Source organism: Engystomops pustulosus, chromosome 2 (assembly GCF_040894005.1).
Source record: "Engystomops pustulosus chromosome 2, aEngPut4.maternal, whole genome shotgun sequence".
NCBI lineage: Eukaryota > Metazoa > Chordata > Amphibia > Anura > Leptodactylidae > Engystomops > Engystomops pustulosus.
The window spans coordinates 193,034,281-193,597,374 of record NC_092412.1 but is presented as its reverse complement, the minus strand read 5'-3'; the positions used below and the strand labels follow the sequence as shown (position 1 = coordinate 193,597,374).

At 41.4% G+C, this 563,094-nt stretch overlaps 8 protein-coding genes and 2 long non-coding RNA genes across 16 annotated transcripts; 5 read left to right on the top strand and 5 right to left on the bottom strand.

The window, feature by feature from the left end:
* The first annotated feature begins 122,773 nt into the window (after positions 1-122,773).
* On the top strand, positions 122,774-128,223 carry LOC140119064 (uncharacterized). Its single transcript, XM_072137692.1, has 5 exons — positions 122,774-122,915; positions 124,926-125,049; positions 126,682-126,730; positions 127,410-127,499; positions 128,118-128,223. Exons 2-5 carry the CDS (start codon positions 124,927-124,929, stop codon positions 128,186-128,188), a joined length of 333 nt encoding a protein of 110 aa, XP_071993793.1. The 5' UTR covers positions 122,774-122,915; position 124,926; the 3' UTR covers positions 128,189-128,223.
* A 9,583-nt stretch (positions 128,224-137,806) lies between these two features.
* On the top strand, positions 137,807-151,900 carry LOC140119063 (omega-hydroxyceramide transacylase-like). Its single transcript, XM_072137690.1, has 5 exons — positions 137,807-138,202; positions 141,364-141,596; positions 142,717-142,782; positions 145,625-145,834; positions 148,664-151,900. The coding sequence occupies exons 1-5, from the start codon at positions 138,004-138,006 to the stop codon at positions 148,844-148,846; spliced, it is 891 nt and encodes a 296-aa protein (XP_071993791.1). The 5' UTR covers positions 137,807-138,003; the 3' UTR covers positions 148,847-151,900.
* A 10,133-nt stretch (positions 151,901-162,033) lies between these two features.
* On the bottom strand, positions 162,034-193,659 carry LOC140119060 (uncharacterized). 5 transcript variants are annotated; one of them, XM_072137687.1, is made up of 8 exons: positions 188,468-193,654; positions 169,646-169,704; positions 169,443-169,553; positions 167,800-168,398; positions 166,568-166,705; positions 166,198-166,259; positions 165,657-165,920; positions 162,034-162,203 (listed from the first exon to the last, which is right to left on the bottom strand). In XM_072137687.1, the coding sequence occupies exons 3-8, from the start codon at positions 169,454-169,456 to the stop codon at positions 162,165-162,167; spliced, it is 1,116 nt and encodes a 371-aa protein (XP_071993788.1). In that variant the 5' UTR covers positions 169,457-169,553; positions 169,646-169,704; positions 188,468-193,654; the 3' UTR covers positions 162,034-162,164. The 5 variants fall into 5 exon arrangements, with proteins under 5 accessions (XP_071993788.1, XP_071993786.1, XP_071993787.1 ...); XM_072137685.1 differs by having other exon boundaries at positions 169,443-169,704; XM_072137686.1 differs by lacking the exon at positions 188,468-193,654 and having other exon boundaries at positions 169,646-170,279.
* A 1,377-nt stretch (positions 193,660-195,036) lies between these two features.
* On the bottom strand, positions 195,037-221,240 carry LOC140119062 (transcription factor ETV7-like). Its single transcript, XM_072137689.1, has 7 exons — positions 220,648-221,240; positions 219,624-219,898; positions 206,735-206,876; positions 201,025-201,189; positions 198,938-199,063; positions 197,392-197,459; positions 195,037-195,175 (listed from the first exon to the last, which is right to left on the bottom strand). Exons 2-6 carry the CDS (start codon positions 219,663-219,665, stop codon positions 197,395-197,397), a joined length of 540 nt encoding a protein of 179 aa, XP_071993790.1. The 5' UTR covers positions 219,666-219,898; positions 220,648-221,240; the 3' UTR covers positions 195,037-195,175; positions 197,392-197,394.
* LOC140116683 (uncharacterized) lies at positions 211,658-212,159 on the top strand. The gene is made up of 2 exons (XR_011852904.1): positions 211,658-211,740; positions 211,838-212,159. It is a non-coding gene; the product is annotated as an uncharacterized lncRNA (long non-coding RNA).
* Positions 221,241-225,119: 3,879 nt separating the features above from the next.
* LOC140119059 (serine/threonine-protein kinase 38) lies at positions 225,120-262,817 on the bottom strand. Its single transcript, XM_072137683.1, has 14 exons — positions 262,677-262,817; positions 254,701-254,833; positions 252,441-252,492; positions 247,850-247,972; positions 247,632-247,715; positions 242,473-242,596; positions 241,576-241,730; positions 238,022-238,124; positions 234,508-234,569; positions 232,665-232,782; positions 231,690-231,813; positions 231,476-231,571; positions 229,219-229,313; positions 225,120-228,542 (listed from the first exon to the last, which is right to left on the bottom strand). The coding sequence occupies exons 2-14, from the start codon at positions 254,829-254,831 to the stop codon at positions 228,412-228,414; spliced, it is 1,398 nt and encodes a 465-aa protein (XP_071993784.1). The 5' UTR covers positions 254,832-254,833; positions 262,677-262,817; the 3' UTR covers positions 225,120-228,411.
* Positions 262,818-295,678: 32,861 nt separating this feature from the next.
* Positions 295,679-310,652, top strand: LOC140119058 (uncharacterized). Of its 2 annotated transcripts, none has more exons than XM_072137681.1 (5): positions 295,679-295,786; positions 295,981-296,037; positions 306,514-307,016; positions 307,905-308,072; positions 309,072-310,652. In XM_072137681.1, exons 3-5 carry the CDS (start codon positions 306,545-306,547, stop codon positions 309,287-309,289), a joined length of 858 nt encoding a protein of 285 aa, XP_071993782.1. In that variant the 5' UTR covers positions 295,679-295,786; positions 295,981-296,037; positions 306,514-306,544; the 3' UTR covers positions 309,290-310,652. The 2 variants fall into 2 exon arrangements, with proteins under 2 accessions (XP_071993782.1, XP_071993783.1); XM_072137682.1 differs by lacking the exon at positions 295,679-295,786 and adding an exon at positions 295,787-295,891.
* A 1,815-nt stretch (positions 310,653-312,467) lies between these two features.
* On the bottom strand, positions 312,468-465,212 carry SYCP1 (synaptonemal complex protein 1). Its single transcript, XM_072137680.1, has 33 exons — positions 465,108-465,212; positions 458,227-458,275; positions 457,227-457,351; positions 443,071-443,125; positions 441,464-441,510; positions 441,172-441,336; positions 436,993-437,060; positions 426,138-426,211; positions 418,779-418,837; positions 414,149-414,218; positions 412,747-412,820; positions 412,460-412,568; positions 411,924-412,018; positions 393,646-393,830; positions 386,126-386,193; positions 378,153-378,214; positions 372,983-373,099; positions 367,737-367,840; positions 365,354-365,462; positions 363,239-363,309; positions 359,665-359,737; positions 359,472-359,534; positions 358,208-358,270; positions 356,543-356,605; positions 353,228-353,344; positions 348,673-348,783; positions 345,143-345,226; positions 344,089-344,163; positions 340,824-340,859; positions 340,566-340,739; positions 320,810-320,941; positions 317,175-317,261; positions 312,468-314,536 (listed from the first exon to the last, which is right to left on the bottom strand). The coding sequence occupies exons 2-33, from the start codon at positions 458,252-458,254 to the stop codon at positions 314,393-314,395; spliced, it is 2,907 nt and encodes a 968-aa protein (XP_071993781.1). The 5' UTR covers positions 458,255-458,275; positions 465,108-465,212; the 3' UTR covers positions 312,468-314,392.
* Positions 465,213-477,710: 12,498 nt separating this feature from the next.
* LOC140119056 (uncharacterized) lies at positions 477,711-488,390 on the top strand. The gene is made up of 3 exons (XR_011853311.1): positions 477,711-477,868; positions 481,529-481,641; positions 487,769-488,390. It is a non-coding gene; the product is annotated as an uncharacterized lncRNA (long non-coding RNA).
* On the bottom strand, positions 479,691-545,358 carry LOC140119055 (bile acid receptor-like). 2 transcript variants are annotated; one of them, XM_072137677.1, is made up of 11 exons: positions 545,085-545,358; positions 501,440-501,569; positions 493,964-494,326; positions 491,849-491,989; positions 489,763-489,902; positions 487,382-487,483; positions 485,318-485,417; positions 484,857-484,982; positions 481,778-481,894; positions 480,219-480,332; positions 479,691-480,132 (listed from the first exon to the last, which is right to left on the bottom strand). In XM_072137677.1, exons 2-11 carry the CDS (start codon positions 501,531-501,533, stop codon positions 479,894-479,896), a joined length of 1,536 nt encoding a protein of 511 aa, XP_071993778.1. In that variant the 5' UTR covers positions 501,534-501,569; positions 545,085-545,358; the 3' UTR covers positions 479,691-479,893. The 2 variants fall into 2 exon arrangements, with proteins under 2 accessions (XP_071993778.1, XP_071993779.1); XM_072137678.1 differs by having other exon boundaries at positions 479,692-480,132; positions 487,382-487,486; positions 545,085-545,090.
* Between the last annotated feature and the right edge of the window lie 17,736 nt (positions 545,359-563,094).

Here is a 563,094-nt window from a genome sequence, read left to right as displayed (position 1 = left end):
CCCTATCTACATTATCTGTACGATGTAGACATCATAGCTGATCGGTCTATATACAGAATATCCATTTATCTTGTCATATATGTTATTTATCTATAAAGAGTCTATTATCTATCTATCTATGAATCCATCCATTATCTATCTATTATCCTTTTATATGCAATACTATCTCTGTCTTTCTGTTTATGCAAAACAGCAGCAGCTCTCCCAGATTAGGTGAAAAATAAGTGGATTTTATTCCACACGACGTTTAGGCTGGAAACCTTTGACAAGTTATATTTTCTATCCTCTATCTATCTATCTATCTATCTATCTTTCTGTATCTTATATCTCATCTCATCTAATGTTATGTTCACACCTCCTGGAAACAATAGATCCCTGTAGACTCTATTAACTATAATGATGTTATTATAATTGATGATTTCTAGATGCAAATGTCCGTCCAGTGACTCTACCTTATATCTATATAACTTTGTATCGTTTTCAGTCTTGATAATGCACAACTATGTTATGACAGACATATGGTAAATGGTGTAAATGGTGTATATTTTTTCTCCTGGCTCCACGACTGAACATACAGATCTGACTCATTTCTAGAGCTGTTGGGATTGTCTGCTTGCTGCATACTTTCCTTTGTTCTGTCTATTTATCTATCTGCTAGTCTGCTATCTATAGCATTTATGGCAGTTATCATGAATCATTCCCAATTCCCCAGTCATAATCATCCCAATTCTATGTATTTATTTATCCATGTATCTGATATATTATCTACATAGGTATTTACTCACCAGTCCTGATAAGGTTCCCTCCCTAAATATAAACCTCCACATCTTCTCCTGTGTAACAATGGTGGGGCAGTGCTGTATACAGAACTACACTCATCATCTCGCTCTGCAGCTGACACATACGGATCTGGCTCAGGATATTCGTCTGTGATTTAGATTGTTGCACATTTATATTGTTCCATAATCTCAAAATCCACAATTACTGAGCTTAGCATTATGTGTATTCTCAGTATAGCTGTGCTACATGCAGTGGATACTATGGATGGTAGTAAAGTGTGACATAGCAGACTGCAGCTTGTGGTTATGTGTGCACAAGCCCCGGGTCAGCACCATGGACAGCACCCAGCAGGGTCTTTAGGCTCCAGTGACTATAGATGCTGCTCAGGACTGGATAGTAAACAATTACAGCTAGAAATAGTTTTCAGCTGCAAGCACTGGCTGCTTCATAGCCTAGAATCACTGTAGACTTATGTGTCACTGCACATCTGCTCCGTATTGTGCTGGTGTCACAATTCACCCTTATGAGTCAGTAAGAACAGCCAGATACAGTATATAAAAGGAACCAAGAGAAGTGTTCAAAATTGTACTTTGCCAAAACCTACTAAAAAATATGAAGTATCCAAATCTTAGCAGGTTGGGGTCGGGATTATGGGATTGGGGATTGTACATAGAGAGAGTATAAAGAGAGAAGTGGATTATAAGTGGAGAATATTCAGGGACCATATGGGAGAGTTGTATAACTTGAATAATTGGACTACAATTCCCAGCATGTTCAGACTACTGTTGTTAGATATTAATCGATCATATTGGGGGGGGGGGATTTTACATTGAATCTACACAATCAGAGAACTGCAGGTCTTTTAATGTGCTGGATGATATAATTGGTTATTGAAGGAATAAAATATAGAAGATGCATAACAAGGAGGGGTGTAAGAGTAGAAAACTACAACTCATTGCAGGTGTGAGTTGAAGAGACTTAGCAGAAGTCATCATCTCTGAGCTTTTTTGTGAGGACAGGGTCAGCGCCAGTAGTGGGCACACCTGGGCAAGTGCCGAGGCCCAGAGCTGTTGGGGGGCCCACATAAGGCTGTACATAAGGAATCCATGATAGCCTTGCAAACTGCCATTATTTTTCCCTTTACAATGCCTGGTGGGGCATGAAGGGGAGCGTTGGGTCGGTGTGGGACATTCTTATGTCCTGCCCTGTGCCTTCGCATTCGTTACAGCCAGTGACTGTTTAAGCCTGAACAGTTGTTGGTAATACCACAATTGTACACCAGGCTGGGCCTGCCATAGAATTATACGCCAGTGCATTTGCCCCACTGAATATATCAGGAGGCCACAGTGCATTGGCGTTACTAAAGGGGTAGTAGCCATAGCAGCTAATATGTGGCCCACACTGTCCGGGGGCCCCTGCATCTTGTGTACTGGGTGTCTATATGCTGTATGTCTGTATACGGTATTGTATGCATGTGTAACAGCTGCATGGGTGGACTGTACTGTATGTACTGTATGTATGTGTGTGCATATATATGGTGTGTATATATTGTATATCAGTGATGGCGAACCTTTTAGAGACTGAGTGCCCAAACTACAACCAAAACCGACTTATTTATTGCAAAGTGCCAACACAGAAATTTAATTCGTGATTTATACTCTCTGCTCTGTCACAGCTTTCATTCATATCAGCACCCTGAGGACACCAATAAAGCAGAAAATAGAAGAAATTTGGATGATCATTGTAGCTTCCCTGTGGGGTCCCATAAACAGGAAGAATTTTCAGGGCTGGAGCAGGAGCTACAATGATCATCCAGATCTGTCCACACCGTCCCACTCCTCCAGGAGTCCCAGGTAGAGCTATCACTTAAAAATATCTCTGTGAACAGCAAGTTCTGGGCTGTCTGGAACTGCAGGAGGTTACCTGGAGTCATCTCTGGTGATGGCTTGGGTGCCCACTGAAAGGGCTCTGAGTGCCACCTCTGGCACCCGTACCATAGGTTCGCCACCACTGCTGTATATGGTATATATTCTGTACATGTATGTGTACATAAGTATGTAAATGTTTGTATATATGAGTGTTTAAATGTGTATGATGGTAACTGTACAAATATCTATATTTTCTAAGGGGGAAAGTGAGCCTAATTCAGAAGTTTACAATGGGGCACTGCCTCTTCTAGATACGTCCCTGCTAGGGGGGCAGTGTTTCATCATATGTTTTGTCTGATAAATGTATTTTTATATCCATATCTAACTATGATTCTTAGATGGGCTATAGAAAATTGATAAAATATCTATAGAATAGGTCCTCAGTATCTGTACCTCCACTGAACAGATGTTCTCAGCAACTGATACACAGAAAACCTCTATTCTCACTATAGTAAACAGGTTATTGCAGATTATCTCTTATTAATTTTAATGATGGTCTGCAGTGACTCGGTTTATCCACTACAGAGAATGGAGCTGTCCATTTTCTATTTAATTTTCTGTGTATTACCAACCAGTAATAGCTGATCAGAGTGGGGCTGCTGTGTGTTGGACCCTCATCAAATTGATATTGATGACCTATTCCTAGGCTATTCTGGAAAACCACTTTAAACAGAGACTTTTGGTAATATTCCTTAATAACCAATTGAGCAATTCCACATGTTTTCCAGTTTATTCTAAAAGCAGAACTGTCATAAAGCTCAGATCTATTTATAGAGCTAAGTGACACTTGTGTGCACATTCACACCAAGCAAAGAATATCTTCTTCACCTCCATTTTTAGCATGATGTTGGTGTCTACTCTTACATTTATTAACCAAAAGTCAGTTCATTTTGCATTAAATTAAATTAGAATAAAACAAATATTTATGCATTCCACAGCTTATTTTTTACATTTTCACCACGCCTCTTTAACTTTTCATCCCACTAGGTTATAGAGAATGCATTGACAATAGAAGCTGTAGAATAAACTACTGCAACCAGAGATACAGCCATTCAGGGTTGGCACAATGTCTGCCAGTACCTTATGAACTAAAACCAATGTTATTTGTCTTTTTATGAATTTACTAATGTAAATTACACTGATAAAAACTGGTATATAGTATTCCTGTATATAGTCTTCCCCTTTATCTTAGGATAGATTTATGAGACATGTTTACAACTACGGTTCTGTGGAAGTTTATTCCAAACATCCAAAACTCAGTGAAATAAGATTTTCACATAGCTTTCTGGCTTATAAGTTTTCTGCCTTGTCCACAGCACTGTTTTGAAAAGTAGGCATGGAGAGGAGGGAGGGAATTTAGTGTAGTCTGCGCTATGGTCCCTCCACTTTTTTTTGAGGAAAAGTGCATCTACATCTCCATAATTTACTCCATTCTGATACAGGTTGAAAATGGAATGGTTTTAGAGGGCCAGACATATTTACTTAACTTAGTTCTACCCAATACCTTATGCCCCCATTCATAATGCCCGGTCTCATTATGCCCCCATACATAATACTCCCTCTTATTATGCTCCCATTTATAATGCCCTCTTTTATAATGGTCCCTCCATAATGCCCCCTCTCCTTATACCCTCTCTTTTTGTCCCATAATCCAACACCCCTTTTTATGGCAGTGCAGGTTTTAATAAAAATATAAAAAACAGTACCCACCTTTCCTCTGATCTCTCCAGTGGTGTCTTCTGTTCTGGTCCTACAGTAAGGTGTTAAGCGCCAATGATGCGGTGACGTCCTTGCGCTGCAGAACAAGGATTGTATTACTCCCTTGTCTGCTCTGGAGACAGCCACAGGTCTGCTTTCCCTCCATGACTTGTCACAGTCCCGTACTCGCAATGCCTCGGGTGCAAGGGCTGGTAGTCAAGCAGGGGAGCTCAGAGATAGTCAAAGACTATCTAAAGAGAGCCGGATGTAGCCTGTGGGCTGCACAAAGTCTTTCTTTGTATGAGACATTTTTAACCCTTTCATACTCCTTATACAATTTGCTACCTGTAAGGAATCACCAACCTCTCTCTCCAACTACGATGGGGCTTATTGTGGAAAACATAAAGTCAGGAAGGGCATTCTGGATAGGTAGAGGAGGCTGCAGTGAAATTGGTGGAAATATACAAGTTCCTTGGATGTATATGCATATGAAAGTCCAGGGAAAAATCCTTTAAAGAACATCTACCATCATGATAAAATACTGTATGCAAATGAACCTGAAGGGCTCCAGGCAGGACCGGCACCAGCACTGGGCATACCCGGGCAAGTGACGGGGCCCAGAGCTGCAGGGGGTGCCCACATAGGGCTATACTTAAGGAATCCATTGGTTGATGGGGGCTGTATGTAATGAATTCTTAGTGGGTGAGGGGGCTGATTGGTAGAATATTTTAGGGAACAGGAGACTATTTTAGTTTCAGAATTTTTAATTCTGCCATGAGAGTTCACTGCAAAGGGGCCCACTGAGGCTCTGTCCCCAGGGGCCTATTGAAACTTATAGCCGACTCTGCCTCCAGGCTACATTAACACCTATGGAGCCTAGAGCCCCTCAGGCTCATTTGCATACTGTCCTTCTTTCTGGTGGTAGATGCCCTTTAAGGTAAGGTTCCTAATAAGTAGTTACCTAGAAAATCTCTGTCTTCAATATTATAGTGGTCCAGCAGAACAGAACTGTATCTTCTCACATTCACGCGTACTGTGATATAAACACATTTATTTGCTTTGACGCCATCACAAGTGAATTGAGATGCACAGACGAAATGTAATAATTTACATATGTAAATGCAGGAAGCTACTTGGCATTAGCAATCGTGCGAAAAAAATTCTATAAAAAGTAATGGCTGGCAAACACTGAATAAAATTACAGGAGGAGCAGGTGTGAGGAACAGAAGGCAGATTCCCTTCAAAATTGTTTAGTCATATGATGATCATCAACATAATAATGTAAAAATAAACAAAAAAAATGGAAGGCTCCTGTTATACGGTTCACAGATTTTTCATTATACAAGGCCACATTGGCAACATTCCTATTGAAGCTATCAGACAGCAGCACAAACAAATTCAAAGTAATGTAGAGGTTGGAAATACAGCCCTATTTGGAAAAAGTAGAGGCTTGATCTTGGAAGACATGTGAGAAGCAACATGTTTCAGGTAACCATGATGTTGACATGTTGTATAAGGTCTGAAGCCCTGTATGGCCCATTTTTTTACTATACTGTTTGTACATTATTTAAAAAAAAAAAAAATGTGGATTAAGAATATTTTATATGGATTTAATTGTGACCCAAAAAGTGCATCTGTACAGTTCCTGTAGTGTGTTTAACCCAGAGTTGACCTTTCGTTTCTTTATTGGGGTATCGATTGTCACGGGTGCCCCTGTGACCCATATCCCCGGTTGCAGGCGCACCCGTGTACCTCTGTGTGCCCTAATGAGAAACTCACTTTTACCAGCTCGAGTGATGTCTCCGTTATGCCTACTCTCCAGCACCCGTGTCCCCGGCTCCTAGGGCGTGCACCGGTTCTGTAAAATTTAAAGGGGCAACGCACCGATAATTGGCGTTGGCCCGGCTGCCAATTCTGTTACGTGGTCGGCCTCTTCCTGTGTTCCCTGAAAGATATTCTTGCCTTGTGCCCTAGAGAAGGCTTGTTCTCGTTGTGACCCTGGTTCCGTCCTGACTACGCTCCTCGCTGCATGCCTTGACGTATTGCTATGTCTACTTCTCAGGATTTTGTACTACGCCCCCGGATTTTGTACTACACCTTGACCAACACTGCGGACAAATTTGCGGCTGTGGAACGACCTGGTGGTAACACGCCGCAACAAGTCCAACCTGCTTTGCGACGGGCTCTGGTGAAAACCAGGTACCACTTAGATACAGGTCTCAGGTGTCGGCTTACATCATTGTTCGCAGTGGTCCAGAGAATCCACCACCACTGATGCTGACATCTATGGTAACCCACTCAACCCATATTTCTCTCATCTCAAAGATGACAGCAAAAACGGTAACATGACCACATTGTGTGAATGCAAAGAACGAACTGCAATTGGACTGAGGTTATACTGTATCTAGACCATTCTGAAATTGGGATAGTATATAAAGGTTAAAGCTGTCTAGATGTGGCCTAATTCTTCAAAATATTTTTTTTTTCCTGAAGAAACCATAAATTAGTATCTGCCTGCTAGTGATGAAATTGATTTCTGCATGTACTCATGTTTTCAAATAATTGAACACAAATTTATTCTTACATACTTATGTACCTCATCCTGCAGAAATACAACAGTGTTCCGTAGAAAATTGACCTCATTAAAGCGCTGGTAATGTTCTGAAAGCAGGAGCTGGTCAATCTCCAAATTTAGTTTTAAAGAAGAATTACTCTAAAATCAAGTTATCTCTTATCTGCTTGATACCGTAGGTGACTCAGCATAGATTTGACTAGCGGGACCCCACTTATGAAAACAAGAAGATTCTTTCACGTTTTGGATGCACTCCTGGTTGTTGCTCAAAAATACCTGCAAAATACTGACCAAAATACTGCCATGGATACAATAAACTTGTTCCATGCTGGTGTGAAGGGGGCAAGGCCTATAAATAAAAGACCCTTTAAATTTGGTAATACTGTATGGGTATTGACCCAGACAAAATTTTCTTTATGTTATTTAGGTCCGATGATAAAGGCAGCAGTTCGTTATTAGAACAAAACTAAGTCAGATTTACGTTCTTTTTTTAAATATGCTGCACAGGAAGAGTTAATAAAGTTTCATCAACAGCATATATGAAACCCAAAATTGTGCTATTTAAAACTACATTTTGCCCTTAAAAAAACAAGACCCCCATACAACTATACTGACAGAAAAATAAACCGTTATAGCTTCCTGAAGGGGGCAGCAGAGCAGATGTGGGTGATTCGGCAGCTGCTGGGAAGTCTGTATTGTCTGACTACTATCACTTGCCTCTGTGTCTGTAAGACAATGAGGAAAGTGGTAGAGTAGTGCAGACCAATTTGGCTGAGCTTCTCTGTTCCTATAGAGCAGTGGTGGCGAACCTATGGCACGGGTGCCAGAGGTGGCACTCAGAGCCCTGTTTGTGGGCACCTTAGTCATCAACACAGCACAGAGTTTACCAGACAGGACTCGAAGAATCCTCCTGCAGTCGCAGGCAAATCAAGAAATACTGCTGTCAGAGCTATTTTAAAGCAACACAATCTTGGTTGCTTGGGACTGCAGGAAAAGGTAGAACATGTGGAAATGGGCTGATTATCGTTAGAGCTCCTGCTGGCCCCAAGTTTTTTCCTATACAGGGGGACCCTCATGAGAAACTACAATGACAGTCCAAATTTACCCTCAATTTTTCAAATGTATTGCTGTCTGATGATATGATTTAAAGTTGTGGTAGGACAGGTAGCAATAAATTACTTCTTTAATTTCTGTGCTGGCACTTTGCAATAAATAAGTGGGTTTTGGTTGTAGTTTGGGCACTTGGCCTCTAAAAGGTTCTCCATCACTGCTATAGAGGATACTGTCGGCTTATGATGACATCACGCCACCTGCGTCCATGGGGCATCCTCTATTATTAAACCTGGGGGGGGTACTGAATATGGTGCTCAGATTTAAAATGGGGTTGGTGGGCTCTATATAAGTACTATATATAACCAAACTGGGGATGGATGGGGCTGTTTGTGGAGGATGGATAGTAAAGTGCAGTGGTGGCGAACCTATGGTACGGGTGCCACTCAGAGCCCTTTCTGTGGGCACCCGGGCCATTGCCCCAGCACACCAGACAGGACTCAAAGAATCTTCCTGCAGTTCCAAGGAACTTAAAAGATGCTGCTTTCAGACATATTTGATACTTACTTTGCTACTTGGGACTGCAGAAAGAGGGAGAATGTATAGACAGGGCCGAATTATCTTTGGAAGACCTCCTGCTGGATTATCTGTAAACAGAGGGACACTGGAAAGAAGCTAAAATGATGCAAATTTTCCATCTTTCTACTGTGTTGCTGTTCTTAGGAGGCCAATATGATTGTTGAAGAACAGGGAGCAATAAGTTACTGCTTTGATTTAATTTGCTTTTTGGGCACTTGGCCGCTAAAAGGTTCGCTATAATCAAAGATTGTAAACCAAGTACACTGACTAGATTATAGTGTTTGCATCGCCATCCCACTGCATTGGTCTAGACGATGCGTCCCCAGTAGTGACAACCCATCCCCTAATTAAATTATGTACAGTGTCTTTCAAATTACAATAAAATAGTAATAGTACAGCACATGAATGCATCACTAGAACCACTGTACTACAATAAAGAAATAAAGCACCACAACAGAGCTCAATACATAAATACAGCATCAAACAATGTACAGAAACAAAGCACCAGGACTAGGACCCCTGCACACATACACTCATCGGCCACTTTATTAGGTACACCTGTCCAACTGCTCGTTAAGACTTAATTTCTAATCAGCCAATCACATGGCGGCAACTCAGTGCATTTAGGCATGTAGACATGGTCAAGACAATCTCCTGCCGTTCAAACCGAGCATCAGTATGGGGAAGAAAGGTGATTTGAGTGCCTTTGAACGTGGCAGGTTGTTGGTGCCAGAAGGGCTGGTCTGAGTATTTCAGAAACTGCTGATCTACTGGGATTTTCACGCACAACCATCTCTAGGGTTTACAGAGAATGGTCCGAAAAAGAAAAAACATCCAGTGAGCGGCAGTTCTGTGGGCGGAAATGCCTTGTTGATGCCAGAGGTCAGAGGAGAATGGGCAGACTGGTTCGAGCTGATTGAAAGGCAACAGTGACTCAAATCGCCACCCGTTACAACCAAGGTAGGCAGAAGAGCATCTCTGAACGCACAGTACGTCGAACTTTGAGGCAGATGGGCTACAGCAGCAGAAGACCACACCGGGTGCCACTCCTTTCAGCTAAGAACAGGAAACTGAGGCTACAATTTGCACAAGCTCATTGAAATTGAACAGTAGAAGATTGGAAAAACGTTGCCTGGTCTGATGAGTCTCGATTTCTGCTGCGACATTCGGATGGTAGGGTCAGAATTTGGCGTAAACAACATGAAAGCATGGATCCATCCTGCCTTGTATCAACGGTTCAGGCTGGTGGTGGTGGTGTCATGGTGTGTGGAATATTTTCTTGGCACTCTTTGGGCCTCTGGTACCAATTGAGCATTGTTGCAACGCCACAGCCTACCTGAGTATTGTTGCTGACCATGTCCATTCCTTTATGACTACAATGTACCCAACATCTGATGGCTACTTTCAGCAGGATAATGCACCATGTCATAAAGCTGGAATCATCTCAGACTGGTTTCTTGAACATGACAATGAGTTCACTGTACTCAAATGGCCTCCACAGTCACCAGATCTCAATCCAATAGAGCATCTTTGGGATGTGGTGGAACGGGAGATTCGCATCATGGATGTGCAGCCGACAAATCTGCGGCAACTGTGTGATGCCATCATGTCAATATGGACCAAAATCTCTGACGAATGCTTCCAGCACCTTGTTGAATCTATGCCACGAAGAATTGAGGCAGTTCTGAAGGCAAAAGGGGGTCCAACCCGTTACTAGCATGGTGTACCTAATAAAGTGGCCGGTGAGTGTATATAGCGTATCCCAAATGACTACATATTTACAGAGCCCTCTAATTTCCATCTATACAGTATCCTCTGTAATGAATACAGACATATAGGGGCACATTTACTTACATTCCCTAGGGAGATCACTAATTCACTAAGATTGTGCCCGATATCTGCATCTTGCTTCCCTGCTCAGGTCCGCCGGAGTGCGTGGTGCATGTAAGTGCATTGTCTTGCAACACAATTTGAAAGTTAAATCCCGCGCTCAGTCCATATCAGTGGGATTGTCCGAGGGCACGCGTGCAAATTTGTGTCTCATGGAAGCCAGCGCAGCTGCACTAAAAAATGATTGTGTGCGACACAACCCCAGCGCAGACACCTGTTAAATACCTGGCAAAGCCATGCAATCCCTGAAAACTGTGCACAGTCCGACAAAAGTGCAATCTGTGACCCATAGTAAATGAGCCCCAAAACGTGACCTCGGTGATGAATATTGATCTATATAGTGTGGCCCTTTGCAAAGAGATCAGGGCCGGCATTATGGGCAGGGGTTGCTAAAGAGAATCTAGAATTGTGTTTCTAGGTGCCATGGATCCAGAGATATTAAGGTTTAAAGTGAGAATTTCAGGTACGATTTTTATATATAAAAATCACTCCCGACGGCAATTTAACAGTTAATATTTCAATTTTCCTGAAACTTAGAAACACAAATTTAGATTCATGTAAAAGAGGAGACTCTCCTCTTTCATAGGAAAAAAGAAGTGAGATATGTAGCCTGTAGTGTACCCCCCACCCTCCAGATTCTTAGCTGGCAGCTACAGGGAGAATCTGCTGGACACAGGAAATGCTGCTCCTCACAGGTAATGGAAATATTCACTTTATATGTTACTACATTCTGATAAGAAATAATATCAACTAATGTTCATGTTTTTAACCCTCTCCTATCCCGAACACATGTGCTTTCTTATTGCCTTTTATTTCGTGGTTGTTCTTTTTTTCGAAAATTGAGTGATTCGATGTGGCTACAAATTAACACCACAACCCAGAACATGTCCATCAAGTTATATGTAACATCAAAAACACACATATGTTTCAGAATAAAGTTTTTATTTCACGCTCCATTGTTTACACCCATGTTATGACTTTCTCACTCTCATTCTTATGAACCACGGAGGGTTCTGTTATTGTGCGGCTAATACATTGGCGCACATCTAAAAGTGACTTTTATTATTTCATTATAAGGGGGTATGGATATATAGTTATTTATTTGGGTTACCATTGTGTAAGGGAGCATAAAATGATAGATCTGTGTGAAGCTCAGTGCGTTCCCTTTGCTGCATATTTTGGTGAATATACACATGTGGGGTCTGTATGATCTCCTCACATCTTTGTTTTAGGAAAGTATATTTTCTTTATATAAGTATTCTGGATTTGTACATATTTTAGAGGAAATTTAAACTTTTCATGCAATTTTTGCATTTTTATGCTGTTTGCTGCAAAGTTTAATTAATTGAATTAAAAAGTTTACATTAAAGTGTTTACATGGGGATTTCTGTAAAAAAAAGTGATTTTGACAGAATAGGAGCTTTTTATTTTGTGCCTTATATATTTTTAAACACATTTGTGGATAGCAACCAAATATGTCATGGTTTTTGTTTTAGCATTTTTGGGAGTGTAAATTTACCGTATTTTTCGCCTTATAAGGCGCACCGGACTATAAGGCGCATTAGTCCGATGCGCCTTATATATGTAATAATTCCATATATAAGGCGCATCGGACTATAAGGCGCGGGGTCTGGGGGCGTGGCGGAGGTCCGGGGGCGTGGCGGAGACCTGATGGGACGCGACGGGACGCGACGCCGAGACGCGACGGGGAACGCGGGGAAGGTGAGCTGGGAAGGTGAGGGGGAGGTGGAGGAGGGCAGCGGACCATACTTACATAGGTCCCCGCTACCGGAGACAGCAGATCTCCAGCGGGAACTGCAGACCACGCGGCAGAAGTTGTTCATGCCGCGTGGTCTGCAGTTCCCGCTGGAGATCTGCTCTCTCCGGTCTCCGGTAGCGGGGACCTATGTAAGTATGGTCCGCTGCCCTGTGCCCTGTGCCACACATAGGGCGCACCGGACTATAAGGCGCACTTTGGATTTCCACGGAAATCCAAGGCTTTTAAGTGCGCCTTATAGTCCGGAAAATACGGTATGTTTCATATTGTGGTATACATAAATCTGGTCACTTTGTCTTATTATTTTTTAATCCATATTTGTGTCTAAACCTCCACTTTGATGTGAGTTTTATGTAAAAATGTACATTATCAAGGCATTTTCAATGCACTTTTTGTTTAATAATTTATGTTTGTCACAAAGTTAGATGATGGTGGTCAGGACTGTCAACTGTTAATGAAGGCAAATGCATTGCCTGGTTATTTGCTTTCAAAAATATATAGGTTTTACCGGTGCCTTTACTTTTTAATCTGTTATCTGTTAATCTGTTGCTATATTTTGCAGGTTTTTCGGTTTGGAGCACATGTTTTGGCATCAAGGTAAAATTTTCAGTATTTTTTATAAAATCAAAATTGCATGAAAGTGCCTATGTCTATACACTCTTTAATGCAATTCTGAAAATGGGGCAAGTGTCTGCTTTAATTCTTTTTGCTGTAATTTTGGTTTTATTTGAGAACATCAAAATTGTAAAAATTGTTCTGGACAATAACGCGTCAAAATATCCAGAAATGCCTGGCAGTGAAAGGGTTAATACCACTTGGTTGAATTTTCGGGTGAAGATGCTAATCATATATCTCCCGACTATTATATCTATATCTATCATCTATTTTTCTAGTTATCCAATTAGTGTGCACAGGTGGTAATTCTACAATTTTGTATAGATTGACCTATACAGTGTGTATAATGCCATGACTCTTAAATGATTATTATTTTTACTGGGTCTGGCAGAAAGAGGTATTGGTCCAAAAGCCTTTTTAAGGATACATTTTCATATCTGGACATACATTTTCATACACTTGCCAAGTCTCCTGTGTTTGGTTGTTTAGCTATGTATTAATGTATTATTCAAAATTGAATTAGTATTTCAATCACTATGGTATGTGCATAAAATTTGGGGCAAACTTTGGCGCAAAATAAGCTAACCAGTAGGTGGTTCTCTAGTAACCAACATAACAGCTCTGGTGGATCTGATGTGAAGCCGCCTATAGCAGGTTACAATGGGACCAAACAACGCTCACAATGTCACTGGCTACTTACAGCAGAGATGTGCAATAGATGTGGAGGTCACCAATAACAGCTTGTGCATGGTTTCTGTTAATATGTTTAGCAATTTTCCTGATGAAACTGCAAATAGATAAACAATTATAGACTCAACTAATTTTTATTCTCCCTAGCCACACCTCTAAATTAGACAAACTATAAAACGGTCCAGAAAAGTGTTATTTAATATGGAAAAGATCTGTGGAAAAATGAGAAAAATTTATGGAAGTAAATGTAACAGACAAAAAGCTAAATATCTTGGAAACTAGACTAGATTCAAGATATAGGGCCACACAACAATACACACCATAAAAGAACTGTAGACCAAGCATTTATGATGAAAATATCATTATTCCATATTTCATTGTACAACAAAATCCATCAAAATCTTCAACACAAAACCTATTCTCCCTTCAGATGTAATAGACATCAGTAACCAAATACACAGGAAGTCACAGAATACAAAGACAGCAAAACACCTGTCGGGGTCAATGTCCCCCTTCGGTTTGTATGTTTTTCTTTTATGGCTTGTCTTTTGATCTGCATCTTTACAATGTCAATTTATACTGCATTGTTTGTTTTGAGCCATATATCTAGATATCCGACATTTAGTCTATGTATTGTTTGTATTTCTACATATTTAGGATGCAGGGAAACCATTTGTCTACAAGAATTGTGTGTACTAGTTTAATGGATTTTATTATATTATATAAATATGCTTGTAAGACATGAATTAAATTAATCCAACAGTAAGAACATAAACGGTTTAGTTTCTAAGGATTAAACAACTTTCTTCTCGCCTACTCTTTCCATTACTCATTTTTTTGAAGTCTAGCAAAAGTACAGTTGAATAGTAATGATCTCAATGTATGAGGCAATGCTCTTTAAAGACTGCTTTATGGCTAAACATAACCTGTAATTTTACAAGCGTTCCTGTGGTTAATTGTCATGAAAACGAGGAAACCATCCAAAACTTTTATTTATATCAACACACCAACCAGTCAGTACAAAAATAGACACTGCTGAAAACTTTACAAATTGAAATGTTAACCTATAGTGTAAATGTCAGATAGCTAATTATATTTAATATATAAAAATTGTGAATCCTGGTTTCAGCGTCAGAATTCATCAATATATCAATGCATCATGTAGGTAATATGTTTAGAGGAACGCAAACATGATACCTCAAATTGATTTGAATAAAATAATAGTGGTTTTATGGCAAAGGAAGTTGTACCATTAAAAAAACAGAAACGTAGTAATAACTCTTGACTGTTAGTATGGAGACTGCAGATAGAATGAGATATCTCTCATCCTCAATGACACAAAAGTTTTTAAATGTGTCTACATTTAAACTACAAGTTATAGGAGCAATATTAAAGGAAATCTACCCCCAGGATCAGGGAATGTAAACCAAGCACACTAACATGCAGGTGTTTTTTCCCCTCTGACAGGATAAGCTCTTTTTTCAGATTCATATGCCCTGGTTTAAAAAAAAAAAAAAACCTTAAAAATCATGTAAATGTCCCTGCAGGACTTTGAGCTCCATAGCTGTTAATTGAACCTGGTGCTCCTCAGGCATTTGCATAATTTTTAAAGACTATTTTTCATAAAAAATGACATAAGACTCTAAAATAAAAACAGATCCTGCCAGAGGGGACTCACCCAGCCCCCCTCCGTACTTCCTTACCTCTCCACGCTCATGCTTCGGATCCAGACGGCTGGTGCGCGTGTCACCACCTCCTTGGTGCTGGCCATTTCCAGGAATTCTATAAAAGCTGGCCACTTCCTCCATTCCCCACCGGATCTTTATGCTACATGCCTCAGAGAAAGCTTGTTTTGTTGCCTTGTGCCTGTCTGCTGATTTCCCGTTATGACCCTGGTTCCGTTCCCGACTTTGACTCCGTGCTGCCTGCCCTGATCTCCTGCTTTGTTCCTAACATTGATTCCGTGCTGACTGTCTACACCTCTTGCCTGTCCCCGACCTCACTTCTGACTTTGTACCACGCCTTGGCCACCACCGTGGGCAAAGTCGCGCCTGTGCAGCGACCTGGTGGTACCCTGCTGCAGCAGGTCCATCTCGCTTTGCGGTGGGCCCTGGTGAAAGACTCTGCTCCCAGGTGTTGGCTAACACCATCGCTCGTGGTGGTACAGAGGATCCACTACCTCAGATCCTGACAGTTAGTTTACACTCCTTGAGGCTGGTGGTAGATTTCCTTTAAATGATTGATCACTATGGGACTCCCTGCTAAACTTCCCAGGAGTCCTGTGCAATAGAAGATTATTATATGTCCTTTTGAGCAGTTTCCCATGGCTCAAGACGATTGAATAGTCATAATCAACCTGGTTGCAAAGCATACAACTAGAGATGAGCGAACATACTCGTCCGAGCTTGATGCTCGTTCGAGCATTAGCGTACTCGAAACTGCTCGTTGCTCGGACGAATACTTCGCCCGCTCGAGAAAGTGGCATCTCCCGCCGTTGTGATTTTTGGCGACCAGAAACAGAGCCAATCACAAGCCAGGAGACTCTGCACTCCACCCAGCATGACGTGGTACCCTTACACGTCGATAGCAGTGGTTGGCTGGCCAGATCAGGTGACCCTGGAATAGACTAGCCCCTGCCCGCGCTGCTCGGATCATTCTCTGTCTGGAAGCCGCTAGTGAGAGAGCTGCTGCTGGTCAGGGAAAGCGTTAGGGTGTTCTATTAGAATAGTGTTAGGCAGGAGTGATTCTACAAGAACCCAACAGTCCTTCTTAGGGCTACAATAACGTTTTATTTTACTTTTTTTTGGCTTGCCTGTGGCTGGGCTTGCTGCCATTAGTAGTGCAGCTAGTACCATATTGTGAGTAATTTGCAGGGAGACTTGCTACCGTTGTGTTTAGCTCTTAGTGACACTCATATCCACCTTAAACACCGAAGTGGGACAATTTATTAGGGGTTTGATTAGAATTAGGCAGAGTCTGCTGATTTTTTTTTTTTTACCTTTATTTCTTTTTATAGCTCAAATTCATCTTGCAAAGCAGTGTGCTTTCAGTGTAGGCTAGAAAATAGCCATAGGAGAACCCCAACGGCTTACTTAGGCCTACAATAGCGTCATATTTTCCTTTTTTTTGTTTGCTTGTGGCTGGGCTTGCTGGCATTAGTAGTGCAGCTAGTACCATATTGTGAGTAATTTGCAGGGAGACTTGCTACCGCTGTGTTTAGCTCTTAGTGACACGCATATCCACCTTAAACACCGAAGTGGGACAATTTATTAGGGGTTTGATTAAAATTAGGCAGAGTCTGCTGATTTTTTTTTTTTTTACCTTTATTTCTTTTTATAGCTCAAATTCATCTTGCAAAGCAGTGTGCTTCCAGTGTAGGCTAGAAAATAGCCATAGGAGAACCGCAACAGCTTACTTAGGCCTACAATAGCGTTATATTTTCCTTTTTTTTGTTTGCTTGTGGCTTCGCTTGCTGGCATTAGTAGTGCAGCTAGTACCATATTGTGAGTAATTTGCAGGGAGACTTGCTACCGTTGTGTTTAGCTCTTAGTGACACGCATATCCACCTTAAACACCGAAGTGGAACAATTTATTAGGGGTTTGATTAGAATTAGGCAGCGTCTGCTGATTTATTTTTTTTTACCTTTATTTCTTTTTATAACTCAAAGTCATCAGGCACAGCACAAAATCCAGTTGTGTGCTGTTAGTGTAGGTTAGAAAATAGCCAGAGCAATAGGATAGCATCGTTTTGTTTTAAAAAAATAAATAAATAAAAATAAATAAACACAAAAAAAAAAATTTAAAGTTTACACTTTAATTTGGAAAATGTTTAACCCGAGAGCTAGGGGTAGAGGACGAGGTTGTGGATGTGGGCGTCCAACTACTGCAGGGGTCAGAGGCCGTAGTCCTGGGCGGGGTGAGACACCACCTGCTGATGAGGGAGCAGGGGGAACGCCGCAGAGCTACACTCCCTAGGTTCATCATGTCTCAAGTTACTGGGACTCGTGGTAGAGCACTGTTGAGGCCAGAACAGTGCGAAGAGGTGATGTCGTGGATTGCGGACAATGCTTCTAGCCATTTGTCTGCCAGTCAGTCTTCCACGCAGTTCACCCATGTCACCGAAATCAGCACTCCTCCAGCTCCTCCACCTCAGCCTCCTTCCCTTCAGTCTGCCACCTCCCAGCAAAATTTGGCATTTGAACCGGCATACTCTGAGGAACTGTTTTCTGGACCCTTCCCACAGTCACAAACCACTTGTCCGGCTGCTGCTGAGCTATTTTCCGATGCCCAGGTTTTCCACCGGTCGCAGTCTGTGGGTGATGATGACATTATTGACGTAGTGGAAGAAGTGTGAAAAGAGGTGTCGGACGATGAGGAGACATGGTTGTCAGACAGTGGTGAAGTTGTTGTCAGGGCAGGAAGTCCGAGGGGGGAGCAGACTGAGGGATCGGAGGATGATGAGGTGACAGACCCAAGCTGGGTTGATAGACCGGGTGAACACAGTGCTTCTGAGACGGAGGCGAGTCCTATAGCAGAACAGGTTGGAAGAAGCAGTGGTGGGGCCAGACGGAGAGGCAGGGCCAGAGCTGGTGCATCAGCGCCAAATGTTTTACGTAGTCAAGCTCCAGTGGCGAGGGCTAGATTTTCAGAAGTCTGGAGGTTCTTTAAAGAAACACCGGATGACCGACGGACTGTGGTGTGCAACCTGTGCCAAACCAGGATCAGCAAGGGTTCCACAACTACTAGCTTAACTACCACCAGTATGCGCAGGCATATGAATGCTAAACACCCCACTCAATGGCACCAAGCCCGTTCACCTCCGGCCGGGCACACCACTGCTCCTTCCCCTGTGTCATCTGCTAGTCAGCCCTCTGCCCAGGACCCCGGCCCAAACACCTCCCGTGCGAAAACCCCATCTTCGCCTCCACGATCCTCCACAGCATCCACCAGCGTTCAGCTCTCCATACCCCAGACACTGGAGCGCAAAAGGAAGTATAGCGCAACCCACCCACACGCCCAAGCCCTCAACGTCCACATCTCCAAGTTGCTTAGCCTGGAGATGCTGCTCTATAGGCTGGTAGACACCGAGGCCTTCCGAAACCTCATGGCGGCTGCCGCCCCTTGGTATTCGGTCCCCAGCCGCCGCTACTTTTCCCGATGTGCCGTCCCAGCCCAAGCACGTGTCAGAGAACATCATCCGTGCCCTGACCAACGCCGTTTCTGACAAGGTCCACCTGACCACGGACACGTGTACGAGTGCTGCCGGGCAGGGCCACTATATATCGCTGACGGCACATTGGGTTACCTTGGTGGAGGCTGGGACCGAGTCTGACCCTGGGGCTGGTCATATACTGCCAACGCCAAGGATTGCGGGGCCTACCTCGGTCCAGGTCTCAAAGGCCTACTATGCCTCCAAATCCTTCCACCCCTCCTCCACCTCCTCCTCCTCCGAATTACCATCCGTGGGCATGGCGCCATCAGTCGGTAGCTCTAGGCACAGCAGCAGTGCCATCGCTAAGCGACATAGAGCTATTACAGGGCATCACAGCGCAGACCGATCTGTGGCTGGCACCGCTGAACCTAAAGCCAGGCATGGTTGTGTGTGACAACGGCCGTAACCTGGTGGCGGCTCTGCAACTCGGCAGACTGACACATGGCCATGCCTGGCCCATGTGTTAAATCTCATAGTTCAGCGTTTCCTCAAGACATACCCCAATCTGTCTGATTTGCTCACGAAGGTGCGCCCCATCTGTGCGCATTTCAGGAAGTCCAGCACAGATGCTGCCACTCTCAGGGCAGCGCAGCGCCGCCTCCAACTGCCCGCTCACCGACTGTTGTGCGACGTGCCCACGAGGTGGAATTCAACATTAACCATGTTATCCAGAGCAGCGCAGAGCGATTGTAGACTGCCAGATTGTAGACTGTCAACTTCCACCAGAACTGGTAGTCAGGTCAGTCAGCTTCCTCAAGTCTACAATGAGGAGTGGACGTGGATGTCTGATATCTGTCAGGTGCTGAGTAACTTTGAGGAGTCAACACAGATGGTCAGTGGTGATGCCGCCATCATCAGCCTCACCATCCCGCTGCTTGGCCTGTTGAAAAACTCTCTGGTCAGCATGAAGTCGGGAGCTTTGCGCTCGTCACAAGAGACGGGGGAAGAAGATTTCGTTGTTGATAGCCAAAGCACCCTTAGGTCTGTTTCTCAGCGCATATCGGAGGAGGTGGAGGAGGATGAGGAGGAAGAGGAGGAGAATGTTGGCGAGACAGAAGAGGGGACCATTGTTCAGTCCTTCACTGTTCAGCGTGTATGGGCAGAAGAAGAGGAGTTGGAGGAGGAGGAAATGGGCAGTCAGGCCAGTCAGGGGAGTGAATTCTTGCGCATTGGGACTCTAGCGCATATGGCAGATTTCATGCTAGGCTGCCTATCCCGTGACCCTCGCGTTCAAAGAATTTATTCCAGCACCGATTACTGGGTATTCACTCTCCTGGACCCACGGTACAAGCAAAATCTTTCCACTCTCATCCCTGGAGAGGAAAGGAGTGTGAGAATGCATGAATACCAGCAGGCCCTGGTGCACAAGCTGAAACAGTATTTCCCTTCTGACAGCGCTAGCGGCAGAGGGCGTACTTCTGCGGGACAAGTAGCGAGGGAGTGTAGGCGAGCAGGCAGCTTTTCCAGCACTGGCAGGGATACGCTTCACAAGGCCTTTGCCAGTTTTATGTCACCCCAGCAAGACACTGTCACCTGTCCCCAGTCTCGGCAGAGTAGGGCTGATCTTTACAGAAAGATGGTGAGGGAGTACGTAGCTGACCATACCATCGTCCTAAATGATCACACAGCTCCCTACAACTACTGGGTTTCAAAGCTGGACATGTGGCATGAACTGGCGCTGTACGCCTTGGAGGTACTTGCCTGCCCTGCCGCTAGCGTGTTGTCTGAGCGGGTTTTCAGTGCAGCTGGTGGCATCATCACCGATAAGCGTACACGCCTGTCGACTGACAGCGCTGACAGGCTGACGCTTATCAAGATGAATAAAGCCTGAATAAAGCTCAACCTGAATAATGTATGCACTCCTCCTCCTCATTGTCCTCCTTCTCCTCCTCTTTGTACACTAAAGTAGAGGAAACTGGCTATTTTTTGCCATGGCCAACTGGCTCTAGCTATAGTACTCTATGTATTTAATTTTTCTGGAGGGCCACCTACCCGGTCCTCTGTTTTAAGCAATTTTTGGGAGTGCCACATACAGGCACTCAATCTATTTAATTTTTCTGGAGGACCACCTACCTGCTCCTCTGGTTTGAAAACTTTTTTGGACTGCCACATACAGGCACTCAATTTATTTAATTTTTCTGGAGGACCACCTACCTGCTCCTCTGGTTTGAAAACTTTTTTGGACTGCCACATACAGGCACTATCCAAATTAAATTGTCTCCATAGCAGCCTCCACATGTCGTCCTTTTAGCTGGCTCCACACGTCGTCTCCATTGCTACCTCCACACGTCATCGCCATAGCTGCCTCCAAAAGTCGTCCATATAGCTGCCTCCATACATGGTCTCCTTATCAAACGAACTGTGTCAGGCAGAATTTTGGGTTGTTTTCATGGCTTCCACATCAAACTTGTTAACTTTGTCGCCACCCTGCTGTGTAATCCACAAAATATACTGGCAAACTTTTATCATTTACCGATATTATTTCAGCGCTTCTTGCGCATCTGTTTACATTCCCCTCACCCGCCATATCCCAAACTTATAAGAACGCCACTACACTTGATCTTATACAAAAGGTTCTTAGAAGTGCTGTTTGGGGAGTAGCCTAGAGACAGGGGCTTGGATTGGCGAAAGCTCGCCTGGCAGCGGAGCGCCAGCTCCATCTCAAGATCCAACTAACATAGTTTTAACTGCAGCACCTTTAATCTACTACTAGTTCACTGCCTCCATACATGGTCCCCTTAACAAACGAGCAGTGTCAGGTAGAATTTTGGGTTGTTTTCATGGCTTCCACATCAAACTTGTTAACTTTGTCGCCACCCTGCTGTGTAATCCACAAAATATACTGGCAAACTTTTATCATTTACCGATATTATTTCAGCGCTTCTTGCGCATCTGTTTACATTCCCCTCACCCGCCATATCCCAAACTTATAAGAACGCTACTACACTTGATCTTATACAAAAGGTTCTTAGAAGTGCTGTTTGGGGAGTAGCCGAGAGACAGTGGCTTGGATAGGCGAAAGCTCGCCTGGCAGCAGAGCGCCAGCTCCATCCCAAGATCCAACTAACATAGTTTTAACTGCAGCACCTTTAATCTACTACTAGTTCACTTCCTCCATACATCGTCCCCTTATCAAACGAGCTGTGTCAGGCAGAATTTTCAGGTGTTTCACCAGATACATAGTGGAACTCGGCCCATCTGGCGCCGCCATGCTGGAGACCTGAAGTTGCAATCATAGCAGCGCAATATGGATGCCCCATACTGTCTCTCTTAATCATGGAACCATTTCCGTAAAAACAATTCAAAATAGAACCACTATGCTATTCCATTATTCCTAGGTGAAATATTCAAACGACCCGGCCTGCTCTGAAAATTATAATTTTTTCAAAGTAAACACTTCTAGCCCCCAGGCCCATTTTGGGTGGGGAGGAGCCGAGAGACAGGGGCTTGGACAGGCGAAATCTTGCCTGGCAGTGGACCGCCAGCTCCATCCCAAGATTAGGCAGCCTCAGAGGCATCCATGCATGCTGCCCCTGCTGTTTCCTGTCCATTTTGCCTCCACGATCCTCCACAGCGTCCACCAATGTCTCATTTCAACTCTCTATACCCCAGACGCTGGAGCACGAGAGGATATGCAGCACATAATCCCCTTATCAAACGAGCTGTGTCAGGCAGAATTTTCAGGTGTCTCACCAGATACATAGTGGAACTCGGCCCATCTGTCGCCGCCATGCTGGAGACCTGAAGTTGCAATGATAGCAGCGCAATATGAATGCCCCATACTGTCGCTCTTAATCATGGAAGTCGTCTCCATGGCTGCCTCCACAAGTCGTCCCCTTATCAAAAGAGCTGTGTCAGGCTCATTTTTCGGGTGTTTCACCAGATACGTTATGGAACTTGGTCACTATGTCGCCACCATGCTGTGTTATCGACTAAATATACCGTCAACCTTTTGTTCACATAGGAAATCATTTCAGCGCTTCTTGCTCACCTCCTTTGGTGAAGCCTGAGTCCATTTAGGGTATGTCGCCATGACACTCTCTAACCTGCCGCTGCTGCCGCTGCCTCTGCATGCCGTCCCCTATAGTGTCAGGGTCAATTATTGCATGTTTTAGATGCTATCTAGCCTCATTCGGTCACTCTGTCATGGCCATGCTGTTGCCCATAATTTTGGCATAATGGTATGATTAAGCAGCCTCAGAGGCATCCATGCATGCTGCCCCTGCTGTTTCCTGTCCATTTCCGTGGTGTTTCCATCCTTTTCTGAGGTTCCCAGGTGTTTGGCCAAGCTTCCCTGTGCAGAGCCTTGGTCGCCTTGAAAAATGCTCGAGTCTCCCATTGACTTCAATGGGGCTCGTTATTCGAGACGAGCACTCGAGCATCGGGAAAAGTTCGTCTCGAATAACGAGAACCCGAGCATTTTAGTGCTCGCTCATCTCTACATACAACCTTTCAATTTCAACATCCAATTGCCACAGAGGTCAGAAATCTTATATATTTGGATCAGTGATTGCACTTGAACATGTGTAAAGTAAAACTCTTGATTGTGACTGGCTCCGTGTCCCTTATTTTAATGACATGGTGGTCACACATATTAAATGCCTTTATAGCTAATATTTATGGGACTTGTGGAGATAGATTGCAGAGTACTGCTCTTGACTATTTCTTTCATCCCAGTAGGCATGAATAGAGCAGTAATGACACATTTGAAATCAACATAATTTTACTGGCCCACAAAATAAAAATGGCAAACGGTCCGGTGTTTACATTGCACTCCGCCGCAGTGTTAGATAGCGTTACCGGAGGTTTCTGATAACGCTTTCATTCTAACACTGCGGCATTTATTTAAGCACTAGGAGCTGCTTACTTGAGTAAGCAGTTCCTAGTGCCCAATTTATGGGTGACAGGTCCTCTTTAAAAAGCAAAAGAACCAGATCTTTGCATCATGTGAGAAGAGTCCTAAAAGGTGCTATAAGTTCAGCGGTATTCCCAACTGTAAACGAGGTGTGTAGGTTCATTATACATCTCTAGCATGTTTAGAGTTGAGAATTCCATCCTTAGACAATAAATACAAACAAACAAACCAGAATTAATATGTAGTTCTCATAACAGGAACGCAAATTATTCAGTCAGTCATCATTATGTGGCCAGATACCTATTGATATTAGGGTGGAAATCCCATAGAGCTTCATCGATAAATGAATGGGTAATTCAACTGGAAAAATTAAAAAAAATTTAAAAAATTAAATTGTGTGAGAGGAGGAAAGGGGATTTATGGCGTAAGAAATGGTTGGTAGACAAGTGAAAGGGGGAAAAGGGTACCGTATATACTCGAGTATAAGCCGACCCGAGTATAAGCTGAGACCCCTAATTTTACCACCAAAAACTGGGAAAAACTACCGACTCGAGTATAAGCCGAGGGTGGGAAATGCATTGGTCAAACCCCCCCCCCAGTAGTATGCAGCCTGCCAGCCCCCAGTAGTATACAGCCTGCCAGCCCCCAGTAGTATACAGCCTTCCAGCCCCCAGTAGTATACAGCCTGCCAGCCCCCATGTAGTATACAGCAGCCCCTAGTAGTATACAGCCTGGCAGCCCCTAGTAGTATACAGCAAGCCCGTAGTGGTATACAGCAAGCCCCTAGTGGTATACAGCAAGCCCCTAGTAGTATACAGCAAGCCCCTAGTAGTATACAGCCTGCCAGCCCCAATTTAGTATACAGCAGCCACTAGTAGTATACAGCAAGACCCTAGTAGTATACAGCAAGCCTCTAGTAGTATACAGCAGCCCCTAGTCGTATACAGCAAGCCCCTAGTAGTATACAGCAAGCCCCTAGTAGTATACAGCAAGCCCCTAGTGGTATACATCAAGCCCTAGTGGTATACAGCAAGCCCCTAGTGGTAAACAGCAGCCCCTAGTAGTATACAGCAAGCCCCTAGTAGTATGCAGCAGCCCCTAGTAGTATACAGCCAGCCCCTAGTAGTATACAGCCAGCCTGCCCCCACAGCCCTTAAAAAAATAAACTTATATACTCACCCTCCGATGTCAGCGCGGCTCCCCGATGTCAGCGCGGCTTACCGATGTCCCCGATGCTAGCGTGTTCCGTCTTCTTTCTTCTCCGCAGCTCCTCTTCTTTCTTCTTGCTTCTGTCATGGACGCGGTCATAGTATGCGCCTGCTAGAAGAAAACATAGCCGCGTCCAAGAAAGAAGCAAGAAGAAAGAAGAGGAGCCACGGAGAAGAAAGAAGATGGAACACGCTGACATCGGGTACATCGGTAAGCCGCGCTGACATCAGGGAGCAGCGCTGACATCGGAGGGTGAGTATATAATTTTTTTTTTTTTTAAAGTGGGTAATTTTTTTTTTTAAATAGACTCGTGTATAAGCCGAGGGGACGTTTTTCAGCACATTGTGCTGAAAAACTCGGCTTATACACGAGTATATACAGTAAGATGCTAATTTTTTATTATTTTTTTCTCTCTCTCTAACCGGGGAGGGGCGGGATGGTAGTAGGAGGGAGGGTGGTCTAAGGATATTTATTGGTTGATGTGCAATGTCATCCTATTTAATATTTACAATGTGTAATGTATAAAAATTTATTTAAAAACATGAAATTTAAAAAAAAAAAAACGTTGGTCATCAAGTGCAGGGTCTATTTCCAAAATTATTTGTGAATCGTTCTTGGAAACAATATTAGAAGTACAAATGTAAACTAATTTTGTAATCACTTGATTTGGCACATATTACAAAGTCATTCTACTTGGGTAAGAAAATATCAATATATTTGCAACATTACTTCTGTTCTAAATGATTTGTGGTCGGTAGTTTAAAGCTGAATGAATGATACTACGTTCTGTAAATATTTCATCAATTGTTCCATTTGCAGTCACATAGCAGTATACTAAAGAACTGTGCAATGGTTTGTATTCACCTAGGAGTGTTCGACACCTAATGATTAATTCAACGTTTTCCTTATCCAGGATTCCCTAAATGTTCCAATGCATATTTTAGATTTAATTCCTCTGCACCAGAGATTTGTTTAATTGCTTTACATGGTTGCTACAGGATTGTACAGTTCCATTTTCTGACCATGTCTTGGGTATAGATACAGTTTGGCTCTTATCTAGTTTTCTCATAAGAAACAGACATGTTGTTAATATAGTGAAAGGCAGGTCTGTCTATTCCTGTAATTTAGAATTAGCAGAGATGAGAAAATCAATTTGCTTGCTCTGTGAACTAAGATGATTTTCTGATTAATTTTCTGATTCAATAGTATGGAAAATCTACCTATAAATCATGCTTGCTATTTATTCTACAGAGGCTTCATTTTTATCTGTCCCCATTGTTCCACTCTCGTTTCTTTTTAATGTAAACTCTAAAGGAAAAATAAAATTTTACTTAAATAAAACCAAAGGGGTAGATCTACCATTAGATAGAATCTTACACAATTTTTTAGAGTACTTTAGGAGCTTTTTAGATGTCATTTACACATCAGATTTATTATAGATGCTTAGACATCTTGATGTGACACATGAGGTGTTAATGTTTGGATTGGACAGCAACTTTCGAGGTAAAACATTTGGTGCACTTCATAAGTCTGTCTAACACATATGGATCCGCTAGATAAATCTGGAGTATGTTTTTGGAAATGAAAAAGCAGAATAGGTAGGTACAAAGTTGCATACAAGTCACAAATTTTGAGCAAATCAGGAGATGTGATATTTGAAGACAGAAAACTGATGTGATTCTAAACATGCATCCCATTTTATGTATTTAATAAAGGGAGACAATCAACTTCCAATTTTACTCACAATTAAAAAGACAGGTGGAATGAGGCTCACAATCTGTATGGGAGGGTAAATGAAGATGGAGCATTTCAGTCAAATTATTGTGTAGACTAGGTGGTTTTTCCAGTTAGGTTTGGGGAATGATGGGATTTGGCATGTTTTGTTAAATACTCCAAGAGCATGGAGGATGCTCAGGACAAATCTTGGCTGGGAGAAAAGCGAATAATAGGAGAGTGAAAACATTGAAATCACAAAAAGGACTAAAAATTAAACATAAATTAAAATATTGGTCAAGATTTGAGACCAAACACAAACATAAAAATAAATTGTCAATGCAACATTAGGTCTACCACTTGAAACTCCGGCACATGAGAGAGGTGAATAGAGAAGAAGGTAGGCACCCCTGTCTGCAGAAAGGGTAAAAGATTAGAAAAAGGAGCAGGAATGAGGAGGAATAGACAAAGCAACAAAAACAAATAAACATGAAGGGTGCCCCCCACAGGCAGCTACCTAATAAGACCTCTCCAAAATATAACAACTCCAAGGAACCAGAGAATCATGAAATGACCTTGACATCTGCCATGTGGGCCACTTTAAAAACTTTCTAGACACATTTCTGTTTCTACCAATCTGAAAGATATATTCTTGGTGTACCAGAGTGGGAATTGCTCAACCTATCTTTCTTTTGGTAGAAAACGGGTGTAGCAGAAAGTATAGCCACTTTTTTGGTGCAGAATTAAGGTCATGTTCATGAAGATAAAAACTGAATTCCCATATGGTTGGAAAAAGGGCAGACTTTGGAAAATTTATAAAATGCCACATGCTGTTTTACTCTACTTTAAAGGGAACCTGGCATCAGCAGTTGATCTAATAAACCACTACTTGTACATTGTTAGACAGCCCAACACCTTCTAGTTTTTGTTTCTTGCATGCTCCAGTATGGTGGCCTCATCTGGAAAAATCAACTTTGATGTGAGATGTAAATAGGTTGTCAAGGAGTCAAGGAGGCGGAGAGTTTAATACTGAAATCAAGGTGGGAACTCTGAATGCCTCCTTCTCTGTGATTGACATTGTCCATTGGACTTTAGAAGATCTGGTCAGTGATGTCTATTGATGTAGAACATCAAATCAAATCAATTACAGTAAAGGGGCTTTCTGTGGAAGAGAGAACTTGACTTTAGTGTTAAAAATCTGCCTCCTTGACTTTACAACCAATTTACATCTCACATCAAAATTGATTTTTTTTGGATGATGCCACCACACTAGGTCATGAAAGAAACATGATCTGGAATGAGTTCAGCTGCTTGGCAACATACTGGTAGTAGTTTATTAGGTTAATTTATGATAACAAGTTCCCTTTAAAGTGAATATACAGTTATGGATTCAAATTTATATTTGATTATGTTAGTTATGTGTAAGATCATTGGGTAATACTTGCCTGCTATCCATATTCTTGGGTATTAAAGAGGACTTTCTAGCATCCTTGAAAGATTTTTTTAAAATATATTAAAAATATAAAATGATATTCTCAGAGAACATCTTACCTTGGGGGAACACCTTAACTTTATGTGCTGATTTGTTAATAAGAGATCTTAGGCACAGCTCTTTATTTTCCCCCCATCAACCATGCAGGAGGAATAACATTTATTTGATAACATTTTTGCAGAATTTGGAGAAAGATGTTCCAGAAACACTTATTACATCATGATTTTTAGATTTTTTATTTTTTTTGTCCCTCTCTGGCTTGCTTATAATCCTACAATGCCACAGTGTTGCTTTAAATGACCAAAAGAATACAGGCCACCTTTGCTACCAGGATTTCTTTATCCTTCCTATATATATTCTACTATATAAGCTGAGATAGCATAAATTATACTCCAAGGAGCAGAAGTATATTGAAAAAAACGTCACTAACCGATATCCTGTTGTTAACCAATTCTTCTTTATTGTGGAACAACAATACTCACACAAATAGGACAAGCAAGGGAGGGAGTGGGGTACGATGCTCACAGAGTACAGTTACAACATGGAGGCTGGAGGAAGTGCGATCAGCCTTAAAACACAAAGGCCTTAAAAAAACAAAAAGACATGAATCTGGGAGAAAAATTTATACAATTGCTCATACAAATATGCAGGAGGGGATAAAATAGTAAGCTGAAAGGGATTAAGTTGGCAAGTAGGGCGGGGTAGATGTATCCCCCAGCGCAACACTATGCAGAGTGGGGCATTGTCAGAAACTGAGTGGAAGAGGGGGAGGCATCTCCAACCAGGGGAAGGACTTGATAGTAAGCTAGACATATATCAATACAGGACATAGAATTATATGAGGAGAAAAAACATGAATAGGACACATCATCCAACGCCAGACTACCAGCAAAGGTATGGAGGAGGAGTGGGATCCCGGCCCGCAGTTGATCTCCATTCCAGAATCCTGTTCCTTTAAAGTCTCCTAACCACAGAACAGGAACCCGGTGTGGGTTCAGCATAAAATCAAGAATAGGAGGAGCACCACAGTAGAGCACATTCGAAATTCAAGGACAGTTTTAATAATGAAAAAGAGACTCCTATGGATAAATATGGACACCCCAATGTCATTAGAAAGAGAAAACATTATGGTAGGCCCATCCTATCAATGTTTATTTAAGGCAATCCAGATGGATCTTCTGTAGACACATGACCTAAAACAGTGTTTCCTAAGGAAGCAAGATACCAGGGAGCAATTCACTTTGTCATTATGTTCATCTCTTATGTTTCAAGAGAAAACTTTAAATAATCTGTTGCCAATAAATCACATGGTAAAGAGTATTAAATGACAGTGGGTCCACGGTATGGGGCACATCAGCTTCAAGAGGTGCATAAAATCAAGGCAAAGTTGTAAAAAACATCAGAAGCAATATTGGTTCAAATGTGAATATACTCTATCTTCTCTCGACCAAATGTCCATAAAAGACTCTGGTATTTACCCAAACCAGCAAGAAAGAACAAACCGGACAGTGATCAGCATGGACAAAGCCTGGCCAGTTCAATATCTGTATGCAACAGATACAGTGTCAGAAAAGAAAAATGAACAGCTCCAAAGGGGCAGGGGAGTCACCTCCCCAATAATGACGTTAATAGCAGAAAAAGGATACACAAAATGAGGTAACCAGGACGATGAAGTTATCTAGCAGCTTAGGCGCCGGGAGATGAATTAGTTCCTTGGAGAAGGGCAATGAGGAGAGCGACTCCGGACTTGCACCCACATTGAGAGCTTGGTAGGTGTATCAAATAAATGGGTAAGTTCCGATCAATAATAATGCGCATCCAGGAGAGGTAGAACATGGCATATTTCAGGTTAGCTTCCCGTAGACACTTAACATGAAGATATTGGGCACTCAATTGGTAAATCTGGAAATATCATAATCTTGGCATTCGCCATTTCAAGAGGACCCTTATCACTTGAACACCCTAAGAATGGTGTCACAGTCCTGGAAGTTTAGAAATTTAACAACAGAGATGAGTAGAGGAGCTCCCGGTGGAGATGGGGGATTAAGGATGCAGTGACCCCGTTCCACAGCGAGAGAGGAGGAGAAGCTTTCACGCTCATAGGTGAAAAGGAGTAGGTCTTCTAGGAAGACAGCATGGTCATGTCCCTCAAGGCACTAAGGCAGGCAAACAAACAGAGGCAATTCTCCTGCTCCTCAATTCGAGGTGTGCCATCACTTCCTGCAGGGAACTGAAATGTTTGATGATCTACTAGATCGCTCACACAGTGTTCCACATCAGTAACATGTTCTCTGGTGCACTGAAAATCTTGTCTTATAAGAGCAATATCTAGAGAGAACTGTTTGGCACTGCTCTATCGCCAGCAGAAACTTCTGTGTATCCTGCAAGGGAGCGAGGATGGCAATCCCCCTGCAGGGTCAAGATAGGGTGGGGCAGTTAACTCCTAATTCTTGTTTGCAGCTTCAGTGGCTTTGTGGCACCATGGATAGCAAATATAAAGCAATAAACTGGAACAGGCAAAGTCCATAATAGATAATGAGGTCCAGGGAACCATTCAGAGCAATTCATATAAATCAGTGAAGTAAGCCCCTGGTAGGAAGAAAAATGCAGGTTAGCGTAGGGGTGGATGGAGTGGTAGACCCAGGTGACCTGGGAATCCCCAGAACCTGGCAATCCAGAAGCAGTTCAAACATGCGCAAGCGGAAGGGTGGTCCAGCAGGTAATATACATACTAAAGGAGGCTAAATGTAGATCAAAACTGGCACCATAGCAGAAGTTGCAGTAGGCCACTAGGTGATCAGGTGAACAGGTGCACAGTGCAGTTGGCAATAATATGTCCAGCAGGGAATAATGCAATCAGCAAATGAGGAGGGGGCAATAAATAAGAGATTGGCCCTCAGATAGCAGGAGGTATGCAGTTCCTATGAGGCCCAGGCAGAGTTCCAGGCAGCAAGAGAGGCCATTGTTTGAGTGCAGGCAACTGCAGGCAGGTGAGAGGAAATACAAAAACATGTGGCTGTAGAATGAAAATAGGTCTTAGGCTATAAAGATGGTTCGGGGTGCTAGGGGGTGTCTCACTGGGCCCCACTCAGCACCAGAGTGGATCCCAGATAGAAAAGGAGATGCGGGAGGTCTGGATGGTCTCTGGGCTGTGGATCCAGAGGGCAAATCCAGGCCACAACGTGTTAGAGCACTGTCCATATTTAATTATGTGCAGGTCTGGCATTGTTGTGGACTGGTAGGCCTCTCCTACACACTGAGGTAAGTAGCAAAGGTGTTCAGAGATCATAGAGCTGTAGATGGGCATTGATGGAGGTGGTGGGGCTGGAGCTATTGCCCTAGGCGCTAGGGCACCCCCCCACAATAGTCCTTCTTTAAATATATTATTTACTTAATTATTATTTATCCCTTGTCTGTATTTACATTTGTGTATTTACACATGAATTGACAAATACAGTTCCTTTGTTTAAAAACTGTTGAAAAGAGATTAAACATAAAAAATTTTAGAGGATTTATTTCAATTAAAAAATGGATGCAAAAAAACACTGATAGAACAGCTTTTTACGTCATAATTTTAATTGAATAGAATTTATTGGACAGTGGAAAGCAGATATATCCTCATAATTACTGCAGTAAATGGACCATGTCACAGTGTAAAATGTAAACATTCTGGAAAAGAATGCTTTGTCATTATGCGCTTTACCATCTAAAAAGAAAAAGAATAATCCAAAGAACGTGGTCAATAACAGTTAATGACCCATGATCACTTATATTCTTAAGGCAGAAAAATACATACAAAGAAGTGATCTTTTTAAAACTTAACTTTTCCTGAGAAGTCTCATAAAATATACAAACATTAAGTGGTACAAATTAGCTGCTGCTATGTAGAATCCTTAGTGCATGAACCCCATCTAGAAAAGAATAGACAAATGCAAGACGTGAGCTGGGTGGCCTAAATGGATAAGGTTTCACATGAAAAAATATATTAGACACCAGGTTCACCTTGAATGCTCAGCAGCATAAGTCATCAATGTACACTATCCAACTTCCTTGAGCGTGTCAATTTGTTCATTGGTTTTGTCTCAAGATAGAAGCGTCGGAGTGCTCGTCCGAAAAGTAGACACAACGTGTCTTAAAAGGTGTGAAGAGGATAGGTGAGTATAAACAGGGTAACATGGGACTTACGGATGTCAAGAATGGGGTCAAGATGACAATGTCACTCTCCCTGGTACACCCTGAGTCCAGCTTCTCTGATACCCTGAGAACCTAACCTCGGAGTCGTGGTCCTATTTGGCCACAACCCCGACAGGAACCTGTCCCTGGCTGGATGGCCCTATTAAACAAGCCTATACCACTGGAGTGGTTCCCGTAAAAAGATTGAAAAGAGTCTGGTATACAGTTACGGACAGTATATAGTCCTATGGAAATTCAATACACAACGTAGGGATCAGGCGACCAAATCCCGACAGGACCTGTTTCACCCTTCCAGGGCTCATCAGTCTAAATTGTTGGTACGGACTGGTGGTCAGGTGGGGGCTGTGGGGTCCCAGTTACAGCGTCCCCGTGCACAGCCTTGCAGGACCAGTGGGACAGACCCACTGGTCCTGCAAGGCTGTGCACGGGGACGCTGTAACTGGGCCCCCACAGCCCCCACCTGACCACCAGTCCGTACCAACAATTTAGACTAAGGGACGGATTACCCCTGTGTTTCCCTTACCCACAGTAAAGGGACACCTTTTGGCGCACCGCAATTTTCCCCTGATGAGCCCTGGAAGGGTGAAACAGGTCCTGTCGGGATTCGGTCGCTCTGATCCCTACGTTGTGTATTGAATTTCCATAGGACTATATACTGTCCATAACTGTATACCAGACTCTTTTCAATCTTTTTACGGGAACCACTCCGGTGGTATAGGCTTGTTTAATAGGGCCATCCAGCCAGGGACAGGTTCCTGTCGGGGTTGTGGCCAAATAGGACCACGACTCCGAGGTTAGGCTCTCAGGGTATCAGAGAAGCTGGACTCAGGGTGTACCAGGGAGAGTGACATTGTCATCTTGACCCCATTCTTGACATCCGTAAGTCCCATCTTACCCTGTTTATACTCACCTATCCTCTTCACACCTTTTAAGACACGTTGTGTCTACTTTTCGGACGAGCACTCCGACGCTTCTATCTTGAGACAAAACCAATGAACAAATTGACACGCTCAAGGAAGTTGGATAGTGTACATTGATGACTTATGCTGCTGAGCATTCAAGGTGAGCCTGGTGTCTAATATATTTTTTCATGTGAAACCTTATCCATTCAAGCTCACGTCTTGCATTTGTCTATTCTTTTCTAGATGGGGTTCATGCACTAAGGATTCTACATAGCAGCAGCTAATTTGTACCACTTAATGTTTGTATATTTTATGAGACTTCTCAGGAAAAGTTAAGTTTTAAAAAGATCACTTCTTTGTATGTATTTTTCTGCCATCTAAAAAGAAATACTAAAAAGCACATTGTTTCCAGCATTCACAATTATACTGCTTAGTGTCTGGTCCTAGGTTCTGTTACACTTTGTTTCCAGCGGTTCTTGATGCGATAGTTTCTATTGCTGTTACTGCTGTCAGAAACACAAAGAAACCCATCTGTAACTTTACAGCCCCTACTATACTTAACCCCTTCCCGAGCCCTCTCCATATCCAGTAAGTCTTTGCTGCATATTGCAGCAAAGGCTTACCGGTAACACCCGTGGTCGGTGCTAGCACCGATCGCGGGTGCTTTCACCGCGATCGCCTCCGGCAATGCTGCCGGAGGCTTCAAAAAGATCTCCGATGACGTCACGGGGAGCGGTGATCCGTTGCCATGACAGCATCGGGCCTCACGAAGGCCCAAAGCTGTCTCGTTTTAACCTATTCATTACAATGTGCTATCAGCACATTGTAATGAATGAGGAGTAAAATCCCCATATACTGCCATATTGCAGCATGGCAGTATATGGTAGGATCGATCAGACAACCTAGGGTTAAAGTACCCTAGGGAGTCTGAAAAATAGTTAAAGTAAAAGTAAAAAAAAGTTTAAAAAAAAAAAATTATATTAAAAAAACCTAAAAATTCAAATCACCCCCCTTTCCCTAGAACTGATATTAATATTAATAAACAGTAAAAATCATAAACACATTAGGTATCACCGCGTCCGAAAATGTCCGATCTATCAAAATATAATAACGGTTTTTCACTGCGTTTAACCCCGTAACGGAAAATAGCGTCCAAAGTCAAAAATGAAATTTTTTTGCCATTTTGGAAAATATAAAAAAATTAATAAAAAGTGATCAAAAGGTAGCACAGTCCTAACAATGATAGCAATGAAAACGCCATCAAAAGTCGCAAAAAATGACACCACCCACAGCTTTGTACACCAAAGTATGAAAAAGTTATTAGCGCCGAAGATGGCAAAATCAAAAAAAAAATTTTTGTACAGGAGGTTTTAATTTTTTTAAATGTATGAAAACATTATAAAACCTGTACAAATGTGGTATCCCTGTGATCGTAGCAACCCAAAGAATAAAGTAGACATGTCATTTGGGACGCAGAGTGAAAGCTGTGAAATCCAAGCCCACAAGAAAACGTCGCAAATGTGTTTTTTCACCATTTTCACTGCATTTGGAATTTTTTTCCCGCTTCCCAGTACGCGCCATGGAATATTAAATACCGTCACTACGAAGTGCAATTTGTTACGCAGAAAATAAGCCATAACAGAGCTCTTTATGTGGAAAAATAAAAAAGTTATAGATTTTTGAAGGTGGGGTGTGAAAAATGGAAGTGAAAAAACTAAAAAAGGCCAAGTCGTTAAGGGGTTAAATAGGATCTGTTGGGATCCATCTCAAAAGAGATCCATCATAACACTTATGGATCTGTTAAATAAATGAATAATAGACACAATAATTTAAAAGGACACATGTATTTACAAAGATATATACAACTTGGAGACAGAACATAATAATGGTCCTGTGTAGAAAGAGCCAACTCCTGGTTTGTATTGTCGCCATTTTAATGACTGTGGAACATAGAACATAGAAATCAGACGGCCCCTTAGCAAAAATTTTTTAGTGTCCTCCATAATAAATTAAATACAGTGTCCCCCTTAATGAATGTATATACAGGGCCCCTCTTAACTAATATACATTAGTATATAAGTATCCATAAATCCATTAGATACAGTGACCCCCATTGAAGAATTTAGATACAGTACTCCTTTAATGAAATTTGATACAGTGCGTAACCCCCCATGAATTTAAATATAGTTTCCCTTATACTTTTACATACATCTCACCACACATTTAGATACAGTGCCACCTTAATGAATTTAGACACAGTGCCCTTTAAATAAATTTAGATACAGCACCACCCTAAATAAATTAAGATACAGTAACCACAGATGAATTGAGATACAGCAAACCTCATTAATTTAGATACAGTGCCCCCTTAATGAAATCTGAATACAGAGTCATTTCATTCATTTATATACACTGCTCCCCCTGTTAAAGTTATACATTCCCTCCTTTATTACTATATACAGCATTCTTTTTTATTAATTTAAAATACTGTGCCCCTGTTATAGAGTTCTCTTTATTAGTTATATATACAGTGCTTTCCTTGTTATATAGTGCCCCCCTTATTAATTATCTATACAGTACCCCCTTCAATAAAGTGTCCCTCTTTAATAACTATGTATACAGGATAAACACATTTATATCTAAGACAAGAATATCCAATATATCATTAGAATTTTATTTGTTTTCATATAAGGATTTCAGTGTTTTCAGTTTTATATGAAAATTTCATGACATTGAAGATGTAAATTATGTTTTATTACTTACTGTACAACAAGTTTGCCAGATTGACCAACCTTCAATGAGGTTGTAGACGTTTACACTTTAAGGCAGTAATGTCCATGCTGTGAAGAAAAAGTGTCACTAAATGACTCTCATGTCCAAAAGCAACAATAAGCAATGCTACTTTTACATTTACCAAGTATGACAGGGACACCTTGACCATTGGTTACATAAAATGTGCATTGTTTATCAGGATATTGTATTGTGTATGAAGATAATAGCATAGTAATTGACTATACATTAAAATGAATGGTAGCTCACCAATGCTCAAGCCCCCCCCCCAAAAAAAAATAGAAGATTATAAAGCTATATTAATTCAAACCATCTCTATTTCTCGAGAGTACTTACAACATTGATAGACATAAATTAATATAAACCTATTATTCCATTCAAAAATCCAATAAATACTAAAATATAAAAATATTGGTAGAAAAAAAAACATTAAAAAAAAAAACTGAAAAAAATGTATTTAAATAAAAATTTCATCTAACCCTTGACAAAAGCCTCCCTGGATATGAGTAAACTCTGTTCACTATGCAATTGACTATTAAAGAGAAAATGCATCTTTGCCCGAAAAAAAATAGTGTACACACTGAAATGGAGAGGAGGCTAATGTTTAACTCCATATGGAACATTTCACTTGATAGAAATGATGCTTTATGGGCAGTACAGCTATCTTTATAATTATCTAAATAGATAATATTTATCTAAATAGATAGCTGTACTGCCCATGAAGCATAATTTCTATCAAGTGAAATGTTCCATATGGAGTTAAACATTAGGCTCCTCTCCATTTCAGTCAGTGGTCAGTGGATAAGTTAAAAGGATATCCCCCTATGCCTAGAGGAGAGGCGATTCTACCATCGCCATAGACAGGGATTCCTTACTGTAAGAGCAGTGAGACTATGGAACTCCCTGCCACAGGATGTTGTAATGGTGAATACTTTGCACACGTTCAAGAGAGACCTGGATGCTTTCTGGAGAGCAAAAATATCACGTTATGGGGAAAACATTTTGTTAATCTGATCATGACTCATGAAGTTATTCTAACTTGATGGAACACTGTCATTTTCCAGCCTTATCTTCAATTAGACTATAAAGTAAAGAGACTACAAGTAAAGAGAGTGTGAGCTCAGCAGTAAATATAACACATCAAGCTAGATACAGATATGTAAACAGTTAATGCATGCTATACAATGATGCAGTATGAGCCAAAATAATAAACTCAAAGTAACCAAGACAAAGTGTTGCCCAAATAGATACCAGCATCTCGGTCTGAAGCAGTCATGGCTACTAGGAAAGGAGTTGACACCAAAGCAATCAGGGCAAAGGCGCTACCACCCTTGGTATCTTCTTGGTGTCTGCTCCTTTCCTAGTAGCCATGACTGCTTCAGACCGAGATGCTGGTATCTATTTGGGGAACACTTTGTCTTGGTTACTTTGAGTTTATTATTTTGGCTCATACTGCATCATTGTATAGCATGCATTAACTGTTTACATATCTGTATCTAGCTTGATGTGTTATATTTACTGCTGAGCTCACACTCTCTTTACTTGTGCAATCAGGTGTTTAGTGCAGGTGAATTTATTTCATTCACCGCACAGAGTTTCTAGTGTCATTGGTACACTTTTTAATTGACTTTATATTGTTTGTCTGGTCTTTTGTAAGTAACTAATAAAGCATGTATTTTTTCAATCTATATCTGCTTGGGTTATTATGGCACATCTTTCTTGGGAACTATTTATGAGTTGTATAGTGTCCATATACCCACCATTGATGTTCGGCTGTGCAGGATCACCGTTTGTCTGTATTTAACTGTCCAGACAGGACTAATCAACCTGAGCTGGATGACCCAAACACAGCAGCTGGGGGATGGAGCAGCAAGTGATTACTTCTGCCTGTCAGGGACAACACAGTGATGAGGATAAGGAGAGTGCTGGGGCAGCCAAAGGAACAACAGTGCCTCTTTATCATAATTTTATAATTTTTTTCTGCAAAACCACTCAGTTCAGGAATTAAACAAGATATGTTTCTGCATCAGTGTAGCTTTCAGCCTTTCCCTATTATCTTCATGCTGCGCTTTGCATCTCCACACATCTTCCTGTTTCTTACTCCTTTAGTCTGTCTGTAATGGCAGCCTCCAGTGTGTTTTTTTTTTCTCTCAGTCTGTCTCACTGACGTAGGCAGGCAGAGAGGAGGGGGTAACAGGGAGTCATGACCTCCTGCTGCATGTCCCTCCTATTTACCAGTGGAGAGACATGTACACAAACATCCTGAGAGAGTTTGCAGACAGCACTAAAGGAAGCATCAGGTATGATTAATCAATTGTTGAACATTCAGGGATTATTATTATTAAGGCAGTAAAGGCACATGGGTAATTAATGTAAAAGAGTGGCTAACCCATGTAAGCACATACATATCATAGGATATCCTGTGGTGCTGTGATACAGTGCAATCAGGGGCGCACCTGCCATGAGGCTAGTTGAGATTCTCGCCTCAGGCGGCGCGCCTCCTGCTAGACGAGGAGGCGGCGTCGGGCTCCCGCCTGCCAGCATGTGCTCCAGCCGCCACGTCCCCCGCCCCTCCCCCGTCAGCCGGCACATGGCCCGGCCCTTCACATCAACCCGCCCGCTGGCCGGCAGACTCGCCCATAACCCGCCAATCACATCCACCAGCCTGCTGGCACTTCCCTACGCGACCCGCCCATCACATGAACACGCCCGCTGGCCGGCACACTCCCCCGCGCACCGCCCATCACAGCCACCCGGCGGCACATTTCGCCCCACATCCCGCCCATCACATCCACCCGCTCACCGGCATTTCCCCTCGCAGCCCGCCCATCACATCAACATGCCCGCTGGCCGGCACACTCCCCAGCGGACCGCCCATCACATCCACCCGGCGGCACTTCCCCTCGCGGCCCGCCCTTCACATCCACCATCCCGCCAGCCGGCACTTTCCCACGCGGTCCGCTCATCACATCCACCGGCCGCCCGGCACTTCCCCTCGCGGCCCGCCGGCCGGCACGTCCACCCGCCCGGCAAAGGTACCTGCCCCGGTCCAAAGTCCACACCGGTTCCCCACCACCCGCTCGGATACCCTCCCCCGGCTCGGATCCCTCCCCCTCGGCTCAGATCCTTTTCCCCACCGGCTCCGTTTCCCCCCTTTCCCCCTGGACTGATTCCCACCTCCCTGGCAAAGCCTACCCCCCACTGGAGGACAAGGCCGACGATGGAAGAAGAAAAAAGGTAAGGTAACTTCTTTGTATGTATATGTAAGTATGTATATATATATATATATATATATATATATATATATATATATATATATATGTATATTCTATATGTGGTATATCTATGTGTGTGTGTATATTTGGTGTATATACTGTTTATAAATGTATTTGCTGTATGTATAGTCAGTATGCATGTGTGTACATTCAGCATGCCGCCATGTAAAATATAACATATGGCGGCACGCTGTATGTATTTTATGGTATATGGCGGCACGCTGTATGTATTATATGGTATATGGTGGCACACTGTGTGTATTATATGGTATATGGGGGCACACTGTATGTATTATATGGTATATGGTGGCACACTGTGTGTATTATATGGTATATGGTGGCACGCTGTATGTATTATATGGTATATGGCGGCAAGCTGTGTGTATCATATGGTATATGGTGGCACGCTGTGTGTATTATATGGTATATGGCGGCACACTGTATGTATTATATGGTATATGGTGGCACGCTGTATGTATTATATGGTATATGGGGGCACGCTGTGTGTATTATATGGTATATGGGGGCACGCTGTGTGTATCATATGGTATATGGCGGCACGCTGTATGTATTATATGGTATATGGCGGCACGCTGTGTGTATTATATGGTATATGGCGGCACGCTGTGTGTATTATATGGTATATGGCGGCACGCTGTATGTATTATATGGTATATGGGGGCATGCTGTGTGTATTATATGGTATATGGGGGCACGCTGTGTGTATTATATGGTATATGGGGGCACGCTGTATGTATTATATGGTATATGGGGGCATGCTGTGTGTATTATATGGTATATGGGGGCACGCTGTGTGTATTATATGGTATATGGCGGCACGCTGTGTGTATTATATGGTATATGGTGGCACGCTGTGTGTATTATATGGTATATGGCGGCACGCTGTATGTATTATATGGTATATGGGGGCACGCTGTGTGTATTGTATGGTATATGGCGGCACGCTGTATGTATTATATGGTATATGGGGGCACGCTGTGTGTATTATATGGTATATGGTGGCACGCTGTGTGTATTATATGGTATATGGCGGCACGCTGTATGTATTATATGGTATATGGGGGCACGCTGTGTGTATTGTATGGTATATGGCGGCACGCTGTATTGATTTTATATTATATGGCGATTGTTGTATGTATTTTGTTCTTTATGGTAGCTCACTCTGTTTATAATATAGTACAATGGGAAGCGCTATGTATTTTGCATTGCTTTATTTTCACATTAAACCAATATGATTGGGTCTGGTCCTGACACTACTTTATATATTACATATATGGAGTGGGGGGGGGGGCGTCTTTTTATAGCTCGCCTCAGGCAGCAGTAAGGCTAGGTGCACCCCTGAGTGCAATCGTATATTGATAGGGCAAAATTAATAAACTCATTCTCTGCACAGATCTATAAAGAAATTAACAACAGGGGATGTGGGTAATAAAATTGCACTTTATGTGGCTAAATGCAATACCTACTAAGAATTCATTCATCAGGTAGAGGACAAGAAGTATTGAGGAATCATCATGCTTAATGAATAACCTGAAGGAACACAAAATGTATTTTAATTAAGAAGACTCAGAGAACTGTGAAACACGGCCGCAGCTCTTCACAGCACTTCTTTTATTCCACTCATTTACCATAGCCACACTCTGTAATAAAGTAATAAAGTACACTGCCATTAATATAGTCTCATACAATCATCTAAGGCAGCCTTAGTCTCAAAAGCCAATTAGCAGATTTTTCTATGGGTCCACCATCATATTGCTGGCTACATCTTCATAATCAACCCTGGATAGAAATCCCATGGAACCTTGTCGTTGTACAGGTTTTCTTCAAAGTAACATCTTTACATAACAATAATTTTCTATGTCTCAGTGCAGTGAATTCCGCTATCTTTTGCACCCACATATATAGTGAATGTAGGGTAGTCACAATGATCAGTTTGCTAGTCCATTTAGACAGTGGAACAGAAACATCGCTCTTGAGATCAGTGAGGGGTCCCGTCTGTCAGACCCCAACAATTAGTATTCTAATAGACCAGGTGTTTACTGCATATTGCATCAAACACTAAGCGTTAGCACCACCGTGATTGTCACACCCTGTGATGTCATCCGGGTTCGACGATCCATCACCATGACAGTCTGGAGTCTATACAAAAGTCCAGGCATTGTCATTTCTGAAAATCGTCAGAAAATCCACCATATACTTCTATACTGTAGTATAGCAGTATATGGTAGGATTAAACAAACCCCCTTAGGGTTAAAATACCCTAAGGGCTTTAAAAAATATTTAAAAATCTAAAAAATAAAAAACTTAAAAGTTAAAATTACCTCCCTTTCCCTAGAATGACACTTTTTTTTGTCAAAAAAGGATCAAAAGGTTGTACAGTCCCACAAATGGCATCAATGTAAAAGTCATCAAGTCCTACAAAAAAATTACACCTTACACAAACCAAAGAATGAAAAAGTTATTAGTGGCACAATTTGGCAATATTTAGAATTTTTTTTCGTACAAAAAGTTTACATTTTTTTAAACCTATAGAAATTTGGTATCCCCGCAATTGCAGCAACCCAAAGAATAAATGGGAGATGTCATTTGGAGTGCATAGTGAAAGCTGTAAAAATAGAAACTGGTGCAAAAGTGTTTCTTCATCAAGTTCATTGCATTTGGGAGTTTTCCCACTTCCAAGTACATGGTATTAAAATATAAATAACACCAAAAGGAAGTTCATTTTGTTACACAGAAAAACAAGCCATTACAAAGTTCGGTACATGAAAAAAATTAACAGTTATAGATTATTAAAGAAGGAGAGCAAAAAAAAAAAACACAAAACAAAAAAGTTAAATCAACAGGAAAATTTTAAAAGAATTGTAAATTTGTCATGGTGAGGCTATAAAAACAATCAACTACTTAAACTTACCTCCTCTGGTGCTCCCAATCACCCGTGAGGGCACCCGACACTGCCGGTCTCTCTTTGTTTACAGAGGCTAGCATAGCTGTTCCTGCCTTCTATGGCCTGAAACCCATTGACCGGATGACACCTGTAGCCTCTTTAAAGAAATGGCAGTGACAGACGGCACCACGTGAGCACCAGATATAAATGGTTTATTGTTTTTAAACAAATCCATTCAACAGTCCACAGAGGGATTTTCCCAGTAGGTTTGGGTTTAACACTTTGATATTCAGTTGTAGTTTCCTTTGTTATGTTGTTGTAGTTTAAAAAAAATCAAAAATAACCACATCATTTAATTATACTCTTGGTAGATGCAATGTCATTTTGAAGAATCAGTCAATGAATTAACATAATTCCAAATGGATTGTCTTGAATCTTTTACAAGCGACCTGTCAGAGACTGCAGGTAGAGCCCTGTTTCCTCAGAAGATGAATTTTCTAATAAGAGCATATGTTATAAATGTTGTAACATTAATTGTGCTGAGAATGCACGTTCAGCGACAAGGCACTTTAATAAAAACTTCAAAAACTGCTGAACTGGAATAAGAGTGTATTTTGTGTGTTAATGGACAGTTTCTTTAGAAACTTACCATATATACTTGAGTATAAGCCTAGTTTTTCAGCAAAAAAAAAATGTGCTGAAAACCCAAACACGGCTTATACTCGAGTAAAAAAAATCAAAACTCACCTTTGTGGCTTCCCCCAATGCTGGCTATATACTGGGGCAGGGGCTGGATATATACTTGGGGATATAGGCTGGCAGGCTATATACTGGGGGGCAGGGTTCGGCAGGCTATATATTGAGAGGCTGTGACCAATGCATTTCCCACACTCGGCTTATACTCGAGTCAATATGTTTTCCTAGGTTTTTGTGGTAAAATTAGGGGCCTCAGCTTATACTCGGGTCGGCTTATACTCGAGTATATACAGGGTACTCTTTTGCATATATCATATTTCCCAACATTTAAAAAAACAAATCTCAGCCTTGCTCCCATTTATCCTCAGTAATCTTTATGTTTTTTAATTTGTAGACAACTTATGTATTTTACCTTGAGATAGGCTTTCATACACCTGGTTTAGGTGGCTGACCGAGTCTTGTATTTAAAAAACATGACCAAGGTAAAGTGGCTTCTTGGCACTATCTATGTCCCTGCCCTAACAGTACTGTACAAGAGTGTTAAAGGGGTTTTCCCACAAAGGCCCACGGGATAGGGCCTAACTTGCTGATTAGTGGGGGTTTCATTACTGAGACCCCAGCAGATCGCGAAAATGAGGGGACCCTCGTCGTTCCTCAGACTAATGGTGCAGATGGCCATGCATGACCGTTCAGCTGCATTAATCTCTATGGAGCTGAAGGAGATTAGTGAGTGTGGCACTCACCCGTAATCATATACAGACTTTATTATACTCCCCCTGCCCTGGCTGATACATCAGGAGGCTTAGGCCCTGCTTGGCACTGATCTGCACAAAACCTGTGGGCTTTACTGGCTATAGCAAGTTTGCAAGTGCAGAGCCAGAATGCCTTGTGCTGGCCCACTCCCACTTTCCCATTGTAACATTTCAATGTGCCCTTCAAAATGCCCTTTTTCTGTGTTCAGGGTGATGTGCAATGTTGGATTGATTTCCTGCACATATAGGGTCCCATTTAACATAGGAAAATAAGTGTACCAGCGTATGATGTTGCTCCCATGCCCCAGCAATTGCCGGATCTATCAGAAAGCTCCGACCTCTGCGCTGATCTAGTGTAGAATTGCACCATAGCCTACACCTGAACACGCACTGGCTATAGGCAGTGCACAGGCGTGGGACAGAAACGCCTCACCTGGCACCGTCCCCTCCCGCCCAACCAGCGTAGGAAGCAGAGTAGTCTCAATTCCCGGCTCTGCGCTGGGAAATGTAACTAAATCACGGCTTGTACGCCTGTTTTCAGGTGTATAGGCCTTGATATATCCCACCAATAGTGTTTGGCATTTAGGAAAAAAAGTTACATTTTGTTCTTCTCTACCCAGAGTACCTTATTCCATCTATCCAAAAGAAAAATGTTCCAGCTCCAACAATAATTCATCACAACATCTTTAAAAATCGTCATAATCCAAGTCACAGCATTGTGGTTACATGTGGTCAATGTGTTTCACCTTCCTCCATATGCCTGCAAAAGGTGCCAACATAGATCACAGGTGTTAACATGGATAAAACACCAGACACCTGCCCTCTATAGAGAGTGTTCAGCTCATGTGGTGTGTACATGTAATTTTCAAAAATTTAGAAAGGCGAGTATTATTTTATTTTATACTAGATACCGTGTCTTTATCACTTAATCAATAAATCCCATTTACGTAATGACATCATAACAGTTGGATGTTCTAGTTACTGGGTAAAATATATTTAGCATGCTTTGGCATTAAGCCCTGAAATGCACTTTTAGTCAATAACATGTCTATAAATAGCACAGCATCATGTTAATTACAGGATGACTTGTGGTCAGTAGGTGGCTTAATCTTTCTCACCAGAGAAGGAAAACATACAGGAGCATCTTGCAATTTTTTAATGTCGGAAATAACATTTATTTCTAGAATTACTCTTCTGCATATTTCACTCCAGGGTAGTTTATTTTACGTCACATATTTCCTGTGATCTAAATACATATACTCTTGTTATATCTTGTTGATTTAAACTATTTTCCTTTTAGTAGTTGTAGCTTCTTAAAGTAGTATTCTGGGATCATGAGGTAGGTGATCAATATCAGGTCTGTGGGAATACAAAGAAGGAGTAGGCGGGACACCCAGCACCATTATAAGCTGAAGAAACAATAGAATTCTTCACTTTTTACTCTTCATTCCTTAACACCATATGCCCACTGTGTGCCAAGAGAATCCCATTGTAATATTACTATGCCCCATAATCACATCACAATGTGCCTAATTGTGATATAAAATTTCAATTGTGATATCACAATGCACCACTTTGAACTTATAATGCTTGATACATCAATATGCCCCATTGTGACTTCACAATGTCCAAAAATAAGATCACAATTCACTTTTATAATAAATTAATGTGCCAATTGGTGGCATAAAAATCCCCATTATATCACAATGGCAATTGTGACATCACATTGTCACTTTATATATATATATAATATATATATCACCATTCACCATTACATTGCCCAATTTTCACATCGGAACACTTTTTACATTACAAAGCCCCTTAACTGCAGAACATTGGTTGTTTATAACTTTAGAATTCACCAATATGACATCAAAATGTCAATCTAAGATATCACAGTGCTTATTATATCATAAGAATGCATAATCGCAATGCCCTTAATGATATCACAATAACCGATAATAATGTCACAATGCTCCTTTATCACATCTCAAAAACCACTGCAACATTACAATATTACTCCATGATATCACATTGCCAAACTTTGACATCCACGCCATTATGTCATCATAATGCCCATTGTGAAATCACCGTGCCCCTTTATTACATCACCATGCCCCATTGCTAAATCTTGATGCTCCTTTCTAACCACACAATGGTTTATTTTGAATGCCCTTCTGTAAAACCACAATGCTCCTTTTTAATATTTACAATGTATGATTGTGATATCACAATGCTACACTGTCTTATGTTGCACAAGTGGGGACTTACAGTCATGGCCAAAAGTTTTGAGAATGACACAAATATTATATTTTCACATGAATTGTTGCCCTCTGGTTTTTATGTGTGTTTGTCAGATGTTTTTATCACATACAGAAATACAAGTTCATATTATGAGTAACAAAAGCTTTTATTGACAGTTAGAATGAGTTAATGCAGCAATGTTGACCCTTCTTCTTCAGGACATCTGCAATTCTCCCTGGCAGCTCTCAATCAACTTCTGGACCAAATCTTAACTGATAGCAGTCCATTCTTGCACAATCAATGCTTGCATTTTGTCACAATTTGTTGGTTTTTGTTTGTCCACCAGTCTCTTCCCTGTTAGGCCAGTTTTGTGAAGTGCAATGATGACTGAACGTGCTAGAGATAACCATGGTTAACAGAAGAGAAACAATGATGCCAAGCACCAGCCTCCTTTTAAAGTGTCCAGTGGTGTAATTCTTACTTAATCATGACAGACTGATCCCCAGCCCTGTCCTCATCAGCACCCCCACCTATGTTACTGGAGCAATCACTGAAACGATGTTACCTTCTCCTTTTAAGGCGGGCCTGCAATGAAGTTGAAATGTGTTTTGGGGGAAAAGGTTCATTTTCTAGGCAAATATTGACTTTGCTATCAGTTGCTGCTAAGCTGATCACTCTTTATAACATTCTGGAGTATATGCAAATTGCCATTATAAAACCGGATGCAGCAGACTTTGTATAAATTAACATTTGTATCATTGTCAAAACTTTTGGCCATGACTGTACTTGGCATTAGTAAATGTGAAGTTATAATAGTGCATTGTAATGTGATAATATCGGGCATTGTTATGTCAAGTGTGGGGGCATTGGGATGTTTCAATCAGGCATTATGAATATATAAAAGGTCCATGTGATGTTGTAAAGAGACATTGTGATCTCATTGTGGGGATTCTGATGTCATAATGGATCGAAAAACATACTTGGCAATCGTATATGGGAATAAAGCAAATTCTTTTATTTTTGGCGAAATTGCTTCATTAAGTTGCAATCCAATACAGTATTCATGTGACATTTCGGTCCCTGCAGTCCTTCACAAAAATAAAAATATTCAATATATTCTCAAATTGCTTGATGGTGAAATGTAAATGGTCATTATGACATCAAATTGCCCAATGTGACATAGCAATGCCCCTTTATGATAAATGTATTTTGGATCTTTAGGACCCAACACCATTTGACACAATTTACTTTAACTTGTAATACATCTATCGTATACCTTGTGCCTAAAAGGAATATCCGGATCACAGATTTCATTTCAGATATAAATTATGTCTCAAATAAAAGTTAGCAGAATGCTTTGGAGCTACAATGAGCATCTTAATGTAACTTTAAAGTTTCTTTATTAGCTTTAATTACCAAACAAATGGAGGAGGTGACAGCAGCAATAATGAAACCAATATAATTATGCCAACAGTTTAATATCCACACACAAATAACTACTCTACTAAAAAGGAAAGTAGTCAATTAAGTGAGGGCTCCTGTGCCTCATTAAAGAGTAAATTATATTCCTCTTCTGTTGTCTCTGATATTAACTTAAAGCGCAATTCCACACATAAATGAATACAAATATATATTGTAACTTCATTACTATGGTTTATTGGTTGAGTGATAGATTTGTGTAATAAGTCTGGTCCCTCCTAGTCATACTGGTTAACCGAGCAATGAACAATACAGATTCTAATTTCAGAAGTTGTTCTTTAAAATAAAGACAGCAGCTAAAATATTGATGCCTGTAATTAACCCATAAGTACCTAAATGTCTTAGGAGGAACTAGAATCATTCAGGATGAAGTAGCAGCAATAGCGTTCTAGAGTTCTTTTCAAGCTTTCTTTGAAGTATATCATAAGCATTCTCTCCCCAACACAAAGGGGGAAACTTAAAGGGGTTTGTCCATAAAAGAAAATTTTCAAATTTCAATCCCCTAGTGATATTTATACAACAAAAATCATTTTTGACCCCTTACTTTACAATTTTATGCAGCTTTATTGCTGCTTTAGCTCAGTGATGGTCAGTGTAAAATTCCAGAGTGTGGGTGGGGACTCTCTAAGCAGCCACATTATGATTCCTGTAGCACTGCGAGATGCTGTGTGCTGACAATGTGGGTAGATTATCACAGTCCAGGTTTATATACACTTTCATTTAGCTTCTGAACATTCACTAGTAACTGACACATAGAAAGAGAGATGAAACAGATCAGAGAGGATGAGATGCATATTACACATGACATTCTCTGCTATAACAGCTATAACATACACATAGCTCTGATATATGCCTCCCTCCCCCTACCCTGGATAAAGACCTTATATGACTGTAGCTTGTAGATTTACTCTCCTCACAAAGTGTTGCTTGCCCGCACAAAGATTCTGTTTGAGCTTGTCCTGGAATTCAAGGGTGGTGACTGGAGGCAGAGACCAGCTCAGTGCATCAGACAAGAGAACTATATGTTTCCACAACCCTTGAGTCAGAAGATTCGGGGTCGGTTCCAAGGGGAAATTAAATTGTGTAAAGCATGACTGATAGAGACAGATTGGAATTATATATGTGAAATGCTGCATTTTTGTTAAAGGAAACCTACCACTTGTAGTGGCAGGTTTCCGATGGCAATACCGAGCACCAGCTCAGGGTGAGCTGGTGCCGGAGCTTATTTTAGTTAGTGTTTTAAACCGCGGTATCGCGGTTTAAAACACTTTTTAAACTTTATAGCCGGCGCAGGCAGGTACGCGCTCGGCGCTTACCATGCGCGCGGCTACATAGGAAGTGAATGAGAGCCGCGCGCATGGTAAGCGCCGAGCGCGTACCTCCATGCGCCGGCTATACAGTTTAAAAAGTGTTTTAAACCGCGATACCGCGGTTTAAAACACTAACTAAAATAAGCTCCGGCACCAGCTCACCCTGAGCTGGTGCTCGGTATTGCCATCGGAAACCTGCCACTACAAGTGGTAGGTTTCCTTTAATAACAGTGAATTAGAGAATGTGTTACTTTGTTATCCTTAGTATATTTAAGAATTTTCTCTTCATGGGAATACCCCTTTAACGTCCCTTGTCCACCTTGTTTCTAGTGGACAAGGCACATAAAATGGCACATTACTAACATTTTTGTAAGTTTTCTGCCCCACACACCACTTTGCCTTATTTACTATAGTCTCTGTCAGAAAAAACTGCAGTGACTAAATCTGAAATCTCTGAAAAATATTCAATTGATACCAAATTCCTAAAACATGGTTAAAATAAAAACTTGACTCAATATGCATAATTTCCCTTTAACCTTTTACATTTTTAGCACATTTTTGTACATGGCAGTTTAAGGGCCATAAGTGACGAAGGCAATGTTTTTCGTAGTGTACAGGGGGATTTTTTTTTTATTATATTGGGAAATGTAAAAGGTATTTTTATTAATATTTTTTCTTTGTGTGTGTTTTTACTTTGTATGTCACCTAGGAGGCCATAAAAGACTCTTGGAGGAGAGTTTTTTTTTATTTTACTTTTTTTTTCTTTAAAAAGTTTTCCCCTGTAACTGGGGCATCTATAAGAGCCTCAGTTACAGGGGGAACAACAACCTGTGAGGGCTGATGTTGATCATACTTGGTATGATAGAACCCAGCAGCACTGATTAACCCCTTTAGACCCGGCAGTCACTTGACCGTCGAGCTTATGAAGAGTGATGCAGTGAGTAGTGGAGAAGGGAGAAGCGGTAATATACTGCATCTCCCTTTTAGCTAAAGCCTTGGGTGTCAGAGACTAGCACAGGAGCAGAAAAGAACGGCAGCGACATCTAAAAACGTTGCTGTAGACCTGCAGACCTGCGCCTGCTGACGTCTAAGGTCAGTTGCCATTTCTTTTTCTGTACAATGTAAAATTATACCTCTTTTTTCACTGTGTCTGCCATACAAGTTACAATCCTGTACTACCTCTGTATATTATTTCCCCTGTTACCTCTCTAAACCAAGATTTTGGCAGAGCATACTAGCTGTTTGACCACTTTGCACCCTTAGTGGATTGGCACATTTATTTTTAATATGTGTGGATTTGTCCTCCTTGCTGTAAGCTTTAGTAGTATAGGTGTTATGCTTAAATTTTTGGAATGTTTTCACTTTTTGCAGTTTTTTTTCTCTGCCAAGTAATGAAAATCCAAATTACAAAACTAAATTGTTACACCTACAATTTCCACATTCTTACTCAAAATTGTGTCAAAGTCACAGAATGACCTTTTCTGCTAAAGTGGATGAAAGAGGTTTAATCAGTCTGAAGTTTTCATCTTTTTATTATTGATTTCACTTTGCCTGAAGCTATGTGAATTTCCAGGACATAAGCTTATTTATTAGACTCAATCTTCTTCTATTACACTGTAAGCTTCCCTTAAACACTAAAGGATTTAACGTGAAAAATTAATTCCCAGTTCATATTTACTTTGTTCCACCATAAAATCCCAATGTAGTACTGGAGTATTCAACCTAAAAGATAGAAAGATAGATGCAGTAATCAAAATCTAGAATACTTCAATCAAAGCTCAAACCAAACAAAGCAAACAAGTGTTAAAAGAAAATGGTAAAAATGAAATATCCAAAATTGTTAATATGAGATTTATGTACTGAATATAGTGCTCTCTAAGGTACCAATATGCTATGTGTAAAATACATCCTTACTATGTGTTTATTTGCATTACCGTCACGTCTCATGCAGACAGTATGTAGACAGGGGTTAAAACCCTGCGATCTATCCTTCACTGGTCTCCAACTGATTACTGACCAGATAAACTCCTTCCCAGATATTCAGACTTTGGACTTCTGATTTGGACTTTGACATATTCTTCTTGTGACTTTTAGTGTACTTTATTTAGTTACTGTGCTATTTAGATGTTTTAAAAAAATCCTTTTCTTAGAACTGATATAAAAATAAACAGTAAAAATAAATATGTTAGGTATAACATCTAATGATTTTAAGGTACAGCTATGGGTCTAAAAAGTCTCCAGAGTTGTTCCAGGTTAAATCTTTCAGAGGTATACTGTACCAGAAATATACAGTATATAACATGTATAAAAAGACAAAACATATATAAAGAGGGAAATATAGCCACATATATATCAGAACCAACAGGACAATAGTTCAAAATCACTCAGGAACACAGGCAAAGGGTCAAAGATATCTAGAGTACAGATGGGAGAATAATACACCTCACCAAGTACCCTGCTTAGAATACTAATCCAATCAATTTACAACACAAGAAAGGATGGTAATGGGAGAGCAGAGAGATTTTGTCAATCACAGCAGGTTAAATATAAGTGAACCAGAGTAGAATCTGCAGGAGTCCGGGTTGCCAGGAGAATGAAAACACCAGTGTTCAGACTAGAAAGAGGCAGAATGAAACACACTGATACTATGGGGTATATTTATCAGGGCTTCTAGGCCAGAAAACTAGTGTAGAAGCCCTGAAATAATCACAAATGGCCCTATACGCTAGCTCCCTGCCAAGGGGGTGTGGAGGAGACCTAAAGGGGGTGAGGCTGTTCTGGCCACATGCCTACACACAAACTGCAGCTTTTAAACTGTCAATAGTCAAAGTTTGCGTACTGCAGAATATTTCGAGCCCAAGCCTCTTGATGTATTGGACTGCGCAGTAGGGGCTGCAGCATTATTATATGGAAGCGCACAAGCACTAACGTATGATAAATAACCCCCTAGAAGTGCATCCTTAGCGATACTCTATGGAGAGAGGATGGCACAGACACAGATGTAACAAATAATGTTATTTCAACATTTTTTTTTATTCTAAATCGATTAGCAAAACATTCTGACACTCTGTTTAACGTTATCATTGTGAGGTATGGAGAATGACGTCAGAACAATACATTTTTTGATTTAAATAAAGATGCAACAAAAAAAAAATGTGAATAAAAGTGAGTTTCTAAAGATTTACTGAAAGCATATTTAATCATTACAGTATATACAATAATTGTACGATTTAAGAATTGCAAAATGACAACAATTACAAAATTACATTAAGATATTTAAGTGAAATTCAGGTTTTTATGTATCGATACAATTGGAACCCATCATACACAGCAACAAGAGATAAAAAATATGTTGTGAGTTTTGGAATATGGGGAGACAGGAAGTGAAAAATATTCTGCATTCTATGTTATTGAGAGGTTAAACTTTGACAAGCCAATTTTCTATGAAAAGTAATTTTATTCAGTCTTTGTTGAGACTTTCCCGACTTAAAATATTGAGTGAACAAATTTATTTTACTGTAAATGCATTTTGCTTTGTGGAAACATTAAAAGAAAGATTTTCTGAGAATGGATTCAATATTTACAGCATGAGCCTGTGGAAATTATGTATATTTATTCTTTATTTACTGTAGGATTTTGTGCTTCCTTTCCAACAATAAATTTTAATTCCAGGCCCTTCCAAACCAGCATATCATATGCTAAAATGAAGTCTTGAAAAACTGCCTAGATTCTGGCTTATGGTTTTTTTGGATGAATGTTTGTTTTGTAAATCCTGAGACAATAAATAGTTTTTCCACATTAAAACAGGCCTATTAGTCCCAGACTTTGACACCAATGGATCAGAACATTGTCACATTTGCATACTAATAGCACCAGATAACTCTTTTGTGTCATATTGATCAGCTAAGCTAACCATCTTTCGTTGTAAATATATGAGGTGCCAGAAGTGTAATGCCCATACAACAGGAACAGACGGGGGATAAATGTTTGATTTATTAACAGCTACTATTGGTTAATGCAGCTATCTTTCCTCTAATGTACATGAACACCTTAAAGGGGTTGTCCACTTTCAGCAAATAATTGATATTGTTTGTGTAATGAAAAGTTATACAATTTTCCAATATACTTTCTGTATCAATTCCTCACTGGTTTCTAGATCTCTGCTTGCTGTCCTGCTATAAAAAGCTTCTATGTTTATTTCCAGTAATCTTCCAGAACAGGAATCTGATCATGGTCACACAGGTGTACAACTCCTTAGTAGCACAGAGGGAAATGAGCTCTGTGTGATAAAGTAAGCTACTCACCTGTGTGACCATGGTCAGAATTTCTATAGAATGACAGCAAGCAGAGATCTAGAAAACTGTGAGGAATTAATACAGAAAGTATATTGAAAATTGTATATGCAGTGTATATGCATTAGGTATCTCAGTGACCGGACTCACCAAAAGAACAAAAGGGATAGTTTTATGCCATTTGAAACATACACTGAAATCCATTTAAAGGAAATCTACCATTTGATTTCATTCAATTTCAACCAAACATACCTTGAGAATTCTGTAGCTACACTCATGCAGAAATATATGTTGGTTGAGTGGGTTTGCTTAACAAACAATTATAAAACTATTATAAAATTCAGGAGCTTGGGAAAGCTGGGTTGCATGCTGCTTGCCATTCAACACATTACAAGGAGCTATCCAGAGAGGACTAATCAACCTGAGCAGGATGAATTACACACAGCAGCTGGGGGATGATTACTTCTGCCAGGCACAACACAGTGATTACATAATTTTCTGAAGCAGTGCAAGAGGAGAAGTGCCAGGCCAGGCAAAGGAGCGACAGAACCTCATTATCCTGAATTTCATAATTGTATTTTCAGCAAAACCACTCAGCTCAGGAATTAAACAGGATATGTTTCTGCATCAGTGTAGCTACAGCATTCTCAAGGTATGTTTTCTTCATAAAGCATCAAATCAAATGGTAGATTTGAAAATGGTGAAACAATTTTTCCTTGTACATTTTACATTTGAATTTTTTTCAGCTACCAGTAGAGGCAGTCCCCGAGTGACGTACATGATAGGTTCTATAGGTTTGTTCTTAAGTTGAATTTGTACATAAGTATATTTCATAACTGTAATCGCAGCCAAAGGTTTTTTTTGGTCTTTGTGATTTTAAAAATGATGGGTTGTCAAAAGAACCAGAATTAACAGTAAAGCTTATTTGCAGATACGTTTTAGAACTCCTACTGCTGACTATTGTAGCTTTGGGTTAAAGTACAGTAAATTACCAACATCCAGAGATCTGTTTGTAACTAGAGGTCAACTGTAAGTCGTGTGTTCTTAAGTAGAGGACCACCTGTACATTGCATGAAATATTAAATGGTGCCAATAGGAAGCACAATTGTTACTGTATAAAACAAGTGCTCATACAAAAAAATTAAAATAAAGTTATGGCCACAGGAAGTAAAAAAATGCAAAAACAAAAAAAAATCCACCAAGAGAAAGTAATCAAACAGCAAACATATAATATCTGGAGAAAAATAATAAATTTATACCACATTCTTTCCAATATTCAATGTAGCTTGGGGAAGAAAGGCAGAAAGTAAGAACTGTAATATCAACTGAAAAGCAAACAAATCACGCTGCCCAGTTTATCTATATTCAGGGACAAGCCAATTGAAAAGAGACTGCCAGTGGAAATTATTGACATCTAGCAATACATGACTGTAACCGAACAATACTTAAAAATAACACTCAGGCAATATTGATTTTGTATCCATCATAACATTTACATGACAATGGATTTCTTCCGCGCTTCTGGAATGCTTATTGAAATCTGCAAGAGTTATCGTCCTGAATTTATCTAGCCACATTAAAATGGAAAGAATACAAGAGTCTGCTGAATCCTATTTGTATTCAGAAGTGATATGCATAATAAGTGGAGATAAAGAACACTTGCTCTGGGGCTGTGACACTGAAGACAAATTGCTGAAGAAAAATCCATTAGCACCTCTGGTGTAAGGAGACACCTCAGTGTGTTCTAGTTTTATAAGTAAAGAGACAGATTTCATTTTAAAGTTTGTATCTAGGCTATATAACAAAAGTAATAGTTGAGACTTGAGATTAAATTATCATCTTTATTTTAAATCTTATTGCTAAATCAAGTATTTCCCTCCAATGTGCCAAATATGTCATCGTCAAAACAACTAATATTGTCAAGAGCAGTTATGTATGTTTTATGGTATGTTCAGATCTCATCTCTGCCTTACCTTGTAAGGATACAACAGCCGCAGTCCTAATGTATCCTTACAATGGAGGGCAGTAGTTTATCCCAATGAATGGTTATACAGGAGGATACATCCTTGACCATCCCCCCTCCAAAAGTGGGAGGAGTAAACATCGGTAGCCGGCAGTGATTTGGACAGTTACATCACTAAGGAATATATACAGTGTACATTCAAAGGAGACATTCGTCCCCCAAATAATCTAACGGCCTACACTGTACGTATACGTTTTTCCAGCAGGAAAAAGGAAAAAAAAAAACATTGCAGTCTACTGCTTGAAGTAATGTGATTAGATGTAAGAGTAAGTCATTCATAGATCAAATTGATGAAATGTCTGTTTCAATTTGATTGAACCTGTCAGCAGAAATAGACCTAATAAACCATTACCTGTTGTCAAGTGTCTTAACACCTTATAGTTCATGTTTCTTTCTTGGCCCAGCGTTGTGACATCATCCAGAAAATTGGTTGAAGTCAAGGAGGACAAGTGTTAGGCAAGGAGAGCTTGACTTCAGTGGTTAAGAATGCCCCCATCAGAAGATCCTGTGTCCAAGGACAACAGTAACCGACTCTGCAGAAGTCTGGTGCAAGATGTCAATTACAGTGAAGGGGAAATTCTGAGGCAGGAAAAGCTTGATTTCAGCAATTCACATCTCATTTCAAAGTTGGTTTTCCAGATTATGCCATCACGCTGAGCCATGAAAGAAACATGATCTGGATGGTGCTAAGCTGCTTCAACTCATACTGGTAGTGGTTTAAAGGGTCAATTTGACAGGTTCCCTTTAAGGGCTAGGATCTGCATTTTGCAGCAATGTACAGTAAAGAAACACACATACAATCTTCCGATGCTTTAAAATAGCACTTTTAATACGCAAATCATGACAAATAAATTCCGATCAAATCTAATTTTTTTAAAACAAGTTGCCAAATTGGTGGAATCAAAAATTCACTCATCTCTAATAGTAATAGATCAGTGAAAATTGGACTGCGCTCAGATTGTTACCATTATTATTAGGTAATCACAGTGCCTTACCATTGAGATTCCTCCATTCATAAAATTTTCTTGCCAAAGTATCACCAGAAACAAACCTCTAAAAAATGGGGGGAAAAAAATACTTTTTCTGTAAAGACATCATGCTGAGACAATGCTGTTCCTGTAATTTTTTTTTAGTTTTGGACAGCTGGTGTTAAGTCTAATTTTAAGCACACAACATCTGTGGAGCATATGCACAAAAAGTTGCATTGCAACCCTCTAAGGCCTCATTATCCATTTAACAAATCATACAACAAAAGTGCAACAATATTTTAATTCTATATTTTCCAATTAACATATGGTGCTATTAAAGCAGTTTAATATTAGCAAGAGGTCACATTTCTTCTATTTAACTTTAAGAGAGGTCTAATAAAACAAATTTAGAGCAGTTCCGCATTATCTGCTGTTGCCATGGAAATATAACAGTGGGTACAGATTGTTCTTTACAACAAGCTATAGAATAGTGTGTGAATTTGACATAGATTACAAAATGGTCTAAAACAGAATGTAGTCTGCATAGAGGCTGACAAGGAAGCAGCAGAGAATTTAGTCTCCAAGCTTTCCATCTGCACCGTCAGAAGGTTCCAGATACTACAGCGAGCCTTTCACACTAATCAAATATGCAGAATTTTTTGCTGAAATGTGTTCTTCTTTCTTTCTAGCATATATTCCTACTTGGATAAAACAATGAGTTCCATGAAACTCCGGAATAAAAAGCACTTTATTTCCAGAAATATCAACAAATTTTTACTCCATGGTGCAAAGCAAAAGTTATGGAAGATGGAAGCTAAAAATATTATTTAGTCACTGAATATACAAGGAAAAATATAATAAGTTCTCTAAAAAGAACAGATGGTTCCCTCAATCATCATTAAAGCAGGTGAAGTGATTTGTAAAGTGCTACGGAATTTGATGGCGCTATATAAATAAAGATTAATTAATTATTATTAAGTAGAGATTAAACAAGTCACCATTTTCTAGGTAAATATATTTCTAAAGGTGCAAGTGACATGAAATTCTCATCAGATTTTGGTAAGACCCGATCTAATCCACAATGGCACAGATATCATATCATAGATGACCATACATTAAGATATGTGTAATAACAAGTATTGCAGCAGGGGAAAAGTATTGAACACAATTACTGATTTACTTTATTTTCTTTCTCTGAAGCCAATTGAGCCTTATCTTTCCTGTGAATTTGGGGTCATGGACTTGCTGAAATGTCCCCCCTCATTTCATCTACATTATCCTGAAAAAGCTGGTCGAGTTTTATCAGGAATATCTTTGTACATTTCAATCACCGTTGCATCAATTAAAGGGGTCTTCTCATTTCAGCAAATTAATGTTATTGTTTGTATTATAAAAAATGTTAAGATCCATATACTTTCTGTATCAATTCCTTGTGGTTTTCTAGATCTCTACTTGCTGTAATTCTAGAGAAAGCTTCTATGTTTACCTCCAGTGGACAGAAATTTGACCATGGTCACACAGGTGCTCGGCTCGTTAGTATCATAGAGAATAATCAGAGCCATGTGTGATATCACGAGCCATCAGTATTAAAGATACTAAAAACTCAGATGTATTTTGAGGAGCGTTTTTTTTCTGATTTGTTGGCAACGTATTTTAAAACGCAATATCAAACACCTAGGGGGTCATTTACTAATGGCCCGAATCACGTTTTACCGTCGGGGTTACCCGAATCCTTCCGGTTTTCGACGATTTACCCTGAATTGCTCCGGGTTTTTGGCGCACGCAATTGGATTGTGGTGCATCGGCGCCGGTGTGCACGTGGCGGAAATCTGGGACATGGCCGAACGAAAAACCCGTTGGATTCGGAGAAACCGCCGCATTTAAAAAAAAAGTGTCGCTGGACACGCGCTTACCTGCACTCGGCCCGGCTTCGTGAAGTTCAGTGAACTCCGATGAACTTCAGCACAGCAGCGACACCTGGTGGACGTCGGAGGAAGTGCCTTAGTGAATCGCCGGAAGACCCGAATCCTCCACACAGATCGCGCTGCTGGATCGCAACAGGACCAGGTAAGTAAACCTGCACCATAATGTGAACACAGCCTAAGACCCTTTGCACAAGATGCGACTAAATTGTGTTTGAAAATATATTTTAGGTGCATCTAAGGCCCCTTCCACACTTGCGTTGCAGATCACGTCAGAGTTTGATCAGGGTGCGATCAGGGTTTGGTCAGTGAAAAACTGACATTTTTCATCAGAGTTCAATCAGTTTTCGGTCAGAGTTTGTTCAGTGTCTCAGTTTTTCACGCACATTTTCAATGCAATTTCAATTTCAATGCATTATCTGCGCGTGAAAGGACTCAGGGCTGAGGTCTATCTTTTCTATGGCAATTGATGAATGAAAAACGCATTGCACTTGCATGTGTCTCAGAGTGTAATGCGTTTTTGATGTATCTCCATAGACTTGTATGGTGCGTTTTTCAAGTCTGAAAAGACCCATTGAATACAATGGGTCAGAGTGCAATGCAAGCTCTGCGCGTCAAAAGCACACGCAGAAAACGCGCATGAAAAACGTTAGTGTGAAAGGGACCTTAGCCTATACACGTCTGTGTTTTCTTTTTTTGGGGTGTACTATACAGTGCAGTGAAACTGGAATGGGAATGGGACCTGTCAGCATGTAACATGCAAACCAAGCTAACCAACACTGTCTGGCACCACTTTATTCTGACCGTAGGAGGCACATGGTAGTAGAAGCGCTGATGTCATCTCACCAAGCTGTGACCTCTGAGAAGTAGCAGGAGGTGGAACTATACAGGTGCACAAAGGTGGGGGCCAAGCTCTGAGGTATGACAGGGACAAGGCACCTGTTTTTCTTTTGAAATGCATCCAAAACAAAGTCCAGCCCCTATGACTACCCCAGGATTTTTTCAGGGTGCAAGAGTAAATTAAAATACACAATTATATTGTAATGCAAATACTTAGAAAAGGCAGAAAGGCATGTTTGCACTGCAGGTGTAATGAGCTTCTCTAACCTGTCTTTAGTGAAAATGAGGTCCCTGGTGACAGGTTCCCTTTAAGGTATCTAGAAGCAGCTGATAACAGTGTATAAGAAAGAGCTGCAGGAGTACAGCCATAAAAGCCACCTCCGCAGTATATTTGTATATGATAATAACTCACCCTGTTGGTTTCCATTTAAGAATTAATTAGATTATTGTGAACTGATTATATAGAAAATAAAATCATTCAACCATATGTAAGAGAAAAAGCTGCAGTTATGTCCCAATGTTGTTTATTACAGCAAAAAGTTATAAATGATACATAGTAGTCAACTCAATGATATGCATGTAGTTGACTCACAGAAAACATAGGTCTTAAAAATGAATTTGGAAATCTGCATGGCAACGTAGAAAATGAAACCTAGAAAGCCAATGTGCAGTTTGCCTGTGTATAGTGCAGAGTGAGTCGGACTTTGCATGTTAAATGTGTCACATGGTCTAAATGAGCACGGAACACCTCCTCCAGTGCAGAAATTTGTGTTGCATAAACACTAGTGCGGCCGTGACACAAAAGGTGGTGCAGATACTTCTTAGATACATGTCCAGTTTGCACTTAAAAGAATGTGCAAAGTCCAACAGAAAACTTGTGCACAGCCCTTAGTAAATCAAATATATATTGGTCGTAACCAAGAATATAGTGGTGTTTTGGAGTGAGGGTCGTTATATCTGTACCACTTGTACCCCTATAGGAATAGGGGTACAAGTGAATACAATATGAAAGGGCTAGCACAACCAAAGGGTATATAAATGAGCTGGTGTACAAAATAATCAACTGAACAACAAAGAAAGAAAAAATTATGCACCATAGAAGGCTCTATCAATACAGTATACGAAAAATCATATTAATTTTATTCAATGCAAAACGGGATACATATATGACACACATCTAAAAAATGTAATATACATATATATCAACTGGCGACCAGTTGAGGAAGTCGTCTAGGACAACGATACGCGTGGGGAGCCCGTTACCCCTGTTTTCCTCCCGCCTGTTTGCCAGCTTATTAGGAGTACTCTAGATGCCGGTACTTAGGCAACACCTAAATATCCTATGCACTTGCACTTTCAGGCTTATCATATATTTTTGTTATTACTGATATGGTGTCTGGCAGCTGTCAAGACTAACAAGTTTTTAGGGATGTACCTTTAGAACCAATTTGTGATCTGACCTTTTGACATTTGGTCATCCCCTATATCCCTTCTTGGGAGGATTTGTGTTCACCACAGGGTGAACTAGCAGGGGTCTTTACTGTGTAGACCTGGACTCTGGTCGCCAGTTGATACACTCACCGGCCACTTTATTAGGTACACCTGTCCATCTACTCGTTAACACTTAATTTCTAATCAGCCAATCACATAGCGGCAACTCAGTGCATTTAGGCATGTAGACATGGTCAAGACAATCTCCTGCAGTTCAAACCGAGCATCAGTATGGGGAAGAAAGGTGATTTGAGTGCCTTTCAACGTAGCATGGTTGTTGGTGCCAGAAGGGCTGGTCTGAGTATTTCAGAAACTGCTGATCTACTGGGATTTTCACGCACAACCATCTCTAGGGTTTACAGAGAATGGTCCGAAAAAGAAAAAACATCGAGTGAGCGGCAGTTCTGTGGGCGGAAATGCCTTGTTGATGCCAGAGGTCAGAGGAGAAAGGGCAGACTGGTTCGAGCTGATAGAAAGGCAACAGTGACTAAAATCGCCACCCATTACAACCAAGGTAGGCAGAAGAGCATCTCTGAACGCACCGTACGTCGAACTTTGAGGCAGATGGGCTACAGCAGCAGAAGACCACACCGGGTGCCACTCCTTTCAGCTAAGAACAGGAAACTGAGGCTACAATTTGCACAAGCTCATCGAAATTGGACAGTAGAAGATGGGAAAAAGGTTGCCTGGTCTGATGAGTCTCGATTTCTGCTGCGACATTCGGATGGTAGGGTCAACAACATGAAAGCATGGATCCATCCTGCCTTGTATCAACGGTTCAGGCTGGTGGTGGTGGTGTCATGGTGTGGGGAATATTTTCTTGGCACTCTTTGGGCCCCTTGGTACCAATTGAGCATCGTTGCAATGCCACAGCCTACCTGAGTATTGTTGCTGACCACGTCCATCCCTTTATGACCACAATGTACCCAACATCTGATGGCTACTTTCAGCAGGATAATGCGCCATGTCATAAAGCTGGAATCATCTCAGACTGGTTTCTTGAACATGACAATGAGTTCACTGTACTCAAATGGCCTCCACAGTCACCAGATCTCAATCCAATAGAGCATCTTTGGGATGTGGTGGAACGGGAGATTCGCATCATGGATGTGCAGCCGACAAATCTGCGGCAACTGTGTGATGCCATCATGTCAATATGGACCAAAATCTCTGACGAATGCTTCCAGCACCTTGTTGAATCTATGCCACGAAGAATTGAGGCAGTTCTGAAGGCAAAAGGGGGTCCAACCCGTTACTAGCATGGTGTACCTAATAAAGTGGCCGGTGAGTGTATATGTATATTACATTTTTTAGATTTTTTAGATGTGTGTCATATATGTATCCCGTTTTGCATTGAATAAAGTTTATATGATTTTTCGTATACTGTATTGATAGAGCCTTCTTTGGTGCATACTTTTCTCTTTCTTCAATAGGGGTACAAGTGGTAAAATTCTGGAGCAATTGGATGACATATATGGAATCACATTTGATGAATAGCACTGGAGATACTTGTCACATATAAATGGTAGATACGCGACCCTGATAGACACAAAATGGCACACTGAACTTTAACATTAAGAACAGAAAGAGATGAAAACAAATAACGCAAAGGTAATAATTAGAGATGAGCGAACATACTCGTCCGAGCTTGATGCTCGTTCGAGCATTAGCATACTCGAAACTGCTCGTTGCTCGGACGAGTATTTCGCCAGCTCGAGAAAATGGCATCTCCCGCCGTTGTGATTTTTGGCGGCCAGAAACAGAGCCAATCACAAGCCAGGAGACTCTGCACTCCACCCAGCATGACGTGGTACCCTTACACGTCGATAGCAGTGGTTGGCTGGCCTGATCAGGTGACCCTGGAATAGACTAGCCCCTGCCCGCGCTGCTCGGATCATTCTCTGTCTGGATGCCGCTAGAGAGATGCTGCTGGTCAGGGAAAGCGTTAGGGTGTTCTCTTAGAATAGTGTTAGGCAGGAGTGATTCTACAAGAACCCAACAGCCCTTCTTAGGGCTACAATAACGTTTTATTTAACTTTTTTTTGGTTTGCTTGTGGCTGGGCTCGCTGTCATTAGTAGTGCAGCTAGTACCATATTGTGATGAATTTGCAGGGAGACTTGCGACCGTTGTGTTTAGCTCTTAGTGACACACATATCCACCTCAAACACCGAAGTGGGACAATTTATTAGGGGTTTGATTTGAATTAGGCACAGTCTGCTGATTTATTTTTTTTTTACGTTTATTTCTTTTTATTACTCAAAGTCATCTGGCAAAGCAGTGTGCTTTCAGGGTAGGCCAGAAAATAGCTATAGGAGAACCCCAATGGCTTATTTAGGCCTACAATAGCGTTATATTTTACTTTTTTTTGGTTTGCTTGTGGCTGGGCTTGCTGCCATTAGTAGTGCAGCTAGTACCATATTGTGAGTAATTTGCAGGGAGACTTGCGAACGTTGTGTTTAGCTCTTAGTGACACACATATCTACCTCAAACACCGAAGTGGGACAATTTATTAGGGGTTTGATTTGAATTAGCCACAGTCTGCTGATTTATTTTTTTTTATGTTTATTTCTTTTTATTACTCAAAGTCATCTGGCAAAGCAGTGTGCTTTCAGGGTAGGCTAGAAAATAGCCATAGGAGAACCCCAACTGCTTATTTAGGCCTACAATAGCGTTATATTTTACTTTTTTTGGGTTTGCTTGTGGCTGGGCTTGCTGCCATTAGTAGTGCAGCTAGTACCATATTGTGAGTAATTTGCAGGGAGACTTGCGACCGTTGTGTTTAGCTCTTAGTGACACACATATCCACCTCAAACACCGAAGTGGGACAATTTATTAGGGGTTTGATTTGAATTAGGCACAGTCTGCTGATTTATTTTTTTTACGTTTATTTCTTTTTATAACTCAAAGTCATCAGGCACAGCACAAAATCCAGTTGTGTGCTGTCAGTGTAGGTTAGAAACTAGCCATAGCAATAGGATAGCATCGCTTTGTTTAAAAAAAATAAATAAATAAATAAAGTTTACACTTTAATTTGGAAAATGTTTAACCCGAGGGCTAGGGGTAGAGGACGAGGGCGTGGACGTGGGCGTCCAAATACTGCAGGGGTCAGAGGCCATGGTCCTGGGCGGGGTGAGACACCACCTGTTGATGAGGGAGCAGGGGAACGCCGCAGAGCTACACTCCCTAGGTTCATCATGTCTCAAGTTACTGGGACTCGTGGTAGAGCACTGTTGAGGCCAGAACAGTACGAAGAGGTAATGTCATGGATTGCGGACAATGCTTCTAGCCATTTGTCCACCAGTCAGTCTTCCACGCAGTCCACCAATGTCACCGAAATCAGCACTCCTCCAGCTCCTCCACCTCAGCCTCCTTCCCCCCAGTCTGCCCCCTCCCAGCAAAATTTGGCATTTGAACCGGCATACTCTGCGGAACTGTTTTCTGGACCCTTCCCACAGTCACAAACCACTTGTCCGGTTGCTGCTGAGCTATTTTCCGATGCCCAGGTTTTCCACCGGTCGCAGTCTGTGGGTGATGATGACATTATTGACGTAGTGGAAGAAGTGTGTAAAGAGGTGTCGGACGATGAGGAGACACGGTTGTCAGACAGTGGTGAAGTTGTTGTTAGGGCAGGAAGTCCGAGAGGGGAGCAGACTGAGGGATCGGAGGATGATGAGGTGACAGACCCAAGCTGGGTTGATAGGCCGGGTGAACACAGTGCTTCTGAGACGGAGGCGAGTCCTATAGCAGAACAGGTTGGAAGAGGCAGTGGTGGGGCCAGACGGAGAGGCAGGGCCAGAGCTGGTGCATCAGCGCCAAATGTTTCCCTTAGTCAAGCTCCAATGGCGAGGGCTAGATTTTCAGAAGTCTGGAGGTTCTTTAAAGAAACACTGGATGACCGACGGACTGTGGTGTGCAACCTGTGCCAAACCAGGATCAGCAGGTGTTCCACCACTACTAGCTTAACTACCACCAGTATGCGCAGGCATATGGATGCTAAACACCTCACTCAATGGCACCAAACCCGTTCACCTCCGGCCGGGCACACCACTGCTCCTTCCCCTGTGTCATCTGCTAGTCAGCCCCCTGCCCACGACCCCGGCCCAAACACCTCCCGTGCGGAAACCCCATCTTCGCCTCCACGATCCTCCACAGCATCCACCAGCGTTCAGCTCTCCATACCCCAGACGCTGGAGCGCAAAAGAAAGTATAGTGCAACCCACCCACACACCCAAGCCCTCAACGTCCACATCTCCAAGTTGCTTAGCCTGGAGATGCTGCCCTATAGGCTGGTAGAGACCGAGGCCTTTCGAAACCTCATGGCGGCGGCTGCCCCTCGGTATTCGGTCCCCAGCCGCCACTACTTTTCCCGAAGTGCCGTCCCAGCCCTGCACAAGCACGTGTCAGACAACATCATCCGTGCCCTGACCAACGCCGTTTCTGACAAGGTCCACCTGACCACGGACACGTGGACGAGTGTTGCCGGGAAGGGCCCTGGGACCGAGTCTGACCCTGGGGCTGGTCATATACTGCCGACGTCGAGGATTGCGGGGCCTACCTCGGTCCAGGTCTCAAAGGCCTACTATGATTCCTCCTCCTCCCACCCCTCTTCCACCTCCTCCTCCGAATTACCATCCGTGGGCATGGCGCCATCAGTCGGTAGCTCTAAGCACAGCAGCAGTGCCATCGCTAAGCGACAGCAGGCGGTGCTCAAACTGCTGAGCCTAGGTGATAAAAGGCACACCGCCCAAGAGCTATAACAGGGCATCACGGCACAGACTGATCTGTGGCTGGCACCGCTGAACCTGAAGCCAGGCATGGTTGTGTGTGACAACGGCCGTAACCTGGTGGCGGCTCTGCAACTCGGCAGACTGACACATGTGCCATGCCTGGCCCATGTGTTAAATCTCATAGTTCAGCGTTTCCTCAAGACATACCCCAATCTGTCTGATTTGCTCACGAAGGTGCGCCGCATCTGTGCGCATTTCAGGAAGTCCAGCACAGATGCTGCCGCTCACCGACTGTTGTGCGACGTGCCCACGAGGTGGAATTCAACATTAACCATGTTATCCAGAGTTTACCAGCAGCGCAGAGCGATTGTAGACTGCCAGATGTCAACTTCCACCAGAACTGGTAGTCAGGTCAGTCAGCTTCCTCAAGTCTACAATGAGGAGTGGACGTGGATGTCTGATATCTGTCAGGTGCTGAGTAACTTTGAGGAGTCAACACAGATGGTCAGTGGCGATGCCGCCATCATCAGCCTCACCATCCCGCTGCTTGGCCTGTTGAAAAACTCTCTGGTCAGCATGCAGTGGGAAGCTTTGCGCTCGTCACAAGAGACGGGGGAAGAAGATTCCCTTGTTGATAGCCAAAGCACCCTTAGGTCTGTTTCTCAGCGCATATCGGAGGAGGTGGAGGAGGATGAGGAGGAAGAGGAGGAGAATGTTGGCGAGACACAAGAGGGGACCATTGTTCAGTCCTTCACTGTTCAGCGTGTATGGGCAGAAGAAGAGGATTTGGAGGAGTTGGAGGAGGAGGAAATGGACAGTCAGGCCAGTGAGGGGAGTGAATTCTTGTGCGTTGGGACTCTGGCACATATGGCAGATTTCATGCTAGGCTGCCTATCCCGTGACCCTCGCGTTCAAAGAATTTATTCCAGCACCGATTACTGGGTATTCACTCTCCTGGACCCACGGTACAAGCAAAATCTTTCCACTCTCATCCCTGGAGAGGAAAGGAGTGTGAGAATGCATGAATACCAGCAGGCCCTGGTGCACAAGCTGAAACAGTATTTCCCTTCTGACAGCGCTAGCGGCAGAGGGCGTACTTCTGCAGGACAAGTAGCGAGGGAGAGTAGGCGAGCAGGCAGCTTGTCCAGCACTTGCAGGGGTACGCTTTACAAGGCCTTTGCCAGTTTTATGTCACCCCAGCAAGACACTGTCACCTGTCCCCAGTCTCGGCAGAGTAGGGCTGATCTTTACAGAAAGATGGTGAGGGAGTACGTAGCTGACCATACCATCGTCCTAAATGATCACACAGCTCCCTACAACTACTGGGTTTCAAAGCTGGACATGTGGCACGAACTGGCGCTGTACGCCTGGGAGGTTCTTGCCTGCCCTGCCGCTAGCGTGTTGTCCAAGCGGGTTTTCAGTGCAGCTGGTGGCATCATCACCGATAAGCGTACACGCCTGTCGACTGACAGCGCTGACAGGCTGACGCTTATCAAGATGAATAAAGCCTGGATTTCTCAAGATTTCCATTCTCCGTCAGGTGAAAGAAGCTCAACCTGAATAATGTATGCACTCCTCCTCCTCATTGTCCTCCTTCTCCTCCTCTTTGTACACTAAAGCAGAGGAAACTGGCTATTTTTTGCCAGGGCCAACTGGCTCTAGCTATAGTACTCTATGTATTTAATTTTTCTAGAGGACCACCTAACTGCTCCTCTGGTTTAAAAACTTTTTTGGACTGCCACATACAGGCACTATCCAAATTAAATTGTCTCCATAGCAGCCTCCACACGTCGTCTTTTTAGCTGCCTCCACACGTTGTCTCCATTGCTACCTCCATACGTCATCGCCATAGCTGCCTCCAAAAGTCGTCCATATAGCTGCCTCCATACATGGTCCCCTTATCAAACGAGCTGTGTCAGGCAGAATTTTGGGTTGTTTTCATGGCTTCCATATCAAACTTGTTAACTTTGTCGTCACTCTGCTGTGTAATCCACAAAATATACTGGCAAACTTTTATCATTTACCAATATTATTTCAGCGCTTCTTGCGCATCTGTTTACATTCCCCTCACCCGCCATAACCTAAACTTATAAGAACACTACTACACTTGATCTTATACAAAAGGTTCTTAGAAGTGCTGTTTGGGGAGTAGCCGAGAGACAGGGGCTTGGTTTGGCGAAAGCTCGCCTGGCAGCGGAGCGCCAGCTCCATCCCAAGATCCAACTAACATAGTTTTAACTACAGCACCTTTAATCTACTACTACTTCGCTGCCTCCATACATGGTCCCCTTATCAAACGTGCTGTGACAGGCAGAATTTTCAGGTGTTTCACCAGATACATAGTGGAACTCGGCCCATCTGTCGCCGCCATGCTGGAGACCTGAAGTTGTAATCATAGCAGCGCAATATGGATGCCCCATACTCGCTCTTAATCATGGAACCATTTCCAAAAAAACAATTAAAAATAGAACCACTATGCTATTCCATTATTCCTAGGTGAAATATTCAAACGACCCGGCCTGCTTTGAAAATTATAATTTTTTCAAAGTAAATGCTTCTGGCCCCCAGGCCCATTTTGGGTGGGGAGGACCCGAGAGACAGGGGCTTGGACAGGCGAAAGCTCGCCTGGCAGCGGACCGCCAGCTCCATCCCAAGATTAGGCAGCCTCAGAGGCATCCATGCATGCTGCCCCTGCTGTTTCCTGTCCATTTTGCCTCCACGATCCTCCACAGCGTCCACCAATGTCTCCATGCGCAACTTTCAACTCTCTATACCCCAGATGCTGGAGCACGAGAGGATATGCAGCACATCATCCCCTTATCAAACGAGCTGTGTCAGGCAGAATATTCAGGTGTTTCACCAGATACATAGTGGAACTCGGCCCATCTGTCACCATGCTGGAGACCTGAAGTTTCAATCATAGAAGCAATATGGATGCCCCAGTAGTCACTCTTAATCATGGAAGTCGTCTCCATGGCTGCCTCCACATGTCGTCCCTTTATCAAATGAGCTGTGTCAGGCTCATTTTTCGGGTGTTTCACCAGATACGTTATGGAACTTGGTCACTATGTCGCCACCATGCTGTGTTATCGACTAAATATACCGTCAACCTTTTGTTCACATAGGAAATCATTTCAGCGCTTCTTGCTCACCTCCTTTGGTGAAACCTGAGTCCATTTAGGGTATGTTGCCATGACACTCTATAGCCTGCCACTGCTGCCGCTGCCTCTGCATGCTGTCCCCTATAGTGTCAGGGTCAATTATTGTATGGTTTAGATGCTATCTAGCCTCATTCGGTCACTCTGTCATGGCCATGCTGTTGCCCATAATTTTGGCATAATGGTGCGATTAAGCAGCCTCAGAGGCATCCATGCATGCTGCCCCTGCTGTTTCCTGTCCATTTCCGTGGTGTTTCCATCCTTTTCTGAGGTTCCCAGGTGTTTGGCCAAGCTTCCCTGTGCAGAGACTTGGTCCCCTTGAAAAATGCTCGAGTCTCCCATTGACTTCAATGTGGCTCGTTATTCAAGACGAGCATCGGGAAAAGTTTGTCTCGAATAACGAGTACCCGAGCATTTTAGTGCTCGCTCATCTCTAGTAATAATGTATTATTTTCCTATAAATCTATGAAGTATATCAATCTTCCCAGCTCCTCCTGTTCTATAGGAGGTTGGACTGTGCCTTCTTGCTAACAGGTTTAGGTATATTTTTAATTTATGTTGGTACATATCCTTTTTGATCACTGGTTAAGCAGATGCTGTTTCTTTTTTCTACATAATAAATATGTTCCTGGGAACAGAAGATAGTAAAACATCCGATGCAGTGGATTGATAACAAACCTGTTGCCTGGAAGATCTTATACCCAATGGAATATCTTTGCCTCTGAATTTCTTAATTAAGCTTCCTCAATAAGCCGACAAAAAATAACAATTTAATTCCTCTGAGAAACAAGGCCAATGCAATCAAATTCTTCATGCAGATAGTTGTATTATTTATTTATCAGGTAAGAAAACGATGAAATATACATTTAGAAATGTCATGCAGAGACTGATTGCGAGGTTGATTAAGAAATGATGCGCCCCATTGTGACAATGTTAGTGAAGGTCTTCACTAGAACAGAAGAGCGTGACAGCTTGTGAACTTGCAGTCTGCATACAAAGGTCAGGGTACTGCAGAACAAACCTCTAAGGCACAAACACTGAACTGTGTGTTTTTCTGCAGTTTAACTTTACCCTTTACTGCATCATTGTTCCCTCTAAACTGGTGATCTGGAAATGACATTGTTAAATATTAAAGTGCATGTGGTTTGGCTTTCTGTGCACTCATGCCGTAAGACAGTGGGAGCAAACAGCTGGGAACATAACAATAGGAATTAAAACAAACGAAGATGAGCAGCAGTTCAGCTTGGGCTTAGGTTATATTTAAAAACTGAATATTATCCATTTCTGAATATTTTAGCATTAGGATTCTTATCCAAAGGCCACTCCCTGCATCAGAAACACCCTTTAAGATTGCTAGTTGTTCTCAGAACCTTAAAAGAAATCTACCATCTGGAATTTTATTATTTAAAGGGGTTTTCCCACAAAGACAAAAATAATACAGCATTTCACAGATATAAGTCCAACCTGTCTCTATCAGTCCTGGTGTACACAATTTCAGTTGCCCCTATACCCAACCCTAGAGCTCCTCTCTGCTCTAGCCCCACCCTTGCATGCAAGGAGGAGCTCACACAGACACACAATGACTTCCTTCCGGCAAACAACACATCACATCATGAGGAGAGTAAAGCTACAAGCCACAGACAGATATGATCTTTATCCAGTCGAAGGGAGGTATATAGCAGAACTGTATGTGTAATAGGTGAGTTATCGGAGCTGAAAGTGTCATTGTGTGTGATATGCATCTCATGGATCTCATCATCTCTCACCTCTGATCTGTCTCATCTATCATCTATGTGTCAGATACTAGTACAATGTTCAGAAGCTAAATGAAAGTGTATATAAACCTGACCATAACCACATTGTAACCACACAGCACTAGAGCAATCATGAAGTGTCTGTTAGAGACTAAAAGACTGAGTAAAATTGTAAAGTAAGAGGTAAAAATGAGCTCTATTGTGTGAACATCACTAGGGGATTGAATTGAGAATTTTAAAGTAGATCCAGTGGCATGCCTGCTAAGTATTTCTTTAATTTGTTTAGGGCTTTCTTTTTTCATAAAATATCATTTTTGTAATATGCTATTTTAAAGCAGGGAGATGGGGGTGTCACCATAGCCTCTGAAAGCTATTACACTCCCCCAGTAGCCCTGCAGAGACGACTGCATTTCCACAATTATAGTGAAGCCTGCATCACCATTATTGCTAACATGTAAGGGGGAATCTGCCACTAAAGTATGTTTGCATATTTAAAAAGTTACAATTTATGGCAAAGGAGAGCCTAAACTAAAGAAAAACAGTGCCCACATCACCATTCCCTGATAAACCTGCCCCTGGATCTACTTTAGAAAGTAGATTCCCAGATGTCAGATTTCCTTTAATACTAAAGACTGAAGTCACTTCTTAATTCTGTATTCCTCAAGAGAAATACTTTATATTCTAACTAAAGGTTGTCTTCGGTGGGATAAGGAAAACTTTGCCTCCAAGCTACCTTGTGAAGCAGCCCCCTTCAAGACCCAGAAAATATATTTTAAATCCTTTCCAGAGTCCCAAGCAGAGGATGCCTTGCCTTTAAGCCCCCGATACTGATAAAGTGACCTTTAATTGCAAATTTGCTTTAAAAGACATCTTCCACCAAGACAAAGGACTGTAAACCAAGCACTGATACGCAAGTCTGTGCTCTCTCTGGAAGGATTTGCTCTTCTTTAAGCTTCCTATGCCCTTGTTTTTAAGAAAAAAGGGCTTTAAAATTATACACCTTTGGAGCCTGGAGCCCCTCAGGCTCATTTGCATAATACACAAAACCTATTTCGAAAAATGAACTGAGGAATTTGTAAGGGCAAGTAGTGCTCAAATAAAGCAGGGCACAAAAAGTATAAGGCTCAAATATGGTAAATTGGAGCTTATTTAGTAGAGTTGTAATCAAATGCTCTAAATTATAACATATCTATTAGGAATCCAATGCTTACTCACGGTTTTAGGCATAAAAAAACAATGGAGTCCACTCAAAGCACATGTAACTCCTGCGTCCCGGAGTACTAATGAAAAAGCTGGCTGATCGCTTAGTTGTGCGCATGCGTAGTTTGATTCACAGGCGAACCTCAAGTGAAATCTAGACAAGATTTTATATGTCATTCCATGGCATTCAGGGTGGCTGCATTATAGACTTATCTACCATATACAGAGATAAGCCAATGAAGGAATTCATTAAGACTGGTGTTTTGAACATTAGTCTTACAGTTCCCCCTGCTGGCTCTCCGAACCCCATATTTACTAAGAGGCTCCAGCGTTTCACATTGACGGGTGGATGATAAATCTTGCATAAATACATTTTTTGGTGCACCAACTTTTTGACACACGGTCATAGCCTTTTTAGTCAATTCTTAAAATTGCATAAACATAAAGTCATAAATAAATGTGGTACATTTAGGAATTTTTATTTGATCCAGAATTCTGGCGCAGAAATCTTAACACATCTTCCCCAATGATTTAAAGATATGTTGTCTTCAATCTGTAAATATTCTTGGGAGAAAAGAAGTAAATCTTTTATCTTGGGAGTTGTGCACCTTTATGACCTTAATGTGGCTGCTATTCTGCATGGATGGATCACATGTTAATGCAGAAACCAATGGACAGGTCACAGTCGGCAGGTGTCCCTAGACGGACTTTGCTTTGCCCGGACACTAATGTTTTGTACTATGCTCTGACAGGACTTGCTGAGAATCTCTAACATGCCTACATTACAAACTGTAGATTGACAATATGGGCCATGTTGTCTTATAACTTGCTTTTTCCATCATTTTATTTTTGTTAAGTGTAATTTCATGTTTTCATGACAAACATATGAATAGCTTTATTTTGCTGATAAATTGTATACAGTGCATCGCTGTGTGTCTCTGTTGAATATATATGTGTGTGTGTGTGTTCGTTTTAATCCATCACTGATGCATCAAAGTGACTTGAAGAAAATGAGATTGACCTTGTGGTAAGGACATGGAGAAGCAGCTTCATTTAGACCTCCCACTGCTGTCAGATGCGCTTTAATGATGGTGTGTACAGGGCTGTCATTTGTGTGTCCTTTTGGTGCTCTAAGTGGAAGCATAGGTACAGTAGTAAATGAGAGATGTCTTCTGTACACGTCTGTAACAGCTGCCTCCATTGCTGGTCCATCTGACACTTCTCCCAAGCTAATTTTGTGCCAGGCTCCACCCACTCATATACACACCATAATAAAAGACGCTTTCAAGAACAGAATCCTAGGAGGAACCTGCTTTTCACAGAGAATAATGTTAAAACAAAAACTAGCGTGCAAGGCTTGTAAACTCTTGGCTCCAGCAAATCCCCTTAGTGTCGGGAGCAGCTGATTCATACAGATATATGGGAATATAATTACGTCTTGGCCCGAGCTCTCAAGCAGTGCAAAGCTTTCATTTCCTCAGGCTCACCTCTCTACATATGGCAGGTAAATCACAGCTTTTAACTCACTGAAGCTTTGGAGATAGCAAGAAGTCGCCGACTGAGAGTCACTTCAAACACAGACTGTTTTTATCTCTGAAGCAAAATAAGGTCTGCAAATGTATTTAACCCTGTATTGTTAAGACAAGTGTGAGGTCCCCGTTTTGTTTTCTTTTCTATGGTTCATCAGTTATGGATCTGCCACAGTGACTATTAGAGATAAAATGAAATTTTTCTACAAAAAAAAGAAACTAAAGAAGCTGCCCTAAATGTTTTAACTCAGGACATATTCACAGGACTGTATGTATATGTATATGTAACTGTGTGCCCTGATTGCTTTATGAGAAGTTTTGGTAGTGTTAAAATCATGCAGTGTTTAGGCCAAAGCATAGCTGTCAATAAAATCTGTTATTTTATTATGGACTGCCACTCAGCTATATTTTCGTCCAGTTTTCTAGCGGAGACTATAATAGATATGGTGGGTCGGGAATTGGGCCCTGTTACAGCTGGAAAGGCTGCTTAGCCAGGTTGGTACGGCACTGTAAAACTCATAAGAACATCTTTAACACAGGGTTTTTTCGCTCATTTCTCGCTCTCCACGTGACGTGCGGGGGAGCGACGATCGGAGGTAACATGGTGGAGCCCATGCGCCGCCACGTTTTAAGTGCCGTCGGCGACTTTGCTGGGGGCAAAGAAGAGGTTAGCACCCGCAATTGGTGCAAGCACCGACAGCGGGTGTTAGCGATGGGTCTCCGCTGCAATATGCAGCAAAGCCCATCTCTGTATGAAGAGGGCTCAGCCCGTCAGCACGTGAGCCCTCTTCATACACCCTTCATAGCTCTGCTATAACCGTTGCAGAGTGTGAAGGGGTTGATGAATAAATTGTGATAAAATAATGTATCATTTCTTAATTGAGAAGAGGAAATTGAGGTACATAGACTGCTGTATGCTCACTGCGACATGAAAACAATTGCTGCCCCAGTTGAGTCTCTCTATCAGGGATGGAGACCTGTGAGCAATATTCATCACATTTACAAACAACAATCTATTATGACTTAGTAGTAGCTGGCAGATGCACGTCCACGTGATCTTTTGGCCGGCGCATACTATGCAGCGGCCGTATCACCGCTGATGAAGTCATAGTAGTGTGCGCCTTTGCTCTCCTTGCTGTAGTAGCCGTCAGAGATGGTTTCATGTGATCTGCCGGCCCACAGATTACATGGACGTGCATCTGCCGGCTACTACAGCAAGGAGAAGATAGAAGAGGAGCCTTGCCGGGAGCCGCGACAAGGTTCGGGAACCCCGTGGAGCATCGAGGCGCCAGAAGGTGAGTATGTAAGTTTATTTCTTTTTGACTCGTGTATAAGGCGAGGTAAGGTTTTTCAGCACATTTTTGTGCTGAAAAGCTCAGTTTATACACTAGTACATACGGTACCTGTCAAAGCTGTGCAAATCCCGAAAACGGCGAATAGTCCGATGAAAGTGATTAGCAAGACCCTTAGTAATGTCTCCCACAGCCCCTCAGTAATGTCTCCCACACAGCCATCCAATAATGGGCCCACACAGCCCCCCAGTAATGTCCCCCACGCAGCCCCCCAGTAATGTCCCTACACATTTATATAAGTCATAATAGATTGTTGTTTGTAAATGTGATGAATATTTTTCATTATATTAATGCACTTTCATATTTGTTTGTTATACATCGGTGTACAGCATGTTTCATATGAAATTCTGTTAAATCAGGAAATGTTCTTAAAGCGATTTAAATAACCCATTTTCAGTAAATATACCTATTTTATTTTATATGGAGACAAAACCTAATGAGTCAGGCTGTGTGATCACAAAAATAATCTCCCAGACCTTAACTCCTCATAGATTGGAGACACAACATGATGCTTAGTGCTCAGGTAAAACTACTTTTCAGCCCTAGAACTCTGGCTTAGTGGTGCAGATGCTCACACGCGGCAGATCACATGAAACCATCTCTGACGGCTACTACAGCAAGGAGAAAATAGAGGAGGAGCCGTCTGTCACTGCAACGAGGATAGGGAGACGCGTGGAGCATCAGAACGCCAGCTTGTATACTACTGGGGGCTGGCAGACTGTATGCTACATGGGGCTGGCTGGTTGAATACTACTGGGGGCTGGAAGACTGTATGCTACATGGGGCTGGCAGGCTGTATACTATAGGGGCTGGCAGGCTGTATACTAGTGGGGGCTAGCAGGCTGTATACTACATGGGGCTGGCAGGCTGTATACTACATGGGACTGGTAGGCTGTATACTACATGGGGCTGTCTTTATACTACGGGGGCTGGCAGGCTGTATACTACAAGGGGCTTGCAGGCTGTATACTACTGGGGGCTTGCAGGCTGTATACTACTGAGGGCAGTCTGGCTGTATACTACATGAGGCTGGCTGTATACAACATGAGGCTGGCTGTATACTACATGGGGCTGGCTGGATGTGTACTACATGGGACTGGATGGCTGTATACTACATGGGGCTGGAAGACTGTATACTACCGGGGGCTGGCAGGCTGTATACTACTGGGGGCTTGTAGGCTGTATGCTACATGGGGCTGGCTAGTTGCATACTACTGGGGGCTGGCAGGCTGTATACTACTGGGGGCTTGCTGGCTGTATATTACATGGGGCTGGCTGGCTGGCTGTATACTACATGGGGCTGACTGGCTGTATACTACATGGGGCTGGCTGGCTGTATACTGCACGGGGCTGGCTAGTTGTATACTACTGGGGGCTGGCAGGCTGTATACTACTGGGGGCTGGCTGGCTGTATACTACATGAGGCTGGCTGTCTGTATACTACACGGGGCTGGCTGTGTACTACATGGGGCTGGCTGGCTGTATACCACTAGGGGCTGGCCCTATATTACATGGAGGCTGGCTGTATACTACATGGGGCAGGCAGCGGTATACTACTGGAGGCTGGCTGTATACTATTGGGGGCTGGCTATATATTACTGGGGGATGGCTGGCTATATACTACTGGAGGATGGCTGACTATATACTATTGGGGGCTGGCTAGCTATATACTACTGGGGGCTGGCTAGCTATATACTACTGCAGGATGGCTGGCTTTATACTGGAGGCTGTGACCAATGCATTTCCCACCCTCGGCTTATACTCAAGTCAATAGGTTTTCCCAGTTTTTGTTTGTAAAATTAGGGGTCTCAGCATATATTCCGGTCGCTTATACTTGAGTATATACGGGTATTTAAAAAGGTTTGCACTTGGATTGTGTTGCATGCGATCGGACTGTGCTGCTTTCATGCGACAGGGTCGTGCCGTCAGACAATCCGAATGATTCAGACTGAGCGCAGGATTTAAGTTTCAAATTGTGTTCCAATACAATGCACTTACATGCAGATCTGAGCAGGGAAGTGATACATGCAGGATATCGGGCGCACAATCTTAGTGAATCGCGGCACAGTGCATTATCGTCAGACAATGCACTTTCTGTAAACTCCAAGGAATGGCTAAGTAAATGTGCCCCATTATATATTAAACGACCAAAAAAAAAAAAAAATAAAAAAAAAAAAAAAAAAAAAAAAAAAAAAAATATATATATATATATATATATATATATATATATATATATATATATATATATATATATATTTATATATATATATATATATATATATATATATATATATATATATACACACACACACACACTGCATGTATGAAGCAAGTTTAGGAGAAATGCAGTATCTTTCTCCAGATCAGAAAAATAGGGCAGTGCTTGTTTACCTTAAAATGAAGATTAGAGATGTGGCAGCTGAGATTAACCAGACTCAAGCTGCGGCAGAAAGTCTCTGTTGTATGATGCATCCAGGAACAAACAAAGCAACAGAGAAACAAAGATTAGTGTCTTATAAAGTAGCAATTATGATGACAAAGGAGGAGAAATCACATAAAGGGAATTTCACACAGAAGCAACGCTGAAAACTAAGCAATATTTTTTACTGCAGTAGCTTCAAAGGCAACCTCAATTTCGATCCTAATAAAAATTCTTACTATTGTTATATTATTTCCCTTTTGAAAATTAAAAAAATATATCAACCTTTGAATGTCAGTCTACAGTTTACATATAAAAATAATCTACAGAACCTGTTTTAGTTTCAGAAAAGAGATGTATTCACATTATGTTGCCATAAACACACACCTTTAAAGAGAACCTGCCACCAGATTTTACAACATTAACTACTAGTCCCCTCAGGTACAGCATACGATGCGCATACAACGCATGCCTTTTTTTTACAGACTGCCAAAAACTGACCAAAACACAGGTTCAAAATGGCATTTGTGGCAACACTGCAGCACAGCTCATGGGACAGATTGAAGACTAGTATAGACAGAGCGGGGCAGATTTACTGAGGGTCGGAACGCCGCACTTTCATTGGCTTTCCCGAATATTTCCGTTTTGCGCTGAATTGCCCCAGGATTTTGGTGCACGCGATCGGATTGTGGTGCATCGGCTCCGGCTTTCATGCAACAGAAATGGGGGGCGTGGCCGCTGGACAACCCGATGGATTCGGAAAATACGCAGAATTTAAAAAAATGATTTGTGTCGCAAGATCAGGCACTTACATGCACCAGGAAGAAGAAGGTGAACTCCGGCGGACCTGCTGGATATCGGGCGCACGACCTTAGTGAATCCCGGCAGAATCCTCGTCGGACAACGCACTGCGGGATCGCGACTGGACCGAGTAAGTAAATGTGCCACAGTGTATCACTGCTCTCTCTCTCTCCTGTCTGCCATTTACTGCTCGCGTGAGGTGAAAGGAGGTGGGGAGACTGTGTATTTGTATATATAAAAGTGTAGAGAAAGCTGAGCATGAGCTAAAAATGAAGGTGTGTTAATATTAAATTTGTCCCTGGCAGCACATGAGGAAATCAGCTGAGTACGTGGAGAGAGGGTTGTGTGTCTCACATGTAAATTCTCTCTCTGTATTTAGCATAGTGTGGACCGGAAGTGCCTAGCAACGGCCATCTGAGGAGTCTCTGATAACAGGGGGAAGGCTGCTGAATCGTAGTGAAAGGAACAAGATTCAGGTAACTAATCCAATTGCAGTAGAGCAACTGTAGGCAGCGCTGGGGAAATGTTTTTGCATCTCTTCAGTATAGTAAGTACAGTATGCTGGTTTGGCTTTTACTGAAAGTCATGCTTGATATTAAGTGAGCTGCCTTACAGCTGCCTGGAAAATATATTTAACCCCTTAACGCTCTGCGCCGTAGCTCTGCGGCGCAGAGGTAAAGGGAATGTATGAAGAGGGCTCACGGGCTGAGTCCTCTTCATACAAGGGTGGGGGTGTTGCATATTGCAGCAAACCCCACCACTAATAACCGCAGTCGGTGCTTGCACCGATCGTGGCTATTAACCCTTTCATTGCCGCCGGCAAAGTCGCCGGCGGCACTTAAAAGACGCGGAGCGGGCGCCGCCATCTCTATTACGATCGCCGCGCCCCCGAACGTCATCGGGGGGCGGTGATCGGTTGCCATGTTAGCCTATCTGGCATCTGCAGATTCGTTACAATGAGCCAGTGGGTCATTGTAATGAATGAGCTGCAAAAATGCCATATATTGCAATACAGAAGTATTGCAGTATATGGTAGGAGTGATCTGACCATCTAGGGTTAATGTACCCTAGATGGTCTAAGAAATAGTGAAAAAAAAAAGAAAAAATAGTTTAGAAAATAAAAAAAATAATAAAATATAAAAAATTCAAATCACCCCCCTTTCGCTAGAACTGATATAAAACATAATAAACAGTAAAAATCACAGACACATTAGATATCGCCGCGTCCCAAAATGCCTGATCTATCAAAATATAAAACCGGTTACGGCCGGCGGTGACCTCCGAGACGGGAAATGGCGCCCAAATGTCAGAAATGCGACTTTTACACATTTTTACATTACATAAAAAATGGAATAAAAATTGATCAAAATGTCGCACAGACCTCAAAATCATAGCAATGCAAATGTTGGCACATTTTGCAAAAAATTACACCTCACACAGCTCTGTGTGCCAAAGTATGAAAAAGTTATTAGCTTCAGAAGATGGCAAAAAAATTTTTTTCATTTTTGTACACATTCGTTTAATTTTTGAAAATGAATTAAAACACAATAAAACCTGTATAAATTTGGTATCACCGCGATCGCACCGAACCAAAGAATAAAGCTGAGGTGTTATTTTGAGTGCACAGTCAAAGTCATAAAAACTGAGCCCACAAGAATGTGACGTTTTTGACGTGCGTTTTTTTTTTAATTTTTCCACATTTGGAATTTTTTTTCAGCTTCGCAGTACATGGCATGTTAAAATAAATAACATTACGGGAAAGTAAAATTTGTTACGCACAAAATAAGCCCTCACACAGGTCTGTACACGTAAAAATTAAAAAGTTATGGATTTTTGAAGGTGGAGAGCGAGAAATGAGCAAAAAAAACCCTGCGTCCTTAAGGGGTTACAGAATTCCCCAGTGGAGCATCAAATTGGCCAAGTCTCTGTAAGGAGAGTTCTTACTTCCCTATACAAAAAACAGTAATTTCCGATACATTTGTCGTGAGTTACATACTTCCCATGCCCACATCTATATTTGTTCTTTACTACAGTTTCTTCCTCTACATGGGCACCATGTCAGTAATTTTTTTAGCTACAATTCATCTCTGTATTAAGAAGGTGCTAAAATATTTGTGGAGCTAAATCTGCCACCTTAATACTGTTCTGCTGCTCCTGTAGAGATCACTCTCATTCTACCATAGTACCCAATATTGTGATTAAGATAATTTTAAGGTTGGCATTAACCTTGGATCTCGCAGGATAAGTGTCTCGGATCGGATCTACTTCCATTATGGGCTGTTAGAACAGGTGCCCAACTCTCTCAAGACATCTGTGCAACTGCTGTTCCCGACAAGAGACATGTTTTACATTTTGGTTAGGCCACCATAAAATACATGGAAGTCAATCCTAAGGCCCCAAAGCAACCAGACAAAAAACATTTATTGGTGGTCACTAAGTGGTTAAATGTTTCTCCTCAAACATTATCTATGGACAATGAGTATAACTATTAATTTCATTGGTGGCAGTGGTCTGATCCTGCCTCCTGTGCCAAAGAGCTACCTTCTCAAATGACTACAGGACCCAGACGGTAGCCTACACTTATTGGGTCATATAGCCGACAAGAAACCAGTGGGTTCTTTACACCATTCCCATGTTGGCAGCTAATCTTTAACCCTTTACAGTTAAAATAGGAGAGCTGAAAAAAAAAATCAGTATAAAAATTAATTCTAGAATACCAGTGTTTTACCAGGCAGTGGATCAGAATCTTATAGAACTGCCCGGATAATACTATTTTTTTCCTATTGCAGTATTCTGCCAAAATAAGGGTGTACAAGACCATCAATTGTTAATTTTAAAGGTCATTGGAATCCCATAGATAATTCTGAAAAACAACAAGGCCAGGGGTTAATCTCATTAAACTCAGAAACAAGTGAAATATTACTGACACAATAGCAAGTAATTAAATTATTGTATAATATAGTATATAAGTATATATGTGTCCCTTCACATTGCCACAGCCTGTAGAAAGGTGGATTGGAACTCATAAAGAGGCATAGGTGACTAGCTAAAAAATTGGATACTCAATTCATGTTCTATAGCCATACAAGTATTTCTATCCTATTATTATCACCGACAAGCATAGGAGCTCATTGTAAGTTAATTGGGTTTATTCCTGTAAAACATCTGGTCATAAGCCACTTCTCCACTGCATGGTACGGTTTTACTCTTTACATACTAATCAAGCAAATGCTTGCTTCCAGAATTCCTAGCTCCCTCCGGTTACACAAGGTAATGAGGATTGTCTTCGACCCACCACTTCTCTGCAGGGTCTGGACATTTGACCTTTGAAAATTACATTGACACAATTACTAGCTAATGTAGTCATAAGTACAGTGGCGGAACTTGAAGCTGAGGTGCTGAGGTGCAAAGTCTATTCCAGGACCCTGACTATAATGTCATATTCTCATATGGGAAAGTGACATCTTTTGGGCCCCCTAAGCCTCTTGCGTATGCTTGCAACTGCACCCTGTGCACCACCTTGGGTTCCACCCCTGTGTCAAGTTTTGTCCTTGTTCACACAACTTCAGGTTCTCTAATAACTGATAAAAGTCACAGTTGAGTTGAGCTCAGAAGAAATTAGACCAAGACAACGTATGGTATAATATCTAAATCTCTGCTGACTGCTAGGAAGATGTGTATGTGTCTTTATTCACATCACAAAGGATTTTACAGAAACCTTCAGTGGGCTGGACCTGGGCTTGACTAGCTAAATATAAGAAGTAATGTCTGTAGTTCATTGGTTAGTAAATTATAATATGATAATCGCAGAAACTAAGGCTGTTGTGTGTTGTTGTAGTGCGCAGTATCGTTATTCAGCCAAGGCCACATTCTTTCACTGCACAGGGCTCTGTTATCAATCTTCATCCATAGTCTGGCCTCATCTTAGTTTTCAGAATTTAGCAAGTATATGAAAAATAAAAACATTTTCATTAAACATATAACAATACTTCACACCTGCATAAGTAGTAAGGATCCGATTTTTGCTGTGAAATATAAAAAAAACATGGCCAAATGTGAATAGAGCTGGTAGCATACAGGGGAAAGCATAATAGCATAATAGAGTTGGTCGCATACAGATAAGTCAAGTCTGTCAGCAACCACAAATGATAGCACCTTGGAGTTTGTAAATAGTGTCTTAGTATTTTTAGATGATTATAATAATAGCAGCAACCAAACTGGTCTTTCCAGCTTGGTACTTGATGATGCACCAGAAGGAGATAGTTCCTCACCACAGGACTTTATTAAAGGAGCCGACTGGCCAGAGATTAGTCATTTGCTGTGTGCCAAGGAGAACCAGAAAGTAGAGACCAGAGGAGGACCTTGAAGGATCAAAACAGAAGTGGTTTATTAATACCATTCGTAGCTTTATCTAAAATAATTTTTAGTCACCCAGACAACCCCTTCAAGTGATCTACAGAGAATATTTTTCACAGAGGTATTTCACAGAAGTAGGATTAAAGCAAAAAAAAAAGATCAATGCCATGTTACAGCGCCAAGCCGGTACCTTTATCAGAAGTGGTGGTGTCCTATCATAATGTACAATATGAATACTTCCTCTAGCAGCATCTGAAATATCTGCCATTTTATTATGCTCTGTGCATCCGCTGGTTTGAGACATGTTTTTCACAACTCTGGTCAAAAGGCAAAGCAGAGTGCAATGTCTTCCATTAAAAAGCTTTCACTGCTTCTATGCTCGTACTGCACAATTCAATCAGGTGAGGGTTCATTGCTCCTATTTCCAACTGGGTCCTCAGAAAACCATTCACTGTACACAGCATGTACAGCTTAGAAAATTATTCTAAAATGTACACCAGTCCGAGAAGGACTTCAGGAACATATGGCTTTTGGGGATTTCTGGTTTTAGAGGGGTTTGTAAGTTCTGTAAGGCAATGAAGGCATTGTAAGTTCCCCAGGTGCCTTTATTGTCTTGTAGATAATCCCTGAATGGGATAATTCAGCAGTCTTGTGTACAGACTCCCTGTAATTCTTTCTTTGAATAGGAGGAGCTGTAGCCGGAGCCTCAGTATAGTGCTGTAATGCACATTGACACACACAGCATAGTGCTTTAATCAACTTTACTTCAAAATGTAGCAAATCCATACATATAAATAGCATTAAAATAATTGAATACATCAACAGTTTGTTGGTTCCACACTGATTTACAGCTTCTAGCTACATTGTATTGCACGTGTTAGTGGCTCACTAAGACCGCAAACACAGACATGCATTATACTACTATACTGATTACTCAAGAGTAAAGCGAACTCTGTTTATTGCACACAGGCTATAACCCACATGCAGAAGCTAGTACAATACGAATATCATCCTGCTCCCTCCCCTTCCTGCAGATGGTGAGAACAGGCAAAGACACAGATGCATATACTTACAGCTACATGTCTAACGAGAGATGAATTAAAAAGTGACCATCCCTTTAAGCAGTGACATGCATTCAACCAGTTTTGCACATCAGCTATGTGCTACATGACTGTCCTTACCATCACCTTGCCAGACATTTTACTCTTCCTATCTCATCCCAATTACCACCCATGTATAATTAAGATAGAACTGCAAATGAGCACAGCACCTGTAGATGTCAGCAGTTATTCTTGATAAATCCCCCCCCCCTCTCTATGCTGCCGTTTGGGACAAACATCAACTATGAAGAAAGCAATCAGGGAAAATACCGGTATAGTGCTCCTCCATATTAGAAGCAGGTTAATATAACCAGCTATTTGGTATCATGTATGTGCACCTGAAAGCAAAATATAGGTGGCCCCTAAATGCCATTTCACAATCAATCCCACAACATCCACTAAACATTTAGTTTAAAAACCATGAAGGATAACATATTATAAATGATTTGTTGAAGCCACAATACTTTCAGCTGCATATTTTTTCTATTTTCTATTGTTTATCTCATCAAAGGTTGAGACTTGTTTCTCTCTAACATTCAGAAATGAAAGCTTTAATCTTCTTTTTCAGTTTATCCCACATTTATGTTTTTTGCTGCAGGTCTTGTATGTTTATTTTAATCTGGCTCTGGATGTGACAGCGCCCAAAGGTAACTGCAAATGTTTTACATGGCCTCTGCTCAAGTGTACACAAGGAGTAAATCTGACAGCACTAAAACGATAAAACAGCCAATGTAGCCAATGTTTTAGAAGTGTGCTGGTGCTAGAAATAGTGTATACATCTTAAGAAAGCTATTTTAATTTAGTTTACAGAATAAAATTACTGTATGTACTGCAGGGGCATTGCTTGGGTCATAAAAGTCAAAAATGCATATATATGGAAATCTTTGTAGCACCCACTTCTGTACATTAACACCCCCTCCTCCCCCTTGAGTATATACCAATCAAAAGCAGCTACAGAAAACACATGAGAGGTCATATTACATCTAATGACATTGGGGAGAGTGTGGCCCTCACACTTAAAGGGGTATTCTAAGGATATGTCATTAATACATCATATGTCAATTATTGTCAATAATATCATCTCAATAGAGGATAATAGGGCTGCTGACCTGGGGGGGGGGGTTCTGTGTGAGGAGGGGACCAGAAAGGAGGGGTTCTGTGTGAGGTGGGGGACTAAAAAGGAGGGGTTCTGTGTGAGGTGGAGGCACAAGACCTGGGGGAGGGCGTTCTGTGTGAGGAGTGGGCACCAGATCTGGTGGGGAGGGGTTTTGTGTGAGGAGCATACATACATAGGAGCAGTATTATAGTAGTTATCAGGGGTGGACTGGGAATTTAAAGTGGCCCTGGAAAAAAACTGTAAAAGTGGCCCCATTCTATGGCGGGGTCAAAACAAGTAGGCGTGGTCTTGTGATGTGGGTGGAGTTACTAATATCCAAACAAACTGTTAATAGATGGTCTAAATCAACATGTACACCGCAGAGAAAGAGACTCATACTGCCTCCTTGTAAAGGAATAACACTTTTATTTTAAAAGCACACAACTTAATACTGCCACATATGTATACTAAAAACATACTACAATAACTTCTCCAATAAACAAGAATGTAACTACTATAATACTACTGCCCCTAAGTAAAATATATTGTAATACTGTCCCCCTATGTACAAGAATATAACTCCTATAATACTGCCCCCTATGTACAAGAATATAACTCCTATAATACTGCCCCTATGTACAAGAATATAACTACTATAATACTGCCCCCTATGTACAAGAATATAACTACTATAATACTTCCCCTATGTACAAGAACATAACTCCTATAATACTTCCCCTATGTACAGGAATATAACTACTATAATACTCCCCCTATGTACAAGAATATAACTACAGGCGGTCCCCTACTTAAGAACACTCGACTTACATACGACCCCTAGTTACAAACGGACCTCTGGATATTGATAATTTATTGTACTTTAGTCCCATCCTACAATGATCAGCTGTAACAGTTATCAAATGTGTCTGTAATGAAGCTTTAGTGTTAATATTGATTCTTATGACAACCCAACATTTTTAAAATCCAATTGTCACACAGACCAAAAAAGTTCTGGCTGGGATTACAATGATAAAATATACAGTTTCGACTTACATACAAATTCAACTTAAGAACAAACCTACAGTCCCTATCTTGTATGTAACCCGGGGACTGCCTGTACTATAATACTGCTCCCTATGTACAAGAATATAACTACTATAATACTGCCCCCTCTGTACAAGAATAAACCTACTATAATACTGCCCCCTATGTACAGGAATATAACTACTATAATACTGCCCCCTCTGTACGAGAATATAACTACTATAATCCTGCCCCCTATGCACAAGAATATAAAAATATAACTCCTATAATACTGCCCCCTATGTACAAGAATATAACCACTATAATACTGCCCCCTATGTACAAGAATATAACTACTATAATACTGCCCCCTATGCACAAGAATATAACTCCTATAATCCTGCCCCCTATGCACAAAAATATAACTCCTATAATACTGCCCCCTATGTACAAGAATATAACTACTACAACACTGCCCCCTATGTACAAGAATATAACTTCTATAATACTGCCCCTATGTACATGAATATAACTACTATAATACTGCCCCTATGTACAGGAATATAATACTATAATACTGCCCTCTATGTACAAGAATATAACTACTATAATACTGCCCCCTATGTACATGAATATAACTACTATAATACTGCCCTCTATGTACAAGAATATAACTACTAGAATACTGCCCCTACGTACAAGAATATAACTACTATAATACTGCCCCCTATGCACAAGAATATAACTCCTATAATCCTGCCCCCTATGCACAAAAATATAACTACTATAATACTGCCCCCTATGTACAAGAATATAACTACTACAACACTGCCCCCTATGTACAGGAATATGACTACTATAATACTGCCCCCTATGTACAAAAATATAACTACTATAATACTGCCCCCTATGTACAAGAATATAACTACTACAACACTGCCCCCTATGTACAGGAATATGACTACTATAATACTGCCCCCTATGTACAAAAATATAACTACTATAATACTGCCCCCTATGTACAAGACTATAACTACTATAATACTGCCCCTATGTACAGGAATATAACTACTATAATACTGCCCTCTATGTACAAGAATATAACTACTATAATACTGCCCCTATGTACAGGAATATAACTACTATAATACTGCCCTCTATGTACAAGAATATAACTACTATAATATTGCCCCCTATGTACAAGAATATAACTACTACAATACTGCCCTCTATGTACAAGAATATAACTACTATAATACTGCCCCTATGTACAAGAATATAACTACCATAATACTTCCCCTATGTACAAGAATATAACTACTACAACACTGCCCCCTATGTACATGCATATAGCTACTATTACTAGTAGCCAACACCCCCCCCCCCCCAGTACAATACAACCTGCCAGCCCACAGCCCCAGTATACAGCCAGCCAGCCCATAGCCCCAGTATACAGCCCCTGCCCCAGTATACAGCCTGCCAGCCCATAGCCCCAGTATACAGCCTGCCAGCCCATAGCCCCAGTATACAGCCCCTGCCTCAGTATACAGCCTGCCAGCCCATAGCCCCAGTATACAGCCTGCCAGCCCATAGCCCCAGTATACAGCCCCTGCCCCAGTATACAGCCTGCTAGCCCATAGCCCCAGTATACAGCCTGCCAGCCCATAGCCCCAGTAGACAACCCCTGCCCCAGTATACAGCCTGCCAGCCCATAGCCCCAGTATACAGCCTGCCAGCCCATAGCCCCAGTATACCGCCCCTGCCCCCGGTATACAGCGCCAGCACAGTACATAAAAATAAAAACACATTAACTCACCTCTCTGATGCTGCTCCCCTGCTTGATCCCAGTCCGGTCGTGGTGACAGCTCCGTACGGGCCGGCGTAGCACAGACCATGACGTCAGCCGCTTGCCGTCGTCATGGTCTGTGCGACGCCGGCGCGTACGTTGTTGTCACCACGGCCGGACTGGGATCAAGAAGGGGAGCAGCGTCAGAGCGTCGGAGAGGTGAGTTCATGTGTTTTATTTTTCCACCGGCCCCACCAGTCCCAGACCGCCCCGGACCGGCCACAAACTAACCGGCCCACCGGGATTTCTCCCGGTGGGTCTTATGGCCAGTCCACCCCTGGTAGTTATATTCCTGTACATAGGGGGCAGTATTATAGTAGTTATATTCTTGTACATAAGAGCAGTATTATAGTAATTATATTATTGTATACAGTATTATAATATATTATTGTACATACAGGGCAGTAATATAGTAGTTATATTATTGTTTTTCATTGGAGGTATTGTAGTAGGGTAGTATTGTAGTATTCTATTGTAGTAATACATAATGGAAAAAGAGAAAGCCTTGGGTGATGGCAATGGAGCCTCTATCTCCGATATAGATACACGAATTACATGAATATACATACACCAATTAACTGCACACTGCTTTATTTAGCAAGAACTCAATACTTAATATTTTAATATGATCTCTAGAAATGTACTGGTAGAAAGTTCAGGTAAATGTTAATGTTGTCTATAGAATAAAAAAGCTTGTCCCACAACATTTCATCAAGAATGTTTGAGAAAGCGGCAAAAGTGAATGCATTTTCATTCAAAACAGTATACAATGGGGCACATTTACTAAAACAGTGCAACTATGTGCAGTTTGCCTGTGTAGTGTGAAGAGGGCGTCAGATTCAGGATTTCTGATTTCTGCATGAATCTGGCGCCCCTGCGCTGCTCCGACAAAGTGCAACACTTTGTTTTAGTGCACCTTTGACATGGGGCGTGCGCCACACTTCTGTCGGACTTTGCATGATAAATGTGGCGCACATTCCGCCTGAGCACAGGAAGACCTATTTCAGTGCAGTATAATGCAGCTGCAACACTTCTTAAACAACGTGCAAGCACTTTGCACTGAAATGAATGTTCAAAGTCCACCAGAAAACTGGCACAGGGGCTTTACTAAATCGGGGCCAATAAGTCTTTTTTACACACATATATTTCCTATTAGTTACACAAAGAGGGCCGATTCTAGCATATTTGCTGCCTGAGGCAAATATTAAAATGCTGCCCCTCCCCCACTCCTGACCGCTCCCTGTTAAGTAAATCCTGAAACTTTACTAACAATTAACATCCCTACAGACAGCGCAATGTCACTGTGTGACTGACTAAGGGTTCTGAGGGTCATTAGTGGCATGTGGTACCTAATAGATGACAATCTCTTCCATCAGGAGGACTTTATTCCAGGTTCTTCAATCCATGACGTATCACTGCTGAGTTCACGGCCAGATGTCTTCAGCTCTGTGCAGCATCTCCATCCAGCGTCCCTAAAAATTACAATTTCATTTACAGAATGAAGTCTCCTGGATAACAACACTGCGCTCCTAAATGATATATACCCGTCACAACACATCATATATACCCCTCACAACACAACTGACCACATGATCCACACATTTAAAACACCCCTTCATTATACATATTCTACTGTAATTATAGCATGCACAGCACCAATCAATATACAACACCTCTAATTCATTAATACAGACACCCCCCCCTATTGGTTTACATGATGCAAAGTAATCTATTGTGTCCTATAACTAATATATCATAATACCGTTATTATGTTACATGAATTTACATACAGTGCTACCCTAACCAAATATATAGCACCCCCTAATGAATATATACTGTGTATATATATATATATATATTCACCACCCCCAATTTAAATATACAGCTCCCATATACAGATCCCCTATGGCTTAAATAAAATCTTGCTCCACATATACAGCCACCCCAGCTTAGTTATATACTGTATCCCATATACATTCCCCCAGCTTAGTGATATACTGTATCCCATATACAGCCCCCCAGCTTAGTGATATACTGTATCCCATATACATCCCCCTAGCTTAGTTATATACTGTATCCCATATACATTCCCCCAGCTTAGTGATATACTGTATCCCATATACTGCCCCCCAGCTTAGTGATATACTGTATCCCATATACAGGGCCAGCGCTATGGGTAGGCAAAGGTGGCAATTGCCCAGGGCCCCCTGAAAGGGGAGAATCTCTTCTTTCAAATGAATCTTGAATTTTGTTTCTAGGTGCCCTGGATCCAGAGATATTCAGGTTTAAATTGAGAATATCAGGTGCCATTTTATATATAAAAATCACTCCCAACGGCAGTTTAACAGTTAATATCTCCGTTTTCCTAAAACTTAGAAACACATATTTAGATTCATATAAAAGAGGAGACTCTCTTCTTTCATATGAAAAAAGAAGTGAGGTTCTAGGTGTCACAGAGCCAGAGATACAGCCCCCTGAAGTGTCTCCCCCCTCCAGATTCTTAGCCATCAGGCTGCGGGAGCATTTGCTGCACACAGGAGCTGCTGCACCTCACAGATAATGGAAATATTCACTCTATATGTTACTACATTCTGAGAAGGGATAATATCAACTAATATTCATGTTATTAACCCTTCCCTGTGCAGAACTATCTAAGAACACACTTTCTCTCTTATTCCCTTTTATTTTGTGATAGTTTTTTTTTTGTTGGGAAAATTGACTGATACGATGAACATTCAATCCTCTTCACCTAATGTGACTACATGGAATAAAGTTTTTATTTCCCATCATCCTCCATTATTTACACCTATGTTATGACATTCTCACTTTCATTCTTATGAAGCGCGGAGGGTTCTGTTATTGTGCGGCTAATACAATGGCGCACATCTAAATGTGACTTATTATCTCAGAGGGGTTTATGGATATATAGTTATGTATTTGGGTGACCATTGTCTAAGGAACATACAATGATAGATCTGTGTGAATTTTCTGCAGTTCCCTTTGCTGGATATTTTGGTGAATATATTGGTGTGGGGTCTGTATGATCTCCTCACATCTTATTGCTTTAGGAAAGTAGATTTTCTTTATATAAGTATTCTGGATTTGTACATATTTTAGAGGAAATTTTTAATGTTAATTGCCAAATGCATCGCCTGGTTGTCTGCTTTCAAAATTTGATAGGTTTTATGGCACCTTTACTTTTTATTCTGTTTTATTGATATATTTTGCAGGTTGTGATTGTCTGACAGTTTATAGCTGAAAAGCAGATATCTAGTAATTACAGTGTTAGTGATATTATGTGGATTTATTTATGTGAACATATCAATAGGGCACATTTGTGAACTCTACACATGCCCATCTATTACATTTAGGAGATGTGAAGGTAAATATTTTATGTTTGGATCACATTTTTTGCCATCAGTCAAATTTTAAGTATTTTTTTATCAAATGTTTCAGTTTGAATCAAAATTGCACCTATGTCTATAAACTCTTTGATGCAATTTTGAAAATGGGGCAAGTGTCTGCTTTCAGGAAATATCGGTCCCTCTCCCCAATGGGCCTCACAGTTTAATCAACCTACCAGTAATTTTTTGGAGTGTGGGAGGAAACTGGAGGGCCCGGCGTAAACCCACGCAGACACAGAGAGAACATACAAAATCTTTGCAGATGCTGACCAGCGCTGCAAGGCTGTAGTGCTAACCACTGAGCCACCATGCTGCCCATCAATCTTCCTATGATCTATCTCCTGTAAAATTCTCCAAAATTACAATATGTTTTATCATACTAAAGGGAGCCTCTTGCTGATTGTGACTGGTCATAAAATAGTTTTATTTTGGGGCCCCACTTTTAGTTTTGCCCAGGGCCCCACTTTGTCTAGAACCGGCCCTGCCCATATACAGCCCCCCAGCTTAGTAATATACTGTATTCCATATACAGCCCCCCCCAGCTTAGTAATATACTGTATCCCATACACAGCGCCAGAGCATAGTAATATACTGTATACCCCCCAGCTGAAATCAGGCCCCATATAAATATATAAAGCTCCCCCCCCGGAAAAAAGAATCTGGCTTCATATAATATATACAGCACTCAAGTCCCCTCCACCCAATACAAAACGATTCTGGCCCCAAATAATATATATATCATCCCCCCCCCCAGTATAAAATAATTATGGCCCCATATAATATATTCAGCATCCCCCCCAGTATAAAATATTTATGCCCCCATATAATATATATGCAGTACCCCCCCATTATAAAATAATTATGACCCCATATAATGTATACAGTATCCCTCCCAGTATATAATAATTATAGCCCCAAATAATATATATAGCATTCCCCCCCAGTACAAAATAATTATAGCCCCAAATAATATATATAGCATCCCCCCCAGTATGAAATAATTATGGCCCCATATGATATATACAGCATCCCCCTCCAAGCATTAAACATGCGGCTCCGGTCTTCACACGGCTCTTCTGTGAGCCGCGGCTCCACACAGGGACACAGGCAGCGTGATGTCATGACGCCTGTGCTTAGAACGGAGTGACGTCAGCAGCCGGAAAGGCGCTGCGTTGCTCCGCATAATAATCGCGCCTGTTTCTTAAAGAGACAGGCGTGATTTATTTAGCTGGTGGGTGATTCGGGCGTTAATGTAAATCGCCCACTTTAAACTTTGCCACTCTTTAAAGGGATCCGCATTCATGGGACCCCATCAGATCCCTAATTTTTGTGATCTTTGGGGGGGTCTCATCACTGAGGGCCTAACTTGTGTTCTTGGGATTTACCAATGATGGAAGCGCTATTGTTCTGTAGTCATTTAAGGGAACCTGTCACTTGGAATGTCATTTTTAGCTGGCGACAGGTTACAATAACCTATACACAGGCACACATGGGCTGCAGCTGACTGCCCTGCCTCCTCCCCCAGGACTTACCACATGCTACTGGCTGGGAGCCAGGTAATGTAAAATAAACCATTATAAACTACTGAAAAGATTCAGAATGCTGACAAATGCATTTATTAAATCAGCATAAAATAGGCAATTGTAACCTGCCACCAGCTAAAAAATACATTCCTGGTAACAGGTTTTTGTCCTTATTTTACATAAAGAAAATATAGTTGACATTTTCCATTACCTGAGAATTCTCTGTTTCTACACTTGTACAAAACATTTCTGTAAAAACTGGGCTCAGCTCCCCCTATCTGGATTTTTTTTTTAATTTGCCTCTCACAGTTAAAGTCTACCTACAAAAAATTACAGACCTCTCCGTTCTTTGTAGGTGGTAAAACATGTAAAATCAGGCTGGGATCAAATACTTATTATCCCCACTGTAGTTTTACTGGCTGCTTGATAAATATGCAACACAGCATTATGGTTCTATTTGCCGCAATATTTATAGGATAAGAGAAATGTTTCATCAGAGAGTCCTTATAACTGTTTGGGTTGCATAGCTTATCAGAATTCTGTGCTTTTTTTGATGTGATTTTCATCACTGCAGAGCACTGTAGACTTGACAGGAGCTCTTTTTGATGTCCGCACTGAAGAAAAACGTGCCTTCATCCTCTAAAGAGCTAACTCATTACCATTCTGTAGAGGAGTTTGTCAATCAAGTCATTGATGCATTTGTTACCTAGCAACCGCAATAGGTTCCCTGGCTATCTGTTGGCAAATGATAAAGGTATGCAGGATGGAAAACAAATGCTTTTTTAGAAAAAATATTGTTTAACAAACCATTTTCTCCAAATATTATTTTTAACTGTCTGGTCTTTAGTAATTTTTTAAAGTGTAAAAAAGTAAAACTTCGCCAGGCAATTACAGGCCTGTAAGCTTAACTTCCATTGTTGGGAAAATATTGGAAGGGTTAGTAAAAGACTACTTACAGGAGTATGTGACATCACATGGTATAATAAGTGACAGCCAGCATGGGTTTACTAACGATAGAAGTTGTCAGACTAACCTGATCTGCTTCTATGAAGAGGTGAGCAGATCCCTGAACAGAGTAGCTGCTGTGTATATATCGTGTTTTTGGAATTTAAAAAGGAATTTGACACTGTCCCTCATTGAGGCCTGATGGGTAAAATAAGGTCTAGTGGTTTGGCAGGAATCATTTGTAATTGGATTGAAAATGGGCTTTCGGAGACCAGTTATGAGTGGTGTACCCCAGGATTCTGTGCTTGGCCCACTACTATTTAATATATTTATTAATGATATAGAGGTAGGAATTAATAGCACTGCATCTATTTTTTTGCAAATGACACCAAACTGTGTAGTGTAATACAGTCTATGGAGGATGTTCATAGGCTGCAGGGTGACTTGGCAAATGAGGTTCAATGTGGATAAATGTAAGGTTATGCACCAGGGGGCTAATAATCCAAAGGCAAAAGATGTCCTGGGCAGAGTAAATCTGGAGAGTCCCTTGTTGAGAAGGACCTGGGGGTACTAGTAAATCATAAATAAATTAATTTAAATAATTAAACTTAATAAATTGAAAAACAGCATGCAATGTCAATAAGCTGCCTCTAAGGTCATCAAGATCTTGACATATATATAAAGTGGTATGGACTCTTGAGTTAGGGATGTAATTTTACCACTGTACAAAGCATTGGTTCAGCCTCACCTGGAATATGCCCTCCAGCTCTGGGCACTAATCCACCAGAGCCACAAAAAGATAAGGGCTATGGAGGGTCTCAGTTATGAGGAAATATTAAAACAACTAGATTTATTTAGTATGAAAAAGAGACGACTACGAGGGGACATGATAATTTACATAAATATATGAATGGTCCATACAAAAAATATGGTGGAAGTTGTTCCAGATTAAATCAAATCAAAAGACGAGGGGGACACTGTCTCCGTCTGGAGAAATCAAAGTTTAATCACCAGAGGCGACAGGGCTTTTTTACTATGAGAACTGTAAATCTGTGGAATAGCCTGCCTCAGGCGCTGGTCACAGTAGGGACAGCAGAGAGCTTCAAGAAGGGTCTAGATTACTTTTTACAACTGTATAACATTGCTGGTTATGTTATACAAAATTGTTTCCCCTAAATCCACCGAAAATAAATACTTAAAGGGGTATTCCAGGAATCAGCATAATTCATATACAAGTTGGCACTCAAAATATAAGCTACTGTGTAATTAGTTGTTATTTAAAATTTTGCTCCCCTTAGCAGAAAATGCTGGTGACATAGACTGTAATAAAGAATTAAAATGCTACTGGCCCTTTAATCAGTCCGTTAATTTCCTCCGCGCGGTCCGTTGCAGGACAGAAGATGGCTGCTGGTCACATGTCCACATCACATGTCCTGTACCTGCCTGGGCAGGTCATGTGATCACCACTACGTTTGGCTGTAGTCGGTTGGTTGCAGTGCATCCAGTATGGTCAGTGTTGTGGTGATGGCAGTTACACATCATTACTATGGTAACAGAGCAAGAAAACCTGTTAGATCATCACCGGGAGCAGAGCATAAGAGAGAGGAGGAGTTACTGAGAACTAAAGGATCATGGAACTTGTAGTTTCCAGTGGCGGCCATCTTAGTGATAACTCCACCTACTTTAGAGAGGCCATAAATTTTGTAAATCATAAAATCAAATGATTTAAGCTCCGTTTTGTTACTAATGACATTGAGTATTGTTGTATTTATTTATTTATATCATCATGGGTTTTTGTGTCAGACGTTCATATTCCCGGAATACCCCTTTAATAAAAGACAATGACTAAATAAATTCCCCTTATCCATAAATGGTTCCTCTCCATGGCCGCAATGTTGAAAAATTTGTGGTAAACTTACATTCAATTCACCTGAGGTGAGACCAATGATATTAACTCCTTAAGGACGCAGCCATTTTGTAGCTTAAGACTCAGCCACATTTTTTTGTACTTGCGTCGCTTTATATGGTTATAACTTATGAACACTGTTACTTATCAAATGATTCTGAGATTGTTTTTTCCTCACATGTTGTACTTTTAGTGGTAAATTTAGCTAATAAATTTTTACGTTTTTTAAAAAAAAATAAAAAATAATGAATTTTTGAAAAATTTGCCATTTTTGAAATTCTAAGGGCTCATTCACACTGCCGTCTGCGGGGCCGTCTGCGTCCCCATAGACGGCAATAGCGGCACGGCGGGGATCCGGGCCGCACACCGCAAAAAGATAGAGCAAGCTCTATCTTTCGGCGGATGTGCGGCCGTGTGCCGCTATTTCCTATGGAGGGAGGAGGGGTCACCCCCTCCTCACCTCCAGCACACGGCGGTATGCCCGCACGGCGGGCATACCGCGTGTGAATGTACCCTAAATCATGTTTTCAGGCAGATAGATTTACCACCTAAATAAGTTGCTGCATAACATTTCCCATTTGTCTACTTTACATTTGCATAATTTTTGAGATGTCTGGTTAATTTATTTTAATGTCACGCGGCTTACAAAATCGAATATCGATTTTCTGTATTTTAAGAATTAACTATTTTGGGGATAAATACTATTTTGAATGAAATTTTACATATTTAACATCAAAACCCCCCTATATAACCAACCCATTTTCAAATCTGTACCCCTCAAACTATCAGAAAAAGGGTTTTGGAAGTTTGTTAAGGCTTGAGATCTTCATAGTAATTACATCAAAATGGAGGTGAAATTTAGAATGGTCAAATTTTGTCGTTTATACGTTCATTTTGCCCAAAAATTTACACATTTCCAAAAGATAGAAAAAGAAAACTCATCTTACAATTTGCTGTGCAATTTCTTCCGAGTACAGAGACCCCCCACATGTGGCCATTACTTGTTTTATGGGCACACTATGAGACGCAGGAGGGAAGGAGGGACCTGCAGCTCCCACGATTTTAGTTTCCTCCACCACCCAAAGACGGCGTGCGAGGGCCGGGGATCGTTGGGGAAAGGCCCCCCAAAGGCAGGTTAAATGCAGCGGTCACGCTGACCGTGGCATTTAACGGATTATACACCCACGAAAAGAGCCCACTCCTACGGCTCAGATCTTGAGCTGAACCGGAATCAGCTCTGCGTCCGATAGATCGGACGCTAAGCGTTAAGTCACTGTACTCAGCGTCCAATATATATCGGACGCAGAGCTCTAAGATGTTAATGGAGTCCTGCATATTAAATTGTACATATATTGCACTGCCTCCTTGTTCCTGATTAACAGGTCTCACTGCTAGGACATGCTGCTGTATGGAACTAGTTGGAACAACAGGAGCTGTTGGACTGGGACAAGGAGGCTGCCCCCTACATGCCTTGCAGCTGTGTGCCAGGAAAAAGAAAAGAAAGCTGATTTTGTGGAGATGCGGGGGAAACAATTTTTAGCGAAGAGTGTCATTTAGTTAATAGGACTCTATGGGAACCTTTCATTAGCTGTATATGTGAAAAATGTGGTGAAATGTTTCCTTTAAATGCACTTATCAGCATTGTAGCTTCTATTTAAAATAAAAAAATCCTACATGAAACACTTTTTTTGTCTACCAAAATTAGAAACCATAAAAAAACCCAGACAGACACTAATATGGTTGAAGAGGCCACTGTTGCACCTGTAAAATGATAATAATGTAACAGAAAGGTCATAATCTAAAGATTCAAACACAACTTTAAAATAAATGTGAATGGGTCTGTTTCCAAGAATAATAAAAAAAAAAAATTCCTATGGAGGTGAATGTGTAATGTTTAAATTTGGGAATTACAGAAAGAGTGCTGCACATTGTGCTAAACTGTTTCCATAACTTCTCTTCCCCTATTGGAAACATCCAAACAGCTGGGAATAACCCTTAGTAAAACCTATATTTCATATGGGTACATCTACAATGATCCATTGTTTAAAATTAATCTATTATTTATCCTATTTGGTAAATACTTATTTAAAAAAATGTAATAAATCTGAGTGGATCTCCATAACGCGGTGAGAAGGCAGTCTGTATTTTTCCTCGTTTGCCACAGCAGTACCACGCTGGTTAAAGGTCATGACTGCCATCTATTTTTATACTATATCAGCAGGACGGTTCATCCTTCATGCATTTTGTACAAAGATTCCCTGTAGAAAGCATCCACAACATAACATTTCTTAGAAAATTGATTTTTTAAAGAAAAAGGCCGAAGGTCATTGGCAAAAGTTAAAAAAGGAAAAGTGGTTTCAAGATCCTGGTATGTTGTCTTAGGCAGTAGAAAATATACATCATTATAAAACATTGCTCATCCAAATGCTATCCGTAATCTATCGCAAAAAGAAGAATCTTAATGGCAATAGGCAAATGTATGCAACTGTAAAAAGCTTCTTGTGAAATTGGCCTTGTTAATGTTAGTTTTGTTTTGTGATCCAGGGATGAAATTTGCATTCTTTTCCCCTTCGTCTTAAGAGAAATCATTCTTGCAGTATAGAATCATTGTTGTCCTCATACTTATCCTTGACATGTCTAATTCAGTAAAGGCTATTGCAGCCCTTTTAGTTTTCATTTTTCACTCCCCACCTTCAAACAACTTTTTTTTCCATGTACAGAGCTGTGTTATGGCTTATTTTCTGCGTAAAAAATTACAAAAAATGGTGGTATTTAATATTCCATGCCGTGTACTGGGAAGCGGGAAAAAAAATTCTAAATGCAGTGAAGCTGGTGAAAAAACGTATTTGCACCGTATTCTTGTGAGATCAGATTTTACGGATTTCACTGTAAACCCCAAATGACATGTCTACTTTATTCTTTGGGTCGGTACGATTACGAGGATACCAAATTTGTATAGGTTTTATCAAGTATTCATACATTTACAAAAAATTAAAACCTCCTGTACAAAAAACATCTTCTGGCGCTAATAACTTTTTCATACTTTGTTGTACGACGCTGTGGGTGATGTAGTTTTTTGCGACTTTTGATGAAGTTTTCAATGTTATCATTTTTAGGACTCTACGCACTTTTGATCACTTTTTATAGAATTTTGAATATTTTTTAAAATGGCAAAAAAGTGGCATTTTCGACTTTGGGCGCTATTTTCCGTTACGGGGTTAAACGCAATGAAAAAACTTTATTATATTTTGATAGATAAGGAATTTTCGGACGCGTCGATACCTAATGTGTTTATGATTTTTACTGCTTATTTCTATTTATATCAGTTCTGGGGAAAGGGGGGTGATTAGAATGGCAGTCATGCTAAACTTAGTGGGTTGCACCTGCAGCTGGTATTTGTTCCTTCATAAAGAATTGAAGGGAAAAAAAGAAGAATGATTTCTTATTAGAAAGTTGGTAAACCGTGTTGGTAAGTAGTAGTGACTACACTGGAAGAAAATCCTTCCTTCCTCAACAAAGTGCTTACTATCTTGTCTGAGGGATTATCTGTTTTTTTTTTAATCCTGGAAGTCCTTTATTAAGTAAAAAACAACTTTATAAAATATGTAAATAAGCGAGAGGCGCTCTGGTGATGTCACCTTAGCGTCTCTTGGCTCCACCGCTTTTTAATATATGCACTACCCCAGGTCCACTTCTCTCTGCACTAGATCTCTGTTCGAACGGGAACACTCATTCTGTGTGTGTCCTTATTGGCTGAGCAGTTTGTGCACGTTCATGTGAATGTCCTGAGTGCTATTGACAATACTGGCCTTAGCTGATGTCACAACCAGGAAGTCCCGCCCACTTCAGGAGAAGGTTTTACAGATAGCCTTATATATCTATCAGCCCTATTTCAGGATAGGAAGAAGCCAGAAGCATGATACAGGTATCATTGGAACTGTTGTCAAGCTGTTATGCTTTAAAAAAAAGAGTGAATCCTGCCATAGGAAGCACACACCAGAAAGTAAGTATGCTTGGTTTACAATCATTGATCCTGGTGGTATAAATATAACATATCAGGCTAGAACTATGATCAGATTACAGAATGTTAGCTGTCAGTCCCCTGGGCACTCTCACCGAAGACAAAGACATAAAATATACACTCACCGGCCACTTTATTAGGTACACCTGTCCAACTGCTCGTTAACACTTAATTTCTAATCAGCCAATCACATAGCGGCAACTCAGTGCATTTAGGCATGTAGACATGGTCAAGACAATCTCCTGCAGTTCAAACCGAGCATCAGTATGGGGAAGAAAGGTGATTTGAGTGACTTTGAACGTGGCATGGCTGTTGGTGCCAGAAGGGCTGGTCTGAGTATTTCAGAAACTGCTGATCTACTGGGATTTTCACGCACAACCATCTCTAGGGTTTACAGAGAATGGTCCGAAAAAGAAAAAACATCGAGTGAGCGGCAGTTCTGTGGGCGGAAATGCCTTGTTGATGCCAGAGGTCAGAGGAGAATGGGCAGACTGGTTCGAGCTGATAGAAAGGCAAGAGTGACTCAAATCGCCACCCGTTACAACCAAGGTAGGCCGAAGAGCATCTCTGAACGCACAGTACGTAGAACTTTGAGGCAGATGGGCTACAGCAGCAGAAGACCACACCGGGTGACACTCCTTTCAGCTAAGAACAGGAAACTGAGGCTAAAATTTGCACAAGCTCATCGAAATTGGACAGTAGAAGATTGGAAAAACGTTGCCTGGTCTGATGAGTCTCGATTTCTGCTGCGACATTCGGATGGTAGGGTCAGAATTTGGCGTCAACAACATGAAAGCATGGATCCATCCTGCCTTGTATCAACGGTTCAGGCTGGTGGTGGTGGTGTCATGGTGTGGGGAATATTTTCTTGGCACTTTTTGGGCTCCTTGGTACCAATTGAGCATCGTTGCAACGCCACAGCCTACCCGAGTATTGTTGCTGACCATGTCCATCCCTTTATGACCACAATGTACCCAACATCTGATGGCTACTTTCAGCAGGATAATGCGCCATGTCATAAAGCTGGAATCATCTCAGACTGGTTTCTTGAACATGACAATGAGTTCACTGTACTCAAATGGCCTCCACAGTCACCAGATCTCAATCCAATAGAGCATCTTTGGGATGTAGTGGAACGGGAGATTCGCATCATGGATGTGCAGCCGACAAATCTGCGGCAACTGTGTGATGCCATCATGTCAATATGGACCAAAATCTCTGAGGAATGCTTCCAGCACCTTGTTGAATCTATGCCACGAAGAATTGAGGCAGTTCTGAAGGCAAAAGGGGGTCCAACCCGTTACTAGCATGGTGTACCTAATAAAGTGGCCGGTGAGTGTATGTGGACTATCAATACTCTTATTTTACCGAGGTCGTGAGTAAATGGAGACCTTACCTCAAGAAATACCCTATGCTAGCTATATACTTGCTTCTGTGCACTAGCTAACCAGAAAAGAGGGTTTCTATACATTGTCAGTGCAATGGAAAAAACTAATGCCTGTCAATAACCAAGAAAACCTTAAGAGGCTTCATGCCATACATAAGAGCTGGTCTATAAAGAGGACCTGTCATCAGGGCCGATTCTAGCATATTTGCTGCCTGAGGCAAATATTAAAATGCTGCCGCAACGACCGCCCCCCCCCCCTCCCCGCCCCCGCTCCCTGTTCAGTAAATTCTGAAAACTTTACTAACAAGTAACATGCCCACAGACAGCTCCCTGACACTGTGTGACTGACTACAGGTTCTGGGAGTCATTAGTGGCATCTATTACCTTATAGATGACAATCTCTTCCATCAGGAGGACTTTATTCCGGGTTCTCCAATCAATGACGTATCAAAGGTGAATTCACGGCCAGATATCTTTAGCTCCGTGTAGTATCTCCACCCGACGTCCCTAAAAATACCACAGTCACTTACGGTATGAAGGCCCCATATCATATGAACAGCCCCCCCCCCAGATAAAAAGATTATGGCCCCATATCAAACGAACAGCCCCACCCCAGATAAAAAGATTATGGACACATATAAATATATAGAGAAACCTCCCCACCCCTACACAGTTATATTAACTATATAATCCTATATTACCCCCTTATTGGCCACATTTAATTAGTAAGGGGACATCAAAAATAATAAAACTTATACTTACCTCCGGGCAGGGTGCTCCCACGGCGTGCGGCTCCCATCTTCTCGTGGCTCTCCTGTCAGCCGCGGCTCTGATCAGAGACACAGGCGGCGTGACGTCATCATCCGCAGCCTGTGTCTCTGCTTAGAACGGAGCGACTCCAGCAGCAAGATAGGCGCTGCGTCACTCCGCTAATAAATCTTATAGAGACAGGCGCGATTTATTTAGCTGGTGGGCAATTCGGGCGGCAACGGGCGCCCGAATCACCCACATTAGAGCGGCGATTATCGACGCCCTTTACAGGGAACTGCATTCTGCCGCCTAAAGCGAGATTTTCATCTCGCCTCATGGCAGATGCGACCCTGCCTGTCACCCATAAAAAAAGCACTAGGAGCTGTTTACTAAAGTAAGCAGCTGCTAGTGCTACAACAGATGTAGCAGTGGTACAGTGGAAACCTCAAAAAATTTAGCAGGCACTGCAGTACTGTACAATTGGATCGGTGGACCAAGCTCACAGCGGTCAGCGTATTCATGAGGGGGTGGTCCGAGGTGAAAGTAGAAAAACTAAAGAAAAACAATTAAAAACCATTAAAAAGTCCTTGAACGGACATATACAGTAAATCAATCAGACATGGTAAAGGGTTTGTATGTAAGGATGTAAACATATACATGTGCACACAGTATCATACCTAGCTATATATGCAAGAAGGCCTAGGGAAATATATGTGATAAAGTCCTAATAGAGATAGTAAATAGCCAATATATCTATAGGTCTAATACATAGGTCTCCAAGAAGAATACAAGGCAAAGAGTAATGATACTATCCAGTAAGCATATCAAGCAAAGTTAGTGCACATAGTAAATATATAAAAAATAATTTAACAAACCAAACCTGCGTCTGAGGAGGAGGACCCGGCGCATGTCGCCTATCAAGTAGGCTTCATCAGGCGGTCCGAGGTGCTGTTTCTTCCCCGGACAACCCCTCCCACTCTATACTGACAGTCACCGCCTCCTAGTCCCACGCCCTTATGAATACGCCAGACCGCTGTGAGTCCAGCATTCCTATTGTACAGCGTTATCAGAGGGTTTTGATAAAGCCAGCAGTGTAACACTGCTACATCTGTTGTAGCACTAGGAGCTGCTTTCTTTAGTAAGCAACTGATAGTGCCTTTTTTATGGGGGCGACAGGTCCTCTTTAACAGGAGCCAGTTTCTTCGAAATACTGTAAGACCACCTACAAAATTAAGTACAAAATCAACAGACGCTAGTTGCTTTGGCACCCTCACTCAAGATTAGAGGAAGACTCAGCAATCAGGCACCACTGGAATATATTCTGTGGCTAGGGGATATTTCTGATTAATTGGAAAAAACGTTTGCCAGAGACACTCAGCAATCCAATTTTTTTGTTATTATTTTGAGGGGTTCCCGACAAAGGAAGCTCTGGTCCACTCGCTTGGGCTGAGGAACCTGACGGAGTTGGAGCTTCCAACCGAGCTCCTCCGATCACTTGAACCATTAAACTAGTAAACTACACCCTAGACTGATAGAAGATTTATTGTACCTTGAACCATCGCTGAAGGAGAAAGTAAGGCACTGGTTGTTCTATAAGTTGGCTTGTTGGGTTTCCTACAGCTGTATTGCCCTTTGTTTGGTAACATCTACGTGTCTCACTCCGATCAGCATTACTACTAGGTGGATTAGTGCTTGTAATCATTAGGGGACCTATAGAAGTGTTTTCTATTGTGCTGATAGAGGTTTTTAGGTTCTCTTCCATCACAATCCAGTGTGTGCTAGCGCAGGTGATTTTCCTAGTTAAGTGTTTTGCATTTTGAATAGTGATTGCCCACTACCTTAAGACGGTACTGCTGATTTAGTCTCCACCAGCAGCTGGTCTCTTTATTATAGAACCTATATCAGTACATTTAGTTTAGCGAAGCGCAGATATATCATATATAATATTTTAGAAACATTTAGCATGGAGTGTTGGCAGCCCTTTTAAATGTAGCCTTTGATTAGACCACTAGTTTCTCCTGCATACATCTGGCCAGCTGTACTAAAATAGTCATATTAGACATTTGTAAGAAGCCACTGTTCTCTTCTTTTTATATTTAGCAGTGTCCCACTTTCTTCCATAGTTTTGCTTTTGCATTATCATGTTCAGCATATTTTCAAATAGTATTTAGGTCAGCGTGTAATAAAGATGCCTTCATTCTCTATTCCCTTTTGCAAGTATGTTAGAATTAGAGACAAGTTAAGGAAATTCTTGCTTGAAATATTGCCATACAAGTGACCTTCACATAACAGGCATGACAGATGGGTCTCCTGCATCTCAATTTGTGGGTGACACTAAGTACTATTTATAAACAGGAAATGTCACAGGACTGACCTTGACAAAGAGAAAAGCAGAACAAATTACTCCCTAATGCCTACTTTTCCATAATTGTGTCTCCAAATATTTACTAGCTTTTAAACCTTTATTTTCTCAAATACTATTTCATCATTAATATAAAATTCTACATGCATCATTTAATAAGAAATCGGCTAACTAGTTTCTTTTTACAAAGAAATCTATTCCCAGCAGGATTTCATACAAAACCACTGTTTTCTGTTTCATTTCTTTGCCACTAAAAATGATGCTTAATAAATGATAAAATATTACTAATGTTCATCCAACAGAACGTATGGATATATTCTAAATCATTTTGCAAAAAATTCATCATCCAAATCAAATCACTTATGGGGAAAATCTCGAAGCCTAGTTAAATAAGCCTAGTCTTGCAGACCATAATGATGCCATTCAGAGTTCAATTTCAAAAGGTATGTTGACATTTGGCTGCTCTTGTTAGAGCCCATGAATGTATTGTGACCCTATTCTTCTTCTCCTTTGCTAGTCCATAAAATAGTTGTCACACAGCAAAAACTACAGCTAGGTTTACACATCACCTTTTGTATATGCTAACAGAGATTTCCACATGTATACACCAAGTGTACATATTGACATATATACTAGCAGATGGAGGTATAGTAAAACTACATCTTACCATCCTGCGGTCTCTGGCTTGGCAATAAATATTGCTCAGCGGAGGCCATTGAGTTCTACAGGGGGCGGATTCAGCAGTACTACATCTTACCCTGGGTTAAGCTGAGCGTAAAAGTCGCCCAGCAGGAGGAAGTCACTGTCACTGTCCATATTATAACAGTGAAATCACTGGGAAAACTCCCTGATCATCAGAAGCAGATCACTGGCAGCTGCTATTGCTCCCTCTTCCTACTCCCACATTCGGGGGGGGGGGGGGGAGGCAAGAGGCAACATATCCCACTGTATGTGCATACTATGGGATAAGTCTGTGCCCTTTGTCGTAAGGGTACATCAGGAATCCTCCTGACGTATCCTTAGGACTGAGCGACACAACAAGGTATAAATCCAGACTTACAGGGACCGAAAAGTATCATCTCACTTCCTTTACTTGTTGTAATTCAGGTCAAACCTACAGTTGGATTAAAGGGGGTAAATCAGCAACTTTGATCATTTTAGGTAGCAGCACTGGAAAGCTGCTTAATCATACCGTGATATTCCTGGATTATAGCCGATTCAGAAAAATGTGTGAATCAATGCTTTTTGACAGTTTATTACACATGAAAATTTTACTACAAAGCAATAAAAAAAGTTGTACAGTTCCCCAACTGGTTTAATTGTTGAGGTCTGGTGGCACAATACCCTCTTGGATAATCAGAGTTTTATCCGATGAGCCAGGCGGACATAAGAAAAAAAAGACAAGAGGCGCTAACCTCGTGAAATATGTAAATCTGGCATGGAGAAATTAAAAAGCGTGGCAATATAGCCGCTCAGCTTATCCAAGGAGCATAAAGGGTATATAGCAGCCGGTGGTTTCCTGATGTCAGCTGTTCCCGATCCAGAAGGCGGGGTAGCAGAAGAGCAATGCAGATACCCAATGTATGGCAGGAGGGAAACCGGCGCTCCAAACAATAACCTCTGTTTACCACTCTTGGTGGCAGTACAGTTGCACACACTGATATTTTCCATTACATTTGGAAAATATCAGTGTGTGCATCTGTGCTGCCACCAAGAGTGGTAAACAGAGGTTATTGTTTGGAGCGCCGTTTTCCCTCCTGTCATTCATTGGGTATCTGCACAACTGGTTTAATTGAAATCGGCAGCTGATCCTGAAAGAAACAAGAACACAGTTCCGTACACTAAAATGTAAAGGGAAATAGAGAAAAAAATGTTGACTATTTTAATGAGATATGGTAGTGTTTGGTAGTGTTTATTAGGGTATAACAAAGCTGTAGAAATCTGTTAATTCCATAATCATACTGAACCAACGTAAAAATGGGATGCATCATTTGGCCCACCAAGTGAAAGCCATACAATCTAAAACTGTAAATAGTGTAAGTGATATTTTTCTGAAAATTCATCACTTTTTTTGGCCAATTTGTTGCCACTGGGAAGTAGCATTTCTATAGCAGATAAACTCTCATACAATTCTGTAAACGGAATCAAAAAGTTTGGACTATTGAAAGATGGGGAGTAAAAAAAGAAAATGGTTACACAATGGGGAGGGGTTTGAGCTGATTACAAGTTTCCACTAAAATGCATGTGACTGGTAATGAGCACCACGTGTTTTGCATTGATTCAGGGGCTTCAGTGGAAACGCAAATGCAAATAGCCCCGTTATGTATGAATTTAGTTTAATTACGCAATTCAAATGCCATGTGTGAACATGGTCTCAAAGGCAAAGCTCGAATTGGCAATACTGCTGTGAATATCTCAGCAGTGGAAAATGAGATTTTCATGTCTGACTATTTTCTTGCAAATATCTTAGAAGTGGAAGGTGCAGGAGGTGCCTCAGACTACATTATACTGTAGATGTCAAATATTGTTGCGGTTTCCTTTAAAGGGGTATAAGAAAATTCTCAAATTTCAAACCCTGGTAACGTTTGCACACAACATTTTTAACCCCTTGCTTTACAATTTTACTCTGTTTTATTGCCGTTTTAGCTAGTATAACTCAGTGATGGTCAGCACAAAATCCCAGAGTGTGGGTGGGACTCTCTAAGCAGACATTTTGTGCTACCTGTAGTGCTGTGACATACAGTGAGCCACATTGACAATCTGATTAGATTATCAAGGTACAAGGTAAATTTATCTTCTGAACATTGTACTTGTATCTGACATATAGAAAGAGAGATGAGACAGAGGTCAGAGGAGAGATGATGAGAACCATAAGATGCATATTACACACAAATACACTCTGCTTGATCTCTGCTCTGGCACAACACACTATCAGTTCTGCTGTGCCTCCCTCCCCCTCTCTGGGTAAGGAACTTATTTGCCTGTAGCTTGTAGCTCTTCTCATGCTGTGATGTGTTGTTTGTCGGCAGGTATGTGTGTGCAAGATCGTCCTGGAATGCAAAGGTGGGGGCTGCTGCAGGGAGCAGAGGGAGAGAGAAGCTCAGCTCCACAGCACCGGACAAGATGTCTGCCGACCATAAAGTCAGCAGATCCAGGGTCGAAAACCAGGGGCAACTGAAATAATGTACACCAAGACTAATAGAGACAGGTTGGAATTATATATGTGAAATGCTGTATTTTGTTAATAAGTCAATTAGAGAATGTGTTATTTTGTTATCCTGAGTATATTTAAGAAACTTGTCTTCGTGGGAATACCCATTTAAGTGATATGCCCACCTGCCAAACCCTGCTATCCCCGAACCACACACAAATGCATATGCATGGATTGTGTTTCAGGCAGTCACGTCCCATGGAATACAGAGGCTATACCGTCAAATATCACTACTACTCCCTGACCACTAATTGGCAGAAGAATAGTGATTTGTGATATTTCTATGATTTATGATCCTCGCTCTTCCCTTATGATTTTTTTTTCTGTTATCACATGATGGATGCCCTGTTCTCCCAAACAATATAATACTCTATTTAGTTGTGTAACATTTTTTTCTCAATGCTACTCTGTGTCTTGTTGAAATAACTTCCAAAGCTTATAGTGCTGGAAATGATAGCGGGCAGTAAGGTCAGGTAAGTGACGGAGAAGAGACTACTGGATCACCGAGTCAGATAATTACATGGTATGGGAGGATTTCTCAACAAATTGCTTATCTATCTATCCACCCATACATAAATCTGTAGATATAAACCTTATCAGCAAATAGACATAAATACACATTTTATATGTACGTATAAATACAGCAACAGAAAAAAAATGGTTTATTCCAATACATTAAAATAAAACACAGTTTTCATTTTATGCCTATACCAATAACAGAACATAATAAGCTTATGGATAACAAAATGAGAAAATTGTAGAAGCATGTCTAAGAACGATGTATAAGGAATACCCATTGGCCTTTTTGTAGCAGTTATTTTTGGCATACATTTGTTACATAAGATGCTTCTGAGATGTCATTTATTCCAAAACTTGTAGTTTTTGATGTATAGTCGTGGCCATAAGTTTTAAAGAATGATACAAATGTTAATTTTTACAAAGTCTACTGCATCAGGTTTTATAATGGCAATTTGCACATACTCCAGAATGTTACAAAGAGTGATCAGCTTAACAGCATCTAATTGCAAAGTCAATATTTGCCTAGAAAATGAACTTTTTCCCCCAAAACACATTTCAACTTCATTGCAGGCCTGCCTTAAAAGGAGCAGCTAACATTGTTTCAGTGATTGCTCCAGTAACACAGGTGTGGGTGTTGATGAGGACAGGGCTGGAGATCAGTCTGTCATGATTAACCCCTTACCGACATTTGACGTAATAGTACTGCATTGCGGGAGGTGCGTTCCCGCAATTTGCAGTACTATTACGTCAAACTTCTGGCGCCGCCTCCGTCCAGAAGCTGCGGGCCATAAGCCGACACCCGCCTCTAACACCCGCAATCGGAGATTTCTCTGACCGCGGGAGCTACCCCCTAACAAGGGGCATTCCACCCATGCCCCCCCCCCCCCGGGGCGCTTACCGGGGGAGGAGGGGTGCGCTGCTCTGGGACTTCCACCTCTTCCGGGTGCCGGGTCCCTGCCTTCATGCGCAGCATGCTCAGTGTGTTACATTACACAGTGTAATACATCTGTATTACACTGTGTCAGGTGAAGAAGAGCTTGAACAAGCGATCAGTGGATCGCTTGTTCAAGCTAACCTGTAAAAGTAAATAAAAACACTTAAAAACATTGAATAAAAACATTTTTAATAAAAAGAATTAATTAAATAAAGTTAAAGTCCCCTAAACACAAACATTCCCTATACACATGTAATAAAGTAAAAAAAATAACTCAGAAACATTATTGGGCCCACTCGATAAACGCCGTAAGAACAAAACACAAAAAAAATCGCCATCATTTTTCATAAAATCTCTTCACAAAAATGTTCTAAAAAGTGATCAAAAAAAGTTATGTGCGCCAAAATGGTACTCATGAAAGGACAACTCAACACGTAAAAAATAAGCCCTAAACTAGCTCTGTCAACCACAAAATATTAAAGTTACGTCTTCAAAATGATGGCGATGCAAAAACAAATGAGATTTCCTCTATATTAGTTTTTTCCCAGTAAAATTGTAAAAATAAATGAAAAACTATATAAATGAGGTATCACCGTAATCGTAGTGATCTGTAGAATAAAGATAATATAGTATTTGTAGTGTATGGTGTACAAACCTCAAAAAATACAAAAAGAAAGGAAACCAAAATTGACAATTTTCTTTTCACCCATACATTCAAGAGTTAATAAAATCTCATCAATAAGCTAATGACCCACTAAAATGAAATATTTGTAAAGAACACCTCATGTCGCAAAAAAGAAGCCCTTACATGTCCAAATTGCCAAAAAAATAAAGATTGTATAGCCAATAAAAAGTGACATAAGTGCATAATCTGCTCTGAATGGGGCAGCTTCCCTTCGATGCCCTGGCGTGTGCCATAGAGCAGGTTACCACCACATATGGGGTATTGTTATATGCGGGAGGGATTGGGTATCAAATTTTGTGGAGCGTTTTGGTATTTTATCCACTGAGAATTTGTACATTTTTTTAAAAACACATCAATTTAGCCAAAAAAATTTTACTTTCAAAATTGTATCAATTTAGTTTTAACCCCTGCAAAACAGAGGGTTAACAAACTTCATAAAAGTTGTTTTATGTACGTTGAGGGGTATAGTTTCTATAATGGGGTAATTTATGGGGTTTTATTTAGGCCTCTCAAAGTGATTTGAAACCTGAGCAGGTCCCTCAATAGCAGGATTTAGCGTTTTTTATGATATGATAATGTGAAAAATCGCACATAACGTTCAAAGGCCAAAAATAAGAATATGCATAAAAAGCCATGTCCACATAAAGTAGACATTCGGTGAATGTTAGTTATTAAGTTTTTTATGATTATGTATGGAAAAAGTAGAACATTTTGAAGTTCGAAAATCGAGAATTTTTCCAAATTTTCACCAAATATCTGATTTTCTTATAAATAAATGCAAAACATACCACCAAAATTTTTTAACTAACATGAAGTACAAAGGGTCACAAGAAAACAATTTTAAAATAACTTGGGTATATTAAAGTGTTTCAAAGTTATAACCATTTATAGTGACACAGGGCAGATTTGAAAAGTGAAGGTGAAAAGTGGCTTTGGCGTTAAGGGGTTAAGTAAGAATCACGCCACTGGACACTTCAAAAGGAGGCTAGTGCTTGGCATCATTGTTTCTCCACTGTTAACCATGATTATCTCTAAAGATTATCACGTGCAGTCATCATTGCACTGCATAAAACTGGCCTAACGGGGAAGAGTATTGCAGCTAGAAAGATTGCACCTCAGTCAACAATCTATCACATCATTCAAGGAATTCAAGGAGAGAAGTTCCATTGTTGCCAATAAAGTTCCAGGGCACCCAAGAAGGACCAGCAAGCGCCAGAACCGCCTCTTAAAAGTGTTTCAGCTTCGGGATCGGTCTACAAGCAGTGCAGAGCTTGCTCAGGAATGGCAGCAGACCGGTGTGAGAGCATCTGCACGCACTGTGAGGCAGAGACTCTTGGATCAAGACCTGGTGTCAAGGAGGGCAGCAAAGAAGCTGCCAGCAAAGGGACTGACTGATATATCCTGCAAAAGGTACAGGGAGTGGACTGCTGAGGACTGGGGTAAAGCCATTTTTTCTGATGAATCCCCTTTCCAATTGTTTGGAACATCTGGAAAACAGCTTGTTCGGAGAAGACAAGGTGAGCGATACCACCAGTCTTGTCTCATGCCAACTGCAACCATTCATGTGTGGGGTTGCTTCTCAGCCAAGGGAATCAGCCCTCTCACAGTCTTGCCTAAAAACACATCCATGAATAAAGAATGGTACCAGAATGTCCTCCAAGAGCAACTTGTCCCAACCGTCCAAGAGCAATTTGGTGATAAACAATGCCTTTTCCAGCATGATGGAGCACCTTGCCATAAGGCAAAGGTGATAACTAGAGATGAGCGAGCACTAAAATGCTCGGGTGCTCGTTATTCGAGACGAACTTTTCCCGATGCTCGAGTGCTCGTCTCGAATAACGAACCCCATGGAAGTCAATGGGAGATTCGAGCATTTTTCAAGGGGACCAAGGGTCTGCACAGGGAAGCTTGGCCAAACACCTGGAAACCTCAGAAAATGATGGAAACACCACGGAAATGGACAGGAAACAGCAGGGGCAGCATGCATGGATGTCTCTGAGGCTGCTTAATCGCACCATTATGCCAAAATTATGGGCAACAGCATGGCGATGACAGAGTGACCGAATGCTAGATAACATCTAAAACATCCAATAATTGACTCTGACACTATAGAAGACGGCATGCAGAGGCAGCGGCAGCAGCGGCAGGCTAGAGAGTGGCATGGCGACATACCCCAAATGGACTGAGGCTTCAAACCAATGGGTGGCAGAGAGGAACCAAAGGAGGTGAGCAAGATTTCCTATGTGAACAAAAGGTTGACGGTATATTTAGTCAATAACACAGCATGGTGGTGACATAGTGACCAAGTTCCATAACGTATCTGGTGAAACACCCGAAAAATGAGCCTGACACAGCTTGTTTGATAAGGGGACGACATGTGGAGGCAGCCATGGAGACGACTTCCATGATTAAGAGTGACAGTATGGGGCATCCATATTGCGCTGATATGATTGAAACTTCAGGTCTCCAACATGGCGGCGACAGATGCGCCGAGTTCCATTATGTATCTGGTGAAACACCTGAAAATTCTGCCTGACACAGCTCGTTTGATAAGGGGATGATGTGCTGTATATCCTCTCGCGATCCAGCGTCTGGGGTATAGAGAGTTGAAAGTTGCGCATGAGACATTGGTGGACGCTGTGGAGGATCGTGGAGGCGAAATGGACATGTAACAGCAGGGGCAGTATGCATGGATGCCTCTGAGGCTGCCTAATCTTGGGATGGAGCTGGCGGTCCGCTGCCAGGCGAGCTTTCGCCTGTCCAAGCCCCTGTCTCTCGGCTCCTCCCCACCCAAAATGGGCCTGGGGGCCAGAAGCGTTTACTTTGAAAAAATTATAATTTTCAAAGCAGGCGGGGGCTACAAACAGCACTTCTAAGAACCTTTTGTATTATATCAAGTGTAGTACTGTTCTTATAATTAATTGGCTTGGTTATGGCGGTTGAGGGGAATGTACACAGATGCGTAAGAAGCGCTGAAATAATATCGGTAAGTGATAAAAGTTTGCTAGTATATTTTGTGGATAACAGAGCAGGGTGGCGACAAAGTTAACAAGTTTGATGTGGAAGCCATGAAAACAACCCAAAATTCTGCCTGACACAGCTCGTTTGCTAAGGGGACGATCTATGGAGGCAGCTAAATGGACGACTTTGGGAGGCAGTTATGGAGATGATGTGTGGAGGTAGCAATGGAGACAACGTGTGGAGGCTGCTATGGAGACAATTAAATTTGGATAGTGCCTGTATGTGGCAGTCCAAAAAAGTTTTCAAACCAGAGGAGCAGGAAGGTGGTCCTCCAGAAAAATTAAATAGATTGAGTGCCTGTATGTAGCACTCCCAAAAATTGTTTAAAACAGAGGACCGGGTAGGTGGCCCTCCAGAAAAATTAAATACATAGGGGCAGATTTACTTACCCGGTCCGTTCGCGATCCAGCGGCGCATTCTCTGCGCTGGATTCGGGTCCGGCCGGGATTCATCAAGGTAGTTCCTCCGCCGTCCACCAGGTGGCGCTGCTACGCTGAAAAGCATCTGAACGCGCTGGAGTTCACCGGGACGGACCAAGTGAAGGTGAGCGCGTCCCAAGCGACACATTCCTTTTTTCAAATGCGGCGTTTTTTCCGAATCCGTCAGGTTTTCGCTCGGCCACGCCCCCCGATTTCCGTTGCGTGCATGCCGGCGCCAATGCGCCACAATCCGATCGCGTGTGCCAAAATCTCGGGGCAATACAGGGGAAATCGGCGCAAATCGGAAATATCCGGGTAACACGTCGGGAAAACGCGAATCGGCCCCTTAGTAAATGACCCCCATAGAGTACTATAGCTAGAGCCAGTTGGCCCTGGCAAAAAATAGCCAGTTTCCTCTGCTTTAGTGTACAAAGAGGAGGAGAAGGAGGACAATGAGGAGGAGGAGTGCATACATTATTCAGTTTGAGCTTCTTTCACCTGGTGGAGAATGGAAATCCTGAGAAATCCAGGCTTTATTCATCTTGATAAGCGTCAGCCTGTCGACAGGCGTGTACACTTATCGGTGATGATGCCACCAGCTGCACTGAAAACCCGCTCAGACAACACGCTTGCAGCAGGGCAGGCAAGAACCTCCAAGGCGTACAGCGCCAGATTGTGCCACATGTCCAGCTTTGAAACCCAGTAGTTGTAGGGAGCTGTGTGATCATTTAGGACGATGGTATGGTCAGCTACCTACTCCCTCACCATCTTTCTGTAGAGATCAGCCCTACTCTGCCGAGACTGGGGACAGGTGACAGTGTCTTGCTAGGGTGACATAAAACTGGCAAAGGCCTTGTAAAGCGTACCCCTGCCAGTGCTGAACAAGCTGCCTGCTCGCCTACTCTCCCTGCTATAGGGCAGCATATCCAGGCTTAGTAGTTTGGAGATGTGGACGTTGAGGGCTTGGGCATGTGGGTGGGTTGCACTGTACTTCCTCTTGCACTCTTGTCTGGAGTATGGAGAGCTGAACTCTGCGCATGGAGACATTGGTGGATGCTGTGGAGGATCGTGGAGGCGAAGGTGTGGTTTTCGCACGGGAGGTGTTTGGGCCGGGGGCTGACTAGCAGAGGCAGCAGATGACACAGGGGAAGGAGCAGTGGTGTGCCCGGCCGGAGGTGAGCGGCCTTAATTCCATTGAGTGGGGTGTTTAGCATTCATATGCCTGCGCATACTGTTGGTGGTTAAGCTGGTAGTGGTGGAACCCCTGCTGATCCTGGTGTGGCACAGGTTGCACACCACAGTCCGTCGGTCATCCGGTGTTTCTTTAAAGAACCTCCAGACTACCGAAAAACTAGCCCTCGCCACGGGAGCTTCACTACGTGAAACATTTGGCGCTGACGCACCAGCTCTGACCCTGCCTCTCCGTCTGGCCCCACCACTGCCTTTTCCAACCTGTTCTCGTAATATAACGCTATTCTAGCCCTAACAAGGGCTGTTGGGTTCTTGTAGACTCACTCCTGCCTAACAGTAAGCTAATATAACACACTAAAGCTATCCCTGCAGCAGCAGCAGCTCTCTCCCTAACGGCATCCAGACAGAGAATGATGCGAGCAGCGCGGGCAGGGACTAGTCTATTCCAGGGTCACCTGATCAGGCCAGCCAACCACTGCTATCGACGTGTAAGGGTACCACGTCATGCTGGGTGGAGTGCAGAGTCTCCTGGCTTGTGATTGGCTCTGTTTCTGGCCGCCAAAAATCAAAACGGCGGGAGATGCCATTTTCTCGAGCTGGCAAAGTATTCGTCCGAGCAACGAGCAGTTACGAGTACGCTAATGCTCGAACATCACGGACTAGTGTGTTCGCTCATCTCTAGTGATAACTAAATGGCTCAGGGAACAAAACATAGATTTTGGGTCCATGGCCTGGAAACTCCCCAGATCTTAATCCCATTGAGAACTTGTGATCAATCATCAAGAGACGGGTGGACAAACAAAAACCAACAAATTGTGACAAAATGCAAGCATCGATTGTGCAGGAATGGATCAGTCAGGATTTGGTCCAGAAGTTGATTGAGAGCTGCCAGGGAGAGTTGCAGAGATCCTGAAGAAGAAGGGCCAACACTGCAAATATTGACTTGCTGCACTAACTCGTTCTAACTGTCAATAAAAGCTTTTGTTACTCATAATATGATTGCACTTGTATTTCTGTATGTGATAAAAACGTCTGACAAACCAGAGGGCAACAGATGATGTGAAAATATAATATTTGTGTCATTCTCAAAACTTATGGCCATGACTGTAATCTTATAAGCATGTTCACTAGAGTCACTGGTAGCTAATAGTTATGTTAAACAGCACCCCAAAGTTGTTTACCAAATCTCACCCACATTTTGCCACTTAAAGGGATAGCATAAAAAAAGCGGGTATAAATATATCAAACCTATACTCACCCTTATCTGGTCCAGCAATGCCCTGCCCATCACCCCGCTGCCTTTGTTTGTATGCACAGGCTCAGTGGTGACGTCACACTGACAGTGCAAGGGAGCAGTTGCATATTGTCGATGCCACATTATCGCTCAGCCTCTGTATACAGTACAAAAATAGGACGCATGGAACATCATAGAAGGGCTAGTATAGAATGGTTATTTTTACATCCCCTGAGTTACATAATAGTAATACCCTTTTACATAATGTTTCCATTGCTTTCTTTCTATTGTAGCAGGTCCATTGTGCTATGACTTTCCAATTCTCCAGGCTCTCAGGGAAGTGAACCGGTAGCTAGTTTCTTTAAGAATTCTTAAAGGGAACCTGTCACCAGTGACCTAATTTTTTACTAAAGACAGGTTGCAGAAGTCTACTACAGCTACATTGCAATTATGCCTTTCTGCTTACTCAAATCATTTGCATTACAATCTGCAGCACAGACAAGTCATATATTGTTTTTTAAAATGCATCCAAACCAAAGCCCAATCCCTGGGACTACAGAGATGATTCTGTCAGGGTTCAAAGGTAAGTTATAACACACAATTATATTGTAATGCAAATGCTTAGAAAAACATATTTGCACTGCAGAAAGACATATTTGCACTGCAGCTGTAATAGACTCCTGCAACCTGTCTTTAGTGAAAATGAGGTCCCTGGTAACATCCTTCCTTACTTTCTTGGACCTCCCGTGTAGCCTGCCAAGCCTTCCTTGCTTGCTTGGACCTCCAGTGTAGCCTGCCAAGCCTTCCTTGCTTGCTTGCTTGGACCTCCCGTGTAGCCTGCCAAGCCTTCCTTGCTTGCTTGCTTGGACCTCCCGTGTAGCCTGCCAAGCCTTCCTTGCTTGCTAGGACCTCCCATGTAGCTTGCCAAGCCTACCTCGCTTGCTTGGACCTCAAGTGTAGCCTGCCAAGCCTTCCTTGCTTGGACCTTCCGTGTAGCCTGCCAAGCCTGCCTTGCTTGCTTGGACCTCCCGTGTAGCCTGCCAAGCCTTCCTTGCTTGCTAGGACCTCCCATGTAGCTTGCCAAGCCTTCCTTGCTTGCTAGGACCTCCCATGTAGCTTGCCAAGCCTACCTCGCTTGCTTGGACCTCAAGTGTAGCCTGCCAAGCCTTCCTTGCTTGGACCACCCGTGTAGCCTGCCAAGCCTGCTTTCCTTCCTTGGACCTCCCGTGTAGCCTGCCAGTTTTTTCTTGCTTGCTTGGACCTCCCGTGTAGCCTGCCAAGCCTTCCTTGCTTGGACCTCCCGTGTAGCCTGCCAAGCCTTCCTTGCTTGCCTGCTTGCTTAGACCTCCCATGTAGCCTGCCAAGCCTTCCTTCCTTGCTTGCTTGCTTGGACCTCCTGTGTAGCCTGCCAAGCCTGCATTGAACTTCTGTTTTTTTGCCATGCCTGCCTTGGAACCCTGTATCTTACCATATTTGCCAGTATTCGACTCTGCACCCTGCCAGTCTGTTTCATAATGTACTTTTTGTTTCTAGTTCCTTGTTTTTAAGCTTGTTTTGTTTTTGCATGTTATCACAGTTTACTGTAAAGTTGCATGAAAGTGGTTGTGTGTATTAAAAATGTACTTGTATAAATGATGGGCCATAATTTCTCAAATAAATTATTATGACGGGATAGGAGCTTTTTACTTTGTAAAGTATATATTTTAAACACATTTGTGGATTGCTACCAAATATTGCATGGTTTTTGTTTTAACATTTTTGGGAGAATAAATTCTTGATGATGTTGAATGTTGTGTTATATATAAATCTGCTCACTTTGACTTATTATTTTTACATTCATATTTGTTCATTATCCTCAGTTTTGATGTTTCAATGTATTTTTTTTTTTTTTTAATAATTTGTGTTTATCGCAAAGTTGCATGATGGCAATACACGTTGAACAAGGCAATTGTAATTGCCAGGTTGTCTTCATTCAAAAACTACCATATATACTCAAGTAAAAGCTGAGTTTTTCAGAACAACAAATTGAACTCGGCTTATACATGAGTCTACGGGGAAAAAAACACTCCGTCTGCACTGACCGCGCATATATCTGTGTGTGCCAGGAGCAAGTGGCTGATGCCATAGTGTGTGCGCCGCAAGCACGCAAGTACCTGACGCCGGCAGCAATGAATAGAAGGGCCTGCGGGGGACTTTGGCAAGGCGAGTGCAGAGGGGTTTTTTTGTACGCTGGGTATACTGAGGCAGGGGCTGTCTATATACTGTGGGGCATAGGCAGGCCGGCCATATACTGAGGGGTATGTACTGGCTATATACTGCGGGACATGCAGCTGGCTAGCTGTATACTTGGGAACATGAGACTGGCTATAAAAGGGGTAATTGCTAAATGGCTGGCTATATAGTGGGGGGCATGGTCTGGCTGGCTAAATATAATGGGGAACAGGGGGCGGGCTGGCTGGCTATATACAGTGGTGGCCAAAAGTATTGGCACCCCTGCAATTCTGTCAGCTAATACGCGTCTTCTTCCAGAAAATGATCGCAATCACAAAATCTTTGGTATCAATATCTTCATTTATTTTGCTGGCAATGAAAAAACACAAAAGAGAATGAAAAAAAATGTCAAATCATTGATCATTTTACACAAAACACGAAAATGGTCCTGACAAAAGTATTGGCACTTTAGACAAAATAACCACTGCTTCCGGTAACCATCAATGAGTTTCTTACAATGTGCTGCTGGAATTTTAGACCTTCTTTGGTCACTGCTCCAGGTCCCTGAGATGTGAAGGCGTCTTCTCCAAACTGACATTGTGAGATCTCTCCACAGGTGTTCTATGGGATTCAGGTCTGGACTCATTGCTGGCCACTTTAGAAGTCTCCAGTTTTTTCCCTCAAACCATTTTCTAGTGCTTTTTGAAGTGTGTTTTGGGTCATTGTCCTGCTGGAAGACCCATGATCTCTGAGGGAGACCCAGCTTTCTCACACTGGACCCTACATTATGCTGCAAAATTTGTTGGTAGTCTTCAGACTTCATAATGCCATGCACACGGTCAAGCAGTCCAGTGACAGTGGCAGCAAAGCAACCCCAAAACACCAGGGAACTTCCGCCATGTTTGACTGCAGGGGCCGTGTTCTTTTCTTTGGAGCCCTCTTTTTTTTCCTGTAAACTCTATGTTGATTCCTTTTCCCAAAAAGCTCAACTTTTGTCTCATCTGACCAGAGAACATTGTCCCAAAACGTTTTAGGCTTTCTCAGGTAAGTTTAGGCATACTCCAGCCTGGCTTTTTTATATTTCTGTGTAAGAAGTGGGGGCTTTAAACTTCTTGATGACACTGTGCACAGTAGACACAGGAACATTCAGGTCTTTGGGGATGGACTTGTAGCCTTGAGATTTCTCATGCTTCCTCACAATTTTGATTCTCAAGTCCTCAGACAGTTCTTTGGTCTTCTTTCTTTTCTCCATGCTCAATGTGGTACACAAGGACACAGGACAGATGTTGAGTCAACTTTTATCCATTTCAACTCGATGCAAGTGTGATTTAGTTATTGCCACCACTTGTTAGGTGCCACAGGTAAGTTACAGGTGCTGTTAATTACACATATTAGAGAAGCATCACAGGATTTTTCAAACATGGCCAATACTTTTGTCCACCCCCTTTTTTATGTTTGGTGTGGAATTATATCCAATTTGGCTTTTTGACAATTCTTTTTGTGGTTTTTCATTGAAGACAAATTAAATGAAGATAATAATACCCAAAATTTTACAATAATTTTTTTGGAAAAAACTGAGCATTATCTGACAGAATTGCAGGGGTACCAATAATTTTGGCCAACACTGTATATACTGGGTGGACGTTGTGACCAATCCATTTCCCACCCTAGGCTTATACTCAAGTCAATAGCTTTTCCCAGTTTTTTGTGTTAAAATTAGGTACCTCTGCTTATATTTGGGTCGGTTTATACGGTATACAAGCGGTCCCCTGCTTAAGGACACTCGACTTACAGACGATCCCTAGTTAAAGACGGACCTCTCTGCCCACTGTGACCTTTGGTTAAGCTCTCTGAAAGCTTTACTTTAGTCCCAGATTGCAATGATCATCTGTAAGGTGTCTGTAATGAAGCTTTATTGATAATCCTTGGTCCCATTACAGCAAAAAATTTTGAAACTCCAGTTGTCACTGGGGCCTACAATTATACACTATACAATTTCGACTTAAATACAAATTCAACTTAAGAACAAGCCTATGGGACCTATTTTGTATGTAACTGTATAGGTTTTAGGGCGCCCCTTAATCGCTATGTTTTGTAGATTGTGACGGTCTTAAAATTTGTAGCTGAAAAGCAGATTTTTGGATAATCAATTTAAGCAATTTTGTGATGATTTATTAATGTGAACATATGACTATAAGATATCAATGAACTCTGAACATGTTCAACTATTACATTTAGGAGCCATTTCTGTTTGGGCGCATTTTAGCCATCAAGGGCAATTTTTATAATATTTGGGGCATCACATTTGGGGTGGAAGACCAGGCACAGGGAGCAAGACTCATTTGCCAGACCACCACTGTGTTCTAGTTTTGTAGCCTAACATCCCAGAAGATATGGATTCATACATACATATATTAAACATATATGCTGACCCTTCAGTAAAACACTTTCCTTCATATTTTTATTTTCCTTCCTAGAATCCCTCCGTTTACTGCCCTTCTTATGGTAGAAGTTATTCTTTTGGGACAGTAAGGCATAGATTATGGCCCACTCACTCTTTCTTGTAATTACAGTACTGTGTAATTCCATTGGCCAGAGCAATTTGTAAAAATTGCTCTGGCCAATAGAACAAAATTTCCAAAGCGCCTGGCAGAGAAAGGATTAAAGGGCATCTACTAACAGAATGAAGGAATGTTTGCAAATGAGCCTGAGGGGCTCCAGTCTCTATATGTGTAAATGGAGCCTGTCAGGCACATTTGCATACAGTATTTCATCCAGGTGGTAGATGGGCTCTGGAAGGAATACTGTGGGAGATAAACTAAAACTGTTTAAAGGAGTAATAGTACAAAGTCTGAGTAGACATTAAGTCAGCAGCTTTGGACCCACTGGGGGAAAGTTATGAAAGTGTCAGTGAATTGATCAGCACAGAGTTAGACTACACAGTCTTTTACATCAGATAAATCATGCTGGATGCTCTGGAGTAATTTAGGGCTTTCGAGTCTACTTGAGACCAGCTATAAGTTGATCTAGTTCCGGACTGAATTTTCACACCCCTTTTCCAGACACCACACCCTTTTTGTGGCCTGAAAATGGCCTAAAACCTTTAATAAATGTGGTACAAACTATTTGACATGCCACTTTTCACTTTTGAAAAGTGTCAAGAGAGGCCAAGAACCTCCATCTGTGAAAATGGTGGAAAAATAAGAAGCAAACCAAAAGTTTTGCTATTTTTTGCATGCCAAGAGGCAAGATTGAAAGCAAATCCAATTGTGTGGAGGACACCACAAAGTCCAGTGATATGCTGCAGCAGTAAAACCTCTAATAGCATATCACAAGACAATAGCAAAAGGAAGCTGCACAGCCATAAGGGTGCAACCCAGACCTAGAACTGAGGGGTCATTAAAGCAGTTCATTTTAGTTTAAATGGAACATTACAGACAGGTGGTTTAGTGTCCCAAATCGCCATTTGGTATATTTAAGCAATAGTATTAAAAATAATAAAACCTTTATACTCACCTCATCCCTCGCTCCCTTCGGTAGCTGCACGATGCAGCTAGTGAAGCCAGAGTAGTACGCCCAATCTTTACTGTGCAAATACCGTAAATAAAACGCATGTGCTGTTAACGCCGGCATTTTCCCGGCTTCACTCTCCGTATCTTGACAAGAGGAATCAGCGTGGGATCTTCTGATGCAAGTCCCATGTGTCTTTTTGGACTTGCATTAAGGGGAGTATAAAAGTTTTTTCTCTTTATTACGGCACATAAAGGACTCTATAAGGACCTATAGTTGGTTTAGGGTCCCAAATTGACATGACATGTCTACTTTAAGGTTTGTCCCTAGAGCTATCTATGATTTTCTCTAAGGCTTCATTGTCTACTGTGTATTTTTTGCTGGTTTTATTTTCCCCATGATAGTTTCTTTTGCCATAGTATTTTGGCTGTTTTTTCTCATATATCTTTATTTTAGAACCTAATGTTTAAAGGATTACTATAATGCTAAGTCTTCAGTTCCTAATAGATGGCAAAAGTTTGTTTAATCTAGGCTGTCTCTTACAACTTAACATTTCTGCTGCCCTCTACTGGAAATGTAAGGTGAGGCTGCAATGTTATTAACCATTTTCAGGACACATTAAACTATAGAAAAGGCTTTTGTGACCTCAAAAAGAGACATCATCAGACGATTATAACAAATTCAATAGTCTAAATGAATATATTTGGGTAGCACATGCAGTCCCTGGGTTACATACAGGATAGGTTTTTAAGTTGTTGTTAAGTTGAATTGGTATGCAAATTGGAACACGTATATTTTATAATTGTAGCTCTAAACTAAATTTTTTTTTGTTAATGTACGCCAAAATTCTGCAGCATGAAAAAAGTGCACCAAAAAAAAAAAAAAATGGCGAGAACTTCTAGAGCAGACCAAATGCCAGTTTTTATTAATCTAGTGCACTCTGCACACTCCACAGGCAAACTGAACATATTACAGAACGCAATAGTTTTGATAAATGTGGGCCATTATATAAAAAGGCATATATGCTGACAGGAAGTCAGAATAAACCAATGCCAGAATAATAGGAGTTAGATCTAGAGTTTATATATAGAGTAAGATTACTATGCCTTTAAACTATTAACGGAGAATTGGTGGCAGCTCCTTGCATTGATAAGATTCTGTTTCACCAAGGCTAGTGAGAGGGATCTTATAGCCATTCAGAGTTGTGATTGTTGTGCCGTATCCGGAAGTTGTGTGGGCAACTTTAAATCACTTCCTGCGCCTCTCAGAACCTGTGCGTTCTAGGAGTGTCTATAAAAAGGATAACTAAGTGACCTTGTGTACCCTTCAGGGGTCCATAACGTCACTGTTTCCTTCACAGTACCAAAAAAGAATGATTCCTTTTACCATATCCTGACTCCAATAACTTTTTTTTATACAGGATAGTACAGAGTTGGCTAAGGTGTCATTGTTTTTACGGGACAAGCTGTCTTTTTCATTGCTACCATTTTTGGGACTGTGCGATATTTAGATCAGTTTTTATTACATTTTTTATATGTTGCAAAAGGGCAAAAAAGTGTTGATTCAGACACTTGAGCGCATTTTTCCGTTAAGGGTTTACCGACGTTAATATCCGTTTTTTATATTTTTATAGACTTGGAACTTTGGGAATTTTATATGTGGTTTTTGGGACATTCTATTGAATTTTATTTTTTGTGTCTTTTACAATACTATCATGTGATCACTAGTTCATACTAATGCACTGCAATAACCATGCATTGCAGTGCATTAGAAGTGTCATCCTATGCAAAGGCTGACAGGCATCTGCTCGGTCCAGCCGGAGCAGGTGTGCGCCCATGGCAGATCCTTAGGTGTGCGCCCATGGCAGATCCTTAGGTGTGCGCCCATGGCAGATCCTTAGGTGTGCGGCTGAGAAGTAGGCGATTGCATCACCGGGTACCAGGAGGAGAGGGAGGGAGGGAGCCTCCCTCTACAGGTATGTAGATCCCGCGGTCACTACATCGACCGCGATATCTAACGTGCTAACAGCCGGATCGGAACCTATTTCGGTCCAATCTGTGTCTCATCAGCATGATGCAGGGAGGGGAGTCTTTGCATCAAAGATAAATATGATGCAAGGAGTTCCTGTCTGCTGTGCTGAGACAACCGTTAATTTGCCAGTGCTGCTTGTTTAGTCAGTAGAGGCATCATATTTCTCTGCTGCGTGCAGCTATCCTCTTAGTGATAAATCAACAAATTTATCGTCCAGTAAGCCACAATCTTTTTAACATGACAGCAATGAATGTGTGTGAATAGAAGACACCAGTACAAAGATATAGCTGTGTATCAAACCTGTGGAACATGTAATATGGTCCTGAAAATGGCGTATTCCATTGTTGTGCAGACTCTGCACCTCAAAATTTCACATCCAGAGAATGGGTTCACTTCTACTATAATTCACATGAAATTACCCAAGTGGCTTTGTCAAACGCTTGCCCAACTTCATCAGCGCACCCACCAGCCAAATCTGTCCTGTATGAGCATAACCATCTGGTAGCATGTACAAAAATATATCCAAAAACCTATGCAAGACAAACAAAAATTATTTTAGCAAACCTGACTTTCGTAAAATATTTGCAAAGTGTATCTCTCACAATACCTTCAGCCTTGCAATCACAGGCTGCTAACGTCCTACATACATTTATAATAACCTCATACAAGTGTTACACTCAGTTTGTAGAAACGAGTCACTAGGACAAATTTCTTCTTACTGTCACCTACCACGCATGCTCCGTAACCTACACCCCCTCACACTCTAAACTGAGCATACGAAATAAAACCTTCCGGGTTGACTAAGACCGCGATACTGTTATACGCATGCGTAAAAGACATGCTGGGCTCCGGGCGTGTGAAAATGACAGACTTTTAGTACTGCGCATGCCCACTATCAGTAACTTTCTTAGTCCTCTACATTAAATATAGTTATTATTTAAGCTAAAACTTCACATCCGTTCACAAAGTGAAATTAACATAAATGTAATACAGTTTGATTAAAATATTAAGTAGCTTTCGCATTTGACCTTTGAACTCGACGACTCCTGATTCTTTGCTGAGGAAACCCCGTAGCTCTCTCTCTTTCCCTCTCGGAGTAGAAGAACAGGAGCGTGCACATCGTTTCGTGTCTATTACAGACTTAAAGTGAGTGGTTTATGGGGCTCGTGGTTTGCCCCATAGAGGGGCATCACGTCTGAGAAGGAGAGAGAAGCTGTGGGCTTTGTCCGGGGATGGAAGGGGAACTTTAATTTACAATAGTAAAACTAGTGTGAGCAGCTGCATGGTGTGCAGTGTGCCGGTGCCCGGCCTCCATTTCCCACCTGAGGGTCAGGACATATGTCTTGTGTATTCTCCTATGTACTAACCATATCTAATGGTGATGAAAATATAATCCAATTATGATATTTAAAATATCATGTCTTATCTAGTTTAAACAAAAAATGACAAATTTAGGTGATCTGAGGATATCTCAGAATTTTAATAAGAGTCAAAATCTCAAATGTTTCTTGGATTCTTTCTAAACTCACAGAAAAAATAAATGGCTACCTGATTAGAGTCCAGCGCATCCCAACATCTGGTGCCTCTATTATATTTTATGTTTCTATTAGGGCGCGTTCACAAGTTGCGTTTTGACCTGCGTTTTCATTGCGTTTGAAACGCATATACAACAGCTGAGGGGTGATTTGCCTAATTACATCACTGTTAACATTTCCGTTTATAAAATGCATCGTAAACGCGATGTTAACTCGTGCGTTTTGTTAACATTGCGTTCACAAACTTAAACGGTAATAAGGGAAATCACCACTCATCAGCTGTTGTATATGCGTTTCAAACGCGCCCAAAACGCAACGTGTAAACGCGCCCTCACACAATCTGGAGCACAGAAGTGAAATTAATTGTATTCCCAAAAGATTGTGGAGAAAACCATACACTGTTTACAATCAGCAAATTTCTTATGTGAAAGAGATCTGTGCTGATCAGATGAGAACCTATGCAGGTGATATGCTGTATAGCCGCTGCTCACTAGGGGGTCTCCTCATATGGATAGCTTTCTAGTCAATGGGTGTATTTTCTAAGGTTTTGTTCAGAAAGTTTATTTAAAAACAAAAAATTTTCTGCTACAAAAAATGCACTTGCATCCATGGCAAGAAGCTGTGACTGATCCTCAGGCTATGTTCACACACAGCACTTGCTTACTACTTAAATGTAACTAGTGTGTGCTTGTTACCAATAACGTGTTTCTATGAAATCGCATTTGCAATCGGATTAGGCACCTCCAACGGGGTTTGCCTTGTCATTCTAAATGCAAAGCAAATGCCATGTGTGAACGCAGCCTCGGGCATCTACATTGTAAATGCATAAGGCAAACATGAGTGTTTTAACAATAGCAACGTATGTTTTGTAATGTGTGTATTAAGAGGCAATACACAAGTTGCTCCTTTTTCATATGTGAATGCTGTCTTCAGCTGCATCCACACAATGAAATGCATTTCTCATAGATCAGGTATTAATCCTCACCGAATGCATATGTGTGGTAAGTAGTGTTTTTTCAGCTGCTTACTGAATGCAAACTTTTAGGTCCCTGTGTTTGGGCCTGTAATGTGTTTCAAAATGCAGTTCAAGAGCAACATGTGAACTCAGCCTAATGTTTTTGCTGTGGCTCTACTCCAGCAGGCCACATCCATCCCGCCAAGTCTTGTGAGCTCATTAAAACACATATGCTCCCCTTCATTAAACAATGCAATTTGGTCCTCCACACTTTCATTGATTCATTGTCATGTTTTATCTACTGCATGTTTTTAAATCTAGGAATAGATTATGTACTGAATAAAGTATATAAGTATTGGGGTAGAACTGAGTTAAGTATTAGTCTGGCCCTCTAAAACGATTATGATTTCGCATGTGGCCCCATGGGAAAATTAATTGACCGCACAGCTGTTTTATCATTGCCTCTGTAATGGTCACCAACAATATTTGCTACGCTGCCCCTCAGCTTGTTCCCTCAGTGGTATCGTGCCATGGTCTGTATTGTATGTATTTTCTGTTGGAAAGGAAGGTTGAACTTTTCCTAATTGTGGGTCGTGTATTAAAATATGTCTGCTTTGTGTATTTTTTCCTAAGTCATAGTCACTATGGTTTCTATTGGTATTCCAGAATGCGTTACGTGGCCGCTTTCCTGCTTGCCACCCTCGGTGGTAACAGCAGTCCATCAGCAAAAGACATTAAGAAAATCTTGTCCAGTGTTGGAATTGAAGCTGATGATGAACGCCTCAACAAGGTGAGTCAAAAAACAAAGGATAAAAAGGAAGAGTCCACCGTTCTTCTACACAGTAGTGAAAATCCTCAGCATAAAATGTCACACTGATCTAGTAGTCAGTTTGTGCAAAATGTGTGCAGGTGAGATTCGCTTTCATCCCATAAGCAGAATGTTGTTGGAAGCAGAATTATCACACTGGAAATATGGTGATCATGGATATTTGCGGTTTTGTTAGCCCTTGTGTACATGAACATTGTTTCAATAGCGGTGTCACCTGTATGTTGTGCTTTTTTGTGGATCAGATGCTAGGTAACACAATCACCTGACCACATAAATGGACACAAGATCCATGGTTTGCAGACAGAGGGTTCATATGCTTGTAGCCTTAAAGAGGACCTGTCACCCTTGGGGCGCTGTCCCACGTTGCGTTTGCAGACGCAGACAAAACCGCGCCCACCGGGGCGGTCCCATCGCATCGGCGTTTCTATGGAAACACCTGCGATTGGGTACGAGCCGCCGGTGTTTTGCGTTAAATTAATGCAAAACACCGGTGGCTCGTTCCCGATCGCAGGCGTTTCCATAGAAACGCCGATGCGATCGGACCGCCCCGGTGGGCGCGGTTTTGTCTGCGTCTGCAAACGCAACGTGGGACAGCGCCCTTAAAGTCTCTAGGAGCTCCTTACTAAAGAAACTCTAAGCCCTGCCCCCGATGTAGCAGTGTAACTGCTAGCTACCCTCCGATAAAGCTAGCAAACACTGCTCCGGCGTAATCATGAGTGGGCGGGACTAGGAGGCTTCATGTAGCAGTCACCGTCGGCCTATGGCGTGGGAGAGGCGGACCAGGGTAGAAGCAGCACCTCGGGCCGCCCCCTCATGAATACAACGTTCTGAGGCTGCGCTCACACATTGCGCTTTGGTTGCGTTTTAAAACGAATTACAACAGCTGAGATGAGGTGATTTGTCTAATTACATTACTGTTAACATCTGCATTTACAAAATACGGTGTTAACGCATGTTTTAACAATGTGTTAAAGCATTTGTTTTGTAAATGCATGCGTCAACACAGTGTTAACAAATGTAAATAGTAATGTAATTAGGCAAATCACCTCTCCTCAGCTGTTGTAATGCGTTTTTAAAACGCAACCAAAGCGCAACGTGTGAACGCGCCCTCAGGGTATGGCACTGCAGTGTTCTCTTGCTTTATTGGAAGGTTCCGATAAAGCTAGCAGCTTAACACTGCTGCCTCTGGGGTAGTGCTAGAGCATTTAAAATCAACTGGCTACAAGTTTGCCTTAAAAATACATCTTGTAAAAATGCATAGATTATATTTGATGGCCCTGGTTGGTGGCATTATCCAGAAAATCCAGCTTGAAGTGAGATGTTAATTGATTGTATAAAGTCAGGGAAGCGGAGTGTTTAACACAAGTCAGATTCCCTCATAGCTTCATGTGGAAAGTTGTTTAAGCCCCACACAGGTTGTAACTATTCAGAGGAAATAATGGCATGACAAAGCTGTCAGTCTTCTTCTCTTGTCAGTAGTGGTGGCTCCAGGATTACAAATACAGTTGTGTGAATTATTTCAGTATGTCACAGGATCTTCCCTGTGTTTCATCTGATGGGGATATTTAATGTAGAAGTTTCTTTCTTTTTCAGTTGGTGGCTGAACTTGGTGGGAAAGACCTTGATGCGCTGATTAATTCAGGTATTCAGAAATTATTGGTTTTGTTGCTTATGTTAACATACACTGGGTTTCTGGGGGCAGAACTTAATACAGACCTGGTGGGATCAGTTGATCACAGCAGCTGGGAGGTGATATCTTGTATTCCTACCATGTGTAATGCATTATCCTACATTTTGCAAAATCTGTTTTTGGTTGAGAAAGGGTTTCATAAGCTGACCCCAAATGGTTTATGTGAAGCGGCATAAATGGTTAAGTGCATAAATGAACAAATCTGTATGTTACGACGACTTTTGGAGAGGTTTGTTTCATGGGCAGAGCCCTCTCCATACGGAGCAGGTATCTGACTGGTGTGGGGGTTATAAACAATGGCAGCATGTACTAGAAGATTGCCACATAAAGAGCATTATTGCTGCAGCACTCGCACCAGCTTGGCAGCCTCCTCACTGTCCGGCCCGCACAGTATGTCTTATTACATGGTGCTACAGATCAATCTCATTCCCGTTAATGGGATGAGCTGCTGAAGGACCATGTGTCTACTGGATAATCTTTAGGTTTATAGCTCTTAGCTGGAAGATGCAGTCTCTTCAATCATGCAGTAGTTTTTAATAAGTGATCAGCTATAGAACTGTCGACTGTCATAATTCTGTCCGGGTAGTGTCAGAAATTATATTTTAATTTGATATTATTATTTATTAAACAGGCCTTTCCAAGCTTTGCTCAGTACCATCCGGTGGCGCTGTGGCTGCTGCTCCTGCATCTGCTCCAGCTGCTGGTAGTGCTGCCGCACCAGGTAATAACTTACGTTTTTTGGGGGTTTTTTTTGTTTGTTTGTTTTGGTCTTTGATGCCCTTTTAGTAAAGTCTTTGACTGTATTTGTTTCCTCAGACTTTTACAGGGAGATTTATCATACACTGGGACTCAATGCCTCAGTGTGTAATAAAGATCTGCAACCACGCCGGATACATCATGGGGCTTAGACCTCATGATGCTTGTGTTGGCAGATAAAACTAAGACAGGTCAAACCTGGCATAGTTTTGGCTAAAAACTAGCGAGCACTCAGCGGGCAATGTTTGCAGGTTTTTCAAAAGTGTGTAGACCCTGTTCCAGCCCACTTCACACCCACATGGCGTAGAGGAGGTGTAGTCACATAATTAGACGCAATGTCTTTCAGTGTGCAAGAATTTGCTATTATTTCAGTGCTTCTCCCCTCTCTTCAGTGACAAAACTCCCCTATGGTATTTAGTGCAGCCTCCCAATAAAATATAGTGTAGTTTTAACTACTTGTTTACAACAATGTACAACATTGTTCTTTTTTGTTTACAATGACCCCCTAAAATTTCATGTCCTCAGTGTTGAACATAACTTTTTTTGTTCCCCCTCTAACCTTTGATATATTTGATCCCAACAGAAAAGAAAGAGGAAGTAAAGGAAGAATCTGAAGAGTCTGATGAAGACATGGGATTTGGACTCTTTGATTAAGTTCCCGTTAACAACAATAAAGCAACTTTCCATCAGCGTTAGAGTTGTCCATTACTAATGCAATTAAAGGAAACCTGCCATTGGGAATCTACCTCTTAAGGTAGATGTGATGGTAGGTTCCTAGTAACATTCTAAGCCCTAAACCAGTTGTGGCGAACCTATGGCACGGGTGCCAGAGGTGGCACTCAGAGCCCTTTCTGTGGGCACTCAGGCCATCGCCCCAGGACAGAGTTCACCAAACATCACCAAATCCATCAAATCTTCCTGCAGTCCCAGGCAACTTAGATGCTGCTCTCAGCGCTATTTTACTGCGAAACTTCATCGACTGACTGTTTTGAACTGCTTGAAAAGTGAGTTGTTGAAAGAAGTGCATTCTCTTTGGAGGTCCTCATACTGGACCCACCGTTCTTTCTGTCCAAAGAGACCCTGGAGAGAAGCTGCAATGATAATCTGAATTTGCCCTCCTTCTTTCCACTGTATTGGTTGCCTCAGGCGGCCGATACAATTGAAAGATGTCGAAGAACAGGTAGCAATAAGTCACTGCCACGTTGGCACTTCACAGTAAACAAGTGGATTTTGGTTGCAGTTTGGACACTCAGTCTCTAAAAGGTTCGCCATCACTGCCCTAAACTATCTATTCCTAATCCTTATAATACTTTCTAACCTGATCTTTAACTAATATGCTATTTTTTAACAGAGGCTACTTGGTTGTGGAAGCAAATGCTGCTCCACCTCCAGGTATCCTCTGGCTACAGTCTTAGAAAGAGCGATGATGTGCAAGGTGCCTGACTAGGGCTTGGAATGTTATTAAGAACCTACCATCAGATCTACCTTAAAAGAAAGATTTCCGAAGGCAGGGTTTTCTTTAAAGGACCATTTCTGGATAACTTAATACATTCATCCACAGAGAATGACAAAATTGCTTGTAATCTACAGCTGCAAATGGGTAATGGGAGTGAATGGTTTAATAAGATCACTGATAAGGGATTGAGAACATTTCTGCTGGAATCTCTGCAGCATCCCATTCAGCTATTAACCCGTTTTTTTGTCTTGGCCCACCAGAGTCTGTGTGTGAGCTAAATCAGAATACTTGCCTGGAAGCTTGTGGCCACCGTGGGCTCACTGCCACAGCTTTACTCCTATGCAGCAGTTGTCAATAAGGGCAATACTATCTTCCAGTCAACGGTTTTAAGTGTGATCTTAAAAGCTTGGAACCAAACAAGAGACTCCCCGAAGCCTATATCCAAATTCCAGATAATAGACAAGTAATGCATTAAAGAGATACTTTTGCGACGTCACAAAACTCGCTAAACTGAATGAACCAAATAATAGCTGGTGCACTCAGGTTAAGTGAGAGTGGCGCGTGCAGGATGTGCCAGGTTATTGAATTGTGTCTGACTTAAATCAATAATCTGGCACAAAGTGCAGTTTGACTCACTTGTGAGCCAATGATTCTGAAAAGCTATGGTTTATTTTCTGGTTACAGAAAACGGCTTTCAGCAATTCAGCGCTTCAAGTAGTTGTACACTGTTATCTTGGGACTAGAGTGGTCCTGCAAATAGCAATCTACCTCCCCCAAATTTAAAGGCCACCTATCAGCAAATTAAACTGAACGAGCTGCACATACTAATAAAAACAGATCCCACTAACTGGTTTCTGAACCAGCGTTGCCCCCTCTAAGGTCCTGGAACCTGATCTGAATATAGTTAATCCGGTAGCTGAGGACATGAGGGGGAGAGTCGTCATCACATTGGAGACCTAGGAAAGATACTATACTGTCTGACTTCATGACGAATACCCAACTTTTGGATATTTGGTGCCTGCGCAACTCGGAGAGGAAGGAATTCACTCATTTTTGCCGATACCCATTCCTCTTGGTCCAGGATAGTCTATCTGCTCCTTTCTTTAGACTTATTAGGTAGTTACTGGCAGTTGGACTGGGATACTGGGAAAATAGTTATTAGAGAGCGTATTACCGGCTATGCAAGAAGCAGCTAGGCAAGTCGAGGAGTGTAGTGAGAAACTTTCTTCAGTCTACCAGTCCTCTCCTACCCTGCATACTTGGCAGCAGGCCAAAACTGATTATGATAGAGCAGAGAATCCTTTTATTGTACCCAAATGGAGGCCAAGCTGTTGAGATATGGAGACAGAGCTTGGAGACTTCTGGCCTGCTTCACAAAGAGGTCTCAATCGTCTTGCGCACTTCTAGCCTTCAGGGGGTATGGCCAGACATCTTTGCAAATACTACTATGACCTTTACTCGGCCACTCCTGATCAGCTGGATGACCCTCCTCCAGAGTGGCGAAATGCACTGGACAGCCCACCCTGACTGATGATGAAAGACAGCCCTCTTCCAATTATAGGACTGGGAAAAGGCTATCCCTAAAGCTCTGCCACTATTTGGCACGTAGTGGTCTGAACGACGGACCTATCGTCCAACGTGATCATGAGGAGGTGACTACATCATCGAACCAGGCAGTAGCCTCCGGCATCTGGTGTGGAGTGGTCGTCCGAGGGAGATGCAGAAGAGAGAGGACTGCCTGAACTGCCCCCCTCATGAATACGCCGTTGATCAGACTAAGTGTATGTGTTTAACCCTAATGGTCTGAAAAATAGTAAAAAAAAAAATTAAGTTAAAAAAGAAATATAGAAGAATATAAAATTTCAAATCACCTCCCTTGAACTGATTATATAAACAGTACAAATCAAACATAAAGCTGCAGGCAGTGATGTACAGGATAACGCCCGAGATCAGTGCTACCGGTAAGGGTTTGCTGCAATATGCACCAAAGACTTACTGGCTAAGGAGAGGGCTCAGCCCGTGAGCCCTCCATGCACCCACAGCCGACCTGTGGCATGCTATTACGTCACGGTTCATTAAATGAAACCTACCAGTAGCTGTAAGGCAAATTACACTGAAAATTCTCATCTAGTCTCTTCCGCTTGATACCAGCGGTGGTAATTCCTAATCTAGACACACACCAGCATCACCTTTATCGCAGTGCAGTAACGCGATGTCCAACACTCGACATCTCCCTCACCAATGCTGGTAGGGGAAGGCACGACTTCACGCCTCCTGTGTGCTAGATACCTCCCTCTCCTATGTTGCAGAGGAAGGTGAAGTCACCTAGGAGGCATGAATAATTGGCAGCCTGGAGTACCGGACGTCGAGTCCCCTACTCCGGGCTGCTGTTTAGAAGTTTCTTTTAAAGTGATCCTGCCATGTCAAGATTTAAGAAGAAAACCGCCGGAATCAAGATAAAGAGGAGAATAGGTGAGTATTTTCAGTGAAATTTACTACAGCTACTGGTAGATTTCCTTTAATGGTTAATAAAACTAGATGGTGGATTTTTCTTTTATACCTTTTGCTCTTATCTCAGACTTGAATCTGTTCTACTTGACTTTTGACTTTGGCTCAAAAAAAAGAAAAAAAAATTATTTTCAAGGATTTCTATTTGGCCACATTCATGAAAAAAAAACACAGACAAGGAGGGGATGGTAGTTTGTATGTATGAAAATGGACTGTATATCCTTTGTATCCAGTCCATGCAGGACAGAAAAATGACAGGTTAGAGTTTGTACATTTTGGAGAAGAGTCCAATATTTTACAGCATCGGGACACTTTGTGGATTGCAACAAAATAGGGTACCAATCTAAGATAACACATTGGTGCTATTTTGGGATACGTCCAACTTTTTTATTTTTTTTTTTCTCTTTTTTTTTTTTTTTTTTTTTTAAACGACAAGGAAAAGAGGACACGTGTTTACCGTATTTTCTACAGCAAGCCCACATCCTTATTTTCTTCTATAGGCTCATGCATATAGCTGTGAATTTCACTGCCCCATGCATAAACTGACTGTTCAAGCCGCAAAAGACAGAGCAGGCCCTATTCCTGTCATTTTCATATAGCTGGCAGTCATTTTCAATGATAATTGGCTCATTTACATGTTAAGGACATCACCAGGTTGAAGGATTGTAAACCAAGCACACTGTGACATACTGGTGTGTGTGCTCCCTCTGGCAGGATCCACTCTTCTTTTAGCTTCTTATACCATGTTTTTTTTTCTCAAAAAAGGCTTCTAAAATTATGCAAATTAGCTTTTTTTTTTTTTTTTTTTTTTTTTTTTTTTTAAACATGAGCTTAAGAAGAGCAGATCCTGCAAGAGGGGGCACATGACAGTACATCAGTGTACTTGGTTTTCAATCCTTCATTCTGGTGATAAATGTCGTTTAATACTCTTTAAAGGAAACCTAGCATCAGAAATCTACCTATTATGGTAGATCTGATGGTAGGTTCCTATTAAGCTACTAAACCCTAATCTATCTTTAGTTATCCAGAGAGGCTGCTGAGTTGTGGAGTAGTCTCTCCAGGCCGTGGGAGCAATAGCTACTCCCAGCCTCAGTAGCCTCTGCGATCCCTCCCTACCTGCACGTCCTTGGCTCACTTCTGCCCACTGTCCCATCGGAGCTCTGTGCATGTGCCGTAGCTTCAACATCAGTGCCAACACGTACACATATAGCAGCACTCCTGACAGCACTGATTTCAGAGATGATGGGAGTAGTGTGAAGAAGGGGCCATGAATACACTGGTAGGGAAGGATCACAGAGGCTACTTGGGTGTGGAGTAGCCTTTGGTCCTACTTCCCGAAGAGACTACTTCATTAACATATTAGTTAGATAAATTTTCTAAAGCATTAAAAGGTTAAACCGATTCCGACTTCCCACTGACTTTAGACGTCAGCAGACGAGGGTCTCGAAACTGTCGCAATGTGTTTAGCTGTCGCTGCAGTTTTCTTCTGCTCCTGTGGTAATTGCGTGAGCAGGTAGTTTGTATGTAAGTTCAGCAATAATTATTTTAGGAAATAGATATGTGGTTAGTACTGTACTCCTTTCGCTGTCCAATAGTACATATTAGGAGAAAACGACTGCCCACCATAAGTAGGTATCACAAAAAATTAATCTTTTATCTTGTTAAAAAATTTGTTATAATGAAACGATGCACAGTGGAGGAGAGCCTGCAATACAGACCCAACAGTCACATGAATGTTGGCTCTGTAGGGGTTAATCCGAGCTGCTGGGTCCAGCTCTGATCCAATATCTGCCCTCTCAGAGAAAATAGAAATAAAAAAAATGAAAAAGAAAAAATTTGGAAATGTCCCCCAGGGGTCTTTTATGGGGGATAAATAAAGTTAAAATACACACACAAATTACATATTAATAAATATTAAAAAATACACACTAATATTCCCCAATAAAATGAAAAATATCGCCATTGTCACCCCGTTTGCCCCAGACTATATATATACTCAAATGACCGTCACACACACCAGGGAATTCATTTATAATGGTCATTTTCAGTTATTTTGAAAACTGAAAAAAATATATACTAAAAATTAGATAGAAAAAAATTTTTCTCCAGCTTTGTAACTTTTACCCCTTAAAAAAATGGAAAAAAGGACCCTTAACTTGTTTTTATTTTTAACTACCTCTATGTGTCACAAAAAAAATGCAGCACAAATTATTTACAGTATTGTACAAAAGAGAAAGTTATGTCCCTTTAACCAGTAAGTACAACATTCGGAGAAAATGGCCCGGTCATTAACCCCTTAACGACTTGGCCATTTTGCACCTTCCTGACACTGCCTTTTTTCTGACCAGTCACTATAAGTGGTCATCACTTTGGAACACTTTAACATATTCAGGTGATTTTGAGTTTGTTTTTCCGTGACACATTCTACTTCATGTTAGTTTATAAATTTAGGCAATATGTTTAGTATTTAATTATGAAAAAAAACTAAAAATTTAATTTGGTGAACATTTTTTCTTAAATTATGTTTTCCATATTCAAAATTTTCTACTTTTTAAAAACTATGAAAATTGGAATCTTAATGTAATTTAACAATATATTCATTGACCACTAAAATTTGCACCTTTAACAAAGAGTTCAAAGGAAAATACATGTCACAATGTTTGGAGCAATTCCTCCTGAGTATGCCAATACCCATTTTGTCATTGTACACTGCTGTAGGGGCAAATGGTGGCACTTGGAAGGGAAAGAGCGCCGTTTATTTTTTTGAGGACAAATATGTATAAAAAAAGTTTTCAAGTGTCAGGATACATATTGAGAGCCCTAGTGGTACCAAAACAGAGGAGAACCCCAACAAGTGACACCATTTAGCAGAATTTAGCAAGGTGTTATATGTGTATTTGCCCCTACAGTGGGGCACCAATTAGGTCCCAAAGAAGAAAAAGGTGAACATTTTCCAAAAAAGTCACCTTTACCCCTACTTTTTGTAAGCCACAAGGGAAACAACCTTGTATTTGATCTGACATTGATTTACTTCTGGAATGACGCACTTCTGGTTTGTATTCTGGAACGTGCGCTCCACACTTCCTCCACGCTTTCCATTGGTGCAGACATAGATCTTTTAGGTAAGAGCCTTTAGTGTGAATTTACCCCTGAGGATGCCAGTTTGACAGTTGATACTTGATGGAGCTCTTGCCCCCCCCCCACCTAGTAGTCTGTGGCCGATTACATGTGGTAATGTATTCCACCTATATTTGCCGATTCTCTAACATCTTTAACCCCTTTAAGACGCAACCTATTTTTCCCTCCCCACTTTCAAAAATGTATAGCGTTTTCATTCTATCATGTACAGAGCTGTGTGAGTGCTTATTTTCTGCGATAAATTTTTACTTCTCAGTGATGTTATTTAGGTGTCATTTAAGGCAAATGAGCTGATGTTTTCATTACTTTCATTTTGAGGACTGTGAAACCTTGTGATCACTTTTTATTACACTTTTTATGTTATGTAAAATGGTGTAAAAGTCGCCTTTCTGGCAATCGGGCAATATTTTCCACTATGTGGTTTACCACCGGCAATAACTGGTATATTTTGATAGAGCGGGCATTTTGGGACTCGACAATACCTAACATTTTTGTGATTTTTACTATTTATTTACACTCACCGGCCACTTTATTAGGTACACCATGCTAGTAACGGGTTGGACCCCCTTTTGCCTTCAGAACTGCCTCAATTCTTTGTGGCATAGATTCAACAAGGTGCTGGAAGCATTCCTCAGAGATTTTGGTCCATATTGACATGATGGCATCACACAGTTGCCGCAGATTTGTCGGCTGCACATCCATGATGCGAATCTCCCGTTCCACCACATCCCAAAGATGCTCTATTGGATTGAGATCTGGTGACTGTGGAGGCCATTTGAGTACAGTGAACTCATTGTCATGTTCAAGAAACCAATCTGAGATAATTCCAGCTTTATGACATGGCGCATTATCCTGCTGAAAGTAGCCATCAGATGTTGGGTACATTGTGGTCATAAAAGGATGGACATGGTCAGCAACGATACTCAGGCAGGCTGTGGCGTTGCAACGATGCTCAATTGGTACCAAGGGGCCCAAAGAGTGCCAAGAAAATATTCCCCACACCATGACACCACCACCACCAGCCTGAACCGTTGATACAAGGCAGGATGGATCCATGCTTTCATTTTGTTGACGCCAAATTCTGACCCTACCATCCGAATGTCGCAGCAGAAATCGAGACTCATCAGACCAGGCAACCTTTTTCCAATCTTCTACTGTCCAATTTTGATGGGCTTGTGCAAATTGTAGCCTCAGTTTCCTGTTCTTAGCTGAAAGGAGTGGCACCCGGTGTGGTCTTCTGCTGCTGTAGCCCATCTGCCTCAAAGTTGGACATACTGTGCATTCAGAGATGCTCTTCTGCCTACCTTGGTTGTAACGGGTGGCGATTTGAGTCACTGTTGCCTTTCTATCAGCTCGAACCAGTCTGCCCATTCTCCTCTGACCTCTGGCATCAACAAGGCATTTCCGCCCACAGAACTGCCGCTCACTGGATGTTTTTTCTTTTTCGGACCATTCTCTGTAAACCCTAGAGATGGTTGTGCGTGAAAATCCCAGCAGATCAGCAGTTTCTGAAATACTCAGACCAGCCCTTTTGGCACCAACAACCATGCCACGTTCAAAGGCACTCAAATCACCTTTCTTCCCCATACTGATGCTCGGTTTGAACTGCAGGAGATTGTCTTGACCATGTCTACATGCCTAAATGCACCATGCCGCCATGTGATTGGCTGATTAGAAATTAAGTGTTAACGAGCAGTTGGACAGGTGTACCTATTAAAGTGGCCAGTGAGTGTAATTTTAGATCAGTTCTAGGGAAAGGCAGGTGATTTAATCATTTATCATTATTTTAATTTTTTTTTTATTATATTTTTTTTGCTATTTCTTAGACCCTGTAGGGTATTTTAACCCTTGATAGTCTGATCATTCCTACAATATACTGCAATACTACTGTATTGCAGAATATGGTGTTTATACATAGGATTCATTACAATAAGCCACTGGCTCATTGTAACGAATCTTCAGAAACTATGCAGGCTATGGTCTGCCGCGCCACGATAACATCAGGTGGAGTGATGATCTCAACAAAGAACGCCGACAGCAGTCAAGGGGTTAACATCCGCGATCAGTGATAGCACTGACAGCTGGTCAGTGTTAGCGATGGGTGTTTGCTGTAATATGCGGTAAACCCCATGTCTGTATAAAGAGGGCACAGTCCATTAAAGTAGCAGTTTCTTGTGACATTTACTTGTTTTTATTTTTTCCTATTGAAGCTTTATTGTACTGCTACTTTTTTCATGATATATTGAGTGTAGTACATTGATATTTGATCCCAGGCCATTTGGTTGAGGTTTATAGGGATTTTCTCCTTACCCTCCCTCCCCCATCCTTGCAGTAATATAAAATATTTATATTGTATATCAAAATTCAATATCCATGAACCAGCAGCTCTTTGTGATATTCATATGTGCATGTATGCATTTTTTTATCATCATCATACATATTTATTTTGGTGATATACTTTGTGTAATATGTTTGTACCTGGACCTAGACCATTTGAGCGAGGTTTGTAAATTGCCCTTTGGTCTTTTTACCTCATTATTTGAATAGAGTATATTTTCCAAGTGCACGTCTCTTTTCTTAGAAAATTGTCAGTTTACACTCGTGGTCATGGGATCTTGAGATCCTGTGACCATTGTGGCCAATCAATTTCTTCAATGGTAACGGGAGCAAGAAAAATTCCATTTAGCCATGGTGTAACCGTTCTGTCTCCTGTGATGCTGAAGCGGTCATACAATGCCAAGCACATTCATCTGATTTGGAGGGTAATTATATTTCCTCCTACTCCAGTCTATTAGGGGCTTTTGGTGAAATCTTAGACCAGAAAAGCTTGAGCCCCTCCTTTGCTTCTCTAGCATATGCTGTACAAAGAGTTGCAGCTTTCAGCATCTTACATTTGTACAATGTTTCCGTGTTATAAACAGAAACTAACATCTGGTCCCTAGAGTTTTGGACCAAATATAAAAACCTTAAACACTAGCAAAGTCACCTAGTGTGAACCTGGTCATAGAAAAATCTCCATACATTCTAAAGTTCACCTGAAACATCTGACAAGTATTGCCTTGGAGTTATTGGTGTCCTGAGAATGCAGCTGCTGGGGGACGCTGCGACTGTCCCGTAACCAGAAATTCTGGCTGTCAACCAACTTATGTAAGGAACAGACCAAACAGGGCATTTACATAGTAGGCAACTACAAAGAGACTCATTGTTGACTGCAGACTTGTATCCTAATCCTTCAGAGGGTCCGTGAAGGGAATACTGCCTTTTTTTCATTATATAAATACTCTAAAGAATGATTCTGTGAAGAAACAGCAAGGATTTTATTTCCTGTAAAAACAGAAGACAAGGAAACCTCAGCTCTTCTAATGACATGGAACATGAGACGCTCTCTGGAAGGAGCCCCATGTCTCTCTCATTCTCTGGAAGTGGTTTTCTGTGTTTGTACCAGATTGGAGCAGTGAAAGCCCTGCTCGACATGGCACCAGATATATTAATATCAGCTCCTAAGGTTTATGGAGCTTCGGCTGGGTCTCTGGTAGCAGCTGCTGTAGTCTTCAAAGTCAACTTGGGTAAGTAATGCAAACATTCTATTACTTTGGGAGATGTTGCATGATACAATCCTTAGTGTGAGTTTATTACCCGTAGATTTCATTTATACCTTTTTGGGAATACCTTTTTATCACTTTTAAAATTTGTATGTAATCAGATATCTTGATATTTCTTTTCCGTTCTGTGCGTGACAATTATTTTAATAGACCTTGCATTTTCGTCACTGAGTTCTATGGCACTTCTAGGATTGCTTACTGAACAAGCCAACACTGGAAGTCCTGTGTAGTATGAGCACATTAGAGGGACTTCCAAGCAACAATCACCTTCTGCTGACAGATTCTCATTATTGTAAATGTGAGAAGTGTATATATATATATATATATATATGTATATAAGTGGAGACAGAGAGCCATGTAGTATAGTATCCTCTGGGAGTTAGTTTAATTAGAGAATGAGAGATTTTATTCTCACCTTCAGAAACTGTGATAGTATACAATAATAAATTCATCTTGATACTTGAATATTGGTCGGCCACTGCCTCTTGAAGTGTTCAGTTTCTGAATGTTTAGATTAGATAGGTACCGCATAGGTTCACAATATGTAAATACACTGACCTATTGTGAGTGAATAAATAAGCAACTTTCAGAACCAGATCAGTTAAAACGAAACATAGAATTTTTTTTTTATATAACATATTAATGAATCCTTTATTGTGTGACAATGCAATCTATTTTTATCTGTATTTTATGCTACATAAATAATGCATTAATCGTATTACATAATTACTACATAACATATTCTTTTCAGAATTTTTCAGAAATTTGAATGATTTTTTAAAGTATCAAATCATGTTACTTGCAATAGTATGTAACACCTCTAAAGAAAACATCATTTCTGCCAGTACTAATAATAGAGGATGTCACAACCTACACCACCACTCTGCTAAATGTTCCCTAGATGGATTATACAGCTGACCCATCATTGCATCTACTACAGACAATAGATAATGTAACAGGTTTATTAAAATGTATATGTATTAAAGTGATATAAATATAGCTGAAGTATAGAGGTGAGCAGACAAGAAGTTTCCATTGGGGGTCAGATGTGTTCCGTGTGACCTGGGCACATTGCCAGGCACCCCTGGCCAATCACAGCCATGGCTAGTTGCTAGGAGCGTCCATTTCCTAGATTCACTGTTTGCCCGCTGAACCGGAAACTTCAGGTCCACTCATCTCTACTCAAATATATTTGATTATATGGCATGTAGATAGGATTTGTTAGGGTGCATTCACACGCGGTATGTCCGCCATGTGCAGGAGTGGAGGAGGAGGTGACCCCTCCTCCCTCCATAGAAAACAGCGGCGCACGGCCGCACACTTGCCGTGCTGCTATTGCCGTCTATGGGGACGTACATGCGGCATGTATAGCCCCGCAGACGGCAGTGTGAATGAGCCCTTAAATGGACAGTTCTACCAAGGAGCTTTAAAAAGAATTATTAGAAAAGGAATAAATTACAACATTACAATATTAATTAACAGTTTATTGCATTACATAATTAACTAAAAATCCTGAAAATTTTGTAAAGCAGAAACACTTTTGTGTCAGTGAAAAGAGAATACAATAATAAAATATTATTTAAATACATGCGTTTCTACTAGAGTTAACGAAAACTATGTGCTTCCTGTTATGTTTACCCTTCCAATTATCATTCATTGTATGTGCCATTGACCTTTGTATGTAAACTATGTATGAACTGAATGTTGGGAAGTTAACATTTTCACAATGTACAATATTTGAATTAAATCAGTAAAGCTAAACTATACAATTTAGGGACAAGACTCCATACAAATGTGTAAAGCTCTTCAGAATATGATGGCGCTATATAAATAAGGATTATTATTACTATTCTACAAATCATAAAACTTTTTTAAAATGTAGTGCAAAACATGTTAAACGCCGTTTCTTGTGTACAGGGCATCCATGGTTTCATTGCTATAACGATAAGTCAATGTTAGTAAGTCTTAGGGGCAGAACAACAAAAATCAAAGCAGTGAGAAATAATGAACACTACACTTTGTGCTGTGCAACTTTTTAGTCCCAAATTATAGCTCCCAAAAGTAACTCTGGATCTAGCATGCTCTGTTTTGGGACTTAGGTGCAAGAATGGGACATTTTCAGAGCCCAAAAGTCTCACAAGTTGAACAAACGTCTGGGCTACAAAGATAAATACGGCAACTACATTACATCCTTGAGGCAGCTAACTTTGTTACGCTGCTGGATTCTGCAACTAAAAAGCCTCAAACTGTGAAGTCTCACAAAAGGTTGCAAAGAAAAAGAAAGCAATAGGTGTGATACATGTCCCCCTGGGTCTAGCATGGTCTACTTTGGGCCTTATTAGGTGCAAAAATGGTACGCTGCTAGATTCTGCACCTAAAAAGCCTCAAACTGCGAAGTCTCACACAAAGTTCCACAAAAAAAATAAAAAGAATGCAATAGGAGTGATACATGTCCTCCAATGAAACACTCCGCTCTGCTGCCTCACCTAATGAATAAATCGGACTCGGCAGTGCTTCCCTCCCTTGTTTATAGAGAAGCTGCATCTGTGTCCTCTCCATGCTGCTAGAAGCACGGCTGAACCGAGAGGTGCCTCTGTCTGTAGTGTGCTGTCTGCCTCTTACCCCTTCCCCTTTTCCTGCAATGCAAGATAAACTAGAGGAAATTGTCCGACCATAGCTGGAAGATTTGTGGTAGGATCCAGGGACAGACAAAATTGTAAACAACGGTGTCACAGAAAGTGTCACCATATCTGTGAAATGTTGTATTTGTATTGAATTAGAGAATGCGTTATTTTGTTATGCTGAGTATATTTGAGAATCTTGTCATTGTGGGAATATCCCTAATTGTCCCTATATGCCTACTTGGACTGAATGGACAAAGGGGGTGGAATAAATCTACCGTATTTTTCGGACTATAAGGCGCACTAAAAATCCTTTGATTTTCTCAGAAATCAAAGGTGCGCCTTATAGTCCGGTGCGCCTTATATATGAACCTAGACGTTTTAGCAGGCATTTATGGATGGTGCGCCTTATACTCCAGTGCGCCTTATAGTCCGAAAAAATACTGTAATCTAAAATGAGTTTTAGATTATAATTCTACAATAATACAGTGTTCTTTCTTACAGACGAGCTACAGAAAATTATCTTAGATGCAGCTATTGAAGCCAGGAAAACCATATTTGGCCCCCTTTTCCCAACCTTTAATTTACTAACAATTTTACAAAAAGCTCTCCTCAACTTTTTGCCTGACAATGCACATCAAATTGCAACAGGAAAACTCAATGTTGCTCTTACACGTCTATCAGATGGGAAAACTATACTGGTTTCTGATTTCAAGTCAAAAGAAGAAGTCATGCAGGTAGTATATGGTCTTGTAGCATTTATGTAAGCTGGAGCAGATTAACCTTTTAAGAACACAACTTTTTTTTCTGTTAGAAGCCTTACGTTTTTTGTACATTTCTGTTTACATGAATCAACTGCAGCATTTAAAAGATTACAGGGGTTGCCCAAGTTTCCTTATTCTCTTACCAGTTGCATGGGGGGGCTGTAAAAACAGGAAAATAACCTGTACTTACCTCCTTCCAGCTCTCCTGTTACTGCCAGTCTCTGTATGCATACAGAAGCCCAGCAATGACCGGTACATGCCGCAGTCTCTGCTGCAGCCTGTGTAATTCTTACTGGACCTGAAGCTGTTATGACATCACCACTCCACCTCTGTATACATAGACTGTGTGAGAATTGTGGAACCAACAACAGTCAAAGACATTTTGAAAAGAAATGATGATAACTACATTTAAGACCAGAACCAAAATTACTGCCAATATACAGATAGGGAACTCATGATGCTCCATTTTAATGAACATTGTCAGTTTGGGGGCCTAGGGCCCACCACTTCTGGGGGCCCACTTACTGGAACATGGCAATTTTACATGAAACACATTTCAAACGTTTATGCAGTAGCTCCTTTCTCTTCCTGGGAAATGGGCCCTCTCTTATTGTGGCTCCTCTCCTCCTCACCCCTTCATATAGCAACCTCTATCATCTCCCCATTATATTATGGCCCATCTCCTCTTCCCCTCATCTCCCATTAATATTGTGTCCCCATCTCGACATCATCTTACCTGCTTACCCAATTCCCCTTTCATCTTGTGGGCTCCCTCTCCTCCTCCCCCATGTTATAGGTCCCCTTCATATTGTGACCACTCTATTCTGCAGCTCATATTGTGTGGCCACTTTAGTTCTTACCCTCATATTGTGGACCCATTTCTAATCTAATTTGCATAATAATTTGGAACGTGGTGTAGACCAAATTGGTGGGCTTCTAAACTATCACCTGTACAGGGTACCCTGCCTTAGTTCTCAGGTCACTTACAGGTTTATAGTTTCCTTCCATAACATGTTAAAGTACCAAACTAACAATCTTGCATATAAATGATGGAGGAAAGGAGATGAATCTGATGTAAGTATTTTATTCACAGGCTCTTACCTGCAGTTGTTTTGTTCCTTTTTACTGTGGCTTTGTGCCACCTACATTCCAAGGAGTGGTAAGTAAAACTGATTCTTCTAATGTGCAATATACAGTAAGTATCCAACTATATACCTCTATGTGTCGTTGCATTTAATACAATAAATGTTATTTTGTGTTAGCGGCTTTGTAAATATAGTGGATGGTTATGTTGTATTATACTACATTTCCTTGAGTAATGATGTATATTGTATAGTGAGACTGTTGGAGCACAACATGATGTGACTTTAGACAATGTAAGGGTTTCCATATGAGGAGATATAAGGGGAGCTGGGAGGGGGCAAGGTATGAGGGCTGCTGCTGGTGGGACAAGATACAAGGGGAGCCGCTTCTGCTGGGGGTAAGGTATGAGGGAAACTGCTCTTACTTGTGGGGCAAGGTATGAGGTCTGCTGCTAGTGGGAAACTGCTGCAGGGGGGTAACGTATGAGGGGATTTCTGTTACTGGGGGGGGGGGCAAGGTATGAGGTGAACTGCAGTTTCTGGGGAGCAAGGTATGAGGTCTCCTGCTGGGGGACAAGGTATGTGGGAAACTGCTGCTTAGGGGGCAAGATATAAGGGGAACTGCTGCTAGGAGGCAAAGTATGTGGAGAGGTATGAGAAGAGCTGCTGCTTGGTGGCACAGTATGATGGAAGCTGCTGCTGGGGAGCCCAGTATAAGGGAAGCTGCCGGGGGAAGCACAGTATGAGGGGAGCTGCTGCTGGGGGGAAGCACAGTATGAAAGGAGCTGCTCAGGGGAGCTACTGAGGGGAAGCACAGTATGAGGGGAGCTGCTGAGGGGAAGCACAGTATGAGGGGAGCTACTGAGGAGAAGCACAGTATGAGGGGAGCTACTGAGGGGAAGCACAGTATGAGGGGAGCTACTGAGGGGAAGCACAGTATGATGGGAGCTACTGAGGGGAAGCACAGTATGAGGGGAGCTACTGAGGGGAAACACAGTATGAGGGGAGCTACTGAGGGGAAGCACAGTATGAGGGGAGCTACTGGGGGGAAGCACAGTATGAGGGGAGCTACTGAGGGGAAGCACAGTATGAGGGGAGCTACTGAGGGGAAGCAGAGTATGAGGGGAGCTACTGAGGGGAAGCAGAGTATGAGGGGAGCTACTGAGGGGAAGCACAGTATGAAGGGAGCTACTAGGGGAAGCAGAGTATGAGGGGAGCTACTGAGGGAAAGCACAGTATGAGGGGAGCTACTGAGGGGAAGCACAGTATGAGGGGAGCTACTGAGGGGAAGCACAGTATGAGGGGAGCTACTGAGGGGAAGCACAGTATGAGGGGAGCTACTGAGGGGAAGCACAGTATGAGGTTAGCTGCTAGGGGGAAGCACAGTATGGAGGGCGCTGCTGCTGGGGATAGCACAATATGAGTGGAGCTGCTAAGGAGAAGCACAGTATGAGGGGAGCTGCTGAGTGGAAGCACAGTATGAGGGGAGCTACTGAGGGGAAGCACAGTATGAGGGCCCCTCATACTGTGCTTCCCCTCAGTAGCTCCCCTCATACTGTGCTTCCCCTCAGTAGCTCCCCTCATACTGTGCTTCCCCTCAGTAGCTCCCCTCATACTGTGCTTCCCCTCAGTAGCTCCCCTCATACTGTGCTTCCCCTCAGTAGCTCCCCTCATACTGTGCTTCCCCTCAGTAGCTCCCCTCATACTCTGCTTCCCCTCAGTAGCTCCCCTCATACTGTGCTTCCCCTCAGTAGCTCCCCTCATACTGTGCTTCCCCTCAGTAGCTCCCCTCATACTGTGCTTCTCCTCAGTAGCTCCCCTCATTGAGTAACTTCTACTGTCATCAGAGTATGACACCATGGCTCCATTGTTTCCATGTTTCCTTGCAGTTGGCTGGAGACATACACAGCCAAATCACTGTGGCAATTTTTATGCTGAAGATTTGGCTTGCGATTTATCTTTAAGGAAATATACCATCAAAATCAAGCATGATGAACCTGGCACTGTGACTGTAGTAATCTTCTTAGATTTGTTATCCATGACCTCATTCTAAAAATCAACTTAATGACCCTGTATTCTAATGACCCTGAAGGGCTCCTGGTATCAGAGCCCCTCTCCCCAGTGCTCTTCTGGCTCATTTGCATAATGTTAAAAATAGAATTTTGAAGAAAGGTGTCCATGAATAACAAACATAAGAAGATCACCACAGTCATGGTGCCTGGATCTATGAGTAAGTGTCACTGGTTTATCAAGCTTGATATTGATGTTAGATTTCCTTAAAGGACATCTAATACCAGATCAAGGATTGTAAACCTAGCACACTGACATACTGGTGTGTGTCCCCTCTGGCAGGATCTGCTCTTCTTTTAGCTTCTTATGCCCTGATTTTTACAAAAACAGGCTTTTAAAATTATGCACATGAGCCTGAGGGGCTCCAGCCTCTATACGAGTTAACGGAGCCTGGAGCCCCTCAGGCTCATTTGCATAATTTTAAAAAACAAGGGCATTAGAAGCTAAAAGGACAGCAGTATGTCTCTATGCTTGGTTTACAATCCTTGATATGGTGATAGATTTCCTTTAAAGCAAAGATTTCATTTTAGTAATGGTAGGGATAGTTACAGTGATACCAATTCTTTTTCTTCATGAAGTAGTTTTGTTTATTCTTTGCATAAAAAATGTAACCTTTTATTTAATGTGTTTATCATATTTTTATTAGTCCTGCTGTTTAGTGAAATTTGAAGTTCTAGTATCTGATAGGGTAGAAGAAGCAGTGACATCCATGAGATTGCAAGGGAAAAAGGGGAGAAGCAGCTACAAATGTTGTGATCGGGCCAAGGAGCTCCAAGTCATGCTCTGACAATAATATTTCACTTGCTTTGGTATCATTTGTATTTATCCCTTGTTTCCTCTTTCCTATAGAGATACATTGATGGTGGATTTACAAACTTCCAACCATTGTTTGACTTAAGGTCTATGATAACTATATCCCCATTCACAGGGGAGATTGACATTTGTCCTAGAGATTGCGCTGTCAGCCATCTGTGTCTTCAGATTTTTAATACTAGCTTCCAGCTTTCAGTCCGGAATCTATGTAGAGTGGGCTATGCTCTATTCCCACCACCTGCGGATGTAAGTATTTCCCTTTGATTACTAAACCAGTACTTGTTGTTTTCCATTGTTAAATTGGGGTGAGCCCCATTGTAAACGCAATGCAAGCATCACATGTGGCCACATCCTTAGGGTATCTGCACACGTTGCAGAATTGCGGTGGCATTTGCCCAAGTGGAAATTGTGCAGCCATTCAACCACAATCAGAATGATGCAGATCCTGCAGTGATTCTGCTGCTGCTGGTGCGCCACACTCAACCTTTTCATTTCAATGGTTGATTTCCGCACAATGATCTGCAGCAATAAAGAACTGGTCACTTATTTGCTGCAGATGAAAATCTGTTGTGGAAAGATGTTTACACTGTATTGTGTGGATTGTTTGCCACCAATCCCATGTACTACAATGCTATTGTATTATGCTGCGGATTTGGCAAACAAAAATTCTGTGAGACCATACACAGGTGCAGTGGGCCCTGGATTCCTTCTGACCATGACCATGCTAGGCCTCATTAGATATGGTAGGTATATACATGTCACTCCTTCATTTCAATGATATTTGATGGTATTTGAATCTAAACTCACTGCTGCCTGAGGCGAGATATAGAACAGCACCCCCTTGGCCCAATCCAGAATTAATACTGTATATATTCGACTATAAGTTGATCCGACTATAAGCCGAGGCCCCGAATTTTACCACAAATAACCTGGAATACTTATTGACTCCAGTATAAGCCATGGGTGGGAAATGCATTGGTCACAACCTCCCCAAGTTATGTAATGCCCAGCAGTCTTCCGTCACTATTGCAAATGCCCAGCAGCCTCCTCCAGTAATGTAATGTCCAGAAGCCTCCCCAAGTAATGAAATGGCCAGCAGCATCACCCCATGAAATGCCCCATGTAGCTCTCCTCCAGTAAAGAAATGTCCCATGTAGCCCTCCTCCAGTAAAGAAATGTCCCATGTAGCCCTCCTCCAGTAAAGAAATGCCCCATGCAGCCCCACATAAAGAAATGCCCTCTAGCAGCCTTAATAATGTAATGCCCTGCAGCCCCCCAATTAATGAAATTCCTTCAGCCCCCCAAATAATGAAACTCCTGCCCCCCCCCCCCAATAATGAAATCCCTGCAGGTTTCCAAATAACGAAATGCCCTGCAGTTCCCTAAATAATGAAATGCCTGAAGCCCCCCCCCCCATAATGGAATGCCCGGCAGCCCCCTAATAATATAATGCCCTGCAGCTCCCCAAACAGTTAAATGTACACCTTAGTTTCAACCTCAGTGTCTCTTTTTCTGCAAATATTTCCAGTACCTGAAGAAGGTAAATAAGAATGTAATAAGACCGAAATGTTATATGTTGGATTGTATTTTACGTTTCCATGTTAAAGCCACAAGTGAACAAATAAAAGAAAGATTTGCATAAGTAGGACTGGCAAGCTTTTTTTTTTAATGCAAGGCTTCATGTGGCTGTAGTGTATCAGCAGTTCCTGCATGATATAGGCATAAATGCTATGGACTAGACTGCCAGTTCCCCAGATCTGAATCCAGTCAAGCACATCTGGGACATCATGTCTCGTTCCATCCACCAATGCCACGCTGCACCACGGACTGTCCTTTATGCTTTAACCCCTTACCGACGTGTGATGTATTAGTACGTCCCACATTGTTGTGGGTATATGGAGAAGGCTCATAGGCTAATGGGTGTTAACCATTTGACCTCGGTAAATAGCCCATGCTGCCATCTTGGCTTAGATCATCGCTCCCCGTGTCATCATTGGGGAGCGACAGTCTGCCAGACTGAGGCTGTATGTTTTCTGCTAATTAGCAGAATCCCCAAATACTGCCATACTTTATTTGGTAGGATCAACCTGGGGTCTGAAAAATAGTAAAAAAAATAGAAATAGAAAATAGAAAAATAAAACTTCAAATCACCCTCCTTTCCCTAGAACTGATAAAAAAAAGAAATAAACAGTAAAAATCATAAACATGTTAGGTATATAATAACAGTTATTTCCTGCATGTAACCTCAAATCTCATGTAGTCCTCAAAATGGTAGCAATGAAAATTTCATCTCATCTTGCAAAAAATAACATGTCAGACCGATTCATGCACCGATGTATGAAAAAGATATTAGCACCAGAAGATGGCAAAATGAATTTTTATTTTTTTATTGAAGGGTTTAATTTTTTGAAATGTATTAAAACACATTAAAACTTATATACGAGAATTTTTAGTATTGCTGTGATCGTACTGATCGTACCGAGCAGATATGTCATTTGGGGCACATAGTGAAATTTGTATGAACCAAGCTTAAAAGAGAATGGTGCAAATGCATTTGGAATTTTTTCCCTCTTCTCAGTACACGGTATGGAATATTAAATACCATCACTATGTGCAATTTGTTAAGCAGAAAACGAGCCCTCACACAGATCTTTACATGGAAAAATTAAAAAGTTATTGATTTTTAAATGTGAGGAGTGAAAGATGAAAATGCAAAATCGAAAAAGGGCTTTGTCGGGAAGTGGTTAATCCAGGTCAGAGAGGAGATCCCTTAGTAGAACATCCGCCAACTCATCTATGTCTGCTGTTGTGGGGAGGTAATACAGGAACGTGGAGGCCACACACAATACTGAGCCTCATTTCCTTGACTTGAGGCCTTTCCACTGAACTTGGATCAGCCTAAAATTTGATATTATTTGTTTTATTGTTCTCATTCTACTATGTAATGAATAAAGATTTGCAACTGGAATATTTAATTCATTGATTATATATATATATATATATATATATATATATATATATATATATATAATGCTACTTTTGCTAATGTTTTATATTTTTATTTTACATCCGCAGGTCCTCAGTAACTTTTACTTCCAAGGTTATAAAGATGCAATTTTTTATCTTATTTCAAATAACAAGATCCGTCTGCAAATTACATATCCACCCTTTGATAAATACTTCACAAAACCAAAGCGTTCTAAAAGAAGACAACAAGAGATGGTTAAAGGAATAGAGCCAATAGAACTGTGTATTTAACCTTGAGTATGTACTGAAGAAGGAATACAAGAATTTTGGATAAAACAGGATGCAATAAATATAATTATATACTGTATACTCAGTAACATTTATCCTCCATGTAAACACATATATGTATATAGGCACTCCGTCATACCATTGCATATGCCTAATGCATACATTAGGTGGCACTCTTGAACCATGCACCGTGAGATAAATGGTGTCTCTTTTCTTAAGTGAGTATCAGATATCGGATTCCTACCAAAAATTAAGCAGAGCATGAAGAAGGATCAAGGATTATAAAAAGTTAGCTTTTTACACTATGACCGGAGCTCCAAGTATTTTTCTTCTACCTCGTTATTCCATCTTTATCCACCAATGAACAGCACCAATCCTCAATTTCTCCTGCTGAAAGTATGTCACCATTCAGACTAGCACCATCGCACTTTCCTTATCCTCCTTTAATTATATTGTAAAGCACTGTAGCTGGAAGTAAAATGTTGGCAGATAGTGTGGTATGTTCCAACAAAGTTAAAATTTATTAAATCAAATAGTGGGACGTTAGCTTTCATGTCCACTCGACCCAGGGTTTCGCCAGCGAGGCTTCTTCCAGGGCGTTGCTCCGGGGGTTGTATTAAGATATGTATTATTAATGATTACTGTTTGCAATCCTCGAAAAAGAACTTTCATTGAATGCATTAAAATAGCAATGACCAACCAGTTGTGCCATCCAGTCCTATAAAATCAAAACCGAAATGAAGTCAGAGTAACAAGTTATTTGGCATCAGGACTGCGACACCATCGTATCCTGCCAAAAAGGTGTTAAAGGGGTTATGCCAATGTTGTGTGTGAATTCAACTCACCTTGACTACTGAGTCAGGGTCATTGTAATATTCCAAAATTAAGCAGTTCTGTCCAGCAACCAGCTTTATTGGAAAACTTTAAAACATTAAATAATAATTCTTTATTTATATATCGCCTACAGATTACACAGTGCTGTAAGAAAATTGCCAAATTGGTCCCTGTCTCCATGGGGCTCACAATATAATCAACATTAAAAACTACTTTAAAAAAAAAGGCACCATTACTCCATCTAATGTCTTTTAAGTCTTGTTCCTGGTTTCTGGGCACAACTGCTCGGTTAAAGGGGTTGTCCAGTTACCATAAATAAATATTTTTGTTTCTTTAATGCATATATACATTTTTCCAACATACTTTTTGTATCAATTGCTCATGGCTTACCAGATCTCTGCTTGCTGTCATGCTATAAAATTTTATTCCCAGTGTACAGAACTCTTTCCCTGGTCACACAGGTGCATGGCTCGTTAGTATCACAGAGAGCTTTCTATAGAATAACAGCAAGCAGAGATCTATAATAATACTAATAATCTTTATATAGTGCCATCAAATTCCGTAGCGCTTTATATAAAACCATGAAGAATTAATTCACAAAGGAGGAAGGGATGTACTGGCATACAAGCCTTTATAAATTGCAATTCTTGCCTTACAGCCAAGAATCGCAACTGTTTTCCTACCTCCATGCTAAGGGGGTATGGAGTGGTCCATACCGGGCTGCGGAGTCGTGCACCAGCTAGTTCCTGATCAGGCACCGAATATACTTGGCATATTCGGCCCACCTACAGGGAAGGGTTGCCATCATTAAACCATTATACATTAAATGATATAATTGATATCATAATATAATGATATCATTACACTAATAACATTTATTTGCAATTGGAAGTATTGCAATTCTTTTAACCCTTTAAGGACCTCACCCTTTTTTGTTTTTTCATTTTCATTTTTCACTCCCCACAATCAAAAATCTAAAACTTTTTTTTTCATGTAAAACAAGCTCTGTGAGGGCTTGTTTTCTGCGTAACAAATTGCACTTCATAGTGATGGTATTGAATATTCCATGCCGTGTACTGGGAATGCAGTGAAATAGGTGATAAAACGCATTTACAACGTTTTCTTGTGAGCTTGGATTTTACGGCTTTCACTGTGCGCCCCAAATAACATGTCTACTTTATTCTTTGGGTCGGTGCGAACCCGGGGATACCAAATTTGTATACGTTTTATAAGGTTTTCAAAACATGTGTAGAAATAGTTTTTTTTAATTTTATCTTCTGCCACTTATAACTTTTTTATACTTTGGTGTACGGTGCTGTGGGTGGTATCTTTTTGTTTGCGAATTTTGATGAAGTTTTCATCTTTTTATTGATTTTTTTATATTTTTCAAAATGGCAAATACGTGGCATTTTTTACTTTGGGCGCTGTTTTCCGTTACGCGGTTAAACACAGTGAAAAAACGTTATTATATTTTGATATATTAGGCATTTTTGGATGCAGAAATAGCTAATGTGTTTGTGATTTTCACTCTTTATTTTTATTTATATCAGTTCTAGGGAAAGGGGGGTGATTTGAATTTTTAGGTTTTTTTATTATAATTTTTTTTTACTTTCTTTATCTTTACTTTTACTATTTTTCAGACTCCCTAGGGTACTTTAACCTTAGGTTGTCTGATTGATCCTATCATATACTGCCATACTACAGTATGGTAGTATATAGGGATTTTCATCCTCATACATTACAATGGGCTATTAGCACATAGTAATGAATGGGTTAAATCCAGACAGCCTCAGGTCTTCGGAAGACCCAAGGCTGTCATGGAAACCGATCGCCGATCCCCGATGAAGTCACGGGAAGCGGAGATCTCCAACAAGATGGCCCACACGCCGCCATGTTTTTGAAGCCGCTGGCAGCTTTGCTGTTGGCGCTGTGCGGGCTAACCCCCGTGATCAGTGCTAGCACCGATCGCGGGTGTTACCACTAAGTCTTTTTTGCGATATGCAGCAAAGACCTACCTCCCATGGAGAGGGCGTACCCGCAGCCGACCCGTGATGTGCTATTACGTCACAGGTGATGAAAGGGTTAAATTGGGGCTCAGTTGTTTCTAGATGTATGATTCAGCAGAGAAAGATGTAGAGAAACATGGTATGGACTTGTTAGGACAAGATACAGCAAACGACGTTCTGCACAGATCAAAAGCAAAACTATTCTATACACATTGCTTGAGAATGGCTACATGGAGTTAGCTGAAATGTTGCATTATTCCTGCATGTGAATAAACATTTGAACGCCACGGAGTGCTGCTTTCTGTTTTGGATTTTTTAGCTATATATACCTATATTGTATTAGCTACAGCGAAGTTTATGAAGAATCAATGGGTCCAGTAGTTCAGATATCTTTTTGTATGCCACAAGCAGGAGCACATCATTCATGTCCTCTATTGTTGGAGTGGATAAGAGGCATGAACTCAACTCATCACAAATGGAACTAGTGCGCCATACATCTGGCCCCATAACTTGCCTTCTTGATTTTGATTCTCAATGGTAAAACAGAAAAGTTAAAATAATAAATAAATATTATGTTTTCCCAATACCCTGAATATCATCCTACAGTTAACCTGCTATAGGGTACAGTGTTCACATACTTTAACAATGTCGAAATAAGAAAGAAAGAATGCTGTTTTTTATGTCCAAACCAGGAGTGGAGTAAAAATAAGAGGAGGAGCAGCCACTCCATTATGCTCTTATGCATTAGGATCCGCAATCTGCTGCAAAACTGCATCAGAAAACCTCAGTGTGGGAACATAGCCTAACAGAGATGGTTATGTGTTTGGTGTAAGTTTCTCTTATCAGAGCTGAATCTCATATTAAATGTATAAAAATTAAGTAATGATGCGTTCCCACGTTCAGTTTTTCAGATTATGTTTTTGAAGCCAAAAGCAGTTGGGATCATAATAGGTGAGAACATATAATGGAAAGTTGATCCTCTTTTTCACTCCACTCCTGGTTTGGACATTGAAAACTGCATCTGAAAAACTAAAAATGTGAATACATTCTCATTCTTGTGTATGTGACACTGTTACTAATGGGGGTATAAAATAATAATAATTCCTTTATTTATATATCACACACAGATTACGCAGAATTACACAGAGCTTGCCAAATCGGTCCCTGTCCTAAATGGGGCTCACAATCTTATCAACCTCTCAGTATGTTTTGAAATGTGGGAGGAAACCGGAGGACCCGGGGGAAACTCACACAAACACAGAGAGAACCTCTGTCCTGTTGCACCAACATCCATTTTCAAACCCGTAGAACACAGCTGACACCACCTTCTATCAGTAGTTGCTTTCTCTCTGACCCTTGCCTTTGACTGTTTGAGTCCTTTTAGGCATCTCCGTACCCTGGCTTATCTTAACCTCAGAAATATATGCACCCACAGCAGCAGGCCTCAAGCAGTAATAGGAAGAGCATGGGGATACCACAGGGTGATTTGGAAGGTGGAGTCTACAATGACTCTGTTACACCTTCAGTTTTATTACGGACACATAGACAAAACAGATTCATCACAGAAACAAAACAAAAGAAAAAAGAGACACAACCGAGACAAAACACAACGAATACGCAACTGCAGCTGAACATCAAAGCCAATGTGACAGAGCCCTAAGGTTTCCTGCTTACAAATTGTTTGATTGTCCAGTTGAGTCCAGACAGACATGAGGACTGATGATGACAATCTGTGTCCTGACCTTTGGGATGAGGACACCATAGCTAATCTTCTCTGTCTGTATGCACTGGATCTATAGGAGATACAATTTAGGGAGCTACCCAAATAGCCTAGATCAGTGATGGCGAACCTTTTAGCAGCCGAGTGCCCAAACTGAACCCAAAACCCCCCTTATTTATCGAGAGGTGCCAACCAAAAATTAAAGAAGTAACTTATTACTCCCTGCTCAACAACTTCATATTTGCCTCCTGAAGACATCAACATAGTAGAAAGATGGAAATTTTTTATACTTTTAGTTTCTTTCCAGTGTCCCTCCTTACACAGAGAATCGTGGGGCCAGCAGTAGGTCCTCCAAAAATAATTTGGCCTCTACTCATTCTCCCTCTTCCTACAGTCCCATGTAGCAAAGTAAGTATCAAAATATGACTGAAAGCAGCATAATTTAAGTTGCTTGGAACTGCAGGACAAACTTTGAGTCCTGTCTGGTGTTTTGGGGCGATTGCCAGGGTGCCCACAGAAAAGGCCTCTGGCACCCGTGCCATAGGTTCGCCACCACTGGCCTAGATAGTCTAATGCTTTGAGAATTCTGACCCTAGGTGCTATTCTTACCATAGCCTTTAGATGGCAACACATGAACATAAAATCATCACCGCAAGCTTTATTGACACAATGGGGCACATTTACTTACCTGCTCCAGCGAGTTCCCTGAAAGTGCATTGTCCGACGAAAATGCACTCTGCCATAATTCACTCGATTGTGCGCCCAATATCCTGCATGTGTTGCTTCCCCTCTCAGGTCCACTGGAGTTCACCTTCTTCTTCCTGGTGCATGTAAGTGCTTGGTCTTGCAACACAATTTGAAAGTTAAATCCCGCGCTCAGTCAGAATCAGTCGAATCGTCCTGCGGTCCATCCCCCGATTTCTGTCCCATGGAAGTCAGCGCAGCTGCGACAGAAAACGATCGTAAACAACACAATCCCAGCGCAGTCACATGTTAAATACCTGTCAAAGCTGCGCATATCCTGAAAACCAGAAAGTCCAACGAAAGTGCGGCGCGCGACCCTTAGTTAATAAGCCCCAATGGAGTAGATTTATTAGAATGTAGTAAAGTCTGTCTAATGCTGCACCAGATTCATCACAGTGTTTGATGCCAGATGTTAAATGTGGTGCAGTTTAAGACTTTCTAGTCGTACTCTACACTTTCTGTTGGTGTTGTTTTAAGCCAGAAAATTGTGCCAAAAGGTTTAAGTATTTGCAGAATTTTTTGCACGTGTTTTTTTTCATGCTAAACCACCCCCTTTTTTTTCCATCCCACTCTTCTTTTCACATTCTAGTTGAAAAAGTCTTAAACTTTTGAAAAATATAGCACAAGACATTTAACACTGAATTCTATTGTAAAAAGTTTACCTCAAAGTGACTCAAATTTTTCTGATAATTGAACAGCCCTGGATATAATATTACATTTACAAAGTGATAGGGCCTTGATATGAGGTTATTTAGCACAGTATCCCCACTATTACTAATTAATATTAATTAATTAATTAACTGGCTGATGTATTTATTTCTATCAATTTAGTGTAATATATATATATATATATATATATATATATATATATATATATATATATATATATTGTTTCAAGGGTATTACTGCAGGGTTTCATTATATCTGCTGCAACACTACCCAGTGGCGTAACTCGGAGAGACAGGGCCCCCTAGCAGGCTACTGCATGGGGCCCCCCTTCCCACTTAAAAAATATACATATTAGTATACAGTGCCATATGCAACATACTCACATACAGTGTAAACAGACACCATATACACATCATAGATACTGCATATATACATCACAGTATACGTATACATATTGGGGCACATTTACTAAGGGTTCGAATCGCACATTTTCGCCGGGTTTCCTAAATTTTTCCAATTTGGGGCCAATTGCCCTGGGATATTGGCGCACGCGACAGAAATCGGGGGGCGCAGCCATCGGAAAACCCGACAGATTCGGAAAAAACGTGGAATTTAAAAAAGAATTTGTGTCGCAAGAATAGCACTCACATACACCGAGACGGAGGAGGTGAACTCCAGCGGACTTCAGTGCAGCACCGACACCTAGTGGACATCGGGCGCACGACCTTAGTGAATCCTGGCAGAACCCGAATCAGCGTCGGAGAACACGCCGCTGGATCACGAATGGACCGGGTAAGTAAATCTGCCCCATTATGCTCGACAATGTGCAGTACAATATAGATATAATGATGCAAATCCTCCATTCTTTATTGTGTCAAGACGGGTGATGGGGCCTCCTGACACTGCCTGGCCCCATAGTGGCTGCTATGGCTGCTACCGCTGTAGTTACCCCCGTGACACTACCACTGTTATGCATTCTAAAACCTACAACTGTAATAAATCCCATATACTGCTACTCTAATATTTCTACTATACTGTAATACATTACAGTACAATGCAGTACTCCATGCACAGTACCCCATGCACAGCGAACACTAAACCTTCCACTCCAGGGTCTGGTCATTCATGCAGTGATGAGATAGTGATGGCTTCCTACCTCCTTGTGACTCTAACCCCTTTGCTGCTGTAGTTTCTGGAGGAGGTGGAGGTGGGGTTGCTGATTCCTTGTACAGGTGGAGGAGGTAGACACACACAAATGGTATTCAAAGTTGGTGGTCTAGAATAGTCACGTTGTAAGTGTTACACATTACAATATCTCTTAGGCTATTAGATTGGGAAGTTCTTAAATTATATAATGTGGGCGTGTTTATACATTATGTGTATATATTGTAGAAATCCAGTGTATACATTCACTTATTAATTTGTTTATGAGTCCTGGTAGAGGGCACCAGAAGAGACCATGGACACAGAATTCTTTTGGGTACTAATTACTAAATAAGACCTGTGTATCTGTCCATAGGAAGCTAATATCTGGAGCATGCTTTGTCTGGCATTTCTGTGTTACCAGTGGCAGTGCAGTTGTAGAGTTGTGTGTAGGGTTTATATTTCCTCCATGTCTACTGCAGTGTTCATTAGCTTATTTCAGTTATCCAAAACCAGGCCATAATCCAAAGCTCAGAAGATACTTTATAATAGATTTCTTGTATTTACTGTATTTTATCACTCATGGTTTTGGCTTACAAATACTAATAGAAAAAACTCCTGCATGACAGTGGCTGGGGCCAAACATTTGTAAAAACAGCTGATATATAGCAAGATATATAAGAAATAATGTATAAAAAGGTAAAGCACCATTCATTGCAGAGTTATCAAAGCCATCACTTGTTCTGTAATGGAAGCTAAACATCTAAGAATGTGATAAACAACATTTATCGGAGCATTTCCTTGTATGGGCCAGATCTTGTAGTGTGTAATTGGATGTTTACTACATGCAGGTTCATTGAGTCATTACAGGTATCTGGAGAAGGAGTAGTTACACCTACCATGACTTCACAAATACTGCAGATTCCACAGGGAGATTACACACAGTACTCTAAAGAGATGTGAAGTCATACCTACGCACTAGAGATTTACATTTGGAAATCTCCAAATTTCCCAAGTGGCCAGAGATAATAAATGAAAAGGAGACAAGCATTCATTAGTCTAACAATTCTTCAGAGAGGAAACTTCACTAACGTTATTAAAAGACAGAAATGACAATATCAGTTTTTATGTTAGATATTGAATAAACAGTCACTTAAAAAAATCATTTTTTATGTGTTATTTCTGCATCTTTATCACTAATGAAATGCATAAACTATTGATTTTTAAGGTAAAACAGAGCATAGCAGAACAGAAAAAAAAAACATTTTTAGAGCTTACAAAAGTATATATAATTTTTATCATACCAGATAAAGGCATTGAGATTGATGACAGCAAGGAGCCGTTCATACATGGTTTTCTTGTAGCAGATACTCCCAGTAGTGGATTACTAGGCTAGGCTCAAGCCATCTAGGAGGCCCAAGGCCATGCAAACCACCTTCTAAATTTTATACTAAGAAGGACCTTCACCAATGAAATCCTTGTAAACCTGTTCCTGCTCTCAATACACATGTACACAAGACCTTTGAAGGTCCTACAAAAGTCCTGTAACAGATTCATAGCAGACAGAAGGGATGCATCCTCCATTCCACAAGAAGCTTGATTTATAAACCATATGTAGGAAGTGAATTCCAGACTTGTAGGGGCGATAATATTCATACAGCCCAGGGGTGGCTCAAGCCTGCCCTGGGCTGTATGAATATTATCGCCCCTACAAGTCTGGAATTCACTTCCTACATATGGTTTATAAATCAAGCTTCTTGTGGAATGGAGGATGCATCCCTTCTGTCTGCTATGAATCTGTTACAGGACTTATTCATTTCATGCCCCCCTTATTCATTTCAATAGGAGGTAGTGTCTCCATGAGACTCCAGTCTAGTAAGTGGATCTGCAGAACCACAGATGAAACTAACTCAGGGTCAGCATTGGCTTTCAGCCATGGAGAGAAAAACAAAAGAAAAACTGTCTAAAAGAAGAATTTCCCATAAAATTTTTTATTCTGCTATTGAAATATGAAAGCTGTGATATGATATAGCTATGGACAACAAAGCAGTAATTTTTTAGATAACTTTTCAAAATCTTCTGCATTATCTCTGTAAGATTTAAACTTTATTCCTTTTCTTTATTTCTTTTGTAGCAAGATTTTGTATATGCAGATGACTGGCACTAAGTATCCTAGGGCAGTGATGGCGAACCTTTTAGATACAGAGTGCCCAAACTGCAACCAAAACCCACTGTTATGTTGCAAAGTGCCAACATGACAATTTGAGCAGTGACCTATTGATCTCTGCTGTACCATAAGTTTCAATCTTATTGGCGTCCTGAGGACACCAATACAATAGAATGCTGGAGACATTTGGATTGTAGTTTACCTCCAGGGTCCCCTGAAGAGGAAGAATCAGGGGACCCAAAGCAAGTGCTCCAATGATTATCCATCTCTGTCCATACCTTCTCCCTCCTCCTGTAGTCCTGGCAGCCAAGTAATAAAGCACTGAGCATGGCGCGTCCCGGGCTGTCTTGGACTGCAGGAGGAAGCCTTGAGTCCTATCTGGTAAATCTGTGCTGGGTGCCCACAAAAAGGACTCCGAGTGCCACCTCTGGCACCCGTGCCATAGGTTCGCCACCACTGTCCTAGGGGGACTGAAGTTTAGTCCTGCTAGGATCATAGCGTAATCTATTATGAATTTATGTCATAGAAATGACTCATCTCATATGTATAAAGCTCAAAGTGGGAAAATGCCCAAAAATCTTCTATGGGATAACTCTAAACATGAAAAATTACAAACTGTTAACACCTTCACGTTACAGCGTTTTTTCGTTCATTCTTTGCTCCCCCCTTCAAAAATCTATACCTTACATTTTCCTGTATACAGGGCTGTATGAGGGCTTATTTTCTGCTTAACAAATTTTACTTCTCAGTGACATTATTTATTATTCCATGCCGTGTACTAGGAAGCTGGAAAATAATTGCAAATGTGGTAAAATCGGCGAAAAAACATAATTTTTTATGGCTTTCACTGTGCGCTCCAAATTATACATCTACTTTATTCTTTGGTTCAGTACAATTGAGATGATATCACATTCATATAGGTTTTATTGTGTTTTAATACATTTTCAAAAATTAAAACAATGTGTCCGGAAAAAAAAGTCTTCTGACCCTTATAACTTTTTCATACTTCATTGTATGGAGCTGTGTGAGGTGTCATTTTTTGCAAGATGAGCTGACATTTTCATTGCTACAATTTTGACTGTGCAACCTTTTGACCACTTTTTATTACATTTTTCATGTAAAATGGTGTAAAAATCGCATTTCAGACATTTGGGTGCTATTCTCCAATATGGGGTTCACCGTCGGCAATAACCATTTTTATATTTGGATAGAATGGGCATTTGGGGACGCAGCGATAGCTAACATGTTTGTGAATTTTACTGTTTGAGGGGTGATTTTATTTTTTACTATTTTTTAGACCCTCTAGGATACTTTAACCCTAGATAGTCTGATCATTCCTACCATGTATTGCAATACTACTGTATTGCAGTATATGGTGTTTTTACATTGTCACATTGTAATGAATCCTGTGGCACATTATAACGAATCTGCAGAAACCATACAGCCTTGGGTCTTACAAAGACCCAAGGCTGTCATGGCAACCGATCACTGTCCTTTCAGCCCCTGCACCATGCAAAATTCAATGAATAAGGTTTGACTGGAGTGTTCCTTTAAGAAGTTATATTTTACAGTCTTACAACTAACCCTCTTGGCAGTAAAATTCTCTTCTGAACCACCTGACCCTCCATCCAGGAACACATATAATAAGGTAGAAGGCCAGATTCGGTCTGCGCGTTTTGTATTTGACATGTGTCGTCTAAAGCAAAAACACCATCATATAATCTTGCTTTTATAACAATAAAATTTACCATTTCACATCTAACCCAGATTAGTGGCCAGAATATCTCTTGAGCTAAGGTTGTCAATCATATTAGTATAAGAGACCAAGTTTAAGGAGTTAGGTAGTCAATAATAAGTGTTTTGCTCTCAACATATCAGCTGTTCCCTCCTCTGTGTATGTTAAAAGCTTCTAATTGGACATTTAGATTACATGTACAGTGAAGAAGGACCTGTAAAGTACTCTGATGACCTGTATTCTTGGACTTTACATTTTCTTTTCACAATCATTGCTATGCATATCAGATAGTTTTACATGGCTCCTATCATTGTCTTCAGTTTTGCATATTCAAAGGCAACAAACGTATGAAAACAAAGAAAAGGGAAGTCTTAGTTCCACATTAGGTAATAAATGCCATTGAGATATGAAAAACATATGTTATTGTAAACTTTTCAATTTTCCACATTCAAGGTAGGAATAATAATTACATTGGTTGTAAAGCAGCAAAATTTAAAGGGATATCATCAAAAAGCCCCTTGGTACTTGTTGTCAGTAACTGCATGAATATGGAAAACTTTTTATCCGGGGCTGCAAATCCTGCTCTCTAGCATAAAGTGCTTTTTGGTCTCAACTATACTAATCTACTCCATGACCCCTTTCAGTTGCTCTGAATAACTCGGAATCTGGTTAAATAATATAGCTATCACTCATAGCAGAGCAGATGGATTGTGAAGCATAGTACCAACAACATACCCCTAAGCAATGTTTATACTTCTCTCCAGGGATCCTATGTCAATCTATAAGAAAGATTGCAGGGCCAAATCTTCTGAAAATGACACTAAAACAGTTATAAAAGGCCTCCCTTTACTAATAAAAAAAACCCCTAGTGGCCTCCCTTTACTAATAAAAACCTCTAGCGGCCTCCCTTTACGAATTAAGAGCCCCTAGGAGCCTCCCTTTACTAATAAAAACCTCTAGCGGCCTCCCTTTACTAATAAAAACCTCTAGCGGCCTCCTTTTACTAATAAAAAACCCCTAGCGGCCTCCCTTTACTAATTAAGAGACCCTAGCGGCCTTCCTTTACTAATTAAGAGCCCCTAGCAGCCACCCTTTACTAATTAAGAGCCCCTAGCGGCCTCCCTTTACTAATTAAGAGCACCTAGCGGCCTCCCTTTACTAATTAAAAGGCCCTAGAGGCCCCCCTTTACTAATTAAAAGGCCCTAGAGGCCCCCTCTTTACCAATTAAAAGGCCCTAGAGGCCTCCCTTTACTAATTAAAAGGCCCTAGAGGCATCCCTTTACTAATTAAAAGGCCCTAGAGGCCTCCCTTTACTAATTAAAAGGCCCTAGAGGCCTCCCTTAACTAATAAAAAGCCCCAGCCTCCCTTTACTAATAAAAAAAAGACCCTAGCTGCCTTCCCTATACAAATAATAACCTTATATACTTACCCTTGATGTCTTCTTCCGCGTAACTTCTCTCCTAATGGAGATCCGCCCATCTTCTGTAGCTCCTGCACCGCGCGCCTCTGGTCACGTGACTTATGCTACCTGATGTCACATCAGTCACGTGACATGGGCCGCGCGGTGCAGGAGCTACAGAAGATGGGCGGATCGCCGACGCAGGGCTTGTAGGTAAGATTGGGGGCCAAAACACGGGGGCACGGTGGCAGCGCTACACAGGGGGCACCATAGTTCGGGGAACTTTCCCCGTGGCACACTCAACCATGTGTCCCGCGGCACACAGGTTGAAAATCACTGCTTTCGAGGACATCTTCCACCAGGATCAAAATTGTTAACCAAGCACACTTACATGCTCGTGTGTGCCCCTTCTTGCAGGATCTGCTCTTCTTTTAGCTGCTTATGGCGTGGTTTTTACAAAAAAAGCTTTGCTATTTATACAAATTAGCCTGAGGGGCTCGAGGCTCAATAAGTGTTCATGTAGTCTGGAGCACCTCAGGCTAATTTGCATAACGTTTAAGACACAGATCAAATTGCTTTGCTTCTGACAATACAGACCTTTCAATAGCATTTGGCAGGTCCATACTTCTGGTGGGCGATTCCAACAGTCATCATCCCCGTGGATAATTGGGTCCCAGGCAACCAACTGAATTGCCCAATGACTCGAGTCAACATTTAAAATGGCCAATAAAGCCCTTATGATTCCAAAATGTTAAATGAATCAATATTAGTTTATATTTTATTATTTACACTCCAAAATGCATACACTGGTCCAGCAGTAATATTACATAGAACAAAATAAATATTGTTGAAATGAAGTCTCCAGGTGCCCGCATGCCGGCCGCTGGCAATGAGTACTGTTCTCAGTCTGGGCTGATACATTCTGGATCATTATTTGCAGTCTGGAAAAAAAGTGAAATGGTAAGTAAATATATAACAATTAATAAACTAAGCTTTTTATAATGTAAATAAATGTATCTTATAAACAATAATTGAAGGTAGCATCTATTATAATGCAGTCTGACCTGCCGGCAGCATGTAAAAAAAGAAGCAGGAACTGAGCAGTTTATACATTTTGTCATGCAGCAGCATGTTACAGAACAGGAGGCGCTAAGTAAACTGTACATTGGGGGGTATTCATTATTGACTTTTCAACAGTTTTTTTGGCAGTTTTTTCCCTTGCTGTGCCTTATGCCCCATATTTATGAAGTTTTTGTGCTACAATATTGGTCTTTTTCCGACACTAACACCTTTTTGGTCACTAAAGTTGGGCGCAACTTGGTAATCCAGACACTTTTTTTCAGTTTCTATGCTCCTGACACTTTTTTGGCACACAAATCGATAAGCAATATGTTGGTTTACCAAGTTCTATTTCACCTTCATGAATGTGGAGACAATTCTAAAGCTTTTTGGTCGCTAACCAATTCATTAACCCTTTGCGTCGCAATCTAACATCCCAGTGTAAATTACTGCGCAATTTGTGAATGGAGCTGTATGCTACAGAGCAGGAGGAGCACAGTTCACATTATCCACAGTTAGCATTATCCACAGTTAGCATTATCCACAGTTAGCATTATCCACAGTTAGCATTATCCACAGTTAGCATTTTGTAAAGCAAAAACAGCAAAGCAGTTTGTATATTTTGCCCTCTCCATAGGCAGCATGTTATAGAGATGGAACAGCTGAGCAGATTGTTAATAGTGTCCTATCGGCAGGCAGCATGTAATAGAGCAGGAGCAGCTGAGCAGATTGTATATTGTGTTCAATCTGTAGGCAGTACGTTATAGACCAGGTACGTTATATAGCAAGTGACCTATTTGCAGTTACCATGTTATAGAGCAGGAGGAGCCAGGCAGATTGCACACCTTGATCTATCTCCAGGCATCATGTTATAGAAAAGGAGGAGCTCAGCAGATTGTATATCCTGTTCTATCTGTGGGCAGTATGTTATAGAGCAGGAGCACAGCAGGTTGTAGGACAGGAGAGCTAAAAATATTGATGTATAGTTTTGTAGGAAAAGTATTTGTATTCATATCTTACTATTTAGTGTTGGGAAGTCTAGAGGGCTATCAGTGATTGACAACCTCTTCTATATGTACATACAGAAAAAGCTGCCAGTCACTGATACAATTGCCTTCTTATCTTCTCAACACATACACATCCGAGATGTAAATGAATACATCACATCAAAGGGGCCCTATTCACTTTAAGCACATCTGCTAATGCATGCACAGTAGTAGTTATTATTTGTAGAGTATATGATAAAATCTATGAGGTACTAATATGTTCTTCCATAAAACTGCTGTACACCCTGTTTCCTCATTCATAGGCATAGTTAAGTTTTTAGTTTAAGCTCATGTTCTCCAAACACTCATTAAAGATGAGTAAGACAGATCTATTAGTACAGCGGAGACTGACACAGACACTCAGCTGACAAGATGTAGCATGATTCTTTGACACAATTATGTTTGTTACAATAATAACCTTGCCCTATTTCCTTCTCCTGTTTCCTTAATATTACCTGTTTAATTAACAGCGGTGACCTTAACTTACTTTGAGAGTAATGTTACGCATGTGATATCTTACATTACCACATATAGGAGTCAGCAGAGTAATTGCGTGCTATATTCGGCACAGATGACTTAGCTACTCTACATGACATGATCATTCCTTTCAATGCTTTTTTATATAAAGTATCAATAAAAGCGAGTTCTTACAACATCAGGTGTTACCTGTGACTTCAATTGATCTGGATTGAAATATTATAGAGGAGTATACACCTGCTTATGGGAGGTCTATGATTCTGGACTGAACCCTTGATGTTCATGGTTATAGGATGTGATTTTTAATGACCGGATACAGAGTGTGTTTGATTCTTTCCATGCATGCATTCGCTCATATTTAATTTAGAGCAGAATGATCCATACATTTTGAGTGGCACTCAGGATTTGGTGCCTAATGTAAACCAGTTCCACTTGGTTTTGTCATACAAATACTGAAGCAAAAACTGTACAGCTATGCTAAACACTAAGACCCAATGGGGGACTTTATTTTTTGGGGGGCTAGGTGTTCTTTTTTGGTGCCCGTTTTTAGTGGTGATTCGCACTGTGATGTTATTTTGTGGCATATAGCCTTAATTTATTTGGAGCACAATAAGAAGAACAAATGAGCATTATAAGTGTTAAACCACATTTAAGAAGTGGTTTCAAAATAGTGTCGTGATTTAAGAGCAATGATAAAAAAAGAGTGTTGGAAAAGATGCTACATTATGGCATCAATATATAATATGGGGAACATGGCGAGGCAACAAGAACAAAAACAACCGCCAAAAATCTGCCACAAAGCTGATAACAAATGCACCCTAATAGTTTTAAAGGAACTCCTCCATCAAAATCAAGCATGATAAATCAGAGACACCTACTCATAGATCCAGGCAAAGTGACTGTGGTAATCTTCTTATATTTTTTGTCTATGACCTCCATCCTTCTAAAATCGACTTTGGGGGTGTTACCAGAGCCCTTCTGTGCTGCACTTCCCCCTCTCCCTGTGTGCTGAAACTTCCTCTGCTGTTGTGAGAATTAAGTAGGCAGAGGGAGGGGGAACTGCTGAGAGAGCAGAGAGGAGGGTGAGACAGTGTAACAGCCTGTGAAACCAGAGCACATAGGGCTCTATCTCCACAACACATCTGACTTGTTAGCATAATTTTAAAAGTAGATTTTAGAAGGAAGGAGGTAATGGATAACAAATATAAGAAGCCACAGTGCCTGGATCTATGAGTAAGCGTCCCCGGTTTACCATGCTTGATTTGATGTTTGATTTCCTGATGGCCTCATCCAACACACAGTGACACTTCAGTCACTGAGGACATTTCACCTGAATTAACTGTCCCAAAAAAATTTAATTTGGATTCCCTGAGGCGAATTCAGGATAATAACTAGTGAATTACACTTAAAATACTGTGGTTATTTTTCTTCAACTTCACATTAAAGGACATCTATCACCCGATCAAGGATCGAAACCAAGCACACGGACATACTGGTACGTGCCCCTTCTGGCAGGATCTGATCTTCTTCATAGATAATACATACATAACCAACATGGCAACAGGTTAATTTCAATGTTGGGAGGTAAATAGAAACTTTAGACAGCAACCTGAATCCAACAGGCCTTATAAGGATGCATTTAGAAATTACATTTGCAGTCAAAGCCACCAATCCCTGAATGTTTTGAAGGCTTTTATCTTTTATGGCCAGGCTTTGAAAGATTCTGAAGAGTCAACCAGCACATATAAATGAAGATTGTGACAAACATATCAAATCTAAGATGGATGAACACTTTTCAAAGTTCTGTCTTACCAGATTTTCCATACTGTATGAAAGCCATGTGAAAGAATCTTGCAGATATTTTGTGCCAAAGCCCATGATCCGGTTTGCAGGGTGAGTAGAGAGCCCTACAACCTGCTTCGTGAAGTGAATGGAGAAAGCGAATTTCATATCCTCAGGAGTTACATCTGAGTCCCTTTTTTTGATGCCTTGGTCAACATAGACATCAGCAAGTTGCTTGAATGAACTGTATGAGATGTCTCTGAAAAAGCTACTGAGGGCAGGATCTTCTTTAATCTGATCATGAAATAGGCAATTATTAATTTTTGTATCAATCATTATTTTATCATTTGGGTTAGATCAGGATGTAAAACTTTTAACTACTCCTCACATACTGATGTCAAGGTAAAACTCACCTGTGTATATAATATGTGATTCAAACTACTTGATCCTTTAATGACTAGCATAAAAATACTCTACAATTCCCGATAGTTACATAGAAATTTAATAACATATGGTAAAATTGATAATCAAAATGGTAATTAAATGACCCAGTACTGTATATATTCCATACCTTTCTGTCATAGGCATCGCCTTCTTTTTGAAGAATACCCACAATCTTTTTAATTGTAGATTCTAGAGAAAAGGAAAAATAACAGGTATAATTTTTTGTCACAATGCAAAAAAAATCCATATATTAGAAAACTGTCTAAAACAATATAATATTTTAATAATAATACTATGAGTAACCTGCATAACCGTCTTCCTACTGGGTACTAATTATGTACATTTTTTTTCAGTACCAGATCTATTGTGGAGATGAGTATTTACAGAGTTTTTTTTTCTTTTTGCAACTAGTTTGATGTCCAGCATTAAAAATGACCAAAACATTTATTGGATTGGTACTGAATAATCCTAAATTTATGTAGATTAAGTGACCTTACCCATGTCATATTTTCCATCTATTGAATCTCCATTTGAGCTGTGCTTCCTTCCACTGACATCCAAGTTTTCAGTATCTTTCACAAGAAGCTCAATCTCAGCAGACACTTGTTCATAGTAGCATTCTTCATTCTTCTCAGCTACAAAGATTACATTATGTAAATGATGACTTATTTATATATGCAGTATCTTAAAGTCATGGAGGCAAATCAGTGCCCATAAAACAAAATCCACAACAAATACATTGGTGGGCTTTTCTCTGTTATATATTCCATAAAGAAATGCTTTTTTTGTGCAGCATTTCCCGATGTGTGGACATTTCCTGCAGGAAAGACAGTGGGCCACATTTACTAAAGCATAATGCGCCAGTTTTCTGTCGGACTTTGCACATTCTTTTATGTGCAAACTGCTTGCATATGTATTTAAGAAATGTCCGTGCCACTATTAACATGAATTGTGCAGCCGCGCACATGACTCATTTGTGTCGCGGCTGCACTATTCCCAATGAGACCAAATTTCGGCACTGAAATGGGCGTTCCAGTGCACAATTGGACCACGCGCCACATTTATCATGCAAAGTCCAAAATAAGTGTGTTACCAAAATAAGGTGCACCAAAAATAGCTGCTGCACTCTGTTGGAACTGTGCAAGGGGCGGCAGATTCATAAAGAACCGGTGCCACAATTCATGAACCTGGTGCACTCAGCACTATACACAGTCAAACTGCACCTTGTGCTGTTTGTACTGTTTTCAGTAAATGTGGCCCAAACACAAACAGCCTGTGTAAATATGCAGTATGGTGGTACAATCCCACAGGCTGCACACAATGCAGTGGACAGGAGTCCCTGCATTATATAGAATTATAATGCAGGGACTCCCGTCTACTGCACTGCAGCCCGTGAGATCGTGCTACTATACGGCACGTATACATTCGTGTGCAAGAGCCCTAAAAATGTACAAGCAATAAACATACAGGCAGGGAGGTGTACAGATCCAGGGTGGTGCAAGATGGTGATCCCTTGAAAGAACATGAAGACATGTGATCACCATAAGATGACATGACCCAACTGAAGAAGATCTCATATTTCAGATGGAAATGGCTGAATAAGACAACACTGGCGGAATTTATACTTGCTGTATGTTGAGGATAAAGGGACATAATGAAATATTTAAAAAAGCAAAGGAGATTTTTTTTGTTAAAACCACTCACTCTCCATACTATGACACATACTTACGTGGTGGAAGAGGACATGGACTGTACATCTGTTTCAGTGGAAGATGAGTGGGTCTTTTCAATTTCTCATCTGCATTATTTTTCTTAAAAGAAAGTGCTTTTCGGATAGTAGCTTTTTTCACACTGCTTTTCTTTGTAGTGTGATCTGAATGTCCTTCAGTAGATGATGTCAATGAGACTTTATTGACAACAGATACAGTTTGTTCTGAGCTGTTCTCTTCTTTTTTAAACAGCTGACTTAAAAAGTTCTTAAACCAAGATTGTTTTTTGACAGCTTTGGCCTTGGTAATAACTACAGGTTCATCATTTGGCAAACTGGCTTCGCTGTCTTTCTTCACATTGTCCTGTACTTCAGCTTGAGGAACAATAGTCATTTTACTTTTGTTTGCTCTATATGTGCGCTTGGTGACATCACTGACTGACCGCTTCAGCTTTTTCTCTTTTCTATGCTCCATACCTTTTGCTTCGCAGTTGCTAAAACTTCGTTTCACATATGTTTCCAGCACAATTTTAGCCTCCTGCTTGCTTAAAGAAACAAACTTTCCTCTTTGTTTTCTCTCCATCTTTGGGCTATTGCTTGTTGCTTCTTCCTTATTTTGTCTGTATAAAAACCAAAACAAAATATGTTACTACTGTGGAAATTATTTCCTTAAAATGGGAAACATTGTAATTATGTGACACTCTGACCATAAATTATTACAAATCAAACATTTACATGAGTATCATATTCTACCAGCATATTCATATTGATTTCCTACAATAGCTCTGGTAGTGGAAAGGTGACTGTCAAATTGCAATTTTAAAGTCACTTGTATAAACTTGTATTATTATTTCCAGAATTTTAATATTTTGTACTTTATATTGTAGTTTACAGACATCAAAAGGAAATAAAAACTCAAACATTTAAAAAAAAGTTTAGAAATCATTTTGTATTTATTTTATGCACAGTTTAGACTGTAGGCTAGTCTTACATACAGGGATACACAAGACTGCACTGGTGTAACAAGATCCCTCAAACAGAAAGGTGAGCTCTTTACTATTGCAGGAGGACTGAACTCAGCACAATGGTTATGTAGTCTGTCTTGTTTGGTTCCTAAATAAGACAACATTGTAACTAAAGTTACATTTACATATATTCAAGGAAACTTGCTAAATTATCACAGTATATGTCCCATATGGAAGCTTGCAATCTGATTACTACACACTGGCTAGATGCTCTGCACCTGAGATATAGGGAATTAGTTAACCAGATGAACAATGTTACATCTATGGAAAACTGTGTACATCTAAAATATAATGCTGTCAAAAATTTGTCAAGCAGTAGAGTGGTTGGTTCTTGACGTACAGTCTGCCATCAAAATTTCTCCTTATGGAGATCTAATTATTACTACAGTCCTTGAGATACTGTACTATGGGTATTGAATATCCAATATTGTATTGGAAATCCCCTTTAAGGAATTGAATATTAAATGAATGACATATCAATATGAAGCTGGTATTCTGCAAAGACAAGGTCAAAATTATATTTATAATAAAAATAAATATTACAGTGCATTCACATCCATATCAACATATAAATCTAATTTCTATGAAGAAAGGATGAATAACACAAATATTTTGCTTTTCTTTATCTCTAGAACTCACCTTCCTGCTTCCATGATAACTTGTGGCTTCTCTCTTGTTCAGCTGAACATCACTGCACGTGCTCTCCGGTGTCTTCAGTCACACACAAGTACTTCAAGGTGATCTCACTACCTATTTATAAACCACCAATGAGCAGGTAGAGGGTGAATAGGAGGCTCAGCCTACAGTGCTATGCCAACAATACATAGAAAGCTCGCAACTACCTTCTGGTGTTTACGTGGTTTGCATTTCCTTATTGCTTTGGGCTCCTTTGAACTTTGAACTGTAAACAGATAAACTGAAACCAGTTTTACATGATTGTGACAAAAGGGAAGCTGTTGAGGCAAGCACCTCATTTTCAGAAAGTCAGTCCGGTTCCAGTAACAGTAGGTGATAAACAAATGATTATATGACATTCACAGGAGATAACTGCTCCAGGAAACCCCCCAGAAAATAAGAAAAAAAAAAAGGTTGTAAATAAATTGTGGTTTCATACACAATGCAGCAATGGATATCCAGCACTGGACGATATCACGTTCTGTTAAAAGTTGAAACTTTATATCATTCTTTTAAAAAGTGCATAAAGCAGTGGGTCCAATACATGAAATGTGTTTCGGAAATGTCTTTCTCAAAGTCCTCATACATACTAAGTGTGAAAGTCATGATACAAAGTAAACATGTTATCTACTTGGACACTCATCAAGAAGCTGATGAGCCCATGAAAGAGCTGATCACAAACAGTTGATTGGGTATTTACCCCGGGCTGTTTGTCCTAAAGGGGCCGCCTGCATGTAGACTTATCTATCTCCTATTATATGTCTATTTCCTATCTATATATGTCTATTTAACCATTCATCTACTTAGCTTTTTGTCTATCTATTTATCTATCCTCTACTATCTATCTCTCATTTCTATCTATCTATCTATATCTCATTTCTATCTATCTCTCATATCTATCATGTCTCTCTCTCTCTCTATCAGGGCCAGATTAAGGGTGGTGGGGGCCCCTGGGCGCAAAATCTGGTGGAGGCCCCCACTGAGTGCAGCGTGCATACTCGTCCTCCTGCTCACTATCCACTATCAACGCAGTAACACCGCTACATACAGCCGCCTCATCCCTAGTAACACAGCTACATACAGCCGCCTCATCCCTAGTAACACAGCTACATACAGCCGCCTCATCCCCAGTAACACAGCTACATACAGCCGCCTCATCCCTAGTAACACAGCTACATACAGCCGCCTCACCCCAGTAACACATCTACATACAGCCGCCTCGCCCCCAGTAACACAGCTACATACAGCCGCCTCATCCCCAGTAACACAGCTACATACAGCCGCCTCATCCCCAGTAACACAGCTACATACAGCCGCCTCGTCCCCAGTAACACAGCTACATGCAGCCGCCTCACCCCAGTAACACATCTACATACAGCTGCCTTGCCTCCAGTAACACAGCTACATACAGCCTCCTCGCCCCCAGTAACACAGCTACATACAGCCGCCTCGTCCCCAGTAACACAGCTACATACAGCCGCCTCACCCCCAGTAACACCGCTACATACAGCCGCCTCACCCCCAGTAACACAGCTACATACCGCTACCTCGTCCCCAGTGACACAGCTACATACAGCCGCCTCACCCGCAGTAACACAACCACATACAGCCGCCTCGCTCCCAGTAACACCGCTACATACAGCCGCCTCGTCCCCAGTAACACAGCTACATACCGCCGCCTCGCCCCCCGTAACACAGCTACATACAACCGCCTCGCCCCCAGTAACACAGCTACATACAGCCGCCTCGCTCCCAGTAATACAGATATATACAGCCGCCTCGTCCCCAGTAACACAGCTACATACTGCCGCCTCGCCCCCAGTAACACCACTACATACAACCGCCTTGGCCCCAGTAACAGAGCTACATAAAGCCGCCTCATTCTCAGTAACACAGCCGCCTCACACCCAGTAACACAGCTACACACAGCCGCTTCGACCCCAGTAACACATCTTTATATAAAGCTTCACCCCTACCAGATATGCAGTCCCATTTAACATACATCTCAGACCGCACCAGACACCCAGTCCTGCAGTTTATACAATTACACACATTTATACACTGATATATACACACATAAAGTTTTACACTGGTATGATTGCACCCATATATATACAAGTATACACACATATTTATGTATCCATATACATTTATACACTGATACACAGAGTATACACAAACTCATAAAGTATGTACACACATACATACATACATACATACATCACACACACATATATATATATATATATATATATATATATATATATATATATATACACACATACAGTATACATTGACCATATATACACATACATGCAGTATAAAAACACCATATACACACAGAATATACACACATACAGCAAATACACACATTCAGTATTAACAGCATTTTCACACACATACGGGAAATACACACACACACATTCAGTACACAGAGCATATACATACATACCACATATACAGCATATAAACATAATCATATATATTTAAATGTGCACATATATATGCTTATACAAATATATGCGTGTATAAATATAGTATATGCAACTATACACAGTATATACATATAAATACATGGAGAGGTGCTGGGTTGGGGTGAAGGAACCCGTTCTGGAGTTTCTCCTTTCGAGGAGGGAGAAACCAGAATTCCCCTTTTGACAATGACAGGAGAAGAGGGAACCAGGCCCTTCTCGGCCAAAACGGAATCACGGCTATGACTGTCGTTTTCTCTCTCCTGATCTTCTGTAACACTCTCGGAATGAGAGGGAACGGTGGGAATATGTAAAGAAATTGGTCTGTCCAGTCGAATGAGAGTGCATCCACCACTACTGGGTTTTCCTGCTTGTACAGGGAGCAAAACTGGGGAAGCTGAGAGTTGGACCTCAACGCCATCAGGTCTATCTGAGGAAGACCCATTTTCCGGACAATTTGTTGGAACACTTGTTTGTTCAGAGACCACTCCGAAGGTCTGACTGGATTGCGGCTCAGCCAATCCGCCTCCACATTCAATACTCCCCTGATATGAATCGCTGAGATGTTGTGAACCGTCTGCTCGGCCCAGGTCATCAGAAGGGAACACTCTCTGGCAAGGGACCGGCTCCTCGTGCCCCCCTGTTTGTTGATTTAGAAGACAACTGCCAGGTTGTCTGATCGGATCAAAACTTCTTGCCCGAGTAGGAGACTGGAGAAGTGAAGAAGTGCCAGACGTACAGCCCTCATTTCTTTGAGGTTCGAAGGCAATTCCATGTCCACTTCTTTTGAACCCACTGGTCTTCCAATAGGGCACCCCAGCCCCAATTGGATGCGTCTGATGTAAGGACCACTGGCTAAAAGAATTGGATGGAACTGCCTAATAGTGGGTTTCGGGACCACCAGATTAAGTCCCTGATAGCTTGGACTGAGATCGTCATTGGTTTGTCCAAGGACCGCAGACTCCTTGACCATTGGGAGAGAATGGACGCCTGGAGACCCCTCATATGGGTTTTTGCCCATGGGACTGCTTCTATTGCCAAGGTTATTCGTCCTAGGAGTGCCATGGCTTTCCTGATTGTTGTCCTGGGGTGCAAAATCAGATACTTGATCGCTTTCTTCAGAGCAGTAATTCTGGCTGATGACAAAGAGAGCGTCATGTTGGAAGAGTTTACTATGAAACCTAGAAATTTCTGAGAGGTTGCAGGAACCAGAGACGACTTCTTTTTGTTGATCACAAACCCATGAACCTCCAGAGTCTTCAGGACCACTGCTAGATCGTGGTACATCAAGCGCTCCGTTTGAGCTATCAGAAGCCAGTCGTCTAGATCACCTTGTAACCTGAGGGCTGCCGATAACACCACTGCGACCTTCGTAAATACTCTGGGCGCTGAACTCAGACTGAAGGGAAGACATGTGAACTGGTAATGCAGTACTGTTTTTTCCTGAAGTATAGCGACCCGGAGAAACTTCCTGTGACTCTGAAGTACTGGAATATGCAGATACGCATCTTTCAGATCCACTGTCGTCATTAAGCAGTTCCTGGAGATTAAGGGAATGGTTGTTCTGATTGATTCCATCCTGAATCTCTTCTTCAGAACAAACTGGTTGAGGCAGGTAAGATCCATCACCAGCCTCCAAGATTCTCCTTGTTTTGGGACAGGAAATACTCTGGAATAAACCCCTGAAGCTCTCTGGGGATAGGGGACAGGCTCCAAGGCACCCTTTTCTATGAATTCCTGAAGAAAACAAGGAACAATTAGACTGCCAGGTTGGTTGATGAAGAACCTGTCTGGAGGAAAGCTGGTTAGCTCCAGAGAATAACCTCTTCTCACGAGAGAATTGACCCATGCGTCTGAAGAAGTTTTGACCCATATGTGGGAAAACTGGGAAAGCCTTGCTCCGACTTTGACAGGCCTGGCGTCATAATTCAGACTTCTTGGAGGGCTTCGAATGAGGCTTTTTATTCTGGACAAACCGATTGCTGAAACCCCTTTTGTCATCTCTTCTAAACTGTCTTCTGACTTGTGGAGATCTTTGCCTAGAACAAAAGGACTTAACAGATGTTCTTTTCTTAGGCTTGGGGAAAGAAGTGCCCTTGTCATCATTAATGACCTTCAGGATCTCTTCCAGCTGTGGACCAAACAGACTTGACGGCTGAAATGGTAGATTACAAAAATGGGTTTTAGCAGGGACATCTCCCGGCCAGAGCTTTATCCAGAGTGCACGCCTTATAGAATTTATGGAGGCCAGGCTGGCTGATGTTAGCTTGATTGTATCCACATGAGAGTCGCAAAGAAACTCTGCCGCTGATTTGAGAAGAGAAATATCCTCTACAATATCCTTCCTCGATACGCCATCCCTGACATCATGGGTAAGCTGGCTTAGCCAGATCCTCAATGCCCTCGCCACCGGAACAGAGGCCAGAGAGGTTTTACATATATTTGCAGAATGGGTATAAGCCCGTCCTATGAACGAGTCCATCTTCCTATCAATAGGATCTTTCAGGAGGGTCGCCTCCTCAGCTGGAAAGATGGAGTTAAGCGCTATGGCCAGGGACATATTCACTTTAGGGAGAGACTCCCATTCAGCGGACAAAGCAGGATCCAATCTGTACATAGACTTAAATCTAACCCCAGGTTTGGGGTTTCTATCAGGTTTTTTCCAAGCAGCCTCCATCAGATTCTTCAAATCTGGATGGCTGGGCAAATATTTGGCTTTCTTCTTAGGGAAATAATAAAGAGCTTCTCTCTTAGAGAGATCTTCAGTGTCTTTATCTGACTCCACTGCTTCTTTAATGGCTTTTATAAGCCTGGCAACACCATCTTTATTAAACAGGTAGAAATCATCTGGAGAGGCTTCTGCCTCATCCTCTGAGCTGACCTTACCCTCATACCTATAGTCCTCATGACTAGAGGGCCCTGGGGAGTCTGATGGTACAGGATATGATCTTTTCCTATTTTTACATTGGGAGTGAGAGGTTTCAGCTACCGCCTGAGCGATAGTAGTTTTAAGCCAAGAAAAAAACCTGGTGGGATCTGCCTGTAAGGTCATCTCCTCCTGGTGTGGAGTGCATCCTTCACACAAGTCTGGTTCCCAATCCTCTGGTAAGGGATGGTAACAGGTAGTACAGCACCTATGCCTGCTCTTTCTGGCACTTTTTCTTCCTGAGGGCATCTGGAAGACACATAGTATTAGGCACAATAACACACTGCCATACAACAGAACCAGCAGGGCACCGGAGGAGCACTTACGATTCCCTTGGGTAGGCTCTGCTGCCTGGCGAGCGCTACCCACGCACCGCGCCATATCTGTTTAAATGGGGAAGTCTCGCGAGACCGGACCCCCTGCGCAACAGAAATCAAGCCGCGTCCCCCTCTCGGGCACACGCAGACCGCCCCGCACGACGCCGAGGCAACGCAACAAGCGCCATGACACCCGGCAAGCCCAACTCCATCCCTGGCAGGCGTGGTAAGGCAGGGGAAACAGAATACAGCGGGGAACACAGGGATACTTGCCTGAGGTGATAATAGCTGATATCAGCATACAGCAAGCCAGACATCCTGTGCTGTGCAGTGACCCTGTAACACACTCGGGTTATGCAGCAAGCTGCCATCGGGCAGCGGTCCCAAGGGAATGGAGCACCCAAACCGTGGGACAGGGAGCCAACGCTCAACCAAACTTCTTGTTATCCACTTCCACAGAAGAAAAAAACACGTGTGTTCATTGGCTCAGGGTGCGGTCACACGTTGCAGTTAAAACTGCATCCCAATTAGTTCTGAGGTGGATTTAGGTGCAGTTTTGTCAATTTCAAAGGTGAAAGACATGAACTGAATGGGTGAATTTGATTTTGAAGGAGAAACGTGTGCCACAAATGTCATTCACCTGTTGATTTGATGTCTTTCACTTGTTAAAATAAGTAATACCACTTAAAACCAACCCAAAACTAATTGTGATGCAGTTTTAACTGCAACGTGTGACTGCACCCTCAGGGATATTTTATAGGGAGTCAGCCTGCCAATCTCTATTGCTAATTAATTGTTATCTTCTGTCCAATAGGAGGATGTGAGACTTAACCCATTCAGTGCTGCCGTAGGACGACCAGGAAACAGTAGATGCATGTATACACATATACACAGTATATACACATTATATACACAGTAGATGCATATATACACATATACACAGTATATACACATTATATACACAGTAGATGCATATATACACATATACACAGTATATACACAGTTACACATATATACAGTAAATACACAGTATACACAGTATATACACATAGTATATATACTGTATATACATATATGCACTGTATATACATATATATATATATATATATATACATGTATATCATATATATACACAGATAAATACATACTGTATGTAATGTATATACTTACCCTTTTTATGGTGGCCGGATGTGACGTCAGGCTGGTGTTGTGGGGGTCTGTCGGTTGCTTGTTCCGACAGGAGGGGGGGTTGTACGGGCGGTGTTGGGGGGTTGGGCGGAGGACGGCTGCCTCTTTGCGCGGACGGAGGACGACTGCTTGTGCCGGCGGGTGGTGGGAGCGGAGGACTGCTGCTTCTTCGACCAGGGGGGGGGGGGTGTTCTGTGGAGGTCGGCTGCTTCTTCGGGCGGGGGGAGCAGGGACGGCTGTTTCTTTGGGCGGGAGGGGGGGAAGAGGAGGACGGCTGCTTGTTTGGGCGGCGAGGGGGATGGAGCGGAGGAATGTACAATACAGGAAGAATTATGACTGTTACAGTCTTTAGATGATATCTATACTCTCCCTGCTTCTGGTCTATACAGTGTAAAACTATTTCTGTCAACACTGAACAAAGCTTTGATGTTAGAATCCATAAGTCACCTTACACAAGGGTTAGTCCATATGCCAAAGAAATGTGTGTATAAGACACAAGGTATCCTATATATATATATATAGAAAACCTACATGTTTATATTTGTTATTCTATGTTTTACACCCTAGAAAACATTATAAAATAAAGGAAAGACATATGGACCATATGCCACATAAATACATCCAGTAGGACAGTTTTACAATACTTCACTAGCCACCACCATCATAATATCATATAACATCACAGGAATACATGGTCCACATGCTGTTATCACAACACAATAATACAATGCCACTTTAACAGGGGGCTCAAGGTGTACAGTGTTATACATATAAAGACATTATTCTTACAATATGGGGCGGGGAATTGACCATCAGCTCTAAGGAGATAAGGAAGCCAGCCATGGTGTGTCACAGTCAGAGAGAAAGTTTATATTTACAATAAAAGTTCTCTGAAGTTTCCTTCTGACTTTGACAGAACGATATTTTCCTTATATTTTTTGCTTATATTTTCGTTGACACATTAAACTGGAGAATTGGAACTGAATTTACATATTGGACTTTTCATTGTGCAATGTTTTATTGGTTCTTGATGGCTCACTGTCCTGTTATCTATGTAAATAGGTCATGCCCATTGCTTAATACTTTGATGCCTTCCTGCTGTCAATGAGCTGTTGATATGAAATGTGAAACATTTGTCCTGTGTCATATGATGCTGATTAGCATAATTGAAAAACTAGAAATAACAGAATAACATCACTAGGCAAACGTTCCCTAAATAGGTACAATAGAATGGTCAGTGCTACACATTTTATTCTGTCCAGTATTTTTTAAATATTATTTTTAACCTGTGCACATATAAATGAGAAAAAAGAGACGTAGAATCTTAATGATTAATATAATTAGTTAAGCATCTTTCCTTCTATACAGTATTTGAGCTGAGTTCTTGGGGTTTGCTGCTTTTATAGCTGTATTACTCCAGCCATTAACATTATAACCTTGCCCACTTCACACACTGGACTCTTTGCCCTTCTCTTGTTAATTCTCTCTTCTCCAGCACGTAATGTTATTTAGTACTGTTTTTAATAACCTTATGGATGTAGTAATCACAGTATATTGATATATTTCCTCATTACTCAGTTTTACTGTAGGTTTCAGTATTCAACCTACTACACATTGCAGATTGTGGGATGCTGTAGGGTTGCCACAGCAGCCAGATTCCTGAATCTGGCCACCAGGTCTTCCAGATACAGCCCCCTATTAGTCCTAGCCATAGGCTGGGACTAATAGCCTGACTTTTATTGTAAAACTTAAGTTTAGGAGTATAGCAACATATTCTAAAAGTGATCATGTATATCTCAAAGTCTCCTAGAGACATATTTAAAATAATAATAATAATAATAATATAGTAATTATATCATGTGTAAAACATGGTACAAAATGTCCATAACTACTCTGGCTACAAGGATATTTTATTATTATACCCATTCTCTGAAGGACATAAAAGATAAAAAACCTATCCCATGTTAGTGTTTCCACCCTCCCGAAAATGTAATACAAAGTTATCAAAAAATGGTATCTACCCCAAAATAATACCAATTAAAATGTTGATTTATTCCACAAATAAAGTGTGTGTGCACATTACTCAGGACACAGTTTGTGTCAGTTCATGTGCAGATGGTGGAATTTCGGCATAGAGGCTGGTCCCTGCCACCAGTGTTCCTCCACATGCAGCTGTCCCTATCAGTACTATCAGCGAAACTGTCAGCCCACTGCAAACAAAAAAGCACAGGATTTTCACTCTTTCCATACCTAGCACAACTTTCACCCGATGATTGAACGTAGAGGTGATTAGATTATCTAGTCATTGTCTGTAAAGAGCCATTAGAACCTTTAGGTTTCTTATCTCTAGCTATCAGTGGAGGTTTGTGGATAAATAAAAAAGGAAGGAGTAGGACACAGGAACATTTTTCCTTAATAAATCACATTAAAAGTTTTTCTATTATCCTCTGCGCTATTCATTTAGGAAATTTTATAGAAAGTTTAGTTACACAGTAAGAAAATTGTACATGTACAATGTACATATTGATGTCTCCTTATTTGCAATACACTGCAGAATAATAGCTTGTTTTTTTCATGTTGAACAGTGAACTACATAAATGTTTTCAACCAAAATCAAGTGGCAGAGCAGCCATTGCAGCCCCCAAAAATGCAATAATACATTTTCTTTACCATTTTATATTTATCCTAAAAATGAAGCCACACACAACTCTTGCTGAAAAAACAATCCCTCATACACTTAAACCATGTCCATAAGGTGTTATATCAAACTTTTGACATTCTGTAAATCCATTGTGAAGATGATAATAACTTTTAAATATACATTATAAAATAAATATGTTCCTCTGTTTTTTTTCTTCTTTTTTTCCTCTGATCGGCGCCCCCCCCCCCCCCGAAGTCGGTGGGGGGGGGGCATCGTAGGGGAAAGACCCCCAAAGGCAAGTTAAATGCTGTGGCATTTAACGGATTAAACACCCACGTTCTGAGCCCACTCCGACCGTGGGTGTTACACTGGGGTGTCGGCTATTAGTTACAGCCGGCACCCTGTGTATTCTGATGCCAGTTCGGCTCAGATCTTGAGCTGAACCTGCATCAGCTCTGTGTCCGATATATCGGATGCTGAGCGCTAAGTCACTGCACCGTATGAAAACGGCCGTATGCTACCCGTACCGTTTTTTTTTGCGGGTTACATAGGGCCACATTCATTTCAATGAACAATACGTCCAGCCATTTATATTGCCATTGTTAACAACGTACTATACCGTGTACAAGCCATATAAAAATATAGAGCATGTGCTATTTTCTCCCGTATTTCAGTTCTGTATGCCCTAGAAGTCTATGGGGACGTATTGCAACCCCTTTGGTGTCTGTAGTATGAGTAATGGATACAGCTGTTTCCAGGGAACAGACGGAGGCAACGTTGTGCAAAATAACTCACGGTTCTTTATTAGAACAACTGCAGGCAATGGGCCAAACGATCTTGTCATAGATGCCGAATTGTTGGAGGATTCCGGATTACTGCAGTGGTCATGGAGAGTGATCCGCAGGAGTGGGTTCACCAACCTGGTAGTAGATGCAGGCAGGGATGTAGCTGTGTCCAATACTGGAAGCTGCAGCTTTGTCCTGGGTAGTAGTTCTATGTATAGCACTGAAGGTGTGCTACACACTATCTCTCTGGTCACTGACAATCTGCAAGGTGTTCTCTCTAGGAGAGCTGGATTCCAAAACATGCTCTTCTGTCAGGAGCTGGACTCCAAGAGCCTTGCCCTTTCCTGTCCAGGGGTTTTGTGATTCCCTGGTTAGGTGGTGGTTCACTCTCCAATCACACTCCAGTTCACATGAAAAAATACAATTGGATGATAACTATAGCGTAGTTAACCCTTACCGCTGTTAACCACTGATGACCAGGTCTAGAAGCTACCTGGAGGGTTCGCGACTCCCTCTGTCAGCTCCTAACCAGGAGAGGACACTGTTCGCAACTACCCCTCTGACCATGTATGGGCAGGGGTGTTTCATATGTATATGTGAATTCCCTCTGTCTAGCAATCCGCAGTGAATACTAGAGAAGTTGGAGAAAGATGAAAAATAGGGTAGTGTGTCTGAATGGTGGCTTGTTCTTGAGGAAGATTTCCTAGTTGTGTAAAAACCTCAAAGAAGCCGGATTATCTCTGAAGTTCCCAATACTATATCAGTATCAAGGGACAGCACAAAGGATCAATAGCTCCAGCCAGTATTCTTTATATGACTTTTTTTGTGCTCTAGTTGATCGGTCCTGGACTGTTTGTGGCTCTGATATATTGAGGTGTGCAACACATATACAGTTTTTTATTCTGCACATAGTGCAGTTTGCACTAGTTTTAATAAACACAATTTGAATGCGATGAACAAGCTTAATTTTCTGGCACACTGACTAAAGCTCCCCCCCTTTCCAGAGACCATGCCCCTACATCTAACAAGTTGGAAGCTGACCAAAAATAGTATAAAACCCTTAATAAATGTGTCGCGACTACTCCAGAATTCTGTTGTAGACCGATTGTTAAATCTCCCCCAAAATGTCTAGCCCTGGCCTGTAGAACTTAGAAAGAAACACAGAAATCAACCATTTCCAGCATATTCAGATTTCAGCTTCAACTAATGCAATGGGGTACATTTACTTACAGGGTCACCGGAGTTCACTGAAAGTGCATTGTCCGTCTATAACGTAGCGTGCAGCTATTCACTAAGATCAATCGCCAGAAATCATGAATGTGTCGCTTCCCCACTCAGGTCCGACAGAGTTCACCATCTTTTTTGTTGTACACCTTTAACATAGGGCGTGCAACACAATTTGCAAGTTAAATAGGGCGCTTGGTCCGACTCAGTAGGACCATCTGATGGCTCGCCCCCTAGTTTGTGTCGCATGGCGGTCAGTGCAGCTGCGCCTCAAAAGGGTCACGTGCGCCACAATCGTATGGCACACACTACTTATATACCTGTGCAAGCAGTTTTAGCCCCAATAAAGGTGCACAGTCCGACAAAAGTGCACCGCGCGACCCTTTGTAAATGAGCCCCAATGTGTGTCATACACTTCTAGTGATGTCTGTTTGGCATGTGTTTCACGTTACAGCTCTAGTAGGGTGTTGGCTGTCAAAATAGAAACTTGGCTAACTGGTCTAATGAGAAAGCTTCAGTGTTCAAATTCAATTATTGATTTTATTTGTTGGTGGCTTAACCAAGACAAAATGCTGTTCATATGCAATACCTGTCAGTATTTAACAAAAGGCCGATCACCAGGCAATGGGGCATATTTATCAGGACCTCTGCACACCGCCAGTGGCGCAGAGGCCCTGAAATAATCGCAAATGCTAGCTTATTGCTAGCTATTGCGATTATTTTCCCTAATCCGCCACCTTCACGCCAGTGGGGCGTGAAGGGGGGTGAAGGGGGGGGCGCGGCCGGCCGAGCGTGAAAAATCACCGGCCCTGCCTGGCGTAGGATAAACGCTGCGCTGCTGGCAGCCCGATATCGGGTTGCGAATTTGCAGCGGCGATGCGATCATACGCTGGCGCACGAGCGGCAGCGTATGATAAATTTCCCCCAATGTTTCTATTGAATAGTTTTCCATTTCTTTGATGCATATACAGTAAATAAATAAAGAAATTGAATGTTGCATCTATTGTCCCGCAGAGGGAATCTTTAGCTATACTTCTTATTGGGGGGCAAATTAGTCCATGCACCAAAAAAATTATTACACCAACTTAAAGCAGGTCTAAAAGTAGAATCTGGCAGTCTTACACTGCGACTGATTCATCATCACAATGTGGCTAACTAGTCTTGTAAGGAAAGCAATAAGCGAGAAAGATAAGGCGTTTAAGGTGCTAAAACGTGAAGGTAGCGATGAGGCATTACAGGATTATAAAGAGAAAAATAAATCCTGTAAAAAGCAGATAAAGGCTGCAAAAATAGAGAATGAGAGAAAAATTGCCAGAGAGAGCAAAAATAATCCCAAGTTATTTTTCAAGAATATAAATGATAAGAAACTAAAAACAGAGAGTGTGGGGTCCCCTTAGAAATAACATGGGGGTCATGGTGGAAGGAGATGAGGAAAGGGCCAGTCTACTGAATGTCGCCTTCTCAACTGTCTTTACCCAGGAAAATCCCCTGGTGGAAGACACAATGAGGAATAATGTAAATTCTTTTTGGAATGTCAACAGTTTAACCCAGGAAGAGGTACGGCGCCACCTCGCAAGCACTAAGATAAATCACCGGGGCCAGATGGCATACACCCCCGGGTTCTGCATGAACTATGTACCGTGATAGACAGACCGTTATTTTTAATATTTGAAGATTCACTGAGGACTGGTTATGTTCCACAGGACTGGCGCATAGCAAATGTGGTACCAATATACAAAAAAGGATCAAATAGCGATCCTGGAAACTACAGACCCGTGAGTCTAATTGCTGTGGTGGGGAAAATATTTGAGGGGTTTGTTAGAGATGCTATCCTGGAGTATCTCACTGTGCACAACCTTATAACCCAGCGTCAGCATGGGTTTATGAGAGATCGGTCCTGTCAGACTAATCTGATTGGTTTCTACGAGGAGGTAAGTTCAAGACTGGATCTGGGGGACGCTGTGGATGTTGTATATCTGGACTTTTCAAAGGCATTTGACACCGTGCCACATAAAAGGTTGTTATATAAAATGAGACTGCTGGGAATAGGAGAAAATCTGTGTATTTGGGTAAGTAATTGGCTTAGTGATAGAAAACAGAGGGTCGTCATTAATGGCACATTCTCAGATTGGGTTGAGGTTACTAGTGGAGTGCCACAGGGGTCAGTATTGGGGCCACTTCTTTTTAATATTTTTATTAATGACCTTGTAGTGGGTTTACACAGTCAAGTTTCTTGCAGGTTCTCTCCCTGTGTAAATTAGGGTTTACCAGCATATGACATAACCTCCATTACTTATATGTTGCTTGCCTTATACTGCTTGTCTAAAATTAACACATGAACACAAATTATTGTTTTAGTTATTTTCATTTTGTATCTTGGACATTTACATATTTTGGATCCTAGCCTGCTCAGTTAGTGAATTTCATTACAGGTAACCCATAAGGCAAATGTAAGGAAATTAGTTAGCTATTTTAATTATTAGTCTTTACATATACAGTATATTACAATAATGCAGCCGCCTTACCTCCACTGCTCCGTAATGACTGACTATAGGAAATTATGCTGAGACGTGAGTCATCTTCCCTAGTTTTTGAAGTTAGGCTACAAGACACATGGTGAGTGGCATTTATTCTCTGTAAACCGTATGCACCAACTGCAGGAAGAAACTGTGTTGCAATGTTCTTTCCCATCATGCATAGCTTCATATCTAATCTATGATATCAGAGGGCTTTGTGTTGTTGCAGAATAGGTGCTGCACAGTAAAAATCCAAAGCATATGAAATGCATTCTCTCCAGTGCATCTGAATAAAAGGTTCTGTCAGTTTTGGGCCTTGGCTGGGGCAGACAGCATATATTCTAATTAGTATCTAATATATAAAGATGAGTGTATATGTGTATATGTCCGCTAAAGGAATCTGCCCACACGTTTGCTATCACCAAATTTTGTACAGCTGCTCCCTGTGACTAAAGGATATATATGTGTACATTTAAATTAAAGGTGTCTGTAATGAAGTTTTATTTTCAATCCTGGTTCTTATGATAATCCAACATTTTTAAAATCCAATTGTCACAGAGACCAAAAAAAATTTGTCTGCAGTTACAATGATAAAATATACAGTTCTGACTTACATACAAATTCAACTTAAAAAAAACACAAAGTAATGTGGCCAACCTCTATTACTATTACTTGCGTAGCGTAGATAACATCACAGTTTTATAGTTTGGGTCAATGTGGACCAAATGTAATTATAAAATAAGTTATGAAATAAACTAATTTACAGAAAACTGACATACGTTACCAGTTGTCGGCTGCCGGTACCTGGCATCAGCAGATGTTTCCTTTAGAATCACACAATCCATACAATAAGAATAAAATGCACAATTCTGTAATTATTACTCCGCTTTTTAAAATGATGTTCAGGAGGTCACACACTTTATGTTAAGGAATCACAACCACAGTTTTGTATGATAAGCTTCCTTCAAATGCGGATGACATTGCATTCTGCTAGGATTGATAGTCTACAGCAGGAGAGGCAAACTAATTTTCACCAGAGGGCCACGTCAGCCTCGTGGTTGCCTTAATGGAGACAAATGTCATTTTATCATTGTAAAAATGTATCTACTTGATCTGTTTAGTAATTATATTTATACAGGAACATAACTGAGAAGAGGCTGAACCCCACAGCAGATTTCTGCTTGGGCCCCTCCTTTTCCTTAAAGAAATATAAACATATATATGTACACAAACATTTATATAATAACACACATTTAAACACTCATATGTACACATAGTTATTTATTTGATGTATATACAAAGTTCTAAACACGTACACACATTTATACACTCTTAGACACATGCATACATGTATACACTGTTACGCACACATATATACACTTATACATTCATACATACAGTATATACACACACAGCATCTACACATCCATACATTTATGTACACATACCGTATATACACATCATATACACACATTCAGTATATGTACATCAAATTTGCGCACTTAGGCCCCTTCCACACTGTTGCAGATCACGTCAGAGTTTGATCAGGATGCGATCAGTGTTTGGTCAGTGAAAAACTGACAATTTGTATCAGAGTGCAATCAGTTTTCAGTCAGAGTTTGTTCAGTGTCTCAGTTTTTCACGCGCGTTTTCAATGCAGTGAAATGGACTCAGGACTGAGCTCTATCTTTTCTATGGCAATTGATGCGTGAAAAACGCATTGCACTTGCAAGTGTCTCAGAGTGCAATGCGTTTTTGATGCGTCTCCATAGACTTGTATGGTGCGTTTTTCACGCGCGTGACTTGCAAAAGTAGAGCATGTCGAGATTTAAACGTGTGTTAAAAAAAACGTGAAAAAAATGTAAGTCTGAAAAGACCCATCGATTACAATGGGTCAGAGTGCAATGCAAGTTCTGCATGTCAGCGAGCTCAGAAAACGTGTGAGAGGTGCCTTGCGCTCCTGTATTTATACAGCATTACCACTACAAGCAGCCATTTGAGGGCAACCACAGAATTAGACATATTTTTCGATGATCTTAGATACCGCCATGGCAAGTATATGCTCCTACAGCAGCCAGAGTGCCCCCACAGAAGCCAAGAGTCAGAGTACACTCATAACATCCAAAGTTCCCCCACATAAGCCAACAGCAAAAGTGTGCTCCCAGCAGCCAGATCTCACTCAGCAGCCAGAGTGCCCTGACAATAGCCAGCAGCCACTGTTCCCCCACAGTAGCCAGAGTGCTCCACAGCAGCAAGAGTGCTCCTGCTCCTCCCAACTGCTCTCCCAAAGGTACAGCAGTCTTCCTTAGCACTGTGTGTGGCAGCTGTACACACCAGCTCTGACATTGGCAGATGTGATGACATCATCACATAAGTCAGCTACATATCCTGGCATGCAGACAATGTACAAAGAACTAGAAGAAGACTGCTGTAGCTTTGGGGGAGTGGGTATGGGAGAGTATGGTAGTTCCCTGTCCCTTTTCTGTTCTCCAGACTAGCACAGCATAGGTAAAGGGATACTGGCCGGACAACACATGGCCCACGTGTCTTGTGTTTGACTTTTCTGGTCTGGAGGTTAAAGGGAAGGTCCATTTTTTGTCACTGATATTCCTTATTGGAGTCCATCAGTCTTAAAGCAATCTCATAGATTGTAAACTCTTGTGAGCAGTGCCCTTATTTTTATTTTAACTGATGATCGCGTTGGCACACACCCTTAAGAAACCCTGCTCCTTCAGGCAGGGAGCCACGTGGGCTTACTAACTTCATTTTCTGGGAATAGAGAGAACGCATTTTTCTAGCTAAACAATGTGGGCACAAGTTAGTATACTGCAATAGGAACTTGTTATTAGGCTTATTAGTGTATCTGGTGACAGGTTCTCTTTAAAGTAGGTGGCCATGTATTGAGCACGAAGGTCAGAATTCAAAGAGAAAATATTATTAAGGATTAAGACATTATAAAGGACATTATATTGGTGAAATAAATCTGTTCTGGAAGGTGAAGGGCGTTATAGTGAATGAGCATGAATTTGAAATGAAAATATGCCGATGTTTGTGGATTTTCTCCACAGATTTTCAGCACACTAAAGGAAAGGGTTTGAGGCTTGTGTCAGCATAAAGAGATGTCACCCATCACAAGTAGGAAGAAGATGGTTCAGTAATCTATGAGAACACCATGGGTAAGGATGGTTAAGTAAAGTTTAAAGTGTATGAGATATATACATAGGTGAGTGAAGGAGGGAAGGTACTGGTGGGATAGATGGATGGTAGGCTAGTAACATTAGCTTTGTCAAGAACACTTTTAATTTGCATATATGCGTGAATTAGTGTGTGAAGAACACATTGCAGATGTTTCCATACATCTGCAATGTGTTCTTCACACATATTGTTCTTCACATACTATTGTGAAGAACACCGTTCGGCACGCGTGTCTTCGGATAATTTAGCAGATGTACGGAAACATCTGCAATGTGTTCCTCACTGTGTTCTTCACTTAAATGATACTGTGTTCACTGTTTTCATTGTATTCTTCACTGTTCTTCACTGTGTTTCCTTAAGTAAATGCTCGATCTCGAGCCGGCGAGATACTCGTCCGAGTAACGAGCCGTTTCGAGTACGCTAATACTCGAACGAGCATCAAGCTCGGACGAGTATACTTGCTCATCTCTAACCATAACCACAGCCCCATAGTTGGTACAGTATATGGTTTGAAGCAACATAAGCAATTAAAATATTTCATCATAAGTTATATTTGGATTATGATTATGAAAAACTTAATGTGCCATTTTACAAACGATGGGGGTAATTTATCTTCTTTTTTTCTCCTATATTTGCCACTTTTTTCACAGTAAAATGGCGCAATTTTGGCACAAATAAACTCAAATTCCAAGCAGACATAAACAAAAGTTTAGATGGGGGTTACAGAAGAATTTGTAACTTAAAAATAAATAAATAAAAATGTGCTAAAAAACAACAGACATATATGCCTGATACATCATCTTCTAAGATAAATGAAACAAGCAAAAACCCAGAAAATGACAGGCAGAGTTGTGTACCTCTTGTAGTTTTGCTGCACATGTCCTTGATTTATTAAATTTGCATCTTTTGAGAATTGTCCAAAGGTTTTTGTTCCAAACCTCTGTACCCACACAGACACAGAGAACTAGCAGATAAAAATCTCTAATGGGAGATTGATATCTAATGAGATGAGATGAAAAAGATGACGAACATGTACAATGTCCAGACTACATTTTGTTGTGCAGAGACTAAAAGTTACAGATATGTAAAAAAAATAAAAATTCTTGCTCAAATAAGTCTTTGCCTTTTTTAATTATAATGTACAGGAAACGGAGTGTGATAACATTTTCAGATCTGCACATTAAGATAATATTAAGACATTAAGACAATAATCCCACTCAAAGAGATGACCCTATAGACAATGATGAAGTCGTTACTTGAGAAATTTTACATTTTAAAACTGTGCAGAAGTATTTTTTTTTATGTTGCACAGAGTTCATTTTTCATTTGGAATGTGAAGACCTTTGTTTCCAGCAATAAAAAGTGAGGTTTTTATCAAGTGCTCCTGCTCGGAGCAGGTGTATTTTTGAAACTTTTTTGTGACTTTTTAGGCGAAAAATTATGATCGATGCCATGCAAATATCTGCAGCACAGCCATTCACTATCTCAGATAAGTTGCAGACACTCAAAACCACTTTTGCTTGCACCCAATAAAGTCGCAAATTAGAGACAAACTGCATCAAAAATTGTGCAGATAACACCAAAAACAGTCTATGATCATTGTTCCCCTATGTTTTTTTTGTAGTTCTTGTTTCTTTTAATTTCTTTGGCTCTGATGTTTTTTTTAATGAAAAAATATATCAATTATATGAAGCATATGAAGAGTCCTTTGACATATTTTTGTTACCTTGTTTTGTGATGCTGATGATGGATTAGTTTTGCATCAGAATTTTTGCACAATTTGGTGTAAGTTATAAATGGGTTGTTAAATTGAAATCCAAATAGAAAACTGTGAAGTTCAATGCAGACCTTTAATAACGGACACAAAAAAAACATGTAAAATATCGTAATTTGCATTAAATTAATTAAGATTAAATAAGAATAATTAAGATTATCACTAATTTATTAGAACACTTACACTTTTTTTTGAATCACGCCAACCAACCATTGAAGCCCAAGATCTTTGAAACACTCAGGTATAACAAGTTGCAAATGATACATGCCACAAATGATATCACCACAATGGGGAATATTAGCAATTCAGCTCATTTGTTTACAGTTTATTGAATCCTTTTATTTTATTCAGGTAACCTGTGCATCCTGGCTGCCCTCTAGTGGTTAGCTGTAATATTATGTCACTGGAACAATATAAAAATGTAAATGTCTACTTCACCCAACAATATTTGTGTGTCCAGTGGTGCATCAAAATTTGCTGTGGGTTTTTTTTAAAGTAATTGAAATACAGTACATAAATAGGTTGCCACAAGCAGTGGAGAATTTTGATGTTTAAAGCCTTGCCCTTTGTCCCGCCCCATCACACCCTTTAGAGTAATGACAAAAAATAACGACCCGTCCATCAATTTAGGGGACTCCACACTGTATTATATTCTTTTAAGTGGCCTTCCTTTAGCCCCCACTTATAATGCATCTTTTTTTTCCAGTAACCCCCTTTTCTGTGGCCCACACATAAAGCCCCATTTTATGTAGTCCCTTCCTATTATTCGCCATTGTCTTTACACCACCACCACCATTCGTAAATCCCTAATTTGTGTAGACCCCTTTCCAACCTTTCTTACATTTTTAAAGTTAAATTAAAAATAAAACTTTCCTTGTTCCTCCACAGCAAATTTAGCAAAACTTTCCTTGTTCCTGCCCTCTTCTTTGCTACTTTGTCTAGAGAACGCAGAATAGAATTGACATGTGGGATAATAATAATAATAACAATAATTTAATTATATAGCGCACACAGATTCCACAGCGCTGCACAGAGGTTGCCAAATTGGTCATTGTCCCCATGGGGCTCACAATCTAATCAATCTACCAGTATGGTTTGGAGTGTGGGAGGAAACCCATGCGGACACAGAGAGAACATATAAACTCTTTGCAGATGTTGAGCTGCGTGGGGCAGACTCTAAACATCCAAGACTGCCCCGCTTAATCTGGGACAGTTGGGACATATGCAATATAGTGAGATGCATATCTCTTCATACATTTACTGTTTAAATTGGTTAGTTGTACATTTTCCAGGCCAAAACATGCCCAAATTAGTAAAATCTGGACAAAAGGCAGGTAATTACATTGCAAATTTGATTTATTTCTTATACCAAGTAAAGACACTTCTACCAGGAGATTATAGATAAAGACAGGGGGTTATTATAAAGCGGGGATGCCTTTTTATATCTTCTTGCTAAAGTTTATTGCTATATAAAATATTGTTAAAATAAAAGTCCTACATTGTATTCACTGCTGCCAGTTACAATATGTGATCATAATGCAGCCTTTACAAGTTGTCCACCACATGAAGGGAGTTTTAAAGAGAATTACCATCAAAATCAAGTATGAAAGACCAGGGACATTACTCATAGATCCAGGCACCGTGACTGGTAATCTTCTTATACCGTATATACTCGAATATAAGCCGACCCGAGTATAAGCCGAGGTACCTAATTTTACCACCAAAAACTGGGACAACATATTGACTTGAATATAGGACTAGGTGGGAAATGCAGCCACTGGTCTATAATTAAATGTCCAGTAGTTTTCCCTCATCAATAAAATGTACACAGCAGAGTTCCCTGTTAGTGTAATGTCCACAGCAGAGTACCCCTTTAATGTCCACAGCACAGCGCCCCCTTAAAGTGACGTCCACAGCAGAGTACCCAATAAAAAAATAAAGTTAGTACTCACCATCCGGTGCTGCCCCCCCGTGTCCTCATTTCCCCATAGCAGGTCTTTAGGTTTCTGGGTTGGGCCAGATGCACTTCTATGTGATCTGCCGGCAGAGAACCTAAGACGTGGTAGTGTCGCCGCCTGCTGATGTCATAGTTCTGTGACGGAAAATCGCATAGACGTGCATCTGCTGGCCGGCCCAGAAACCTAAAGATCTGCTAAGGGGAGAAGAGGACACCGGGGGACAGTGCCGGAGGGTGAGTACTAACTTTATTTTCTTACATTGTGAACATTGTGCTGAAAAAGTCGGCTTATACTCGAGTACATACGGTATTTGTTATCCATGTCCTCCTTCCTTCTAAAATCACCTATTAAAATGATTTCTCCCTTCCCCCTGCTCCCTTAGCACTTCCCTCTCCCTCTGCCTCCAGGTCCTCATAAGTTTATTTGTAAAGGTTAATTTTAGAATGAAGGAGGCCATAGATAACAAATATAAGAAGAATACCATGGTCACAGTGGCTGGAACTATGAGTAAGTGTCCCTGGTTTTGTGTTTAAATGGTAGATTTACTTTAAGGCACTTTTTCTGGAGTCTGCAATAATGCGCATAAAATTTATTCCATTTCACAGGATGGTCGATCGTTTGAATATATCTTAAATTTTAATACTTCTGTCACATATATATATATATATATATATATATATATATATATATATATACAGACGGTCCCCTACTTAAGGACACCCGACTTACAGACAACAAATAGTTACAGACAGATCCCTCTGACCTCTGGTGAAGCTTTCTGAATGCTTTAATATAGTTCCAGACTGCCGTGATCAGCTGTAAGTTGTCTGTAATAAAGCTTTATTGATAATCCTTGGTCCCATTACAGCAAAAAAGTTTAAATTCCAATTGTCACTGGGGCCAAAATTTTTTTGGTCTGGATCTACAATTATAAAATATACAGTTTCGACTTACATACAAATTCAACTTAAGAAAAAACCTCCGGACCATAAGGGACAGTCATAAGGGACAGTCTGTTTTTTTCCGTATGATTTTATAAGTTTCAGTACACAGTTAGGAAGAAGGTGAAGAGCACACAATAAGCCATTTTGTTTATTTCACAAAGAAGTATGTATACTTTGGAAAGTACCTGAAACATCCCTTAGTTTCTGGTCGGCTGCAGTATAAGCAGTAAGGAGTATATGACTTACTGTTAATTATTTCTAGATACTTAGCAATTGGCAAAGGATAAGATAATTTTTTTTTCAAAGCACAAGAATGAAGGCAGAGTTATGTATTTTACCATTGTGTTATCAGTTATGTTCATCATACATGAGCTTGATAACTGCACCTCCAATATAAATTCATTGTAGGTAAAATCTCTGCCAATTTCCAGTGCATATTGAAATAAAGCAACTGCAAGGCAAGCAAAATGCTCACAAAACGCTATAAATGCCTACTGGGAACCTTTCACTTTCCATATTTAGTTAGCATTGTGGGTTTTTCCGAAACAAATCAATCCACTAGCCACGTCTATTTAAGCTCCTGCATCAGTTTTCTGTCTGACTTTGCACATTCTTTTCAGTGCAAACTGCTTATACAGGTATTTATAAATTGTCTGCAACACATTTTTGTTGCACTATACCCAACGTGACACAATTGGGCCATTCCAGTGCACATGTGGACCATGTGCCAGATTTATCATCCACTGTCAGACAGAATTGTGTTGCACACCCTATGTTAAAGGTGCACTTTAAAAAAAAGTGGTGCATTCTGGAGCAGTGCAGGGAGTGTCATATTCATGAAGACCCTACTCCAGAAATCCTGAATCTGACGCCCGCTGCACACTAAACAGTAAAACTGCACATAGCAAGGAAGATTGTGAGGATTTTAAACAGTGTCCTGTGGCCTTTCTAGTCTGTTCTCTACCATTGTGCTATGTAGCCCGATTGTTTTTACCTGGCTTTTTGTTGTTGGTGTTTCTGGCTTACCTGTTTTACACTTACTAGTTGCTATACAGAAAAAATCTTTTGAATGTTATTATTCCCCTGCATAACTTTCCCTGTGCTTTGCTCTCAATCCCATGATACTTCATCACAGCATCAAAAAAATCACAAAAATGCACTCACTGATAGAAGGCCAATTTGTAACATAAAAACGTAAAAATGTCTGCACCTTTCTAACCGGTCAATTGGATTAATAAGTCAAAGGGGTTGATATGGAATTCTCCTTCTTTGTGGCTCTTCAGATGCTTTCAAAACTAAATGGGATTACGTAGTCCATTTAGTGGCTTTATATGAACCCACAATATTTGTTATCTATGCCATGCCATGCCATGCCATGGGCATTCAAAAATGTGATTTAAAAAATATAGCTTTCTTAAATTAATGCAACAGAAGAATCATTTTGTTCTTTATGTTAGCAAATTAGGTAGCATTCACTTAACATTGCATGATTGTAAGATAGACAAGTATTCTTTTTTGAGTTCTGTTCCAAATTCATATTAATAAGTCATAACAAGTCATATGTAGACTCAAGCACACAAGGATATTTGGGATTGTTATCACACACTACAAAAGGTATCTATATGGGGTATATAAATATTTGCCAAACTGGCCGATTAACAAAAATCATGCAAGGTTCACATTTTTCTTCGACCATCAAACACCACAAACAAGATATATTTCTAATATTGTCAAAGAGGAGCTTGAGGGTCTGAAGTATTATAGGACATTAAAGATTTCATATAATGGACCCTATGCAAGACTACTCACCCAAGTGAACTATGGACATGGTACTTTTAATAATATATGAGTATGTTGTCTTGTTGTGTGTCCTGTTGGTTTTAATCCTTTTGAGTAAATTTTATTATTATTTTGTAAGTTTTATTTATCCTGTATACCCTAATTGGAAATTTGGGGGGGGGGGGATTAATGTGTAAGGGGAGGGGCTTTTTATATAATAAATTCAGACCTGCCAAAAAGAAAAGCCACCATCAGAGGTCAGACCGATTATTTCTCATTCCATATATGGTCGACTTATCGGGAGAAGTTTCAGGAATATTTTAACTGTAATCAGATACAATTAACAAGTAGTTTAATAAATTAGTGTAGTCTAATAAATGTATATATTTAAATACAAAATACTTCAGACTTTAAAAAACTCCCTTAGTAAAATATCTCAAGCAACTTCCTTATTAGAGTTATTTGTGTCTTCAGCTTCCATTATCTTCTCTGCACATGTGACTCTATAGGTTCTCTCAGAAATCTAAAAGAAAAGACAGAAAAATTAAGCAATTCAATTTTCACAGCATGTTTTATATTAATAAAAATGATATTATATTTTAGTATTGTATATTTTATACACCATACATCAAGGAGTATTTACCTGAAGGCTAGCTTCTTCCCAGATTCTTTTTTCAGAAGGTTTATTTTGTAGTACTGTCGCAGGGCTCGTGACATCTTATCATAGGTCATTTTTGGGCGGTTCTGCATGTAATAGTTACATTGTTTATTCTCGGTATGGCTTGTGTCTATTTTATTTGAACAATTTTTTTTTACTTCTTTACTGTTTCTATGGAATAGAATTATGATAGAGGCTATTTTATCCATTTAGAGTGAACCTATATAAATCAAACTTGCCCAGAAGACTACGCCTTTGAGAAGGAGACCGGTTTTTCCTAGTGATTGATTTTCCTCTCATTCTACTGTAAGGAATCTACCTCTCTTTGAAAAGACCTCCCCTATCCAACTAAATGGACATTTTTCATTGAGAACCCCCCTGGGAAGACCACTGATTGAACTTGTATGTAACATTGTAATACATCAAGCACTGCTCTCTAAAACCTTTTTGTTTAAGTTGCCCATATAGGCTCGTGCATTATGGATTTTTTCACTATTCAGTGCACTTTTATAAACAGGGATAGTTAGCCAACCTGTTTGTACACCAGAGTTATCTAATGAGAGAGTAGAACAGGTAAGACCAAAGTGCTCATAAATTGGCTTCAAATGTTTTGTTCAACCTCAAAAGGAATATCTGGAGAGGAAAACTAGCATCATATGGGAGCACAGAGCTGATATCATGCTGAAATTCTTAACAATGGAGGCTGTAAACTGACATACATCCTAATGGTCTACATTTTGCTGGTACTATACCAGGAAATGGGTCATTAAGGTATGGGATTATGTACCCCCCTTCCCCAACAAAAAAATAAATAAATTTTTTTGGAAAGAAATGGGTGGAGACAACATTTTTTATTATGGAAAATGTTAATTTATTGGAAAGGGGTCCATGCCATAGATAAGAAATGAGAAGGGCCCTGCTGGGGCCCTTAAGTGAAAAAGGGGCCAATGCTGGTGATCAGAATTTAGGGATTACCATTTCTGGGGACCATTAATAAGGACAGGAGTCATATTGGCAGCTAAGAATGAGAGGGACTAATATTTCAGGAGATGCCATGCAGGAGGCAGAAATGTGAAAAATAGCTCACATTGACCTAAACTATTGGAGAATCTCTAACCAGGGTAAAGCTATACCTAATCTGCGTTTTGTAAAGTGCTTATGATTCATATGGAGAATACCTTGTGATTTCCCCAGAATGTGGCAAGCATATTTGGATCCACCACTCTGAAGATTTTCAGTTCTTCATCTTCCCACTTTATGCATGATTCATAGCGCTTGTCACTAAGAAGCTTGTGCAAATAATCCCACAAGAACCTGCAACCTAGATTTACAATAACAGACTATTGTTTTATTCAGTATAATAGATGGACTATAGCATATTGTAGTCTAGCAGCATATTGGGGCATAAGGTTTAGCTGAAAATAGACCTTAAAGGACATCTAACACCAGGATGAAGGATTGTAAACCAAGCACACTTACATGTTGGCTTGAGCGCCCTCTGACAGCATCCACTCTTCTTTTAGTTTCATATATCTTTGTTTTTACAAAAAAGGCTTTAGAATTATGCAAATAAGCCATAGGGTCTCAAGCAACAGAAATGGAGCCCTGAGCCACTCAGTGTCATTTGCATAATCTCTAAACCCGTGTAAAAATCAGGGAATAAGAAGCTAAAAGATGAGTGGAACCTGCCAGAGGGCCGCACAGAGCATGTAAGCGTGCTTGGTTTACAATCATTGATTCTGGTGGTAGATGTCCTTTAACACCTAGTTATTAAGGACATATAATGTGGATTAAGATATCCCTTTAAGGGCACTTTTAGACATACAGAGAATCATAATTATATTATCCTTTAAAAATATATGTAAACAATTGGATTAAAGATGACAAATTCATACTTCTACATGCCACTATAATACATGCCACTATAAAGTGGTTCTCTATGATTCAATCATTGATGATTTATACTGTGTTTCTTAGAAAATAAAACCTGCCCTGGAAATTAGCCCTAGCATAAGTTAGGGGAATATACAAATATGGTTTTCAGTATGGGATAAGAAAAACATTGCTTCTAAGCTATCTTGTAAGGCAGCCAAATATGTTTATCTAAACACACTTGCTGAGGTGGTCCTAAATAGCAAAGTCTCCCTAAGGGGTCTTCTTATTTCACGACCCTAGCATGACTGTTCAGCCTTCTCAGACTACAGCTGAAAATAAACCTTATTGATAGTAGCTATATCTTCTGCATTATGGCACCTTGTTCTGATGTTGTTTTAATTAACAGAATTAATATGACACAAGGATTGTTTCTAGGTGTCACAGAACCACAGATACTCACTATTAAATTCATAGTCGGGAGTGTCATTTTCATATACAGTTTCCACTCCCTATTGTAACTTCAACTGTAAATATCTCCGTATCCATGGCACCTAGAAACATCATCCGTATGTGATATTAAAGGGGAGATGCTACACTGTAGAATGAACTGTGCTTCTAGGTGCCACAATTTAAATTCTGACCCCTCTATCCCTGTAAGCTTAAAGAGAACTTGTCACCAGGGACCTAATCTTTTACTAAAGACAGATTACAAAAGACCATTACAGCTGCAGTACAAATATGTCTTTCTGCCTTCTCTAAGCATTTGCATTACAAGATAAGTATGTGTTATAACTTACGTTGCATCCTGACAGAATCATCTGTGTAGTCCTAGTGGTTGGGCTTTGGTTTGGATGCATTTTAAAAAACATTTGACCTGTCTGTGCTGCAGACTCCTCCGCTCTCAGCCCCCACCTTTGTGCTCCTGTACAGCTCCTCCCTCTCCCATTGTTGTCAGCTCACCAGGCTGTGAGCTCTGTGAAGGAGCAGGAGGAAGGAGCTGTACAGGAGCACAAAGTTGGGGGCTAGAAGCTGAGCAGTCTGCAGCACAGACAAGCCACTTGTTGTTATTTGAAATGCATCCAAACCAAAGCCCAACCCCTGAGACTACACATAGGATTTTGTCAAGGTGCAAGGTAAGTTATAACACACAATTGTATTGTAATGCAAATGCTTAGAGAAAGCACTGCATCTGTAATGGGCTTCTGTAACATTTTCTTTAGTGAAAATGAGGTCCCTGGTGACAGGTTTTCTTTAAGGAGAGGAAGGAAGAAGCAGGAGTCACAAGAAATTCACAATGGAATTCAGGATTTAGTGAGTTATGATTATGATCCAGAAAATAATGATATGGACACATTTGAATAAATGTGAATCTGTTCATGGGAAAAAAAAACAAGACATCTCCTTCTGGTAAACACAGTACTTAAGGTAGAACATCAATATTAAATCAGTGGGGACAAACACCCAACACCTCCAACAATATGCAAAAAAATAAGAGACAGAGTGCTGGGAAAAACACAGCTGGAAGTACAATATGGAAAATACAGTCCCATACATTTGAATGGCAGTTGATCTGCAGATACCCAGCTCGGCTGTTACACAATGTTGATCCACCACCAATCTGATATTGAAGAATTACTAAATTTTGATTATTTTCATATTCACCCTTTATTTTTCCATCCAGATATTTATTGCCTTTTCCAGAGCTCTCCTTCTTTTCTGCCCCTTGTGTCCTTTGGCAAAGATTGAGAGGTACATCTTGGTCATCACATACTATAACAGCCGGATGTACAGTATTTGTGGACAAGTGAGAATTTTCTGTTGTACACACAAGTAAATATGCCATTTGTTAAGACTTAAATGGGTATTCCCACGATGACAAGATTATTAAATATACTCAGGATAACAAAATAACACACTCTCTAATTCACTGTTATTAATAAAATTACAGCATTTTACAGATATAATTCCAACCTGTCCCTATCAGTTCTGGTGTACACAATTTCAATTGCCGTAGTGTAATATGCATCTCATGGATCTCATTATCTCTCATCTCTCTTTCTATGTATAAGATACTAGTAGAATGTTCAGAAGCTAAATGAAAGTGTATATAAACCTGTAGCTTGATAATCTAATCACATTGTCAGCACACAGCATCTCATAGCATTAGGGGGATCATGTAGTGTCTGCTTAGAGAATCACAGCCCATACTCTGGAATTTTACACTGACCAGCCTAGGGAGTGATAGGAGCTAAAACAGCAATACAACTGAGTAACATTGAAAAGTAAGGGGTTCAAAATTAGCTTTATTGCTTTATCCCCATCATTAGGGAATTGAAATTTGAGAATTTTCTTTCATGTGCAAACCCCTTTAATTGCTGTAATTTTGCCTTTTAAATGTGGTAATTAGGTATGGCGCATAGCTTTATATTAACATGCTGAAAAGTTGCAAAAACAAAGAAAAAAACAAAGCAAAAAAATATATACATATGTGTGCCCAGTTAAAGCCATTTAAGGCCCCTTCTACACTTGCGAGTTCGGGCCGTGTGATCCGAGCAGCACGCTTTGCGAGTGTGATGCAAGTTCATCAAATTACACTTGCGAGTGTAGATGGGGCCTAAATGGTCCGATGTGACATATGGGTCTTGATGTTTTTCTGGGGAGATCATGCCGAACATTGTGCAAGAGGAAAGTTGTAACAAGCTCGCCCTGATTCATCTACCAGTGGCCACAGCATCAAGACGTGGTAACTGACTTTTGTTGATTTGCTGAAACTTGTTGTATAAGCATGTCTGAGCAATGTGTCATATATATTTACATTGTGTGTATATTGTTTTGTTTACTGTGTCCTCTCTAGGCTATTAAATATTCAACTTGGGCTGCATGAATCCACATGTCCGTGTCCTCGGTCTAACACTATACGCTACTTGGAATGGATTACAGATCAGGCTTCAATCTAGTGAGGAATTAGTCTCTTAGGGGTCTCTCAGCTTTTCATGGTTGTGAGGGAGAGTGTTGTGCCACACAGGAGGTCAAGTTGGCCACGCTATCTCATTTGCTTGTCTCCCTGAGCCCGTGCCTTCTTGAGTCTAAACTCCCTGGGATGGCTGAATGTTACACATTACCAACTTTACTCTAAAATAATCATGGTATAAACAGCACATGTAAGCACGCAGACAAAAGCACAATATAAAAAATGTAGAAATCTCACTTGTATTTAGGTGGGTCTGAAGTTGTAGATTGAAACTTTTTCCTATATGTTGTCTGAAGATAGGTTGTCTTACCAACCCCTGCCTGTGATTCTTAATACTGTGTAGTAATTCATACAATACATCGCCTATAAAAAAGAGAGGCAGATGATTAGCTGTCACAGTGTGCTGACCTATGTCACTGCAGGCAGTAATGTCTAAAGTGCATGAATATATTTGTCAATCAGAAACTCAGAACAAAAAAAGGATTTTCTAGCATGAAGCTGTTTAAGCCCCTATTATTCCAGTGGCTTCACAATGACATGTTGTCCATCATTATGTCACTACTTGTAGTATCATATATCTATCTATATGGAGTCTTCTGAAAGTTATTTATTAGAACAGCATGCTGTACTGACTGAGCTGGACATGCATGTAAGGAGATGGCTTACTGTCTATCTTATGTGTGTGGCCAGCATTACTGTTTTCACTTCATCTCAACACATGTCTGACCGCATTTTCGTTGGGTTTCCAGCTTTTTCCGATTTGGGCCGTATTTTGCGACACAAATCGAGAACATGGCTGTCGGACAACCCAACTGATTCGGACTAAGCACGGGACCTGAGCGGTGAAGCGACACATGCAGGAAATTGGACACACGATCTTAGTGAATTGCGGCAGCTCCAAATCTTCGTCAGACAACGCACCTCGAGGATCGCGATGGGACGGTTAAGTAAATGTGCCCCAATGAGTGAAATAAGCAATTATTATTATGAGATCTAAGTTGAAGATTTGGCCACTGCGATGAGCCACCTCTCTCAAGTCAGGTCACGGGGTACACTTACATTAGGGAGTCTTCCAATTAACACCATAAATGGCACCCAACTATCCACAATGGTGTTTTTATGCTAAATCTACTCCCTAGTGCTTTCAGCACACACACAAACTGCCAGCACCCACAATTTACTTATACTAACAATTTACTCATTTGCACACACAACTCGCACTGGTAAATAACACAGAACATACGATAAGTAAATATGCTATTCTATAAAAACTTGGTAACATAAATTTCTTCAGAAACTTTAATGCTACAAGCAGATACAACAAATACAAACAGTTATGAATATATGTTCTAGATACAGGGCCGGATCATGGGGATCCCGGGGCATGTGCCCCGTGGCCCCCACCACTTGGCCCCTAAAGGGGCCCCCACCAAATGTGGGTTTATTTGGCTCCAGGCTCCCCGGGTGGCGAGCCGAATTCCGCCGATGTGCCTGACTTTTGTCTATGGCAGAACGTCTATGCCACTTCGGCTGTTTATTTCACTCCAGAACACCACATGCTGACGATACCTGCACTTTATAACCCTATTCCAACTGCACTTGAAAAAGGTTTTTTAACCCAAAATGGTTTTACCTGTTTTGGAAAATAAACTATTGTGCTAGGTTATTCTGCATCTGTTGAGTGACAATGAGTAGAGCCGTGCCGGCCCCCTCTTTTCTGTTTTCATGTAATGTGTGAACATTGGTATCAAGCTAATGTACACAGCATCTGTCAGGGTATTTGAAGTCTCTCTCTACCTGTGGAGAAACATCTCCTAAGAGGAATGTTGATTACACGTCAGGAAATGCATTTTGGTGAAGTAATATATGAGAGTATGTGGACAACAGGCAGTAAAAACATAGTAAAACTTATGTAATATTATCACAGCCCTCATTACAAAACTTACAGGATAAGTACAAGACACTAACAGGGTCAACCTGGTGGAGTTCCTGTAAAACTGCCAGGACCAAAGGGTCACAAGACCAGCCAGCAGCAGAACTTAAGAGTTCATGGCCCCCTCCATCCACCGGAAGCCAGCAGGACACAGGATGTCAAAGAAAGTTTTGAATCCTGTGCTTGCTTGTCACATGGCACACTGGTCCCTGGGTTTTACAGAAACTTTACTAGGCTATGGACTACATGGGTGATCCTATTAAGGTCTTGTATTGACCCTGGAAAAAATTTAGTGGCCAACCCTTCAATGACTGCTACATCTGTATCATTAACATAACAAAAGTTAAAAAAACATCAAGCAAACACAATGTCAACAGGGATAATGTAATACCTGAAGTAGGAGAACGGGCCTTAAAATCAAACTTTGTAAGAACACACAAAGCTCTCCCATTCAATACAAATTTACTGTCATCTGTTTTCTGTAGTGAGTATTCTTCCTCAGCCCATCGTAGCCACTGAATAACGTCATCCTTGCTCCATAGACATGGATGTATTCCTAAAATCCATAATATCATCATGGTGAGGAAGACATTATAATTATTTCAAAGACATGAAGGTATATTAACCCCTTAAGGACCAGGCCCTTTTTCGTTTTTGCGTTTTTATCTTTCACTCCCCACCTTCAAAAATCTATAACTTTTTTATTTTTCCATGTACAGAGCTGTGTGATGTCTTATTTTCTGCGTAACAAATTGCACTTCGTAGTGATGGTATTAAATATTCCATGCCATGTACTGGGAAGCGGAAAAGAAATTCTAAACGCAGTGAAAATGATGAAAAAACACCATTTCTTGTAGGCTTGGTTTGTACAGCTTTCACTGTGCGCCCCAAATGACATGTCTACTTCATTCATTGGGTCAATACGATCACGGGATACCAAATTTGTATAGATTTTATAATGTTTTCATATATTTACAAAAATTAAAACCTCCTGTACAGAAAAAAAATTCTTCATTTTACAGTGTTCTTGCGCTAATAACTTTTTCATACTTTAGTGTACAGAGCTGTGGGTGGTGTCATTTTTTGCGACTTCTGATGACGTTTTCAACGCTTTTATTTTTAGGACTGTGCGACCTTTTGATCACTTTTTATAGAATTTTTTCTATTTTTCAAAATTGCAAAAAAATGCCATTTGCGACTTCGGGCGCTATTTTCCGCTACGGGGTAAAACGCAGTGAAAAACGGTTATTATATTTTGATAGATCGAGCATTTTAGGACGCGGCAATACCTAATGTGTTTAGGATTTTTACTGTTTATTTATATTTATATCAGTTCTAGGGAAAGGGGGGTGATTTGAATTTTTATGTTTTTTTAATATAATTTTTTTTTTAACTTTTTTTTATTTATTTTTTTTACTATTTTTCAGACTCCCTAGGGTACTTTAACCCTAGGTTGTCTGATTGATCCTATCATATACTGCCATACACCAGTATGGCAGTATATGGGGATTTTGCATACCATCTATTACAATGTGCAAATCGCACACTGTAATAGATAGCCGAGATCATGACAGCCTCGGATCTTTATGTGATCCGAGGCTGTCATGACAACGGATCGCCGCTCCCTGGTGACGTCACCGGGAGTGACGATCGGAGCCAAGATGGCGGCGCCCACGCGGCGCCGGCTCTTTAATGCCTCCGGCAGCTTTGCCGGCGGCAATCAAAGGATTAACACCCGCGATCAGTGCAAGCACCGATCGCGGGTGTTAGCGACGGGCATTTGTTCATCATGAAGCAAATGCCCGGTGAGTATGAAAGGGCTCAGCCCGTGAGCCCTCTTCATACTCCCCCATGCGCAGCAAGACGTAAGGGTACGTCTTATTGCGCTATGGGGTTAAAGGAAATCTACCATCAGATTTCTACTTTAAGTATTAATGCTGTTGGGCAGATCCCAGTATTGGGAATAGAATTAAATATTTTTAGGAGTTGTGCTCCTTTATTTATTTTAGAAAATTAATTATTTTAATTTTTAAACAGCAGAGGTGTTTCAGGGTTGTAACCAGCCTCCCCAGGGCTTTGGCTATTGCAAGCCCCCCGAGGCACTTCTCTTCTGCCTTCCTACAGCTTCTGCCAAACATCTTTGAGCAGCACAAAGTACAGGCGGTCCCCTACTTAAAGGGGTTTTCCCAAAAAAAATTAGGCCCTATCCACACGTGCGCAGTAGCTACAGCCAGTGGGGTACAATTTGTGTATGCTCTCTGCATACATATGACTCATACATATGACTGTCGCACCTACATAGCGACAGTTAAAAGGGTATTATCACCTGGCCATTCACATTTAATTAAATTCATTTGCCATATGTAAACATTTCTTCAATTGGATGTTATTAAAAAAAATGTTTGTGTGTGAAGATAATTTCTCATAAATGTAGCCATGTTGTCCCTTAGAAACGAGATGGCTTCCCCGGATACGACCACCTCACATTTTGGCAGCGGTGACCAGACATGCGCTATTTAACCCTGCCTAACCATCTGTATTCAGCAATCATTACCGCAGGACGGCTGTGGGACTTGCAGTAACTCCTGGACATTTCATATACCTTTAGTTTCTTTGTGCAATCCCTCCAGCAGAGGTGGCCGTATCAAGGGACACAGTCTTGTTTCTAAGGGAATATATGACTACATTTGTAATAAATAATCTTCACACAGGAAAAGTTTTTTAACCCCTTAAGGACGCAGCCTGTTTGCAGGTTAAGGCTCAGTCCCATTTTTTAGATTCTGACCTGCGTCTCTTTATATGGTTATAACTTTTGAACACTGTTACTTATCAAAGCGATTCTGAGATTGTTTTTTCCCCACATGTTGTACTTCATTTTAGTGGTAAATTTTGGCTGATAAGTTTTGCATTTATTTACAAAAAAAAGAAAAAAATGATGAATTTCAAAATCACCGCGTTTTCAGGCAGATAGATTTACCACCTAAATAACTTGCAGAATAACATTTCCCATTTGTCTACTTTACATTTTCATAATTTTTGAAATGTTTGGATAATTTATTTTGACGTCACGCGGCCTACAAATCGAATAGCGATTTTCCGTATTTTCGGAATTGACTATTTTGGGGATAAATACTGTTTGAAATCAAATTTTACATATTTAGCAACAAAACCCCCTATATAACCAACCCATTTTCAAATCTGCACCCCTCAAACTATCAGAAACAGCATTTACAAAGATTGTTAACCCCTTGAGATCTTCATAGTAATTGAATCAAAATGGCGGTGAAATTTAGAATGGTCAAATTTTGTCGGTTATACGTTCATTTAGCCCTAAGATTTACACATTTCCAAAAGATAAAAAGAGAAAACTCACCATAAAATTTGTTCTACAATTTCTCCTGAGTGCAGCGACCCCCCACACGTGGCCGTTACTTGTGTTATGGGGGTACAGCGAGGCGCAGAAGGGAAGGAGCACCCTGCAGCTGCCAGGATTTTCGTTTTCTCGTTGCCCACTTTTGAAGGCTATAAAATTTTCGCTTTTCTGTTATTTGGGCCATGTGACGGCATTTTTTTTGCGGGATAAGATGCTTTTTCCAGTGTTAACATTTTGGGGTTGGTATCACCTATTGTTGAAAATTTAGGAACTTTTTTTGAGGTCATGAGTAGAAAAGCATCAATTCTGTACTGGATTTTTTACTTTTTTTTTTTTTCGCGTTCACCGTATAGCCTAATAATTATGGTATCTTTATTCTATGGGTCGATACGATTACGGGGATACCAGACATGAATATTTTTTCTTATGTTTTACTAAATTTGCCAAATAAAACACTAATGTGGGGAAAAATCTATCATTTTTGCATCGCCGTCTTCCAAGTGGCATAACATTGTTACGTTTTTGGCTACAGAGCTGGTTGATGGCTTGTTTTTTGTGGGACATGTTGTTCTTTGCAACAATATCATTCTGGAGTACATATGTTTTGTTGATCACTTTTTATTGCATTTTTAGTGGAATATAATAGGTAAAAATCATAATTTTTGGCGTGTTTTTTACATTTTTTTTTACGGCGTTCATCATATGGGTTCTATAGTTATTTAGTTTTATTCTATGGATTGTTACGGACGCGGTGATACTAAATATGTGGGGTTTGTGTTATGATTTAGACTTTTTTGAGCGTTATATGTCTCTTTATATGTTTTGGGGCTTATGGGCATTTTTAGTGATTTATAAAGTAATTTTTTATTGAAAAACATTATTTGTACATTTTCTTACATGATCCACCATGGGATATGAACAAGCAATCATCTGATTGCTTGTTCTTGATAATACTCTGCAATACTAATGTCACAGACACCATCTTAAAGGCAATGCCTTCAGGCTTCTCTGGGGTCCCGATCGGACCCCAGAGGAGCCAAAACAGCGATCGCCCCCCCCCCCCCCGAAAACGGTGCGGGGGGGGACGATCGTGGGGTAAAGACCCCCAGAAGGCATGTTAAATGCCGCGGTCGCGTTGACCGCGGCATTTAACGGGTTAAACACCCGCGATTGGAGCCCACTCCGACCGCGGGTGTTAGCCGGGGATGTCAGCGGTAGATTACCGCTGAAATCCCTCGGCTAACGATGCCGGTTCGGCTGCTGTACAGCCCTGAACCGGCATCGTCTCTGCGGAGTAACTGTACTGCGCTGAGCGCTATTCGCGGGACTCAGCGCAGTACAGCTATGGCGCAGAGCGGCAAGGGGTTAATAACATCTAATTGAAGAAATGTTTATATATGGCAGATTAAAGAATCTGGATGTGAATGCCCAGATGAGAATACCCCTTTAAATAAACTGTAGTTTAGTGTAGATAGTATTCTAGGATTAACTAAAGATAGATTAGGGTTTAGAAGGTCAGATCTACCTTCATAGATTTCTGATGGTCAGTTTTCCTTTAAGTAGCGAGGGCGCCATGGTAAAATTTGTCTTTTTATTGACAAAATCCTAAACATGCAAATGCCTCCCATCACAAATATCCTCCATCTCTAGAAGTAGAACCTTGCACTGATTCTTTCAGGATGGCAACCATCTTGGGATTGTGCTATTGGCTGATCCAACAAGTCAGTGTGACCTAAAGAATGAGGTTATTAGTTTTCCTGCCACTCAGAAAGTGGCTTAAACATAGAACCTCTGCTAGTGTGATGCTGGGTAAAGCAGGATTTATGACTTTTTAAATGATTGCAAAAAAGAAGTGGCAAAGTCACTCCACTACCTCTGTTGTATGTGCTGCTGTGATTATTTTAATCTTTTTCAGTTATTTTGCGATTATTTTACTGAAACATTTATTAAAGGGCTAATACCCCTTTAAATAATCTAATGTGCAGTGGAGCTCCGAAGGCAGACATAGAACTATCTCGCAAGGAGCCGCCTAATGATAAATAACCCCGAATGTTCCCAAATTTAGCCCTGGTGCCTTCCATTTCTTTTGATTATCTTTGGTATGTATTTACATCTTATTGATGGAAAGGTCAATGGGAAAAGAGTTTTTAAAGTGATCTCTTGTTTTTTAATAAAAGTAGTGTAGGTAGGATAAGTAGCAGACTTTTCTTACCCAGTTTATAGCTGCAGCTTATGGCTGAGCATTACTTTATTAAGATGTTTGGGATGTGCATGTTTAATGAAGTTCAATTTTATTAGTTAAAAAAACTATGGAATGTTGGGGTTAAACTGAATAGTGACAAATAACCCCATGTGCACCAAACATTAGTCAACTACTAGCCAGTATAATGTGACTAGAGCAGTCCAAAGAGTCATCAAGTATCATCCAGCATGGCCCTGCAATAAATATGTGATTTATTAAATCTAAGATTTACTGCCCCTGTATTCCTTGACTCCACTTAGTAAATTAATTAAATATAGTTAAATATATTAAAAAAACCCTTTGCTTATGTATAGTAATGGCATAGTAATGGCATTACACCCAAGCTACCAATATACAATACACATTTAAGGCCCGTTCCACACTTGCGAATGTGATGCGAGTTAACTACAGCATGCGTTGCGAGTGTGATGCGAGTTCATCGCATCACACTCGCAAGTGTGGAACGGGCCTTAGGCATCGACTTACTGAGACTTCCAGGAATTTTGCATATCACCTCTTCATGAGAGTCTTCATGAAAGGAACAGTGTGATTCACAATGGTTAAGTGCATCCTGATTGGTCTGAGTAGACAACGTTATGGTTTGTGGAGTGTTTGCCTTTATTTCCTCCTGCAATCAGATATAACAATTCATGAGTTTTATTACCATATGAGCAAAAAGAATGGTATGCATAAATGGTATTAGTAGGAGTGAGTAGAATAAATATTTAATGATTCAATAACATTTCTTAAAATTCTAATGACAATCCTGAGGAAAGGTCATTTATTTGTGATCATGGAGTGTGGTATACAACAGACAGCTCCATCAGTATTGTAGTGGGCATCCAGGCTTCCTTCAGGCACAGATCCTATTTAAGAGAATAGTGTCACCACATTTTTCACAAATACAATAGGTTCCAATAGAGCCCTATTAACCCCTTAACGCCGCAGCCCTTTTTTGTTTTTGTGTTTTCATTTTTCACTCCCCACCTTCAAAAATCTTTAACTTTTTTATTTTTCCATGTACACAGCTGTGTTATGGCTTATTTTCCGCGTAACAAATTACACTTCAAAATGGTTGTATTTAATATTCCATGCCATGTACTGGGAAGCGGGAAAAAATTCCAAATGCAGTGAAATTGGTAAAAAAAACGCATTTGTGCCGTATTCTTGTGGGCTTGGATTTTATGGATTTCACTCTATGCCCCAAATGACATGTCTACTTTATTCTTTGGGTCGGTACGATTACGGGTTTTCATACATTTAAAAAAATTAAAACCTCCTGTACAAAATTTTGGGGGGGATTTTGCCATCTTCGGCGCTAATAACTTTTTTATACTTTGGTGTATGAAGCTTTGGGTGGTGTAGTTTTTTGTGGATTTTGATGTCGTTTACAATGTTATCATTTTTAGGACTGTGCAACCTTTTGCACTTTTTTATAGAATTTTAAATTTTTTTTTCAAAAATGGCAAAAAAGTGCCATTTGCGACTTTGGGCGCAGTTTTCCATTACGGAGTTAAATGCAGTGAAAAAACGTTATCATATTTTGTGCTGATAGCACATTGTAATGCGTGGGTTAACCCAAAGTATCCTCGGGTCTTCGTGGGACTCGAGGCAACCATAGCGACAGATCGCCACTCCCCGATGACGTCACGGGGAGCGAAAATCCTCGAAAAGATGGCAGCGCCCATGCGCCGGCAGCTTTGCCGGCGGCGATCAGCAGGGAAACGCCCGCGATCGGTGCTGGCACTGATCGCGGGTGTTACCGGTAAACCTTTGCTGCAATATGCACCGGGACCCGGCATGTGACGTAATACTACGTCACATGTTGGTAAGGGGTTAGCTAATTGACACACTCCATGGGAGCTGCTGTGATTTCATGAGACCAGATATATGCATGGGGTACAGTTTGCTAATATTAGGAGGCTAAAGGATAATGTCACCCTAGTCACTTGACATTACTAGTCAAATGCTGAGAAGGTATGGAGAGGAGCTATTGGATTCAGCTCAAGGAGGCCACATTCTAACAGGCACACCTGTGGGCCCTCCTGTGTCCCTGGTGCTCAACTGCAGTATGGCTTACCGCTTCTCACTCCAGCGTCCGTCCCCATGCTCCGGTGGGCACATCCAGCCTCCTAGGGCGCACAGACGCTGGATTACAAAGATTTAAAGGTCCAGAGCGCCAATGATTGGCACTGGCAGGCCACCCTCCTTGTTAAATATCCAGCCCCTTCCAGTGTCCCCTGCCGGATCTTTGTGCCTCTGAGAAAGCGTTTCCATTTTTCCTGTGTGATTCCCATTGTGACCTCCTGCTACGTTCCTGGCTCTGATCCCGGGCTGCCTGTCCTGACCACACGATATATATATATATATATATATATGCTTTTTTTCAAACTAATAAAAAGTACTACAGCCACAGTCATTTGTCAGTAAAAATGAAACACATGCACAATGGATACCTCCGAACTGTACATAACAGATAATATAAAATTTACATTGATATCTAGGGATTTTTAACTGATAGGTTAAACCTCTGTTCCTTACTTTTTTTAACGTAGGTTTGAATGGTAGTGTGAACTGAGGCTAAGGTGCAGTCACATGAGCCCAAGGGGGCTGGCTTCAACCCAGCACCTGGTGTCTTGCATTTCAACAATTCTATACACCGGGTGCTATGTTTCCATGAAAATATACATGATCAGGCCAAGCCCCGTCCCTTTGCACTTGTATTGCTTTTCTAAACGCAATGCAAGCGACGTATGTGGCCGCACCCTTAGAAGATGGTCTGCAAAGTTCTTCAGTTACAAGTTCTTATATCTTATCCAATTGACTGAATCTGCCACAGATGGACTCCAATTAAGATGTATAAACATGTCATTGATGGTCAAGAGAAATGGAAGGAACCAGGGCTAAATTTTGAGTGTCATAGAAGAGAAAATGGAATATCCAGCCAGTTCCGGGACATTGAAAAATTCTTTATTGAGGCATATGTTTAAAATCCACAGCAGGGAATAAACGCCGACGCGTTTCGGACGGAGTTTATTCCCTGCTGTGGATTTTAAACATATGCCTCAATAAAGAATTTTTCAATGTCCCGGAACTGGCTGGATATTCCATTTTCTCTTCTATGACACTTCGCCCATACGGAGGGGCAATCCGTGCCATATAAGGACACTCATGCTGGAAGGTGAGCTGATTCCCCAATCATATTCCTAAATTTTGAGTGACATAACAAAGTGTCTAAATGTTAGGTACAGCTTCTTTATGGATTTTTTAAAATAAAATTCTAAAATTATTTAACATTCTCTAGTGATGGGGTAGAAACTCCACAGCAGATAAAAAGCAGCATAGATGCAATGAAAATTCTATTTATTCATACAAAGAAGCAGAGTTTCAACTGGTCACTGCAGCCCTTCTGCAGCTGACATCAGTGTGAGGTTCATGCAGCGGCTTCCAAACATGATGGCCACCACACTAAGCACTACAGTGACAATGCAACTGCAAGTCCCTGGCTATGCATCCTGTTTACAAAAATCCACCAGATTAAAGTCTTCTTAATTTCACTTTCGACTTTACAATGTAGAAGATGTTCTCATGAAAACATGAAGTGATTCTTACAAAAAAACCCAATAAGAATAATTGTCCTCTGTGATCCATCATCATCAAAACTAAAGTGCTGATAAAGAGTTAAACTGTGTAAATTAGCGTACAATATTTAGCAGATAAATGTTAGTGGTACAGTGTATATTACAAAAAATGGTACAGTGTATATATACAAAAAACTGCCTGTCTAACATGTTATGCAAAAACCCCCTATTGTGTTATAGAAAATATAACAGATATATTAATATATATATATATATATATATATATATATATATATATATATATATATATATAATCAGATTATATTAGGTCAAAGAAGAAACATGAATGTTTTTGTCTTATGGAATATTTGTTCTTATATCTGATTTGGCAAATGGGATAAACAATCCTCAGCGCAGGCCATCAATATTATATTTGAGAAAGCAGGGCCGTATTTGCCACTAAGCACTGGGGGCATGGTGACCCGCTGTGGTTTGGGCAGCCAGGTGCCTTCTCCACACATTACCTGCGGGTGAAATCTGGCTGAAGTGGCAGCTTCCACCCCATACCTGAGGCACCGGAGCATGGGAGCTGAGAGCTCACTATCAATTGCACAGACCCCGAGCCTGAGGTTTGTGTCATCGTAGCTGCAGTGTAGGTGATGTGTGATGACACGTTTGCCTGCACCTGGTCAAGGACCTATTGCCAGAACTGACCAGGCGCAGGCTGATGTCATCATCCCTCAATTGCGCCGGAGCTCTGAAGAAGATGCCATGAGGAGCTTGATAAGTATGTTTTTATTTAATTATTGGCTATTGAGCCAATTGTGACTGCTGAGGCATGAAGGTGGCACTGGCTAGTGAGGCATGGGGGCAGCACTGTGACTATATGAGGGCAGCACTGGCTACTGGGGCATGGGGCCAGCACTGTGACTACTTGGGGGAAGCACTGTGACTATATGGGGCAGCACTAATAATAATAATTTTTTATATAACGCCATCACATTCCATAGCACTTCTGGAGAACATATACAAATAAAATAAAACATTACAGAGTAATAACAGTCATATGAAACAATCGGAGTGAGGGCCCCGCTCGCAATATCTTACAGTATATGAAGATTAGGGGGTGACACAAGAGGCACAAGATATTGTGTATAATGGTCCAACCATTCTTCATAAGAGAATGGAATAAAAAAATGTAATAAATAAAAATGCTGCTGCTTGAACCAGTCATCAGCTGCCATCTTATATACAAAGTTTAATGGAATTGCAGAAAAGCATGGAGCTTGATAACTTGCGTTTGCAGATAACAGATGGGAGGAGCACACAGAATTGGTTAATAAAAAGAATGATAAAGTTGCATGCAGTTAGGGAGTGTGATAGGTTTTAAGAGCAAGTTTGAAGCACTGTGACAAATTAGGGGCAACATTGGCTACTGGGTCATGGGGGCAGCTCTGTGACTACTGGGGCATGGGGGACAGCACTGTGACTACTTGGGGGCAGTTCTGATAACTGGGTCATGAAGGTAGCACTGTGACTACTTGGTGGCAGCACTGTAACTACTTTGCCCTGTGACTACTGGCCACTGGAACATCATTGGCTACTGCGAGAAACACTGTGACTATGGGGGCAGCAGCATGACTACTTTGGGACAGTCTTTGGGGGCAACAAAGGCTACTGGGGAAGAGTGCTGTAACTATTGCCATTGTAGGGGCATAACTGTGTTATCTAGGGGAACAACAGAACACTAATAAATTTGTCATAAGAAGGTGGAGGAGATGATGATAAAATGAGGAATCTTACTTTTTTAGCTGAACCTATCTTTACAGCTGAGTTCCAGTGGAAAGAAGCTTACATAACCTGCACATAGAAGAAGAAAAAAGAGAATACCTTTGACCAAAGAAGTAATGTGTGAGTTGCTGGATTTACAGTAAAGTGCTGTGATAAGAATATGAGAAGTTGATGATGAAGTGAGGAACCTAAAATTTTTGTGTTGCTAATTCTGCAGAGAAATGACTTGTGGCTGGAAGAAGCTGAAAAGGTAGAAGAGTAAGATGAAAGAGTCTACTGCAATCAGACATCATTGAATTTATAGTGCTGGCATTACACGAGTTCACAATTCTTCTCAAAACGCAATAGCTGGTTTTCAGTTGTGTTTTTCTGCATTGGACTGGGTTGTGGTGCTGCATATATTTACTGAAGTGGGTTCAGGTGCTGTATTTATGTACTGAACTGTACTGTATTTATGTACTGAACAGAATGGAGAAAAACTCAGATGAATATGATAAATGTCACTTGGGATCTTCTAAGAAGGACACAAACAGAATAAAGAGAGGAACATGTAAGTAAAAAAATTGTAAAGCGTAATATAGGAGGAAACAGCAGAAGACTGGTAGAGGTTATCTAATCTAGTATGGACTTGGACAAACGCAGCCCTGGATTATAGACCTCATCAACTCACATACCAGATGAACTTTACTTCAAATCCCAATATCATAGAAAATGTTATCAAGCTTTCTGAGACATAATTCTGGAGTAAAAACGGTATGAAATGCCTCACGCCATATTTATTACAGGGTTTTGACCATTTCAAGCACTTTTTTGAATGTGCCCTCCAAAAATTTAAGTTGTTGTGTAAAAAAGATTATTATTTTTGTGCCGCAAACTAGTCCAACTAATGGTGGAAAGTATAACTTGCCAGTCTTAAACTAGTCCAGATTTACCATCCACCATCAGACGAAGGGATAAATCTGGTGCAGCAGAAGACTATGTACTATACTGGTCTGATGTGCAATATGTTCTGGGGGCTATTCATCAAATGTGGCGCAGGGTCTGTGCTTGTGGTGAACGAATTGTGCAGTAATTTACACTTGGATTTTAGATAGTGGTGCAAGGTGGAGAATAACGACCAAATAGGTTCTGAACTGTCTTCACGTTCATGAAGGTGAAATAGAACTTAGTAGATCAGCTTTTAGCAGCAAAAATTGCGCAAAGAAAAGTGTTGGATTTATTTAACACAAAACTGCCATTGGCAGAAAGAAGGTACCCATATCAGGACAAAAAAAATGTGATAATCTAAAATGTCACTTTTATTATTCAAAGCTATAAAATGATAGCAGTATTGCTACTGAGTATTAGCACGACCCCTGATGAAGCCAGTTCTTTGGCGAAACATGTCGGGGGGGCTAATGTCAGTAACTTTTTAACTAGCAGCGCGCTGAGGCTCCTGGTACTATACCTTCTATATAGCTTCGCATACCTCCAGGGATAGTAGTGTGTGGACAGGTTGGCTGTGGTTAACCCCGCGTGATATCTTGAGCAGAGGGCTAGATGTGAGTTTGTGCTGCGGTGCATGCCTAAACCAGGGTTGCTGGAGATTTACTATTTTATCTAATAAGAAACTGAGCAGCAGTCTTTGGTATATAATTGGGATCAAATATGATCTCATGTTACAGAATTTGATTCATGGATTTAAATGATAATAATCCATTGCATACTGCATCAAAATATCAAAACTGCCAACTCTGATCACTCGAGATTGCTTCTCTAGCCCTTTGTTCTTTGTGATAGCAATTGTATTCACCCACTTAGGGAGTTTATTGCCTTATTACCACTAGGGTTTAATACTCCACTGCCCACGCTATATATGCTATTCAGGTTAGCTTTCTATATCATTAATAATTATTCTATCCTAGAGCTGTGAACCTCGGTCATTTGTGTTTTTAAACACTTCTCAGTTGAGCACCCAGTAGCAATACTACTATCATTTTATATCTCTGAATAATAAAAGTAACGTTTTAAATTATCACATTTTTTTGTCCGGATACGGGTAACTTCTTTCTGCCAATGGCAGTATTGTGTAAAATCTAGCCAAAACTCCTCACATTAGGTCAGTTTTTTTAAAATATGAAGAAAAGTGTTGGGAACCTGGAAGCGCAGGAAAGGTGTCAGGATTACTAGGCTGCAACCAAATTTAGCAACCAAAAAAAAAAGGTGCAAATGTTGGAAAAGGAGCAACATTGTGGTGCCAACACACTGCATACAAGCCCTGATATAGGCGCAATTCCTGGCACATTGGACCAGGGCAGAGTTAGACTAGACCCATCTTCTTCTGTGCCAGATTTATCACTGCCTCTGATGCTGGATTATAAATCTGGCGTAGTATAAGGCTATTGAGTCTTACTTTGAACCAAGAGTTGTTCTAGTTTACTGCAACTTAATTTTTTTGTGCATTGTTTGCCTCGAGGTCACACCCCTTTTCAGAGGCCACTCCACTTTTCAGTGGCCACACCTCTTTGTTGTACTAGTCAGATCTATGGATGAAACTACAGCACAGAGTTCATAGAAGGAGCCTACTGAATCTTTAGGATGTGAAAAGTATATGTTTAGTAGAATGGCCCAGAATTACACAGTTGCAGATCAAAGAGGTGCAGAGGAACGTGTGTTGCAAGTGTCAGCCTGGTGTTGCAAGTAGCAAAGAAGTGTCAACAAGTTCTTTTAGTCTTTGGGTATCTTGTTGCCTTATGTAACAATTACACAAGTTACTTCATCTGAGAAATTATGGCTGCCAAGATTATCACTCTGAGTAAATTTGTTCAGTGCACTATATCCCTGAGTGAGGAATCATTTGGTGGCCCTGAGCCCTTCCAACCCTCACCCAGATGCCTAGGGTTTATTAGGAGAGAGACCATCAGTTATTCATTTAAGTCAGATATATGCATTATGCAAGTCTAATAAATAATGTTAGCATCTTCCCATGCAACTCTATAGCAATATCAGGGGTGTAACTACAGAGGGAGCAGGGATAGAAGCTGCTACGGGGCCCACATTATCAGGGGGGCCCGGCCACCTGCCCTGCCACACTAAAGAATGGGAGATGTTCAACACCATATACATATTATGCTGCCCAATGTACAGCATAATGTGTATGTAACAGTGCACATCTTCCACAGTACAGCAGGCAGCTCAGATAAGAAATTAGGGATAAAGGGATAGCAAGACTAGGAATCTCTACTCTCTATTCTCTGCCATCTACTTTCCTGTGTAGTCTGCAGCTACTAGGCACTGGGATAAGAAGACTGACTGACAGTGCATATACACAAGTTTGGCGTAAAAAAGGGGCAAGAAATCACAAAGGTTTTTTTTTTTCAATTTTTTTAAAGTAAAAAAATTGCATGGGCCTTTGCCCGTCACTCAGAAATAGTGTTTTTTTTTTTTAAATAATCACAAAAAAAATAATGTTGCGATTAGTTTACTCTACTTGTGATTATTTAAAAAAAAATCCCAGAAAGACTCATTAAAGGGACAACGCCACTTTAATCAATCTTAAAAGCAGAAGAGCTCCATAGAACTATCGCAAATATCATTATATATATGTGTAAAACTGTATGTTAGTATGTATGTAATGTGACTGTAATGTGTATATGTTACATATTTGTGTATATATAATGTGTATATGCTGTATCTCTGCATATGATACTATATGTATGTGTGTATATACTGTATGTGTATCTAAATGTGAGTTTTATACTATATGCTGTGTATGTGTGTTTATATGATGTGTATAGCTGTGTATGGTGTGTCTATATGTTCTATGTGTGTGTATATAATGCAAGGTGTGTGTATAGACTGTATGTATGTGTATGTTTATATAATGTGTGTTTATGATGTATGCGTGTATATGGTGTGTTAATACTGTATACATGTGAATATATGGTATGCATATACTGTATGTGTAAAAATATAATATGTATATATATACTACTGCATATGTGTGTGTATGTGATGTGTATATACTGTATGTATGAGTCTATAAATATTTATCAGTGTATATCAGTGCATAAATGTGGAAAAAATGAAACAGCACAATCAAAAAACTAATGGATAGGGTGCTATCCTTAAAGGACATCTGTCATCAGGTCTCTGTCACTATTTCTGTTACCTCTACCTGTTGGAGCAGCTCACAAGGATCCATCCCAGCCTTTATGTAGTCAATTCATACATTAATTATTATAAAATCATATTTTCTTCATTATGTAAATGAGGCTGGTCACATGGTCAGAGGCAGCGATGTCACCCCTGTTACCCCTCCCCTCTCCTCCCTCTGCTCATGTCTGTGTGTAATGTATAGTAAAGCATTGCTAGTGTCTGTGCTTTATCTGCTGACATGCTACAAAAAAACATCAGCTACAGATGTACCTGACATGTATAACATGGCTGCCTGAAGCTGTTATATCTCTCCTATACACACAGAGGCAGCAGGGGGCGCCAGCACCAGAAAGCACGTGGAGGAGCCATTACACCATTATACCTCACATCATGATACAGGCTGTCAGTCATGTGTATAGGAGTATCTCATACACTCAGGCTGCAGGGGGCGCTAGAACCAGGAAGTACATAGAGGAGCCATTACAACATTGTACCTCCCATCATTATACAGAGTGTCAGTCGAGCACTGGTGGGTGTGGCTGTACCTCCCACTCATGAATAAGCTGGACAGCTTGAATATGATAATGAGTCATTGGACATTTCACAGGTCATTTGCATACAGCTTTAGGACCTCATTGCTTAAGTTTACAGGCATGTAGAGGGACAATGAAGGGATAGAGGTAAAGCTTTCTAATGGCAGTTTATGAAAATATATTTAGTTTAGGGGGTTAATTTGCCTGACGGGTTCTCTTTAAGCCTAACCCAAAGTGCCAAATGTAATCCAAAAAAGGTAGAACTCCATATATATTTATATGGGGGCCAGATTGTGCTTATTCTAGGGGGGCTGTATATATTTATATGGGGGGCCATATTCTGTTTATTCTGGGGGGCTGTATATATTTATATGGGGGACCATTCTTATTTTCCTATGGGGGGGGGGGTTGTGTATATTTATATGGGGCCGGATTTTGTTTATACTGTCACATGTAACATAATAACAGGGTGGGATAGATTGGATATATTAGTTATAGGATACAGATTACTTTGCATCATGTAAAACAAATGTTGGGGGGGGTCTGTATTAATAAATTAGGGGTGTTGTATATTGATTGGTGGCTGTGCATGCTATAATTCCAGTAGATATATATATATATATATATATATATACATATATATATATATATATATATATATATACACTCACCGGCCACTTTATTAGGTACACCTGTCCAACTGCTCGTTAACACTTAATTTCTAATCAGCCAATCACATGGCGGCAACTCAGTGCATTTAGGCATGTAGACATGGTCAAGACAATCTCCTGCAGTTCAAACCGAGCATCAGTATGGGGAAGAAAGGTGATTTGAGTCCCTTTGAACGTGACATGGTTGTTGGTGCCAGAAGGGCTGGTCTGAGTATTTCAGAAACTGCTCATCTACTGGGATTTTCACGCACAACCATTTCTAGGGTTTACAGAGAATGGTCCGAAAAAGAAAAAACATCGAGTGAGCGGCAGTTCTGTGGGCGGAAATGCCTTGTTGATGCCAGAGTTCAGAGGAGAATGGGCAGACAGGTTCTAGCTGATAGAAAGGCAACAGTGACTCAAATCGCCACCCGTTACAACCAAGGTAGGCAGTAGAGCATCTCTGAACGCACAGTACGTCGAACTTCGAGGCAGATGGGCTACAGCAGCAGAAGACCACACTGGGTGCCACTCCTTTCAGCTAAGAACAGGAAACTGAGGCTACAATTTGCACAAGCTCATCGAAATTGGACAGTAGAAGATTGGAAAAACGTTGCCTGGTCTGATGAGTCTCGATTTCTGCTGCGGCAATCGGATGGTAAGGTCAGAATTTGGCGTCAACAACATGAAAGCATGGATCCATCCTGCCTTGTATCAACGGTTCAGGCTGGTGGTGGTGGTGTCATGGTGTGGGGAATATTTTCTTGGCACTCTTTGGGCCCCTTGGTACCAAGTGAGCATCGTTGCAACGCCACAGCCTACCTGAGTATTGTTGCTGACCATGTCCATCCCTTTATGACCACAATGTACCCAACATCTGATGGCTACTTTCAGCAGGATAATGCGCCATGTCATAAAGCTGGAATCATCTCAAACTGGTTTCTTGAACACGACAATGAGTTCACTGTACTCAAATGGCTTCCACAGTCACCAGATCTCAATCCAATAGAGCATCTTTGGGATGTGGTGGAACGGGAGATTCGCATCATGGATGTGCAGCCGACAAATCTGCGGCAACTGTGTGATGCCATCATGTCAATATGGACCAAAATCTCTGAGGAATGCTTCCAGCACCTTGTTGAATCTATGCCACGAAGAATTGAGGCAGTTCTGAAGGCAAAAGGGGGTCAACTCGTTACAAGCATGGTGTACCTAATAAAGTGGCCGGTGAGTGTATATATATATATATATGAAGGGATGTTTTATATGTGTGGATCATGTGGTCAGTTGTGTTGTGAGGGGTATATGTCTTTTAGGAGCACAGTGTTGTTATCCAGGAGACTTTATACTGCAAGTGACTGTGGTATTTCAGTCATATGATGGAGATGCTGCACGTAGCTGAAGACATCCGGCCGCGAATTCAGCTGTGATACGTCATGGATTGGAGAACCTGGAATAAAGTCCTCCTGATGGAAGAGATTGTCATCTATTAGGTACTAGATGCCACTAATGACCCTCAGAACCCTTAGTCAGTCACACAGTGTCAGCAAATGATACAGTGACTCATATTGAGGACCTTTCAGCAAGTCCATTTACTCTCTATCTCTTGGCATCTTCTTTTGCTCCACTGATTTTGACATATTTGGAATTTTCTTTGCAGTCTATACTGCTCTCAGTATTTTTAGCTCTCTACTGTCAGATGACCAGTGCTTAGTTGTCTGCTCCACCCAACTGGCTGTACATAGCATAACTAGCATTGGTTATTAAAACTACCCTAAAAGGCTGTAAGATGGGTGCTTGTAGTGCAGGCAGCCTGGAATCTCCCATTACAATGTAGAGAGCCAAAACTATTGTCAATCATCAAAATGGATGGAGACAAAATGGATTCTTTTGTAATGGGATTTTTTTAGATGTTTCAAAATGGTTATGAATAGTTATAAACAGTACCAGCATTGCTGAGGGAGAGTAGAGTAGACTCTGAGCTATCTTAAGGAACTTCACAAGTTGGAATGAACTGTTAATGGATTGACCAGATTTTGTAGCCATTAATCAATTTCAAGAACTGCCATAGGAAGTAATGTGGGAATAAATCATATTTACATTGCCTGCAAGTACTTTTTTTAGACTAAGAATAAAGTAAAAAAACAAAACAAAACATAGATTTTAACATATAATAAAAGCATAGAAACTACATGTTCCAAAAACGATGGTGAAAAAGTTTATATTGTTAGCAATAATCTCCGCCTACAAAGTATAGCGTGCATAGTATACATGCAATCCACCATTTAATCACATTGTAACTAACATGTATATACAAGTTATGATGTTAAAAATTTAGATATTATTGCTCATATTTTATATTAACATGATGGGTTATATATTCTCCAAATTAGTTCTGTGTAACTCAATTACCGAATATTGTACAATTCATTCACCAGGGGTTGTACCTTGAGGGGGTGCAGAGGATGTGGTCACAATCGGGCCCAAGAGGCTTTGGGGGCCCATAAGGTCTCACTTTCCCATATGAGAAGACCGGTACTATGAACCATACATAGCCAGGGGGGCCCTTCAGTGTCAAGTTACCCAACTGTCATTCACCCCCTATGTCAGTGCTGCCTATAATGTATTGCATGTCCACCTTAATTTATACAATTAACAGAACGATTATGTGCCAACTACATACCTGATGGTCAGATGTGGTTTGGTGATTGCCCAACATTGACATATCCACAATAGAGGAAATAAAACTTCCTAATCTGATGAAAGTATGTTTTCTTCCAAGTATCTCTTGGTATTATATGTAAAATCACTGTAACTTCCAGAACATCAGTTTTTCTGGTCTACAACGAACCTTCAATGCCCAAGATAGCGTAGATGTTATAATCCTGCATGTAAACGGCTGTGTCATTTCTGGACGGAGATTACAAAATGAAAGTAATGTTTCCTTGTTCTTAGTGACTGTTCAGAAGAAAGTGAAAGTGACATTGAATCTTCCAAGCAAGGAAGTAAAAAAGATAAAAATAATCATGACCCTTAATAATCATTATCTATTCTAAAGACAGAATAGATAATCTACAGAGAGACTAGATCTGTTCTGAAAATATGCTAATTAGTATAACAAATATATAATATATTACAAAATGGTCACAAAGTTTCACTCTGTTCCAAAGTGGAAATGTCTCCCTGTGACAAACCTCATTATCTATTATCTTGGCTAATGCAAGCTTTTAGGCTGTATACAAACTTTTTAAACTACTTTTTTTCATAAATCAACTATAAAGTGCAGATGATAATGTTACTTTTTTTCTGTCCCCTTTACCCTTGCATTGATAATAATATTGAAAACCACTTATTAAAGGGAACCTGTCACCACATATTTGCATATACCGCTAGTGACATGTTCCTATAGAGCCCTATTAACAAACTGACAGCCTTCTTTTAGCCAAAATTGTTTCCCTCACATCCCTATTAAATCAACTTTATCTTACTGTATATACTAGAGTATAAGCTGAGGTCCCTAATTTTACCGCCAAAAATTTGGAAAACACAGCCTCCCCTGTATATAGCCTGCCAGCCCCCTGTAGTATAAAGCTAGCCCCCTGTACTAGCCAGCCCCCTGTAGTATACAGTACATAAACTAGTGGTTTATTAGATCATTGTAGTGTTACCGGTAACAATGTTAATACCAATTATGCTGATACTCTTACCAGTGCTGTTACTCCATCTGCTTCCATGCCTTGTATGCACCGGACAAGGAGTCCACAGGGTGGATTAGTACTTTTAGGAACGTGCTTGTATTTTACAGTAAGGGGTTTGAGAACGGAAAAAAAAAGTAACCCCTCACATCATTCCTAGCACCCACACCAAGAGCTCCCACCTTTACAAGGGCAGTACCAAATTCTATGCCCCATTGTACACAACCCTCTTCCCCCCCTTTCTGACGCATCTCCTCCTTTTGCAGGATTCATCAGAGGGACAACTGTGAAAATGCTAAATTTGAATAGAGGGGCCACTTCCATTAAGGAAAGCCCCTGGGGTGTAAGTAGAGGTTAACCTAAGTTACAGGTCACCCACCAGGTATCCTGTGCGGAAGCCCACACTCAGATCCCTATGTGGTCCTATAGAGATCTGGGCCACTATTGATTGCTGGGATAAATCTGAAAAAAAAAAAAGCCATGCCCCCCCTTAAGTAACCAATTTACACTCAGGCACTACAGCCGTGTCTATTCCAGTATCACACGCTGTAGTGAAACGCTGGCTGCATATCTGGTCACATGTGCTAGATCACAGGGGGAGGTGACTCATCGTCATGGATACATGACACTTCTAATGATGGATGCATCCGCATACAGCTATTAGTTGAAATAGGCTTGTACAAGCTGGCTTATTCCAACAACGAGCTTATCAATACAGGTGGTCACCTACTTAAGAACACCCGACTTATAGACGACCCCTAGTTACAAACGGACCTCTGGATTTTGGTAATTTACTGTACTTTAGTCCCAGGCTACAATGATCAGCTGTAACAGTTATAAAACGTGTAATTGAGATTTAATCCTGGTTTTTATGAAAACCCAACATTTTTAAAATCCAATAGTCAAAAAGAGACAAAAAAATTTTTGACTGGGGTTACAATTATAAAGAATACAGTTCCGACTTTCATACAAATTCAACTTAAGAACAAACCTGTAGTTGAATATTAGCATACAGTCCCTAAGTACAAGGAGACAAGCCAGTGATTTAAAGAGACACAGAGCTGTCAGTGAAAATAACACTGCAGCCAGGGAGAGGAGAAGAGTCAAGACAGGAGATAAGAGTCAGGAAAGCTAATTAGTATAACAGAAAAATGTTTGTAATTAAGGTACAGTCTCTCACTGGCAGCTAACATTAGGTGATATAGGGAGGAATTGTAGCTCTTTATCAGCAGGCATTGTTAGTTATTCTGGTGAGAGGTCTTTAACCCCTACCCGACATGTGACATAATAGTACGTCACATGTCGGGTCCCGGTACATGGAGAGGGCTCGCAGGCCGAGCCCTCTCCATAGTCGGTAAGTCTTTGCTGCATATTGCAGCAAAGGCTTACCAGTAACACCTGCAATCGGCGTTGGCACCGATCGCGGGTGTTTTACTGCTGATCGCCGCCGGCGATTGGTGATCCGTCGCCATGGTAGCTTCAGGTCTCACGAAGACCCGAAGCTACCTCGGGTTAACCCATGCATTACAATGTGCTATCAGCACATTGTAATGTATGAGGAGTAAAATCCCCATATACTGTAGTATGGCAGTATAGGATAGGATCGTACAGACACCCTAGGGTTAAAGTCTGAAAAATAGTAAAAATAAAAAAGTACAGTAAGCATACCAGTTGTTTTTCTGGTATTGTTTTTTTTTTTTTAATTATTATTTCTTATTACTCATTGATAAGGGGAAAAAAGGAGGCATTAATAAGTAAAAAGGTGATTGAAGTGAGTGAAAATGATGAGAGAAGGTTAAAAAAATATATATAAAAAAAAAACAAAACCTTAGTGGCACAAGGAAGATGTATTGTGCTTTAATATGAGCTCCGTCTAGGAGTTACCAGCAGATAATGCTCTCTGCCTATTGCGAGGGAAATCTCTGCGGTAACTAAGACTGTTTCTATTATAATATGGGATGGAGAACACCACCTCCCTATGACCCATAGTTTCATATCCAAATGATACTTGAAATTAAAAAGAAAGAGGTCTCCAAAACTTTGGAGTTATGAGTAAACACAACTAAGTATCCCCTTCACTCATAAGTAGATGGTTTCTTACCGCGTTTATTTTTATCTATATTATATGTACCGTATGTGTGTGTGTACAATAAAACGTTTACTCTTATTTAATTTATGTATTATTATATATTTATTATTTCCATTCTTTTTCCTCCCTCATTCTTCAGGGTAAGAGGTAAATACTAAATGGTAAAAAGCAGAGATGAAATATTACTGACTATTGGTAAAGGTCTGTGGGTGAAGGGGGCTCCCTCTGATATAAAAATGTACTGTACTGTGCTGATAATTGGGCTAGTTTCTTAGGAATGTAGAAACAATACATTGTATACACTGGTGGAGCCCATACTTGCATAAAGGACAAAGTCTAGGAGGTTGTGCATGCTATGACGATGGTTGGATTTTCTGTTATAGAAAACCTTTGGACAGTTAAGCACCATCTATCACCATTGCTTGATCTTGGATATGATCACTATGGCCAGTGCTACCAGTAGAAAGTGGTAATGCTTGCATAACAAACAATTTGTGGTAAGGGACACTTGAGTTAAACATGGATTAATAGATACAGCTATAACTGTGTTTGAAGACACAATGAACCTAAAGGTAGCCCACAGGATAGAGTTCTCACTAATGGAAGGAGCGGGAGGACGAGGTGCATAGTAATTGGCCATCTGATTGCCATGATTCCTGAACGCTGTTTTAGGCAATTCCTCCAATACTAATGAAAGGAGCATCAGGACATGCTTGGCCTACTGCTGCAACCACTGACGTTAATGGATCAGAGGGGGTCCCAGCAATCAGACTGTCTTATTCGCTTGCTGCTCCACACATTCATGAGAACGGGAACCCCTGTTCTTGGGATTGGTGGGGCCCCATCAGTCGGACCCTCAATCAGCTAGTTATACCCAATCCTGTGGATAGAGGATAATTTAAATACTTTGGAATAAATACCATCTAAAGGTATTTTCCAGGACTTGAGGGTATATCCTTAGGAGAGGACACAAAGTATGAAGTAGTAGGTATCCTCTACCAAGCCCCCTCAGCTAGGACTATGTAGTGACAGTGCTGTGCTTCAGACCTGTACTTCCTAGTGAATGCACTACAGTGGTCCAGCATAGCTATTGCACTGTACAGACAATCTCACTGGGTGTGGGACCACCTACTGAACTGATATCCAATGGTTAAGTCGAATGTTACAGCAGTATTAACAAAAAGCTAAAAAGAGGAGAAGCTACAAATTTTTCATAAAGGAAATCTATAAGGAAGTGAGATTAGGTTTTGTTAATTTACAGGAATTTTTTGAAATTTTGTATGTATATGGGAAATATATATCTGTTTATTTTGTTAGGTGCACCATGCCACTAGTTTCTACCACTTTAAGTAAACAAGCTGCTTGACCAAAAATACTGTCATCACATACAAATATGCATCTGTTGAATGAGCGCTCCTTCCATTTAATGGTGAGACTCCAATTGACAAAATCATGATGACATGTAAAGTGACCAATACTGTCAAACTACGGTAAGTGGCTTTGTATTCATTCTAAATACAGAGTTATCCACATGACCTGCTATTTTATTTGCTCCAATTTGTGAGACCATTGCTGCAGACATAGAAATGTATTCACAAAGGTGAAGAGAGCAGTAAGCTCCACTTTGACTAGAAGAGATTTTTTTTTTTTTTCCTAAAGATAAACCAAATGTAAAAAATGTGTTAATGGAATTTGTTCTATGCGTCACAGAATCTGAATGCCTCTTGTAAGATAAGCAAGATGGCGCTTGTACATTTTTCCTCAATACAGGGTTTTGTAAGTTAGCAGAACTGGCTGCAGGAAGTCACTTAGGTCCGAAGAATTTCTCATGCCAGGAGAGGACTGAGAAAGTTGCAAATTTTGGCTCAAGTCCCATTAAAATTACAAATATGCAATCAGAATAAGGCAGCAACAAACAAAAAAAACTGGGTTATGGGCAATAAATTTGTCTCACTTGTGTAAGAAGTGTGCTGAATAAAACTCAGCTTTGTAGAATTAACCTTAAAAGATAATGGGGGAGATGTATTAATCAGTCCCGGCCAGAATACTGGAGTACTTTGCACCCAAAATGCTGTGCTCCACTATTACCAAAGGTTTTAGACCATTTTTAGGCTGTTTTTTGATTCCTCTGAAAAGGGAGCAAGAGTGGACAGAAAATAACCAGAGTGATAGAAAATTCAATATTACTGCGCAGCAAACAAAACCAACTAACAGGAGGTGCCAAGCCCAACTCCCCAGTCTTATACTGCACCAGATTAATCATCCAGCATCAGACACAGAGAGATGACAGGATTGGCCCAGATTTATAACATCATCTTCAAAACAAGTTACCCAATTAGAATCTGACATATATTCTAGAAATTGTAAAAAAAAATTAAAAAAAACACAACACACATTGATTTTGTACAAACTTTATTTTTTTAAAAATGACAGACATTACATGCATAGAAACAGATCAGAAGGGTCTACATTTTTCCCCAAAACAGGTAGTTTCTGGCAATCATACAGTACAACTACAGAATACTCTTGTACATCAGAGGACGAGGGCACTGAAAAACTGGAATTTAATACAAGCTTTTGGGAATGAGAATTTAACACTATAGAAAAGGTTTGGTCTGCCTTGCATTTGAGAAGCTAGAAAAGCAGTTTACCATAATATTTCCTTGCGTCATAAGCATATACATATACAAACCAGAGTATCACCAATTCCCTTTCTAGGTATTGGTAATGCTTAGAAAAATGGCCTAGTCTGCCAAACACAAATATACAAAACGCTGCCTCTTTGTACATTGTTTAGCACTATGAAAGAGTAAGAAATCCTGGCAGTAGAAAACTGTAAAAATGTCCATTTTGTTAAGAAAAGTGCAATTAAAAATGTAAAGGCCAAAAGAAGAACCCGGAACTAAAATCCTGCAGCGGTCGCTCGGTGCATATATCGGGCCCCTCCACCTGTATAGAAATCCACCACATGTGCAAAGGCAAAAGTTGTGCAAATTCTATTGAACCAATGCCATGGCTTTAGATAAATGGAGCAGAGTGATGAATAAGCCATTAATGTATCAGCATGTTTAAGATATGAGATCCAAAATACTAAAATAAAACTGAATCGTTAAATAATGAAGAGCTACACAACTAAAGTGTACGAAGAGGAAGGCCTGAACATGAATAATGTAACGTGACTCTCCCGGGTCAAGAAACGCCAGTGCAGCCAATCCCAAGCTGTATTGAAACTCCCTCTTAGCTAGTGATTGGCTGAGCAAGCATCTCCAATCATTTCCTGAGCCACCGGAACATCATTTGCGTTTCAAGACGTCTTATTTTGCTGGTCTATCGGGTTCATTGCTGAAGAAGAAGTGTATCATGTATAACATGCCCATTGGCTGAGATAGGATTAGGATAAACTTTGTGAAACAAAATGATGTGGATGTGCTCATTTACGAGCTAAATAGATCTTGAATTAGTTCAACAGGCACAAAATATACTTTATACTTAATAAAATTGTTCCAGATATTAGAAGGTCGTCCCTTCCTCATCAGCAAGACAGAGGAGACTCCAGGTCAATTAAGCAAACCCACTGAAGCCACAGATCCAATTTATTCTAGCTTAATGTCCTGTATTGTGCCATGAGAGCAGTGGATATATATAGCTGGGTGTGGCGCCAGGGACCCCCCAGTCCTGAAGAATATAATCAAACATACTGTATATGAGGGATCCATCTGGATTGTGATAGGTCCATAAGGTTTCCTGTTCCAACGTAACAGAAAAGATCGGCTTTGGATCAAACACAGCAGAAACCTGAAAGAATGTTTTAGTGGACATTACAAGAATCCCAAGTACATAAGGGAGTTTCTAAGAAGGTCTTATATGGGAGGTAATGTAGCTGGGTGGTCTTTTTTACACATGGGCTCCAATTCAGACATGTAATTGACAATACACTGATCTCCAAAGCTTCTCTGCAGTCTTATTTGCATATTTGCCCCCATCCATTAATATGCATAAAGTTTTTTTTGGGGAAGGGATGAAATAAGCAGTTTTCAATCACTTCTGGAAGAAAATAATCAATAGAACAGGAAGAATTCATCCAATTTACACAGACCAGTTCCATTCACACTAGGCTGTCATCAAATCCCAACTAAATTCTAATGTCTATGGCCAGCTAAGACATACTCTATACAACCATATTAGAAAACCACAACATGGTTCATTCATCATCAAATGTTGCTTGTCATGGTGAGAAGGGGTCATTATATATCCAATCAATATAATAAGTAGCTACAAAGTACAATAAATTAACAGAAGTTCTATAAAATAAGAAAAAAAATATATCTATAACTTGGAGAAACTTTTAACAATATTAATTCCAAAGCCTTAAGCAAGTAATGACAATCATACCAAGCCATGTCAGATCACAATGAAAAGTGTGGCCCCGTTCGCCACTGACCAAGCAATTTCCATGTGAATTGACTTGTTGTAGACTGTAAGGGACCCCTGCACACATACCCCCTAAGCCCGTGGAAACGGACCTGTGTATTGGTCATATCCCAAAAACTGAGAGCATGGTACTGGACGGGAGTCCTTGCATCATAGTCCCAGTGTGTTGGCTGAATAGCAATACAGGCTGGCAGTCCTTGAATGATATTTCTGTATGATGCAAGGACTACACTGGGGTTGACCCATTGGATCTGACCTGTACACAAGTCTGTCTCTACACATAAAGCACATTCATGTGCAAGAAGCCTAAATCTGTTGCTAAAGAAAACACCAAGGTGCCTTTGACCACCATGAATTAAACATGTAGGTGAAAACAGTCTTGCGAATTCTCAAAAAAAAAAAAAAAAAGTTCAAACCATAGAAGTTCCTCTCACATCATATTTATACAAGCCACAGAGGAGAAATAAAGCACAAATAAAATACTATCATCCAGCCATATTAACGCATAGCCCTTTCATGAGTAAGGCACCACATAAAGTCCTGCATACCACTGAAAACAAATAACAACCATAAAGCACTTTTCTGCCATTTTATAGCAAACATCATTCTTAAAAGCGATTAAACAAAAGGAGAAAAAAATTAATCCAAATATTTCACGCATGGTTATGTCTGAGAACAAGATTTCTAGAATATATCAATGTAAATAAATAGGTTGAGTCCAAAAACACTTGCATGAAATAGGGTCCCAAATACCAAGTTTGTTGTCGTATAGGATCAAAGATTTCAAAGTTTCCGCAATATAAGTGCATAATAAAGCTGGTGCTAAACTTCGTTCTTAAAGCTATTGACACATATACAGACTGCACTCAGGTCAAGCTTTTATTGAGTACCAAGCAACCCTTCCTTCTTCTCAAAATTGACTATGCGGATATGAAGGGCATAACTAAGTCGAATTGCTGCAGATGTGACCTGCGATGCTAAGGAGGCTACTAGATAACCAGACTTTGGTTTTACCATACACTGGTTTCAGATACGACTGTTCCAATATCGGATTGTGATCTGCAGGGTGACTCCCTTTTGTGAGAATTCACAGTTTGTTGCATTCTTCAAGAGATATAGGCTATAGAAATATGGAAGCCTGAATTTTCCAATGGTGCATTTCTAGCAAAAAAATAGCACCGGTCATGCCAGCATTTCAAGAAAATGCAAGTAAAAAAAAGAAAAACACGAGTGTATATTGGCCCGAGTCGTTCAAATCATTTCCTGGGTCTGCTAAAGGTAGGCATCGCCCCTCTAGCTGTAAGCCCTTCAAAGCGCTTGTAGGTGTAATTGATGAAGACCCAGTCCTTGTTCTTAAAGTCAGTTTCTGGATGGTTGCAGGCAACACCTACGGAAAGAAATCAGAATAAACCAATGCTGAAACAACCCGGCTATGAACTGCACGGTAAATGTAATATAGGGATGGATTTTATCATGTCTGATCCTTCTGTTACTGGGGAGATAAACCCATACAAATGAGGGAGTGGTTTTACTTCTCTTTTTGAAAGGGGAATATTTTAAATGCATAAATTGTAAAACTTTGCAATATACTTAATCAGCTTCTGTGCGCCGCATTTCTGCTGCTTTGTCTTGTAGTGAGCAGCGTGTCTGAATACCCTCTGAGTTCTGTCCACTTCAGACAGATAAGAAGGCTAATGATTAGACTATACAGGATGTTAAGTCATTAGGCACTTTATAAGGTTCCTTTGTCTCACAGCTGTCAATGGATGCATATATAGACATATATTGAAAGTCACTGTGGTATATTCTTTAGAAACCAATGATCCTTTCCACTGACCCAAGGACACCTTCAGAAAGGCAGCATCTCCTATAGGAAAACCCTATTAATGGTCTCCTGATTATACTGGGGAGTGTACCAAAAAGTAATAGGTACTATTGTATAATATGTACATAAACAATTACAGGAAGAACATAGAAAGCCATTGTCTGTATCATCTAAAAGAATAAACAAAAACATGAAAACTGAAATCTCTGAAGTTACCACCTGCTTTCTAGAGACTTACCCATGGGTTTAAGAATGTCAGAGTCTGGAAATTCATCAAAATTTGAGGTGTCATCAATACTTTTTATTTCAATGGGAATTGCAGCAGGTCTTTCCCTGTAAGTACAAACATTTATTTCATAAAATTATTTTGTTATAAGTTTTTTTTTTTTTATTTGACAGAGATTTCAAAACTAAAACAATGGTATGCATAGTGTGTTTGTAAGCTTCAATCCATTGATCATGGCGGTCATTGATTCAACAAACCTAACTGCTAGGAAGGTGAAGCTGTGAGCCCTAACTTTACCTTAGATATGCACTTGTACTGGAGGAGAAATACAGTTTACAGCAACTTCAACAAATGATACAAAAGAAGCCAAAACACAGATCTCCAATGCGGTCATTGGGGGAGATTTATCATTAGGCAGGATTTTGCGCAGATGTCTATGTGTTAGACTGACAGGTTTCCAACAGTCGGATTTGTAGTCCAGTGTTAAATGCCTTCTGATGTTAGAATCGGCTGTGTGTGCTCTATGCAAATAGACTGCAACACACACACACACAATCTGCTCAATTCCTGACTTTTTGCGATGTTTTTGCACAGGAAATTCTCAGATACCTCAAACATAAAATTGAGCGAAAACTTTCCCCTGTAGTAGAAATGGACCCACATACACCCCCTCCTATGTGGTGTAGCTTTGCGATTAAATTTGTGTTCTTTGAAAATTGATAAATGTGGTGTTGCATACTCTGTGGTGTATTTTTTCGCCATTGTGTAACTTTAGAGTTGCAGTTTTTTTTCCTCGCTAAAAAACGATGTTTACGCAAAAATCTGTGACAATTATATGCCAAGAAGCTACATATGACTAATGATAAATCTCCCCCATTGAGTCTTTTGGGCATCTATTGTATCCGTCAAGTATGAGCCTAGCTTAAATCTATATCACCATGTAGATATTTATTACTATGGAATTCATTTAAGTCTCAATAATGAATCAGTCCTCAGGGTGCGGTCCAGAGTGGCAATTAACATGTTTTAAAACGCAATGCAAAAGCTGAAGAGAGATTTGCCTAATTAAATTGATGTTAAAGAAATCAGCAATTTAATAGGCAAATCTTTATTTAACAAATGAGTTTTAAAAGGCAGTACCACAGCTAAACGCAATGTGTGACCGCACCCCCAGCGAGTTTCTCGATTGGAAACTCCTTGTGTTGAAATTCTCAGAGGAGATTCAAATATGAGAACAACTTGCAAGTGGCCACCTTAAATTAAGATCAGACATTCTGGGACGCGGTGATACCCAAAATGTTTATAATTTTTACTGTTTATTTGCATGAGTTCTAGGAAAAGGGGGCGATTTGAATTTTTAGTATTTTTTTAATAAATTTATTTTAAACTTTCTTTTATTTTTAACTATTTTTAAAAACTCAACCCTAGGTTGTCTAATTGATCCTACCATATACTGTCATACTACTGTTTGGCAGTATATGGGGATTTTCCTCATCATTCATTACAATGTTCAATTTGCACATTGTAAAGAACAAGTTAAAACCAGACAGCCTCGGGACTTCGCAAGACCCAAGGCTTTTATGACAACTGATTGGCAATCTTATCCAAGATGGTGGAGCCCACATGACTCCAGGGTTTAAATGCCTATTGCAGCTTTGCTAGAAGCATTTACAGGGTAATCACCTGCGATGTGTTACTGATGTGTATTGTGCAATATGAGCAAACAGCCACCTCATATGGAAAGGGCACAGCCCATGAGCCCTCTCCATACCCCCACAGCCAGCACGTGATGTAATAGTACGGTAACGCCGGTAAGGGGTTAATAGACACTTTTTATACAAGACAATCTTGGGTTGACCTGCAGATTGTGACAGATCCTGTCGCAGGCTCTGTGTTCACACTGCAATCAGGATGGTGAGGGTTCCTCTCTGCCGAAGCTCCACAGTACAAGGTCATGGGATTGGAGCACAAGGCCGTATCTGCCATGAGGCAGCCTGGATGTGTGTAAAGTGGGCGATTCAGACAGCCATTGCTGCCCGAATCACTCACCATGAAATGAATAACATCTACACAGACACAGAGTATCCAGGTGGCGTGTGGGGACGTCACATTTGGGATATGGTCACACGCTACGCTGGCATGCCCCCGTTTACAAGCGCAATGCTCGCACAGCATGTGACCATACCCTTACACACTGCAAAGTTATGCAAGAATTGGAGAAAAGACGACAACAAATTTTACATCACAGGTTCACCAAAAAGAAACATACCTTATGTGTTCCCAGTCAACGCCTTCAAAGAAAGAGTTTGTTTTTATCTCTTCCACACCAGAAGCCCCAACTCTTTGTTCCCAATCACAACAAAATCTAAAGTGGCAAAAACATAGACTAATGTAAGAAAGAGTAGCGACTAGAAGTATTAACTTGTACATAGTTCTTTGTGCATATATCTCACAAAAGAAGAAATACAGAAAAATAAATTTACCGTAAAATAAGGTCCTTAGCTTTTTCTGATATTGGAACTTCAGGAGGAAATGTTAATGTTTCTTTCCAGTTCATAACTTTCTTATAGGTCTCCTGGGGTGTCTCAGAACAAAACGGAGGATATCCTTTATAAGGGAAAAATATGTGACATGGAATATTTAGAAATGATATAATTTTTTTACATTTCTATGGAGATACAAGTACCAAGCACAAAAGAAATCATGCAATATAATACTGAAGAAACTACATTGTGCCTCTGTGGAACGATCCTGTGTTTCCAATGAAGAAAAGTATTACTGAGATTATATGCTACTTATAACACACATTATAAAGTTGTTTCTGTAACAATGAGATTTATGGAGTTGCTTACACAAGATAATACAGACAAATCCAATGGACCTTGTAAAACAGTGGTCCCTAGTCAGTGGCTTGTGAAACACATGTGGCTCACGACTGCCATCTTATGGACATAACAGAGTTTTCATGGTACCACGTATTGGTAGGAATACAACATCCACACTAGCAATATTGTATACCAATTCTATCCCCTTAGCTGGGCCCTTAATTGGGGAACTTTTGCCCTTAGGCATTTTCACATCTAAGTTATATATTTTTGAATTACAATAAATGAAGCAAAACATAATTAAAAGAAACAGAACAGGTGCAAGGCCATCATTACACCTCAACTCTATGTAGCCTCCATACTTGGTTTTAGACCAACAATAACTGATGTAAAAAAACCTGATGCATAACAGATGTGAACAGACCCTTAAAATCATCTTCAGCAACCAAGTAATTGGTCCCAATCCACATCTCCCACTCCCTTATGATCAGTGACCATCACCAGAAAATGGGTTGGACAACCAATTTGTATATTTTAGGACTATTTATTTATACAGAAATTATATTACATTATAAATATGATTGCACAACACCACTGAAAAGAGAAAGAAAAAACTGAACTTTAAAGCCTTACCTATTAACATCTCATACATTATGACCCCTAGTGACCACCAATCACATAGTTTGTTGTAGCCTGTTTGTAAGAATACTTCCGGGGCAATATAATCTGGAGTCCCAACAGTGGAAAATGCCTAAATGAGGTGAAAAAAAGAAAAGAAGTAAGATTATGAATTCAACATTAATAAAGGGAAATGTGTGAGCTCTACTTCTGTTAAGTAGTTGCTTTAATAATGGCAGTGATGTACAGGTGCTACTGTGGAGAGAGAATAATGTTGCTGCAATGGATATGATCAGTTACCTGTGGGTGTGAGAATTAGACAGGACAGACGGACAGACTGTCCACCATCCCATGGGGAAATGATGGGGGTAGAGACAGATCTGACAAGTGTTGCCTTAATGCTCCATCTCTCCCTCAGAGAGCATTCATGTCACGTATATTTATAGTGAAAATCCAGTGGCTGCCCCCTCACAGGCTAAAAACATGAGATAACATACGAGTTCACATGTTGCCAAATTAGTCCTTTACTTCAAACTGATGATAAGCTACTAAGGGGGGGGGGAGTGTCTTGCTAAGAGTCAGAGCTAAAGCGGACATTCACAGGGTTGTACATTGTAGAGAAACATTGAGATAACTGCATTCCCATAAGTTTAATCACAATTATTAATTAACTTGCATTCACATAAGTGTAGGACAACTAAGGAAGGTTTTCAATATTAAATGGATAACTGACTAAAGAAGCATGACCATACATTAGATGCTGTGTCAGGTTGATGGGCACATGTTAAGTCAAGGTCATCAATTTCTTCATTCATTTCACTTTAAACGGTGTTGTCCACTTTCACCAAATAATTGATATTGGTATAAAGTTATACAATGTTCAAAATACATTTTCTTTATCACCTCCTCGTGGTTTTCTAGATCTGTGCTTGCTGTCATTCTATAGGAAGCCTTACTTCCAATGGTTGAAAACCTGTCATGCAGGTGCACAACTCATCACAGTAACCAGAGCGGTGTTTTAGAACAAGGAAATAAACACGCTTTCTATAGAATGACAGCAAGCAGAGATCTAGAAAACTGAGGACCTGATACAGAAAGTATAATGGAAAATTGTATAACAACATTTCATTATACAAACAACATCAATTATTTGCCGAAAGTGGACATCCCCTTTAAGCTACTCACAGAATAAATAGATAAAAATGACTCCCTGCTGGCAACATGCTTACTGTGCTGAACTGGGCTATTAAGCGAATTACAATATACAATACTTCATGATAAATACAAGATGAAAAATACTAAAAAACAGTCAACCCATTTAATTTGTCATTTTTTGTAAGACTATTATATTCTTTTATTTTATATCCTTTTTTTGCACAAATTTTCTGCATGCAGTGACTGGAGCCATTTAAGGGAATGTGCTGCCTAATCAATGAAAAATTTAAATTTTTTAAAAATTACGGTAATACTAAATTTTATTTGATTGCGTTTTGGGCGAGGGGAGCCTTGTTGTTCTTTTTGGGAAATGTTTTATAACATTGTCCTAGCTCAATGCAAGGTAGGGAACAGATTTGTTTGTTATCCTGTTCAATACTTCAGTAGAGGAGGAGACAGGGTTCACTCCCCTTCCAACTCTTCTATAGACTGCGTAATGTGTGCATTGGCACAGCTGAAATTCCCCCTGATGGCCAGCAGAGGGTAGCATTAAAAATGATGATTCCTTAATTTATACAAATGTGTTAAGCACCAAAAATCTCTCCAAACAGCAGTAAATTTAAATAGTTGCGATTAATAAAAAGATGTTTACACATTTTCTTTAACTGATCGGAAACAAAAAGTCATACACTGTCTAACGTACCAGTTGACGTCTATTTCGCTTCCACGTCTCCGCTTTCCTTTTAGAGTTCATATTTTGAAAATCTGCACAAAAAAAAAACAAATGTAAGTATGAACAAAAAAAAATGTTAACTACATGCATACAATAATGTAAGTATATGGTATAAAGTATTGGTGCATGACGTGCCAAATCTTTATAAGCCACAGGGGAGGAGATTCAACATATGCAAACTATGTCCCCCGTGTGTCAACTCTTAATAAAATAGATCAGCCTGTCTATTTACAGGTCATTTATACTTTTATGTCTTACATTATATTTTTAAAGTTGGGGTTTAATGAAGAAATCGAATAGACAGGCCTAATATCCACTTAACACTCCCCAGGAAAGATAAATTAACAACATTCTGCCCCCCCCCCCCCCCCCCATTCTGTTGCCAACAAAAAAAAAATAAAAAATAGGGAAAGTGAAATTAACCCCTCACCATACCAAAGCATCTGAGGAGTTAAAGGTCCATGACCGAAGTGATTTCCAATCATGAACACTGCTTTAAGAATGGACCAATGCTTTACGCAAATGACCAAAATCAGATGACCACCACCAAAAGATTGTCATTATTTAGCAAATATTACACTATAATGGAAAAACGAAGTAGACTACAAGAATCAATGGCTTGTAGAACCACCTTTAGCAGCAACAGAATGGCAGTTTTCTGAAGGACATTTTTTATCATCACCCCTCCAGCATCATACTTGTGAGTTAATGTAATGGGGTAGTGTCAATATTCAGCATATAGTTATTGCCAACTGTAAAGCTGTGCAATTTCTCCACACGTTGGTCATTCTAGTTGTTTTATGCCCTGGGAATCTCCAATATTCTTAATACTGGAGACCCCAAGAGCAGACAAATACTGGCGACCCCAGAGAAGAAAGAATAATAATCCTCTTGTTTCCTAGATCCTTTTCTACTCCCTGTGCCACACCGCTGCTTCTTCTCTCCTCCATGTGCCGCTCTGCTTGTGTCAGTACACATCAGTACCCAGAGTGGAGCCTTTGCCAGGAGCAGAAGAGGGCCCGGGAGAAGCGCAGTACAGATGAAAACTACTTACCTCTCCTGGGCCCTTTCCTGCTCCTGGGGTCTCTCTGCTCCAGGTCCTAAAGCATAAAACCAGGACACAGAGCTCAGTTATGAAAGTGCTCACTGGACTCAGACTGTGCGGACTGCAACTCATCGCTTTACAGAAAGAATTTTCAAGTCAAACCTTTTCAGTTTTCCAGCCCCCTGTTATATTACAGAAAATTAGTAATAAAAATAAGCTTCTGTGCATATTAGGGGCAGTGCCTGCTGGTGCACCCGTTTCTCTCATTTATGTGCTTAACAGTAGTAGCAGACCGGCTAGTTGTACTTTGCACCACTTATTGAATTTTCTGGTGCATGGACTACATTTTCTGTTATGACACAGCTCTGATTATTCTCTAGGATACTAGCCGTGCACCTGTGTGACCAAGGACAGATTTCTGTGTACATGAAGCATAGAATAACAGCAAGCAGAGATCTAGCAAACTGTGAGGAACTGACTTAGGCCCCTTCCACACTTGCGTTGCAGTTCACGTCAGAGTTTGATCAGAATGCGATCAGGGTTTGGTCAGTGAAAAACACACATTTTGCATCAGAGTGCAATCAGTTTTCAGTCAGAGTTTGTTCAGTGTCTCAGTTTTTCACAAGCGTTTTCAATGCAATTTCAATGCGTTTTTCACGCACAGATAATGCGCATGAAATGGACTCAGAACTGAGCTCTATCTTTTCTATGGCAATTGATGCATGAAAAACGCATTGCACTTGCAATAGACTTGTATGGTGCGTTTTTCACGCACGTGACTTGCAAAAGTAGAGCATGTCGAGATTTAAACGCACGTTAAAAGAAAACGTGCCTGTGTGCGTGAAAAAAAATGCAAGTCTGAAAAGACCCATCGATTACAATGGGTCAGAGTGCAATGCAAGTTCTGCGCGTCAAAAGCACGCGCAGAAAACACGCGTGAAAAACGTAAGTGTGAAAGGGGCCTATGACTTTATATAGGTAAACTGTAAAACTTTTCATTGCACAAACAATTGTATTTGCTAAAATGGGAACATCCCTTTAACATAGTGTTTCACTCATCTAGGACTGCACGCTGACTTTAGAGGTCATGGCGCTTAAACGAGCGCTTATGAAAATTCGCTAAAAATGCCAGGTCACTAGAGCCTTTTCAGGCCGTGTCACTAAGGGGTTAAGTAAACAATGTTAACCCCTTAACGACTTAGCCTTTTTTAGTTTTTTCACTTCCATTTTTCACTCACAACCTTCAAAAATCTATAACTTTTTTATTTTTCCACATAAAGAGCTCTGTGATGGCTTATTTTCTGCGTAACAAATTGCACTTCGTAGTGACGGTATTTCATATTCCATGCCTTGTAATGGGAAGCGGGAAAAAAAAATTCCAAATGCAGTGAAAATGGTGAAAAAACACAGCTTTCACTGTGCGCCCAAATGACATGTCTACTTAATTCTTTGGGTTGCTACAATTACGTGGATACCAAATTTGTATAGGTTTTACAATGGTTTCATACATTTAAAAAAAAATAAAAACCTCCTGTACAAAATTCTTTTGGGGGATTTCTCCATTTCTGGCACCAATAACTTTTTCATATTTTTGTGTACACAGCTGTGGGTGGTGTCATTTTTTTGCGACTTTTGATGGCGTTTTCATTGCTATAATTTTTAGGACCATGCGACCTTTTGATCAGTTTTTATTAATTTTTTTTTATATTTTTCAAAATGGCAAAAAATGCCATTTTCAACTTTGGATGCTATTTTCAGTTACGGGGTTAAACGCAGTGAAAAAACATTATTATATTTTGATAGATCGGGCATTTTCGGACGTGGCGATACCTTATGTGTTTATGATTTTTACTGTTTATTTATATTTATATCAGTTCTAGGGAAAGTGGGGCGATTTGAATTTTTCGTTTTTTTTAATTATAATTTTTTTTTTAAACTTTTTTTTTATTTTTACTTTTACTATTTTTTAGACTCCCTAGGGTACTTTAACCCAAGGTTGTCTGATCGATCCTACCATAAACTGCCATACTGCAATATGGCAGTATATGGGGATTTTACTCCTCATTCATTACAATATGCTGTAATGAATTGTAATTAATGGGTTAAAACGAGACAGCTTCGGGCCTTCGTGAGACCCGAAGCTGTCATGGCAATGGATCAAAGCACCGGGACCCGGCGCGCCGTACTATTACGGCGCGCATCGGGAAGGGGGTTAAAGAAAATCTACCATCAAATTCAAGCATGGTAAACCAGGGACATTCTTACCACAGCTCTTATTCTTTATTTCGGGTAAATACATTTATTACACAGCAATTTGGTACGTGCTTAAATTAACAGCATAACATACATTCCATCTTTTCACTAGATTCTATATATTACAAATTTCTATTGTGCACTGCAAAAAAAAAAAAAAATAATAATAATAATAATTTTACTCACTGACGTCACTTGGTAAACTGTGGTTGAGGTTTCTGTAAAAATCTGTTCTGTGGGCCTTTTTTAACCCTGTACAAAGCCCAAAGTCAGACAGCTTTACATGTCCCTAAATAATTCCAAGAAAAAAAATAAAAAAATAAAGATTAGTTTTCAATTAACCAACAAAATCTATTTTTGGGGGGCGGGGGTACAAAAATAACACCTTGAAAAGGTAATGGTTTCCAAAATAACAATACAAAATTTTAACTTTAAGTACTTCTATACCAACTTAAGTTACTAAATGACACTTATGCCAGCCATGTGTAAATTATGACGCTTTGCTTTACATAGAGGGAGCCGCCGAATACACGATCGGTGGGAGGGACGAGGTTGCCATGAACATGGAGGGGTTTGCCAACTGCACCCACATCAACACACCAACTTTTAACCCCACCCAGAGAATTGGGTCGGTTTTAGAGTTTTTTCCAGGGCCACTTAAAATCCTCATCCCACCAGGTGAGCAGATTGTACTTGCACCTTAAAATTTGTAGCCAACCCCTTTATATGGGTTGTGCCCGTTTAGCATATAATTGACATTGTTTGTGTATTGAAGAGTTATAAGATTTTTCAATATACTTTCTGTATTAATTGCTTATGGTTTTCTAGATCTCGGCTTGTTGTCATTCAACAGAAAGCTTGTTTGCAGGTACGACGGGGGGTATATATGGGGGTCTGATGTCTGAAAGGGCACTTCAACCCCTGAGGAAGTCTCCATTTGGGGACGGAACGCGTGGGGAGCCCTCCCTTTCCAATCCACCGACCGAACCACCCTGACTGTGGACAGCATGGGACTTTGTCCCACACAGCCTCCTGACCTGTCTTACTGACTTGTAATGTATGGACACTTCACATATACGCTCTTCTTGACTTACCTTTAGATACAATAGGGATAGCACATTGCTTTTAAGACCATTGTGATATTTCTACTACTGTATTATCTATATTAGAGCTTGTATTGTGTGCCCACTAAGATATTATTTGTTTGACCTATATACCATCAAGGGTGGTTCTTATACCTCTTTTTTGTCGGTGGAGGAAATGGTTTGTTGGACTGCCTTACCTGGCAGTACCAACTATATGGTTTGATATGTACTTGGTACATTTTTAAATGTTTTTATGTCTTCTATCATCCCTATGCTGGGACATTTGCTTTGTTTTGTATTGAATAAAGGTTTACTCTTGTATTGTCATACGGCACATTCCTCTTTTTTCTTTCCAGTTCATATATTGCTATATATGTGCCGATAGACATTGTATAAAGTTTAGGTTGTGCTAGGTCCCCTACATATTTTCATGCAAAGCTTCATTATTTACTTCTAGTGGATAAAAATAAATGGTTATTGGTCATGTGATGTCACACAGGTGCAAGACTTATCACAGAGTAATCAGAGCTGCGTCTTATAACAAGCAGTCCACGTATGTGACATCACATGGCCAGGGACAGGTGTTTTTTTTTATCCACTAGAAGTAAATAATGAATCCTGTTTAACCCCTTAATAACCGCCCTATCGGGAATCTATGTCGGTCATTAAGGGTACTTCTTCTGACGCGACACCTTTCTACGGCGCCGAGTCAGAAGAAGATTTCGGGACATCGGGTCAGTATAGTGCCGGGCTGTGATATCACAGCCCAGACCCGGCACTAACACCCGGGATGGGAAAAACTCTGATCCCGGGTGCTTAACCCGTTACACGCCACGGTCAAGTATGACCACGGCGTGCAAGTGTGTCCCACGTGGATCGGACCCCCCCCGATGAGCTTACCGGGGGATCCGATCCCTCCTGCCGCTGCCCCCGGGTCCAGCGCGTGACCCGAGGCTTCCGGCTCCTGCCAGGACCCGGCTGTATGTAACTGAGCATGCGCAGCATGCTCCGTTACTTACACTATACAAGTGTATTGCAGTGTAAAGGCATGAATAAGTGATCGGATGATCGCTTGTTCAAGCCAAAAGGTGGAAAATATGTGAAAAAAAAAAAAAAAAAAAATTAAATCATTTTATAATAATAATTAAATTAAATAAAGTCCCATAAGCTCCCCAGTTACACATATAATGCAAATACAGTACACAAAACAAACGAAAAATTTACATTTGGAAAAACTATATAAATGAGGTATCACCGCAATCGTAGTGAACCAGAGAATAAAGATAAAATATTATTTTTACATTACGGTGAGCGGGGGGGAAAAAAATGCTAAAAATCCAAAATAAAAATTGATGATTTTGTTTGTGTCCCCCTTGAAATAGTTAATAAAATCTCATGAATAAGCTTTAGACTCCCAAAATAAATTATCTATACATTGTATCTCATCCCGTAAAAAATAAGCCCTCATATGTTTGCATTACCAAAAAAAAATAAAAAAAATGTATAGGTCGTACAATGTGACAATACAAATCTGCTGTGAATGGCGCCTCCATTCATTCTATACTTGGCCGTGCGCCTGTACAGAAGTTTACCACCACATATGGGGTATCAGTACACTCGGGAGGAATTGGGCATCAAACGTTGCATTGCGTTTCATCATTTAATTTATTCTTAAACTGTCAGTTTGGCCTAAATGAATGTATTTTCCAAAAAAATTCCATAATTTCTAAATCGCAGGTCCATATTGTTTTAACCCATGTAAAACACTTAAAGGGTTAAGAGACTTAATAGAAGTTGTTTTACATACGTTGAGGGGTGAAGTTTCTATAGTGGGGTAATTTATGGGGTGTTACTATTATTTAGGCCTTTCAAAGTCACTTGGAAGCTGAGTTTTCCCTCAAAATGTGAGTTTTGGCAATTTTCATGAAAATGAGAAAAATCGCACCTAAAGTTCTGCACCTCATAACACCCGAGAAAAGTGAGAGGACGCATAAAATATCAACCCAATATAAAGCAGACATTCCGTAAATGTTAATTATCAAGCTTTTTAAGTAGTTTTACTTCCTGTCTGGAAAGCAGAACATTTCAAACTTGGAAAATGAAGAATTTTTACAAACTTTTGCCAAATTTTCCCTTTTTTTCAGAACGAATCGCAAAACTCATTACTTAAATTTTATAACTAACATGAAGTACAATGTATCACGAGAAAATATTCTCAAAATCACCGGGATATGTTAAAGCGTTCCGAAGTTATAACCAATTATCGTGAGACATGTCAGATTTGAAAAATCGAGTCTGGTCATTGAGCTGAAAACTAGTGTCGGTGATAAGGGGTTAATGACAACAAGCAGAGATCCAGAAAACCACAATTTAATTTATATAGAAAATATATTTGAAAGGGATATAACTTTTCATTACATAAATAACAAATTACTTTCTGTAAGTGGTCAATCCCTTTAAGGGGGTGCACTGTCTATTATAGGAGAAGGTAAAGCCATTCTGTAATCTGAACTGTAATGTAGCACAAGGAAGAAATCCACTTTTTAGACTAATGCCTTTGTCAATGACCTATTTTATCTAATCTCTACACACATTTTATGTAAATTAATACATATATAAAAAGGTATATACATGCCAAACATCCATCATTACTACCTTGCTGTCCAGTAAAAGATTATCTGGCTTGATATCCCGGTGTATGAATCCCAACTGGTGGATGGAGTCTATTGCCAGCACTGTTTCAGCAATGTAAAACTGTGTTTCCTCTTCTGTTAGTGTGTCCTTCTTCATCAACAAGGTCATCATATCACCTAAAATCAGGAAACAGAAAAATGAATCATGATCACAAAGATTATCTGCATATGGAAAAAACCCCATTGAGAGAACGTGTACTCAGAAGTAAAAATTAGACCCCACAATCAGCTCTTGAGAGGGCCCCCAGGGCTCCGGATATGTTGTCCTGCTCCACTCCTCCCCCCTGAAAGTGGGAGGAGGGGTGACAACATGATTAAGACATTTCCCCAGTGATGTCACTGCCCTTATATGGACAGTGACATCACTGGCGGTCCTGCCAGAGCATACGTTCGGTAGTGGCCAGGAGTGGATGCAATACTTTGCATCTGTCCCAAATAGGGTCCAATGGCCTACGCTGAGTGCAAATGGTCGCTCACCAGGAGGGAGCAGGATCTATAGATGCATCTTGGTTTGCCTTTTGATCCTGCATTTTTTTGCAGAATCCAACGTATACTGTGCAGACAGAGGCAAAAAGGAAGCCACCATTTGTCAGTATATGGATATGTTCAGTGTATACAGATCTGAATATCGGTCTTCAGTATAGATTCCTGGCACTGTCCTGAAGCTTTCTGTACCAGAGCATATAAACACTGAACATACACTCAACATATCCATAAAACAAAAGGTGAATTAGGCCCAAAACAGACATGATCTAGTATCATGCACCAGGTTTTTATGTAGATCTTTTGCATGGAATTGTCCAATTCAGAGATATTACAATCTAAATGTTACAATATTGCATCCACACTACACAATTACCTCCCGGGAGAAACTCCATAATGAGATATAGATTTAATTTGTCCTGGAAGCTATAGAACATTTTCACCACCCAAAGGCTGTCCGCTTCCACCAAGATGTCTCTCTCAGCACGAATGTGTCCAACCTAAGGAAAAACAAAAACTACTGATCACACAGAAGAAAAGCTGGGTCCAGCAGCAAATTATAAGCAATGTAAAAACCAGGGTGGGAGAGATATCCTTGAGATCAAGGGGCTCAGCTTCCTCAAATGGATGGAATATCCTTGTCCTGCACACATTGGTGATATGGATCCAGCTGTATCCATCATTGGACCATGGAGATGGCAAGAAGTGGTGACTCAGTGATAAGGGGGTGCCAGTGGTGCGAAAACCGATCCACTTTTTTCAGCAGGAGGAGATAGGAGGAGCATCACACAATAATTGTATGTTCAGGATTTCTCCACCATGACATAACTCCATATAATGGGAAATACCCAAGGTCTCAGTTTAACAGAGGCTGGATACTGACAGCATACAGTGGCATCTGTTCCCCATAGGCTTACGGTAAACTTCTACTGTATTTCGAGTATAAGCCGACCCAAGTGTAAACCGAGACCCCCAATTTTAAACAAAAAACTGGAAAAACCTATTGACTCGAGTATAATCCGAGGGTGGGAAATGCATTGGTTACTACCTCGCCAGTAGTATATAGCCTTCCAGCCCCCTGTAGAATATAGCCTGCAGCCACTACCCTAATATAATGCCTGTAGGAAAAAAAAAAAAGCAAACAAACAAACAGTGTACTCACCTTTCCGACACCCCCCGGCAGGTCCTCTTCTATACAGTTATGCTGTGAAATCAAGAGGTCCACGAGGTCCGTCACAGGCATAGTAGATTGTCAGCAAGCGGCTGACGTCACAAAATGTTAATTGTTTCATTGCATCTTAAAATAATTTGTGTTGTCATAAAGTTACACAAGGGTGGTACAGGCTTTTAACTTGTAATCAAGACAAATGCAATTGCCTTGCTGTCTGCTTTCAAAAAAATATATGCGTTTTAGGGGCTCCTTTCCTTTTTAATTTGTTTTGTTGCTATATTTTGCAGACTGAGACAGTCTTAAAATTTCTAGCTGAAAAGCAGACTTTTGATTATTTCTGTTTTAGTGATATTTTGATGATTTATTCATGTGAACATATGACTATAAGTCTTCTATGAACTCTACACATGTACATTAGGAGGTTTGAAGCTAATATTTTCTGTTTGGAGCACATTTTTTTGCCATCAGAGTAAATTTGTATGTATTTTTTAATAAAATGTTACACTTTGAATCAAAATTGCATGACGGCACCTGTGTCTATAAACTTTTTAATGCAATTTTGAAGATGGAGCAAGTGCCTGGTTTCAGAATAAATATGTATTCTTTATGCTGTAATTCGCGTTTTATTTGTAAGTGTCAAATTTAAAAAAAAAAAATTCTGTGGCGAACAACGTGACAAAATTTTCAGAAATGCCTGGCAGGGAAAGTGTTAACCCCTGTACTCAAAATCCCTAAACTTTGATAATAAAAATGTTACTACCCACCATACACAGTGATAGTAGGGCAGATAGATTTGCCATAAAAATGTTATTTTGGGACTTTTCTATACAAAATGGATGAATAGTAGGATGCAGCGAGATGACTGTTCCAGGTACTATTTCATCCAGGTTCAGGGTTCCTGGACAGCTGAATAGTGAACACAACAAAGTGACTTTGCTAAAAGCTCTTGAGCAATGAACTTCCGGATAATTGTGTTATCTTGGCAATACATCCTGTAGGCTAACGCCACAACATTACTGCTTTCATGGTTTGCTCCCTTTTGTACAGCCACTTTTGTACAGTGCACTGAACAAATACTGCAAATATCTTCACTGGTGACAGGAAACACAACATAAAACTGCTGTATATACTGTAGTTTTCTGCTGGCCAACAGTCTCACCACTTTACATTACACATTCCTTTGAAGGAGACCTGTAAAGGAGAGTTGAAAATCTAAACAACCCACAGCTCCACATGGATCAGTGGTGTAATGTACCAAATCTCCCTGTACTATCCTTATAATTCGCTCAGGCAGCATCAAATAAAATGGCACACACATTTCTATCCTTGATCTCAATTTTTTGGTAGCTGCACATCCATTCAGTGAAGTGCCATGATGCCACAACATACTTATATTGGATTTACTGTAGCAACCGGTAGGCACCAGGAAAAATGGAGATGGAGAGTAGGATGTGCCTTATAGGAGTCACCCCTAGGCAAGTATAGAAGTTGGGTTACTTAATAGCAGCCATGGAAAGAGATGTTACATGGCAAAGTGGACCTATAATTGGTTTAGTGTCTCAAATCACTCAGACAGGTTTATCACAGACATTGAAACTAAATTAATATAGACTCTGGCACCCATTTCCATGATCGTGTGTAGATGACACACAATATAAATTTGTAAGTAATACCCTATTCTCAGTACAACAAACCTCTGTACTGGGAACAAATGCAGGTCTCACCAAAAGGGTCCCAATGTTTGTATAAAAACAAACACGATCTGTACACAAATCAATGCCTGCAGTTACTACACACACACACATATACATTCCTGAAATGAACACATATATTCACACCAATACGTACACAAACATTACATGTTGTTTATATATATACAGTAGTCAAACCCTTAAATACACACACACGTGTGATAAACGTACATATACAAATAACACATGCACATACCAGACATACAGTAGCTAGGGATCATTCAGTGAGAATAGGACATAAGAACATCATGAGGAAAACCCCTTGGGAGCGTGCAGGGCCTCACTGTCACTCCAACCTAACTGCTACAGGAGCTCCACATCAAAAAGAAGCAAAATCCTTTAAGAGACAGACGCCAGGATTTAGGAGCAGCACAACTTGTGACAATTATATGATATAGATGAAGAATAGGAGATTCGCACAAGATCTCAATTGGGATGGTAGCGGCCCTGGACAAAACCACACATAACTATTGCCCCGGTCTGCCTCTTGTTACCCATTACTCCGTCCTTAGTGTTATGTGTGAACTTAATTTTGCTTCGGTTATGCTCATTCCCAAATTTCAAGCTGAGAAAGAAAATGCATGACAAGCTTCTTCAAAAAACAAAGCTATGGTTTCAAAATATTTCTCTCCTCAATATCGTCTCAGTTTGTCGCATATTTGAAAAAGTTTCTGTTAACCCATTAAACTCTCTCTAGTGGAGACTCAAGCAACACAAAAGCTCGTTGGCCAAGAGCAAGTTCTGTCCGTGAAACTTGCTTTGTGTGTGCGCGCGGGATCACTGAACTGAACTCAGATGGAGAAATGTATTAAGAATTAAGGTGTTTTGAGAGCCAGTCCTAATCCCCCCTCGCACTGCATGCCAGATTTACTAATAGGGTCCACGCACCTTACCCTTCCTCTCCTCTCGCCCTGCCTTCTTTCAGAAAAACAGATGTGTGATCCAGAAAACTAAAGAAGAGTTGCAATTCTTGGCCGAACGGCAGGAACTGCAACTTTTTTTCATGCCTTGTCCACGTGAATGGCGACAAGGCATAATACATGGCCCAAGGTTGTCCATTCAGTTCAGCCATTCTAGGTTTGGTCCAGTACATCTCTTTAACACATGGAAGGAGTTTGTATAAACAAACCAGTTGGTGGGAAATGGGTTTAAGACAAGCCAGCTAAAAAGTGTGAGAAATTTTTCCTGTCACTAGTTCTAAAAAACAAAGTATGCAGCAACGCAACAAAATAATGACCAAAACTTATATTCAATGTCACAGCCTTAGCCTTATAGGGATATTCCCATCAAAACAAGATACTCAGGATAACACATTCTCTAATTCACTGTTATTAACAAAAATATAGCATTTCACAGATATAATTCCAACCTGTCTATCAGTCCTGCTGTACACAATTTTTTGTGTATGTGTGGAAGTTTGATTGCAAGTACAAAAAAAAAAAAAAAAAAAAAATTCTAATGAATAGCTATCAGATCCTCAACACGCAGCACTGTATGTATATATATATATTAGTGAAACCTCTTTGAACAGATCACATTACACAGGTAAAGGGTGGTCTGCAGGTAGTGGGCAGTTATCATAGAGTATAATGGCAAAAAAAATCAGTTATTTGGGACACACACGCGCACACACACACGGGCACGCACACACGGGCACGCACACACACACATATGTTTCACCAGGGTCCAACGAGATGTGGAGCTGGTGCCCTAAGTGCTCTGCCAAAGAACTTCTGCATCATTTACATGTTTCTAAAGTGAAGTTTTGCCATTAAAAGAGCAGCTGAACAATAAAAACAAAACTGTTGGTGAATATGTGGGCATTGCTCTACATAACATAGCAGTTAGCTCAGGTAGGTTGACACAGGTGACAGATTCCCTTTAAATGACCCTCAGTATTACTACACTCAGCCACTACACACAGAATGGCTTTATTTTTCCAGCTCTGTTATAAAGGTCACGTGTTGTCCTCCCATTGATCTCATAATTAGAGTCTTTTCTACAAACACAAACTAAGGTGAAACCTCCTATTAATCCAGCACAAAGAATGGCCTGTAACCATGGGGTGATCGAGGAGGAGTTGTGTAAGGCTTGTATCTACTAGTGTGATACAAGGAAATATAGAACATAAAATATGATAGGCGACATAGAGGAGAAGTTGTGGTAAGAACTGAAGCTGCTGAACCTCACTGTACTTTATAAATGGTTGTTTACTGTGAGACACGCTCTGAAATCCTCATGTACTACACCCATGTAACCACTTCCTTTTAACCCACAAACTGCCAAAACATCTCCATCACTTTGAGGATTTAAATACACCTATGAAAAGGAGAATTAACCCTACATTATCATTATAATAAAGCACCAAAAGAATATTTTGGTGGTATGTGAAGAGATATATAGATATTATATACATCTCTAATTATTATTGGATCCAGGGTTCATTGACAAACATTTATAGGATGTACCCAGATGGTGAAAGTGGAACAAAATCAAATTAGACTCCAAATCATAAAAAATAAAAAGAATATTGGTTTATAGATGTTAACACAAACCCCCTCCACCCCCCCCCCCCCCCGAGAAAAAAAAAGTATGTTTTTAGAGTCTACTCACCTGCTCCTTCTCCAGCATATCCGATTTCCTCAATATCTTCATTGCATAGACATGACCAGTGTCTTTCTTCTGAACGAGTCGGACCTAGAAGGCAACAATAAAAAATAATAAGTCACTTAGATAGGATTCACACTTAATTTCTCTCTTTGCTTATATTTCTACCAGTTGTGCCACTTTATTATTGGCGACTATATTAATAGTTGGAAAAGTCTTTTTACCTCCCCAAATGCTCCTCTTCCTATTACTTTCAAAGACTCAAAATCATCTAATCCCAAACGTGTTCTTTTCAGTCGCAGAAACTCTGTTTCTTTTCGTGCATGTGCCGACCTTCGCATCTTCTTCTAGATTTCAAAACAATAACAATTTATTAGCCAGCAGAGATAAAATGTTCGTTCTGGAAGAAAGGAACAGTCATGAAAAGGGAGCATTGGAATGGAACAGAGTCAAGGTATGTGCTTCTTGTTTTTACAAAGACTAAATTCATTCTACCAATAGGGATGTATTAAAAATGTCCTATAATTGGCAGTTTTTGGGGTTCACTGAGACACCAGCAGTCGAGCTTTGCTCACGCACCAATGTCTGTAGAAGAGGACAGCCAGGTCATAGACTGGGCTTTAGAAACTATGGCCATTTGTAGGAGACCATCAAAATACATGGGGCACGTGCTAACTGTTGAAACAACGACATCCAGAATAGATGTTCTTGCTCCCTCCTCATGCATGAACCTCAGCCACCTAACAGGTCCTGCGGATCCCACCGCTCAGCTATGTCCCCAGTGGGTATAAGGACCTGTTCACACGTCACAAATTAGATCACCATTTTTTTAATCATTGAGACAAAACCAGGAGTGATTCAACACACAGAAAAGGTGCAAAGTTTTAAAACTTATCTCTATGTAGACTCCATACTTGGGCTTGGTTCACAACATCTGATGCAAATAACTGATGGCTAGTTGCTATGGGCATCAATTTACCAGGTTGGCTTCATGGCCACCGATACAGAAATATGGACCGCTCATCTTTACTTTCTAGTAGTAGTAGTAGCTCGGACTGTCAGCTCCCATATTAGGTCCTGGAAATCTAGGTCATATGCGCAAAACGATAGAAATGCATCTGTCCTTGTGTCTGTTGAATTAACGGAAAGCACACCAAAAAAAAAAAAAAAAAAAACCCCCCCGATTGTACCCAACACAGTGGAGGTGAAAAAAAAAAAAAACTGCATAATCATTGTGAACGGAGAAGAGAGCAGGGCAAAAGTTAGGAATGCCTAAGTGAGAGCCAAATAGACAGAAGATAACGTGTCACCATCGCTATGGAATATCCCACAGCCCATTACTCTGAATGTAGAAAAGGCTGAACATAAGTAAAGATTATTTATGAATGCATGATAAAAATAGTTCAATTAAAATGCACCTTATTTTACTTCAGGAAAACAACACCACGTGTATTGATTTCTCTTACACAAAGGCGTGAATAGCCTTTAAAGGACAACATATAGTTCAGCCATTGTCACTAAATATACACAGCTATAATAATGTGGTGATGAACTCTTGGAATGGCCCATTCTGACTATTTTTGGTAATCTTGTGAAGACAGTCCTAAATATTTTCTAATAATTAGAAATCCTAGGATGGTTTTCAAGGCATGTTAATTGTGAACAGAATGTCTTTATGAATGTGTGTGCGGGTGCTAGTCTCAGTTATATAACCAGAGGGAAGGTTTAGAGCTGTAATAAGTACACGTAGACCTTAGGTTCTTTTCACATGTCACTTAATGCCTCTGTCCAAGGTATATACTGAGAGTATATTCTCCCGATGGAAGCCTCATCACAGTGACATATACATTAGATGCATATCTGCGGTATACAGTATTTTAATTTCTAATGCCTGCAAATAGGTTGTGGACTGTTTGTGGCCCGTCTAGTACGCGAGCGCTGCCAACACCAGCTAGCACATTTGTGAACATGGGGCCACAGAAGACCCCAGTTTCCAATTATATATATTTTATATAGGTGCGGCAGGGGCAGAGATGGCAATAACGCCTGTACCAGAGACTTACATGCTTTCCCTTTTACAGGCAATTTTACGCTTTGAAAGTCTCACACATATAAATACATGTGAGACTTTCCCTGGCAAACGGGGAGGGCTGTTACAGGACTGACAAGTCCAGTAACAAAGCTCCTTACAGTTAAGGTGCTCTGCTATAACCTTCCCGTCACCGGTCTCCTTTCAGTGCAGCACGCTCTGTGGGTCACCACAATCTGCCAGCCTGATCCATAGGATGAAAGGGGAGTCTACGTGAAGGAGGAGGTATGTACTGGAGACCTGTGATTACACTGAGCAGAGGTTAGAGACTGTCCCAGAGGGTCATAAATACTAAGACCCTTATGCAGACACAGAACCCCGCTTCCCCTTTTGCTGATAAGCCTTATGGCTCATTTATCTTCGATGGCTGTAATTTGTCTGAATTCACTTCCTTCCTACAGTTTTGTGCACATTTGAGGATTGACATTACCTATACCAAGGTGATAGATATAAGATACAGAGATACCCCATGGTTTCCAAAGGCAACAGCAGAGAGCATGTATAAGAAGTGCTGCAGGCAGTCACGTAGAGCAGATATACAATATACACAACTGCTGGGAGAAAGTGAACACTGCACACTCATCCCAGGATAAAATAAAACATTTGGAGCTTCAGGTCAGGCCACAAACACACACGGATTGCATTAAGAAACACAATTCAAGCGCAGTGGGGAGGAGTTTCACCAGATTGTGTAAGCATTTTACACCTAAATGCTAGCGATTGGGGACAAGCAATATGTGTTATGCTTTTCTCATTCAAGATCACAAATGTTTATGAGCTTAACTTAAATTGCATTTTGATTTGGGGGTTTGTGGGCAATAATGGATGCATGCAACGTGTATGCAGAGAGCTTTCAGAGCATATATGTGAACCTCAGGGTGCGGTCATGGAAACGCAAGCAATCGGTAACCAGAACCTGTTGTCTTCCATTGTTTTACTGCAAGACCCCGGGTTCTGGTTACCGATCCCATAGAAACCCTTAAGCGATCGGGCCAAGGTCCGCCCCCTTACGCTGAGTTTGTAAACGCAGTGCCAGCGGTACATGTGACTGCACCCTAAAGGATACTTAGTTTCTATTATGATCTTCTAAAAACGGAAGGGGGAACAGAATGCACATGTGAACTGAGCTTTACATCAGTTTCTATATTGTAGCAATTGACACCGTTTGAATATTAATATTCTAATGACCTTATTTATAATTATTGGGATTGAGATGGTCTACAAAACATCCCTACAGATAATGGTTACCAGCATTTTAGATAAAAACACTTCTGGAATTAGAGAGCAAGTAAGCACCAACATTACATTCTACAGGCTGCATTTCCTCATACTTTCTTGAAAAGGTGTGGCAGCTACAAATAAATATATGTGTGTAGAGAGAGAGATAACTGCTCTGCAACCTGTCATTCGGCAGCTGGTGTCAGACGATAAGTGACAGAGCTGTTGGACATAGACAGACAATACATGATTGTTAGTTGGCAGCTACCACAACTTTAGGGGACACAGATAAGTGAGGAGAGAAGGAAAAAAAGAACACTATCACTGTTGCATTATAAATAGAATCAAAGCCCGATTTCTTGGTGCCATTGATAGAGTCCATTATTTTTGTGGGGTTCGGCTGAGACATGCAAAGTAACCTTTGATAGTATGAGGTCACCTAGCTGTAAAGAAGGCAGGTCAGCTGTATTACTGGCTGCACAGTCTGTAATCCTGTGAGGTAATGGGAAAGGCATCCAAGATTTATGCCTAGAGGTATGTAACAGCATGTACTGGCCCACAGGAACTTAGTACTTACAACTATTTACTTACTCAACTTATTTGTTATAAAGATGCCATTCTTCAGTTTTCTGTCTTTAGGGACCGGCTTTTACCCCATTAGCCCCCTCAGGTACAGTGTGAAATACCCTTTATAGAATCCTCCCTTTAATAAGACTGAGAAAATTGGCTCTAGATACTATAGAACCAAAATTAGGGATGTCTGAAGCGACATCCCCTGCAGCATCTAAAAGTGACTCATCTCAGGCAACATTTCATTTTTTTATAGGTACACAGGTGAGAAATTCTAGAATGGACATTTCAACCCCTACCTGAGGGAGACAGTAGTTTAATGGGGCAAAATTTGGTGACAGATTCCCTGTAAAGAGACTGACCCAGATGAATGTACGTCTTTTGTAATACGTTTTTTAATACAGTGCTACAATATGATGTACTCTCTGAAGGTGAATAGCATAGGGTGGTGTTTTCACTATGTGTCAGAATTCTGCTTTCAAAAAATGTTAGTGTGAGTTGTAAACATATTTTTAGGAATTCGGTAATTTGAAAAAAATGTGAGGGCAGCTAAAGCCCCCCTGCTTTATAACATCCGGAAAGAAAAAAAAAATATGAACCGATCACCAAATCATGTTTCCTAATCATCCTGTGTGTGCAACAAAAACAGTTTAGGAAAAACAGGAGGGGGCGCTGTGATAAGGAGGTGGCACAGAAATCAGCTCAGCTTCCAATCACATTTAACTAGTAAGTGACTACAAAGAAACAGTTGCAGACGCCTCTAAATTTTGTCTTGGAAATGTAATATCAGAGATGTTATCATGATCTATAAATCCAGAGAGGCATAGAACAATCTGCAGCTGTTGAATGTAACAGTAGTGAGCAGGTCACCGTTTCTTGGATACAGATTTTTATCACGGCTACCCAAGGAGATCACATATATAATTCATTCCATTTACCTCTTCATCTCTGAGGCCTTCTTCCTCCATGACTTTTTCTAGCCTCTTCTGTCTAAAAGGACAAGCAAACACTAGAGTAAGAAAAAGGTTGTGCACATTATGTGTCACAATATAATGAAAGAAGAATTTGCATCATAGGGTTAACCAAACCATAAAAACATTTAGAAAGATTTGTAAAGTGGCTTTGTACAGAAATTTTTTCAAAAGTTATAAATGGCAGAAGTTTCCTAAATTCAAAGTAAATCTTTCTAAAAACCACTAGCAAGGCAGTCGGCAGTACTTTCTAGTGGTGTGACAAAAAACGTGTGGCTTCACATAGGAAAACGGAGTGTGCAAAGTAGCTAGACAGGAAGTCTATCTGGATGCACTCAGCGATCTGAGTGGAGCAGAACAGTCCAGCACGGCAGTCTGCTCCATCAGTCTGACGGAGCAACAAGGGGTTCGACTGAGGTACCTGGAACTCCATCGGACCACTCGTTCTCATGTTCTGTGGGGGTCTCATCACTGAGACCCCCACCTATCAGCAAGTTAGGCCCTATCCTGTGGATAGGCCCTAACTTGGTTCATGGGAAACCCCCTTTAATATTCACATTAGATTGATGGAAGACTGACTCTGATCCACTAATAAGTAAAATATATTAGGCCAAGATACAACTGTATGTACAGTATAGCAGTACTCCGGATCAAGAGGGAACCTGAAGGTCACCATAGCCTTCACCAATGATATGCTTTATATTTGGGATAAGCAGCCCTCAAGGTTCAAATGGTAGGTTTAAGCTGTAAACACCGAGCACCAGCTCAGGGTGAGCTGGTGCCGGTGCTTAGTTTCGTTAGTGTTAAAACCGCGGTATCGCGGTTTTAACACTTTTTAAACTTTATAGCAGAAGCCGCTTCGACGCTGCGCGCGACCGTGCGCGCGCAACGCCTGCGGCATTTCCTATGTAGGCGCGCGCACGATCGTGCGCACGCAGCGCCGAAGCAGTTTATGCTATAAAGTTTAGAAAGTGTTAAAACCGCGATACCGCGGTTTTAACACTAACGAAACTAAGCACCGGCACCAGCTCACCCTGAGCTGGTGCTCGGTGTTTACAGCTTAAACCTACCATTTGAAATGGTAGGTTTCCTTTAAAAGGCTATAGCAGTCATGTCAGATTACTGCTGTTGTTCCAATATTAGCCTCAGTACTTTTGCTTACAAAATTATATTTTATATGGTAATAAACTGCAATACATGCACTGCTACATAAGTAGACCAAACTATGAGGACGCGGCAGTGCAACGATTCTTTTAAAAAGCCAGATGTCTGGAGCGCAGAGTTGGATCTGATATTGATAACCTATCCTATGGAAAAGTCATCAATATTCTGACCTCAGAAATCCTTTTATGTCTATAGGCCTTTTAAAGGCCTTTTTTTGCCAATTTTTTTGCCAATTCTTTTGCATATATTATAGCTACACACCCTTAGCTCACCACCCTGGGCTGTATGCTTTGTTTTCCTTCACTATTCACTTCAATGCTCCATCATTCCAAGTTGGCTGTCCCCACTCTGCTAAAAGACTACATCTCCCACAATCCCTCAGCACAGCTCATTCATACAGAGTAACGTGTAGCCACACACCCACGGCAGGGAACAAGGAGCTGAGTGCACATGGCCGACTGGAGAGCAGAGAAAGCAAACAGGTCATTTCTGTGTAGAAGTTGGAAGTGCACAGGAATGACTTTGATTTAATGAAAAGGGGAGCAGAAGATATAAAGGGTGTGTCCCACGAATCAAGTCAGGCCCTATCCACGGCCTAGCTTGCTGATCGGTGGTGATCTCAGTGAGGAGACCCCACAGATCACGAAGACGAGGGGCCCAATGGGGTCCCAGCTACCTCTGTCGGACCCCTCATCGCTCTAGGAGAGTAATGGAGCAGACCGCTGCACTTGACCGTTCTGCTCTATTCATCTCCATGGTGCTGAGCAACGATTGCGGCACTCGGCAATTTCCATCGGCTCCATTCCGTCTGCTCAATTACTCGCATGAAGCGACTAGGAGTCCGACTGAGGTAATTGGGACCCCATCTTTCCCCTCGTTTTCGTCATCTGTGGGGGTCTCACAACTTTGATTCGTGGGGAATCCCCTTTAATGACACTGAATTATGAATTTATAAGTGTGGGGAGATAAGGTAAAGCAAGGTCAATCTGTCACTGGAGAACCCCTTTAAGGAATATTGAATAATAAAGACATCATAGAAGGAGGAGGTAAATCCATTATATACCTTAGCTCTCGTTCTTCATGTTGGGTGATGAGGTTACTGTAGAAGTTTTCCAGCGTCATCTTCGTCATGGTAACACGCTCTTTTGTGTGGTTGCTCATTGGGAAACATGGAGTTTGCTCTGTCATAGCCATTTCTATTACAGAGGAGAAACAGAGTAGTATTATATTATGCCTTCTCTCAAAAAGTTAGAATAAAAATAGCATGGAGCAAGACTTAACCAAAGTGAACCGACGGCCTCACTCTATACATTTATTAATACGATTTCTAATTCTTGCAATATTATTAGCTCTTATAATGCTATTGAAGGGGAATATCACTAACTTCTGCCTCAGGACTGATGAGGGTGGTTTGCGCTTGAAATACATGGCCAATAAAGTTAAAACTTTTCCATGAAATTCTGGAGAATTTTTATGTATAACTGTGCACTGTGCCTTTACTCAGTTATTCCTCCTGTATTTGTCACAAATCCCTTCGTCAAAAGGGTTTCCTCTACACAGGTACAATGACCGCACTAATTGGACCCCAAACTGTCAATGCCCAGATATCATTTGCCAGTAATCTTAGATTATTGTCTTCCTTAATTCAAACTTGCCAGGACTTCTCCAGAGCGGCACCAAATTTCTGGAAGGCCCTACCCTGGTCTATGAGACTAATACCCAACCCACAAAGCTTCAAACATGCTCATTTATTTAGGCAGGCCTATCACACTCGCTAACTGCATGCAACTATAACTCTTTATTATCCAATTCTGGGTACCCCCCTATCTGTTATCCGGAAAATGCTTCTCTGCAGTGCACTGACCTTGGACTTTGTATATAAGATGAAAAATAATCCAAAAGACGTGGTCAATAACCATCAATGACCCGTGATCATTTATACCCTAGAGGCAAAAAAACGTACATACAAAGAAGTGATCTTTTAAAACTTAGCTTTTACTGAGAAATCTTATAAAATATACAAACATTATGTGGTACAAAATAGCAACTGCTATGTAGAATCCTTAGTGCTTGAACCCCATCTAGGAAAAAATAGACAAATGCAAGACATGAGCTGGGTGGCCTGAATGGATAAGGTTTCATATAACACAATAAAAGACACCAGGCTCACCTTGACTGCTCAGCTGCATAGGTCATCAATGCACACTATCCAACTTCCTTGGACGCGACAATTGTTCATTGGTTTTGTTTCAAGAAAGAGACGTCAGAGCGCTCGTCCAGAAAGAAGCCACATCGTGTCTTTAAAGTGTGAAGAGGATAGGTGAGTACAAGCAGGGTAAGATGGGACTTACGGATGTCAAGAATGGGGTCAAGATGACAATGTCACTCTCCCTGATGCACCCTAAGTCCAGCTCCTCTGATACCCTGAGAACCTAACCTCGAAGTTGTGGTCCTAATTGGCCACAACCCCGACAGGAACCTATCCCTGGCTAGGTAGCCCTATCACGCAAGCCTATACCGCCGGAATGGTTCCAGTAAAGGAATTGAAGAGAGTGTGGTATACAATTATGGACCGTCTTTCGACCTATGATAATTTAATACACAACGTAGGGACCAGGGTAACCGAATCCCGACAGGACCTGTTTCACCCTTCCAGGGCTCATCAGGGGAAAGTTGCGGTGCGCCAAACAGTGTCCCTTTACTGTAGGTGAGAGAAACACAGGGGTAATCCGTCCCTTGTTGGTTGGTACGGACTGGTGGTCAGGTTGGGGCTGTGGGGGCCCAGTAATAGCGTCCCCGGGCACGGCCTTGCAGGACCGACTGGGTTGTGGCCAATTAGGACCACGACTCCGAGGTAAGGTTCTCAGGGTATCAGAGAAGCTGGACTTAGGGTGCATCTAGGAGAGTGACATTGTCATTTTGACCCCATTCTTGACATCCGTAAGTCCCATCTTACCCTGCTTGTACTCACCTATCCTCTTCACACTTTAAAGACACGTTGTGTCTTCTTTCTGGACGAGCACTCTGACGTCTCTTTCTTGAAACAAAACCAATGAACAATTGTCGCGTCCAAGGAAGTTGGATAGTGTGCATCGATGACCTATGCTGCTGAGCAGTCAAGGTGAGCCTGGTGTCTTTTATTGTGTTATGTGAAACCTTATCCATTTAGGCCACCCAGCTCATGTCTTGCATTTGTCTATTTTTTCCTAGATGGGGTTCATGCACTAAGGATTCTACATAGCAGTTGCTATTTTGTACCACATAATGTTTGTATATTTTATAAGATTTCTCAGTAAAAGCTAAGTTTTAAAAGATCCCTTCTTTGTATGTACATTTGTATATAAGATTGCGGCTGATGACTGGTTCAAGCAGCAGCACTTTTTATTAAATTATTTTTATTCCTTTTTATTCCATTTCCTTATAAAAATGCCTGGACCATTATACAAGCTCTTATAGCTCTTTGTCCCCCCTCATCCTCATAGACTGTAAGCTCTTGCGAGCAGGGCCTCACTTCTATTGTTCCATATTTCTTTTTGTACTCTGTAATGCTTTATTTTATTGGCATATGTTCCCCAGAATCTGTAAAGCGCTACAGAATTTGATGGCGCTATAAATAAAGAGTATTTTTATCATCATTTTATGCATATCATTCTAAGGCCACATTTACATGCCCATATTGGGTGAGGTTAAATATGCCCCCCCTAGACGGCAATGGCCATATGGAGCAATATATGGTGCCACACACATGTTACACCGTACCGCTCTGTACGAGGGGAAAAAAATAGGACATGACCTATCTTTACCCTGGTGTACGGTCTGTGCGCAGCGCACTTCTATGGAGAGCGGAGGGGTCACCCTCCTCCCCTCAATGGCACCGGACGTATGCCCGCCAGCAGGCGTACATTCGTGTAAATTCGGCCTAAGAGAATAAGAACAGCAGAAGCTCAAAATTATTAAGCTTTACAATTATTAATTAAAAACAGTTTTCTACAAAAAGTGTAGTATGACAGATTTCAATTACCACCTACAGAACAGAGGGAATATCTAATTCCTGGGTATCCAACCACAGGACCAACAGTGGGTGCACATGCATGACCACTGCTCCATCCAATTCAATAAGGCCGTAGACATGTAGCATTTCTAGGAGTCAAATTCGGCATTGCCTGAGGAATCAGTTGTTGTATGTCATACTAGCAGCAATGTTCATAGAAGCCCCTCCAGTTTTGCTTATGTCTAGGTGTGGACATGTTCCTGTCATACTTATGGGCGGCTGCTCCAAACCTCCCCCTTATTGAAGCACAGCGAGTCTGAAGAGCCCGGCACACATTCCATACAGGTCAGCAATTGCTAAAGTAAATGTTAGTAACACAGCACAAGCTCTCAGTTAATCATTGCTGTCTAAGTAAAACAACAACAAACCACTCATAATACCAGCAACAAAGACCAGCTAATAACCCATTGTATACGCAGATTTAAAAAAATAAATAAATAAAAAATTCAGACCTGCCCTCTAGTACCAAAGAAAATAAATAAAAGAAAGCCATATAGTCAGTTCAAGACTGGCAACAACATATTAATGGATGGACTGACTGTACAAGGACAAATCCTAGGGGGCCACAGGAGTCACTATGTCATTCCCTCATAAAATATGGGGCACTAGAGCATAAATACCCAGGACAGTTCTGTAGAGGAGGACATGCACCCTGTGCCTGGCACCCTACCTTGTACAAGCTACTCTGTAGTATCTCATAAGTAGGAGAACATAGCAAGTCTAAATCAAAACTCTGTTTAAGGCTATATTCACACTGCCGTTGCCCGCCCGTACCGTACCGGGCAACGGCAGTGTATGGAGAGAGGAGGAGGAGGAGAGCGCAGCTCACCCCCGCCCCTCTCCATAGAGATGCATGGCGCACGGCGCCGTATTACGGGAAAAGATAGGACAGGTCCTATCTTTTTCCCGGGTACGGAGCGGTACGGTGCCGCACGTGATGGGCGCTGGCCATATCCACTTCCACAATGGCCATATTCTGATTAAAGCCCTAATTTTACTATTATTTAAGACTGTTGGTGAAACTTTGAACACATATATAATTTCAGTATGACACTATGCGTATTGCTTGGTTCTATAGAACCAAAAATAAAGTGGCGCTCCCCCTGCAGCCCAAAAACTTGTTACTTCACAGCTCATTTTCATGTGACTTTTTATTATAGGAAAATGGGCAGATTTCACAGGGACAGAAATCAACAGAGGGATTTCTACCCAATTCATGTCCCACTTAAGGGGTCCAGTAGTTTTAAGGGGTTAAATCTGGCACCATTTAACAGATACATCAGCCACGAGCAGGACGCAGGGTTTTTTCGCTCATTTCTCGCTTTCCCGTAATGTTATTTATTTTAACATGCCGTGTACTGCGAAGCTGAAAAAAAATCCAAATGTGGAAAAATTGAAAAAAAAAAAAAAAAAAAAAAAGGCACGTTCTTGTGGGCTCAGTTTTTACGACTTTGACTGTGCACTCAAAATAACACCTCAGCTTTATTCTTTGGATCACTGCGATCGCGGTGATACCAAATTTATATAGGTTTTATTGCATTTTAATACATTTTCAAAAATTAAACGAATGTGGCGCACGGAGATGTGTGAGGTGTTTTTTTCGAAATGAGCCAACGTTTGCATTGCTGCCATTTTGAGGTCTGTGCGACATTTTGATAATTTTTTTATGTGATGTAAAAAGGTGTAAAAGTCGCATTTCGGCGCCATTTCCAGTCTCGGAGGTCACCGCCGCCCGTAACCGTTTTTATATTTTGATAGATCGGGCATTTTGGGACGCGGCAATACCTAATGTGTCAGTGATTTTTACTGTTTATTATGTTTTATATCAGTTCTACAGAAAGGGGGGTGATTCGAATTTTTAATATTTTATTATTTTTTTTATTTTTTAAACCTTTTTTTTTTCCCCCCACTAATTCTTAGACCATCTAGGGTACATTAATCCTAGATGGTCAGATCGTTCCTACCATATACTGCAATACTTCTGTATTGCAATATATGGCATTTTTGCAGCACATTCATTTCAATGAGCCACTGGCTCATTGTAATGAATCTGCAGAAGCCAGATAGCCTCGGGTCAAACGAAGACCCTAGGCTACCATGGCAACCGATCGCCGCCCCCCGATGACGTTTGGGGGCGCGGCGATCGGAATAAAGATGGCGGCACCCATGCTCCGTCGTCTTTTAAATGCCGCCGGCGACTTTGCCGGCGGCAATGAAAGGGTTAATAGCCGCGATCGGTGCAAGCACCGACCGTGGTTATTAGCGGTGGGGGTTTGCTGCAATATGCAACAACCCCCACACTTGTATGAAGAGGACTCAGCCCGTGAGCCCTCTTCATACATTCCCTGTACCTCTGCGCCGTAAAGGACTGCTTAAAAACATCCCAAAACCGGGTTCAAAACGCCACGTGTGCCGCCGACCTTAGTGTATAAATCCCTCATGATGATTTCGGGAGTTCTTCCCAGTCTTCCAAAGCAATCACAGTAAGCACATGACTGTAACATGCATCAAAACTCCTGAATCAAAACCTTAATGTCCACCATTGGTTTCTGCTATAACACAGGCCAAAAAGAGGGAAAAAAAAAACCAAAACAATCATCTCCTTACAGATCTCATTCGTCGTAATTATATTGTAAGGATTGTATCTTGTGAAATAGAAAGAACTTTGGTTTGTGCATAGATTTTATTCAAGAAGTTGAGCTCAGACCGAATTTCTGAGAAAAGCATATTGTAAGGATTACTGATGTGCACTAACAATCCGGTGTCTTGTGACCTCACTCCTGGGGTAAGGTCTGCTCATTCCCATAGATCGATTAAGAAGCATTCCCAGGAGTGCGGGCCAGTATAGTCGTGGTTGTGCTCACGATAGCTCACAGATGAGCCTCAGATGGTGGGGAAGTGTGGTCATCATGCAGACCACAGTTCCTGGACCAAACATAAAATTTAAAGGTGACCTGTCAGGACAATTTAGGACACTAATTCACCCACAGGTCCTCAAGGACCAGTGATTTAGTGTCCCAAATTGCCCTATAGAAAGTCCCTCCTTAGACGCTATATTAAAAAAAAACAAAAAAAACCCACACCTTTATACTTGCCTAGAGATAGGTCTCATGTATTATATCGACGACACTGTGGGGCTGTGCAGGTGCTGGGAACACTGAACCATGAGAGTCTACAGCTATGAATGCACATACTGCTGCCTCCAAAATATAATGCTTATGTAATCACTTAGCCACCAGTCAGCTATTTGCCTTCCCCCAGGTAACGCTTCTTTTGGATCAGTCTGTACTACAACTCCCTTTACAGAACAAACCAAGAGGGGAAACGACAGTGTAAGAGCCAGGTATTGGCTGATGACTTTCCGCCCTATCCTCAGTCAGAGTCCAGTTATCTCTAGTGCTCCCCACACAGTACATTAATGAAGCTGGAGCAGCACATTCAGCGTCAACATTGCTTAAGAGCTGTAACCACGTATTGATGGCGCAGGGAACACCGGACCAAGGTAAGTACAAAAGCTTTTTTATTTTACTCGCTGGCACAAAGAGACTTGAAAATGGGCAAATTTGGGCAACACTTAACCATAGGACATATGGGTGGTTTATAGTGTCCCAAATCGCCCTCACAGGTCCTCTTTAATGGTAACCGGTCAGCAGATTTTACCCCATTAAACTAGCAGTCCCCTCAGGTAAGAAATGAAATGTCCTTTCTAAAATGCCCTCTTTCATGTGAAATCTCAACTGTTTACCTATATAAAAAAAACCTCTTCCAAAAGCATGTGAAAATGAGCCTAGAAGAGTCAAGTTTCTAGGCTGCAGGGGAACATCACTTCAGATTGAATCAAGGTTGTGGCTCTGGGAGCTAATAATGTGTCTATAACTGCCTGTATCTCAAGTTCTGTAGATAAACAAGCCTGATGTGATCTGAAAGATTAGATTCTGACCTTAAATATGACACCATAAACATGATTCAACCGAAGATACAAGACGGCTGAAGTGACATTCTTCCTGCAGCCTCTAAACTTGACTCATCTCAGGCAAATACTGCTCGTATGTATACAACTCAGGGTGAGATTTTTTTTTTTTTTTAAAGGTAAATGGGTGATATTTCACATAAAAGAGGCGCTGGTAGTGTAATGGGGTACAATCTGGTGACAGAGTCCTCCAATAAATAAACGTGCAACATAACAATGACAGAACTAAGGATAAGAGGGCTCGATAAAGCATCCCCTTAAAGGAATTGTCTCACTATAGAGACGCCACAGGATTGAGGACTGGTGTCTGAGCGACGTGGTCCATGTACTAGGACATCTCAACAACAAGGGCTCAGCTCCTCTCCGGATGAAGAGCGATGGTCTGGCATGTGGAAGGTTATATTTATGGATTATGGCCCCACATTATTTTCTACACTGAGGTGACTGTAGATTCTCTTCCATGACACAGGCCCTATCTCTACCAGGCAGGTCACACATGTACACAGCCACAAAGTGATGTGTGAAGAAACAACTCTCTGCCACAAGCCCTCAGGGCATACTGGGAGTAGTAGTCATACAACACCTGGAGACTGGGGGTCACAGATCACAAGCAGCTGGGGACAGACACAGTCATTACAGCAAAACAAAGAGCCCTCCAGAGTGCAGTGCTGAGGCTTTCCACACACACACAGCCCTGGCCGCGGGAGTATACAGCTATGAATGCACGTACTGCAGCCTCCATGTAACACTCAAGTAATCACTTAGCCACCAGCCAGTTATTTGCCTCCCCTACGTAACGCTTCTTTTGGATCAGTCCGTATTATAACTCCCAGTCTTTACAGACCAAACCAAAAGAGTTGAGGGGGCAGCAAAGAACAGTGCAACAGAGCCAGGTATTGGCTGCTGACTTCCCGCCCTATCCTCAGACAGAGTCCAGATATCAGAGGCCGGCGCTGCTCCTGTGTCAGAGAGATGAGGGGATCACTATGGCCTGGATCTACACCACTCTTGTACTCACCGGCCGAGCTTCCCAAAAAGTTACCGTATCTGCTAGAATCTAATGCGCTGAAGGACCTTTGATGATGTCATGTCCATGTGATCGGTCACGTGTTTGGGAGGAGTCAAGCTCCGGCTTCCGAGGAGTTTCTTGTAGCAGAGTCTGATTTCCATAGAAGTGTTTCATCTGAAGCAACAGGATGTCAGGAGACGCTCGTCACACTGCCTGCAGGGCTCACACATCCATTATACAGCACACCTTCCACACAGCTCTGCTATGCTCATTACATTACACACCGCACACCTACCACACAGCTCTGCCATGTACATTACACTACACACTGTACACCTACCACACAGCTCTGCTATGTACATTACACTAAACACCGCTCACCTACCACACAGCTCTGCTATACACATTACACTAAACACCGCTCACCTACCACACAGCTCTGCTATACACATTACTCTACACACCGCACACCTACCACACAGCTCTGCTATACACATTACACCACACACCTACGCTATACATATTACACTACACACCTGCCACACAGCACTGCTATGCACATTACTACACACCGCACACCTACCACACAGCTCTGCTATGTACATTACACCACACACCTACCACAGAGCTCTGCTATACACATTACTACACACCTACGCTATACATATTACACTACACACCTGCCACACAGCACTGCTATGCACATTACTACACACCGCACACCTACCACACAGCTCTGCTATGTACATTACACCACACACCTACCACAGAGCTCTGCTATACACATTACTACACACCGCACACCTACCACACAGCTCTGCTATGTACATTACACCGCACACCTACCACACAGCTCTGCTATATACATTACACCGCACACCTACCACACAGCTCTGCTATGTACATTACACCACACACCTACCACAGAGCTCTGCTATACACATTACTACACACCGCACACCTACCACACAGCTCTGCTATATACATTACACCGCACTCCTACCACACAGCTCTGCTATATACATTACACCACACACCTACCACACAGCTCTGCTATACACATTACTACACACCGCACACCTACCACACAGCTCTGCTATGTACATTACACTGCACACCTAGCACACAGCTCTGCTATACACATTACCACACACCACACCCCTACCACACAGCTCTGCTATGTACATTACTACACACCACACACCTACCACACAGCTCTGCTATGTACATTACTACACACCGCACACTCACCACACAGCTCTGCTATACACATTACTACACACCGTACACCTACCAAACAGCACTGCTATGTACATTACACCGCACACCTACCACACAGCTCTGCTATGTACATTACACTGCACTCCGTACACATACCACACAGCTCTGCTATACACATTACTACACACCGCACACCTACCACACAGCTCTGCTATGTTCATTACACTACACACCGCACACCTACCACACAGCTCTGCTATACACATTACACCATACACCTACGCTATACACAGTACACTACACACCGCACACCTACCACACATCTCTGCTATACACATTACTACACACCGTACACCTACCAAACAGCACTGCTATGTACATTACACCGCACACCTACCACACAGCTCTGCTATATACATTACACCGCACACCTACCACACAGCTCTGCTATGTACATTACTCCACACACCTACCACACAACTCTGCTATACACATTACTACACACCGCACACCTACCACACAACTCTGCTATGTACATTACACCACACACTCACCGCACACCTACCACACAGCTCTGATATGCACATTACACTGCACACCTACCATACAGCTCTGCTATACACACTACCACACACCACACCCCTACCACAAAGCTCTGCTATGTAAATTACTACACACCACACACCTACCACACAGCTCTGCTATGTACATTACTACACACCGCACACTCACCACACAGCTCTGCTATACACATTACTACACACCGTACACCTACCAAACAGCACTGCTATGTACATTACACCGCACACCTACCACACAGATCTGCTATGTACATTACACTGAACTCTGTACACATACCACATAGCTCTGCTATACACATTACACCACACACCTACGCTATACACATTACACTACACAACGCACACCTACCACACAGCTCTGCTATACACATTACACCACACACCTACGCTATACACAGTACACTACACACCGCACACCTACCACACAGCTCTGCTATACACATTACACTACACACCGCACACCTACCACACAGCTCTGCTATACACATTACACTACACACCGCACACCTACCACACAGCTCTGCTATACACATTACACTACACACCGCACACCTACCACACAGCTCTGCTATACATATTACACTACACACCGCACACCTACCACACAGCTCTGCTATGTACATTACTACACACCGCACACTCACCACACAGGTCTGCTATGCACATTACTACACACCGTACACCTACCACACAGCTCTGCTATCTACATTACACCGCACACCTACCACACAGCTCTGCTATATACATTACACCACACATCTACCACACAGCTCTGCTATGTACATTACTACACACCGCACACCTACCACACAGCTCTGCTATGTACATTACACCGCACACCTACCACACAGCTCTGCTATGTACATTACACTGCACTCCGTACACATACCACACAGCTCTGCTATACACATTATTACACACCGCACACCTACCACACAGCTCTGCTATGTACATTACACTACACACCGCACACCTACCACACAGCTCTGCTATACACATTACACCACACACCTACGCTATACACAGTACACTACACACCGCAAACCTACCACACAGCTCTGCTATACACATTACTACACACCGTACACCTACCAAACAGCACTGCTATGTACATTGCACCGCACACCTACCACACAGCTCTGCTATATACATTACACCGCACACCTACCACACAGCTCTGCTATGTACATTACACCACACACCTAACACACCACTCTGCTATACACATTACTACACACCGCACACCTACCACACAGCTCTGCTATGTACATTACTACACACCGCACACTCACCACACAGCTCTGCTATACACATTACTACACACCGCACACCTACCACACAGCTCTGCTATACACATTACTTCAAACCGTACACCTACCACACAGCTCTGCTATGTACATTACACCGCACACCTACCACACAGCTCCGCTATGTACATTACACCGCACACCAACCACACAGCCCTGCTATACACATTACACCACACACCTACGCTATACACATTACACTACACAAGGCACACCTACCACACAGCTCTGCTATACACATTACACCAAACACCTACGCTATACACATTACACTACACAACGCACACCTACCACACAGCTCTGCTATGTAAATTACACCACACACCTACCACAAAGCTCTGCTATACACATTACTACACACCGCACACCTACCACACAGCTCCGCTATGTACATTACACTGCACACCTACCACACAGCTCTGCTATACACATTACCACACACCACACCCCTACCACACAGCTCTGCTATGTACATTACTACACTCCACACACCTACGCTATACACATTACACTACACACCGCACACCTACCACACAGCTCTGCTATACACATTACACTACACACCGCACACCTACCACACAGCTCTGCTATACACATTACACTACACACCGCACACCTACCACACAGCACTGCTATACACATTACACCACACACCTACCACACAGCTCTGCTATACACATTACTACACACCGCACACCTACCACACAGCTCTGCTATGTACATTACACCACACACCTACCACACAGCTCTGCCATGTACATTACACCGCACACCTACCACACAGCTCTGCTATACACATTACACTACACACCGCACACCTACCACACAGCACTGCTATACACATTACACCACACACCTACCACACAGCTCTGCTATACACATTACTACACACCGCACACCTACCACACAGCTCTGCTATGTACATTACACCGCACACCTACCACACAGCTCTGCTATACACATTACACCACACACCTACGCTATACACATTACACTACACACCGCACACCTACCACACAGCTCTGCTATACATATTACACTACACACCGCAAACCCACCACACAGCTCTGCTATACACATTACTCCACACACCTACCACACAGCTCTGCTATACACATTACTACACACCGCACACCTACCACACAGCTCTGCTATACACATTACACCACACACCTACCACACAGCTCTGCTATACACATTACACCACACACCTACCACACAGCTCTGCTATACACATTACACCACACACCTACCACACAGCTCTGCTATACACATTACACCACACACCTACCACACAGCTCTGCTATACACATTACACCACACACCTACCACACAGCTCTGCTATACACATTACACCACACACCTACCACACAGCTCTGCTATACACATTACTACACACCGCACACCTACCACACAGCTCTGCTATACACATTACTACACACCGCACACCTACCACACAGCTCTGCTATACACATTACTACACACCGCACACCTACCACACAGCTCCGCTATGTACATTACACTGCACACCACACACCTACCCCACAGCTCTGCTATACACATTACCACACACCACACCACTACCACAGCTCTGCTATGTACATTACTACACTACGCACACTCACCACACAGCTCTACTATACACATTACACCACACACCTACGCTATACACATTACACTACACACCACACACCTACCACACAGCTCTGCTATACACATTACACCACACACCTACCACACAGCTCTGCTATACACATTACACCACACACCTACCACACAGCTCTGCTATACACATTACACTACACACCGCACACCTACCACACAGCTCTGCTATACACATTACACTACACACCGCACACCTACCACACAGCACTGCTATACACATTACACCACACACCTACCACACAGCCCTGCTATACACATTACTACACACCGCACACCTACCACACAGCTCTGCTATGTACATTACACCACACACCTACCACACAGCTCTGCCATGTACATTACACTGCACTCCGCACACATACCACACAGCTCTGCTATGTACATTACACCACACAGCTCTGCTATACACATTACTACACACCGCACACCTACCACACAGCTCTGCTATGTACATTACACTACACACCGCACACCTACCACATAGCTCTGCTATACACATTACACCACACACCCACACTACACACCGCACACCTACCACACAGCTCTGCTATACACATTACACCACACACCGCACACCTACCACACAGCTCTGCTATACATATTACACTACTCACCGCACACCTACCACACAGCTCTGCTATACACATTACACCGCACACCTACCACACAGCTCTGCTATGTACATTACACTACACACCGCACACCTACCACATAGCTCTGCTATACACATTACACCACACACCCACGCTATACACATTACACTACACACCGCACACCTACCACACAGCTCTGCTATACACATTACACCACACACCGCACACCTACCACACAGCTCTGCTATACATATTACACTACTCACCGCACACCTACCACACAGCTCTGCTATACACATTACACCGCACACCTACCACACAGCTCTGCTATACACATTACACCGCACACCTACCACACAGCTCTGCTATACACATTACACCACACACCTACCACACAGCTCTGCTATACACATTACTACACACACCTACCACACAGCACTGCTATACACATTACTACACACCGCACACCTACCACACAGCTCTGCTATGTACATTGTACTACACACCGCACACCTACCACACAGCTCTGCTATGTACATTGTACTACACACCGCACACCTACCACACAGCTCTGCTATGTACATTGTACTACACACCACACACCTACCACACAGCTCTGCTATGTTTATTACTACACATCACACACCAACCACACAGCTCTGCTATGTATATTACACGACAGACCACACACCTACCACACAGCTCTGCTATGTACATTACTCCACACCGTACACCTATCGCACAGCTCTTCTATGTACATTGTACTACACACTACACACCTACCACACAGCCCTGCTATGTACATTACACTACACACTCACCGCACACCTACCACACAGCTCTGATATGCACATTACACTGCACACCTACCACACAGCTCTGCTATACACGTTACAACACACCGCACACCTACCACACAGCTCTGCTATGTACATTACTACACACTGCGTTACTATGCACATAACATTACACACACAACTCTACTATGCACATTGCACTATACAGTGTACATTACGCAAACAGCACTGCTATGCACATTAAACTACACACTCCCCGCACAGTGCACATTACACACACAGCTCTGCTATGCACATTACACTACACATTCACTGCATAAGGCTAATTTCACACACACGCTGCTCACCCCCACCCCTCTCTATAGAACTACACAGTGCACATGTCCTATCTTTCTATGGGCTACGGCATCGTGCGCCCATTGTGATGTATGGGGGACGTATTTAAGCCGCATATATTCGGCCCCCATACGTTCATGTGAATGCACCCTTATACAGTGTACATAACACATACGGCTCTGTTGTGCACATTACACTACACAGTGTACATTACACACACACACACAACATGGTCCTCATGGGTATAACAGAACTACAGATAGCCCAAAATACTGAACTAAGAAAGTGACCTTTGCTACTAATCTATCCCATACCTAGTTTAGGTCAGGGAAAGTGAAACAAATATTTCCACCACGTCCCCCATGACGGCCACCTGGGGAGGATGCCCTTTGACCTCTGTGGGAACAGGAAGGAGAGAGGTTAAAAGTCCCCTCCCAGCATCCTCCCACCAGTGTTCTTCCTGTTCCCACAGGGTCAGGATGGAGAGAAGATCTCTCCTTGCATCATCCAGGTGTAAAGGGGGACGCAAACACTAACCGCCGCGCGGTCCTCGACCAAGCCATGCAGGTCGGGTCCACGGGCGGCTCCGGCCCTCCCTGGTCATCCCCGTCCGGCCTGGTAAGCACCGCTCGTCCCGCTGGCAGCGGCGCCTAAGGGAGAGCGGTGGCGCTCCGTGCGCCTTAAATCAGTAATCCCGGTGTGTCACGCAGAGGCAAATGACGACTTCCGGCGCGACCGGAAGTGACGCTCCAATGCCGGGTCCCGGAGCATGAACGGCGGCTGCAGCCTTCAACAGGGGGATGGGCTCCCCTAGAAGGTATTTAAGTCAGGTTTTTGCGGGTACACGTTGATCTGAGGTCTAAGATCAAGGTTTGTTCTGGACTCTTGTGCAGCCGTGTGTTTTGTCTCCCTGCCGTCACAGCCATGTCTGAAGAGGTAGATGCAGGTTCTCTCCACCCGCTGGTACTTGTAAGTGCGCTGGAGGTGTCCTCCACATGTTACATGTATATATATTTGTGTCTATTATGGTCTCCTGCAACAAATTCTCCTCCTTCCCTTCCAGGAGGAATCTGGTGGAAAGGGGAAAGGCAAGGAGGAGAAGCAGGAGAAAGGGGGCAAAGTGGCGAGATCCAAATCAAAATCGTCTGATGTTCAGAGCAGAAGATGTAATATGTGCATTAGCAAGTTACCAGATACGCATAAGAAACCGATATGTAAATCTTGCATAGATAAATTGAGAGACGAAAAAACTTCCTTTATGGATGAGATTGAGGAGTTTATCGAAGAAAAATTTGTATCTCTCGCCTCAACCTCTCAGGCTCCTCAGGGTCCCTCCCCTAAAAGAGCCCGTATGGATCCAGATTTAGCCACTCCGGCATCGGATTCAGATGTTTCTGAATCTCCGTCATGTTCTTATAGAGATTCAGAAGTAACGCATTCTGATTTACAAGAATCGGAAGCCAGGTATCTGTTTCCTATTGAAGAAATGGAAAGACTACTCAAAGCAGTAAGGAATACTCTAAATATTGAAGATATAGTCCCTCCTAGATCAGTCGAAGAGGATCTCTTTGGAGGACTGAGGACTAAGAAGCGAAGGGTCTTTCCTGTCAATGATACATTGAAAGATCTGATTACGGCAGAATGGCAAGAACCTGAAAAGAAAATAACGGTCTCCAAAAACTTCAAGAAACGACTTCTGTTCGAACCTAATGATTCGAAGATCTGGGACGCATGTCCTAAAGTGGACGTACAAGTCTCCAAGGTATCCAAGAAGATGGATTTACCATTTGAAGATGCGGGGCAACTACGGGACCCTATGGATCGTAAATCCGAGGCACTACTCAGGAAAGCATGGGATACATCTATGCTAAATCTGAAGACTATCCTGACGGCTCCCTCGGTAGCCAGAACATTACTCTTCTGGCTGAAGGAGCTGGAAAACCACGTTAAAGACCATACTCCCAGAGAGTGCTTTGGCTAAAGCAATGGGGAGGAGACATACGTTCCACAACAAAATTGTGTGGAATCCCCTTTTCAGGCGAGTTCGTCTTCGGCCCGGACCTCGATGCCATTCTCGAGAAAGCTGCCGACAAGAAGATGGGGTTTCCGGAAAATCGTCCCGACACCAAAAGAAAATTTTTTCGTGGCCCCAAGGACCAAAGGGAGAGCTACAGAGGGAAGGGCAAACAAGGCCGTTGGAGCTATCCCAAGGGAGGCAGAGGTCGTGGCTTCTTGTTCTCCTCAAATAGTGACCCATCCAAAAGTAAGAAGCAGCGACGCCAGGGTTGGGGGAAGACTCAAGTTTTATACTTCTCAGTGGGAGAAGATAACATCAAATCTCTGGGCAAGACACATTGTAAAAAATGGTTACAGAATAGAATTCTCCTGTCTTCCCCCACAAAGATACTTCTGTCCATCTTCATCATCTCCTTCTACACAGGTCACCATCTGGCAGGAGGTCCAGAACCTGCTACAACTGGGGGCCATCCTGAGAGTTCCGCTCAATCAAGAGGAACAAGGTTTCTACTCCCCTCTGTTCACAGTGAAAAAGCCCAACGGATTGAACCGTCTCATAATAAACTTGAGAGGATTAAATCGCTTCATAATATACAGATGCTTCAAGATGGAGTCGGTAAGATCTGCTATACCCCTCATCCACCAAAACTCCTGTATGTGCACCATAGACTTAAAGGATGCCTATTATCACATTCCTATCCACCCTTCCTTTCAGAAATATTTAAGATTCTATGTTCTTTCCTTGGAAGGGGTAACTCGCCCCTTTCAGTTTTGTGCACTACCCTTCGGAATATCTTCCGCTCCCAGGGTATTTTCCAAACTGATGATAGAGGTGCTGGTTTTCTTAAGAAATCAGGATGTGTCTGTCTTTCCCTACCTAGACGACTTCCTGATTATAGCCAATACCAGCTTAGACCTAGTCAGGTCTCGGGATTTCACGATTTCCACACTCACAAGTCTGGGGTGGATTGTCAACTTTCAGAAGTCAAGTCTTTCCCCCCTTACCCAGATAAAATTCTTGGGAGTAATCTTAGACTCATGTCGTCAAATCTCTTCTCTTCCGCAGGACAAGAAGGACAACATCAGACACCTCGTATTATCATTCAGGAAAAAACCATACGTTTCAATCCGGACAGCGATGAAGCTTTTAGGACAGATGACAGCCAGTATCCCAGCAGTATCATGGTGCCAAAACCATTCCAGATCTCTCCAAAGCTGGATCCTTTCATCCTGGGACAGATCACCAAGAGGCTTAGAAAAAAGAGACCAGATCCCGCTGAGCGTCAGACGAGATCTTCTGTGGTGGCTAGATACAAGGAACTTAGGAAGGGGCGTCCCATGGATCCAACAACCCTTGATTACCATCCAGACGGATGCAAGCAAGTCAGGTTGGGGCACTTGTTTTCAAGATCAACTGGTACAGGGTCAATGGACTCAGGAAATCCGTGCCAAATCCTCCAACTTCAGAGCATTACGTGCGGTTTGGGAAACTCTGAGATCCAACAGGTCTCACCTAAGGAATTCACACCTCCTGATATCACCTCCTGATGACAAGGGGGAACCAGGTCTCCGGAGTTACTGGCCCTATCACAGAAAATCTTCAAATGGGCAGAGGACAATTGCCAATCTCTCTCTGCGACCCATCTTCGTGGAAGAGAGAATCTAACAGCCGACTTCCTGAGCAGAAAAACACTCTTACCGAACGAATGGTGCCTAAAGCAGGAGATTTACGACCATCTGATCACCTTATGGGGGCAACCACTCATAGATCTGTTTGCCTCAAGAGAGAATACAAAGTGCAATCTTTTTTATTCTCTAGACACAAGAGAACCATTCTCGACTCTGGACGCATTCAGCCATACTTGGGACCAGCCACTAGCATATGCCTTTCCCCCAATTCCCCTGATTTCAAGGGTACTACGCAAGATCTACCTGGACAAGGCTAGGGTAATACTAATCTGCCCGAACTGGAGGAAGAAGAGTTGGTACCCTCTTCTGAGATCCATGGCTCTTCAGGAACCCATCCTACTTCCTCCGGAGAATGATCTCCTATTCCAAGGCCCAGTTCTTCATCCAAGGCCGAGCTACTTCGACCTATCGGCATGGATCCTGAAAGGGAACTCCTGTTAAGGAAGGGTCTTTCATCAAAGGTGGTGAACACTTTACAGGCGAGTAGAAAACCAGTGACATTTGCCATATATCATAAAATATGGAAAAAATGTTTATCTTTTTGTGGGGATAAACCTCCATCACAAGATAACCCTAATATCTTTCAGGTGTTGGAGTTCCTGCAAGCTGGATTAGAAAAGGGTCTATCCACAAGCACTTTAAAAGTGCAGGTGTCTGCCCTTGGTGCCTTTTATGACTGCTGCCTTATGGACAATAGGTGGGTAAAAAGATTTATAACCGCCTCTTCTAGGATCCGTCCTCAGGTCCTTACTAAAATCCCTACCTGGGATCTTACTTTGGTTCTCAATGCCTTAACTAAAGGTCCATTCGAACCAATAGAAAATATTGATATCAGAAACCTGACTTTAAAAACAGTTTTTCTGATAGCTATAACCTCAGCCCGAAGACTAGGAGAACTCCAAGCCATCTCTATACAAGAGCCTTACTTAAAGATTTTAGATGACAGAATTATAATAACTCTTGACTCTGCTTTTCTTCCAAAGGTGGTCTCGGATTTCCACAGAAACCAGGAAATTATCCTACCATCCTTTTGCAATAATCCGACATCCTCCAGGGAGGCTGAATGGCATACTCTTGATGTAAGGTGCATGGTACTAAAATACCTTCAATCCACCGAGGAATGGCGAGTAGATAATAACCTCTTCATTCAATTCCAGGGGCCCAACAAGGGAAAAAAGGCATCTAAGGTCACGATCGCTAGATGGCTCAAGATGGCAATCTCAAAGTGCTATAGCCTACAGAACAAGCCAGTTCCATCGAACATAAAGGCCCACTCCACAAGAGCCATGTCTACTTCGTGGGCAGAGAAAAGGGGAGCTACGCTAGACCAAATCTGCAGGGCAGCAACTTGGGCTTCCCAAAATACATTCATTAAACATTACAGATTGGACATTCCTAAAAATAAAGATTTGGCCTTCGGAAGGAAGGTGCTTCAATCAGTTATCCCACCCTAGCTTATCATCTCATTTGATAAGTCTCCAGGTGGCCGTCATGGGGGACGTGGTGGAAATTAAGATTTAGAAACCTACCGGTAAATCAGTTTCCACTAGTCCACCATAATGGCTTATTTATTCCCTCCCTAATATTATTGTTTTGTTGTATTCAGGTGTGTGACTTAACATACTAATAAATACAGTTGCATCCATTTCAGGTGTGGTTATTTGGTAGACACTGGTGGGAGGATGCTGGGAGGGGACTTTTAACCTCTCTCCTTCCTGTTCCCACAGAGGTCAAAGGGCATCCTCCCCAGGTGGCCGTCATGGTGGACTAGTGGAAACTGATTTACCGGTAGGTTTCTAAATCTTAATTTCCAAAACGTCCTCCGTGACGGCCCACTTGGAGGATGCCCCTTGACCTCTGTAGGGACAGGAAGCAGAGGTTAAAAGCCTCCCCCCCCGCATCCTCCCACCAGTGTCTTCCTGTCCCTACAGAGGGCAGGTAGAGAGGGTCTCTCTCTCCTCCAAGGGGGGGGGAGGGACGTTTTTTTTTCTGCCAGAAGGCACTTACCTGGGGTTACCTGGGCCAGCCTATTGCAGGTCGTAGTTCCCCTCCGGATCGGGGCCGCGGCTGGATACTTCTCCCTGATATTCCTCCCTGGTCCTGGTGGATCCGGCCTTCCGTCCTTCACTCGCGGCCGGGCTGGGCTTACGCGAGGACGCGCGGCGCCTGGGGGAAGTTCCGTTCCCAGGCGTCCTTTGCGCACTGCCACCTGCATGGGGGATGGGCTCCCCGATAAGGTATTTAATACATCTGGTTGTCCGTATTGGCGTCCGCTTGTGATCTCACAGTGTACTGTTGGTTGTGCCGTCCCAGACTTTTGACTATGGCTGATGAGGCAGACTTGGGCCTACTCCACCCTTCTGGTCACGTAAGTGGTGCTGTATGGCATGTTCTTATGGTATCTATGATACATATTGAACCCCAAGTTAGTTACTTTCCTCACCTTTTTCCCCTTAGGATAAGGAGCAAGGGTCTAAGGGGAAAGGCAAAGAGGACAGACATGAAAGGTCTGAGAAACCCAGCAAGTCCGATCGTTCTATCAAGAGTAGGACCTCTGCTAGGAAATGTAATATGTGTCTCCAGGTTTTGCCCGAATCATACATAAAACCCATATGCAGACCCTGTATTGACGAATTTATGCGGGCTGAAAAAGTTTCATTCATGGATGAGTTAAAATCCTTTATTGAAGATAAGGTGGTAGTATCAGTGGCGTCAGCAACACAAAAAGATCCTCCTCCTAAAAAAATATCTCTTCTTCCGATGAAGAAATCTACGATTCAGAGGGTCCGTCCTGTTCCCTGGTGGATATTGAGGAGCAAGATTCCCAGGACTTCAGTCAGAGATTGGATTCTCGTCACCTGTTTCAAATAGATTATCTGGATAACCTCTTGAAGGCGATCCGTGAAACATTAAATATCGAAGAGGAAGTTCCTTGTATGTCTCGGGAGGACGAATTGTTCGGGGGCCTAAGGGCTAGAAAACAATGTGTTTTCCCGGTTAATGAAACCTTGAAAGGGTTAATTACGGAGGAATGGAAAGACCCAGAAAAGAAGATCTTAACTTCTAAAAGCTTTAAGAGACGCCTCGTCTTCGATCAAGAGGTCTCTAAAGTTTGGGACTCAGTCCCGAAAGTAGATGTGCAGGTGACGAAAGTGGTCAAAAAAACAGACCTTCCCTTTGAGGACTCCGCACAGCTCAGGGATCCCATGGACCGAAAATCCGACGCTCTTCTTAAAAAAGCCTGGGAGACGTCGATGTTTAGCTTAAAATCCAACATATCAGCTACATCCGTTGCAAGGACCCTCTACTTCTGGCTGAATGAACTGGAATCACATATTAGAGAAGGTACCCCCAAAGCATCCCTACTGGACAGCATTCCGCTCTTAAGATCTGCCACGGCATTCTTAGCAGATGCCTCCACGGAGGGCGTTCGCTTCGCTGCAAAAGAAGGGCATTAACAAACGCAGCAAGAAGAGCCTTATGGCTAAAACAGTGGGGCGGCGATATACGCTCAAAATCAAAACTCTGCAGCATTCCATTTACAGGTGATTTTTTTTTCGGTCCAGAATTGGACAACATCTTAGAAAAAGCTTCAGACAAGAAGAAGGGGTTTCCAGAAAACAAAACACCCTCCAGAAAACCTTCCTTTTGCCCCTTCAAGAACCCTAAAGATTCCTTTCGCGGGAAAGGTAAACAGGGGCGCTGGAGCTACCCTAAGGGAGGCAGAGGTAGGGGGTTTCTGTTCTCCAATCCTCCGGACAACTCGGGGGGGGAAAGAAGCAGTGACGCCAGAGTGGGGGGGGCGTCTTCTACAGTTCATCACTCAGTGGACAGATATTACCTCAAAATCCTTGGGTCTTGAACATTATCAGTTCCGGTTACAGGATAGAGTTCAGCACCTACCCCCCTTCAAGATTTATTTCTCCATCACCCTCTACTTCTTCTTCTACCCATTTTCTTATTTGGCAGGAAGTATCATCCCTCATTCACTCAGGAGTGGTGATTTCAGTTCCTCAGGACCAAGAAAAGTCGGGCTTCTACTCTCCACTGTTCCTGGTCAAGAAACCAAACGGGTCGAATCGGCTGATCATAAATTTAAAATCCCTAAACAACTTCATCACCTACAGGAGATTTCACATGGAATCGGTAAGATCCGCTACTCAGCTTATATATACCGACCACTATATGTGCACGATAGACCTTCGGGACGCTTACTACCACGTTTTTATTCACCACTCTTCTCAAAGGTTCCTCAGATTTTCAGTCCTTTCTCCAGAGGGTTCTATCCTCCACTTTCAGTTTCGGGCTCTCCCCTTTGGTATTTCCTCAGCTCCGAGAGTTTTTACAAAAATCATGGTGGAGGTTGTTGCTTTCCTGAGGCTACAGAGGGTGTCTATTGTTCCATATTTAGACAACCTTCTGATTATCGGGAAGAACAGATCAGATCTTATTACAGCAAGAGATTTTACCATGAGGAAACTCTCAGATCTGGGGTGGTTAATCAACACCCAAAAATCCGATCTGTCTCCCTCCACTCACAAGAAATTCCTAGGAGTAATGTTGAACTCTACTCTTATGATGTCCTTTCTCCCTCAGGAAAAAGCCGACGGTCTAAGACTTCAGATCCGCTCCTTCAGGAGAAAAACCTCCATTACAATCAGAGGAGCAATGAAAGCCCTGGGTCTCCTTACGGCCTGCCTCCCATCTGTAGCTTGGAGCCAGAGCCATTATCACACTCTGCAAAGTTGGACCCTCCGTTCTTGGAACCGGAGAACCTCGGGGTTGGACAAAAAAGTCATCATTCCATCCTCGGTAAAGAGAGATCTGCAATGGTGGTTGGAGGTAAAGCATCTGGAGAAAGGGGTTTCTTGGCACTGCCTTCCGTGTCTTACCATCACGACCGATGCAAGCAGTCTGGGCTGGGGAGCAGTCTTCCCCTCGCACTACGCCCAGGGATCTTGGACCCCTTCACTTGCAAAGAAACCATCAAATTATCGGGAACTACGAGCCATCTGGGAAGCCTTAAGGTCCAACCCTCTTCTAGTGAAGAATCGGCATGTCCACATACTGACAGACAACACCACGGCGGTGTCTTACCTAAGACGACAAGGTGGTACAAGGTCAGTAGCTCTTTCTTCCCTGACTCGCACCATCTTTTCCTGGGCAGAAGAGAACATACTCTCTCTTTCTGCAACTCACCTAAAAGGAGTTCTGAATACGGAGACAGACTTCCTCAGCAGGAGAGTGATTTCTCCCAACGAATGGTGCAAAAAAACGGGAAATCTTCTGCCAGTTGACAGATCTTTGGGGCACTCCGCGAATCGACTTATTCGCTACAAGGGAGAATTCAATGTGTCACCTATACTTCTCTCTGGAGGCAAGGGAGCCGAAGGATTGACTAGACGCCTTCAGTCATCCATGGACCGAACCTCTCTCCTACGCCTTTCCCCCTATTCCCTTGGTCGCAAGGGTCCTCAGGAAGATCCTTATGGACCAGGCAAGGGTAATACTCATCTGCCCGAACTGGCCAAAAAAGGGCTGGTACCCTCTGCTGACATCCCTGGCCATCCAGCAACCGGTGATATTGCCTCCGAGGAAGGATCTTCTGCGTCAGGGTCCTTTCCTGCATCCAGACCCGGAGAAGCTTCACTTGGCGGCTTGGATCCTGAGTCTGACTTTTTAAGATCGCAGGGCCTCTCCAGAGCGGTGGTAGCCACACTTAAGGCAAGTAGGACAAAAGTTACTTTTTAACATTTATCACAAAATTTGGAAAAAATTTGTGTCTTTTTGTGGGAATGATCCTCCATCTCAACTCAGCCCAAATATTTTCCAGATCCTGGACTTTCTTCAGAAGGGCCTGGAATTGGGCCTATCCACTAGCACCTTGAAGGGGCAGGTCTCGGCCCTGGGAGCCTTTTTCGATTTCCCCTTGGCGGACCACAGGTGGGTCAAACGTTTTATCTCAGCCTCCTCCAGAATCAGACCTCAGATTCTTAGGAGGACCCCTACGTGGGATCTCACCCTAGTATTAGACGCTCTTTCCAGACCTCCTTTCGAACCTCTGGAGAGTGCTAGCATTAAAAACTTAACGCTAAAAACTACTCTACTGATTGCTGTTACCACAGCCAAGAGATTGGGGGAGCTCCAGGCTATTTCCATCAGAGAACCCTATATGCGCATTCTTCCAGGCTATTTCCACAGGAACCAGGAGATTACCCTCCCGTCCTTCTACGAGAATCCCTCTTCTAATGACGAAGCCTCATGGCATCTTCTGGATGTAAGACGTGTTGTGCTAGCTTATCTGCAGGCTACAGAACCCTGGCGCATTGATCATAACTTATTTATTCAATTCCAGGGGAAAAATAAGGGGAGAAAAGCTTCCAAGATTTCGATAGCAAGATGGCTAAAGTCGGCTATTTCCACATGCTATACGTTACAAGGGAAGGAGGTTCCTACTAATCTAAAGGCTCATTTCACCAGGGCTATGTCAGCTTCTGGGCCGAAAGAAGAGGCGCATCACTCGAGCAGATCTGCAAAGCGGCCACTTGGGCCTCACCATCCACATTCATTAAGCATTACCGTCTGGACTTGCCAAGTTCTCAGGACCTCTCCTTTGGAAGGAAGGTTCTACAGGCGGTCATCCCACCTTAGAGTTTCTACTTATTTGGTAGATCTCCAAGTGGGCCGTCATGGAGGACGTTTTGGAAATGGTGAATTAGTACTCACCGGTAATTCGGTTTCCATCTAGTCCTCCATGACGGCCTATATATTTTCCCTCCCTATGTTTTGCTATACTATAAATGTATGTGAATATTTAACATACAAATAAAAAAAATTTTTCTTTACCTTCCACCGCTGTAGTTATTTGGTAGACACTGGCGGGAGGATGCGCTGGGGGGGGGGGCTTTTAACCTCTCTGCTTCCTGTCCCTACAGAGGTCAAGGGGCATCCTCCAAGTGGGCCGTCATGGAGGACTAGATGGAAACCGAATTACCGGTGAGTACTAATTCACCATTTTTAGCACTATTCCTATTTCACTGTCACTGTCTGTGCAACCAATTCACTCACATGCTGACTGATATGATATTCAGTTTATGTATGTGAAATCCTAACAATGCAGAACAGTGTACAGCAGTGTCCAAGACTGGATTGAATGCACATTCACCCTGAATCAAACACATTTTTTGTGATGCACTATCATTGTATTTGCATGCAAATTGTAACAAAAATAACAACTTAATGGGAAGAGTGCCAGGAGGAAACCTGTGCTATTCAGAAGAAATGCCAGACGTTGTTGAATAAATCAAGTCCATGTCTTGTGTTTGTTCCTGTATGAACTTTACCTTCATACTAAGTGAAGATCAAATATTAATATTTAACTTAATATATTGTCCATCTATATAGTGAATCCTTTAACGTGAAATAACACTGGGCCCCAATATGAGTATTGGATCACTGCATTATATACCTTAACCCTCACTGCTGTCCCCATCCTGCACTTTTTTTTTTATTATTATAAACTTATACACTATATATACAGTCATGGCCAAAAGTTTTGAGAATGATACAAATGTTAACTTTAACTTTTACAAAGTCTACTGCATCAGGTTTTATAATGGCAATTTGCATATACAGACGGTCCCCTACTTAAGAACACTCGACTTACATACGACCCCTAGTTACAAACGGACCACTGTATATTGGTAATTTGCTGTACTTTAGTCCTAGGCTACAATAAACAGCTGTAACAGTTATCACAGGTGTCTGTAATGAAGCTTTAGTGTTAATACTGATTCTTATGACAATCCAACATTTTTAAAATTCAATTGTCGCAGAGACCAAAAAACTTCTGGCTGGGATTACAATGATAAAATATACAGTTCCGACTTACATACAAATTCAACTTAAGAACAAACCTACAGACCCTATCTTGTATGTAACCCGGGGACTGCCTGTACTCCAGAATGTTATAAAGAGTGATCAGTTTAACAGCAATTAATTGCAGAGTCAACATTTGCCTAGAAAATGAACTTTTTCCCCCAAAACACATTTCAACTTCATTGCAGGCCTGCCTTTAAAGGAGCAGCTAACATTGTTTCAGTGTGATTGCAACAGGTGTGGATGTTGATGAGGACAGGGTTGGAGATCAATCTGTCATGATTAACCCCTTAATGACCGCCGTATAGGCTTTTTACTGCGATCATTAAGGGTACTTCTTCTGACGCATACGCCTTTTTACGGCAGCGCGTCAGAAGAATATTTTGGGACATCGGGCCCAGACCCGGCACTAACACCCAGGATCGGAAAAACTCAGATCCCGGGTGTTTAACCCCTTACACGTCGCGGTCAAGCATGACCGCGGCGTACAAGTGTGTCCCTCGTGGATCGGACCCCCCGATGAGCTTACCAGGGGATCCGATCCCTCCTGCCTTATCCCCGGGTTCCAACGAGTGACCCGGGGCTGTCGGCTCCTCTCTGCATGCTCCGTTACTAACACAATACACTGCAATACAAGTGCATTGCAGTGTAAAGGCTTGAACAAGTGATCGGATGATCGCTTCATCAAGCCAAGTAGAAAATGTAAAAAAGTTAAAAAAAAATAAAAAAAAAGATTTAGTCATTTTAGAATATAATTAAATAAATAAAATAAGAGTCCCATAATCTCCCCAGTTACACATAAAATGCAAATAAAGTATATAAAACACAAAAACACGTACATATTTGGTATCACCGCATCCGTATTAATCTGTACAATAAATCTAAATCAATATTGAACCCGCTCGGTGAACGACGTAAAAAAAAACTCAAAAATTCCCGTAATATACAATTTTTCATCAAACACTAAAAATGTTCTAAAAAGTGATCAAAAAAGTTTCGTTCCCTAATATGATACGACTGAAAAGAACAACTCTTTTTGCAAAAAATAAGCCCTCAACCAGATCTGACAACAGAAAAATACAGAAGTTATGGCCTTAAAAGTTGTCAATAGTAAAAACAATGCGATTTTCTCCAATATTCGTTTTGCTCAGGAAAATTGAACAAAAATAAGAAAAACTATATAAATGAGATATCACCGCAGTCGTAGTGAACCAGAGAATAAAGATAAAATATTATTTTTACATTACGGTGAGCGGGGAAAAAAAATGCTAAAAATCCAAAATAAAAATTGATGATTTTGTTTGTGTCCCCCTTGAAATAGTTAATAAAATCTCACGAATAAGCTTTAGACTCCCAAAATGAATTATATATACATTGTATATCATCCTGTAAATAATAAGACCTCATATGTTTGCATTACCAAAAAAAATTAAAATTTATACGTTGTACAATGTGACAATACAAATCTGCTGTGAATAGCGCTGCTTTCATTCTATACTCGGCCGTGCACCCATACAGCAGTTTACCACCACATATGGGGTATCAGTACACTCGGGAGGAATTGGGCATCAAATGTTGCAGCACGTTTCATCATTTAATTTATTCTGTTTTGGCCTAAATGAATGTATTTTCCAAAAAAATTCGAAAGTTTCTCAGGTCGCAGGTCAATATTGTTTTAACCCATGTGAAACACTTAAAGGGTTAATAGACTTAATATAAGTTGTTTTACATACGTTGAGGGGTGAAGTTTCTATAATGGGGTAATTTATGGGGTTTACTATTATTTAGGCCTTTCAAAGTCACTTGGAAGCTGAGTTGTCCCTTAAAATGTGAGTTTTGGCAATTTTCATGAAAATGAGAAAAATGGCACCTAAAGTTCTGCACCTCATAACATCCTAGAAAAATGAGAGGACGCATAAAATATCATCTCAGCATAAAGCAGACATTCCATAAATGTTAATTATCAAGCTTTTTGGGTAGTTTTACTTACTGTCTGGAAAGCAGAACATTTCAAACTTGGAAAATGAAGAATTTTTACAAACTTTTGCCAAATTTTCACTTTTTTTTCAGAACTAAACGCAAAACTTATCACTTAAATTATGTAACTAACATGAAGTACAATGTATCACGAGAAAGTCTCAAAATCACCTGGATATGTTAAAGCGTTCCGAAGTTATAACCAATTATCATGAGACATGTCAGATTTGAAAAATCAAGTCTGGTCATTAAGCTGAAAACTAGTGTCGGTGATAAGGGGTTAAAGGAAACCTACCACTTAAGGTGGCAGGTTTCAGATGGAAATACCGAGCACCAGCTCAGGGTGAGCTGGTGCCGGAGCTTATTTTTGTTAGTGTTTTAAACCGCTGTATTGCCGAAGCTGCAGGGAGGTACACGCTCGGCGCTTACCATGCGCGCGGCTACATAGGAAGTGAAGGAGAGCCGCGCGCATGGTAAGCACCGAGCGCGTACCTCCCTGCGCCGGCTATAAAGTTTAAAAAGTGTTTTAAACAGCGGTTTAAAACACTAACAAAAATAAGCTCCGGCACCAGCTCACCCTGAGCTGGTGCTTGGTATTTCCATCTGAAACCTGCCACTTCAAGTGGTAGGTTTCCTTTAAGTAAGAATCACACCACTGGACACTTTAAAAGTAGGCTGGTGCTTGGCATCATTGTTTCTCTTCTGTTAACCATGGTTATCTCTAAAGATACACGTGCATTCATCATTGCACTGCACAAAACTTGCCTAACAGGGAAGAATATAGCAGCTAGAAAGATTGCACCTCAATCAACAATCGCATCATCACGGAATTCAAGGAGAGAGGTGCCATTGTTGCCAAAGAGGCTCCAGGGCACCCAAGAAGGACCAGCAAGCGCCACGACCATCTCTTAAAACTGTTTCAGCTTCAGGATTGGGGTACCAGCAGTGCAGAGCTTGCTCAGGAATGGCAGCAGGCAGGTGCATCTGCACGCACTGTGAGGCGGAGACTCTTGGAGTAAGGCCTGGTGTCAAGGAGGGCAGCAAAGAAGCCACTTCTCTCCAGAAAAAAACATTAGGGACAGACTGATATTCTGCAAAAGGTACAGGGAGTTGGCTGCTGAGGACTGGGGTAAAGTCATTTTCTCTGATGAATCCCCTTTCCGATTGTTTGGAACATCTGGAAAACAGCTTGATCGGAGAAGACAAGGTAAACGATACCTCCAGTCTTGTCTCATGCCAACTGTAAAGCATCCTGCAACCATTCATGTGTGGGGTTGCTTCTCAGCCAAGGGAATCGCTCTCTCACAGTCTTGCCTAAAAACACATCCATGAATAAAAAATGGTACCAGAATGTCCTCCAAGAGTAGTTTGGTGATCAACAATGCCTTTCCAGCACCTTGCCATAAAGCAAATGTGATAACTAAATGGCTCAGGGAACATAACACAGAGATTTTGGGTCCATGGCCTGGAAACTCCCCAGATCTTAATTCCATTGAGAACTTGTGGTCAATCATCAAGAGACGGATGGACAAACAAAAACCAACAAATTGTGACAAAATGCAAGCATTGATTGTAAAAGAATGGGCTGCTATCAGTCAGGATTTGGTCCAGAAGTTGATTGAGAGCTGCCAGGGAGAATTGCAGAGGTCCTGAAGAAGAAGGGACAACACTGCAAATATTGACTTGCTGCACTAACTCATTCTAACTGTCAATAAAAGCTTTAGTTACTCATAATATGATTGCACTTGTATTTCTGTATGTGATAAAAACATCTGACAAACCAGAGGGCAACAGATCATGTGAAAATATAATATTTGTGTAATTCTCAAAACTTAGGGCCATGACTGTACACATTATAGAGCACATTTACTTACCTGGTCCACTGAGTTTACCGAAAGTGCATTGTCCGATGTTCATGCATTGTGACGCGATTCACTAAGATTGTGCGCCCGAATTCCTTCATCTGTTGCTTCCCCACTGAGGTCCGCCGGAGTTCACCTTCTTCTTCCCGGTGCATGTAACTGCATTGTGTTGCAACACAATTTAAAAGTTAAATCCCACACTCAGTCCAAATCAGTGGGATCGAGGGCACAGCCCCCCCAGATTTCTGTTGCATGAAAGCCAGCGCATTCGCACCAAAAAACAATTGTGTGCGAAACAATCCCACCACAAGCACCTGTTAAATACCCGTCAAAGCTGTGCAAATCCCAAAAGCGGTGCACAGTCCAACGAAAGTGCAATTTCTGACCCTTAGTAAATAAGCCCCTATATAAACTGCACTATATATACACACTGTACATAAATTACACACACACTCTGTCGGCAAAAAACATAAAAACATAGCCAGTTATAAAATGGTGGGAGTGCAAATTTGCATTTTGCGTTTTGAATTAGAATTTTGTTCTAACTTTCCCAAACATTGTATGACCTGTTAATCGTTATTCTAGGAAATACAATTAATACATCAGAAAACAAGGTCTGTAACTTTATGGAAGGTGGGATGGAAAAAATCTGAGGTTAATCAGCGTGAATTACATGTAAATTTACTGCAGATTTTCGGCTTGAGGCGTAAATCATACACAACAGTAGGTTCATTTTGTACTTAACATTATTCCTTTCTTGCATCTATGCACCCATTGTGGTCCCCAGTGTAAAGCTTTTCTAACCAATGCTGCCACCTGGTGGTGGTACTAGTTGTTTATGCACTTTTCTTAAAGATGTTTCCCCACAAAACAAGCTAGGGCCTATCCACTGGTCCGAGAACACGGGGGGGGGGGGGGGGGAGAATTTTTGATGGTCCGATGTACCTCCGTACTGGGTGATCTCCGTCAGTTCCATAGAGATAAACGGGGCAGCCATTACACACACACCCAGAAATTTCACCTGGACACACACACTACTTAACCCCTTACCGACATTTGATGTACACATGCCGGCTGCAGGTGTATGGAGAAGGCTCACGGGCTGAGCCCTCTCCTTACAAGGGGGGTGTTTGCTGCAGTAGCAAACACTCACCGGTAACAGCGCGGTTGGTGCTGGCACAGATCGCGGGTGTTAACATACTATTAGTATGTATTAACTAGCCCTATGCCCTATAGAAGTTATGGCCCTCATAGCACCATGTACGAAAATTCGCTAAAAATGCCCCTGTCTTTTCAGGCAGCGTCATTAAGGGGTTAACAGTATTTTTTTTATGATTATTTTTTAGGTTATGTTATTTTATATTCAATATAGTTTATTCAAGGAGTAATGAAGTTCACATACATAGATAAATGCAAAGGAAGAATGAACAATCCAATACACGTAGAGAATACAGGTCAATATCGATATAGGTCGCGCAGGACCTCAACAGAGTATTTGAGAGGAGATGCCCATCCTGCAGAGTGGGGATACCACATCGTTATGTTTGTGGACATAGTCGACATGAAACATGGAAATCCCGTGGGGATATAACTGGACAAGCATAAGAATATGTGAACTGTTTCATAATGATAATGGAAAAAAGAAGAAAAATTTGTTTAAGTGAACTAGTGTAACCAATTAGGCGACCCTATGGTCACCTTGCTGAACTCTAAGGTAAATAGAATTAACGTAAGTATTCGATTAAAAGTGAAGAGGAAGAAACGAAAAAGAGGAACCTGAAAAGCAGAAGAAGACATAAAGAAATTAAAACAAAAGGGGCTGCATGAGGGAGGGGGGGGGGGGAATGCAGGGGACGGAGGGAGACATCAAGGAAAGGGAGGACACATTACGTTAGGTGTGTTCTTGAACAGGAACCAAGGTTGCCATGTACGTGTAAATTTTTCCATAGACTGATGTACCTCAGCATTGAGTTCCTCCACACGGCATGGATTAGAGAATTTGTGGACCCATTCTGTGAAAGAGGGAGTAACCGGGGATCTCCAATGTCGAGGAATGACTGCACAGGCAGCTGTGAGAAAAAAGCGCAATAAGTCTTTCTTCTGTGTCCCAATCGTGCCTGGGAGGATGGAAAGGAGATCTATTTTGACTGAGGGGGAAATGGAGTGGCCCGTGACCATTCTATAAGTAGAGAACACTCTGTCCCAAAAGGGTTTAAGGCCCGCACAATCCCACCACACGTGTAGCATTGTCCCACCGGGCTCACCACATCTCCAGCATAAGTCAGGTACAGAAGGGTAGAACGTGTGTAAGATTGCCGGAACCCGGTACCATCTTGTTATTATTTTATAATTTTTCTCTTGGGCAGTACATGCCGAGGAGAGTTTATGAGTGACATACATTTTCTGCTTTTATTGCTGAGTAATTTCTGTGCCTATGTCCTGCTGCCATTTGTCTACGTAACTGGGGTCCTCAGGATGTAATTCCTCCTGTAAAATGGCATAAATATGGGAAATTACGTGTATCTGTGGAGAAGAGGAGCTGCACAATTCCTCAAATACAGTGAGAGGGGAAGTGAATGCCGCCACGTCTGTCTGAGAGCGTATATATACTACTGCAGCTGTGAATGTTCTAGCCATGAGATGTGGGTATCCGGGAACTGAGTGCACAGATCATTGTATGAGGGTAGGGTGCCGTCGGTTATGATTGTACGAAACCGTGGGTCCTCAGATGACCGCCAAATGAGGAAGGAGTCCCTCCCGAGTCCTGGGGGGAACTGCGGGTTGCCAAATAGACCACGGCTGCGAGAGAGGAGACCCCTGTGGAGCAATCTCTGCCACAATGTCATAGCGGTACGAGCAAGATAAGCATGTCCTCCTAAGTGCTGTACTGTTTCTCCAGGAAAAATTTTCAGCGGAAGTGCCGAAGAGAGTTGCTCTAAGGTGACCCATAGCTTAGTGTTGGAGTGAAAGGTCCAATACACCTGCAAGTCAGGGAGACCCGCTCCACCAGCTGATTTAGGGTGGCTCAGGATCTTCCACCCTACCCTGGGTCTAGAGGAACCCCAGACCAGCTAATCGTAACACCCCAGTAGAAAGGAGGATTTCCATAGAAGGTGCTCCCGGGGGACCGGAGATACCGGCTTGCTTCTATGGATACCCACCTAAAATAGGTGAAAGATTATTCTGCTATAAGTAATCATCAATGAGAATGAGACATGCATAAGAAACATATGTGTATCATAAGAAATAGAACAGGAGTCGAAAAAGAAACAACAACATATGCAATACGATACCAGTCCATGTAGTAGTATAGTCATGCAGAAGACTTGACTACGAGGAGGATCCAGCATATAAACCATGTAGCAATTGTCAGGGATCTTGCGCCACCGGAACGGGATCTTGCTGGTTGAAGGAGCGCCTACGTTGACGACGTCTTGGATCTCTTTGCTGTCTCGGAGGTGGCCCCGGTGGAGCATTAGCTCTGAAAGTAAGCCAGTCCTGTATCTCCGCGTTGGGTAGACCAAGCGCTGCAATGAAGGCCAGCAAATCTCCAGGATGTCGAAGGACGACCATTTTTCCACTATGCCTTACTTGAAGGCGGAAAGGAAAGCCCCAAGTGTTTTGGAGACCCTTTTGACGAAGAGTCTAGTACTGGGCGTAAGGACTTCCGTTTCATCAAGGTCAGCCAGGAGAGATCAGGGAGTAGGTGAATGATAGATCCTTTAAACTGAATTTTTCCTTTCCTTGCACTATTCATTATGGACTCTTTAATCTGATACCGATGCACTCTGCAAATGATGTCTCGTGGTCTGTTTGGATCCAATGATCTAGGGCCTAGGGATTTGTGAGCACGGTCCAGCTCTAAAGGAGAGTTGGCTGGGGTACCAAGGATTGTGTTGAAAAGTTCCCGCAGAGTGGAATGAATTTCAGCTGTCTCGAAGGACTCCGGGAGCCCTCTGTGTTAAGATTGGTACACAAAAGACAGGGGATAGTGTGGCCTGAGCTTGCCCCAACCTCTGTCCCTTCCTATAGCCCCCCCACGCTAAACCGTGGGGCGACTACTTGAAGACTCGAGATACGCTGGATAAGTGAGGGAAGGGAAACATAAACAGACTGACAAACATAAAACACGAAAGAATCGTAAACAAGCCGGAGTCACAACGAGAGGGTACGTCAATAACAAAATCAGTAAGCAAAGAGTCAAAGTCAAAAACTAGCCGAGGTAACAACAATACAGATACAGATACTGAGCAATACAACCTAGTAGCAGCGAGTGGGGAAAGGGATTTTCAAACACTGGCACAGGTGACTAGTGAAGCTGCAATTTATGCAGCCAGAACTCCACCTCCAGAACCTGATAGGAGCTGGACAGCATCTGGGAATTAACCCCTCATGGTGCAGAACAACCAGGCACCAAGCAGAGGTTCAAAGTCCCAGCCACTCCTAGACAGCGCGAGATCTTAGCAGCCGCTGCCCAGGACGAGAGGTGGAGTTTGCGCGGATACGCGCCGGGGTTCGGAGAACGCTGCTGGTACCACCAGAAGAACCAGAAGTCCCAGCAATCTCCCTAGCGAACCTGACACTCTGACTCTATTGTTGTTTGCCGACCACGATTTTCGAGGTCATCCAAGTGGTCTGATAGAAATTGAAGATGATAAGAGTGAGAGGCCAGCTGGGCAGAGTGAGCTGCCAGCTGATCGTGCAAATTACGTTGTGAAGACTCAACTGTTGAGACCCTCTCTTCAATGTGATGCATTTTGTCCCTAATTATGGACAATTCAGAGCTGTAGGATTGTTCTAGTCTGGAAACATAAGCCTCCATATCTTCTCTTGTGGGAATGGAGCAAATATGAGCTCTCAAGGCCCTAAGGCCCCTGCTCCTTTACGCTTCTTAGCACCCATATAGGTGGATTTTTGGGGTGAAAAAGGGCAATATTGGAGCCAGTATTCTGGGCCCAGCGCGGGAGCTCAAGAGGAAAGCAACCTCACGCTTCCATGGCCAAACCACGCCCCTCCCCCCCCCCAGGTTATGTTATTTTAACTACTTTCCCTAGCCCATTTTTGTCAGAATAACTGCCCTGTTATTTCCACCATTTTGCAGACCAATTGTTGCATGAGTTGGGTCTTTAAATAAGAGGTTGGGTTTATTATTACCTTCAACCACTGCGCCACCTGAAAATGTAAGACAGCAACATGTAATTTCTCTACTAGACAATAGAGATTGGAATGACAATGATTGTTGGTTATCCAGCTGTGTGATAGAATAGATCACAAGATCTTCATGTATTGTTTTTACTAATTCTTATGTTTTGAATGGGCACAGTCCGTGCACAAGTATTTGTTACAAAAATGTGGTGCTGCAGTAGGGGGTAAATATTCCTCCTCATTAGCCAATTTATACATGGTGAAGAGGGAGGAAATCCCAGATAGAAAACCTAACCCCCCTCATATCAGGGAGTATGGTCATTAAATCAACAATTTCTAACTAATATGGTTAAAGGGGGGGGGGGTTCAAACACGAGCACAGGATTTTTAAAATAGTTTTTTAACATTAATTTGAATATATGCTCTGTTTTCTATATACTTTCTACCATTGTCATTATAATTAAGTTGTGGTGTAAAATAAAAACTATGCTGAACACATTTATGGTGCAGTCCGTCATGGTTTAGGTGCAGTACAGAAATTAGTGATATTTTCCCACTGGAAGCCACTGGGAATCCACATGATTGGGGTGATTATACTTTGTTTCTACTATTAAGTCCTTTGAGCAACTTAGGAAGAGGTTTGGTTTACTCCATTCCTGTTTCTATCAGTACCAAAAACTCTGGAATGCTTTGGCAGCCTCAGGGAACACTAGATGCTTCATATCTGTGATTTATAGGTGTTTCCTTGACTTAACAATTCCCCTTACGATTCGCTATTTACTGTTATGAAGGAGAGAGAAAAAAATGTGTCTGGATATGACTGTGCACCACTGGGATCCAAGGTTTATGTTGGTGGGGGAGGAGAGTTTTATTTGTGGTATTTTTATGAAAATTTGTATGAAAAAATAATTTAAATTCATGATTACATTTTTTAAAGTGGTAAAAATATCCCAGTAGAACTAATCTGATCACTTATGTAATAGGACATTTTTTTTTAGAAAAGAAGTTATTCTCAATGGATGGTTAATCAGGGAAACAATAATGTATCTAATATACCTACGCGAAATCTTCAGTGTATTCTCCATTTTAGCCAGTGGAGGGCACAAGTATTGACATGACACCTATGAAAACACAAATGATAGTACACAAAAGTAAACTTGATCATATGACTAGTGAAATAAATGCATTTATTCTTCTATGTTGTGACTGTATGTGACTGAGAAGCAGCATGTTTGGTTGTCCTAAACATTGGTTGAACTGGGAAGGGGTGGATCGTGAAGTACAAAATAAGCACCACTGTTAGGCCCCTTCCACACTAGCGTTTTTCACGCGCGAGTTCTGCGCGTGCTTTTGACGCACAGAACTTTCATTGCACTCTGTCCCATTGTTTTCAATGGGCCTTTCCTCATTTGCGTTGTTTTTCACGCGCATGCTTGCGTTTGTTTTGACGCGCGTCAAAATCGCAGCATGCTCTACTTTTGCGTTTCACGTGCGTTTTTCCCGCCCCATTCAAGTCTATGGAGACACATCAAAAATGCATTGCACTCGCAAGCATTGCGAGTGCAATGCGTTTTAAATGGATGGGTTGCTAGGTGACATGAATAATTCCCCTGCTCGAGATCGAGCATTTAATTAAAAAAACACAGTGAAGAACAGTGAAGAATAGAATAAAAACAGTGAACACAGGATCATTTAAGTGAAAAACACAGTAAAGAACACAGTGAAGAATAGATTACAGATGTTCGGCACATCTGCTTACTTGTTGGGAGATACGCGCGGAACGGTGCGAACAAAATAGCATGTGAAGAACAATATATATGTGTGTAAAGAACACATTGCAGATGTTTCCATCAGGTTTTTCATTTAGTTTCATTGACCCTGTATAATGTCTTTGTAAGTGTGGTACTGTAATAATATGCCCAGCGCACCACTTCCGGGTTTTCCTTAAAAGCCAGCTTCTCCCAGCTACCCCGCCGGATCTTAGTGCTCCAAGCTTATGAGTGAAGCTATTCCTCTGTGGTCCTGCCCTGACCTCACATTGTGACACCGGACCTGACCCTGACCTAGCACCTCTGCCACCTGCCCTGACTATCTGCCTGTTCCTAACTCCGAGACTGCCTTCTGTTCCTGTACCTCAACCTTGGCTGCCACCGCGGACAAGTCGCACCTGTGGAACGACCTGGTGGTAGGTCTGGTGAAGACCAGGTGCCACTTAGATTCTGGTCCCAGGTGTTGGTTTCTGTCATCGTCCGCGGTGGTCCAGGGGGTTCACTGACTCCGAGCCCTGACATCTAGGCTATAATAAACCGCTATAATAGTTATTAAAGGTGTCTGCAATTAAGCTTTACTATTAAACCTGGTTCTTATGACAATCAAACATTTTTAAAATCCAATTGTCATAGAGACCAAAAAAAATTTGTCTGGATTTACAATTATAAAATATACAGTTTCGAATTACATACAAATTTAACAATCCTACAGAACCTTTCTTATCTTAAAAGTGGCAAAAAATGCAATGAGGGTTTTTTGGAATTTTTTAGGGTAAAAAAATCAAGTGTCTTTTCCTGCCACTCGGAGATAGTGGCTAAAACATAGAACCCCTGCTAGTGCAACGCTGTTTAAAGCCAGAATTATGGCTTGCAATTTTTTTAAAAAATCTCCAGGTTACTCCCCTGCTATATGTGCTGCTGCTATTGTTTTATCATCTTGTCAGTATTTTTTATTTTTTTTTAAATCCCAGACACTGCTGAGAGATTTATTAAAAGGTCAATGACACTTTAATAAATCTGATGGGCAGTCATAGAATTATCACAAGTAGCCTCCTAATGATAAATGACCCCCAATGAGTAGATCATGAACTTCTCTGTAGACAATAGTGTTACCTGATGTGGCAGGGAAGGACATCCCCATGCTGCTCTCTCCATGACTAATTTCTCTGCCCAGCTTCTGCATTCCAAGGTTTGCACATACACCAGTTACTAAGATTGGTGTTCCAATTTTGGCCATTTGATAAAGATGATGCCCTAATGTAATCAACAAGGAAGTAGATACAGATGCCAGGACCACATGAGATAACAACTTTCTGTGCTGTTATTCTGTGTATAAGCATGAAGCTTCAAGCCAACTTGTTCATGAGAAAATATGTCAGACATGGAGGAAACAGATCTTCGGCAGCTAGTGGTAATATAAGGATCGCCTGTCACCTGATGAGCGCTCATTTCTCCAGCGGGAGCACCCGCTTTTCCTCCTTTCCACCTGCGCTCCAGTGGTCATAGCACCGCATCTCTTCTCCATTTCTACTTATACAATGCAATCCGTGGCTGATGAAGGTCTGAATTTATAAGACCGAAACGTTGCAAAATAATAATTATTGTTGGATTGCTATACTGTTTATCCTGGATTAAATAAATTCTCCTCAATTTCTGGCCTATAACGAGTGCCTAGTTATCTTTTCTCGCCTGTCACTTGAGACTCCTGCCACTGTTCTATAGGGATTACACATTAAATTACTAAACACACACACTGCCAATGCATATCACTTTTCTCTAATCTGTTTTATTTTCAGATTATTTTTCTGCATTTTCTGGGGGTTGCTCTCTTTCCTCAGATCTGTCAATATCATTGTCAGGATCACAGGTAGTGGACCCACTGTACCACTGTGAGCGATGATGTAAGCCGACACCTGGAAGCGGAGTCGAAGTGGCGCCCGGTTTTCACCAGAGCCCGTCGCAAAGAGGGTTGGACCTGCTGCAGAGGGATACCACCAGGTCGCTCCACAAGTGTGACTTTGCTCACGGTGGTGGCCAAGGCAAATACAGAATTGTAGAGCAGAAACTTAGGCAGGGACAGGCAGGAGGTCAGGACAAGCAGTGCAGGAGTCGAGGACATAGCAGAAGGTCCAGCCAGGCGACAAGGAATCAAGGTCAGGAACGTAGCAGAAGGTCACAACAGAAAATGCACAGGAATCACAACAAGAATGCTTTTTCTAAGGCGTTAGTGGCACAAAGATCTGGCAGGGGTCACAGGAAGAGGCCGGCTATTTAACAGGTCAGCGGCCAGCCAGCTCCAATTACAGCTGCACTGGGGCTTTAAATCTTACAGAGCCAGCTCACGTGGGTGCTGAGCCGTGGGAGACGCTGCTGGTTCATGGAGGCTGCAGCAGGCACAGAGGGGCACATGGGCACACGAGACATGGGTCACATGGGCACCCATGGAAATCATTTACTGAGATTTACATAGGTCTCTTAGCCTTAGGTAGCAAGACACCAAAGGCATTTACTGTCAACTATGTAGAGTTTTCTAGGCACGGTCTGTGCAGATAGGAGGTGTAGATAGGCTGTGCCAATATCTATTGTCAGTTGAAAAGCAAGTGGCAACAGAATTGTTGCACACGGGGGTGTGGGAGAGTCTCTTGGGGCTAGAGTCTATGGACTCCCTGTACCACTCCCTGGGTAATAGCCACAACCTGGGACCGGACTCTAAGTGGCCCCTGGTCTTCACCAGAGCCCGCCGCCAAACGGGATGGTCTCGCTGCAGCGGGGTGCCACCAGGTCGTTCCACGGGTGCGACTAGGCCCGATGTGGAAGCCAAGGTAGGGAAGCAGGAAACCGGACACAGGGAAGGCAGGACCTCAGGAAGGCAGGACCTGGGGAAGACGGGACCCCGGGAAAGCAAGACCCCGGGAAGGCAAGACCCTGGGTAAGCAGGACCTCAGGAAGGCAGGACCTCGGGATGGCAGGACTTCAAGATGGCAGGACCTCAGGATGACCACTGGGATACAGGACCGCCACAGGAACACAGGACCACCACAGAAACGCCACATGAACACAAGAACGCCACAGGAACACAGGGAAACAGAAGTGTCTGGAAACGCACAGGAAACACGGAGGTGTCTGGAAACACACAGGAGGAACACAGGAGGCTTTCACTTCAGTGGGAATGACTTGAAGATCCGGCAGAGGGTGAAGGGAGGTGCCAGGTTATTAAGGCAAGCCGGATTAGCCAGCACCAATTAGGAGGACGCTGGCCCTTTAAATCAGGAGTTTCCTAAGAAAGTAAGATTTTAGTGCAGCCTTTTTTACTGCCAGGCCACAGTTATTGGTCCAGTTTGTCACCGATTATTACACCCAGGTACTTGTAAGTTTTGGGTTCAATGGTTTGGTCATTGATGTTGATTGGTCTGGGGACTGATTTATTCCTATGTGGGTCGACGATCATTTCCTTTGTTTTGTCTGTGTTAAGGATAAGGTTATTGTTTTTGCTCCAGACCACAAATGAGTTGATGATGCCCCTGTATTGCTTGTCATCACCATCTTTCACACAGGCTAAAATAACCATATCACCAGAGAATTTTTGGAGGTGGCATCGGTCCAAGTTGTGGCTATTGACTTGTAAAAGTCGTGGACTACACTATTTCATCCTGCTGGCTGGGGGGCCCACACAAGGCTAATTATAATAAATCCATTAGGGTGAGGGGAGCTGTATTTAAGGAATCCATAGATACACAATAGAAGTTGGCTCAGGTGTCCTCACACATAAAAATTTCCAATCTAACCGGGTCAGTAAAATAAATACCTGGCCTACAATTCAGAGAAATGGTAGAATACTAGCCACGTGGTAATCCTGTTTGTAACACAGGATTGTTAGAGATTTATATCTGGTCTTTTAGCCTTAGCTGGTGAGACTTTTCACTAGGCCTTCTCTCTGGACCCTGTAAGAATGATGTATTGCAATAAGAAACAGCATGTATAAAAACCCTTTCATTCCACTTCTTTTACGTTCAGTAACCTTTCATGATGTACAATGTCCCTTTGGCACATAATGCCTTTATATCATGAGAAACCCCATTCTTTTGATCTGTCAGGTCATTTTTGGCAGACAGGTGCGTCCAAGGCCTATTGTAAGCTCACCCTCTGTAATCTCTAAACACTGGTTAAACTTTCAGTCGTTTCCATAGAGATATTACCACAGCTCATTCAGCCCTCCAGGGAGATTATTACAAAGGCTTTCGACAAACAGAAAACCTGTTATGACCCAGAACAGCTGCCTCCAGGTACAATATGTCATCAGCTTTCTTCACAAACCGTCTTCCAACTTAGAAACTTGAAGACCTGTAGTGGGGAAGACATAGCTTTTAACTTCAAGTCTGCAAACAAAGGCAATCCTCAGTGTCCATGTATTACACCCGGAAGTGAGAAGTCATTTAACTGCGATACAAAGTAACAATCCTTCTTGTTTCACCTCCAGGCTGAGCTTCTGGCGGAGTTAATACCTTCTGAGGTGAACCTTACCAAGATTTCTCAGGTAAGACATGTCTCACCCAGATACTGGGTGTATTTAACCCTTTTGTGTTTGGCTTCATACTGCAATCCTGGCACTGTCACTGTCTCGGGTGGATATTAAAACTCTTATGATTGAACTTGTTTTCAGGACGTCAATATCTGCTCTATGTCAGACACTTTGTACATATTGTAATGTTTTAGTACCAAATGCCAGCAATGAATACAGTATAGCTTGTTATACTGAACTGTGTAGTATAGGCAGCTGTGGAAAATGCACCCTTCTAGGTATAGGGTGTTTACAGGAACATAAAACATTATTCCCTTGAGTATTGTGAATAATTGATTTTCTCGTGTTATACTGAATACATTTCGTAGGTTTTCACATACATGTTCTATTAAGACACATACACAGATCTGTTTGTGTCTGATCAGTGATCTGCTATCATTGGAGGGTGGTAAACACTGTATATTTAGTGGTTAGAAACCTGACGCACCAAGCATTCAGTCTCAGGTTGTATACTAGCAACATATTCTTTGAGATTTCTAACAAGTAATTCAGGTAAAAAATTCTATATAATCCTGTGCTACAATAAATCGTGGTAATGTCAATATGTAAGCTGCATAATAAATGACAACTCTGTTATCTTCTTATGTCGGCAAAATAATAATATTATTTAATTATCCATATTACAACCAATGATGTCTAGATTTATTCACTTAGATCATCATAAGTCCAGTTCAATAAAATGAAATAGGGTTTAGTTACTGTGCTGTAAAATGTTACATCTGTCCTAAAGTTCTACAGCAGACCCCCCGTCCATAACATACTTTTCACAGTACTAGTCTCTTTATCTGAGAAAGAGCCGCCTTATAAGCCGTCTAGGTGTGGCCCCTGATTGGTAGCACAATCTCTTTGGAATGCTGTAATGTATACCACACCCACTGACTTCATTTGCAAAGAAAGCATATACCTTGACATACTTTCTTCAATTTATGCCTTGTTCATGGCCAATCTGGGCTTTTTTGCTGCCTGAGGCAAAAATTTAAATGATGCCAAACCCATTGCCGCCCCCTTCGAGATTCCTGTAATATCTGGGTAAACAAAATTGCAGCAAACAACCGGATCATAAAATGCTAACAATATTACTAACAATTAAAAATTGTGTGATCCCTACACAGCGCCACAAGATCACTGACACCCTGACTGACCCTGTTTTATACACTAGTAGTCAGTCAGTGATGACATAGACATTAGTGGCATCTAGTACCTTACAGGTGACGATCTGCTCCATCAGGTAGAGGATTTCATTATGTTTTCTCCTGGCTGTGACTGAGGGTGATGGCACACGTGGCGTTTTGAACCCGTTTTTGGCCCGTTTTTAAGCAGTCCGTCAAAAAACGCATGCATTTTTCGGAAACGCATCTGTTTTTGACAGGTGTGACCAATTATCTTAATTGAAACTGGTCAAAACTCATGCGTTTTTTGACAGACTGTTTAAAAACGGTCCAAAAATGCGTTCAAAACGCCATGTGTGCCATCACCCTTATCTCTGCTGAATTCACCACCAGATGTCCCCCACACTGTGCCTGAAAAATACCACAGTATGCCACGGTATAATGTCACATGAAGTGCCTCCCCGTAGAGCTAGCATAGGGATATTTTTGTTTTACTTTACAACCACTTTACTGTAATTGGCAGTCTTGTAATTGGTTAGAAGAGACTACTGTAATTTCTGGTATTACAGATAACAAAGGCTAGGACATGTCTTGTAGTACTGACATTCTGACCACCTAGATAATTATTAAATTTCACCCTGTTAAACAATATTTTGATGATTATGGTGCAATATACATGGAGAATCAGAAGGATTCAAAACGCTAATCTGTATTACTACCCAGAAATGTTTTTGGGCAAACTCTGTGTAAGGGAAAGTCTTGTATACAGAGCACTGGCTGGAGTTACCCGAGGTCAGATCCCACTGATCAATGTGATGTCATATGGATGGAAATGGTGGTTTGAAATGTAAGAAAATAACATTTGGAGAACCAGTGTAATCGCCATTATTACTACAACCAGCAGTCAAGTTTGCCAAGCTGCATTGCAAAGCTTTACAGAGGTTGCTCCAACCATACATATTATGTAACGCAGTTGTTGTGGTTATGAAACCAAGTAAATGATAAAATATGTTTTCACAATAAAATCAAGGCCAAGAGTGAGATAGGAGCAATAAAGTACAGATTGTATACAAGACAAAGGTAAGAGGGATCAATAATGGTTATGGAAGGCAGAAGAAGTCACTGTAGGACACAGTTCTGCTATGTTGTTCTACTGTTGACAGTTGCTGATTGAAACTAATTTTCTGTTTTTTATGGCAGCAAAATCTTTACTTTTGATCTGAAAGAATTTCCAGATAAAACAAATTTTTAAGACATTTTATACAATTTTTGGAATACAATGCATATAAAAGTCTAAATCTTTACTCACAGCCCTAAAATGCTAGTTTTTCTTAGTTTGTGCTGCACTCGTTTATTGAAGGTGGTGAGTAATGGGCAGATAACAACAGGAGTCTGTACCTTGACAAAGTGTACATTATCTGCAAAATAAAGGTATAGCACATTAGTAGCACATGGACCACCCTAGATGTTGCAGGTAAGTAGATGTGTCTTCTGTGGCAGAACTCTGAATGTTCTTTACTAAAAAAAACAGATTTTGATTATACATTGTTTTCATTACATATTACAAATATGTCTTGATTTTATCTTTTGACCCTTAGGGACATTGTTAGGTGTTTACATCCATATAAATAAACAAATGGATACAGGAAATTGGGTGATGGGGAGGTTAGGTACCATACCCCCAATTTAAACCGGGGCCTAGTATATGGCTCTGTATTCGGTCACCCTAAATGTACCACACTTAGTCAATATTGATCCACAATAATCATATTGAAAACAACAACTACCTCTCACCAGAGAGGAAAAAAAAGGATCGACTAGAAGGATGCATATTCAACAACAACAAAATCTTTATTAGTAACAACAATGCTCAAAGGTTAAAATGCATTAAAATTGGTGGAGTACAAAAAGAAAACCGGGCTGACCCGGACAGGGCAGGGTTGGAACAAAGTAACTCATATCGTGGTAAGAAACTGGACCAAATAAACGCATTGGCAATTGAGCTGCAGGAATTTTTTGTGTTTGTATTAGCAGAGTGGTGGTAATGTACCAACCACTCTGAAGCATATGGTGTATAATGGGTATATTACCCTGTGCCTGGGTAAAACAACCTATGGCTTCAGGGAGAAGGGAATTTTATAATTGTCAGCTCTTACCCGATAGTGGGAGGTGTGAGGTGTATTTGCCGCTGTCCGTATTACACGATGATCTGTGGGATTAGGACCAACCTGCTGCAAGAATTAGAATATCCATTAAGGCGGATTTTACTGAATATTGAACACTAAAGGTGTAAATAATCTCTCTGTTCTAGTGATCACGTGTATATAATAATATAATGTTAAGCACTCCCATTTTTACATGGGTCAAATGTAAAAACATATCTAGTTGCTCCTAAGCAACAGATATCAAGACCTGTAAACTGAGGAGCAGCAGAAATTTACAGAGAAGCATTCTGGTTTCTGTTTGTACTTGGTGGAGTTGTGGCTACAAAAAAATAACTATAAACTACACCAAACTGCCCCCTATGCACAAAGAAAAAATATAAACTAATGTTTAACCCCTTAACGCTCTGCGCCGTAGCTCTACGGTGCAGAGGTATAAGGAGTGTATGAAGAGGGCTCACGGGTCCTCTTCATACAAAGGTGGGGGTTTTTGCATTTTGCAGAAAACCCCCACTGCTAATAACCGCGGTCGGTGCTTGCACCGATCGCGGCTATCAACATTGTCATTGCAAAGTCGCCGGCGGCGTTTAAAAGACGATTTTTTACAAACGTCATGGGGGGGGGGGCGGCGATCGGTTGCCATGGTAGCCTCGGGTCTTCTTTTGACACGAGGCTACATGGCTTCTGGAGATTCGTTACAATGAGCCAGTGGCTCATTGTAATAAATGACCTGCAAAAATGCCATATATTGCAATACAGAAGTATTGCAGTATATGGTAGGAGCGATCTGACTATCTAGGGTTAATGTACCCTAGATGGTCTAAGAAATAGTGGGAAAAAAAAGAAAAAAAAAAGGTTAAAAAATAAAAAAAATTAATAAAATATTAAAAATTCTAATCACCCCCCTTTCCCTAGAACTGATATAAAACATAATAAACAGTAAAAATCCCAAACATATTAGGTATCGCCGCGTCCCAAAATGCCCGATCTATCAAAATATAAAAACGGTTATTGCCAGCGGTGACCTCCGAGACGGGAAATGGCGCCCAAATGTCCCAAATTCGACTTTTACACCTTTTTACATCACATAAAAAATGAAATAAAAAATGATCAAAATGTTGCACAGACCTCAAAATGGTAGCAATGAAAACTTCGCCTCATTTCGCAAAAAAATGACACCTCACACATCTCCATGCACCAAAGTATGAAAAAGTTATTAGCGTCAGAAGATGACAAAAATGTTTTTTTCTTTTTTGTACACATTCGTTTAATTTTTGAAAATGTTTTAAAACACAATAAAACCTATATAAATTTGGTATCACTGCGATCGCATCGAACCAAAGAATAAAGTTGAGGTGTTATTTGGAGCGCACAGTCAAAGTAAAAAAAACTGAGCCTACAAGAACGTGACGGGTTTTTTTTTCAATTTTTCGACATTTGGATTTTTTTTTCAGCTTCGCAGTATACGGCATGTTAAAATAAATAACATTACGGGAAAGTAAAATTTGTTATGCACAAAATAAGCCCTCACACAGGTCTGTACACGTAAAAATGAAAAAGTTATGGATTTTTGAAGTTGGAGAGCGAGAAATGAGCGGAAAAACCCTGCGTCCTTAAAGGGTTAAAGGGGTTTTCCCACAAAAGAAAATTCTCACATTTCAATCCCCTAGTGATGTTAACACAATAAAGATTATTTTGACCGCTTACTTTACAATTTTACTCAGTTTTATTGCTGTTTTACCTCCTATCTGTCCTTTTGCTGCTGTAAAATCCCAGGGTGTTTGCAGTACCCCTCTAAGCAGACTCATTACTGTATTATCCATCTAGTTCTGTGGGGTGACAATATGGTTACATTATGAGGGTACAAGGTGTATGTATATACACTTTCATCTGGCTTCTGACATTGTACTAACACACTGACTTAGAGATGAGACAGATCAGAGATGCATGAGATGATTATAGAGCGGCTCATTACATTAGACTTTGAGCTCTGCTACATGTCACAGATATGTGCCTGCCCCCCGCCTTCCCCCAGATCACTTATCTCCTTGTAGCTTGTTGTTTGCAGCCTCTCTCTCTGCTCACCATGTGCTGACAGGATGTACTCTGTCAGTGTCTCTGAGTTCTGTCAGTGTCTCAGAGCTCTGAGCTCTGGCTTCAGCCACACAGCAGAGAAAGACAGAATCTCAGCTCCACAATCACATCCAAGATGGCTGTCCGACCCTAAGAGAAGTTACAGGGTTGTGTCTAGGAGAAATGGAAATTGTGTACACCAGGACCGATAGAGAAAGGTTGGACTTATATTTTAGAAATGCTGTATTTTGGTTAATAACAGTGAATTAGAGAATCTGTTATTTTGCTATCCTGAGTACATATAAGAAACTTGTCTTCTTGGGAATACCCCTTTAAATCCAGTCTGCACTAACCAATGATTAACCTGCTGTTTATAGAATCTTCTAGTAAATACAAAATGAATATCAGCAATGCACTACTCACTAAGTAGAAGCTGCTATATGTTTACCGTATTATTTGTAACATAAATGCAGAAATTGGTCAGAATTCTGTCCATACCATTCTCACAATGTAATAGGGTTATTTTTCTTGCAGACAATCCACTCAAAACGCAAACAAAAAACACCTCTCGTAACTTATCACGGGTGCTCCGTGACCCATATCACAAGTCACGGGCTCACCAGTGCTCCTCACTGTCCCCATTCCAGATCCCTTTCCGCAGTCCGAGAGCGCGTCCACGTCTCCTAGGGCGCACGCACCTGCTTCAGGAAATTTAAAGGACCAGCGGACCATTGAATGGCGCTGGCCATTTTCCCAGAAGGCTATTTAACCCTGCCTCTTCCATTACACCCTGTCGGATCTTTGTGCCTATGCCATTGAGAAACCTTCCTTGCGACATTCCTGCGTTCTTGTGTGTTCCTGCTCCTGAGTCCCATGTTACTGTGTTCTCGCGTCCTGTGTGCCTGTGTTCCTGTTCCCATTTGCCTGGACCCCTCGTTGCTGACTCCGGATTCGACCTGACTTTGCATCTCTGCCGCCTGCCCTAACCCTGACCATGAGACTGTCTTCCGATAAGGTACCTCGACCTCGGCTGCCAGCGCAGGCTAGTCGCACCTCTGGGACAACCTGGTGGAACCCTGCCGCAGCAAGACCATCCCGCTTTGCGGCGGGCTCTGGTGAAGATCAGGTGCCACTTATATTCCGGTCCCAGGTGTCGGCTCCCATGGTGGTCCAGAGGATCCACTGACCCCGAATCCTGACATAACTAATATTATTCTGTTCTACTTATCTCTTAGTTACTGTAAAAAAAAAACCCTTCCCAATAACCCAAAAATAATCAATTTAATTAACCATAAAAGTATTAAAACATGAAATACATGACAATAAAATAGGAAGCTTCAGACTGCATAGTGGGAGAGAGCAGCAGACGAAAAGATCTGATTGTCTGGGAGCAGAAAGAGCTTCTCCCCTATTCCATAAGCGGGATTGAAAAAATGAACATACAGGGGCGTAACTACAGCGGTAGCAGCCGCTATGGAGCCCGCAGTGTCAGGGGGCCTTGTCAACCGACCTTACACAATAAAGAATGGAGGATGTGCACCTTTATATGTCCAGCATGTCCAGCATAATATGTATATAACATATACTGTGATGTATATATGCAGTATCTGTGATGTTCATATGGTGTCTGTGTACACTGTATGTGAGTATGTTGCATATGGCACTGTATGTGTGTGTATATGCTGTGTGTGCACATGAGTGTATTTATATGTGATTGTAACTCGCATGTATGAGTATACTAATATGTATATTTTTTAAATGGGAAGGGCGGCCCCATGCAGTAGCCTGCTAGTGGGCCCTGTCTCTCCGAGTTATGCCACTGTGAACATATACAATATCCAAGTATGTGATACCTTCAAACACAGGATTTCTGACTTCACTACTGTACCCTTTCTAAGGACCTAAAGCTTATCTTTGTTTGTTTGTATGGGTTACAAATGTAGGTCACCTCATATATCTTCAGCACAGCAATCCTTCAGGATCATTCCATACTAGCTTTCTAGCTAGTTAAAACACGGCCTTAAGGACAGGCAGGAAAAAAAAATTTTGATAGTGGGTTGTAATGAGAACTAATTATTATGAGTATTAGTTCTGACCGTAGTGTACTGAACACGGACAGTGACCTGCAGAAACTCCTTACCACATTGAGCCATAGACATGATAGCCAAATAAAGAAATCTACAGTACCCAGGGTACCTGCGAGTTTCAAAGACACATTGGGGGGAACTTACCAAGACTTTACACATCTTGCGACAGTCTTGATATTCCAGGCTGGAAGGGTCCTGCCTGGAATTCAGCTATAACCTGCACCAGGATTCTGGCCTGAAATTTGACAGGACTGGATGAAGCCCCATGACCTACTTTTTGACACCCACTTGTGTATTGTATGGAGCTCGGTAAAGTCACAATTCCTAGTCACGTGTCAGGAATTGACTTTTATATTTCTGGTACGCCAGAAAACTGGGATACAAAGCATGATGGTATCATTCATTATATATTTGTCTTGCCACATGTCCTGACTACCACATGCAGTAAAATTGCAGAAAAACTGCATATGCGTAATTTTCTCCCAGGTTCTGTTTTTTTTTACAGCTTTTATTGTGCATTATAATGACACCTACCCTTTAATCTTAGGATCAGTATCATTACAGAGATGCCAAATCTATATATGTTTTAGATTTTTAATACAAAATAAAAATCATCAAATAAAAAAATCTATATTCTAACATGCGTAAATTTTTTTGGACATTTCAGGGTTTGCTGCCAGGGATAGATCAGCCTTTTGGGACACATGTATATCTAATATACATATCATATATATATATATATATATATATATATATATATATATATGTATTGGAAAGTCCAGAGCAGCACAGCAACTGGGTCGGGTGCAAAGTCCTTGACACTCTGGCTGGAGCGTCCTGAGTATATAATTCCACAAATAGGCAGCACTCCTGGTTAGTGTTCAAAAGCGGTGGGGTATCTTTATTCCATGTGCAACGTTTCAGCTCACGCAGAGCCTTGATAAAGGCTCTGCGTGAGCTGAAACGTTGCACATGGAATAAAGATACCCCACCGCTTTTGAACACTAACCAGGAGTGCTGCCTATTTGTGGAATTATATATATATATATATATATATATATATATATATAGTAGTGACAAGGTCACTATTAAATTGGGAGAAAAAAATGAAGGTTTATGTGTATTACAGCGACCACAGTGTGAATTGGGTCAAACTGGAAGCTGTGGAGACAGAAGTGTGATCACTGCTCCAGACCAAAGCTTCCAGATTGTAATGGGTCTAACAATGCACCAGGTGTGCAATCCCTTAAAGAAGGGTGTGGAGCAGTCAGAAGTCGCTTTCTACCTGGAGACACAGAGGCTGGACTGTGTGAGAGCCACACGTGAGTGACACGGGGTTACTGAACGTATGTTTCATCGGATAGCCAAGGATTTTATTTGATGTTTTGTTTGATACTGATATTTTTCTGGAATAAATGCTGTTTCAACTTTAATCCTGCTGTCCATGAGAGCTTTGTCATTGCCGACCCCCACGTTTGAGCTGAACCCCTACAATATATATATATATATATATATATATATATATATATATATATATATATGTGTGTGTGTGTGTTTTTACTTTGTAGAATAATGTTTTCACCTGTAATTGGTTTTCTCCACACATACTGCTTAGAATTTATACCAAAAAGTTCAATCTTCATCTCATCAGACTACAGAATTCTATTTCTCATAGTCTGGGAGTCTTCCCATGTGTATTTTTGCTGTATGCAGCTTTCATATGTCCTGCACTGAGTCTGCACACTCAGACTGGTGGAGAGCTGCAATGACTTTGACATTGACTTTGTGGAACTTTTTCCCAGCTCCCTATTGCTTCTTTGGATCTAAGGCACAATGATCTTGGGGTTCTTTTTTACCTCTGTAACCAAAGCTCTTCCCCCACAATTTCTTAGTTTGGTTGGGCAGGCAGGTCGAGTTAGAGTTGTGATCGTCCCAAACTTCTTTCATTAGAGGGTTATGGAGATCACCGTGCTCTTAGGAACCTTAAGTGCTGCAGAAATTCTTTTGTAACCATGACCAGATCTGTTCCTTGCAACAATTCTGTCTCTGAGCCCCTTGGGCAGTTTCTTAGACCTTATGATTTTTATGGGCTCTGACATGCACTGTGAGCTGTGAGGTCTTATAAAGACAGGTGTGTGACTTACCTTATCAAGTGCAATCAGTTTAATTAAACACAGCTGGACTCCAATAGAGTCATCTCAAGAGGAATCAGAAGGAAATGGACAGTATGTGAGTTAAATATGAATGTCACACCAAGGTTTTTCAGTTTTTCATGTTTAATAAATTGGCAAAAGCCTACATTTCAGTTTTTTTGGTGGGGTGCTAAGTGTACATTAGCGAGCAATAAAAACCTTTTTTTACATACCAATTATCTGCAATGAAACAAAGAGTGAAAAATTTAAAGGGGTCTGAATACTTTCCACACCCACTGTACCTCTTACACCAAGGACAGTTGGACAGACCCGGAAATCCACCAATATCCTGTCATATTAGGAACTTTTGGGAGGTATAGGTTTATCAATTGGGAGGAATTACCTGCCTACTGGGGGCATCTAACTGACCAGTCCCCCCCATTCCACATACCGCCGCCACTAACCAATTGTTGCAATGCAAGGAACCAAGGGAGATATTGGAACATAGGTTGCTGCTAAAGAGGTGGAAGAGTTCGACTATTATCTAAACTGGTGCTAAAGGGCATCTTGTTAACCTTGCTCAAGGCTTTAGGAATAGTTTCATTTACACAGTCTTACAGTAGGTCCTCTGAAGGAATCAAAAGGCTCATGTGGCCCTTGGTGAAGATGAGCTACCCTTAATTTATGGTATATATACATGAATTATAAGAAAGTTGGAGTGCTGTATTTTATACAAATATCTCATAGAAATATTTTGAGCATGTAAGATCATTGATAGATGCATGTAAGGTAAGATCTTTCTACTAACAGATTATAAAAATACCTGTACAAAAGGTGCTGCAATTCATTTCTCTGTATGTCATTTTAGGCCCTAAGAGACCGAACACCAAGTGGTTAAAATGCTTTCTAGAACAACATCTGCACTTTTTCCCATCATTGTGTGCACTTTTGTATTTTGGAATGCTGAAGCCACCGATGTAACTGAGAACCACCCTGCAACAACTTCAGTGAGCAGAGATAATTTGTCTCCAGTAACACCAGCTATCACAGCAGGAAACATTACACTTTCTCCAGTCTTGAACTTAAGTCTAGATTCAACATTAAATGAGAACACAACATCTGAGAACTCCACCAAGCAGTCACTCACAACTACACCTACAACTGTGAACAACAGTCCTGAGGTTGGATCCACTACCATTGCTTCCACAACTTTTCTTCCATCTGTTGCTTCATCAAAGACAGAAAATTTGATCAGCACAGTTACTAAAAGCAATATCACAACAACTGTTCTACCAACCAATGAAACGTCAACTCGTGAAAGTAATACATCATCAACGCTCCCTGTGGAATCAAACACAACATTAGTGTCAGGTAGGCTGTCAAACATTTCTATAAGCATTGTAATACAAAAAAAAAAAACACAAAAACATTTTTCCTTTGGACTTAAAGACTTAAAAAACACTGAAAAATATATTGAAAACTGTAAGTGCAGACATTCAATCACTGATGGAATTATATTGTAGGTATTATTTTAGTGTAAAAATAGCACAACGATAAAAATTCTAAAACTTGTTTTTGAGTTAAATTGTTAACACGTTTCATCGAACAGTATGAAAAACATGCTAAAATTATTCTGTAGGTTAACATGAGATGGATAATCATAATATGGGCCGCTAGTTAGGACAAGCTGTCTGGTCCTGTTAAGAACACTGGAATTGCCTCATTTTTTCACATTGTCCATCCGGCAATCAGTTAGATCTGAGCAGCCCAGAGGAGACTAATAATATTTCTATATATAAATATATGCCCCTATAATAATGAATTTGCCCCAATAAAAATAATATAGTCACTTACCTGCAGGGGATCCAATGGCCTTTTCTGTGTTCTTCCATGCAGGATGCATGACAATGTTATTGCCCTGGGCTTACCTTATCACCCCCCTGTGTTTTGCGGCATGAATGTGGTGCTAGGTATAGCAGTTCGGCAGGAGAACCCACTGCACTGCTCTTTCAATAAAATATATCAGCGGTAGGACTTTGATACCATTGGATCATTTTAGCTAGTGCATTAGTACTTGGTGGGTCACTTCTGGCTGCTCAAGGACACTCAGAGCACAGCGATAAGGAAACGGACCTGGTATATGCAATGTAAGAAAATAATGAGACTTGGTTAAATATGAATGTAGTAAGAATAAATCGATTATGCCAGCATTAACAATTCTAGATCAATATATTTACATCATTGTCTATTTTCCTCCAGATGAGACTGGGACTGGAATGCAATACTCAGAGACAGTCTTGACCTCCATCTTTGGCACTATGTTAGTCGTGGTACTACTGACCATTATTGCCTTCTGCTTTACCAAATATAGAAAACGACAATCTCAGTACTCTCACCATCCTCTGCATGAAAATGTGTATGAATCAGGTAAAGTTTGCAATAGCTTACAGGTATTTCCAATACTGCAAACTAATGTAGAGATATCAGGTAACTGCATTTTGCAAATTGAAACGAGGATTTATTTGCTTCTCTTAGTTGTAGGAGCACCATTGTTTCAAAATCTCATAACTTTAGAAATATGTTGGCAATCTAAAGGGTGACATATATCATTTGGATTGCTGTGGTGGTCACATTGGGGCACATTTACTTACAATGATGCTAGAGTTATAATGCACAGCTGCGATTCAGTAAGATTGTGCACCCAATATTCTGCATGTGTCGCTTCCCCGCTCAGGCCCGACAGAGTTCATCACCTTTTTTTTTTTGGTGTATCTAACATATACCGTGCTACATAATTTCAAAGTAAAATAAGGCGCTTGGTCCGAATCGGTCGGATTGTCCGATGGCACGCCCCTAATTTGTGTTGCATGGAAGCCAGTGCCAAAAAAAGGGTCGCGTGCACCACAGTCGCAGCGCACACACTTCTTAAATACCTGTGCAGGCCATTTTAGGCATGAAAAACATAAACAGTCCGACTAAAGCGTGTCGCAAGGTGGTGCAAAGCCCATAGTAAATGAGCCCCATTGTATTTTCTAATAAGCAGCAGTCAGATTTTGTTATGCATCACACCCTGAAAAACCCTGGAAAGCCTCCAGTTTGTGGAACCCTGAGACAATTTTGTGACTGTGTTCATGTGGCCACCATTTTATGTAATTTACTTGTGTGTTTAGGTTTGTGGCTAATCATTTTTTTTATGGTATTTAATAAAGAAAATTATACTTATGTGTGAAATGGATGGGCATTAATTATTGGATACAATGGGGCCAGTTCAGCTGTTAGTAGGTAATGACATTTGTGGGACCTGTTACTGATAAAGAAGCTGATGAAAATTCATTGATTAAATGTAGATGATCAAAAATATTTATAGTAATGTATCAGATTTTTAGTAAAACAAATACTAACATTTCCATTGTTCTGCTTCTTCAGAGGGATACACTCCACCCGATGATACCCTTGTGATTTCAGGAGGACTATATGATGCACCCAGAATTTACAATCCAAACATGACAGTCTTAGAGGAGGAGGATACTCAGCCTGAGTATGTCTCATTCAGCAACAGGCCAGGCCAATTTAGGCTTGAGTTCTTACCCGGTGATAAGGACATGGATCCAGCATATAATGGTTCCTTAAGAAGACATGTTTGAGCTGAACTACACATGATGACGATGGAACCAAGCTTTCCTATTTCATAGCTTCTATGAATTGCCTTTATAACTTATTTGTTTTATAAACACTGAACCATCAGTAGAAGTTAAGCTGAAGTTTAGAGAATACCTGCAATGTCTGTCTGCTCTCGTTATCAGGTTTTCCTTCCTGTCTAAAGTTAAGGCAGTGGTGCAGTTGGTTTCATGTGCCTTATTTATAACTATGCATATTACTTCCAAAATCATTACCTTTAGATTAATTTTATAGAAGACTGTGGATTAATATAAGCTCTGAAGTGCCTAAGAATCATATGTACAATGTAACATATCGATTCATTACCAAACATTGTTCTTACACTGCCTTATAATATTTTTCTGCAATCTTTATTCAATGTCTAAACCTCTGTGCAATAGAAATTACAAAAAAAGTAGTAGCTTAAAATATGTAGTGTTCCATATGTACTACAATCTATGACCCTTCTTCCCACATCACACAATCTGCACACATTACAGAAAGGCTGTGGAATTATATGCTGCAGATCATGTATTAGATCATTAAATCAAACATACATTTCTTGCATTATATGACCAGTGTGCATGCAGCCTTAATGGTCTGTACTGGGTTGATATGCTCCAATACTGATTCACAGGGATGACATCACTGTCTGGTGTGAAAAGTCGTGACAATAACAGCTTGTTAACATGTGACTTGCTTCAGGTCTAATTTCTCTGCAGTCATTTCACAATCACTTTAAGGGCACAGTTTACAGTATCGACTAGGGCAGTGATGAACCCTGACGTATAGTATGTAGATTTGTTAAAAATAACCTTTCAACTCTCCTTACATTTCTATTTTAGTAAATACTTTATTGAAGAACATTTTTTTTTCTTAGGATCTGTGTGGTGTTGTTCTTTTTGTAGACTCTAGAAAATGTTACAAGTCAGGTTGTTTCTGCACTGTCAAATAAGCATGACAGTTCTAGCCTTACACTTGTTGACCTAAGTTTGTTCCGACAAACTGGCTCCATGTGTGTGCAGGATTTCCCTGCTTAAAGGACATTTACTATCAGATTTACTGATGGTAGACATGTCCTACTAACCAGTTCCGGAAGAATCGCTCTTCTCGGAATCTCTTTTATTATAACTACATTCCACGATTTCGGCAATATAGAGTTATGTAGACCTTGGGTCCAGGCGGGACTAAAATGTTACCGGGGGGGGGGGGGGTAGATTGAATAAATTATAAGATATAAGTCAGTTTACCTGCATCAAAACCACATGCATTAGGGGATCTTGTTCTGAAAAATGTTGTGGATTGTTCCTGTGGACATTTCTGCATCAAATTTTGTAAGAAAAAAACTTGTTGTGTTGAGAATCCCCTCTAGTTTTTGGGCTCCACATTCTGATGTAGAATACTGACCAGAATGCAACCTATGCTGATGCTCTGCATCATGACATTGAAGTGAGCCAGCGGCTCCCCCAGTCTGCAGTGTAATCCTGTGAATTGAGTCAGAAGGGTGTTCCTGAGCTGACCTGCGTCAGGCTGCAATACCCCATTTACCTCAATGGGAGCCCAGTCTATAGTAAGCCTATATTGCCACTCCAATATACTTAGAATATTATTTTATGATACATAGATATAACATATATGAGATGTTGTCTTATAATGTAGTATATCCCTAAATACTGTATATATGTCAGGACATGAGGAGCTGCATCCTCACATACATACATAGCAGGTACTTTAATATAGTGCTATACATTGTTTCTCAAGCTTTAACATTTACGGCTCCAGATCTATACTGCATGTTACATTGTATACATATTTATGGGTCTGTCACCATCTGTGACCCTACTGTATGCCATTATCATTACTATCATAATAAAGGAGGTCCCCTACTTAAGAACACCCAGCTTACAGATGACCCCTAGTTAAAGACCAACACTGTCCACTGTAAACTCTGAGGAAGCTCTCTGGATGCTTTACTATAGTCCCAGACTGCAATGATCAGCTGTAAGGTGTCAGTAATGAAGCTTTATTAATAATCCTTAGTCCCATTAAAGCAAAAAAAATTAAAATTACAACTGTCACTGGGGCAACATTTTTTTTTGTCTGGAACTACAATTATAAAATATACAGTTTGGACTTACACACAAATTCAACTTAAGAACACATCTATGGAACCTATCTTGTACATAACTCGGGGACTGCCTGTACCTATCTGACTGTTTATTGATATTCCATGTTGTTACGTTATGTAACTTGCATCATACTGTAACTTCAACAGTGTCTGAAGAAGGTCTATTCAGATCGAAATGTCATAGTAAGTTTTGTGTATTGCTATCTATGTATCATAATATAATAAAAAATCATTCTAAGGCTGTATTCACACGACCGTATGGGGGACGTATATATATATCCCCCTTAGACGGCAATGGGCGCACGATGCTGTACGAGAGCGGTACGGTACCGTACCTTTATCAGGAAAGCACGGCGGGCACACTTCGGCGCTGGGGAGAGGAGGAGGGGGTGACATTAGGCTACATTCAGATGACGCGTGCTGCCGTACTGTAGTGCACCGTACCATACATTTAGCGCTGCTTAGCCTTAGGCTGCATTCACACGACGTGTGCCTGCCGTACAGGGAGCGCTTAGGCTACATGAGCCTACCTTGAGCTGCTTAGGCTACATTCACACGACACATGCCTGCCGTACCGTACACGTAGCGCTGCTTAGCCTCCGTGCGCCCACTGCCGTTTATGGGGGACGTATATACGGTGTATATAAGTTGGCCATATATACGTCCCCCATACGGTTGTGTGAATACAGCCTTTGTTCAAGCATATTGGGGTGTCAAGTGATTTTATGTGTATTGGGGATGTATACCCACTGCTGCAAACATGTAAGGTGTGTTTACACAAGTGGCAATTTTCAATCAGCTGCTACGAAGTGACAAAGATAAGTGGCAAAACTGCAGCACTTAACTGCTCAACCCCTGAATACTTGTAGAGGTCACATATCGGCCATATCCCAGGCCAGAAGCTCCACAGCTGTCTTCATAAGTTCGACAAACCCCTTTAAAATACAAGAAATCCCCTAGTTATGCTGAACATTGGTGTGTAGTATATAAAGAGTAAAGGAAAATAAAATAAATATCACTTCATTTTCATACAGTACTGCATATGCTGTGAAATAACATTTTTATTGGAACTATATGAACTAGACAGGAGTTGTGGCAATGATAATACATTTAGCACATTTAAAATAGTTTCTCGTGCAAGCACAAGTCTGCCTTCTGCTAAAAACGGTCATGCATCGCAGCATCCATAACTATTAATAAGGTGAGTTAACAATTAGAAATATTGTTTGCTGTGGACAAGGCAATTAAATTTTTCAGGTACTAAAATGATTAAAACATGTTTTAAGATTTGAGATTTTCAAAAAATCTCTTAAATGCCTGCTGTAAAGAATATTTCAAATATACCTAAAGATTCAAAAAAAGACTTCCTTGCTCACAAGGACAGGTATACAAATAATATCATATTAATACTGCAGCACAACCTGTCATGAGAAATAGAAGAACAGAAATGAAGGAAAAATTGTGTCGCTGCCAGAGGAGATAACTAATGTATCAATAGTGCTTCCAATAAATTTATAATGCATATTGCTTGGTTATTTACTAATTAAAATAAACATTCTTAGGAGAAGATTGGGTATGCCATGAAAATAGGCCTATGCCTATGCATGTCATGTAAAGCCAAGACCAGGAGTGGATTTGTGAAAGAAGGAGAAGAAGAAGCATCTGTCCATTTCTTCGATTTATTATTCAAACCAGGGGGAAGATTTATCAGAAGTGTCTAGGAACTGTTCTAGCTGCCCATGGCAACCAATCAGAGCTCAATTTTAATTATTAAAAAAAAAGATGTTGGAAAATGAAAGCTAAGCCCTGATTGGTTGCCATAAAAAAGTAGAACAGTTCTGCTCTCAAGACACTTCTGATAATTCTGCCTCCAGGTTTTTACTTCAGAAACATGCAGCATGTTATATATTTGCTGCGTATTCCAGTGAGAGTTACAATCTTTGTGATTCAAAGACTAAGTACCCCCCTTCTCTTCCCATGCCACAGTGAAATCATGACATAAAATACATCAGAAACCTGACAATTTCGGCTGGGTTTGGATGCTTGCTGATTGGCTGCGCAGTTACCACTGGAGTAAATTCTCCAGCCATTACACTACATGTACAGATAGCCTGAAGGTGGAAACCCAGACTCAGTCTCACAAATACTTATTAATATCATAACCAATGGGTGAACTGTATGAAGCACATACTCGTGTCTCTTGAATTATGACGTTTTGACTTTCTATTAGATCTAAAATAGAGCATTGAAGGACTTCAGCAGGTATGCTGGCCCTGGTGCTTGTTTTAGGCTGTTGTAACATAAGAATTTTCTTCAAAACTGTATCCTTGAGAATTAATTTTCATTATTCCAAAACCCACTTCTGCTCAGTGGTATTTAAAGTGGTTGTCAAGGATTAGCGACGAGGGTACATGTTTGTTATTTTGATATATTTAGTGAAACATTAGAAATTGCTTGCATTCCAGATAAGCCCCCCTCTTTCAAACTGTAATGGATTACACACTATATACAGCTCACATATGAGCATGGTACCGTGTCACTGTTTCTAATCCAGAACAACCCATTATGAAAGCACACAAGACCTTCGAATGGGTTGCCCAGGTTTTAATTTTATAGTTGGGAGGGGGGACTAGCCGCACACAACCGCACACCTACTACAGCATTAGTTTCAGGCATTTGCAGGTTCGTGGCTGTAGTGGGGTTGACACTGACAGTCTTTGTAGTATATGCTCTTTATCATTTTTAAAGCCACGACCAGCCATATATTAAAAATATTAAAACTTGGACAACCCCTTTAATTATAATCTCTTGCGTATGTTACATAGAGACAATATTAAATATTCTGTACTAAATACTATAATATGACCTCTGACAATGCAATTGTAAAGTATAACTTATCAATAACCGCAAAAACTATATAGGGAAACCAGAAACAATATGTAACAGAAAAGAAATTCACTATTTAATTAAACATTTTTTCAGCTGCTTTCATTTTCCTTCTTCTGTCTACTTTGGATATGGCAGCCCAACCAGCTTCCCGTGTCTTTTTTATAGTTGATGTTTTGAGGGCAGAAGCAGGGGACTTCAAAGAAGCTTCAGTAAGAAACTAGTAAAATAGGAACAGAGCAGATAGTTTGTGCATTAATAATATACATAGTAAATAATCAAAATAAGGAACAGCATTTTATCTTCTTTTAATCTTTTTGCACTAAGTAGCTGAATAGTGGGGGCACACAGGGCTGGGATGAGGGACTGTCAAACAACACACAGCAACAACCAGAGGAAACTGTCCCTTTCATCAGTCTTAATGTGCAGGAAAGTGCTTATAAGCTCAGGTAGGTTCAGGGAATTATGAAGTGCTTCAAACCAGTCCTTTCTGTGGAGCAACACATTACCCCGACTGTTTTCAATATGATCTGAAAAACATTGAATGTACTAGGCATCTAGTAATCTCTCATTGCAACACATTTTTGCCCAACTGAGTTACCTTATTTATCACCAATCTCTCATTTATTCACACTATCTCTGCAAGATATGTGGTCCTAGAGGCCCAGCTGTAACATTTGGGCAATTGTACTTGTGCTGCTCATTGACATAATATAGTAAAATAATTTCCATGTGTGGGATGTTCTATAACAGTGATTTTCAACCTGTGTGCCGTGGCACACTAGTGTGCCGCGACACATGGTCAGGTGTGCCGCGGGGAAATTTCCCCAAACTATGGTGCCCCCTGTGTTTTTGTTACAATGTAGGAGACGTGTACAATAACACATGTGCAAGCTTTGAACCTCGTGCGACAAAATGACGCCACCAAGGCCGGCGCATCATCCTGAGAGCGGAGAGACTACCGCATTGGCCCACCGCCAAGGTAATGCCCACCAATAATGCTGACTATATGACCTTTTGCCTGAGTATATGAACTGTTGGCAGAATACTCAGCATATGAACTGGTACTTTTAGTACTCCAGCAGTATACTGCATATAACAATGAGAAATGTAAAATGAGAAATACTATAGTCATGAGGCTGGAGTACTACAAGTACCAGCTCATATGCTGAGTATATGAGCTGGCACTTGTCCTCTGGCCTCATGGCCATAGTACTTCTCATTGTACCCCTTTATTTTGCAGTATATGAGCCACAAAATAATCAGCACCATATACTAAAAACAGGGAGAAACTGAGAACTGTTGAGGAAGAGCTTCGTGTGTGTCTTTCCACCGAATGGATATCCAGGATATCCCTTTTGTGTTTATCGAAACAGGCCCAGGTTTCACAATGAGTGAGTAAAATAAATTTAGAATCTATATTATTAACTATATGTATAATATGACTGTTTTAGTGTCATTTTGTGCTATTTTGGTTGGTGGTGTGCCCCAGGATTTTCTAAGTATAAAAAGTGTGCCGCGGCTCAAAAAAGGTTGAAAATCACTGTTCTATAATATGTCATCCAATTAGTGTCTCGGGTGCCATCTAGTGGCCAGTTTTGCTAATAACCTCCATTCTGTAATTTCTTTGTTTACGTAAGAGGCGGATTAACACTGCCATTGGTCCTGGCCTGTATGAATATTATAGCCCTTAAATGTCTGGAATTCACTTCCTACACATGGTAATGGAATCAAGCTTCTTGGGAAATGGAGGATACATCCATTCTGCCTGCTTTTAAACTGTGGTTTCAGGACCTTTGAGGGTCTGAAATGGTTCTTGTCTACATGTGTACAGAGAGCATGAACATATGTATGAGGATTTCATGTGTGAAGGTCCTTCTAGTAAAAAAAAAAAAATGAGTGCGTGGTTTGGGTAGTCACGGGCCCCCTAGAAGGCTTGTCTAACGCATAATACCACTAATTATCCTACAGGTATTTGTATTGCTGTACACTATTCATATTGACTATCATTTGTTATTAGCTTAACATAGGTCACCAGCAGATGCAGTCCACTAGCATTTATATTCTTGTTCTCCTTAGTTCCACCCTATCCTATGACTAGTTAATAAAAGTATTGAGGGAGATATATAAAAAGTGATGTTGATTAGACCAATGTAGAATCTTGTTCTGCACCAGATAAATCACGCTGTTGCAAACTGGACTAACTAGCTGGTCCCCAAGGCCACATGTCCTTTTTGGACAAGCCGGAGAATGTCCCGAAATTGGTCTACAACCCTTAAGAAATGTGGCACACAACATTTCAGTTGGAAATTATTCCAGAATTCTGGCAGAGACCGGTTGATGAATCTCCCCCCACTGTCTTCTTCTGGGTCTTCTTTATGGATTGAAGGCGTTTCATTTTCATTTAACCCACAAACCATGAGAACAGGGGGTACCCCAGTCAGACTCCTTGTTGGTCCCAGGGATGGGTGAAACAGCTGGCCGTGCATGGACAGGCTGCGCCAATCATCTCTATGGAGCTGACAGAGATTGCCGCACACCATACTCGGCAATTGCTCCATAGAGATGAACGGAGCAGCCCAGCCATGCACTCAGCTTGGGAAGCGACTGAGATACCCACCAATCAGCAAGTTAGGTCCTATCCTGTGGATAGGGCCTAACTTGTTTTATGGTAAACCCCCTTTAACTGTTTTAGCCAATGGACCCTTTGAGGCAGGGGGACTCAGAATATATAACTGTTGTCAAATTACTAATTCACCAAGTCTTTTCTTCAAAATACCATAATAAACAAAATGTCACATATATTTGACTGAATTGGAAAAGTAATACATCAGTTTATTGCATAATGTAGTAAATACCGTTTTTTGATTCACTGTGTGGGTCTTGGGGGTGGAATGAGGCATATAATATAATGATTTCAACATATTGTCATTTCCACATATTCCCTAAAATAAAAACACATAAGATATAAAGTAGATTACTTGTCACTTAACACTGAAATATATATATATATATATATATATATATATATATACAGGGGCGTAACTAGGAGAGGCTGGGCCCCATAGCAGATTTCTATATGGGGCCCCCCTTCCCCATAAAAAAATAAAAACATATGTCGGTTGCATTCACACAAACATGTGGTGGCAAGACTATAGCCTGGCAGGCACACGTCTGGCGCACTGGAGAGGATGAGAGGTGATCGCAGCTCACCCCTCCCCTCTCCATAGAGAATGGAGCCGCATGGTCGTTCTTACGGCCATCGATAGTTCAGGCTCTATCTCTTTTGCGGCCACGGCTCGAAACAGTGAGTACTCGTTGTGCTCACTGTACCGAGACTAGGCGCTATAGACGCCTATGAGGGAAGTATATCCGGCAGCAAATTTGCAGCCAGATATACGTCCCTCACACGTTCTTATGAATGTACATTTATACAGACATGTTTATACAATTACACACATTTATACACTCCTATATACACTCACCGGCCACTTTATTAGGTACACCATGCTAGTTACGGGTTGGACCCCCTTTTGCCTTCAGAACTGCCTCAATTCTTTGTGGCATAGATTCAACAAGGTGCTGGAAGCATTCCTCAGAGATTTTGGTCCATATAGACATGAGGGCATCACACAGTTGCCGCAGATTTGTCGGCTGCACATCCAAGATGCGAATCTCCCGTTCCACCACATCCCAAAGATGCTCTATTGGATTGAGATCTGGTGACTGTGGAGGCCATTTGAGTACAGTGAACTCATTGTCATGTTCAAGAAACCAGTCTGAGATGATTCCCGCTTTATGACATGGCGCATTATCCTGCTGAAAGTAGCCATCAGATGTTGGGTACATTGTGGTCATAAAGGGATGGACATGGTCAGCAACAATACTCAGGTAGGCTGTGGCGTTGCAACAATGCTCAATTGGTACCAAGGGGCCCAAAGAGTGCCAAGAAAATATTCCCCACACCATGACACCACCACCACCAGCCTGAACCGTTGATACAAGGCAGGATGGATCCATGCTTTCATGTTGTTGACGCCAAATTCTGACCCTACCATCCGAATGTCGCAGCAGAAAGCGAGACTCATCAGACCAGGCAACGTTTTTCCAATCTTCTACTGTCCAATTTCGATGAGCTTGGGCAAATTGTAGCCTCCTGTTCTTAGCTGAAAGGAGTGGCACCCGGAGTGGTCTTCTGCTGCTGTAGCCCATCTGCCTCAAAGTTCGACGTACTGTGCGTTCAGAGATGCTCTTCTGCCTACCTTGGTTGTAACGGGTGACGATTTGAGTCACTGTTGCCTTTCTATCAGCTCGAACCAGTCTGCCCATTCTCCTCTGACCTCTGGCATCAACAAGGCATTTCCGCCCACAGAACTGCTGCTCACTGGATGTTTTTTCTTTTTCGGAGCATTCTCTGTAAACCCTAGAGATGGTTGTGCGTGAAAATCCCAGCAGATCAGCAGTTTCTGAAATACTCAGACCAGCCCTTCTGGCACCAACAACCATGCCACGTTCAAAGGCACTCAAATCACCTTTCTTCCCCATACTGCTGCTCGGTTTGAACTGCAGGAGATTGTCTTGACCATGTCTACATGCCTAAATGCACTGAGTTGCCGCCATGTGATTGGCTGATTAGAAATTAAGTGTTAACGAGCAGTTGGACAGGTGTACCTAATAAAGTGGCCGGTGAGTGTATATACACAGTAGATGCATATATACACAATATACACATATATACATAGTATATGTGTATATACAATAATACACAGTATATAATTATATACACAATATATCCATAATATATACACAGATATACACATATATACAGTAGATGCATATGTACACATATACACAGTATATACATATATACACAGTATATACACAGTAGATGCATATATACACAGTATATACACATATACATAGTATATAGACAGCATATAAACATATACATAATATATACATATATACACATAGATAAATACATATGTATATAGTATATACTTACCTTTTCAGATGTTTTGGGGCTGTATGGGTGAACACCCGGCCGTGGCTTCAGGCGGGTGTTCTGGCGGGTAGGTGGGTGATCGGATGGGTGCTTGTTTGTCCGGGGAGTTCGGACGGGGGCTTGATCGGCCGGGACACACACACACACACACACATACTCTGGGGGAGTCGGGCGGGTGCCTGTTCTGCATCGTGGGGGGCCTTTGCTTGTTTGGCCTGGGGGGGGGGGGTGGGTGTCGAACGGGCGTTTGTTCGTCCGCGCGCGGGAGGCGGGTTGTTCGGGCGGGTGCTTGTACGTCCACCGGGGCGGGGGATCTGGTTAGTGGGGCAGTTGCTTGTTTGGCCGTAGGGTGGGTTTTAGACCGGGCTGTAGAGTGGGGAGGAGGGACATCCGTCCGCTCTGTCAGTGGCCGGCAGTGCCAGCATGCAGGGGGATGACCGGGCGGTCACCTGTGCCGGGGGGGGGGGGGGGGGGGCGGACGGTGTCCTGTGCCGGGGGCGGAGGGTGTCCTGTGCAGGGGGTGGACGGCTCACGGAGGGGGCGGGCGGCTCACGGAGGGGGTGGGTTTAGGAATGGACACGGAGTCCGTGCATCCCGGGCCCCTTAACCTCACGGGCCCCGTAACAACCGCTACGGCTGCTATGGTGGTTGTTACGCCACTGTATATATATACAGGCAGTCCCCTACTTAAGAACACTCGACTTACATACGACCCATAGTTACAAACGGACCTCTGGATATTGGCAATTTATTGTACTTTAGTTCCAGGCTACAATAAACAGCTGGAACAGTTATCAAATGTGTCTGCAATGAAGCTTAAGTGTTAATATTGATTCTTATGACAACCCAACATTTTTAAAATCCAATTTTCACAGAGGCCAAAAAAGTTCTGGCTGGGGGTTACAATAATAAAATATACAGTTACGACTTACATACAAACTCAACTTAAGAACAAACCTACAGACCCTATCTTGTATGTAACCCGGGGACTGCCTGTATATATACATATATATTTATATATATTACTAGGGGGTATTGTTATTGCTGTGGAACCTCAAGGTGGCCCTTGGCAAACTTCAGCCTCTTTTGCATATTTCTGAGGCCCCTAATGGATACATGTGCCAAAAAATAGCTTTGTACAAGCACATTTTGGTAAAAAGATTATGGTAAAAGAATACGTACAGAAAACATCACTTGCAAAACATAAGGCTTCTGCTGAGCTCAGAGTTGTCATTTTAGCCAATTTTGATCCACCTACTCTCCATCCCAACACGCCCAATGTAGTGTCGGGAAGAGGGTGATTCCCTTGCCTTCTCCAATAGAAAACTGGCACAGAAGCTATAAGGAATCTCCCCCACTGTGTCATGCACTCTCCTCCTGCAGAAGGTTTTTGTATATAGAAAACATACTGGTAGGTGGTAATCTATGTGCACAATATAAATAAAGGAATAATTATTATTATTATTTAAAAAAGAAAACACATTTTACCAAAATGTCAGTAGGATCCGAGCTATCAGAGTGAAAATCAAATTCTAAGGCAACTTTTCTTTTCTTCTTTACTGAATCATGCTGGTGAGAAGTTATATTTTCATACTTTGGCGGAGTCTTCACAGAAAATGTCTAAAAGTATACAAATTTTGATATCAAATCAAATAGAAAATCACAAAAATGTTAAAATTATTAAAATTTTAAGTGATTATTGTGTGTTGTGGTATACATAAATCTGCTTACTTTGACTTTTTACATCTCTATTTGTGCATAAACTTTCAGTTTTATTTAAAAATTTATGTTTTCATACATGTTTGTAACAAAGTTGAATGCCGGTGTTAAGGGATTGTCACCTGTTAATGTGCCTTTACTTTTTAATTTGTGATTTGTAGCTGAAAAGCAGATTTTTGGTTATTTCAGTTTTTGTGCTGATTTATTCATGTGAACACATAACTATGAGGTATCTGAAATGTATACATGTTCATCTATTACTTTTAGGAGATATGAAGCAAATTATTTTCAGTTTGGGAGACATTTTTTGCCATCAAATTCAACATTTATGCATTTGTTTTTAAAAAAAATTCCAATTTGAATCAAAATGGTATGTAGCTGACTAGGTCTATAAACTCATTAACCCTTTAAGTACCTCACCTTTTTTTCTTTTTTTCACTCCCCACAATCAAAAATCTATAACTTTTTTTTTTTACACGCAAAGAGCTCTGTGACGGCTTGTTTTCTGCGTAACAAATTGCACTTCATAGTGATGGTATTTAATATTCCACGCTGTGTATTGGTAATCAGGAAAAATATTCAAAATGCAGTGAAATTGGTGAAAAAACGCATTTGCGCATTTGCTTGTGGGCTTGGAATTTACAGCTTTCACTGTGCACCACAAATGACATGTCTAAATTATTCTTTGGGTCGGTGCGATCAGGGGGATACCAAATTAAAATTAAAAACTTGAGTAGAATTTTTTTTTTTTATTTTGCCGCCATCTGGTCATTTTCCATTTTTAACTTCTTCATACGTCCTTAGAGAGCCAAATTCAAAAGACAGAAGCATCCAAAGAATTCAACATAGAAAAAATAGAAAGAAGGATGCATATGAAGATTAAGAACATCATTTTTATTAATAATCATACAGAGAATAAAAACCATTAAGAAAGCCCACGCAGGGGCTTAAACATATAATCGGACACGAGTACACCTTGACTGGACAATTTATTTGTGTAGTATTCGAAAACAGTCTTAGTAGATTAAAATATGGGAAGCAGTAAGCTAAATAATCATCAATAGGCTGTACACAATGGGGCAGATTTACTTACCTGGCCCATTCGCGATCCAGCGGCGCATTCTCTGCACAGGATTCGGGTCCGGACGGGATTTATGAAGGCAGTTCCTCCGCTGTCCACCAGGTGGCGCTGCTGCGCTGAAAATCATCCCAACGCGCCGGAATGCACCACCTCGGACCAGGTGAAGGTAAGCACTTCCCAAGCGACACTTTTTCGGTTTTTAAATGCGGCGGTTTTTCCGAATACGTCGGGTTTTTGTTCGGCCACGCCCCCCGATTTCCGTCGCGCGCAAGCCAGCGCCGATGCGCCACAATCCGATTGCGTGCGCCAAAATCCCGGGGCAATTCAGGTACAATCGGTGCAAATCGGAAATATTCGGGTAACACGTCGGGAAAACGCGAATCGGGCCCTTAGTAAATGACCCCCAATAAGTTTCAAATATGTATAGAAAAACAATAGTGTACCAGGAGTACTATCCAAAATACCAAGCTACCGCAATGAGAAAATTATTGCTGACAACGTCCACACTAAGAACAAAAAATGATAGGTTAACAGTCCTGACTCATGTCCGAGATGAGCACCCGACTCGTGTCGCCTATGTCATCTTCGACTTTGGGTGCTGTTTTCCATTACGGAGTTAAACACAGTGAAAAAACGTTATTATATTTTGATCGAGCATTTTCGGATGCAGCGATACCTAATGTGATTTTTACTGTTTATTTATATTTATATCAGTTCTAGGGAAAAGGGGTGATTTGAATTTTTAGGGTTATTTTATTATAATTTTTAAAAACTTTTTTTATTTTTACTATTTTTCAGATTCCCTAGGGCAGTGGTGGCGAACCTATGGCACGGGTGCCAGAGATGGCACTCGGAGCACTCACTGTGGGCACCCAGACCATCACCCCAGCACATAGTTTGCCAGGTCTCAAAACCTTCTCCTGCAGTCCCTGTCCAACCAGGATGTGCTGTGATCAGTGCTATTTTAACTCCTTAACGCTCTGCGCCGTAGCTCTACGGCGCAGAGGTATAAGGAGTGTATGAAGAGGGCTCACGGGCTGAGTCCTCTTCATACAAAGGTGGGGGTTTTTGCAAAATGCATAAAACCCCCACCGCTAATAACCGCGGTCGGTGCTTGCACCGATCGCGGCTATTAACCCCCTAAACACCGCCTGCAAAGTCGCAGGCGGCGTTTAAAAGACGGCGGCGCGTGGGCGCCGCCATCTTTTTTTTGATCGCCACGCCCCCGAACGTCATCGGGGGGTGGCGATCAGTTGCCATGGTAGCCTCGTGTCTTCTCTTGACACGAGGCTATCTGGCAGCTGCATATTCGTTACAATGAGCCAGTGGCTCATTGTAATGAATGTGCTGCAAAAATGCCATATATTGCAATACAGAAGTATTGCAGTATATGGTAGCAGCGATCTGACCATCTAGGGTTAATGTACCCTAGATGGTCTAAAAGATAGTGAAAAAAAAAAGAAAAAAAAAAGTTTAAAAAATAAAAAAAATTAATAAAATATTAAAAGTTCAAATCACCCCCCTTTCCCTAGAACGGATATAAAACATAACAAACAGTAAAAATCACAGACATATTAGGTATCGCCGCGTCCCAAAATGCCCGATCTATCAAAATATAAAAACGGTTACGGCCGGCGGTGACCTCCGAGGCGGGAAATGGCGCCCAAATGTCCGAAATGCGACTTTTACACCTTTTTACATAACATAAAAAATGAAATAAAAAATGATCAAAATGTCGCACAGACCTCAAAACGGTAGCAATGAAAACGTCGCCTCATTTCGCAAAAAATGACCCCTCACACATTTCCGTGCGCCAAAGTATGAAAAAGTTATTAGCGTCAGAAGATGGCAAAAAAATTTTTTTCTTTTTTGTACACATTCGTTTAATTTTTGAAAATGTATTAAAACACAATAAAACCTGTATAAATTTGGTATCACCGCGATCGCACCGAACCAAAGAATAAAGTAGGCGTGTTATTTGGAGCGAAGAGTGAAAGTCGTAAAAACTGAGCCCACAAGAACGTGACGCACGTGCGGTTTTTTTTCAATTTTTCCACATTTGGAATTTTTTTTCAGCTTCGCAGTACACGGCATGTTAAAATAAATAACATTACGGGAAAGTAAAATTTGTTACGCACAAAATAAGCCCTCACACAGGTCTGTACACGGAAAAATGAAAAAGTTATGGATTTTTGAAGTTGGAGAGCGAGAAATGAGGCGAAAAACCCTGCGTCCTTAAGGGGTTAAAGCTACACATCCTTAGTTGCCTGGAACTACAGGTGGAGCAAGGAGCTGCCTACAGGGCTGCATTATTATTGGAGCTCCTGCTCTGGGCCCCGCAATTCTTCCTGTTCAGGGGCCCCTGGAAAGAAGCTACAATGATAATCAGAATTTGTCCTATTTTGTTCAACTGTATTGGTGTCCTTAAGACACAGATACAATTAAAAGGTGCCATGTTGGCACTTTACATTTAAATAAGTGGGTTTGGTTGTAATTTGGGCACTTGGTCTCTAAAAGGTCCGCCATCACTGCCCTAGGGTACTTAAACCCTAGGTTGTCTGATTGATCCTATCATATACTGCCATACTACAGTATGGCAGCATATGGGTATTTTCATAATCATACATTACAATGTGCAATTAGCGCATTGTAATGAATGGGTTAAATCCAGACAGCCTCGGGTCTTCAGAAGATCGCTGCTTACCGATGACGTCACGGTGGGCTACAATCTCCAACAAGATGGCGGCGCCAGCTTTTTGAAGCTGCCGGCAGCTTTGCTGGCGGCGATGTGTGGGTTAACACCCGCGATCGGTGCTAGCACTGATTGCTGGTGTTACCGGTAAGTCTTTGCTGCGATATGCAGCAAAGACTTACCGGCTATGGAGCGGGCTCAGCCCGTGATCCCTCTCCATGCACCCGCTGCCAACCCGTGACGTGCTATTACATCACGGGTTGTGAAAGGGTTAATGCAATTTTGAAAATGGGACATGTCTGCTTTCAGGGAATATATGTTTTGTTGGAGTTTAGTATAATTTTTTAGACTGTACAAATCTGTACAAAAAAATTTCCAGAAATGCCTGGCAGGGAAAGGGTTAAAAGCTGTATCAAATACAATCAAGCAACCAGAATAATGTGTGACCCATTGGCATTTCCAATACAGAATATTTATGGCGACCAAAAGAATAAAGGGGAGGGGTCATTTGGAGTGCACAGGAAGGCCGTAAAAATGTGTAACTACATTTAGAATTTTTTCCTGCTTCCAAGTACACGGAATGGAAAATTAAATACTGCCAATAGAAAGTCCAATTTTCTACCCAGAAAACAAGCCCTTATAAAGTTCTGTATATGGAAAAATAAAAGGGGGTAAACCTCTCCCTGCCCACTGACAACACACACTCCCCTCTTCCCCCACAGCATCCATGTTCCCCCACCCCCACTGACAATAAAATCACTCTCCCCTAACTCACTGACAACACACACTACCCCTTCCCCCACTGACAGCATATAAGCTCCCTCACTTGTAATACACACACTCCCCTTCACTCACAACACAGACAATACCCTCTCTCCCCACAATCCAGGCTTCCGAACTGACAATACACACACTGATCCCTCCCCCAATTATAAGAGACATGGCAACCCCCCACCCTTATGCAACAAGACATGGTCTCAAAAAATGATGCCTTTGAATTTCATTTAGAAAATGCATAGGGGTAAGTTACTCAACGCATATTCAATTATACCAAAATAATTGTGCTCAGGAATATATTGATAGTTTGCAGCAGAGATTTATGAAGGTTTGGCACTCATTTGACTTTGACATAGCAAATAGTAAAATGAGCAAAGAAATTTGCATCCATTACCTGATGCTCTATGGTTACAAACCGTCTAGATGGATAATTTCACAGTAAGGTTTTCATATACATAATCCACTGCAAACGCATCCTAAGCCCTGATGAACACAAATCAAGCTGGTTCTGAGAGGTCTCTGTCTAGCTTCTCTTTGCTGGTGCAACAGTGTCTCCACCTCAGTAAAGAGAATTGGCAGCCTAAATCTGCCTCCCATTGCTCAATAAAGCGTGATTTGATGTCCGGGGTGGGGCATTGAAAATAGAATATAAAAGTGAGATTGTCCCTCTGCCATGTATCTGTATCGTTCATACAGATGTTTTCGAATGCTGTTAGCCCGTGCAAAATTTAGAATTTGGTTAGGTCTAAGGGATTTGGAGGAAGGGACCTCATATTCAGTAATTATCTCATTACAAGATAGGAGCCTGCCCCTTGGCACCCTTATTTATCTACTTTTTGAAGATGGCTGAGCATCTGTGCAGTGGAGAGTATGAGGAAAAATGGAGCTATATGGACAACTAACAATAGAGGATTCAAACTTCTGTGCCAGTCATGTTATGTCTTCTGATCCCTCTTTTATTGTTCTCACTGTCCCGGCGTGTAGTTTACATAAAGATGCAGCACCGAAGAACATGACATAAAGTAAGTTAACATAATTAGTCATCACAGAAAACGGATGGTTCACTCTTGGTTAATGAATTAAACTAGTCATGTTATTCAGAGCTACAGCTCTACATGTCCTGCACCTTGTGTGAGGCTTCCCTTCCCCTGTCTTTCTGCTCCCAGCTCAGCACTTCCCTCTCCTCCTTCTCATCTAGGAGCAGTCAGAGCAGAGGTGGCACCCTTACCGATCCCCTTCCTCTGCCTGCCCCTTGTCACGGACCTCTTGGCAATCATTGAGCCTCCACAATTTCGGTAACAGGGAAAATAAAAATGGAATATTCACTTACAGTATAACGTCGACCGGATAACAAATGTGTTGCACTGTGAGCATTCTGTGCGGCCACATCTTTTACTCAATGTGGTTACTGGTGGAGCCCCTGGTGTAAGGGGACCCTGGCCATATTTTAAGAGGGGAGGAGGGGGCATTGGGCCACCCAGGCAAAGGGGCTCAGACACAGCTACAACCTCTGTAATTAAGGACCACCCTAATGTCCAGGTTCAACTTTGCAGTGTATATCTGCTTTTCTTTATGACTTGGCCATTTTGCACCTTCCTGACACGGCTTTTTTTAAAATCTGACACGTGTCACTATAGGTGCTCATCACTTTGGAATGATTTAACATATCCAGGTGATTTTATTTCATTCTACTTCATGTTATTTTAGAAATGTAGGCAATATGTTTAGTATTTGTATATGCAAAAACAGAAATTTGGCTAAAATTTTGAAAAAATTTCAAATTCTAAATTTTCGGGAAAGTTAGTCATATCACCAAAATAGCTGTGCATTTCGTAAGGGGGAAAAATAAATGGAATTTAAATTACGAAAATGTAATTTTATTTAAAGGGAACCAACCACCACAAATCTACCTATAACGCGCAGAACAGCAGGCCCGTGCCTGTGCAGCTCCGGCTTCGGAGCAGTGACCACGCAGGTGCGGGTCTGCTGTTTTGCGCATGCGCAGACAGCAGATTCGTCGGACGAGGGCGCGCATCTACGAGGTGCTGCGCGCCGAAGATTTTCGGTAGGAGGAGGAAAGAGACTACTGGGGCATGGAGTAGCCACGCCGTGTAACCTCAGCTGCGGCTACTCCACGCCCCAGTAGCCGCATTATAAAATTTTAAAAGGGCTATCCTCACGTCCTATTGATCCACCTACCACCCGATCTACCTTTATAGGTAGATTCGTGGCGGTAGGTTACCTTTACGAGAAAAAAGCTGTCTGCTCACCCAATCACATGAAGTCTCCTTTCCATCAGAAGTTGTGGGAGGATGGTGCACGCTCCTGAAGACCCTCGACCTCCAGGGCCACAGATACTCGCAAAAACATAGATTGGCAGCACTTCATACACCTCCACGTATCACTTCATTAAAAATATTCTTTATTTAGAAAAAATCGCATACATCAAAAATGGACAATACAAAGATCTACGCGTTTCGACGCAACGGCGTCTTAGTCATGCTCATATTGTCAATATGATCATGACTGAGACGCCATTGCGTCGAAACGCATAGATCTTTGTATTGTCCATTTTTGATGTATGCGATTTTTTCTAAATAAAGAATATTTTTAATGAAGTGATACGTAGAGGTGTATGAAGTGCTGCCAATCTATGTTTTTGTAGGTTACCTTTAATAATATATTCATTGAACAATACAATTTGCACCTTAACAAAGGGTTAAAAAAGGAAATGCATCTCACAATGTTTGGTGCAATTCCTCCTGAGTATGCCAATACCCATTTTGTCACTGTACATTGCTGTAGGGGCATAGGGTGGCACTTGGAAGGGAAAGAGTGTCATTCAAATTTTGGAGGACAAATATAGCTTAAAAAACGTTTCATGTGTCAAGATACATTTAGAGAGCCCTAGTGGTTCCAAAACAGAGGAAAACCCCAACACGTTCTTTTGTAAAGAACACCCCTTGGAGCATTTAGCAAGGTGTATGATCTAATTAGGCCCCAAAAAGGAAAAAGGTGAAAATTTTCCCCAAAAAGGCACTGTTATCCCTGATTTTTCTAAGCAACAAAGGATAAAATGAGACAACCCCCAAAAATGTGTAAAACAATTTCTCCTGGCCGTAGAATTGCCCCATATGTGCTTATAAAAAATGTGCATATTTGCTACTACAGGTATATGATTCAAAAGGTGAGAATTTTCCCAAAACCCCTAACTTTTCTAAGCCACAAGGGATAAAAGATGAAACAACCCACCAACTATTTCTCCCAGGTTTTAAAGTGCCCCACATGTGTATATAAAATGCTATATGGGCAAGCACTAGAGGGTAAGAGGGATGTTTGTCTTTTAGATGCCATAGTTGGCCGAGGAGAATCTGAAGAGTGACCCAATTTTGGAAAGTACACCCCTTGGAGAATTTAGCAAGATGTATTATGTTTATTATGAAATGGTATAGTCAGGATTTTGAACATACAGGTTGTTTCTAATTATGATGTGCAATGCATTCTAAAGAAGGAAATTGCAATTATTTCGGAAATACACTGGTTTGGTGCCCATTATATGATGTCCAGTTTGTGCCACTGTGATTAGGAAGCCATGTTTCCAGACGTGATAAAGACCCAACATGTTAGCCTAAAGCTCGCCAGAAAATACAACAGGGCTCCGCAATCATAAAGCACAATGTGTATTTGGGGCAGAACTTAGAGAATTACAAAGCTTGAGCTAACAAATCCAGAGGCTTGGAGGGGAAATTAAAAACCTAAAAAATAAATTAAGGTGACCCTAGTTTGCAAACTACATCCCTCAAGGAAATAATCAAGAAGTATAGTAAGCAATCTGATCTAACATTGGTTACACTAATTCCTTTTACCGAAAGGCTGGATATAAATTGTGTAAATTGTGAATATGTTGAGTATAAGGTGGTGGAATATACCAGGGGACCATCACTTTTGTCCTTATACTTTACCAACATCATGTTCTAAATGCAGAGTGCCGCAATAGCAGCAATCATAAAGCGCGAGCGGGGGGAGGGAGGTATGATAATAAAAAAAAAAATATGAAAACTCTCCGTTCCACAAGGCAGCTGCTATCTTGCTTCGACCACCGTGTCTGAACCTTGCTGGCAAGTCACTTCCCGCCTCACCGTTTTATTATAGCGCGGGCAGGAATGGGTTTAAAGGCTATACAATTTTTTATTTTTTTTTGGCAATTTGGAAGAAAAAAGGGCTAGTTTTTTGCAGGACTAGATGAACTTTAACCCCTTCCTGCCGCAGCCCTTTTTCGTTTTTGCATTTTCATTTTTCACTACTCAGCTTCAAAAATCTATAACTCTTTTTATTTTTCCATGTACACAGCTGTGTTATGGCTTATTTTCTGTGTAAAAAATTACAATTCAAAATGGTGGTATTTAATATTCCATGCCGTGTACTGAAAAAAATTCCAAATGCAGTGAAATTGGTAAAAAAACGCATTTGTGCGTACTCTTGTGGGCTTGGATTTTACGGCTTTCACTGTGCACCCCAAATGGCATGTTTACTTTATTCTTTGGGTCGGTATGATTACAGGGATACCAAATTTGTTTAGGTTTTATAATGCTTTCATATATTTACAAAAATTAAAACTTCCTGTACAAAAATTTTTGGGGGGATTTTTCCATTTTCTGGCGCTAATAACATTTTAATACTTTTGTATACAGAGCTTTGGGAGGTGTCTTTTCTTGTGGCTTTTGATGACATTTACAATGTTTAAGTTTTCATTTTAAGTTTTTATTTTTTCTTAAATGGCAAAAAAGTGCCATTTTGGACGCTTTTTTCCGTTACGGAGTTAAACGCAATGAAAAAAAGTTACTATATTTTGATAGATTTTCGGACGTGTCGATACCTAATGTGTTTGATTTTTACTGTTTATTTATATCAGTTCTAGGGAAAGGGGGTTGATTTGAGTTTTTATTTTTTTTGTTATCGTTTTTTTAAAAAAAATTTTAAAACATTTTTACTATTTTTCAGACTCCCTAGGGTACTTTAACCCTAGGTTGTCTGTACGATGCTATCATATACTGCAACACGAAGCAGCCTTGGGTCTTTGGATCCTCGGCAAGATGGCCAGCTTCGATGGCAGCGATCAACGGGTGTTACCATACCTTATATTGAAGAGGTCTTCCAGGAAAAGGTCCATACCTTATATTGAAGAGGTGTTCCAGGAATGGGGGCAGGGATGGCAAAAAAAATAACTGTATTTACACTGCTATGCAGGTGGCAATTACATGTTACACTGAAATTGCCCATCAAACTATGTAATAAATAGAACATAGAGGTGAATCATCCGACGAGGAGCGAGTGTAACGGCATGACGTAGTCACGCTGCACAGCTGCTCGCACCCTCCTCTCCTACCTCCCGGTGCTGGCCGCTACTGCTAGACTGGAGATGTGTGCCTTTCCCCGATGGGATCAATCTCGAGGTGCAGCGATAGAGAGTCCTGAAGCCCGGTAACGCGGGCTGCAACGGTGCCTCTTGCTGGGTGACAGAGAGCCGCAAATACACCACGAGGTTGCAGTGAATATGGAGGTCCCGACTATGAAGTCTGCAAGTATAGTGGTCCGTTAGACCCCTGGCTTGGAGGAGCGCCACATGGTGGGAGAAAGCAAAGGGTGCGCCGCGGGAGCGACGTGCCTGGAGTAGGTGCCACGAAAACGGCGCGGCCGGTCCGGGGGACAAAGTCTTTGGATCCTGGGGTCCTCGCCCCTAGACCTCTACTAGACGCTCCACGGAGGATACGCAGGTGGAGTCTGAGTGCTTCATTGAGGTTTGGTCTATTTCGTTGGAGTAGTGAGAACTAACTGCTTGCTGTATGGCTTCCTAATTTTTAACCACTGCTCAACATAGCAATTGGAGTGCTGCAGCACGCTGACTCTCTCAAGCCTTAAACTTACACCTTCAGCTACTCCTGTAAGCAGCTGGCCTATCCTCACATATTTGGGCTCCATGTGAGTTAAGTGCTATAGACAGCCGCATAGCACACTGTCCCTATTTGGGAGACCTCTGAACCTCCTTCAATATTCTATCTGCAATATTACTAATTTGGCTGCAACTAATCCTCTCTTCCTTTGCCAGCTTAAAATTTATCAGCTTTTTGCTTGCTTGCTTGCTAACTTTGGATTCTGCCAGTCTACAGTGTACTAGCTTCATGTCTTCTGCTAACTTATGACCAACTGTGCCTCATTACTGTGAACTGGGAACTGTTCGTATAGCTTACAATTTATCAGCTTTATGCTTGCTTGCTAACTTTGGATTCTGCCAGTCTACAGTGTACTAGCTTCATGTTTTCTGCTAACTTATGACCAACTGTGCCTCATTACTGTGAACTGTTCGTATTGGTATAGACACAACTTATTAAGCTTTGTGCATTTTCCATTTGCCTGCTGCAGGACTTTGCCCATCAACACTGATTGCTAAACAGCGAACTGTGATTAAGCCGTTTTTTCCCCTTTCCCTGCTTATATCTTATTCGCTTGCTTTTTTTTGCTATTGTAGGGTGATTGGTTTGTCATATCTAGCATACATAATTGCTATTGTTGTATTTTGTTGCTACCCGTGACGTTGAAGGGCGATCGCCTAAACTGCCACACCCTTGAGATTCTACTTTATCTCAATGTACTGTTTGTATGGGGTAGATCAAACTTATTTATGTCTCTAGAAATTTTTCAGTGAACTCACGCTTTTTAAGAGTAATAGCTGTATATTTTGTCACCAGTAGACACGGGGCAATAGCTCAGGGTTCTACTTAAAAGGGTGCCACATAAAAGGTTGGTATATAAAATGAGACTGCTGGGAATAGGAGAAAATCTGTGTATTTGGGTAAGTAATTGGCTTAGTGATAGAAAACAGAAGGTCGTCATTAATGGCACATTCTCAGATTGGGTTGATGTTACCAGTGGAGTGCCACAGGGGTCAGTATTGGGGCCACTTCTTTTTAATATTTTTATTAATGACCTTGTAGTGGGTTTACACAGTCAAGTTTCAATATTTGCAGATGATACTAAGCTGTGTAAAGTAATAAATACTGAGGTCGATAGTTTAGCATTACAGAGGGATTTGTGGAAGCTTGAGGGATGGGCAGAGAAATGGTTGATGAGGTTTAATGTGGATAAATGTAAAGTTATGCACTTGGGCCATGGAAACAAAAAGTATAATTATGTCCTAAACGGTCAATTACTTAGTAAAACTGAAGCTTGGGGGTATTGGTGGATGGTAAACTTAATTTTAGTGACCAGAGCCAGGCGGCTGCTGCTAAAGCAAATAAAATAATGGGATGTATCAAGAGAGGAATAGATTCTCATGATAAAGACATAGGGGCAGATTTACTTACCCGGCCCATTCGCGATCCAGCGGCGCGTTCTCTGCGCTGGATTCGGGTCCGGCCGGGATTTATGATGGTAGTTCCTCCGCCGTCCACCAGGTGGCGCTGCTGCGCTGAAGTCCGCTGGAATGCCTCGAAATACACCGGCCTATCCTGGATGAAGGTGAGTGAAATTTTCGAGACACAATTTTTTTTTTAAAATGCGGCGGTTTTTCCGAATCCGTCGGGTTTTCGCTCGGCCACACCCCCCATTTCCGTTGCGCGCATGCCAGCGCCGATGTGCCACAATCCAATCGCGTGCGCCAAAATCCCGGGGCTATTCAGGTACAATCGGCGCAAATCGGAAATATTCGGGTAACACGTCGGGAAAACGCGAATCGGGCCCTTAGTAAATGACCCCCATAGTGTTGCCCTTATACAAATCCCTGGTCAGACCACACATGGAATATTGTGTACAGTTTTGGGCACCAGTGTATAAAAAGGATATAGTAGAGCTGGAACGGGTGCAGAGGAAAGCAACCAGGATTATTAGGGGAATGGGGGAACTAGAATACACTGACACATTGAAAAATTTGGGATTATTCAGTTTAGAAAAAAGACGACTGAGGGGAGACCTCATTACAATGTACAAATACCTGAACAGACAGTACAAGGATCTCTCCAAAGATCTTTTTATACCTCGGCCTGTGACCAGGACAAGGGGGCATCCTCTACGCCTAGAGGAGAGGCGATTTTACCATGAACATAGACAAAGGTTCTTTACTGTACGAGCAGTGAGACTGTGGAACTCTCTGCCGCAGGAGGTTGTTATGGCGGACTCTATGTACATGTTCAAGAGAGGCCTGGATGCCTTTCTGGAGAGAAAAAATATCACGGGTTATGGGGATAAAACATTTATTTCATTCTTAAACGTTGGACTTGATGGACTTGCGTCTCCTTCCAGCCTTATATACTATGATACTATGATACTTTTGGTGGCCTTGTGACATCAATACTACTATTAATTACTATTTTTTTGTTCTGGGTTAGGTCAGCTACAGGATGGTAAAGGAGCCATCATGCCCCCTAAAAATTTAGCTAGAAAATCTCTAGGTTCATCCTCCCCAAAGGAGAAAGGGGGGGGCGGGGAAAGGTGATAACTCAGCGAAGATAGACAAACTTTGGAAGTCACCGATAGCTATAACACGTACAGGGCTGAAAAACCAAGGCTCTGAGGGCCAGGACCCTAAAAATAAATCGCAGGGCTCAAGGTTTTCTGTATTAGATGGAGAAGAACAAAAGGAGGAGGAGCCAGTAGCTCTGGGAGACAGTGAGATGCTCAAGGAAAGCCTTGCCTCCATAAAGGTCTGCAGTAACGCAATTGGAGAATTAACGGATCAAGTGGGGGCACTGAGAGGGGATGTCTCCCTACTTAGAGAGGACCTCAATAAGGTCAGAGATAAACAGAAACTGGATGAGGAAAAAATGTTAAAAATTGAAAAGGAGGTCGGCACAGTGAAAAAAACTACTTCTATTTTAGAAAAGGAGAATGAGGCCCTTAAAAACAGACTAGCGGACATGGAAGATAGATCCAGAAGAGCCCATTTGAGATTAATAGGAGTTCCAGAGAAAGCAGAGGGAGAGAACATAGTGAATTTTGTTAAAGAGTGGCTCTTAGAGAAAATAGGAAGAGAGCACCTGTCAGCTAATTTTGAAATTGAACGGGCTCATAGGATCCCTGCGGTGTCAAAAGTCCCTGGTAATTCCCCTCGAACAATTATATGTAAAACACTTCTCTCTAGAGATAGGGACATGATTTTGCGACGTGCACGGGATATTAAAGATCTCACAATTCAAGGAGCAAAAATCGCAATGTATTCAGATTTTTCCAGGGACACCCTACAAAAAAGGAAAAGCTCCATCGAAGTTAAAAAAGACAGAGAGAAAGGCATCATCTACTCCCTCTTGCATCCCTGAAATTAAGAATATTATACCAGAATCAGTCCCACTTTTTTAATACCCCTGAACAAGTCTCCGATTGGATTGACTCGAAGGGGCTGTGATTTACGTTACACTATTGTAATATGTGTTTTGGTTAGCATTGGGGGGGGGGGGTTGGGGTGATGGTGGGAGCGGGTAAGTGGCTCTAGTAGGAGGAGTTCTAATGGTAGGACATACAGAAGGAAGGGGGCGGGGGGGTAGAGGGAAGGGTGACTGGAGCTGGAAGGGTTTTTTTTTTAAATGATGGGCTCCATTAGGATTATCTCTTGGAACGTTAGAGGGCTGAAGGACCACCTGAAACGATGTATCATCTTTAATTATATTTGTAAACAACTTCCCGCAATTATTATTTTGCTAGAAACCCATCTGGTAAAGGACTTTTTATATTTAATTCAAAGAAGATGGGCAAATCAGACCTATAGTTCTGTTTTCTCCGCATTTTCACGGGTGGTCTCAATCTTGATTTATAACTCTATCAACTTTAAATTACTTAAATGCCAATGTGTTTCTGATGGAAAATTTGTTTTTCTTTATGGTATTCTGGAAGGTACTAAATGTGTGGTAGCAGGGATATATATACCCCCTCCCTTCAGATATGAAGTGTTGTTAGCGCTTCTACGGTTTGTTGAGAAGGTGGGTGAAAGCTCCGTTCTGCTTCTGGGGGACTTCAACGCTGTATTTTCTGATAAGGAAGATCAAATAGGGAGAAATCAGTCTGTGAAACTAGGATCCAATGATACCCCCTTTGCTAGATTTTGCCAGGAATTAGGTTGGATAGATGTGTGGAGGTCCCTATATGGAGATAAGCCGGTATACTCATGCTTTAATCGCTCTCATAATTCCTTATCAAGGATAGACCTTGCACTGGCTAATGCCCCAGCGATAAGATGGATCAAAAAAATTTGCCGCTGGTCCTGGAGCTTTTCGATGCTGTCGCTCCGGTATGTAGATTTTGGAAACTAAACTCTCACTGGCTCTCCTTGATAACGAATGAAAATAAAATTAAGAAAGAGCTCTTCTATTTTATTACCACTAATAGATCTATTGATAATCACGGGCTGTTATGGGATTCAGTAAAATCTTTTTTTACGAGGAGTATTGAATTCTGAAGTGATATATCTACAAATGCAATTCATTAACCCCTTCCCGACGCGCCGGGTCCCGGCGCATGGAGAGGGCTCGCGGGCCGGGTCCCGGCGCGCGCCGGGTCCCGGTGCATGGAGAGGGCTCGCGGGCCCAGCCCTCTCCATAGCCGGTAAGTCTTTGCTGCATATTGCAGCAAAGGCTTACCGGTAACACCAATCGGTAACACCGATCGCGGGTGTTTTCTCTGCGATCGCCGCCGGCAATGCTGCCGGCGGCTTCAAAGAGATGGCGCCGCATGGGCGCCGCCATCTTGTTGTGGATCGCTGCTCCCCGATGACGTCACGGGGAGCGGCGATCCGTCGCCATGATAACCTCGGGTGTTCCGAACACCCGAGGCTACTTCGTTTTAACCCATGCTAATTGCACATTGTAATGCATGGGGAGTAAAATCCACATATACTGCCATACTGTAGTATGGCAGTATATGATAGGATCGATCAGACTACCTAGGGTTAGAGTACCCTAGGGAGTCTGAAAAATAGTAAAAATAAAAAAAAGTTTTTTTAAAAAAAATTATAATAAAAAAACCTAAAAATTCAAATCACCCCCTTTCCCTAGAACTGATATAAAAATAAATAAACAGTAAAAATCATAAACACATTAGGTATCGCCGTGTCCGAAAATGCCCGATCTATCAAAATATGATAATGTTTTTTCACTATGTTTAACCCCGTAACGGAAAATAGCGTCCAAAGTCGAAAATGGCATTTTTTTGCCATTTTGAAAAATATAAAAAAATTAATAAAAAGTGATCAAAAGGTCGCACAGTCCCAAAAATTATAGTAATGAAAACGGCATCAAAATTCGCAAAAAGTGACACTATCCACAGCTCCGTACACCAAAGTATGAAAAAGTTATTGGCCCCAGAAGATGGCAAAATAAAAAAAAAATATTTTGTACAGGAGGTTTTCATTTTTTTAAATGTATGAAAACATTATAAAACCTATACAAATTTGGTATCCACGTGATCGTACCGACCCAAAGAATAAAGTAGACATGTCATTTGGGACGCAGAGTGAAAGCTGTAAAATCCAAGCCCACAAGAAAACGTCACAAATGTGGTTTTTCACCATTTTCACTGCATTTGGAATTTTTTTCCTGCTTCCCAGTACACGCCATAGAATATTAAATACCGTCACTATGAAGTGCAATTTGTTACGCAGAAAATAAGCCATAACACAGCTCTTTATGTGGAAAAATAAAAAAGTTATAGATTTTTGAAGTTGGTGAGTGAAAAATGGAAGTGAAAAAACTAAAAAAGGCCAAGTCGTTAAGGGGTTAAACAGGAAAAGCAGTTAAGAGAGGCAGTATAACATAGAGAAAAGGAGCTGCAGGAGAATAGATCACAAACCACTTTGGAGAGATATATTCAAGCTCAAGAGATGTATAATAAATATATGTCTCATAAAGCAACACAAAAATTATTTTTTCTGGATCAGTCAGCACATTGTGAAAGTGGTCTATCCTCGAAAAAGCTTCTACAAAAAGTAAAGAAACAACAGGAGCTGAATAGAATTCAGGTAATCAAAAATAACTTTGGGGAAATTGTACATAGCCAGATAGAGATTAAAGAGGTATTTTTACAGCTTTTTCAAGGCATTTATTCTTCAGATCTTGATGCCACCGAAGAGAATATTAAACAATACTTAGACGGCATCAGCATTCCTAAACTCTCTAAAGAAAAGAGAACTCAGCTTTCCCATCCAATCACGGTCAAGGAGTTAGAAGAGACGTTGTCCTCCTCCAGACGTAATGTGTCCCCTGGCTTGGATGGGTTGCCTTTGGAGATTTATGATAGATTCGGCTGCCTTCTCCTCCCTCTTATGATCGAGGTATGGGATAAAGCGCAGGTAGTGGGTAGACTTCCTGACTCATGGTATAGCTTTAATCAAGAAAAAAATAAAGATCCAGTGGAGGGGGAATCATATCGACCTATTTCTCTTCTGAATGCTGATGCCAAGCTGATGGCCAAATTGCTGACTAATAGATTAAAATTAATGGTCCCTGCCCTGGTTCATAAAGATCAATGTGGCTTCGTGGGAAGTCGTCACATTGGCACGAATATCCAGCGGCTGTATTCAAGCACACAGTTGGGTGGAGGGGGGTCTCGCTCCATCCTGTCGTTGGATGCCTCTAAGGCCTTCGACAGGGTGGAGTGGGACTTCCTATGGGAGGTATTGGATAGATTTGGACTGGGCAACAGGTTTGTGCAATGGGTTCGATTGTTTTATATCGATCCTAAAGCACGGATTAAGGTAAATGGTGATAGCTCTTTTTTTTTTTCACTGACACGAGGCACAAGACAAGGCTGTCTCTTATCCCCTCTGTTTTTGGCTTTGTTTATCGAGCCTCTGGCAATAAAGGTTAGGGCATGTGAAGAGATCGGAGGTGTCGGGGGTCCGGCTGATAAGATCATGCTTTATGCCGATGACATCCTTCTCTGCCTTAAAGATGCAGGAACGTCAGTTCCGATGGTGCTCAGCAAGATTAATGAATTCGGAAGGTATTCAGGATTTGAGATCAACGTAAAGAAATCTGTTTTGGTACCCTTAGATGAGGATTCGCTGGTTAACTTAGAACTTTTAGATTTAATTGTCTCTCAATCTCTGGAGTATTTGGGCCTAACGGTCAGCTCCAGGGTAAGCGATTACATCATTTTGAATCTGGTTCCCCTCCTGGCGAAACTAAAACATAAGGTGAACACTTGGAGCTCTCTTCTGTTAAATCGAGCGGAGAGGGTTGTTTTGGTTAAGATCATATTACTGCCCCAAATTCTCTATGTATTGTGTAATTGCCCACGCTGGATTGATAAAAAATGGTTTGGACTTATCCGTGCCATCATTAACAAACTTCTATGGGGGAGGAAAAAGGTACACATTAAGCAGGAAACTCTAATGAGAGATAAGAAGAAGGGGGGTCTTTCTCTCCCTTCCTTTTTTCATTATTTTCTGGCGGCCCAAATCCAACTACTTATAGAAAATAAGGAAAGTACCCTATTCTTGACATTATCTAGCATGGTTGGAAGAAGATTTGATTCTATGTTCGTTTTATTAGAGTCGGGACATCTGAGGTCACGGGATAGTAAAAATATCCCCTTGGCCAGTCTTTTGATAAATACTTGGAGAGAAGTGAAGAAGTTGTTAAGGATCGAGGGCGGATTTATATTTACACCCCTGTGGGATAACTGTAACATGCCAGAATTTCTTAAAATGGAGGATGTAGAATTTTGGAAAAAAAGGGGAATTGTTTCACTGGAGCAATTGAGGGCGAATGGGGAATTACCTCCATTTCAACACTGGTTTAACACGGGTATTCTTAAAAATGTAGATTTATTCAGGTGTATGCAATTATCACATGCTTATAGACAGAAAAAAAATAAGGTTGGTTTTAAGACTGAAAGGAGTGGGGAATTCTCAAAATTATTAGAGGCAGGGGTGACCTTTATTAAATTATCTAAGTTGTACCGGTTTTTACGTAAAGACTTAGACCAGGATTTAAGTCACAGCAGTCAAGTCAAGTGGAGGAATCAAGTTGGTGTTATTACTGAAGCACAATGGGGGGAGATTTATAAGAACGTGGTTAGATGTTCTTTAAATTTAAATCACAGATGCACACAATTAAATATTTTGTATAGGATTTATTTTTCTCCACAGCTACTGGGTTGGACTGAAGGATAACTCTAATTGCACGAGGTGTAACAGATCCAAGGCTGACATCCTCCATATTCTATGGGATTGTCCCGCGATTGAGAAGTACTGGTTGGAGATATTTAAGACCATTGAAGTACGTGTAGGTTGCGCCTTGGCGCGAACAGCTACCCTCTGCCTTTTAGGTTTAATTCCTCCTACTATAGGCTCAAGATGCAAGTGTGATCTGATCTTGAAGGTTCTGTTTTTGGCAAGATTGGTATTGATTAAACACTGGAAAGACAGCATTGCTCCGGTGGTGAGAGAATGGCAAAATATAGTAGAGCGCACTAAGTCATATGAATGTGCATATGAAAAAAGATATAGCGGTAGTAGAAAACTTAATGAGTTGTGGGATCAAAGGGAGTCTGACAAAAGCAAATAAACTTTTCTAAGTTTTTTTTTTTTCCAGCTCCAGCGGGGTCTTAGGGGGAGAGTGTTGTGATTTTTTTAGATAATAATGTATAATGGGTAGGTGGGTTAGGGTTGAAAATTGTATGATATTTGGATTTATTGTGGTATGATGAATAATATGAATAATGTAATACTATTAAGTATGTTACTTGTACATTTTTTAAAACTCAATAAAAAGTTTATAAAAGAAAAAAAAAAGAACATAGAGGTGAATAGCTTCTCAGAGACAAGTGAGACAAGCTAGACATATCCAAGTTACTTCTGTTATGTCTGTATGACTATCTATCTACTTCTGCAGCTAACAAGGAGTAAAATGGGTTCAGTAATTCTGGTATAACGTGCTGCAGAATATAAGAACAGTAAAGGCAAGGCACAACCCATAACACTATATATATACCTTTGGAGTGACATTCTTGCTGCTTTTAGATGTGGTCCATGGAAATGCATTCTTATTATCTGACTTTCTTCCTTTTTCCATCTGTGGGGTTTGCATTGAGAAAGCTGATGAATTTTGACTATCTCTTAATTTGGTAAACTGTTCTGCAATGTCCTTAAATACAGTCTGAACCTCCTGGAACAAAAAACAAACAAGTATAGTATACTACATGTGGTCTATAGTATATAATAATAAACTAAGTTTTACAAACTTTCTTACTTTGTGCTGCATCCTTGAGGTACAGTTCATTTTCTCCTTCAAGATGAAAAATATAATATAAAGGATTAGGAAACTTACTAAATTATAATTCTGCACAAAAGGAATAATAAAAATTATATAATGGCCCATATTTATTAAAGCATTTGTGCCAATTTTGTGTCTGAATTTGCACTGAAAAGAATGTGCACACTGCTGGCACACATATTTATAGTCTGTGCCAGTATTGTGTTGCAGCTGCAAGATGCCCGATGGGCCACAAAATTCTGCACAAAAGGGGAGTTCTGGACCGTGCAACACATTTACTACATCGACTTCACAGAATTGTATCATACGCTCTATGTTAAAGGTGCACCAAAAAAAGTTGGTGCACACCAGGGTGCACCATATTAATGAAGACTGTGCACCACTTTTGATGAATCTGGCACACTCTGTACACTCCACAGGCACATAGGGCAGTTTGTGCTATTTTTGATAAATGTGGCCCAATGTCTTCTTTTTAATTGCTTATCCATAAACATTTTTTGCATATATATATTTGAAATCATTCATCCAATATAAACCACACTTGTAGGTTGTTCACCGAGAGTTCAGCACACTGTGATGTTTCGGAGGCCATGCTTCCTTCCTCAGACAGGATGACAGGACTAATCTTTCCATCACATATATTTTCAGCTCTCAAAAAAACTGCAATCAGCAAGATGGAGGGGGGGGGGGAGGGGCTGCCTCCTGTCACCTCATCACAAGCACCTGCTGCTTACCAATGACACCATATCGATCTATATTCTATCTATCTCATATCTAACTAATATCTTTCTATCTATATCATATCTATCGATTTATCCCATATCTATATGTCTATATATTATCTACTCATATCTATCATCTATCTAATATCTTTCTATCTCCTATCTATCTATGTATATCCTATCTATATCATATCTATCAATCTATCTACATATCATCTACATATTTATCTATTTACATATTTATCTATGTATATTCCATCTATCTATCTATCTCATATCTATCTATCTATCTATGTACCTACCTATCTAAGTAAAACTTCAGCACAGTACATGTGGGGACAGCTTGAAGACTTGGTGTCTCTCCTGCCATTTCCTGCTGTGGAGTGTGAGGTGATGAATCTGCAGATTCTGTCTGTGTGGATTATTTGTTTATATACAAGTATAGGGAAAGCTGTGGGAGAGATAATGTGTAGTGTAGTTATTTTGTTCCTACATTACATAGGGCTTCTCTCTGCACATGACAGTGCTGGAGCAGTGAGACATGAGGTAAACAGCTGATTGCAGAGAGAGGACAGGTGGGCATGTCTCTAGCTCCATAGTCAGCTCCTCTGTGAGGACGGAATGTGCCTAGCAACAGCCATATGAGAGATCACTGACATCTAGGGGAAGTCTGCAGAATACAAGAGGAAGAAGCAAGATTCGGGTAACTAATCCAATTGCAAAAGGGCTTAAAATTACCTGCCCTACAACATATCAAAAGCTTTTTGAAATGACGGTTACACTTTAAGGGGAAACAGAAATCCTATCAGCTATAGTAGCTCCTATGTGTGCTTCTAGATAATGTCTCATGAGCTTCTTCTTAGTGAGTGAGAGAGTCTTGGTAGGATTTCAAGTTTTATGTATGCATTATGTATGAAAGACATTATAGTAACTAAACTCCACCTAATAGCTCAGAAAAAAATGAGAAATAAAGATTCAGCATACAAATGAGAAAACTTATACAATGGCCAAAAACTGTATTTCTCCTTATGTACACATCCAACAATATAAACTGATTATATAAACCCATTTTGTGCCCTATTTCATGAATACAGGCGGTCTCCTACTTAAGGACACCCGATTTACAATCAACCCATAGTTACAGACAGACCCCTCTGACCTCTGGTGAAGCTCTCTGAATGCTTTACTATAGTCTCAGATTGCACTAATCAGCTGTAAGGTGTCTGTAATGAAGCTTTATTGATAATCCTTGGTCCCACTACAGCAAAAAATGTTTAAACTCCAATTGTCACTGGGGCCAAAAATTTTTTTGTCTGGATATACAATTATAAAATATACAGTTTCGACTTACATACAAATTCAACTTATGAACAAACCTCCGGACCCTATCTTGTATGTAACCCGGGGACTGCCTGTAGTGAATTTGGGAACATTTTGGCATTTGTCATCAGTGCATAAAATGCCTTCCTCATAATCAACACTGTAGGATTTATAGGTTGGACACAATGGACCAAAGTCTTATCTACTATGACACATCTATACTTCAAGCATTTAATTTAGAAGCATATGATATGCCTAGAAAAGGACATCTGAGGAAGATGTGAACTGCCATCTTCATGTAAGACAGAACAGGCAGTCATATGTTTAAAGGTTTATTTTCATGATGTTTTGCTTGGCTGTGTCAGCACTTTATCATTGAGGGTCTGCCGCATTATGCATGGGATTTTATGAAATGCATTTTACTCTAAACCACTTCCTTACTGCTGTAAGAGTATATATGTTGTATAGAAGGTTCGCAGACGTAGCCCTCTATGTACACAGTTGTATTACAGAGCTGACACCTGCTAGTAATTGCCGCGGTTGGATCCCACCCAATAGCTATGCTTGTGGGTGCCGCCATGTTTAAATGCTAGTTGGCGCCCACTCCCATGAATTAATTACAGGGCGGCGATTGTTTGCCATGAAAGCTGTTAAGAGGCGGTAAACCGAATATGGTAAAACAAAGAATTTTTTTGTGCAAAAGGTTTTCATGTTTTCCACATAAGGCATAACAAACCTATACAAAATTTTGGTATCTCAGTGGTCGTACTGACCAAATGAATAAAGGGGAAAAGATGAAAAACAAGGGCACATAGGAAAATGTTGCAACTGTGGTTTTTTGGCAATTCTACCACATTTGGATGTCTTTCCAAATTGCCTGTACACTGAAAATATAAAAATGGTGCTAATAGAAAGAACAATTGGTCCTGCAGATTATAAGCCATTGTAATTCATTGTAATTGGAAGAATAAAAATGATATGGTTTGTGGAAAGAGGGGAGTAAAAAATGGAAACATAAAAATAAAAAAGGGTACGGTAAGGAAAAGAATCACACGCTTAAGCAAGGAGGACAGGAATATTTACAAGATTTATACGAGAGGTATATGGCAGAAAAACAGTTGAAATTGAGATACACCTGCAATATTTTTTTGTAAAGATATATTTATAAAAATTAAAAATAATACTTAAAATATTTATACCTTTTGCGCTTTTTCTTCCTGAAGATGCTTTTTAAGTGTGGCTATCTCATTATTTTTGTTGGACAGTTCTGTTTCCTTGATATAGACAAAAAATTTCCACAATATTAGACATAGTAATCTTGTGACAACAAGGTCATGTTCAGAGAAGGGACATTTTAATAGTGAAAAACAATGGTCTTGTTTGTGGTTTGTGTACTTGTAGCCTTAAAGTTTAATTGTAAAGTTACCTGACAAAAAATAGTTTTAGTACAGCCGAAGAGAGCCTTTGTCAATAATACTCGTATCACACTTCTAGCTTCTTCCTATCCTGAGATATAGGGCTAATAGATATATGAGGCTATCTGTAATATGCTCTCAGCTTTTCCTGAAATGGGGAGGACTTCCTGGTTGTGACATGAGCTGTGGGCAGTGATGCCAGAGCAGTGAGGGCATTCACATGAACGTGAACATTACCTATTAGAGAGGACCCACTCCCTAAAAGACAGTTTTTAATTTCTATCAACGGTTTTTTTTTTTCTTGCCCATTATACTCTATGGTAGTTGCCCCTATTTGCTCACCACCCCTTTATTCTGCAAAAAGATCTGTTAAAATAGGTAGCACTGTATATATACTGTGCTCTGTGTGCAGGATCTGATGCCAGCCTGAGCTCTGTCTTTATTTGCACACTCAAACTTTCACACATACACATTTCTACTATATTCACACACAAACAGCTGTGCTACATACCATTCCTGGTATGTAATTGGATGACCTGAAGCATGTGATTAGTCACATGCTTATAACATAACTCAAAGTCCTAGAGATTTTACATGCTGCCAAGACTGAACCCAGAAGCTACCGATCAGGAGTGTACACATCTGCTAGTAACCCCTCCCAACATCGACCCACTGCCTGATCCTTTCCACCGTCTAGATACAGATTCCCATTGCAACCAACCAAACAAAGACAGCCAGAGGTACAAGGCAAAACCCCGGCTAGCTGGCAAACAACTGCAGAAATCCAATGAGTGTGAATTACAGAATTGCTTATTTTAATGTGGAGTTTTTTTCTCACCATGGTAGCCGTAATTTCCTGTTCTTTTGCTTTGAGTCCACCTAATTCTGAATCCTTTTCTTCAAGCAGTTTATCATACTGATGCTAGAACAAAACAACAAAGTTAAATGTAATTCCACCTCGTTGTATATCAATAAGACATTTTTCACATAAAGCTTATTATGATTCAAAGCTAAGATGGAAGTAACATTTTGGAAAAAATAAGACCATTTTAATGAAAATTTTTATGGATGGCAAAATGGCAAAAGTCTAGTCCCAATAGTAGATATTGTTGGGGGTTCCATACCCACATTTTGACTTTTTTCTGGTTTTCATTACATGGGATAACATATGTTATATTTTAATTGTTGGGCATTTTTATATCCATGAAACTAATATGGCTAACTTTATTTTTGTTTCTCTCTGGAAGGTAAGGGTTGATCTGATTTCAGTGCTTCCCCGACTCCCAGCCCTTAAGGGCAATCAGCGCTATGTGCATTTAAGATGCACACAGAACTGATCACTGGATGCAGGCAGCAATGTTACTGCTGCCTGCACCCTCTGCGCGACTCAGGTGCTGCATGTGGGGCATGTGTTTGGTCTACATATATACTGAGTGTATGTGTGGGGACTACATATATACTGTGGGACATGTGAGGGGACTACATATATACTGTGGGGCATGTGCAGGAACTTTATATATAGTGTGGGGGATGTGCAGGGTCTATATATATACTGGGGCATGTGTGGGGACTACATATATACTGTGGGACTTGTGAGGGGACTACATATTTACTGTGGGACTTGTGAGGGGACTACATATATACTGTGGACATGTGCGGGGACTACATATATACTGTGGGGCATCTGCGGGGACTATATATATAGTGTGGGGCATGTGAGGGGACTACATATATACTGTAGGGCATGTGAGGGGACTACATGTATACTGTGGGGCATGTGAGGGGACTACATTAACACTTTGGGACATGTGTGGGGACTAAATATATACTAAGGGCATTTGTGGGAACCACGTTTATACTGCGGGGCATGGGCACCAAAATATCTCGTCCCGGCACTGACAATATCCCAGGGACTTCTTTCCAGCTACCCCGCATCTTTTGCTAATTTTCCCACTCCATTATACCCATATATTTTCCTGCCTTCAGAAAGGCTCCAGTGTGTAGTAGCTAAAACGTTGCATGGAAACATAAAAAGGACTTATTTTTATTTTGGAGTGCTGACAATCTTTAATATTTTTGCATTGATGGGGCCCGAGTCAAACCCCTGGGCTTTGTACCGACTTATATTATAATTCTTGTGCTGCTTTCTTACTTTTTACCATATATATACCTATGTATTGCATGTCACTACATTGCGAACTCGCAGAAAAAAATGGGTCAAACAATAGTAGTGACAACATCTGAAACAATGAATCAAAGTTAAACAGATGAAAAGACAGATGTTATGTAGAAAAAGTAAACTTTATTCAATGAAGTCAAACAAAAAAGTAAAAACAATTAAAATTCCCAAAACTAGGGAAGCAATTGATCCCCCAGTGTCCAGCCCCAGTATAGAGTACATGAATCGTGTGACAGAAGATAATACACAAATGTTAGCATAAATATAAAGTACTTAGTAGGAATAATGGAGGTCACATTACCAAATAAGGGATGCCGGGCTGGAGAAACCGGGGGGTCACAGGTGCCCCACGCTTATCGCCCGTCAAGCCCGCATTATACATTTGTGTATTATCTTCTGTCACACGATTCATGTACTCTATACTGGGGCTGGACACTGGGGGATCAATTGCTTTCCCTAGTTTTGGGAATTTTAATTGTTTTTACTTTTTTGTTTGACTTCATTAAATAAAGTTAACTTTTTCTACATAACATCTGTCTTTTCATCTGTTTAACTTTGATGTCACTACATTGCATGTCATTTTCAGCTGCACCACCATCAGCCAATTGGTCTATAAAAGTACAAAAATGTTATTAAAGGGAACCTGTCACCAGGAGACCCATTTTTAGCTCCCCCCCCAGTCCCCACAGAGCATAGTACATACACTGCCAAAGTGTTTTTGTATAAAAAAAATGGTTTTACAGAAAAAAAGATATGTTATATTGTACCTTTCATTAGCATCTGCTGTGTGACTAGGCAGTTGCCAAAAAGGAGGGACTGGAAAGGAGCAGTCCCCCCCCACCCATGGGAAACATGTGACCATTTGAAATATATGAATAACTCCCCACACTCGGCATTGGCTGTAGAGGAGCAGGGGCGTTGCTAAGCCAAGTGATGGGTGTTTTCATATATTTGAAAAGGTCACATGGAGTAGCTGTTCCCCAATGGTGGGGGGAAACTGCTCCTTTCCAGGCCCTCCCATTTGGCAACTGCCTAGTCACACAGCAGATGCTAATGAAAGGTACAATATAACATATCTTTTTTTCTGTAAAACCTATTTTTAATACAAAAACACTTTGGCAGTGTATGTACTATGCTCTGTGGGGACTGGGGGAGTGCTAAAAATGGGTCTCCTGGTGACAGGTTCCCTTTAAACATGATGGGGCGCATTTACTAAAAACAGTGTGCAGTTTACATGTGCAGTGTCCTGGGTGCACCAAAATCATGATTTGTGGAACCTGTTCTTTATGAATCTGGCACTCCCTGCACTGCCCCTACAGAGTGCACCAACTTTTTTTTTGGCGAGCCCTTAACATGCAGCATGAAACACTTCTGTCAGATTTTTGATGATAAATGTGGCGCATGGTCCACTTGTGCATCAGAACACCCATTTCAATGACAAAATTTTTGTTGCGTGAAGAATACTGCAGCCGCGACACAAAAGGGTCGCATGTGACACATACGTGGCGAGGGCACTTCTTAAATACAGTATATGTGCAAGCGGTTTGCACTGAAAAAGAAATCTGGTGCAAGCACCTTAGTAAATCTGGGTCACTAACCCATGTGGGTAAATGAGTGCCGCTAACCCATATAATATTCTGAAACTTTAGATGTTTTGCTTTTGCAGTTTTTATAACAAAATAAGCCATTTTTCAGCTTTAAAATTTCTGGGATACACATATTGGGGCAGATTTATGAAAAGTTTAGTAAGGTAAGATGCAGAGTTGGACTAGACAGTCTTATGCCAAAGAATATTCATATACGTTTCTGTTGCTGGATGATAAATCTGTAGTAGTTTAAGACTGTCCAGTCATACTTTGTACCTTCTATTAGTTGGTTTATTTTATGCAAGACAACTAGGACAAAATTCTGTTGGGTCAGTATTATTTTTGGTACATAGTCTTTTTTTTGCCGCAAGGCCATGCCCCTTTCTTAAACCATGCACCTTTTGTTGAACTAGTCGTAGGAGAGCCTGAACACTGTCTAAACCCCTTTATAATGTGCAAACAACAGAATTCTATTGTGGACAGATGAATACATCTCCTCAATTATGTTTTTAAATTAAAAGAACGTTGCTAAAACATATCCAAAAATACAAGCCGTATTCTTTTTGTTGCGCTCAATTGCTGTTACTGTGGGGTTTTTTTTACCTTGTGCTTTTCCATTAGTGCCATCATTTCTGCAATCTTGTGCTGACATTTGATATCAGTCTCTCTACGCATCCGTAATGCTTCCTCAGATGATGACTTTAAACTTTCAACCTAGAAATTTACATTTAGTTTAAATTGTTTCTTTTTTTAAAAAAAGTTTTTTTAAACATGGGGAGAAAAAAATGGAAATGGGTGTTGGTGTTCAGGGTTTAAAGAGCCTCTGTCACCAGCTTTTACACCACTTAACTACCAACACCTTCAAGAAGGGTATGACATATTCTTTATAGAACTCCCCCTTTTGTAAATTTGATCTGTAACTCTCCTGCCAACGCATAGGCAGGCTGGTAGTTGCGAATAGCATCCTCCTTATGTCAGGGAGATTGATCACCTCTCTAGGAAGGTTTTGGAATCTGAGTATTATGTAATTGCAGCTGTAGATTCTGCCTGGAAAGACAACAGTTAAATTTGTGTCAATTATTATCCAATGATGTGGCTGTATTGTTTGCTGGAGTGTGATTGCAGAGGTGCTACCTCCTGACCAGGGGGAGTATAAAACCCCTGCTCTTTGGGAGCACAAGATTCTGACTGTAGGGTCTAATCCCAAGGAGACGGTGCGTGCTGCACACCTTCAGTGCTGCCACAGATACAAATTCCAAGAACTGCGTCAGGAGACTCTACCCCGAGAGCTGCAGCTTCCACAATTTGGACACAGCTCCACTTCAACTATCCCAGCCTACATCTACTATCAGGGTGGTGCACCATTCCTGCGGACCTCTCTCCATGACCACTCCGGTAATCAGAATTTTCTGCCTGCTGTTTGAACTTCAATAAAGAACTGTAAATTTATTTGCACAACGTTGCCTCCACCTGATCCCTGAATATGGCTGTTTACCACCATGGGCTTCCACATCCATTACCCAGGGGCTCAACCTACAGACACTCAGGGGTGGCCTCCCCATTGAGAAACCAGTACATCAGCCTCACCCTCCTTATTTCTTGCACACACAACCTGCTGGAGACCTGCCAGGCTGCAGGTCAGCCCTCCGGTCCCATATCAAGCACCGTGACAACAGCATGCCCTAGGCCACAATAGCCAGCCACTCCAGTATTATGGGCCCCGGCTGACTCCAGGGCCACAAGAAAAGGCTAGGCCCCGGTGGAGGATGCTGCAGATCCTTTAACTCATATGCAAATGAGCTCACACTAAGAAGCTGGAGGGGGAGCATCACTTCAGACCACCAAATGTTGGGCTCTACAGTGTCCAGGGTACTAAGCTTTTGGTAGCAAACATAGAAATCTCATCTTTCAAATTCACTCAGACTTGTGTTTCTGTGAGCAGCACAATAGATACAGTTAAAGAGAACTTGTCAGGTAAATTAACCCCAAAAACTAAATATATCGTCATAAACTTCCATTAGAAAGTATTTCCCCTATCCCTACATTGTTCCTCTACATGCCTGCAATTGGGTCCTAAATTTTTATGCAAATGACCTGAGAGAAGTCCAGTGAATCATTATCATATTCAACTGTCCAGTTTATTTATGAGTGGGAGGCACAGCTGCACCCCCAGTTCTTGACCACATGCTGGCTCCTCTCTATACTGGTGGTGGCGGCCACGCCCCTTCAACCTGTGTGTGTATATGAGAGATACAACTGCTCCAGGATGCAGTCATGTGTATAGCAGAACATGTTAGATACATACGTAGCTGATGTCTGTGTCTATCACTAGTGTATAGCAGAACATGTCAGCAGGTAAAGCACAAACACTAGCGATGCTTTTCTATACATTACAAAAGACATGAGCAGGGAGAGGAGAGGGTTAACATCACTCTCTCTCATTAACATAATAAAGAAAAGATGATTTTAGAAGGATTAATGTATGAACTGACTAGAAAAAGGCTGGGGTGGGATCCTTGTGAGCTGCTCCAGGTGACAGAGACCTGATGACAGGTGTGCATTAAAGAAATCCTGATCTATATCTTAAACTTGGATTCCCATAAATGGCTTTAACTGCCCATATCTCCAGTTCGAGCACACAGACCCACAATCCAGTCGTAAATATGAGTTGTAAAAATGGTCTCAAAAAAGTCACAAATAGCTCAAAGCTATTTCCCATGCCTGGTAACGGATAGATGTAGATTTGTGCCAAAGTTTGCAACTTGCGACTAATTAAACAAGTCACAACATAAATCAGGTGACAACTCAAGGAACACTTCACAAAACCTGCCCATGGCGAACTTGGAAGGGAGATTGTCTTAGGTCTAAAAAAAAGTTGCAAAAGTCCACATGCTCATGTTACATGTCAGTCATCCTAACAGTTTTATGTCCTGTGCCCTAATAACCCCTTCCCGCCAATGCCCTTTTTCGTTTTCTACACTTCCATTTATTTTGCTCCCTTTCTTTTAAATCTAATTTTTTTTTAGATTTCTGTGTTTTTAAATGGCTTGTTTATAACAAATTATATTTAATTATACTTCCTGTTTTGGTTGGGTGTAATTACGGAAATACCAAATTTATATAGAGATTTTCAAAATTTTAAGCATTTTGCACAAAAAAAATTGTCTTCATCTTGCCATGCTAATAACCTTTTCATACGGGGGGAGGGTGGCCTAATCAGGAATGTGATCAGACGTGTGCCGAGGGAGCTCCGGCGAGATACCCACAAATAATCCTGAGTCCTGGCACGATAGGCTACCGGAAAGCAGAAAGCTCAGCCCCACAGCAACCAGAGCATCAGGGGAGCGACAGAATGCAGTCCCAAGCCGCGACCTGCAGCAAGGGTGAAAAGGAAAAGCGGAAGCAGATGGAGTTGTGCGGGCAAGATGGCGCCGGCGTGTGATGGAAAGCAGAGGGAGAGGAGCGAGTCGGTAGCAGCACGGCTCAGTAAGTTTGCCACACCTCGCCACTAGCGACAGCACAGTCACTTATGGCCACTGCCTGCTCTAGCCCTACAGCAAGCGACTGTGCATCAGATGCAGGACCCTCTGCCATGTATGAGGCACCTTCCCCAGAGCCTGATCGGGGACATATGACACAAGCAAAGGGTAGCTGGCCTTCCTCCACACCGGCAGTAGCCACAGAGGAGCAGCCAATATCAGAGCCCACACTGCAAGATGTGCTAACAGCAGTGGCTCAATGCAACTCCAATCTTACTCTGCACAAGGGGGATCTCAAAGAACAGCTCACACTCATGAGACATGATATGCATAAGATTAATGAGGGGGTCAAGGAGATGGAGGGAAGGATTAGTACAGTAGAAGATGCTGTTTCTCATATGCAAAGAAATATTAAAAGATGCCTTCTGGATGTTTGTGCACTATTTGACAGAACTGATGACCTGGAGAACAGGCTCAGGAGAAACAATATCCGGCTGGTGGGAGTACCGGACAAGGCGGAGGGGATAGAGGCAGTTGATTTCTTTGAACGGTGGTTGATAGCCACCTTTAAACGGGATCAGCTGACACCATTATTCGCTATTGAAAAGGGCCAATAGGGTCCCAACCTGCCGACTGCCACCGGGGACGGCTCCCAGACCTGTCTTGATAAAGTTGCTTCACTTTTGGGATGATACCTGATACATTGTCAAGCTAGAAATAAACCTAATATAGAAACTGAAGGTCATCGGGTTTCTCTATACCTGGACTTCTCCTCAACTATGCGGAAAAGTAGAGCACAATTTCATGATTTTAAGAGGAGGTTGCGCTCAGTGCAAGTGCCATATGCAATGCTGTATCCTTCACGACTGCGGGTGGTAGCGCTGGGATCGGCTAAAAGAAGCCAAGAACTGGCTTGACAAAATTCGTACTGACGTCTATTTGTTCTGTCACCCAGGTTTGAGTTCTGCAGGTGTTCTGAAGCTAGGACTACAAGTTTATCTGGTCAAGCACCGGAGCTGTCCACCTCGGATCACTGATTGTTTACTTTTCAGGAACTATCGCGATTACAAGGTTCAGGATATTGGATACCCCAGTGTCCAGACTTAGACAGAATGGAGTATGAGTGGTTTATACTTTCTTTGTATTTGTCTTTGTTGGGGATGGGGCCCCCATCTGGTATAACTCCACATTTGGGGAGTTTCTGAAAATGGAGGAGCCACAGTTATGGTTCAATAAGGGCATCGCGACACTTAAAGAAATACAAACCGAAGGGGAACTAAAAAGCTTTGAGGTTCTTAGAGAGGCGTACCAGATACCACATATTGCCTTCTACAGGAATTTACAACTGCGTGATGCATAGGACTCCCAGAAACAAACACTAGATGTGACAGCACAGAGACTGGGAGTACTGGAGTCACTGTTGCTTCCTGGTTCTTCCAAAGAGTTCATCTCAATGTTATATGAGGCATTGCAGGACGAGTTTCTTAAAGGGGTATTCCAGGAATATGAACGTCTGACACAAAAACCCATGATGATATAAATAAATAATGTGAAACCATCCTTTTTATATAAAAGGAAATTAAATAAATGTGCCTAGAATTAATAATTCTAAACACAAACACAACTTACACTTCATACCACCATTTATTAGCATATTTATGCAAGAAATGTTTACATACCTCTTGATGCAAAGTTTCTACTTTTGTTTTTGCATCTGAAATTTCCTGTTGCTTGTTGCTGACAACCTTCTCATGTTCTAATGTAACAGTTTGCATTTGGGCTCTTAATTCTTTTACCTTTAAACGAAAAAATTATAGAGCATGAGTTCTATACAAAACTATTAAACTATTTTGCTGCTCCATGCAGAGTTACCGATACAGGGTGTTCCTGAACCATTGTAGCTGCATGTGGACTATCACTTATCGCCATGCCGCATCTCTACTTGCTATCTGAAATAACAGCAGGCAGATAGTACCATGACTTGAGGACATCATGTAGGGACACGTTCACACACGGCATTTAAATTGCATTTTGAAAGGCAATTCAAAGTCTGTGGGGAGCAGCTTGCCCCGAATCAGATATGCGATTACACTGAAATGCTTTGCACGTAAACAATGCAAAACACATGGTCCTTGTTTCAGATTGCCAGAATTTAACCCCTTAACGCTCTGCACCGTAGCTCTACGGTGCAGAGGTGCTGGGGGGGGTTGTGAAGAGGGCTCACGGGCAGAGTCCTCCTCATACACAGGTGAGGATTGTTGCATATTGCCCCCCAACCGTGGTCGATGCTTTTACCAATCGTGGCTATTAACTTTTCCGATGCCGCCGGCATCATTTAAAAGACAGAGGTGGCAGCTGTCATCTTGGATCTGATTGTCGCTCCCCCGAACGACTGGTTTTTGCAGTTTTGTTACAATGAGCCGGTGGCTCATTGTAAGTATACTGTGCAGAAATGCCATATACTGCAATACAGTAGTATTACAGTATATGGTAGAAATGATCAGACCATCTAGAGTTAATGTACCCTAGAGGGTCTAAAAAACTGTAAAAAAAAGTTTCAAAAAAGTTTTAAAAATAATTAAAAAATGTTAAAAACCTAAAAGTTCTAATCACCCCCCTTTCCCTAGAACTGACATAAAACGTAATAAACAGTAAAAGTCACAGATACAAATGGCCGCGTCCCAAAATGCCCGATATATCAAAATATAAAAACGGTTATTGCCAGCGGTGACCCACGTAATGGAAAATGGTGCCCAAATGTCCGAAACGCGACTTTTACACTATTTTACTTTTCTACAAAATGGAATAAAAAGTGACCAAAATGTTGCACAGTCCTCAAAATGGTAGCAATGAAAACGTTGACTCATTTCGCAATAAATGACCCATAACACAGCTCCGTACATCATAGTATAAAAAAGTTGTTAGCGTCAGAAGATGGCGATTTTTTTTTCTTTTTTTGTACACATTTGTTTAAATTTTGAAAATGTATTAAAACACAATAAAGCCTGTATACATTTGGTATCACCGTGATCATACCAAACCAAAGAATAAAGTGTTGGAGGTGTTATTTGGAGCGCACGGTGAGAATCGTAAAAACCGAGCCCACAAGAATGTGACACGAACATGGTTTTTTTCCAATTTTTCCACATTTGGAATTTTTTTCCAGCTTCCCAATACACGGCATGGCATAATAAATAATGTGATGGAGAAGTAAAATTTGTTCCGCTAAAAATAAGCCCTCACACAGCTCTGTACATGGAAAAATGAAAAAGTTATGGATTTTTGAAGGTGGAGAGCAAGGAATGAGTGAAAAAACCCTGCGTCCTTAAGGGGTTCTTTGTAAACACATATGTGAAAGAAAATCATCCTCTTGTGCGCCATTAGCAAACAACACAACATTGTAGCTCAAATTGTAGACAGAGAGCTCTAACTTTAAACATAAATATCGGTGCGCCCAAAATAGCATGTGAAGAACAATATATATGTGTGAAGAACACATTGTAGATGTATTTAAACATCTGCAATTTGTTCTTCACACACATATATATTGTTCTTCACATGCTATTTTGGGCGCACCGTTCCGCGCGTATCTCCCGACAAGTAAGCAGATGTGCCGAACATCTGTAATCTATTCTGCACTGTGTTCTGCACTGTGTTTTTCTCTTAAATGATCCTGTGTTCACTGTTTTTATTCTATTCTTCACTGTTCTTCACATCTGCTAACTTGTCGGGAGATAATATACACGGGGAACAGTGAAGAATAGATCGCAGATGTTTGCAACTTATCAGAAGACATTATTTTTCAATTAAATAACACATTTTAATCCCAAACCATGGTCCCTTTGAAAAATGCTCGAGTCTCCCATTGACTCGCGCGTGAAAAATGCGCCGAAAACGAAAAAAAAACGCTAACAACACGCGTGTGAAAAACGCAAAAACGCTAATTACTCCAAGGAAAAATGGAACAAAAACGCAGCCAAAAACGTCAGTTTTTCACGCATTGCACTCTGACGTGAAATGCAACGCTAGTGTGGAAGGGGCCTTATTCATCTCATATGTGCCGGATAAGCTTGAGTAGCTGAAAATTTGGTGCTATGCCTTTTGTCAAAGAATCATGAGTTTCTTTGAACCCAAACATTGGGGCCTATTTATTAGGATGACTGCAGCAGAACACTGGTATAAAAGTCCTGAAATAATTGCAAATGCCAGCGTATCGCTAGCGTAGCATTAACCACCACCACGACGGGTGGAGAGGCGTGAAGGGTGTGAAACCAACGGGCAGTGGGCAGAACAGCCTTCCTTTCCCTGCCCCAGAGCACTTGTTGTAGCCAGTGACTTTTACATGTGTTACGACCTGGCGTAGAAATAAAACATGGTGCAGGCATACTCCAAATGCCAGAGGGGTTGCGGGACTGTAATTATGCTAACTCACGATGTATGATAGAGAACTAACAATATCTTGTGGTTTTTTTCTGCAGCGCTGGAAAAGTACCCTGAAATGCCACCAGCTAATATTTATGTATTTATTTGTGGATACCCGTTGCTAGTGCTGTTGATTGTAGCCTATACTGAATTGGTTTAAAGTGAAACTGTTGTTATTAACCATGAGTTGCCATATAGGTATACGCAACAAAATGGGAAAGCAAAATAACATGGCAAAATAATGCTTAAAATTAATTAATAAAATTAATTAATTAGTTAAAAACACTTTAAAGTTACATAAGAGAAATTGTGAATAGCATTTATCAGATCAGGGGGTTCTGAATGCTAGCACCCACACAATTGAGCTAAATGTGGTGGGAAATCAGGCAGACACTACCATATGGCAAAGTGACTAGTAGACAATAGGAGACGCGGCCCTTTCATCAGCTGATAATCAGGGAATACCAAGAGTTGCAACCTTACCAATAAAATATTTTTGGCCTGTACATAGTTAGTCAATATGGTATTTCAATAACCCCTTTTAGTCACATAAAAACATAGAAAAAACATACCTCATCTTCAAGAAAAATACACTGCTTGCAATCTTCCTTCATTTTCTTCTTTAAAGATTTGTTCTACAAAAAAGATAAAAGAAAAGTACAGTTTTATAATTTCATAATTATAAACGCAAAAACTGTTGCTGCATGGAGTCACTTTTATGGGAGTTTCAAATACAACTAAGAATCTATCCGTTGTTATTTTTAAAATACATTTTTTAGTTCCCATAAATGTTTCTTTTTACCTGTAAACAACAGGTTTACAGGTAAAAAAACAGAATGAATAAATGTGTTAAAAGTTTAGGTTTTTTTGCACAAAAGCTTGTAGACCAGTCACTTCACATTTGAAAAGTTTATGGGGAAGTAGGTTAATATAACAAGCTGATAAAAGCCAGAATTAATGCATGCAATGAAAAAGATATAACCCCTTAAAGCATCATGAAGTATATATTTATGTTATGTTCCATTAAGGATGTAATGAAAAGCCTTGTGGGCTGAACTCTCCATAAAGGGTGTTATATTGTTAGTTGTATTATACAGCAGACATCTGCCTCAATCACTGCTGTCACCTATTGCGGTAGATATATAGATAGATCTTGTTAGGTGCAGTGGTTGAAGACACTACCATGACACCTAGACAGTGGTAGTGCATCTACTATTATCAGGCTGTTAGTTAAGGGCATCATTAAAGCCTGACCCCAGCCATTTAACAGCAATGGTGCTCACCCTTGCCTTAGAACACCTATGACAAAAGAGTATAAGCCGACCAGAGTAGAAGCAGAGGCCCCTAATTTTACCTAAAAAAATTGGGAAACCTATTGACTTGAGTATAAGCTGAGGGTGGGAAATGCATTGGTCACAGCCTCCCAGTATATAACCAGCCAGTCCCTAGTAGTATATAGCCAGCCCCCTTTAGTATATAGCCAAAAAGCCCACAGTAGTATATAACCAGCCCCAGTAGTATATAGCCAGCAAGCCCCCAGTAGTATATAGCCAGCCAGCCCCCTGTAGTATATAGCCAACCCTTTAGTATACAGCTAGCCAGCCCCCTATTGTATACAGCTAGCCATCCCCCTTGTGTATACAGCCAGCCAGTCCCTTTTTGTATACAGCCTGTCATCCCCCTTTTGTATACAGCTAGCCATCCCCCTTTTGTATACAGCCTGTCATCCCCTTTTGTATACAGCCTGTCATCCCCCTTTTGTATACAGCATGCCAGCCCCCAGTTTGCCCAGCACATATAAAAATAAACTTACATACTCACCTTCCAGTGTCTGTATGCTTCTGCATTATATTTTGTGCCACTAATACGTAACAGAAGGTCTAGTGCTAAAGTAAAAAGTTAATCCCTCTTTTGTCTGAATGTACTGTCCTGTGAGTCAGTATGGATGTGTGTTGGATGTATGATGTCTCTGTCTCTGGTTACGTGGTTCTTTTTCTTATGAGCGTTTGTACGCACTTCGTTGAAGAGCGAGATACATGCTTACAGTGAGTCCCGCCCAATGTTTTTTTTTTTTCATATATTTTTTTTGTGCTCCGAAGTTATGTGTAATCCTTAATTGTTGATTCTTTTGCAATTTTCACTTAATTTCATGTGATTTCAATGTGCTGCAAGCAAGTACACCTGTTTTTTTTTATATTTTGTTACAATAAAGCTTGATTGAACCTAAAGTTACATACTTCCTGTTGTAGCTCTTCAATTGCCTTGTTTTTATTTTCAACTTGTTTTTTCAGTGTGTTCAACTAAAAAGTAAATAAAAAATGATGTATAAAAACACAGCAATCATTACTGGTAAACAGAACAATAAAATACAGACAATTGCTGAAATATTAACTTTTTGTGTGATGTCAATAATTTGTTTCAGCTTAAAACTTTATTACTTTCATAAAAAAGCTTGTATTACCAACAATAACCAATTTTCTAAAAATAGTTTTAATACATATTTGTTCTTATCTTATCAGCAGAACAATTAGCTAACTGTTCTGTTTTCATGGAAAAAATGGGTATATAATGATAAGTTCTTATTCCTTTTAAGAGCTCCTGATCAGGAACATGTCAGTAAACAGTGGTCACATGGCCCCAATTTATTTCACTGATGATGCTGGAGAACCAGGTATTTTGCCTTCTAATGAAAAGAAACCAACTGTTTATTTGTGGACCCATAGACTTCTATAGTCATCAGTTAAAATATAGGGCAGGTTCTAAATGTATTTTCACAGATCTGTGTAAAAAATGGACATGTAGAAAAGCACAAAAGAATTCTTCAGTAAGGCATCAGTGAAAATCACTGAAGATAGGAAGCCCTTTTGTCTAAACAGAATACATGAGGGAGGAGTGAGTAGAAAGGTTGACCAAGGGCCATACTCGCCCCCTCCTCTAGCATTGTTTAGCACTTCCTACCCCTGATAATAGTCTCTGAGAATGTAAAAGGAGCTGTTTATGTCTGTACTTGAATATTGGTAGGAAGTCCCTAAGTACTAGTTCAATACGGGCAGCATGGTGGTGCAGTAAGAAATGTGAATCAGGAACAGGGAGGCAGGGCAGCGGACAATGAATATGCAGGACTCCCTTACTGTGATTGGAATCACCTCAAGTGAGTTTCATATCAGTAACAAACTGATTTTTTTTTTAACATTGCAGCCATGGAAAGGAACCATTTAGTTATAAGGGCAATGCTTAGAATTATTTATTTTGTGCGAGTTCATTTGAATGGCAGGTTCCCTTTATGGTTGAATTCTGGCACACCAAGTTTAGCATTATTTATTTTGTGCGAGTTCATTTGAATGGCAGGTTCCCTTTATGGTTGAATTCTGGCACACCAAGTTTAGCATATCTGCCATAGCAATTCCTTTTTCAATTGAAGAAACTGCAGTTCTGAGGTATCATTAAGAGAATGAAACAAAAAAAGGTTAGGACACAATATAAATAAAGTCAATGCCATACCTTGTTTTCAAGTGTTTTTTGTTGTTTTTCTTTTTTGGAAAATTCATGTTCAAAATATTTTTTCTAGAAGAAGTTGTTAAAAATATTAGCCTATAATATGGCATTCTATAAGGCATATCACGTTTTCCATACTGGTCTGCTGTTCTACTTATGTTCTACTTTGTGTACAAAGTAAGGCTTATGGTTTCAGTACCTTATCTTCATGCAGAGTGGTACATGCTATTTCTTTTGCTATCAGTTGCTCCTTTAAAGACTCATTCTCCTTCCTATTTATTTTTTGAGATAGGAAAAAAAAAGATTACTATATTGCAGCCAAAAAAAATGTAAATTAATTTTTATTTAAACCTAATGTACATGATATGTGTGGTATTTGTAGTAGAAGTTATTTGTCCTATTTCTTTTTTTCTGCTTTATAGTTGAGGGGGCATATTTATCATACGGTCGTGCATTTTCGCAGCGGCATATATCAAGAAGCTTCTGTCTCTTGATGTATCAAAGCAGGGGGCAGCGCAGCGTTCATTGTACACCAGGCAGGCGACTTTTCACATAGGAAAAGTCGCCGGCAGCAGTGAGTGCGCTGGCGCAGGTATATTAAAGGCCCACTCCCGGACGCGTCCTCCACTCATGAAGGCGTGAAGGTGGCGGAGAGGGCAAAATAATTGCAAGTGCTAGCAATCAGTGGCACTGAGGCCCTGATATATATACGCCCCAAGGACTGCATTACAAAGTTAAGACTATGTGGCCTATAAACTGGATACACAGTGGGGCAGATTAATCAAAAGTCTCAAAAATTAGTTTGAAAGTTTTAAATTAGATGAGAAAGGCAGATATATTAAGACTGGTGCTTTGTGCCTGAGGGTGCCTTCATGCGTGGTGTTAACACTGCATTAACGCATGTGTTTTGTAAACATAATGTTGATAGCAATGTCTTCTCAGCTATTGTAATGTGTTTCAAAAGGCAATTGTTAACACCAAGTGAAGGTTCCATCCTCTTAGTATTTATGATGTAGCAACCGTGCAACCTGAATTTACATCTGTGCAAGTTCAAGGCTAGGTTATATTTCAGCTATAAGTTATGCTACTTTTCTACCTGACTAATTTGGCTTGCCAAGGCATCCTTGCACTGGCCCTCCCAGTTCAATGATACATAAACCCTACAGAACAAAACTGTCAAAGCGCCTAATGCAGGATTATAAATATGTTATAGTTAAAGGATTGCCTAATCTTACTGTGCACGTTCTATTAGTAATCTGTTTTTAATATATAGTATATTCTGGCCTCCGATGACCCACTATTGAATATAGATACTGTAGAAACGCGTCAGGAAGGGATTAGGTGGATAAAGAGGAAATGTAGCTTGTTTTAGCACGTTCTGAACACACTATTACCTTCAAAAATCTATAACTTTTTTATTTTTGTGTGACGGCTTATTTGCTCTTCATAGTGACGGTATTTAATATTCCATGCCATGTACTGGGAAGCGGGAAAAAATTCCAAATGCAGTGAAAATGGTGAAAAACGCATTTGCGACATTTTGTTGTGGGCTTGGATTTTACAGCTTTCACTGTGCGCCACACATGACATGTCTACTTTATGAAAAATGAAAATATGGTACAAAAAGCTAGCCATGTACATTGTACTGATGGCACTGGACAACTCTTGTGCAAACGTGCAGTTCCATTGTGCAGGTCAAGCTGTATCATTTCTTCATTTTCAAGAGCTGGTGATTTAGGCACTAATATTTGGACAAGAAGGACAGGGCCGCAGTACCTCTGGTTTACATGTCCCCCTTCTTTGTCAGGACAAAATTTTCCTGGTGAATTCCTCAAGTCTGGTTCTAAAGGATGGACTCAAAAAAGCGTCTGTTTCAAAAAGGGGGTTTGTAAGGACACTATATACTAGTACGAGACCATAATTATTTCTTTGAGGGATGTAGTTTGCAAACTTGTTATGTTTTTTAAGTTTTCTGTTTCTCTTCCAAGCCTCTGGATTTGTTAGCACATCCTTTGCAATTCTCCGAGTTCTGCCTAAAATACACGTGTGCTTTATCAATTCGGAGCCCTGCTGTGTTTTCTGGCTAACGTTTAGGATCACATGTTGGTTCTTTCACATGTCTGGAAACATGGCTTCCTAATCAGAGACCTGACATTTCACAGTGGCACAAACTGGGCATCACATAATGGGCACCAAACTTTCCAGAAATAATTGCAATTTCCAACTTGGGCATCCATTGCACATAATATTTGGAAACTACCTTTATGTTAATGCTCACTACACCACTTGTATTACACTACACCTTGCTAAATTCCCCAATGGGTGTGCGTTCAACAATTAGGGTCACTTTTCGGGTTCTCCTCTGTTTTCTACCACTAGGACTCTCCAAATGCATCTTGGCACATGTAAAGGATTTCTGTCAAATTTGGCTTCTAAAAGGCCAACATCCCTCTTTCCCTCTGGAGCCATACAACATTTTATATGCACATTCTTCTACACCCAGGAGACATAGGGGCACATTTACTTACCCGGTCCAGTCGCTATCCAGCGGCGCGTTCTCTGCACTGGATTCGGGTCCGGCCGGGATTTAATAAGGTAGTTCCTCCGCCGTCCACCAGGTGGCGCTGCTGCGCTGAAAAGCATTTTAACGCGCCGGAATTCACCGAGGCCGTCTGAGTGAAGGTAAGCTGGTCCCGAGCGACACATTTTCGGTTCTTAAATGCGGCGGTTTTTCCGAATACGTCGGGTTTTCGTTCGGCCACGCCCCCCGATTTCCGTCGCGCGCATGCCGGCGCCGATGCGCCACAATCCGATCGCGTGCGCCAAAATCCCGGGGCAATTCAGGTACAATCGGCGCAAATCGGAAATATTCGGGTAACACGTCGGGAAAACGCGAATCGGGCCCTTAGTAAATGACCCCCATAGTGTTTACACATTTTTGGGGGTTATTTAATCTCTTGTCCCTTACAAAAATTAGGGGTAAAAGTGACCTTTATGGAAAATGTTTTAGGGTCTAATTGCATCATACATCTGAAGGGGCAAATACACATATTACACCTTGTTAAATTCTCCAAGAGGAGTACTTTCCTAATTGGTGTCAGTTTATCACCACATATGGGGTATTGGTACACTGGGGAGAAATCGCACTTCCGTTTTGTTTTAACCTCTCTGAGACACTCAAACGGTTAATAGACTTAATAGAGGTTGTTTTACAGACTTTGAGGGGTGTAGTTTCCATTGTGGGGTAATTCAGGCCTTCCAAAGTCACTTAAAAGCTGAGTTGTCCGTAAAAATGAGAATAAGAAAAATTGCACCTAAAGTTCTAAGCCTCATAACATACTAGAAAAACGAGAGGACGCATAAAATATCATTCCAACATAAAGCAGACATTACAAATATGTTAGTTATAAAGCTCTTAGGATATTTTAACTATCTGCCTGGAAAGCAGAACATTTAAAACTTTGAAAATGAAGAATTTTTCCAAAATTCTTTTTTTTCAGAATAAAATACAAAACTTAAATTTTACAACTAACATGAAGTACAATGTGTCTCGAGAAAACATTCTCAAAATCACCTGGATATGTTAAAGCGTTTCGAAGTTATAAGCAATTATCGTGACACATGTCAGATTCTAAAAATCAAGTCTGGTCATTAAGCTGAAAACAAGCGCTGGTGATAAGGGGTTAAAGTTGGGCATAATAGTGTGTTTACAGAGCCTTAGAGAAATACAAATAGTGAATGCATTCTTAAGACAAACCTCATTTGACACTTACCTTATATAATCATTTGTTTTCTCTAGGTCTTTAATTTTCTTCAATGCCTGATCTCTTTGCTGTTCACTTTCCTACAAGCAGGAAACACACTCAAAAATACATTTTTCATAATTTACTTTTAACATTTCTCTTTACATACATTCCAGAAGTGTCAAGAAAAACTATATGAGATAACTATATCTTGACATATTGCAAAATAGTTAAGGAAGGGAGCATACTGAAGTATCAAACTGTAACTTCATTTTAATTTTCTTAAGGGATTGAATTTTTAATTACACCAGTTTGATAGCATTACAAAATGCAAACAAAATCCTTTAAAGAGAACCCGTCATGCAAAATAACCCCCTAAACTAAATATATTTTCATAAACTGCCATTAGAGAGCATTGCCTCTATCCCTTCATTGTCCCTCTACATGCCTGTAACCCTAAGCAATGAGGTCCTAAAGCTGTATGCAAATGGCCTGTGAAATGTCCAATGAAGCATTAGCATATTCAAGCTGTCCACTCTATTCATGAGTGGGAGGCACAGCCACACCCCCAGTGCATGACTGACAGCCTGTATAATGATGTGAGGCTGTATAATGATGTGCTTCCTGGTGCTGGTGGCCACGCCCCCTGCAGCCTGTGTGTGTATGTGTGTGTGTATAGGAGAGATACAGCAGCTCCAGGCAGCCATGTTATAGCAGAACATGTCAGATTCATGTGTAGCTCATGTCTGTGTCTCTAACCCAGGGGTAGGGAACCTATGGCTCGGGAGCCAGATGTGGCTCTTTTGTTGGCTGCATCTGGCTCTCAGACAGATCTTTAATAAATAGTGATGGCTGCTGTGTCTCTTAGTCTGATCATTGGACACGGCAGCGATGTTACTGCCACCTACGTCCTGGCTGCAGGGTGAGCTGGTAAGTGAATATTTTTTTTATGCTGTGACTACATATCTACTGGGGGGCATGTGAAGGGAGTCAGGATGTGGAGTAGTGAACCCCCTGGACCAGCGTGGACAATGTTGTAAGCAGACACCTGGGACCAGAATCTAAGTGGCACCCGGTCTTCACCAGAGCCCGCCGCAAAGCAGGATGGTCTTGCTGCAGTGTGGAACCACCAGGTCGTTCCACAGGCGCAACTTGTCCACGATGGCCGCCAAGGTCGAGGTACAGTATCACTAGGCAGTCTCGTGGTCAAGAACAGGCAGACAGTCAAGGCAATGATGCAAGGTCGGGGATGGAGCAAGAGATCAGGACTAGCAGCAAAGGAGCAGGTCCGGGGTCACAACGGGAGGTCAACACTTGGGAAGGAAACAATGTGGAAAGCTTCCTCATAGGCATGAAGCACTAAGATCCGTCAGGGAATGCTGGGAGCTGTTGGTCTTTAGAGGAACCCGGGAAGTGGGAAGCGCCAATCAGTGGCGCACTGGCACTTTTAAACTGCCAGCGAGTGCGGGATGGGAGCCGGAATGTGGCGAGTTGAGTGAGCTCGGAAAGGGGAGCCGCCATGGAGAGGGGCTCAGGTGTGTCTGCGATCCGAGGCGTAGATCACAGGGGCACCCGTGACACTCGGACTACCTATCTACTTGGGGCATGTGCATATTGTACGGCTCTTACAGAATAACATTTTAAAATATGTGGCGTTCATGGCTCTCTCAGCAAAAAAGGTTCCTGACCCCTGCTCTAACCTGTGTATTAGGAGGATGCAGCATGTCAGCAGATGACATACACACACACACTAGCCATGCTTTACTATACATTACACACAGACATGAGCAGGGGGAGGAGAGGGGAGGGGTAACAGGAGTGACATCACTGCCTCTGAGCATGTGACCAGCCTCATTTACATGATAAAGAATAGATGATATTACAATGAATAATGTATGAAATAACTAGATTAAGGCTGGGATGGGATCCTTGTGAGCTGCTCCAACAGGTAGAGGTGACAGGACTAGTGACACAGACCTGATGACAGGTGTCCTTTAACAGGCTCCAATTCAAAATTATATACGACCCTCAGTTACAAACGGACCCCTGGATTTTTGTAATGGTATGAACTTAGCCTAACATACTATTATTGAAAGGAAATTCTCTTTATGTTACTTTTTTTTTTACCTATTTTGGACAACTAACCTTGAAATCTTTTTGAATATTTGCAATATTTTCTTTCATTTTTCTAGACATATCTTCTTTTTCAGCCAAGATGTTTTCATAAGCTATTTTAAGTTTTAGATAATTTTCCCTGTTATGCAGAAAAAGAAAACAACAATGAATTTATAATAAATACATAAAAATATTAATATGCTCATTGAAAAGTCATGGCAGTTAAACTCTTGACGCTCAGCGTCCGATATATTGGACGCTGAGCTCTGTGACTTACCGCTCAGCTGAGCGTGACTTAATGCTGACACCGTTAAATAGTGTGGTCAGCGTGTCCACAGCGTCTAACATGCCTTTGGGGGGGTCTTTCCCCCACGATCGCTATGGCCGATCGGGACCCCAGAGATGCCTGCCGGCACTGTCAGTAAGATTCATAGGCTGACACTGCTAATACCCTGCAATACATCAGTGTTGCAGAGTATTATCATTAACAAGCAATGAGATGATTGCTTGTTCATGTCCCATGGTGGAAGTAGTAAAACAAGTAAAAAAAAATGTTTTTCAATAAAAAATTAAGCAATAAAAATGGCCATAAGCCCCATAACATATAAAGAGACATATAACGCAAAAAAAAAGTCTAAATCATAACACAAACCCCACATATATAGTATCACCGCGTCCATAACAACCCGTAGAATAAACCTAAATAATTATTGAACCCGCACGATAAACGCCGTTAAAAACCTGCCAAAAATTATTATTTTTACCTATTGAATCCCACAAAAATGCAATCAAAAGTGATCAAAAAAACATATGTACTCCAGAATGATAGTGTTGCAAAGTACAACATCTCCCGCAAAAAAAGAAGCCATCAACCAGCTCTGTAGCGAAAAAAGTAAAAATGTTATGCCACTTGGAAGACGGTAATGCAAAAATGATAATTTTTCCCACATTAGGGTTTTATTTGGCAAATTTAGTAAAACGTAAGAAAAAATATTCATGTATGGTATCCCCGTAATCGTATCGACCCATAGAATAAAGATAACATGATTAATAGGCTATACGGTGGACACGAAAAAAAAAAAGAGGAAAAAATCCAGTACAGAATTGATTATTTTCTACTCCTATATATGGGAAATGTTATTCCGCAATTTATTTAGTTGGTAAATCTATCTGTCTGAAAATGCAATGCTTTCGACAATGGCAAATTTTTCATAAAATGTATCATTTTTTCTTTTTTTTTTTGGTAAATAAACGCAAAACCTATCATCCAACATTTACCACTAAAATGAAGTACAACATGTGGGGAAAAAACAATCTCAGAATCGTTTTGACAAGTAACAGAGTGCAAAAGTTATAACCATATAAAGTGTTGCAAGTCAGAATCCAAAAACTCGGGCTGAGCCTTAAATAAAACCTACCACTTGCAGTGGCAGGTTTAAGAAGAAAACACAGAGCACCAGCTCAGGGTGAGCTGGTGCCGGAGCTTATTTTTGTTAGTGTTTTAAACCGCTGTATCACGGTTTAAAACACTTTTTAAACTTTATAGCCGGCGCAGGGAGGTACGCACTCGGCGCTTACCATGCGCGCGACAAGCTACGGCACCAGCTCACCCTGAGCTGGTGCTCGGTGTTTTCTTCTTAAACCTGCCATTTCAAGTGGTAGGTTCCCTTTAAGCTTTAAACTGGCTACGTCCTTAAGGCGTTCATTTATCAAGAGCCGGCACACTGTGTGTCAGCACTTGAAATTCCCCAACACTGCATGTCCACAGTCTATACTACAATGCTCAGGCCTCCCCACAGTTTAATTCTACACCAGCACCCGACCAGCGTGATGCTGGGCTAATTGCAGTTTGTCAGTATTTTGTTTTGGATCCAACAGAGAAAAAGTCTGTCCATCTTCTGTGTTGAGGATGCCTATCTGATCTTGGCTTGTCAATACGGATGCAAAGTACCAGCCAAAATACTGCTGTGTGAAAACAATCTATAATTGCTGTGCATAAACAAATTCCCACAGGCCTCAGCAAACTAACAAATGGGCCAAAATTCATCTTATAATCTTTGTATGTCTTGTCAATATTCATGTTTACATCATTGCAATTTGTAGTTGATTTTGTAATTCTGCATAAAATTTTTAGTAATTTAGGCAGTGTAAACAGGCATCAAATGTATCACAATGGCCAATGCCGGATAATAAATATGGTGCATGTTCTGAGATTTTTCTCTCTTTCTATACTACCTGTAAGTTCGCTTACCACATTTCACGTCTCTTATTGAGTAAGTTGAAAAAAATTACAATTCTTTAAAGATTTAAAACTACCTTTTATTACAAAATATAGCTACAATACCAGAGCCATTTGCTTTGTAAATCAAGGTGATTATAGGTCTATAATGTTTAGAATGAACTTCAGACGTACTCTCTCTGGCTTGCTTCAGTTTTCAGCTCTTCAATTTGCTTAGAATACCTTTCTACATCCACAGATGATGTGTTTATTTTTGTATTCAGAGTGTCAATTTCATCCTAAGGAAAAGACAATAAGGTCAATCCCGTTAAGGCTGCATTAACACTGACGTATGCTCACACAGCTTCGGCCGGACGGGCATATGTCCACCTTGATAGAAAGGAGGAAGGGTGACCCCTCCACTCTCCATAGAAATGCATTACGTAGTTCCCTTAACACGGGGAAATATAGGACATGTCTTATCTTTTTCCCTTGTAGGAGCGGTACGCGCTGCATGTGTGCAGCACCATATAGCTCCGTGCAGCCACTGCTGTCTATGGGGGACGAATGTAAGGCCGCAAGCTTGCGGTTGTGCATACGTCCCCCATAAGGTCACTTGAATGCAGCCTAATACTGACAATCGAAGTGTATATCTCTAGTGAAACTGTGAATAGGGAAAGAGGGTAAAGATGATTGTAAAACTTAAACTTGACTGTTATTACTTTATTTTAATAAATTAAGACTCTGCTCATGGATTTTCATTTTAAAAGGCTGACATTGGAAAGTTGGCTCTGTCTAATTGGGTATAATTAGCAGACGGCTGGAAGTGATGCAGAAATACATGGTGCAGATTTCGCACATTGGCTCCACCCTTAAGAAGACACAGCCATGGCAGTCGTGAACTGCAGAACTTTGTATTTTGGTAGTACCACCACCAGCACCTGGTGATACAGGGAACCTCTATTTAGTTAATGCCACAGAGGCCTGGGATTTATTTTTTTTGATAAATAAAAGTTGCTGAGGTCACTTGCACCAAAACGCTTGGTGAAGTTACTTATGTGCAGGTGAATTGTGCCTGTCTGTAAATATATATTTGTAAGTATAATAATTGTTAGCTGAGTCTGTGTGTTATACAATTAGGTAAAGAACAGAGGAAATGTTACTGAGAAGCGTTTATATTATTATACTCCTCTGTATGGTCATTTTTCCCCTGGTTCATCAAGCATTTTATGGATATATACAAGAAAAGACATATGAACTTTGCATGCAGGTATATGCACAGAGCAGTAGGTGCCACTAACTATGTGATTGGGCATCATTTGCTACTGCTAGGACTGCCACACACCCAGACTGAGGGCTGCAGCAGTGCTGGAGGGAGAGAGTGGGACCTTTACCGTATTCACACTGACAGCAAATGAACTGACAGCAAACATATTTCATGTTTACTTACCTCTCTGCTTTTCAATTTTTCTTGAAGCTGGAATTGAACATCCTTTATTCTTTTCTTATCATAAATTTTTTATTGGGATTTTACGAGTGGTATAAGAAACATTAGATTGGGAGCAGTAAACCCAAGCATGGGATACTGTTCCAGCTATACAATTCTGATATGCGCAAAATACAATTGTATACCTATATAGGAAATATAACTTGTAGAAACATCAAACATAGATCAGGCAGTCATCGTACCATATAGAGTAGTAAAGGCATGTAGGGCAAGGCGCAATTCACCAATTTATAATATACATAGTGGTAGGAATGAAGGGAATTAAGAGCCTCTGGTTCTTATACTACTATCTATCTCAATCCTTCGGGCTTAGCCCTCGGAAAGCTTCCCATTTCGAAATGTTCCATTTCCTGATTTAGGTGGACTTCACGAATAATAGCTGGTATTAGGGACCTCTGATGATTTCCACTTCCTGGTTATATTGACCCTGGTTACCGTAAGAATGTGAAATGCTACATACCTGTCTTCCCTCTTCAGAGTACCTAGCTCTAAATTTAGTAAAGCAAATTGGGGGCCCCACGGAGGGGAATACAGTAGAACCCTTTTTAGCAGATCAAATACTGATTTCCATAGTGGTATTCAATTTTCTGCATGCCCACCATATATGTAGTAACAACCCAATTTGGGATTGACAACACCAACAGGTCTGTGAGGAACCCAGGTACATCTTGGAAAATCTAAATGGGGTTAGATACCACCTATACAGCACCTTAAGAGAAGTTTCTAAGTGATTTATGCATTTGGATACTCAGTTCATAAGCCTTGTGCCACTGTTCATCTGTGAACTGCTGTTGTAATTCCTTTTGCCATTTTTCCCTGCGTTCGAAAGAGTGTTGCCAGGGGAAATTCATAATATTACTGTAAGCTATGGATACTCCATTTTTTCTTCTCACCGGGGATGAAAAGTATAGTTCGTATATCGTTACCTTACCACCCCTCTGAGAACTAGTGCTGTTAATTAGGTGGCGAAGTTGCAAATATTTGTAGAATTCAGAGTTGGGTAGCTTACATTTTTTAGCGATTCCTTCAAAGGGTAGCAAAGTATCACCTTCAAACAGGTCACCCACACACGATATCCCCTTGCTGGTCCAAAGGTCAAAATTGGAGTTAGGGATCACACAATGAGTGAATACCACAAGCATGTTTTTAATGTTAAGGGACAACATATCTGGGCAAGCAATGACAGTGTCAAAAACTTTTAGAGCTGCTGACATGGGAGTGGTTAGTGTTTTGGATGATTTACTGAGAAATGTGATGCCCACAAGATAGATTGAAGGGAAACTGACCCCAAGGAGTGCCTCTCAATGTCCACCCATAATCTGCCCTGATCAACCAGCCACTAAGCTTTAAGTTGGTCGGCAATAGCTGCATGGTAGTAAGCCTCTACTGACGGGCACTCCAGGCCTCCCTCTGATAAAGGTAGTAGTAATGTAGAAAAGGGGGTTCTCGCTTTTTGTCCTTTCCATAGGAAATTAGACAGTACGTTTTGTAGGTTGTTGTATGATTGTAGGTCCTTTATTATGGTTTGTTTGAGGACAATAATGCCTTCACGACCGAGGACAACTATATCGTCCTCCTGCTGCGAAGGGTGTACAAGCTAAGCTCTCTCCATACACAGCGGGTAACGGCTGTATAACACAGCTGACGCCCGCCTGTTACAGCCGCGGTCAGTGCTGGTCTGTTATCTTGCCTTTACAAGGGAGCCGCGATCTTGGATGGCCGATCGCCGCCCCCTGTGATGTCATCGAAGGCGGCAATTGGTTGGCATGGAAGCGGACAGTCTCATTGAGTTTCGCAGGCTTGCCATGTGCAATGATCTCTAATAGCCAGCAGATGGCAGGCTATTAGACATCATTAGAGTATTGGTATACAGGCGGTCCCCTACTTAAGGACACCCAACTTACAGACAACCCATAGTTACAGACAGACCCCTCTGACCTCTGGTGAAGCTCTCTGAATGCTTTACTATAGCCCCAGGCTGCAATGATGTAAGCTGTAAGGTGTCTGTAATGAAGCTTTATTGATAATGCTTGGTCCCATTACAGCAAAAAATGTTTAAACTCCAATTGTCACTGGGGCCCAAATTTTTTTATGTCTGTATCTACAATTATAAAATATACAGTTTAGACTTACATACAAATTCAACTTAAGAACAAACCTCTGGACCCTATCTTGTATGTAACCCGGGGACTGCCTGTATACTGCAAAACAGTAGTATTGCAGTATATAGTATTAGCAATCGGACCCTGCGGGGTTAAATTACCCTGGAGGATCTGAAATAATGGTAAAAAAATGTTAATTTTTTTTTTTTAAATTAAAAAATTGTAAAAAAGGTAAAGGTTTAAATCCCCTTCATTTCCCTAGATCAGATATAAAAGCAAATAAACAGTAAGAATCGGAAACATGTTTGGTACCATCGCGTCCCAAAATGTCCAATCTATCAAAATATAATAGGGATTTTTCCCGGCGTTTAACCCCGTAACGGAAAATGGTGCCCAAAGTCGGAAGTGACGCTTTTTTGTCATTTTGAAAAATATAAAAAAATGATATAATCAGTGATCAAAAGGACGTACAGTCCTCAAAATTACAGCATTAAAAACATCATCAAAATTTGCAAAAAATTACACCACCCACAGCTCCGTGCACTGAAGTATGAAAAAGTTATTAGTGCCAGAACATGGCAAAATGAAGGATTTTTTTTCTGGATAGAAGGTTTTAATTTTTTTAAATGTATGAAAACATTATAAAACCTATACAAATTTGGTATCCTTGTGATCTTACCGAACCAAAGAATAAAGTAGACATGTCAATTGGGGCGCTCAGAGAAAGCTGTAAAATCCAAGCCCACAAGAATATGGCGCAAATGTGGTTTTTCATCATTTTCACTACATTCAGAATTTTTTTCCTGCTTCCCAGTACACGGCATGGAATATTCAATATCATCACTATGAAGTGCAATTTGTTGCACAGAAAACAAGCCCAACCACGGAAAAATAAAAAAGTTACAGATTTTTGAAGGTGGGGAGTGAAAAATAAAAATGCAAAAACAAAAAAGAACCTGGTCCTTAAGGTGTTAAAGTTAACAGATGCTATTTTATTGATGGGTGAAGTAAGAGTGATCCCTAGAAACGGTATTGATTCTGATACCCATTCAAAGGAGTATAACGAGGCTATGCTATTTTTCACGGCCTGGGGTACATGGATCCCTATTTAAGGAAAAATTAAGGATAAAGACGCAATTAATTTGTAGTAGCTAAGAGATATAAAATGGTTTAGGATTGAGGACACTGCCCTAAGGGAAGGCTCCTGTTTTGTCATTGTCATCGGCAAAGCTTATCTAATACTCTCTTTCTCCTATGGTTATCCCCTCGACCCCTGGGGCTAAAGAATGGCTTGGGCTAAGGCTTCCATGACCAAGGCGAAGATCACAGGGGAGAGGGGACAGCCTTGACGCCTAACAGGGCGCGACAGGACTTGCATATACCCGGGCAGAAGGCTTTGTATATAGGGCTAAGATCGCCCTTAGTACCGGGCTCTCTAGGCCAAAAGATCGCAGAACCAACCGGAGGTAGCCCAATGCACTCGGTCAAAAGCCTTCTACAGAGTCAGGAGTAGAGAAGACGTTCGATGAGCCTGGAATTGAACATCTTTAAAATGATCAACCAACTTTCTAAGATTAGAGGTTTCCTTTTGAGTACTGTAAAAGTGTTCCAATTAATATGAAAAGTAAATTTATAGTTAAATTATTACATCCAAAAGTAAATGCATGGACAGTGGCTAAAAATTATATTGAACATTGGAAGTCCTAGGTTACTGTACATTTTTGCAAAGCTGAAAATGTCAACTACTTAACACTGATATTTTTATGGAGGCAAATGGAGGCAAATAAGAATTGGAATATAGAAAGAAGAATGCATAGTGTGTCTTAAACTACCTGAAGATTTTCTTGACAAATGAGCAGCTCACGTTCTTTGTTCTTATACATATCTGTTACCAATTTCTCCTCAGCAACAATTTTCTCCAGGTCTTTTCGAACTTTTATTGATTCTTCCTTCAGAATAGAACTTACATAAATTCATCAGAAATAAGATATAATCAGATATAACATTTATATGTTAAATTTATGTTCAGTAAACTTACTTAACAGGTTTCCATCACTGAAGTAAATGAAGTATTAAATATGGTAAAAATTTAGCACTTGATTCGAGATACACGCTTTTCTTAAGGAATTTTTCCCCCCAAATAGAAACCTATAACCTCTCCAAAAATTATAAATGAGCGATCAATTACGGATTATGACGAAATGGGTCCTGTCATAAGTGAATATCAGGAAAAACAAGTCGTTTATAAAGGGATATTTTCTACGAGACAAGTTAATAGTCAAAGGGGCAGATATATTATCGTCACTCCACCTAAAAAATGCCAGGATCTTTTGTTTTGTTTTTGGCGCAGAATTGTTGCGGATCATTTATAATGAGTTTGCGCCAGAAAGAACAGATGTTTCCGACTATCCTCTGTCTTTTTTTGGCGCAAGTGGGCGTGGTCTAACATTTCCACATTATCTGTCACATGTGTATTTTGTCGTCAATTTTTTCCACAAATTTTGGCGCACAATAGACCAGGGAAAAAAATGGTCAGAGAGCAAAATTAAGGCACAGTCCATGTAAGATTTTGGCGCACATCTCATTGATGTCTGCATTTTTATGGCGCACAACTGATTAGTTCCGTCTACCCATTAATTACTTACAGCCGTGCGCCACTTTAATACATCGGGCGGTGCTTTCCGGAGACTGATCTCCGATGCTGACAGTTGCGTTTGCGCCAGGATTAGTAAATCCCCCCATAGTGTTGGTATGAGAAAATTGAAATCTTAAAGTAAGAGAAGATGGTGCATTTAAAGGGGTTATCCGGGTGTTAAAAATTACTGAGTGTCGGGCTGTGGTGGGCTAGTTAAACATAATAAACATTTACCTACCTCGTCCGGCGCTGCCGATGTCCCACGCAGCGGTCCGTCTCCTCTGTGCGCTGGTTCGTATACAGGGGCGCACGGGGAGCTTGCCGGAGGCTCCCATGCGACACCTTCTCCCAGCGCTTAGGACGCTGAGAGATAGGGACGGATGGGAGGAGCCGGCCACATCCCGGACCAGAAGCTCCCTGTGCGCGGCTTCTGTGCCCCTGTAAACAAACAGGGGCACAGATCAAACGGACCGCATCGCGGGACATCGGTGGCGCCTGAGGAGGTTAACTAGCCCACCCCAGCCCGGGCCTCAGTAATTTTTAACAGCCGGATAATCTCTTTAATTTATGATCTCATATGTGATTCACGCTTTCAAAACAAACAGAACGATGTCCATATTGTGTTGCTCACCTATTTCTTTCCAGAGTTATGTAATTTCTGCTCTAAGCTACTAAGAAATCTTAATCTGACTGCAGCAGTAAAGTGGGCAGAGACTGACCTCTATCTATCCTAAAGCTGAGTCAGTTACCCTCGCGACTCATGATGCTTTTTGTTCTCTCATGAAGTAATGTAGTGCCTACAAGTAAAGTTACTGAGCACTGCGTAATGTGTACATACCGGAGCTATATAGTAACTAGGCTGACAGCTTTTATTGCATGAAGGAGCATGGATAATGTTCTAAGTAGTAGAAACTAGCAATGACATAGTTACTTGAAGTGTATAGTATGTGTTGTGTGAGCACTAAGGATTAACAGCTTCCATGGTGCCAGTGTCTGGAAAACAGAAGCTGAGGGATTTCTGCAGAGGAGTGTATGACAGCATGAGGTGCAGAGATACATAGAAAATTCTGAAGAATTAGACTGTGATGGAGGGGCTGATACTAAAGAGGGGAGATATCTAACCTCCCTATTCTTTGAAGGAGACTTCAACAGATTTGCACAGATGCAGGCTCTCCTACTAAATACAGACAAACAGCATCATATGACCTTTCCCTCCTTCCATAGTGAGCAGGGAGCAGCAGCCCCTCTCCTCCAGGAGTTAGAATCTATAAAGAAGTTGCGGTCTCACAGACAGCACATCAAAGGGAGACCCAGAGATAAAGGCTAAACTTAGGATGATAGCAAATAAACTGCTGGACATAGGTAATGAAATTGCAAAGTTGTCCTGCATCACCAGAGCTACTTTTCTGGGAAAAAAATTATTATTGCACTTTAAGTTTAACAGTTAAGTTAAAAAATACCATTGCCTTTGAGAAGGGTATTGGTGATCAGTGTTGGCACTGACCCATGCCATTGCAGCAGGAATACACCTGTTAGTCACTACCAGACTCAGCTTCAGCCTATGCTTTCACTATGATGTACCTAAATTGCATAGTGTCTTAAAAGGCTAAAGTTGTCCTTAGTTTCCAATATGAACTTAAAAGCCTACCCCAGTATAAGCCGAGGCACCTAATTTTAACACAAAAAATGGGAAAAATGCATTGGTCAAATGTTCCACGCCGTATATAGCTAGCCAGCCGCTTACCCCCTAGTATATAGCTAGCCAGCCCATGCCCCCTAGTTTAAAGCCAGCCCATGCCCCCTAGTATATAGCCATCCAAACCCCTGTTCCCTTTATATAGACTGTCAGCTCATGCCCCCCACTATATAGCCACCTTATCTCCCCCAAAATATAATAAGACCCTAGTATATAGCCAGCCAGCACATACTCCCCAGTATATAACGAGTCAGCCCATGCCCCCTAGTTTCTAGCCAGCCAGCCCATACCCCCAAGTATATAGAAAGCCAGCTCATACCCCTAATACCCCTATAGCCAGCCACTGTCCCCCAGTATAAAGCCAGCCAATGTCCCTTGATATAAAGCCAGCAGCCCCTGCACCCAGTATATAGATAGCCCATGCCCACTTGCAAATAGCATACAGAGCCTTCCCCTGGACAAACATTTTAGTACTCCACCGCTGTCACTGTTGCAGCTGACAGCTGTTATACACTGCCATACATCAGCATGGCAGTGTATTATTTTGAACAACAATCAGATGATCTTCAAGTCCCAGAGTGGGACAGTAAAAAAAAAAAAAAAGGAAAATAAAATATTTACAAACAAATTATAAAAGTCCCCTACATGCCCCATAAATGACCTAACTCCTATATTAAAATAAAAAAGGTAAACTCACTGTTTGTGAGTTTACCAATATTGTATATATATTCGAGTATAAGCCAAGTTTTTCTGCCCAAAAATTGTGCTGCAAAAAAGCTAACTCGGCTTATACTTGAGTCAATTAAAAAAATTAAACATTGTACTTACATTTCCGACGTCCCATTCCTTCTACTTCTTAAACACTGCTACTTCCTTGGATGGTCCGGTGCCTCTTCGGGTCCTTCCGCTCCTCTTCACCTCTTCTTTGGGTAATTTAGCTCCTCTTCCAGTCCCCTCGCGATGCTGGTGGCTCACAAACAATGATGTCGCCGAGTGACTGACGTCATTGTGTAGGCAGGCCGTATGCGAGGACCCGAAGGTATTAAAATAATAACCTAACACATCCTAAGCCGCATTCTGCTGACAGAAGACAACGCTAGTACGGATGTTACACAGCAATACCTAATGTGGGACATATACACAGAGCACATAACTATAAAAATTGTTATCCCTCTAGTAGGGTGATAGTGTGCCTTCTTTTGTATATTATCAATACCTAAAGTAGTAGATACTGGACCAAAACCAACAAAATAAAGCCACCGTAGAGTTACTAATAGATGAATCTTTAATAAAGTATATTAAGATGACAACAGTCCGCAGGACCTAGAAAAAAAATCATTAAAACCATATGGTGGTGGTCATTTTACAATTCAAGCACGGGTAAATAATAAATCAAATATCATACAGACAATATACAAAAAGCCGCATCAGATTATAACAATATATCTTTTCAAACCTTTTTTTACATTTTTTAGAGATCACTAGCATATACATGGTATACATGGGATTATAAGTAATATTGAGCTGCCTGTATGAGAATGTAAAAAAAAAACCTCTTTATTTCCAAATATAGTTAAGAACCCACAATAACAGGTGTTGGCCAGTAGGGAATAAAAAGGAAAATAACTGGAAACAGACAGCTTACTAACATTTCCCTAAAAAATTCTAGATGCTTAGTCCTCACCGCAGTCAGGGGCGGATTAAGACTGCCAGGGGCCCTGGGTTGTATGAATATTATAGCCACTGCAATTCTGGAATCACTTCCTACATATGGTACTAGAATCAGCTTCTTAGTGTATGGAGGATGCATCCCTTCTGTCTGCTTTCAATCTGCAGTTTTAGGTACTTTGGAGGACCTTCAAAGGTCTTGAAGTGGCTCTTGGGTACATGTGTATTGAGAGCAGGAACAGGTCCTTCCCAGTATAAAATTTGGTGGGTGGTTTCGGTGGCCAAGGGACCTCTAGAAGGCTTGGGCCCAGGGCTACTGCCCAAACCACCTATATTATAGTCCACTTTTGACTGCAATAGCCAGACATTGCTCATAAAGTTTAATAGGACACTACACTGCTATTCCAGTGCATTTGATAAGTTTCTGTATCAAATCTATACTAATGATATGCCTAGAGGTTCTCAAGTGTTTGTTCTAGATGTAAAAAAAATCAATAGGACAGAAAGGTATATAACACATGAAACACTCACCTGAACATCCACCCACATGCTTTGTAACAAGCATTTAAGCTAGGGGATATCTGGGGTGCCACCATTTGTAGCCATGGCATTGGTATGGCTGTCCAATGTCACAGCTACAAATGCCAACATTAATGCTCTGATATTCCCTAGCATGTAGGGAAACAACTGGGGACTGGACAGTGAACATGCAACCACACTATAATTAGTGAGGGTCGATCCTCTTATATGAATGTACCTCTGTGTGCTGAAAGTAAGCAGTCTGTACCCAGTTATATTTCCATTTTTTGTGGAACCTATTGTTGACCATGAGGAACCAATGCATTTTTAACTATATTTGGAAATAGAGGTTTTTTTTGTTTACATTCTAATACATGTAGTTCATTGTATCTATTTCCACTTAATACAATTTGAAAGAAGAATTATTAGAAAATTGTAGTTGAATGTTGAAGATGAAGTGTAACAATTTCTGCTCCAAACTTACCAATGCCGATTTGAGCAGCTCTATTTCTTTTGTGTGATTTTCATTTTCATTTTTAAGTTCATCTAAAAAAACAAAAATCAAGATATCAGACTGTTAAATAAATCATGAGGCAAAGTAACAAAAGATTAATGAATTGTAGTAAAAGTGAGAAGGGAAGTGGGGAAATGTTTAAATGCAGAGATCTAAGAACATAGCAGTCCAGCTACAATCCTAGTATAAAAATATTTTTTGGAATCCTGCTATTTAGAACATACAGGTATGATTACACAGCATCACATTGGGGCTAACTAACCATGTTTGCAGCTTTGTCTGGTCAAAACTGCTGATTGTCTGCCTTTAAACATGCATCTCAGAAAGCATTCTGCATGTATTCTCACATTTGGGTTTCTTTTAATGCGCACAGCTGGAAATCTATAATTAACTAAATATAAAGTGCACTTTTCAAATTCTATATCTTATAAATGACAATGTTTAGGGATACTGTTAAACAGAGTACATTGAATATTACTATCTTCTTGAATATAAAGCACAATAATAATACTTTACTTTATTATCCCAAATGGGAACTTAAAGTGTCACATCCGCAGTACATCAATCAACAAGACATCACATATATAAAAAACTCACATAAAAAAACACATATACCATAGAACAGAAAGAAACACCAATACACGTAAATATAAATTTCACTTGAAATTCAATAAATAATCAATTAAATGAATTATAAAAAGTAATAAGTAATAGTACCCTTCTTTCCAATAGTCATACATTCTAAAACTTCCCTATTTTACCCCTAAGTGCGGTATTTGATAGCTCGAGAGCGGCCGGTATAAACGTCCTTTTGAATCTCTCCGACCTGCATCGCAAGAGAATAAAACGGGAACTAAAACCACTAATCTGTGCCTGCAGCACGCCATGCATTGGATGGTCACAGTTATTTATGATTTTTCCCAATTTCCTTATTATCCCACACTGTACAAGTTTCTCCCATCTATCAAATGGCAAACCCACTATCGAGGACGCTTTCTTAATTATTTTATCTATCTTTTGACAGTCCCTACTAGAGATACAGTTGCCCCAAGCCACTAGGGCAAATGCGATTGCGCTCACCATAACCGTATTATAGAAACCAACCATCATAGTCCTTGGGATGTCAAATGCTCTTAGTCTACGTAAAAAGAATAGATTACTATTAGCACGTCTGGAAACCTTTTCTATATGCTCATGCCAGCTTAATTTATTATCAATGATTACGCCCAAGTATTTATAGCTACCAACCTGCTCTACTTCTGTCCCTGCTATAATAAGCGGTTTGGGCGTAGCGCCCTTTTTTCTCGAAAAATCTATAACCAATTCTTTCGTCTTATTTACATTTAGTACAAGACCATTTGAGCTGCACCATTCAGTAAATGTATTCAATGCCACAGTACAATATCTTACACAGGGGTATTACAATCAAAGTTAGGTCACTTTCACACTGTAGTGTTTTGGTCAGTATTTGTAAGCCAAAGACTGGAATATATCCTAAAGAGAAAATTATGATGAAAAGATTTGTAAATATTCAAAGTCAGGATCAATTTCCAAATTTTACACACCAAATGCTGCAAAATACTGACCAAATATTCCCATATGATTTTATAGCGGTTTGCAAGAGTTCTTATTTAGATCTATGACATCTATGACAATACTTTTATGGCTATGCAGAATGAGATGAGCTGTACGAAATGATCCACTCAGAGGCAAAGAGTTTTCTGTATTTTTAAGGACTATGAAAACTGTAGATTCACACTGAAGGCATGAACACATGTGGAATTATATACTTAACAAAAAAGTTTGAAACAACTGTAAATATATCTTAAATTCTAGGTTCTTCAAAGTAGCCACCTTTTGCTTTGATTACAGCTTTGCACACTTTTGGCATTCTCTTGATGAGCTTCAAGAGGTAGTCACCAGAAAAGGTTTTCACATCACCGGTGTGCCCTGCCAGGTTTAATAAGTGGGATTTCTTGCCTTATAAAAAAAAAACAAGTGGCCAAGAAATGAAGGTCAGTCAGTCCAAAACATTGGAAAAACTTTGAAAGTGTCTCCAAGTGCAGTTCCAAAAGCCATCAAGCGCTGCAAAGAAACTGGCTCACATGAGGACCGCACCAGGAAAGGAAGACCAAGAGTCACCTCTGCTACGTAGGATAAGTTCATTGCATGTCAACAGCCTCAGAAATCGCAGCTCAGAATAGAGACCAGGTCAATGCCACACAGAGTTTTGTCAGCAGACACATCTCTACAACAAATGTTAAGAGGAAACTGTGCGCAGCAGCCATCATAGTAAAATAGTTGCTAGGAAAACACTGCTAAGGACAGACAACAAGCAGAAGAGACTTGTTTGGGCTAAAGAACACAAGAAATGGAAATTAGACCAGTGGAAATCTGTATTTTGGTCTGATGAGTCTAAATATAAGATCTTTGGTTCCAACCACTTTGTCTTTGTGCGACGCAGAAAAGGTGAGCGAATGGACTCTACATTCCCAAAATGAAACATGAAGGAGGAGGTGTGATGGTAAGGAGGTGCTTTGCTGGTGACACTGTTGGGGATTTATTCAAAATCTACTGAGCATTGTTACCACAGCATCTTGCAGCGGCATGCTATTTCATCCAGTTTGCGTTTCGTTGGACCATCGTTTATTTTTCAACAGGACAATGACCCCCAACACACCTCCAGGTTGTGTAAGGGCTACTTGACCAAGAAGGAGAGTGATGGGATGCTACACCAGATGACCTCAACGGTCACCACACCTAAACCCAAACGAGATGATTTGGTGTGAGCTGGACCGCAGAATGAAGGCACTCACAGGCTGAGCCCTCTTCATACAAGGTGGAAGTTGCTAAATATTGCAACACATACCCACCGCTAATACCCGCGGTTTGTGCTAGCACTGATCGCAGGTATTACCCCCTCCGATGCCGTCAGTGGCATCTAAAAGACGGCAGTGCGCGGGGACTGCCAACTCGTTTCCGATTGTTGCTCCCTTGAACACCATCAGGGAGTGGCGATCAGTTACCATGACAGCCGCGGGTCTTCGTCAGTCTGGTGTCGGCACATTTGTTACGATGAGCCACTGGCTGATCGTGGATTTTTGAAGTTGGAGAGCGAGAAATGAGCGAAAAAACCCTCCGTCTCTAATCAGTGTTTATGTTACTATTATAATGTCTGGAGCAAGCTGGTTGGATGATGCCCTGAGCTGGACACTCCCCAAGGTTATATAAACCTTGGTTGTGGAAATTTCTGGTCTCTTTCCCCTGTGGTCTCTCTAGGCAGAGACTGCTCAGGCACAGCACTCCTCAGCACATGGCATGCAGCCATGAGGCTCTTGCATTCCTCCAGCACCAGAAATCTGAATCAACCTTGCTGCTGAAGCAGCCAACCATCCTCCAGCCTAAAGCCACTTTACCAGGCTGTGAGCACATCTTCCTGAGGAATCAAAAGAACTGTAAATTATTCTGCACCAACGTGCCTCAGAGTGATCCCTGGATTAGGCAGTTCACCATCACCAGGGATTCCCATCTGTACATCGGGGTTGCCCCAGGGAGAAACCTACTCTGTCAACCTCTCCCTCCATTTTATTGCACACCCCACCTGCTGGAGACCTGTCAGGCTGTGAACGAGGCCTCCACTCCTGATACCAAGCCCTGTGATCATCGGTGGCCACAAGGCCGCATTGCCAGCCACTCCGGTAGTCAAACCCCCGGCTTCCTCCAGCCATCGAAGAAAGGGTCAGGCCCTTGGTGGGAGATGTTGCACATAAAAAGTCTTGTTTAAAGTTTGCCACAAGCCAACTAGGAGCCACACCAAGCATGTGGAAGAAGGTGCTCTGATCTGATGAAACCAAAATCTAACTTTTTGGCCACAATGCCAAACGTTATATTTGGCGTAAATGCAACATAGCTCATCACCTTGAACACACCCTCCCCACTGCCAAACATGGAGGTGGCCGCATCATGGTTTGGGCTTTTCCTCAGAAAGGACAGGGAAGATGGTTAAAATTGATGGTAAGATGGATGGAGCCAAATACAGGACCATTCTGGAAGAAAACCTGATGGAGTCTGCAAAAGACCTGAGATTCATAGTATATAAGGCAGGAAAAAGACGCAAGTCCATCCTAAGAATTAAATAAATGTTTTTTCCCAATAACCCGTGATATTTTTTCTCTCCAGAAAGTCATCCAGGCCCCTCTAGGCGTAGAGGATGCCCCCTTGTCCTGGTCACAGGCCTAGGTATAAAAAGATCTTTGGAGAGATCCTTGTACTGTCCGTTCAGGTATTTGTACATTGTAATAAGATCTCCCCTTAGTTGTCTTTTTTCTAAACTGAATAATCCCACATTTTCTAATCTTTCATTGTATTCTAATCCCCCCAATTTCCCTAATAATCTTGGTTGCTCTCCTCTGCACCCGTTCCAGTTCTACTATCTCCTTTTTATACACTGGTGCCCAAAACTGTACACAATGGGGATCATTTACTAAGGGCCCGATTCGCGACGGGTTAACCGAATTTTTCCGTTTTACACCGATTTTCCCTGTATTGCCCCGGGATTTCGGCGCACGTGATCGGATTGTGGCGCATAGGCGCCCGCATGCACGCAACGGAAATCGGGGGGCGTGGCCGTGAAAAAACCCAACGGATTTGGAAAAACCACCGCATTTTTTAAAAAAAATGCGCTTACCTTCATCCAGGATGGCTCGGTGAACTCCAATGCAGCAGCAACACCTGGTCAACGTCGGAGAAACTGCCTTAGTGAATCCCGGCCGGACCCGAATCCACCGCAGAGAACGCGCCGCTGGATCGCGAATGGACCGGGTAAGTAAAGCTGCCTCAATATTCCATGTGTAGTCTGACCAGTGGTTTGTATAAGGGCAAAACTAAAGGGGCACATTTAATTCCCCAGTCCTGTCACGATCCCCGATCCGGCCAGTCCGACGAAGATGAAGTCCGGTGCGATTCACCAACATCGTGCGCCCGAGATCATGCATCTGTCGCTTCCCCGCTGAGGTCCGCCGGAGTTCACCTTCTTCCCGGTGCTTGTAAGTTTGTGTCTAGTGATACAATTTACGATGTTAAATCCTGCGCGTTTCCCGAATTCGTCAGATCGCCCGACAGCCCGGCCCCCGATTTGTGTCACGTGAAAGCCAGCACCGATGTGCCAAAATCCGATCGCGTGTGGCAAAAACTACTGTTAAATGCTTCGCTAAACAGAAATCGCCGGGAAATCCGAAGAAAATGCAGTCCGCTGACCTTTAGTAAATGAGCCCCTATGTCTTTATCATGAGAATCTATTTTCTTTAGCAGCAGCAGCTTGGCTCTAAAATTAAGTTTACCATCCACCAATACACCCAAGTCCTTTTCAGCTCCAGTTTTACCAAGTAATTGTCTGTTAAGAACATAGTTATATCATGTGTGGATCCACTGGACCACCACGGGAGGTGGCCTGGCCGACACCTGAGACCGAAGTCTAAGTGGCACCTGGTCTTCACCAGAGCCCACCGCAAAGCAGGATGGACTTGCTGCGGCAGGGTACCACCAGGTTGTTCCACAGGTGCGACTAGCCCACGGTGGCAGCCGAGGTCGAGGTACCTTGACGGAAGACAGTCTTATGGTCGGGTCCAGGCACAGGGACAGGGCAGGCGGCAGAGATGCAGGGTCAAGTGCAATCTGGGGTCAGCAACAGGGTTCAGGCAGAAGGGAATGGGAACACAGGACACAGGAACACAACAACGCAGGAACGCAGCAACACGGAGGGACTCTAGTAACACAGGAACACGGTAACACAGGGCTCAAGAGCAGGAACACACTGGGACGCAGGAATACACAGGAACGCAGGAGACACAAGAACGCAGGAGACACAAGAACGCAGGAGGCACAAGAACGCAGGAGACACAAGAACGCAGGAGACACAAGAACGCAGGAGACACAAGAACGCAGGAGACACAAGAACGCAGGATACACTAGAACGCAGGAGACACAGGAATGCAGGAGACACAGGAACGCAGGATAATCGCTAGGAAGCTTTCTCTTTCTCTTTCTCTGTGAGGAACAAAGATCCGGCAGGAAGTGTAGGAAGAGGCAGGCTTAAGTACATTTTCTAAAAATGGCCAGCACCAAATAATGGCGCGCTGGCCCTTTAAATTTACTGAAGGTGGCGCACACGCGCTCTTGGAGGCGGGGACGCGTGCGCTGCCGGAGTTGGCGCTGGTAAGAGACTTGCCGGGGGACCAGGGCAGCGGAGAGGGGCGATGGGTCGCAGCACCTGTGACAGTGCCATTAATGATGACCCTCTGTTTTCTATCACTAAGTCAATTACTTACCCAAATACACAGATTTTCCCTTAGTCCTAGCAGTCTCATTTTATGTGCCAACCTTTTATGCGGCACTGTATCAAATGCCTTTGAAATATCCACATCCACAGCGTCCCCCAGATCCAGTCTGGAACTTACTTCCTCGTAGAAGCCAATCAGATTAGTCTGACATGACCGATCTCTCATAAACCCATGCTGATACTGGGTTATAAGGGTATGTACAGTGAGATACTCCAAGATAGCATCTCTAACAAACCCCTCATATATTTCCCCACCACAGAAGTTAGACTCATAGGTCTGTAGTTTTCAGGATCGCTTTTTGATCCTTTTTTGTATATTGGTACCACATTTGCTATGCGCCAGTCCTGTGGAACATAACCAGTCCTCAGGAAATCTTCAAATTTTAATAATAATGGTCTGTCTATCACCGTACATAGTTCATGTAGAACCTGGGGGTGTATGCCATCTGGCCCTGGTGATTTATCTATCTTTGCGGTTGTGAGGCGGCGCCGTACCACCTCCTGTGTTAAACTGTTTACATTCCAAAGAGAATTTACATCATTCCTCATTGTGTCTTCCAGCAGGGGATTTTCCTGGGTAAAGACAGTCCAGAAGGCGACATTCAGTAGATTGGCCTTTTCCTCATCTCTTCCACAATGACCCCCATGTTACTCCTCAGAGGGCCCACTCTCTCAGTTTGTAGTTTCTTATCTTATTTATATACTTAAAAAATAATTTGGGATTATTTTTGGTCTCCTGGCAATATTTCTCTGTCTCTATTTTTGCGGCCTTTATCTGCTTTTTACAGGATTATTTGGGACAGAGACACACACACACAGACCAGACTATGGGAGAAATCCAATATCAGCCCCCGAGACCCGACTTTGGCCGACATCGCACCTCCACAACCCCAGATCATGGCTGACAGCACCGTCCCCCCACCCTAGACTATAGATGACTGTACCTAACCCAAAAGACACTACTATTTACAAAAAAAAAAAGATATTTGTATGTGGGGGACGGGGAAATAAATCAATTTTTGTAAATGTTTATAATAAATTTTACTTATTTTTATTTTATTTAATATTTTCACAGGCGAAACAGCTATTAGGAAGCACATTATATATGTGTTCCCTGCTTTTCTTTTATATGGATCACATGTGAACAGTTATCTTATGGGCTGTTATGCCCATTGGATCACTGTTATCAGTGATCTGCAAAATGGACATGCAGAGAGGATGCACATCGCAACTTCCCTGCATGCCTCTCAACCCTCAGTATGTGGGATGTATATGGAGGGCTGTTGTGACAGGGAACTGATAATATCGGCCCCTGTCACAGTACAGGATTGTGCCGATGTCTCTGTGTGCATGTGTGCACAGTATCAGGCGCACAGGCATGGCTCCTCCCAGTCATGTGCTGCTGCGGTCACATTACCTTACATCAGGCCGCAAGGCTGCAGCCGTAAACAGACAACCTGGGTCCCTACAGCAGTAGAAAAACCCAATGTGTATTTATACTGCTCAGTTCTAAATATTGCTAGAAATCTACAAAAGACTTTGCTTCACTTCACTATTCACAAATTCAAAGACAGTTTCCCATTGATCTATTTTATTTTATTCTTACCAATGTGACTAGATTTTTTCATTTCTTCCAGTTTCAAAACTTCCAATTCAGCATCTCTTTCTTCTACTCTGAAAAAGAATGAATGTCATTTAAAGGAGTATAAGGTACAAAGACAAGATTCTTAAAAATACACATTCAATAACAAAATAACACATCTAATTCACTGTTATTACCGAAACAGAAATACAGCATTTCACAGATATGATTCCAACCTGTCTCTATCAGTCCTGTTGTTTACAATTTTAGTTCCCTGGATACAACTGTAAAGCTTCTGACTATGGTCGGATTCTTCTCCTGAATGGGAGAATGGGACTATAACGCTAGAGTGCCAAACTACGCCAATTTGGCTGTGATCATTGCTCCCTGTGGTATTGAAAAACCAGGATCCATCGCCATAATAGCCTCTGGTCTTTATAAGAGCAATCTTCATTGCCGACCGACTGCGGGTGTTTAACCTGTAAAATGGCTACTGCAGCATTTAACTTGCTTGACAGGGGTCTCTCCCCCACAATGCCTCCCACGCCGTCAGAAAAAGAGCGACACACAGACACAGAGAGAGACACACACAGAGAACGCCGGGAGCTACAGCTAGTGCTAATGTGTAAATAGTATCCCCACAATTGCATTGCTCCAAAGAATAAAGGGGAACTGTCATTAATAATAAAAATAAATAATAATAATCTTTATTTATATAGCACCATCATATTACGTAACGCTTTACAAATCATAGGGGACAAATACAAATATAATAAAACATGACAGAGCACAAACATTTGTATGGAACAAGAGGAGTGAGGTCCCTGCTCGCAAGAGCTTACAGTTTATGAGGAGGAGTGGGGCGGCACAAGAGGTAAAAGAATATATAATGGTCAAGCCATTCTTCTTAAGGGAATAGAACAAAATATAATAAATGGGATTGCTGTTGCTTGACCCAGTCATCAGCCGTCATCTTGTATACAAGGTCCAGGGTGAATGGGACTGCAGAGAAATCTGGTGCCTGTTGGTTGCTGGATAACAGATGGGAGGAGGACACAGGACGGGTTAGTAAAAGAGTTAAGACTTCATGCAGTTAATGAGTGTTATAGGCTTGCCTAAAGAAATGGGTTTTAAGAGCACGTTTGAAACTTTGGAGGTTAGGTATTAGTCTGATAGTCCGGGGCAGAGCATTCCATAGAATTGGTGCAGCTCTAGAAAAGTCTTGGAGACGCGAGTGGGAGGTCCGCACTAGGGTAGAGGTTAATCTAAGATCACTGGCGGATCTAAGAGCACGAGTTGGGCGATAGACTGAGATAAGAGAGGAGAGGTAGGGGGGTGCAGCATTATACAGAGCTTTGTGGATGAGGGTTATTATTTTAAACTGTATTCGAAAGGAGACTGGCAGCCAGTGCAGTGACTGGCATGAACTGGAGGCATCCGTGTAGCGTTTAGTCTGAAAGACGAGCCTGGCTGCTGCATTAAGAATCGATTGGAGAGGAGAGAGTTTGGTGAGTGGAAGACCGGTTAGTAGAGAGTTACAATAGTCTAGACGAGAGTGAATCAGAGCAACAGTTAGCATTTTACAGGTTTCAAATGTGAGAAACGGTCGGATTCTAGAGATGTTTCTGAGATGCAACCGGCAAAATCGAGCAAGAGATTGAATGTGTGGCTCAAAGGAGAGGTCGGAGTCCAGCACAACCCCAAGACAGCAGGCCTGCTGCCTTGGGGTTATGGTGACCCCACAGACTGATATGGAGAGGTTTGGATAGGCTCTGTTAGTGGATGGTGGAAAGACAAGAAGTTCAGTCTTAGAAAGATTAAGTTTCAGGAAGAGAGAAGACATGATGTTAGAGACAGCAGAGAGACATTCACTAGTGTTCTGGATTAAGGCAGGGCTGATGTTACGTGCTGAGGTATACAGCTGGGTGTCATCAGCATAGAGATGATATTTAAAACCAAATCTGCTGATGGTTTGTCCAATGGGGGCAGTATAGAGGGAGAAGAGAAGAGGACCTAGGACTGAGCCCTGAGGAACCCCGACAGAGAGAGGAACAGAAGAAGAGAGAGATCCAGAAAAGGAGACACTGAAGGTGCGGTCAGAGAGATAGGAGGAAAACCAAGAGAGTGCGGTGTCCTTCAGGCCAATGGAGTGAAGCATCCTAAGGAGGAGCTGGTGGTCCACAGTATCGAATGCTGCCGATAGATCCAGGAGAATGAGGAGAGAATAGTCACCTTTGGATTTTGCAGTGAGGAGATCATTGGAGACTTTAGTAAGAGCAGTTTCAGTGGAATACATAGAGCGGAAACCAGATTGTAGGGGGTCAAGGAGTGAGTTAGCTGAGAGAAAACGGGAAAGTCGAGAATAGACCAGGCGTTCCAGGAGTTTGGAGATGAAAGGAAGGTTAGAGGCTGGTCTGTAGTTAGTAGCATTGGATGGGTCCAGAGAAGGCTCCTTTAGTAATGGGGTAACAACGACATGCTTTAAAGATGAGGGAAAGACACCAGAAGAGAGGGAGAGGTTGAAGATTTTAGTGAGGTGAGAAGTGACTGCTGGGAAGAGACTGCACGAGATGTGAGGGGATGGGGTCACTGATGCAGGTAGTGGGGTGAGCAGAGGAAAGGAGCCTGGACACTTCTTCCTCTGTGACTGGCTCAAAGGAAGAGAGTGAACAAGATAAGGTACTGGAGGGAAGGGGATTTCTAGCGCACAGTGAAAGAAAAAAAAAAGCCCACAAGAAAATGGTGCAAAATGGTTTTTTTCAACAAGTTCACTTCATATGGAAAATTAAATACCAGAAATAGGAAGTAAAACAGTTTTCCAGAAAAAACAAGCCCTCATAAGCCCTGTACACAGAAAAATAAAAAGAGTTATGGAAGTTTAAAACCTTGCCGACCGAGGATGAACTATATTGTCCTCGTGCGGCAAGGGGTGTATGGAGAGAGCTCACGAGCTCAGCTCTCTCCATACACAGCAGGTAACGGCTGTATAAAACAGCCAACACCCGCCCGTCAGTGCCGCGGTTGGTGCTGGCAACAATTGCGTCAGTTAACCTGTTAAGTGCCACGGTCGAACCCGACCGCGGGACCTAACTTACTGTTACATGCCGGCCGCCATCTTGGATGGCTGATTGCCCCCCCCCCCCGGAAAGTCATCAGGTATCATTGCGTCCCAAAATGTCTGATCTATCAAAATAAATTAGCGATTTTTCTCAGTGTTTAACCCCGTAACAGAAATTGGCATACAAAGTCGAAAATGCCACTTTTTTGCCATTTTGAAAAATATCAAAAATTCTATAAAAAGTGATCAAAAGCCCATATAGTCCTCAAAAAGAAAGCATTAAAAACATAATCAAAAGTTGCAAAAAATGACACCACCCACAGCTCCGTGCACTGAAATACGAAAAAGTTATTAGTGCCAGAAAATGGCAAAATGATTTTTTTTTTTGTACAGAAGGTTTTAATTTTTTTTAAATGTATGAAAACATTATAAAACCTGTACAAATTTGGTATCCTCGTGATCGTACCAAACCAAAGAATAAAAATAGACATGTGATTTGGGGCATTCAGTGAAAGCTGTAAAATCCAAGACCACAAGAAAACGGCGCAAATGCAAAGTCAGACAGAAAACTGGTGCAGCCAGTTTAACAGATCTGGGCCACTGTCTGAAGGCACATAACAGTGGAGGATTTATCATTATCTGCACCATATCTTTAAGGTAAAAGACAGAAATGTGGATATTTTTGCTAATTAAATAAACAAGAAAAAAATGAAATTTCACAGGGTCATAAGTATTCAGACCCTTTGCTCAGTATTGAGTAGAAGCAACTTTTGAAGCTATGAGTCTTTTTGAGAATAATGCAACAAGTTTTTCACACCTGGATTTGGGGATCCTCTGCCATTCTTCCTTGCAGATCCTCTCCAGTTCCCTCAGATTAGATGATGAATGTTGGTGGACAGCCATGTTCAAGTCTCTTCAGAGATGCTCAATTGGGTTTAGCTTAGGTCTCTGGGTGGGCCACTCAAAAATCGCCACGGAGTTGTTCTGAAGCCACTGCTTTGTTATTTTAGCTGTGTGCTTAGGATCGTTGGTTTGTTGGAAGGTGAACCTTTGGCCCAGTTTGAGGTCCAGAGCAATGTACTTGGCCGAATTCATCTTTCCTTCAACTGAAACTAGTCGTCCTGTCCCTGCTGCTGGAAAACACCCTCAGTAGCATGATGCTGCCACCACATTTTGCAGTTGGGATTGTATTTGGCAGGTGATGAGCCGTGCCTGGTTTTCTCCACACATACCACTTAGAATTAACACAAAAAAGTTAAATCTTCGTCTCATCAGATCAGACAATCTTATTTCTCATAGTCTGGGAGTCCTTCATGTGTTTATTTGCAAACTGTATGCAGCTTTCATATGTCTTGCTCTGAGGCGAAGCTTCCGTTGACGCACTCTGCCATAAAGCCAAGACTGATGGAGGGCTGTAGTGATAGTTAACTTTGTGGAACTTTCTCCGATCTTCCTGGAGCTCAGCCACAGTGATCTTGGTGTTATTTTTTGTTTGCTATGAAATGCACTGTGAGGTGTAACAGGCACAGTAAAGGTGTTATTGGAAACAATATGAGCTTGCAGCGTGTCCTGTGTGCCAGACTACACCGGCATGTCGAATGGAGAGGTAGAGCGGAAAAGAACAGGATACTGGGCCGTGCTTCTCAGTAAAATAACTTATTTATTTCAGTGGATCATAAAACAAAGTCCTATGTTTTATGATCCACTGAAATAAATAAGTTATTTTACAGAGAAGCACGGTCCAGTATCCTGGTTTTTTCCTCTCTACCTCTCCTAATGAAGTCTAATCAGTTTAATTAAACACTCCAGTGAAGGAGTAGAACCATTTCAAGGAGGATCAGAAGGAAATGAAAACATGTGAGTTAAATATGAGTATCACAGCAAAGGGTTTGAATACTTATGACCATGCGTTATTTAAGCTTTTATTGTTTAAAAAATAAGCAAAGATGGGGTGAGAGTGTATATGAATGAGCAAAAAAATTACTTTTTTGATCTTACCAATTGGCTGCAAGGAAACAAACAGTGAAAAATTTAAAAGGGGTCTGAATACTTTCCATACCCACTGTATATTTAGAGTCCTACCACAAGGTGGCACTGACCACAATTTAATAGAGGATCTGTAACTGGCCCACTAGGAAGGGTCTTTTCCATCTTTAGAGCACAAACCGGAGCCGTCTTATCTTTTTTTTACTTTGACACATATTTAGATAAAGATGTCAAGGTTGTAACATATGTGAGCTTCCCAGAGGAAAAGTGGGTAAGTCTCACTAACGGAAATTTTAAGATTGATATAGAAATAGGTGGGTGATATGAAAGAGGTGACAAGTGTTTATAGGTATGAATCAATCTGTCCAAATGGAAGTGACTTATTAGAAAATAGTTATTCCTGGAGAATAAATTGCGGGTGGACAAGTAGCCCCCAACTCCCGAGTAAAGAATTCTCCAGGAATCAACCAGTTGGTGAGAAAGTGAAGGGTCTGCCGCATGGTGTGGATTTGGGAATGTGTCACGTCATAGGTGGCCTTGGAAGTGTCAAGTTCAGGTGCCAATACCAATAGGAGACCCTCTTTAAAAGTCGGGATTGTTTCTAAACAGGACACTAGGGTATCAGACTGGCCGGTGTTGGGCATGTAAAAGTTGGCAAAAGTAACAGCCTGGGAATAACATTTGTCCAAAGAATAAATACCCCTCCGACGCCCCTCTGCTAAAGAGTTAGTCAGGGTTCAGGTTACTTATTGGGAGATTAATACACTAACCCTCCGAGAGTTTGACTCCTCTGAACAGGAACGGTAGCAATGAGAGAAATGTCTGCTGGGCGAATTGGGTACCTTATCTTGTTGGAAATGCATTTCTTGCAGGATAATGCCTTGTGCTCTCTCAGGCTCTAGGGGTAGTGAACCCTCTGGACCTTCGTGGACAATGACATAATCCGACACTGGGTGCAAGTGGCACACGGTTTTCCCCAGAGCGCGCGGCAAAGCAGGTTGGACTTGCTGCGGCGTGGTACCACCAGGTCGTTCCACAGGTCCGAATTTGTCCGCAGTGGCAGCCAAACCGAGGTACAGAAACGGCAGACAGATTCGGGACAGGCAGGAGGTCAGGACAGGCGGCACAGGATCAGCGTCAGAGGCAAAGCAGAAGGTCAGGGCTGGCAGCGGAGGAGCGTAAACAGGAACAGGTCCGGGGTCACAATGGGAAATCTAAACACGAGCACAGGGCAACAATACAAGCTCAAAGGCATATAGCACAAAGATCCAGCAGGGTGGTCAGGGAGAGGCTGGATTAAATAGGATACTGGGTGAGGCCAGCGGCAATTAAGGGCGACAGGAGATGGGGACATCTCCGGGTGGTGGATCCTCCATTAAAGCCATATCTCTGGATTCAGAGGACCACACTAGGGATAGGGAATAAGGAGATGGAGATCTGGAAGCTGAGGACTGATTGGGGCCTTCTGGAGGAGATGGGCAGCAGGTCTGTGGTCTCAGAGCCGGTGGGGTGCAGTCTCTTAGAGAGAGTAAGAGAGCGTGAAGTATATCTTAGAAGAAGTCTGTGAGGTGTCGGGCAGAGGGAGCATTGCAGAATGGCAAAAAGTACTGTGAGGCTAACAAACTTGGATCGGTGTCCTTTTGTCATAACCCTGCTGTCAGTGGCTACCTTGCCATGAAGAAAGGTACAATTATCACTCATCACAAGGGTCACCTCAATTACTACTATTGATTAAGATTTAAAAAATCATTAGTGGTGTCTTCTTAATGTTTACACCAGAAAAGCTCCTAATAAACAGTATGGGGGTCATTTACTAAGGGCCCGATTCGCATTTTCCCAACGTGTTACCCGAATATTTCCGATTTGCGCCGATTGTACCTGAAATGCCCCGGGATTTTGGCGCACGTGATCGGATTGTGGCGCATCGGCGCCGGCATGCACGCAACGGAAATCGGGGGGTGTGGCCGAACGAAAACCCAACGGATTCCGATAAACCGCCGCATTTAAAAAAAAAAATTGTGTCGCGAAAATTTCACTCACCTTCATCCAGGATAACCCGATGTATTTCGAGGCATTCCAGCGGACTTCAGCGCAGCAACGCCACCTGGTGGACGGCGGAGGAACTACCATCATAAATCCCGGCCGGACCCGAATCCAGCGAAGAGAAGGCGCCGCTGGATCGCGAATGGGCTGGGTAAGTAAATCTGCCCCTATATGTTGTGACCAAGACATTCCTTACCAAAACATGAATTGCGAAGGATAAATATGCTGCTCTGAAAGAACAGAGCATACTGTCATACAGGTAACTTATTTCACAGCAAGAGCATAACATTCCATCTGGATGAAATATGATAAAAATCGAAAACACTATGATGCTACTGAGCACAATAGAGAGATAGCCAACAGTAAATCTTTGGTGGATAACTCACTACATGGAAACCTGTGTGATGACAGGCAAAGATTGCCTAGTGGAGTGAGGTTTCAGCATCAGATATCTTACCTTCTCTGTTCACCACAGAGAGTTTTCTGTAAAGTATCAACTTTTGACTGAAGTACTGACAGCTCTAAAACATATTGTGATCTTGTTTCTTCAAGTTTGGTTACAAGCAAACATTTTTCTTTGGTTACTTCAGATAATGATCTTTGTGTTGTGTCCAATTCATTTGCATTACTTTTCAGTGTATTCTAGATAAAAAAAAACATTTAATACAAACACTGAATAAACCTGATATTTAACAAAAATGTATTTTATTTATAAATTCATATTTAACCCCTTCCCGACATTTGACGTAATAGTACTGCATCGCGGGAGGTGCGTTCCCGCAAAATGCAGTACTATTACGTCAAGCTTCTGGCGCCGGCTCCTGAACGGAGCGGCATGTTAGAGGCATTTAAAGTTTATTTAAGCTGAATCGGACCCCCCCGCGGCGCTTACCTGTCGGTGCCCGGGGCTGCGCGATCCTCCTCCCGGTGCCGGGTCCCTGCCTTCTGACAGGACCCGGCTGTAAGACACTGGGCATGCGCAGCTAAATCACAAAAAAACCCCACTTATTTGGTATCGCTGCGTCCGTAACAATCTGTAAAATAAATCCTAGCATAATTGGACCCGCTCGGTGAACGTGGTAAAAAAAAAAAAAAAAAAAACTTGCCAAAAACTGAAACTTTTTATCAAATTGCTTTACAAAAAATGTTCTAAAAAGTGATCCGAAAAAGTTACAAGCACCAAAATGATACCAATAAAAAGAGCAACTTGTCACGCAAAAAATAAGCTTACAACCAGCTCCGTAAACCAAAAAATACTATAGTTATGCCGCTATAAAAATTGCAATGATAAAACAAATGCAATTTTTTCTATTCTAGTTTTCCTTCAATAAAATTGGACAAATATAAATAAAACTATATAAATGAGGTATCACCGTAATCGTGGTGATCCGTAGAATAAAGATAATATATTATTGTTATGCTACAGTGAACACCCCCCCCCAAAAAATGCTAAAAATCCCAAACAAGAATTGATTATTTTATTTTCCTCCACATGTAAAAAGTTAATAAAATTGCTTCAATAAGCTAAAACCCCACTAAAATAAAGGTTTTTTTTACAGTGCATCTCGTCTCGCAAAAAATAAGCCCTTATTTGTCTAAATTGCTTAAAAAATAAATAAAGATTGTATAGCCTATTCCCAACGAGCGTTGTTATAGAACGGTGCGGCTGGTAGTGACTTGCCCACACGGTTCAGACACAGTGATCGGGGCAAGATGGCGGCTATTCCTGACAGCTATCCATCCTGCCCCATGGACCAGAAGGGTTACGTCGCCCCCACACCCCCCCAGTTTATGATCGCTGCTATTGGCTCATCAATTCAGACCAATAGCCAATAGCAGCGAATTTACTTATGACGTCAGTAATACCAGTCACCATGTCTGTAGACACGGTGATCGGGGTAGGGTGGCGGCTGTTCCTGACAGCCAACAATTTTGCCTTGCGGTCCAGAGGGGTTTTGTTGCCCCCCTCTGTCCATGTTTGCTGCTATTGGCTGGTCGATTTGGTCGAGCCAAAGGCAGCAATATTCGTCACAATGGGCATCGCTAGGGTGAATAAGAGCAACACTTGGCGATAATTTCCCTACTAAAACGAAGATATGGTACAAAAGTGCTGGCTGTGCACATTGTACAGATTACGCTGTACAACTCTTACGAGCTGTTCCAATGTGCAGGTCCTGCCGTATCATTTCTCCGTTTTTCAAGAGGAAGATATTAGGAAACTAATATTGGGACAAGAAGGACGGGGCCCCAGTACCTCTGGTTTAGATGTTCTAGGACAGCATTTTCCCAGTGAATTCTGCTGCTTCTAAAGGTAGGACTCAATAAAGAGTCTGTTCCAAAAGAGGGTTTAGGATGGACACTACATACTACTAAGAAACCTGCGACACCTCCAGAGTGACAAAAGTTTAGTTGGTCCCTTGATATATTATACCTCCTTATACGCAACACATTCACAATTCACGCCCAACCTGTTGTGAATTAATTTCGGTAAAATGAATAATTGTAACAACTGTTATGTCCCGTTGCTCCCTATACCCCTCCATTATTTCATAAGGGGCGCCACATAACGGGCACTGAACTTTCCAGAAATAATTGCAATTTCCATCTTGGACTCCATTGCACATTGTATTTGGAAACCACCTATATGTTCAAATGCTCATTTCACCACGTGTATTACCCTACACCACATATTACACCTTGCTATATTCCCCAAGGGGTGTACATTCAACAATTAGGGTCACTTTTCGGGTTTTCCTCTGTTTTGGTACCACTACGGCTCTCCAAATGTATCCTGACACATGTGAAGGATTTCTTACAAATTTGGCCTCTAAAAGACAAACATCCCTCTTTTCCTCTACTGTGCGCCCATAAAGCATTTTATATGCACATGTGGGGTACTTCTACACTCGGGAGAAATAGTTTTACACCTTTTTTGGGGTTATTTAATATATTATCCCTTGTGACTTACATAAATTAGGGGTAAAGTGACATTTATAGGAAAATTTTCACCTTTTTAATGATTCGGGCCTAATTGGATCATTCACCTGTAGGGGCAAATACATATATTACACATTGCAAAATTCTCTAACGGGTGTGCATTCAAAGATTAGGGTCACTTTTCGGATTCTTATCTGTTTTATACCACTAGGGTTCTCCAAATGCATGTCAAACATTTCTGTCAAATTTGGCTTCTAAAAGGCAAACATTCCCCTTTCCTTTTACTGTGCGCCCATACAACATTTTATATACACATGTGGGGTACTTCTACACTCGAGAGAAATAGGTTTACACATTTTGAGGGGTTATTACATTTTTTTATCCCTTGTGGCTATATAAAATTAGGAGTAAAATGACCTTTATAAGAAAATGTTCACCTTTTTCCTATTTAAGTCCTAATTAAACCAAACACCTTTACGGACAAATACACATATTACACCTTGCTAAATTCTCTAAGGGGTGTGCTTTCCAAAATGGTGATACTTGTTGGGGTTCCGCTCTGTTTTGGTACCACTACGGCTCTCTAAATGCATCCTGACACATGTAAAGGATGTCTGTCAAATTTGGCTTCTAAAAGGCCAACGCCCCTCTTTCCCTTCTGAGCTTCACTGCGTACCCATACAACATTTTATTTGCATGTGTGGGGCAATTTTATACTCGGGAGAAATGCTAGTACACATTTTTTGGGGTTGTTTCATCTTTAATGCCTTATGGGATACAAAAATTAGCCGTAAATGTGACTTTTTTGGGAAAATGTTCACCTTTTTCCTTTTAGGGACCTAATTGAAGCAAACACCTGTAGGGGTAAATACACATATTACACCTTGCTGAATTCTCCAAAGGGTGCACTTTACAAAATGGTGACACTTGTTGGGGTTCCCCTCTGTTTTGGTACCACTAGGGCTCTCCAAATGCATCCTGACACATGTAAAGGATGATTGTCAAATCTGGCTTCTAAAAGGCCAAAGCCCCTCTTTCCCTTCTGAGCCCTACTGTGTACCCATACAACACTTTATATGCAAAAGTGGCGCAGTTCTGTGCTTAGGAGAAATAGTTTTACACAATTATGGGGTTTTTTCATCTTTTATCCCTTGTGGCTTACAAAAATTTGGGGTAAAAGTGACTTTTTTGAGAAAATTTTCACCTTTTTTCCCTTTTGGGGCCTAATTGAATCAAACACCTGTTGGGGAAAATACACAAATTACACGTTGCTAAACTCTCCAAGGGGTGTACTTTCCAAAATGGTGTCTCATGTTGGGGCTTTCCTCTGTTTTGGTACCACTATGGCTCTCCAAATGCATCCTGACACATGTAAACTTTTTCAGCCATATTTGCCCTGCAAAAACGAAACAACGCTCTTTCCATTCCAAGTGCCCCCCTGTGCCCGTACAGCAGGGTACGGTGACAAAATGGGTATTGGCATACTCAAGAGGAATTGCCCTCAACATTGTAAAATGCATTTTCCTTTTTAACCCATTGTGAAGGTGCAAATTTTAGTGTTCAATGAATCTATAGTAAGATAAAATTACATTTCTCTAATTTCACTTTCATTTATCTTTCACGCTCATGCAACGCTCAAAGGGTTAACAAAATTCCCAAAGGTTGTTTTGAATATTTTGAGGGGTGTAGTTTCTAAAATGGTGTCATTTGTGGGGGTTTTCTGTCATGTGGGCCTTATAAAGTCACTTCTAACTAAATTGACCCTCCAAAAGTAGGTTTTGATGATTTTCGTGAAAATCTGAAAAATTGCACCTAAAGTTATAAGCCTCCTAACATCCAAAATATAGGAAAAGATGTTTGAAAAATGATGCCAAATTAAAGCAGACATATGGAAAATGTTAGTTATCAAGTTATTTTAGTGATATGACCAACTTTCCAAAAAGTAGAAAATTTTGAATTTGGAAAACATTGTTTTTTTCAAAATTTTTCCCAAATTTCCATTTATTTCATAAATAAATACTAAATATATTTATTACATTTCTCAACCAGCATGAAGTACAATGTGTCACGAAAAAACAATCTCAAAATCAACTGGATATGTTAAAGCGTTCCAAAGTTATAACCACTAAAATAGACACATGTCAGATTTTAAAAAATGGGCCGTGTCAGGAAGGTGAAAAGTGGCTTCAGCGTTAAGGGGTTAAACTTCACTCTCAACTCAGGATGCAAAAATGCGCAATTCATCACATATTAGGAGAAAATGCTATAATGTCTCCACAATACCTACAGTGGGTACAGAATGTATTCAGACTCCTTTACATTTTCCACTCTGTTTCATTGCAGCCAATTGGTAAGAGCAGAATTTTTTTTTGCTCATTAATGTACACTCTGCACCCCATCTTGACAGAAAAAAAACTGAAATATAGATAATTTTGCTAAATTATTAAAAAAAGAAAAACAAATATCACACAATCATAAGTATTCATACCCTTTGCCGTGACACTCACATATTTTACTCACATGCTGTCTAGTTCCTTCTGATCCACTTTGAGATGGTTCTACTCCATCACTGGAGTCTAGCTGTGTTAAGACTTGATTAGGAAAGGCACATACCTGTCTATATAGGTCATCACCGCTCAAAGTGCATGTGAGAGCACATGAGTATCATGAGTTTTAACAAACTGCCTAAGGAACTCCGGGACAGTCCATAGAGGAGGACTCGTGGGAAGCGGGATTCAGAATCACTAAAACTCTCTCTACTTGTAGAAATTTCAAACAGCACACTATTGGAGATAAAAAGAAGGTGGGTGCAGGCTCACTGAGATCGGGCTACGGATCCTCCAGATACAAATGGCGCAAAAAAAATGTAAGCAGCACTCCAGGGCGTCAGGTGTCAAAAGGTGCCTGCTGCTGGACTATGCTGTACCTTTAAACATGGCATAAACTTCATCTACATCACTATTGACACCTGACGCCCTGGAGTGCTGCTTACATTTTTTTTGCATCATTTAAAACTCTCTCTAGATACACTTCACACGTGGAAACCAGAAGGAAAATACTCTATAGGTGGTACTATACTTCTTTGAGATTATCCAAAATCTATCCAAATGTGTCACTAATGTCCCTTTATGATAAGAATAAACTGGTGTTTTGTGCTATCTACTGGTTTCCTGAATAAATCTTCCAGGACGATTTGGCTATTTAGGATGTGTTTATTAGAGCCCCATGATAACTCTTACGTTTGTCTGTTTTTATACTAATGTGTTGGAGGTGTTGCAAAGAACAGGGTACAATAACCCATATCCAAGACCCAGGACCTCCCCGAAACGTGTTTCAATGCAAACAGCTCTTTGTCAAGGTGTGGTGCTGGGAAAGCGGCTGGGAATAATAAAGTGCAAGTCAGCCAATCAGAGAGGATACACCTCAATTGGGTAATCGTGCAAACCTGATGCAAGTAAAAATGGTGCATGCTCAGAAGCATATGCAACAAAACAACAGGGCGACCAGACAGACACATCATTCGCAGCAGTCATGTGATCCGGAGGACGTGATGTAACATCGCCATGGCACCCGATTGCCATGTTGGTGATTGGAAAATGATGTTTAACCCCTTAGTGATCCCCATATTGTGATTTTACGGCAGCCATTAATGGTACTTCTTCTGATGTGCCGCCTTTCTATGTCAGCGCGTCAGAAGAAGATTGCAGGACATCGGGTCCAAAATAAAAAATGATGATTTGTTTGTGTCCCCCTTAAAATAATAATAAAATCTCATGAATAAGCTATAGACCCCAAAAATTAATTATCTAAACAGGTAGTCCCCAGGTTACATACAAGATAGAATCAATAGGTTTGTTCTTAAGTTGAATTTGTATTTAAGTCAAAACTGTATATTTTATAATTGTAGCTCCAGACAAAAAAAAATTGGAGTTTCAAAGTTTTGGGCACCAAAACATTTCATCATTTTATTAATTATGAAAAAAATTAAAAAGTTTCTAAATTGCGTCTGGTCACTAAGCTGAAAAAAAGCATTGGTTAAAATACACATACAGTCATGGCCATAAGTTTTGAGAATGATACAAATGTTAATTTTTACAAAGTCTACAGCATTAGGTTTTATAATGGCAATTTGCAAATACTCCAGAATGTTATAAAGAGTGATCAGCCTAACAGCAATTAATTGCAAAGTCAATATTTGCCTAGAAAATTAACTATTTCCCCCAAAACACATTTCAACTTCATTGCCGGCCTGCCTTAAAAGGAGCAGCTAATCGTTTCAGTGATTGCTCCAGTAACACAGGTGCTGATGAGGACAGGGCTGGAGATCAATCTGTCATGATTAAGTAAGAATCACACCACTGGACACTTTAAAAGGAGGCTGGTGCTTGGCATCATTGTTTCTCTTCTGTTAACCATGGTTATCTCTAAAGAAACACGTGCAGTCATCATTGCACTGCACAAAACTGGCCTAACAGGGAAGAGTATCGCAACTAGAAAGATTGCACATCAATCAACAATCTATCGCATCATCAAGGAATTCAAGGAGAGAGGTTCCATTGTTGCCAAAAAGGCTCCAGGGCGCCCAAGAAGGACCAGCAAGCGCCAGGACCGTCTCTTAAAACTGTTTCAGCTTCAGGATTGGGGTACCAGCAGTGCAGGTGTGAGTGCATCTGCACGCACTGTGAGGCGGAGACTCTTGGAGCAAGGCCTGGTGTCAAGGAGGGCACCAAAGAAGCCACTTCTCTCCAGAAACAACATCAGGGACAGACTGATATTCTTCAAAAGGTACAGGGAGTGGACTGCAGAGGACTGGGGTAAAGTCATTTTCTCTGATGAATCCCCTTTCCGATTGTTTGGAACATCTGGAAAACAGCTTGTTCGGAGAAGACAAGGTGAACCATACATCCAGTCTTGTCTCATGCCAACTGTAAAGCATCCTGCAACCATTCATGTGTAGGGTTGCTTCTCAGCCAAGGGAATCGGTTCTCTCACAGTCTTGCCCGAAAACACATCCATGAATCCAAAGAATCAAGAATGTCCTCCAAGAGCAACTTCTCCCAAACATCCAAGAGCAGTTTGGTGATCAACAATTCCTTTTCCAGAATGATGGAGCACCTTGTCATAAAGCAAAGGTGATAACTAAATGGCTCAGAGAACAAAACATTTTGGGTCCATGGCCTGGAAACTCCCCAGTTCTTAATCCCATTGAGAACTTGTGGTCAATCATCAAGAGACCAACAAATTGTGACAAAATGAAAGCACTGATTGTGCAAGAATGGATTGCTATCACTCAGGATTTGGTCCAGAAGTTGATTGAGAGCTACCAGGGAGAATTGCAGAGGTCCTGAAGAAGAAGGGTCAACACTGCAAATATTGACTTGCTGCATTAACTAATTCTAACTGACAATGAAAGCTTTTGTTACTCATAATATGATTGCATAAATTAACCTGTTAAGTGCTGCGGTCGGACTCTTACCATTTCATGGGCGCCGCCATATTGGATGGACGATCGCCGCCACCGCCATCTCAACAAGACTTGTAGGCTTGCCATGTGTAATGATCTTTAATAGCCAGCAGATGGCAGACTATTAGAGATCACTAGTAATTTTGATATATATTGCAATACAGTAGTATTGCAGTATAATGTATTAGCAATAAGACCCTGCTGGGTTAAAGTACCCTGGAGGGTCTGAAATAATAATCACCCCCCTTTCCCTAGATCACATATAAAAAGAAACAAACAGTAAAAATCATAATCATGATAGGTATCGCCACGTCCCAAAATGCCCGTTCTATCAAAATATAAAAACGATTATTCCTAAATGTCTGAATCACCGCTTTTCCCCCATTTTTCCATCCATGAATATATGAATAAAAAAAGCCATATAGGTTCCAAATTGGTATAACTTAAAGGGGTATTCTCGTCTGGGCATTCACATTCAGTTTGATAAATCTGCCATATATAAATATTTCTACTATTAGATGTCATTAAAAAAAATGTTCCTGTGTGAAGATAATTTCTCATAAATGTAGTCATTTTGTCCCTTAGAAACGAGATAGCTTCCTCAGATACGGCCACCCCTGCCTGAGAGATTGCACAAATAAACAAAAAGGTTTTGTATGTGAAATGTCCGGGAATTACTACATGTCCCACAGCCGTCCTGTGGTAATGATTGCTGAATCCTGGTGGTCCGGCAGGACTCTATAGCGCATGTCTGGCCAGAGTGTGACGTGGTCGTAACCGAGGAAGCTATCTGGTTTCTAAGGGACAACATGGCTACATTTATGAGAAATTATCTTCACACCGGAACATTTTTTTTAATAACATCCAATTGAAGAAATGTTTATGTATGGAAGATTAGTGAAACTGAATGTGAGTGCCCAGACGAGAATACCCCTTTAATACACCAGCACATACCGCAAAAAATGACACCTTAAACAGGTCCGTACACCAAAGTGTGAAAAAGTTATTGGTCTAAGAATGTGGCAAAATGGAAAATACACTCACCGGCCACTTTATTAGGTACACCATGCTAGTAACAGGTTTGAACCCCCTTTTGCCTTCAGAACTGCCTCAATTCTTCGTGGCATAGATTCAACAAGGTGCTGGAAGCATTCCTCAGAGATTTTGGTCCATATTGACATGATGGCATCACACAGTTGCCGCAGATTTGTTGGCTGCACATCCATGATGCGAATCTCCCGTTAGACCACATCCCAAAGATGCTCTATTGGATTGAGATCTGGTGACTGTGGAGGCCATTTGAGTACAGTGAACTCATTGTCATGTTCAAGAAACCAGTCTGAGATGATTCCAGCTTTATGACATGGCGCATTATCCTGCTGAAAGTAGCCATCAGATGTTGGGTACATTGTGGTCATAAAGGGATGGACATGGTCAGCAACAATACTCAGGTAGGCTGTGGCGTTGCAACGATGCTCAATTGGTACCAAGGGGCCCAAAGAGTGCCAAGAAAATATTCCCCACACCATGACACCACCACCACCAGCCTGAACCATTGATACAAGGCAGGATGGATCCATGCTTTCATGTTGTTGACGCCAAATTCTGACCCTACCATCCGAATGTCGCAGCAGAAATCGAGACTCATCAGACCAGGCAACGTTTTTCCAATCTTCTACTGTCCAATTTCGATGAGCTTGTGCAAATTGTAGCCTCAGTTTCCTGTTCTTAGCTGAAAGGAGTGGCACCCGGTGTGGTCTTCTGCTGCTGTAGCCCATCTGCCTCAAAGTTCGACGTACTGTGCGTTCAGAGATGCTCTTCTGCCTACCTTGGTTGTAACGGGTGGCGATTTGAGTAGTTGTTGCCTTTCTATCATCTCAAACCAGTCTGCCCAATCTCCTCTGACCTCTGGCATCAACAAGGCATTTCCGCCCACAGAACTGGCGCTCACTGGATGTTTTTTCTTTTTTGGACCATTCTCTCTAAACCCTAGAGATGGTTGTGCGTGAAAATCCCAGTAGATCAGCAGTTTCTGAAATACTCAGACCAGCCCTTCTGGCACCAACAACCATGCCACGTTCAAAGGCACTCAAATCACCTTTCTTCCCCATACTGATGCTCGGTTTGAACTGCAGGAGATTGTCTTGACCATGTCTACATGCCTAAATGCACTGAGTTGCCGCCATGTGATTGGCTGATTAGAAATTAAGTGTTAACGAGCAGTTGGACAGATGTACCTAATAAAGTGGCCGGTGAGTGTAGGTTTTAATAGAATTTTAAAAAATGTAAATCTTTTGTGCAAAACAAAAAATAATAAAATCTAAATAAATTTGATATCCATGTGATCGTAGAGACCCAAAGAATAAAGAAGCGTCATTTGGAGCGCAAAGTAAAACCCATAAAAACAGAGCCCACAAGAAAACGCCACAAATGTGGGGTTTTTTTTGTAAATTTCACTTTTTTTTCCAGCTTTTCAGGACATTGCGTGGGATATTAAATGGCACCACTAAAAAGTAAAATTTGTCCCACAGATAACAAGCCCTAACACATTTCTGTAAACCTAAAAATAAAAAAGTTATTGCTTTTGGAACGAGGGGAGTAAAATACAGAAACACAAAAATTAAAAAACCAATATGGACAAAAAAGAAAAATAAAGTACAGGCAGTTCTTGAGTTGAGTTTGTATGCAAGTCGGAACTGTATACTTTATTATTGTAACCCCAGTCAAAACTTTTTTGGTCTCTGTAACAATTGGATTTTAAAAATGTTGGGTTGTCATAAGAACCAGGATTAACAATAAATCTTAATTACAGACACATTTGATAAACTGTTATAGTTGTTTATTGTAGCATAGGACTAAAGTACAGCAAATTACTAAAATCCAGAGATCCATTTGTAACTATGGGTCGTATGTAAGTCAGGTGTTCTTAAATAGGGGACCGCCTGTATAGTAAAAATTATAGATAGAAAGTGATTAAAAAATAAATATGTAAGCCAGTTAGCTATAATAGATAAAAATAGTACATCAGTCATGTTTCCAACATGGGTGGTGCCATATGTTAGGATATCAGCAGCTCTAACACCAACTTCACCAGTGCTTTAGACCTCAGACTGGACTCTTTACTAAGAGTGGTGCTAACTGCACTAAACATGGTTTGCCTGTGTATAGTGAAGAGTGCGCCAGATTCATGATGAAAGGGCCACAAGTCATGAAGCTGGCGCTCCCTGCACTGGCCTAACAGACGTCACTAACTTCTTTCTTTCTTTAACATAGGGCTTGCAACACAATTCTGTCTGACTTTGCAAGATAAATCTGGCACACGGTCAGACTGAGTTCAAGAACGCCCCCTAATTTGTTGCATAATGCCTAGTGCAGTTGCACCACAAAAGGGTCGTGCGCAACACAATAGTGGCGCAGACACTTCTTAAATACCTGTGCAAGCAGTTTGCACTAGAAAGAATGTGCAACGTCTGAAAGAAAACTGGCGCAAGGGCTTTAGTAAATGTGCCCCAATGATCCCAAGCACACAGCTACAATAACAAAACAGTGGTTTCAAAACAACTCTGTGACCATTCTTGACTGGCCCAGTCCTAAACCCAATTGAGCATCTCTGGAGAGACTTGAAAATGGTGTCCACCAACGTTCACCATTCAACCCGAGGGAACTGAAGAGGATCTGCAAGGAAGAATGGCAGACGATCCCCAAATTCAGATGCGAAACTTGTTGCATCATTTCCAGGAAGACTCAAGGCTGTACTAGCTCAAAATGTCCTTCTACCCAATACTCAGCAAAGCGTCTGAATACTTATGACCATGTAAAATTTCAGTTTTTCATGTTTAATAAATTAGAAAAATATCTGTAAAGATGGGGTGTGGAATGTACATTAATTAGCAAAAAATTTAAAGGGGCCTGAATACTTTTCGTACCCACTGTATAAGGCCTCATTCACACGTCCACAATGGGGGCACTGACTGCGTCGGACTGCTCTTCTGCCTGTGGAGGGAGGAAGCGCATACCCCTCCCACCTCCTCCTCATGGACCTGTGCTCACCTGGGGTCATCACAGATCGCCCGTGTCCCTGCACTGAGACGCGAGCCAGCAGAAGAGGAGAGGACAGCAGCGTGGGAACCGGGAGGTAAGTATTAATTTCATGATTTTATAAATGGTCCTGACTTCATTTACTAGGGAAACTGTACAGAATATGGGGGGCTGGATATTGCCTGGTGGGAGCTTCATATACATGGTGGGATGAGTTTCATATATACTGTAGGGGTAGCCTGTATACATATCATAGGATCATAGGGGCAGCATACAAGTAGACTGTGTGGGGGGTGTATATATACTTTGAGGGTACTGTATATATATTGTGTATGGGGGCAGGGGAATTGTGAGGTTTAATAGAGACAGGTGTGTTCCTTTCCTTTCCAATCAGTTTAATTAAACACAGCTGGACTCCACTGACGAACCAGAACCATCTCAAAGAGGAAAAGAAGGAGATGGACAGCATCTAAGTTAAAGGGGTATTTCAGGAATAAGCATAATTCATATACAAATGGGTCCTTAAAATATAAGCTTATATGTAATTAGTTGTTATTTAAAATTTTGCCCCCGTTAGCAGAAAAATGCTGTTGATTTTGACTGTAATGAAGAATTAAAATGCTACTGGCCCTTTAATCAGTCCGTTAATTTCCTCCGCGCAGTCCATTGCAGAGCATACACAGGACAGAAGATGGCCGCTGGTCACATGTCCACATCAAATGTTCTACACCTGCCTGGGCAGATCATGTGATCACCACTATGTTTGGCTGTAGTCGGTTGGTTGCAGTGCATCCAGTATGGCCAGTGTTTTGGTGATGGCAGTTACACATCATTACTATGGTAACAGAGCAAGAAAACCTGTTAGATCATCATTGGGAGCAGAGCATAAGAGGTAGGAGGAGTTACTGAGAACTAAAGGATCTTGGGACTTGTAGTTTCCAGTGGCAGCCATCTTGGTGATAACTTTAGAGAGGCCATAATATTTTGTGAATCATAAAATTAAACTTTTTAAGCTCCATTTTGTGACTAATGACATTAATTTTTGTTATATTCATTTATTTATAGCATTATGGGTTTTTGTATCAGACATTCATATTCCCGGAATACCCCTTTAAATGAGTGTCACAGCAAAGGGTCTGAATACTTATGACCATTAAGTTTTTCTTGTTTAACCCGATCCCACCCCCCCCCCCCCCCCACTGACTTTAGATATCAGCAGGCGCGGGTCTCGAGTCTGCAGCGACGTTTAATATACTCTGGCAGTATATTACTTCCTTCTCTGATCCTCACAGCATCGTGCTGAGGCAGAACAAGGCACAGAGGAGAAGAGCTGACACTGCCGCCGGAAATACCGGCTGGGCGATCAGATGACTGTCGTGTCTGTAGTGGATAATTAGAGCTGCTGGGTCTAGACCCAGTCCTGCTCTGATGCAACACCTGCCACCACAGAGGATTGTTCCCCCTCTAACTGGAGCTCTTACAGATGCCCCAGATACAGGTGAAAAATGGGAGTAAAAAAAAAAAAAGTAAACTAAGAAAAAATTTGGAAATGTCCCCCAGTGGTATTTTATGACCTCATGGGAGCTATATAAAGTTAAAACACATCCGCAAATTACATATCAATAATTATTTGAAATACACATATTCACATACATTCCCCACTAAAATAAAAAAAATCCCCTGCTACTCTGCAGAAAACAGAGCCATATTTGCTCAACCCCCCCCCCCCCCGATAAAAAAATGGAAAAATGGTACCTAAACTTTATTTTTAACTATCCCTATGCGAAAAAAAGGAGCAAAAATTTATGGTGTTGCACGAAAAAAGAAAGTTATGGCCTTTAAACCAATAAGAAAATTTGTTAAAAATAGTCCGATCATCAAAGCCTTTTAAGGTCTGGTCACGAAGGTGTTAATAAATTAACAAAAATATCTACATTTGTGCGTTTTTTTTCAAGAGTATACATTAATGTGCAAAAAAATAACTTTTTTGATCTCACCAATTGGCTGCAATAAAACAATATGTGAAAAATTTAGAGTGTTCTGAACACTTTCCGTACCCACTGTAGACTGTATGAGGGCACCATATCTAGACTGTGGGATCGCTGTATATAGACAAGGAAGAGGATATAAATAGACGGTGTGAGGACAGTGTATATAGACGGTGTGGGGATGCTCTATATAGACGTGTAGGGACACTGCATGTAGGCAATGAGGGGCTGTATATAGGAAGCTGTATATAGGAGGGACTCTGTTTATATATTGTGTAGGGGCGCTGTATAGAGACTGTGTGGGGGAGCTGCATATAAACAATGAGGATGCTGTATATAGACTGTGTGTGCAATGTATACAAACTAAGTGGGGGCGCTGTATATAGACAAGGAGCTGGCTCTATATAGACTGTGTGGGGATACTGTATATAGACAATAATAGGGCTGTATATAGACTGTGTAGTGGCACTGTATATTTACTGTGTGGGGAAACCGTATAGAGAGGGCAGTATATAGACAATTAGGGGGCTATAAAGAGACTCTAGGGGGGAAGCGTGGCTTTAGAGACTGAGGGAGGGCATGGGATAGAATTCTCTGGGAGAGGGTGCGAAAGAGAGACTCTGGGGGGCGTGGGATGGAGACTCTGGGGTGGGTGCGGGATAGAGACTCTGGGGGGGATAGAGACTCTGGGTGGGTGCAGGATAGAGACTCAGGGGGGCACGGGATAGAGACTCTGGGGGGGCGCGGGATAGAGACTCTCTGGGGGGTGCGGAATAGAGACTCTGGGGGTGCAGGAGAGGGACTCTTCAGGGCACAGGATAGGGACTCGGGGCACAGTATAGGGACTCTGGGGGGGACGCAGTATAGGGACTCTGGGGGGCGCAGTATAGGGACTCTGGGGGGGCGGGGGGCAGGATAGAGACTCTGGGGGGGGCGCAGGATAGAGACTCGGGGGGGGGGTGCGGGATAGAGACTCGGGGGGGGGCGTTGTATATAGACTGTGTGGGGCACTGTATGTAGGCTGTGTGGAGATGCTGTATATATACTGTGTGGTGGGGCTGTATACAGACAATGGGGCCGTTGTATATAGACAATAGGGGGGGCTGTATATAGACTGTGTGGGGGCTCTGTTATACACCACGTTCCAAATTACTACGCAATTGATACTTATCTCTGATTTGGTAATTGGTCAATGCAAATGGCAGTCAATATAATAAAAGTAATCACCCTTTAGAGTATAAATCAAATTTTATTAAACAAACCTCCCAATGATATTTAAAATTTAAAAAAAAACTATAAAATTATTATGCACAGGAGGGTTTTAAAACATTTTATAGGTTGTAAAGAACTGAAAATGATCATTTGTTGAATTTGCAGTATTAGGAGGTCACATTTACTGAATTCAAAAGCTATTTCAATCCAAAACATCCTAACAGGCCAAATATCCATGTAACATAGGAACCTTCTTTGATATCATCTTCACAATTCTTTCATACATTGCACTTGTGAGTTTTTGGAGAGTTTGTTTGAATTTCTTTGCATGATGTCAGAATAGCCTTCCAGGAACGGCTGTTTTGATGTTAACGGCCTTCCACCCTCATAGATCTTTTGCTTGATGCTACTCCAAAGGTTCTCTACAGGGTTGAGGTCAGGGGAAGATGGTGGCCACACCATGAGATTCTCTCCTTTTATGCCCATAGAAGCCAGTGACACTGAGGTATCTTTGCAGCATGAGACCGTGCATTGTCATGCATGAAGATGTTTTTGCTCTGGAAGGAACAATTCTTCTTTTTGAACCATTGAAGAATGTGGTCAGTCAGAAACTCTACAAATCTTGCCAAGGTCATTTTCACACCTTCAGGAACTCTAAAGGGGCTACCAGCTACCTCCCCATGATTCTAGACCAAAACATGGCTCTGCCACCTCCCTGTTGACGTTGCAGCCCTGTTGTGACATGGTGGCCATCCCCAAACCATTCACTACTCCATCCATCTGGACCATCTAGGGTTGCACAACACTCATAAGTACAGGCCATCCCCGGGTTACGTACAAGATAGGTTCTGTAGGTTTGTTCTTAAGTTAATTTTGTATGCAAGTTGGAACTGTATATTTTATAATTGCAACCCCAGACAGAATTTTTTTGGTCTCTGTGATAATTGGATTTTAAAACTTTTGGGTTGTCATAAGAACCAGGATTAACAATAAAGCATCATTATAGACACCTTTAATAACTGTCATAGCTGTTCATTGTAGCCTTGGGCTAAAGTACAGTAAATTACCAACATCCAGAGGTCCGTTTGTAACTAGGGGTCATCTGTAAGTAGGGGACTGCCTGTAAACAAGACTGTTCGAAAAATTAGTCTGTATGTCTGGGCCCACTGCAACTGTTTCTGCTCGTGAGCACTGGTTAGTAGGTTTATGCACTACAGCAAGTCTTTGAAGGATCCTAAACCCTGACGTTCATGGGACTCAGCTTCAAATATCTGTTTGCTGGTTTGTAATAGCATTTTAGATGCTCTTTTACAGTAATGCAAATTAATTTTTTTTTTTAAATTTTGAAGAATATACAGGCAGTCCCCGGGTTACATACAAGATAGGGACTGTAGGTTTGTTCTTAAGTTGAATTTGTATGTAAGTCGAAACTGTATACTTTATAATTGTAGTTCCCGACAATTTTTTTTTTTTGCCCCAGTGACAATTGGAGTTTCAAATTTTTTTGCTGTAATAGGACCAAGAATTATCAATAAAGCTTCATTGCAGACAATTTTAAGCTGATTATTGCAATCTGGGACTATTTTAAAGCATCCAGAGAGCTTCACCAGAGGTCACAGTGGGCAGAGGGGTCCGTCTGTAACTATGGGTTGTCTGTAAGTCGGGTGTCCTTAAGTAGGGGACCGCCTGTACTGCTATCATTGGAAGGTTTGTTCAATAAAATTCGATGACTTATTATACTTTTATTATACTACTGTCATTTGTATCAACCATTTAGGAAAATCAAAGATAAATATAATTTGCATAATAATTTGGAATATGGTGTAGACTGTGAGGGGGAGCTGTATATAGACTGTGTTTCTGTTGTGTTTTTATAGCGCATTGGGAGAAATGCATCATCAAATGCATATGTGTTACATTAGTAGGTACATAATGTTAATGCATCTGGTACAACAGTGATAAACCATGGTTGGGAGAAGTTGTATAGAAGTCCCTGATTTAGCATATCGTCACCCGCGGGAAACTGCTCTGTTATGCATCGATTTCAAAATGAAAAAAACTCCCACATACCCCATATCTTACCCCCCCACCTCCCCCGTCACTTCCCGTACATGATACATGTCTGCCCCACTCCGAACTGGTCACTCCTATGGCACTGCTCTGCATACAGAAACTTTTATCTAACTTATTTTTTGTCTGGAAAAAAACTGTTTTATTATAGAAATTCTCTGGCAATGTGTCCTCTATTCTCTATGGGAACCTTGGAGAAGCCAGAAATAGGGTTCGTGATGACGCGTTCCTTTTAAAGAAAATCTACCATAAAAGCCAATCATAATAAACCGGAGGCACTTACTCATAGAATGTAGAAAAAGGGGTAGGTAGGCAAAGCCCCCAAAAAACCCAGCTCTCACCACAACTTTTGGACGATATTTCTCTTGCTGGAGTGCGCGGACTGGTCTGGAGCTTGACCATACACACGTGAACTTGGTGAAACATATAGCTTCAGGTCCAGCACACAGCGATGAGTAAAAAAATATATTCTTTATTGATCCAAGGGGTAAAACCACACACAGGAAAAACACAGCAAGCGTCACAGACTGCTCCTTTCCAGACCCTCCTTTTTGGCAACTTCCTAGTCACACAGCAGATGCTAATGAAAGGTACAAAATAACATATCTTTTTTCTGTAAAATCAATTTTTTATACAAAAACACTTTGGCAGTGTATGTACTATGCTCTGTGGGGACTGGGGGAGTGCTAAAAATGGGTCTCCTGGTGACAGGTTCCCTTTAAGTTCTTCCCTATCCACAGCATGGTGACGGTCCAACAGGGCCCCCACAATACTTTGAAAAGTGATTGGCGAAATTGTCAGGTGTTAGATCAACGATATAAAACCTTAAAAATGATTTTGAATAAACAAGGAGACATCAGATTCTAAAAATATAGTCAATTTAAAGAAAATGAAAATAACATTTCATAGTATGATGCAGATGTTCATTTTCACAGCACTGCCTGATTAGATCTGGAACAGTGCCATGTATGTCACCCTATGTAATGTACAGTATATGTTACATGTGACTAAACTTAGAAACTTTACCTTAGTATTTTGTAAACCCAGGTTAGCGGCTTCGAGCTGAGTGATTAGTTCTTCTATTTTCTTCTCATGTTTCTCCAACTCTGTTTTATAATTGTCTAATAAAATATTTACATATTTCATGAACAATGAAAAATTGTCATAGTATATATTTACAAAACATCACATTTACAGATTCTGCACAGCTCTTTATAAAAGTTGGTTATTAGTTTTTATGTACATCCTACTTACACAGAATAGTAATCTATGTTTATAATGTGTTATGGAATCCTTGTTCCTAGCTGAAGCCACATTCTATATGCTCCTATTCACAATCACTTTTCCTATATAGATCTACACTACCCTACTCTGTATAACAATAGCCTCCGTGCTATTGCTACATTTATTTGGTGTACCCACCACAGTGACATCAAATAGCGAGCTATTGATTAGTTGGTATATGTGCTCTGCATAGCATTTTATTAGTGTATAAGTAAAAGTTAAGTTTTATCTATATGAATATGAATATGCATTGAGTAAATATGAGAAGACCCTTCTACCTGAAATTTTGTTTAGCTCCTGAATTCTATTACTGGAATCATTCAGCTGAAACCCTAAGTTCAATATTTTGCTCTCATTGTCTTTTCTTTCCTGTGTCAGTTCCAGTATCTATAATAATCAAAACAATTTATAATTATTGTATTATTTATATTAAGATTACAATGTTGACATTTCTATAATTTGTTGAGGCTGTTTAATCGCCTTTTAAATTAGAAATCATACAAAAAAGAGAAGTTGCATGTTTCCTTCATCCCAATAGCACTTTTTGCGTAGTAGATAACCATACCTGCTTTTTGCACCCAGCCAATTCAAGATTTTGGTCCATTTGTATCTCTTCTATTTTTTCTTTGGCTTGCTTTACTTGAAGATGAAGAATTAAATAACAGGTAAGTCAAAGCCAACAATTTTGTAAAATAATAAAAAAACGTAATTGATAGTGTTGGTATTGTATTCTGCAGACTTCCTCCTGTTGTTAGTGACTCCTCAAAATGGCTGTTGCTAGGCACATTCCGTCTTCACTGAGGAGCTCACTACGGATAAGGAGACATCCCCCTTATCTCTCCTCTCTCTGCAATCAGCTGTTTACCTCATAGCTCAGTGCTCCAGCACTCAGTCATGTGCTGACAGGAACACTAAGTAATGTAGTGACCAAACACCTACACTTACATCTCCCTCAGCTTTCCATACATTAAATATATACAAATAATCCACACAGACACAAGATGAAGAGCAATTACAACCCACCCTCACCCTTCACCTCACACTCCACAGCAGGAAATGGCAGGAGAGACTCTCCAAATCTTCAAGCTGTCCCCTCATGTGCTGTACTGAAGATATTGATAGATAGATAGATAGACAGATAGATAATCCAAAAAGAAAAGAGACTGCACTCCATATTGAAAGTGAACAAACAGATGGGTGCTTTATTAGCCCAAATGCAACGTTTCAGACCCTGTTCATTATCCTTTTTCAAGGCCTGAAAAAGAATCCTGAAAAGGGTCTGAAACGTTGCACTTGCCGGCAGACCGGCGGGGAAGCGTGCAGGATATCGGGCGCACAATGTAAGCAGATCGGACACTCCAGATCGGGGAACGCGCAGGACTGGGTAAGTAAATGTGCCCAATTGTTCTCCATGTTAGTTCTAAAATTTAAGCGATAAGTTTTGCGTTTCATGTTATTCATTAGTTGAACCTGGCACCGGATCTACCTTAATAGGTAGATCCAGGATGGTACATTTCCTTTAAACTATTCAAAAAGCTTGATAGCTAACATTTCCGTAATGGCTGCTTTATGTCGGAATGATATATCAGGGTACATGCGGGACCCCAAGGCTGCAGCAGGATGGATCGTATCCCCCGGTAAGCTCATTGGGGGGTCAGATTCACTGAGGACACGCTTACACGCCACAATTATGCATGATCATGGTGTGTAAGTTGTTAAACACCCAGGATCAGAGTTTTTCTGACCCCGGGTGTTAGTTCTGAGACTGGGCTGTGATGACACAGCCAGACACCAGAACTTGTGGGACACGATGTCCCGCAACCTTGTTCTGGCGCGCCAGCGTAGAAAGGCAGCGCATCAAAAGGAGTACCCTTAATGGCCACCGTAAAAAGCCTATACAGCAGACATTAATGGGTTAAACTTCACTATCACAAAAAATAGTAAAATAGAGAATAAACAATCCTTACTTTGGTTGCACATGTCTTGCCTTGAATTCTCAGCTTGTATACGAAGTTCATCAAAGGCCATTACCATTCGCTGTAAAAGTCAGTGCAAGTTACGAAAAACTTTAACACAAGCAACATTATAAAGACATAGGGGCTGATTTATCTTAATATTTTCTGTTTTGTGTTTATTATTGCGCATAAAGTGGCTCTATATTGTGCCATATTTGTCTAATGTCAAAATTTGCTTAGATGTGTTCATGATAAAAAATTCTATAAATGAGCTACAGCTGACTAGTCGTTTTGGGGGATTTAATATCAAAATTAAAAAAATGGATATAATTTTATGTTTTAATTGTAATAGTACTGTTTCAGCTTTGTATATATAGATGTCATTTCACTGTGTGTCCTGTACATGGAGCGGCTACAGTCACCTCTCCTTTATCAAATACATTATAAGGTGAACTTGTGGGGCTCAAAAATGTGAATGCAGTTGTCAATGGCTGTTGTCATTGTATTAAGCAGTTTCCCAATGAGGTCAGTGCCCTTATAAAGGGACTGAAATCACTGGCGACCTATGTGTTCAGGCAGGGGGAGGGACGGGGAGGGGTTTAATGTGAACAGCCCCATATTATGATGGTTTATATTATTAACCCCTTATCACCGACACTAGTTTTCAGCTCAATGACCAGACTCGATTTTTCAAATCTGACATGTCTCACGATAATTGGTTATAACTTCGGAACGCTTTAACATATAGCGGTGATTTTGAGAATGTTTTCTCGTGATACATTGTACTTCATGTTAGTTATAAAATTTAAGTGATACGTTTTGCAATTCGTTCTGAAAAAAAGTGAAAATTTGGCAAAAGTTTGTAAAAATTCTTCATTTTCCAAGTTTGAAATGTTCTGCTTTCCAGACAGGAAGTAAAACTACCCAAAAAGCTTGATAAATTACATTTATGGAATGTCTGCTTTATGCTGAGATGATATTTTATGCGTCCTCTCACTTTTCTAGGATGTTATGAGGCGCAGAACTTTAGGTGCGATTTTTCTCATTTTCATGAAAATTGCAAAAACTCACATTTTGAGGGAAAACTCAGCTTCCAAGTGACTTTGTAAGGCCTAAATAATAGTAAAACCCCATAAATTACCCCACTATAGAAACTTCACCCCTCAACGTACGTAAAACAACTTCTATTAAGTCCATTAACCCTTTAAGTGTTTCACATGGGTTAAAACAATATGGACATACGATTTAGAAACTATGGAATTTTTTTGGAAAATACATTCATTTAGGCCAATTTAATAAATTAAATGATGAAACGCACTGCAACGCTTGATGCCCAATTCCTCCCGAGTGTACTGATACCCCATATGTGGTGGTAAACTTCTGTACAGGAGCACGGCCAAGTATAGAATGAATGGAGGCGCCATTCACAGCAGATTTGTATTGTCACATTGTACTACTTATACATTTTTATTTTTTTTGGTAATGCAAACATATGAGGGCTTATTTTTTACGGAATGAGATACAATGTATAGATAATTCATTTAGGGGGTCTATAGCTTATTCATGAGATTTTATTAACTATTTCAAGGGGGACACAAACAAAATCATCAATTTTTATTTTGGATTTTTAGCATTTTTTTTCCCCCGCTCACCGTAATGTAAAAATAATATTTTATCTTTATTCTCTGGTTCACTATGATTGCGGTGATACCTCATTTATATAGTTTTTCTTATCTTTGCTCAATTTTCCTGAGCAAAACCAATATTGGAGAATATCGCATGGTTTTTACTATTGACAACTTTTTATTGCCATAACTTCTGTATTTTTATGTTGTCAGACCTGGTTGAGGGCTTATTTTTTGCGAAAAGAGTTGTTTTTTTCAGTCGTATCATATTAGGGAACGTAGCTTTTTTTGATCACTTTTTAGAACATTTTTGTGATGGTGTTTGATGAAAGTATTTTTTTCATCGTACACCGAGCGGGTTCAATATTGATTTAGATTTATTGTACAGATTAATACGGACGCGGTGATACCAAATATGTACATTTTTCGTGTGTTTTTGTGTTTTATATACTGTATTTGCATTATATGTGTAACTGGGGAGATTATGGGACTTTATTTTATTTATTTATTATTATAAAATGATTTAATCTTTTTTTTTTTACTTTCACATATTTTCCACATTTTGGCTTGAACAAGCGATCATCCGATCACTTATTCAAGCCTTTACACTGCAATACACTTGTATTGCAGTGTAAAGTGTAAGTAACTGAGCATGCCGCGCATGCTCAGTTACTTACAGCCGGGCCCTGCCAGGAAGGCAGGACCCGGCGAGAAGAGGAGCCGACAGCCTCGGGTCACTCGTCGGGACCCAGGGTAGCGGCAGGAGGGATCGGATCCCCCGGTAAGCACACCGGGGGGGGTCCGATCCATGGGGGACACGCTTGCACGCCGCGGTCATGCTTGGGGTTAAACACCCGGGATCAGAGTTTTTCCGATCCCGGGTGTTAGTGCCAGGTCTGGGCTGTGATATCACAGCCCGACACCGGCACTATGCTGACCCGATGTCCCGAAATCTTCTTCTGACGCGGCGCCGTAGAAAGGCGTCGCGTCAGAAGAAGTACCCTTAATGACCAACGTAGAATCCCGATAGGGCGGTCATTAAGGGGTTAAGCAATCAATTGTTTTCTTTTTAAAATTAAAATGTTGGTGCAGAAAATCCATCACGTAATACAGTTACATTAAAGTGAAGGTGATTTGGAAAAAAAATCATGTATACGATGCATTTTTTCAGTGTTAAGTTGGCTATAATTCATGCGCCACTTACTTTTGAAAAGTCTCAAAACTGTTTTTTTTAAAAAATGGTACAATGGCGCAAATGGTACAAATACATACTTGAGCTAGTAAAGTTGCAAAAAACACATCAAAAAGTCGCAAAAAAAGATGATAAATCGGCCCCATAGAGGAGGGTATAATAATACCATACTCTAGGGAAGCGGGTGGCAAATTCATAACCTGTGAATTAATTTAGCATGGGCTAAGAATAATACAACTTATCATTTTGATACATGATTTGTAGTAGTAAAAATTAATAGCATTTTTAAATCTTCTCAATTATATACCAGTTGTTGGCAAATAATAGTTTATAATATTAACCCCTTAACGCTCTGCGCCGTAGCTCTACGGCGCAGAGGTATAAGGGATGTATGAAGAGGGCTCACGGGCTGAGTCCTCTTCATACAAAGGTGGGGGGTTTTTGCAAAATGCATAAAACCCCCACCGCTAATAACCGCGGTCGGTGCTAGCACCGATCGCGGCTATTAACCCCCCCGTTGCCGCCGGCAAAGTCGCCGGCGGCATTTAAAAGACGGCGGCGCGCGGGCGCCGCCATCTTTTTTTCGATCGCCACGCCCCCGAACGTCATCGGGGGGCGGCGATCGGTTGCCATGGTAGCCTCGTGTCTTCTTTTGACACGAGGCTATCTGGCAGCTGCAGATTCGTTACAATGAGCCAGTGGCTCATTGTAATGAATGTGCTGCAAAAATGCCATATATTGCAATACAGAAGTATTGCAGTATATGGTAGCAGCGATCTGACCATCTAGGGTTAATGTACCCTAGATGGTCTAAAAGATAGTGAAAAAAAAAATAAAAAAAAAAGTTTAAAAAATAAAAAAAATTAATAAAATATTAAAAGTTCAAATCACCCCCCTTTCCCTAGAACGGATATAAAACATAATAAACAGTAAAAATCACAAACATATTAGGTATCGCCGCGTCCCAAAATGCCCGATCTATCAAAATATAAAAACGGTTACGGCCGGCGGTGACCTCCGAGGCGGGAAATGGCGCCCAAATGTCCGAAATGCGACTTTTACACCTTTTTACATAACATAAAAAATGAAATAAAAAATGATCAAAATATCGCACAGACCTCAAAATGGAAGCAATGAAAACGTCGCCTCATTTCGCAAAAAATGACACCTCACACATCTCCGTGCGCCAAAGTATGAAAAAGTTATTAGCGTCAGAAGATGGCAAAAAATTTTTTTTCTTTTTTGTACACATTCGTTTAATTTTTGAAAATGTATTAAAACACAATAAAACCTATATAAATTTGGTATCACCGCGATCGCACCGAACCAAAGAATAAAGTAGGCATGTTATTTGGAGCGAAGAGTGAAAGTCGTAAAAACTGAGCCCACAAGAACGTGACGCACGTGACGTTTTTTTTCAATTTTTCCACATTTGGAATTTTTTTTCAGCTACGCAGTACACAGCATGTTAAAATAAATAACATCACGGGAAAGTAAAATTTGTTACGCACAAAATAAGCCCTCACACAGCTCTGTACACGGAAAAATGAAAAAGTTATGGATTTTTGAAGTTGGAGAGCGAGAAATCGGCCGAAAAACCCTGCGTCCTTAAGGGGTTAAACTTCAAGCTGAAAGACTTACATTCACAGCATTTTTTGTTACTGAGAGTACAATATCATAACAAGCACAGTGAAAAATATATAATTTCTGATAGCATTCAGTTTAAAAACATATACAAGACATACTGAATTCTATGCAGAATGAGACATACAGTAAAATAAGTCATATGCCAAACTGCAAATATGCAGACTTCTCTTCAACTTGCCTCCATATTGTTGTTAAGATCACTACAAAACTGTCTTGTATCATCGATTTCATTTTCATCTAAAAAGTAAACATCAAGAGTATGCAATTACAGGCGGTCCCCTACTTAAGGACACCCGACTTACAGACAACCCATAGTTACAGACGGACCCCTCTGCCCATTGTGACCTCTGGTGAAGCTCTCTGGATGCTTTACTATAGTCCCAGACTGCACTGATCAGCAGTAAGATGTCTGTAATGAAGCTTTATTGATAATTCTTGGTCCAATTACACCAAAAATTTTGAAACTCCAATTGTCACTGGGGCAAAAGAAAAATTTTTTTCTAGAACTTCCATTATAAAATATACAGTTTCGACTTACATACAAATTCAACTTAAGAACAAACCTCCAGACCCTATCTTGTATGTAACCCGGGGACTGCCTGTATAGTATTTATATATCTTAATATTAATTTACATCTACGTTTTGTCATTTCATGAGACTTTGCAGAACTGTATCATTTTTTGAAATCTTAAAGCTACAAATGCTGAGGTCTAATTAACATTTATAAATGCATCATAAAGATCTTTGAAGCCTTTAGTTCTGCTCATTAGTCCTACAAATGAACCAGGATTTGCTGTTCTTTTAAGTTGCCATTGGAGGCCTGTTAATACAGAAGCCAAGACACAGGATAGCATCATTTTCATGTGTTACTTCCTTGCTGCTAAAGTTGTTTTTGTCCTGAGATAGATATATATATATATATATATATATATAGATATATATATATATATATATATATATATGTATATATATATATATATAGTGAGACAGATAAAATGCAGGGTTAATGCAGGGTTAATGCAGACATATAGTAAGCAGGAATAGTCTGTTTGGTCCATGTTGGCCTAGCTTACATGGACACATTGGTAATGTCCGTACTGGTCCTGCTTATTATGGAGTAGGGGTAGGCTGGTAGTGGGACTCCTACTCCACCCGGGCTTCGGTCCTGGGCTTCTGTATAGCCCACAGGTGTGGTTCCCAGGCCTTGTTAGAGCCTGATTTAGTCAGCAGGCCAGAAGCAGTAGGAGAGGCACTACCTGGAGAGCTGAAGGCTGGTCCATGTTCACATAGCAAAGGTAACTGAGTGGCTCCTGATATTCTGCTGGCCATGAGCGTGTGCCAGGCAGCCTGGTACATGTATAGCTAGAACCTGATATTGTATTAGGCAGTGCCTAGCCGGGCAGGATTTATTTTTGTGTTGCTTTATATGTGCCAAAACCAAGGCTGAATTTATGATGTTTCCTGAAGTGTGAATAAAACACTTTATTTGGACTTTAACTCTGCATGTGTCCCTGCTTCCTGCACTACTACTACCAGGCATCTAATACCGAACAAAGAAAGATGAGCACCGATGGTATCAATAAAATCACAATTTTATTAGCTATAATTAAAAAAGGGGGGTAACATACAACAAAACAGAGTGATTACGCAGCAAGCATAAGGTGCTGAGCAGCAGAAAAAGTTCAGTGAGCTGTTCAATAAATAGGAGCATAATGTGCAAAGTGCTAAAGTGCATGAAACTGAACATAAGATGTAAAATGTATTGGTATATCTCAAGTAATTGGTAGTACACAAACCGCCATACACATAATGGTAAGTACCTTAAATCCAGGGGCAGTAAAGTGCACGCAAAAGCCGCTGCTCAGCACCTCCCCGACATGTGTTTCGTCCGCTCAGGACTTTGTCAAGGGGTGGTGCCAGAAAGGTGTGAGCAGATTATAAAGTAGAGCTGACCAATAAAAATACAAAAACGCACCTGTGCTAATAGATTAAGGAAACATACAGAGTGGTAAGGTGTATGGCGCATGTCCGGCGGTTTGTGTACTACCAATTACTTGAGATATACCAATACATTTTACATCTTATGTTCAGTTTCATGCACTTTAGCACTTTGCACATTATGCTCCTACTTATTGAACAGCTCACTGAATTTTTTCTGCTGCTCAGCACCTTATGCTTGCTGCGTAATCACTCTGTTTTGTTGTATGTTACCCCCTTTTTTAATTATAGCTAATAAAATTATGATTTTACTGATACCATCGGTGCTCATCTTTCTTTGTTCGGTATTGTATTCATTAACGAGTGGATGGTTGTACACTATTGTGCCCGTTTTACGTGTGGCACATGTCCACCATTATTTGAGACGGGTCCTTTTTCTGTGATAGGTTTTGTGTACTACCAGGCATCTACCTGAGCAATTCCCCACTATATATATATATATATATATATATATATATATACAGGCGGTCCCCTACTTAAGAACACTCGACTTACATACGACCCCTAGTTACAAACGGACCTCTGGATATTGGTAATTTATTGTACTTTAATCCTAGGCTACAATAATCAGCTGTAACAGTTATTAAAGCTGTCTGTAATGAAGCTTTAGTGTTAATATTGATTCTTATGACAACCCAACATTTTTAAAATCCAATTGTCACAGAGACCAAAAAAGTACTTTCTGTGATTACAATGATAAAATATACAGTTCCGACTTACATACAAATTCAACTTAAGAACAAACCTAAAGACCCAATCTTGTATGTAACCCGGGGACTGCCTGTAGTCCCCGGGTCACGTACAAGATAGGTTCCATAGGTTTGTTCTTAAGTTGAATTTGTATGTAAGTCGAAACTATATATTTTATAATTGTAGATCCAGACAGAAACATTTTTTTTAACCCCAGTGACAATTGGAGTTTCAAAATATTTTGCTGTAATGGGACCAAGGATTATCAATAAAACTTCATTACAGACACCTTATCGGAGGTCACAGTGAGCAGAAAGGTCCGTCTGTAGCTAAGGGTCGTCTGTAAGTCGGGTGTGGTTAAGTAAAGGTCTTTTGACCAAAAGGAAAAGTGAGAAGATATATATAAAACTTAACTTTTAATTATATTCGTATAATAGAAAAACCAGAGCTCAGTCTGTGTTTGCCTTTTGTTTGAAATAAGTGTACTGAGCCAAAAAAGTTTAAAAAGTTTTGTGATGGTAGTGGGTAGATAATTGTAGATGTTATAATACCATATAAGGAGAACGTCCAGGTCTATGGCCTTGGGGTGTCAGTGCATACTCTTTTGCCTCTGTTTGAGATAAGAGTAATCTCTTTAATAATGAATGCTGCTGAGCTTTTATAGACTTCCCGTGGTGCTCCAGCAGTCTCCAGTGCCCACAAAGGAAATCCACTGTTTGGTGGTATATTCCTAAACCTCTCTTTGTCCGCAATCACACATGCTCGCTAGGAAAGGGTATTGTAGGAATTCTCACACACACACACACTTGTATCCCCACTGATGTTTGGCTTGCTGTAGTCCTGCTACTTATGTTATCACTAATAGTAGTATAGAGTTTTGTCTTAAATTTCTATCTAGTAGTCTCCCTATGTATAAGGTTGATAAAGGTATTAGCCTAATGTAAACCTGATAATATGTCACTGCAGTCCGACATATATAAATTCTAAGGCTGCCCACTACTTTTCATCACACTATTAAAATATAAGCTGCTCAATCAGCCCCCCCCTCCCCCCGACATGTTTCGCCATAATCTGGCGTCCTCAGGGGGTATCAGGGCTGAACTGTCTGTGTCACCTTATAAAACCTTTGTCCGATGACATCATTCCATGAGCCAGAAAAACTCACTATTCATGTCTCCATGGCAATAGGGCTCACATAGCGTCATCTTGACGGACACAGATAGGAACCTATGAGGAGTGATCTTTGGAAGTATGACGAATTACTCGGCCCTTCTTCCAACGAAACGCAGCAGCCCGAACAATCAGCTGGCGCTTGGGGATGACTCCTCGCTAGCCGATTGGTCCGTACAGCGCACACCCACTGGAATGATGTCATAAGACAAAGGTTTTATAAGGTGACACAGACACACCAAGCACATCAGTTCAGCCCTGATACCCCCTGAGGACGCCAGATTATGGCGTAACATGTCGGGGGGGCTGATTGAGCGGCTTATATTTTAATAGTGTGATGAAAAGTAGTGGGCAGCCTTAGAATTTATATATGTCGGACTGCAGTTACATATTATCAGGTTTACATTAGGCTAATACCTTTATCAACCTTATACATAGGGAGACTACTAGATAGAAATTTAAGACAAAACTCTATACTACTATTAGTGATAACATAAGTAGCAGGACTACAGCAAGCCAAACATCAGTGGGGATACAAGTGTGTGTGTGTGTGAGAATTCCTACGATACCCCTTCCTAGCGAGCATGTGTGATTGCGGACAAAGAGAGGTTTAGGAATATACCACCAAACGGTGGATTTCCTTTGTGGACACTGGAGACTGCTGGAGCACCACGGGAAGTCTATAAAAGCCCAGCAGCATTCATTATTGAAGAGATTACTCTTATCTCAAACAGAGGCAAAAGAGTATGCACTGACACCCCAAGGCCATAGACCTGGACGTTCTCCTTATATGGTATTATAACATCTACAATTATCTACCCACTACCATCACAAAACTTTTTAAACTTTTTTGGCTCAGTACACTTATTTCAAACAAAAGACAAACACAGACTGAGCTCTGGTTTTTCTATTATACGAATATAATTAAAAGTTAAGTTTTATATATATCTTCTCACTTTTCCTTTTCATCAAAAGACCTTTACTTGCAGAAATGCAATTCGAGTTTAAATATTGATCCATAATAGGTCTAGACCACAATCAGAATCTCTCGATCTTTTCGACCAATATCCTGTTTTGTGTATATACATATACACAGCTTGACTTCACAAATAATTTTTTGAGCCATCAACAACCAACTGCACAAAAACATCCACCATGACAGAATCCATATAGTCACACAGTGGAAGTCTTCCCATCAGCTAGACAAAGAATATAGTTGTAATAAGAGACAAATTTGCTGCAAAAGGTAGTTAATAATAAAAAGGTAGTTAAAAATAATTGTTAATAATAAGGTAGTTAATTTAAGAAATATAGGGATTATAATCACAAAAGGGTGTGTAATAATGTGAACAAGTCCTTAGGGTAGATAGGTCACTAGGAGGTTCAAAGTAGGTAGAAATACTAATGGGCTGATAATAGTGGATCTTTGAGTGGGTAATGTGAATACATCCCTAGAACTAGATAGGTCACTAATACAAAAGGGTGTGTAATAATGTGAACAAATCCTTAGGGTAGATAAGTCACTTGCATGTCACTATAAGTTGTAAAGCAGGTAATATAAGAAACACTTAGGGTGTGATAATAGTGGACCTGTGAGTGGTTAATGTGAATACATCCCTAGAACTACACTACAAAAAACAATGCCAATGTTTGCCCGAGACTATACATATTATGTATCAAAATGACCGATAAACAAAATAGGAAATTCATTAATAATTATTTCAAACCACATGTCCAATTAAAGGAGATCTGTCCAGAAGAAGCAGAAGTGAAACATGCGTTGGGGTGGGGGGAACCTAAACTGGTATGTGTTGCCACATTTAATGCTGATACATTTTTTCAAAATTGACAGTGTACTACCCTGTTTCCCCTAATATAGGACATCCCCCGAAAAGTCCTGGTAGAATTTTGTTCAAGCTTAGAAATATAAGGCCTCCCCTGAAAATAAGACCTAGTGGCAATCATTGCAGCAGCTCCCCCATGTTGTGTATAAGTAAATCTTTTAGATACCACAAGAGGTTGTCACATGCGGGAAGAAATCATGGGATAAAATCTGACTGTTGCGCTGCAAATGTGATACAAGCAGGTACCCAGACATGAAGTGCTGACAAGAAGGGGATCATTGGAGAAAAGTGCTATTGCTAAACATGAGAGATTGGGGACAATGATTACAATAGAAATGGAGTCGCAAGAAATTCTGATTGAAATAAGTTTGGAGAGTTATAAGGATGTTAGAGAAGTAGATTTTTCTGTCCAACATTAAATGTGAATTATTTTTCATGGAAATATAAGACATCCCCTGAAAATAAGACCTAGCGCCTGTTTAGGAGCAAAAATTAATATAAGACACTGAGGCAGATTTACTTACCCGGTCCATTCGCAAACCAGCGGCGCGTTCTCTGTGGTGGATTCGGGTCTTCTGGCGAATCACTAAGACAGTTCCTCCAACGTCCACCAGGTGTCGCTGCTGCGCTGAATTCCGCGGGAGTTCATGATCCTATTCTTGGTGAAGGTAAGCGCGTGTCCAGCGACCCTTTTTTTTTTTTAAATGCGGCGGTTTCTCCGAATCCGTCGGGTTTTCGTTCGGCCACACACCCCCATTTCCGTCGCGTGCACGCCGATGCACCACAATCTGATCGCGTGCGCCAGAAAACCCGGGGCAATTCAGGGAAAATCAGCGCAAACCGGAAATATCCGGGTAACACGTCGGGAAAACGCAAATCGGGCCCTTAGTAAATGACCCCCCAACTGTCTTATTTTCGGGGAAACAGGGTAGCACTTGCAAGGATTTGATTATTTAGTGTTACTTTACATATGGTATGCTCAAAAACAGATTGATAATTCTGTAGAGGGTATCCTCTTGTTTCCTCTTTTATTTGTAGGACTATCTATATTGATAATTACAAGATATATATGAATTGTCACTTATTTCAAAATAACATTTAATAAAGATTGGATATTTAACACAATTTTTTGTATGTGGTGGTCTGTTCCCTAATTTATAGGGAATTGTTTATTTATTTTGAGTTTATTTATTTTGAGTTAATTTGAAGATTAAAAAACATGTACACTATCCATTACAAAAAAGCCCTTTTTCCAAATAAAACTAAAACTGAAAAAAATCTTTACAAATTTAGATTATTTTAACTAGCCCTATGTGTATCGTGCCAAAAAAAGAATTTATGGCCCTTAAATTGCCACATAATAAAAATTAGCAAAAAATGCCCCAGTCATTAAAGCATTTTCAGGCCACGTCATTAGGGGGTTAATGTTATGCTATGAAGTACTATGCCCATAAGTGCCAACCATACATGTGTTTTTATATTGTAGCTGCCACTTCCACGCCAAAACTTCACTTTACAAATATGGAAATAAGGCTGAAGTACTTTGGATGTCATTAGTTGAGGGCTCCACAGCAATAACAACGCCACCTGTCACACTTCCACCACCCAACGCTTTCTCTTATTCTTCCCCCTTCAGCTAAATCATTCCAGCAAAATGTGGAGCCGGAGCTCAGAAATGCTCAGCAAAAGCACTTCATCGTCATTTGCATATTTCTAAAGTCTAACACTCAGCACTTTACTGCTTGAAACATAGAACTGTAAACAAAACCCTTTATTTCCTCCAGAAGTCTTTCCTCCGGAATATAAAAAGCATTATATTATCTGTTATACATACACATAGTAGACTTTTCTGCAGATCTGTCAAATGTTTCTTTGAGGATAGTACACAAATGTCTTGTTGCATTGCTCCTATAAAAGTATATAAATTTACATATTACTTAACAAAACATGTTAACTGTTCTAGATGTGACTGTAGTGAAAATGCTATTATCATATCAAACTATAACAGCATGTGGACAGTATGTTACCCTTCATTTTTTAAGTGGGAGGAAAACAATTAGTTATTCGGAGTAAAACTGAAAGACCGTTGCAGATACAAATTTAGCCTGCGTATTTGAAGAGTGCTAGCGAATGTTCAACAATTTTTTTGTATTTACATTCCCTTATGAATAGAGAACCCTCGCAGGCAGTGTACTCCTTTCACTTGTGTGAGTTAGTTCTAGTTTTATGTCTGTTCTAATTATTTTTGCTCATTTATATAAAATGAGGCAGATTTATCAAGAGAGGGGAATCACATACATTGGGGCACATTTACTTACCCGGTCCAGTCGCGATCCAGCGGCGCATTCTCCGACGCTGATTCGGGTTCTGCCGGGCGCCCGATGTCCACTAGGTGTCGCTGCTACGCTGAAGTCTGCCGGAGTTCACCTCCTACGTCTCGGTGTATGTGAGTGCTATTTTTGCGATGAGTGCAATTTTTTTTTTTTAAATTCCGCAGCTTTTCCGAATCCGCCGGGCTTTCCGACAGCTATGCCTCCCGATTTTGTTGCGTGAAAGCGGGCGCCGATGTGCCAGACTATGGGACCTCAATTAAACCAGATGGGCACATCATAGTATGTATTTGCTTGTATTCAGTGTTCAAAGATCTATTTCTGTGATAATTTCCCAGTTTATAGAGACACATAACTGTAATATTATAACTATCCTCAATAACAAGTTGGTAGTGGCTTGTGGGCCTTAATCCTCAGGTTCCCTTAAAGGCTGTCTAGTCTAACTTTATACCCCAGAAACTGAGCCCATGTACTCATAGCAGGAGCCAGACACTGAAAATTTAGGACACTAAAATGTGACCTTTTCAAATATATGGCTGTAGAGGAGCAGGGGGCGTCGCTAAGCCCAGTGATGGGTGTTTTCATATATTTGAAAAGGTCACATGGAGAAGCTGTTCCCGAAGGGGGGGGAGGAACTGCTCCTTTCCAGCCCCTCCCAAAAGGCAACTGCCTAGTCACACAGCAGATGCTAATGAAAGGTACAATATAACATATCTTTTTTTCTGTAAAACCTATTTTTAATACAAAACCACTTAGGCAGTGTATGTACTATGCTCTGTGGGGACTGGGGGAGTGCTAAAAATGGGTCCCCTGTTGACAGGTTCCCTGTAAATTGCTGTGCTGGCACTTTGCAATAAACAAAGTGGCTTTTGGTTGGAGTTTGGGCACTGAGGCTCTAAAAGGTTTGCCATCACTGTTCTAGGGTATTTTAACCTTAGGTTGTCGGATTGATAAAACGGAACAATTCAGCATCCGAACGGTCCTGACTGAAAATAACAATCTGTATTTATTACAGTAGGGGACCATCTTGCCCCCAAGAGATGGTTAATTCTTCCAAATACCCCATAAATAAATTGGCGTAACTTGGAATGAACCTGGTCCCCATGGCGGTACCAGAACACTGTGAAAAATATTGGGAATTAAAACGAAAATTAATTACGGGATAATATAAAACGAATACCTTCCAGAGAAAATGTGAGTTATACTGTTTTCCGTGTTTGATTTTGGATTCCTTTGAATTTTAAGTGTGATGAAGGAATGGACTTAGATGTACCATTATGAAAGAAGGCTAGTAGGATTTATTTTGTGTGTCAATATTGCTGTGAGAGTTATAGGGTTCACCTTGCCCTCTTAGACAAATATGAATAAAAATGACAATGTCACAGTCTATGGGAATTAGTCCCTTAGGACTAAGTAAGTGGACTCCCTGGACCACCGCGGGAGATAACCACCTTAGCCACACCCGGGAGCGGAGTCTAAGTGAACTCCTGGTCTTCGCCAGAGCCCGCCGCAAAGCGGGATGGACTTGCTGCGGCGGGGAGTCACCAGGTCGCTCCACGGGTGCGACTAGGCCCACGGTGGCAGCCAAGGTAGGGACAAGGGGACCACGGGTGGCAGGCAGGACCACGGAAAGGCAGGCAGGCAGGACCACGGAAAGGCAGACAGGACCACGGAAAGGCAGGCAGGCAGGACCACGGAAAGGCAGGCAGGCAGGACCACGGAAAGGCAGGCAGGCAGGACCACGGAAAGGCAGGCAGGCAGGACCACGGAAAGGCAGGCAGGCAGGACCACGGGAAGGCAGGCAGGCAGGACCACGGGAAGGCGGGCAGGACCACGGGAAGGCGGGCAGGCGGGACCACGGGAAGGCGGGACCACGGGAAGGCGGGACCACGGGAAGGCAGGCAGGCAGGACCACGGGAAGGCAGGCAGGCAGGACCACGGGATGCCACAGAACAGGGGAACAACACGGAACACGGGAACTCAGAGGCATCTGGAAACGCTCAAGAAGGCTTTCTCCTCAGAAGAGTGAACTGAAGATCCGGCCGGGGATGCTGGGAGTCGCCAGGCTATATAGCCGAGCCTGGAATGCCAGAGCCAATAAGGAGGACGCTGGCCCTTTAAGGCTGGGAGAAGTCCGCGCGCGCTCCCTCTAGTGGCAGGAGCACGCGACTGCATGGAACAAGCATGCGGCCTACACGCTGGGAGCAAGAGTGCAGGCCGGAGCCTGGAGAGGTAAGTGAGAGCTGGGGGAGCGGGGACCGCGGCAGCAGGCACGGGTACACCCTCAATCCGTACCAAGGATCGTGGGGGTAACCGTGACAGTACCCCCCCCCCCCTTAGGGCCCCTCTTCTCTTCTTCTTCAGCCCGTTGTTCTTCTTTCTTCGCCTCCTCCAATTCTTCTTGGTGAAGAGACACCTTAGGAGGAGAGAAGGCACCGGGAAGACTTGGGAAGCAGGCTGGGTTGGCTCTAGGCACACCGGAGCAGCCTCAGGGGAGGCCAGAGCAGCCGTGGCAAGCTGTGGAGTCTCTGGAGCAGCCGTGGCAAGCTGCGGAGTCTCTGGAGCAGCCGTGGCAAGCTGCGGAGTCTCTGGAGCAGCCGTGGCAAGCTGCGGAGTCTAGGGCGCCACTTGGGCAGCACTGGCAAACTGCAGAGTCTCTGGAGCAGCCGTGGCAAGCTGCGGAGTCTGGGGCGCCACTTGGGCAGCACTGGCAAGCTGCAGAGTCTCTGGAGCAGCCGTGGCAAGCTGCGGAGGCTGGAGAGTCTCTGGAGCAGCCACGGGAAGCTGCGGAGGCTGGAGAGTCTCTGGAGCAGCATTGGCAAGCTGCGGAGCCACTGGAGCAGCATTGGCAAGCTGCAGAGCCACTGGAGCAGCATTGGCGAGCTGCGGAGCCACTGGAGCAGCATTGGCGAGCTGCGGAGCCACTGGAGCAGCATTGGCGAGCTGCGGAGCCACTGGAGCAGCTGCGGAGCCACTGGAGCAGCAGCGGGGAGCTGCGGAGCCACTGGAGCAGCTGCGGGGAGCTGCGGAGCCACTGGAGCAGCTGCGGGGAGCTGCGGAGCCACTGGAGCAGCTGCGGGGAGCTTCGGAGCCACTGGAGCAGCTGCGGGGAGCTTCGGAGCCACTGGAGCAGCTGCGGGGAGCTGCGGAGCCACTGGAGCAGCTGCGGGGAGCTTCGGAGCCACTGGAGCAGCTGCGGGGAGCTTCGGAGCCACTGGAGCAGCTGCGGGGAGCTGCGGAGCCACTGGAGCAGCTGCGGGGAGCTGCGGAGCCACGGGAGCAGCTGCGGGGAGCTGAGGAGCCACGGGAGCAGCTGCGGGGAGCTGCGGAGCCACGGGAGCAGCTCTGGGGAGCTGCGGAGCCACGGGAGCAGCTCTGGGGAGCTGCGGAGCCTTGGGTGCCGCTGGAGCAGCTCTGGGAGGCAGTGGAGACACCGGGACCAAGCTGGACAGGCGAGGTAGCTGGACTTGAGGTGGTAAAAACCTGGACCGGATTTTAGCCAGGAACTTGGTATGGGAGACCATGTCCGGGTCACCACTATCCAATAGGGGGGTAGCCCAGGCCAGGGCCTCTCCAGAGAGCAGACAGTAGATGAACGCCACCTTAGAGCGTTCGGTGGGGTACTGGGAAGATAATAGTTCAAGGTGCTGCGAGCACTGGGAAATAAATCTCCGGCACAATTTGGGGTTGCCATCGAATTTGTCCGGCAAAAAATTTTCGGGTCCAGTCTCTACTGCCAAAAAACATTGCGGGGTGACTGAAGCAACGGGAGGAGTCGAGGGAGCCTGCTGCTGGGAGGCAATCATCCGAAGAGTGGCAGCAAGTTTGTCCAAGAGTTCCTTTTGGACAGCAATCTCTTGGGACTGCCGGGCGATGGTGCTAGGGAGGTCACCCAGTAGCAGGTACGGATCCTTGACACAGTCCATGGCTTTTGCAGGATACAAGACCTTGGCGGAGTCCATGGCCGGATCTTACTGTCACAGTCTATGGGAATTAGTCCCTTAGGACTAAGTAAGTGGACTCCCTGGACCACCGCGGGAGATAACCACCTTAGCCACACCCGGGAGCGGAGTCTAAGTGAACTCCTGGTCTTCGCCAGAGCCCGCCGCAAAGCGGGATGGACTTGCTGCGGCGGGGAGTCACCAGGTCGCTCCACGGGTGCGACTAGGCCCACGGTGGCAGCCAAGGTAGGGACAAGGGGACCACGGGTGGGCAGGCAGGACCACGGGAAGGCAGGCAGGACCACGGGAAGGCAGGCAGGACCACGGAAAGGCAGGCAGGACCACGGAAAGGCAGGCAGGCAGGACCACGGAAAGGCAGGCAGGCAGGACCACGGAAAGGCAGGCAGGCAGGACCACGGAAAGGCAGGCAGGCAGGACCACGGAAAGGCAGGCAGGCAGGCAGGACCACGGAAAGGCAGGCAGGCAGGACCACGGAAAGGCAGGCAGGCAGGACCACGGAAAGGCAGGCAGGCAGGACCACGGAAAGGCAGGCAGGACCACGGGAAGGCGGGCAGGCGGGACCACGGGAAGGCGGGCAGGCGGGACCACGGGAAGGCGGGCAGGCGGGACCACGGGAAGGCGGGCAGGCGGGACCACGGGAAGGCGGGCAGGCGGGACCACGGGAAGGCGGGCAGGCGGGACCACGGGAAGGCGGGACCACGGAAAGGCGGGCAGGCGGGACCACGGGAAGGCGGGCAGGCGGGACCACGGGAAGGCGGGCAGGCGGGACCACGGGAAGGCGGGACCACGGGAAGGCGGGCAGGCGGGACCACGGGAAGGCAGGCAGGCAGGACCACGGGAAGGCAGGCAGGCAGGACCACGGGAAGGCAGGCAGACAGGACCACGGGATGCCACAGAACAGGGGAACAACACGGAACACGGGAACTCAGAGGCATCTGGAAACGCTCAAGAAGGCTTTCTCCTCAGAAGAGTGAACTGAAGATCCGGCGGGGGATGCTGGGAGTCGCCAGGCTATATAGCCGAGCCTGGAATGCCAGAGCCAATAAGGAGGACACTGGCCCTTTAAGGCTGGGAGAAGTCCGCGCGCGCTCCCTCTAGTGGCAGGAGCACGCGACTGCATGGAACAAGCATGCGGCCTACACGCTGGGAGCAAGAGTGCAGGCCGGAGCCTGGAGAGGTGAGTGAGAGCTGGGGGAGCGGGGACCGCGGCAGCAGGCACGGGTACACCCTCAATCCGTACCAAGGATCGTGGGGGTAACCGTAACAGACAAACTTTCACAAAATATATATTTATCCATTTTCTACCAGATCATTGTATGGTATTTAATATGTTGTCCCATTTTGTTTTATTATTATGATTTTATAAATAGTAGTAGTTGATTCAGTCCAGAGATTAGGACTGACCGAAAACCAGAGCCAGGCCAGAGTTTAGATCCTTCCATATTTGATATGCAAAGGCAACCAGTCAGCTTCTGAGGAAAGAGTGAGAGACTCTGAAATACATATAGCTCACTTGCAAGGCATAAGAAAATCTGATGTTGGTACCTGTACATCAGATGATAACAAATATAATTAGACCACCGCAGTCACAGTGCCCTAGTTTATCATGATGGATTTTGATGGTATATTTAGTTTAACATGAAAAGGGAGCTGGAAATCCCACACATACTGTTTGAGGGTGTAGAGAGAGGCGAGTGCCCAGAGCGAGTTCTTCACGGTAAGGGAACCACAAGAATAGGAGGAAAGGAGAGGACACAGTACAATGAATTATGCATCCTGTCATTTGAGATCCAATAGGATATGTCAACTGAATGAAAACCAAAAGTTAAAAAACTTCTACCCAAATATTGGAAATTGGGCATTTTAGTAAATCTAAAGAATTGCAACAAGAAGAATTTCAGATTACAGAACATCAGATGGGAACTCCCAGAGCACCTGCCGATTGCAATCCACTACTACAGGATAAGGTACGGTTTTTAATACATTTTTTTTTTTACAGAGAACATAACACATGTAAATAAGTAATTAAATAAGTAAATAATTGTTATCTGACCTCCTCAGGTCGGGTATGAAATGTCCTTTGTAGAATTCCCTCTTATGTGAAATGTCACCCGTTTACCTAAAAGAAAAATCTCTCCCAAAAGCAGGCATATAGGACTCTTCTCACCTCATTTTCACATGACAGTTTAGTGGTTGCAGGAGTTGTATCACTCCAGAAGCCTCTATCTTCTGTTCTAAAGCAACTAGAAACCTGCGGCTGATGTCATGCTAAAAATAAGGATCTCATCTTTCAAATCAGGAGATAAATACAGATAAAGACATAGTTGGAATGGTGAACTACAGATTAAAATCCAACTCCTGCCTATTTTATAATTGCATGTATGTGCAGTTCAATAGCTTACGGAACCATGAGCCGGATGTTAAAGATGAGATTCTTATCTTTAATATGACACCAGCAGCTAGGTGTCATATATTAGGTGTCTATATGCTATAGAAACAAATGTAGTGGCTTCAGAAGTGATTCTCCCCAGCAAATACTAAAGCATAAGTCATATTTGCCTAACTTTGGAGGTTTGGAGATTTTGTTTTATAGCTAAATGTGAGAGATTTCACATAAAAGAGTAAATTATAGAAAGGATATTTCATACCCAACATGAGGGGTCTGCTAATCTAGAGGGGAAAACCTGGTGACAGGTTACCTTTAAAGAATTGAGACTATAATTATAATTAAGATTATAAATATATAATTAAGATTATAAATATAGCTCGATGACAGCAGACACTGATATATTCAATGGCCACACATCCAGATCCCTGTAGGGCAGTGATGGTAAACCTTTCTGAGATCAAGTGCCCAAAAGGTGACTCAAAACCCACTAACTTTTCTTAAATTGTCAGTATGGCAGTAACATAATTGCCTGAGGGACCCAATACCGTTGAAAGAACAGGAAGAATCGTAGGGGCCTGTTACAAGTTCGCCAATAGCTCCAAACAGATCCTAACCATACCTTCTCACTATTCCTACAGTGCCAGGCAGCCTAAGGTCTCTTTAACCCCTTAACGCCGAAGCCACTTTTCACCTTCCTGACACGGCGCATTTTTTCAAATCTTGGTGGTATGTTTTGCATTTATTTATGAGAAAATCAGATATTTGGTGAAAATTTGGAAAAATTCTTGATTTTCGAACTTCAAAATGTTCTACTTTTTCCATACATAGTAATAACCGCAAAAATACTTAATAACTAACATTAACCGAATGTCTACTTTATGTGGACATGGTTTTTTATGTATACTCTTATTTTTGTAGGATGTTATGGGGCTTTGAACGTTGGGTACGATTTTTCACATTGTCATTAAAAACGCAAAATCCTGCTATTGAGGGACCTGCTCAGGTTGCAAGTCACTTTGAGAGGCCTAAATAAAAGTAAAACCCCATAAATTACCCCAATGTAGAAACTACACCCCTCAATGTACGTAAAACAACTTTTATGAAGTTTGTTAACCCTTTAATTGTTTTACAGGGATTAAAATAAAATCGGAAGCAATTTTGAAAGTAAAATGTTTTTGGCTAAATGAATGTTTTTCAAAAAATGTACAAATTCTCAGTGGATAAAATACCAAAACGCTCCACAAAATTTGATACCCAATCCCTCCCGCGTACAACAATCCCCTATATGTGGTGGTAACCTGCTGTATGGGCACACGCCAGGGCATCAAAGGGAAGCTGTGCCATTCAGAGCAGATTATGCATTGTCACTTTTTATTGGCTATACAATCTTTATTTTTTTGGCAATTTGGACATATAAGGGCTTATTTTTTGCGACATGAGAAGCACTTTACAAATATTTCATTTTAGTGGGTCATTAGCTTATTGATGAGATTTCATTAACTCTTGAATGTATGGGTGAAAAGAAAATTGTCAATTTTGGTTTACTTTTCGTATTTTTTTGGAGTTGTACACCTTTCACTAAAAATACTATATTATCTTTATTCTATAGGTCACTACGATTACGGTGATACCTCATTTATATAGTTTTTCATTTATTTTTACAATTTACTGGATAAAAACTAATATAGAGGAAATCTCATTTGTTTTTGCATCGCCATCTTTTCGGAGACGTAACTTTAATATTTTTTGGTTGACAGAGCTAGTTTAGGGCTTATTTTATACGTGTTGTGTTGTTCTTTTCAGTGGTACCATTTTGGTGCACAACTTTTTTTTGATCACTTTTTAGAACATTTTTGTGTAGAGATTTTATGAAAAATTTACATTTTAGCGTGTTTTTCGGGTTTTGTTTTTACGGCATTCACTGAGCGGGTCTAATAATATTTCTGAGTTATTGTATGGATTGTTACGGACGCGCCGATACCAAATATGTGGGGTTTTTTGGTAATTTTGTGGGGGTTTTTTCACTTTATTGCATGTGTATAGGGAATATTTGTGTTTAGGGGACTTTAACTTTATTTAATTATTTTTATTATAAAATGTTTTTATCTAATGTTTTTAACTTTTATAATTTACTTTTACAAGTAAGCATGAACAAGCAATCCACTGATCTATACATTACACAGTGCTCAGTGAGTTACAGCCACGGACCCGGCTCATGGAGGAGGATCGCGCAGCCCCGGGCGCTGGGGGGCGGTCCGATTCACTTTAAATGCCCCTAACACGCCGCTGTGGTTAACACCCGCGATCAGAGAAATCTCCGATCGCGGGTGTTAGAGGCGGGTGTCGGCTATAATATATAGCCGACACCCTCAGCTTCTGGCCCCGGCTCCGTTCTGGAGCCGGGGCCAGAAGTTTGATGTAATAGTGCTGCATTTTGCGGGAACGCACCTCCCGCCATGCAGTACTATTACGTCAAATGTCGGGAAGGGGTTAAAATAATGCAGACTGCCTGAGACTGTAAGAAAATACCATGTCTGGTAAACTCTGTGCCTGGCAAACAGCCCACATGCCCACAGGGAGGTCTCCAAGTGCCACCCGACACTTGTGCCATAGGTTCGTCACCACTGCTATAGGGAAACCAGATTTTCCTTGCAAGCAATAGATGTCCGGGCTAATACATATATATGTTGAACATTATTTTATCTTTGTATAAGTTCAACTACAAATGTGTTCATGATATATTGTATAGATGTTTCTAGCATAAACTGATATGCGATATAAAACTGCCATTTTTTATTTATTATATTTTATTATAAAATTCTGGATAAGGAAAACTTCTGCCTGAGCATTTTTTTCTCTTAAGGGTGATTAAATTAACGCAAAACACCGGCGGCTCGTTCCCGATCGCAGGCATTTCCATAGAAAGCACGATGCGATCACCCTAAGGATGATGCCACACATGACGTTTTGAACACGATTTTGGTCCGTTTTTAAGCAGTCCGTCCAAAAAGGCATGCGTTTTTTGAAACCACATCCATTTTTGACCAGTTTTAAATAATTGGTAAAACCTGTCAGAAACGTGTGTGTTTTCAAAAAACACATGCGATTTTCAACACATGCGTTTAACGGACTGCTTAGAAATGGACCAAAAAACGGGTTCAAAACGCCATGTGTGGTATCACTTTTACTAGGAGTTTGGATATTACACAGTTGGGGTGACAGGATGGGGAGGATGTATAGGAGGGAAGAAAAAGCTGGTTGATACTGTGCATGTTCCAGTCTCTTCTGAGCAAGAGTGCACTATGATCTGTGGACGGCCAGGTCCCTAATAAATTATGTCACATGGACAACCCACACCTTGCACATAGGAACAAGGAGTTTGTTTATTCCGGAACCAGCACAAGAATGGAACTAAGTGGCCACAACTAAAAACAGAAGACACAATCAGAGTAAATGCACAGCTTCAAACATGCAAGTTTACTAATACTGCTTGGAAAGTGTCTAACCGCTTTAAAAGATCACTAAAAACTCAATTTCATCCCACTAAGGCCTCATTCACAGAGCTGTTGGGGGACGTATATAAGTCCCCAATAGGCCGGCAATGGGCGCACGGCGCCATACCGCTCCGTAGCCGGGAGAAAGGTAGGACATGTCCCATCTTTCCCAGGAACACGCCGCCATGCACCATGTTTCTGTATGGAGAGGGGCGGGGGTGAGAGGAACTCAGCCCCTCCTCCTCTGCCTGTGTGCCTGCCATGCTACGGTACAGCGGGCACACGTGTGTGTGTGTGTGTGTGTGAATATAGCCTAAAAAGAAGTCGTGATACAGTATCCAAATAATAAAAGTTATGTAGCAATACTAAATACAATTATTTATTTAAAATGATCATTTTATTGTCCAAATATAAAAAAACACCATGAATCACATTTAAACATTTAAAAACACAAGAAAACAAGGCTGGAAATTTTTTTCCATTCTCTATATACACATATTTGTCTAGAGCTTACTGTTTTACTAAATCTTCATATTCATGTATCATGTCTTCCAGATGAAGCCTTAATTTTTCATTTTCAAACTAGGAAATGTAATATAAACAAGCAAGATGTTATTGTATGTTTGTAATGTAAGAAAAAAAGGTAAATTTCGATAAATCTAGGAGTAAATTGGGCCTTATACCTCTGTATGTCACTTGGAAATTTACATTTCAAAAGGACTAACATATTGGGCCTATAGGGTGCGGTTACACATTCCGTTTGTATAGCGTTTTGAAAAGCAATGCAACTGGAACGAGAAGGGGCTCATGCGCATATACATTTCCACCAAAATGCATGCATTCCTAATAGAATCATGTTATGCATTAGGATGGAGTCACATGTTGCTGTTAAAACTGCAGTATAATCAGTCTTGATGTGGTTTGAGGGTGCAGTCACACGTTGCAGTAAAAACTGCATCGCAATTAGTTTTGAGGTGGTTTTAGGTGCAGTTTTGTCAATTTCACAGGTGAAAGACATGAACTGAATGGGTGAATTTGATTTTGAAGGAGAAAGCTGTTCCACAAATTTCATTCACCTGTTGATTTGATGTCTTTTACTTGTTAAAATAAGTAATACCACCTAAAACCACCCCAAAACTAATTGCGATGCAGTTTTAACTGCAACGTGTGACCGTACCCTTAGTTGAATCACATTTATTGAACAGGTTTTCCCCTTGAAAATTAAGTTAACCTGTTCAGTTCATGTCTCTCACCTGTGCATTCAAAACTGTTATTATGCAGTCAAGTTGCAGTATTCTTTCAGCAGTCGCCCTGCTGATCCATACATAAACCAGAGCCATGTCGTGTATGCCCGGCAGGGAGATCTCTCAGGTGGGTTGCCCTGGCAGCCGGGGGTCAGTTGAAGACCTCTGTGTCTTCCATGAACAGTGGTTAATAGGCCACCAAGACTGGGTCTAACAGGCAAACTGTCAGTAAACCACTGTCAGCTACAATGCACTGCAGTACAGGCGGTCCCTGGGTTAAGTACAGGATTTCTGCAGGTTTGTTCTTAAGTTGAATTTGTATGTAAGTCGGAACTGTATACTATTATATTTGTAGCTCCGAGCAAAAATGTTTGGGTCTCCATAACTACTGTATTTTAAAAATGTTGGGTTGTCATAAGAACCAGAATTAACAATAAATCTTAATTACAGGCTACAATAAACAGCTGTAACAGTTATCAAAGGTGTCTAAGAATAAAGAACAGTAAATTAGCAAAATCCTGAGTTCCGTTTGTAAGTCAGGTGTTCTAAAGTAGGGGACCGCCTGTACATAGGTATCAGGGATCAAGGTCCCTTAGTGGGACAATAAAGAGTATAAAAAATAAAAAGTAATTTGAAATAGCAAAATTAGTACTTCCACCTGTGGGGTGACAAAGTGGTTAGATTATCAGGGTACAGGTGTATATACACTTTCATCTGGCTTCTGACACTGTACTAACACACTGACACATAGAAAGAGAGAGGAGACAGATGAGATGCATATTACACAGAGGCCGACAGACTTTTTCACTCAGCTCTGCTACATCTCTGTTCTCACAGATATGTGGCTGCCTCCCCGTTCCCCCAAATAACTTATCTGCTAGTTGTTTGTTTGCAGCTTCTCTTTCCTCCCCATGTGGTGTTGGCTGGCAAGAAGTAAGTGAGTGTCTGAACTCCGTTCCATTTTAGTTCCCCCTAGACACAACTCTGTAACTTCTGACTTAGGGTCGGGCTGCCATCTTGGACTCCTGTGTGATGGCTGTGCAGTTTGTCTCCACACTGTAGCTCCGCCCCCTGCAGTCAGTCAGCATGGAGCTCACTCACTGATGCACACCGAGACACAGAATCTGAGTTCCTGAAGCAGCAGCAGCATGGGGACAACTGCAAACTACACATAGATAAGTTGTTTATCTGGGGAGGTACAGCAGATCGAGTGTGTTGTGGAATAGCAAAGATGTAGTAGAAGAGCTGACTGTGTCATTATGTGCAATAGGCATCCAATGTATCTCATCATCTCTCTCTATGTGTTAGGTACTAGTACAATGTTCAGAAGCTAAATGAAAGTGTATATGAACAAGATTGTCAGCTCACAAAACTAGATGGATCATGAAGTGTCTGCTTATAGAGTACCCGCCCACACCATGGAATTTTGCACTGAGCAGCCTTAGGTGCTAAACCAACAATAAAACTGATTAAATTGCAAAATAAAGGGTTAAAAAATCATCTTCATTGTGTTATCATCACTATGGCATTGCAATTTGAGAATTTTCTTTCATGGGGTAACCCATTTAAGTACAATGTGTGAATGCACCCTAATTCTAGCTTAAAAATTTTTTGCATCTGTGATTGTGAGCTTAAAGGGGTATTCTCGTCTGGGCATTCACATTCAGTTTGATAAATCTGCCATATATAAACATTTCTTCAATTAGATGTTATTAAAAAATATGTTCCTGTGTGAAGATAATTTCTCATAAATGTAGTCATTTTGTCCGTTAGAAACGAGATAGCTTCCTCGGATACGGCCACGTCTGCTGGAGAGATTGCACAAAGAAACAAAAGGTTTTTGTGTATGAAATGTCCGGGATTTACTACATGTCGCACAGCCGTCCTGTGGTAATGATTGCTGAATCCTGGAGGTCAGACAGGACTCAATAGCGCATGTCTGGCCACCGCTGCCAGAGTGTGACGTGGTCGTAACCGAGGAAGCCATCTCGTTTCTAAGGGACAGAATGACTACATTTATGAGAAATTATCTTCACACAGGAACATATTTTTTAATAACATCTAATTGAAGAAATGTTTATATATGGCAGATTTATCAAACTGAATGTGAATGCCCAGACGAGAATACCCCTTTAAGCCTACACAGGTTTGTACAATGCAAAATACAAACATACAATGGAATGATTTGTACTTGATAGTGTGTTTTTCACCACTTCTTATTTGGGCTCACAATTATTGGAACAAAAAAAGAGTTGTTCTGACAACAGGGTCGCAGCAGAGACTCCAGTGGCTAAGGCTGGTGCCACACGCACCGCTTTGTCTGCGTTTGAAAATGCAAACAAAGCCGCACCCGCCGGGACGGGCCACGGCCCGATCGCATCAGCGTTTCTATGGAAACGCCTGCGATTGGGAATGAGCCGCCAATGTTTTTCATTAATTTAATGCAAAACACCGGCGGCTCGTTCCCGATCGCAAGCGTTTCCATCGAAACTCCGATGCGAGGTAGGACATGTCCCATCTTTCCCTGGAATACGCCGCCATGCACCATGTTTCTCTATGGAGAGGGGTGGGGGTGAGAGGCACTCAGCCCCTCCTCCTCTGCCCGTGTGCCTGCCATGCTACGGTACAGCGGGCACACGTGTGTGAATATAGCCTAAAAAGAAGTCGTATACAGTATTTTATTGTCCAAATATAAAAAAAACACCATAAATCACATTTAAACATTTAAAAACACAAGAAAAGAAGGCTGGAAATGCTTTTCCATTCTCTCTTTAAACGCAGACAAAGTGGTGCGTGTGGCAGCCTTATCTGCAGTGATTCACATAACCTACATATGCGCAATAATAAACTGCAGTAGAAACTGCATTATATCAATGATTGATACAGATTTTTGGTATGGAATTAATAATAAAAATTCCTTTATTTATATAGCGCACACAGATTACGCAGCGCTACACTGAGCTTACCAAACTGGAATTCAACCTTTCAAAGATTTACTGTATTGAGTTACTACCAGCCTTATCAGCATGAGGCCCCTTTCGCATGGCCATATGTTCACAACCAGTTGGAGAAGGGTGAAGGAATGAGAACTCTTCATCCCTCCCCTCTCCAATGATAGCAGAGTGGCCTATAGCTGCATGCCAAAAATGTGGCACTTTTTGCCAGCCATGATCACTTTTATAAATTTCATCACTATGATTAAGTTGCTCACAGCTGCACAGAACTCTCTCCTCCTACATGGCATTAATCTGTATCTAATAACTGCAGGTAAAAGTGAAAACAAATATGATACAAGTATGGAATGGTGCAAAAATCACTTAAGGCCACATTATTAAAAAAAAAAAACACTAACAAGTGTCTTAAAAGAGGAAAACCAATGCCTATTGAGACAAGATTGTATTTTAGGTATGAGGTAATCTTTAATTTACCATTAACTATCATTTACTTACTTGCAGATCTTGTATTATTTTTTTCTGGGCATCTATAATGTTTCTTTTTTCCTGTAATTTGGTTTCTTTTTCCTTTATTTCAAATTCTACATTATATTTCCATTTCTTAATTTTTTCTACTTCTCTGTTCAGCTTGCAGTATAGCTGATTATGAGATTCTGAGTTCTATAAAAAAAATATATACAAACAAAACCCTAATAGATACAGGAATCATTCAAATTCTAAAATTTTGCACTTTACAAAGGTTACAAAGGTTACATGTTACAAAGGTTTTAGAAATGTACAAACATACCTCCTCTTCATTAACTGTCATCGGTGAAACTTTGAGTGAAATGCATTCTAAAGAGAAAGCATAGAAAAATTAAATTATGTGTGTGTGTATATATATATATTAGGGTTGCACGATGCATCGAAATCTCGGTACTATTGTTTAGATGATGATGATTATTAGTATGGAGATTATGATTATTATTATGGATATGATTATGATTATTGAGATGAAGATTATTTTAGAGATTATTATTATTATTGAGATTATTTTTTATCCATATAATAGAATTAAATTAAATGAATAAAAATGTATCCGTACGCCATCCGTTTCTTTAACGTATGCAAAAAAAAGCTGATGAGTTTCTAATCTACCTCATGCCCTGCCCAGTTGGTTGCCTTGCAACCTTTGGGGGGAAAAAAAAAAACAGTCTGCATACGGATTTAAAGCATGTGGAGTCTTTTATTTGCAAATCCATTGACTTCTATGGATGTACATGGCCCACATAAGACACAAAATAATGCATGCTGCAATTTTTTTCTCACTGTCTGCACATCCACGAAAAAAAATTGGACACGTGAAAGTCATCGGGGAAAAAAAATTGACGCGTGAAAGTCATCGGGGAGCGGCGATCCGTCGCCATGAAGACCCGAGGCTGCTTCGTGTTAACCCTTTCATTACAATGTGCTGAAAGCACATTGTAATGAATAAGGAGGAAAATCCCCATATACTGCCATACTGTAGAATGGCAGTATAAGGCAGGATCAATCAGACAACCTAGGGTTAAAGTACCCTAGGCAGTCTGAAAAATAGTAATAATAATAATAATAATAAAAAACAAATTATAATAAAAAAAACTAAAAATTCATATCACCCCCCTTTCCCTAGAACTGATATAAATATAAATAAACAGTAAAAATCACTGCGTTGACCCCCTAACTGAAAATAGCACCCAAAGTCGAAAATGGCACTTTTTGCCATTTTAAAAATATAAAAAATTCAGTAAAAAATTATCAAAAGTCGTACAGTCCTAAAAATGATAAGCTGTGAACGTCATCAAAAGTCGCAAAAAAAACACCTCCCAAAGCTCTGTATACCAAAGTAGAAAAAATTTATTAGCACCAGAAGATGGCAAAATCCAAAAACATTTTTTTTACAGGAGGTTTTAATTTTTGTAAATGTATGGAAACATTATAAAACCTATACAAATTTGGTACTGACCCAAAGAATAAAGAAGATATGTCATTTGGGGCGTACATTGAAATCCGTAAACTCCAAGCTCACAAGAATACTCCGCAAATGCATTTTTTGCACCAATTTCACTTTCACTGCATTTGGAATTTTTTTCCTGCTTCCCAGTACACGGCATGGGATATTAAATACCACCATTTTGAAGTGTAATTTGAAAAAAAGCGATGACACAGCTCTGTACATGGAAAATTTAAAAAGTTATAGATTTTTGAAGGTGGGGAGTGAAAAATGAAACCGCAAAAACAAAAAAGGGCATCGGCGGGAAATGGTTAAAGTATCATATCCAGCATATACTTTACTTTTCTGGGTATCGTATCGCAGTCACACATACATACATACATACACATACAGTTCATAAAACTGGTTAAAGAAATGTATACCTGAATTGCTGATCATGTGCTGTTTATTTTCAGATCCATGAAGAGATTTTAGGTTCTAAGAAAAAGCACATATTAAATATGTATTCTTTCTGTATATGTGACAGGGCACATGCCTACATAAAGTAAACCAAATATGAGTAGAGAATGTTTGCTCATAAATTGTACAGCAGGTTTATCTAGCAGAACAATTACTGTATATGCTTGTGTGGACGCATAGAGAAGATAGAAGAGGAGCCGCGTGGAGAGTCGGAGGGTAAGTATGTAAGTTTATTTCTTTTATGTGCTGGGCAAACTGTGGGTGGGTTGGCTGTATAATACATGGGGTCTAGCTGGCTGGCTGTCTGTATACTACATGAGGTCTGGCTGGCTGTGCACTACATGGGGTCTGGCTGGCTGTATACTACATGGGGTCTGGCTGGCTGTACACTACATGGGGTCTGGCTGGCTGGCTGTATACTACATGGGGTCTGGCTGGCTGTATACTACATGGGGTCTGGCTGGCTGTATACTACATGGGGTCTGGCTGGCTGTATACTACATGGGGTCTGGCTGGCTGGCTGTATACTACATGGGGTCTGGCTGGCTGTATACTACATGGGGTCTGGCTGTATACTACATGGGGTCTGGCTGGCTGGCTGTATACTACATGGGGTCTGGCTGTATACTACATGGGGTCTGGCTGGCTGGCTGTATACCACATGGGGTCTGGCTTGCTGTATACTACATGGGGTCTGGCTGGCTGTATACTACATGGGGTCTGGCTGGCTGTATACTACATGGGGTCTGGCTGGCTGTACACTACATGGAGTCTGGCTGGCTGTATACCACATGGGGTCTGGCTGGCTGGCTGTATACCACATGGGGTCTGGCTGGCTGTATACTACATGGGGTCTGGCTGGCTGGCTGGCTGTATACTACATGGGGTCTGGCTGGCTGTATACTACATGGGGTCTGGCTGTATACTACATGGAGTCTTGCTGGCTGTATACTACATGGGGTCTGGCTGGCTGGCTGTATACTACATGGGGTCTGGCTGGCTGGCTGTATACTACATGGGGGCTGGCTGGCTGTATACTACATGGGGGCTGGCTGGCTGTATACTACATGGGGGCTGGCTGTATACTACATGGGGGCTGACTGGCAGGCTATATATTACAGGAGGCTGGCTGGCTGTATACTACATGGGGGCTGGCTGTATACTACATGGGGGCTGACTGGCAGGCTATATATTACAGGAGGCTGGCAGGCTATATACTACAGGAAGCTGGCAGGCTATATACTGGAGGTTGTGACTTATGCATTTCCCACCCTCTGCTTATATTCAATTAGCTATGTGCAGCATTTTCTATGCTATGCTCCTCAGATAAGCCTGGCAATACAGTAGTTGTGTCTCCTGGCTGTTTACATTTTCCTGTAACTCTGTAGAATTGTTTAGAGATACACTTTCTTTCTATAATTCAGTTTATTGTTAACAAACAATGTGGAGATAACTCTCCCCAGCTCTTGCCAAAATGGCGTGAGTACACTGCAGGACCAGAAGATGTGCAAAAAGGAACCCTGCGCCTCTCCGCATCTCCAGCACATGTAGAGATACACTTTCACGGGGAGAGAAGAGGGGAAGGACATGTGACAGTGTTCTGTGTGTAGCTAAGTATTTTTAGTGCTATAGAAAATAGTGAGGTAAAAGATCTCCTATCTTCAGTATAAGTCCCTCCATCCCAGTCTGTAATTCTGCTGAAGTTTCTTTGTTTCTTTCTGCACCTTAAGCTGTGTGTCATACACTTCATCTGCAGCCATTAACCTTTTAAGTGCCTACAAAGCACAGACTATATGCTTCATGTAATTGTTTCATTGCTGGTTTCTACTACTTATTACATATTCCATGCTCCTCCATGTGATGAAATCTGCTAGGCTAGTCACCATATAGATCCTATGCAGTGTCCTGTGGACTAACAGTGGATCAGTGGATGGGTTGGTTTTCTCCGTTTTATCAGTTTTTCATGCAAAAAACGGGAATGGGTTCTATTGCAACAGATGCTGAAAAACAAGTTAAACACTGACACATTAAACTGAATAGCAATATTAACATCACTTTTTTTTCTTTCCTTTAACCCAGGGGTCAGGAACCTTTTGGGCTGAGAGAGCCATGAACACAGCATATTTTAAAATGTAATTCTGTGAGAGCCATACAATACGCACATGCCTTCCAGCAGATAAGTAGCCACGGCACATGTCCCCCAATAGATATGTAGTCACAGCACTTCCCCTTTAGTAGATAGGTAGCCCTTGTACATGGCCCTAAGTAAATATGTAGCCACAGCACATGCCCCCCAGTAGATAGGTGACCCCAGGACATGCCCCCAGTAGATAGGTAGCCACAGCACGTGCACCCAAATAGACAGCTATCCCCAGCACATGCCCCCCAGTAGATAGGTGACCCCAGGACATGCCCCCCAGTAAAAAGGGAGCCACAGAACATGCTGCCAGTAGATAGATTGCCCCAGTAGGTACCCCAGTAGATTGGTAGCCACATCTCATGGCCCCCAGTAACTAGGTAGCCACCGCACATACCCTCCAATAGATAGATAGCCCCAGTACATGCCCTCAGTAGATAGGTAGCCACAGCACATGCCCCCCATTAGATAGGCAGTCAAAGCACATTCCCCCAGTAGATAGTTAGCCATAGCACATGAACCCCCAGTAGATAGGTAGTCACTGTAAATGCTATCCAGTAGATAGGTAGCCATAGCACAGGCTCCCCAATAGATAGGTAGTAACAGCACATGCCCAAGGTAGATAGGTAGCCCCATTACATGCCCCTAGGTCCCAGTAGATAGGTAGTTCCAGCACATGCCCCCAGTAGATAGGTAGTCAGAGAAAAGGGAATACTCACCTATCTGCTCTCCCTTCAGCAGCTTCTCATCATTCCCGCGCACTTCTCTATGACCCAGGCGCCGCTGCCATCGTTGCTTACGAAATGGCATAGAGAGGAGTGGATGCTGCTCTATATTATAACACAGGTACTGTCACCTATGCAATGGTGCGGCGATTGCACCTTGGTCACACAAAGGACGCCGGCAGTGGTAACATCCCGGTCTGCATCCAGTGGTCATCGCTGTGTGTGTCTTAGATTTGTCTGAGAGCCAGATGCTGCCATAGAAAGAGCCACATATGGCTCCCGAGCCATAGGTTCCCTACCCCTGCTTTAACCCCTTAATGCTCTGCGCCGTAGCTCTACGGCGCAGAGGTACAGGGAAAGTATGAAGAGGGCTCACGGGCTGAGTCCTCTTCATACAGAGGTGGGGGTTGTTGCATATTGCAGCAAACCCCCACTGCTAATAACCGCGGTCGGTGCTTGCACCCATTGCGGCTATTAACCCTTTCATTGCCGCAGGCAAAGTCGCCGGCGGCATTTAAAAGACAGCGGCGCGTGGGCGCCGCCATCTTTATTACGTTCGCTGCGCCCCCGAAGGTCATCGCGGGGCGGCGATCGATTGCCATGGTAGCCTCGGGTCTTCGTTTGACCCGAGGCTATCTGGCTTCTGCAGATTCGTTACAATGAGCCAGCGGCTCATTGTAATGAATGAGCTGCAAAAATGCCATATATTGCAATACAGAAATATTGCAGTATATGGTAGGACCGATCTGACCATCTAGGGTTAATGTACCCTAGATGGTCTAAGAATTAGTGAAAAAAAAAGAAAAAAAAAAGTTTCAAAAATAAAAAAAATTAATAAAATATTAAAAATTCAAATCACCCCCTTTTGCTAGAACTGATATAAAACATAATAAACAGTAAAAATCAGACACATTAGGTATCGCCGCATCCCAAAATGCCAGATCTATCAAAATATAAAAACGGTTACGGCCGGCGGTGACCTCCAAGACGGGAAATGGCGCCCAAATGTCCGAAATGCGACTTTTACACCTTTTTACATCACATAAAAAATGGAATAAAAAATTATTAAAATGTCGCACAGACCTCAAAATGGTAGCAATGAAAACGTCGGCTCATTTCGCAAAAAATGACACCTCACACAGCGCCGTGCGCCAAAGTATGAAAAAGTTATTAGCTTCAGAAGATGGCAAAAAATGTTTTTTCTTTTTTGTACACATTCGTTTAATTTTTGAAAATGTATTAAAACACAATAAAACCTATATAAATTTGGTATCACCGCGATCGCACCGGACCAAAGAATAAAGTAGGCGTGTTATTTGGAGCGAAGAGTGAAGGTCGTAAAAACTGAGCCCACAAGAACGTGACGTGTTTTTTTTTTCAATTTTTCCACATTTGGAATTTTTTTTCAGCTTCGCAGTACACGGCATGTTAAAATAAATAACATTACGGGAAAGTAAAATTTGTTACGCACAAAATAAGCCCTCACAAAGGTCTGTACACGTAAAAATTAAAAAGTGATAGATTTTTGAAGGTGGAGAGCGAGAAATGAGCGAACAAAAACCTGCGTCCTTAAGGGGTTAACACCAGTGACCAAGCTCATTTGCACCTTGATGACCAAGGTCTATTTTTCAAAACTAGCATGTGTCACTTTATCTGGTTGTAACTTTAGAAGGCTTTTATTTACCCAAGGTGTTTTTGAGTTTGTTTTTCCGTTACATTTTGCACTTCAAAATAGTGGGAAATTTTGGTTGATATATTTAACATTTATTTATGAAAAAAGGTGAATTTGGTAAAACATTTTGAAACAAATTAGCTATTTTAAAAAATCATATCTTCTTAGGCTGACAGGGCAGCTACTCGGCTCAGCCATGGGCTGCCCAGCTGCGAAGACAGCACACGGTGATAGCATCGCGGGGTGCAAGGTACATCGATTCCGCAGTCAAGGCAATCACCGTGGGATCGGACAGGTTAACAGCCGGATCAGAACATTGTTAGAGCAGGGTCCGCACTGCTCTTCCATGTAAGGGGGGCCCGAGCAAACCTTAGGTTAGTCCGACGGAGAAACCCGTCGGCCTAGCCTAAGGCTCCTTAGTGACCGTTGCAGAAATCCGTATGGGTGGTCACTAAGAGGTTAACTTCAGAGAAATCGTGCCTGTTAAAATTAACTGATAGGCTCACTCCATCTTTTATTGATAACATTCACTGTCAAATGTTTTTTCACTAATAAAATTAACCATTTCTCTAAGATCAGCTGCACATGATCATGTTTGGCCCGTGGAAAACAGACTTGTATGTTTAAAGTGCGACACTCACTGATTAAAAGTTCATAACCTTTATTCAAAAGTCCAATTCGAATATTTGTTTGGCGTACCACTTAATGGAGGAGTTTCTGTTGCTCATAAGCGCTTCCACAATTCATTACCAATATAGCTAATCATGAAAGGCGTACATTTTTCTTGTTACAATGATGACATACTGTGGTTAAGCTTTTTTTACTGTTTGAACCCTAGGGGGTCTGTTTCCTAAAACAATATACAGTGTCTGGATCAGTGGTAGTGGATGCTCTGTACCACCGCGGACAATGACATAAGCAGAAACTTGCGACCGGAGTCTAAGTGGTACCCGGTTTTCACCAGAGCCCGCTGCAAAGTTGATTGGACTTGTTGTGGCGTGGTACCACCAGGTCATTCCACAGAGTCGACTTGTTCATGGTAGCAGCCAAGGCGAAGTACAGATTCGTAAGGCAAACTCATGGTCGGGACAAGCAGCTCAAGATCGGAAGAGTCGGGGACAGAGTGGTAGGTCAGGACAGGCAGCAAGTGATCAGAGTCAATAACGGAACCGGGGTCACAACGGGAATTCATAAACACACCAAAACACATGAGCTTTCTCCGAGGCACAAAAGATCCAGTGGGGAATGCTGGGAGAGGCCAGCTTTTATCAACTTCCATTACAGCAGGAGCAGGAGATTGCCGAGAGAAGCGGGTTAAGATGACAGGTTCAGGAGAGAGACGTGGAATGGGTTCTGGGTGCGCATAGTGGGAGGAAGGCGGAGTTTATACGCCACAGGGTTTAAGCGCTTCACCACCTGGAAAGGCCACAAAAAATGTGGACCAAGCTTGTAGCTAGGGATTTTCAACCAGACGTATCTGGATGATAGCCACACCTTATCAACCGGATAGAAAAGACTGGAGGAGACCTGCGTTTCTCTTCAGCCTAGGTCTTGGTGCGGGCAGACGCCCGAAGTAGAGAATGACGAGTCTGTTCCCAGATTGAATTGAGGTCCTGCACCAACTCTTCCACCGCAGGACCATCACAGGGAACAGACAGAGGAAGAGGTGAGCGTGGAATTCACCCGTAGACAATTAAAAAATGAGCTGCCCCAGCAGACTCAGAGTCCAGGGAATTATAGGAGAACTCTGCCCACGGCAACAGAGTGGACCAGTCGTCCTTGAGGGCAGAGACAAAATGACGAAGGTAACAGTCCAGAGTTTGGTTAACTCTACCTGTCCATCTAACTGCGGATGATACGCAGAAGAGAAGTCCAACTTCACTTGTAGCTGATTACTTAGAGATGGCCAGAAGCGGGAGACAAACTGGACCCCTCGGTCCGAAACCATGTGCAGCGGAAGTCCATGTAGGTGAAAAATGTGGGTGAAGAACAGGCTGGCAAAGCGAGGAGCAGATGGCAGACCTGGCAGTGGGACAAAATGGGACATCTTGGAGAACTGGTTGGTTACCAGCCAGATGACGGTATTCCTATAGGAAGATGAAAGATCTGTGATAAAGTCCATAGCTACGCGAGTCCACAGGCAGCTGGGTATCGGCAACGGCATCAGGAGGCCAGTAGGTTTATTACAAGCACAGGGAGTGCAGGAACCCACAAAATCCTGTATGTCTTTGACCAGACCTGGGTACCAATAGAAACAGGAAATGAAGGCTTCAGAGGGCTGCACCTCAGGATGCCAAGCCACACAAGAGCAATGTCCCCAAGTCAAAATTTTCCTCCGAAGGGCAGGTCGGACATAAGTCTTGCCAGGAGGCAGCTACAGGAGGTCCACTGGAGTGGCCACAAGCAGCCGTTCAGGAGGGATGATATGCCGAGGAGACGGTTCTTCCCCAATAACAACAGAGGCACAAGAGAGGGCATTAGCCTTGAAGTTCTTTTCAGCAAGGCGAAAATGGATCAGTAAATTGAAACGTGAAAAGAAAAAGGGACCAGCGGGCTTGTCATGGATTGAGACACTAAGAAGTCTGAAGTTACAGGTAATTCTTGTGGTCAGAGAATGTGCTGATCAGATGATGAGCTCCTTCCAGAAGATAGCGCCACTCTTCCAACGCAAGTTTAATGGCCAGGAGTTCCCAATCTCCTATAGAACAATTCCGCTCAGCTGCAGAGAAGCTTTAAGAGAAAAAACCACAGGTAAGCGTTCAGTCTTTGGGCCCTTTCTGAGGGAGAACAGCTTTGGTACCTGCCGAGGAGGAATAAACCTCAAGCTGGAACGGTTTTACCAAATCTGTCCGTTTCAGAACAGGAGCAGAAGCAAAGGCAGACTTCAGTTTAGAGAATGCTTCCTCAACCGTTGGAGGCTGGGATCAGCACCTTTGCTTGTTAAGGCCACATTGGGAGATGCGAGAGAAGAGAAGTGTGGAATTAATTGCCGGTAATAATTAGCGAAGCCCAGGAATCTCACTCAGTATGGCACAAAGTCCTATTGGGCAAGACATAATTCTTCCATCCTCACACTGGGAAGAGATTCCCAATTAAGGACTATTTTACGTGCCATACCAATTTCGTGGTCTACATCATAAAATGCCCATGTGGACTCTCGTACGTGGGGGAACCACCCAGAGTATCAAGGAGCGGATAGGACAACACAAATCCACCATAAGAAATAAGAACTTGCTATTACCACTACCAGCACATTTTCATTCAATGCATCATAACCTGGCACAACTGAAGTTCCAGGTTATAGAGCATGTTCCACCATTGAGGAGAGGTGGAAACAGGATCCAACTGCTGAAAAAGCATGAGGCATTCTGGATTCACACCTTGCAGACGCTTAAACCCAGAGGACTCAACAGAGATTATGATGTACACAGTTTCATTTAATCTTCTTCTATTGTGTTTTGTATGCGATGTTATCTACTGTATGACATTGATTTTGAATACTTCTGTTTTTTCTCCTTCAGAGATTATAGAACACCTTCTTCCATAGTGATGGGTAAGACTCCACACATAGTCCTAATAGCATTGCAGAGAATATCAGGTCCAGTTCGTTCATATTAGGATACATACGTCTATTGTACAATACTACGGCTCCTACTGGGAACCACTGGGAAGTCTTAGCAGTGTACCATCCACTTTAGGCACATCTGCACTCAAACTATCCAGTGCGCCGCGTCATCCTTTCCTCGCCCTCATGGGGAGTGACTTCCGGCTTAAATAGCCGACCCCTAGCAGAAGATGCTAGTGCTTTCCATAGCGTGCAGCATGCACCATTCCCAACTCCTATACCGATTCCAAACTCTACTTTTAGCCTGGGTAAGCACTCACCTGTACTTGTTTACTTTTCAGAGATCGTTGTATGCTGAATTCATATACTCACCTGCATTATCCTGGACCTTTACTGATTATACATGTACTATTTCTGGGCTATGGTATTTTGTTCTAGTGGCTGGTCTGATCTATATGCTATAATACTGCTTCCAGATTGTATGTTGATGTCATTATACCACCATGAATTTTGATGTATATTTACATTCTTGAAAGACTTTTCTCTTTCTGCTTATTTGTATGGATTTATCTGTAAATATATTTTTTACCACTGTATACTCTCACGTTATTAATGGTATAAATGTATGTTTCGCTTATTGTTTCACAGTATTTGACAAAGGCCGGATAGTGGCCGAAACGTCATACGCTTTTGCTGTTTTGCTGCATATTAAAACCCATTTGAAGTGCTTGATCCTAATTTTACTATAGTTACCTGGGGTTGGATCCCTGGATCAATAGCACCAACGCAACAAGGTTGTGCAGACTGAACATATTTTTTTTCAGAGAAGACGTCAGCATAGTCCAGATAAGCAGCGGGAACACCCTCCAGAGGCTTGAGACGAGGATGATGGCTTAGCAGAGACCGGATGGAGAGCCATGAGACAACAAGACTCGGAGGCCAGCTCGGAGGCTAAGGTTAAGAATTGAACCTCATAGTCACCAACAGAAGGGTCTCCTTGGCGTAAGTTCAGCAGGGCAGTCTCAGCAGATGATCCCCAGGTTTGTTCCTCAAAGACGGATCAGAATTCTGCAAGGAACGTGGTGAAGTGAGCCATGACAGAGTCTCTACTGTCCCAGGGGGATGTAGCCCATGCCAGAGCTTTCCCGGATAGAAGGCTGATTACGAAAGCTACCTTTGACCCATCCGTGATGAACTGCTTGGGCATAAGCTCGATGTGCAGAGAGCACTGCGTGATGAACCCCCTGCACAACTTGGGATCACCATCGTATTTAGATGGCATGGATAGACGCACTCTGGGTTCTGCAGAAGCCAATATGCCCGCAGTAGCGAAGGGTACCACAGGAACTGGATGCTGCTGCTGCCGGGATCACAATAGCTGCTGTAGCATAACAGAGACTTGTCCATGTTGCTGACCTTGCACGGCAACTTGCTGGGGACAGCCAGAACAGGTAGCAGAACCTCAGTGTGATCTTACTGTCAGGATCAGTGGTAGTGGATCCTCTGTACCACCGCGGACAATGACATTAGCTAACACCTGGGACCGGAATTTAATTGATACCCGGTTTTCACCAGAGCCCGCCGCAGAGTCGTTCACAGTAGCGGCCAAGGCGAAGTACAGATTCGTAAGGCAAACTCGTGGTCGGGGACAGGCAGCACAGGATCGGAGGAGTCGGAGACGGAGCGGTAGGTCAGGACAGGCAGCACGGGATCAGAGTCAATAATGGAACCAGGGTCACAATGGGAATTCGGAAACACAGCAAAACACATGAAATAGCTTTCTCTAGGAACAAAGATCTGGTGGGGAATGCTGGGAGATGCCCGCTTTTATCAATTTCCTGTGACATACTGCAATCCAACTGTACTGTAGTATTGTGAATATACATTTTTTACTGTCAATTAGAAGAAAGTTGAGCTCATTCCCACCCTAACTTTAATTGATTGTGCTGATGTGCAACAAGCAGAAAAAAACTGAACATTAGTCGAGATAAAGAAAATCTGATAAAACCACAAAATAAGGCAGGCACAATCTCGTCCACAATTAAAAAATTAAATTTTCACTTTTGCAAAATTACACAGAATTACTAACTTAGGAATCTTACACATGATGTATATGGCAGCCACATGCTATCCATATGAACGTCAGCTGGCATACGACCGCCATATGAGGATATTGTGCACAGCACAGTGAGAACACATGTGTGTCGCCGTATCATGCTGGAAAAAATGGTAGAGCGTGCTCTATCTTTTGTTGTACACGTGGGCCTGGCAGAACCCCTTCCCTCTTCACCTCTCCAGTTGAACATATGCTACACCCAGGTCCCGGCCCTGGCATGGCCTACATTCTCATGAAAGAAGTCTTACATATATACAGATTAAAATGTTTTGGACCTCCAAAATAATGAGAAATGTAGTAAAGAATCTAATGTATTATTATTCATTTGTTTGCGCACAATCCTTCAACTTTATTTAACACATTAATTTAACTATGGTAAAATGTAATAATAATCTATATTTCTATAGCGACATCATATTCTGCTGCGCTTTCCAAATCAATTATACACAAACGCATAAAAAAAAGAACATTCAAAATTTCTTTGATTGCAATTTTCGGGATCTTCATCTGTCTTAACTTTTATAAACTGTTTCTAGTATACCGTACATACTCGTGTATAAGCCAAGTTTTTCAGCACAAAAAATGTGCTGAAAAACGTCCCCTCCGCTTATACACAAGTCTATTACTAAACCCACTTAAAAAAAATAACCCACTTAAAAAAAATAAACTTATATACTCACCCTCTGATGTCGGCGCGGCTCCCCGATGTCGGCGCGTCCCATCTTCTTTCTTCCCTGTGGCTCTTCTTCTTTCTTCTGTCATGGATGCGGCCATGTTTTCTTCCTGGCCGGCGCATCTATGACGTAAGCAGCGGCCACGTCATACATGCGCCTGCTGGAAGAAAACATGGCAGCGTCCATGACAGAAGAAAGAAGAAGAGCCGCGGGGAAGAAAGAAGACGGGACGCGCCGACATCGGAGGGTGAGTATATAAGTTTTTTTTTTTTAAGTGATGGGGGGGCGGCAGGCTGTATACTACTGGGGGCTGGTTGGCTGTATACTACTGGGGGCTGGCAGGCTGTATACTACTGGGAGCTGGCTGACTATATACTGGGGGGTGGGGGGCTGTGACCAATACATTTCCCACCCTCGGCTTATACTTGAGTCAATAGTTTTTCCCAGTTTTGGTGGTAAAATTAGGGGTCTCGGCTTATACTCTGGTCGGCTTATACTAGAGTATATACAGTATTTTAAAAAAAAACGAATCTAATGTTTTTCTTCTGACTGTTTTTTTTACCTTCATAAAAATCTTTTACCGTATATACCGGCGTAAAAGACGACTTTTGAAGACAGAAAAATCTTCTGTCTTCTCTGGGGTCGTCTTATACGCCGGTAATCGTCTTATACGGCGGGTCCCGGTGCATGGAGAGGGCTCACGGGCTGAGCCCTCTCCATAGCCGGTAAGTCTTTGCTGCATATTGCAGCAAAGGCTTACCGGTAACACCCGCGAACGGTGCAAGCACCGATCGCGAGTGTTTGCACAGCGATGGCTGCCGGCAGCCTCAAAAAGCTGCCGGCAGCCTCAAAAAGACATACTCACCCTCCGTTGGCGCATACTTACCCTCCGTTGGCCCCGATGTCCAAGCTGTGCTGTCTTCAGTCTTCCGCACCGTCTTCTTTCTTCTTCTGCAGCGGCGCGTCATACTAGGCGCCTGCCGGGGAAGATCAATGGCGGCGCCCGGCAGAAGAAAGAAGACGGCGTGGAACACTGAAGACGAGCCACGCAGACATCGGGGGAGCAGCTCAGCATATCGGGGCCACCGGAGGGTGAGTATATAAGTTTTTTGTTTTTTTTGTTTTTTTTTTTATGCTGGGCTGGGCTGGGCTGTGCTGTATACTACTGGGGGCAGTGCTGTATACTACTGGGGGCAGTGCTGTATACTACTGGGGGCATAGCTGTATACTACCGGGGGCAGTGCTGTATACTACCGGGGGCAGTGCTGTATACTACCGGGGGCAGTGCTGTATACTACCGGGGGCTGTGCTGTATACTACCGGGGGCAGTGCTGTATACTACCGGGGGCTGTGCTGTATACTACCGGGGGCTGTGCTGTATACTACTGGGGGCTGTGCTGTAATGGTAATGTTGTTGTTGTATGCCTTATGTTCATGAGCGACAGTTTTCCTGCTATATACCTGCATGTCATAAGAATTTACATTGAAAAAAGGACCATGTTAAATTCAAATCTGTTTTGGTTGGCTGTATACTACTGGGGGCTGGCAGGCTGTATACTACTGGGAGCTGGCTGACTATATACTGGGGGGTGGGGGGCTGTGACCAATACATTTCCCACCCTCGGCTTATACTTGAGTCAATAGTTTTTCCCAGTTTTGGTGGTAAAATTAGGGGTCTCGGCTTATACTCTGGTCGGCTTATACTAGAGTATATACAGTATTTTTTTAAAAAAACGAATCTAATGTTTTTCTTCTGACTGTTTTTTTTACCTTCATAAAAATCTTTTACCGTATATACCGGCGTATAAGACGACTTTTGAAGACAGAAAAATCTTCTGTCTTCTCTGGGGTCGTCTTATACGCCGGTAATCGTCTTATACGGCGGGTCCCGGTGCATGGAGAGGGCTCACGGGCTGAGCCCTCTCCATAGCCGGTAAGTCTTTGCTGCATATTGCCACCGGAGGGTGAGTATATAAGTTTTTTTTTTTTTATGCTGGGCTGGGCTGTGCTGTATACTACTGGGGGCAGTGCTGTATACTACTGGGGGCAGTGCTGTATACTACTGGGGGCATAGCTGTATACTACTGGGGGCATAGCTGTATACTACTGGGGGCATAGCTGTATACTACCGGGGGCAGTGCTGTATACTACCGGGGGCAGTGCTGTATACTACCGGGGGCAGTGCTGTATACTACCGGGGGCAGTGCTGTATACTACCGGGGGCAGTGCTGTATACTACCGGGGGCTGTGCTGTATACTACCGGGGGCTGTGCTGTATACTACTGGGGGCTGTGCTGTAATGGTAATGTTGTTGTTGTATGCCTTATGTTCATGAGCGACAGTTTTCCTGCTATATACCTGCATGTCATAAGAATTTACATTGAAAAAAGGACCATGTTAAATTCAAATCTGTTTTTTTTTTTTTTTTTACCGGTGTTTTGTATGCGTTGGAAAAGGGGTAGTCTTCTACGGCGAATATATCTTAAAATCTATATTTTAAACAGGAAAGTAGGGGGGTCGTCTTATACACCAGGTCGTCTTATACGCCGGAATATACGGTACATTGTTGCCTACCAACGCCATAACTTTAGAGTTTTTTGTCAATGTGGCTGTGTGAGGGCTTGTTTTTTTATGTACAGTCCTGTTGTTTTTATTTTCATCGTGTTTAATATAATATTTTGTCTGAGGATAATTCAAAATTGTCAAAAATATGGGCATTGTTTTTGTACTACAAGCCTATAAGACAAATACTGGCATGAGTTGGTGCTTGCCATTTTTGGCATCCCGATCAGCTATTTTGCATGCACCTTGATTTGTCCTCTGTCCTGTCCAATCTGTGCAGCGGATGGCACAACTGTGTTAAAGCAGATATTCCTGTACAGACACATGTATGTGTCATTGTTGCCTGATTGATGTCTGCTAGGAAGATTGATATCGGACTATCTCTGTATTAATATATGTGGCAAGACATTGGCAATGTTTCCCTGGATACCAATACACAAAGTTATCGCTGTAACATTTAGTTATATGCACCTCCATTCTCATAGACCAGTGGTGGCGGACCTAAGGCACAGGTGCCAGAGGAGGCACTCAGAGCCTTCTCTGTGGGCATCCAGGCCATTGCCCCAGAACAAAGTTCACTAGATATGACTCAAAGAATCTTCATCATTTTAAACCAACAATTTTAATTATGCACCTACACATTATAAAATGAAACATTGTTTTCTTACCTGAAAAAATGAACTGTTTTCCACCACCACCTGAGGTTTAACTGTAGACACATGACTGGTGCCTGTCCTTTGCAGAGGAAATATTCTGAATGGAGTTTCATGTTCCATGTTTGAAATACTGTGGCCTAAAAAAAAAAAAAAAATGGAAGAATTGTACAAGCAACCTATTTTTGGTGCAGCGTTATGTTTGTTTTGACAAGATATTTGACAGGGTACATATCCATTTATTCATAGTAACCACGGGGATTGTAAATGTAAGGGAGGCTGATTCCCAAAGTTATCCAGATGCTTCTTTATACAATTTCAACACTCCACAAAAAAAAAGGTAAAATACATATGATGCATTAATTTTACATGATGGTTACAGATATAAAATGGGTTTTCCTGGCAAAAATTGTGATATGTTCATAACATAAAAAACACCTTACTGTGGTAATGTCAAAACTGCACCGATTCCTGCTTGTCTAAATGGTTATGTGTCCTCTAGTGGTCTTTATTTTGGCACTTTCTGTAATGACTTGTTCATAGCGAAAGTGCTGGCGATAATGGTTGAAATTGTGGCCCCTTTGACCTCAATGTAGTGTATCAATCTGTTTCTTTGATAGCCACGATCCTTGGCTTTGGACCCAAGAAGAAAAAATGCATTAAACCCTGTATTGGGTTTATATATCGCAGTGTATTTACCTCATGTTAAATAGCTTTTTTCCCCACACTTAAAATTTTTTTAAAAAGTAATCAAAAGGTAAAACAGTTCCCAATATGGTATCGATGAAAACTTTGTCTCGTCCTGCAAAATATTAGACCTAACAAAACTATGTACATTAAAGTATAATAAAGATATGGTCATTAAAAAAAATTTTTATTGTGTTAAAACATAACAAAGCTATGAGATGACATATGACGTAACTGTACATGTTGACTAAGGATACACAGCAGGTTTTGGCTTCATTATATGGCTACCGCTATTTTAAATCTACTAATTTACACTAAACATACGTACCTGTCGTGTCAGCGACATGTATCTTCATATAGCTTGACACACCAGGTACCTGTAAAAAGAAGATATTTTAATTAGCCTAGGGCACACTGTGTACGTCATACTAGGGCTCCAGATTAATAATTCTGCATACCTCCAGCGATACTCACCTCCTCTCCCCTGCTGGTGTGTTAAGGTATATGAAGATACATACAGGTACTCATGTTTAGAGTAAAGAAGTACATTAATGGTTTATTTCTTTAAACCCTTACCATCAAACACGATGGTGGCACTTAAGTGACAGCACCGCATGGGTGCCATCATCTTGGATATGACCAAAGCCTCCTAAGACGTCATCGGTGGGTGTCAGCCAGTTGCTATGACACGGTCAACAAAACACAGGGTTCTGCGGCTGTTATAGCACGATTTGTGAAGGAGTCTGTAAGCAGGCTCTTTTACAGATCTAGTGAAATTACAATATACTGCAAAACTGTAGTGTATAAGTACTATACAGGATATACATGATATACAGGAAAAAAAAAGGTGAAATCACCCCCCTTTCCCTAAAACCGATTTAAAAATAACCAAATAAAGTCATAAACATGTTAGATGTTACAGCATCCCAAAAATTCCGATCCATCAATATATAAAAATTGTTATTCCTAGAGGTGAGCCATGTAATGGAAAATAGCGCTCAAATGTCTGAAATGACACTTTGTCATTTTGCAACACATAAAAAAATTAAATTTGATCAAATTTAATAAAAATTGATAAAAAGGTGTACAGTCCCCAAAATCGTACCAATGAAAAGATCATCATTCCCACCAATAATGACACCTTACGCAGCTCCATATGTCAAAGTCTGAAAAAGTTAGCAGAATATGACAATTTTTTGGATCGGTGGGATTATGGAAATACCAATTTTTTTTGAGGTTTTTAATAGGTTTTTGAAAATAAAAACCTCTTGTATTGAAAATAAGCAAAGGCTTACCGGTAACATCCGCGATAGGTGCCAGTGTTTTCCCGCCGCTCCCCGTGACGTCATCAGGGAGCGGCGATCCGTCGCCATGGTAGCCTCGGGTCTCACGAAGACCCGAGGCTACTTTGGGTTAACCCATGCATTACAATGTGCTATCAGCACATTGTAATGTATGAGGAGTAAAATCCACAGATACTGCCATACTGTAGTATGGCAGTATATGATAGGATCGATCAGACAACCTAGGGTTAAAGTACCCTAGGGAGTCTGAAAAATAGTAAAAATAAAAATTAAAAAAAGTTTAAAAAAAAATTATAATAAAAAAAACCCTAAAAACTCAAATCACCCCCCTTTCCCTAGAACTGATATAAATATAAATAAACAGTAAAAATCATAAACACATTAGGTATCGCCGCGTCCGAAAGTGCCCGATCTATCAAAATATGATAACTGTTTTTCACTGCGTTTAATCTCGTTACAGAAAATCGCGCCCAAAGCCGAAAATGGCACTTTTTTGTCATTTAAAAAAAAATTTTTAAATTCTATAAAAAGTGATCACAAGGCTGTACAGTCCTAAAAATGATAACATTGTAAACGTCATCAAAATCCACAAAAAACAACACCACCCACAGCTCTGTACACCAAATTATAAAAAAGTTATCAGCGCCAGAAGATGGCAAAATCCCCAAAAAAGTTTTTGTACAGGAGGTTTTAATTTTTTTAACCCCTTAACGCTGAAGCCACTTTTCACCTTCACGACACGGCCCATTTTTTCAAATCTGCCCTGTGTCACTATAAATGGTTATAACTTCGAAACGCTTTAACATATCCAAGTGATTTTAAAATTGTTTTCTCGTGACACTTTGTACTTCATGTTAGTTGAAAAATTTTGGTGTTATGTTTTGCATTTATTTATGAGAAAATCAGATATTTGGTGAAAATTTGGAAAAATTCTTGATTTTCGAACTTCAAAATGTTCTACTTTTTCCATACATAGTCATAACCGCAAAAAAATGTAATAACTAACATTCACTAAATGTCTAATTTATGTGGACATGGTTTTTTAGGCATCCTCTTATTTTTGTAGGATGTTATGGGCCTTTGAACGTTAGGTGCGATTTTTCACATTTTCATAAAAAATGCAAAATCCTGCTATTGAGGGACCTGCTCAGGTTTCAAATCGCTTTGAGAGGCCTAAATAAAAGTAAACCCCATAAATTACCCCATTATAGAAACTACACACCTCAGTGAAGTTGCCCCCCCCCACCTTGTTCAAATCAAACAAAATTGGTGTCAAACGTTTGTGATACGTTTGTGCTGGTTTGTGCAGCAGAAATTTTTGTTTGTGCCGCTATCGTTTTCGAGATTTTAATGAAAGTTTCCAGAGGTCATCAGAGGTCAACCAGCCCCCCCCCCCCCCCCACATTGCCCAAATCAAATAAAACTGGTGCCGAACAATTCTGCTACGTTTGTGCTGGTTTGTGCTGCGCAAATTTTTGTTTGTGCTGCTTTTGTTTTGAATATATGAACAAAAAATGAAAGTTCAAAAGTTCAAGCAGCCCCCCCCCCACACATTAACGGAATCAAACAAAACTGGTGTCAAAAGTTAGTGCTACATTTGTGCTGGTTTGTGCTGCAAAAATTTTTGTTTGTGCTGCTATAATTTTTAAGGTATGTTCAGGTGTTTGAGGTGTTTAGTATGAACTGGTAAAAAACAAACTTAGTGACACTTCCCTGGTTTGATCACCAGGGGGAGCTAGCAAACACTTTGTACTTTGGAAGAAATGAACTCTGATAACCTCTGTAAAAAAGTATGAATATATTAAAAATGATAGCGGCACAAACGAAAATTTTTGCTGCACAAACCAGCACAAACGTAGCACTAACGTTTGACACCAGTTTTGTTTGATTCGGTTAATGTGGGGGGGCTGGCTGAACTTTTGAACTTTCATTTTTTGTTCATATATTCAAAACAAAAGCAGCACAAACAAAAATTTGAGCAGCACAAACCAGCACAAACGTAGCAGAATTGTTCGGTCCCAGTTTTGTTTGATTTGGGCAACGTGGGGGGGCTGGTTGACCTCTGATGACCTCTGGAAACTTTCATTAAAATCTTAAAAACGATAGCGGCACAAACGAAAATTTCTGCTGCACAAACCAGCACAAACATAGCACAAACGTTTGACACCAATTTTGTTTGATTGAACAAGGTGGGGGGGCCAACTTCACTCAGGTAAACTACACCCTTCAACGTACGTAAAACAACTTTTATGAAGTTTGTTAACCCTTTAATTGTTTTACAGGGGTTAAAACAAAATCGGATACAATTTTGAAAGTAAACTTTTTTGGCTAAATGAATGTGTTTTTCAAAAAATTTACAAATTCTCAGTGGATAAAATACCAAAACGTTCCACAAAATTTGATACCCAATCCCTCCTGTGTATAACAATAACCCATATGTGGTGGTAACCCGCCGTATGGGCACACGCCAGGGCATCGAAGGGAGCTGTGCCATTCAGAACAGATTATGCATTGTCACTTTTTATTGGCTATACAATCTTTATTTTTTTTTGGCAATTTGGACATATTAGGGGCTTATTTTTTGCGACATGAGATGCACTTTACAAATAATTCATTTTCGTGGGTCATGAGCTTATTGATGAGATTTTATTAACTCTTGAATGTATGGGTGAAAAAAAAATTGTCAATTTTAGTTTACTTTCTTTTCGTATTTTTTGGGGGTCGTACACCGTTCACGAAAAATACTATATTATCTTTATTCTATAGGTGATTACGATTATGGTGATACCTCATTTATATAGCTTTTCATTTATTTTTACAATTTTACTGGATAAAAACTAATATAGAGGAAATCTCATTTGTTTTTGCATCGCCATCTTTTCGGAGACGTAACTTTAATAGTTTTTGGTTGACAGAGCTAGATTTGGGCTTATTTTTTACGAGTTGAGTTGTTCTTTTCAGTGGTACCATTTTGGCGCACATAACTTTGTTTGATCACTTTTTAGAACATTTTTGGGTAGAAATTTTATTAAAAATGTACATTTTTGGCGTGTTTTACGGGTTTTGTTTTTACGGCGTTCACCGAGCGGGTCCAAAAATGTTTCTGAGTTATTGTACGGATTGTTACGGACGCGGCGATACCAAATATGTGGGGTTTTTTGGCGATTTTGTGTTTTTTTCACTTTATTGCATGTGTATAAGGAATATTTGTGTTTAGGGGACTTTAACTTTATTTAATTAATTCTTTATATTAAAAAATGATTTTATGTAGTGTTTTTAACATTTTTTATTAACTTTTACATGTTAGCTTGAACAAGTGATCCACTGATCACTTGTTCAAGCTCTTCTTCACATTACACAGTGTAATACAGATGTACCAGAAGACACGGACCTACCAGAAGACACAATCTTTATTTTTTTTGGCAATTTGGACATATTAGGGGCTTATTTTTTGCGACATGAGATGCCCTTTACAAATAATTCATTTTCGTGGGTCATGAGCTTATTGATGAGATTTTATTAACTCTTGAATGTATGGGTGAAAAAAAATTGTCAATTTTAGTTTACTTTCTTTTCGTATTTTTTGGGGGTCGTACACCGTTCACGAAAAATACTATATTATCTTTATTTCTATAGGTGATTACGATTATGGTGATACCTCATTTATATAGCTTTTCATTTATTTTTACAATTTTACTGGATAAAAACTAATATAGAGGAAATCTCATTTGTTTTTGCATCGCCATCTTTTCGGAGACGTAACTTTAATAGTTTTTGGTTGACAGAGCTAGTTTTGGGCTTAATTTTTACGAGTTGAGTTGTTCTTTTCAGTGGTACCATTTTGGCGCACATAACTTTGTTTGATCACTTTTTAGAACATTTTTGGGTAGAAATTTTATTAAAAATGTACATTTTTGGCGTGTTTTACGGGTTTTGTTTTTACAGCGTTCACCGAGCGGGTCCAAAAATGTTTCTGAGTTATTGTACGGATTGTTACGGACGCGGCGATACCAAATATGTGGGCTTTTTTGGCGATTTTGTGTTTTTTTCACTTTATTGCATGTGTATAAGGAATATTTGTGTTTAGGGGACTTTAACTTTATTTAATTAATTCTTTATATTAAAAAATGATTTTATGTAGTGTTTTTAACATTTTTTATTAACTTTTACATGTTAGCTTGAACAAGTGATCCACTGATCACTTGTTCAAGCTCTTCTTCACATTACACAGTGTAATACAGATGTACCAGAAGACACGGACCTACCAGAAGACACGGACCCGGCTCACAGAAGAGGATCGCGCAGCCCCAGGCACCGGCAGTCCCGGGGCTGCGATCGGAGCAGCGGACCCCCCCGGTAAGTGTCAGGGGTTAACACCCGCGATCGGAAAAATCTCCGATCGCGGGTGTTAGAGGCGGGTGTAGGCTATAATATGACGTACTATTACTGCATTTTGCGGGAACGCACCTCCCGCCATGCAGTAATAGTACGTCAAATGTCGGGAAGGGGTTAAATGTATGATAACATTATAAAACCTATATAAATTTGTTATCCCCGTAATCGTACCGACCCAAAGAATAAAGTGATTTGGGGTGCACAGTGAAATCCATAAGATCCAAGCCCACAAGAAAACGGCACAAATGCGTTTTTTTACCAATTTCACTGCATTTGAAATTTTTTTTCCTGCTTCCCAGTACACGGCATGGAATAATAAATACCATCTCTGTGAAGTGTAATTTGTTACGCAGAAAACAAGTTGTCACCCAGCTCTGGACATGGAAAAATAAAAAAGTTATGGATTTTTGATCATGGGGAGTGAAAAATGAAAATGAAAAAACAAAATAGGGCCAGGTCCTGAAAGGGTTAAAGAGGACTTCACCCTCAAAAACGCACTGGGAGCTGCTTACTAAACTAAGTGTAACACAGTAGTGTTACACAGCTAGCGTTATCAGAAAGCTCCAATATGCGGTCCGGGATGAGGCAGCTCCTCGGATCGCCTCCTCAGGAATACGCCTGACCGTTTTGAGAGCGCTCCGGCACTTCGATAACAAACACTGCTGCGCTGTACGCTAGGAGGTTTTCAATAACAATAAAAATTGTAAAAGTAAAAAAAAATGTAAAAAAATTATAATTAAAAAATCTAAAAATTCTAATCACCCTTCTTTCCCTAGGACTGATATAAATATAAATAAACAGTAAAAATCAAAAACATTAGGAATAGCTGCATTCGAAAATGCCCGAAAATATAATAACCGTTTTTCACTGCATTTAACACCGTAAAGAAAAATAGCGATAGATTTTTGATTGCGGGGAGTGAAAAATAAAAATGAGAAAACTAAAAAGGGAGAGGTCCTTAAATGTCCTTAAAGGGTTAAGGCAAAGCATTAGACAGAAGACCCTGCACCACTTCAGAAAACCCCCCTTTAGTGTGCATTTCACTGGAAATGCAGATTTGGCTGGGCCGATCCCCGCCTCCCGGAATTGTTCACAAGCATTTCCATAGAAATACATATGCCATCTGGCCACGGCCGGACACAGTTCACTAGCCCATTGTTTGTAAACTCAGCACTAGCGCTAGACGTGACTGCGCAGAGCATTTCTGCTGCATGTTTATGTTCCCCTACTGAAGTCCTGCTCATAAACCACTGGCTAAAGACACTGGGTGCTGGGCAGTGGGCACCATGCTGGGTGGCACATGCCAGGCTTCACAATACACTATTTATCATCTGCCTCAAGAAATCCTCTAACAACTGCGTATATACCTAGCGTCTATTATATACGTCATATATATGACCACCCCCTAGGTGCACGTAGTCTTAAAGCATCAGCTACACCACACTGCCTACTTTATAGGTGTAATTATTGCGAGTATAGCGAGAATAGCCGGCTCTCCAGTCACACGTACAACACTGAAGTGCGGCGTACTCGCGGTTTTGTCGTCGTCGTCTCTCCAGCTGCTCCGGCTAAAGGCGGGAAAACATGAATCTCTGACCGCGGAGCCTCGCTGTAACTGACCAATCAGCTATCGGTAGGCTGCCTTGTTAGAAGCATTGCCCAATCAGCGTCCTTGCTCCCCTTCAATTATGTGAGTTGTTGCTGGGCAGAGCCACGGCGCAGGGTGCACGAAGTGCGAGAATAGTGACGTGAATTGTAGGTGGGAGAGAGCACAATAACTGAATAGCCTTATAGTAGTTATCACTACTCACACAATACCCTTATCACTACTCACACAATACCCTGCACACCCACTAGTATTATCACTACTCACACAATACCCTGCACAGCCACCAGTATTATCACTTCTCACACAGCCACTAGTATTATCACTGCTCACACACCCACTAGTATTATCACTACTCACACAGCCACTAGTATTATCACTACTCACACAGGCACCAGTATTATCACTACTCACACAGCCACTAGTATTATCACTACTCACACACCCACTAGTATTATCACTGCTCACACAATACCCTACACAGCCACCAGGATTATCACTACTCACACAGCCACTAGTATTATCACTACTCACACAGCCACTAGTATTATCACTACTCACACACCCACTAGTATTATCACTGCTCACACAATACCCTACACAGCCACCAGGATTATCACTACTCACACAGCCACTAGTATTATCACTACTCACACAATGCCCTGCACAGCCACCAGTATTATCACTGCTCACACAATACCCTGCACAGCCACCAGTATTATCACTATTCACACAATGCCCTGCACAGCCACCAGTATTATCACTACTCACACAATACCCTGCACAGCCACAAGTATTATCACTACTCACACAGCCACTAGTATTATCACTACTCACACACCCACTAGTATTATCACTACTCACACAGCCACTAGTATTATCACTACTCACACACCCACTAGTATTATCACTACTCACACAATACCCTACACAGCCACCAGTATTATCACTACTCACACAGCCACTAGTATTATCACTACTCACACAATGCCCTGCACAGCCACCAGTATTATCACTGCTCACACAATACCCTGCACAGCCACCAGTATTATCACTATTCACACAATGCCCTGCACAGCCACCAGTATTATCACTACTCACACAATACACTGCACAGCCACCAGTATTATCACTACTCACACAGCCACTAGTATTATCACTACTCACACAGCCACCAGTATTATCACTACTCACACAATGCCCTGCACAGCCACCAGTATTATCACTACTCACACAGCCACCAGTATTATCACTACTCACACAGCCACCAGTATTATCACTACTCACACAATGCCCTGCACAGCCACCAGTATAATCACTGCTCACACAGCCACCAGTATTATCACTATTCACACAATGCCCTGCACAGCCACCAGTATTATCACTGCTCACACAATACCCTGCACAGCCACCAGTATTATCACTGCTCACACGATACCCTGCACAGCCACCAGTATTATCACTGCTCATACAATGCCCTGCACAGCCACCAGTATTATCACTGATCACACAATACCCTGCACAGCCACCAGTATTATCACTACTCACACAATACCCTACACAGCCACCAGTATTATCACTGCTCACACAATACCCTGCACAGCCACCAGTATTATCACTGCTCACATAGCCACCAGTATTATCACTGCTCACACAATGCCCTGCACAGCCACCAGTATTATCACTATTCACACAATACCCTGCACAGCCACCAGTATTATCACTGCTCACACAATACCCTGCACAGCCACCAGTATTATCACTACTCACACAATACCCTGCACAGCCACCAGTATTATCACTACTCACACAATACCCTGCACAGCAACCAGTATTATCACTGCTCACACAATACCCTGCACAGCCACCAGTATTATCACTACTCACACAATACCCTGCACAGCCACCAGTATTATCACTGCTCACACAATACCCTGCACAGCCACCAGTATTATCACTACTCACACAATACCCTACACAGCCACCAGTATTATCACTACTCACACAATGCCTTGCACAGCCACCAGTATTATCATTGCTCACACAATACCCTGCACAGCCACCAGTATTATCACTGCTCACATTGTGTGAATAGTGATAATACTGGTGGCTGTGCAGGGTATTGTGTGAGCAGTGATAATACTGGTAACTGTGCAGGGTATTGTGTGAGAAGTGATAATACTGGTGGCTGTGCAGAGCATTGTGTGAGCAGTGATAATACTGGTGGCTGTGCAGGGTATTGTGTGAGTAGTGATAAGGGTTTTGTGTAAGTAGTGATAATACTGGTGGCTGTGCAGGGTATTGTGTGAGTAGTATTATCACTGCTCACACAATACCCTGCACAGCCACCAGTATTATCACTACTCACGCAATACCCTGCATAGACACCAGTATTATCACTGCTCATACAATACCCTGCACAGCCACTAGTATTATCACTACTCACACAATACCCTGCACAGCCACCAGTATTATCACTGCTCACACAGCCACCAGTATTATCACTGCTCACACAATACCCTGCACAGCCACCAGTATTATCACTGCTCACACAATACCCTGCACAGCCACCAGTATTATCACTACTCACACAATACCCTGCACAGCCACCAGTATTATCACTACTCACACAATACCCTGCACAGCCACCGGTATTATCACTGCTCACACAATACCCTGCACAGCCACCAGTATTATCACTACTCACACAATACCCTACACAGCCACCAGTATTATCACTACTCACACAATGCCTTGCACAGCCACCAGTATTATCACTGCTCACACAATACCCTGCACAGCCACCAGTATTATCACTGCTCACATTGTGTGAATAGTGATAATACTGGTGGCTGTGCAGGGTATTGTGTGAGCAGTGATAATACTGGTAACTGTGCAGGGTATTGTGTGAGAAGTGATAATACTGGTGGCTGTGCAGGGCATTGTGTGAGCAGTGATAATACTGGTGGCTGTGCAGGGTATTGTGTGAGTAGTGATAAGGGTTTTGTGTAAGTAGTGATAATACTGGTGGCTGTGCAGGGTATTGTGTGAGTAGTATTATCACTGCTTACACAATACCCTGCACAGCCACCAGTATTATCACTACTCACGCAATACCCTGCACAGACACCAGTATTATCACTGCTCATACAAAACCTTGCACAGCCACCAGTATTATCACTACTCACACAATACCCTGCACAGCCACCAGTATTATCACTACTCACACAATACCCTGCACAGCCACCAGTATTATCACTGCTCACACAGCCACCAGTATTATCACTGCTCACACAATACCCTGCACAGCCACCAGTATTATCACTGCTCACACAATACCCTGCACAGCCACCAGTATTATCACTACTCACACAATACCCTACACAGCCACCAGTATTATCACTACTCACACAATACCCTGCACAGCCACCGGTATTATCACTGCTCACACAATACCCTACACAGCCACCAGTATTATCACTACTCACACAATGCCCTGCACAGCCACCAGTATTATCACTGCTCACACAATACCCTGCACAGCCACCAGTATTATCACTACTCACACAATACCCTGCACAGCCACTAGTATTATCACTATTCACACAATACCCTGCACAGCCATCAGTATTATCACTACTCACACAATACCCTGCACAGCCACCAGTATTATCACTGCTTACACAATACCTTGTACGGCCACCAGTATTATCACTACTCACACAATGCCCTGCACAGCCACCAGTATTATCACTACTCACACAATGCCCTGCATAGCCACCAGTATTATCACTACTCACACAATGCCCTGCACAGCCACTAGTATTATCACTACTCACACAGCCACCAGTATTATCACTACTCACACAAAACCCTTATCACTACTCACACAATACCCTGCACAGCCACTAGTATTATTATTACTACTCACACAATGCCCTGCACAGCCACCAGTATTATCACTGCTCACACAATACCCTTCACAGCTACTAGTATTATCACTGCTCACACAATACCCTGCACAGCCACCAGTATTATCACTACTCACACAATACCCTACACAGCCACCAGTATTATCACTACTCACACAATACCCTGCACAGCCACCAGTATTATCACTGCTTACACAAAACCTTGCACGGCCACTAGTATTATTATCACTACTCACACAATACCCTACACAGCCACCAGTATTATCACTACTCACACAATGCCCTGCACAGCCACCAGTATTATCACTGCTCACACAATACCCTTCACAGCCACTAGTATTATCACTGCTCACACAATACCCTGCACAGCCACCAGTATTATCACTACTCACACAATGCCCTGCACAGCCACCAGTATTATCACTACTCACACAATGCCCTGCATAGCCACCAGTATTATCACTACTCACACAATGCCCTGCACAGCCACTAGTATTATCACTACTCACACAGCCACCAGTATTATCACTACTCACACAAAACCCTTATCACTACTCACACAATACCCTGCACAGCCACTAGTATTATCATTACTCACACAATACCCTGCACAGCCACCAGTATTATCACTGCTCACACAATACCCTACACAGCCACCAGTATTATCACTACTCACACAATGCCCTGCACAGCCACCAGTATTATCACTACTCACACAATGCCCTGCATAGCCACCAGTATTATCACTACTCACACAATGCCCTGCACAGCCACTAGTATTATCACTACTCACACAGCCACCAGTATTATCACTACTCACACAAAACCCTTATCACTACTCACACAATACCCTGCACAGCCACTAGTATTATCATTACTCACACAATACCCTGCACAGCCACCAGTATTATCACTGCTCACACAATACCCTACACAGCCACCAGTATTATCACCACTCACACAATGCCCTGCACAGCCACCAGTATTATCACTTCTCACACAATGCCCTGCACAGCCACCAGTATTATCACTTCTCACACAATGCCCTGCACAGCCACCAGTATTATCATTACTCACACAATACCCTGCACAGCCACTAGTATTATCATTACTCACACAATACCCTGCACAGCCACCAGTATTATCACTGCTCACACAGCCACTAGTATTATCATTACTCACACAATACCCTACACAGCCACCAGTATTATTCCTACTCACACAATGCCCTGCACAGCCACCAGTATTATCACTACTCACACAATGCCCTGCATAGCCACCAGTATTATCACTACTCACACAGCCACCAGTATTATCACTACTCACACAAAACCCTTATCACTACTCACACAATACCCTGCACAGCCACTAGTATTATCATTAGTCACACAATACCCTGCACAGCCACCAGTATTATCACTGCTCACACAATACCCTACACAGCCACCAGTATTATCACTACTCACACAATGCCCTGCACAGCCACCAGTATTATCACTACTCACACAATGCCCTGCATAGCCACCAGTATTATCACTACTCACACAATGCCCTGCACAGCCACTAGTATTATCACTACTCACACAGCCACCAGTATTATCACTACTCACACAAAACCCTTATCACTACTCACACAATACCCTGCACAGCCACTAGTATTATCATTACTCACACAATACCCTGCACAGCCACCAGTATTATCACTGCTCACACAATACCCTACACAGCCACCAGTATTATCACTACTCACACAATGCCCTGCACAGCCACCAGTATTATCACTACTCACACAATGCCCTGCATAGCCACCAGTATTATCACTACTCACACAATGCCCTGCACAGCCACTAGTATTATCACTACTCACACAGCCACCAGTATTATCACTACTCACACAAAACCCTTATCACTACTCACACAATACCCTGCACAGCCACTAGTATTATCATTACTCACACAATACCCTGCACAGCCACCAGTATTATCACTGCTCACACAATACCCTACACAGCCACCAGTATTATCACCACTCACACAATGCCCTGCACAGCCACCAGTATTATCACTTCTCACACAATGCCTTGCACAGCCACCAGTATTATCATTACTCACACAATACCCTGCACAGCCACTAGTATTATCATTACTCACACAATACCCTGCACAGCCACCAGTATTATCACTGCTCACACAGCCACTAGTATTATCATTACTCACACAATACCCTACACAGCCACCAGTATTATCACTACTCACACAATGCCCTGCACAGCCACCGGCAGCAACACTGCAATTATGGTGCTCTCTACTTCTTTTTTTGATTTATTGACTATGTAGTACAGGCAGGTTACATACAAGATAGGGTCTGTAGGTTTGTTCTTAAGTTGAGTTTGTATGCAAGTCAGAACTGTATATTTTATCTTTGTAACCCCAGCCAGAACTTTTTTGGTCTCTGTGACAATGGCATTTTAAAAATGTTGGGTTGTCATTAGAATCAATATTAACACTAAAGCTTCATTGCAAACACATTTGATAACTGTTACAGCTGATCATTGTAGCCTGGGGCAAAAGTACAATAAATTAGTTTGTAACTATGGGTCATATTCAAGTCGAGTGTTCTTAAGTAGGGGACCACCTGTACATCATACAGGATGGCATAACAGACAACTTATATGGTGAAGAGGTATGAATATACAATAAGTGAATATATGTTTTAGGCTTTATAAAGTATATTCCCACTATGTCATAGAAATAGAGATCTTTTTCTTCTAGGTTTAGAATTAGAGTACATTGTTGTGTTAAAGTATTTGGAGATAACACATAAGGGAGCATTTATTATTTTAGATTCTAGGTGTTTTTTTGGTGTATGATTTTAGCGATGATTTGCACTGTGATTATATCTTGTGGTGGTCTATGCACTGAAGAAAGAAGAAGTGGTAATAAATCACTTCTACTGTCTCCCCAGGGTTTCCTGCTAACAGCCTGAAACCCGGTATTGCTCCTGCGATCACCACCCACCATCAAAAGACAGTGGTCGGGATTGAGTTAAAGGGGTTGGCCATGATCACAAAATTTTTCCAAAGTTAGTAAAAAGACCCAAGTCACCCAAAATTACTTAAAGGGAACCTGTCATCAGAAAATGACCTCATAAACCACTAGCAGTATGTTGTCAAGCAACTGAGTAGCATCTAGATGATGTTTATTTCATGGCTCAGTGTGGTGGCAACTTCCAGAAAATCAACTTTAAAGTGATATGTAAATTGGTTTTATAAAGTCAGGAAGGCGGAGAGTTTAACACTGAAATCAGTCTTTTCTTTCCTTAAAATGCCCCCTTCACTTTAATTGATGGCCCTGCGTCCAACATAATCATTGACCAAATCTCCTGAATTCTGATACACAATGTCAATCACATGGGAGGAGGTGTAGAAAGTCTGTGACAGCTTGACTTTAATGTTAAACTCTCCGCCTCCTTGACTTTATACATCTAACTTAAAAGTTGATTTTGTGGATGATGCCACCATACTGGGTCATGACAGATATACGATCTGGAAGGTGTTCATATATTTGACAACATACTGCTAGTGGTTTATTAGGCCGATTTCTGATGACAGGTTCCCTTTAAAGTTGTGGAGTTGCCATAGAATTATCATACGCTGCCATACATACCAACTTCTCCATATACCTCTGCATTCTAATGAAGCTCTTAGTAAAAGTCCTCACATAGACAACCTTTGAGACAATGGGGCACATTTACTAACAGTCCACAGACTGCGATTCCGTCGGGTTTTCCCGAATATTACCGTTTTGCGCCGAACTGCCTGGGTTTTTAGCGCATGCGATCTGATAGTGGCGCATCGCCATGAACGCGGACAACCTGACGGATTCAGAAAAAACGCAGAATTTAAAAAACTAAAAGTGTCGCAAGATCAAGCACTTACATGCACCAGGAAGAAGAAGGTGAACTCCGGCGGACCTCGGCGCAGCAGCAACACCTGCAGGAAATTGGACGCATGACCTTAGTTAATCGCGCCGGACCCGCATCCTCGACGGACAACACAACGCGGGATCATGACAGGACCGGGTAAGTAAATGTGCCCCAATGACTCAATAATAATTTTCTTGCTTTCCATGATCAGGGTAGGGGCTTTGATGCTCCTCACAACAAAAAAATATTATGCTAAATAATAGATGGGTTTAGGGGAACCATCCTACATGCCATAGGTTTGCCACCGCCGTCATTGCTATACATAATGTATAAGTTTACCTAGGACATCTGCACTGATTGTAAGCAGAACATTGAAATTTAATGCAAATCAATACACAATTGGTTAAAATGTCTTTTGTTTAATTTGTAGAGAGCATTTTATTTAAACCTATCAAAGAAAAGACTCTTCAAATGAATGCTTTCAGCTGTATTTACGGTATATTATGCACATTAATATCAAAGAAACTGAAATACAATACTGTACAATGGCTCCTAAAATATTACAGTCCCTTATAACTGCATTCTTATAAAAATAGAAAAATATAGTTAAATGATGAATTACTATTTGTATTATCAAATTTGAATATTTCATAGTTATACAATGGTGGCTTCACAAGCATCATTTTTATAATTTGCAAGAAGCCCTTAACATTTTCCAACATGGTCTATGTTGGCCCATTGAGCTGTGTTTTCAATTATTTCTTCTTTATAAACTCATGTAACACTGAAAATATATAAAACTACCAAAACTCTAGTCAAACCCCTCTTCTGCCAGTGTAGACCTCATTTTCTTGTTTTGTTACAGGGTTACTCTTGTGCTAAGTAGAGTCAAGTAAAGAATTAGTAGTGTAGCCAACACATCTCAAACAAGAACAACTTAAATATCACATGGTCATCAGTATTCAGACCCTTTGCTCATTATTAAGTAGAAGCAACTTTTGAGCTAGTGCAGCCATGAGTCTTCTTGGGAATCATGCAACACGTGCACACGTGGATTTGGGGATCCTCTGCCATTCTTCCTTGCGGATCCTCTGTAGTTCCTTCAGGTTGGATGGTGAATGTTCGTGGAAGCCATTTTCAAGTCTCTCTAGAGAGGTTCAGTTGGGTTTAGGTCAGGGCTCTGGCTGGGCCAATCAAGAATGGTTACAGAATTTTTCTGAAGCCTCTGCTGTGTTATTTTAACTGTGTGATTAGGGTTATTGTCTTGTTGGAAGGGGAACCTTTGGCAGAGTCTGAGGTCCAGAGCACTCTGGAAGAGGTTTTCATTCAGGATCTCTCTGTACTTGGCTGCATTCAGCTTTCCTTAAAGGGAAATACTTTCCGTACCCACTGTAAGATGGCATTTATCACATATCCACAGGGTAGATAATAAAGGTATCATTGCAGGGGTCCAACTAGTTGGACTCTTTCCACTGACAATTACAAGACGGTAAATGCCCTGCTTTCAGCTGCCATTCACAGTCCATGGAACAGAAGGACACGATTACGTCAAGATAAAGGTATGAAAACCATGTGGAATTCAAACAGAAAGCATTTAACATGTTTTATTATTATTCAACCACAATCTTTATTTTCTAAAAATAGAATCCCTTTTTGAGTGCTAGCAAAAGACAAGCTCCTGACATATACACTGAGCATATCCATATACATATACCGGCAGACGGAGGCATCTTTTTGGAATCCATTTATCTGCCCATTATATGTATACTGGGGATAAAACAGCCAGGTGTATCTTTTCATCCATGCAAAGTGTTGTATCTGTCCCTGGCCTCCACTGAACGTACGCTCAAGGGGGTTCCCTCCCTGTGAGGTCATTGTCCATATAAGGACAGTGACATCCCTGGGGGAAACACCCTAAACATTGGCAGCTGCTAATCACCGGATTCTTCCATTGTTAAAAGGGTATTCCCATTTCGGCAAATTAATGTTATTGTTTGTGTGATGAAAAAATTATACAATTTTTCAACATACCTTCTGTATCAATTCCTTGCGGTTTTATAGATCCCAGTTTGCTGTCATTCTATAGAAATTTTCAATGTTTATTTACAGTGAACATAAATCTGATCATGGTCTCACAGGTGCACGGCTCGTTACTATCATAAAGCATAATCAGAGCTGTGTGGTATAACGAGTTGTGCACCTGTGTGACCATGGTCAGATTTCTATCTACTAGAAGTCAGCATAGAAGCTTTCTATAGAATTACAGCAAGCAGAAACCATGAGGAATTGATACAAAAAGAATATTGGGAAATTGTATAACTTTTCATTACACAAACAATAGGATTTATTTTATAAAATGGGAACACCCCTTTAACTCCTCCTCCTGCTTTTAGGAGGGAGGGGAGGAACAGGACAAAGTGTCTTACTGAATACAGTGGGATATGTCTTAGTCTTGCTTTGTAATGCTGAAAAATGAGTGAGATGAAGCCGAATTTGAAATGTGAATGAAGCTTAAAGGGGTATTCCGGGAATATGCATGTCTGACACAAAATCCCATGATGATATAAATAAATGAGTACAACAATGCTCAATGTCATTAGTCACAAAACGGAGCTTAAATAATTTGATTTTATGATTTACTACATTTATGGCCTCTCTAAAGTAGGTGGAGTTATCACTAAGATGGCTGCCACTGGAAACTACAAGGTCCATGATCCTTTAGTTCTCAGTAACTCCTCCTCCCTCTTATGCTCTGCTCCCAGTGATAATCTAACAGGTTTTCTTGCTCTGTTACCATAGTAATGATATGTAACTGACATCACCACAACACTGGTCATACTGGATGCACTGCAACCAACCGACTACAGCCAAACTTAGTGGTGATCACATGACCTGCCCAGGCAAGTACAGGACATGTAATGTGGACATGTGACCAGCAACCATCTTCTGTCCTGCAACGGACCGCGCGGAGGAAATTAACGGACTGATTAAAGGGCCAGTAGCATTTTAATTCTTCATTACAGTCTATGTCATCAGCATTTTCTGCTGAGGGGAGCAAAATTTTAAATAACTAATTACACATTAGCTTATATTTTGAGTGCCCACTTGTATATGAATTATGCTGATTCCTGGAATACCCCTTTAATACTAAAATTCTAAACATATTTTAGGCACCCCTATGAATCTATTTCTTGGACCATTACTTAGTACATATTGCATGTGTTGCCCCCGAATCGAACCAATATTTTGTGTAAGCCTTCACAGTTTTTTTTTTAACATAATAAATGAAATGGCTATAGCAATAAGAGTAAATGTAAAGCCGCAAGTGAAAACGGTACATATATTTTTCAGAACTATCTAAAACATTTTATGTTATATAAAGTACCCCATAAATCATCTTATGTGTACATATTACCTTTTTGGACAGCCAAAACAGCTAATCTGGCAAATTGATGCCCCTAGCTACTAGTCATGGTTTTGATTGGGGGGACAAATCTTGGTCTGCTCATATCTATTCAGAAGAAATGGCTGTCATTTGTATAGATGCAGCTACTTGATATGTTTTGGCACGTTTAAGTATACCCAGCAAACACATAGGGGCACATTTACTAAGTGCTGTGCGCCAGTTTTCTGTCTGACCATGCACATTGTTTTCTGTGCTTGCCCATGTATTTTAAGAATGTAACTGTGCCACATTTATGATGCAAGCGACCATTGTGAGGCGTGGCTGCACTATTCTTCAAGCAACACAAATTTCTGCATTGAAATGTGTGTTCCAGTGCTCAGTCGGACTGAAGTCCGACAGAAGTGAGATGCATGCCCCATGTTAAAGGTGCACCAAAAAAAGTGTTGCACACTGTTGGGACAGTGCAGAGGGTGCCGGATTCATGAAGAAGGTGAACGTGAACCTCTGCACACTACACAGGCTGTACATAGTGCAGTTTGCAATGTTCTTTGTAAATGTACCTCATAGTTAGGGGACATTGTCAACAACCTTCCTAAGTCTTATGAAAATGTGCAGTTATTTTGTCTATAAAGTGCTAAAAACTGATTGGCTCTGGCTAGCATTTATTAAGTTTTAATGTTTTTAAAAATCTAAATGGATTTGTTTGCAAAGTTGACCATGAGGCATTGAAAGTATAAAACAGTTGTGTTGTTCTTGGTCATTAGACCAAGTCTTACCAAAATAAGGGTATTTTGTAGGATAGGATTCCCAGTTAATTATTGTCTTAGAACAAGGGGATTAGAATAGATCTACAATTTTTCCATATTATTTACTACAGAATATTGTCATGTTGGACTGTAAACAAATTTGCTGCTGGCCCTGATTTAAATGTGTTCTCAATAGTGCAATTCACATTGTCAGTAAAGTAAGCATCACTTTTAAATTTAGACATTTCCAAAGTAAACCAGTTAAAAAGATGCACTAAAATAACCAAAATGCGTCACACCTGCATTGCTGGACAAGTTAGATGCTTTTGGCTTCTTTTTTACAACTCCTCCTTCGATAACTTTAGACCAATGTTTTGTATCAAAATAAGTCCTTACTTTGTACAAATTTATTGTGGAGATCATGACTAAGACGTTGTAAACGTCAAAACGCGTTGATCTTACACGTTCTTTTTTATCCATGTACCCATGCACGGTTAAAGCCTAATAAAAAGAATTCATTTGCACCTACTCCGATGTGGTTCTCCTGAGTGCCGCCTACCGCAAATTTGTTTTATGTTTTGGGGTCTCAACAGTCAAGGATCTGGAGGCGTGCACCACCACAGATATCGGGTGCAGGAGGTCATCTAGGTGATTGGGTGAGCGATCCGATTTTTCTTACTTTTTAATGTTTTGTATCAAAATAATGGTTCAATTGTAAAAGAATGTTGAACATTTTAAGCCATAGTTTCCCCAGTATCGTGTCACTGCAAATGCACAAATGCAGCTCATCGAAGTACAAGAAAATCCCAAGCTCAGTCTTCTGTTCCATGACGAAGAGAAGTAAAATATTATACTTTAAAGGGGTTTTCCCACTATACAAGTTAGAACCTATGCACAGGATAGGGCCTAACTTTCTGATCGGTAGGGGTCTCAGTGACGAGACCCCCACAGGTCATGAGAACGTGGAGTCCGACGGGGTCTCAGGTAACTCCGTTGGACACCTCGTCACTCCCCAGGATGATTGGAGCAGATGGCATTTGAGATGAATGGAGCGAAACGGACATGCGTGGCCGTCTGTTCCATTAATATCGGGGATGAGGGATGAGGGGTACGATGGAGGTACCTTGGACCCCCCCGTACTCGTGATCTGTGGGGTTCTCATTACTGAGGCCCCTACCGATCAGCAAGTTAGGCGCTATACTATTGGCGGGAAAACCCTTTTAAGATATATTCAGAACAAAACATTTGGTTGATTATATTAACCCCTTAACGCTCTGCGCCGTAGCTCTACGGCGCAGAGGTATAAGGGATGTATGAAGAGGGCTCACGGGCTGAGTCCTCTTCATACAGAGGTGGGGGTTGTTGCATATTGCAGCAAACCCCCACTGCTATTAACCGCCGGTTAATAGCGGCGGCAGCGTTTAAAAGACGGGGGCGCGCGGGGGCCGCCATCTTTATTACGATCGCCGCGCCCCCGAACGTCATCGGGGGGCGGCGATCGGTTGCCATGGTAGCCTCGGGTCTTCGTTTGACCCAAGACTATCTGGCATCTGCAGATTCGTTACAATGAGCCAGTGGCTCATTGTAATGAATGTGCAGCAAAATCTGCAAATCACCCCCCTTTCCCTAGAACAGATATAAAACATAATAAACAGTAAAAATCACAAACATATTAGGTATCGCCGCATCCCAAAATGCCCGATCTATCAAAATATAAAAACGGTTACGGGCGGCGGTGACTTTGGAGGCGGGAAATGGCGCCCAAATGTCCGAAATGCGACTTTTACACCTTTTTACATAACATATAAAATGAAATAAAAAATTATCAAAATGTCGCACAGACCTCAATATGGTAGCAATGAAAAAGTTGCCTCATTTCGCAAAAAATGACCCCTCACACAGCTCCGTGCGCCAAAGTATGAAAAAGTTATTAGCGTCAGAAGATGGCAAAAAATTTTTTTTCTTTTTTGTACACATTTGTTTAATTTTTGAAAATGTATTAAAACACAATAAAACCTATATAAATTTGGTATCACCACGATCGCACCGAACCAAAGAATAAAGTAGGCGTGTTATTTGGAGCGAAGAGTGAAAGTCGTAAAAACTGAGCCCACAAGAACGTTTTTTTTAAAATTTTTCCACATTTGGAATTTTTTTTCAGCTTCGCAGTACACGGCATGTTAAAATAAATAACATTACGGGAAAGTAAAATTTGTTACGCACAAAATAAACCCTCACACAGGTCTGTACACGTAAAAATGAAAAAGTTATGGATTTTTGAAGTTGGAGAGCGAGAAATGAGCCGAAAAACCCTGCGTCCTTAAGGGGTTAATCTTAAGACTGGATGAATCATTTATAGTAATTTGTATTTAGAGAGATCATGTTCGGTACAAAATACTATCTTCAGTTTTGCATGGTCAATATTGAGGATTCCCCTCAATATTAGTTATTTTCTTAGGACCATCTGACCTAAGATCTCAAAACATAAAAATAAGTTCTAATAATTAATTGTTTTTATTGAAAATTAGCCCACAATGTACATGGTAACAGTAAAAAAAACTACTTAAATTCAAAGGGCAAAGGGTGCAGATGCATTTTAACCTTTACATTGGTGTGCGTCCAACATTTCCACTGGTGTATTTCCATAAATTAAATGATGTAATGATGACTTAAGGAAAAACTCAATGGAAGTCCCAACCACCATAAAGCAATGATGTGAGCTTGGTATCTCTGGTTTTCCATGACAACAACACTTCTGAATGATTGTGGTTTAGGGTCCTTAACTCAGTTAGTCGTCCCATCAGCCGTGCAAAATGTTGTGGGTCTTCTGGATGGTAAATCTTTGAATATTTATGTAAAACACCTAAAAGAGGCTCCTGCAGTTTTTCAACACCATTTTTGTTTTTTAGGAATGGACGATCTGCGATAAAAATAAAAGTATTTTTCTTTTTATATGCATCGGTTAATAACACAAAAGCATAAAAACAAATAAAAACCCAAACGCACCTGAGAAGAACACAGTTATTGCAGAGAGTAAAGCATATTCTGCATCAGTCACATTAAGGGAGCCCATACTTCTATAAAAGTTGAAGAGTGGAGTAATAAATTCCTCTGTGAGATCTACAACATAAGAGGCATGATTTGAAGAATTAAGCAGTCAAAATAGATTTCTTCATTCTAGTTAAAAAAATAAACAGTGAGGGGCACATTTACTAAGGGTCGTATGCACGCAACCCTTTACTGGCACAGCTGTACTAGACATCATGCAACAAAAATTAGGGGGTGTTCCGGCGCTCAGGTGGACGGTGCGCCAGATTTAACATGCCTAGTCTGATAGAATTGTTTTGCACACCCCATGTTAAAGGTGGTGCATTCTGTTGGAGCTGTTCAGGGGGCGCCAGATTCATGAAGAACGTGAATCCTGAATCCGGTGCACCCTGCACACTACACAGGTATTCTGCATTTAGTGCAGTTTGCACTGTTGTTGGTAAATGTGCCCCTAAATTTATTTATAATTATTATTTAACCACAACACAGCTCAAAAAATTGATTTCCAGTGGTGCCTCCTCTCGACAATGCTGATATGCCATGATGTGCTGACCATACATTGCTATTAATGCGCTAGCTGGCAGTCAAAATCAGCATGTGATGAGACACTGTGGCACATTTACTAAGGTCCAATTTTTTGGAGCATTCTTTTATGTGGAAACTCCTGGCACATTTGTGATGCACACAACCCTTTTGTGACGTGGCTTTACTATTCTTCATGCGACACAAGTTTCTGCACTGAAAGGGGCGTTCCGGTGCACAGTTAAACTGTGCAACACATTTATCATGCAAAGTCTAACAGAAATGTGTTGCATGCCCTATGTTAAAGGTGCACCAATAAAAGGTTGATGCACACTGTTGAAGCAGTGCAGAGGGCACCAGATCCGTAAAGAACGGGCTCCACAAGTAATGAATCTGGCGCCCTCTGCACACTAAACAGGCAAACTGCACATAGTGCAGTTTTCACTGTTTTTAGTAAATGAGTCCCACTGGGTTGGATTTATCAAGCCAGGAATTTCAACTTTTTTGCCCCTCCACTTGGTGTGGAGTGAGCGTGGCTGTGGTTTGGGTATGGTGCACTAGTTATAACCTCCGTCTGTTCCTGCTACAGGCTGGAGTCTCTTGGTATATCAAGGTGACCCAAGGGGCAGGGGGAACATCATGTGCAAGCACTTGATAAATACTCCCCTCTGTGCCACATGCGTTGCAGTGCTGTACAATATACATTAGGATTAATATGATTGGTACTACAGATTTTATACCCACAGCTTTGTTCTCAGAGAGCGCTGTTTGAAAATGAAAGATGTTCTATGATCGGTCAGCATTGAAGCCAGGATTGGGCAGACATATCAAAACCCAGGACCCGGAGAAGAAAAAGATGGTAAAATAATCATGTCCAATATGAAGAAACAAATATCTTTTAGCTGTAATTTATCACTTGTGTTTTTGGAAACATTACCCTGGAGGATATAGAAGTCAGATTGCGGAGTATAAACATAAAAGTAAGACAGACAGACCTGTATTAAATGTTTGAATATTTTGCCGAGGAGTGGGTTCTAAAGAATACAGAGGACATCTGTCAAAATCCTGAATATGGTAATATTCTCCTGTGACAGTTTGGTACTTTGCAAGCCCTAAAAAATAATCAGTTGTTAATAATTGAACGGTATGCCAATGTATTTAACCTATAAAATAAACTGCAAACTAAATTTAGTTTGTGGGGGGGATTTATGAGAAATATCTGAAAGCAGAACTGTCTTAGTCACCCATGGGAAATTGAAAGATGAGTTCTAGTTGCCCATGGCAACCAATAAGAACAGTTCTGCTTTCAGACACTTCTGATAAATCTTCCCCAATGAGAGATTTACAAGAAAATCTTCCCCTGAACGTATGTGTTTTTCTGTTTGTATATACAGCTGTATTTTGCCTGTAAATACAGCACTCTTTTCCCCCATATCGATTTGAAGCTATAAAAAAAGATTCACCCAGCACAATGTCAATGTATATACAGGATGCATGCGGTAAACAAATGTATGTTGCAAGATTTTCTTCTGTCCCTATAGACTTCTATGGGGTGTATGGAACAAAAATGCAGGAGAAAATAGGACATGCTCTATATTTTTTTATGTCTTACTCAAGGTAAGGTATGGAGGGCAATACGGACATTCATATAGATGAACTTATTGCCCATTGAAGTAAATATGGAGCACACGGCCATAGATATATGTACGTTTGCATGAGGCATCACATAGCTTTAAATACCTATTATAATGTGGTCATAACGTAGTCATCACTTTCTCAAAACTTATGAAGCTATGTAACAAGGTCACACTGGACACTAGAGCAAATTATTGGAAAGGTACCTACAGGTTGTATTATTTTTGTGGATTAAACAATTTTCCAGAGTTGTCTATGCTGACAGGGAGGCTTTGTAAATGTTGGTTAAGATATTGAAGTAAGTTTATCAATCTTACTTGATGTTGTAGTGTCAAGAATTAGGCCTATGACAGGGTCATCGTTTTTATTAGTTTGGCCTTGTAAAACTTATTATTCAATAATTAAATGGGTATTCCCATCAGAGCATTCACATTAAATTTAATTCATCTGCTATATAGATACATTTCTTTAATTGGATGTGACGTAAAAATATTTACCTGTGTTAAGATAATTCCCCATAAATGTTGCCATGTTGTCCATAAGAAACAAGATAGCTGTCCTTGGATAACTCCACTCCCGCACTCTGGCAGCAGTGGCCAGCTATGTGCTCTTGAGACGCCCAACCACCTGGATTTAGCTTTCATTACCATAGAGTGGCTGTGGAATATGCAGTGACACCCGAGCATTTCATATGCAAAAATTTGTATGTTTCTTTGTGCTATCCTTCCAGCAGAGTTGGCAGTATCCAAGGACAACAATCTTGTTTCAAAGGGGCCATATGACTACATTTATGGTAAACTATCTTCACACACATACATTTTTTTAATTACATCCAATTAAAGAAATGGATGTACATGGCAGGTGAATTAAAGAGGTTCTACAATTTTCCAATATACTTTCTGTATTGATTTCTCACAGTTTTCGAGATCTCTGTTTGCTGTCCTTCTATAGAAAGCTTCTATGTTTACTTCCAGAGATCTGTCCCTGGTCATGTGATGGACATGCTGGTGCACAAGCTGTTAGTATCACACAGCTCTGATTACTTTCTGTGATAATAACGGCTCCTGCACCTTTGAGTACTTTTCTATTCACTGGAATTAATCATAGAAACTTGCTATAGAATGACAGCAAACAGATATGGTAAACCATAAAGAATCAATACAGAAAGTTTATTGGAAAACTGAATACATTTTCCTTACACAACCCATATCAGTTATTTGCTGAAAGTGGCCAACCCCATTAAATGAAAGAGGACCTGTCACCCTCTAAAGTAAGCAGCTCCTAGTGCTAAAACAAGCGCCGCAGTGTTAGAATGATAGCGTTATCGGAAACCTAACACTGCGGCGAAGTACAATGTAAACGCCGGATCGCTCTCAAAGCTGTCCGGCGTATTCATGAGGGGTTCGGGATTGTGGGCTGGATTATGGGCTGTGACTGCCACATGACGCGCGGCAGCACCGCCGGCCTATGGAGCGAGCGGGGCAGTCCGGGGATGAGACAGCGGCTCGGACCGTCCCCTTATGAATACACCAGACAGCTTTGAGAGCGTTCCCGCGTTTACATTGTACTCCGCCGAGGTTTTCTATAACGCTATAATTCTAAGATTGCTGCATTTGTTATAGCACTAGGAGCTGCTTACTTTACTCATCGCCTATTTCCCTTTGCTTATTGACATACCTGCTGAGAAGTGACAATATCACATCAAATCTGAATAATGGCCACATGGCCACCTAAGCCAGCGCTTGTCTCAGCAGTCATTAGCACAATCGGGAACATTTATAAAGAATGTGGGAAACTGCACTAAACATGCTCTGCCCGAATATAATGCTGGGAGCAACATATTTATTAAGATCGTGCACCAAAAAACATTAATCTGCTGCTTCCCTGCACTGGCCTGGCAGAGTTCACCAACTTTTTGTGGTTCACCTTTAACGTAGGGCGTGCTTCAGACTTTGCATGTTAAATCCAGAGCACGGTTAGACTGAGCGCCAGAAATCTCCCTTATTGGTGCTAGCTGCACCACAAAAGGCTTGTGTGCGACACAATAGTGGTGCAGACACTTCTTAAATACCTGTGCAATCAGTTTGCACTAGAAAGAACATGCAAAGTCTGGCAGAAAACTGGTGCAAAGCCCTTAGTAAATGTGCCCCACTATATGTGAAATATGATGGAACCAGAACACTAGAGGTTTTATAATGCAACTGAGGATCTCTCTGAAGAGGGGACTAACTTTAAAAAAAAATTAGGTCAATGCTACTCCATTAGAGGTTTTTCCAAATATTGGAAAAAAGGAAAATAATGATGCATAATGGAAAGCATGTATCAAACAGTACCTTTTGATGTAGTAGTGATTACAAGTTATTCACAGTTCCTCACATTGTGACCTTTTCTGTATAAATCTGAGTATAATGAAGAAAACACTCTACAATAAAAAATTACCATCATTTAGCTGTGAGCATCCTGGTGCTTGTTGATTGTATATTTGTGCAGAACGTAAAAACATTGCTTCAACAGTGGATCCCTTTAGAAGAGCAATTTGATCATCATGATCCAGCATTTCAAACCCTTGGAAATATAAAAATTCATTAACTGTAGAATACCAAAAAAATCTAAAATACACATGCTGCTTAGGCAAATGCATTCTAATATCAGGAAACAAGTGCACCACAGCTTGTATTGCAGTCCCTGCACATAGTACAGCCAAGCCTCAGTATTTACTAATTGTATAGCAATATGACAGTGGCACATACACATACAGTCCAGCATTTGACAGTAATCCCACAGTTCCCAACTGCCTTGGATTAGACGGGGCAGTCCAGGTTTTTCATGGCTCTCCCGCCACCCCAGATGCTTGGGTGTTTGTCCGAGTTTTTTCATATAGTAAAAAATTTTTATTATACCAGGGAGCCTCTTTGTAAATTCTACAAGCACTTGCACATGCATCACAGCAGCTTCAGAGATGTGGTAGAATATTTCTTCTGGATTTGCTGATTCTTCTAACTGAGCCAAAATAATAATAAAAAAAAAATACAATTAATTCATAAATTTAAATTACGTTTTGGTGCCATAATACTATTGATATCACAGACATAGGTTGAAAACTAGAAAAATATTTTCTTTCTATAAAAAAAACTTACTGTTTATACTATATACTATAAACCGAGGCCCCTAATTTTGCCACAAAAAAAAATGGGAATATATATATACCATATTTTTTGGACTATAAGACGCACTTTTTAGCAAGAATCCAACACTGCCAGACCCTCCTGACCGTTGTAATGGAGATCGGATGATGCCCTGACATAGCGCTTCATCCGATCTCCCAGAGAGGAGAGCCTCGGCACTACTCTCTCCCTCTGCCTACAGGTACAGGACCTGTGGTGATGTCAGAAGCATGCATGCTTCTTACATCACCACAGGTCTGATGCTGCCGAGAATGGGGATATGCTGCGCTGGGACAGGGTAAGAAGAAGAGGAGGGGAGGGGAGAAGGTTTCTCTATGTTTGTAGTACTTCCCATTGTGTTTCCTATATGTGTATAGTAGAGCTGTGTATGTATTTATGTGTAGAGTAGTTCCCACTGTGTTCTTTATGTGTGTATAGTAGAGCTGTGTGTGTATTCATGTGTGTTTTACTTTCCAGCGTGTTCCTCATATGTGTATAGTAGAGCTGTGTATGTATTCATGTGTGTAGTACTTCCCAGTGTGTTCCTTATATGTGTATAATAGAGCGGTGTCTGTATTCATGTGTGTAGTACTTCCCAGTGTGTTCCTTGTATGTGTATAGTAGAGCTGTGTGTGTATTCATGTGTGTTTTACTTTCCAGCGTGTTCCTCATATGTGTATAGTAGAGCTGTGTATGTATTCATGTGTGTAGTACTTCCCAGTGTGTTCCTTATATGTGTATAATAGAGCGGTGTCTGTATTCATGTGTGTAGTACTTCCCAGTGTGTTCCTTGTATGTGTATAGTAGAGCTGTGTGTGTATTCATGTGTGTAGTACTTCCCATTGTGTTCCTTATATGTGTATAGTAGAGCTGTGTATGAATTCATGTGTATAGTAGTGCCCAGTCAGTGTGTGTATGTTGCAGTGCCCACTGTGTATAGCAGTGCAGTGTATGCAGCAGTGGTGAGTGTGTTCCTATTTCTGTTTGTGTGTGTATAGCTGATCTGTGTGTGTAAATGTATGGATGAAGCACAGCTGTGTGTGTAAATGTATGGATGTAGCAAAGCTGTGTGTGCTGTGCTTTAGTGCGACCAACAAGGATATTTTTATTGGTTCAAAATATATTTTTCCTATTTTGGAAGCCTAAATCTGGGGTTCGTCTTATAATAAAGAGTGTCTTATAGTCTGAAAATATATCCAGCCCCCTTTTTTTTAATTCGAGTATAAGCTGAGTTTGAGTTTTTCAGCACATTTTTTGTATTGAAAAACTAGGCTTATACTCGAGTATATACACCTTTCCCTATGGTGTTTATCTATGTACACTTAAAAATGATGTAGAGCACTAGAAAAACATATCCCCACTGAATGACCATCTTGCATACAGGATGGTATCAAGAAATGCTGTTTCTGGTATCATCAACCAGGAGAAGAAATAGTGACATTGAGGTGGTCTATCTTGGTCTAATCCTAAATGTTACAGGAGATACACAAAATTGAATAGCACGGTACAGTGATATACGGTGGAACATTAGCACTATGGGACTGTTATATCATTAATTGTATGCCATTTTCCTGGTAGTTTTACGGGTTTCAAATGGGGAATTTTGTTTTTTCCCTTTTGCGCCACATGCTGCAGGGGATGTAGGCGGGGACTAAATTTACTATAACCTGTCGCCAGCACAGGCGTCATCCCACCCGACAAATCTTCAACATATGTACATAAATACAATTTGCCTTTCAGTTTACAAATAATTATTTTTGTCTTTTTATGGCAGGATCTTTAAAAATTGTGAATACTTACAAATAATTTGTGTTCATCTGCAGGGGAACTATATTTTTGATACGCAGAAACTATGTGATCAATTAGCTTGCAATCTTCAGCTGTTAGTTCTAGTCGTGTTACCTGCTGAAATCGACAGAAAGTACAAATTAATATTTTTGTATAATATTTGTAGCAATGAAAATAAAATTGTGCAGAAGGTTCATCTGCAGCAGTGAAAGAGAAAAGTGATGATTAAGGTGAACAATTTTATTTCGCATTGTAGGGCCTGCTCATATCATCATTTTTTTTTTTTTGGTGTCTTAAAGTGGTATTCCAGGAATAAGCATAATTCATATTTAAATAGGTCAATAAAATATAAGCTAATATGTAATAAGTTGTTATTTAAAATTTGGCTCCCTTTAGCAGAAAAATGCTGTGGAAATGCACTATAATGGAGAATTAAAATGCTACTGGCCCTTGCCAGGGTTCTGGGTCTGTGGAGCCCCTGGACCACTGTGGGAGATGGTACTAGCCGACAATTGGTACCGGAGTCTAAGTGGCACCTAGTCTTCACCAGAGCCCACCGCAAAGCGGGATGGTCTTGCTGCGGCGGGGTGCCACCGGGTCATTGCACAGGTGCTACTAGTCCGCGGTGGCAGTCAAGGTAGAAATGCAGAACACAGTCCGAGCCCGGGATAACAGCAGGAGAACAGCACTAAAAGGAATACTGGAACTCATGGAAGGAACATGGGAGCAGGCACACGGAACAAACGCAGGAACAGACTGGAACATGAACACAGGAGCAGGATCATGGGAACACATGAACGGAACATGGGAAGACTCAGGAGCACAGAAAAACTGGAACACAGGGCTTTCACTTCACAGGGAATGGCTCCCATCATTCCCCGCCAGATTATATAGCAGACCCGGAAGTGGCCAGTGCCAGTCACCTGTACGCTGGCCCTTTAAATCTCCGGTGTGCGCGTGGGGCCTAGGCCTGACGCATGGATCGTGGGGGCACCTGTGACAGCCCTTTAATCAGTCCGTTGATCTTGCTCCAGTGGAGGAGATGCAGGAAATAAGATGGCTGCTGGTCACATGTCCACATTATGTCCTGCACCTTCCTGGGCAGGTCATATGATCACCACTATGTTTGGCTGTAGACAGTTGGCTGCAGCATATCCAGTATGACCAGTGTTCTGGTGAGACCCATCTCAGTGGGGCAATGTGCAGTAATGACAGTAACACATCATTACTATGGTAACAGAGCAGGACATTCTGTTAGATCATCAATAGGATCAACTTTTATTGAGATCTGAAATATCATTGGACTTCTAGTTTCCAGTAGCGGCCATCTTGGAGATAACTCCGTCTACTTTAGAAATACATAACATTTTTGAATCATAAAAGTAAACTATAAAAGCTCTGTTTTGTGATTAATAAAATTGAGTTTTGTTGCATTCACTTATTTATAGCATTATGGAATTTTGTAGCAGACTTCAAGTAACAGATCCAGTCTGTCACTTTAGTGTTTTCTTTTTAAAGTATGGCAGAAGGCAGGTATCTTGTTTTCTTAATTTACAAGTTCATGCATAAGGAATTGATGCATATGTATATTTAATTGTATCTATTCATTTCCATTAATTATTTATTATTTTATTATTCAGCATGCTCAATAAAGGAATACTACAATTAATTAAAATCAATAAATAAAAATGGAAAAATGACAAATGGAATACAATGTATGATGTTAACTGGTAATTTAACTTATTTCCATTTATTTCAGTTCCATTAAAAACAAAGCTAATACTAGGGACTGTTTTACAATTTTCAACTGTAGATGTATACAGCTTTGTTTGTTATTGTCTCAATTTTTTTACACAGTGCCCTGTGTTACATAAATGTCATGTAAACAAGGTGATGTCAGCTAAGGGCCTTTACCTTTTACATTTCCCAAATCTAACTCTTGCATGTTTCTGATTAGATGCAATTTCAGTATGCCTTCATGGAGGATGGGGAGGAGTAGAAATCCATGGGGGCATGGTGTGATTTCATGTGATCAGATACATACATGGGGTACACTTTGCAAATATAAAGGGTAAATGACCTTAGAAGACATCACTCTGGTCACATGACATGAAGTGCTGAATATTGAGGAGACATGGCATGTGGAAAAGTAGATCGGAGGGGCCATTCATGCAGGATTTGCCTCCTCTGATGTCAGGTAATATAACATAAAGTTGATTTTATGGTTATGTGAGGGGAACAATTTTTAGCTAAAAGAATTGTGGCATTTAGTTAATATGGTTCTATGGTAACCTCTTACTAGCTGTATTTGTAAAAATGTGGAGACAGGTTCCCTTTAATGTGTCCTTCCTTACCATTTGGCTGGTAAAATAAAGACATGTAAATGTACTCACTTTTGCTGACTTTGTAGTTGATGAAACTTGCCGGTTGTCATTTGCATCATCTTCCACTTTCACATTACAGAGTAATGAGCTGTTTTGCTTACAGTTTTTTCTGAGTCTTTTTGACTTGCACTGTACTTCAGTTAACAGACCTAAAACATAGAAGAGAACATGATCACCACAATAACCCAATAAATTTAAAAGAACACTAAAATAAATGAAAGTTGCACTGTGGGCAACAAAAATAATGCGTGATTTGCTTTTCCTAATGTATAATTATTTCTGAGACCTCCAAGAATATTTTTGTTAAGGAATTTGGGGGACGTTAAAGAGAACCCGTCATGCAAAATAACCCCCCTAAACTAAATATATTTTCATAAACTGCCATTAGAGAGCATTGCCTCTATCCCTTTATTGTCCCCCTACATGCCTGTAAACCTAAGCAATGAGGTCCTAAAGCTGTATGCAAATGACCTGTGAAATGTCCAATGAAGCATTAGCATATTCAAGCTGTCCACTCTATTCATGAGTGGGAGGCACAGCCACACCCCCAGTGCTTGACTGACAGCCTGTATAATGATGTGAGGCTGTATAATGATGTGCTTCCTGGTGCTGGTGGCCACGCCCCCTGCAGTCTGTGTGTGCATGTGTGTGTATGTATAGGAGAGATACAGCAGCTCCAGGCAGCCATGTTACAGCAGAACATGTCAGATTCATGTGTAGCTGATGTCTGTGTCTCTCACCTGTGTATTAGGAGGATGCAGCATGTCAGCAGATACAGCACACACACACTAGCCATGCTTTACTATACATTACACACAGACATGAGCAGGGGGAGGAGAGGGGAGGGGTAACAGGGGTGACATCACTGCCTCTGACCATGTGACCAGCCTCATTTACATGATAAAAAATAGATGATTTTACAATGATTAATGTATGAAATAACTAGATAAAGGCTGGGATGGGATCCTTGTGAGCTGCTCCAACAGGTAGAGGTGACAGGACTAGTGACACAGACCTGATGACAGGTGTCCTTTAAAGTTTTTTCCTGCAAACTTTATGATTTTTCACAGCCTGGCATAAGTGATAATCACTATTTCACAGCGAAATTGTCAGCTGCTGACATGTAGCAATTTCCAGTCATTATATTATGGATTTGATTCATACACCAAAAATTTGAGCTTGTTGGTTTTCAATCCGCACTATGCCAATTATTTTTGCAGATTTATATTACAGATTTCAATCCTTGTTACCTTAAACCAAACAAGACTATCAAATTTTTAAACTGTGCAACATTTTGGCATCGGAATGAACCAAACTTTTCAGAACAAAGTGGGGCACATTTACTTACCTGTTCCACAAAAGTGCATTGTCCGGCCGGAATGCACTGTGCCGCGATTCACTAAGATCGTGCACCCGATATCGTGGATGTATTGCTTCCCCGCTCTGGCCCGCCGGAGTTAACCTTCTTCTTCCCGGTGTATGTAAGTGCTTGATCTTGCAACACAATTTGAAAGTTAAATTCCACGCTCAGTCCGAATCAGTTGGATCGTCCGACGACCCGCCCCCGATTTCTGTCGCATAAAAGCCAGTGCAGCTGCGCCACAATCGGATCGCATGCGACACAATCCCTAGTTAAATACCTGTCACAACGCCGCAAATCCCGAAACCATCGGAAACTCAGACAAAAGTGCGTCCACGGACCCTTAGTTAATAAGCCACAGTATGTCTTGTGAAGTATGTTCAACGCTAACCCACAAGATAAAATAACATCTTCCTCTAGTAAAATTTTCCTTTGCCCTATGAAACTTTTTTACATCATCATGAAAACAGCAACACATGTTATATTTTTGCACAAAATGTTGAGCATTATGATATGGAGAAATAGTTAGCAAAACTTTTTGTCGCACTTGATTCATGCAATGGACCAAAGTAAAATTTACTTTTATTAAACCATGACACAGATAATATGCAAAAGCTCACGCAATTCTCCCATATAATGTCATATAACCCAAAAAAAGGTCACATGCATAAAAACTCCAAGAAACGCTCCATAGTTTTGGTGCACATGTATTTTAAATTATTTCATTGTACTTACATTCTGCAAGCATGCCAACAGCCTTACACTTCTTTAACCGACACTCCTGACACTTCCGTCGCATGTACATGTCCATTTCACAGTGTCCCCCATTCTTACACCTATACACAGCATTTTTAGTAATGCTTCGACGGAAAAAACCTGAAAAATTTTATATAATAAAATGTTATTATAGATTATGTCATCAATTTCAATAGGAGAAACTATTTTACTTTTTTATTCCGTCAGCTTTATAAAATAATAACAAGAGGTAGGAAACATAGGTGCTCATGCTTTTCCGGGTTTCACCAATATCTTCAAATATTTTCACAAGTGTGCTCTAAATAGAGGTTATGTTCTCCTTGTGCTTCATACAGTAGTAATGCTCTTATGCCCCCATATTATAGCAACAGTCCCTATTAAAGATCCAATATATAAGTGTATCCTTTATATTTCCCCACATATCAGAATCTCCAAGATTGGATAAAATATTAACAGGCATTTCAAAGGGTGAGTGGTGACTGGTCCCTGACACAGAAGAGAGAAGGGGGACCCTTTCTGGCAAAAAAAAATTATGTAGGTTGTTAATTTTTTTTTTTATTTGACAGCATTTCCTTTAAGGTTTTAAAAGTTTCAAACGAGGGTTGCTCTTGAAAATCTACCACCTGTTATAAATAAATATACTGTATTTATGAAGGTCCCGTCTCATATTTTCATCCACCTTGAAACCCTGTGATTCCTGGTAAAAAAAAAACTTTTAAAAAGATGTTACTTAGCCTTGGACGCTCTGTGAAATAATTATGCACACCTCCTATGTGACATCAACAGGCATCAGCAGTGGAGTGGGAGGTAACTATTGCACTGGAAGCGTGCATAATTATTAGCCAAGAGCCCCCTTGTGATATACACAGAGCCCACCAGTTTAAGTAACATCTTTCTGAAAGTTTTTTTTTTTATCCAGTCGTTTCAAGACTAATGAAGATGTGTAACGGGATCTACGTGACTACACCGACAAGTAAGTATATTTAGTTTAAATGGCAAACAAGCAGCAGCATTTTCTTTAAGTTCTATGCACTCTAGCCAAGGGATAAGGGTCCAGTAGAATATATTCATCTATGATGGCTTTGAATTCCCATTAAGGACAGCAGCAAATGAACATGGTTGCTCTGTGAAAACTGGACCATGTGCTGGTCGGGTTCAAGGGATTTTTAGACCAGGAGCCCTTAATAAATAATAATAATTCCTTTATTTATATAGTGCTCACAGATTATGCAGCGCTACACAGACAAATCAGTCCCCACGGGGCTCACTAATCAACCTACCAGCATGTTTTTGGAGTGTGGGAGGAAGTGTGGGAGGAAAATCGGAGGACCCAGAGGAAATCCACGCAAACATGAGATACATATACGAATTCTTTGCACATGTCGACCTGGATGGGACTTGAACCCAGGACCCCAGTGCTGCAAGGCTGTAGTGCTAACCAATGAGCAACCGTGCTGCCTCTTGCATCATATGTAACATGCTTGATTATAGTTCAGCACTGCTGTTTACTGTATTTCACTATGATGGAAAGTCTCCTGTCCCCAGAGCTATGCTGGGTCCATGAAAGCCAACCTGCACACAGTCTGGTCTTCATGAACTGAGCACAGTCGTTAGCTGCTGAACGTGCACTGTTGAGCGCTAACAGCCTTAATATGGGCACAAAGGTAATTTATGCATCAAAATCGCTGCATTTTACATTTTGGATGTGGGCATGAATTCACGCCTCTTGCATGACATCACCTCCCTCTCCCATGCTCTCAGTGGCAAGGGCGAGCATAATTAGCAGCACGAAGTACGGGACATCTTGCCCTCGCACTCCGTGCTGCTAATTATAAGTTTCTTTTCTAAGTGATCCCCGTATAAAGCTTTGCGAAGAACAGTGCCAGGATCAAAATCAAGAGGATCATGGGTAAGTATTTTTAGGTGTTTTCTATTTTTTTAAATGGTTGATTTACTTTAACACTCACACTTTTCTAATTGGTTAGTTACTTTTATTTTATTATTTTGGTATTCAATAAAGTTGTTATATTTTTTATATATCAACATATATGTTGCTTGGTTAAAACAATTTACACTAAATAGACATTTTCTTACCTTTACAGCCTTCACAAGTGAGTGCATTGTAATGATACCCAGAAGCTTTATCTCCACATACCACACAAAGTTCTTCATGACCTTTTATCCTGATGTTGGAATGACTAATTCTTGTCCTCTTTACAGTAGGGTACATTTCTTCCATGCCATGAGTCATATTTGAAGGTGTTTTACTCATGTCACATGTGCTTAGGACATATTGTCCCTCACCATATGAATTCTCCAAACTGTATGCACTGTAGTGGCATTGTGACGTTGAAGATTGCAACACAGGGGAATAAGGCACGTTTGTATACTGACAATAAGGAGTCGTCTGGAAGTCTGAATCTGGAAGTTGATAATTAATGTGATCTGGCAGTACGTCTGTGAAAACAAACAAGGAAATATTTTGTAATTTAATGCTTGAACCAGCAGGGGGTGGTATAAATTTACATTTCTACTTACTACTTTCTATCAATTATTGAAGCAATGTTATAATTTTTTTCTGTATTGAATCCATCACAAATAAACACATAAAAGACCTCATATAAAGAAATAATATATCAAGAGGAAAACATTACCTTTGACATAAATATATCTATGGAACAAAAATGTGAAAAAAGGTTAACAATAACAATTGAGGCCAGTAAACCTGACTGATAGAAACGTGGGCACTGTTCTATCAAAATTGGGCGATACTGAACAACATGAAATGAAAAACAAATAGGGCCCTACAAATTATTTATAATTTATAATTATTTCATTATTTATAAAACAGACTTTAAAACAGGGTAGGTGGTAATTGTTTTAAAGGGAAGCTATCACGAACCTGGAAACTAATGAAATGAAATGGCAGAATGACATGGGCGCTGCCGCTCCATTTAGTCTGTGGCACTGATGGAGATAGCAGAGTACAGTGCTGAACTATCTCCCTCATGCTCATAGATATGAATAGAGCAGCAGCATATTGTTCTCTTTGTATTATTTGTTCACCTGCCTGCCTCTTTTCTAATCTGTAATTTAATAATACTGAAACCTAACCTAACTTGTTAAAAACTTTATTTTAGTAATATGTGAATTAACTGCAGATGCTACTGGGGCGTGTATTAGCTTGGCCTGGCACTGGAAGATAAGGCTACCCCATGTCCCTGTAGCCACTTCAGTTAATTTACATATTACTAAAATAATGTTTGTTAGCAAGTTATATTTGGCTCCAGGATTATTAAATTACAGATTAGGGTGGAGGCCGGCAGCAGGAATCTACTATCAAAATAGTTCTCGTGTAATATTATTAAAATTAATAGTTCTCTACACTACAAAAACTATGCTTACTTCCGGGAGAAGTGACAAGGTATATCTTATTAACCTTTGTGGTGGTGCTCAAACTTATAAAGTCCATGCACAGTTATCTTCAATCATTTAGAGAAATCAGAGAAAATAAATAGTTGGCACTCACCACTTCTTTAAAACTTTCTTCTTTATTTGTTCATCTTTAAAACTGGCATACACAACAGGAGAGAGAGAAGCGTGTGGGAAGGATGCGTTTTTTTAGGGACGAGCCGTTTTTCGCTAGTCCTTGTGCTTAATCTTGGAAGGAAACGACTAGTCCCTAAAAAATCGCATCCTTTTCAGCTACTCTCTTTCCTGTTGTATATGCCAGTTTTAAAGATGAACAAATAAAGAAGAAACTTTTAAAGAAGTAGTGAGTGCTAACTCTTTCTTTTCTCCAAATTCTCTAAATGAATCTACAATCAGTTTTACTTCTCATGGTAGATTCCTCATAGTAGGTTTACTTAAAATTTTTCACTCTTCATTGCAGCTAATTGGTGAGATTAAAAAAATGTTCTTTTTTTTCTCACTAATGTACACTCTGCACCCCATCTTGAAAGTAAAACACTGAAATCTAGATATTTTTGTTAATATATTAAACAAGAAAAACTTAAATATCACATTATTATAAATATTCACACCCTTTGCTCGGTATTGTTTAGAAGCCTCTTTTGAGCAGAATGATACAAGAAGTTTTTCTTTCTTGCATATCCTCTCCAGTTCCCTCAGGTTGGATGCAGAACATTGGTGGAAGCCATCTTCAAGTGTCTCCAGAGATACTCAATTGGGTTTAGGTCAGGGCTCTGGCTGGACCAGTCAAGAATGGTCACAGAGATGTTCTGAAGCCTCTGCTTTGTTATTCTAGCTGTGTGCTTAGGATCACTGTCTTGTTTGAAGTTGAACCTTCAGCCCAGTCTGAGGTCCAGAGCACACTGGAAGAGGTTTTCATCCAGGATATCTCTGTACTTGGCTGCATTCATCTTTCCTTCAATTACAATCAGTCGTCCTGTCCCTGTAGCTGGAAAACACCCCATAGTATAATGCTGCCGCCACCATTTTTCACTGTTGGGATTGTATTTGGCAGGTGATGAGGAGTGCCTGGTTTTCATCACACAAACCACTTACAATTAACATCAAAAATCTTAATCTCATCAGACAAAAGAATCTTATTTCTCATAGCCTGGGAGTCCTTCATATGTTTTTATGCAAACTGTATGCAGGTTTTCATATGAGAGGTTTCCATCAGCATACTCTGCCATAAATCCCTGAAGGAGTGAAGGGCTGTATTGAAAGTTGACTTGAAGGAACTTTCTCCCATCTCCCTACTGCATCTCTGGAGCTTAGCCACAGTGATCTTGGGGTTCTTCTCTCACCTTGGCTCTTCTCCCACGATTGCTTAATTTGGCTGAATGTCCAGCCGAGGAAGAGTCATGGTTGTCAAAAGTGTATATTACAGAGTGTACATTAATGAGCAAAAAAATCTTACCAATCGGCTGCAATGAAACAAAGAGTGAAAAATTTTAAGGGGTCTGAACACTTTTCATACCCACTGTAACACAGCCAATTATGGGCAGCTGTATTATGTGCCCTCTAGTTTAGTTTGACCTCAAGCTTACTTTCCTGTGTAGACAGGAGGTCATAAGAATAGTGGAGAAATACCTAGTGGGGCAATACCTTTTTGAGACTGAGTATTTTTGATTCTGAACTTTCAAGAATACTAGTTTTCTTCATTTGACATGAGGGGGCATATTTATCAGGGCCTCTGCACCACGCTTATTGCTAGCACTTTGCTAGCGATTATTTGTCCCACTCCAGTGGGGCGTGAAGGGGTGTGAATGGGGTATGAAGGGGGGGGGGGGGAGGCGGCCGGCGGGAGGAGGACAAGGCCACCATGGGGCGTTACAGTCCCCGCACCAGCACACTCGCTGCTTGCGGCACATGTGAAAAGTCGCCGGCTGCGTTTATTTCTATGTCAGGCTCTGCCTGCTGAAGCCTTTTGATGTATCGCATTGCAAAAATGAGCGCCTGCGTATGATAAATATACCCCGTGATCTTCAGATTTCCTGCGAACTACAGAATGACTTTCTATTCATCATTTATCAAATTTCTTCTAGATGCTTTTAGAACCCTCATATTTATTTTTTTAGTATGCCCAACAAGTAAACACTGCTGCTAGGGATAAGGTGTTTGTATCCTACCTAAGAAAGCAGTGATATAACAATTAGTAAACTCTGCTAAACCCCACTGTCTATATTGTGTGAGTGCTGTGTGCAGACCCTGCTGTATACAGCTACTAGATGCAGAAAAGTCCTATGTTCCTACAGGGTTCCAGTACTGGCAGGATACACGGAACCAAAGTCCTGCGCGGTCACTGCTTCGAAGCCGGGGCTGCACAGGCGCGGGCCTGCTGTTCTGCACATGCGCAGACGGCAGGATCGTCGGACGAGGGTGCGCAGCTACGAGCAGCTGCGCTCCGAAGATGGTGAGTAGGAGGGGTAAAGTGGCTACCGGGGCGTGGAGTAGCCGCCTCGTGTAACCTCAGATGCGGCTACTCCGCGCCCCAGTAGCCGCATAACAAAATTTACATATTAGGGTAATAAAAGTTTCCAAAAAAGTGCGGGAACGTGAGGATTAGCCCTTAAAAGGGCTATCCTCACGTCCCATTGATTCACCTACCACCCGATCTACCTTTATAGGTAGATTTGTGGTGGTAGGTTTCCTTTAACTATCTTCTAAATGTAGCAGAAGTAGGGCCCACTGATCCTGCAATCAGTATAGGTTCCATAGGACAATACCTTTAAGAAAGAGTATTTTTCCTTTAATGTGAAATGTCCATCCCTTAGCAACTCCGTTATCTACTGCCATATTTGGTACTGCAGCTGCTCAATATCTGCCTGAGAAGGAATGTGTATTTTCGATGACCAATCACATGCACTTTTATTGTTCCATTGTACAGAGTTGCAGGTTGGATGTTACTACTGAGCTGGACAATCCCAGAGGTTAGATCACCTCCATTGAGAGCCCAGCGAGTGCTGAGTCACAGTCGCCAAGTTCCAAATAAATGAACTGTAAGTTGACGGCTTTACAAACTCTACCTCCAGGTGATCCTTGTGCACGGCTGTTACCACCAAGGGCACCCCATTCACCACCACCAGGGTTATCTACATCTATATGCATATCTGTACCATATATGATTATTGCATACATTACTGAATTAACATACTGCCAAAACACAGACATACATTTATTGGGGGAATTTATCTGGTGCACCAGTGTATAATGCAAACCCGACCTCTCCACCTGGTTGGATAAATCAGGAGGTTCTATCCTCCTGATATATCTGATGGGGGCTGTGCTTGTGTTTCTACACAGGCAATATAGTACACAGGTAGGAATGCCCTGCGCTGGATCACTTTGCCTTTGGGTGCATACTGGGGCTTCGTTACAGTGATGTTTTGCAAGGAAATAATGTAGTTGAGCTCTCTCCAGAATCACAGCAGTTAACCTGAGACTCCCAGGCCTGTAATTTGCAGCGTGCTCACCAGGGATTATGGAAGTAAAAGAGCCATCTTGTTTCCTGTTTGGGTCTATAAGAAAACTTTGTGGCAATCCTAACATTGCTTGAGTATTGTGACTTGTTCCAGTCTCCTACTCCCTTAATTTTCTTACCCAGACTGTTGTACCTACGTGTATCATACCTGCTGTAATCGACACTACTATTACAACCGTAATACATGCCATCAGTGGAAGGTTGTTGTAGGGAAGCAGTAAAAGCACAGTATACCGCAATACTGTAGTATTGAAGCACATTGTGCCATGAGGCCACCTAGCTGATGACAATAGAAGAGGGCTACCCAGCCCGAGAAACTACAACCAAGTGTGTGAGCTGATAGAAAGACATGAGGATGCATGCTAGCTGTTAGAACAAAGGCTAGAACACACGTCAAAAGACAACAGCTATGTGCATTTAGCAATGTAAAGAATTTTTTTCAAAAGATTTAAAATTATACTATATTGATAAATGTAATATGCAAATGTAGTGTTTCAACAAATGTACTGATCCAAATGTGTCATCTGTACTGAACAGTGGAACCCATAGAAAACAAAGCGCAAAAAAAATTGGGTGAATTTCATTTTTGAGCTTCCCAGTACATTGAAAAGAGTATTAAATACTACCACTAGGAAGCACAATTTTCCCTGCTGAAAACATGCCTCAAATATAACAAATCTAAAAGGTATGGCTTATAGGAGGTGGGGAATATAAAACAGAAAAAGGCTTTGGTGTTAAGTACTGTGCATTTACTCTTTTATATTTAAAATATATCTTTGATAGTTTGATAAAGCTATGCAACGCTGCAACAGTTTTTACTCCATCGTGAACTTTGTACGTAGAACATGATTTTCTCCAGACCACAAAAGTGTGTTTCATTTTTATCTGTCTCAAAAGTATGCATTTTCAGTTTAATTTGGATTAGGCCAGTATATTATGCACATTCCACAACAAGAGGCAATTCATTGAAAACACATAATATATATTTTTGCCTAAAGATCTATTTGCTAGATTAATTTAGGTCATATTTTCACAGGTTACCCTTATATTTATTTGCTGCTTTGTTCTTGCTTTTACTTTCACTCAATAGCCAAAGACATGACACATGTGAGTGCATAGTAATATATAAGGTAATTTCCCTTAGTTGAATCTATGCAGTTTTGATTTATTATAATGGTTAGGTTGTCATATACTTGCATATTTGTGGTATTTTGCCCCATTGAAAAAAATCTTTGATCACACTCTGCAGTTTTGGTTCATGCATTCAGTTTTTAATCCCTGTTTGTAGAGGAAAAAAATATACAGCTTGTGCATTTTTGTTTTTAAATAGCAACTTTTTCCCTTAACTTAACTTAGATATACTAAAAGTGCCTACTAAGCCACACATCTTTCCATAAAACCACACCTCTTTCTGTAGCCACACCTCTTACCATGAAGCTATGCCACTTATATAGCCAGGTCATTTTGTCGTAAAAGTGTTATTTTTCGAGTTTGATGTTTTTATGTAGAAAATTACGACTGATTTTTGTCAACTGATTGATCAACATAGACCAATAGAAATTATTTAAATTAATAACTGTTAATTAGATTTTATCACTTATGACATTTCTTTCCTGTTCAAAGCATAGGGTATAAATTTCTGAGCAATGGTGGCTTGGCGGCTGTTAACATTACAAATCATAAGAAAGTGAATTATATTATTATACATTTTGGTTTTAGACTACTTCCTAAAAAACCACTCTCTTTGTGAACAGCCAACCACACAATCTTTTTATGGTGACAAAATGTCAGTATAGGGAATTCATTCTGCATGTAGTTCCCACTTAGATGAGATCTTTTGACTTTGGATTTATGCTGATGAACAACTCCTAATTACAGCTGCAGAAAGACGGATTTAAAGGGAACCTACCACTACGATTCTACCTATAAAGGTAGAACGGGTGGTAGGTGGATGTATGGGACATGAGGATAGCCTTTTTTAGAGCTAATCCTCACATCCCGCTACATTTTTAAAACTTTAATACCCTAATATGTAAATTTTCTTAAGCGGCTACTGGGGCTACACGTTGTGGCTACTCCATTCCCCAGTAGCCTCTTTTCTCCTCCTACCCTGACATCTTCGGCGCACAGCTTCTCGTAGCTGCGCACACTCATCCGAGAAGCCAGAGTTATGCGCCGTCAACGGCTTGAGAAAGCATGATCTAGTGCGAAACGGCCCGTCGCCTGGCCCCGCTCTTCCCTTGTACTACATCTTGTCTGAATAATGAAAGTTCTACACATCGGTGAGTGCCACCTTGCTTTTCTCTGGAGTAAATTCCACACTTGAGGATTAGCTCTAAAAAGGGCTATCCTCATGTCCCATACATCCACCTACCACCCGTTCTACCTTTATAAGTATAATCGTGGTGGTAGGTTCCCTTTAAGATCTCTAAACCTATAACCTGGAATGGAGAAGCAGGGAGTTTAGAGTTAGTATCATAGACACAAAATGAAACTGAAATACCACCCACCAACAAAACTTTAGGGTGCTTGAAAATAGGAAGCTTATGGTGACCCTTTTACTACACTTTTACTTCAATTAACAATTAACTGTATGGTTTCTGTTTCTTTTAACTTACCATAATACGGTAAAGGCTCAGCAAGACAGTATGTATCAGAAACTGTTACATAGCTGTTTGCCATGGTCTGGTCCAGTATTCCCCACTGTCTCATTAACACAGAGTATTTCCACTTCGCTGTAGAGAAATCCTGAAATGAAAATAGAATTATAAGATTTAAATATTCACTGAGATTTTTTTATGTTTTTCATAGATTACTCATTTTATGTAATCTTTAAAATCAGTATGTGAGTTATTTGGTAAAACAAAGGAATATAAATGTATATATAATCCCATGCCTTTCAATGGGCAATACGTCCATTTGGATGTTTGTCTTTCATCCCTTTACTGTGCACTTACTAAGTGTAGAGACCATCACCCAGTTGTTGCTTGCAGCATAGCAAGACCAGCAAGAAACCAGGGACAGTATCTAGGAAGGAGTTTAGGCTTGCTCTTTACCCCTGTTGTGACATGTATATAAATACTTTTATTTAAAAAAAATTATTTATAATGATTTAAAAACTGCACATTAACAGAGTGTTTTGTATGGCAAATTAGGTAAATGTGTTATTATGTAATAGAAACATAAACATCTGGCTTCCTAATAACATAGGTGAAAGGCATGCTCTGAAAAGACAAGAAACGTAGGCAAAGACAATGGGCCTGATGCTTAGCCCACTACCCAGCTTTTCTACCTGATTGCCCTGCAGACCTTAAAGGTAAGGGACAGTTAGAAGACGTTTCCTCCCTGTGCCAAAGTGCAAAAAATAAAACAAGGAAAAGACAATACAAATGAATAAGAGGAATCAAGAGCCAAGAGGACAGAAGCAGTACAAAATTTCAATATCAGAGAATAGTTAAATGTAAACCATAAGAGAGAACCCAGGAAACAGATATCAGAAAACTTGATTATATGGAGTGTGCTAAGAAACAACAACAGCAGGCACCCTAGGAAGGGTGGGCACTTATATGTGATATCAGAATCCTGTGATGGGGTCAGAATTCTGATAATGGACAGAACAGAAGAGCAATGGAGTAATGAGAGAGGATCTGTCAACAACAGTGGGTTAACTATCAATGAACCAGAGCCAAGCTGCAGGTGAGTGCTGGGTGTGGGGCTAATCAATCAACCCCCAGCGTAAACCTGTGTTACCCGAATATTTCCGATTTGCGCCGATTTTCCCTGTATTGCCCCAGGATTTTGGCACACGCGATCAGATTTCGGCGCATCGGCGCTGACATGCACGCAACGGAAATCGGGGGGTGTGGGCGAACGAAAACCCGACGGATTCGGAAAAACCGCCGCATTAAAAAAATTTGTTGCTCGGCACGCGCTTACCTTCGCTCGGCCCGGCTCGGTGTACTCCAGTGTGTTACGATGCTCTTCAGCGCAGCAGCGCCACCTGGTGGACGTCGGAGGAACTACCTTAATGAATCCCGGCCGGACCCGAATTCACCGCAGAGAACACGCCGCTGGATCGCGAATGGCCCGGGTAAGTAAATCTGCCCCAAAGACACAATTCATGTCCGCATTCCAAGTAAAGAGGATGATAGCAATACAGATGTTACAAGAGGGACAACTGAAAAATCTGAAAGCAATTTATTTTATTACTAATACTGTACGTTAAAATTATTAATTTCAGGCTTTTTATTTTTAATAATATATATATATGGCCATACTGAACGCATTTGATCACATTAGCCATTAGTATAAATGGAGCTTGTCTGGGAATCCTCAGAAGTTAATTACTGTCTTTTCTTGCTGTTGCCTCGGTGTGGGGGCTGTAGATGTTCATTAAAAATACAGTTTTGCAATTATATTAAAAGTCTGTAAATATCTTCCAGATCATGAGTCAAAGACACATTTTTGTGTGTGTGCCAAGGAGATCTGGAATTCTGGCTTGAGAAACGGGAGAATGGAGGAAGTGGTAATGTGTCCTAAAAACAACACACATTATCATGTTTTACATTTTTTGTAAAAGCCCTTTTCTCCCTGTCTTAACCTTTTCAAAGCGGACTAATGATAATTTATTAACAAACACGCATTTTTACAGATGGCAGATCATGATACACTTTCTATGGTAAAAACAGGCTACATGTAGTGGAAGACAAAGAAAGCTATTTTTTAATGAATGACAGGATGCATATAATACATGATGATCTTTTAGAATCTTTAAGTATATAAGAAAATGTATTGCTACATATGAAGAACTGTCATTCAAAAATGATATGGAATTCCACACAACCGTATTGTATTCTCGCCAAGGTGTACACCACCAAAATTAATGAACAATAAAAGATGGGAAAGGATTAGTCAGAAAAGTGTTGAGGTTAAAACATAACTTTTAGTAATGCTTTTAACTGCTTAACAACATAATACTGTCAGGGTCAAAGGTAGTGGACCAATTTTGGAACCTCATAACATGACGTATTGTAATATCTTTACTGCTTTACCTTGTACTTATGCACGGTTCAAATTGACTTCCATTGCTATATTAAGTTTCTAAGCTTTGTTTGTTATAAAATGAAAACTTCAATAAAAAATATTGAAATAAAAGATAGTGGACCAACAGAACCACCTCGAGCTATGACATAAGCCAATACCTGGAAGGGTAGTCTAAGTGGCACCCGGTATTCACCAGAGCCTGCGGCTGCAGCGGGATACCGCCAGGTCGCTCCACAGCCGCGACTTTGCTCGTGGTTATGGCCAAGGCGAGGTACAGAATCAGCAGGCAGAATCTGAGTCATGGTCAGGCAGAAGGTCAGGACAGGTGGCACAGGATCGGAGTCAGGGACGTAGCAAAAGTTCAAGACAGGTGGCAAAGCGGGGTGAGAAACAGATTCAAAGGTCACAACGGAAAATCACAGAAGTCGCAAAATCAAACTTTCTCTCAAATTATGAGGCACAAAGATCCGGCAGGGGTTACAGAAAGAGGCTGACTACATATCAGATCAGCAGCCGGCCAGCGCTAATTAGCGGCGTGCTGGCCCCAGGAGGTGGGGACGTGCGTGCCGGAACACAGGAGCCTCCGCTGGAGCGTGGAGTGGTGAGTGAGGCTGTGGCTGCTGTTTGGAGGTGCATGGTGGTACATAGTTGTGCCTGCGACCTGGGACATAGGTCGCAGGAGCACCTGTGACAAACACAATATTGTTTGTCCTCATTAGCGGGCCATTGACACATAAGGACGAACTATATCATTTTTGGATTGTGCTGGCACTGTCAATGTGCCAACGCGATCCGTAGCAGGAGACCAGCTGTTACATACAGCCTAGTCCCCGCTTTGTTGCCCGACATGAAGATCACTCCATGCCGGATAATTAAACTCCTTAACTGCTGCAATTGAGTATGAGCGCGGCAGCTAAGACACGGTTCCCTCTGTCTCTCCTCCGGACCACTGCAGCGTGGTGGAGCCGAGGGATGACAAAGACCTCTGTGACTGCCACGTACCGTGGCCTATGAGGCCCAGTTCAAGACTGCATCTCATAGGCAAAATGTCAGAAAATCACTGACAGATACAATACATTGCAGTACAGAAGTACTGCAATGTATTGTAAAAGGGACAGTAAAAAAAAAGTTAAAGAAAAAAAAATTAAATTAATAATTCTTAAGCTCTTAAGCTCTCAGAATATGGTGACACTTGGGCAAATGTGGTTTCCTTAAAAAAAAAAGAGATTTTATTTGATAAAAAATAGTAAAACCTGTACATGTTTGATATCTTCTTAATTGTACTTACCTTTAGCATTATATCACGTGCGAGTGGAGCTGGCGTCCCGTTTTGTATACTGTTTTATGCGCATTTTAAACATACTCTTGTGAGTATAACTTTTAAGATTAAAATCCAAGGTTTTAAGAACGTACTATGCGATTTGGTGCCTACTTTCTCTTTTAGTTTTTGCTACCACACGGTTGAGTGAGTTTAAGGAGAAAACTGCACCTTAAGGACGTTCTGAATAGTGACCTACATCTTGTTGCCAAACTTTCCTCATCGGTAGAATATAATTGAAGATCTTTGAAGGAATTTTGAACAACAGCCGTATTGGAATCATTGGGAGCTCCGGTCAGGGTTTTTTATACTCTATACAATACCAATCCTTTTGTTCTAAGGAAAGATAAGGCCTTGTAAAAGAAATTTTGGCTGTGACTTATTGGCTGTGGAAATTACTTGATATGTCTAAAGCCAGGGCCACACACAGGGACATTACAATGCAAAGGTTGAAATCTGTAGGGTTAGAACAATAAGCCCCATTTTGTTTTTTTGTACACACCCCTGTGACCCCAGCCTTAGCTGCCTTTTGTTGTCATGTTTTTAGGAGATCTGAAATAAAAAGCCAAGTGCCTCCCAGATTTTGCCTCACAAGTTGTCCTTCTCAAGGCAGAAAAGTAATATGATAGAATGAATGATGTACTACTATTCCAAATAGTATAAAATTATCTGGACCCCACTAGTGTTTCATTGTAGGTCTGTCTGTTTTTTAGTGCAACATTAAAAAGTAATCCCCAACCCACTTCCAGAAGAAAGAAATTATGCTTACATAAAATGTACAAATGCAGGTACAGCCCCAAGTGAATATTTCCAGATTTTAGGGTATGCTGCAGATTGTACATACCTATTGGTCTATGTTAGATTTTTTCAGCCACAACTTTCCGTTTTTTAATATAGACAATTTTACAATGTGTTTTGCACATTTTACCCGTTTAATTACAGCCTCACAGTATATCTGAATTTAGATGCACGTGGAGTATTGTCAGCCTAAACAATAAAAATAGGAGATAAAGAAGACAGACCCACCCACAAAATTTCACCAATTCATTTAGGTAGTTCATGAGACATGTTGAATAAAAGTATTTGCAAGTTGTCCTACATCATAACAGTGACAAATCCACAATGATGTATTCCTATATTCCACATAGTTTCAGCATAGTTTTTAGCATAAGCTAAAAAAAAAGCCATGCTAGGATGTCCGCTCCTGGCATAATTGATGTCCCATGGTCCACGTATAATTATATCATCGGGTTGTGGACTGGTGAAGGTTGCATATGATGATGTTTTTGTCTATGGGATTTTTTTCAACTTGAAAGGGGTTAGGGAAGAAAAAAGCTTCTCTGTTTCCTTGATTCCTTACAGAGGATTAGTGTTCAATTTCATTTTTTCCCTATAATTTTTAATTCTCCAGAATATAAAAGGATACACCTGCAGCTTTTGCAGAAAGGTGTGCCGTCTCCAGCTATAATCCCCTGCCTATCCACGTAGGGCAAGTAGGAGCAATAGAAACACCAGGAGTAGGAGAAATAGTAACACAATTTTATTACTCTGTAATGTCTTATTTTCTTTGTATATGTACCCAAAGAGCTATAAAGCACTGCAGAATATGATGGCTTTATAAAGATTTACTTATGTGCTAGAACTTTTAACCAGCCTCTTAATAATCTAGCTCAGTGATGGTGCACCTTTTAGAGGCTGCTTACCAAAACAACACTTATTTATCAAAGTTCTGACACAATGGGGCCCATTTACTAAGGGTTGCAGATTGCACTTTCATCGGACTAAAAGTGCGGGATTTAACTTTCAAGTTGTGTCGAAATCCAAAGCACTTACATTACATGCACCACTTAAAAGATGGTGAACTCCATCGAACCTGAGCGGGGAAGCGACACATGCACGATATCGGGCTCACGATCTTGAATCGCGGCAGAATGCATTATTGTCAGACAATGAATGCACATTCGGTGAACTCCGTCGGACAGGTAAGTAAATGTGCCCCGATTTCTTTAGAAACTTTTGCTCCCTGCTCTGCCACAGCTTGCAATTGTATTGGCCACTTGAGGACACCAATAAAGTTGAACAAAGAATGGGAAATTTACATTATCATTTAGCTTCCCTCCAGGGTCCCCTTGAGCAGTAAGAGTCACGAGGCAGGAGCTCCAATAATAATTAAACCCTGTCCACACCTCCTTGCTTCTCCTGCAGTCCCACAAAGTGTTGCTTTAAAATAGCACTGAGCACAGAACATCCTGGGCTACCGAGGACTTCAGGAGGATGCATTGAGTCACTCAACATGACTGGTAAACTCTGGAGTGCTGGCCCAAGTGCCCACAGAGAGGGTCCTGAGGCCCGTTTGCATGTTTGCCATAGCTAATATTGGTGCATTGGCATAATGTATAGTAAATTAAGCTTGCTCATTTTTGCTTGTTATTCAAGTGGCTTGTGATTTAAGTGGCGTTCAAACAAGTAGATTTTGTGTGTGCTAAGAGTGACTCTGTGTTTTGGGTAATTGTGTACATAGGTTCTACCTATGCAATCCCTGTGCAGATTAAGTCAAATCCAAGTGACACAATTTAAATAGCTTTTTTCTTTCTTTGCTTGGTCTGCTAATTAGGAGTTGGAATTAGTGTGCACATGGGATAAATTAATTTTAGTTTGCTCCTTTTGCTTGTTAACTATTTCACTAATAGTATACAGTTTTTGTAGCTAGGATATGGCTAGCAGGATTGGTGGTATATCCAGGTAGGTAGCTGGGTTACTGTAGCTAGAGGGGTTACAAAGGGGCAAAGAAAAGGAAGGCCACTCCTGCTTCTGAACACCCTTCAGAAATGGCAGCCCTAGCATTTCCTGCTCTCTCTTACATCAGGGGAGCAGCCCAGCTAGTAGCAGGGAGGATGGTAGTGCAGATAAGCCCAGACAGCTAGTGGTTGTAGGGGACTCTATAACCATTAAGATGGATAGAATAATTTGTCGCCAAGACCACATCAGCCGAATGGTTTGCTGTCTCCCTGGTGCCAGGCTTTGGCAAGTGGTGGAAAGGGTGGTTAAATTACTGGGAGGGGCTAGGGATGACCCAGCTGTTGTGGTCCATGTTGGAACCAATGGTAGGAGCCTTAATAGTAATTTTAAAAAACTAGGTTCAAGGCTTAATGGAAGGACCTCCAAGTTAGTATTCTCTGGAATACTACCTGTGTCATGCACTTCACAGAGAATACAGCAGGAGCTTATGGAGTTAAATGCATGGCTCAGATCTTGATGTAGAACAGAGGGATTTGGGTTCCTGGAGACTGACTTTTCATTGGGGAACAAGTTATTTTCCACAGATAACTTGTACTTGAATAAAAAGGGTCTGCTGTGCTGGGGGGGGGGGAGATCCTAGCAGGGGTGGTGGAGTATTTAAACTTGTATTAGGGGAGGAGGACAAGGAACAAACTAAAAGGGTATATAGGTCAGAGAGGGGGCAGCCATTGTTGGAGGGTGGAGAAGTGTACGGTGAAGAGGGGAGTAAGGCAGTAGATAGGGAGATCCCCACACTACAAACCTATACTGAGGACATATGTGTCCATAAAATTACTATGAATCAAATAAAAACAAAATGAATGTGGAAAATTAAAGTGTATGCTCACAAATTCCCGAAGTATTGCAGACAAAACAGGTGAGCTTGAGGCACGGTATTAGAGGAACAATTAGTTGGTGTAGCTGAGACATTGTTGGATGCATCACATGATTAGATCACATGTTAGTATTCAAGAAATAGGTAGTATATGTCTAGAGACTTGAAGAAACTTGAAAGCATGCGTTAATGAGACTGCGGTCAATGATGAATGTGAGGAGGCTGATACTTTGTGGGTCGAGATTCCAAACCAAGAGAGCTTTGAGAAAATGATTTTTGGTGTAATATTGAGAGGAAATAGAGGGTCTCCCAGAGTTCTTAAAGAATTCAGTTCTGTTATTGCTTTGCCGCTGTTTGAAATCTTTAAAGATTCCCTACGGTGCCAAGTGACTGTGAATGGTGAACACAGTGCCAATATTTAAAAAGGGCTCTATTTCTATGCCATGCATTTATAGACCTGTAAGCTTAACTTCCATTGGTGGCGCATGGCTGGATACGAACTGGTGAGCTCCCGGGGACCCTAACCTAATCCCATCTCCCAGGCAGCCATCGCCGTGACAATTCACCCATACCGGCTCTGGAAACCCTCTGCTGCAACCCTGCAGAATATCAAGGCGGCCACTGGTTGCGCTGGTGCCTCTCTGCTCGCCGGTTGAACCAGGCTCCCCTCCGTTATCGCGGCAAAGGGGGATTGTGTCGGAGGGTGCTGTGATAACCCTGCCCCAGCCTGCCTTGTCCCCGGCCGGCCAGCACCATCTTGGACCGTGGACCTGTCGTTTTCTCCTGCTGCTGCACCCACTAAGTGGGATTAATTGTTGCCTGCCCAGATCATCCTCAGGGGAGGAGGTAGGATACATACATACATCTCCCCTTGGACGAGACCTCTGCACCCTACATATTACTTAGCCTACCGTGGACCCAGTGACTCTCCTTTCTGCGTCCTGTCATATATTAACCCCTTCAGACTTTATAGTGCAGCTTCTGTTGTACACAACCCTGGGCTATCCCAAGTGCCTATTACTGCAATTACCCACTGGCAAATGGTTTCCCAGTCTTACTGCCCACTAGTGCTATCTAAATATTACTATGGGTAACAGGAGGAAGATTTATAATTTCCAAAATGGTGTCCAGCGCTTCTGCGCCACCTTCAGACGATGATTCTATTCCAGAGAACCCTCCGTTCCATTCATTAGAACCACTGGAAACGCAGGCGTGCTCTACCTCCCAAGTGGTCCAGGAGAAAATTCAAACAAATGCTGCCAAAAAACTAGGGAACTTTTTCCGTACACAACATTGCTCTCCCTCGAGGTTCATCTCCCTCGTTTTTTGAGGGTTTGCAGAGCCCACCACAGCTCGAACATCCAGAAGCTGCACTTGACCTCTTGGACCCAGCTACAATGCTGGATCGCAAGTTTGCAGAGGTGTTGGCGGCCATTAACCTGTGTCAATCCAAAATGGTCACCAAAGTGGATGAATTGCAACAGGACTTACTGAGACATGATGTACATAAGGCTAAGGAGAGAATTACTGAAACTGAGCATAGAGAATCTGAGATTAAAGACATCCAAAGGCCGATGCCTGCACAAATTAGAAATCTCCAGCATCAGTTGTCAGCTTCGATTGACAAAGCAAATGATCTTGAGAACCGGCTAAGGAGAAACAATGTCTGGGTGGTCGGGCTCTCTGAAAAAGTGGAAGGACTTTACCCTGTATCCTTCTTTGAAACCTGGCTTAAAAATCTGCTCCCAGCAGAGAGACCTTCTCTACTTTTTTCACTGTTGAAAGGGCCCATCAACTCCCATCACCTCCTGGCCCTCCAGGGGGTAATTCTAGACCCTTCCTGGCAAATATGCTACACGTCTGGGACAGAGCCTCCATTCTCAGGACAGTCCGGGCTAAAGGGGAAATTCTCTATGCCAACAACAAAGTCTCCTTTTACCCTGATTTCTCAGTATCGGTGAGAAAGCAACGTTCACAATTTACTGAAGCCTGCTCCCCTCTTCGAGAAAAGGGATACAAGTATTCCATGATCTTCCCGGCGAAACTGCGCATTGTGGATGGCCAGAAGTCTTGGCTCTTCACTGGGTGGATGCTGCCCATCGAGCAGCCCGTGCATCCGAAGGGTCCCCCCCTCCTGAATGAAAAGGACTGTCTGCCATTCTTGGTCCACGTTTCCTGTTACTGTGCATAGGCTGTCTAATTTGACCTAAGGGCTTATGTTTCTTTCTCCTCTAACTCTAATGTTGAATTGCCTCCTTACAGGATGACTTGGTTTGCTGGGCATTATACAGACCCTCCTCCATCCCCGACCTATTCTCCCCAACCCAACCATTTCACCCCTTATATGGCTATATGATATGGCTGCCAATGATCTACTGAAAACATATATGCAAAATTGGGTTAGGGTCACGGGATGAACACTGTGGGTTTGTCTTAAGTTAGGGACCACTTCTCCATTGCTTAGTTTGTTTGTGGGTGAAGGTCTTCACTACTACTGTTAGAAGTGCTAGATAGGGGGTTCTATTGTTCTTCCTAGGGTAGTTTAATCTTTTCTGGTTTTATTTGTAATGCTTGTCAATGGTTGTTCGTCTCCCTCTGCATCGTTTGAAACCATGAATGTTTGGTTGTCCATGTCTCTCTCCTCTTACTCAAACTTGATGGACATATCAACTATGAAATTCTGGAAAACATGACGTTTCTGACCCCTGAGGGGTACGCAAGGTCAGTTAATTATCCTTTTATAGACACTCCTAGAACGCACTGGCTCTGAGAGGCGCAGGAAGTGATTTAGAGTTGTCCACACAACCTCTGGATATGGCACAACAATAAATCACAACCTTTATTATCAAACAAATAAGCTGCCACCAGTTCTCCTTTAATATAAGGCCGGTCCGTAACGGGATTATATAGGGGGAGGAACCAACCCGGTAGCATGTATTTAACCAATACATGGACCTGGGGAATCATGGATTGAGATAAAAGTCATGGATCAAGATAAAAGTCACTAGTTGCATGCCATTAACATCAGTTCTCTGGCATGCAATTAATGCTAAATCATCTCAGTGTATTTTAAATTTAACTTACTTTTGAGACCAATGGAAACATTCAGATCACAGCTCACTGGGTTATTTCTCTGCATGGCCTACTGTAACAATTTTAGAGAAAAATGGCAAAACATTTTGCAAATCATCCTCTGGATGCATATACACCTATCTCAAGGTGTCAGTCCCTATCCCATGGCTGCATTAAAGGGAATTAGATGTCCATGTTTAGCTCTTCATATTCATTTGTACACTCTAATTCCAGAAACAGCCAAGAGGGCAGCCTCAGCTATTTTTGATCTACTGTAACTAGTAAATACATAAAGACATGTGCAACCATCTCTGAGTTATTTTTGCAATGTAATGTCTTATTTTATTTGTATATGTCCTCCATGATTTGTAAAGAACTACATAAATAAAGATTATTATCAATGGCTAGGAGTAACATAACCTGTGAATATGGCATAAATGCATAAGCAGGGAAGTCTTTCAAGAATGATCTTGTAAGTCAGGATGACAACAGATTTGCATCTGTTTAAAATTTATATTGTGCACACTGTTGCCCATACATTGTGGAAAGATAGATAGACATACAGACAGATGCATAATAGATATATTTTAGTTACATTGACCAACAAATAATGCATATGAAATAGAGGGATATGAGATGTAGATGTCAGTTTCTTCTCTCTACTTAAGAGGATCCTGGTGTCATAAAATTGTGTTAATATGTGTAATACTGAGCGGATGGGGACACAAGGTGGAACAAATGGCACTTATCTTCGTATAGTGTTTATGCATGTAGGCAGTGATATCTAAGGGCCCTGAGAATGTTTACACACAACTCATCTACTGTTGCTTAACTATGTGAAACGTTCTGGAAATAGAGAGTTCCAATTAGATAAATGAACTGCAGCCCATTTGTTTTAATTACCATCATTAATATGCAACACAATATGCATCATATTTAACCCCGTATTGTTTGTCTTTCAGTGTGTTCAAGCTCAGAAGTCATTCCGAACACCAAGGAATGTTTTGCTACTAGGAACATCTTCAATAATCAGATGACCTGCTAATGAATTCTTCTAGCCTCCCACTGGTTGGCTGTTTCATTTCCCTTTATTAGATTATCCCTAAGGGATATTGAAAGCAGTTGAAGTTACGGTTATGATGTTTTTAGAAGGAGCAAAGTTGCAGTCACATGTCCCAGGAGGATGGGAGTTATTTCAAGGAATGCAGGCAGATGGAGTTAAATAGAAGGATGTCATAAGCATTAAATAAAACAAGGTTAAATAAGATGAATAGAGGATGGAGTGCATGTGGGGGGTCTTCAGTAATAATAAATGAGTCAGCACTGATTCACATACAAATTTTCCTATAAAAGGAGTTGTCCAGGAATTTGTATTGATGGCTTATCCTCAGGATAGGTCATCAATTTTTAATGGTCAGTGTACAATAGCTGGCTCTCACACTAATCAGGTGTTCAAGGCAGCATTACACAGAGGAATGGCTCTGTGGTCTGTGCAGAGTTAGGCTATATTCACACTGCCGTTGCCCGCCCGTACCGTACCGTAGCGGGCAACGGCAGTGTACGGGGAGAGGAGGAGGAGGTGAGCGCAGCTCACCCCCCCCCCTCTCCATAGGAATTAATGGCGCACGGCCCCGTATTACGGGAAAAGATAGGACAGGTCCTATCTTTTTCCCGGGTACGGAACGGTACGGTGCCGCACGTGTGCTGCACCGTACCGCTCCCGTAAGGTGCCGTGCGCCCATAGGAGTGTATGGGGGACGTATATCGGCCGTATATACGTCGGCCGTATATACGTCCCCCATACGTTCGTGTGAATGTAGCCTTATACTGTATAACTATAGGTGACACTCTTATTGACGGTTGATGCCACTAACTTCTTTTTGTATTTTGTTCTGTTATACCCAACGGGACATACAGCAATAAAATATTGCTGGCCAACCCTGAGCATCACTGGGCAACAATTAAAAAAACTAGCACTCTCCTTAGTTACCACATTGATATAGCTACATTAAAACTGACCAAATAAATTCTAAAATGTCTACTCTGTCCTTAACACTGCAGATCTTTTCCATATTTGCATTTGCATTTTTTGCGTTTTTAATTCCCCCTACTTCAAAATGCCAAAACTGTAGGACAAATTGTAGTAATTTCTAGTAACAAGTTAATAAACCCTCCAATGTACTAAAAAGCACGGAAAGAAATCCAATTGCGGTGAAATTAATAGTAAAATGCTTTGCTTGTATGGATTTTAATGTGCAGTGCAAAAACACATCCCATTTATTCCTTTGGGTCAGTATGGAACACCACATTTTAATTATTTTTTAATATCTAAAAAAATACTTAAACACCCAGAAATCTTTAGAATTCAGTGCATGGAATTGTATAAGATGCATTTTTTTGCAAGACAAGCTGAATGTTTTCATTTACGCCGGTTCTGGAAAAATTGTAAGTTTTGATCACTTTTAATTCCAATTTTTAAGATTGACAAAGGTTGATAAAAATGTTTTGTTTCATTGATTATTTTATATTTTGATCAATTGGGGCATTTTTGTATGGGTGGAGGTTTCTTATATGTTTATAATTATGTTGTTTTTATTTGCGTTAGATGAAATGTTACATTAGCATGAATTTGACATTTTTTGAATATTTTTTTTAAGCATTTGCGAATGAATTTCAGACAGATGTTTCCTGAATGACCAGTGTCTCGTGGTTGTTATATAAGGTTTTTATATTTCAAAAGAATACCTAATTGCCCACCATATCCCCTTTTCTCTTAGACTCCATATGATGACAAGAAAGTCCGAAAGGGTTTCCAGAATGCCCTAAATGAATGATATGCATGCTCCATTTATTTTTATGGGACTTCTGGAATATATAGATAGATTCCATAGGAGGCAAAGAAACCTGTCCTGTAGATACCGGATTGGGGATCATCTGTAAAATGTAAAACACATTGGGTGAGATTTATCAGGGCTTGTACGCCGTCATATGATGCATGCCCCCCATAATGTTTTGTAGCAGAACAGTCTTAAGTGAATGAGATTAAACGGCAATATATTTCTCTGTTGTAAGCCATATAGCCAATGTAAATGATAAAAAGAGAGAGCTCAGAAAAATTCCAAGGCCCTTTCAAGCAGGTCACTAGCAGGTAGGAAAAATTGGACCCCATTTATCTTAAATTGCTGGCCTATTCTAATGTTGGCCCATCAAAATATGACTGTTAGAAAACTTCCTTTAAATTAATAGTTGGCATAAATTAAACAAAATTGTTTTATTAATGAACTATAAATTGCCCACCCATCTAGGCAACTCAGAGGGGTTATGAAGATTAGCACGTTTCAATCTTTCATATATTAAAAACAAGTAACACACTTATTATGGTTCACAGATTATTTCATGGGGGTTCCCATGTCAAGTAGTGGTTCACTTCTGTTTAGTGTAAATGACAATGATACATTAAAGATCAATGTTCATTTGACATCAGCTATCTCTATAAGGGAAAACAAAAGGATAGTCTAAATAAATATATGTACAAACATTGTGAGGAAGGAAATTCCTTGCTAGACAAATAATTAGCAAATAGTTTAGAAAAATACTTAACTAGTCAGTGAGGCATCTCTATTCCAGTGTCGCCATAAAGCAAACAGGGGACATTGCCTATAGAGATTTTGAGTTTTTCAGGGTGCAGTAGACATAGGCTTATTGTGACTGACCTAGAGCCCATGTATATTTAAAGGGAACCTGTCACCACACTAAACCCAACCCACAAGCCTACAAACAGTACCTTCTTCTGTAATATGTTTGTGCCCTTGAGGTCTTTTTAGCATATTTCTAGGTTGCAGCAGTCAAGTAACCCTCCTCCTGCAGTCAGGTAACCCCGCCTTCTGCAGTCAGTTTGCTCTTCCCACTTTATGAACCTGGCATCCCAGCCCTGCCTCCTAATTGTGATGTCATTCTGTGGCGATCTGGAGATATCTTAGGCAGGGCTGGGATGCAAGTAGCAAGCAAACTTTCTGAAAGAGGTGGGGTTACCTGACTGAAGGGGGTGGGGTTACCTGACTGTCTGACTGCATCCTACAAAAGAATAAAATATGATTTTTCATTCATGTTGTAACCTAGAAATATGCTAAAAAGACCTCCAGGGGATGTGCATATTACAGAAGAAGTTACTGTTTGTTTAGATTTTGAGCCCCATGGGGACAGGGAACAATTTGACATGCTTTGTGCAGAGCTGCGTAATCTGTGTGCGCTATATAAAGAATTATTATTATTATTTTCATTATTACTGTTTGTGGGCCTTGGGGGGGGATTAGTATAGTGACATGTTCCCTTTAAAGCTTGCCTTGATGTCTATAGTGTATTAAAATAAAGGGAAAAATAATTAAGGGGGATGTGTGTAATTTCTAAGGAAGAGATCATTATTGTCATAAGTGTCAAATTTTTTTACTAAAGCAAGTTGAGAAGACATCACAGTGACAGCAATTATCATTGTCTTACAGCCCATAATGCTTGGCCTATTCACCAGACTGATTGGGTAGGTTACTCAGAAAGTTCCAGCTCAGCAGGGGAGCATACTCATCCTTCATCCTAATGTTTAGTGGTTCTAAATATGGAACCTGTTTCTACTAGAATGTCTTTAAACTACCACATTTGAAAAGTATTAAGTGTTATACATAAACCTGACCCATGTATTGCAGGATGAGGCCCCCAGAAGAAGCAAGACAAAACATGTGTTGGGGTGTCTACGATTGTTTTTATCCATTAATATGCACCATTAACGGTTGCATTAAATTACTTTGAACATGTTGAAGTCATTTTTTGTAGGGGGCATAGAAAGTACATTATTGAGGTCTATTACAGATAAATGGTTTAGTGGAAAACCACATTTATTGAATGTAGCCAACTGATGCAATGAATTCATAATATGATTCTATTGTTTCTACATGATAACAACAAAAAATGACTAATTTAAAAAAGGGAATTAATAGAAAGTAATTATTCCTTCAATCCTTAAAGGGGTTTCTCAGAAATCCTGGTAAACCTGGTATTCCCACAGCATAGGTAACAACCATTAATTATAAGTAAGCTTGAACTTAGCAATTGTGGCAGTAAAAAAAAATGTAAACAAAAAAGTTATCTTTTCTATGATGATTATGTATCCAATGATAAGCTACTGGATGTTTATGCAGGTTGTTTGGGGTTTTCAAGTAAAGAGACAAACTATAGGATTGGAGTTATTACACCTTTATCACTCCCAGGAAAAGATTTGCAGACACCACTGCATGAAAAATAAAAAGTGAGTTAAAGTATTTATAGTGATGTCTGCAATTACTTGAATTTACCAAACTTTTGGATCTACCCTTTAAATCTTAGGGAAATTGTCCATGTGTCCATGTGTTATCCACCAATATCCTTAAAGAGGTTATCCTTGATTTAAAAATATGTATTTGTGAGGGGCTATAAAACAATAAACCCCTCAGTAAACCTGGTATTCCCACAGCATAGGTAACAACCATTAATTATAAGTAAGCTTGAACTTAGCAATTGTGGCAGTAAAAAAAAATGTAAACAAAAAAGTTATCTTTTCTATGATGATTATGTATCCAATGATAAGCTACTGGATGTTTATGCAGGTTGTTTGGGGTTTTCAAGTAAAGAGACAAACTATAGGATTGGAGTTATTACACCTTTATCACTCCCAGGAAAAGATTTGCAGACACCACTGCATGAAAAATAAAAAGTGAGTTAAAGTATTTATAGTGATGTCTGCAATTACTTGAATTTACCAAACTTTTGGATCTACCCTTTAAATCTTAGGGAAATTGTCCATGTGTCCATGTGTTATCCACCAATATCCTTAAAGAGGTTATCCTTGATTTAAAAATATGTATTTGTGAGGGGCTATAAAACAATAAATCAATAAAACTCACCTCATCCCATTCATCCACGGGGCCACCTATCACTGCCAGGTCCCTGCATGTTTAGAGAGGCAAGGAGTTTAGTCCCTACTCTTGTCTTGCGCCTGCTAGAGCCTGAAACTCATGCTGTAGAAGAAGATTTGGGGAAGTGGTTGTAAGCAAAACAGAAACCAAGCAGTGGCTGCAGGAGGTGAGTATAAGTGGTGTATTGTTTTTATAGTCCCCCTAGCCATTTATAATATTTTTAAAATCCCTTCCAATCTCTATTACAAAATCAGCATGTTTTCTATCTTACAAAGGAAACCTACCACTTCGGATAGGGCTTATAAGCAGGACATGCCGTGCACCAGCTCAGGGTGAGTTGGTGCCGCCGCTTATCTTCGCTATGTTTTTAAACTGTTTTAAAGCATTTAATCACTTTATTAATGTTTATATCGGAACTAGCTTCCCCGCACCGAGGTCCGCGTTCAGTGCATGACCATGTGCGACTGAATAGGAAGTGGCAAAGCGCATGGTGCGCCGAGCGTGGACCTCGGTGCGGGGAAGCTAGTTCCGATATATACATTAATAAAGCCCTATCCAAAGTGGTAGATTTCCTTTAAGTATTTGCAAAGGTTGCAATCCACTATGAAATTCTGCTTTTCTGCATGTTATTAATAAAAGTCTTGATAAATGTGTATATTAATTGTAGTGAATGCACACTATGCACATTCTTAAATCCTAATTTGTGCCACTTTTTACAGTTCGCTCTCCAAAAAGCTGTTTAGATAGTTAACAAAAGACAAATGAGTTACTTGGAGGTATTAAATATAATTGATTGAAATAATCATGCTGTTACATTATGTTTTACCAGAAGCACATTCTGTGCTGTGGGTCTGTATCAGCACACAGATAAGGGGAGCAGTCTGCCAAGATCTTCAGAAGCTACAATCTAGTGGAAATTTTAAAAAAGCAGAATACAGATTCACCAGTATAATATTTAGAGACAAAGGGGATTTTTTACCACACGCCAGCCACTCGTGCATTGCTCCTCCTACGCAGCCCGAAACATTAAGAGGCTTGGGGCTTTTGATGTATTGGGTAGCCAACTGTGCACTGACTACTTCTATGCCAGGTCCTACCGCAGCAAGCAAACTTTCACTGAAAGTTTGCCCGCAGCAGCTTGTATGCAGGCTCAAGGCAGGACTACTCTACTGTCATATAGGACATTAGATTGAACTACAGGCAGTCCCCTACTTAAGAACACTCGACTTACATACGACCCCTAGTTACATACGGACCTCTGGATATTGGTAACTTATTCTACTCTAGTCCTAGGCTACAATGATCAGCTGTAACAGTTATCAATGGTGGCTACAATGAAGCTTTATTGTTAATCCTGATTCTTATGACAACCCAACATTTTTGAAATCCAATTGTCACAGAGACCAAAAAAGTTCTGGCTGGGATTACATTGATAAAATATACAGTTCCGACTTACATACAAATTCAACTTAAGAACAAACCTACAGACCCTATCTTGTATGTAACCCGGGGACTGCCTGTACTATCTTTTCTTTCTAACTCTGCTCCTACCTAGTCCTTTTATCCCCTCCTCTCAATAGAATGTTACAGTATTAATTATATATAGCCTGCCCTGTAATGTCACAGCCAAAGCAAGGAAACTTGATTTTAAACAGTTTGTATTGGTAGTAGCAACTAATGCCTTAAGTGGTTAAAACGCATCAATCTTTTATGTGCTCATGATTTTTGTATGCCTGTATTGATGAAGATTTAAGAAGGTAATAAAGTTTACTTTTTATCCACACTGGGAGTTTCTGGACATTCGTTTTGTGCTTGGAATTGTGGAGGGGGTGAGTGTTGAGCCGGTACACAGTTTTTTCTAGTTTGTGATTATGGTATAAGATTTAATACATTTATTATATTCACTTAATGTTCAATTGATGTGTATCCTTTGACTGAACTCATAGTAACCACCTACAGTATGTTTAGGACCTCTATGTGGTGCCTCCATGAGGTTCTACTTCTTTTTAGTGACGAAGGCGTTCAACAGTCTGATTTGGGATTTTATGTTCTGGCCCTACACCACTTCAGGTTTCGAGAGCCATTTATTCAAGTTTTAAGGGGATTGTATGCTTCCCCGTGGCAAAAGGCCAACTCCCTTAAGCTCACTCATCTTCTTTAAACATAAGAAATAGTACGTGTCATTGGTGCCCCCTTTCTCCCTTATTATGTGTGCTTAGCATAGAATCTCTAGCGGCCCACATCAGACATCCTGACATTACAGATATTTCTGTTATAGACCAGCCTTTCAAATTTTATCTTTTTTGCTTATGACGTCCTCCTCGCCCTTACTGATTCTCCTTGCCTCTTTGCCCAAATTACACTGCCTATTAGAATGAGCCCTCAGATACTGACTTCCCTCAAAGTCTTTTCCTCCAGTTCTTCCCTTAAATACATATGGGTGTCGGACGATCCGACTGATTTGGACTGAGTGCAGGATTTAAGATTCAAATTGTGTCACAAAACAATGCACTTACATACACCAGGAAAAAGAAGGTGAACTCCGGCGGACCTGAGCGGGGAAGCAACAGATGCAGGATATCGGGGGCACGATCTTTGTTCCGATCGGACAATGCACTTTCGGGAATCGTGCAGGATGGGTAAAGTAAATGTTGCCCAATATGTTAATGAGACTGAAGGGCTCCAGGATCCATTAACACTTATGAAGCCTGAAGCCCCTCAGGCTAATTTGCATACAGTCCTTCCTCCTGGTGGTAGATGCCCTTTTAGGAATACTTCCCCCGTTCGGTGCAGGAAGTAAGCTGGAATATAGGCACCCTTTATTCATATCTTTGTTAGGAAGGATTGCCTTTGATGATACTCCACATATCTCTCTACCTTTTTGAAAATCTCCCAGCATGTGTTCCTGTAGCCACTTTATGCATGATACAGTCTATGTTCCTAGATTTCAAATAGATATCCAGGAGACACAGGATACCTAAATTGATTCTGTCAACTGTGATTTTAACCTAGCATCCTGTAATTCTCCCCTAAACCCCTTTTTGTACACTTCCAGAAGCACTTCCTCTGCTTTTGTTTAGTTTCTGGTACATGCTAGGAATCCTCCACATGAAAGCCCACCCCTCCACCATACATGTCCTGACTGTAGACCACTTGTGATCAGTCTCTGAGAATTTTGTCCCAGCAGTTTCCATGTACCCTGAAATATATAGATTCTGTGAAGCAAAAATCATAAACATGTTAGGTATCCCCAAGCTAAACAGCTTTGGAATCAGTACTTTACTACTTCCAGTTGGAATCCAATGAAATTATTTCCTGATAAAGTTCATATTGCTAGAATCTGCAAACTTGGACTAGAACTGCTTTTCAGAACAGAAGACCAAAATGGAATGCTCAAATCCCTTTGGCAATAGACTTAATCTGGTTTTACACATACAACAAGTTAATGTGGTTCATCACTCCTCCAGGGATCATAAACAGATCCTCCAGAACCAGAAGAGACTGAACAGCTGATCAAGTAGTCAGGAAAACATTTGATACAAATTGTGTCTTGTGCCAAATTCTTCCAGTAATGCTGTTCACATTTACTTCCGCTTTTCCAGCGCCAAAATGTATTAATAGTTTAAATTTCTGAAATTGAAAAACCATCAATATACCATAAAAACTACTAAAAGTAATTGACAGTCAGGATTAGCTGTTAACACAATGGGGCAGATTTATCAAGCTGTCTGAAAGTCAGAATATTTCTACTTGCCCATGGCAACCAATCACAGCTCCCCTTTAAAATATTCACGAGCTCTGGTAAAATGAAAGCTGAGCTGTGATTGGTTGTCATGGGCATGTAGAAATATTCTGACTTTCAGACAGCTTGAAAAATCTGCCCCAATATCTGTTAATCAAAAATCAATAGAGGCAAAGTTCAGAAGCAATGTCAGAAAGTAATCTTTGTTGTAATCTTATTGAAAGAGTAGCAGATTCCAGATTTGTTTTGGGAAATCTTAAGAAGGTGAATTAAAACATGCATGGAAAATAATTAAAAAAGGATAAAAAAATAAATTATACATAACTATAACCTATATAAGTTTAAATTTTTGTATATGTTGTATATAATTATAAGAAATTAATAAAAACATTTCCATTTTTTGTCTATGCTCTAACATAAACTGTAATAGAGTAATACTCTAAAGGGTGAATGTTGTCAATGTACTGCAGACATTTCTACTGCTAAAATCGTACACACGTAAAATCTTATAAACCTGCTAGTTTAACAACCCTTTACTTGCCATTTTTACTTTTATTTATTAAAATGTGTTAGATGAAGCATAAGGCTAAGTTCACACTACTGTCAGGATTTCCATTTATTAACCTCCATTACAAAAAGATAATGTATAGTAAATAAACGGTAATACAATTGAACATAATTGATGACCGTGTCTGTTACAGTAACACTGTACTTTCACTTTCAATACAATTATCTATAGCAGTGGTGGCGGACCTATGGCACGGTTGTCAGAGGTGGCACTCAGAGCCCTCTCTGTGGTCACTCAGGCCATCACCAAAGAGAACACAAGGTATCTTCATGGCTTCCCAGACAGCCCAGGGCTTTCTGCGCTCCATGCTATCTTAAAGTGGCAGTGCTGCCTGTGACTACAGGAGAAATTGGAAGGTGTGGGTAGATCTGGATTATCATTGTAGCTTCGGCTCCAGGCCTGAAAATTCTTCCTATTCAGAGGAACCTCAATTTGTCACCCTTTCTTTCTACTGTATTGGTGTTCTTAGGATTCTGATACGTTTGAAAGCTATGACAGAGAAGGGAGCAAGAAGTTACTGCTTAAATTGCACTTAAATGTTGGCACTTTGGGATAAATAAGTGGGTTTTGGTTGTAGTGTGGGCACTCAGTTTCTAAAAGGTTCGCCATCACTGGTGTATGCCTTCTATGTCTGTATATTTATTTATATATCCATCCCTCATCTGCCTACCTAACTTTTTCTCTATACCTCACATTTATCTATAATCTATCCATCCTCTATCCTTCTATCTATATATTAACTGTTACTGTCTATCTACATCTATCTATTTCTTCTTAAAAAAACTGTAAAAACCGACACTTACTATTCATCCCCATTGAATTCAATGTAAAAGATAACTTAATGTCATCCATTATGGTCAGTTAGGCACCATCTGTTATGAATCTTTTTTTTTCAAATGGAAAAAAAGTACTTGAGCTCCATCATATTTTCTGTCCAGAAAACAGAAGAACAATGGATAACTGTCTAACGGATGACAACAGATAACATTAAAAATTGCATTGATTTCAATGGAATTTATAATGGATCCGTTCAATTTACATTTTTTTTCTTTTTTTTAGTGGAAGCTAGAAAAGGAAAGCTGAACAGTAGTGTGAACTTCTATACAAATAGAAATAGTCCGGTTGAAATCTAGATTTTAAGTACTTTATGATTAAATAGCTGGTTTTTATTATTTTATGAGAATTATAACTGTAGACAATTGTATTTGGTGTAATGTAAATCCCTGCCACACAATAGAAAAAAGCTTTTGGATGTTGGCAACCTCTATAAATCTATACCACTCAAACAGGCATTTAACCTAAACATTACATTTTACAAGAACTTTGCACTTATTTACAGTTCCTGCAAAGCAAAACGAGGGAGTATGGGAGGCAGTGTGGAAAAGTGATGGATTTATTGGCATCATCTTATCTTTAACAGCAAATATTTGTTTGAAAAATAAGTTAGTGAATCACAGCACCGTTATCTTACTGATCAGTTCGGCAAGCTAAGTCCAAAGTCTACATTTTTGGAATGGAATTTTTGAAATAGGAGGAATCATCCATGGGTTTCAGGGTCTACTTCCGTCTACTATGATGTTGTATAGTCATCCTATGTTTATTTTATGATGTATATGTATAATTGATACATGATAAGAGATGAGAAGCTTGTAAATCAGTGATTGTCAGATCTATAAACAAGCACAATAGACAATGTAGGATAAAAATATCTCATGCACCTAATCACATATGTTGCAGGTAGCAGGTTTTTTTGCCGTTTTAATGCTTTGTTTGTAAGAATCAAATGATTTTATCATAAAAACCAAATGAGTGTGTACGATCGCGGCAGGGATCACCTATGTAGACGGTGTTATTGGAACATGTAGACCGAAATTTGCCTGTTGCAGGAGAAATATACAGTTGGCCAAGGTTTGCTCCTAATAATAACAACAGGTTACCAGAATTTCAAAAGCATAGGTATACACAGATCATACATGTCATATTTGTGGCTTCTTAGACAAACCCTCTCCATAATGAGAGGTGCACTTGGCACTTCTAAAGATTAATTCTGGAATTCTCTGTTATTATTTATAATATATATAACATATTATATATTATATGTTATATAATATATATAACATATTATTTATTATATATATAACACTCATTAAGTTTAATTACAATTCTTTAAGGGTGGTAAACCTTATGGGGCACATTTACCAAGGGCTTAGCACCAGTTTTCTGTCAGACTTTGCACGTTCTTTCTAGTGTAAACTGCTTGCACATATATTTAAGAAGTGTCTGTACCACAATTGTGTTGCACTAGGCACTAGGCATCATGCAACACAAAAGGAGGTGTTCCGGTGCTCAGTCGGACCTTGCGCCAGATTTATGGAAGGCCCATTTGTGGGGGTTTTGTAAGACTACTAGGCACCAGACCATGTCATAACATTTTTTAATTATAAGTAAGTGTAGCTGTATGAAGACTTTTGTTTTTGCAAGATTAATTAAAGTTTTTTAATGAAACTGTTTTGAAGTATGTATCTCATTGATTAACATTTATTATTTGTTAAATAAAATCATAACCTTTTTCTATGGGTCACTTTTTCTCTGGATCACCAGCAGCTTGCCTGAGATTTTTGATATGAGCAACAACTTGGTGTCAAGAACCTGCCAGAACATGACCAGCGCAACCTCAACCAGACTTGGTGCAAGCTGTGAGACTAGTTAAGAGGTGGCAAACTCATCCTGTGAAGTTCCTGCGGGCTGTGGATAAAACGCCTTGATAAGGAAGAAACCACTATCAGGAACCTGCTAATAGACCCTGAGAGACCCTACAAGATGAGGTGGAGCAGCTGCTAGATGGAGGAGCAGACAGGTAACATGAAGTCAGAGACATACAGTTATTCACACAAGGATACAGAAATATGTTAAGGAAATAACCAAACATAATTATGAGTCAGGGAAAGCAGGGTTACACCAGGAGAGACAAGACACAGAGGCACAAACAACAGACAATAGACAGTCAAAACCAGGTAAAATCCAAGATAGCACAGAATTGACTAGAAAGAGAATGGTCAAATAAAAGTAGCAGACATCAGAAGCACAGGATAGTAAAGATAACAACAACAATAGATACAGACAAAGTATTAAATGACTGTAATAACCAGCAACCTACAATCAGAACTTGGCAGATATATAAGGAGGTTCTGGATGCTGCCCCCAGCAGCGAAATGTTTCAGCCATCCAGCACTTAAAGGAAACCTACCACTTGTAGTGGCAGGTTTCCGATGGCAATACCGGGCACCAGCTCAGGGTGAGCTGGTGCCGGAGCTTATTTTAGTTAGTGTTTTAAACCGCTGTATCGCGGTTTAAAACACTTTTTAAACTTTATAGCCGGCGCAGGCAGGTACGCGCTCGGCGCTTACCGCGCACGTGGCTACATAGGAAGTGAATGAGAGCCGCGTGCACGGTAAGCGCTGAGCGCGTACCTGCCTGTGCCGGCTATAACGTTTAAAAAGTGTTTTAAACCGCGATACCGCGGTTTAAAACACTAACTAAAATAAGCTCCGGCACCAGCTCACCCTGAGCTGGTGCCCGGTATTGCCATCGGAAACCTGCCACTACAAGTGGTAGGTTTCCTTTAAGTCACAGCTGATACTAACACACAGGTTCAGATAACATCACCCAGCTTTCCAGAGGAATGCATACAGTAGTCAAAGGGGGTCCTTTGTGCAGAAAAACTGGGGATTGGGGAGAGGAGAGAAACAATGGGAGAAGCCTTGTAGTTACGAGGTCAGAGATAAAATTGTGTTAGCAAAAAGGTGAAGATATGATATAAGAGGTTTAATCTAGTTAATCAGGATAGGGATCTCTATATGTTGGTTTTACAAAACTGCTGCATGACGATCATCTGCTACAGAATGTGATCAGGCTATGAGAAGTTATAGCAGTCAGTTTCTGTCGTCAATTTAGCTGGTCAACTTTGGTTGGTTTAAGATGGACAGTGGTTCTCTACAATGGATATATGATTTGTTTTGCAATAGAGAAAAAGTGTGCCAAAAATGTGGACAGAGTTGCCTGTATGTTGTGGGAGGTTAAGAAATATGTGTTTTGGTTGGAGGATGATCCATGTATTGAAAATATAGGATTTAGTGGTCATCAAGTACAAAAGTGTTGGAGGTCTGGACAGTGGCACCAGATGAATGTCTATTTCCCATTCTACTTGTGGCAGCTTAAACATGACTCCAATATTGTGAGGTTCAATTAGTGTGAGTTTGGTAGTGATTAGAGATGAGCGAGCATTAAAATGCTCGAGTGCTCGTTACTCGGGTCAAACTTTTCCCGATGCTTGAGTGCTCGTATCGAATAACGAACCCCATTGAAGTCAATGGGAGACTCGAGCATTTTTCCCTGAAAGAACACAATGAAAGAACACTAAAGAAGAACACATTGCAGATGTTTGCAGATGTTTTCACTGAAAGAACACATTGAAAGAACACATTGCAGATGTTCCGTACATCTGATAACTTATCCGAAGACACGCGTGCCGAACGGTGTTCTTAACAATAGTATGTGAAGAACAATATGTGTGAAGAACACATTGCAGTTGTTTCCACACATTTGCAATGTGTTCTTCCCACATATTGGGGCAGATTTATCAAGTGTCTGAAAGTCAGAATATTTCTAGTTGCCCATGGCAACCAATCACAGCTTCCCTTTAAAATATTCATGGGCACTGGTAAAATGAAAGCTGAGCTGTGATTGGTTGTCATGGGCAACTAGAAATATTCTAACTTTCAGACAGCTTGATAAATCTGCCCCATTGTTCTTTACATACTATTGTGAAGAACACCATTCGGCACGTGTGTCTTCGGATAAGTTAGCAGATGTACGGAACATCTGAAATGTGTTCTTCACTGTGTTTTTCAGTGTGTTCTTCACTTAAATGATCCTGTGTTCACTGTTTTCATTGTACTTAAATGTACCAGATATCATCCCATTTATGATGACTGAATTGGCCCTCCCATATCACAGGGAAAGGGATATATTCTATAATGTTTGTATCAAAATATTGCTTAACAGCCAGGACAATGCAGTTTTTAATCTGGTCACGGGTAAATGAGGTCCTGTGATTGAACCTTAAGCTGTGGAAACGTTAATGTCAACAGAGAAAGAGAGGAACGAAAGAGAGGATCTTTAATTGAGGAGTCCTACAGTGGGTCTAAAGTATTGATAGGGTCCCCTCCAGGTATTGTAGGAAAGAAAGACATCACCTGGTCTTAGAGACTTCACAATCTAGAAACAGAACGAAAAGCTAGAATAAAAGGTTCCCCATCGCTCTTCTAAGGAATGTGCCAACTCTACTCTTTGCTCAGAGTATTTACAAACTTGCTTAATTGAATTATAATTAATAGCTGTCCAAACATTTATCCTAAGTGATATTTTAGCAATGCAGTTTAGTGTAACATAAGATACTTTTAATAAGAACTTGCTAACAAGATGAATTCTATTCATGGCTGGATATGTTCCAACAGGGAGACTAATTTGTTGAGTCATACTCACCTAATTGAAAAAAGAAACACACACACAAGTAACAAGGTGTGCATACAACTTCTATGCTTCCATTTTAGTTGCTTTTCAATATTTCTGAGTGGGAACTATTGTTAGTAAGGTTCTTTCTACACACTCTAATGGGGAATAATGAGGATCCTCTTCTATGAAACAATAAGGTTAACAATATTATATTAACTATTAAATATTAACTGTTTATTAATTATATAATTTGTTAGGTTGCATGCTAAAAAATATGGTTTATAGCAGTAGCTCCGTTGTCAGCAAATAAAATTGGAATGGAGTCACAAGTGCAACTTTGTACAATGTGCTGTGATCAAGCCACACTGAACTCCCATTTATTTTCCAACAAACTGTGCAGTGCAGTAACCCGGCTCGGCCACGTACTGTTGTACGGATCTGTCTGCTTCCAGCTACAAACACTGGGGGTGGATTTATTATGACTTAGCGTGTTGTGCACCAGTCATAATTCCCCCCGCCGTAGCATGATGCACCATATGTAGATTCTCCAGTACCTCAGTTTATCTGGCGCATGAATGAATTATATGCCAGATCATAGAATTGCGCTATAATCTGGACCAGGTATCTTGGCATGAGGTTGGCGTAGGAGGCGCAAAATTGGCATAATAAAATGCTTCCAATATTTTTTTTGCTACCACTATGTAATTCCACGTGTCTACATTCTTCACACAAAGCCACAATAGACACTTTTTTTCCATAGCATTTCTTCTAGAAATAGAATGAAGCACTTCATGGTGGAAACTTCCAGTGGCACAAGGAATGCCTGTGAATTTGTAATCTCTGTTCACACGTCTAACAAAGGTAAATTTATACTCCCATTTTACTGCCACAAATCCTTAAATAATTGTGATCACCTTGGTCAACTACATCATAGATCCTATGTCAAAGGTCCCATATCATGCTTCGGTTTAATTGGTCTTACAGGATTTTCTCACTGTTTAAATCTTATTCAGTTCTAATGCTAATAGAGGATAACTAAGTAAAAGCAAATGCATATTGCGCAGCTGTTCAGCTTACTCAAGTATCATACCATTTATGCCATACATTGATTCTATGATGAATAAAAATGATCTTACATGATTTTACTTACAACATATTCAGACTATGCAGTATAATCCATTTCTATACATAACTGGACATATGTTACCCCACCCACTCACATTCTTGTTGTAGGAGATATTCATTTTTTTAAATTAAGAACTGAGAGTTCCTATACCAAAGTTAGAATTGCTAAACACTATCAAACTGACCACTGCTCTGCATTTCACATACAACCACATCCAACTGCTAAATTCAGATATAAAGACTTTATTCGGATCAACATGTCCATTTACAGTTGCTACACATGCTAATTGAAATAAATATATAGGGAAATGATAAAGGTCCTCTAGCACACAGGTAAAAAAACACACTTCCGGGATGACCCAAAACTCATAAATGTTAAATGTCATTACCATGTCTGGCTGTCTACCAGATAAAGTGCAAAGTGCTTTGAACTAATAATAAAGACAGCCACAATATTTAAAGATACATTAAAAATTACATTAAAAGGTAAACCCATATTAAACAGAATACATCATAAACTTGACAGTTTGTGGAAGTTTACTTTCTTCCCTACACTTATGCTATTAAAACCTGCATTTTGTTTTCATACAGATGACAATCTGTATGCATCCTCAGATCCAGAGCCATCTACAGCTGTATACAGAAAGTCCCTCTGTTTTCAAAAGTATGTGTTAAAAACCAGCAGAAAAGTTGATGATCTTACCTTAACTTATGCCTTAAAATATACTACAAAAACTCTTCAAACCATTCATGCTGTGCAATAGAAAGTAGACTTCATTTGTAAACACACACTGATATCAGTAAGACAACAGCAGTGTTTTTTTTTCAGACAACAGCAGTTTTAACAAAATTGATGAACTCTCAAAGGATAATTATCTGTATGATATATTTTTCCCATTTCTCATAACAATTAGATTTTTCAGAACGTCTGCCAATAATGCAGGACTAATACCATACCTCCCAACCATCCCGGATCCAGCGGGACAGTCACGATTTTCAGGCTCTGTCCCGCAGGTGATGACAGGTGATGACATGTAATAATGTCATCTCTGCCTACTGGCCTCACTGCTACATGCAGGGAAAGGTTAGAATCTGTTTAATATTTTACTGTGGGGGCACAATAAGAGGGGAGTTGTTGGGGGCAAAATTAGATGGGGGAGCATCTGGGAGGGCACAATAAGAGGGATTTTTAATATGAGGGGGAGCTGGGGGCACAATATAAGAGGGGAAGATGAAGGGCACTACGGGGGAAATTATGTCAGGGGCTAAGTTAGGGCTTACCAAAAGGCATGGTTGGGGCTAATTTTGGGGCATGCTAATACCTATAATAGGGGTAATAAATATTACTTACTATAGAGCTAGCCCCCCCTCTTTAAAATGTTTTGCACATAAAATGCAGTAAAACAAGAAAAATGGTTGTTTTTAAAATGTTCCTTTTTTATCCGCTTGCCACACCATAAACTTCTCCAACATCATGGTGTGTCAGCAGTTTGCTGGTGGCAGACTATTATAGGTCAATAAGAAAGCCCCCATATACTACAATACAGTATACTTCTTACTACTACTATACTACAATCAGACCCCCTAAGGTTCATGTACCCAAGAAAATTGAAAAACATAAATAAATGTAAAAAATAAACATTTATAATAAAAAGATCAAAATCAAAACCTAAAAGCTCAAATCATTCCCCTTTGTACTGACCAAAAATATAAAGAGCAGATATCATTTGGAGTGCAAAGTGAAAACTGTAAAAAGAAGGCTCAGAAATGGTGCATCTATTTAACTGTATTTAGATTTTCTTCCCCCTTCCCAGTATGAAATATTAAATACCATCACTAGGAAGTATAATTAGTTACACAGAAAACAAGCCCTCATACAGCTATGTACACTGAAAAATAGAGAAGTTATGGATTTTTGAAAGTGGGGAGTGGAAAATGGAAACTCTAAAATGAAAAAGGGTTGAGTCCTTAAGGGGTTTATACTGGTATTTTTTTTATTGTAAGGTACATTTCCCATTGTTGCATAGCATATACATTACTAAATTCTTGATCCTGAATGAAATGTATCATATTTTATACACTAGGCCCGGTTAAAAAAAAAAACATTCACAATAAATCCTCCTTCTTACAGTCCTCTTCCATTTGGGATGAGATTACTCTCATTTTCCTGTATTAACATATTTGAGGGGCTTTGAATAATGCATCTTAATAATGGCAGCTTGGTAATTACAATAAACATTCTTCCATCATCTTAAACAGCCTGTTTATATGTGAAGTAGCACAATATCATGAAAATAATTTAAAAATGACAAGTATAAGCCAAAACAAAACTGTTTATATATACTTAGTCTATTGTCATTTATCATATGCAGCAATATCATTTGCAATGGCCTATAAACTAGATTGATGTTATTTGCTAATCTTTGGAATTGAATAAATTGTCAAATGCTCTAAAAACTGCACATTCATAAAACATGCACGGAGAGAACCTACAGGAATGAAATATGTAGAAAACAAATTAAATCATACGCATCATTCTGCTGTTGTGACGACAATAATCTTTATATTGACAATCCTGTAGGATGATTTTCATTCAGTTCTTGTTCAATTATGAAAAAAAGTATATATATAGGTGAAATACACAAGTCAATTTCAGATTTAACATTCTTGCCAGGATTCCCATAATCTGTTCCTTCATTGTATAGGATTGTGCTATCAAACCTTATTGTCAAGTAAGTGAAATATTCTAAAAAGGGTTGGCATTAAAAGTGTAGATCCCCTGATAAGTTTTATTTATTATAGCCTGAAATTATTTATTATTATTATTTATTATTATAGGTACTAAAATTATGCATATATTTCATCTGCCTATACTATACTTCATGAAATAATAAAACTTACTGCATGTATTGTATCTAAATCAACAAGGTAACATCATTACCTTTTACACATCCAGTAAACATTTTTGGACTGAGATTGATATTGATATGAAAGGTCATAGGCTTCTTCTGAGCCACCAGAACCATATAACTGATTAAAGGTGATGTGACATCTCTGACCATGCACACTAACTATATGCATAAATGGACTGGTGCACATATTACACATATGACTACAGACCCTCTGTACTTTTTGTGACAATGTTCTCTCCATATGTCAGCATAAACCGAAAGATATGGAGGATATATAATTTTAGTAGTCAAACCTAAAAGTCATCTAAGAATACATTGGACATTAAAGAGGTTGTCCAGGAATATATAAATGCTGTATATGGCTGGGCGAGGGGCTATTAAAACAATAAACCACTTAGATCCAGCTCCCATGACGCTCCAGTTCACATACTGGTCTCTGTTTTTTATACGAAGGCCGGCAGAGCCATCCCGACCATCCAGTGCCTTCTACAGCCTCTGTTTACAGAAAAAGGCCAAATGTGACGGGTGGCACCGTCAGTGGGGGTGGGTATAAGTGTTTTATTGTTTTTATAGCCCCCTCAGACAACCCCTTTAAAGGTAATCTGTCAGTTCCTGGTCACATATAGGGCCCAGTTTATATATATGTTAGAGGTTTCCATTATGCACTCCCATTATAGAAGAGCATAACAGAAACTAGTACTGAAGGTGAATGGAAGCTTCCACATAGGATTACATTTATGGAAAGGAAGCTTATGTTATTTATAGTAGAAAATAATGATGCTGGCTGAAGCACAATTTTTAGCACGCAATTGTTGAAATGAACGAAGCAAGTAATTGATGTTTGCGGCATCCTACACCTGCATTTTTCTGTCCTAAAAACAGAAAAAAAATCTTCCCTTATATGCAAATTAGCATTGTGTTTCATGACGGATGTGGCTGTGATGTCACTTTTATCCTAGATTCACCCCCAGATTTGGGCATAGCAAGGTATTGTCAAACAAGGTTGAGTGACTCAACTGGGATAGAAGTCCTCAAAGTCCCTCTCATGGTTGCCTGAAATACTCATTGACCTATAAATAGACCTGAATATTGCTCTCCATTCACAGATTACCTCAGGAAAAGGAAAAGCACTGGGTAGCTTAATGAATCCCTTCACAGAATGTAGTGACAGAGAACCTGATCTTTTGTTGGTGCACAAGAATTCAAGCCATGACTGTATATTTTCTGCACCCGAGTCAAGTTTACGCATACAATGCTGAGTCTTCCATATTTATGATCAAAGGGTTTTCCTGGACAATGGCATACAGTAGAGTTAGAAGAAGTAGGCTTTATCTGTATGTATTAAAATATCAACATCATTTTAATTATTGTTTTGTAATGAGAAGACAACGTCGGACTTAAGGAAGGAGATTGCATCAAAAATTGTGAAGAATCACTTCACTTTCTTAACTGTAAAGGTATGAAGGATGTTCCAACAGGATGTCATAATAGCAGAATGTTTGGATTTGTAAGAATACCATGGAGGGGGTGTTGGTAATTGGTAGATAGTAGAGATGAGCGAACATGCTCGTCCGAGCTTGATGCTCGGTCGAGCATTAGGGTACTCGAAACTGCTCGTTACTCGGACGAATACTTCGCCCGCTCGAGAAAATGGCAGCTCCCGCCGTTTTGCTTTTTGGCGGCCAGAAACAGAGCCAATCACAAGCCAGGAGACTCTGCACTCCACCCAGCATGACGTGGTACCCTTACACGTCGATAGCAGTGGTTGGCTGGCCAGATCAGGTGACCCTGGGATAGACTAGCCGCTGGCCGCGCTGCTCGGATCATTCTGTCTCTGGATGCCGCTAGGGAGAGAGCTGCTGCTGCTCAGGGAAAGCGTTAGGGTGTTCTATTAGCTTACTGTTAGGCAGGAGTGATTCTCAAAGAACCCAACAGCCCTTCTTAGGGCTACAATAACGTTCTACTTTTTTTATTTTAATTTGCATCTTTTACCATTTTGTGAGGAATTAGCAGGGGGACTTGCTACCGTTGTGTTTAGCTCTTAGTGGCACACATATCCATAGCAAAGACCGAAGTGGGAAAATTCAGTAGGGGTTGGATTTCTATTAGGCAATAACTCAGTGTCATCTCATCTGGCATAGTACTGTGCTTCCTTTGATACTTGGCTAGAAAATAGCCATAGGAGAATACAAACAGCTTCTTGAAGCCTACAGTAGCGTTCTATATATTTGATTTCTGGTTGATCTGCTGGTGGCTGTAGTTTCTGCAGTGCATGTACTTGCCAATTCTGAGCAATTTGTAGTGAGACTTGCGACCGCTGTGTTCTGCGCTTAGTGGCGCACATATCCATAGCAAAGGCTGAAGTGGCAAAATTCAGTAGGGGTTGGATTTCTATTAGGCAATAACTCAGTGTCATCTCATCTGGCATAGTACTGTGCTTCCTTTGATACTTGGCTAGAAAATAGCCATAGGAGAATACAAACAGCTTCTTGAAGCCTACAGTAGCGTTCTATATATTTGATTTCTGGTTGATCTGCTGGTGGCTGTAGTTTCTGCAGTGCATGTACTTGCCAATTCTGAGCAATTTGTAGTGAGACTTGCGACCGCTGTGTTCTGCGCTTAGTGGCGCACATATCCATAGCAAAGGCTGAAGTGGCAAAATTAAGTAGGGGTTGGATTTCTATTAGGCAATAACTCAGTGTCATCTCATCTGGCATAGTACTGTGCTTCCTTTGATACTTGGCTAGAAAATAGCCATAGGAGAATACAAACAGCTTCTTGAAGCCTACAGTAGCGTTCTATATATTTGATTTCTGGTTGATCTGCTGGTGGCTGTAGTTTCTGCAGTGCATGTACTTGCCAATTCTGAGCAATTTGTAGTGAGACTTGCGACCGCTGTGTTCTGCGCTTAGTGGCGCACATATCCATAGCAAAGGCCGAAGTGGCAAAATTCAGTAGGGGTTGGATTTCTATTAGGCAATAACTCAGTGTCATCTCATCTGGCATAGTACTGTGCTTCCTTTGATACTTGGCTAGAAAATAGCCATAGGAGAATACAAACAGCTTCTTGAAGCCTACAGTAGCGTTCTATATATTTGATTTCTGGTTGATCTGCTGGTGGCTGTAGTTTCTGCAGTGCATGTACTTGCCAATTCTGAGCAATTTGTAGTGAGACTTGCGACCGCTGTGTTCTGCGCTTAGTGGCGCACATATCCATAGCAAAGGCCGAAGTGGCAAAATTCAGTAGGGGTTGGATTTCTATTAGGCAATAACTCAGTGTCATCTCATCCGGCATAGTACTGTGCTTCCTTTGATACTTGGCTAGAAAATAGCCATAGGAGAATACAAACAGCTTCTTGATCTTGAAGCCTACAGTAGCGTTCTATATATTTGATTTCTGGTTGATCTGCTGGTGGCTGTAGTTTCTGCAGTGCATGTACTTGCCAATTCTGAGCAATTTGTAGTGGGACTTGCGACCGCTGTGTTCTGCGCTTAGTGGCGCACATATCCATAGCAAAGGCCGAAGTGGCAAAATTCAGTAGGGGTTGGATTTCTATTAGGCAATAACTCAGTGTCATCTCATCCGGCATAGTACTGTGCTTCCTTTGATACTTGGCTAGAAAATAGCCATAGGAGAATACAAACAGCTTCTTGATCTTGAAGCCTACAGTAGCGTTCTATATATTTGATTTCTGGTTGATCTGCTGGTGGCTGTAGTTTCTGCAGTGCATGTACTTGCCAATTCTGAGCAATTTGTAGTGGGACTTGCGACCGCTGTGTTCTGCGCTTAGTGGCGCACATATCCATAGCAAAGGCCGAAGTGGCAAAATTCAGTAGGGGTTGGATTTCTATTAGGCAATAACTCAGTGTCATCTCATCCGGCATAGTACTGTGCTTCCTTTGATACTTGGCTAGAAAATAGCCATAGGAGAATACAAACAGCTTCTTGATCTTGAAGCCTACAGTAGCGTTCTATATATTTGATTTCTGGTTGATCTGCTGGTGGCTGTAGTTTCTGCAGTGCATGTACTTGCCAATTCTGAGCAATTTGTAGTGGGACTTGCGACCGCTGTGTTCTGCGCTTAGTGGCGCACATATCCATAGCAAAGGCCGAAGTGGCAAAATTCAGTAGGGGTTGGATTTCTATTAGGCAATAACTCAGTGTCATCTCATCTGGCATAGTACTGTGCTTCCTTTGATACTTGGCTAGAAAATAGCCATAGCAATAGGATAGCATTGTTTGGTTTTAAAAACTCAAAAAAAAACAAAAAACACAAAAAAAAAAAAAAACACAAAAAAAAACAAAAAAAAGTAAAAAAAAAAATAAAGTTATAACTCTCATTTTAAAAATGTTTAACCCGAGGGCTAGGGGTAGAGGACGAGGGCGGGGACGTGGGCGTCCAACTACTGCAGGGGTCAGAGGCCGTGGTCCTGGGCGGGGTGAGACACCACCTGCTGATGAGGGAGCAGGGGAACGCCGCAGAGCTACACTCCCTAGGTTCATGTCTGAAGTTACTGGGACTCGTGGTAGAGCACTGTTGAGGCCAGAACAGTGCGAACAGGTGATGTCGTGGATTGCTGACAATGCTTCGAGCAATTTGTCCACCACCAGTCAGTCTTCCACGCAGTCCACCCATGTCACCGAAATCGCCACTCCTCCAGCTCCTGCACCTCAGCCTCCTCCCCCCCAGTCTGCCCCCTCCCAGGAAAATTTGGCATTTGAACCGGCATACTCTGAGGAACTGTTTTCTGGACCCTTCCCACAGTCACAAACCACTTGTCCGGTTGCTGCTGAGCAATTTTCCGAGTCCCAGGTTTTCCACCAGTCACAGTCTGTGGGTGATGATGACCTTCTTGACGTAGTGGAAGTGTGTAAAGAGGTGTCCGACGATGAGGAGACACGGTTGTCAGACAGTGGGGAAGTTGTTGTCAGGGCAGGAAGTCAGAGGGGGGAGCAGACTGAGGGATCGGAGGATGATGAGGTGACAGACCCAAGCTGGGTTGAGAGGCCGGGTGAACACAGTGCTTCTGAGACGGAGGAGAGTCCTCGACCTGAACAGGTTGGAAGAGGCAGTGGTGGGGCCAGACGGAGAGGCAGGGCCAGAGCTGGTGCATCAGCGCCACTGTCAACTAGTGAAGCTCCCGTGGTGAGGGCTCTTGCGGCGAGGGCTAGATCTTCAGAAGTGTGGAGGTTCTTTAAGGAAACACCGGATGACCGACGGACTGTGGTGTGCAACATTTGCCAAACCAGGCTCAGCAGGGGTTCCACCACTACTAGCTTAAGTATGCGCAGGCATATGAATGCTAAGCACCCCACTCAGTGGCAACAAGCCCGTTCACCTCCGGCCGTGCACACCACTGCTCCTTCCCCTGTGTCAGCTGCTAGTCAGCCCCCTGCCCAGGACCCTGCCACAAAAACCCCATCGTCGCCTCCACGATCCTCCACAGCATCCACCAGCGTTCAGCTCTCCATACCCCAGACGCTGGAGCGGAAACGCAAATATAGTGCAACCCACCCGCACGCCCAAGCCCTTAATGTGCACATCTCCAGATTGCTTAGCCTGGAGATGCTGCCCTATAGGCTAGTAGAGACCGAGGCCTTTCGCAACCTCATGGCGGCGGCCGCCCCTCGGTATTCGGTCCCCAGCCGCCACTACTTTTCCCGATGTGCCGTCCCAGCCCTGCACCAGCACGTGTCAGACAACATCATCCGTGCCCTGACCAACGCCGTTTCTGACAAGGTCCACCTGACCACGGACACGTGGACGAGTGCTGCCGGGCAGGGCCACTATATATCGCTGACGGCACATTGGGTTAACTTGGTGGAGGCTGGGACCGAGTCTGACCCTGGGGCTGCTCATATACTGCCGACGCCGAGGATTGCGGGGCCTACCTCGGTCCAGGTGTTTCAGGCCTACTATGCCTCCTCCTCCTCCCACCCCTCCTCCACCTCCTCCTCCGAACTACCATCCGTGGGCACGGCGCCATCAGTCGGTAGCTCTAGGCACAGCAGCAGTGCCGTCGCTAAGCGACAGCAGGCGGTGCTCAAACTGCTGAGCCTAGGCGACAAAAGGCACACCGCCCAAGAGCTATTACAGGGCATCACGGCGCAGACTGATCTGTGGCTGGCACCGCTGAACCTCAAGCCGGGAATGGTTGTGTGTGACAACGGCCGTAACCTGGTGGCGGCTCTGCAACTCGGCAGACTGACACATGTGCCATGCCTGGCCCATGTGTTAAATCTGATAGTGCAGCGTTTCCTCAAGACATACCCCAATCTGTCTGATTTGCTCACGAAGGTGCGCCGCATCTGTGCGCATTTCAGGAAGTCCAGCCCAGATGCTGCCACTCTCAGGGCAGCGCAGCGCCGCCTCCAACTGCCCGCTCACCGACTGTTGTGCGACGTGCCCACGAGGTGGAATTCAACACTGACCATGTTATCCAGAGTTTACCAGCAGCGCAGAGCGATTGTAGACTGCCAGATGTCAACTTCCACCAGAACTGGTAGTCAGGTCAGTCAGCTTCCTCAAGTCTACAATGAGGAGTGGACGTGGATGTCTGATATCTGTCAGGTGCTGAGTAACTTTGAGGAGTCAACACAGATGGTCAGTGGCGATGCCGCCATCATCAGCCTCACCATCCCGCTGCTTGGCCTGTTGAAAAACTCTCTGGTCAGCATGAAGTCGGAAGCTTTGCGCTCGTCACAAGAGACGGGGGAAGAATATTCCCTTGTTGATAGCCAAAGCACCCTGAGGTCTGTTTCTCAGCGCATATCGGAGGAGGTGGAGGTGGAGGAGGATGAGGAGGAAGAGGAGGAGAATGTTGGCGAGACACAAGAGGGGACCATTGTTGAGTCCTTCACTGTTCAGCGTGTATGGGCAGAAGAAGAGGAGTTGGAGGAGTTGGAGGAGGAGGAAATGGACAGTCAGGCCAGTGAGGGGAGTGAATTCTTACGCGTTGGTACTCTGGCGCATATGGCAGATTTCATGCTAGGCTGCCTATCCCGTGACCCTCGCGTTCAAAGAATTTATTCCAGCACCGATTACTGGGTGTTCACTCTCCTGGACCCACGGTACAAGCAAAATCTTCCCACTCTCATCCCTGGAGAGGAAAGGAGTGTGAGAATGCATGAATACCAGCAGGCCCTGGTGCACAAGCTGAAACAGTATTTCCCTTCTGACAGCGCTAGCGGCAGAGTGCGTAGTTCTGCGGGACAAGTAGCGAGGGAGAGTAGGCGAGCAGGCAGCTTGTCCAGCACTGGCAAGGGTACGCTTTACAAGGCTTTTGCCAGCTTTATGTCACCCCAGCAAGACACTGTCACCTGTCCCCAGTCTCGGCAGAGTAGGGCTGATCTTTACAGAAAGATGGTGAGGGAGTACGTAGCTGACCATACCATCGTCCTAAATGATCACACAGCTCCCTACAACTACTGGGTTTCAAAGCTGGACATGTGGCACGAACTGGCGCTCTACGCCTTGGAGGTTCTTGCCTGCCCTGCCGCTAGCGTCTTGTCCGAGCGGGTTTTCAGTGCAGCTGGTGGCATCATCACCGATAAGCGTACACGCCTGTCGACTGACAGCGCTGACAGGCTGACGCTTATCAAGATGAATAAAGCATGGATTTCTCCTAATTTCCAATCTCCAGCAGGTGAAGGAAGCTCAACCTGAATAATTTATCCACTCCTCCTCCTCCTCCTGCTCTTTGTACAGTAAAGCAGAGGAAACTGGCTATTTTTTGACAGGGCCCACTGGCTCTACCTATAGTACTTTATGCATTTAATTTTTCTGGAGGGCCACCTACCCGGTCCTCTGTTTGAAACAATTTTTGTGAGTGCCACATACAGGCACTCAATCTATTCCATTTTTCTGGAGGGCCACCTACCCGGTCCTCTGTTTTAAAAAATTTTTGGGACTGCCACATACAGGCACTCAATCTATTCCATTTTACTGCAGGGCCACCTACCTGCTCCTCTGGTTTGAACAATTTTTGGGACTGCCACATACAGGCACTCAATCTATTCCATTTTACTGGAGGGCCACCTACCTGCTCCTCTGGTTTGAAACATTTTTGGGACTGCCACATACAGGCACTCAATCTATTCCATTTTACTGCAGGGCCACCTACCTGCTCCTCTGGTTTGAACAATTTTTGGGACTGCCACATACAGGCACTCAATCTATTCCATTTTACTGCAGGGCCACCTACCTGCTCCTCTGGTTTGAACAATTTTTGGGACTGCCACATACAGGCACTCAATCTATTCCATTTTACTGGAGGGCCACCTACCTGCTCCTCTGGTTTGAAACATTTTTGGGACTGCCACATACAGGCACTCAATCTATTCCATTTTACTGCAGGGCCACCTACCTGCTCCTCTGGTTTGAACAATTTTTGGGACTGCCACATACAGGCACTCAATCTATTCCATTTTACTGGAGGGCCACCTACCTGCTCCTCTGGTTTGAAACATTTTTGGGACTGCCACATACAGGCACTCAATCTATTCCATTTTACTGCAGGGCCACCTACCTGCTCCTCTGGTTTGAACAATTTTTGGGACTGCCACATACAGGCACTCAATCTATTCCATTTTACTGCAGGGCCACCTACCTGCTCCTCTGGTTTGAACAATTTTTGGGACTGCCACATACAGGCACTCAATCTATTCCATTTTACTGCAGGGCCACCTACCTGCTCCTCTGGTTTGAACAATTTTTGGGACTGCCACATACAGGCACTCAATCTATTCCATTTTACTGCAGGGCCACCTACCTGCTCCTCTGGTTTGAACAATTTTTGGGACTGCCACATACAGGCACTCAATCTATTCCATTTTACTGCAGGGCCACCTACCTGCTCCTCTGGTTTGAACAATTTTTGGGACTGCCACATACAGGCACTCAATCTATTCCATTTTACTGGAGGGCCACCTACCTGCTCCTCTGGTTTGAAACATTTTTGGGACTGCCACATACAGGCACTCAATCTATTCCATTTTACTGCAGGGCCACCTACCTGCTCCTCTGGTTTGAACAATTTTTGGGACTGCCACATACAGGCACTCAATCTATTCCATTTTACTGCAGGGCCACCTACCTGCTCCTCTGGTTTGAACAATTTTTGGGACTGCCACATACAGGCACTCAATCTATTCCATTTTACTGCAGGGCCACCTACCTGCTCCTCTGGTTTGAACAATTTTTGGGACTGCCACATACAGGCACTCAATCTATTCCATTTTACTGGAGGGCCACCTACCTGCTCCTCTGGTTTGAAACATTTTTGGGACTGCCACATACAGGCACTCAATCTATCCCATTTTACTGGAGGGCCACCTACCTGCTCCTCTGGTTTGAAAAATGTTTGGGACTGCCACATACAGGCACTATCCAAATTAAATTGTCTCCATAGCAGCCTCCACACGTTGTCTCCATTGCTACCTCCAAAAGTCGTCCATATAGCTGCCTCCATACATCGTCCCTTTATCAAACGAGGTGTGTCAGGCAGAAATTTGGGTTGTTTTCATGGATTCCACATCAAAGTTGTTAACTTTGTCGCCACCCTGCTGTGTAATCCCCAAAATATACTGGCAAACTTTTACCATTTAGGGATATTATTTCAGCGCTTCTTGCGCATCTGTTTACATTCCCCTCACCCGGCATATCCTAAACTTATAAGAACGCTACTATACTTGATCTTATACAAAAGGTTCTTAGAAGTGCTGTTTGGGGAGTAGCCTAGAGACAGGGGCTTGGATTGGCGAAAGCTCGCCTGGCAGCGGAACGCCAGCTCCATGCGCATCATGCGCTTCTTGCGCATCTGTTTACATTCCCCTCACCCGCCATATCCCAAACTTATAAGAACGCTACTACACTTAACTTGGTGCAGGCTGGGACCGAGTCTGACCCTGGGGCTGGTCATATACTGCCGACGCAGAGAATTGCGGGGCCTACCTCGGTCCAGGTCTCAAAGGCCTACTATACCTCCTCCCACCCCTCCTCCACCTCCTCCTCCTCCGAATTACCATCCGTGGGCATGGCGCCATCAGTCGGTAGCTCTAGGCACAGCAGCAGTGCCGTCGCTAAGCGACAGCAGGCGGTGCTGAAACTGCTGAGCCTAGGCGATAAAAGGCACACCGCCCAAGAGCTATTACAGGGCATTCCACATCAAAGTTGTTAACTTTGTCGCCACCCTGCTGTGTAATCCCCAAAATATACTTGCAAACTTTTACCATTTAGGGATATTATTTCAGCGCTTCTTGCGCATCTGTTTACATTCCCCTCACCCGGCATATCCTAAACTTATAAGAACGCTACTACACTTGATCTTATACAAAAGGTTCTTAGAAGTGCTGTTTGGGGAGTAGCCTAGAGACAGGGGCTTGGATTGGCGAAAGCTCGCCTGGCAGCGGAGCGCCAGCTCCATGCCAAGATCCAACTAACATAGTTTTAACTGCAGCACCTTTAATCTACTACTAGTTCACTGCCTCCATACATCGTCCCCTTATCAAACGAGCTGTGTCAGGCAGAATTTTGGGTTGTTTTCATGGCTTCCATGTTAACTTTGTCGCCACCCTGCTGTGTAATCCACAAAATATACTGGCAAACTTTTATCATGTACCGATATTATTTGAGCGCTTCTTGCTCACCTCCTTTGGTTCCTCTCTGCCACCCATTGGTTTGAAGCCTGAGTCCATTTAGGGTATGTCGCCATGACACTCTCTAGCCTGCTGCCGCTGCCTCTGCATGCCGTCCCCTATAGTGTCAGGGTCAATTATTGGATGTTTTAGATGCTATCTAGCTTCATTCTGTCACTCTGTCATGGCCATGCTGTTGCCCATAATTTTGGCATAATGGTGCGATTATGCAGCCTCAGAGGCATCCATGCATGCTGCCCCTGCTGTTTCCTGTCCATTTCCGTGGTGTTTCCATCCTTTTCTGAGGTTCCCAGGTGTTTGGCCAAGCTTCCCTGTGCAGAGCCTTGGTCCCCTTGAAAAATGCTCGAGTCTCCCATTGACTTCAATGGGGTTCGTTATTCGAGACGAGCACTCGAGCATCGGGAAAAGTTCGTCTCGAATAACGAGTACCCGAGCATTTTAGTGTTCGCTCATCTCTAGTAGATAGTAATTTCAATAATTAATAATAATTAATTCTTAGTATAATCTTTTGGAAAACTAGGTCTGGCAAATAAGAGACCATGTGTCTCAGGGGGGTTGCATGCATCTTCTCTTCCACTCACTCCTTCACAACTTCAGAAGTGGGCTGTCAAAATCTGCCTTCTTTGGCTTTGGCTCCTTGCAACCAGCCTGTTGCTTCACCATTAGAACCTCATCTCTGGTCTCTGTTTCAGCACAAGGGCCTTTTTGCTTCTCTAGTCTGGCTTGACCAAGCATGTCTCTGGCACTAACGTATCACTGCTAGCTAACACACAGGGCCCATTGTCAGCACATTATGTGGCCACTGCACCCTGTTTTGGTGGAACTCCAACTTTTCAATCAGGTACTCTACGGCCCCCTCACCACTGAGCCACGAGACTTAATCAACACTACACAGGTGACAGGACCATGTTTTGCTTTATGTGTCCCTGTACCTATGTCTGGTCCTTTAATCCTGTCAATAATTGTTTAAATACTTTTTATTGAAGCTTAAAACCCTTTAAGGTTACATGTTGTTGTTAAAATGTTAATATAATGTGTTTCTTGTATCTGGCAATAACAGTATGTTATCCATGGACAGGCCTGGTCACCATGGACAGCACACACTTTCACTGACTTTAAAAACAGCATTCTACAGTGAGTGAAAGAAACACTGTTTGGTTGGTTTAATGGATAAATGATGGATATATGAAAATCAGGGACAGCACACAAATGTTATCCATGCGCTGTCAGAACATATCCATCAGCCCACATAAGAATAGGGGCCTAGCCTGCACTGCTTCTTGTATCACTATTCCCCTGAACTGGAAAACAAATACTAATTATCCTAAAACTTTTTATTAATTATTATAAACAGAATATATTTTATAATTATCTATTTTCAAGAACCAAAAAACAAACACTCACACTTAGTACAATTGTCTGACAAGCACAATAGCTGTGTCTTTTGCATTGATGGTCCTTGGCAGGATGTCAAGTTTCTGGACCTTACTATATTACATATAATACATTCCAACAACAGTCAAATATTAGGATTGGTTTGAAACATATATATGCTACTTATTTTAAACTATAACTTTTTGCTGTAATAAATTTATTGTGTGGCTTAAAGTAATGTCTAAGCATATCTGACTTTTCTCACTATTTGTTAAATGCAAGCTGTGATTGCTCTTCCTTGACAGTAAATATGCCAGTCTACTAATCCCCCTATTACTGAACACAATTTATTTGAGTTCCTTCAAGTTGGAACAAAGTCTTCCAAACATATTTAATGTGGAGTACATAATGGTTCACAAATTGAATCTGGGGGAAAGGGTGGGGGGGGGTCAACACACATCATTTTTTTGGAAATTTGTATGTAATTTTTTTTTAATGTGGTTTTTGAGCCAAAGCCAGAAGTGGATCTGGCAGGAAAGAGAATCAAATATCATTTGCTAACATTTCCTATATATTTTAAATGTTCTCCTACATTTGGATTTAAATAAACAAAAAAATTGTCATAAAAACAATGTTGTTTGCAACTGCCTAAAAGCTAGATTCACACTTTTGGTAAAACTGTTATCCCCCCCTCTCTTTCACATCCCTCCTTTGTTTGTCTTAAAAACTACAACAAAAACCACAAGTTTGATTCAACACTAATCCATTTCAGTTTATATTCATAAAATACATTCCAAATACAACTATTGAACATGTATTCTAAACATATTCATAATGGAAATTTACTAGGGAAATTTTATTAGATTATTAGATTAGATATACTTTACATGGCGACAATAAATTTTGGATTTGGATGATTATTAAATATTTTATTGTGTGGTAGAAATACAGACACATAATTTGTACACAACTTGTCTTCTACACACTATAACATCCAATTACATCCAAGCTCAAATCAAAACTTTGTGCTGATTGGTTACTGTGGGTCTGTATATAGTTACTACTATAATGTTAGGGAAGTAATTTGAGGTTTTTACATAAATTAACAAATAACCTGTGCCATAGAGTGAATATGTAAAATACAGTAAAATATTACTTAGGCAAATTGCGCATATACATATTTATATATATATATTTATATATAATATCATTAAAATGTAATGCTTACTCTCTGCAACAAAATTGGTTCAATATCAGAAAAAAAACTAAACTAAATTAAAACCCACACATTTTTTACCTATTCAATTAAAATAAAAAATAAGAAGAAAGTAAATTGTAATAGTTATATGTAGCTTTGGAGTTGCTAGAGAGCACAGTACTTACATACAGCTTGGATGAACCCTGGTATCTCCAGATGTAGGCACCACTGCAAATTTGGAAGTCTAATTAAGCCTGATGTCTTTCTCGTGGCTATTTATCAGTCTCTGTGCATATACTCAGGCTCCAGACGCTCTGCAGAGCCCACAGCTTCATCAGCCCTCTCTATAATCTCACACACCAACTTCCCACACAGCCCTCCCTCAGGGTCACTCCAAGGGCAGCGAAACAGACATAAATCAAATAATAAGTGGATGGTTGGGGACAGAGGCTACAGGGACCCAAGCGTCACACATTCCCATAGTCCCTTTGCTAAGAATGAAGAAATAGTTATGCTCTTTTACCCAATTGTTGCAAAACTTCAACCCACATGTTAAAATATTGAATGTTTTGTGAGAAGGGATAGTAGTTAAAGTGTGGCTATGGGTTTGGTCAACTAAATAACTAGGTTTTTGTAGTGATATATATATACAGCTAAATTGTATATGTCTATATTTAATATAGACTATATAGCTTGTATTTTATAACATCAATAATGAACATCACGTTTGGCCTTTATTCAAAGGATGGCGATTTTTTCTTTTTGACACATTTTTATTTTAGAGGCTTAACTATAGCCGTAGAACCCGCAAGGTCCAGGGGCCCTTGGTGCCCATGTCATGGGTGAATCATTTATCATGTGCTGTGGAGCAATTTCATTAGAGGGCCTGTCGGAGTGTAGGAGGAAGTGGTTATTAATTTTTTTTCTGACCGACACCCCTTGCCCCCCCCCCGCCCCCCCGTGCATCCGCCGACCACTGTGGTATGGTGTATTTCTGCCACAGTGACCCCATCCTCCCTGGCCTCTGCCCACCTTGTTCATCCACCATCTGATCACATGACCTTACCTGATGGTCCAACAACTTCAACCAGTGGAGCGTGGGGGAGACAAAGAGTGTCGCCAACACAGGATACAGCTTCTGGTAAGTATGCAGCTGTGAATATATATACAAATACCTGTGTGTGTGTGTTATGGTATGTATAAACTGTATGTGTGAATATACACTCACCGGCCACTTTATTAGGTACACCTGTCCAACTGCTCGTTAACACTTAATTTCTAATCAGCCAATCACATGGCGGCAACTCAGGGCATTTAGGCATGTAGACATGGTCAAGACAATCTCCTGCAGTTCAAACCGAGCATCAGTATGGGGAAGAAAGGTGATTTGAGTGCCTTTGAACGTGGCCTGGTTGTTGGTGCCAGAAGGGCTGGTCTGAGTATTTCAGAAACTGCTGATCTACTGGGATTTTCACGCACAACCATCTCTAGGGTTTACAGAGAATGGTCCGAAAATGAAAAAACATCCAGTGAGCGGCAGTTCTGTGGGAGTAAATGCCTTGTTGATGCCAGAGGTCAGAGGAGAATGGGCAGACTGGTTCGAGCTGATAGAAAGGCAACAGTGACTCAAATCCCCACCCGTTACAACCAAGGTAGGCAGAAGAGCATCTCTGAACGCACAGTACATCGAACTTTGAGGCAGATGGGCTAGAGCAGCAGAAGACCACACCGGGTGCCACTCCTTTCAGCTAAGAACAGGAAACTGAGGCTACAATTTGTACAAGCTCATCGAAATTGGACAGTAGAAGATTGGAAAAACGTTGCCTGGTCTGATGAGTCTCGATTTCTGCTGCGACATTCGGATGGTAGGGTCAGAATTTGGTGTCAACAACATGAAAGCATGGATCCATCCTGCCTTGTATCAACGGTTCAGGCTGGTGGTGGTGGTGTCAAGGTGTGGGGAATATTTTCTTGGCACTCTTTGGGCCCATTGGTACCAATTGAGCATCGTTGCAACGCCACAGCCTACCTGGGTATTGTTGCTGACCATGTCCATCCCTTTATGACCACAATGTACCCAACATCTGATGGCTACTTTCAGCAGGATAATGCGCCATGTCATAAAGCTGGAATCATCTCAGACTGGTTTCTTGAACATGACAATGAGTTCACTGTACTCAAATGGCCTCCACAGTCACCAGATCTCAATCCAATAGAGCATCTTTGGGATGTGGTGGAACGGGAGATTCGCATCATGGATGTGCAGCCGAAAAATCTGCGGCAACTGTGTGATGCCATCATGTCAATATGGACCAAAATCTCTGAGGAATGCTTCCAGCACCTTGTTGAATCTATGCCACGAAGAATTGAGGCAGTTCTGAAGGCAAAAGGGGGTCCAACCCGTTACCAGCATGGTGTACCTAATAAAGTGGCCGGTGAGTGTATACATGTATGGATGTGTACATACTGTCTGTATACTATGTATATACTTTATGGGAGGGGGAATTATCATAGCCCCACCGCCCCTCCGGGCTCAGGCCTCTTGATATATCCTGCTTTTGGCTGGATATTTTTTTAGGTGTGAAAAGTCGTGGCTGCAGCAAGTATCCTGGTGCAGGGACAGGAACTCCATGTACCGGACCAATCTCATGCCATTCACACCCCCTTCAAGCCCCTCTAGTGGCGGAAAGGGGAAAATAGTCGCAAGTGCTAGCAAAACGCTAGCATTTGCGATTATATCAGGGCTTCTACGCTAGTGTTCTGGTGCAGAAACACTGCTAAATAAGCCCCTATGAGTTTGTATATAATGTATATACGAGTGTGTAATTATATACATGAGTACATAAATGTGTGCATATAAGTTTATACATGTATGTATGTGTGTAAGAGTGTATTAATGGGTGTATGCATGTAGAACTTTATGTGCATAAATGTGTGTGATTTTAGAAATATTTATATTTTTTTTAAGGGGAAGTTACGCCCCTGTAGAGAGCTAAAACCTCTCATAGACTGAAAGCTCTTGTGAGCAGGGCCCTCACTCCTATTGTTCTATATGAATGTTTGTACTCTGTAATTTAGGATTATATTTCTATATGTCCCCTATGATTTGTAAAGTGCTACGGAATTTGATGTCTCTATGTAAATGAAGATTATTATTCTTATTATTGCATACCTTTTAGCATAGGAGCATTGCATGAACTTTAAGACCTAGGCATCATGCACATGATGCTGTGAATTGTCTGCTTAAACTGCGGTCAGCAATGTGACAGATCAAGTTGGCTGTGGGCTCCTGGCTCCCTATAGATGGTACAGCAGTGAGGAAAACTCTCCCTTGCCATCTCCAACCGGCCGTAAACTTTCCCAGTTTCAACCCGGGTGCAGCACATAGCCTTATACTTTTATGCACTATCCCCCTCCAAGAAGTAGAACTACCTCCAGATACACCTATGCATGTCTACACATTGACATGTTTGGACGCAATATAGGATTTTGATGGTGGAGTACAATGAGGATATTATAGACTGTAAAGGGGTTGCATAAAAATTGAAAAAAACTGTCCTATAACAAGGAATGTCATAAAATGTAGAAAAAAATATACACTCACCTACTCAGCTGTTAGTTGCAAATCCATGTTGATCAGTGAGAAGCAGCGCTAGCTGTTCATTTAGGAATAACCAAGCATGGTCCATTTTTAAGTGTATAAGAAAATGCTGTGATCATGTAAAATATTAATCTTAATTCAGTAAGGGAGATACATATATATATATAAAGTGTGATTAGAATAGTGCACAGTCAGACTCCACAATCTTATTCTGCACCAGATAAATCATGCTTGGTGATGTATCTGGAGTAGTATAGAACTGTGGAGTCCTACTTTAGAACAGCTATTAGTTTGTATACTTTACGTCAGCATTTTCTGATGCTCAGTCTGAATTTTTGGGTGCCCATTTTAGGAAAAACGCCCACAAAAAAAGGCCTTAAACTCTCAATAATTGTGGCTCACGGCCACAGGTCCTCTTAGACTGCTATTATATTACAATCCACTATGTAAGAATTGCAGCTTTCAACCTGCCCCAGCAGAGATTATGACTATCGCCTAGTGTACCATAGGTCCTGGGCGGTTCACACAACATGTGTCCCCACATGCTAAGCCAACTAACATTAGCATTGCAGATAGCATGTTCAACTCCCCTTACCCAGAAATAAATTACACCAATTTGCATTGTGTATATATTAACTACTCAGGGTTGGAAGTTCCCAACATCTCATGATGACACACCACCATTAGAACAATGGCAACTAAGGCATCTACACTTAGAGCTCATTAATTACTGAAAAAAGCCTTCATAGTAATAATTTACAGAAATCTATTTACAGATATTAATGTTACCAGCATACAATTAAATTCTCTGACTTAAAAGTCATGCTCTTTTACAGTATATTTTTTGCAAAACGTCTTTGTCTCCTTGTTTTTTATCATCCTCCCTAACTTTTCTCCCTGCACTGACACAATAATGGCCACCAACATATTTCTAACCCTGCAGAAAAAGTATGTCCCCCCAATGCCTCCTAGAAAACCTTGTGACCCCTTATAATGGTATTGCCCCATGTTCCATTTAATAACTACTGACCATTATAAATTGACTAATCATGCCATTCTTATACTTATAGTGACCTCCTCATAATTTTATTACTCATTGACAGCAGTGACCAGGTTCTATAGATATTGGAAAGGAAGGGAAACTCTGCAGTGCACCTACATCTGATGACCAGGTCCATATCTGACCCCTTAAAGGGGTTTGCCCAAGAAAGAAAATTAAAAATTTCAATCCCCTAGTGATATTTACACAATAAAGATCATTTTAACCCCTTACTTTAAATTTGTACTCAGTTTTATTGAAGTTTTTTATTGCACAGTTTAGGCGGGACTCTCTAAACAGAAACATTATCCCTGTAGTGCTGTGAGATACAGTGTGCTGAAAATGTGCTTATATAATCAGGGTACAAGGTTTATAAACACTTTTATTTACCTTCTGAACATTGTACTGGTATCTGACACATAGAAAGAGAGTAGAGACAGATCAGAGATAAGAAATGATGAGATCCATAAGAAGCATATTACACAATTACACAATGATACACAATTACACAGTCAGTCCTAATACATCTCTGCTCTGTCATAACTCACTGTCAGATCTGATGTGCCCCCCTTCCCCATCCCCGGATAAGGAACTTATCTGTCTATAGCTTGTAGCTCTCCTCACAACGTGATGTGTTGTTTGCTGGCAGGAAGTGAGCAGGTGTGAGATTGTCCTGGAATGCAGGGGAGGGGGCAGCTCATCTCCGCAGCATTAGACAAGATGTCTGCCCACCTTAAAGTCAGAAGATCCAGGGTCAGAAATCAGGGGCAACTGAAATTGTGCACATCAGGTTGGTATTATATCTGTGAAATTCTGTATTTTTGTTAATAACAGTGAATTAGAGAATGTGTTGTTTTGTTATCCTTAGTATATTTAAGAAACTTGTCTTCATGGGAATACCCCTTTAACATTATGCCATCATCTTGTACTTAAAGGGAATTTGTCACCAGGAATGTGATTTTTAGCTAGTGATATGTTTCAATGGCCTATGCTATGCTGATTTTAAAAATGCCTTTGTCAGCATTCAGAATAGTTTCAGTATTTTATAATTGTTTGATTTACACTATATGGCTCCATGCCAGCACCACATGGTGAGTCCCGGTGTTGGGGGTGGTGCATAGGTTATTAGAACCTGTCATCAGCTAAACATGACATACCTGGTGATATGCTTTGCTTTAGCTTTCACTCATTTCTTAATTGCCCCCTTTGCCCTTTGTAATACATATCCACTGATTATTAAAGTTTCCACCTGCTGCTTTTAATACACTCTCCATATCTTCACCTGACCCTTGGACAAGTCATGCAGTGTGATGCCATGTCTTTACATGCTATAGTGATACATATTATAGTGATACATTTGATATATTTCAACGTGCTCCTGGTCCACATACCACCTCATCTTGGTTTGTGGGTGGCCAAATCCTGAAAATAATTGTCCAGTGTAAACATTGCTTTACTTTTCTTCGACCAAGTATAATATATCTATCAATAAGAAAATACTAAAGTGAACCTGTTAGCTTTGTAACCAAAGGAGACTTGATTTGATGGTTAGTGTATTTTATTTCACTCCCTGCAGGCTTTATGTCAGGGTTCTGGGTCTGTGGAACCTCTGGACCAGTGCAGGAGTTGGTACTAGCCGACACCTGGGACCGGAGTCTAAGTGGCACCTGGTCTTCACCAGAGGCCACCGCAAACGGGATGGTCTTGATGCGGCGGAGTACCACCAGGTCGTTCCACAGGTGCCACTAGCCCGTGGTGGCAGCCAAGGTAGTAGTGCAGAACACAGTCCAATCCCGGGATGACAGCGGGAGAACAACGCAGGAAGTAACCCTGGAACACACAGCAGGAACACAGGAGAAGGAACATAGAACAGGAACACGGAACAGGAACGCTGGAGCACAGGAACATGGGAACTGAAATGCTGGAGATCAGGAACACAGGAATCACACAGGGGAGCTTTCGCTAAGGCTGTTGGCTCAAAGATCCGGCGGGGAATGATGGTAGCTGCCGGAATTTATGGAAACCCGGAAGGACCTCTGTTGGAAAATATGTAGCCGAGGAATGGAAGACTGCGTTGGTGAAACTGACATTTTTCCAGCTTAGCTTAGAGACAGCACTAAAACACAGTTATTCGTGGTGCACAGTTTGCCCCTTAAGGAGCTACTCACGGTATAAGACCGGTCCACACAGTCTTTGAAAAAGTCCACAAAAATAGCGAAAAGTATTTTCACTATGACCGGAGCTCCAAGGATTCTTCTTCTCCCTCTTATTTTATCTTAAAACTTCGATGAACAGCACCAATCTTCAATTTCTCCTGCTGAAAGTATGTCACCATTCAGACTAGCACCATCGCACTCTCATTCTCCTCTTTTAATTGTATTGTAACTGGAAGAAAATATGCAGGCAGATGGTGTGGTACGTTCCAACAAGGTTAAAATTTATTCCAATTCATCATACTCACAAAAATCCATTAAAAATGCGCATATCACAAATTCACATAACGGGACGCTAGCTTTCTGGGCAGATAGAAAGCTAGCGTCCCGTTATGTGAATTTGTGATAGGAGGACTTGGGTATGAAACCTCTTTGCAGGTTCTCCTTGATGTACTCGATATAGAAGTAGAGTGGAGAGACAAGGAGAGACAGAGAGCGCTCCTATGACGTATTACCCTTGATAGATGAAATATCGATATTGTGGTATTCCACTCACCTTTAGGGGTTGTGCAACAAGGGCACAACTCCTTTTTGAAACCTGTAATGGTATTCAAAGCCGCTGCCAGATCCCACTGTTCGCTCTCCTGTGGACAGTGTACAGTATTCAAGAGCATCCGATCGGGGTGCGTTGATCCTCTCCTCCAATTTTGGGATGTGAAAAAGGCGCTGGCTTACTCAGAACTGTTTTCTTAAAAAACTTATAGCCATGAAGTGGCATTAAAACAATAAAAGGTTCTAAAAATACAAACTGGAATGACGCCTTTCGGACTAGAACTTAGCTAAGTTCTGGCATTGTTTTAATGCCACTTCATGGGGAGCCCAGGAACTGTCAGGTGTGGAGCTTCTCCCAGAGCTGTAAGTTGGACTCTGATTTTGGAAAACCGGAGCCAAGTGAGGCAGACATGGAAGCCGGACTTGTGGTTGCTCGTGACACAACTCTTTAGCACGGTCCAGGCAGTGGCCAGGGTGATGGGACCACTCAGAGTAGCTGGCAGGTTACGGGCGGCCAGTGCATCTTTGACCTGTGAAGGGCCTTTTTAAACATTGTTGACAAGGCCGCATCATTCCAGGAGAGCTCGGAAACCGGGTTGCGGAACTTGACAGCATATTAGCCCACAGACGAGTCTGCTTGGCGCAGGTTCAGCAGCGCCATTTCAGCAGAGGAGGCTCAACCTTGAAGTATCTACAGTTACTTTTTTGTTTTTTATTTCTGTATTTTGGTACAGTATTTTTTTATTTTTCCATCAACAAGGCTGCATAAGGGATGTACATTTTTTTAAAACACCATTTTAGATTACATATAATACACTGAATAACTGTGTTTTAGTTGGGGGAATGATAAAAACACTGATGATTTTTATTTCATTTGTACATCTGTGACATTCAATGTGCAGTATAAATATAGGTGGCACCTGGTCTTCACCAGAACCAGCCAGAAAGCGAGATAGTCTTGCTGCGGCGTGGTGCAACCAGGTTGTTCCACAGGTGCGACTAGCCCACCATGGCAGCCAAAGTAGTAGTCCAAGCCCGGGGTGACAGTTGGAGAACAACGCATGAAGGAACACTGGAACACACAGCAGAACATGGGAGCAGGAACACGGAACAGGAACGCTGGAGCACAGGAACATGGGAACTGGAACGCTGGGGAACAGGAACACAGGAATCACGCAGGGGAACTTTCTCGAAGGCTGTTGGCTCAAAGATCCGATGGGGAATGATGGGAGTCGCCAGAATTTTATGGAAACCTGGAAGTGTCCAGCGCGGGAGCAGGCTCGTGGGAAGGTAAATGAGGGTCGGGGGAAGCTGCACCACCACAGAGAGGGGCACGGGTGTGCCCGCGATCCGTGACATGGAACATGAGGCACCCGTGACACTTTATAATTTATGATATTTTCAGGCAACCTTGAAGTATCTACAGTTACTTTTTTGTTTTTTTATTTCTGTATTTTGGTACAGTATTTTTTTATTTTTCCATCAACAAGGCTGCATAAGGGATGTACATTTTTTTAAAACACAATTTTAGATTACATATAATACACTGAATAACTGTGGTTTAGTTGGGGGAATGATAAAAACACTAATGATTTTTATTTCATTTGTACATCTGTGACATTCAATGTGCAGTATAAATAACATCTTAATGTTAAAATATAGTAATAATAATAATTTATCTCCAAGGGGAAATTTGTTTGTCGCTACCAAACAAACATTAAAACAAATATACACAGTATAATTACAGATATAAAAACAACAAAACATGCTAAAAGCATATAACAAAAGAATGGGGCACATTAACTTACCCGGTCCTGTTGCGATCCCCGAGGTGCATTGTCCGACGAGGTTGAAGATAGTGCGCCCGATATCCTGCATGTGTCGCTTCCCCAGTGAGGTTCGCCCGAGTTCACATTCTTCTTCCCGATGTATGTGAGCACATGTCTTGCGACAGAATTTGAATTTTAAATCCAACGCTTAGTCTGAATCAGTCGGGTTGTTGTCCCCCCCCCCCCCCCCGATTTATGTTGCACGAAAGTCGGCACGATTGCACCAAAATCCGATCGTGTGTGCCAAAAACCCCTCTTTGAATGCGCCACAAAAAATGAAATAGTCGGTAAACCCGACGAAAAATCAGTGTGGGGACCCTTAGTAAATGTGCCCCAATGTGTCTGAGCAGTCAATATTATTTCAATGTTTCCCTTGTTGGTCCTGTTGGTCCTTGCAAGTTCTGATTTTACAAGTTTAACCACACTCCGCACAGAATCTACTGACTTCTAAATGTACTCTGCAGTACCAAAAATAGATGAATATAGAGTGTGGTCAACATTGGCACAAATATTATTTAGCTTCCTCAATATAAGCTGATGCAAAATTACCTCCTAACCCTCAAGCCTCGCCCCAATTATTGAACTTGCCTCTGCTGGTTACAGCAATACAAAATTTTTATCAATGCCCAAATATCCCATTGAAATAAATGACAGGGGAAAATATGTGCTGTGTCAGGACTGTGTTTTTCCATAAATGTCGCAAATGTGTTTTTTTTATTTTTACAATTATGCTAATGAGACAGACAGGCTTTGGCAGATTAAGTGTTCCATGGGCACTTGGCTGTTTACACGACTATCCCCCCCCCCCCCAGGGTCCAAACCAACTTCATTCCCCGAGGCCTTATCTCAACACCATCGCATCCCGTACTGGCTCCCCTCTAATGAAATTATCACGGCAGAACCCCCCTTAAATAAAATGTTCACAGCAGAGCCCCCTTTTACAGAAATGTCCACAGCATAGCCCCCCTTTATAGAAATGTCCACAGCAGAGCCTCCCTTTAATGAAATGTCCATAGTAAAGGCCCGCTTTAATGAAATGGCCACTACAGTTCCCTTTCTACAGAAACGGCCACAGCAGAGCCCCCTTTAATGAAATGTTAAAACACCATTTTAGATAACATATAGTAAACTGAAAAAAACTGTATTTTAGTTGGAGGCAATTATAAAAATATAGCTTCATAGAAGAGCCCCTCCCTTTACAGAAATGTCCACAGTAGATTATATAGGATTATTTTGTAAATATCGCAAATCATAAATCTGGCTTTGCACAGTGTTGCACTAGCAGCGGTTCTATGTTAAAGTGGCAGTGGTTCTATTTCTGAGTGACGGGAAAAGGCCCTTGCAATTTTTTGTTACTTTTTTACACCAAAAGTCAGTGGTAAATCTCCCCCACTGTACCTATACCTATACCTATGATTAAGCGCCAAAATTTGGCATAATATACAAATTAAATTCCCCAATAAATTTCAGTTTATTTAACAGCTTTCCCTTAAGGTCTTCTGTCTCAAAATGCCTCCTTGAAATCTGTAGCAGAAAGCTTAGCCACAAATCCTACGTGAGCCTACCCTAAAGGTTTAACCCCTTAAAGCATCGCTTCATATGGTTATAACTTTTGCACACTGTTACTTATCTAAACAATTCTAAGATTGTTTTTTCCTCACATGTTGTACTTTATTTTATTGGTAAATTGTGGCTGAGTTTATTTACAAAATTTTTTTTTTGCCATTTTAGAAATTTGAAATGATTGCGTTTTCAGGCAGATAGATTTACCACCTAAATAAGTGGCTAAATAACATTTCCCATATGTCTCTGCATTACATTTTCATAATTTTTGAAATGTCTGGATAATTGATTTTGATGTCACGTGGCTTACCAATCGAATATCAATTTTCTGTATTTTCAGAATTTACTATTTTGGGGAGAAATACTGTTTTGAATTAAATTTTACATATTTAACATCTAAACCCCCTACATAATCAACCCATTTTTAAATCTGTACCCCTCAAACTATCAGAAACAGCTTTTAGGAAGATTGTTATCCCCTTGAGATCTTCATAGTAATTGAATCAAAATGGAGGTGAAATTTAGAATGGTCAAATTGTGTTGGTTATACGTTCAGTTAGCGCTAAAATTTACACATTTCCAAAAGATAAAAAGAGAAAGAGAGGTATTAGTTCGTTGGAGCATTTGGGTGAGAACGGGGATTTGCCCGCGTTCGAATTTTGGGTAGACTCTGGTATCTTAAGGGGTAGGGATCGATTTAGGTATTTGCAATTGTTGCACGTGTATAGAAGGGAAAAAAATACGGTAGGGTTGAAGATAGATGCGAGTAAGAACTTCACAATTATTTTAGAATTAGGTGTGCTCCCAAAAAACTTAGCGAGATTATGTTGTTTTTTACGGAATCACATTGATAAGGATATTGGGCACATTAGTCAAAGTAAATGGATAAAGCAGGTTGGGGAGATCATAATTGAACAATGTGGTTAGGAGCACAATTAATTTAAATCATAGATGTATACAACTGAATATTTTATATAGAACGTATTTTTCCCCACATTTAATGTTTAAGATTGGGATAAGAGATAATTCTATGTGTTTTTTGTGTTAATTGAGGTCCGGGCCTGCTGCTTCCTCCCCTTATATAGAATGTATTTTTCCCCACATTTAATGTTTAAGATTGGGATAAGAGATAATTCTATGTGTTTTTTGAGTCAATTGAGGTCCGGGCCTGCTGCTTCCTCCCCCGTATAGTCACTTTAGGTTTATTGGGTTTAATCCCACTTAAGATAGGAATGAGATCTAAACGTGGCCTGATTCTGAAGGTACTGCTTCTAGCAAGGGTGGTATTGATTAAAGGGCTTATCGGGGCTTAAATTTTTTTTATGGCCGGGCTGGGGAGGGCTAGTTAAACATAATAAACATGGACTTACCCCCTCCGGCGCCGCCGATGTCCCGCGCCGCGGTCACTTCGATCCATGCCCCTGTAAACAAACAGGGGCACGGAAGCCGCGCACAGGGAGCTTCCGGTCCGCGATGTGGACGGCTCCTCCCATGCGTCCCTATCTCTCAGCGTTGTAAGCGCTGGGAGATGGTGCGCATGGGAGCTTCCGGCCGGCCGGAAGCTCCCTGTGCGCCGGTGTAATGAAACCGGCGCACGGAGAAGACAGGCCGCGGTGCGGGACATCGGCAGCACCGGAGGAGGTGAGTAGATGTTTATTATGTTTAAATAGCCCTCGCCAGCCCGGACATAAAAAATTTTTTAAACCCGGATAACCCCTTTAAACACTGGAAAGAAGTTAAAGCTCCACCAGTAAAGGAACGGTACAACACAGTAGATCGTGTTAGAACTTATGAATGTGCATATGAAAAACGTTATAGAGGAGGAAGGAGACTGAACGATATATGGGATATTTGGCAGACATAATGGGTTACTTTTTTTTTTTCTCATTTCCAGCAGAGGGAGGGACTCGGGTAGGAGGGAGGGGTGAGGGTTATATGTCTTAAGATATTATGTTGTCTGGATTATTCATGATTAATGTAATTTTTTATATGAAGATAATTGTTGATAGATGTTGTCTATGATGTTTAGTACCATGTCTTCATTTTTTATTATTGTAAAGCATAATTGTTGAATAAAGATTTACATGTTGAAAAAAAAAAAAAAAAAAGAAAAGCATCAATTCTGTACTGGATGTTTTACTTTTTTTTTCACGCTCACCGTATAGCCTAATAATCATGTTATCTTTATTCAATGGGTCAATACGATTACGGGGTTACCATACATGAATATTTTCTTACGTTTTACTAAATTTGCCAAATAAAACCCTAATGAGAGGACATGTACTTTGCAACGGTATCATTCTGGAATATGTCTTTTCATCACATTTTATTGCATTTTTTGTGGGATTCAATAGGTAAAAATTATAATTTTTTTTATGCCGTTCATCTTGCGGGTTCAATAATGATTAACTTGTATTGTACGGGTTGTTACGGACGCGTTAATAATATATATGTGGGGTTTGTGTTATGATGTAAACTTTTTTGCGTTATATGTCTCTTTATATGTTATGGGGCTTATGGGCATTTTTATTGATTTATTGCTTTATTTTTTTTTAATAAGATTTTTTTTTAAGGTTTTTTACTGTTTCCACTATGGGACATGAACAAGCAATCATCTGAGGTGCTTCACTGGGGTTTCGGCTGTATCCTGATGCCAGTTCGGCTCTGATCCAGAGTTGAGCCTGCATCAGCTCAGCGGTGGATATATTTGCCACTGAGCGCTATGTCACTGCGAAGGAAGAGGTTATTGGGTCTTTTTGAGATGAGTAAATTCAAATATTTAAAATTTTTTCTATGAGGCCCAATTATTTACAGTTACTGTTGGAATAAAGACCAGACAGTAAATTTTATTCTTAGGAACATTCATAAAGGATTCCTAATGCCGCAGATGCAGAATTATTTCCTAATGACAATTTCATTTTATTGCCTATAATCTTACTCCCTAATTGTGAATGTCTTATTGAACTGTGCAGACTGTTTCATGAATTAATGTCAAAACTCCAAATACTACATTGATGACATCCAGGAAAGATGAAGAAAAACACATGTACTGAAAAGGGGTTGTCAGATGATAAAATATTGCATTCTTTGTTGGATCAAACTATTTTTCATGTGCAATCACTTACAGAAAATTCCTATATATTGCCTGTTATGGAATCTCCTAACTTGCTGATAATCTAGTTGCCCAGTCTCACTTTCTGTATGTAGGAAGTAGAAAGATTTAATTCATTGGACACTTTGGGGGATTTATCTGAAAATAATATGTAATAGAAAATAAAGGGACAACCCCTTAGATATAGTAATGCAGATATATGGAATGCAGACTACCATATATGAGTATAAGGGATCGTAACGTCAGCCGCACACTGTCATATGGCATCGGCACACACTATGATGTCAGGGAGACCTCTTGGTGCCTGCGACGGACTGCGTGTGAACACGGAGTCGATGCCGGGGCCATAATGTATAGAAGAGAACCTGCCGCGGGGGGTCGGAAGGTGAGTACACTTTTTGTTTTTCTCCTACAGGCATTATATTGGGGGCAGGGGCTTGCAGCCTATACACTACTGGGGGCCGGTAGGCTATGTACTGGGGGGGCATGGGCTGGCAGGCTATATACTGGGGGGCAGGGGCTGGCAGGCTATATACCACAGGGGTCTAGCTAGCTATATACTACAGGGGGCTGGCAGGCTATATACTAAGGGGGGCTGGCAGGCTATATACTACATGGGCTGGCTGTTTACTACAGGGGGCTGGCAGGCTATATACTAGAGGGGCTGGCAGGCTATATACTGGGGGCAGGGGCTGGCAAGCAATATACTACCGGGGGCTGGCTATATACTACAGGGGGCTGGCAGGCTATATACTACAGGGGGCTGATTGGCTATATATTACAGTGGCTGGCAGGATATATTCTACATTGGCTGGCTGGCTGTATACTACATGGGGCTGGCAGGTTATATACTACAGGGGCTCCTGATCTCCTCTCCTGCAGCAAAGTTTTAGTGTTATGGAATAAAGTTTGGTTTGATTTAATCAGGGGTGAGTGCCAGCTCTTTTCTTCTTTCTTTACAGATTGGAAGAAGTTTGCTCTATGTCATTGAAGCAACTGAAGTCACTTTGGAATGGAAGCTAAGGCTCATTGACCATTCCTGACCACTACAGGCAGGGTCGGACTGACCCACAGATGGCCTGGTGAATCCAATGTTGGGCCCAGATACCTGGTGCTATGGCAAGCGCCTCTGTGCCCATAGGAACAGTGATAGTTCTGCATTGAGTACTATTATGGAAGTAACAGCCTTCAATGGCATATGTGTTATTAAGACGCTGATATCATTGACACTGCAACTGTAACGCATCCAGAGGTTTTCTCAGCGAGACATTGCACTCTGACCCAGGATGCATGGCTGCATGATGATGTCATCCCACTGTCACACATCTTCCTATATCCTACCTGTAGCATTAACAAGAGAGGACATGGGATAATTTTCAGAGGTGAGTACATGATTTTTTTTTACTAGCCATAGGGGGTATATTAAAATATTAATATAATATAAAATTACTATATGTAAATACATAGGGGACCGTTACATGTAAATAAATAATTGAGGGGGCCACAATATGTAAATAGGTAATTTTTGAAGCCATTACATGTAAATAAATAATTTGGAGGTCAAAGATAAAGAAGATTGTAGAAACATTGCACATGTTTGGTGAATAAAGGAATAAGTGGTACAATATATAATTTAATTTATTAGGGGAACAGTATTATGTATGCAGTATTGTCAGGATCAGTGGATCCTCTGGACCACCGCGGGAGATGGAACTAGCCGACACCTGGGATCGGAGGCCAATCGGTACATGGTTTCCACCAGAGCCCGCCACAAAGTGGGTTGGACTTGCTGCGGCAGGATACCACCAGGTCGTTCCACAGGTGCGACCATCCCGCGGTGGCAGCCGAGGTCGAGGTACCTTAGCGGATGACAGTCTCGTAGTCAGGTCCAGGCACAGGGTCAGGGCAGGCGGCAGAGATGCAACGTCAAGTCCAAGTCCGAGGTCAGCAACGGGAGGTCCAGGCAGGTGGGAACGGGAACACAGCCATACAGAACACAGCAACACGGAGGAACTCGGGTAACACGGCAACACAGGACAGGAGCATGAACACACAGGAATACACAGGAACGCAGGAATACACAGGAACGCAGGAATACACAGGAACGCAGGAATGATTGCTTGGAAGCTTTCTCTTAGGCTATGAGGCACAAAGATCCGGCAAGGGTTACAGGAAGAGGCAGGCTTATGTAGAATTGGGCAATATGGCCAGCGCCAATCAATGGCGCGCTGGCCCTTTAAATTTGGAGAAGGTGCCGCGCGCGTGCCCTAGCAGTCGGGGACGCACGCGCACAGTGGAGGGGAGCGAGCCAGGAGCCGGGACGGGTGAGATGCGCTGGCGGCGCGCTGGCGAGGGCACGGCAGCACGGGTGAGCCGGCGACCCACGATGTGGGTCGCGGGACCACCCATGACATGTATGATTATAAAAGCAGTATGATTTTGTTGTGGGGATATATTTGATATACAGTTAGTGGGGAACACGGAAAAGTTAGTGGTTTTGTTAGGGGTTTATATGATATATGTGTGAAAAACAGCATCACAGTGTCACAGATCCTATATATTGTTTTTTTCCAGTGTAAGTGAGACAAGTCTATCTTCTGTGATGCGGGAACCACAGGGTTAGGGGTTGATATTGCTATGAGTTATAATTAATATTGTCAGCATTGTGTAAGTGTATGTGTTAGGTGCTGAGTGTCAACACATCACTAACCTAAGCTCAACACAGCAGCCGGGAAACCAGTGGTAATCCTGTAGAAATATAAATCATGGACATGGTTTGACATAATAGGGCTCATTAACTAAGGGTTCGCGGAACGCACTATCGTCGGATTATCCTACGATTTCCAATGTGCGCCGCATTTAGAAGGGCTTTTTGTCGCACACGATTGGATTTTGGCGCAGCGGCTTCAGCTTTCACGCGACACAAGTGGGGCGGCGGGCCTTTGGATTATCCGACGGATTCGGACAACACACGGGATTTAACATCTCAAATTGTGTCGCGAGACATGCACTCACATACACTGGGAAGAAGAAGGTGAACTCCGGCAGACCTTAGCGGGGAAGCGCCTCATGCAGGATCTCGGGTGCACGATCTTGGTGAATAGCGCCAGACTTCATCCTCGTCAGACAGTCCGGACCGGGTAAGTAGATGTGCCGCAATGTAAAAACTTTACAGAAGGAAGGGTGAGGAGCTACACTCCCCCTCCCTTCTCCATCGGCCATTTGCTACGCTCGAGTTACGGCGCAAGTGAGCACATCGTCTTGTAGATGAGGCCTAAAAACTGCTTGGCCACAAACTTACTAATGCACATTATAGAGATTTTATTGTTTATAGATATATGAACAGAAGTTGGAGATTTAGACCTCTCTAAAGATATACAGTATTATGACAAACACAGTAATCCATTCATATATATTTACATATGCCTTATAGATTTTGGTGGAAAGTACCACTAGATATATAAAACTTATATAATGCACAAAAAAATTCTGCATACATATTATATGGTATTCCAAACAGATGGATTTTTATCAGCTCCAATGCCAGCTCTCATTGTACTACAAAGCATATCATTTATTCATTCACTTATGGGATAAAGTTGTCCATTATTTGTTTTCCTTAGTGAATATGTGCATAAACAGTGACAGCTTATAAATATTTCAAAAACCTGTTGATTTTGTATAGTGTCCAGTTGTCTGTTTGGATCCCATTTAGATGAATAGGAGATAAATTGCACAAATGCAGAGCTCACCAATGTGAGAAGAAAAAAGAAACGCAATCCAGCTCTGCGAAAAATCACCACCCCCACCTTTTCCGCCTTTATGCGCAAGATTCCCGGTCGAAACTCGTAGATCTGCGTTTGTCATGCTGAATACTTTTAACTCTCAATAAAGAATATTACTCCCATCCTCCAGGAACTTGTGACTAGTGCTGGATGCAATATTTCCTTTCCTTTTCAGGTACAGAGCCATCTGCTTCCAGCTCTATACATCGCTGATATTATTGGCCACCTCTCCATTCATGCTGTATTCTCGCTGTGGTAACTAATGGTTTGTGTTGCAGAAAATTCCCATTAATCACAGTTGTGGAACTATCTAGTGGCAATCTACGGTATACGGGGTCTGACAGACCAAGATCCTATAATCAGAAGAAACACAAGACTTTTTCTATCCAGCCATATTTTTGACTGCAAATAAGTATGACTGGCACCTACCCATTTTGCCCATTTTAAACTGACAAAGAAGAAACAATATGTTAAAGCAGTGGTGGCGAACCTATGGCACAGGTGCCAGAGGTAGCACTCAGAGCCCTCTTTATGGGCACCCAAGCCATCACCCAGCACAAA

What these genes read in the sequence shown, in the direction of transcription:
- LOC140119064 (XM_072137692.1), top strand. Translation starts at nt 124,927, where the DNA reads ATGCGTTACGTGGCCGCTTTCCTGCTTGCCACCCTCGGTGGTAACAGC. An exon ending in ATGATGAACGCCTCAACAAG is followed by an intron (nt 125,050 to 126,681) that starts GTGAGTCAAAAA and finishes TTTCTTTTTCAG; the next exon opens with TTGGTGGCTGAACTTGGTGG. An exon ending in TGGTAGTGCTGCCGCACCAG is followed by an intron (nt 127,500 to 128,117) that starts GTAATAACTTAC and finishes TGATCCCAACAG; the next exon opens with AAAAGAAAGAGGAAGTAAAG.
- LOC140119058 (XM_072137681.1), top strand. Translation starts at nt 306,545, where the DNA reads ATGCTTTCTAGAACAACATCTGCACTTTTTCCCATCATTGTGTGCACT. An exon ending in AAACACAACATTAGTGTCAG is followed by an intron (nt 307,017 to 307,904) that starts GTAGGCTGTCAA and finishes ATTTTCCTCCAG; the next exon opens with ATGAGACTGGGACTGGAATG. An exon ending in TGAAAATGTGTATGAATCAG is followed by an intron (nt 308,073 to 309,071) that starts GTAAAGTTTGCA and finishes CTGCTTCTTCAG; the next exon opens with AGGGATACACTCCACCCGAT.
- LOC140119060 (XM_072137684.1), bottom strand. Translation starts at nt 188,637, where the DNA reads ATGCAAATTACGATATTTTACATGTTTTTTTTGTGTCCGTTATTAAAG. An exon ending in AGATGGAAAATATGACATGG is followed by an intron (nt 166,260 to 166,567) that starts GTAAGGTCACTT and finishes CCTTTTCTCTAG; the next exon opens with AATCTACAATTAAAAAGATT. An exon ending in GCGATGCCTATGACAGAAAG is followed by an intron (nt 165,921 to 166,197) that starts GTATGGAATATA and finishes TTTCATGATCAG; the next exon opens with ATTAAAGAAGATCCTGCCCT.
- LOC140119055 (XM_072137678.1), bottom strand. Translation starts at nt 501,533, where the DNA reads ATGAGACAGTGGGGAATACTGGACCAGACCATGGCAAACAGCTATGTA. An exon ending in TGAGCCTTTACCGTATTATG is followed by an intron (nt 494,327 to 501,439) that starts GTAAGTTAAAAG and finishes TTGTTTTCACAG; the next exon opens with ACGTACTGCCAGATCACATT. An exon ending in AATAACTGTGTTCTTCTCAG is followed by an intron (nt 480,133 to 480,218) that starts GTGCGTTTGGGT and finishes TTTTTATCGCAG; the next exon opens with ATCGTCCATTCCTAAAAAAC.
- LOC140119063 (XM_072137690.1), top strand. Translation starts at nt 138,004, where the DNA reads ATGGAACATGAGACGCTCTCTGGAAGGAGCCCCATGTCTCTCTCATTC. An exon ending in AGTCTTCAAAGTCAACTTGG is followed by an intron (nt 138,203 to 141,363) that starts GTAAGTAATGCA and finishes TCTTTCTTACAG; the next exon opens with ACGAGCTACAGAAAATTATC. An exon ending in TATTCCCACCACCTGCGGAT is followed by an intron (nt 145,835 to 148,663) that starts GTAAGTATTTCC and finishes TTACATCCGCAG; the next exon opens with GTCCTCAGTAACTTTTACTT.
- LOC140119062 (XM_072137689.1), bottom strand. Translation starts at nt 219,665, where the DNA reads ATGTCAATGTTGGGCAATCACCAAACCACATCTGACCATCAG. An exon ending in CAAAATTCCTGGAAGTCTCA is followed by an intron (nt 201,190 to 206,734) that starts GTAAGTCGATGC and finishes TATGGATTTTAG; the next exon opens with GAATACATCCATGTCTATGG. An exon ending in TCAGACCCACCTAAATACAA is followed by an intron (nt 197,460 to 198,937) that starts GTGAGATTTCTA and finishes TCTTTGCCAAAG; the next exon opens with GACACAAGGGGCAGAAAAGA.
- SYCP1 (XM_072137680.1), bottom strand. Translation starts at nt 458,254, where the DNA reads ATGAAGATACATGTCGCTGACACGACAG. An exon ending in TGGCTGGGTGCAAAAAGCAG is followed by an intron (nt 412,569 to 412,746) that starts GTATGGTTATCT and finishes TGATTATTATAG; the next exon opens with ATACTGGAACTGACACAGGA. An exon ending in ATATTCAAAAAGATTTCAAG is followed by an intron (nt 363,310 to 365,353) that starts GTTAGTTGTCCA and finishes TCCTGCTTGTAG; the next exon opens with GAAAGTGAACAGCAAAGAGA.
- LOC140119059 (XM_072137683.1), bottom strand. Translation starts at nt 254,831, where the DNA reads ATGGCTATGACAGAGCAAACTCCATGTTTCCCAATGAGCAACCACACA. An exon ending in CATGAAGAACGAGAGCTAAG is followed by an intron (nt 252,493 to 254,700) that starts GTATATAATGGA and finishes TTGTCCTTTTAG; the next exon opens with ACAGAAGAGGCTAGAAAAAG. An exon ending in ATATGCTGGAGAAGGAGCAG is followed by an intron (nt 242,597 to 247,631) that starts GTGAGTAGACTC and finishes GTTTTTCCTTAG; the next exon opens with GTTGGACACATTCGTGCTGA.